This window comes from Geotrypetes seraphini, chromosome 5, assembly GCF_902459505.1.
Source record: "Geotrypetes seraphini chromosome 5, aGeoSer1.1, whole genome shotgun sequence".
In the NCBI taxonomy this organism is placed as follows: domain Eukaryota; kingdom Metazoa; phylum Chordata; class Amphibia; order Gymnophiona; family Dermophiidae; genus Geotrypetes; species Geotrypetes seraphini.
The window spans coordinates 49,005,197-49,581,912 of record NC_047088.1 but is presented as its reverse complement, the minus strand read 5'-3'; the positions used below and the strand labels follow the sequence as shown (position 1 = coordinate 49,581,912).

Here is a 576,716-nt window from a genome sequence, read left to right as displayed (position 1 = left end):
GGATCTGCATACCAAGTTTCGTTCAAATCGGTCAAGCCGTTTTTGCGTGATCGCGGCACATACACACATACACACACACACACACACACACACATACACACATACATACCTCCGATTTTATATATATAGATGAGAAGACAGTGAAGACAGGAGAAAAATGTGAAATATGGGGAGGGGAGGGGGATGCTGTACTAATGGAAGGTGATATGCAGGCTTAGTCAGAATGGGAGTGAAGGCTTGGAAATGGGTTAGAATAAAAAAAGAGAAGAGATGTCTTTTGTGTGATTGCACAGATGGGCATGACAACAAAGCAGGAAACATTTCAAGATTTTTCTTTCCACATATATTTGGGATTGGGAAGAAAAAAAGACCATGACTAGGTTAAGTAGAAACAACCTGAAATGAGAGATCAATAGAGACAGCTTTGGAAGAGCGGAATAGGCTGTATTGGGGAAAGAGAAAGAGGCAGTAAAACAGGCAGGATATATAAAAAGAAAAGAACAAATAGCTTGCACTAAAAACTAAAGGAAAGAACAAGCTCCGATCCCGCCTAGGGAGGAGCGCAGCCAAATCGGCCGAAGCCGGAGCGATAGGATGGGAGGGGGGAGGGGGAAGGGGGGAGAAGGAAGAGCTAATCAACAAAGAAGTGGGGGTGGGGGGGTTAGGGGACAAGGGTGAGCGGAAGGGAGGTCGCCCTTTCGACACGGCGATCCCGAGGGAGAGACGCGGCTTCCCTTCCTCCCACCCTCGACTGTCCTTTCACGCGGCACCCCTTCCTCTCCCCTCGACTGTTACTTCACCTTTGCGGCCCCCTCCGGCTCCCGCGGCGATCATCCTTCACATCCCCACTCCAACGGCTGTACGCCGATATATCGGGGACCGCCGCCCGCGGGGTGCCTGCAGGAGATGGGTGCGCATCGGGAGGGGTTGGGCCGCTGCACACGCAGTCAGTTGGGGAGTCACCGGCCAGGATCGCCGATCGGTGCAGTCAGTGTCGCGGGCCGCCAGCCCCAAACGTGGTCGGGAGGTGGGTCGCGCCTGCTAGAAATTTTCTTCTGCGGCCCATGTCCAGCGGCTTTGCGGGGCCGCCGCCGTCTCCGGCTGCTCGGCGCGCTGGGAAGTGGATGGCCTGGTTGGAGCCGCACTGCACGCGGCCACTTCAGTTGGGAGATATGGCTCGGGGGGGGGGGGGTTTGGCGGTGTGCGTTGCGTATCCGCTCAGGAGTTGGAGAAGGAGGCGGCTTGTCTGCCTCCGATGAGCTCCACTGCCGCCCCCCCCCCCCCCGCTTCCACTATGAAGATAAGTTATAAAACTTTTGATGGTCTGCGGCCAACAGCGGCCATGCGGCAGCGAGCCGCAAGCTCCCCCGATTTCGAGCGCGACCGAAGCGGGGGCGGCCCGCCCCACCCCACCCCGGCTGTTTGTTCGCCGCCCTGGTCGCGGCGTGCCTTCACCTCCGCTCGCTCGCTAGGAGAGCACTTATGGCTTTTGTGCCTCCTGCCTCTGCAAATCAAAAAAAAACAAAATTTTTCTTAAAATAATATTAATTTTAAAATTAAGTCTGAGGGCTGGGTCTTGGCGCTCGACCGCTGGGGGGGGGGGCGAGAGCCGATCCTGTGGGGGCCACGGCTGGACTGTGGCCACTTGGTGGCTTGGGGTAGGCCCCTGGTCCTCCCCAGGATCCGGCAGGTAGCTTCTGCGGCTCTACCCGACATAGAGAGAGAGAGTTGACCACCCACGTGGCCCCTCTCGGCTTGAACCTGCCGGAGGAGTTCTCCATGGGTTAAAATTTTCTTTCTGGTGAGCTTCCTTGCTATTAGATACCATTACATGCTATTTAACGCTATGCTATTAGGCAAATATATGCTATCTACGGCTATTATATGCTATTTCATTAAATGCTATTAAATGCTATGCTATTACGCTATTATATGCTATTTGATTAAATGCTATGCTATTACGCAATTATATGCTATCTACGGCTATCATATGCTATTTGATTACATGCTATTAAATGCTATGCTATTACGCTATTATATGCTACCTACGGCTCTTATATGCTATTTGATTAAATGCTATTATATGCTACCTACGGCTCTTATATGCTATTTGATTAAATGCTATTAAATGCTATGCTATTAGGCAATTATATGCTATTTAAAGGCTTTTAGGGCCCCATTTTATGATATTTAAAGGCTCTTATATGCTAATAAGGCTATTATATGCTAGTTAAAGGCTCTTATATGCTATTTAAAGACTCTTATATGCGATTCAAAGGCTATTACCTGCTATTGGCTGCCATTATATGCTATTCTGATCCCATCATATGCGATACCTACAACTTAGCTGCACTGCGCTCTTTACCCAGCTAGAGTTTCTGATGGCTTGAGTCCTATATCGCATTTTATGCGTGATCCCAGAAGGAGGGCTTTACTAATACTAGGGCCTGTCTCGGGTTCCAATCCACGTAGGCCGGTACTGACTGTCCTTATTCGGTTAGTACTTATTATAGCCATGCCTGCTCAACGTAAGCCAAGATCAAAAACAACTGTAGGAGTCAAAGAAAGACGAGGACCACACGCGCCACAACAACAGCGGTGTCTTCTACGGCCCCACTGCCTCAACAAGAACTGGCCGACTTAATGGCTGAGTTACAGAGGCAGATAGAGCAACACGGGGTTCGGTCCACGTTCGTCTCAGGTGAGCCACCACAAGCTGCTCCTACACCGACACACCCACCTCCAGCACCTAAGATTGCTACCGCTACACTACGGACGCTCTCTCATCACATAATACGCCCTTACCTCACGTGGGAGACCATGCCCTCTCTACCAGGTTACGCAAGCACGAGATATACGGGAGGCACTGTCGCTCTTTGAACAGTCTAGGGCTCAACCTCCTTCTGCATCAAGTAGCATGGCCCCTAGTCTAAACAGACCTCCTGGTTAGCAGAGGAAAGGAGGATATCACATGTGCTGTAACCACGCCCGCTTCAGGAGTCGTATTATCAATCCCTCTTCACCTAGACTCTTCGTATCCATGGTATCATGTTTTTTCTCCTCCATTCATGTATGAATTCCTCCTTAGCCAGTGAGCAGGAGTAAGACTTAGACATTACAGCTTGCAGCCCATATTAGGCTTCCTTGAGGTTTCTCCTTGCCCATGGCGGGCCCTGCTACGGACAAAGGATGTGTTGACCTCACTTCACACGTACTTCCTGTATTCACTGTGTTCGTGCCTCAATTACTCTCTGCATCAGCGACACGGCTATGATATCTTCATTTCCTACCTTGCTTACGACCTTATGATCTGCGAATGATTTCCTCCTTAGCTAGTTGCTAGTGCAGAACGGGCCGTAAGACATTTGCCTTCCTTAAGGTTTCTCCTCGACCATACCAGGCCCTTATACGGGGATGCTACTGACAATATGTGGGCGCACCTCGTGTATTAACTGTGTTCTTGCCTCACTCACTCTTCATGACCTACACGGCCAGGCTATCATCATTTACCACCTTGCTGACGACCTTATTACCGGAGACCTTAGCCTTGCGACCACATAACATCACTCACAAGCATCAAGAACATAAGATCAAGGAGGTAAGAACGTGAAGATTCCCTTACTCAGAAGGAGAGTTGACATCTGGGAGGTGAGATCGAACGCCACCGGAGTTACGGATACAACACGATACAGAAAGGAGTTATATCACATGCGGTACAGTACGATTCTGAGGGATGACATTACCTCTAGAGCTGTGGTAGTTAATGTCTACTCAAAGCATTGACAATTTTGCATGAGGTAAAACTTCATAGCGTATGCATTTTCCTTTGGCCAAGCCTCGTTGTGCTTTCTAGCTAGACAGACTTTTGGTCAATAGGCTGTTTTGTTTTGCTTTTGCGATTGTGATGGACAGGCCCAGGGCCTCAAAATAGTACCTGAGGGACGACATGCCCAGGGCCTGAGGGGCCGCATGTGGCCCCTGGCCACAAGTTTGAGACCACTGCTCAAGAGCGTCCTTAAGGATCTACACACGGTTTATGGATGTTACTAGGATATTAGTGCAAAACCAGGGATCTACCTTCAGTTTATACATTAAGGATAAGGAAGGAAGGATGCTGCCTCGATTTGGGGTCGACAGTACCCCACTGAACGCTGAAGGACCTACATAACAGGGTTTGCCTTAGGTTTTACAACACATCAAGAGATGCTGAATGAATTTCACAATTAGGGTTTACATTACCTCAAGTCCCTGATGACTCGTGACATTAGGGCTATAGTATGTTGGATATATTAATCAGAAGGCTTGGTTTGGGAAGTTCATCACTATATGCTTATCAGTATATTAGGCTATTGCATACGCTACTTGCGGCATCCGAATATGCTCATCAGTACTTGGAATATGCTCATCCGTCCACCCCAACGAGGCAATAAAAGGCAGACCGATTGTCCGCCTTAGGTGATCCGATCTTTTATCCCTCAGTCTAGTTCGATTAAAGCTGTAATTCTGATGCTTGTCTATGCAGATCCTAATCTAACTGATGCAAACCGCCTAGGTATATAAGAATAAAATCCGATGTTTTATCCGCAGCCAGCAGGCTTCCCCACGCTACCTTAGGTGGTCTGATTGTTTATCCTCAGCCAGCAGGCTTCCCCACGCTACCTTATGTGGTTGTATGGTTTATCCTCAGCCAGCAGGCTTCCCCACGCTACCTTATGGTGTTATCCTCATCCAGCTGTCGTCCCCATGCTACCTTATCTGGCCAGCCGGCATATATTATACCCGATTGTTTATCCTGAGCCATTTTATCCTGAGCCCTTTACCATAGTTTGATCTCACACAGCCGTGGAGATAACTTGCAATAAACTCAATAAATGCAGGGCAAAATTTTGGCCCGCTGGCTACCATAGTTTGATCTCACACAGCCGTGGAGATAACTTGCACAATTTTGGCCCGCTGAGCCCTTTACCATAGTTTGATCTCACACAGCCGTGGAGATAACTTACAATAAACTCAATAAAGGCAGGGCAAAATTTTGGCCCGCTGGCTACCATAGTTTGATCTCACACAGCCGTGGAGATAACTTGCACAATTTTGGCCCGCTGAGCCCTTTACCATAGTTTGATCTCACACAGCCGTGGAGATAACTTACAATAAACTCAATAAAGGCAGGGCAAAATTTTGGCCCGCTGGCTACCATAGTTTGATCTCACACAGCCGTGGAGATAACTTGCACAATTTTGGCCCGCTGAGCCCTTTACCATAGTTTGATCTCATACAGCCGTGGAGATAACCGTGGAGATAACTTGCACAATTTCGGCCCGCTGAACCCTTTACCATAGTTTGATCTCACACAGCCGTGGAGATAACTTGCATAATTTCGGCCCGCTGAACCCCTTTACCATAGTTTGATCTCACACAGCCGTGGAGATAACTTGCAATAAACTCAATAAATGCAGAGTAAAATTTCGGCCCGCTGGCTACCATAGTTGGATCTCACACAGCCGTGGAGATATCTTGCACAATTTCGGCCCGCTGAGCCCTTTACCATAGTTTGATCTCACACAGCCGTGGAGATAACTTGCAATAAACTCAATAAATGCAGGGCAAAAAATTTTCGGCCCGCTGGCTACCATAGTTGGATCTCACACAGCCGTGGAGATAACTTGCACAATTTCGGCCCGCTGAACCCCTTTACCATAGTTTGATCTCACACAGCCGTGGAGATAACTTGCAATAAACTCAATAAATGCAGGGCAAAAAATTTTCGGCCCGCTGGCTACCATAGTTGGATCTCACACAGCCGTGGAGATAAGTTGTACAATTTTGGCCCGCTGAGCCCTTTACCATAGTTTGTTCTCACACAGCCGTGGAGATAACTTGCAATAAACTTAATAAATGCTGGCTACCATAGTTGGATCTCACACAGCCGTGGAGATATCTTGCACAATTTCGGCCCGCTGAGCCCTTTACCATAGTTTGTTCTCACACAGCCGTGGAGATAACTTGCAATAAACTTAATAAATGCTGGCTACCATAGTTGGATCTCACACAGCCGTGGAGATAAGTTGCACAATTTCGGCCCGCGGAGCCCTTTACCATAGTTTTATCTCACACAGCCGTGGAGATAACTTGCAATAAACTCAATAAATGCAGAGTAAAATTTCGGCCCGCTGGCTACCATAGTTTGATCTCACACAGCCGTGGAGATAACTTGCACAATTTCGGCCCGCTGAGCCCTTTACCATAGTTTGATCTCACACAGCCGTGGAGATAACTTGCAATAAACTCAATAAATGTGGGGCAAAATTTCGGCCCGCCGGCTACCATAGTTTGATCTCACACAGCCATGGAGATAACTTGCAATAAACTCAAAAAAAAGCAGGGCAAAATTGAGGGCCGCAGCCATGACACTTGGGGGGAACCCGCGATTAGCGAGGTTTCGCTATCACGGGTAGTGGCAGGTAAGCACAGCATATGGATAGAAGGCATACATCTTTACAGTGGTTAAGACATGGGGCACGTCGCCTTGCTTGGACGGCAGGGAGGCCAGGCCATGATCTTCACAGCTACGTACCGCTGACGAGGGGACACCTCCTTGAACGGGAAGGGTCCGGTGAGCCGGGGTTGCTTGTACGGCACCCCACATTGTGCGGGGATAGAGAGGCCTATGCTGTGCGCCTGATCATCGGTTGGTTATATGTTGCCTGGTGATGTACCTTGCGTGTTATGCCATTGTCAGAAGTGCGGTTACAGTGTACGGGTCATCACCGTTCATGCTTGATTATTATGTTCAGTTGATAACAGTTTGATGTAATTGTGCTGTCATGGCTGCGGCCAAATAAATTCCACATGAGTCAATAAATGCCTGAGTGTCATCATTGTTCCACGCTAGTCCATGAAGGGTAAGAGCAACAGTGCTGAGTGCACGATTTGGCGAAAAGAAGGCACGAGAATGTCATTCTGTTTTGAAACGGCACAAATCAAGCTTGTTTTATTGTATTTTTTCAATTAAGTAGCCCTGTTTTCCACACCTGCCCCATTGCATAGCACAGGGCTCTGGCCAGCTCTTTGGGATGGGGGTGGGGGAGTCACCCCTTCAAACTTCCCGGGCTCACACAAAAGATTTTATTATTTTAATTTGGACCAGCAGTTCTCAATTTCACTCACACACAGGGTCTCTTTGCTCACAATATTCACACAAGCTTGGGCGAAGGCCAGGGCTTCTCTGGCAGGCCAACTCTGGCAGGTAACTCTGGCAGGCCGGAGGATGGGCAACTCTGGGGGTTTCACTCACTCCACTTCCAGATGAAACGACAGCTCAGTCCGAGGTGTAAGTGATCCACACTGAAACTTTATTAAAGTTGATTATGGAACAATCTTTAAACTATTTACAAGCACCCAATGAAGAGAGACACTTTGGTTTGATCGACAGATGTCCCTCTGTCACTTCCAATTCACTTGGAGTAAAAACTTACAGTCTCTTCAACATGAAAGGCAGATACTCTGGTTCCATCAACAGATTTTCCCCCGTCACTTCCAATTCCCTATGACTCGAACAATTTACACGTTCTTAGTCTACTCTCTCCCAAATCTATACCTGGGAGTCTCCCTCATTCTTGGGCTATGGCGGGAGAAAGGAACAACCAAAAGCCTAATTACATTCCCTCCTCTTTTATAACCTCCCCCTCCCTCCTGGTAAAAAGGGGACCTCTAGCACCTCCCATCGGTCTCTTCTAGCCACAGCAAAATTTGAGTGACCACCTGAAAAATCCTCTACCACTGCTTTTACAGCAGAGGCATTTTTCAGGGGGGGGGAGGGGAGGTCACATTTAATTGCAAAATGAATGTATATTCCTATTGTTTTAATCAATACTTGGCAGATTTGAAAAAAAAAAAGCACCTATTTTACAAAGACCATATGCTGCCTTTATAAAATAGGTTTGCGCAATGAGCCCTAGTAGAACATATATACTCGCATGCAGATTTACATCTGCTTCAAACAGGAAAGAAGCTGTAAATATGTGTGTCCCCTATATATATATTCGCATATTAGTTTTATAAAATACATTGCAGCTCCCTCCTAGTGCATCCAACTTATGATCCCAGGAGTGCCTTCATGACATGCATATTGGCAGCATGCACAGTTACATATGCAATTTTAGAAGAGCCATTTTTGTATGTAAAGCATGTTTTTTACATTTGAAAGCTTTATAGATGTGCAATACCTACAGACGGGGCAATAGAGCATCTTTTTGCTTGGAAGAGTCAAGCAAACTAATTAAGCCCTCTCATCGTTGATGCTTTGTAAGGGAAAATATTGGTCAGGCAACTTCTAAGACATACTCCCTCTTTTACGACACTGCGATAGCAGTTTCTAGCGTGGGGAGTCGTGCTGAATGGCCCTCACTGCTCCTGACGCTATCGCAGTTTCATAAAAGGAGGCCAGAGTCGTATATGCTATAATTCTAAACACAGAAACATAGAAAAATGAAGACAGATAGTGATTATATGGCCTATCCATGCCATCAACTATGGCTTCCTCTCCCTTAGAGATCCAATATACTTTTCCAAAGCATTCTTGAGAGACCCTCCCCAGTAAGCATTATTACTGCAGCAAAATGTGCCTAAAAAGGTAAAATATTGGATATAGTAATAAAAAGAGACAGGAAAATATACTACTGCTGCTACCCAAAATAATTAAAATGTAGAATGAAATTAACATAACATAATATAACATAAAACTCACTTGTATACTGCAAACACCATTAAGTTCTATGCTATTCACAAAGATTAATAATACAAATGAATAAACATCCAATTTCTAACTTCCAAAAGATTCCCTAAAAAGATACTGGGTCTCTTTTCCCTGGAGAAGAGGAGACTTAGAGGGGATATGATAGAGACTTATAAAATCATGAAGGGCATAGAGAGAGTAGAGAAGGACAGATTCTTCAAACTTTCGAAAAATAAAAGAACAAGAGGACACTTGGAAAAGTTGAAAGGGGACAGATTTAAAATGAATGCTAGGAAGTTCTTCTTTACCCAACGAGTGGTGGACACCTGGAATGCGCTTCCAGAGGGAGTAATAGGGCAGAGTACAGTACAGGGGTTTAAGAAAGGATTGGACAATTTCCTGCTGGAAAAGGGGATAGAGGGGTATAAATAGAGGATTACTGCACAGGTCCTGGACCTGTTGGGCCGCCGCGTGAGCGGACTGCTGGGCATGATGGACCTCAGGTCTGACCCAGCAGAGGCATTGCTTATGTTCTTATGTTCTTAAGGCACGTTGAAATTGCTGATACAAAATTGTGAATCTGAATATATGAGTTAAATCCCTAGTCCATGAGGCTGCCTGAAAAGATAGTAATCGTTCCTGAAATTTCTTATATTTACATCCCTTTACAGAGGGGAATGAAAACAATGAATGAGATTTTCTAGAGTGTTTAGAGGTTGTAATAAGAAAAGATTCCATAAGAAACTCAGGAATTGAGCCTGTTAGTGCCTTAAAGCAAATGCAGCTGAGTTTAAATTTAACCCGTGCCTCAACTGGAAGCCACTGCAGTCAACGATAAAAATCAGTGATATGATCATACTTCCTCAAGTTGAAAATCAATCTGACTGCTGCATTCTGAATTATGCGCAGTCTGTGAAGGTTTTTCTGAGTGCCAGCAAGATGAACAATGTTACAATAGTCCAATTGGCTAAGGACAAGTGAATGAACCAGCAATCGAAAGGAATTAATATCAAAATATGCTCTAATAGTTCTCAGTTTCCTTAAAGTATAAAAACCCTTTCGAACCGAGTCAACCTGATTTTTCATTGTAAGGGTACGATCTAGAATTACACCAAGTATCTTTATGGTTGGCTGGATGCTATAAATTGTGTAATTTACAACAATAGATGTAACATCTTCATTTAGATTTGGTGATGCAAAGAAAAACTTAGTTTTTTCCGTATTAATTTTCAATTTAAATTCTGACATCCAAAATTCAATTATCTGTAGAATCTCTACCACAGTTTGATTTGCTTGAGAAAGAGAAGTATAAACAGGAATTAAGATAGTGATGTCATCAGCATAACTAAATAGTTTACTTTTGAACTGGGATAATCTGTTGCCCAAAGAGGCCAAATAAACATTAAAAAGCAGTGGAGACCGAGGAGAACCTTGGGGTACTCCACATGGGTTACTCCAATTGTTTGAGAGCTCATTGTTAAGTTTCACTTGATAAGTTCTAAATTTAAGAAAACCCTCAAACCATTTCAAGGAGGCACGGGTTTTTATAGATCCCAAATTATCCTCCCCTTTTACTAAGCCATGGTAGAGGATTCTACCATGGCCCAGAGTGCTAAATGCTCATAGAATTCCTTCGAGCGTCAGAGCAGCGTTGGAGGCCATGGTAGAAACCTCTAATGTGGCTTAGGAAACGAGGGCCTAAGCAAAAGAATCCACTATGTTTTACAATTCATGCTCCTGAACAAATTTTGGATCAAAAAAATATAAGCCTATAAGAATGAAGGAGCTGGAATTAGGAGAAATTGAACAGTTGGCAACAGACCATAGCGTTCTGCGGTTTTTAGCACCAGCTGCGGCGGTAAAAGCTCCAACGCTCATAGAATTCCTATGAGCATAGGAACTGTTACCACTGCAGCTGGCACTAAAAAAGGGGGGGGGGGGATTAAGACAATTATAATTAAAAAGCAACTCAGATACTAATATTATTTTGTACTAGCTGCTACCTGATAAAATTTATCAGAAGATATCTGCCTGTCCTTTCACTGGCCCTCAACATTCTTGCTTAACCCAGCAGGTCAACTCTGTCCTTGCCACCTGTCTCTGCCCCTCCATAGAGCTGTACTGCTTTGCATGTCAGGGCACCAGCCTCCAGATATTGAAGGGACTTCTCTGTTAACAGCCCCTAAGTCCAACAGATGGACACTAGAGAATGACATGGGGACAAATTTTTCTCCGTCCCCGCGGGAACTCATTTCCCCGTACCGTCCCTGCAAGTTCTTTTCCTGTCCCTGCCCCATACCTGCAAGCTCCGTCCTCATCCGCACAAGCTTCAAACACTTTAAAATTATAAGTGTTCAAGGCTTCTGCAGTTAAGGCAGAGCTTACAGGAATGGGACAGGAACAGAGACAATGGGGACAGAACGGGGAAATTGAGTTCCTGAGGGGACGGGGGAAAATTATCCCCAGGTCATTCTCAAAAGGATCAAAGTAAAACAGGGGAAACAAAACCACAAACTCAAAAGCACAAAAAAGTGGAATTGTCCCAGTCAGAATGGTGAGCACCAAAAAAGTGTCCCAGTCAGAATGGTGAGCACCAAAAAAGTGTCCCAGTCAGAATGGTGCTTTTTTGGTGCTCACCATTCTGATTGGGACAATTCCACTTTTTTTGTGATTCTCTAAACGACACCACTTCACCAGCTAAGTGTATTTTATAGTTAAGTTGAATACAAGGAGATGTTTGTGAAAGTCACTTGCTTTTCAATGTATCAGAGCAGTCTGTTTTGACTTAACCCATTGCTTTTCAGCTAATTGGTTGTCAAAAAGAATATTTTTCATCACAAATTCTGTGCTATTTAGAGAGCTAGTGAAACAAAACATATGTTCACAGTTAACATAAACTAAGCGCTTTGAATTTCTCTTTTCAGTTTTATCTTAAAAATTTTGTTGCATCCTTAGATAATCAAAAGTACTGAAATGACACTGTGGTGATCCTTATCAGAATTCTAATTTTTTTTAAAAAAATGCTCTGATACACGAGGAAGCCCATTTTCAAAGCCATTTTCCCAGGTTAAATATCTCAAGTTGAAAATTGTTCTCAGTCTGGAGAGAAATGCCATCAGACTTCCATAGCATGCTTACTTTCAGCTGGGCTCTGAGAATGCCTTCACATAAGCTTGTTGATGTTGGGGAGGGGAGGTAGGAAGAGGAAATATCACATTTATAGGACATTTTTACAAGTACTCGTACTATTTTATTCTCTTGGCTGCCTACACTAAAGATCATTTGCAATGTATATGGCTGCTTTTAATGAGGATAATTTTAATTTAATAAGAGACTTTAGATAAAATTAGTATTTTATGCACTCAAGTGGGCGCCAAAAAAATTGCCTGAGTTATACATTGACTATAGTGTCGCAATTTAGGTACCCCCCTCTTTTACTAAGGTACGGTATACTTTTTAGCGCACGTTAAATATTAGCGCATGCAAAAACACGCACTAAACGATAACGCATGCATGTTATCCTATGGACACGTTAGCGGTTAGCGCACATGTTGATTTAGCAAGCGCTAAACACGCACTAAAACGCTTAGTGCACCTTAGTAAAAGAGGGTCTTAATTAATTAATTTGTTTTCTATCCCATTCTCCCCAAAGAGCTCAGTATGGGTTACAGGTTAAACAAAGATATTTCACTACAAGCTGAATATCTTAAATAGTTATATTCACACAAAGATGATATTCTTATATTTTCTTAATAACAGAAACTATATGTGCCTTGCCTCTTATAACGGAGAAAAAGACCTCAGTGTTTCTCAGAGAAATATCTGGGAAACTTTCTATGGCAAGTACTTAGTTGCCACAGAGAAATATATCTTTGGTCTCACAGAAAAAACTCCGTTGTATAGCTTTAGAATAGTCGTAATCACTATTAAAGCATATCTTCAATATATTTCAACAGAAAAAAACGAGTACTTATCTTATTTTCTTCTGGTATTAAGCAAAATCTCCGCAGTTTACAGTTGAAACCAGGTGCAAATCTACCACATTCAGGGAATTAATTTAGACTTTTCCTTTCTAGATTTTTCTTTGATATCCCGATATCCTGACGGGCACTGTTTCGCGCATCTGCTGCATCAGGGGAATATTTTTTAAATAAGAGCTACCGCTTCAATGATTCTCTCCTTAAGAAAGAATCATTGAAGGAGAGAATCTTAAGGAGAGAATCATTGAAGCGGTAGCTCTTATTTAAAAAATATTCCCCTGATGCAGCAGATGCACGAAACAGGGCCTGTCGGGATATCGGGATATCAAAGAAAAATCTAGAAAGGAAAAGTCTAAATTAATTCCCTGAGTGCGGTAGATCTGCACCTGGTTTCAACTGTAAACTGCGGAGATTTTGCTTAATACCAGAAGAAAATAAGATAAGTACTCGTTTTTTTCTGTTGAAATATATTGAACATATGCTTTAATAGTGATTACGACTATTCTAAAGCTATACAACGGAGTTTTTTCTGTGAGACCAAGGATGTATTTCTCTGTGGCAACTAAGTACTTGCTATAGAAAGTTTCCCAGATATTTCTCTGAGAAACACTGAGGTCTTTTTCTCCGTTATAAGAGGCAAGGCACATATAGTTTCTGTTATTAGGAAAATGCAAGAATATCATCTTTGTGTGAATATAACTATTATAGGTTAAACATACATAACATAAAGTTAACAGGTTACAGTTTGCCATAGTTACAGTGTAAGATTTGTCAATATAAGTAACACATACCAAAGATCTAGTACTTATATACATTTACATTTCTTTGTAATCTATTGGCCTTAGGCAGGGGAATTAGGTAAAGAAGTATAGTTTTATTTCTTTCCTAATATTAAGGAGTCCTTTAAGGGATCTGATATGGGGGGGGGGGCAGTTTATTCCAGTAATTTGGTATGAAGTGGGAGTAGGAACGTTGTTTTGGCAGTTTGCAGTTGAAAGGCATGACCAGGGGGCATGTTGAGGTGTATTTCAACTTGAGGGACCTGTTTGGCATATATAGAGGAAGCTTGGTTGTCATGCAGCCTGGTGCCATGTTGTGCAAGGTTTTCAACGCTAGCACCAGGCCCTTGAAGACACAACATTTGGCTATGGGTAGCCTGCTATTGTCATGGTGTAGATAGGCAAAGCTAAACGAAGGCATGCTCATTTACATGCTCATTTACACTAGTACTGTATAAGAGCCCCTTTCATTCAAAATACAATTTTCTTATGTTAAATAGTCAATTCATGACCAAAGAACTACTTTGCCAATAGAAATAAATATAAATATAAATAAATAATCATAAAGTGCTCAGTGCCACCACCAGGTCATTGCTAATGCAGTTCAGACCACGATAGTTTTGGAACCCTAATTGCACTTTATCGTTCCCTGCCTTCCATGAAGCATAGTGCGCAATGGCTTAGATGTTACTCAAAAAAATACAAGTACAAATAATAGTTCCCATAGGTTTGTTAAAAACACTTATGCACACAAATGGACTACCAGGCCAGTCGGGTTTTCAGGATAGCCCTAATGAATATGCATGAGAGAGATCTGCATATAATGGAGGTGCCAGGCATGCAAATCTGCTCCATGCATATTCATTAGGGCTATCCTGAAAACCCAACTGGCCTAGTGGTCCTCCAGGACAGGATTGGGAACCACTGCTGTAGCCTGCAGGAATACATGCTCTGAAGTGTATTCCCAGAGGGGCTACGTCTAACTTGAGACTACTTCTGTTTCAAGAAACAGGTGAAACAGATCTTCTCTCAAGCCTTTAGTACATAAGGTGACAAAACGCCACTCTCCATCTGGACTAGCTGGCTAAACACACTGTAAATTAGACCAGTTCCTTATATCTTGTTTAACTGAAGAACTTGCGTGTCAAAGCAGCTCCTGATTGGATAAGGCCCGACTTAGTGCAGGAAGAGGCAGTCGGAGCATACAGCGAGTGATTTCCTGCACTTGCCGGCGCTCCGGCTGCTCTCTCCTGCCTCTCCCGCTGCCCTCTCCTTGTCGGCGGTTCATGGTCAGAAAATACCGCGAATGACCGTGACCGCGAACCGCCGACCGCGAACGACCGGGGAAACACTGTACTCACATTAACCCTCTCCTCAGGTCACTTCATTGGCTCCCCATCCATTTCCGTATACAGTTCAAACTCCTCTTACTGACTTACAAATGCATCTACTCTGCGGCCCTCCAATATCTCTCCTCACTCATCTCCCTCTTTGCTCCCCCATGAATTATTTTCATTGGGTAAGTCCCTCTTATCCATACCATTCTCCTCCACTGCCAACTCCAGACTTTATATTTTCTATCTTGCTGCACTATATGCCTGGAACAGACTGCCTGAGTCACTACTTCAAGCAGTATTCAAATCCAAGCTGAAAAAAAAAAACATTTTTTCAAGGCTGCTTTCAATACCTAACTCTCACTCACTATAAGATACCTATATCCATCCTATCATTCTCTCTGCAAGAAACTCCCCAACCCCTCATACGTCCTGTCTGTCCAAATTAGATTGTAAGCTCTACTGAGAAGGGACCGTTTACTGCTTGTTAAATGTACAGCACTGAATGGCTAAGCATTAGAAAGCAACATTTTAGATTTCATCATTCCACAATAAGTCTGGAAATTCAGAACTGATCTCAGACCTAGTGAATACAGCTGAAATAATCAGCCCTGCAGCATTGAGTTATCTCATCTTGTCAATGTGCAGATTGGCAAAGGTGTTTGCCAAGCTATTTAGGGCATATCTGCAATAAGCTAGAACAGAAGACAGTGAAAATAATGATATGGTGTTAAATCAAAACATTTTGGTGTGCTGAACAGTATAAAATAAAGAATCTCTTTTGGAATATTAGTTAAATTGACCTTGAAAAATGGCTACATGACACCATTCCAGGGATGAGCAAGACAGAGATAGATTCTGAATTTCTGAGCTTAAAAAGATGTTTCATGAGCTGAAATCTTAGAATGTAAGAAAATAAGAAAAGCCATGCACAGTCAGACTAAGGTCCACTGAGCTCAGCACCCTGTCTGTGACAATGGCCGGTCCAGGTTGCAACTATCCAGCAGATCCCATAAAGTAAATCAATTTCTCACTGCTCATTTTGAGAGATAAGTGATTGCTTTTAAGAACTTTACCTCTAGGAGCTTATCCAAACCTCTTTTGAACCTCTATGTCAGTTGCCTTGATCACATCCTCTAGTGGCAGATTCCACAGCATAATTAAAAGAAACATGAAAGCATGTATTTCTATAATCTGTTTTCAATCTGCTGATTGTTAATTACATGAACTGTTTTCTTATATTGAATGTTGTTTGTCATTTCTTACCTCCTCCATACACATACTCACATTATTTTATACATTTCTATCATATTCCTACTCAGTCATCTGTTGCATACCTGCCTCCTTGTGGCTTACGAGACAGGAAGCTGATTCCTCCTAGTGGCGGCCGCAGCAGTCGTTCATGCTGTTTGCCAGCTGGAGGGGGGAGGGGGGGAGTGAGGAATCAGTGGGGCATCTGGATTGCAATCAGCTCTGCTTTCAGTCCTGGTCCTGCTAAATTGGCTGGCAATGATGAAGCCAGACGCTGCGGGGACCTTCCTTCTTACCAAGTCGCTATAGGCTCTGCTAGTCTCGATCCCACCTCCCTCTGAGGTTACTTCCTTATTTTGAGAATCAAGACCAGCAGAGCCTATAGCGATTTGGCAAGAGGGAAGTCCCCCGCGGTGTCTGGTTTCATTAGCCAGGAAAGCCAATCTAAAACCTTTACAAGAAGGTATTATCAATAAGAATTCTTGGGAAGATCGAAAATACCTAGTTGAGTGAGGCAAGTAAAAGAGTACAAAAAGGCAGATCCCTGACTATTCACACCCAAGATGTCTGAGTCACTACTAGACATCCTATGTAGATATATTAAAGTTAACATGTTATTTGTAAATTGAATTTATGTACTAAGGACATACTCTGTTCAGCAAGTATGGCATATATCACATAACATCATTACACCTCTATCCCTGCTGGAAGAATTCATGGCTCCTGACAGTCACTGACTATTCATAAGTCCCCCTCAATAATGCATTGTTACAACTTAATCCTTACTGTTTTTGCTGTTTTCTATCCTTCAGATGCTGTCGCAGGCCTCAAGTGTAATGTGAGGCCAGCAGTCTCTCCCATATGCAGAATGTGACAAGGCAAAGAAGGAACCTGGCCTTAGAGAAGCTTGGAGAAGCAAAAGACCATGCAGAAGAGGATAGAAATAATGTATTCCAAGCTCAGGAGCCAAATAACATACTATATGAGGAAGAGGAGGTAGAGGAAAGGAATGAGCATCACCAGGAAAAGGCTGAAATGGAGGACACCGCCAGGGGTTGATATGATAGTAAATCCAGTGGCATAGTGAGGAGGGGGGCAGACCACCCTAGGCACCAGTACCTCTCCTCTTCCCCCCTCCAAAAGATTGGACAGGTCTCTGAAAAGCACTCCCCATCGTAACCTCTTCAAATCTTCATTAGCAGTGAACAGGCCTATGCACTGCTCACACTGCCATCATCTCTCACTTTCATGTTCACAGGAAGTAACATCATAAGGAAGGTTCAGTTGATGCAAGGAGTGGTTATGACAGCCTTCTTACTGTCGGTGAAGCTGTGAAGAGGTACGGAAGATGCAGTGATGTCAGGGAAGCAGGGAAGAATGCATCAGGGGCATAGAGGGCAGTGATGCTGAATGCCAACTACCCTCACTAAACCTCTGAGTAGAGATACTGAAAGTTATCTGGCAACATAATATCTTGCCCAGGATTGAAGTCCATGGGCTTTGAGAGAATATTTAGAGCAATGGGCTCCAGATTCTGAATTGCATCCTTGCCTCTTTCATCCCCCAGCTCATAGAATTCTAGACTTCTTGGACACCCTTGTCTACTAGCTTTGTACCTGCATCTGGTCCCACTAGTGTCATACAGTAAATCTGGTCTTTTCAACTACCGGGGAAAAGCCAGGCAATTATTTCTTGATGTTACTCCTAAGTTAAACTCCTTGCAACTTCAAGTCATTTCCTCTAATTATATAGCTTCCATGTCTTTGAAAAAGATTTGTTTCTTTATTAAAACCTTTTAAGTACTGAAAGATCTTTATCATATCTCTCCTGTCTCTCCTTTCCTCTAGGGTACACATATTCATGTCTTCAGATCTCTTCTTACATGTCTTCTGGCATAATCTCTATACTATTTTTGTTGTTTTGCTCTGAAGAACTTACAGTCTTACCAAGATACTGTCTCCAAGTTGAACACAGTACTTCAAGTAAGGCCTCACCAATGATTTTTACAGTGATATTAACACTGCCTCTCTTCTGCCTGATATGAATCTCTCTCTATGCAGCCTAGCATTCTGATTTTAGCCACTACTTTATCACATTGTTTCGCCTTGAGATCTTTGGACAGTGTCATCTGAAGGTCTATATCCTATCCATGCATATTAGACTTTTGTCTTCTCTCATACAACTTCTTTAGATTTCTGCACTCTAAATGTATCATCTCTCCTAACTGCTGCTCTTCCTAGGGATTATATCAGCTGGTTCAACACAGCAGCATGGAGGGGCCATGTTAAGACCCACCCACTGGTGCTAAGTCACTTAAGAAAAAGCACAACAGGTTCTGAGGGAACTGTGTTTTCTTTCATCTCTCCTGACTGCTGCTCTTCCTGGGGTTCTGTCAGCTGCAAATTTCAAAGCAGTCACATGGCCGTTTAACATAAGCCTCTGATTGGGAGCATTTAAAAGGAGGTCATGCTCCTTAGGCATGCTCCTTAGGGTTGGCGATGGGGGAATAACTTCAGATTTTGATCATTGTTATAGGAAAAAAGAAAAAGATACATATAATTCATTGAACAATCTTATTTGATTATTGGGTGTTGTTAGTATGATGTGGTCAATACCGATAATAATAGGGAATTGGCCGGGAAAGAGCCAAGGTAAGGTAGGTGTAAGAATTAGCTGGAAGCAGTGTGTAATCTCAATAAATGTTAATCGAAAGCTCGATGACCAAAGGATTAGAAAGGCAATGGATAGGAAGGTAAAATTTATATTAGTAAACTGTAGGTCAGTAAAGACTAAAATGGCTGCTATTCTGGATTTAGTAGAAAATAAGGATGTGGAAATTGTATGCTTTACAGAACTGAGGAAATGAGGAAGAAGCCTATTTATTTCAGGCACTTCCTTCAGACTTTGAATTTTTCTCATTCAAGATCTGATAAGAGAGGAGGAGGGATAGCCATAGGCTATAAATCCTCTTTACAGTTGTTTGAACTTAAATCAGTGCCTTTGCTATATAAGGAACTATTTTTGGTTCATTTCGGGAGGAAGTGCCCAACCTATTTGGCCATTTTTTACTGCCCCCCAGGATTACCAGTGAAAACTTGGAATAATATATATCAGACTATAGCAGATTTAACGGTATGATATTCTAGGCTGTTAATAGTAGGAGACTTTAATGTTCAGATTGACATGGTAAATTAATATAGAACTAGATTGTTCTTATCTTTATTAGCCGATTTAACATTGAAACAATGGGTTAATGTGGCAACTCATTAAAAGGGACATACATTAGATTTACCGGCGCCTAAATCTACTTCCCGCATAAGCCACACCTACTTTAGACATAGGTGTCGGTAGATACCTCCATGGATGGAAGTTGGACAGCTTTGTAGGCGCTTGCAAATGCCTACATTTTTAAATTCGATTTTAATTGGTTTTAAACAACTTAATCAATTATCACACTGTTTATCACTAATTAAAACAAGTTAGGTGGAGGCAGGGCACCTACCGACACCTAACTTATGGCACGCTATAGAGAATTTGGGCTTCACTACCTCATAAATGGGTGCTTAAATGCTTCTGTGGTAACACAGCATGCTGGAACAGTACATTACTGGCAACTTTAACACATGGCCAGAATATAAAAATGCTGGAGAGACCCTTTTTTGCTACCATGTTAGTTTTGGGCTTACCACATGTTAAAATCCTACCTTAAAATATATGTTACGCCCAAAACTTAACACTCTTTAGTAAAGAGCCTTTATCTAGCTAACTCTAACCAGAGACACTTAAGTGATGCTGAATATCAGATAAAGTTAATTGCTGGATAACGGTATAAATTCAATATTGTTTCATATACATTTAATTGGCAAAGTCCTTGTTGATCTAATGCTGTCTAGCAGTGCTAACTTGATATAATGTCTTGATGCACAATTGGAGGCTTTAGGTTCTGTACTTATGAATCTGTAGACCATTCCCTCAGATTCTATATATGGTTAAACACTGAATTCCATGTGCATTTTCCATTCCCATGCATTACTTCAAAGGTTAATTGGCTTTTATTAGGCACTAGGTGGCAAATTCTATAAACGGCGTCTCGATTATAGGCGTCTAACTAGCCAATTGGGCTGCATGTTTGAAAAAAAACCAAAACACCCTGAGGCAAGTGTCTTCGCGATCCTAGGGCGGTATGTAGGGCCGCATAAACTCACCTAAGACTAGGCATGGGTGTGGTTTTGCCTGGAAGTGGCCTTAGGTAAGCTTAGGCAGCCCTAGCTGTCTCCCTATGGCTCTGGATGCGCATTAAATGTAGGCCAGCAAAGTGCTGGCTTACATTTGAAATAGATATGGCTGCTGAGCTGATCGCAGCAAGGGAATCTCCCTGATGTGATCAGTTTAGTGGCCATGGCAGTGAACCTGTTCCCCCCCTCCCCGCAAAGACTACCAGCAGGAGGGATGCCCAGTCCTTTCTGCCAGTACCCCCGAAGTCGCCCACCCCAACCCCGAATGTCCACAGCAGAAGTGTCCAATTCCTCCTGCCACCAGCCTGCTAACACATCCAATAGCAGGAGGGATGCCCAGTCCCTCCTGCTGGAGCTCCCCACCCCACTAACATCGACATGAGGGATGCCCAGCCCTCCTTCCAGAACCCCCCCAATCAACACTAAAATCATTGGCAGAAGCAATGCCCAGTCCCTCCAGCTGGAACCCCTCCCCAAAGATCATCAGCAGAAGGGATGCGCAGTCCCTCCTGCCAGAACTATCCCACCTCCCTCGAGACATCCCCGGCACCCTGACCGACCCAAGTCCACCTGTACCCTACCAGTACCTTCTTTAGTTGGCCGGCCGGAGGGATGCTTACTCCTTCAGGTCGTAGGCCCACCAGTACTGAATGGTGGGCCTTCCCCTTCCCGGTGCATAGTGGGATTGCACTGGGAGAAAGGCCTAAGATTCCGGTTGGCCCAGGTGCATAAGGCCCCTCCTATGGGACTGGGCATCTGTCCTGCCGATGATCTTGGGGGGTGGGGAGGTTCTGGCAGGAGGGACTGGGCATCCCTCCTGCCGGTGGATGTGTTGGTGGGGCGGCGGCAGGAGGAATTGGACACTACTCTTGCTGCAGACATTCGGGTGGAGCGGCTTCAGGGGTTCCAACAGGAAGGACTGGGCATCCCTCCTACCAGTAGTCTTCGCAGGGTGAAGGGTTACCTGCTTTGGCCACTAAACTGATCGCGGCAGGGAGATTCCCTTGCTGTGATCAGCTCAGTGGCAACACGATTCTCTAACCAGTGCCTAAGACAGGGATGCCAGTTAGAGCATCATGGTGTTAGGGGCAATTCTATATAGGACATCCATGTGTAATTCTCAAAAGCTGCTTAGGCGGCTTCTGAGACCGGGCATCTTATACAGAATACGGCGCTAAGGATCAATGATTTGACCATAACAAGTGTCAATTGAAGAGTTAACATGGAAATGCCTTATGCCCTATTCTATAATCCCCATGCCTAATTTTCATTGTGCTGAACTCCAAAGTGGGTGTGGTTATGGAAGGGGCATGTGCAGATCAGAGGCACGCATGGGGTCATAGAATACTATCATTATCACACCTAACTGTCAGGACTTTCCTGCCAGCATTTACACTAGCCTTTGGCTGTGTATATGTTCCTGCCTAAACTTAGGTACAAGAATGTAGACTTTATAACTGCCATTATAGAATTTGCATTTAACATGCATCATCCCAGCAACTAGCTTTGTATTGCCTTTATTGAATTTTCCCAATCTGACCAAGATTAACCTTGAGTGGTATCTATATAGCATAAACTCCTATGTTAAGGCCAACCAAAAACTAAGGAATAGCCATAGCTCAATAAATAGAGATGAAGACTTAATTTCTCCAGTGCCCAAGGTCAGCAGCCAGAACTAATCTTGGTTGTTGAACCAATTGTTGGGCTATCATCAAATACAGTCTTATTTTCTCTAAGAGCTTTTTATGTTCCTTTTATATAAATAGTATATTTTATTTTATGCTGTTGCTCATTTTATAATAAGTAATTAAGATGCTAGTTATAATGCTGTAAGAGCGTGGTACTTAGCTCGGGTAAAAGAAACGCCCGGCAGAATTCTTGCATGTATTGGGAGCCATTGTGAGTCGTGGTATACCTCTGTGATGTGATCGTATTTTTTCAATGAGTAGATGAGTCTTAGGGCTGTGTTTTGTATTGTTTGTAGTTGTTTTATCGTGGTTGCTGGGCAGGGGAGATATAGTATGTTGCAGTAGTCTATTAGGCCTATTCCTTGTGTTTAGATTAAACTAAGAAATTCTTATTTCCTACATATGCCTTTCCTAAGTTTTGCTTAAACTTCAGCCTTTCTCATTTCAGAGCATCAATATTCTTTTTGTGCAATTGCTTTTCCTTAATGAGATACTTAGGTTTCGGTTATTCCCTTGGTAGATATTGTCTTTCACATATTAATGATGCCTAGTTTCATTTAAGTTCTATTGTTCAGGATTTGTTTTTGGCTACATGTCCTTATCTACCTATTCCAGTGGTGATTAATGTCCAGGTAGTATAAAATAGGAATGATTTTGCAATAAGTTTAATTTCTGGCTACTCAATGCCCTTGATGCTTGGCTAGTGTCACTGAAGCTTTTGCTACTTTGCATAGTTCAGCGTAAAAAAGGTGTCACTGATACTGTAGAAATGTGCCTCCTAGTGTGATGCTAAAGTATTTATTGTATACAGTGCTCCCTCGAGATTTGTGGGGGCTCCGTTCCAGGAACCCCCGCGAATCTCAAAAAACCGTGAATACGGTTTTTCATGGGGGAGCCTGAAGAGGGCAGCGGGAGAGGGCAGCAGGAGAGCAGCCAGAGTGCTGCGAGTGCAGGAAATCACTCCTGGTATGCTCTGACCACCTCTTACTGCATGAAGTCGGGCCTTATCCAATCAGGAGCTGCATGTCAAAGCAGCTCCTGATTGGATAAGTCCCGACTTCATGCAGGAAGAGGCGGTCGGAGCGTACCGCGAGTGATTTCCTGCACTCGCGGCGCTCCGGCTGCTCTCTCCTGCCTCTCCCGATGCCCTCTCCTTGTCAGTGGTTTGTGATCTGAAAATAGCACGAATGACCGGGACCGCGAACTGCTGACCACGAACAACCGGGGGAACACTGTACTGGTGATTTTCTTCCAATTTCATGTTTTTCATCTTCTGGCTAGCTATACAAAGGTCTGCATCCTGTATCTGTTCCAGTGTACTTGTAAGAATGGTTTGAAATTATGCAGACAAATGTTATTCCAGAAGGAGGTGGTCTTGTGTTTATTTGAATGAAATAAAGCACGGTGGTTCCATATACAGTGTTGCCCTGCGAATTTGCGGTTCGCGAATCGCGGACTCACTAATTTGCGGTATTCTCCGACCGCCTCTTCCTGTACTAAATTCAGACTACACCAATCAGGAGCTGTGTGTCAAGCAGCTCCTGATTGGAGTAGCCTGACTTTAGTAACAGGAAGAGGCGGCCAGAGCATACCGTGAGCGATTTTGCACTCGCCAGCGCCCCAGCTGCCCTCTCCTGCCTTTTAACTGTATTCACAGTTTTTCAAAATTCGTGGGGGTTTCTGAAATGGAACCCCCATGAATTTCGGAGGAGTACTGTAAAGGTAGAACCATGTTCTTTCTCTGGCGTCCCTTGTGAATAGGAAGCATGACTCAGGGCTCCTCTTATAAAGCCACGGTAGCGACTTTAACGCGCGCAACGTTTAATCACGAGCTAACCCCCGCGCTAGCCCCAAAACTACCGCCTGCTCAAGAGGAGGCGATAGTGGCTAGCGTGGCCACCAGTTTAGCACACGGTATTATGCGCGTCAAACCGCTACCGCGCCTTCGTAAAAGGAGCCCTCAGTTGTTTATACAGCTTCTATTAAAACATTGTATATCCTCATTTGCCTTAAGCCATTCTGCTGTATGTTAAAAATCTTAGCCTTTGCACTCTTTACTTTAGAAACCCATATCAAAACATGGGATTATTATATGCTACTTGGGGATTTCTATACTTTCATTTATAAAATTCCATATATCTACCCATGAATACCTGGAATATTCATCTAATACAATAAATAGTTTCCAGAGGGAAAAGTCTATTAAAATGGACAAAGATAAGCCATTAAAATCAATGCTGACCTCCTTGCAAGATGTCTGACATTTATAAGTTCAGATAAGAACATAAGAAACGCCTTCACCAGATCAGACCTTAGGTCCATATATTCCGGCGACCCGCACACGTGGAGGCCAAGCCAGGTGCTCCCAGTTGGAGACCCTGATTACCCATAACCCTCAATGTGATTTGAAAGGAGGTGTGCATCCAACTTACTCTTGAAACCCAGAATGGTAGTCTCCGTCACCACCTCCTCCAGGAGAGCATTCCAAGCATCCACCACTCGCTATGTGAAACAGAACTTCCTGACATTTGTCCTGAGCCTGCTGCCCCTTAGCTTCAGTCCATGACCTCTTGTCTGTGTCACTTTTGACTATTTGAACAACGATGTTTCTTGCTCAATTTTGTCGAATCCATTCAGTATTTTAAAAGTCTCAATCATATCCCCTCGCAGTCTCCTCCTCTCGAGGGTGAACAGTCCCAGTCTTGCGAGGCGTTCTTTGTAGCTCAAATTTTCCATATCTTTTTCTAGCTTCGTGGCTCGCCACTGCACCCTTTCCAGCAGGGTTATATCCTTTTTTAGGTATGGAAACCAATGTTAGACACAGTACTCCAAGTGTGGTCTGACCATTGCTCTGTAAAGCAGCATTATAACGGCCGCCAATCTACTCGTGATCCCCTTCTTTATCATGCCCAACATTCTGTTTGCTTTCTTTGCCGCTGCCGCGCATTGAGCTGACGGCTTCAGGTTCCTTTCTATCAGTACCCCCAGGTCCCTTTCTTGATCGGTGATACTACTAGACAGGATAAGTTTTGTATTCCCCCAGCTTGGCAGAGAATGCAGCATTCTATACACATATTTTCTTTCATTCTATTATATTGTATATGTAGGGTGTCCAATATTACACTCATTAAAAAAAAAAAAAGTTCAAGGGGTGATCTGGGAAATTACAGACCAGTAAGCGTGATTTCAGTGCTGGGCAACATAGTGGACACTATTATAAACAAATAAAATTAAGGAACATTTAGACAAACATAGGACTCCTTTTACTAAGCCGCGTTAAGGCTTTAACGCACTAGACCTTAACGCCAGTATTGAGCTGGCGTTAGTTCTAGAAGCTTAGCGTGCGGTAATTTCCTGCATGCGCTAAAAACGCTAGCGCACCTTAGTAAAAGGAGCCCATCGTTTAATGGGACATAGCATGAGTTCATCCAGAGAAGGTCTTGCCTCACCAATCTGCTTCATTTCACTGAAGGTGTGAATAAACAAGTGGATAAAGGTGAGCCAGTTGATATAGTGTGTCTAGATTTGACAAAGTTCATCATGAGAGGCTCCCAAGAAAATTAAAGATTCATGGGATAGGAAGCAACAATCTGTTATGGATTAGGAATTGGTTATTGGACAAAGAACAGATGGTAAGGTTAAAAGGCCATTTTCTACAATACCAAGCTGATCTAGATGCCTAAATTAATTTTATTAATTATCTTAATTGGCACCAATAATTGAAAGCGCCATTAAGAAACAATTTAATTAGCTGTTAGGCACCTAACTCAGTAGGTGACTACCACTTCAAGGTAGGCTTGTACACTGAGGTACCTACCAGCAAGTAGTCATGGTTAGGGGTGCATTTAGGACAGATTCAGGATGGATATTGGGTGTGGCTTGACTTAGGCACCGATAGGCATCTAACTTAGGTGCGCTCATTTAGGCCAAAGAAACCCTAGTCTAAATGGCAGTGCACCTAATGATTCAATGCCTACCAGTGCCTAAGACCACTTAGGCACCACTAGGCCTGATTCTATAAATGGCGCCTAGCGGATGATTGAGAGTGTTGCAAAATACTATTACCAACATAAAGATAAGATGATATGAGCTCATCCTTCAGTTAGCTTTAGAGCTTCAACAGCAACAAATTTCCTCAAAAAATATAGGCTGACGAGGCACCTATCAATCAAGAAGAGCCGGGTCGGTAGGAAGCTGCAAATGACAGACATATCAGATTGTAATGTGCCACAGAACATAAGAATATAAGCAGTGCCTCCGCCGGGTCAGACCATAGGTCCATCCTGCCCAGCAGTCCGCTCCCGCGGCGGCCCAAACAGGTCACGACCTGTCTGAATCACTAGAAGGGGCCCCCTTGCCACCTTGGTTTCCCATTGAGTCCTATCTTCCCATCGAAGTCCTAACCCTCCGGTCTTGCACATGCACGACCTGGTTGGGTTTCTATACTTATTTCCTGGTTAGCTTTCTATACCTTTGTTACATCCCAGCACCTCTCTCAGTATCCCACGATCCCTTTATCCCTCAGGAATCCATCCAATCCCTGTTTGAATCCCTGTACCGTACTCTGCCTGATCACTTCCTCCGGTAGCGCATTCCAGGTGTCCACGACCCTTTGGGTGAAAAAAAACTTCCTTGCATTTGTTTTGAACCTATCTCCCTTCAGTTTCTCCGAATGCCCCCTCGTACCTGTTTTCCCTTTCAGCCTGAAGAATCTGTCCCTATCCACCCTCTCTATGCCCCTCATGATCCTGAAAGAAACAAATCCATGGCGGTTTATAGAGCCTGCAAGAAGTCTGTGTTTGGGAACTGTACCAGAAAAGTTGAGAAGCACTATGCTGTGTTGAATTAATTCCAGAAGAACTGATATTAAAAGAATGACTCTCATTTTAGAGGTAATTACAGAAAGTTTCAATTAATAATATGAAGAAGGTGATTATACAAGACAATATAACAAAAATTGCTTATGGTACTGCTTATTTATTATGCTGTTATCACAACCCCATAAGTTAATGTATTTAGGTTAATGAATTTGGCTGTGAATGTTTTTGCAGAGGGGGCCCAACTTTCTACAGGCATTAAAAAGCACAAAATGGCTGGAAACAAACACCAACACGAACATTTCATTATTTTACATATTTTTATATGCATCAGGTCCCCTCTGTGAAAACTTTCATAAAATAGTCCACAGCATGCAGCAAATATCTGTTATTTCACTGTGGAAGAAAGTTTTGAGCTATCAAGCTGCGGAAATGAATTCAACAAAATCTGTCACTTGAAGTCTCTTTGCATGCCTGCACTAGATCTCAGGTTTGAGTAGTTTTCTACACAGCTAATTTGCATGCATGGAAAGCTTCTACGTGAATAAGCCTACAATATCTCAGAAAAAAGCCAATGCTCTAAGCCTTTTACATTGGCCTTCATGTGAATTAACATTATAATTGTTTAGGAAACAATATTTAACCAGATGTCACCAGGTAAATTTAACTAGACAACTTTGATCAAATTTACTTGATATTCTGCCTGAATGCATTGCTTGTTAACTTTGGAAATGCCTCTTGTCAACATGCGTTATACATACTCAAAGCAATCTACTGTATAACTGGGCTCCAATACTTATACATACCTTGTGCAAGTGCTGAGACAATTTACAAGGGGTGGCTGAAATGTTCTCAGCCCATCCAAGAAGGGAACGATGTGGAGTCATGAAATGTACGTTATTCCACATATTCACCCCTAACAACACACTTGGCACATCATGTCTGAAGTTTATATAACCCTACAAAGAAATACTCTGATATCTAGTCACTGAAATACTGCTCCGCTGCTGCAATCACCTCTGAATTACTCAAAAATTGTTGTCCTTTCAACTTCTTATTAAGGTTTGGAAACAAAAACTAGATGGAGCAAGATCTGGTGAGTAGGGTGGATAGTCTTTGCAATGAAACTTCAACTGCATCGAAACATCCATCGTTTTGCCAGCCTTGTGAACAGGTGCTTTGTCTTGCAAAAACAGAAATCCTTTCCACAGCTTTCCTCTCGTTTTGGTGTTTTTTTTTTTTTTTTCTTTCAATGTGTCCTTTAATCAGCACAGCAAGTTCCAGTAGTATTCTGCATTAACTGTTCAGTCCCTTGGAAGATAGTCAGTCACTACAATACCTTCCTGATCCCAAAACACTGTGGCCATGACCATTCCTGCTAACTTTTGGGTCTTGAATTTCCTTGACCTTGGAGAACCTGAGTGCTGCCATTGCATGGTCTGTTGTTTTGTCTCAGGATCATAGTAGTGTAATCATGTTTCATCAATAGTAACTAGTTAATCTAAAAAGTTGGCAACCAGCTCACTGAAAATGCTGGAAAATCAACTTGGAACTGTCTTCCACTCAACGTTGAACTCCCCAAGCTAGAAATGCAGTTTCGTAAAAGGAGGTCTAAGGGCTCCTTTTACAAAGGTACGGTAGCGTTTTTAGTGTACGCACCGGATTAGCGCGTGCTATAGCATGTGCTACCAAAAAAACTACCACCTGCTCAAGAGGAGGTGGTAGTGGCTAGCGTGCGTGGCATTTTAGTGCACGCTATTCCGTGTATTACGGCCCTAACGCACCTTTGTAAAAGGATCCCTAAGTCTCTTATTCAATTAGCCATTCTACAATAGCTAGGAAGAGTAATGAGGTACATTTTCACAAAAAAGGGTTTTTTTAGCCTTAAATTTAATACTATTTTTGTGACCTGTATAAGCTAGCAATTTATAAAGTTCTGGATGCAGTATTCTTTTGTAAGGTTGGATTTAGCTACAATTTTCTTCTATTTGGTCTTGGCAGAGAAACTCATTGGTACATAAAATATTTAGAAAGATATACAGTTGGTATGACAAAAGATATTTGCATTCTGAGCTAGAAAGAAAACAGGTCTTTAAGACTGTTGTGCCTCTAAGCACTTTCATGGAAATGGGATTTTATGCAGATTACAAATTTTGGACTTGATCCTGGCCATGGAATTCATTACCTCTCAACTGTTGTGCCAATGCCATTGTGAAATGTAGCATGAACTCAAAAGCTTTTGCACAGGCATCATCAAAAAGGAATATTATTTTAATCTCTGTGATGCAAACAGAAAAAAATCTGAAATATAATACAATAAAGGAACTTCAGATATATACAGAGGATACCCCTCTATTGCAGAGCAATAGGATTTTCAAGATGCTAATATAAGGAATTTTAACGGTAACATTTTGAAATGGCAAAGAAACAGAAACTTTTACATTAAAAAGTTCTGGTGCTTCCTAAGGCTTATTTGACTTTTTCTGAGCATTTACTCAGAGATATTTCTTCAACATTATGAACTCCATCTGACCCCACATCTTTCAACCTCTAATACCAAGAAAGATCACTCAGATAAACAGAGCTTAATGTCAGTACCTGCAGTACAAGAGTTTTCATATTTCTTGAATGAAAATATATGAAATACAATAGGTTGCTTTCTGCGTCTTCCATGAAAACCTTCTCTAGCATTTAAATTCATGTCAGAATTTTGTAGCTATGGAAAGAAATTTCACGCCTCAGTGAGCCAGCTCCAAAGAAGATTGTCAGGCTTGGGCAGACAAGCCTGATCTGCCTTAGAGAGTCCTGGGCTGTTCCATCCTTTAGGTCTTTAGCCTATCCAAACACAACTATAATCAAAAGTTAATATTTACAGCACAAAAAAAGAATAAATCCAGGAAACCTAAATTTAAGGGGAACATGATCAAGCTGCATTAGGGCAATAAACCATGTTATTGGTCCCTTAATATGACTTAAAGAGCTCTAATGCTAAATACGTTACTCTGTGGTACATAGTAATAAGATGCAAAACATGCAAATACATTCATGCTCATTACTATGGGCTCCTTTTACAAAGGCGCGCTAGGGCCTTAACGCACGGAATAGCGTGCGCTAAATTGCCACACGCGCTAGCCGTTACCGCCTCCTTTCGAGCAGGCGGTAGATTTTCACCTAGCGCGCACTATAGGGTGCGCTAATCCGGTACGTGCGTTAAAAAACACTAGCGCACCTTTGTAAAAGGAGCCTTAGGTAAATTCCATAACCCAACTTGTGGTAAACATCACAAGTTACGTTGTGGCCCTAAAATGACATTATAATATCCCCAGGCAAAAGCTGGGTTATTTAATAACCGCCTTTTCATGAAGACGCTCACCCAAAGCAGTTTACAATACACTGAACAGTAATCAGGTACTCTTAAGTATTTTCCCTATTTGTCCTGGCAGGCTCACAATGAAACTTTGCTACTGGAGCAATGAGAGTGGTATACTTGTGTAGTGGATTTCAAAAAGGACATAAAAAGAGCCAAAGTGGAAAAGATCAGAAGAGATGAGACAGATTATAAAAGAGGCAATATTTATCCATGGGCAGAACCTAAAAGTTATGTTAAAAGAATCCAAGAAACCAAGTACGAGTATATACAAATACAAAAGAAGACATTATTGATCTTAATAGAGAAAGGAGGGATACAACACATAGAGGATGTAAGCAAATCAGATGACCTTTTTATCTTACCTTGCTGCACCTCTATCCTTTCATCATTTAATGATCCAATAGTGGTTGCTAATAATGAGGTAAATAAAACTGAAACAGCCCGAAAACACTCTTAGTCACAGTTTATACCAGTGGTCTCATATTCGCGGCCAGGGGGCCACATGCGGCCCGCCAGGTATTATTTTGAGGCCCTCAGTTTGTTTATCATAATCATAAAAGTAAAATAAAAGTTTCTTGATCATATGTCTCTTTAGCTATAAATGACAATATTATTATTAAGACATAGCCAAAAGGAAAGATTTATAAACTATAAAGAGTTTTACCTCATGCAAAATTGTAATTTCTTTAATAAGACACTACCTATTTTTTTTCTGAGGCCCTCCAAGTACCTACAAATCCAAAATGTGGCCCTGCAAAGGGTTTCAGTTTGAGACCACTGGTTTATACCCAGATTTTGACACATCATCCCCACATCCATTAGATTGCTAGACAATCTATGGAACTTCAGGAAGGCCATGGAAACCTTCCTCTTCACTAATCCAGCTCCTTAATGACCAACGCTACTCACGGGACCTTAACTGCCAACCACCAATCATGTACTCGCTTACAACACTAAACTTTAGTACAGTTCTGTTCTGTTCGTACAGTGAATGCTGTCCTAAATCTATGCTATGCCATGTAATAACATCTTCTACGAATGCCGCAATTCTTCTAAGCTATGTCTGCCAAAAATGTCTTTCAATAATTTTGTCCTTTCTATGCTGTGAATGTACCTTTGTAACCCGTCCTGGGCTCCTTTGGGAGGACGGGCTAAATAAATGAATGAATAAATCAATCAATCATGTTTTTTAAAGAACAGATTTGGCAACAACACTCTATGAGGGATGTAAGTTGGAAGAACAGACAAGGGAACATTATGATAGAACTCAGGGAGAGGTCAAGGCAGAGGGAGATGGCCAACCAGAGGGAAATATCTTTGGGAACAATATCAGAAATAATCAATATCCCAATTATAAACTTCTCAAATGTTCAACTTAGTGAAACAGAATCTAAAGTATTGCAAAAAGGATTGAAATTTGTTCCTAGCTTCACTAGGTCTTTCTTCATGTTATAGACACCCCAGATGGTGTAAGTAACATGAAGAAAGACCTAGCAAAGCTTGAAGAATGGTTTGAAATTTGGCAGCTAAAATTTAATGCTAAGAAATGCAAGGTCATGCATTTGGGCTGCAAAAACCCAAAGGAATGGTACAGTTTAGGGGGTGAAGAACTTATGTGCACGACAGAAGAGTAGGACTTGGGTGTAATTCTATGTGATGATCTTAAGATGGCCAAACAGGTTGTAAAGGTGATGGCAAAAGCTAAAAGAATGCTAGGTGCATAGGAAGAGGTATGGCCAGTAGGAAAAAACCAGAGGTATTGATGCTCCTGTATAAGACTCCGGTGAGACCTTATTTAGAATATTGTGTACAATTTTGGAGTTCGCACCTTCAAAAAGATATTAAAAGGATGGAGTCAGTCCAGAGGAAGGCCACTAAAATGGTGCATGGTCTTCATTATAAGGCATATGAGGACAGACTTAAAAATCTCAATATGTATACATTGTAGGAAAGACAGGAGAGGGGATATATGATAATTTAAATACCTATATGGTGTAAATGCGCATGAGTTGAGTCTCTTTCATTTGAAAGGAAGCTCCGGAATGAGAGGTCATAGGATGAAATTAAGAGGTGATAGGCTCGGGAGTAATCAAAGGAATTACTTTTTTACAGAAAGGGTGAGAGATGCATGGAACAGTCTCCCGGAAGAAGTGGTGGAGACAGAGACTGTCTGAATTTAAGAAGGCTTGGAATAGGCAAGTGGGATCTCTTAGAGAGACGAAGAGATAATGGTTACTGTGGATGGGCAGACTACATGGGCCATGTGACCTTTATCTGACATCATGTTTCTATGTTAAACACCATATGATCCTTTTCAGACGAAAGTTGATATGTTTAAATTCAGCAGAAAATTACAAATCTTAGAATTCTTTGAGCAAAATCTATATTTCTGTGGTTATGGCATGAAGGAGTGGCCATCCCTCCTGGCTATCAAGGTTGAGAGGGTGTATTTCAGTGGTTACGGCAGGAGGGAATGGGCATCCCTCCTGCTTATCACGGTTGTGTGTGTGTGTACTTCAGGGGTTACAGCAAGAGGGGGTGGGCATTCCTTAAAAAGGATATAACTCTGCTGGAAAAAGTGCAGAGGCGAGCCACAAAACTTATCAAAGGAATGGAAAATTTGACCTACAAAGATCGACTCAGGAAGCTGGGGCTGTTTACCCTTGAGAAGAGAAGACTGAGAGGGGATTTGATAGAGACTTTTAAAATATTAAAAGGATTTGATAAAATAGACCAAAAAGAAGCATTACTGAAATATTCTGATGTGACACGGACAAGAGGACATAGACTGAAACTGAGTGGCAGCAGGTTTAGGACAAATGTCAGGAAATTCTGTTTCACACAGCGCGTGGTGGGTGCTTGGAATGCACTCCTGGAGGAGGTTGTGGAGGAGACTACTGTTCTGGGATTCAAACGCAAGTTGGATGCACACCTTCTTGCATATCATATTGAGGGATACGGTAAATCCGGGTCTCCAAAAAGGAGTACCTAAATGGGCCGCCGCGTGTGCGGATCGCCGGACTAGATGGACCTCGGTCTGATCCGGTGAGGGCGTTTCTTATGTTCTTATCATGGGCCGAGGTCCCCTGTCACAGCTGCTCAGCTAATCACAGCAGGGGTATTTCTCCCCCCCCCCCCCAATCAGCTGAGCCAGCAGGACTCCCTGAAGCCGCAGCTTTGTGAAGCACCGATGGCTCAGCTAATTGGGGATAACTTCCCCTGCCGCGATCAGTGGCTGCTGCAGCCCGACTTTAGGATCCCGCTGTGGCATTAGGCGACTGAAATGTCCTACATTTCAGTTGCCAATCTTGGCTGAATTTAGGCGCAATTCTGTAACCAGTGCTGTCGAGTGATTGCCACACAATCAGCAGCCGCTTATAAGGAATCCACAGACATAGGCGCCGCCAGTTACAGAATCCAGCTCTAGGTGCTGCTAAGGACATTGCAATAGGTGCCTATCTTTTATAGAATCAGATAGGTACCTATCGCCCAATTCATTTTTTTAACCATTATTGAAGCTGATAAGGGTATTTTGCTTATTAAATTAGGAGCCTAACTTTAGGTGCTCTTAATAGAATCAGCCCCCTAGTGCTATATAGTTTACACTAAATCAGAGTGAATAAATGACATAGCATTAAACGATAAAGAAGTGACTGACAACAAGATGGAACAAATAGAAGCAAATTTATTGGTGACCCAACATGGACCCTATTTTTACATCCTGCCTTCCTCAAGGTTTTGCATTGGAATTTCATTCGGGGAATATATGGATGGTTTCTTGTAGGTATGTACTTTTTATGATTATTTTGGGGGGGGGGGGAATAGTTGTGCATTAATGTCTATAATGTGCATTTTGTGTAATATTATGTATATTGAAATTGTTTGTTTGCACAATGGTAGTTTGGGAAATTTAATAAAGATTTTTTTTTTTTTAAAAAAAGGATCTGCACAAAACATACATATATATAACATATAATAAATAAACCAGTTATATCATTAGATTTAAAACACATACTCAGACCATTAAACATACCAAACTTAATAATAAAACTAAAATTAAAAATGATGAATCAATAGCTACTGCTAATCTGTGAGAGGATTCATAGAAACATAGAAAATGACGGCAGAAAAGGGCTATAGCCCACCAAGTCTGCCCATTTCAAATACCCGCCCCCTTGATTTCACCCCCTTAGAGATCCCATGTGAATATCCCATTTTCTCTTAAAATCCGACACGCTGCTGGCCTCAATCACCTGCAGGGGGAGTTTGTTCCAATGATCCACCACTCTTTCGGTGAAGAAGTATTTTCTGGAGCCGCTATGAAACTTCCCTCCCCTGATTTTCAGTGGATGCCCTCTGGTGGTCGAGGGTCCCATGAAGTAGAAGATATCCTCTTCAGACTCGATACGGCCCGTGATGTACTTAAACGTCTCAATCATGTCTCCCCTCTCTCTTCGTTCCTCCAGTGAGTACAGCCTCAATTTATTCAGTCTTTCTTCATACGTGAGATCCTTAAGCCCTAAGACCATCCTAGTGGCCATTCGCTGAACCGACTCGATTCTCAGCACATCCTTCCGGTAGTGTGGTCTCCAGAATTGAACACAATACTCCAAATGAGGCCTCACCATGGACCTGTATAGCGGCATCATGACTTCAGGTCTTCTGCTGACAAAACCTCTACGGATACAACCCATCATTTGTCTTGCCCTGGAGGAAGCCTTCTCCACTTGATTGGCAGCCTTCATGTCCTCACTAATGATCACCCCTAGATCATGTTCCATCGTGGTCCTGGCCAAGGTCTCACCATTTAGTACGTAAGTTCTGAGTGGATTTTTCTTACCCAGGTGCATTACCTTACACTTTTTAGCATTGAAGCCTAGCTGCCATGTTGCTGACCACCGTTCCAGCAGCAGTAGATCCTGTGTCATATTATCAGGCAAGATGATTCCAACCTCTTCCCCCTTAAACTTCACAGGAGACAATGTTGGAAGGGTGGGGAAGGAGAAGCGAGAAGTGATGAAGGTCTTAGATACTGGCTCCTAAGTTTTTGAGCTGGCTCCTAGATTTAATGAAAATCTGTAGAGACATATTCCATTCCATTGCAAATAAGAACCCATCCTTAATATAAAATGGTCTGGAAGTGTCTGAATGTAGTTGTTATAAATGCTGTACTTTGGTTTTATTGATCTAATTTATCACCTGATGTCACAGGAAACTGTTTATTTAACTCACCTTCCTAACCACTTCTCACGCCATTCAAATAGGGTTTAGACTTAATCAGATCTAGTACGCCTATTTCTATAATTACTGAAATATATTCCAAGAAAACAATGTAGAAAAATATTAATTATAAGTATTAGATCTCTTGAAACTAAGTAAAACTGATATAGAATAAGAAAGAAAATAAAGTAACTGCAGTGCTTTTAACTACATAATTTATAAATCACTTTAATGGGATAAAGTACTTAAGTTCATTGTTATTTTTCAATTGCATTAAATATTATAGCAGAATAAATAATATGGTAGGTTTAATAAAAGAACACATAGAAATGTAATGCTGTAACATAAATTGTTGCAATTAATTCTACATTCTCTTTTGATCTATGTTCTAGAAAAGATTAAGAAATTTACCATACAGTATGTATCTGAATTTTCCCAACAGTTTTATCCTTTTCTTTTGGGTTTCCAGCTCGGAACCGGAGCTAGGATCTGATACCATAGGCTTTTCCCCTACGCTAAATCTGCTTCAAGCTCATCTAGACCCATTGTGGAGCAACATTTCTCAACCATAGTCATGCATCAGGGTTTCTTCAGGGACTTAGTAATTATGGATCCAGCCCTAGGTGTTCTCACTGAGGAATTTGATGAGCAAACAAACAAACAATAAAATATAATACAATAAAACATATTTTGACCAGAAAAAAAAACACGGATGGAGCTTAAGAAAAGGAAAAACACAGCTGAAGTATATTATAAACTTCACATAAGCCTTTACAAAGGTTCTATTTCAAAACCAAGTTAGCTATCCAGTGATACAACTTCCATGCTACATTGCACATCTACCTACTAGAGCTCAATTCAAGTCTGAACTTGCAATCCAAACTTTCTGAAGTATTTTGCAACTAAAATCAATAGTTCAAGAACAGTATTGGGCTTCCATGAAGGTTAGAAGAATAAACTACATGGAGGAATCACGGTTAAATATAGAAGAGACCTGGCTGTTTTAAAAACCTTGACTAAACTGTTCACCTGCAGCTTATCAAGACAAGACTACTGATCTTTCACCAGAATAGTTCGTCCTAGCCTTCTCAGAGAAAGGGGCAGATTCTCAAAACTAAGGGCTCCTTTTCTGAAGGTGCGTTAGGGCCCTAATGCACGGAATAGCGCGTGCTAAAATGCCGTGCATGCTAGCCACTACCGCCTCCTCTTGAGCAGTTTTTCGGCTAGCGCACGCTAATCCGGTGTATGCGCTAACACCGCTAGCGCACCTTCGTAAAAGGAACCCTAAAATCCGCCTTTAACATGCTCACTAAACCAGTTTAGCGTACATGCATTTTAGCGTCATATTATCAAAACGGCTTACTGAGGTCTTTTCCAAGTTTTCTAGCAGTCTCCGATACTGTCATGGAAATGTAATACGAGGTCATTAATATTAAAATGATCGCTCCAAGCGATTCTCTATAATCGCCTTATTGATTCTCTAACCTCATTGTGCCACATTTGCAGCCACAATTTTCCAACAGGTCTGAGTTGTCATTGCCTTATTTTCTAATCAGTACCTGAGCACTGATTGGCTCAGGCATTGACAGGAAAGTAAGGTTTGATAGCTCAGATTCCCCCAAGGAGGGGCCTAAGCCTCTGACTGGCCTAGTCTGTCTAAGGCCCCCAAAGTTATTACCATCTGTGATTTTGTATTATTATTAGACTTTTCCCTTTCATTTTAACTTGCTCATGACTTTCCAATGGTACCTGAATACCTAAGTCCAGTATCTGAAATTTCACCTGGAAAGACTTCAAATCCTAGTTGTTTTATCAAATTTAATCTACCTTCAGAGATTGCTATAAGAAGTAGAGATGTTAAAACCTACCACTTCATTTCTAGACCTTTTATCCTCATTTATTACATTCATGCAAGTACTAGTATTGTAAAGGGGGCTATTCCCAGTTATCTACAAACAAACCATTGATCATTTACCATTAAAAGATGTGAAGGGAAACTGTCAACCAATTATCGATCAATCTCTTATCTATTATTTCTGTCCAAAGTGATTGAAAGGGTTATAACAAAACAACTAACTTGACTTGGACAAACTGGCTAGCATGCTCAGCAAAGAATCAGAAAAAAAGATGGCGGTTAAAAGATTACATGATCCATCCATTCTGCCCATCCACACCATCCAATATCTCTTCCTCTCCCTTAAAGACCCTACTTTCTTGTCCCATTATTTCTTGTACTCAGTTTCAGTCTTTGTCTCCACCACCTCCATCCAGAGGCCATTCCATGTATCCAGCACCCTTTCTGTAAACAAGTATTTCCTACAGTCTTATACTGCCTTATCAGAAATGCTTGAATAAAATCCAAATCTTACTTGGGAGAAGATAATAACTATCTTTGTTCCAATGTTCCAATGACCTTTCTATCTAGCACTCTTGCTAGCAACAGTATCTAAGTGACACAGTAGCTAGAAAAAGCAGATGGGTTACTTTTACTGTACTATGAATCACTCTGTTCCTGACAGCATGTGAGTCAATGGAGAAGCTGAAGAACAGATGGGACTCTCTTTTCCTATCTAATGCATTATTCTTACCAACAGTTTCAAAATTAAGGCTGAATTGTCTTGTATGACCAAAGTGGACACCAGAAAATACTATATTCAGTTGCTGCAGAAAGGAAAGGCAGAACCCTCAGAATGACCGCCAGACCTCCAGTGCTGCAAATGGACCAATAGAGGAAATGGAGGAAGAGCCTGGCACATCCTAATACATATTTGTGTATCCTTGATCACATCTTTAGACAATACATTGAACAGTTAAGCTTCAGACTTTAATAAGGCCAAGACATCTAGCATAGCTCATTTTAAAAGGGGATTCGAAAAATTCCTTGTGAAAAGTCAGGTAGGCTTGGTGAAAGCCCTGGAATGAGCAACAAGGAATGTATATTATTGCTTGGGATCTATGGGGCATATCATAGTGGCTTAGACTGACCATCGTCAAATAATTATTTTGGACTCAATGGATTCTTGATCTAAGTATGAGACACTGCAGTTGTAAAACCATCTAATACAAAATCATATCTGAAAAGTGTGTCCCATAGACAGCCCATCAATAGTGACTATAGAAACTGCTATTCAGTGGAGAACCCCCCCCCCCCCACACACACACAAGAATATACATGGGCAGCACTTTAAAACTTGTAAAACAAAGCTGCCTGTTCTTATCATAGAAACAAAAACCCTTCACTATCAATGTGTATAAAGAAGATGGGGATCATCGTAGGCGACTCCATTATACGACATGTGGACAGCCACACTGCAGGAGGAAGAGAGGACAGAGTCGTCACCTGTCTGCCTGGAGCAAGAGTGAAGGATGTGACCAACAGGATCTCCAGGATCATAGATGGCGCAGGGGGAGAGGACACCGCTGTGCTTATCCACGTGGGAACAAATGATGTGAGCGGGCGGAAGTATGACAGGGAAGAGCTGAAGGGCCAGCTCCGCTCACTCGGAAGACAACTGAAGATCAGGGAGGTGAGGGTGGCCTTCTCTGAGATCCTCCCAGTACCAAGAGCGGATGGAAAGAGACAAGGGGAATTGCAAGTAATCAACGCCTGGATGAGACGATGGTGCGAAGAAGAAGGCTTCGACTTCGTGCGCAACTGGACGGCGTTCTGGGGAAAAAGCAAGTACTACAGAAGGGACGGACTACACCTCAACAAGGAAGGAGCATGAGTTTTGGCAGGCAACATGAAGAAGGCAATCGAGAAGGCTTTAAACTGAAGGATAGGGGAAAGCCGACAGTCGACCACCGGTCGATGGCATGGATAGCAGGATGCCCCGACGAAGAAGCCAAGGACTACTACTCCTACACAAGAGAAGACGACCCCACAGCCAATAAGGGAGAAAAAGCAGGAAGGGACAACTCAGACACAGGAGAGGACGACCACACAGCAAACAAGGGTGATAACACAGGAGCAGTAAAGGATACCGTATTTGAAACTATAGGGACGGCCAAGAGTAGAAGGTCCAAAAAGGTAACACAAAGGGAATTTAGATGTATGTATACGAATGCTAGAAGTCTAGGTAACAAAATGGGGGAACTAGAGACAATAGCGAGACATGACATATTGGATATCATTGGCATAACAGAAACATGGTGGAATGAAGAAAACAAATGGGACACAGTACTACAGGGATACAAACTGTATAGAAGAGATCGAGTAGGGCAGAAAGGTGGAGGTATTGCTCTATATGTTAAGGAGGGAATAGATTCTGTTGAAATGGTTACAACAGAAATGAAAGAGAAGCTTGAGTCACTCTGGATCAAAATTCCTGGTCAATATGGTGCAGATACGAAAATTGGCCTTTACTATCGTCCCCCAGGACAGGCGGAGGAAACTGACTCAGAAATGATGGAGGAAATCAAACAAGAATGCAAGACGGGCAATGTAATTATATTGGGAGACTTCAATTTCCCAGGGATAGACTGGAAACTAGCAACCTCCAACTGCGGCAAGGAGTTCCTGGAGGTGCTAGGGGATTGCTTCCTGGAACAAATGGTAAAAGAGCCGACAAGAGGCAACGCCACCTTGGACTTGGTCCTAAATGGCCTCACGGGACCGATAACAGAAGTGGAAGTCGTGGTTCCACTGGGAACGAGTGATCACAATGTAATCAACTTTAAACTTGACATCGGGAAAGGGAAACATGCCAAAACCTTAACCACCACCTTAAACTTTAAAAAGGGTAAATACGATCGCATGAGGGCCATGGTAGAAAAACGACTAGAGAAGATGGTGGACAAACTTGAAACGGTAGATCAGGCATGGTCCCTACTGAACTAATTATCAATATACTCAATAAATCTACATACCTAATAACGGCTCACTAGGACTGGACGTGACCAAAGTAATGGGAAGACTAGAGCCCTGAACCCAGGTCACGTCCAGTCCTAGTGAGCCGTTATTAGGTATGTAGATTTATTGAGTATATTGATAATTAGTTCACGATTCAATGCATATAACTACATGATAACTAATTTAGACCTTTGTTAATAATAGTTGAGTTAACATAATATTGTTTTTATTTATTTCGTTTAGCATCTATGTCCCTCCCTGACGAAGAAACGAAACCTGGGTCGGGGGGACAGGGACCATAAGTAGAGATAAATACAGAGTGGATATGTTTTAAAGCTCACATAACACAGTTCTTACACTTTATCAACGAGGTTCAACATTACCAACAACCACCTGGCGAAGATAAGTATATTATATATAATAGCAATTCACATTGAGTGTCTTGTTGATATACTAAAGGTGGTTTGGGGACGTTGAAGGCGATGATGGTCCCCTTGTTAACCTCGTTTTGGTGACATCACTAAAAACATTGGTTATAAGGTCTGAGCACTTCACATTTAAACAAGGATATTAATTAAGTAACATTTATTGTTTAATCAGAGCTTTGATTCATTAATTGTATTTGTTGTGACCCACTTTGGGTAAAGCGGGATACAAATAAATAAACTAAACTATAAAAATGAAAAAAATAGTAGTAATAGTAGTTGCCTAATGGTTAATGTAGCAGCCTGAGAACCAGGTTCATTTCCCACTACAGCTTCTTGTGACTCTGAACAAGTCACTTAACTTTCCATCACCTTAAGTACCCGTATATAATATGTAAACTGCTTTGATTGTATCCACAGAGAGACAGTATATCAAATCCCATCTCCTTTCCTTTCCCTTAAACTAGATGGCTCCTCATAGAATTACCTTGTAAATGGCCAGATAAAACATAATTGGCTATCTTAAATATTCACACTTCAAAATATGACCTTTAGCCAGAACAATGTTATTCAATGCCATTATTTATGCAAAGAATATTATTCAAAACAGATAATCTTGGCTCAGCTAAATCACCGTTACATTTTGAGGATTTTTTTTTTTTTTCTGTAGCAAACCTGCTCCGCTGAATGCAGCATTTTTCTTCTTATCCATCATGAGGCTGACAGCTAATATTATCAACCCATCTGTTATCTAGCTATTGTTAGCCATTCCTGTGTTAAAATTTACAAAACCAAAATACTGAAGCTGGGCCAGAACTGCATGACCATGGCTTATTATATCCTCAGTTCTTAGAAATGCATGAGGTGCCCTGTCATATCTCTACTGAAGAGATAGGTCTAATTTTAAAATTTAGGGACCCTTTTATTAAAAACGTGGAGGGGTATAATAAAAAAAAATATATCTAAGTTTGATTTGTACATAGAGCACTAGTCGCCCAAAGTCAGCAGGGCACAATAGTCCATTTTTGAAAAATACTTTTTTTGAAAGTCATCCAGGCATTTGATCGTCCAGACCGCCACTACGTTTATCTTTATACCACATTCTCGACCAAAATTTTGTCCGAGTCCCAAACGCCCAGAACAAGACCTTTTTGGATGCGGGAGGAGCCAGCATTGTGATGGACTGGCTACCCAGACATGGCAACAGAGCAGTGGGGCACTTTACAGGGCACTGCTATAAATTTCACAAAAAGGGTGCCACATAAATATCTCACCAGAACTCCCATATAAATAATGTTGAACCCCCCCAAAACACCCCCAAAACCGATTATACCCATCTGCCTATAACCCCTATAGCCCTTATGGCTGCAGGTGGCACCTTTATGGTTTGTTTGTTTTTTTGGTGGGCTCACATATTCCAACATTAATGTAGTAGTTAGAGTGGCTTATGGGTCTGGGTCCTCCTCTCTATGGTTCAGTAGCCCACCCCATAGACTACTTAAGCCACCTCTATGCAGCTTTACTAGACTTTCCTATACCAGATGCTGATGTCCAGAGGCAAGTATGTATATTTTTATTCTGATTTTTATGGTGGTGTGTGGGTCAGCACTTTGTCCCTGCAGTGGTTAGCTGGTCAGCTTGGATACCTTCTGGGCACTTAGACCTGATTTTAGCTCACCTAAGTCAGAACATATAAGTTCTGTCCAGGCAGCCTTGTAATACTTTTGATTATCCCTGCAGTATGACTAAGTCTAGGTCGGCCCACATCCCACCCTAACCATTCTTCCAAAAATACCCCTTTGAGCTCTGGGCGCACAGTAGGATTCTGAGGCCTAAAAAGTCCATGGATACATCTAAAAAGCTATTTCAATTATCGGCACTTGGATGGCTTGTCTTTTTGATCGTCCAAGTGCCAAATTGGGTGGGTTTTTAGACGTATTTCTGTTTCGATTATGAGCCCCATATTGCTTGCTAATGGACATTAGTGTGTGCTAAGTACCATATAACTCATAGGAATAAAATAGAACACACAACATTGTAAGCTTCTCAGAGCTGTGGGCTGAATTATGCCTGGCTACTCAAAGTCAGGGCATGTCTGGCCTTTGGCACGGAAAATCCGAAGTTAGTGTGGCAACCTGGAAGCTAACGCATACCAGCTAATTGCATACCAGCCAATATTCAAACTAATGCACAGTTAACTTGACGGATATCCTAAATTTATCCATTTATAATTAACCGGTTGGTGGGAAAAACATTGGTACAAACTAGTTAGCCCCTCCTTTTACAAAACTGCGCTAGGCTTTTTTAATTGCCAGCCATGGCGGTATTAACTCCGACACTCATAGGAATTCTATGAGCATTGGAGCTAATCCCTCTGCAGCCAGCAATAAAAAACTTAACACGGCTTTGTAAAAGGGGGAAGTGCTGACTCTGGCCCAGACCACCCTTTATCTTGCTAGTTAGGGCTTTGAATGCTGAATATCCAGGAATGGATCCTCGATGGAATTTAACTGGACAGGAGCCTCTCTTCCTGAGCTGAATCCTTTTGAATATCAATGGCATTTAGTGGCTATGCTATTTTCTATTACTTTCTACTCTGAAGACAAAGGTGGGGTAGTCTTTTAAGATGAACCTTGATACCTTGGTGGTATTCAATGCGAGCTTCGATTTCGGAGCTTTTTTCCCAGACAATCAGAATAGCTGTGTACTATCCCCCTTGGATTGCACATATTTTGACATCACACATGTCGCTAATGAATTTCCCAACTGTTTGCTGGAAAACAACCTGTCTTTTTAACTGCAACAAATGCCTACAGACCACATGCCATCTTTATTCCATACTGTTTAGTTATTCTTTTTTTTTTTTAATAGAATTTGCAGCAGACTGTGATCACTTACAAAGGAGAATGCGGCACCATTATCATAAAGGAATGTTTTTCATGGTAGACATATGGCTTTTTCTACTGCAAACCTATTTTTTTTAATTGGGTGTGTAAGTGAAATTGGCATGCCACCATTAGAAAAGGTCAAATGACATATGCCGACCCTACCCCTGGACTGCCCTGACACTAATCAGGGAGTGCTGCCACAGCCAATGCAGCTTTACATCGACACTCTCTGGTTTATGTATTGCTTAATATCTGTTCCCAGCCTAGATGGCACACATTACCAAACAGGATCACCTAGTGCCCATTGAAATCACACTGAATATCTACGCTATATAGTTGGAGAATAGTCCCTTACTGACTTTTCCTATGAACTTGGAGGTATATCTTTCTGAGATTCTTTTCCAGTTTCAGGTACTATTTTTGTCTGCTTACTGTAGTTCTTGTTAAAGGTGGTTGTTTGGTTTTGTTATTTATTACCTGTGTTTATTGTCATTTCTCTTTATTATTTGCACACTGTCTTCATATATCTTTTCACAACTGAGAAGGTTCTTTAGAAACATGTGAAATAAATTCCTTTGGCGCTGCATTGCTATTGGTTTTTGTCTATGGATGTTGCTTTATTAGATCTGAAATGTGTTATAATATTTATCATTCTCCAAATTCATTGTTATTGTGATTACTCTGAGTAAAGAGACTTAGGAAGTTGAGATGGAGGTTGATAGGAAGCTTATGGATGAAGAATAGAAGAAAGATGGGTCAGGTTCATAAAAGGGTGCTACTGGTTGAGTCAAGCTCCATCACTATCACTTTACATTAGAGAATGACACAGGGACAGGTATCTGCAGTTAACCACAAGGTAGGGATGGTGATATAGCCAGCAGGGCAGGGATAGGGACAGATCCCATAGGGATTGGGCAGGGACGGGAGCAGAGTCCGTGGACATGGGGACAACCATATCCCCATGTCATTCTCTAGTCTAGCCTTAAACAGGCTGTTCCAACTAGATGAAACGGCATCTATAAAATGCTAGTATCAATATGTAGAAGTACTTAACAGGTATCTGGCAACTGCATTCAATTATTTTAAAAATGCAGAAGCTTTTTTGGATGTAAATGAAGCACTGTTAAATGACATGTGTGTCTTATCTGACTTTGATGCGGAAACAAGAGTCTTATCAGTTGATCGGATTCCTACAACCTGCAACATCTTTCTATCATGTGACAAGTTGGTCAAGCCTCTTACAAATTCATCCATCGTTGCTGGCATCAAGGAGCATTTCCAACATCTAATAGGCACTTGTTTTCCTGTTCATTCACTACACTGTGTTAGTTCTCTTGTATACCCATGTCTGAAAGACATTCCAATTATCTTCCCAGATAATGTAGAAACACAGGCAACTGAATCTTTGGAAAAGTTGTACCAAAACCGGATTGGAATGAAAGGCTCTATTTGTGATTTACAAACCACAGTTGAACAGAACATTGCCCCCTTTTTAAACTTTAATACAATTATTTAAATATAAAATAAGTATTTGAGGGTTGTGCAGATGAGGACCGAGCCTTTCCGGGGACAAGGATAGAGCCCATTGGGATGGGGCAGGGATGGAGACAAAACTCGAGGGGATGGGGCATGGATTGGGACAGAGCCTGCAAGGATGGGGTAGGGACAGGGATAAACATTTTCCACATGTCATTCTCTACTTTTGTTTCTCAAACTGAGGTCTTGCAGCTGTGGTATATTCTTAGCAGTGTGTACAGACCATAGAGAATAACATGATGACAGAATTTGTCCCTGTCCCTGCAGTTAACTGCTGAAAACCATCCCCATGTCATTCTTTAAGGAGAGAGGGAAGAATCAGAGTATGAATGGGCACAGCCATGGACACCTCAAGCCTTGCATTGAAGAATGCTGATGTAGAAGGACTGAATTTAAGATAGACACTAAAGAATGACAGTCTTTGGTATCCAGAGATGATTCTGTGATGTCATAATGCTTTATTCCACCAATAAGAGACAACCTCATCAGTGATGTCACAGTGTGTTCATTATCTAACACTTGGCTCACATAAGAATCAGAGTATGAATGGGCACAGCCACTGACCCTCAAGCCTTGCATTGAAGAATGCTGGTGTAGAAGGATTCAGGTTGGGATAGACATTAAAGAATGACACGGGCTGGTTTCCTGCAGTTATCTACGTGAACAGGGATGGTGACAAATTCTATCACCGTGTCATTCTCTTGGGCAAACTGGTGGGGCCAATTAATCTTTCTGAGCCCTAATGAATTAGCATCCAGCACTGTAATACATGTGCCTTTTTGTCATATCGCAGTCTATCGCCATAGCAACCTTTCACTCCAGTATTTTGTTATATTTTTGCTTTCCTCTTCTTTCTCTACATTAGCAAATTTGTGGGGGATTTTTTAACCAACAAATCTTTTTTTTTTTGTCTAATTTAACTGTTTGGGATTGCTATCAGATGTTATTTACGGCCGACTGCATTTTTAGCTCATTTCCAGTGTCCCTAGTGATGAAAGCATCCTGTCAAACGTGCTGTTATGCTAGCACTGAAATAATTTGAGCAAAAAAATGCAGTTTAGCTTTGTGGTGCAGTTCTAGATAATGTGCTGAATATGGTCCCTCTGCTAGAGACCCCTGGTACCTGTGAGTGCTGAGCAATGTCTGCACTCATGATTCAGCTCATGGCTCCTTGATCTATTTTAGGGACATTCGTGGAACTATTCTGTTTCAAAGAATTGTGTTCCAGACATTCTACAAATTTTTCCTGCACCAAATCCTAAATCTTGATACTGGAATTTAATTTAATTTGACCTTTCAGGTCAACTTAAGAAGCTAGCGTGTTAAGGTGGATCGTATAATAAAATATGCAACATACAGATAAAATAAAAATAAATCTAAAATGTACAATCAATAAAGAATATTGTTCTTAATGTCTTCTTACCACCTGCCACACTCTTCCATCAAGTGCCATGTGATGGAAGGGCATTGCAGGGGATACTCCAACATCCTACAAACCTTGTCACAAATCATGGTCCCCAGATTTTATATAGGTTGTCCAAACTTGGAACTTGGAGCCCACATCTGCATACAAACTAATTAGTTAAAGAACTATTAACAATCTTTAATTGGTGTTAATTGGAACTCCTTTTGATTTATATGTGGATCTGCTGTGTGCTTGATTCTATAACATGGGCGCCTAAATTTTATGGTGTGCAACTCAAAAGGGGGTGTGGCCATTGGAGGAGGAATGAGCAGGTCTACGGGGTGCTCCAAGAATTTAGGTTTGGTCTGAGAGATAAAGTCAAATCCAGTGCACAGAATCTTAAGGGCCCCACCCCCACTCAAAAGTAAAGTTGGACATGGGAGTGTCGTGGTGGGAGGGAAATAACATTTCCTCTCCCCCTGCAGCATCTCTTTTCTTATCTCTTCTCATTCCATGTCTAACAGTTCTCCATTAACTTTTCTCACTCTCTCTCTCAGTCCAAATCTTCAGCCTCCCCAAGCTTTTCTCTTATGGGGTTGGTGGTAGTGGTGGCAGTGACTCTCACATGCTCTCTATGATATGGATGTAACTCTGATGTGGATGTAAGACTGATGTGGATGTAACTCTGATGTAACTTCCTGACGTGGCACAGGGGAGGTTTCTGTGTCAATCGCAGGTAGCATATGAGAGTTGCTGCAGCCAAACCCTTGAGAGAGAGGCCGGTGAAGGGAAGGAGGAGAGGGAGCTGCAGGACCATGCAGCCCTACTTTTGGGTGTACAGCTGCTGAGTGGACCCGGGCCTACCCAAAGCTACACCCCTGAATAAAGAACAGCTTTTCTCGGGCCGGGCGCCCCCCAACCTCCCCCTTGGCGGCCCTGGTTACATGCCAGCATTTGTTTTCAGCAGGTGTACATACTCACAAAGTTAGGTGCGAGATCTGTGCTAAGCTAGTATTCTGCAAGGTACACTGCGCAGGACAATTGTGCCCTGTCAATCACGCCCCGTCCAATGCGTGCATCAACAAGTGCGTGCAGGACCATGGCGGCCCATCATTACGCAAGTGTTAGGGTAAGGTTTAGATGAGGATTAAATCCTCATTTAAACCTTACCCTAGCACTAGATACCAAGTGAATATTTTAAGTGTAGTTGGGGTGGGGGTTCCCCTTCAAAAAAGAGGGTTACTTTGTAACCCTCAAAAAGACAAATAGTTGGTGCGCACATTTGACGGGGCGCGATTGTCCTGCGCACATTTGTCATGCCACGTTTCTGCAAAGGGTGCTCCACACAGAGTGCTCTTTACAAAATGCTAATTTAGCGTCAATCTTCCCTGAGCTTAACTTTGGGTGCCAGTTACAGAATTCCCACTGGGATGTGCAGATGTACTTTAACATCGTACAAAGCTTGTGAACAGCCAGGTTTTAAATTACGAAATCAAAATCAAAACTTACAATGTTATCTTAAGGACTATAGCTTAGGGCATTTTCTTGTGAATGCATAGATTGGAATAAGATTTGGGGGGTATGCTTTTATGAGTACACATTTGGTTCATTTCAGTGTATAGATTGTGATATGCTTTCTGTGCCTGCTAGGTCTGTCCCTAGAATAAGATACATTCCGAGGGCAGACACTTCTCATTCTGGTCCATTTAAAACCCAGACTTTTCTTCCTTATCCTGTACAGGGAGCCAGGGAGCAGAGCTGCAGATTTCCCCTCCCTCACACAGGCATAGGGTAGTTGTTAGGAAATTCTCTGCACCTGAGAGTTTGGGGCGTGGTTACAGACTTCTAAACCTAAGGACTGACCTGTTAGAAAGGCAGAGGGAGAAACAGAGGGAACAGGAGCAGCTGCAGTTGGAAAACTGGCGGCGACGCTCAGGGCTGGGAGTTCTGGTTGGAAGCCAGCAGCCTGAATGCAGGGAGCTAACTGAGGCTGGAGCAGAACCAACTCCCTGCCCGTCTGAAGTTCCTACAAACATGGAACTGGTTCCGGAGCCCAATGCTGAGCTTCAGAGCAGAGTCCAACCCATGGAAGTTTGCTGCTTTAAGGGCAAGTAGCATGAACCATCTAAGTGGGCTACTGAAACCCTACCTGTTTGAACAGTGTTGATGTTTTCTTTGATATCCCTGAAAGAGCTGAAGGAAGCTGAGGTATTGAGAAAGCTCCTATAAGGACGGGGAAAGGAACTTTTCTTGTTGTTTTTGTTTCTTTTGAACTTGAACTGTTTCAAGCACAGGCAGTGGGGTTTGCCCCGCGTTCTAAGTGGTGGGATAGAGGGCCTAATTTCTGGCAGCATTGTTACCACGCGGAGCACACTGCCTGATCAGCGCGTCAGCTGTTGGGAAGACCAGTGCCGTAGTGCTGGTACAAGCTAAAGACAACAGCATAAAAGAAGAGGACTGTATTTTGGTGTTTTTTTTGAGACTTTTCAAGCTGGGGTTATTAATTGGTCACGGAGCCAGAACCAGCTTTGGAAGAGCTTATGTCTTTGGCTTAGATTCACTTTAAATCGGCATTCACCCCAAAGACTGTTTGATTGTACATTTTGAATGTTTTGGAAGACTATGCTTGCTAACTACAAATCCTGACAAATTGAGGTTTTCTTTTCTTTTGGACTGATTCAGCTAGAGGCAAGCGAGCCAGCTTGTCCATTTTTTATTTAAAGAATAAATCCAGTTTTTGTTTGAAAATTACCTTCCTAGTGTGGTGGTGTTTCCTTCTATTGAACTTTTATTTTCTTTCCTTGTGCCGCCCGCAGTGGCACACAAGAGTTCTTTTTTGTCCCGGTGGAATCAGGACCCATTGTCCTGAGGCTGCTGGTGACAAGATAGATAGATAGAACTCCTCAAATCATTTTGCACATGACATGAATTACCATATGTACAAACAATTGTGCACATAAATACAGTCTTTAATGCAGACAGTGCTGCCAAAAATCCCAAACAGGTCAACCAAAAGTGGGAAACAAGTAAAGGGGAATGGAACTTGTATGCCACTAGATGAGTATAAGTGTCTGGATGAATTAAAAGGATTTATTGAACATAGTCTCAAATATGAATATTGGTGCTTTAGAAGGGGACTTAACACGGTCCGTGTTTTGGCAGTCTATGCCTTCCTCAGCAGTCCTATTTGATAGCAATCAAACTTGTACATTTGAGTCAAAACGCAGTCATGGATTACAGTACATTACATTTTAATTTATATTCTGCCAAAGCCCTAACAAGTTCATGGCGGATAACAACAAATAGCTACTGGAGACATACCCAAACATAAAATCATATCAAATATTTATACAGCATATAGAATACCATTAGAAGAAAACAGATAAGGTGACTTCAGTTGCTTAATATCAATTTCCTAAACAGAAATGTTTTAAAGGTTTTCTGAGAGGATGCTGCTTACCATGCTTGGACCCCCTTTTAATGTGCTTGGGATACTGTGCTGAAGAGGATCCCTGCTACTTTGGACCCTTCCGTTGGGGTGAGATGGGGGCTTTAGACGGTGGTAGCATCTGATGTTATCTGCCACTGCTGGGACATCAACTTTTAAAAACAGAAATAGCCAGAAACAGGTAGGGAGATTTTAGAATTCTGATTTATTGTTCCTTTCAGTTATTTTTTTTTTTCTTTTTGGATTGCTAATAATGGTTAAATGGAAAGGGAAGATAAAAAGCACAAGTACTCCTAAGCCAACAGGTCCTATGGACAAGCATATATAGATGAAGAAGCTGCCTCCTACAGTTTCAGGTGAACTATCTTATCTCCAGTGATTCTTTGAGTGAAGGTGGAAGATCCCCTCCTTCCCCTCCTTTTACTCCAGTTGATCCTATAGGGGCATCTTCATAAGTTGGTGCTGTCCCTATGAACAAGTTATCTACAAATCTTTGTACATTGAAGCTTCAGGCTGTTAGTGATTTTCCAACAACTGTGGTTTGTCCTAACCTGACCAAAATTATTGATCAACCTCAATGTATTACTTTGAAGGATATCTGGCAAGTCGTGGTTAGGACTGAAGAGTGTATAAAGACTACTACTTCACAACTTTGCAGTTTTTCTCTCAGCAGACAGTTGATACGTTTCATGATATGGATACTAAAATTGATTCTATAGACTGTCACAGATTTCTTCATCTATGCGGTTGAAGCAGGCCATTCAAGAGGTGTTCCCTGATTGGAAAAATCTTAGAAATCAGTATAGTTTGCCGTTCCTGTGCTTCCAGGCGGATTTTCTGGGTCACCAGGCTGCTCAGTGGTATAAATTAATATCTGGATTTTTGAATAAGAAACCAAAAACTGTTCTTCATGACATTTAGAGCATTGAGATAAAGCATCAGATTACTGTGTCTCAATGGCCACGAATCTGGACTTGGAGGATGAGATGTACGGTTCTGCATCTATGAGAAAAACGTGGTTTTTCTTGTTACATAGAGCGTGTTGGACTCCGGTTAGATTACTGAAATTAGATAATTCCAAGTCTAATAGATGCTGGCACTGCCATCTTGAACCTGGGACATTGGATCATTTATTATATTATTGTCCCTTGATACTTCAATTTTGGAGATCCATTTGGGATCAGGTAAACAAAGTAATGGAAAATCCAGTGGCACTACCATATGACACTGTGCTATTTGACACTTTGATGAGAGCTAAAAGACAAATATCATCTCACAATAATAAACTTCTCTTTATTATGAAAGGGGTTGCCATACAGCTTATTTTAAGGAATTGGAAAAACTGGGATAGATTGAACTATACCTTTTGGTGGGAGTCTCTCTGTCACGTTTTTAAAATGGGACGTATTATGGCTATACAACAGGGACATTACAAAAAGTTTCTGAAGATTTGGGAGCCATTGACAAGGTTTTGCAAAGAGTGATTCTTGATTTTGCTCTTTGATCATACATGTCCAGGGTGGGTAAGTGGGAGGGCGGGTTGGAATGTATTTTTCAATTTCTCAATTTGAGTGTACTTTTTGGATATAATTATGGGGGGAGAGGGTTATATATCTTTTTATCATAGATTATAATTGTATTTAAGTGCTTTTATAGAATTATATGATTGTATTATATTGTGCACTTACTTATGGCTTTAAAATGAATAAAGAAATATTTTTTAAAAATCTATGGTTAATTACCAATCCACTTCTACAGCTTTTATTAGAGGCAGTTTATTGATCCATAGACAACTGGAATTTCTAGAAAAGTGTATTTGCTAAAGAACATTACATATTTTGAATTTTCCTATTCTCCTGAAATATTGATGCATAGATATTTAAAGAAGGAATTTCTGTTAAAGTGGAGGAACTAAATATTTCTGAATGTTGACATGTCTTTGTTCCTCAATCTGTGCCAGGCTAGGAGATGGCAAATGAGGGTGCCAATTTAGAACAAAATGACTGACTAATTTCTTGGAAACCTCCCAGGAGGATATTTCTTCTAGGGCAACCCTCTAGGCCACCTTCTCAACTGAACAGGAAAAAATAAATATTCTGAAGTTGTATTTTCAAAGAAAAGATGCTCAGTTTTGTGACCAGTCAGGATTTTTCCGGATGTGGCTAGGTCTGCAGAATTTCAGAAGTTGAAGAACAAGGTAGCAGCACTGGGAGGAGTTTTCTTCCTTCAGTTCCCCTGTAAATATGTGATAACATTAAATTCTATATATTAGACTTACTTTGATCCTACCTAGCTTGAAAAATTACTGATTGAAAAAGAGGTTTCTGTTGAGGGGTAATATATGAGGGTGGTTTGAAAATTTTGGTAAAAAAGCAAGTTAAACAACATAGTCTTCATGGAGGGGCATAATTTTAAAAAAAATATGTCTAGGTCCGTTTTGGGTCTAAGTCGCTAGTTGCCCAAAGTCAGACTTGTCTAAAGTCCATTCTCAATAAAATACATCAAAATTTTTTTTCCCCACAAATTGTCTACTTGTACATCCATCTGTTTGATTGTCCAGACCGCTAAGTCGTCTGTCTGTATACCCCATTCTCATCCAATTCTCATCCATTTTGTCCAAGACAAAAACGCCTAGAACAAGACCTTTTGGACGTGGAAGGGGTGAGCAAAATGATGGACTGGACACCCAGACATGGCAACAGAGCACTGGGCAACCTTACAAGACACTGCTGCGAACTTCACAAAAAGGGTGCCACATAAACATCTCACCATAACTCCCTTATAGGTCATGGCGAGCCCCCAAACACCCCTAAAACCTACTAGACCTACCTGTCTACCACCCCAATAGTCCTTATGGCTGCAGGTGCCACCTATATGGCAGTACAATAAAGTTTTGGGGGGTGCACATGTTTCACCATGAATGCAGTGGTTAGAGTGGCTTATGGGCTTGGGTTTTCCTCTCTATGGTTCAATAGCTCATCCCCTAGACTACTTAAGCCACTTTTGTGCATCTCTACTAAGCTTTACTATGCCAGGCACTGATGTTCTGGAGGCAGGTATGTATGTTTTTATTCCGATTTTTATGGCGGGGGAGGGGGTGGTCTGTACTTTGTGTCTTCAGTGGTTATCTGGTCACTTTGGATACCTTCTGGGCATTTAGACCTGTTTTTAGATCGCCTAAGTCATTAAGTATAAGTTCTGTCTAGGCAATCTCGTTAAACTTTCGGTTATACTTGCAGTACGACTAAGTCTAGGTCAGCCCATGTCCCGCCCAAATCCCGCCCTAACCACTCCTCCTAAAACGCCCCTTTCAGCTCTGGGCGTACAGCAGCACTGAAAAGGCCTAAGCTGTTTTTAGATACGTCTAAAACTTGTTTTGATAATTGGCACTTGGACAACCTGTCTTTAAGGTCATCCAAGTGCCGATTCGGGCGGGTTTTTAGACGTATTTGTTTTCTGATTATGGCTGAGCCCCTTAGTCCAGCGAGTTTCCGATTTTTTTTCATATCATAGCAAAAATATCTTATGAGAACTAGAAACTCGCTGGACTAAGGGCTGGATTCTGTATAGGGGCATCCTATATAGAATCACACCTGTCCTCATGGACAACTAAGCCAACTTAACCACCACGATTCACAAACTGGTGTCCATGTCACAGGCGCTGGTTAGAGAATCACATTGCTGCTGAGCTGATCATGGCAAGGGACTCTCCCTGCCACAATCAGTTTAGGGGCCGTGGCAGAGAACCCGTCCTCCCCCCCTTCCCCCGGAGATATCCTCTGGCAGGAGGGATGCCCAGTCTCTCCTGCCAGAACCCCTGAAACCACCACCCAAGAATGTCCGTGGCAGGACTGCCCAATTTCTCCTGCCACCACTCTCCCAAGATATCCCTCGTGATGCCCAATCCCTCCTGCCAGAGCCCTTCCTGCAGGCATGCCCCACCCTGACCCCCCCCAACAAGCCCACCCGGGCCCTACCAATACCTTTTTTTGTTCGCCAGCCTGAGGTATGCTTATTCCCTCTGGAGAGCAGGCTCGCCTCCAAAGAATGGTGGGCCTTCCATTTTCAAGTGCATCATGGGATGCACTGGGGAGGGGCCTAAGGCCCTGATTGGCCCAGGTGCTTAAGGCCCCTCCCATAGGTTGGGTTCCGGCAGGAGGTTCCCAGGGGTGGTTCCGGCAGGAGGGAGTGAGCATCCCACTTGCCAAGGGATGTCTTATGTGGATGGCAGCAGGAGGAATTGGGCACTCCTCCTGCCAAGGACATTTGTGGGTGGGGGCGGGGTGGTTTGTGGGTTCCGGCAGTAGGGACTAGGCATCCCTCCTGACAGTCTTCTTTGTGGGAGGGTTGGGTTCCCTGCCACAGCCACTAAACTGATCACAACAGGGAGATTGACTTAACGGCCATGTCTATTTGAAATATAGACCAGCATTTTGCTGGCCTATATTTTAGTCACCTATCGCCTAGGGAGATGCCTAGGGCCACCTAAGCTCACCTAGGGCTATTTCTGGGCAAAACCACACCTACGCCTAACCTTTGGCGGCTCTATGTGCCTCCCTAGGCAGGCAAAAATGCCTACCATGTAGGTGACCCTCCTCAGGTTGGTTTTTTTTTTTGTTTGTTTTTTTTAACGTGCATCCCGATTGGCTGGTTAGACACTGTTAGGACACCTACCGTTGCCTACAATCAGGACACCGTTGAATTTGCTCCTCAGTGTATAGTACTTAATGGAAACTATGTTGTTTAACTTGCTTTTTTTTTTTTTTTTTTACCAAACTTTACAAACCACTATTGTAAGTGGATAAAGATATAGTTAGAAGTTAGGAAAGTTAGGAAAGTTACTAAAGATGATAGGGGTGGAGTCTAATTTGTTAATTTAATTTACATATATCATTTTCACTTATCTTCTTCCCCTTGATGTGAACTTTGATTTCTTTGATATTTCATTTATGTGAAATATGTGTTTATAAATGCAAAAAAAATATTTTTTTTCTGAAGACTGTATAGTTACATTGCAATCTAATTAATAAAGGAAAGGTCATTCCAAACTAAAGGAACCCGATAAAAAAAGATGAATTCCATTGATTAATTTACTTAATTGATTTTGGTGATGGAAATTGTATATACAATTGTTTTTGTAAAGTATGACCCAGACTGCCTGCTGATAAAATAATTAAATCCACTAAATATTGTGGCACCAGGCCTTATAAAATATTAAGGATAATGGCACAGAGCTTAAAGTAGATTCTTGCATTTACTGGCAGCCAAAGTAATTTAGAGGGGCATTTTCAATAGTGTGTCTAAGACCAACTTTGTACGTTTCCCGCAAGACATCAAAAAGTAGGGGCACAGAAACATCTATTTTCAAAATCAATAGAAGTCCCAATTTTTTTTTGAAAAGGATCTATTTGGATATCTTGGCTTAATGATCTCTAAGGATGTCTAACTTTTTTGGCCATTTTTGAATACAAAAACATCTATGTTCAAAATGTCCATATCAAGTCCATTTGATCATGGGAGGGACCAGCATATTAAAATCCCAACAGGGTAGTGGGGACCTTAGGAGGAACATCTGTGAACTTCATATAAAAGGTGCCAGGTACATACCGTATTTCACCAGAACCCCCTGAAATACATCTAAAAAAATTGTTTTGAAAATTGGCATTTGGATATTTTGGCGATTAATACTTTCAAGTGTTGGTTTGTGCCAGTTTTGAAAATTGGCACTTGAATATTTTGGCGATTAATACGTTCAAGTGTCGGTTTGTGCCAGTTTTTTGATGTTTTTCTGTTTTGAAAATGAGCCTCTTAGTAATATATGGTGTAATTCTATCATAGTTAAAAATAGAGAAAATTACCTTTACTGCAGTATTCTGCACTTTAAAAGACCTTTATCTTTATTAAAAAATTGATAAACTACTACATTATGGCATGGCCAAATGTAAGCAATGTCCAGTAATAAAATTATACATCAGTGGTTTGAAAAGAACTCCATTGTAAAGCTTGCACACTCCTAGAACAATCACAGCTAATCTATATTGCAATAGTCAATCTGGGAAAGTATAAATGACTGGACTACAATTGCAAAAACTGGTTTCTTGAAAATATTTACATTACATTAGGGATTTCTATTCCGCCATTACCTTGCAGTTCAAGGCAGATTACAAATGGATTGTCCGGAGATTAGAAGTATTTAGGGAGTAGTTTGTACATTTCTTTGAGTTGCTAAGGATTACATCTGAGTTGTCATGATATTGGAGGTAAATATGTAGTAGTTGCAAGTGATGCTTGGGACATTTCTGATTGTTTTAGTTCAGTTTTATGTGTTTTTTGAATAGAAGGGTTTTTATTTCTTTTTTGAAGGTTTTGTAGTCTGTGGTCATGGTCAATAGGTTGTTGAGTTGTGGGTCAAGCGTTGCAGCTCGAGTGGCTAGGAGGTTGTCGTACAGTTTTTTTCTTTTGACATTTTTGGTTGGAGGGTGTGTAAATGATGCATGGGTTCTCCTATGTCTGGTTGAGGTGGATTTAACTAGTTGATTGTTCCAATAGGCTGGGCTGTTTCCGTTTACTGCTTTAAATAGTAGGCAGTAAAATTTGAAGTGTATTCTCGCTTATATTGGGAGCCTTAAAAGGCAAAAATACTTTTTTACTAGCTAAGTTGACCTGATTCTCCATTGTTATCCAATTGTCCAGAACTCTAGTTTGCATTCATAAACTACCGCCTTGCAATCAGTCTGATTGCTTTGGTGATTCTTGATTATTTTGCACCTTGTGGAAGGAGTCTAAGATTAGCAGATGTAGCCCTACAAAGAAGAAACCGCTGCTCTCTTTTCACACCAAACACACCTGAAGCAGATACATAACCTTTCCTGCCTATAAGAATGTTCATTAAAGGCAGTGACTTTCTTTTGTCCAGCTCTGTCTTTATTTTATCTTGCTGATCTACATGGGAACTGCTTGGGCCTTTTTGCTTGTGGGAAAGCATCATGAGAACATGGCTGAAAATTGGGGAAAAAATCATTTTTAAATAAGCACAAACCAATTTAAACTCTCCCTTTCTTCTAAAAAAGGGATTAAAGAGTCAAAATCTTCAGTCAATCTTCAGTCTTTAAACTCTCTGAACTCTGGAATGATCTCCCCTTTTTTTTTTAAGGCGTTCCAGTTCGTTTCAATTTTTCCATAAATCTTTAAAAACTACTCTATTTGCCAAACATTTTGAAAACTAATTCTTTTGAAATTTTGCTATTATCTTCTATTTATCATTTGTAAATCATTCCCTGTTTATTTAATTGCTGTGAACCTAGTTGAGCTTTCTTAGAATGATGACTCGGTATATAAAGTTAAGCTTTAGTTTAGTTTAGCCATAAGATCCCTATGAGAATCCACAGTGGTATATTATTAGTCAGTGTTTATTAAAAAAAAAAAAGATAAATCTAGTTATTGCTGTTACAAGTACAAGAAAACTTGCTATCTGAAAAATCACATTGGCAAAGGACTATGTATAATAATCGTGGATAAATAGCTGCCCGTTGAACCTTATTTCTGCTTAACTGCTAATTTAATGCAGAAATGGTATCCTCATTGCCCAGGAATGTATTACTGATAACATGCCCTACTGCAGTTCACTACAGTTATGTCTTTTTCTAACTATTATGAGGAAAATCTCTTTTTGTTTATACTTTTATATTTCTATTAACATTGTTTTATCACTTGGGTAGAAAAAAAACATTATTTTTGAAGATTATTCCTTTCATGTCATATGCAGTATGGGTTTCTTAATGTCATTAGTCATGCTGAAAATACCACTGAACATCTGCAAATCTTTATGGTTTATCACTGACTTAAATGTTAAAGATTTGGAGCACATGGCAGATGCCCATGGGTCACTGTGGATTTCTAGGTTTACAAGGCTGAAAACGTTCACTATTGAATTTATACGAAGGCTTGCAACTTAGCCCATGGTAATAATCAATAACTGTATTTCTTTGGGTAGGACTTTATAATGTCTACCACATATGTACAAAAGGGCAAAACAGAAGAGCCCCTTGCCTTAGGATAGAAACAAAAAACAAAGAAAGACAAGGGGGATGTCTTTACAACCATAGCAAGTCTTTATTAGAAAACAGTAAGTCCCACCAAGAATCCCAGGTTCGGAGTATAGGGGATGCTTTCTTCAGAGGACACTACGGGAAGAGTTGCAACATATAGAGACAATTAAAAAAATATATATAATAAAGACTTGCTTTGGTTGTAAAGACATCCCCCTTGTCTTTCTTTGTGTTTTGTTACCACATACAGTACAGTATATACCACGTTTGTTAAATTTTGGCCTTTCAGCTTTGTCCAGTTCCTCTGGATCGTCAGCTCCATTAGAAATGGTTTCTGCTGCAATCCAATGCCATGATTGAAGAGCTCATCCCTACAACAATGATCCTCAGTCAGAGTGACAGAGTGGCTCCTTCTACACGTTGATACACAAGCACCTTAAGTCTGGATATTAGGAATTTTCATTGTGTGAGACTGGGACTCCTTTCAGGACAGAATCAAACTAGAGCTGTCATGTGCATTCACTAGCCTGCATTCGGTTCATGCACACAAATCACTAGATATACAAATACCTATGAGTTTGTTTATTTATTACCCGCTCTTATCCAGGGTGAGTTACATATTAAAATACAAATTAACACATATATAATTGATTTGCATGCTTAAAAATGATACCCCCAAAACTGAGAGTTGATCCAAGATGTGCAGGTGAATCAATCGTTGCTGAAAAATCAGCCAGAGAATCGGCAACAGTGATTGAATTGCTATTTGGTTCTGTGGTGGTTTTTTTGCTGCTATTTGAGGAGTGAATTCAGACTTCGCCACAACTTGAAAGATGTAAACTACCATTCTGCTTGTGTCTCACTTACATAAAGTATAAAAGCTCTGTTGGTTTTTCCTATGTGCATATTTGTAAAATGGCTACCTTTCTAAAAAAAAAAAACAACCACCAAATTCTCAGATTGATGCATGCAACCTGCACAACTCAATTCTGATCGTGCATTCTTTGTAAAGTGGGGCTCCAAATGCGTTCACAAAGAGTGAATAGGTTAAGTGAACATAAAGGGGGGGGGGGGGGACCCAGTGCCTGAAAATCAGTTAGGTTCGGTTCTTGGGCCTGTTCTCTTTAACAGTTTTGTAAGCGATATTACTGAAGGGCTGTCAGGTAATACTTGCCTCTTTGTGGATGAAACCAAAATCTGTTATGAACAACATAAGAACATAAGAATAGCCTTCCTGGGTCAGACCAATGGTCCCTCAACCCCAGGGCCCATTCTCACGGTGGCCAATCCAGGTCACTAGTACCTGGCCAAAACCCAAGGTGTAGCAATATTCCATGCTACCGATACAGGGCAAGCAGTGGCTTCCCCCGTATCTTTTTCAATAACAGACTATGGACGTTTCCTCCAGGAACTTGTCCAAACTTTTCTTAAAACCAGCTACGCTATCCGCTCTTACCACATCCTCTGGCAACACGTTGCAGAGCTTAACTATTCTCCGAGTGAAAAAAAATTTCTTCCTATTGGTTTAAAAGTATTTCCGTGTAACTTCATTGCGTGTCCCCTAGTCTTTGTAATTTTTGACGGAGCAAAAAATGGATCCACTTGTACCCGTTTTACTCCACTCAAGATTTTGTAGACTTCAATCATATCTCCCCTCAGTCATCTCTTTTCTAAGTTGAAGAGCCCTAACCATTTTGGTCTTTCCTCCTACGAGAGGAGTTCCATCTCCTTCACCATCTTGGTTGCTCTTCTTTGAACCTTTTCTAGCACCACTATATCTTTCTTGAGATAAGGAGACCAGAATTGAACGCAGTACTCCAAATGAGGTCACACCTTGGAGCAATACAGGGGCATTATGACATTCTTAGTCTTGTTAACCATCCCTTTTTTAATAATTCCCAGCATCCTGTTTGCTTTTTTGGCTGCCGCCACACATTGAGTGGAAGGTTTCATCATATTGTCTACAATGATACCCAGATCCTTTTCTTGGGCGCTAACCCCAAGGTGGACCCTAGCATCTGGAAACTGTGATTCAGGTTATTCTTCCCAGTGCACAGAAGGACCTAGCAAAGTGTGAAAAATGGTCTAAATTTGACAGATAAGATTTAATGCTAAGAAATGCAAGGCCATGCATTTTATTTATTTATTTATTCATTCATTCAATTTTCTATACTGCTCTCCCAGGGGAGCTCAGAATACTTTACATTAATTTGTTCAGGTACTCAAACATTTTTCCCAGTACAATCTATCTAATATACCTGGTGCAATGGGAGATCAAGTGATCTGCCCAGGGACACAAGGAGCAGTATGGGTTTGAACCCACAACCTCAGGCTGCAAAAACCTGAGGGAATAGTACAATGTAGGGGTTAAATAACTTTTGTGCAGAAAAGAAGAGCAGGATTTCTGAGTGATAGTACATGATGATCTTAAGGTAGTCAAATAGGTTGAAAGGCAATGGCAAAAGCTGAAAGGATGCTAAGGTGTATAGGGAGAAGTACGGCCTGTAGGAAAAAGGAGGTATTGATGCCTCTGTATAAGACTCTGGCAAGACCTCATTTAGAATATTGTGTACAATTCTGGAGACCACACCTTCAAAAAGATATAAAAAGGAGCGAGTCAGTCCAGAGGACGGCTACTAAAATGGTGTGTGGTCTTCATCATAAGGTATATGGGGACAGACTTAAAGATCTCAATGTATATGGAGACAGACTTAAAAATGTGGAAAAGGTGAGAGAGGGGAAATATGATAAACACCTATGTGGCATAAATAGGCATGAAGCCAGTCTCGGTTGAAAGGAAGCTCCAGAGTGAGAGGGCTTGGGATGAAGTTAAGAGGTGATAGGCTCAGGAGTAATCTAAAGAAATACATTTTTACAGAAAGGGTAGTAGATGTGTAGAATAGTCTCCTGGTAGAGGTGGTGGAGACAGACTATGTCTGAATTCAAGACAGCATGGGACAGGCACTTGGGATCTCTTAGTAGGAGGAGGAGATAGTGGGTGCTGCAGATGGGCAGACTGGATAGGCAATTTGGCCTTTATTTGCCATTGTGTTTCTCTGTCACTAATTTGTTTAAGCCAAAGGTTCTGAACCCAGTCCTTGAGATATATCCAGCCAGTCAGGTTTTCAGGATACCTACAATGAATATTCATGAGATCTATTTGCATACAATGGAGGCAATGCATACAAATTCTTATGCATATTCATTATGGATATCTTGAAAATCAGACTGACTTGTTGCGACCCAAGGACTGAGCTGAGAATTCCTAGTTTACCCTTGGCTTTCTGCATGGCTGTGTGCAGCACTGAGTCTATGGGATGCTCCCATCAGAGCCACTTTTTTATTTCTGATTAAGGTTAATATTTATTTTCTGCCTGTTTAAATTTGAAATATTTCAGAAATTAAGATTATTAAGTCTAATAAACATGCAAATTGCTGTTATCTCATTATGATTGATGTTCTTTAAGTAGGTACCTCGGCAGCAGTGGTAGGAGGTTTGCACAATGAAAAAGGTAAACTCTTTTGTTTCATATCATCAGTAAATGGAATTTTTCAGTCCCACAGTGGGAAATATGCTGGCAGCAAACACATGTCTATAATAGCTAATAATATTGTCCAAGTGAATTTCACCTTTCACTGTGGTGTATTTTTTCTCAGATAATACTGTGTGTTCCTCAGGAGGCCTTTCATCATAAGTATTTTTTTTTTACTTTGGATCTAAAAGTGAACTTATAAAGCACATATTTGCTTTTCATAAAGGGAAAAGATTATCCTTAGAATTCCACTATTTGTATTCATAAATCAGTAATGAATATTTTTAGGTTCAGATGCACAATAGAGCATGCTGATTTAGGCAACAAGGACATGGTTTGTTAGTAAAGCACCCATAACTTTAATATTATATTATTACAATGTTAATTCCTAATTGTACTTGCTATACAATGGAGCTCATTTTTAAAAGAGAAAAACACCCCAAAAAATAGCATAAACCGGCACTTGGATGTATTAATCGCCTAAATGCCCAAGTACCGAGTTTCAAAACTATATATATTTTTTAGATATCTTGCACAGTATTCACCTTTCAGGACATCTAAATATTAAAGAAGCATGTAAGAGGTATGTTTTGGGATGGATTTGGGTGGGCTTAGTGGGATAATCAAATCTTTTTCAAGACATCCAGGGCATCATTTAGATGTTCAAAGTTACACCTATTTTTTAAGTTCAAATTTTTTTTACTGATTGTAGTATATAAAAGTACAATAAATGATAGGTTCCTAGAGGATAAGGGGATTGAGGGGTACAGATAGGAGTTGAGGTAGATTATAGGAATAGTCAGGGACCATTGCACAGGTGATGAGCCTGGAGGGCTGCCGCGGGAGCGGACCACTGGGCGAGATAGACCTCTTGTTGAAGTCACACTTGACTTGGGCGAAAGCATGGGTAATTCCACCTGAAATTTGTAGATCAGCAACCTGGTCCTCCCTTCTTAATTTCACCAAATTCTACAGGGTGGACAAAACAGCTCAGGAGAATGCCGCTTATGGGTCTTCAGTGCTACAAGCAAGCTCATCTATCTCACCCTAGAGTTTGTGGACTGCTTAGGTACATCCCATGGTTCAGCATACCAACCCTGTTGCACTGGAAGAAGAGATTAGGTTCTTACCTTGATAATATCTTTTCCAGTAGATAGTGATGGTATGCTGAACCTCTCGCCCAGCAATTTATCTGATGTGCCCGCAATATGACTCAAGCTTAATGGTAAGTTCCATAGCTAAGATTTTTCTTTCAGTCAGGCTATTGGATTTGGAAGAGACTGTATATAGGATTACAAGGGAGGAATGACTGAGCTCCATAAATATAAATGTTTCTTGTTTAACTTATATTTTCTTGGATTCATTGTTCCTCTCAGAGACTTGTTAATGTTTTAACTACATTACTTTTTCTTCAGTGGTTGTTTTAAAATTCATCTGAGCAGATCAGACACTTGGTTTCAGGAAATTCCCCATATCCCTCCTTCTCCTGTCTTCTTCTGTAGGGCTGTCACCAGCTTTGGTGCAAACTGAAGGGACAGCAGAGGAGGAGTTAAAAAGCTGTGATTGACATCTGCAGTATATTCATGAGCACAGATGGCTCATCATACCATCCCTATCTACTGGAAAAAAATATTATCAAAATGGCTGCCACAACTTCTAGCATCAGCCTCATGAGACTTGAAGTGCCACAATGCTGTACGGGAGGTTGTGGTAGCCATTTTGAAGATCAGGCTGTTCTGGGTGCAGAGAAGCCTATGAGGTGAGATAAGAACTGGAGCTGGCTTAGATTTTTTTTTTTTTGGGGGGGGGAAGGGTCTTAAGGGGTGGATTCTGAAGTTCTGGAGGGGTAGGAGAAGGGATGTGAAGGGAGCTTGTTACCTGACCAGAATATTTTATGCAGGTTCCAGTCAATATTCAGCCAGGACCTGCATGTGTTATGCAGATCCCAACTAAATGTTGGTCAGGATCCATATAAGCTCTAGTTGCTAATACCTAAAGAAATCCTGAATATCGCTTGGATAGTTCTTTTAGGGGACACTTAGATGCATAGGGTGATCAATTTTTAATATGTCATTTCCATGAATAAATCGGTTATCTAAAAACTCTTTTTAAAAAGAATTTCTTCTAATTAGGCATTCATGTTTACTCTCAATTCCCTATTAGCTAAGGCCTGGATTCTTGTCGGGCCATTGAAAGTTAGGCGGTGACAGGCGTCTTACCACCACCTAACTTGTTTTAATTGGCGCTAAATGACACGGTAATTGACAGCGTTGATTAAAACCAATTAAAAAGTCATTCTAAAAAACATGGCGTCACTATGCGGCCTCCGGGACCAGCGCCTACGTTTCTGGCAGCTAGCAGTGCATAGTGACACCGAAACCCAGAAGTGGGCATGTTTAGTGGCCTTGCCGGACATCGGTGTCACTATGCGCTGCTGCCCACGATGCTGATATGAACCTAGGTGCTGGAAATATAGGTCTGTGAAACCCTGGGCTACATTTGAACGCCTGGGGTCCCATCAAGCCATGATTCCGGAAGCAGTGCCTATTGGTGATTGACATGTGCCAGGCACTGCTTACAGAATCAGACCCTAAATGCCTACTACATTCTGAAAATTAATTGTGATGAATGTGAGATATATACTGTTTATGTGGAAGTGGACAGTGCATTTTTCCATGCAAATTACAAATGGATGCAATTCAATTTTGAATACAATCAAGTTTAATGAAACATTGCACTCTATAATGAAATACTCTGTATTGAAATTAATGCTGCATCTATTTAACACACTGCAGACTGACTCTCCTGAATTTCTGATTGAAAATCTATGTGTATCGTAAATAACGTGGAACAAAGAGTGCATGACAGACTATCTAACAAAGTACTTTGAACAGTCAGACTAAATGCTGTAATGACAAATGAGAAATAATTTGTCGTTTTCTCCAGTCTCGTGGCCCTTCTACTAAAAAGTTTTAAGGACTAAACCTTGAATTCTATATAGGTTGCCCCAAGTTGGGCATGCAAATTTGGGTGCAGATCCCAAATCCACACACAAACTAATTTGTTAATGAGTCATTAACAATCAATAAATGGTGCTAATTAGCACTCGTTTGGAGTTATGCCTGAATCTGCCCTGTAACCTGTTCTATATGACACACAAGTGAAAAGGGAATGTGGCTATGGGAAGGACATTGGGAGCTCAAGGGCATTCATGGAATTTAGGCATGATGTTACAGAATAATATCATTTATGTGACCCACAACACCTGCATTTGAATAGCGTGCCCTTTACAGAATACTAACTTAGCGCGGTTCTTCAGACACTTGGGCTCTTTTTACGAAGCCGCGTTAGCGGCTTTATCGCGCGTGACTTTTAATCACGCGCTAACCCCCGCGCTAGCTGGAAAACTACTGCCTGCTCAAGAGGAGGTAGTAGTGGCTAGCGCGTCCTGCAGTTTAGCGCATGCTATTACGCGCGTTAGACTGCTAATGCGCCTTCGTAAAAGGAGCCCTTAACTTTGGCTGCCGTTCACTGACTTTACATATATGATGAAATATGCTACCGTGTGACCACGTTAAGTTTTTTGGTAGTTTGCCTGTTACTGTGGGTTAAATACTGGTGCTCAACTTTAGGCATGACAACCAGCTCCACGACCCTGATTCATTAAGCGATGTTTAAAAAAAATATATATATATATATATTTATTTATTTATTTCCAAACTTAAACATCAAGTATTACACTTGTACAGAAAGCAATAATAGTGTACAAATTTAATTCCAATAAAAATGAGAATCTTTAACATTCATTAAATAAAGAAAGTGATATTTAAAGTTAGACACCTAAATTGGCGTAATTAGATGATATAGGCACCTAACATACGCTGGCTTTTACAATACTGTAGTAGAGGCACATAGAATTCCTATGAATGCCAGAGCATTTACCTCACCAGCCTGCAGGAAAAACCTCTACCGCAGCTTTGTAAAAGGAGCCCTTAATTATTTAATCGGAACTGTTAATTGAAAATTGCAATGAAAAAAACCAATTAAATCACCTATCACTTTGAGGTAGGTGTTTACTTCAAGGCGCCTACCAGAAAGCAGGCATGGTTAGGGGCAGATCTTGGGTGTGTTTTGACTTAGGTGCACTCATGTAGGCCAAGACAACCCTGACATAACTAGTATGCATAAGGTTTCAATGCCAATGGCACCTAAGACTGCTGTAGGCGCTGCTAGGTGTGATTCTGTAAATGGCGCCTAACTTATGATTGACACTTGCACTCCTTGGCGCCTACTGTTTACAGAATCACGGTCTATGTGCTCTTCTACAAAGAGGGCCCCTTAACTGTATCCATGACATCCTGTTTGTCTGTCTTGTCTGATTAGATTGTAAGCTCTTTCAAGCAGGGACTGCCTTCTTCTTCGTGGCTCGGTACAGCGCTGCATACATATGGTAGTGCTATAGAAATAGGCACCAATTTATGACCTCTATTTATAGATTTCCACCTATAGAATGTAAATTCAAGGGAGCCTGACAGGGGGAGACACATAGATGGGGAATGGACATGTCAAACATTTACATACATAGGTTAGAGCAGTGTTTTTCAACCTTTTTACACCTATGGACTGGCAGAAATAAAATAATTATTCTGTGGACCGGCATCGGTCCATGGACCGGCGGTTGAAGAACACTGGGCTAAGTCGTGGGCCAGACCCCGCCCATCTCTACCCAATCTCCAGCCCAGACCCGCCCCCCCATAATAATACTAATTGCACCTTGCACGTCCCGTGCCTCATCTGGAAGCCTTCCTTCTGACGTTGCGACGTCAGAGAGAAGGCTTCCGGTTCAGGCGCAGGATGCCCGTAGGAGCCACTGCCCGTGGCTTTGTAAACTGAATCAGTTAGGAAGAGGGAGCTGGCTCGAAGATAACGCCGCATCGATCGCACCATGGACCGGCGGTTGAAGAACACTGTTTTGGGCCTGATGCGCGTGCTGGCCCTGTGGACCGGCAGGAAATTTCTGTGGACCGGCACTGGTCCATGGACTGGTGGTTGAAGAACACTGGGTTAGAGGATACGTACGTTGGGAATGGGACAATTCAGCACAGCCGACTCAACATGGCCAGTTAAGCATGGCCATTTCATCGACACCAGTTCATGGGGGGGGGGGTTGGGGGGGGAAGAGGAGGGCCATCGCCTGCAGTTTGTAAAAGGAGCCCTTAATTTAATAAGCCTTAAATAGCATTGTTAATTGAAAGTTACAATTAAACACTTAAAATCACCTACCACTTCGAGGTAGGTGTCTAATCCAAGGTGCCTACCATAAAGTAGGCACAGTTAGGGGCATTGCCCCCCTCCCCAAGCAGTGAGACTTTTCTAAACTTGCAGCATTGTACGGCTTGAATGTTTCATGCGATGGGAGGCAATTGCCCTCCCCCCCACCCCCACCCCAGCCGACAGTGAGACTTTTATTTGCTCGTGGCAGGGAGAGAGAAATACAGGCCTGGAGAAACTATTGTGGCATCGTACAGCCCACCATGCTGAAACAGCTGCACTTAAACGGCCGTGGTGAACTAGGTACGCTGAACTGGCCGTACTGAACTATCTGAGATGAACTGGCCGTGCTGAATCGACCTCAGCAAATCATCCTACACCCACACACATTTGAATGCTAAAGAAGCACATTTAGGTGCATGCATTTACACCTGCTACTGACGTGATGTAATTGTCTTTTGGCACCTACATTTTTTCCACAGTATAAAGCTATGCACTCAGACCTAGTAAATTTTCAAAGAAGACAATTTATGGCCGCAACTCTCAGACTTAGAAGGACAAATCCTCTGAATATCAGGACCTGGATGTCTGCTCATGACTAGCTCTTTCCCAAAGCATGTTCGGTTATTGCTTTGGTGAAAGTACTGTATTTTCACACACATAACGCGCACACGTGTACAACGCGCACATGGGTATAGCGCGCGGGAACAAGGAATTTATGGAAGAAAATTTTGGTGTAGCGCGCCCACGCGTATACCGCGCATGCTCCTCATTGAACTTTCATAATCCATGCCAGCGTTTAAGTCCTATTTATCTAACTGTTGCTTCGTATGCAAAATGACTTCACAACCTTCCACTGTACCTAAGACAGGAAAAAAACCTGGCAAAATTTAAGTCTGAACTTAAAAGTTTTCTATTTATAGATGCCTTTAATGACTAATTTTTTTTCGCATTCTTAATTTAATAGGTCAATTGTCTTCGTCTCCCTTCCTATTGTTTTTCCCCTGAATTAAAGATTTTAATATTGAATTAATGATTTTAATACTGAATGTAACCATTAAATAATTTTCCTTTTGTCTCACTATAATTTGTAGATATACCCTCTAAATGTAATGTAATATGTGTATTTAAGATAATCGTCTGTTTAATTTAATAATTGTAAGTATGTTACCAAAAATTTTTTATTTATCTGTACATCGTCTTGAATTTTGAATAGGCGATAAATCAAAAATACTTAATAAACTTGAAACTTGAATAAAACTTGAAATATTAGCTGAGCTATTTTAAAGTTCAAATAATTTTTATTATATTTCAATAAATGACAATAAAAATAGTAACAATAAGATCAGGCTTACATAAGGTAATGCATCTAGACATGAGCTATTGAATATATAAATTCTGAGTTCAGACATTGCATTACAACTGAGAAGAGTAATATGAAAGGAAAATAACACAAATACTAAATCAATAGTAAAGAGAGGGAAAAGAGAATGCCGCCAGCAGGGAAATTACCAATGAAGTAATTTTGTTTCCCAGGTTTTCTATTGTAATGCCTATTCTACTGTGATGCGGTGTTTACTGACTTGCTGGCGCCCTCCTTCATCTTCCTGCATTGTTCGCTGAAAGCCGCAATGACCCAGAAGTGTTCCTCTGACCTCACGACATCAGAGGGAATGCTCCCCAGCCGCAGGAGGCGCATGGAAGCCGCTGCTGCGGCTTTCAGCGAACGCTGCAGGAAGATGGAGGAGGGCGCCAGCAAGACAGAAAACAATTGTATAACGCGCTCACGCATATAACGCGCATGGTTATGTGCGGTTTGTAAAATCTTGCATAACGCGCGTTATATGCGTGACAATACGGTACATCATTTTTAAAAGGAAGTTCAATTAAAAGTGCAAGTATTTTGATGTAGCAGATTTATTTTGTTGAAATTTATTAATGCGCATCCATGCTGTTAATTATGGGCTCCTTTTACTAAGATGCGTTAGTGTTTTTAGCGCATGCAGCATTTTAGCGCATGCTAAACCCGCGCTACATGGCTAGAACTAACGCCAGCTCAGTGCTGGCATTAGCATCTAGCGAGCTTGGCAATTTAGCGCGTGCTATTCCGCGCATTAATGCCCTAACGCGGCTTAGTAAAAGGAGCCCTATATGTTGATTATTGGTATTATCTATTGGTATTTGCCAGTGAGCTACCTTTATTTTTGCTTTGTTTTAATTGTGTTAATTAATACTTTTTTTTTCTGATGTATTATATAACTGTTATTGTATAGGACGATTGTTGGTTCCTATGTATAATGTAAATCTATAAGTATTATATAATAAAATGTATTGAACTTAAAAAAAGTGCAAGTATGTGCTATCTGAGACAATTATCTGCATTTGTAATTTTTATGTGAGAACCAAAAAGGTACATTTAAAAGTAGAAATGGAAAGCGTTTATATTCATATCAGTCAAAAAGAAACAGACCAGACCAGTAAAAGAAAGAACAGAACAGTAATGTATGCAGCCAAAATGGAGGACCGCTCCTATAAATCTGTACTGCATGTGGTGTGGAAATTACTGGCCTATTAAACTTTGATTCCAGTAGAGTGCTACAATGAGGAAAACATTTCACTACAAGAATAGGAAGGAATTTTCTTGCACAGTCTTTGTTTGAATGGAAAAAGAAGATATATATGTTTACTCTATGCAATGGCTTTAGTATGTGTTTGACTTACAGGAACAGGGGACAGAATCTTGCAACAATATAATCACACCTTTTTTTCTTAGGCATTTGCTGTATAATTAAGGGGGCTTTTTATAATCTGCGGCAAAATCTGGTCTTAACGCATGATAACACAAGACTTTTTTGCATGCTCAGATCACATTTACCACATCAGTATATTAAGCATTTTTTGCAGGTCCTGTGCTAAATTTTACATTTGACGGTGCAAAGTGCTCCTATGTTAAGTCCATGTTATCCAGTTGAGTGCACACTACTGTGAAAATGCTGGCTGGATATGGGTTAGTTTCATACGTTGAGAGATTGGAGAAACTGGGACTCTTTTCCCTGGAGAAGAGGAGACTTAGAGGGGATATGATAGAGAATTACAAGATCTTGAAGGGCATAGAGAGAGTAGAGAGGGACACATTCTTCAAACTTTCAAAAAAATAAAAGAACAAGAGGGCATTCGGAGAAGTTGAAAGGGGACAGATTCAAAACAAATGCTAGGAAGTTCTTCTTTACCCAATGTGTGGTGGACACCTGGAATGCACTTCCAGAGGACGTAATAGGGCAGAGTACGGTACAGGGGTTCAAGAAAGGATTGGACAATTTCCTGCTGGAAAAGGGGATAGAAGGATATAGATAGAAGATTACTGTGCAGGTCATGGACCTGTTGGGCCGCCGCGTGAGCGGACTGCTGGGCGCGATGGATCTAGGACCCAGCGGAGGCAATGCTTATGTTCTTATGTCAGCTTTGGTGTACCACCTTCCCTGCAAAGCATACATAAAAAGCCAGTTTAAAATTAGTACAAAATTAGAATAGAAAGGTTTATTATTATTTAGGTTTCAAAGTTTATTAAAAATTTGATTACTCGTTTATTAACATTCTAGGCGATATACAATACAATTAAATTGAAGGGCTCAAAGTTAAAATAAATAACGAGAACCAAAAAATCAAAACAAGACCTACTGACAAACAGAAAACATGAGGATAGAGGGTGAAATACAAAAGGGTAGGGGAAAGTTAGTTGAGAGCTGCCTTTTTATAGATTGTAAGAGTCCAGGATTATAAATTAAAAGTGTGTTTGTAGAGGAGCTTTTATCAATGTTTGGTTCTTCCCTTAGAGAGAAGGGCAGGGAGTTCCAGATTTGGGGTGCTGTAACGGCAAATGAGGTGGAAGGTTGCACATGAAAAGTTTTGAGGGAGGGAATAAAAAAGTAGATTTCAGAGGAAGACCTAAGAATTCTGGCTGGAGTGTGCGGAATCGATAGCTTATCAACACCATTGAACAGTAGGCAAGATAAAATTAAGAAATAGTAGGGAGAGAAGGCTGAAGTAGGCTCAATGTATTCTGATCACATTGCCTCCAACGACAGGCCATCAAAAGCAGTAGTGTTTTCAAAGCTGTACGAAATATAAGATAATGAAAGATAAATTGGGGCAGGTACTGCATTCCAGAGCGAGGGCACTGTACAAAATAAGGCAGAGTGGCTAGTAGATTCCAGGGTTACCAAATTAACTGATGGTATGCTAAGAAAATGGTCATTTAGGGGCAAATTCTATAAACTGTGTCTTGATTGTTGGCAGCGGTAGTCATTCTACTGTACCAGCCAATCAGGATGCATGTTTTCTAAAAACCAAAACCAAACAAAAAACTGAGGCAGGTCATCTAAACTGTAGGCAATTGTCGCGGGTAACAAGAAAGCGCCTAAGGATGCTTAAGCTCATCCAAGGCTGGGCGTGGGCATTGTTTCACCCAGAAGTGGCCTTGGGTAGAGCTTAAGCGGCCCTAGACATCTCCCTAGGATCGCAACGGACATCTGAAATGTAGGCCATTGAAATTCTGGCCTACATTTCAAATAGACGCGGCCGCTAAACTGATCATGGCAAAAAATCTCCCTGCCACGATCAGCTGAGCGGCAACGGCAGGGATACCCCCAAACCCCACTGCAAATCGGTAAGCATGTGTTCCGGGGGGGGGGGGGGAGTTGGCGGCAGGAGGGATTGGGCAACCCTCTTGCCGAGGATGTTTTCAGGGGTGGGGTTTTCCTGCCGCAGCCCTGAGCTGATCGCGGCAGGGGGGATTTCCTTGCCACGATCAGCTCAGCAGCAACGTGATTCTCTAACTGGTGCCTGTGACATGGGCACTGGCTACAGAATCAGGTGGGGTTAGGCATCTGTTCGTTAGGACAGGCACGATTCTGTACAATATACCAGTGTGCGATTCTCAGGCGTCGCTTAGGCAGCTGCTGAAACTAGCATTCTTTACAGAATCAGGCCCTTAGAGTCCTGTGTATTCAGGGGCAGGAGAGGGATATGCTATAATAAGGGCTGCTCATGCTCCTAAAATATTTTAAAAAAATAAAGAACAATTAGTGCAAACTAAAAGACAAACTACCACAAAATGCTTTAATGTATTGTGCAGTAAGCCTTTTTTCCCCCACATTAACCCCCAAATTCTGTATATAGCATGCAAATCTGTGCACACAGCTGATTTGTGTGCACAGCTTAATTGTTTAACAAGAACAAATGACACTAAGGCCCTGATTCTGCAAAGTGAGTCCCGATTGTAGGCAGCTGTAGGCGTCCTACAGCTGTCTAATAAGCCAGTCGGGAGGCACGTTTTCTAAAAAAATACTCCCCAGGCAGGCCGCCTATATTGAAGGCGCCTTTGGGAACTTAGGAAGGCCCGTAAGCCCGCCTAAGCTCGCCTAAGGCTAGGCGATAGCCTTAGGCAAACCTAGGCGTCCCTACGCATCTCTCTAGCAGAGCGGGAGATGCTTACAATATAGGCTAGCAAAATGCTGGCCTACATGGTAAGTAGACGCGGCCGCTATACTTTATCGCAGCAAGGGATCTTCCTGCCATGATTAGTATAGGGGCCGTGGCTACAGCCGTCAGTCTCCCCAACCTCCCCGACATTCGCGGCAGGAGGGTGCCCAACGCTTCCTGCCAGATCCCTCTCAATGACATGCCCCAACTGCCCTCCCCAGACCCCCCCGAAGATCACCGGCAGGAGGGTGCCCAACCCCTCCTGCCGGCCCCCCCCCCATGGCCCCCCGAAGATCACCGGCAGGAGGGTGCCCAATCCCTCCTGCTGGCCCCCCCCAATGGCCCCCCGAAGATCACAGGCAGGAGGGTGCCCAACCCCTCCTGCCGGCCCCCCCAATGAAAACCCCACCCTGGAACCCCCTCTCGGGCATACCTCCAAGATGGCCGGATGGGTCTTCACACCGTCTGGCCAGCAAGCCCGCCTCTGTCCAAATGAGGCGGGCCCACCCCTCCCCTGCCCAACCCACAGGATCCTAGGGCCTGATTGGCCGAAGCGCCTAAGGCCCCTCCAATAGCGGCATTTCATTGTGACTAATTCGCTGATTGTCCAGATTTTCTTGCTGTAAACCGCCTCAAACTACTATGGCTTTGGCGGTATATAAGAATAAAATTATTATTATTATTAAGCAGTTAAGCCTAGATTCACAAAAGTCATAGAAACATAGAAACATGATGGCAGATAAAGGCCAAATGACCATCTAGTCTGCCTATCCGCAGTAACCATTATCTCTTCCTCTCTCTAAGAGATCCCACGTGACTATCCCAGGCTTTCTTGAAATCAGAAACCATCTCTGTCTCCACCACCCTCTATGTAAAAACGTATTTCCTTAGATTACTCGTGAGCCTATCACCTCTTAACTTTATCCTATGCCCTCTCATTCCGAAGCTTCCTTTCTAATGAGAGACTCACCTCATTTGCATTTATGCCATGTTGGTATTTAAATGTCTCTATCATATCTCCCCTCTCCCGCCTTTCCTCCAAAGTATACAGATTGAGATCTTTAAGTCTATCCCCATACGCCTTATGACGAAGGCCAAGCACCATTTTAGTAGTCTTCCTCTGGAACGACTCCAGCCTTTTTATATATTTTTGAAGGTGTGGCCTCCAGAATTGTACGGTAACAAGTCAAAAAACTTAAAACTGTTGATGCTTCCGTGGGGAGGAAACCCCCCACCCCCATTAGAGAAGAAACTAATTTTTCCCTAAAAAAGAGGGAAAAAGGTTGTTTCCTCTATAATGGGGGGAGGTGTTCCTCCCCAACACCTCCCACAATGGGAGCGCCAACAGTTCTAAGTAAAGTGAGGCTGTTCCCCCCCCCCCCCCCACCCTCACACGGAGCACTTTAAAATAGTGCTTCAATCCAGTGTGCTGACTTCCTGCGCGTGATTGTCTGCCTGGCATTGTCCACATGCGATTGTATCGCACAGTTTAGTCTATGTACTGGAATTGTACACAATATTCTAAATGAGGTTTCACCAGAGTCTTATACAGAGGCATCAATGCCTCCTTTTTCCTACTGTTCATACTGATCCTCCTGCCCTATGCAACCTAGCATCCTTCTAGCTTTCGCCATCACCTTTCCAACCTGTTTGGCCATCTTAAGATCATCACATACAATCACACTCAAGTCCCGCTCTTCTGTCATGCACCTAACCGCCGATGACCCTCCATCCTTCCTTCCCAACCGATCCCCGCCAACCGCGACCATAAATACCTTGCTGCAGAGGAGTGTCGGGCCAGCAGCACTTACAGGCTGCTTCGCAGCCCTCTTGCTGGGGCCATCTGTGTACTGATGACATCATCAATACATAAACGGCCCGAGTGAGAAGGCCGCAAAGCAGCATGAGAGTACTGCCGGCCCGACGCACCTCTGCAGCAAGCTATTTATGGTTGCAATTGGCGGGGATCGGTTGGGAGGGAAGGATGGAGGGTCAGCGGGGCTTCGGCAGTTCGGCTGTGTGACAGGGGTGGGGCAGGGGGGAAGAACGGCTGCCTATGACTAGGGCTTATTTTCGGGGGTAGGGCTTATATTAAGACCTACCCTGAAAGTCATGCTAGGGTTTATTTTCGGGGTAGGTCTTATTTTCAGGAAAACACGGTAGTTATGGCCCCCTTTTACCAAGTGCCGCACGGCAAATGCCTTTCAATTCCTATGGGTATCGGAGCATTTACCAAGCCGGCTCATGCTGCCATCTTTTGCAAACAAGGGGGTATGTAAGCAGATATAGTTGCTGTCTGTCTTTATCTGCTGAGCTAACCAGGCTCTGATATGGATGTTGGCTGTTGCCTGGTTAATTTCTGGGAGACCACATACCTTGATATTCAATGTGAAAGGGAAAGGTTTTGGGATTTGTATACAACTACTCTCAAAGTGGTATACATACCGGTACTTCTAGCATTTTCCCTATCTGTCCCAGTGGGCTCTCAATCCATCTAATGTACCTGTCATAGGCCGCTGAATTAAAAACTACTGACCTCTGCAAGCTGAATATCGGGCTCTTCGGTGTTTATTTTGCAGCTAACGAGGTACTCTTTGAAGGTACAAAAATTGGTGTTTATTGGTGTTTTCACACCACAGGTGCTACATGCCGTTTCCAGTGGAATCAAAAATTATGTTTGTGTCACTTTGAAGCTGTCAGCACCAAAAAAGGCACAAAAATTGAGTAGATGATGGAAGACAAGCCAGGGATGCATGAGAAAGTACTAGAAGAAGTGGTATTTGTCCCCTGAAAACTTGTTTTAATATTTATTCATTGTTTCTGTTGCAAACCTAAAATCTAAGCCCTAATTATAATATTTTTCCTTGAGGTATCAATACAAAATACAAGTCAAGGCTTTTATATAATAAGGGAATAATTCTTGAAAATGGGTGCTAACAATTATTATTCAACAATGCTTGGCCTACGTGCTAGTCTGTCAGTATGCACAATATTTATTGATTCAATTTTCTATACTGTTCTCCCAAGGGATTTCAGAATGATTTACATGAATTTATTCAGGTACTCAAGCATTTTTCCCTGTCTGGACTGGCAGATTCACAATCTATTTAATGTACCTCAGGCAATGGGAGGATTAAGTGACTTGCCAGGGTCACAAGGAGCAGCATGGGTTTGAACCCATAACCTCAGGGTGCTGAGGCTGTAGCTTTAACCACTGCACCAGACTCTCCCCCATATATTACACAGCACACATTTTATAGGCATGCGTATACCTAGGTAGAGTATGGGTAGAGCATGGGTAGGACTCACTTTTACATGTGATTTCCCCCCCCACCCCCACCCCTCCAGGAGAATGCCTCTGGTGCAGAGCAGGAGGTTCTCCTGTGGGTCACTATGGTGACGGGAGCTTGTGAAACGGCCTTAGGTGGGTGGAAATAAGAAGCTTGATACAGTTGCGGACATTGTGAATGTGATCCATGGGGTGGGGGGTGGGAAGAAAGAAAGCTCTTTGCTTCACTGAACATTAGGTCTTATTTATTTATTCAATTTTCTATACCATTCTCTCAAGGGTGCTCAAAATGGTTTACATAGGTACTCAAGCATTTATCCCTGTCCTGGTGGACTTACAATCTATAAAATGTACCTGGGGCAATAGGAGGATTGTGTCTTGCCCAGGGTCACAAGGAGCAGCATAGGTTTGAACCCACAATCTTAGGGTGCTGAGGCTGCATCTTTAACCACTGTACCACACTTTCCCCTGTCGGGGCCCATGAGGGGGGGAGGGGGGCATCCTATCCCAGGGCCGCCATCAGGGCAGTACTACCAGTCCTGCATTCAGGGGCCCGGAGCTGACAGGGGGCCTGGGCTCCCCCAGGGTCCTAGGCAGTGTTCTAAGGCAGGGGCGCCAGTAGCTCGCCAAGGCAAAGTGAGTCAATCACTCAGGACTCACTTTGTCTTGGCGATCTAATCTATCGGGCCGATCAGTCTTCCTCTCCCCTACGTCAATTCTGCAGTCTGAGAGGAAGTTCGGGCCAGCCAATCGCTGCCTGGCTGGGCGGAACTTCCTCTCCGACGGCAGAATTGACATCGGGGAGAGGAATGCTGGTCGGCCCGAAGCAGGGAGAGCATGCGTCGGCTTTGGGGCCTGTTCCCCGATGGCAGCGGCAGTGGCAGTGGCTTGGGGAACGGCAGGGAGAAAGAAAGAAAGGGGGCAGGCGTCGGCTTTGGGGCCTGTTCCCCGATGGCAGCGGCAGTGGCTTGGGGAACGGCAGGGAGAAAGAAAGAAAGGGGGCAGGCAGGGAAACAGAAGGAAAGAAGAGAAACAGAAAAAAAGAAAGGGGGCATGAAGAGAGGAAGAAAAAGTTGGGGGAGGGAATGAGGTGTGGAGGAGAGGAAGCATACAGGCTGATAGAAGGGAAGAAAGATTGGATGCACAGTCAGAAGAAGAAAGTGCAACCAGAGACTCATGAAATCACCAGTCAAGGTAGGAAAAATGATTTTATTTTAAATTTAGCAAAGTGGAGGCAGTATTACCACAGTTTTCAAAGGAATTTGCCCAAATAACTTAATAGTTAACTGGGTAAATTCCCAGAGATGAAAACTTCCCTTCACTTACTATGCACAGTTCTGAATTTATATCTGCTGTCTATATTTTACAATAAGGTCCCCTTTTACTAAACTGCAATAGTGGGTTTTAGCGCAGGGAGCCTATGAGCGTCAAGAGCAGCGCTGGGCATTCTGCGCAGCTCCCTGCGCTAAAAACTGCTATTGTGGTTTAATAAAAAGGATGGAGGGTATATTTATCTATTTTTGTATGGTTGTTACTGAGGTGACAATGCATAGAGTCATTTGCCTTGACCTCTTTGAAAAAAACCCAGAATAGGAATGATAATTAACATTTTCTCAGCGTATAGTGTGCTTTGTGTTTTTTAATTTTATTGTTGGTAGATCATTTTGACTTGGTCATTTTAAAGTAGCTCACAAGCTCAAAAAGTTTGGGCACCTCTGAGCTAGAGCGTTGAAACTGTGTATTTCTATTTTATTCCCCCTTTTACAAAACTGTGGAGCGTTTTTTAGCGCCAGCCGTGGTGGTAGCAGCTCTGATGCTCAGAATTCTATGAGCGTCAGGGCTGTTACCATCGTGGCTAAAATCCACACTACAGTTTTGTAAAAGAGTGAGGGGTTAGTTTGTGATGACATATTCCATATTAGGCGAAGGTGTTTTCTGTGTTCTGTGTGTTCGAAAGACATGGTTTTCTGTTAGGATTGACGGTGTAGGATTGATCTATGCTGGTCTGGCTTGTTTAGTTTTACAATGGGTGTATTGATGTACTGCTCACTGCAATATGTAAGATGCTGCCTTTTCCTAGGTACTCATGTGTGACATGTGGTTTGTTACAGATGTGACATGTTTTTCTTACAGATTGGGGGGATGCCAAAAAATGATGGGCCCCGGGTGTTACATATGCTACGTACGCCACTGTATGTAAAGATACCAGAAAGCTGGCGTAGCAAAAACTTTAAGTAAATTGTTATTCTTCTAAGTTTTGAGTATTTATCCCTCCCACAATCTCACGGGCACTCGTTTCAAGTTTATTGAGATTTTGATTTAAACGCAATATCAAATATTTTCAATGCGTATAACAAAAATAAATTTGGGGAAATAAATAAAACCATTTGAACAATAAACATACAAACATATCCATAGATGATTAAAATTACATAAGGAGTACAAGGATAAACTACATTTGTTTAAAAATGTGTTCTCCGCGCATGCTCATAAATTTGTTGACTGGAAGGATCCAGCAATGTGGCCAGATGTCATTCAGGACAAAGACAGAGAAAGAATTGTGCAATTTGGATTAATGATGGAAGATGATTTAAAGCAAATGGCACAGTCTATGAGTAAAGATCTTGACGGACGTTCTTTTTATGAATATCTCCTCTATGCCAAATCACCCAATAGACGTGAGAAGATTTTAAGGGACTGGCCTAGATGGAGCATTAGCAGAAAAGTATGTGTGTATTCGGCCCATGGGGGTGTCGGGGGGGGGGGGGAAGGAGTGCGTGGGGGGCCCAATAGGATTGCTCAGTAAGGGGCCCAGAAATTTCTGATGGCGGCCCTGTCCTATCCAGCATGATAACTGAGGGCTGAGGTACCGAGGTGGTCACTGCTGACTGAACAGAGGTCTAATGGAGATATCTGGAGAAGGAGAGAGTGAACTCCCAAAAGAGGAACAGGGGAACACCTGTTCTGGGCCAGAGGTAGATGAGAGAAGCAGCAGCTCTGCAATGAAGAAGGATGGACAGGGAATTCTGGTATTGTGTTGGTTCGGCAGCTAGGGAAAAGTCTAGCGGGACGCTTGTCTGGCAAGTGAACAAGCAAGCCGCAGCTTCAGATTATCCCGCCAGATGGGATGGGTGTGGGTGAGTGAAGGACCGTTTGGACTTTTGTAAACAATTAGCAACCAAGGATTTATAGGGGGATATTCCCTGGGACCATACCAGATGGAAAAATAGAATTGGCCTTATTACCCCAAGACTTTTGTTTGACATGTTGAAATTCTATCAGTAAAAGTTCATGAGTTTAAAAGTGTTTCTGTAGCGAGAGTGAATTTTTCTTAAAACTGTGTTACAGCAATTGAAGGGTGTATCTTATAACGCCTTAGTCTAGGTCTCTGCAGTTTGGGGAAGAGATGGCTCGGGGTGATATGACAGAGATCTATAAAATACTGAGTGGAGTGGACAGGGTAGATGTGAATCGCTTGATCACTCTTTCCAAAAATACTAGGACTAGGGGGCATGCGATGAAGCTACTAAGTAGTAGATTTAAAACAAACAGAGAAAAGTATTTCTTCACACAACATGTAATTAAACTTTGGAATTTGTTGCCGGAGAAAGTGGTGAAATCAGTTAGCTTAGCGGGGTTTAAAAAAAAAAGGCTTGGCTAATTTTCTAAAAGAGAAGTCCTAGGACAAGCAGCACAAAATCTGTTTTACTACTTGGGATCTAGCTAGGTACATGGGTCCTGGGTTGGACTCTATTGGAAACAGGATGCTGGGCTTGATGGACCTTCAGTCTGTCCCAGTATAGCAATGCTTATGTTCTTACTGGGATTTAGCCTGGCCCTGGCCTGCATCTAGTTTAATATCTCAACACTCTTGTACATTCTTTTTTTTTTTTTTAATTAATCTTTATTCATTTTTAAAACTAACAATAAGTATAATATATAATACAATCAATTTATACTTTAACATCAAATTCTAACTCTCATCAAATATCCCCCCTCTCTTATACCAAAGAATTATTCCTAAGCAAATCCATCATTTAATTGCTTGCATTTACAGCAACCCAGTGCCTGGAAAAGTGCTCATACCTAAATTATAGTTGCATATCTAGTCTGTTATGCTGGCATTCTATAAAGGAAAATAACTCCCTCATTCGATAACAGGTAGACTAAGGGAGAAATTCATCAAGGTGCAGTAAATGATTGCCCTTTACTGCATCTTGATGCCCAGAAACCTAAGGGAACCTGGTAATGCAGGATGTTAAATCCTGGGTCAAGAGATTAATGCTGCTTGTGAGCCATTAATGTGGACCAATACTCTTAAGGTCCACCCACCCCACAAGAACAATCTCCCCCTTCTGCACCCCAAAGGGCTTCCATATCTCATTGGTTGTCCAAAGGCGTACTTCGGTTTCAGGGAGTTATCAAGGGGGCCAGGAGCAATGCCCAGTTGCTCCTGGCTAGTCCTTCTCTGTATTCAAAATGGCTTGTAGGAGTCATATTCCCATACAAGAAAATATTTCCTCCCCTTATACCTCTGTTACCAGTACCTTATATATCTCTTCACACTCTGAGCTTCTCTTCTTAAAATCAGTTTGTTGTACCTTTCTTCCAGCAGATTGTATTTGATTCCATTTGATCCACCATTTTTAGTATCAGCTGACCGGTGCTATAGAATGTCCTCCCCATCTCCTTGCATCTAGAACAGTGATTCCCAACCCTGTCCTAGAACAGTGTTCTTCAACCTTTTTACACCCGTGGACCGGCAGAAATAAAAGAATTATTTTGTGGACCGGCAAACTACTAAGACCGAAATAAAAAACACATTTTCACCCCGTCTCCGCAAGCTCGGTCCCCACAAACCATCTGATCCCATCTGCACAAGCCTCAGTTATGATTTTATATTGAACGTATTTTATTAAAGTATAAAAAGAAACAATATTCTGTACAATTGTCATTTTATAAATATAAATATTCAGAGCAAGGACCAACAAAACCCCTGTCTCCCCTCCCCTTCACAGTATTGGCTAAAAATGTAAAAAAGGGAGATAAAAATTTTTTCAGATATATTAGTGAAAGGAGGAAGATAAAAAATGGAATTGCTAGGCTAAAAGATGCTGGGAACAAATATGTGGAGAGTGATGAGGAGAAAGCAAATGTGCTAAACAAATACTTCTGTTCTGTGTTCACAGAAGAAAATCCTGGAGAAGGACCGAGATTGTCCGGCAAAGTTACACGAGAAAATGGAGTAGATTCTGCGCCGTTCACGGAGGAGGGTGTTTATGAGCAACTTGAAAAACTGAAGGTGGACAAAGCGATGGGACCAGACGGGATCCATCCCAGGATACTAAGGGAACTCAGAGAGGTTCTGGCGAGTCCTATTAAAGACTTGTTCAACAAATCTCTGGAGACGGGAGTGATTCCTGGGGATTGGAGGAGAGCGGATGTGGTTCCTATTCATAAAAGTGGTCACAGGGATGAAGCAGGAAACTACAGGCCGGTGAGCCTCACTTCAGTTGTTGGAAAAATAATGGAAGTGTTGCTGAAAGAAAGGATAGTGTATTTCCTTGAATCTAATGGGTTACAGGATCCGAGGCAACATGGCTTTACAAAAGGTAAATCGTGCCAAACGAACCTGATTGAATTTTTTGATTGGGTGACCAGAGAGCTGGATCAAGGACATATGCTAGATGTAATTTACTTGGATTTCAGCAAAGCCTTTGATACAGTTCCTCATAGGAGGCTGTTGAACAAACTTGAAGGGCTGAAGTTAGGACCCAAAGTGGTGAATTGGGTCAGAAACTGGCTATCGGACAGACGCCAGAGGGTGGTGGTTAATGGAAGTCGCTTGAAGGAAGGAAAGGTGACTAGTGGAGTCCCTCAGGGTTCGGTGCTGGGGCCAATCCTGTTCAATATGTATGTAAGTGACATTGCTGAAGGGCTAGAAGGAAAAGTGTGCCTTTTTGCAGATGATACCAAGATTTGTAACAGAGTAGACACCGAAGAGGGAGTGGAAAATATGAAAAAGGATCTGCAAAAGTTAGAGGAATGGTCTAATGCCTGGCAACTAAAATTCAATGCAAAGAAATGCAGAGTAATGCATTTGGGGATTAATAATAGGAAGGAACCGTATATGCTGGGAGGAGAGAAGCTGATATGCACGGACGGGGAGAGGGACCTTGGGGTGATAGTGTCCGAAGATCTAAAGGCGAAAAAACAGTGTGACAAGGCAGTAGCTGCTGCCAGAAGGATTCTGGGCTGTATAAAGAGAGGCGTAGTCAGTAGAAGGAAGAAGGTGTTGATGCCCCTGTACAGGTCATTGGTGAGGCCCCACTTGGAGTATTGTGTTCAGTTTTGGAGACCGTATCTGGCGAAAGACTTGAGGCGGTCCAGAGGAGGGCGACGAAAATGATAGGAGGCTTGCGCCAGAAGACGTATGAGGAGAGACTGGAAGCCCTGAATATGTATACCCTAGAGGAAAGGAGAGACAGGGGAGATATGATTCAGACGTTCAAATACTTAAAGGGTATTAACGTAGAACAAAATCTTTTCCAGAGAAAGGAAAATGGTAAAACCAGAGGACATAATTTGAGGTTGAGGGGTGGTAGATTCAGGGGCAATGTTAGGAAATTCTACTTTACGGAGAGGGTGGTGGATGCCTGGAATGCACTCCCGAGAGAAGTGGTGGAGAGTAAAACTGTGACTGAGTTCAAAGAAGCGTGGGATGAACACAGAAGATTTAGAATCAGAAAATAATATTAAAGATTGAACTAGGCCAGTTACTGGGCAGACTTGTACGGTCTGTGTCTGTGCATGGCCGTTTGGAGGAGGATGGGCTGGAGTAAGTCTTAACAGAGATTTTGGCAGTTGGAACTCAAGCACAGTACCGGGTAAAGCTTTGGATTCTCGCCCAGAAATAGCTAAGAAGAAAAAAAAAAAAAAAAATTTAAATTGAATCAGGTTGGGCAGACTGGATGGACCATTCGGGTCTTTATCTGCCGTCATCTACTATGTTACTATGTTACTATATCCCCTCTACTATCAAGAAAACTGAACAAGCCAAGTTATTACAGAATGCTACACAGAAATATCATGCTAACAGAATACTGCAGTCACACACGATAGGAATAGTGTTAGGCTTTGCAGTCCCCAGTTATGTCTCTAGCAGGATATATATTTCAAATCTGATATATTGTAATGACAAAATAGAAATAAAATGATTTTTTTCTACCTTTTGTGGTCTCTGCTTTCATCTTCTTTCCACTCTTCCTTCCAGCGTCTGCCCGTTCCATCCACTGTCTGGCCTCTCCCCCTTCCATATGTATCTGACTTCTTTCTATGCCCCTCTCCCCCTTCCATCCAGCCTGTGCCTCCTCTCTCTTTTTTCCATCCAGCCTGTGCCTCCTCTCTCTTTTTTACATCATTCATTCCAGCTTCACTGCTTTCTTCATTTTTATCTCTCCTACACCAGATCTAGCATCTTTATCCCTCTCTCATTTCTCTGCTGACCCCCTTTCCAGCATCAATCTCTCTCTACTTTCTCATTCCTGTCTCTCCCCTTTCCCTCCTCTAATCTCCCTGCCAGCTGTTTCCTTCCTTTTTTCCTTCTCCCTTCCCTACTTCCCCCTATCCAACAGTAGCTCTAGCTGTGTCCTCCTCCTGTACTGGAAATGTTGAACTGTTTGAAATAAAACAGGTCTGGTAACAACCGGCGGGGGGATTGGTTGATGAAGGTGGAAAGAAATTGCAGATGCCTGTTAGTCTGATCATTCCCTGATCTCACATGATTCTATCACAATCTGAAACATACTTGGCATGCAACTGTGAATGTGTGAGATGTGACTATATGGGAAAGGTAGGAAAACAATTAATGTAAGCAAAATTGAACTTAAAATTGTGTGTGTGTGTGTTAGATCCAGAAAGATTAGAATATGTCTCTGTTTGTTTATTAATTAAACAAAAAAAAAAGATGAATAGGGTGAGTGGGAGGGGGAAGAGAGGAGGATTTATTTGACACAATACAAAAGAAAGCCAATTAAAAGGGTTTTACTATTTTTGTACTGGTGATGTCAAATTGTAAACGTTGATTTTCTTTTCATTTGAGGTAACAGAATGCATGATTCAATAAAGCAGTATTCTCTAGCTAATATTATTTTTATATTATTCACAATGGATCACAAGTAGATCGGAAGATGTCATAATGCCACTTTATAAAACAATGGTCAGACTGCACTTAGAATATTGTGTCCAACACTGGTCTCCATACCTCAAGAGGGATATAACTCTGTTGGAGAAAGTGCAGAGGCGAGCCACGAAACTTGTCAAAGGAATGGAGCATTTGAGCTATAAAGAACGACTCAGGAAACTGGGATTGCTTACCCTCGAGAAGAGAAGACTGAGAGGGGATTTGATAGAGACTTTTAAAATATTAAAAGGATTTGATATAATAGACCAAGAAGCAGCATTGCTAACATTTTCTGATGTGACACGGACAAGAGGTCATAGCCTGAAACTGAGTGGCAGCAGGTTCAGGACAAATGTCAGGAAGTTCTGCTTCACACAGCGAGTGGCGGGTGCTTGGAATGCACTCCCGGAGGAGGTTGTGGCGGAGACTGCTGTACTGGGATTCAAGCGCAGGTTGGATGCACACCTTCTTGCATATCATATTGAGGGATACGGTAATGTCGGGTCTCCAAAAAGGAGTACCTAAATGGGCCGCCGCGTGTGCGGAGCACCGGACTAGATGGACCTCGGTCTGATCCGGTGAAGGCGTTTCTTATGTTCTTATGTTCTTATATGCAATGGAGGCAATGCATAGAAATCTATCATATGTATTTTCATCATAGATATCTTGAAAACTAGCTTATCTAGGGGGGTGACCTTGGGACTAGCTTGAGAAACACTAATGGCTCCTTTTCAACGCATGCAGCAGATTAGCACACGCTAACCCGGCACTACACGGCTAGAACTAATGCCAGCTCAATGCTGGCGTTAGCGTCTAGCGTGCATGGGATTGTAGCGCACACTTTTCCGCGTGTTAATGCCCTAACGCAGCTTAGTTAAAGGAGCCCTAAGAGGGGCATTTGAGAAAGGATGTCCAGCTCTTTGTGACCCTGAACAAGTCACTTAACCCTCCATTGCCCCAAGGCACCATAGTTAGATTGGGAGCCCATTGGGACAGAAAATACCTAGAGTACCTGATTACTATTCAGTATAAACCACTTGGGCTATAAGCAGCATATAATAAATTAAAATAAATACATAAATAGCTCAGAATATGGATGTCCCAGTCAGTACATCACAAATAGATGTCCATTTCACATGTATTTAAGAACATAATATAGCTTGTTCTAAAATGCATACGAGACATACGTCCATGTACTGGAAGCACCAAGCATGAACATCTATTTTACAAAGCAAAATGTGCAAATTATGAATAGGACAAAATGAAGGACGTGGACATCCGTTGACAGCATAAGAACATCTGTATAATAAAATGGCCATAGACATCCTGGAAAAATGATAGAATGCTGGTTATCTACCTGCTCTTTGCTCCCTTTATTCACCCCAATCTTTATTTAGGGGTTTATTTTGAGTACCAGGAAATAGAGATGAAACATAAACTGCAATAATAGCATAGAAAAATAAAACGCAGAAGATATATAGGTTCAAAAAGAGTGGTGTTTTTTTTTTTTTTAATGAAAGAAACAAAGTGGTCCCAGGTAGATATATTCAGACAACTATATGCTATCTCATTTAAATTCTGTCAATGACCCAACACCCTTCCTTTGTGATACTAATGGGAAGTAAGCTCTTCCTTTTTATTAATTCTTCTTTACTGAGGAACAGTGACCTCAAGTGCCCACAGTTGTTTAATTTAGAACGAGTCTTGTCAGTCCAATCATTTCATGAACTATCACTGGTCTCATATATATACATATTCAGACTTCAAAGCAGTTTTCAAAGTTCACCCAACATGTTTCAGAGCCGTGAGCATCTGTGCCAGGGGCACCAATCACTAGCTAAATCTTCAGTCTGATATTCATGTATATGACAACATACTCGTATATATAGCACATTCATCTCTAAAAATGCAGCACTCCTTTTAATAGCAAAAGCCTTTTTAAGCACTTTAGCAGGATATTCTGCTTTTATCTTTCTAACTTTGTTTTCTCTTACACCCCATTGAGAGCATTTCATTCATTAGACGCCAACTGTTTGGTTGTTCCTCCCCCATCCGAGGCGTACTATGAAGCCACCAGCCATTTAGCATTCTTCTTTTTTGCCCCAAAACTTTAGAATTTACTATCCCAATCTATTAGGATTCTTCCCCCTTCCCTGCCTTCAAGAAAGTCCTGAAAACATACTTTTTTGAACAGGCTTTTGGGTGACCCTCTCGAGGTGCCTGAGTGGGCCCTTGTGACGGGAGCACAATCTTGCACTCGTCTGTATGACCTTTGTATTTGTTGATATGATTGTTAATGTGTGTGCTATCCTTTTAATTACGGAGTTCATTTCAACCTACTTTATCTACATTGTAAAAAAAAAAAATATATATATATATATATATATATATATATAGTTCCTTGGAAGGACAATCCTAAACTCAACCATCCAATCTCTATTAAGGGTTATCCCTTACAAGAGGTACACAACATTAAAATTTTAGGAGTTATTTTTGACCATACTCTTTCCTTTCACGACCATATTAGTAGCGTCATTAAGTCTTCATTTTTCAGGCTCCGTCAAATCCGCTCTGTCTCACAATTTCTCAGTGTCAATTCTCTTAATATCCTTATTCATTCTCTTGTCATTTCAAAAATAGATTACTGTAATGCTTTGTTTAAAGGTATAGCTCAAAAGGAAATTAAACGCTTACAAATCATACAAAACACATCCATTAAGCTTATTTATAAAGCTAAAAAATTCGATCACATAACACCCCTCCTCAAGGAAGCCCATTGGCTTCCAGTAGCCCATAGAATAATATATAAACTTAGCTTGCTCACCTTTAAATCTCTTCTTTTTAAAACTCCAGCTTTCATTCATAAATTGCTAATCCCATACACAGCTAATAGAACATTAAGATCTACTGAAATGCATTTATTAACGATTCCATCTCTTAAAATAATAAATACGCGTCGTCAATTTATTTTTTCAGTTACTGCACCCCAAACCTGGAATTCTTTACCTAGTCATTTAAGGGAAGAAATTAACATAGAAAAATTTAAAAGTAAACTAAAAACTTTCCTTTTTAACGATGCCTTCATCAACTAACTAGCTACAATGTAACCTTTTTAACAATCATGAGAATCTCTTAAAATCCTTCTTTTAAGTCTCACTTTCAATTTTTATCCTTCTTTTACATCTTATTATTATCATTCCCCTCTCCTTATGTGCCTTCCCTATACGTATGTTTCTTTAACTTAAATTGTAACTTTTTCCCTATACTTCCCCTTTGTTTCCAGTTTTGTCAAATTTGTCATTAACCTTGTTTGTTTTATCTACTATGATACTGTTTTTATATTGTAATTTTATCTTTATGTACATCGCTTTGAATTTAGATAAAGCGATTAATCAAATCTGTATTAAACTTGAAACTTGAAACTTGAAACTTAGTTAAAGGAGCCCTAAGAGGGGCATTTGAGAAAGGATGTCCAGCTCTTTGTGACCCTGAACAAGTCACTTAACCCTCCATTGCCCCAAGGTACCATAGTTAGATTGGGAGCCCATTGGGACAGAAAATACCTAGAGTACCTGATTACTATTCAGTATAAACCACTTGGGCTATAAGCAGCATATAATAAATTAAAATAAATACATAAATAGCTCAGAATATGGATGTCCCAGTCAGTACATCACAAATAGATGTCCATTTCACATGTATTTAAGAACATAATATAGCTTGTTCTAAAATGCATACGAGACATACGTCCATGTACTGGAAGCACCAAGCATGAACATCTATTTTACAAAGCAAAATGTGCAAATTATGAATAGGACAAAATGAAGGACGTGGACATCCGTTGACAGCATAAGAACATCTGTATAATAAAATGGCCATAGACATCCTGGAAAAATGATAGAATGCTGGTTATCTACCTGCTCTTTGCTCCCTTTATTCACCCCAATCTTTATTTAGGGGTTTATTTTGAGTACCAGGAAATAGAGGCAAACATAAACTGCAATAATAGCATAGAAAAATAAAACGCAGAAGATATATAGGTTCAAAAAGAGTGGTGTTTTTTTTTTTTTTAAATGAAAGAAACAAAGTGGTCCCAGGTAGATATATTCAGACAACTATATGCTATCTCATTTAAATTCTGTCAATGACCCAACACCCTTCCTTTGTGATACTAATGGGAAGTAAGCTCTTCCTTTTTATTAATTCTTCTTTACTGAGGAACAGTGACCTCAAGTGCCCACAGTTGTTTAATTTAGAACAAGTCTTGTCAGTCCAATCATTTCATGAACTATCACTGGTCTCATATATATACATATTCAGACTTCAAAGCAGTTTTCAAAGTTCACCCAACATGTTTCAGAGCCGTGAGCATCTGTGCCAGGGGCACCAATCACTAGCTAAATCTTCAGTCTGATATTCATGTATATGACAACATACTCGTATATATAGCACATTCATCTCTAAAAATGCAGCACTCCTTTTAATAGCAAAAGCCTTTTTAAGCACTTTAGCAGGATATTCTGCTTTTATCTTTCTAACTTTGTTTTCTCTTACACCCCATTGAGAGCATTTCATTCATTAGACGCCAACTGTTTGGTTGTTCCTCCCCCATCCGAGGCGTACTATGAAGCCACCAGCCATTTAGCATTCTTCTTTTTTGCCCCAAAACTTTAGAATTTACTATCCCAATCTATTAGGATTCTTCCCCCTTCCCTGCCTTCAAGAAAGTCCTGAAAACATACTTTTTTTGAACAGGCTTTTGGGTGACCCTCTCGAGGTGCCTGAGTGGGCCCTTGTGACGGGAGCACAATCTTGCACTCGTCTGTATGACCTTTGTATTTGTTGATATGATTGTTAATGTGTGTGCTATCCTTTTAATTACGGAGTTCATTTCAACCTACTTTATCTACATTGTAAAAAAAAAAATAAAAAAAAAAAAAATATATATATATATATATATATATATAGTCTAATGGTTAAAGCAGCCAGCTAAGTGTTCCCCCGCGAATTCATGGTTCATGGACTCATTCGCAGTCTGCGCCGACTGCCTCTTCTGATAGTAAAGTCAGGCTACACCAATCAGGATCTGCATGTCAAAGCAGCTCCTGATTGGTGTAACCTGACTTTACTACAGGAAGAGGCGGTTGGAGCAGACCGCGAGTGGTTTGCTTCACCCTCCGGCGCTACAGCTGCCCTCTCCTGCCTCTCCAGCTGCCCTCTCCTGCCTCCCCTGCCTTTTGACAGGCGAAAAACCTGGAATTGAACCCCCACAAATTTCAGGGGATCTAGGGGTTACCAGTTCATACCTTGGTGTGGTTTTATTGTAATTTTCATTTTTTAGGTTGTTGGTTTTTTTTTTTTTTGTTATTATTATTTCTTTGTGAGCATTCCAGGGACAGAAAAATATCTACTGTATCTTCCTTTATCTCCATTTAGTCCCGAATTGCTCAATCAGCAATTGCTCAATCAGTACTTTTGGTACCAAGTATTAGGTCTAAATACCGATGTCTATCTTTTTAAAAAAAATGGATGCTGCTTCCCTTTTCGCAATCAGAGCTCGATGTCCATCTTTTGTCCCCTTCCAGGTTCTGCACAAAACACCCCCACACCACTTCTCCATGCCATATGGATGTAATGCAGTTTTAAATGTCCAAATTCTGGCTTTATAAAATTGGTACTTGGACATCCATGTAATATGACCATCTAAATGCCAGTTTCACACAACCAGAGCTTCTAAAATAAGTACCTAATTTTTACTTCCTTACAACTTGAAAATATCCTATAGCACTGGTTGAGGGGTTGAGATTCATGACATAATTCATGGTTTTGTTGTATAAATTCTCTCCTATGGGCTATCATTACTTTATGTTGAGAACCAGCTGGTTGTTGGTTCGCCGGATGGTAGGCAATGAACTGAAAGATCTGACAGAATTTTGGCTTGTTTACCACATCATAACTGTTTAACATGGACAGCTCATCTTTGCAACGTGTTATATTCATTTTTATCAAATACAACTGAAGTTTAATAAAATTTGTAGACCTAATTATTTCTTCCCTGCAATGGCAAAAGGAAAAATAGGTACTCGCTTGCTTTTGCTATTGCAGGACAGATTTGCAATCTCAAAAAAATTACTCTATAGCAATGCTCCTCATCTCAATCCTCCTCTGGAGGCAGGCCTAGACAGACAATGAATATGTATGAGATAAATCTGCATATAGCAGATGCAATTGTATGCACACACTTCCCCAGTGATGGAAGCCACATTTGCAAACTCAGAAAAAAGGATGTACCTTTTTTCCACATAATGCGTACTATTTCCAAAGAGTATGCACCTTCCTAAAAACCGACAAAATGGCTAGAAAAACCTGAATAAAATAAAATTCCTGTAAGCAACACTGGGAATGACACAAGATGAAAATCTCCTGGCTGTCCTTTCCTTATAGCAGATGATGCTAAACAAAACTAATGTTTATGTATTTTATAAGATACAAGTAAAATAGATACCTTTTAGGGGCTTTGACATAAGTGCCCTGTTATAAAATGAACTCCTGTCACCCTAATTCAATAAACTTGTGCACACAACTTTATGCATAGCATGCGATGTTGTGCATGCAAGTTATAGAACAGTGTCAGTTATGTAGGTAACTTAATTTGATAACTAGCTGCTAATTGGTAATACTGACCTATTATTGGCTATAATCGCTGATATTAGGCACAAATGATCAGTTGTGTAGACAACTGCACTTTGGATTCTGCAAATTGTGCACACAATTGCAAGTGGAGAGTGGACCTGGATGGGGCATGGGCAGATCAGAGGCATGTCAAGAACTTACATGCACATCTTATAGAATGTTTGCCTATATTTAGGTGCGAGCACTTACACTAGCCACTGAGCTAGAGTGAACGTGAGTGCAATTGCTGCATCATTATGTTGCCCAACATTAGGTAATTTATAGAGAATTGCTCCATCCCCCTAGATTCTATGGGCTAGATTCACAAAGCAAACCGATCAGTTTGCGACCAGATTTCCCTCGGGCCCCATTCACTAACGTCTCCTGCGATCTGCTTCCAATCTGTGCTTGCAAATGAGGTGAAACGCATGCAAAGTAGGCAGGGACGCGATTCACAACACAAAATTTCACATCCAACTAGGCTGGCCGATCAAATGAAGAAGCGACTGCTGGGGACCAGTCGAAAACATCTTTCTGAATCTGGAAGCCCTGCTCTCTGCCCTGCTTACCGCCCTCTCCTGCCTGCTCGCCCTGAATTGCCACATCGCCGCCCTAGTTTTCTCCTGTCCTTCTTTCCCGAATCTCTCCTGCCCTTCCCCGATACTCCTGCCTGGCTGCTCGCCACATCGCCGCCCCAGTTTTCTCCTGCCCTTCTTCCCCGAATCTCTCCTGCCTGATCATCACACCGCCGCCACGGTTTTCTCCTACCCTTCTTCCCCGAATCTCTCCTGCCCTTCTCTGTCCTGCAAGCCTGTGGTTTTAACCCACGGGTTTAAAGCGGGTTAAAACCACAGGCTCGCAGGTTGGTGAATCTGGCCCTATATATTTTACCCACATTTTTATGCCCAAATTTGTGAACATGTCCGAGATATGTGCACAATATAATTGAGACGTGAGCTTTGATCATCAATAATTGAGTGCTAACAAGCAATTATTGAAGTTAATGCACACTCATTAAAATTTGTGCATGCATCTAACTGCTTGCTATTTTATAAGGAAGCATTTTTCAGAATAACCTCTGTCCGACTCCCATAATACGTAGCTCAACATGGGCCTGGCCATGGGAGGGGTATGGGAGTATTAGGTGCATTACAAAATGTTATGTACTGTGACCGGGTAAGACCTGGACTGGACTAGACCAGAACCCTGACCTGGGTCATCCAAATCTCAGCCGAGCAGTAAGGCGAGGTATGGAGGGTAGAGGGGTGTGCAAATCAAATCAAAATCAAGGTAAAAAGTGTTCAGTGTGAATTCTTTCTTTATTTTCTTCTTTATACTATAGTTCAATTCCAAACAAACAAAAACTCTCATTGATGGCTAAGCAGCCTGTTAGTCCACCATGTTCTTGTGATTATGCAAATTCAGAAGCAGTAATTTCTAACTCTTCTGTTATGCTTAATTTATTCAGAAGCAGTGATTTTTAATCCTTCTGTTATCATTAGTTTTGTGAGGCAACACCACCTTATCAGAAACAGCACTTTTACTTTTCCCAAACTTTACTCTGTAATCATACTTTCAATAAGCATGATTCCTCAGGTTCCATCTCAACATCATTTGCTAACATTTCTTCTGGCATTTCAACATCACATTCATTATTACCTTCAGAAGAATGATTAGAGGTTTCAGTCCTGAGGTTTCTACCTGCTTTCTTTGGGAAATGCTGGCTTCTGGCTTCTGAATCCTGGCTGGCACAGCTCTGCTTCTCCCCAAGTATTCAGGTATGCTGAAAGTTTGTGGCTGGCTCCACTGTCTAGAAGCCACACCCTTTACTCTTGCTCTGGACTGATTGCCTATAGGTTCAGCTGAGTTCCTCTGGCTCTTTGCTGCTGATGTATGTGATGTTTGCTATGGTGTAGCAAGAGTTAGAGGTGCCCAGTGTGGTGGTGCCCCTCCCCCACCCTCTGCCCCGCCCCCCTGTCATGTGCACGTGCACCTGCTAAAATTCCTGGCATCAGATCACCTAAATGTAGGTGTGAACATTTATGAATAGGTCTATAATGTATGTAAATACTGCCACTTAAATGTGACATTTATGTGTGGAACAAACCTAAATGTTAGCCCCACCTATGCCCAACCCATTCTTCCTCTCCCCTAATAAGAACCTAAGAGTTTTCTTAATGGGTCAGACTTAGATTCACTAAGGACACCGATTGTGTCCCAACCACTTTGCGATCAATTTGCAACACCAACCCGATTCACTAACTTTCCTCCCGGACGCAATCCGATCCTTGCATGCAAATGTAGACAGGCGATTCACTAAAAAAAATGAGGAACTCCGACGGAGCTGGCCGATCCCAAAAGAAGCGACTGCTGAGGACCAGTTGCACATGGCCCTGCCGACTCTCCTGCTCCTTGCCGCCCTGAAATCCCAGCCAACTTCCACCGGCCCTGCTCCATTTAGCTCTCTGCTCTTTCCCTGCTCTCTGCCGCAATTCTCCTGCTGAAAAAAAGCTCTCTGCTCCTGCTTGCCGCCCTTCCTTGCAGCACGTGTCTGTGGTTTTTTAACCTGGTTTAAATCCGCGGGTTGAAATCACGAGCTCGCACTGCAGGAAAAGGCAGCAGAGAGCAGGAGAGTTGGTGCGAGTAAAAAAAAAAAAAACCCCCCAAATAGACAGCAAACGCATATGCAGACCATCTACAGGCAAAGTAGATGGTCTGCACATGCATTAGGATCTCTCTGTGAGGTGAGAGGCATGCCTCCGATTACCCCTATTTGCATGAAAATGGTTGGTGAATCCGTTGGCCTGCCTCGGATTGCCCACGAATCGGGTAAGATAGGTGGGCTTAATGAATCTAGGCCCGTAGGGTTCATTTAGCACAGTATCTTATTTCCAACAGCGGCCAGTCCGGGTTACAAGTACAATGGGGTGCTGAAAAATTCTCAGCCCAATCAAGAAGAGAACAATATGGATATGGTTCAATCAATGATCTGAAACAATGTCAAAATGCAGAATTTTGTTTCTGCAAATGGTTATATAACAAAATAAGATAACACTCTACAGGGGCAAAATAATGCTCAGAATTCAGGAAGTTGGTTGGTTGGGCTGAGAACTTTTCAGCACCCCTTCATACCTGGCAAAATCCCAAGATACTTAATCCCAAGGATAAACAGTGGCTTTCCCCAGGTGTACCTCAATAACAGTTCATGGACTTTTCCTCCAGGACTTTGTCCAAACCTGTTTTATACCCAGCTACATTAATTATTCTTACCACTTGCTCTGTCACCAAGTTTCAAGAGCTTAATATATAGGTCAAGTTAAAAAAATAAATTAAAAAAAAATATATATATATATATATTCTCATCTTCATTTTAAATGTAACTTCACCGATTGTCCCCTAGGTTTTGAATATTTTGAAAGAGTAAAAAATCGATTCACATTTACCTCTTCTACCCCTCCCCCTAACAATTATGCATTATGCAATTGAGTAGATAATTATAAATTAACGAGCACAGCTGCCATTACACAGATAAGTGAACACTTATCCACATGCATAGCAATATTCTATAAATTTAAGTGACCTGTTACAGAATGAGGAGGTAATACTCAATACCTGATGAGTCTGACTTCAGACAGATGCAGTTTTACTGTGTTTATGGTGTTTCCTATTAATCAGTTTAAGGTTTAATGTAATATTCTTCTGATTGCTCTCCCCCCCCCCTTTATTGCTGAATGCCCTTTGTAACCAATAGGTCTTTGACATCCAAAGAGAAAACTTAGAATAAAAACACTTAATTGCTGGCAATGCAGTTATTGCCTGAGAAATTTAGGCTTGGTATTCACTAAAATGTAGAAAATTATCTTGGCAACTATTTTCATGGCTAGCACAATTTATTTCTTTTAAGCTTCTCAGTTCAAGCATTGCTGTAGTTAACGGTTTGATTAAAGAAGTATTGGAAACGTTATGGATGTATTTGACCTTTCATATTGTTCATTTGTGTGTGGGGGGGGGGGCGGGGGGGCATAGGTTTTGCCACGATGAATCATTTTCATAGCCGAGAAAAACGTATGTTAATTATTTGCTGCTATATGTCCCTTCTTTCTTAAACAGTGGGTTGCTACAAATAACTCTGGAAGAGGATTTTTAGTGGGAGGTGGGGGGTTCTTTTCACTTCTCAATGTTCCGAACCTGCCCCCCTCCGACCATTCCCTAGCACTAGGCTTGACAGCAGGAAGACTATGCTGCATTTCTATTTTTTCGTGGCTTATCATTCAGGCTACTATTTGGAAAACGTTTCTCTACTTTCAACTCAGTTTTGAGAAGCAAAACATCTAGGTTGTTTATAAGGCAATAAAAAGTGAATCTAGGTGGGGGGGGAATAACCCCCTGCTGGACTGCTTTTCGTCCCCTTGAGAGAACCTCTCAAGGGTTAAGTGTACCTGCCTATCCGACTGTGTGCGGTCTTTGCTGAGAAATAATCTGCAGCGATACATGTATAGCAATTCAACTGCTCCTACCGGGAGGCTGCAGTTTAGATTGTAAATTGTGCGAGTCAGGGCGCTCCTCTCGCCTGGCAGCTTGGAGAAGAGATTTCTTTGTTGTTCTTTCTTCCCTCCCCCCCCCGCCCCCCTCCCGAATCCCTAACATATTGAGGATGGAGGGCTGAAGAGAATGGGCTCCGGATTGAGCTGTGCCTTTTCTCTCATGGGGTTTCGGGGCTGCAGGCTGGTCTCCACATTATGGGATTACCGTGCATGGCGTGTGGAGGTCGGAGGCAGTGGATCCCCCCCAGGACTCGAGATCTAGAGGGAAAGACCCCCGAGGGCTTTCTCCAAAACAGGACCACGGTTCAGTTCTCGTCCACCTGTTCAGGTATGTGGCATTTGACAAGGCGCTCGCTGAAACTTCTGGGTTTAGGATCAAGGTTCAAGAGCAGGAAACTCATTTAATAGTAACAGTTTCTCGCTTGTCTTCCCCTCCACCCCTTGTGACAGTTAATTTGGCAATATTATCCGAGGAAATGGTAATGCTATTGCATGTTGATCAGGCAAGCCATTAATAACCCCTGCCAACAAAAATAAAGTTTCAATAGAGAAAGTGAGAAAATTTGTTGTTTTGGTGAAAGGGGAAGGGGAGGAAAGCAGGGCAATATGATATTAACTCCATTTTTATATGGCTTATATAAGTGAAGTGTGAAATGTAAAACATAGAAGCTTGTAAGAACCTTTGACAAATATTGTGTAGTAAACGGGGCAGATTAGCATTTCTTTTTGGAAATTAGAACTTGGGATCCAGTTCTCAAATGGGCACAAATGATTTAGAGCGAAATAAGAAGGGTGACCTGGGAGGAATGATCATTGCAAAATGCATGTCTTACTTTAAAGACTTACTTTACCAGTTAGAAATCTCATCCCTGTGCATCATGTGTCTTCTGTGAATAAAGCACAGAACAATTAAACTCAGAGGCCTCGTAGAGGAAAAGGGTAAGAAACATCTTATTCGAGCTGTACCAAGTAAACTAGAGCTCCTATCCCTTTCACCCCCCCCCCCAAAAAAAAAAAAAGAACCATACAACTGGAAAAATAAGCAGCTTCAAAGAGAAGAGAGATTCAAAAATAGCTTTTAATTTCCACAGAAAGAGAGAATTCCTCAGCAGTTCAACCCTCACTGTCATCGTTAATTTCTCAAAATTATAAATAAATATAATAGCAGTCAATGATTTATTAATCTACGTTAAACAAGACAAGATTGCCATAAAACAATGGCAAAAGCATAAGATGCATCAAAATGATGATAATACAATGCGTACTGGTCTGTTAACACTACACAAGCGCTGTCTGAAGAATAAGAGAGAATTTTTCAGTTGTTAGAGCTTGTCAGACCAGATAGCAGGGTTTTCCCTCCACCATAGAGAATGCAATCTGCAGAGAACTGCAATGGATTTCTGTCTCAAACGGGCAGACTTTGTGAGCTGTTGTAGGATTATTTATTATGTGTAACAAAGCACCTTCAAGCGGCTAGCAAAAGTGTGCCAATACAAATGCATTTTAGTTTTTTTTTTTAAATTTGCGGTAGCTTTTAGCTAGGTATTCAAACACTCTTTGCCACGGGGGATCTGTTGATAATCTGCATAATATGATGAATAAATGATTTCCTAGTGTTCCGACTGTCTCAAAATGCAGTAGTCACTTAGCATTTCCTTGCTCAATGGACGGTTGAACTTTGACATTTTGCAATAGGTCTGGATTGTAAAAAAGGACAACCCCCCCACCCCCCAACAACAACACCACCAAAACTTAGTAGTGCATGTAGGAACTTGCTCAGAATTCAGCTACCATAATCTCTTTAAAAAAAAAAACAAAAAACTATCCGGCACTAACAATTCAAAGAACACCACTTTTAGAATTGGCAGTGTGGCTTCGTGCATTCTACTGTTGACAAGAGCTCACTGGGAACAGAGCTTTCCCCAATTCCATTTTGCAAATCTTGTTTAGCTTCTTTTGTTTAAATATTCTGCCTGTCCAAGTGCTGCTATACACAGACAATACTGCTACTCAGGGCTCCTTTTACGAAGCCGTGGTAGCGGTTTAACGCACATAATAGCGCGCGCTAAACCACCGGACGCGCTAGCCGCTACCGCCTCCTCTGGAGCAAGTGGTAGTTTTTCGGCTAGAGCGGGGGTTAGCGCGTGATTAAAAGTCGCGCGCGTTAAAGCCGCTACTGTGGCTTCGTAAAAGGAGCCCTTAGTAAAATAGTTATGCACTTGTACATACCTCATCAATTCTGTACATTTCCCTGCACATCCAAGTCTGACTTTTTTTTTTTTTTTGCCATGAGAAAGTCAAGTACTAAGCAGTTACTCTTTCTACACTTCGCTATAAGCACACAATATAAAATCTTAAGACTTAACTTTTTAGAAACGACAAGAATGCCAAAAATAATTAGCATAAGCGGTGGAGTAAATAGGGCCATCAGATAATAGCAACTGGAACAGCATGCAGACGTGCACAGCTGAAGTTTCCATTGTGCTGTTAAAGAAAACATGTTACAGCAGACCCTTAATATTCATGGGTTTTAGGGGCAGAGCCGGCCCGCAAATAGGAAAAATCACAAATAATTTTTGGGGCCAGCGCTGACCCACCCCCACCTCCCTCCTGCGTCCCCGACCTTACCTGGTAGTCTAGCAGTGATGCGGGGCTGGAGCGATCTTCCTATGCTCCTGCTCCGTACAGAGCCGTCATCAACATGGCTGCCGTAAGTTCCCATTGTAGTCTTGAGACTACAACGAGAGCACACGGCAGCCATTTTGATGACGGCTCTGCACGGGGTAGGAGCGTAGGAAGATCGCCCCTGCCCCCGTGTCACCGCTAGACCACCAGGTAAGGTCTGGGGGATGTCCGGGGCAGCGTTTCTGCATTATAAAACAAGGGGGCAAAAAAAATCACGAATAACCAAATTCGTGAATGGGGAAATCGCAAATTGGGAGGGGGTGCTGTACTGACAAAAGCAAGAAATGGCACCTATTCAAGCAACTGCATGTGAGATTGGATCTACAAGCCACTTCGAGGCATAATCATTAAACTTTTTTCAGAGTACAGTAGGAATGTCACCCTCATTCTGTTTATCAAGCAAATAAATGGGGATGTTGAACAAACTTTGGCCCTCTTTTACTAAGCTGAGGTAGCGGTTTCTACCGTGTCCGGGGGCGCTAAATGCTCCAGCGCTGCTCTGACGCACATAGCTATGAGCGTCAGAGTAGTGTCAGAACATTTAACGCTCAAGCCATGGTAGAAATCTATACCATGGCTTAGCAAAAGGGGAGGAGGGGTGGGTTGTCAGAGAAACCTTACCTCTTCAAATTGTTGAAAAGTTCAGATAATGTGGGTATAAAATGCATACAACTGATCTACAAACTATAAAATGTATCTGGTCCTCGAGGGCCACATTCCAGTCGTGTTTTCAAGATTTCCTCAATGAATATGCATAAAATCTATTTGCATGCACTGCTATCATTGTATGCTAATAGATATTATGCAGATTCATTGGTGAAATCCTGAAAACCCGGCTGGATTGCAGCCCTCAAGGACCGACTTTGACACCTGTATGTTAGAGCATTAAAAACATTACTTTTACATACAAAACTTTCAGCTTCTGATAATCAGAACTTGTTTTAAAATGTCATGTTGGTTTTTTTTATTTTTGTTAGATGAACCATGATGCTGTTATTGTTACTTCAGAATCAGATTCTTTTTGACATGAACTCAGTTTATAACTTAAAACAACAAACAAACCACAACGGAAGATAGGACGAAGGCTGCTTATAAATTACAGAGCTCTGACCAGCTTGGAAAGTCATACAAGTCAAAGTGAAACGGAAGGGTCTAATTATTTGGGAATGGCGTAGAAAAGCTATTATACAAACTAGATTTGTAGTTACAGATTTACAGCGTGGGATATGGAAAACCATAAATTGATTCACACAATTTGTAGATAAATTGATGAAACTTATGCTGTTTGTTCCAAAATGTTACTACTAACATACAATCAAGTCATTACAATTAAGATGCTTAAACCTTTATAGGTATATAGGTTATGGTTAAAAATTGACCTAGCATATACAGTGATCCAAGGTGCACAATGATCCATTTTAACTGTCATAGCCATTTTGGCTGCTGTGATATTTTATTAGAGATTTTAATTAAGGGCTCCTTTTACAAAGGTGTGCTAGCAGTTTCAGCGCAAGCTAGCCGCTCCCGTCTCGGTAGTTTTTCAGCTAGCGCACGCTAAAGCATGCGCTAATCGTGTGGGTGCACTAAAAACGCTAGGCCACCTTTGTAAAAGGAGCCCTAAGAGATATATATATATATTTTAAAATCTGATTATTGCCAGCTGTTATTCTCATGACACAGATGTAGCTAACTATACCTCTGGAGAACATGAATTGTTGAACAAACCCTGCATTTGCACCAAAGCTGTGGAGGCAGGACAGGATACACCATGCTATCTTTGTACAGATGGCAAGGATTGTGATGGTATTGTACAAAATTCGAAAGGAGCCGAGACGACGTACAATCTGATGCCCATAGTAATCTCTTCACAAAATCTGTGTCAGTTTAAAAACTTGCATCTACCTTGAAAAATGATTGTAGTCATTCATTTGCCTACTGCGACACAGCTAACAATTTTCACCATGGCAGAATGAACAGCTGAGCAGCAAAATGTATTGAAGCCATTTGTTATTTGTCGGCCATAGATTTTTCTGAACCCTTTCATAGATTCCACGGGCACCTGAGAAGGAATCTGTTCACATCATTTTATAATTGGTGTTTTCCCTGGGATCAAACTAACATTAATAGCAACACTAGTATGTTAGGAAGCATGCCAAGTGTACTCATAAGAGCAAATTAGTGCATTATTTGATGACTTTCAAGCATTTATGTTCTTTGCCCAATAGCTACTGTAAATCCGAGGCTTAGAAAAAATAGGCAAATAGAATAATCACATCCTACATTATAAAAAAGATGTGCAGAGGTCCAACATATCTGGAAATATTTTGTAAATCCCCTTAACATAGGCTGTTAGATCAGCTATCTCTTCAAGTCATTGGGAGAGAAATGCTATAACATGGCAACTAGGTGAGCAAAGAATCTAAGCTCATATGTTGCAAACTCACTATGAGGCCGGAATCTTTGTGTGTGTATATGTATAAGTGGATTGGATGGATTATACCACTGATTCATGCTAGTATGCATAATGAGGAGTCTATGCTGCTTCATGGCAGAGTAGAGGACTAGTTTGCTATTGCCTTCTCTCACACAATGTCTGGCTCTACTATGTTGCTGCTGCCCAACATAAGGGCTCTCAGCCTATAGCACCTGGAATTCCCATGTGGTCTCCCATCCAGGTACTAGCCAGGCCTGACCTTGCTTAGCTTCTGATAGCAAGAGCAGGCCTACTCAATGTGGCCAGGCTGTAGGCATTTCTTAAAGAAGTACTAATCAATATATATGCATGCATTTTATACAATACATACACAAGTATTGGTCCTGCCCTGACTCTACCATTCTATATCTGGGAATGCCAACATATTTAGGAGCTAATTTCATAAAAGATTTTTCACACAGATATAGAAACATTGAAACATCCGATCCAATCTGTGTCCAGGGGCTGCTTCACGAATCGCCCTGATGTAAATGAGGGTGATCGGAATCATGCCCCCAACCGACTGCCCGGATCATTCTGTAGCGATCCTGATGCATTCGCAAACCATCTGTAGATGGTCTGCACATGCGTCGAAGAGCAGCAACTTTTTTTTGTTGTTTTTTTTTACTTTTACCTAGCCCAGCGAGCCCTTGGTTTTAACCCACTTTAAACCCGCGGGTTAAAACCATGGGCTTGCACTGTGGGGGAAGACCAGGGCAGCGCATGTGGCACGGAGCAGGAGAGTCAGGGGCAGAGAGCCGCGCAGGAGATTTGGGAGTAGAACAGGGCGGCAGGAGAAAATTGCGGCAGAGAGTCGTGGCAGAGAGAGAGCAGGAGAGTCAGGGGCAGAGAGTTGGAAAGTCGGGGTAGACAGCAGGCAGAGAGCAGGAGATGGCAGTTGGAAAGGACAGAGTACGGTTTTGGGGTTCAAGAAGTGACTGGATGATTTACTGAAGGAAAAGGGGATAGAAGGGTATAGATAGAGGATTACTATACAGGTCCTGGACCTGATGGGCCACCTCATGAGCGGACTGCTGGGCATGATGGACCAGCAGAGGCACTGCTTATGTTATTATGTTCTTATGTTCACCATTTCTAGAATTCATGGGGCTGCGTATATATACACCCCCCCATGTATATAGATAAGATATAGTTAGAAATATACTGTAGTTTGCAAGTTCATTTAAATTCTGAAACAGTATAGTAAGCATTTACCCTAATTGAACATTAAAGTTACAACAGGGACTTCTTTTTAATGTGAGGATTTAGAAAATTAGACTATGTGAAAAGAATGTCTATTATCTTAATTGTAGAACAGATTGTTAAAGTTATCTCACGACACTGCCTTCGAATAACAGCTATTTTAAATAAAGAACAGAAGGCATCTTTCAACAGCTATCTAAGCACAAAGACTCCATAAAGTGAAAATTGTAGCTGGAGGGTTCCAAATATCATCTCACATTGACTCATTTTCTGCTGCTTTTGATTTTAGCCCCCAATATGTAGTCCTTAACATATTGCATTTTTTAATAGCTTTACGTACATTTAAGAACATAAGATTTGCCGCTGCTGTGTCAGACCAGTGGTCCATCGTGCCTAGCAGTCCGCTCACGCGGTGGCCCTTAGGTCAATGACCAGTGCCCTACTAGAGTCTAGCCTTACCTGCGTATGTTTTGGTCCAGCAGGAACTTATCTAACCTTCTCTTGAATCCTTATAGGGTGCTTTCCCCTATAACAGCCTCTGGAAGAGCGTTCCAGATTTCTACCACTCTCTGGGTGAAGAAGAACTTCCTTACGTTCGTACAGAGTCTATCCCCTTTTAACTTTAGAGAGTGCCCTCTCGTTCTCTCCACCTTGGAGGGTGTGTTAATATTTTGCATGGGTTAGTGTTATGCTTGTGTGGGATTTGAAGAATGATCCGTATATTATCAATATGATTACTTAGGCTTCCCTCCTGCCTATTTTTTCAGACGAAAATGTGGCAGACCTGTTGGTAACACAGTTACATAGTTTTGAGGTATGCATATTTAAATGTCTAGACTTATCGTTTTTTTTCAGGCCATTTAAACTAATCACTATTTTTTGTGCTTAATGAAGCGATGTTAAGGCATCGATCGGTGGGGCTGGTTGTAATATCAATGACCTCCCTTTAATACTAATGAAGTTATTTATATGGCAGAGTCGGACAATGAACGAACACACAAAAAAGCACACGGTGGACCATTTTGTACATCGGGGCAGCTAATTAGATCATCGCTAAATCAGTCAAAATGGTTTAGCGACAATCATTAGACGGTCGGAGAGTTTTGTGCATCTGGGCCTTAAACCTTTACTGCTGGAAGGGGTCTAGTATAAGTAGCTTTCACAAATGGTATAGGCCTATTCACATTGATGTAATGCTACTTATAACATAGAAAACATGCATTGCCCCCATTAGAAAAAAATGGAAGCAATGGTAGGTGTAACACACTTTAACATTCTTTTTATTTTTATCAATTTTTTTATTTTTGAAGTTTTAGAATAATCAACCAAGCAGAAAAACTTGTACTGAAAAGTGTCTGAATAGGAAAAATTACATAAATCAAAATGTTATTGCTTCAAGGCAAACAAATCTAACAAATGGAAATAAATCACTCAAGTCCACCAAAATCGATGGAAGAATACTTGTAGGAGAACTAAGGAAAATGTTAATAGGACAAAATATACCTGTTATTTAAATTAATTAGCCACTGTTAGAAACAGGATCCTGGGCTTGATGGACCTTTAGTCTGTGCCAGTATGGTAAGGCTTATGTTCTGAGCTATACGTTTCCAGGAGAACCTACAGCAGCTTGCTGTAGCTGACCTTTTGGATGGTAAGAGTGGATAGCGTAGCTAGTTTTAAGAAAGGTTTGGACAAGGAAAAGTCCATAGTCTGTTATTGAGAAAGACACGGGGGAAGTCACTGCTTTCCCTGGATCGGTAGCATGGAATATTGCTACTCCTTGGGTTTTGACCAGGTACTAGTGATCTGGATTGACTACTGTGAGAACGGGCTACTGTGCTTGATGGACCATTGGTCTGACCCAGTAAGGCTATTATTATATTCTATTTTCTTATTTGTCAAGAAAGTAGTATGGTGGGAAGGATAAAAAAGCATACTTAAGAGATTAATATCCACTTGCAGTGGTACTGTAAAAAGAAAGTAGCAACTGAAGAACACCTGGTCTCAAATATTCAAATTTTCTTGACACTTGTGCATCTCCCTAGAGCAGGAATGAGCAACTCTTGTCCTCGAGGGCTGGCATCCAATTGGGTTTTCAGGATTTCCCCAATGAATATGCATTAAAAGCAGTGCATGCAAATAGATCTCATGCAAATTTGTTGGGGAAATCCTGAAAACCCGATTGGATTCCAGCCCTCGAGTTGCCCATGTCTGCCCTAGAGATATTGGAAAATATTATGACCTTGAGATCCAAAAAGGTCTGTTCTCTATTTCTAAAGTACAATTTCATTAACCAGATATGAGAACAACTGTAGCAATCAGTATAGCAGGCATAGGAGTCAACTTTTCAAAATTATTGGGGGCGCCTAAAATCTACCCTCCTCTGACCACAACAACAAAAAAATAGTCTTGAAGGAGTGGAGAGCTCACCTCAAAATGGGATAATACCACAAAAAAATCCAGTGCATTGAGAAACAGTAAACTCTTAAGCTAATGGCCACGGTATCCTGCAAAAACAGACTATAAATCAAGCTTGTCATGCTATTACAGAACTGAAAGAGCTCAAACAGCAACCCTGTGTATGAAGAGGCAGCACTTCAATAATTATCTCACTGAGATCTAGAATACCAATACACCATTACCTCCTATGGGGAAAACAGCTTAAGCTGCACTGCTACCAAACCAGATTCTCAGAAAACAAGGGCTAAGTAATTCAAAATGCAAAATACAAATATACAAACAAAACCTGAACCCCAGGAAGACAAACCTTCCATGCAGTAGAACACTGGACAAAATAGAAAACAAAAAATGCATTTCCTCTGTACTGTGTAAAATATGAGAAGAGATGCACATTCCCATGGGTTACAAATTCCAATTACACTCCAGAAAAATCTAAATAAAAAAGGCTTTATATCGATTCTTCTTGTCTGAACATTAATTATTCTTATTTTTTTCACATTCGATAAGACTATCAGTGGAATACTAGTATATTTGACACCCGGGACTGATCATTTTTTATCACCCACCTATTTTATATGAAAAAAACAATATATTTTTTTGCAATAATCCACAAGTTATACAACAAGGATGTAACTAAGAAAAGGCAGCATCTTAAAACACTGCAGTGAGCACTGGAACATCAATACATCCATTGTAAAACTAAACAAGCCATATTAGTACAGATTGATCCTGCACAGTCAATGTTAACAGATTTTTCATTCATGCAGAACACAGATACACTTGATCCAGAATGGAATAAGCAATCACAAACTAAAATTAGAAATATGTAGACATAAATTAAACTGAACCACCGTGAAGCCAGTTGCTGCATACAGTGCAACACCACAGAAACTGTGATGCATGTCCCCTAATTCTGTGCAAAATATAAAGATAGCAGATGTAAATAAAAAAAAGAAAAATAACAATCACCACTTTACAAATTAAAAAATAGAAATAAAACAAAAGATGGAAAATAAGATAGTACCATTTTATTAGACTAGTACATTTTTCAATTAGCTTTCAGATGCCCAAACCACCTTCTTCAGGTCATTAAAGTATACTGCATTTATAGTATCCTGTCCTGACCTGAGGAAGGGGGGTTTGGTTTCCAAACGTTAGTAAAAAAAAAAAATAATATATATATATATTCTTTATTCATTTTTAAAACTGAGAAGTGCCAACAAGTATACATACATATGATATCATAAAAACATAGCACTTATATTTGTACAAAATATATTAGAAAATCACTTAATCCCACCCACCCCCTCCCATTTCCCATCTCCCTCCCTGGATGTGTGTAGGAATCAGAAACCATAAATAAAAATTCAATCTATTGTCTAACATAAACCTCTAATGGACTCCAAATAGTTTTAAATCTTTTACTAGTCCCCAATTGCTCTGATAACATTCTTTTATACCTGTAACATTGACAGAGGGTTTCCCACCAAAAAACAAAGTTTAGTCTGTCCCAATTCTTCCAGTTTTTCATTATTAGCTGCATGGCCACTTCCGTCATGACAAGAAGAAGTCTGTTTTTATTTATAACGATTGGACTTTTAGGGTTTAACAATGTCCCAAATAGGACCAAATCGTAAGATAATGATATGGAAACGCTTAGTACCATAGTAATTTCCCCCCATATAGACTTCCAAAAATTGAGATGATCCAGTGTCCCAATTTCAAGATGACAGTGACAGCATCTATTAGACTTTGAACTATCCAACTTTTATAAATAAACAGGGGTCCAAAAAAATCTATACAACAGAAAAAAACAGGTTTGTCTCATAGATGCTGACACTGTACATCTCATCCTCCAAGTTCAAATCTGTGGCCATTGAGTAGCAGAAATCTGCAGCTTTATCTCAATGCTCCAAATGTTTTTTAGGCTCGTTTTAGGTTTTTTATTCAAATATTCAGATATTAATTTGTACCACTTGGCAGCCTGGTGCCCTTGGAAATCTATTTGGAAACATAGGCCGGCAAGCTATACTGATTTTGTAAGTTGCGCCAATCAGGGAACCCTTTCTGAATGGCCTGTTTCAACTTCAACCATTTAAAACCTTGAGACTTCGATATCCCAAATGATTGTTGCAATTGTAATAAATTTAGCATTTTTCCATTTGAAATCACGTCATCTAAAGTACGCATGCCTGCCTGCAGTCAATGTTTCCAGAGGATCTTAGACTCGGCAATTTGAATCTGGGAATTCAACCTTAGGGATTGAAACATGGATTGTTGTATTAGAGTAGGTGTTAAGTTATTAATAAACTTTAATGTACTCCAAGTTGAAAAAAGAATGCTATATAAGTCAAAATATATTAAAATTAGTCTGATAGAAGGATCATCTTATTTCCATTTTCTATTTATAAATGTTTATCAACACAGCTACAATACTACTTTTTTACTAAAGCAGTAAAATGAAAAATAAACATTTCTTTTTTCTACTTTTGTTGTCTCTCCTTCCCTTCTATCTTTTTCTCCCTCCCCTCCAACAATGGATTGGTATTTCTCTCCTCTCCTTTCCTCCCTCAGTCTGTTAATCTTCCCTTCCATCTATCTCTCTCCCCCATCCCACCCTATGGTCTGACATCTCTGTTTCATTCCCTCCCTTCCCTCTATTGTTGTATCTCTGTCTTCTTTCCTTACATATCTCAACTCCCACCCTCCATGCACTGGCATCCTTCTTCTCTCCATCCCTTCCTTCTTCTCATAGTCTGGCATCTCTCACTCCTGGCCCTTCTCTCCCCTGCCTCTTCTCATCTCTTCCCTGCCTCTACCCTTCACTTCCCTGCATCTACCCCATAGTCTAGAATCCCTGTCTTTTTCCATATCTCCCTCCCTTCTTTCTCCCCTCTCTATGCTATGGCATCTCTCTCCTTTGCTTTCCTTCCCTCCCTCCTCTGTAGCCTGGCATCTCTTTTACCTCACTCTTTCTTTTTCTTTTCTGTCCCAGTTCCCACGCCATGGTCTGGCATCTCTGTCTCCTTCCCTTCCATCGATTTCCTCTTCTCCCCTTCCTTCCCTTCCCCATGGTCTGGCATCTCTCTCTCCTCTCCCTTCCCTGGTGGTCTTTCTTTCTTCTTCCCTCCTCTCTTCCAATTTGGCAGCTTTCTCCTTTATTTCTCCCTCCCTCGGGCCACTGGAAGCGTTAATTAGCTGAACATGCTGCCTCTGGTGGACCCGGAAGCTTTCCCTCTGTTTCAACTTCCTGTCCCCGCAGAGGAAGGATGTTGCAGCAAAGGAAAACCTTCCGGAGCCACTGAAGGCAGCAAGTTCAGCTCATTAATGCTACCAGTGGTCTGAAGCTTGCAGGCTGCAGCATGGAGAGACTGAACTCTGGACTGGAGCACTTCTGATGAGCTGCACCCAGGGTAGACTGTTCACCCCCCTTGGTAGCCACTACAGTAATAGCAGAAATTCCTACGCTTACGCTTTTACACCGTTAACATAAACGGTACCTCATCCCCTCCTGGAAGCCGATATGTGGAGTCCCGCAAAGCTCACCCCTCTCTCCTATCCTTTTCAACATTTACATGTCCTCTCTGAAACTCCTTCATCTATCCCCCCCTGGAAACTCTCTACACCTATGCTGATGATATCCTCATCCTCCTTGAGACCAACTTGAACCTCACTAACCTCGCTGAGAACATATCCGCATGTATAATGAACCTCCAATCCTGGGCACATTCTGTACAAATGAAATTGAATGAGTCCAAAACAAAATTACTTTGGCTCAGCCCAATATTAGGTCATTTACCCACCTCCATCTCATTATCTTCCGGCTCCACTATTCAGCTTGAGTTTTCAAGCAAAGTCCTTGGCATCATCATAGACTCCTCTCTCTCCTTCAATGACCACCTCAACTTCTTGGTAAAAAAATGCTTCTTTAGTCTCCATATGCTGAGGAAAGTGAGATCGTACTTTCATCATTCTCACTTCGTCGTCCTTGTTCAATCCACCATCCTCTCAAGACTGTATTATTGCAACTCCATCTATTTAAGCCTAACTAAAAAAAAACTCCATAGACTTCAGCTAATCCAGAACGCCGCGGCCAAGCTTATTTTCGCTAAAGGCAAGTTTGACCACGTCTCCCCAATCCTGTCCAAACTTCACTGGCTCCCAGTTCACTCTAGAGTCCTCTTTAAATGTGCCTGTTTAGCTTTCAAGATCCTACATGGCATCCTCTCTCCCGTTATCCCACTCTTCTGGAACTCCTCTAACCCTAATTCCACTAGATCCTCCCCAAAACTGAAACTATCATTCCCCTCTGCAAAAGGTATATCCCGAGTAGGAAAACTAGAAACATCCCTCCCCTTTAGAACCACAGAACTCTGGAATAGAGAATGACACGGTGACAAAATTCATCACCGTTCCCATCCCCGCGGATAACCGCAGGAAACCATCTTCATGTCATTCTTTAAGGAGAGAGGGAAGAATCAGAGTATGAATGGCCACAATCACTGACCCGCAAGCTTTGCTTTGAAGAATGCTGGTGTAGAAGGACTGAGGTTGAAATAGACACTAGAAAATGACAAGGGATTATTTCCTGCGGTTATCCGTGGGGACGGGAACTGTGATGAATTTTGTCACCGTGTCATTCTCTACTCTGGAACAACCTCACATTCCCGCTCAGAATTTCTAGCTCCCTCCAATCCTTCCACAAACACCTGAAAACTTGGCTCTTTTCAAAAATCTAACACTTCCCGCTCTTTGGTACCCTGTCCCTCTTTATCTTCCTAGCTCCTTTCCTATAACCCTTCATTGTAGCTCCTTTTCAACCTAACCCTGTAAACCATGCCGAACTCTACGCTTGTAGAGATGGTGCGGTATACAAACCTAAGGTTTAGTTTAGTTTTAGTTTAGTTTAGTGTGTCTGCGGTCACGTGAGGTCCCAAAAATATTGAGGGGTGCTGCACCCAAAGAGCCGGGGCCTATGATAGCATGAATGACTGCATCAGTGTACAAGGACTCTAAAATTGTTGAAATGTCCAAATTAGATGTAGTTGAAAGCATATTTTGTTGAACCTCTTTAATCTTAGAAGGCAAATAATAAACTTGAGGAAAAAAAGGTAAATTCTCAAAATACTTCCTTCAAATAATTTGCACATATCTCTAGAAGTATCTTTAAAAACTCATGGTAAATTTAAAATTCAAAGATTACTATGATTACTACAATTTATTTGTTGAAGTATGTTACAATGACAGTTTTGTGGTATGTAAATTTAAGTGTCTTGTGTATTTTTGTATTTTAAATTATATATGTAATGTAATCTGCCTTGTATAAAGATAAAATAAATAATAAACTATAAGCTATTATGTCTAAAAAAAAGTTCAAAGATCTCACACTTATCTCAAGTTTGTGATATCTTTTATAATAATATATATTTTGAATCTAGATTTTTTGACATGATTAGATAAAGTTATCATAACAGAAACATTCTCATCTACTTTTTGTTCCAACTGCTGCACCCTTTGCTCCAAAATTTCTATTTGAGGACAAAAAGTCTTGCTTAAGTGACATCTTGTTGCCAGATATTGTCCAGGGCATCTATTAGTTTATTCAAAAGATTTGCTGGCAAGGAAGTTACAGGCACCGTCTGAACAAAAGATACTTCTTTGGCAAACATCCCTCCTTGGGTGATGGACAAAGCTTTTGCAGACTCCTCAATAGAACTCAGTACAGAGTTCTCATTGTCACCGCCTAGATTTTTCAAACCCTCTTTCAGAGCAGCATCCTGGGCACTTTCTGGCATGAACGCCATCAATGCTGTGACTTGTCAACTGCTGCTTTAGAGATGCAGAGAAGGGGCTCTCTGGTCAAGGTTCATAGTGACATCTAGCCCTAGAGAGGCTAAGGTCATTCCTATCTTTCCCATTGTCTCTGACAAGGAGGCAACCAAAACTAGGATTCTCAGTTTCAACCAAAACTCAACCAACAACTGAAATTTGCAGTTCATTATTGACTAAAACTAAAACTTAAATCAAATCCCCCTCCTACCACATGATCACTCTTGGTATCCCCCCTCCCTCTGCTCAGCAACATTTCAATCACTCTTGGTTCCCATGCCTATGTCCACCCACCACTACCATCCTTTACCCATCACCCAAAGGTCCTTCCCAGGCCTGCTTTAAGTCTCCTGGTGGTCTAATGGGCAGTTCTTCAGGGCAAGAGGATCCTCATTCAATACTGGATCCATTTTGGTTGTGGAATCAGTGGGGGCAAGAACCACTACCACCAGGAGATTTAAAGATAGTTTCAGGAATGCTCCAGGAACAGTGGACTAGTGCCATAGGAATCGGGAGCTGGTTTGCCGCTGCCACCACTGCTGCCATCCTAAAACAAAAGGAAACTGGAGGACCACAATATACTTACCTGTGGCTGCTGGCCCTCCTCCTTGTCATCATTTCTTATTCCCAGGATAAGCAGCATAAAATCTGTTTTTCTGCTTAGGATTTGGGTTGGCCACTGTTTGAAACAGGAAACTGGGCTTGAAGGACCTTTGGTCTGTCCCAATATACAGGGCAGGATTAACCAATATGCCAAGTAGGCACGTACCTAGGGCCCGAAATGGTCAGGGGGGCCCGATGAAGGAGGGAATCAACATTGTTTTTTCCAAACGGCGATGGGCCCCTCCAGCAACGATCGGCAACGCAGGCCCCACCCTGATCGGCAATGCAGTCCCCTCCCCATCGACGGAGAGTAAGACAAGCAAGCAACGCGGGTAAGAAAGGAAACAGGAACTGTAATTGTGCAAGTGGTGCTGCTTGCCCATAGCTTCCCTCTGATGCAGCTTCCTGTTTCTGCCTAGGCACATGGTGGGGTGGGGCGGGGTAGGGGGCCCTGTGTACTTGTGTACCTAGGGGCCCTCGACAAATTAATCCTGCCCTGCCAGTATGGCAATTATTATGTTCTTATGTTATGGGAGGAGGGGGGTACATGCTGGATGGACATGAGGAGAGGAGGGTACATGCAGGATGAACATGGTGAGGAGAGGGGACACATGTAGGATGGAAGCAGAGAGGAGGAGAGGGGGCAGATACTGGATAGATGTGGGAAGGAGAGAGAGAGAGAGCACATGCTAAATAGTAATGGGGAGGAGAGGGCAGACAATGGATAAAAGTGGGGAGATAAAGAGGGCAAATGCTGAGTGGAAGCGGGACGGACATAAGGGCTAATGCTTGATGAATGTGAGGAGGAGATTCTGGGCACATGCTGAATGTAAATGGAGAGGAGAGAGGGGAAAATGATGGATAGAAGCAGGAAGAAGAGAGGGCAGACAGTGGTTTAGCGAGGGAGGCTGGAGCCTAGGGTAGTTGTGCCCGGCATCGCCATGCCATGCATTTCCCACTTTTTCCCGCCATGTTGTGTGCCCTCCACTCTTCTACGCTGCTTGAGTGCCCCCTGCCCCATGTACCTCTTTAAATGTTCACCGGCATAAACAACATCTTCCATCTGTTGCTCATGCCGGCCTTGGCTGTCTTCTGACATCATATCCTAATCCCACAACCAGGAAGTGACATCAGAAGGAAGCTGAGGCTGGTATGAGCAGCAAGTGGAAGATGCTGTTTATGCTGGTGAACATTTAAAGAGGTACATAAGGGGCAGAGAGGAGGAGAGGTGCTGGCGTCCCCCACAAAGACTGCGTCCAGGGTGGTGTGCCCCTTGCCCTCCCTTACTATGCCATTAGGGGCAGACAATGGATGGAATGAAAGGGAAGGGAAAGGGGATAGGACTTGAATATCACCTTTTTGTGGTTACACATTCAAAGTGGTTTACATACATACAAGTACTTATTTTGTACTTGGGGCAATGGAGGATTAAGTGACTTGCTCAGGGTCACAAGAAGCAGCACTGGGAATCGATCCCAAAACTTCAGGGTGCTGATTTACCAGCTCTACCACTAGACCACTCAGGGAGGACAGAGGGGGCAGATGCTGGATGGAAGTAGGGAGAGAAGGAGTAGATGTTGGATGGAAGAGGGACAAGAGGGAAGATGCTGAATGGGGAGAATAGGAGAGCCAGGGTACGTGAAAGAGGAGGCAAGCTATAGGGAGAGAGAAATTGAATATTGGATAGTAAGAAAAAATTAAATCTGAACAGAGGCAGAAAATAGGTTGAAGAAAGCTGAAAGGAATAGGAGAGAAAATTGTCAGATGGACAGGAAGTCATGGCAAGATGAAGAAAGCAGAAACCTGAAACTGGTACAATCACAACTGAAAATGGTAAATAGACAACAAAGGTAGAAAAAAAATAATCCCTCTCCCCCCCCCCCCTTTTTACAAAACCACAGTGTGGTTTTTAGCACTGGCTGTGGCGGTAACAGCTCCGACACTCATAGAATTCATAAGAGTGTAGAAGCTGTTACCACTGTGGCTGGTGCTAAAAACTGCACTACAGTTTTGTAAAAGGGAGGGGGAGGGGCAGTGTTTTTAGTTTAAGTTAAAATAGTATGGTAGCTGTGTTAATAAATGTTAATAATTAGAAAATTGAAATAAAGATGTTTTTATTGAATGAATTTTAATACTTTTTTTTTTTTTACTAACTTTAGAGACCAAGACCTCTCTCCTCAGATCAGAACAGGATACCATAACAGCAGTATACTGTCCTGACATGAGGAAAGAGGTTTTGGCCTCTGAAAGCGAGATGAAAAATATATTTAGTCCAATAACATGGTATCATTTTCTTTTTACTTTTGCGTGTTAATTTGTTATGTAGTAGTTGGAATATGTCAGTTTTTGAAAATTTACTTCTGCTATCTTTATATTTTGCTTTGTACAGAAGGACATATATTACCTTCTATTTCTCTGGTGTTGCACTATATGAAAAGCTTGGGGGCTCATAATCAAAACAGAAAAACGTCTAAAAACCAGCCTAAATCAATACTTGGACGATCTAAAAGACAAGTCGTCCAAGTGCCGATAATCAAACCGGGTTTTAGATGTATTTAAAAATGACCTAGGCCTTCACAGTGCTGCTAAACGACCAAAGCATAAAGGGGGAGTGACGAGGGCGAGATTTGGGCGGGACATGGGTCATCCTAGACTTAGTCATACTGCATGTATAACCAAAAGATTTACAACACTTCCTAGACAGAACCTAGACGTTGTGACTTAGGCCATCTAAAACCAGGTCTAAGTCACAAGAAGGTATCCAAAGTGACCAGATAAGCACTACAGATACAAAGTACAGATCCCCACACACTTCCCCAGTGATCACTGACCCCCATAAAAATCGTAATAACAACTTTACATATCAGCCTCCAGAATATCAGCACCTGGCAGCCCTGGCATAAGTGGCTTAAGTGGTCATGGGGGTAGGTTAGTGAACCATGTAGAGGAGAACCCAGGCCCATAAGCCACTCTAATCACTGCATTCATGGAGAAAAATGTGCACCCCCCTAACCCTTTTGTACTGCCATATATGTGGCTCCTGCAACCATAGGAGCTATTGGGATGGTAAATAAGTGGGTCTAGTAGATTCTGGGGGTGTTTGGGGAGGCCTATAAGAGAGCTGTAGTGAGGTGTTTGTGGCACCCTTTTTGTGAAGTTTACAGCATTGCCCTTTAAGGTACCCCACTACAATGGTGTCATGTCTGGGTGTCCAGTCCATCACTTTTCTGGCACCTCCTGTGCCCAAAAGGTATTTTTCTAGGCATTTGTGACATGGATGTATTTTTCGAAAATAGACCTTTTCCTATGTCCATCTTTGGGTGACTTAGGCCCAAAATGGACTTAGACGTTTCTTTTGGTTATGCCCCTCCACGCTTCTTGAGTCCTCAGTTTAATTTTTATTTTGTGCTTATTCTATACTGGGTGAAGGTCTGTGTACTGCATGTGTGAATGAGATATGGTTTTCTGTTAGCACTGACTGCATGATTGATGTGATCTAATCTGGTTTGTTTAGTTTTCCAATATATTTAGTGATGTTCTAGTGCTCATTGCTGTGTTTGTAGTACTGTGTTTTCCTAGGTATCTGCTTGTTGTATGACTTGTGGAAGTTGCTGCGATTATGGTGTCAGAATTGCTCTGTATGTCTTGAATGACATTTGTAGGGTTTTGTATTACTTCACTCTCTGTCATCTGGTATTGGATTCTGGATTTGGATTTAGATCACACCTTTCTCAGTAAGGGTTCAAGGTAAGTTATGTTTAAGCACAGTAGACATTTTCATATCCCTGGAGGACTTACAAAGGCAGATTAAGTGACTTGTTCAAGATCTCAAGCAACATCAATGGGAACTGAGCCCTGGCTTCCCTGCTTCTCATCCTCCTGCTCTAACCATATTTGGTTACTCATCAGCAAACTAAAGGCTAGAGAAGTTGAAGCCTGGCGGCCCTTTGGCAACCTGCCAAAACCATTGTTCGGTAAATTATTTTATGGTTGTTAGTCTTTTTTTTTCTTTTTTAAAATTTGACATAATCGCCTATTCAAGATTTCTAGGTAAAATACAAAAATAATGTTATACAGGGATACAAATTTATAAACATAACATCCTTAACATCAGACTTACCAAACATACCGAAACATGAGGGTAGACGAGAGGGAACTACAATCGTTTAGAAATGAAGAACATTCAAGGATAGAACAGTTAGAGGGGATTAGATGAGAAAAGACCACGTTCTTTCTTTAAGAATAGCGACGTTAAGTAGCTTCGAGGTTATGTTGAAAATGCATCCATTAGAGTACTACTGAAAAATTACTGTTCACGTGGTTAGCAGGAAGACAATGGACTGCGGAACTAGGGCTGACAGAGAGCCAAATGAACACTGTCAATACTATTTTGTCCAATATGTTGTTTTTCTGTACATTATTTTAATTTTTTGGGTGCATAATTCCCTGGTGTGTAGAACCTAAAGAGATTAGGAGGCAGCATTGCCACCTATTAAGGAGGAACTGTGGTCCCATGTTAACTCTGTGCTAGCCAGTTAGTATGCAGTAACTATAACACACTAGTTAGCTAACACTTCCATGCCCACTCTCTACCCATACCATGGCCCATTCAAGAAAAAATCCCCCAAAAAACTGCCATGGGAGGACATGAGTGGATTGGGGTGTTCCGATAGAATACATGCCTAAATTAGGCATGAGGATTAACACCAGGTTTCAGTTGGTATAAACCCTCATGCTTAAAACTGGGTGCATATCCTCTGTTGAAGACATTTCTTCCATTCTTTGAAGAGATTCTTGAAGCCAACCATCAGGCTGTGCCTTCTTCAGTTTTGGGTAAGCTTTGGGGCCTCCCGTGGCCTGAATCCTAGGGCAATTGGCTTGTTTGCATTCTCTATCTCTGGGACCTGACCAGTGGTGCCAATTTTCAAGGCTTCAATCTTGGCTCATGTCCATTTGCATATCTTTCATATTCATTCATAATTCAATCATTTTTAAAATGGTCTCAAGTAAAAGGTGTATCTCACATTTACTCTCCTCATGCTTGAAACAGAAGTAGACTAACCTTCAGACCGCAAGTTCTTAGGAATTTTTCTTGTGTGATTTAAATATCAGTGAGAGAATAGGTTTGTAACTGAATGCAATTATGTAAGGGGAAGAGAAGAAAGGAAGGAGTTGTGAGAGAAGCACATTATAAATGATTAGGAATGCTGGGAAAACAAAATTAGGATGAGTAGACATTAAAAATGCAGTAAATCAATGTAGAGGTTTTGGCAAAGTAAGACTGTTGGACATTTGAACATGTGATTTATGTTACTAGGGGCTCCTTTTACTAAGCTGCGATAGCGTTTTTAGCGCACGCAGAATTGCCGCACGCACTAAACCTGCGCTACTCGGCTAGAACTAACGCCAGCACAATGTTGGCATTAGTGTCTAGCATGTGCGGCAATTTTGCGCACACTAAGCGCGCACTAAAACCACTATCGCAGCTTAGTAAAAGGATGTCACAGATATCCACATTTCTATTTTATATTTTCAAAAATTTTCAATAAACATTAAATATATAAAAAAAAAAAATCACCAACCAAAAGGATCTCACCACAGAATCTAAAAGAGCATATAAATCATATTTAGAAAACACACATATAAAATAAAAAGTATATCCGTCTCCAAGCCAAAGTACTCTTGCACAAATGCTGATGAAATAAGATGACTAACTGAAAACCCCCCAGTAATATGTATAGTACTCTGGTTAACTAATGCCATTGATCAGTGGACTCTAAGGGCTGGATTCTGTATAGACGCCCAGTCTCAGAAGCCGCCTAACGGCTTTTGAGAATTGCACACGGGGTGTCCTATAGAGAATCGCATCTGTCCTCACAGACAGATACCTAAGCCTAAATTCCTGTATAAAATCATTCAGTGCATATTTATTCATTGTGTACGTTCTATATCTATGAAGAGGTGGCTTAATGAAGATAGCTTTTAAAGTAATTCTTTCGTGCAATAGTTAAGTGATGGTTATTTTAAGAATGAGTTTATTTAATGACAAGAAGAAAAAAATATATATATATATAAGAATTCAATAAAAGTTGGACCGATGGAGATATAAACATCCAGAAGTATGTTGTGCCTGGATGTATTCTGAAGGTCCAGACAAAAATTAAAAATCAAAAAACTAGTTGCCAGTTGGTTGGTTCAATTGATAATCTATACCCCACATTTGTATGAGAGTGGGTCCAGGATTGGGATTATATACTAGTACTTGAACTTTGTGATTTAGATTTTTGTACTAGACATAGCGGCTTGAGCTTTAAGCATTCTATATCTATGACATTTTAATGGATCCTCAAACTACATTAAGAAGTGTATTTTAGAGATTATATGTGTTACATATAAAAGCAAATACAAATTTTTATGTATAGATCAGCCTGTGGGGCTCAAAATCTAAAAACCGAAAATACATTAGGGTTAAATATGTGTGTCATGAAGAAAATTTTTTGGATATTAAATAAGAAAGAGGAGAGGAAGAATAAGATAATGAAAAGTATTAAAATGTATAATGTCTTTTAAAATATATTCTATTAATGTCAATGGCCTGAATCATGTAATTAAAAGGAAAAAAATATTAACATTTTTAAAAAAGCAAAATGCGGATATTTACTGTCTGCAAGAGACCCATCTTAATATGAAGGAATCACAGAAATTATCAGGTGGATGGATAAAGGAATGTTTTTTTGCCCCAGCAGTGGGTAAAAAAGCAGGGGTTGCAATTCTTATAAATAAAAAATGTATGGCCAATATAAAGGTAAAAAGTTCAGATCCACATGGAAGATGGATACATATTGATATAGGTATGGGAAATGATACCCTGACGTTATTTAATATATATGCCCCTAATTCGAATCAATCAGAATTTTTCAAAAAGATACAAAATATGTTATTACCACTGGCTGCCTCTAATTTAGTGGTGGCTGGAGATTTTAATGCTGTAATGGATCCATTATTGGATAAAAAACCAGGTAAAAATATTAAATCTTTAGGTCTAGATAATTTAGTTCGATCATGTGATTTGAAGGATATATGGCGTATTCTTCATTTTAATGATCAGGAATATTCATTTTGTTCACAGGTTCATAAATCATTTTCAAGAATAGATTATATTTTTGTTTCAACAAATAAAGTGCAACAGGTGATTAAAGCCTCCATTGATCCTATTATCATTTCGGATCATGCGGGAATATGGATAGAATTACAATTAGATCAATTAGAAAATAATAGACCTCTTTGGAGATTTGATAATGCATTGCTTGTGGATGACAAATTTTTGGAAAATTTTAAAACACAAATTAATGAATTTTTTCAAACAAATTTAGTGGAAGATACATCTATAGAGAATGTATGGGATGCATTTAAAGCAACTATGAGGGGTAATATTATATCATATTCAGCTTTTATTAGGAAACAGATCAAAAAACAATATATAGAATTAGAAAAAGAAATAAAAATATTAGAAGCTAAATTGATAATTAAATGGGAATATGAAGTTTTACAAGCTCTTTTGAAAACAAAAGGTAAATATAATGAATTAACTTCAAAAATGATAAGAAAAGATTTGTTTTCCAAGCAAACAGTGTATTATGGAAGTTCTAATAAGGCGGGAAAATTATTGGCAAATTATCTTAAGGCAAAAAAAAGGAGAATTAATATTAATGGAATAAAAGATGATAATGGTATAATAACAAATCAAACAAATATAATATTAAAACAATTTTAAAATTTTTATAAGAATCTGTATTCTTCCGAACCTTATTTGGAGAAACAAAAAGATGGAAAAAAATTTTTAGATTTAATTAATGGACCCAAAATTCCTGATCATATAAAACGAAGTTTAGAAGAACCTATATCATTAAAAGAATTAGAAACAGCATTGAGATCTCTTAGAGTTGGATCCGCTCCAGGTGGTGATGGTTACACAGTAGAATTTTATAAAACATTTCAAAATATCCTTTCCCCACATTTATTAAAATTATATCAGACACAACTTATAAAAGGTAATATAAAAGGTACTATGGCTGAATCAATAATAATTGTTTTGCCTAAGCCAAATAAAGATCCTACTTTGGTTTCAAACTACAGGCCTATATCTTTGATAAATGTTGATAATAAACTTTTGGCGAAAATTTTGGCTTTGAGATTAGCCAAAGCTCTCCCACATATTATAGATATGCATCAAACGGGTTTCGTTGCTAAAAGACATTCCTCCAATAACTCTAGACTATTATTTCACATGCTAAACTTATCAAAAAAAATGGATGAACCGGCTTTTACAGTTTCATTAGATGCTGAGAAAGCATTTGATAGGGTAGAATGGAATTTTATGTATCAGGCTTTAGAATGGTTTGGTATAGGTTCTGGATTTATACAAATGGTAAAAACATTGTATAGCTTCCCGATTGCAAGATTAAATATTAATAATAAGATATCTGATGGTTTTCAATTACAGAGGGGAGTTAGACAAGGCTGTCCTTTATCTCCTTTGTTATTTGATGTTGTATTGGAACCCTTATTGTTAGCAATACAGCAAACGAGGGAGATACAAGGTATTCCATATTCAGATATGGAATATAAAATTTCGGCTTATGCGGATGATATTTTGCTTTATTTGAGAAATCCAGAGTCTACCTTATCTTCTTTATTGGAATTAATTGATAAGTTTGGCAAATTTTCAGGTTATAAAATTAATTGGAATAAATCTGAAATTATACCCTTGAATGTTCACTGTGTAAAAGGATTATTTGATACTTTTCCATTCATATGGAAAGAAGAAGGATTTAAATATCTAGGCATTCAAGTTAAAAAAACAATTGAAGATACTGTAAAAGAAAATGAAAAATATGTATTAAAAAAAGTTACGGAGTTATGTGAGCAATGGAACCCATTACATATTTCTTGGTGGGGAAGAATTCAAACTATTAAAATGATGATGTTGCCTGTAGTTTGCTACCAAATGAGTATGATACCTATTTATTTTCAGGGGTCCTTTTATAAAAAGCTTAATAGAATTTTAACAAAATTTCTTTGGCTTGGTAAGACACCTAGAATAGCTTTAGTAACCTTACAAAAATCAATTAAGGAGGGAGGGGTAAATTTTCCAAATTTCTATAGGTACCATCAAGCCTATATTCTACGTCAGGGTATGTATTGGATCCTCCCAGAACTTATAGATAATGCACCAGATTGGTTATATTTGGAATGGCGCCTTATGTTTCCCCTAAATTTAGTTCATTTACCAAGTATTAATATACCTAAAAGATACAAAGAAAATAAAATAATAATGGATACTTGGAAAACATTGAGATTTATTGATAAATTAACACCCATCCCAATATACAAATCAACTAATCAATCCATATGGATAAACTCCAAGATCAAAATTGGCGGAGCTCAAATCCTTTGGAAGAACTGGATTAATGCAGGCATTAGATCTCTAGATGATATTATTTCAGAAGGTAAACTGCTGGATTTTCCACAATTGCAACATAGATTTGGTCTTAATAAAACACAAAGTTTTAAATGGTTGCAATTGAAGCAGGCCATTCAGGTTGGGTTCCCTGAATGGAAATCATTAAACAATCAATATAGTTTAAAGTTCTTATGCTTTAAAGCAGACTTCCTAGGACATCAAGCCGCATTGTGGTATAAATTAATATCTGGATATTTAAATAAAAAACCAAAAAATGGTCTAAGAGACATTTGGAGCATTGAGATTGGACATCAAATTAATGCATCTCAATGGCCACTAATTTGGTCTTGGAGAATGGGATGTACAGTGTCAGCATCTATGAGACAAACATGGTTCTTTTTATTACATAGAGCTTTTTGGACCCCTACTCGTTTACAAAAATTAGACAGTTCTAAGTCTAATAGATGCTGGCACTGTAATCTAGAACCAGGGACATTAGATCATTTATTATATCATTGTCCTTATATTAAAATTTTTTGGAATTCAATTTGGCCACAAATTAATAAATTAATGGAAAATCATATTGCAATATCATATGATACAATTTTATTTGGAACAATGATGAGAATAAAAAGTCAAATTTCACCAGAAAATAATAAGCTTTTATTAATTATGACAGGGGTTGCCATCCAACATATAACTAATAATTGGAAAAATTACAACAACCTAAATTACACATTTTGGTGGAATACAATATGTCATATTTTTAAAATGGAAAGAACAATAGCAATACAAAAGGGGACATATACTAAATTTATAAAAATATGGGGGCCATTGACAAAATACTGTAATGAATAAATAATATGATGTTTTCTTCTTCTTTTCTTCTTTTAAGGATCTTTTTTATGACACACATAAAGGGGGGGTAAGAAAAATTAATTTATACATAGTATGTTATAATATATTATACAAAATGTAACGTATGAATAAAAGGTAATAAAAGGGTAGGGGGAGGGAAATGAGAAAAAATTTGTTTAGATTATATTGTATTAAATATAAAAAAGTTATTGAATATTTACAAATAGTATTCTAATATGTTGTATACTTTTTATAAAAATTTGAAAATTAAAATATTATATTAAAGTAATGAAAGGGAGGGGGGAGGGTGAGGGGGAAAATCAAATTCAGATATATAATGTATTAGATATAAAAGTGATAATATGCATTTATCAATTGTAATTTATTATTATGTACACTTTATGAAAAATTAGAAAATAAAAAATAATGGAAAAAAAAAAAAAAAAAAGAAGTGTATTTTAGAGATTATATGTGTTACATATAAAAGCAAATACAAATTTTTATGTATAGATCAGCCTGTGGGGCTCAAAATCTAAAAACCGAAAATACCCCCAAAACAGCCTAAGTCAGCACTTGGACATCCTAAAAACTCACTACTACTAAACTAAGCTAAAACTTAATTTTATAGATCAGGTCTTCAGCCAAAAAGGTGCTCAACTCTGTTTACAATAATGCAAGTACAGTACATAAATATAGACGGACTATTAGCCACCAAAGCAGCGAAACTAGACCTCTACCTCTCCAATCTGGTGACTGTGACGCCCAACTACAAAACATTCAGGAAATAACTTAAAACTTTTCTATTCAAGAAATTTGTCAAATGATCTAACTAAACCTGATTGACCCTCCATAGACCCCCGACGCATGCCATTGTATAGATCCATGGTGAGGCCCCACCTGGAATACTGTGTGCAATTCTGGAGGCCACATTATCGCAAAGATGTGCTGAGATTGGAGTCGGTTCAGAGAATGACCACCCGGATGGTCTCGGGACTCAAAGATCTCCCGTACGAAGAACGGTTAGACAAACTGCAGCTATACTCGCTCGAGGAGTGCAGAGAGAGGGGGGACATGATCGAGACGTTCAAGTATCTCACAGGCCGCATCGAAGCGGAAGAAGATATCTTCTTTTTCAAGGGACCCACAGCAACAAGAGGGCATCCTTGGAAAATCAGAGGCGGGAAACTACGAGGTGACACCAGGGTGGTTGATCGTTGGAATAGTCTTCCACTGCAGGTGATTGAGGCCAGCAGCGTGCCTGATTTTAAGGCCAAATGGGATCGACACGTGGGTTCTATTCACTAAGCAAAGGTAGGGGAGGGTCATTAGGGTGGGCAGACTAGATGGGCCGTGTCCCTTATCTGCCGTCTATTTCTATGTTTCTATACTACATCTATTAACCATGTATTCTCCCTGAAAATGCCCAGCCAACTCTTGTTATAAACCACTTAGAACTGAAAGGTATTGGCGGGATGTAATGTAATCTAGAATGGCTTAGTTTCCAAAGTGTTTAGTAAAGAAGAAAGTTTTCAGAGCTTTCTGAAATAAAATGAAGGGGCCTAGACTTCTAAGTGAAAGCGGTAACTCATTCCAGAGCTCAGTTAGTTTGAAAATGAGAGTGGCTGAATCTTTTGAAAGTTCTGTTTTTACCCCTAAGGGAAGGAAATGTAAGTTTTTATTTATTTGAACTCCTAGCGAGATGAGCTCTGTGTACATTCCAGTCTAAAAGAACCAAAGTAATAAAAATGCCAACGTGTGTACATACAATAGACAGTCCCTGCTCAGAAGAGCTTACAGTCTAATTTAGACAGGGACTTCCTCACTGCACACTAACCCCCTCCCACCCCCAAAAAATCTGAATGAAAGAGAACACACCTGTCTCTAGAACAACAGCACTTGGTATGGCAAAGCCTAGTAGAGCATTACACAGGTATCTTAAGTAACCTGGTGGATGGGCTAATGAACCATAGAGAGGAGGAACCAGACCCATAAGCCACTCTAACCACTACATTTATGGTGGAAAGTGTGAACCTACTAAAACCTACCAAACTCCAATTCTACTGCCACCTATAGCCATGAGGGGTGGTAGACAGGTAGGTCTAGTAGGTTTAGGGGCCTTTTTTGGTGGGAGAGAACTTTTTTTTAATGGGGCATATATTGTTTGTGTGTAACATGCACAGCATCTGTGCCCATTAAAAAAAAAAGCTGAACTATGGTTAGATAGGTAAGCAACGGTGCAGTCCTAAACTTAAACGGTTGGGAAACAAAATGGCGGCGGCGTGATAGCAGTGAGGTAATCTGCTCCATTCACCTTACTATTTTCTACAGTATATTTCTTCTTACAGACCTGTGGGTCAGCGATGCCCCATAGTAAGCGCACGGGCTTTCTTCGGGTGGATCCTTCCTCACTCCAGCAAGCTACTCTGGACAGATTCCTTATGAGCTCACCGGCCTGTTTGGAAGGAGGTGGTTTCCCAGTGTTAATCCCGGCGGAAGGAGCCGGCCCGGTTTTAGAATTGGAAATATCGTTATCTCCTCCTGCAGCCCGGCTTCCTCCTAATCCGGCATCAGAGGACGTGGTGAGCGTGAATGACGACAGCCGGAAGAGCCCGATACCTTTGCGCAGTGAGGGATCCCACGAACTCACAGACGCCGAGAGTTCATCACAGATGGCGGAAGAGACCGATGCTTCTCATGTTACCTTGGAAAATGTTTGACGGGTCCTGCAGAAGCTTGAGGTGGCCGCTACGAAGTCTGCAGGTGATACCTCAACTATATTAGCTAAAATAGAAACTTTGTCTACTTCAATACAAAATATTCAAACTGAAACTAATGCTAAATTTACTCAAATTGACGTAGAAATTTCTTCTATGCAGAAACTCTCAGGTTCCTTCATTAAAGAAAGGCAGTTTTTTCAAAGGAAAATCGAACAATTAGAAAATTATAATAGAAGGTTAAACCTAAGAGTACTGAATTTTCCTAAGTCTACTGCTTTAACTCCCTTGGATATGTTTAAGAAATTTCTTATGGAAAACTTGAAATACACCATTGAGACTATTCCACCAATAAACAGGATTTACTCTCTTCCTAATAAAAAAGTTGATTTACCTGCAAAGAGTGACCAGATTGATAAACCACAACTACAAGCGTTTGACTTCAATAATATAACAGACATACTGGAAAATTCTCAAGAAACAATTGAATATAGAGGGACTCTGTTAATATCTTTTGTGTTTGAGCAGGACCTAAACTCTTTAATGAGAATTTTCTTTCGTCACTCACATACCCTAATTTTTGATCAGAAGATCTGGGTTTTCCCGGACGTTGCAAAGTCAACTCAAGAATGTAGAAAACTTTTTCTGGGTATGAGGGAAGAAGTAAGAAAAATAGGAGCAATATTTTTGTTAAGCTATCCATGCAAATGTGTAATTTGATGTACTAGTATTAAATATATATTCTTCGTACCGGAACAAGTCCGAAGCTTCCTGGACATGAAAAAAATAATATAGGCTGCATAAGAAGGAAAAGGCCTGCTTTATTGAACCACGTTAAGCCTTTCTTTTCTTAAATAGTGATGATTAATTGAGAGCTCCTTATCTTTTCCTTTTTGTTTCTCCACTGTATTGAGGCCAAATAAGAGCTTAAAATAATTATATTTAAAGATCTGATTTTAAATGTAAGTAATTTAATAATTATATTGTGTTAAACCTAAAAGAACACATTTTGATCTTTTAGGGGGGAAAGAAATGTATTTGTATTTTGTTGTTATTCAATGCTCTGATTTTCTGTAACAAGAGGTTATCTTGTGATGAGTTTGAAAAATCAATAAATGTATTAAAAAAAAAAAAAAAAGATAGGTAAGTGACTGGTCTTAACCAGTTGCTTTTTTTGGATTGCTAAAACCCCTGGGTTTTTTTTTTTTTTTGTGTGTGTGTGTGTATAGCCAAGCAATGTTAGTGCATCAATCATTTAGCTAGTTTGCATGGGGTTTTAGCTAATTTGCATGACCAGATCAGAAAATGGATAATTGAGGGGAAAAACATGCAGTGAGCCATTTTGTGCATCAGGTCGGCAAATGCGATCATCGCTAAAACAGTCAAAACTGGGCTAGTTAAGATCACTGACATTAGTGCATCTGGTCTTAAATGCTCACACCTAGATTAGAATAATCTAGCTAGAATAAACTAAACTAAGCTAAACTAAACCTTAGGTTTGTATACCGCGCCATCTCCACAAGCGTAGAGCTCGGCACGGTTTACAGGGTTAGGTTGAAAAGGAGCTACAATGAAGGGTTATAGGAAAGGAGCTAGGAAGATAAAGAGGGACAGGGAACCAAAGAGCGGGATAATTCTGTAAAGAGAGCACCAGTATTTAGACACCAAGAACACATGTTAATGACAAGAATACTGACGTATATGTGCATATGTGTGCATGTGTTTATGCCAGTATTCTTGTCATTAACATGTGTTCTTGGTGTCTAAATACTGGTGCTCTCTTTACAGAATTATCCCGGTGGAGGGGGAGGAGTTATCAACATAGACTATTCTTAATAAGATATGTTATTTCATTGTTAATCTCAGCTGCAGTATGTCTTATTGCATAAAATGAGACCTGTGTTAAAATAGCATGGGCGAGTTGATAACTTCCCCCTCTGTGACATTTTTCCATTTGTTTCAGAAATAGCTAATTTCAATGTGCAATGTAATGTCCATATGATTGTGTTTAAATTTGTAAACACAAAACAGCTCATTAGCCATGAACCTGTAGCTGAGTTGCAGGCAGAATCCCCTTTACAAACAAGATTTTACAAAACAAACACAGGTCGGTAACTACACTTCAATGGGATGCAGTTAGTTAGCAAAACATTCCAGAGAAAATCTACTTGAAAGCATTTTGCAGCCAGCCTTATTTGCATATCAGTTCCTATAGCAACATAGAACAAACTCAAATGGAAAATGTGTGTTAAATTATACACGTTAGTACATTGGGCTTTCTATTTTCATAATATTACACAAGATGACACTCTTGGGAGCTCACTGAATGAGATAAATATTAGGCTTATATTCTGAAGTCTTTCTGCTATCTGCAGTCTAACCAACTTTTGAAGACATTCCACAGCATAATGATATAATAGTATAAAACTAATTCCGCAGGCATTTCACAATTGAATTTAAGTGGCTTCTAATTTTCTAAAGTGCCTCTTGACCCTTTGTAATTGAATAGAGTTGAGAGTTAGAACCATTTTTTATATCATTGCAACATTGGCCAAACTTGCCATGAAAGACAGGGGACGCTGTATTCTATGCCAATAACATGGAACTTGAAAAAGAAAATATATTGTGCTAATTCTTGTCATGAAATCCCCATGGTGGCGTTGTATGCCAAGGTGGAGCTTGTCGCCAGACATTTTCAGTGGCTACAAATTCTTTGGGGAAGCTCAGTTCTGTTAAGCTATCACTTTTGGGGCAGAAGTCTAACAGGCATCATCGCATTGCATGCTCATCTGTTGAAAAATAGCATTGGCCTTGTGTTCTTCTGCACCAGCACAAATGGTTTGTGCACTGAGGTGGATAGTGAAGGGGATGCACTGGGATTTGAAGCTTTCTCGAGGCAATGCTTCACAGATCTATGTGCAGTCCTTCTTGAAACAAGTATCATCTTCTGGAATCCCTATTGTGCAATAGAGGCACGAAGCAGCTGTGTTACATACAATAACATGATTTAGATTTTGGTAGAAAAATAGGACTAACATTCTTACATCAGCATTCAAGAATTTTTGCAGCTCAAACAAAATGATATCATACTGGAAAAGTGAACAGCTGGAATTGGAACACATTCCCCCGGAATCCATATAAAATGCCCAAATTTGCAGGCCTGAATTTGGGGGCAGAGCACGGATATTCACATAAACTAATTAGTCAATTAAGCACTAACAGCCAATTATTGATTTTAATTGAAGTTAATTGGCATTGAATTAGAACTACTTTGGATTTACATGTACGTAGATCTGCCTACGTGCTATTCTCTGCATGCCCAAATGGCCTGATTCTAAAAAACTATATTAACGCCTGATTAACACCATCTAATGGACCAATCAGGATGCTTTTTTTTTTTTTTTTAAATCAATAAGGCTAAGGATGTCTACAATGTAAGTGTCCATGTGCATTTCAAGGCATCTAGGCACACCTATGGAGACCTAAGGCCAGTGTGAATGCTAAATACCAGAATCAACCTACATAGATATTACATTAAAAATTAAAAAACCAACCAGGATGTCACCTCTGTCGGACAACACTTTAGAAAAACTGACCACTGCACCAATGATTTTATAGTGAGAATACTAAAAGGGAATTTTAAAACAATCCAAGAACGTAAAACCTTTGAAATCAAAATGATAAGGTATTTTGACACTTACCAAACAGGACTTAACAGAGATCTGAATTTTCTTTCTCACTATAAAGGTATTTAAAACTGCTCTGCCACCTTTCTGTCTCCTGCCCACCCCTCCCTCTTCCCATCCCTCAAATGCTTTTATGTTTTCCTCATACATACTGATATTTGTCTACATTTGTTTGTTTTTCTGATCTAAAGAACGGTTATCTTCGAAAGCTCGTCATAAAATGCACTGAGTTAGTCCAATAAAAATGGTATCACCTTATTTCCTTTGTTTTTTGTTTTGTTTTATTTCTTTATATTATCATATCCTTTGAAATTCATGACATAAGTTGTCTTCCAATTACTGTATTATATAGTGACAAGATATACATTGTATATATATATATATATATAAATTCTTTATTCATTTTAAAGCCAAAAATAAGTGCAACATACTTTACAAACATTTTACACTTTAACAGCACTTAAAATCTGTCAAAATTATATTCTATGACAAATACAGTGGTACCTTGGATTACGAGCATAATCCGTTCCAGGAGCATGCTCGTAATCCAAAATTCTCGTTTATCAAAGCGAGTGTCCCCATAGGAAATAATGGAAACTCGCTTTGATAGGTTCCCACTCTCCACCCCCCCCTCCGAGGCCAGCAGTGCTGCTCCGCCCCCCCTACAAGAACCGGCATTGATCCCCCCGAAGGCCCCCCCCGTGAACCGGCACCCTCTCCTCCGCGATCCGGCATCCCCCACCGCCATCGGGCACCCTCCCGCCGCCATCGGGCACCCCCCCGCCGCGACCTGAGGTCCCCCCAACCCACCCGAACCCTCTTCTTACTTTGATGTAGCCTCTCGTCGAACGTGAACTCTCAGGCCTTGAGCATGCGCACATGCTCAAGGCCCAGCACAGGAAGCAGATCTTCGGGCACCGGCACCAGCACAGGACATGCTACATCAAAGTAAGAAGAGGATTCGGGTGGGTTGGGGGGACCTCAGGTCGCGGCGGGGGGGTGCCCAATGGTGGCGGGTGAGGGTGCCGGTTCGCGGGGGGGGGGGCGCTCGCAAATCGAGGCACGCTCGGTTTACGAAGCACCAAGTTTGCAAATGTTTTGCTCGTCTTGCAAAACACTCGCAAACTGGTGCACTCGTAAACCGAGGTACCATATATTTCCCCCTCCCCCCACCGGACATGTATTATCAAAAAGGGAAATCAACAATCACTCCTTGCAAAATTTTGTCAATGGCTCCCAAATATCCATAAACGTCTTATAATGTCCCTGCTGTATGGCCATCATATGTTCTATTTTAAAAGTGTAACACAGAGATTCCCACCAAAAAGTGTAACTTAAACGATTCCAGTTATAATGATGTTGAAGATAGTGGACACTTTGCTTAGATTTTACAATTGTGTGCAGCAATTTCATGGTTCTGCCTGCTGGTTAATCTTAAGTGACAATAAGCAAGAAGTGTAGCCAGCCATATGAACCGGGTTAGGAAGCATTGGCAATTAGGGGACCTGACATGGCCTGTGTATTTGCACAATGTTGCCTGCATCAAGGGTTTGTACAGGTAATACTCTGCTTGATCTGTCTCTCCTCAAGAACAAATAAACCTTGCAATTGTTAGAGCACTAGCAAAAAGCTTTTTTCCTCATATGTTCTCCCCACAGCACTGCTAATTCAGCTAGGGCTGAGCCACAGGTGGGTCAGATTTCCGGATATCCACAATGAATATGTATGACATGGATTTGCATGCACTGCTTCCTTGAGATGCAAATCTATCTCATGCATATCTATTGTGGATATCCTGAAAACCTGATCTGCCTGTGGCTCTCGAGGACTGGAACTGCCTATCCCTGAGCTAGGCTAAGAAGATAGCTCTCTCTCTTTCTTCCATTTTTGAGTGTCCATATATGCAACAGACAGCAGGGTCCTCTCCACAGCACTTACCCTTCTCCACCTTTCACATGGGGCTCTGTATTCTTTCTGCAGCTCTGCATGCATAACTCCAGCAGCTCTCTGGAGAAGGACTGTACTGTCTGCTGCATAAAAGGACAGTCAAAAACGGGAAGAAAGAGAGATGCTCACAGTTAGCTACACTTCTTGCTTTTTTGTAATTTTTCTTGTGTTTTGAATTCTGAACTACCGAGGATAAAACACCTTGAAACAATGTTGAAACATTATTGAGGGTATTTTTTTTGTGTTTTTTTTTAAGTAAGGGCATATCTCTGCTCCTTATTTGTCTGTACTTTTAAAATTGTATTAGAATTTAACATTCTGTGCAATTATTGACAAAATATCTAAGCAAATTTCATGAAGCCTGATAACTTTATAGATCTACTGGAATACATAACCCTACTACCGTGCATCTTCCCTAAGCTAACAATCTGTCTCTTCCTCCCATACATGGCTCTAATCAACAATACTAATAGTCTCTGTTGCTTAAGGGGCTCATAATAAAAAAAACAAAAATGTTCAGAAAACGCCTTTCAAAATTGTAGTTTGTTTATATGTCATACTAACCACCCCTATATCATCTGTCTTTTTCCTTTTTAACAATGTTTTACTAAGTATAATTTATGAAATGTTCTTTTAAACTATTGTACACCACCTTGAAGCCAAATTAAGCGGTATATTAAACTTTTTAATAAACTTGGAAAAAGCAGCGGTCCCAGCACAGACCCCTTGGGAATCCCACCATTTATCCTTCTCCATTGAGAATATTGACTATTTAAACCGACTCTCTGTTTTCTGTTCTCAGTAGGGCATTACCTCCTAGCCTATAACTTCATTCTCCAGTGGCCACTGCTTTAAAATGCCAAAGTCACAAAAAAGCAGTATACAAGTCCCCATTCCCTTTCCTTTTTGAAAATGAACCCCTTATATGCTCACCCCTAAAATTCTATAAAGTGCCCCTAACATAATTAATAAGTTAAATTGGCCCCAATTGGCACTCAATACCTCATAAGTGACATTAATTGAAGATAATTGAATGTTAGGTGTACAACTTGGTAGGCACAATTTTATAATAGGCGCCTTGTCCAAAAAGCCTGTCTAAAGGTGGGCAGGGTTAGGAGCAGATCGTTACATGTATGGGGGAAGGGGTAAAACGTGGACCTTACGGACCTCGTGGGTCTAAAACCGCACGTCCTTAAAAATCCGAGGTCCGCGCCACTTTTGAGGTCCGTGCCACTTTTAGTCTTTGGCTCTGACAGAGCTCTATGACAATTTAACTCTGACGGATCCTAGCATAGGGAGGGAAAAGCATTAGGATCCGTCAGAGTTAAATTGTCATAGAGCTCTTTCAGAGCCAGACTAAAAGTGGCGCGGACCTCAGATTTTTAAGGATGTGACGTGCAGTTCAGATCTGTGAGGTCCGGGAGGGAGTCGGGGGCCTGAGCTGAGCTACAGGGAAAGCAAAGGCGGACTTGTCAATGCACGGACCTCGGATTTTTAAGGACGTGCGGTTTTAGATCCGCGAGGTCCGTAAGGTCCGTGAGGTCCGTGTTTTACCCCTTCCCATGTACGATGATAGATTATAGGCCGATGTGTGCCTAACAAGCGCAGACATTTAGGCCAAGAAAACCCTAGCATAAATATAGCACACCTAAACTTAGGCCACCTAGCAACACCTAAAGCCGCTTAGGCAGCACTAAGCATGGTTCTAAATTTAATAGAATCACATTAGCACTGTACTAGTGGGCGCCAATTTTTATGTAGCTTAAATAGAATCAAACTTTCAGAGTGTGATTACTTTAGACTGAATATTATGGTTTTGTGTTCTTTCCCCTTTTCTTCCTGAATTTGGGTTTTCTCCCTTTTTGTGAGATCTCTGCCCTCTGCTCACCATCCTAGCCAGCAGTTTTAACCACCCCTTCTAACTGTAACCTTTCCCTGGAGTTCTGTATGTCTTTCTTAATTGTTTAGATTGTAAGGTCACTCAAGCAGGGACTGTCTCCTTTTTTGACTCTGTACAGTGCGGCATATGTCTGGTAGCGATCTAGAAAAAATAGTAGTAGTAATACTACTACTAGTTACCACTTATATCAGGGGTGTCAATCCATTCGGGTTTTCAGGATTTCCCCAATGAATATGTATGAGATCTATTTGCATGCACTGTTTTCATTATATGCTAATAGATCTCATGTATATTCATTGGGGAAATCCTGAAAACCTGACTGGACTGCGGCCGAGGAGGGACTTTGCACCCCTGACTTATATAGTGCTTAAAGTTGTATGCAGCGCTGTACATTTTGACTTTTATAGATGGTTTCTGCTCAGAAGAGCTTACAATCTAACTTGGACAGACAAACATGACATATAGGGTGAGAGGAGTTAGGAATCGAAAGCAATCTTGAAGAGGTGGGCTTTTAACTGGGCCTTAAACACTGCCAGAGACTGAGCCCGCCTTAGGGATTTGGGCAGCTTGTTCCATGCATACGGCGCAGTAGGGTAGAAGGGACGGAGTCTGGAGCTGGCAGTTGAAGAGAAGGGCTGAGCGGAGCTCCCGGGGGGGGGAGGGGGGCGAGGGGGGATCATAGGAGGAGATAAGTGAAGAATGATAGTGAGGGGCAGCTGAGTGAGTGCATTTGTAGGTCAGTAAGAGGAGTTTGAATTGTATTCGTAAACGGATGGGAAGCCAATGAAGTGATTTTATGAGAGGGGTAACGTGAGCACAGTAGCTCTCCCAGAATATGAGTCATGCAGCCGAATTCTGGATGGACTGGAGGGACGCGAGATGGCTAAGTGGAAGGCCTGACAGTAGCGAGTTGCAGTAGTCTAAGTGCGAGGTGATGAGGAAGTGGATAAGTGTTTTGGTAATGTGCTCAGAGAGGAAGGGTCGGATTTTGGTAATAGTAGGGGCTTGATTGAGTGAATACAACATAATTTTTTTGTTGTTATTGATTTACTTTAATTGCAATGATTTCTAAGTTGCATTACTTTATTTCTGGACAAAGTTGTGTTTCTCTTTGTCTTATGTTTATAAATGATAACAGATAAAACCAACAACAAAAAAAGAATTTTCTTTTAGTGAGAAGATAACCTTTCCTTCTTAATAGTGGGTTTTATTTTGTAGGGAAAATTGATTGATTGGGATACATGATGGCCTTTCATGACTTTTATTTTGTCCTTTCCAAAGGCATTGAAAGATTTATTTGATTTGTAAGAGCTCAATGATGTCTGTTTCCAAACTGCCCTTTTTCTTACTATTTTCTAAGGATCAGAGCCATATAAGAGTTATAGAGGATAATTAATGAAATCAATCAGTGTAATCTGATTCTTCTATATACTTACTGCTGACATCATGCCATAATCAGGTGCCATATGTTTCCTTAAGCCTGATATTGATTTTGTCATCCTTAGTACAACCAAACTGAAATTGACCCTGGTACTCCACAGAATCAAAGAGCAACCAAAACCAAAAACTCATAGGATGGGAACTGTGAACCCAACATGGTCCGTGTTTTGACGATCCTGTCTTCCTCAGGTCTACAGCATTAGAGCATTACTCTATCGCGCAGAGCTCTCGAGCAGGATTGTTCTCAGCCTTTGATCCACGTTCTTTGACTTAGGACTCTTAGGGACCCCTGAGGAACATGGCTTTGCCACTTTAGATGATCTAATTCATTTTCTTTGGTTGAGCACATAAGAACATAAGCACTGCTATGCAAGTATAGGGTTAGACTGAAGGTCCATAAAGCCCAGTATCCTGTTTCCAACAGTGGCTAGTCCAGGTCACAAGTATCTGGCAAGATCTCAAAAGAGTAAAACAGATTTTATGCTGCTTTTTCTAGAAATAAGCTGTGGATTTTACCAAGTTCATTTTAATAATGGCTTATGAACTTGTTCCAAAAGAGAATTAGCTCAGAAATAATCTTTTGATACTGTCCAGCATCAGAGGATTATAAATAAACATAGCAGTCTGGTGTGTGTGTGTGTGGGGGGGGGGGGGGGGGGGGCTTTGAGATGGTAAAATGAATTATAAACTGGTAGAGAGCTAGTAAACAAAGAATATTGGTAAATTTAATTCAAGCTGAAAAAAGAAAGATGATGGATATCTTTGTGGGCAAGTCTGACTGTTTGCAAATGATACCAAAGTTTCCAACAGAGTGGCCAAGCCTGAGATAGTAGAGAATCAATTTAAGAAAGCTCACAAAGTTGTCAATTGCTTGCCAGTTATTTTCAGTTTTGCTTTTGGGGTGTAAAAGTCTAAGAAGTGGCACATGATGATGGATGATACACCAGATTACAAAGCTGGAAAAAGACTCAGGCTGATTATGGGGCTCATTTTCAAAAGCAAAAAGCATCCATAAAATGGCATAAAGTTGTATGTTTTATTTGCTAAAACATCAAAATGGCCATTTTCAAAATGCATTTTAGATGGTTTTCTATGCTGTTTGCGTGCATATCTACATCTCAAAAGGGTATGTTGAGGGGTGGTTTGGGAGAGATTAGGGTAAACTTATGACCTGGACATACTTTTCTGCAAAACCTACATGTTTGAGGCTAGACCTGTTTCAATAACAAATAACTGACAAAATGTACAGATGACAATTGGAGGGACAAAGGCATGACCGCCCCCTCCCCCCCACACACACTCTCCCAGTGATCATTGACCCTCTCCCACCCCCCAAAGATGTGAATGAAAAGTACATACCTGCCTGTATGTTAGTTTCAGATGTTATGGGGACAGCCCTAGTAGAGTAGCAAGTAGATTCCTTGAGTAACTTAGTGGTCAATGTAGTGAACCTTAGAGATGGGGAATTAGGCTCACCCCCAGCAACGATCCCCCCATTCAACTATAAAATGGGGGGATCGTTGCTGGGGGTGAGCAAACTTGAAAGAGACCTGGGGGTGATGGTAGACACAACATTGAAAGCATCAGCACAGTGTGCGACAGCCTCAAAGAAAGCGAACAGAATGTTGGGTATCATCAAAAAGGGTATCACGACCAGGACGAAGGAAGTCATTTTGCCGCTATATCGGGCGATGGTGCGCCCACATCTGGAGTACTGTGTCCAGTACTGGTCGCCATACCTCAAAAAGGACATGGCGGTACTTGAGGGAGTCCAGAGAAGAGCGACAAAGTTGATAAAGGGTATGGAAAACTTCTCATATGCGGACAGATTGGAAATGCTGGGGCTATTCTCTCTGGAAAAGCGGAGACTTAGGGGAGATATGATAGAAACCTTCAAAATCATGAAGGGTATAGAGAAGGTAGACAGGGACAAATTCTTCAGGCTGTGGGGAGCCACTAGCACAAGGGGGCACTCGGAGAAATTGAAAAAGGACAGGTTTAGAACAAATGTTAGGAGGTTCTTTTTCACTCAGAGGGTGGTGGACACATGGAACACGCTCCCGGAGGCTGTAATAGGCCAGAGCACGCTACAGGGGTTCAAGGAAGGTCTAGATAAGTTCCTAAAAGATAAGGGGATTGAGGGGTACAGAAAGAAGTAGAGGTAGGTTATAGGATTAGACAGAAACCACTTCACAGGTCACGGGCCTGATGGGCCGCTGCGGGAGCGGGCCGCTGGGCGCGATGGACCTCTGGTCTGACCCAGTGGAGGCAACTTCTTATGTTCTTATGTATGTTCTTAGGCCAATATCCCGCTCTAACTATTACACTTATGGTGGAATATGTGAGCCTTCCAAAACCCTCCCAAATCCCACTGTACCTACATAACGGTGATACCTGCAGACTGAAGGGTTATTGGAGAGGTATGCAGTTGAGTAAAGTAGGTTGTAGGTGGATTTTTAAGAGCTCACAATAAACTATAAGGAAGTTATAGTGATATGTGTACCTGGGACCTTTTATAGGAAGTTCACTGCGGTGCCCAGTGGCGTAGTAAGGTGGAGCGGGGGGACAGACCACCCCGGGTGCTGTTTTCATAGGTAGTGCTAGTACCTCTCCACACCCCCCTTGTGCCTCTTTATATATATATGCCGGCATGAACAGCATCTTCCACTTGCTGCTCATTCCAGCCTCTGCTCCCTTCTGACATCACTTCCTAGTTGTGGGACTAGGACGTGATGTCAGAAGGGAGCCAAGGCCGGCACGGGCAGTGAGTGGAAGATGTTGTTCCTACAATGAACTTTTCAAGAGGTGCTCATGCGGTGGGGAAGAGTGCGAGGTATATGGCATTATGATAGACACACTGAACACAAACACATCTATGAAATGGCAATTTTCAAAACAAAAAGTTAGACTTTTTCCTGTTTTGAAAATGCTCATTTTTTCTACTGGATTTTTGGACGTTTTCCCCAAAATGTCGAAAAACGGATTTAGAAGTCATATTTAAAATGTCTATCCACATCTAATAATTATTTCAAGGAAGTGAAACTGTGGAACAAGGTGGCGACTAGGACTGGAGGGAATGGAAGAATGCATAGCAAGAAGAAAAACTGTTTACAAATGGAGGACATAACTTAGGCTTGGGGAGGCAATGCACAAAAGGTTTAGTTGTTCAAGCGCATGAAAGGCTGTGCATATGGCTATGACATTATATTTATTTATTAAAAAAATTTATATACCGCCTGGAGTCTTAGTGGTTTCCAAAATAACATACATAAAAATAACACGTACATAGCATTATACAATAATTCCAATCAACTCAGGAAGTGGAAACTAAACAATGTTTTTAACTGTTTCACGGCGCCAAAATCGTGCCTCCGTAGGCGCTTTAGACCACCTAATGTCACTGTGGGCATGGCTACCATCAGAAGTGGCATTAGGCGGTCTAAAGAGCCTATGAAGGCACAATTAACATTAAAGGTGGGCGCCAGAAATGTAGGTCTTGAAAATCCTGGCCTACATTTCCAGTGCCTACCTTTGCTGGAGGCTGAACCCGGCACCGGCGCTTGACTGACACGCTTTTAAGGTGGCCGCCGACAACGGCGTTGGTTACAGAATCCAGGACTAAATGTCTTTTTATTTACCCCCTCTTTTACTAAGGTGCGCTAACCGATTAGTGCATGGTAAACGCTAATGCGTCCATAGACTAACATGCACATGTTAGCGTTTAGCACGCGCTAAATCAATTAGCGCATGCTAATCGGTTAGCATGCCTTAGTAAAAGAGGGCCTTTGTTTTCAAACTAAAATATTTTGTCTTCTTGTATGATAACATATTCATTATTAGACAGCATTCAAAGCAACAGGAGTCGCAGATACTTGAATGATGAAGATAGTAGATAATCTTGTCATGACTTCTAGGTATCATTTGAGCTTGATTCTTGAGCAGCTGAAGCAATTAATTTTGTCCAAATGCACTGCATGAAAACATTTGAGATATTTATCCCTAAAACACCTAATACTAACACGCTATTGTTAAAGAGTAATAACAGTAATTCCTTTCAATGAGAGAGAAGATCTCAAGTGTCTGCGGTTTGAACCTTAGAGCTAATCATAAGGAACAACCTACATGCAGACTATCATCGGTCCTATTCGTCTCAGTGGGAAAATTGAGTTTTTTATATAGATATAAAATTTTTTAAAGAGTTTCTTTAGAATTTTAATTGCGAAAATATTTAATATAGTTGTTGCCCTATATTGGTTCAGTTTTCTTTATCAATCAATCTTCATTTAAAGCAATACTTAGCTTGGGTGAAAGTTCTCAACCCAGCCATATCCATCAGGAGAAAAATAGGACCGATGATGGGCAAGAGTGAACAAGAAAAGGACCTGGGGGTGCTGATAGACAGGACCCTGAAGCCGTCGGCTCAATATGCAGCGGCGGCAAAGAAAGCAAACAGGATGTTGGGAATGATAAAGAAGGGAATCATGAGCAGATCAGCGGACGTCATAATGCCGCTTTTTAGAGCACTTGGAATACTGTATCCAACACTGGTCTCCCTACCTAAAGAAGTATATAACACTGCTGGAGAGGGTGCAGAGACGAGCCACAAAGCTAGTAAAAGGTATGGAGAACTTGAGCTACCAGGAACGCTTCGGAAAACTGGGGTTGTTCACCCTCGAGAAGAGAAGACTACGAGGGGATATGATAGAGACTTAAAATACTAAAAGAATTCAACAAAATAGAGCAAGAATCGTCGTTATTCACATTGTCAAATGTGTCTCGGGCAAGACACTGAAACTGAGGGGCAGCAGGCTCAGGACAAATGTCAGGAAGTTCTGCTTCACACAGCGAGTGGTGGATGCTTGGAATGCTCTCCCAGAGGAGGTTGTGACGGAGACCACCATTCTAGGTTTCAAGGGCAAGTTGGATGTGCACCTTCTTGCGAATCACACTGAGGGATATGGGTAAACATGGTAATCATCAGGGAACACCTAGCTTAGCCTCCGCGTGCGCGGGTTGCTGGACTAGATGGACCTAAGGTCTGATCCGGTGAAGGCATTTCTTATGTTCTTATGTGTAGCCTGTCATTTCTATGCGCATTCACTTAATAAACGGTACTTTTACATGCATAGTTCCTACAGCAGCATTGTAACAAGTCACATTTCAAACAGTCTAATAAAATCAAATCAAAGAGTACAACTATAACAAATAAGAATACACAATACAACATTTAAAAATCACTGCAAAACATAGATTAATTTGTCAAAATGCATTAATAAACCACATCATAGCCACGGTACAGGAAAAGTAATATAAGCCCGTAAAATAAACAAAGCCGCACTAGTGGCTGCCATGCGGCAAAAGCTCCAAAGCTCTTTAAATCCTTATGGGCTCCAGGGTAGTTACCGCACCAGAAGCTGCTAGCGTGGCTTTGTCAAAAAAAAAAAAAAAAAGGGGGGGGGGGGGGAGGATTCATTTAGTGCTAATTTCACTTGCATTTTGCTTGAATTTTATAGTTTCTTTGAAGCAATTCTCAGGGAAATTATTAGGCAGTGTTTTTCCCTTTCTGCAAGAACAATTGCTTTAATAAATCATCAAATTGTGCTGCATTTTTCCTTCCTTACCAGCTTGCCTTTCCTTTTTTTTTTATTTGAATACTCTAATGAAGACATAAGACAAGGTGACACTTTGTACCAATATTTTGCAAGCAGTACATCCAATGCTATTTAAAGTGCTAACCTTCATTAGCATTTAGTACTAGTGATAAGGCTTAATACATAATTCCCCGCTGTATTCACTTTTAGCTTGTCTGTCTTGAAAATGATTTCATGCAAAATGCCCAAATGTAAAATTTACTATTATGAAGCTTGCTCAGATAACATTGCAAGCTAAATTTTAATGGTCTGAAGTTTTTATGTCTAATACCCAAGCAATGTGTCAAATAAGTAATGACATACATTTTCAAAGATCAATAGATGTCAAGCTTTGGTGAGCAATATTCCACTGGGCTCAATTTCTTCCTTCTCAGGGTACAGAATATTTTCCAACAAAAGAATATGCAGTTGTGACCAAATATGTGAAACCATGTCGAAAAGAGAAGTCAAAAGGAGTTGTGTTTATCTGCAACCACTAATCAACCCCCTTCATACGGGGCTATAAACCTGCTCAGAATTTTAGAAGTTGAGAAATAAGACCAGTACTGCGCACACTTTTATGGTCTGGGCCCCATAAATGGCAAAGACAGAACAGGATCAAGGCTGGAGTTGGCGTTGACAACTACAGCAGTTGGGAAGTAGGACCAGTGCCAGGCAGACTTCTACTGGACAGATCCTTTTGGGATCTTGCCAGGTACTTGTGACCTGGATTGGCAACTCTTGGAAACAGGATACTGGGCTTGATGAACATACGAATTGCCATACTGGAACAGACCGAAGGTCCATCAAGCCCAGTATCATATTTCCAATAGTGGCCAACTCAGGTCCCAAGTAACTAGCTAGATCCCAGGTAGCAAAATAGATTTTATGCTGTTTATCCTAGGAATAAGCAGTGGATTTTCCCAAGCCATCTCACTAATGGTCTATGGACTTATCTTTTAGGAAATTATCCAAACATTTTTTAAACCCTGCTAAATTAACTGATTTCACCAAATATTCTCTGGCAATGAATTCCAGAGTTTAATTACACTTTATGTGAAGAAATATTTTCTCTGGTTTGTTTTAAATCTACTACTTAGTAGCTTCATTGCATGTCCCCTAGTCCTAGTATTGGAGAGAGTAAACATCTACCCTTTCCATTCCACTAATTATTTTATAGAACTCTATCATACCACCCCTGAGCCATCTCTTCTCCAAGCTGAAGAGCTTTAGCCTTTCCTCAAAGGGAAGTCGTCCCATCCCTTTTATCATTTTTGTCGCCCTTCTCTGTACCTTTTCTAATTCTGCTATAATTTTTTTTTTTTTTTGAGAAATGGTTACCAGAATTGCATACAGTATTCAAGGTTAGGCCATTGTATAAAGCGATACAAGGGCATTATAACATTTTCATCTTTGTTTTCCATTACTTTCTTGATAATTCCTGATGGAGGGTGGAGGAGATGAAGGGAAGAAAGAAGAAGAGGTGTTGGACTTGGGGAGGAAAAGAGGGAAGAAGATATGCTGGCCAACAAAAGGAAGGAAGGGTAGAGAGAGAGAGAGAGACATGTTGAACTATTGGGACATGGAAGGAGGAAAGAGAGAGACGGAGAAATGGACCATAGGAAAGGGGGAAGTGCAACAGAAGAGGGAAATATATTTAACCTCAAGGAGAGTGACAAAGATAGGGTTACCATATTTCAGAAAACACATGCCCCCCTCCCCCCGCTCACACAAACTGAGCTGCACAGGCTTATCTCCTCTCTTTTCCTCCCCACTGCATCAATTAAAGGAAATTAAACCAATTAAACCAGGCTTCGTTAGGGAGTCTTTCTATACAATTTAGGCCAAAATGTTAAATTTTATTCAGCTAGTGGTAAGTAACAAATGCAAATCTTGTATGTACAGTGAAATATGTTCAAAATAACCTATATCTGGTGATCAAATGTATTCATATTCTGGACCAACTGCAACACTGCAGCACTGTTATCATAAACTGTGGCATTGCAATGATTCAGGCCTGATGACACCAGCAAATGAATTAAATAAAAATCCATGCACTCTAAATAACATGACATATTCTGTATTTAATAATTTTCAGCCCAAGTATGTTTGCAGCCGATTTTACTGGCAGCCTATTGGTTGTCCAGCGTTCCACAGGCCAATCAGATGAAAGGTGCTTCTGATGGGTTCCTGTGGGCTTTTTTTATTAGTTTGAACTGACAAAAACATGTTGGTACCGCTGAGAAGCAGAGAATATACTGCTCAATCTTTAAAAAGTTCTGTTTAATGTGGAAAGAAAACATTTCCCACAAGAGGGTTTTTTTTTTCTCTCTTGTACGTTGGTGTGTGTGTCAGGTTCTGTAGTCCATGAAACGATCGTTGACGCACCCTTTGATTGAATCCTGCATGCTACAATAGATAATTTTGTCAGTAGATAATTTTTTTTTTTTACGTGACCCTGAAATTGTGCCTATATGAAAGATTTTTTTATGCCTATGATGGGGAGGAGGTAGGGTCTTGTGACTCACCCAATACTGATAGGTCTTTTACTAAGGTGCGTTAACCAATTTAGCGCACGCTAAACGCTAACGCGTGTATGTTAGTCTATGGGTGCGTTAGCATTTAGCGTGCTAATTTGACTAAATCGCTCTAAATTGGTTAGCGCAACTTAATAAAAGAGGGGGGTGAGGCTTTTTCTTTCATTTTGCACTAATTTCTTTGGTGTTTGACTCTGATTATTTTTCTGTGGAGTGCTTTTAGCTTTTTTGGCTGTGATATTCTGTATTTAGCCACAATTTATTTAAACAAGCAAACACAATAATCCAATAGCCTAAGCAACTATCCTCACCTGGACTCACATACAGAGGGAACAACCTACAAAACTAAACTGCACAATTCTCCAACTAGTGTCTAATTCTGAATCTACAGAGATGATTCCAAGTTCTAGGAAGAAGGAGAATCCCTCCCCCCCAACATTCAGTTTTAGCAGCAGTTGAAGCCAAATAACTGTTTAATCCAAACACCCACCTTTACCACACATCAGTGGTGTAGTAAAAAAGGAGGGGGGGGGGCCAGAGACTGTCACAGGCACCACGTAAGTGGGAGAACGACACTCTCCACCATGCCCTGCCACACCACACCATGCTTGCGCCATCCCTCCCCCCCCACACACACACATACCCCGTACTTCTGTAGATCCTCACCAGCATGAGCAATTTCTCCTGCCTGCTTCTCACGCCAGCCTGGTTCCCCTATGAATCACTTCTGGGTCAGGGGGCCATGAAGTGACATGAGAGGGAAATTCAATGCTAGTGTGAGGAGCTTGTGGGAGAAGCCACTCGCGCTGGCAAAGATTTAGAGGTACGGAGAGGAAGGGAGAGCACGAGTGTCGAGTGGGGGGTGGGAAGGAGAAGGGGGTATGTGGAAGGATTCAGGGCATGGAGAGGAGGACGCGGGGTGGGCAGTGGAGAGGGGTGCCACCTCCCTGGTCGCCTCCTCCCCTTAGTACGCCACTGCCACTCGTTGCTTCTATTTGTTTGCTGTTCCTCCTAGAATGTCAGAAACTGGAAACATAAAAGCTGCTTATCATCTACATACAGCCCATAAAGAACTCATCAGCTGTTTGAATGGAGGACAAAGCACAGCAATATAAATGTTAAATAATGGCGAAAGCTTAGTGATGAGAAACCACTTTGAACAGCTCTCCCCTATAATCACTTGAAATACATCACTGCAAAAGATTTCATCCCTGCCAACATATTACCTCCTCAAAGCTAAAGATTTGTCAATCAAAGGGCAAAATGTAAGAAGAAATTATCCTTTCTTTTTTTAATGCCAGTGGACAGGTTTCTAAAACACTACCAATCAACCTCAACTTTCTAATAACCACTGCAATTTCAACCTCTGTGCCCTCCTTATATACGGTGCATATAGGTTGCTGAGATTTCATCTCCAACTATAATTCCCCCTGCCAGGAGATTCCAACAGGCAACATAAATCTTAGACCTTTGAAGTAATACGTGCCAAATTTCCAAGGAGTTATAGCTATATTCTCCAAAACCTAGTTATTACTAGTGCATTAGGCTGAGAAAAATGCCTAATAATAGAGAATAATTCCTGCTGCAGATTCCCAGATGCGTTCACTCTTTCCAAATAATGCTCCTTCCAATATTTAATGTAATCTGATTTCTTATAACCTGTCTCATTCCTATTTACCTCCAAGGCAGCTTATATAGAAGAGAACCAGCAATCTCTGGAAAATTTACAGATAGAGAAGGAAAAAGGAAATTCCTTACCCCGTCCCTTCCCCCTTTTTTTACAAAATTGTAGCATGTTTTTTTGTGCAGTCCGCAGCAGTAACAGCTCCAACGCTCATAGAATTCCTATGAGTGTTAGAGTTCATACCGCCATGGCCAGCACTAAAAAACGCACTATGGTTTTGTAAAAGTGTGTATGTGTGTGTGTGGGGGGGGAAGGGGGGTAATTTCCTAACAGCAAAACATGCACATAACAGTTTTTTAAAAAAATATTAATAAATAAATAAAAATTGAAAACTTTCAAAAGGGAAAATAAAAAGTCTCTGAGAAGGAAGAGTATTTCATATAGAAATTGCCTTAGAAGAGATAGACACACTTAAGGGGAGTGTGTGCACAGTGGTTAAAGCTACAGCCTCAGCACCCTGGGGTTGTGGGTTAAAACCCACGCTGCTCCTTGTGACCCTGGGCAAGTCACTTAATCCCCCCATTGCCCCAGGTACATTAGATAGATAGTGAGCCCGCCGGGACAGACAGGAAAAAATGCTTGAGTACCTGAATAAATTCATGTAAACCGTTCTGAGCTCCCCTGGGAGAACGGTATAGAAAATTGAATAAATAAATTGTATCCAGTTCTCAGCTCTGGCAGCTTCATGCTCTCTCTCTCCCTTTTCTCTGTAAGTCCTACCTAAACACTGCTAACTCCTGGCAATATTGTGGAGCCCAGTGTTTAATGTCCTTATGGTGCAACCGCATTATCAGACTTGGATGAGTCTCCCATCCATAGTCAAAAAGCGCTTATCCTGAAACCTAGCTGTCCATTGTACCATAAATATTGAAATATATCAAACCAAACCATTTGATGATCGCTATTTCCCAGGTGGGCACCCACTCGAACATTAGAGATGCTCTCCCCATTTGTGAGGACCAGATCTAGTATCGCTTGTTCCCTCGTGGGTTCCATCACCATTTGTGTGAGCAGAGCCTCTTCAAAGGCATCCACAATCTCCCTACTTCTTTCCGATTCCGCAGATGGAACTTTCCAGTCTACATACAGCAGATTGAAGTCACCCAACAGCAGCACCGCCTCTTCCTTTCTAAACTTTTGGCTATCTGCAATCAGATCTTTATCAATTTGCTACGTAGATAGAAGTTCCATCTTCTCTTTAAGGAGCGATCCATGTCACTTCTTCCTCTCCCCAGGTCCCCTGCATTTCATTCATCGATCATTACATAGAGAGCTACTCCTCCACCTTTTTGACCAACTCTGTCCTTCCTAGAAAGATTATATTGCGGTATGTATTTGCATCCCATCCAAGGGATTCACTGAACCATGTCTCTGATAGCAACGATATCCAGGTCTGCCTCTAACATCAGGGCTTGTGGATCATGCTTACCATAGCTTAAAATGATTTACTGTGGGGCATGCTGAGGTGTCCCATGGTCAATTTTGCATTCTCCCCTTCAGTCTGTTCAGAATTTTGCCGTACGCCTCATATTCCACCAGTCTCATTATGCTCACGCCACCTTCTCCTCAAATCGCTTCACTGCCTCCCTGTCTGTTTCCACATGCAGTTCAAACTCCTTTTACTGATCTACAAGTGTATTCATTCCGCAGCTCCTCAGTATTTCTCCTCTCTTGTGTCTCCCTATACTCCACCCCATAAGTTCCATGAGTCTATCTTGTTGATGCTCTTCTCCACTGCCCTCTCCCGACTCCATCCCTGCTGCCTCATTGCACCTATGCCTGGAGCATCAGCACCTATATCGGTTATCATTCGCTCTTTACACCCCTACCTCTAAATCCTTTGTGTTTTCCCACCTGAGTTGAATTTATAAATCACTTTTGTCCAGTTATTTTGTCACAGTTAGATGGTAAGCACTTTGAGCAGGGACTGTCTTTCGCATATTGGTTGTACAGTGCTGCATGCGTCTGGTAGCGCTTTAGAAACAATAAATAGTAGTAGAAGTATGTACATGTGCAAACTGCACGCTAAAATGTTTTTCATGAAGGGGGCGTGTCTGGAGGGGGTAAGAGAGTCTATAGCACAGGGGCTAAGGCCATGTGCTAATGGGAAAATTAATGAAAAATTCCGAAGTTCAGCTATTTTACCCTTCTGGTAAAAATGGCCTTAGCACGCCGTAAAGACCCATATAAGGGTAAAGCTACGGCCACTTCCTGCTGCAGCTTTGTAAAAGTACCCCTCTTGTGATCATCTGATCATGAAGAACTTGTCCTATCATGATGGCTTAAGTTGGTACTTAACGTATTAGCTATTCATTCTTTATCTAGTGGTCACTATAATTTGTATTGTTGTTCACACAGGGGTCCTTTTAATAAGGTGTGCTAGTGAATTTAGCACACATTAATGATTAGTGTGTGTTAAATGCCATGCAGCCCACAGAAACATGATGGCAGATAAAGGCCAAATGGCCCATCTAATCTGCCCATCTGCAGTAACCATTATCTCTTTCCCTCTCCGAGAGATCCCACGTGCCTATCCCAGGACCTTTTCAATTCAGACCCAGTCGTAGAAACATAGAAACGTGATGGTAGATAAAGGCTAAATGTCCCAATATAAAAAGGCAGAGTCCAGCTGCATTGGCCAGGAATTGAGCCCAGGCCTCCCGCATGCTTGGTAGAATGGGTTGAACATAAGAACATAAGAATTGCCGCTGCTGAGTCAGACCAGTGGTCCATCGTGCTCAGCAGTCCGCTCACGCGGCGGCCCTATGGTCAAAGACCAGCGCCCTAACTGAGACTAGCCCTACCTGCGTACGTTCCAGTTCAGCAGGAACTTGTCTAACTTTGTCTTGAATCCCTGGAGGGTGTTTTCCCCTATGACAGACTCCGGAAGATATATCAAACAGCGGTCCATCAATACTAATAAACATAGTGCATGTTAATCATTAGCACATCTTAGTGAAAGGACCCCATAGATACTATGAATAGTGAATTAAAAATATAAAAAATTAACACTTTTAAAGAAAAAATTAAAAACAAGGAAACAGAAAAGCAAGCTTTTAATGAAATCCGTTGTATAGTAACTTATTGCCATCCTATGTAATCCAAATACTGCATATTATAACTTTTGTTTCAAAATAACAATAGCTATGAAGGAAGAGCTGAATACTTATTAGATTGCTGAACAGGAAGATGTCAGAGTGATCAATGTATCCTGCCTGCTCTGTTAGTTGTGCTTTACAAGTCTTTTAGCACAAGATACAACACAGTTTCAAAGAGTCTTATGAATACAGTTTATGGCTTTTCATTAATAATTAAGGCTACAGGAGAATATTTAATGAAACAATTTACGGAATATTGCTTTCTTTTTGGTCTATTAACTATTAGAAGTGGCACATATTGCAATATCTGTCCTACTATGAAGCATAAGTTCATTTCTTATTTAGGAGATACCATGATTTTGGATGGAGTGGAGGAAGCAAAGATGTAACAAGGACATCCCAATATTAAAGGGTAATACAGTATCATATTTATTGCAGTGTGGAAATATTGAATATTTAGAATTTCTACAATGCGCATACTTTTCAATTATGAGTGAAAGTATGTGCATAGGAAGATCTAATCTTACTAATTCTTAACTTATCATTAAAAATCATCTGAGGTAAATGAGGATTGGAAAGTAGCCAATTTTTTTTATTGGTTTTATTTACATCTCATAGAAAGTGAAACAACATATCTCAACAAAAATCAACCACCAACACTTTCAAACTACTCAGTATTCATGAAACAGTCCTATCCTCCCCTAACCCCCTTCCCTCCCATCTGGATGTGTATAAAGAATAACAAAATCAATAATAATATGAATCTGATAGGTTACCCATAAAGCACTATAAGTACCTACAAACAAATCCAACGGGTTCCAAATTTGCTTAAATTTCCAGAAATCTCTTTTTTGCTGCGCTATTCTTTCATATCTATAGTATAGACACAGGGCTCCTTTTATCAAGCCACGCTAGCGGTTTAATGCACGTAATAGTGTGCATTAAACCGCTGGCCACGCTAGCCGCTACCTCTTCCCTTGAGCATGCAGTAGTTTTTAGGTCAGCGCGGGGGTTAGCACATGATAAAATAATGTTCGCGCTAACCCCGCTAGCGCGGCTTGATAAAAGGAGCCCACAATGTCTCCCACCAGAATGCAAAATTTAGATGATCCCAATTCTTCCAATTTCTTGTAATTAACTGTAACCCAATGGCTGACATTACAAGAAGAAGTCTTTCCTTATGGTCATTAAATGAACTCTTAGGCATTATTGAAGTACCCAATAAGACAGTCCCATATGACAATGGAAAAGGAACTTCCAAAATTGAAGTAATTTTGCTCCAAATAGATTTCCAAAAGGTCTGAATCAACGGGCAATAAAATAATTGATGATCTAGCTGGACTGAGTTTACAATGTCAACATTTATTGGAGTGTGTATTATCTGTATTATCTGATTTTTGCAACCTCACCAGGGTCCAGAATATATATAACAAAAAATATAAAGTTTGCCTCATAGCAGCTGAGGACATACATTTCACTCTACGATTCCATATTCTGGACCATTGGTTTATAGAGATCTTATGTTGTATTTCCATACTCCATATATCACAGAGACTTGTTTTAGATTTTTTAGGTGCATGTTGTGGTCCACTGAGGCTCCAAACAGTGCTCAATAGCACCCTCAGTGGCTGGCCACAAAATAGCACCCTGACGTGTGGCCCGGCCTGGAGCCACCCTGCAGGACTGGATTCCAAACCGGAACCAAAAAGCACAAGAGAAAAAAAAAACCAAATAACCAAGGTCAACACGATTATTCTTCAAAGTCAAAATAATCTCAGATTTTATTTCTCATTTGTCCCAAGGTAAGTATGCTTTCCAAAACAGCGGACAAGCTTGTCAGAATGTTCTTCTTACAGCAACACAAAAAGTAGAAAAACAAAACCAGCAAATAACAGTCCAAATAAAGGCATTAATTTGCTCTCAGCAATGTTTTAAGTTGTGGCAGAGGGTTTAATTGCCCTCAGCCTTAGGGTTGTCTGCTTCCAAAGCAGGCAGCTTCCAAAACACAAACAAATATAGTTCAGTGCAGACATTCAGCACAAGTATCTCAAAAGTCCACACAAGCCTCTGGCCAGTTCCAGTCACTGCCAGGTCAGGAGAGTGATAGGTTTTGCAAATTCAAAGCCTCTAGACCGGCTTTCAAAAATTCCCTCCCAGGGTGTTAGCAAAACCTCTCCCAATTCCACCCCGGGATTTCTTTTTTACTTCTTTTCTCTCAGCCCTGACTGGGACCTGAACAGGGAGAATACCTGGCATGTCACATACCCCCACCCTTAAACGGTGCTTATCCCTATAAGCCTGGGAAAGGGAGGAGATCTACAGAGAAGAGAACCAAAAAAAAACAAACAGATTAACATTATCTGTGTCTCCTATTTCGATATTTCTTCTCTTCTGGACGAGGATTAGGGCATAGATTCTCAAAATCCTCAGGCCAATGCAAAACCGGAGGTTCCGGAGCTTTAGCCTCTATTCTTTCAGGAAGAACCTCAGTCTCTTCCAATTCCTCAATTCTGCTAGTTATAGCTGTCATAACCTGTGCTAGTTCTTCAAAACGCTCCTGGACTTGCCTCTGGTCCTCCTCGGCTACCGCTGCAAAAATCTGAGTCTGCTCCATAGCATGTACCTGAAAAGCAAACAAAAAGAAAAGGAACCCAAGTGTGGCCGCTTGGTAACCGTGTTCCTCCCTTTTACCAGACCCCCCAGCCTAGGTACTCTTACCGATAGAACTGGTGAGTCTGCGCCTTTGGTGTTTAGGCCTCCTTGGCCTCCAGTCGTTCTCCGCACGGCTTGCCCCTCTGGAATTCGGGTCCCGAACTGGAACTGTTTCTGGAACTCCGGTCCACTGGAACTGGGTCCTGAACTGGAACTGGACTCTGGAACTCTGGTCTGGTTCTCTCGGACTCCCAACTCCCACTGAGCTCCACGCAGTTCTCCTCCAAAGGATATTCTGCAGTCTTTATCTTTGTTTCCGGCTTCCGGGTAGAAACTCCTCCTCCGAAACGGACACAGGAACTCCAGACAAAGTTTTCCAAAAACACTATGTTTCTCAAAAAAAACAACTTGGTTAGTAGTTCAACGATCCTCATATAACATCCAGGATACACAAGTCCAAAATGGCAAAGCAAAAGAAAAATTTTTTTTTTTTTTTTTTTTTCCAATTTCAGTTCCTCGGGTGTCCTGCAGGAGGTGCAATATCCCACTCCTGATACCAAACTATGTGGTCCACTGAGGCTCCAAACAGTGCTCAATAGCACCCTCAGTGGCTGGCCACAAAATAGCACCCTGACGTGTGGCCCGGCCTGGAGCCACCCTGCAGGACTGGATTCCAAACCGGAACCAAAAAGCACAAGAGAAAAAAAAAACCAAATAACCAAGGTCAACACGATTATTCTTCAAAGTCAAAATAATCTCAGATTTTATTTCTCATTTGTCCCAAGGTAAGTATGCTTTCCAAAACAGCGGACAAGCTTGTCAGAATGTTCTTCTTACAGCAACACAAAAAGTAGAAAAACAAAACCAGCAAATAACAGTCCAAATAAAGGCATTAATTTGCTCTCAGCAATGTTTTAAGTTGTGGCAGAGGGTTTAATTGCCCTCAGCCTTAGGGTTGTCTGCTTCCAAAGCAGGCAGCTTCCAAAACACAAACAAATATAGTTCAGTGCAGACATTCAGCACAAGTATCTCAAAAGTCCACACAAGCCTCTGGCCAGTTCCAGTCACTGCCAGGTCAGGAGAGTGATAGGTTTTGCAAATTCAAAGCCTCTAGACCGGCTTTCAAAAATTCCCTCCCAGGGTGTTAGCAAAACCTCTCCCAATTCCACCCCGGGATTTCTTTTTTACTTCTTTTCTCTCAGCCCTGACTGGGACCTGAACAGGGAGAATACCTGGCATGTCACAATGTTCAGATATTAATTTATACCATTTAGAAGCTTGATGTCCTTGAAAGTCCACTTGAAAACACAAAAAAGGGAAAACTCTGTTGACTTACAAAAGTACGCCATTCTGGAATCCCTTTTTGGATAGCTTGCTTCAATTGCAAACATTTAAAACATTGCGTTTTAGATAAACCAAAAGATTGTTGTAACTGAACCAATGAAGCCAATTTACCTTGAATAATTACATCATCTAAAGTTCGAATTCCAGCTTCTAGCCATTGTTTCCATAAAATTGTTGACTTCCCCACCATAATTTTTGAATTTAGCCATAAAGATTGAGATTTAGGGCTCCTTTTACAAAGCCGCGCTAGGGCCTTAACGCACGGAATAGCACGTGCTAAATTGCTGCGTACGCTAGCTGCTACCGCCTCCTTTTGAGCAGGTGGTAGATTTTCAGCTAGCGCACGCTAATCTGGTTCGTGCGTTAAAAACGCTAGCACTTTTTTTTTCCCCCAGTTATTCGTGATCTGTTGTATGGCAACCCCTGTCATAATAAGCAGAAGCCTCTTATTATTAGAGGATATTTGGCTTTTAGCCCTCATTGACATGCCAAACAATACCGTGTCATAGGATAATGCCACTGGATTTTCTAACAAATTATTAATTTGACCCCATATTGATTTCCAAAAAGCAAGAATGAATGGACAATAGAATAACAAATGATCTAATATTCCAGCTGAATTACAGCTTTTTAGTGGAACTCATTATGCCACATATTCAAAATGGAAAGGATAATTGCTGTACAGCAGGGAAATTTTAAAAATTTCAGGTTATTTGGGAGCCATTAACAAAATATTGAAAGTATTGTATAGAATAGACATTATTTTTTTTCCTTTGGTTCATATACGTCCAGGGTGGGGTGGGGGGATAGGATTATTTTGTGATTTATTTTACTTAAGAATAAATATAGGATACAAGGGAGAGCGATTATTCGATATAGTCTAGAATTTGATGTTATATTAAGTTTGATTTAAGTATAAATGATTGTATTATATGTTACACTTACTGGGAGCTTTAAAAATTAATAAAGATTAATTTTTTTTCAGTTCAGTAATTTTTAGTAAAGTTTCAACAAAAGAAACAAAAGAAAACAGAATACTGCAGTAATCAATCACATTTTCCTTCTACAGGTGTACTGTAAACAGCAGTTAGTATGCAAGCAAGATCCAGAATATAAACATCAATCAATTTTGGTAATAATTAGAGATTCTAATAAAATAAACAATCAAGAATTATCGGAATAAGATATAACATGAGTCCACACTGAAGTAAAAGAAGAGTGCGATGGTCTGTTATTTTCTGCTATGGACTTCTCATATTTAGCATATAGACATATAGTGTTCCACCACTCATTTACAGTTAGTGTTGAAAAATCTTTCCAATGAGACAAAATGGATTTTATAGCCACCAGTAGCATACATTGCAATAATTTACTTTCATCTCTATTAAGTGCACATGTCAATGCTGCACCACCAGTAATGATGATGGCATAAGAGATATTATCAGTTATAGGTAGGATATCACAAATGATAGACCATATATTTGACCAATAAGGTTGTAATAATCTGCAATTAAAGAACATGTGAGTGCCAATTTGTGAAGCACAAGACCAACAAAGATTAGAGACAGTAGAAGACAATTTAGATAATTTATAAGGTGTCCAATATGCTCTGTGGTACAAATGAAGTACCAATTGTTTAATTGTTGCCGCTCTTAACGACCCAAAGGAGGTTAGCCATATCATTTCCCACAACTTGGAAGAGAGTGGTAAAGATAAATCTCGAGCCCAAATATCATACAAGGCACAGGGAGGTTGAAATTTGGTAGATTTTAGCAGTTTATACCATCGTGAAGCTTCACCTTTCTGCGAGCTGAAAGCCGCACACCAAGTTAAAATAAAGGGTACTTCATGTGTTAAAGCTACTTTACTTAAAAAAGCCTGTAGGCAATTATGCAATTGAAACCATGCAAAGAATTGAGATGATGGTAATTGATATGTTTCAGCTATGGTTGCAAAAGTAGATAATTTCCCATCTACCATTAATTGAGAAAGTGACCAGATACCAGCTTTAATCCAGGACTTCCATTCAATGTGTTGTCCTTGGATCTTGATATGCGGGTTGAGCCAAATGGGAGAGAGAGTGGATGAGTTCCATGTAATGGGTGCCACAGAGCCCAATTGTTGTAATGCCTCTATGGTAGATTGCAGGATCGGATTGACCTTCTTATTATTAGAGGGCATTGTAAAGGGGGAAAAACCTCAAAAAGGTCTTCTGGTATAGTCTTTGTTCCAGTTTCAGCCAAGTAGGTGTATCAGGAGGCAGTTGTTCCAGCAGCCACTTGGAACCCTGGCGCCCTAAAAAGGCAATGTGATAATCATACAAACTGGGGAAATTCACTCCTCCATGTTGTTTGAAACATTTCAGTTTCTTTAGCGCAATGCGAGGGGATTTATGATTCCACAAAAAGTCTATCAGGAGAGCTTCCAATTTAGAGTTTGTGTTAACTGGAAACAAAAAAGGTAACATAGAAAGGATATATGTAAGTTTAGGGGTCAAGACCATTTTGATAGAGTCTAGTCGACCCCACCAACTAAGTTTCAAAGGAGACCATTTTGATGTAATGTCTTTAATGATTGACAGTAGAAGATCTTCATTGTATAATAACGTCTCTTCAATGGTCGGTCCAAAGTAAACTCCCAAATACTTTAGTCTAAACGCAGAGTATTTAAGGCCATGATGTCTTATAAGATCACCGCACAAATTGCCAGTCAGTGGCATAACCTCTGTCTTTGTAGAATTCAATTTATATCCTGAGATTGAAGCATACCTCTCAATGATTTGAAGAATGGACGATATGGAATCAAGAATGGAGTAAATCATAACGTCATCAGCATATGCTGACAGTTTAATATCCAATTCATCAATTCGTAATCCAACAATGCTGGTGGAAGATCTTATAGCTATCAATAAGAGTTCCAAGGCCATGTTGAAAAGAAGCGGAGATAGATGCCTCTTATGTAAGCCTTAAAGGCATCCCAAGTGAGTCGCCATGATGTATCTGGTACAACATTCAGCTCAAAATATTCTGCTATATGTCTCTTAATACATACAATAAACTCATCATCAGATAATAGAGACGAATTGAATCTCCATAGACCTGATGCCTTATTATTGCCTATGTCACGAATTTGTAATAATATAGAAGCATGGTCAGAAATCGAGATAGGATTTATTTTAGCTTCTACTACTTGCTGAGACAAAGGGTAGCTAATCAAAAAGTAATCAATTCTAGAGTAAGATGCATGTGGCGGAGAGTAAAAGGTATATGTACGGTCTCCAGGATGCAGAATTCACCATATATCTAACATTTTTGTTTGACTCATTAAATCTTGTATACTAGCCCAAGTTTTAGATGGTCTATAAGCAGAGTTAGACTTCCTATCAAAGTCTTTATCCAGTATTTGGTTGAAGTCTCCACCTAGTACGCAGGGCGTATCACCAGAAGCAGCTATCAAATCAGTGATATTATGGAAAAAGGCGGGGTCATCCACGTTGGGAGCATAGATGTTTATGATATTTAAATTGGATGCACCAATAACTAAGTTCACCTTAATCCATCTTCCTTTGTCATCCATGGAGTGGGATAAAATTTTGATATCAGATCGTCTCCTGATCAATAAGAGGACACCGTTCTTTTTGCCTAATGCTGGTGAATATATAGGGGGGGTAGGCCCATTTGGGCGAGATCTTTTTAGATTCCAATTCAGATAAGTGAGTTTCTTGATAGAGCACAATATCTGGGTTGTATCGTTCAGTGTAGCGAAGTATTTTACAACGTTTAATAGGGTTATTAAAGCCCTTTACATTCAAAGAGAAATATGTAATAGTCATTGCATAACATTATTGTGATGTACTCAGGTATATATGAACAGCTTGGTATGTTGAGCAGCAACAGACTAGGCATAATAGCATACTAAACAAAACAACATAACATAAATAAAAACAAACTCTATACCTGAGTCAACTATTAAAAGGAGTGAGATAACAACAATATTGTATGTTTAGGCAGTCATACCAGAAAAGTGACCAATAAGTACCATATACCAGTGAGTGAACATGGTAACTAGTCGTGTGATGTACTCGGGTATAATCAGTAACAGCTGGGTATAATGTACACCAACAAGGCATATTGTATATGACCATAAGCTAAACAGTGTTGACTAGGAGAAGAGCCATAAATCTACCAAAAGCTAATATCAATACAAATATAGCATTTCCAATATACCAGTAAAAGCAAAAAGTTTGTGCAAATAGTTGTGAATATATAAATGTGGTGAGTAATAAAATAAAACTACCTAAAAGAGATTCATACCGAATAAAAATAGGCAATGATGAATATTGAGTACCAAAAGGGAATGTAAAGTCAGCATATATATAAATCTTGTTGTTAATTTGCCCCCTAATTCCAGATAGTCCACAGAAACCAAGTAAAGAAGTAATGGCATGAGATAGGTTTAAAATTAGAAGAGACAAGATCCGTAGTAGAGGCAGAGATTAATGGCAAGAGAAGAAGGGATGTATAGAGAAAGAGCTCTGGCACATAAGGAGTAGTGCACAGACCTAAAAGGCTGTAGGATAGGCAAAAGATAAGGTAAAAAGCATCCAAAATACTGCAGACAATATATAGTTTCTGTAAGCAGCCAAAGTAAGTTAGAAAGAGAGACGACAGAAAATTAGTAAAAAAACCACAGCAAGGAAGAAGTGGTAAAAAGATACAGAGGCCAGTCAACTGAAAAGGTCAAAAGGATGCTAAAATTGAGACAATAACATGTTAAATAGAGTCTAGAGCTCAGCGCTCTTAACGGATCAGGAGTAACAATTAACAGATAAAACAGTGAAGCAAAGATGAGAGAAAGGACAAATAAGTATACAGCTAATAGAAAATGAGGGAAGATAAAATCATTTGGAAAGAAAATCAGTGTGTGTGGTAAACATGTAAAAAATGAGCAATACATTTGTGAAGAAAAATCAGTTGCATACATCTGGGAGAAAGAAACACTTGCAAAAAGGAAAACGTGAAGAAAACAATAGCTCCAACAGATCGCCGTGGGTAGGTGAGCAGCAATCGGGGAACATGGACGGAACCAAGAACCAGTCGTATAGTAAACATCAGGTCCGAAAAAACATCAAACAGTCAGCTTTTAAGCACAAGTAAGATACACAGTACAAACGGCTGCATGTGCAACGCCATAATCTCCTGCTACGCCAATTGAGGCAGTTATCGGGAACACGATGCACAATAAGTGAAATCAAACCTCAAGTAAGATTTTATTACGTTTTGTCGATATTAGTTGGCTAGACACTCTCTATAAAATCGGCCAGAGCAGCAGGGTTAGTAAAGTCTTTGGTAGTGTTATTGAATGTAACACGCATTCGCGCCGGGTATAGGAGGCCATGTTTAGCACCCATAGCAGACAATTTTGGTCGATATGCCAGAAGTTGCTTTCTTTTCTTGGCAGTTTCTTTTGACAGGTCAGGCACGAAGATCAAATTTAGTACCCTCGAATAGAATCGGTGCATACATTTTTGCCTTTTGCAAGATGAGTTGGACGTGAGCCTGGCGCAAGAGAGTGATCACAATCGGTCTAGGAAATCTAGACGGACGAGCCACGTGCTGTGGAACTCGGTATGCAGTGTCGAATTCTAGCTTCACTTCGGGTGGAATTTTCAGAAGCTCCGGTAGTAGTGCAGCAAGAAATTCGGTCAGATCGCATGCCTCCCTGCCTTCCGGTAATCCGAGCAAACAGAAGCTAGTGCGTTTCGCCCTGTTCTTCTCATCCTCCAGGGCCGTTTCTAATTGTGCAATGCGTGCTGTCTGCTTGAAGAGCAATTTAATGGAGTACTCCGAAGTTTGCATTTTAGCCTCCAGGGTATCTGTTCTGGCTTTCACATTGGTGAAGTCTTCCCTAAGAGTGGTGAGATCCGCTTTTATGTCAGTTATGTCCTGTTTGGTATCCAAAATCAGGTCTCGGATCAAGTGCAGTTCCTCCATCAAAGAGGCTGCAGAGGGTTCCTCCGGTTTTTCTTCAGTGCACTTTAATGGCGACGCAGATTCAGCATTCTTGCGCTTACCGGGTTTAGAAGTAGACATAGTTAACTAGCGACTATTGTAGTCCATTACCACAATAGAATTGGGTTAGTGATGTTTTTTCTCGATTTATAAAAGATTAGGGCTGGAGCTCGATCACCATGCAACCATCCCAGTCAGTGCTCACCAGCGCCCCCCCGAATAAAGATTAATTAATATAACAAGTTATTGGGAAGAGGGGGGAATGATTGTTTTATGTATTAATTGTGTATTTAAAGTGCCTTTTTTGTAGTGTTTATATCTAAATTAATTACATGGCACTGTCAAAGTTTGAAAATCAATAAAGATTAATAAAAAATTTTTTTTAAAAAACGCTAGCACACCTTTGTAAAAGGAGCCCTTAGTTTTCTTAGTAGGGACTAGCAATAAGGAATCAAAAAAATTTACTGCCTCTTTTACAAAGCCGCGCTGCGCTAACGGCCCCGAAGCCCATAGAGATTTAAAGGGTTTCGGGGCTGTTGTTGCGCGGCTTTGTAAAAGAGGCCGTTAATGTTTTCCAAGTCAAATACAACATTTTATTATCTTCGCAAGTCCCCTGTCCCAGAACAGGAATTGACATCAGAGGGAGCAGAGGACCAACAGAGCTGACATGCCTGAACGCCAGACTCTGTGCCTGCTTTTTCTTGGCTTGCTGCCACTACTGCTGCTCATTGAGACCAGAACTATAGCAGTAACAGTAGTGACAGTGACTCAGCAGAATAATTTCTTGCTTTTGCAGGAGTGAAAGAGATGACCTGCAAAAGCAGATCTGGATTTGGTTCATTGGGTGTGAGTAGCTGCCTAACATTAGCATAGAGTTTTGTATCCATTAACTGATGAAACAGAGACAGAGACTTAAGGAAAATAGTTGGGAGGGGGAAAAAGGTGACAATATTGATCCCTGTGGTACCCCACAGTTTAGTGCCCATGGTAATGATGTGCTGTTGAAGAACAGAATTGATTGTTGTCTGTCTGCCAAATAGCATTTCAGCCATGCAAAATGCTATGTAGCTTATTTCCAATGCATACAGACATCTCAAAATGCCCAAATGGATATCCATGTGCTTGAAATTTTCCAAAGGCAGAAAAGGTGCTCTGAGTAGCTGACCACTAGAGAGATTAAGGCATGAAAACTCCTTAATACCTCAGTGGTTGTATTTCCCCTCCTTCGATCCCAAATGAGAAATTGAAAGTGTAAACCAGGATCTGGGACAGCATCAGTAATACAGTGGACTTTAAACCAAGAGGCCCAGGCTCAAATTCCACTTTAACTGTACCTTAATATGAGTTATAAACCACCTGCAAGCCTGGTGGCTATTGAAGTGGTGCACATTCAGGTGTGCGTGTTGACCACTGACCCATGGCAGCATTCGCAGTGAGGAATCCTCCCTGTGATGTTTCAAGGCAGAGTACAGGAGTGGTTTGCCACTGCCTTCTCCCGCGCATTCAGGTACTGTATGTATTTTTCTGTTCCTGAAGGACTCAGCATTACAAAATAAAAGAGTTAAACGGATTTGAACCTAGGTCCTATGGTTTAAAGTCCACTGCATTAACCATTAGGCTACCCTTCTGTTCTTCAGGAAACTCTGGCCTTTCAACTATGCATGCTGCCAGACAAATGTCCTTGTCCCTGCTTTTTAGCTGTTCATATGTTGGATGCTCCAGTTTGTAAAATGGCTGTTCATGTTGGACATCCTCAGAACACGGACATCCTTCCTGTTGAAAGATACATGTGAAATGGACATCTGTTTTGGATATTATAAGCTGGACATCTCTATTCTAGCTTGGACAACCTTTCAAAAATGCCCTTCAATGCCACCAGTACCTATTTCTACTAGCCACGGGGGAAACCACAGTTTTTTATGACTCTCATTTTATCTTTATATCTTTTGATAGTTTTCTCTTTCCCTTTCCTATTGTTTTTAACCTTAATTGTTTTTCTTTATAATCAGATTGTATTTCTTTCCTAGCCTTTCCTTGTGTTTTATTATGTTTGTATAAGTTGGTTTTTTTATTATGTTTAGTAGATTTAGTTTTTTTTTGTTAGTTACGTTTGTTTCCCCTAACTCTGTAATTTTTATCGATTTGTACATCGCCTAGAATTTGGAATAGGCGATTAATCAAATTCTGTAATAAACTTGAAACTTGACTTGAAACTTGCCCTGGATCGGTAGCATGGAATATTGCTACTCCTTGAGTTCTGGCCAGGTACTAGGGACCTGGATTGGCCACCATAAGAATGGGCGACTGGGTTTGATGGACCATTGGTCTGACCCAATAAGGTTATTCTTTTACTCACAGTCTCTAGCAACACTAGCACTGAGGCAGATTCCCTGTTATGGTTTCTGTGGAGATTGTCAAGCAGGAGTACAAGAACTGTCTCTGTTCCATATCCAAGTCTGAAGCAAGACTGGCATGTCTAGCCATTTTCTTTCATTTAGCCAGTCACTGAGTTGAATGGCAACTGCCATATAAGTTTGGCCAGGAAAGGAATATTACATAAAAATAGCCATACCAGGTCAGATCAATGGTCCATCTTACCCAGTATTCTGTTTTCACATTGGCCAATCCAGGTCACAAGTACCTTGCAGAAACCTAAATAGTAGCAACTTTCCATGCTATCAATCCTAGGGCAAGGAGTGGCTTCCCCCATGTCTGTCTCAATAGCAGACTGGCCTTTTCCTCCAGGAACTTGTACAAATTTTTAAAAAACCCAACTACATTAGCCACAGTTACCATACACATGTTAACTATTAGCTAGTTTTGGTCAGGGGAGCTCTGTTTTCAGTAGAGAGTGCATCACAGCCCTTTAAATTATTGACAGTTACCATTGTTATTGACAGCTAACCTTCTGCAAGAGAGGTGTTAATGATTTTTTTTGTCCCCTTGCTTGGTAGCTGTACAATCTTTGCTGGGCAGGGGTCAAAATGGCCTTTCGAGATTTGTTTTGATCTGATTGACTGAGTCTCAGGTGGTATGCATAAGGTGTAGGAGGAAGTGTTCTCCTCAATAGCTGATGGGGCACTCAATGGAGACCTTTAATTTTAAATTTACTGGCAAAATATTTCTGTGCGGGTGGGATCTAAATCGTAACATGCACTTTGAGTAATGATTTTGTAGAAGCTAGAGACAAAATTGTTCAAACATTTTCTCCAATTCTGTTCTATGAAAAAAGTGTAATACATCAGGTCCAAAATTTCATATTTCTTACACAGCATCATCAGTAAGTGCCTTAAAATGGAAGGCTGCAGAATGAGATATTTATTACTGCTGCAATCTATTTTGACTGGTAACATTTTTCTGCTGTATATATTATTTTATCATTTCATTAAGGTCCCGATTCATTAAAGATTTTCTCTCATTTCTGCCTGTGTATGTGTGTGGTGATGGTGAGGGGACTAACTAAATCAAACCAATCAAAGACATTTCTCAAAGCCATTCACGTAGGTAAAAAAAGTTATATGTATAAATCATGATTGGAACATTTACTTTTCTCAGTGTAACTTACAGTAACATATGTTTAAAGCAAAGATTCGGGGGAGAGAGGGGGGATACATAAGATCAAAAGAATAACCTTACTGGGTTAGACCAATGGTCTATGTGGCCTAGTATTCTGTCTTCACAGGGGCCAATCCAGGTCACAAGTATCTGGCAAAAACCCAGATAGTAGCAACATTCCATGCTACCAATCCAAGGCAAGTAGTGGCTTCCCCCATGTCTGTCTCAATAGCAGACTATGGATTTTTCCTCCAGGAACTTGTCCAAACCTTTTTTATAAACCAGCTACGTTAACCATGCCTACCACATTCTCTGGCTACGTATTCCAGAGTTTAATTAGTCTCTGAGTGAAAAAAAATATTTCCACCTATTGGTTTTAAAAGTATTATTCTGTAACTTCATTGAGTGTCCCATAGTCTTTGTAAATCTTGATGCAGTAAAAAAAAATTGATCCATTCTACACCACTCAGGATTTTGTAAACTTTGATCATAACTCCCCTCAGCCGTCTGTTTTCCAAGCTGAAGAGCCCTAACCTCTTTAGTCTTTCCTCATACGAGAGGAGTTCCATCCCTTTTATCATCTCGGTTACTCTTTGAGCCTTTTCTATTTCCACTATATCTTTCTTGAGATAAGGTGACCAGAATTGAATGCAGTACTCAAGGTGATGTCGCATCATGGAGCGATAGAGAGGCATTATAACATTCTTAGTCTTGTTTACCAACCTTTTTCTAATAATTCCAACACTATTCATAGACTGCATTTTGTTACTTTGCATGGAAAATGAATCAAGACAAAGAGAAGATTCAAATGTCCCTTTAAAGGTAAAGGTACTCCCTTGTACCCTCCTCCCCCTTCTTTTTAGAACCATCGGTTATGATTGGTTTCGAATGAATGTTTGCTTTTCTGTCCAAATTTTCATAATTCCTTTTCCTTCCTATTTATAGTAAAACCTTGGTTTGCGAGCATAATTCGTTCCAGAAGCATGCTTGTAATCCAAAGCACTCGTATATCAAAGCAAATTTCCCCACAGGAAATAATGGAAACTCAAATTTTTATTTTTTTTTTACCATGAAAATTTATTGAAAGTTTATATAACACAAGAAGGGACAGGAAGGTTAACAGACAATGGAACAGCAATAGCATCAACAAGTTTCAGAATAAACAAAATAATATCAATGTACGAAATTCAAGAAACAAGTCAAATACACGAATTTCAATAATATAATAATTGATAAAATATCATAGGGGAGCAATAAAGTAGGGTAGGTAAGCGAGGGAGGAAAGGAAGGAAATCAAAAGAGAGAAGCAAAGAGGGCAGCAGGTAGGAGGGGACAATCAATCTAATGGGAAGAAGGGAGAAAGAGAAAGGAGAGATCCCTCAGAGGCCCAAGAAGAGGAGAGAAAGAAGAGAGAAGAGAACAGCAGTAAATTAGAAAAATAGAAAAATGTACTTGTATTGCAAGACCTTGCTCGTTTAGAACAGTCACTATTAGATTATACCTTTTGGTGGAACTCTCTGAGTATGTATCATAGATTTGAATCCTACGCATATGAGAAGAGAGTTACATTCCGAACCTGCATGAACTTGAAATACAACAAATCTCCATGGTCATTCTTAGATTCCTATGTACGCTCATCTTCTTAGACACTCCTGTTATCCTTTTCTTCTCCTCTCTTCTCTCTTTCATTTTTCTTTCCTTTTTCTTTACTGCTCTCTCTCATCTTTATCTTATATATCCCTTACATACATTTTTAATAATTGGAGCCTTTGCTCCTATACAGTTAAACATAGATTTATATATTTTATATACAGAAAGCTTTATTTTGTTTCTATGTACTTTAAATGATTCTTGTATCCTTTAAAATACTTAATAAAAATTATTGAACTTAAAAAAAAAAAAAGAACAGTCACTACACTCTTGCAGCGTCAGAGAGAGAAGAACCATCAGCTCAGTTGTGAAGTGTGTATACTGTATGTACTTGTATTGCAAGACATTGCTTGTATATCAAGTTAAAATTTAATGAAACGTTTTGCTTATCTTGCAAAACACTTGCAAACCAAGTTACTTGCAATCCAAGGTTTTACTATATTTTTAAATTGTAAACCATTTTGATCTGTGAGTAGGCATAAGACAGTATAACAAAACAGCATCCCCTTTTACAAAACCGCATTAGTGGTTGCCGCGCTATTGCTTTCTCCAGTCATCTTAAAAATGTATCCATAACAGCTGCAAAATCCATGGGCAAAAAAGGTACCTGCCCACTTTGTCCCAATGCAGATAGTCTGACATTTCTGTCCCACCTAAACATTGTACCAGTTGTCAAAGATATGATCACATTTGATTCATTAATTTGAATGTTTCTGTCGCTGACTGTGCATCAGAGCAGATTGCAACACAATACAATTTTGTACCTGGGTTTGTTTTTTTTTTTTTTGCAGGTAGCTTTTTCATGGAAGATAACAATGTAGAGTTGTGATGCAATTTTCCATTCTTCACCTAAACATGTCCCAGTAATACTTTAGCTACACCCTCCCCCTTTATAGAAAACTGCAGAAGCGGTTTTTAGCGCAGGCCAGTGCGTTGAATGCTCTGCACTGCTCCTGCAACGGGAGCAGCGCAGAGCATTCAGCTTGCCAGCTGGTGCTAATAACTGCTTTTGTAAAAAAAAAAAAAAAGTGTGTGTGGGGGTTTTAAATGTGGTTCCCCTTCCTAAAAAAACAGCACCTTTGACCAGAACAAACTTGAAAACTACTAACCAATATTAACATCCCTTTCTGGGGATAACCTGAAGAACCGACAGTCTGCATTCAACTCAGCAATTGTCTAAGTGGAGTGCTTGTGCTGTAGAACTATGCAAATATGTTCACCTGCATTTAGAAAAGGCAATTTTCAGATCATCAATTTATGCTAATAAATCTCTCTTTACCCGATTCTGAAAATTACCCTCCGGATGTCTTGAAAAACAGAGACTTTATATTCAAAGATGCTTGTATGGCCATGACAGCTCTGGCCTTCCGGGTAGTTTTTTAAAATACTTTATTGTGATAAGGGCTGCATAGTATCCGCTTAGAACCGCAAGGTACAAGGTACACATTGGGGTGGGGCAGCAGGAGAGAGACATATACTGGATGCTGAGAAATCCCAAATCATGGGAAAGGATGAAAGGGAGATACAGAAAGAGATATGGAGCAGGGATCTTAAAGCGAATAACAAGATACATTATGTTAGTCACCGTAAAAATGCTTTAAATATTAATGTAATGTAATGTAATGTAATGTAATATTTAAAGCATTTTTACGGTGACTAACATAATGTATCTTGTTATTCGCTTTAAGATCCCTGCTCCATATCTCTTTCTGTATCTCCCTTTCATCCTTTCCCATGATTTGGGATTTCTCAGCATCCAGTATATGTCTCTCTCCTGCTGCCCCACCCCAATGTGTACTTAAACATGACTTTCTTTCTTTCCCACCTTAGGCAGTCCTCCAGACTTGCCTTTACAGTTAGCAGAGCTAAACACATGCTACTTCTGTCTAGCCGGGAACCCTCCCTTTGTAGTGTCCCACCCACAAGAAAGACGATGCTCCATCAGAGGAGGTGGGAAGCTACAAAAGGAGGGCTCCCAGCTAGTTCTGCAGACTGCAAAGGCAAGTTCAGAGGGTTACTTTGGTTCGAGAGTGGGGAGGGTAGACTAGTGTAGGAAACAGAGGGTAGGGGTGAAAGGCCACTACTCGGAATGGAGGAGGGTCAAGAGTGGTGTTCCGCAGGGCTCGGTGCTCGGTCCGCTGTTATTTAATATATTCATAAATAATCTAGAAATAGGGACAAAGTGTGAGATAATAAAATTTGCGGATGACACCAAACTATTTAGTGGAACTCGGACTAAAGAGGACTGCGAAGAATTGCAAAGGGACTTGAACAAACTAGGGAAATGGGCGACGAGATGGCAGATGAAGTTCAACGTTGAGAAATGTAAAGTATTGCATGTGGAAAGCAGAAACCCGAGGTACAACTATACAATGGGAGGGATGTTATTGAATGAGAGTACCCAAGAAAGGGACTTGGGGGTAATGATGGACATGACAATAAAGCCAACGGCACAGTGCGCAGCGGCCGCTAAGAGAGCGAATAGAATGCTAGGTATAATCAAGAAGGGTATTCCAACCAGAACGAAATAAATTATCCTGCCATTGTATCGGGCGATGGTGCGCCCGCATCTGGAATACTGCATCCAATATTGGTCGCCGTACCTTAAGAAGGATATGGCTTTACTCGAGAGGGTTCAGAGGAGAGCGACACGTCTGATAAAAGGGATGGAAAACATTTCATATGCTGAGAGATTGGAGAAACTGGGTCTCTTTTCCCTGGAGAAGAGGAGACTTAGAGGGGATATGATAGAGACTTACAAGATAATGAAGGGCATAGAAAGAGTAGAGAGGGACAGATTCTTCAAACTTTCAAAAAATAAAAGAACAAGAGGGCATTCGGAAAAGTTGAAAGGGGACAGATTCAAAACGAATGCTAGGAAGTTCTTCTTTACCCAGCCTGTGGTGGACACCTGGAATGCGCTTCCAGAGGATGTAATAGGACAGAGTACGGTACTGGGGTTTAAGAAAGGATTGGACAATTTCCTGCTGGAAAAGGGAATAGAAGGGTATAAATAGAGGATTACTGCACAGGTCCTGGACCTGTTGGGCTGCTGCGTGAGCGGACTGCTGGGCACGATGGACCTCAGGTCTGACCCAGCGGAGGCATTGCTTATGTTCTTATGTTAGTGTTAGCGATGCAAGACGTTGTGGGGAAAATGATTGGATTTAGGGAGCTGAAGATTTTGGCTTATGGGTAGTAGGATATTCCTAATTGCAGTAGGATAAGAAATGCGCAGAGCTCTGATAGGTGGTGGTAGTGGGCCAGTTTGGGCAGGAAAGGGCAGTTTTGTGGGAGGCTGTGTAAGGATTGTGTCCTGCCCATCCTTTCTCTCTATTTTGGCTTGGTTATGGGTACAGTTTCACTTTTGTTGTGTGAGGCTGAGAGTGTTAGTGATATGAGGAGAGGGGATCTGTCACAGCTGAAGGCCAAAGAGGGCCTGGTTTGAAGGGGTGGCTCAGATGAAATTGGTGGGGAAGTTAATAGTTCAGTTGAGAACTAATTAACATAACATAAGTACATAAGAATAGCCTTACTGGGTCAGACCAATGGCCCATCAAGCCCAGTAGCCCATTCTCATGGTGGACAATCCAGGTCCCTAGTACCTGGCCAAAGTCCAAGGAGTAGCAACATTCCATGCTACCGATCTAAGGCAAGCAGTGGCTTTCTTCATGTCTTTTTCAATAACAGACTATGGACTTTTCATCCAGGAAATTGTCCAAACCTTTCTTAAAACCAGCTATGCTCTCCGCTCTTACCACAACCTCTGGCAATGCATTCCAGAGCTTAATTATTCTCTGAGTGAAAAAATATTTCCTCCTATAGGTTTTAAAAGTATTTCCCTGTAACTTCATTGAGTGTCCCTCTAGTCCTTGTAATTTTTGATGGAGTTAAAAATCGATCCACAGGGAAATACTTTTAAAACCAATAAGAGGAAATATTTTTTTCACTCAGAATAATTAAGCTCTGGAACGCTGCTCTTTGTTAGCTCCTCCCTCCTCCCAGCCGGCTTGTTGGATTTAATGTGTGACTATTGTTTTTCATCTTCAATGGGTTCCTGATGAAGGGACACTGTGTTACCAAAACCGGACTTGGTTGAACCCGGCCAGGGGGGATCTTCAATTGTGGTGATTTTTTGGATTCCTGTTCTATCGTGCCTGTTGTTACATCTAAAGAGGAAGCAGCCTTTATCCTTCAAGCTAAGTTTAAGTTCAGATTCATTTTGGAAGTTGGCTGGGGGGTTCTCAGAGTGTTTTCCGTGTGATTTCACTCGTGTGACAATTAAATTATTTATCACTCATTGTTCACCTTTATTCTCACTGTATTATTTATGCACACATGAGGTATCCGATGATGGTGTGCTGCCCTAACCTAGTTGTTTTCTGCGCTGGAGGTTTTTCCTCCGTTCGCGGACCCGCCACACTGAGGATACCCCATTTCACAAAAAATCTTTATTATCTTAATTTGTATTTAATGAGTTATTGAGTGTTTATTGTTTCCACGAGTGGTTATCCCCGGAGTCCTCTCTTGGAACCCATTGACTTTTACTGCAGTAATCACTCTGACATCAAAGTGTTTGCTGCACGGCAGCTGCTAGCACGGCTTTGCAAAAGAAGCCCTTAATGAGAGAGCTCAGATTTGGATTGTCTAGTTTCAAAAAATGGTATAAAATCAGTCCTCTAATGCTAAGATTTTACATCATCTTTAACTACTGACTGGTTGCTTGTATTCTCCAAGATATAATAAAATATCTTCAATTTTAAAAGAATAGGTCTCAAAGGAGGCAAGCATACTTCAGACGCTCATGGCAATTTTGACGCCTGCTTCATCGCTTCTACAGATTTTAGTCATCAATGGCAAAGCCTTAATTTTGTATGGCGGCAGTGTAGATGAATGTGCCATCTGCCATATCAATACTGTTCACTATTGTCTCTACATGAAGGTGATTTTCCTAATTTAATTTAAAATGCAAATGAGTGTATGACTTTCACATGTCTAGTTTTTAATACTTCTGTTTTGTTTCCTGGGCAATTGATTCAGCTAAAATGCATACAGAAAACTTTACTATTGAGTAAGATGGATATTTTCAAAATTCTCTCATATGAAAACAGTTTTTTTTTACTTATAGGATAAGAACCACTAAAAATTACCCCTGACACCAAAACAACAGGTATGGGTGACCAGAGAATTGTATCAAGGGCATATGCTAGAGGTAATTTACTTAGATTTCAGCAAAGCCTTTGACACGGTTTCATAGATCTTTACTTACAATACTCTCTTTTTAAATTATTCAGATTATTTAGACAAAATATTTGTAGTGTAACTACCTCGACAATATGGAACTCATTGCAAGATTATTTACAACCAAAAACCTCTTTTACTAAATTTAAGCAAGGCCATAAAATATTTGTTTTTCAGAAAAAGTGTGATTAAACCACTAAGGCTCCTTTTACTAAGGTGCGCTAGCATTTTAAGCGGAAGCAAGAAATTACCTCGAGCTACGCTTCTAGAACTAACACAAGCTCAATGCGCAGCAATGTAGCGCACGCTATACTATGCGTTAAAGCCCTAACGTGGCTTAGTAAAAGGAGCCCTAAGTTGGTTCATCTTATCAGCTTCAGATATCACATGGCTGAGGGGTAATCTGGATAAGAACTACAGCTTTTAATTTTGCTTTGGCTTTATTCATCTTTATAAGGACTGATGCAATTTTCCCTTGTCTTTCTATTTTTTTTCTTTTATGGATATTAACCATATAAACTGTAATTTTGTGAACTGCTCAGATGTGTTTGACGGGTAGTATATGTGTGTGTGTGTATATATATATATATATATATATATATATATATATATATATATATATATATACATTCAAACCTCGGTTTACGAGTGCACCGGTTTGCAAGTGTTTTGCAAGACGAGCAAAGCATTCGCAAAATTGGCGCCTCGGAAAGCGAGTTTGACTCGATTTATGAGTGCCACTCCCCACGATCCGGCATCCCCCCCCAGCGATCCGGCATTCCCTCCCCGCTTGAGTCGTTCCCCCCGTCACGCAATCTTACATGCTCCCCCAAGCACCAAAATGATATCCCTTACCCCGATTGGGCACCGGCAACAGCACCAACGCACAGGACATGCCGGTGCCGGTGCCTGAAGATCCTCCCTCTTCTGTACTGGGCTGGGCAGTGCATCGGCGATCCTTCCTCTTGCTTGTGCTAGGCTGGACTGGGCCTTGAGCATTTGTGCATGCTCAAGGCCTTCTGGTTTCGCTCTCTCTGAGATTCTCAGATTCAGTGGAACCTTGGCTTACGAGCATAATTTGTTCCAGAAGCATGCTCGTAAACCAAAATACTCGTATATCAAAGCGAGTTTCCCCATAGGAACTAAGGGAAACTCGATTGATGCGTTCCCACCCCTACACCCCCACCCCCCAAGGCCAGCAGCGCTGCTCCACTCCCCCCTCATGCACAGAAAATGTTTTGGGTGATTTTCTAGTGCCAATCATGAGAGGGTTGGGAGCTGCCGTAGACTGAGGGTCAGCCTGTGAAATATTAAGACCTTGCAGTGCCTTAGAGATGAAAGATGACAACTCCTCCCTATGAAACAGAACAAACGCCGTGGGATCATCCGCCTCCCCCAACAGCGTGATGTCTAACTCACCCTCAGACAAATTTGTACCACTTGCACTTGAAGCCACCAGAGAGGGAAAAAAGATCTACACTAAACTGAGGGTCCACAGCCACCGTGGGAACCACCCTGCGGCATGTGGCTTCCTGTTGACCCTAAGCGTCTTCCCCCTGTTGCTGGAAAGCAGGGACCTGAGCAGAAACCCCCAAAGAATCCCCCCAGGCAGAACGGATCCAGCACTCTGTAAATGAAACACCCTGTGCAACACCGCCACAAACTCTGGGGAAAAGGGCATCACCAGTGTTCTTGACGGCACGGCTGCCGCGTTAGAAGCTCCCTGCGAAGCGGCATCCCCCAAAACCACAGAAACTCCGAGCATAATATCTGCATATTCGGAAAGTGGCGATTAGGCTTGTGCCGACAAGTGCACCGGACAGTGAGGGGAAGCATGAACAAGCACCATTTGCATGGGAAAGTGATGGCACCTCCAACGCCATGATGGGATCCTCGCCAGCCCCCTCCGTGCAGCCTGGCACACACAACACAGCGTGAACACCGTTTCATCAATTCAGCCGCCATGTTCCCGGTCAACACAAATGCGCTGAGAAAAATCAACACCGACGCCAATTAACTTTTTAAAGGCACACACACACACTCTCTCACTCGGCTCCAGATAGGAAAAACACAGTTATAACTCTTAGTTGCAGTCTAAAACTGCTAGATCAAAACAGATCTGACCCAGCGAGTGGGAGAACCAGATGGCCTTGATCATGCGCAGATGCATGCTCAAGGCCCAGCAAAGGCAGGAACTTCTTCGAGCGGCACCAGCACGCCATATGGGGGGTAAGTTTGAAGTTGTTCAGGCGGGGGGGGGGGGTGCCGGTTCGCAGGGGGGGTGCCGGTTCATGTGGGGGGCCTATGTGAGCGGAGGGGGAGTGATGCGGTTATCGGGGGGGGTGCTCGCAAATCGAGTCAACACTCGGTTTGCGAGACAAGATTTGTGAGAATGTTTTGCTCGTCTTGCAAAACACTCGCAAACCGAGTTACTCGCAAACCGAGATTTGACTGTATATATATATATATTTATATATATATATATATATAAAATAAACTATAAGAATAGGCACCATATTTTATGAATTCCCGGTGGGATGTTACTCTTTATGAATTTTCCATATAAGCATTTAAGAATCATCTAATTCATCTACTATATCTTCACTCTCCATCCAACAGCTGATAAACTTGAATCCATCTGCAGCAGGCTCAATGTAAGGGTTATCAGGCTTGTTCACCATTTATCTCATAATGGACCAGCTGTTTGTTCAATCATGTTTCAAGGATAAATGTCATTGCTCTATTCCAACGATGTGGAAAATAGGGTAATAAGAAACATAGCTGGAAGCAGAAAACAAACTGAAAAAATTTATATTGCTTGATAGTCTTTCTTAATATGACAAGTTTGATTACTTATACTACTTGTTTTGCTTTCAAAAGAGCAAAACATATTTTCACAGGTCAAAAATTTTACTGAAGAATATGCTTTTGAGGATATAATGGCAAAATGTCACAAATACATAAAAATGAAAGAAACTAAGTACAAAATGCCCTACTGCATTAAAATATATTCAATAAGTTAAAGTATCTGTGATTATTCACTAGTATAGGAATGATAAATATGAATAATGCCATTTATTTGGTAAGTAATTAAAACGTATGATTACATGGATAAAGGTGAACTGGTCGATATAGTGCATCTAGATTTTCAGAAAGCTTTTGACAAAGTTCCTCATGAGAAGCTCCTGAGAAAATTAGAGTCATGGGACATGGGGCAAAGTCTGCTGTGGACTAGGAATTGGTCATCGGATAGAAAACAGAGAGTAGGGTTAAATGGTCATTTTTCTCAATGGAAGAGGATAAATAGTGGAGTGCCGCAGGACTGGAACCGGTGCTATTTAATTTATTTATAAATGATCTTGAAACTGGTATGACAAATGGGGTGATTTAAATTTGTGGATGACACTAAACTGTTCAAAGTTGTTAAAACACTTGCAGATTGTGAAAAATTGCAGGCATGCCTTAGGAAATTGGAAGACAGGCATCCAAATGATTGAACTCTACAAAATCCTGAGTGGTGTAGGACAGGTTCAAGTGGATTGATTTTTTTACTCTGACAAAAATTACAAAGACTAGGGGACACTCAAAGTTACAGGGAAATACTTTTAAAATCAATAGGAGGAAATATTTTTTCTCTCAGAGAATAGTTAAACTCTGGAACACATTGCCAGAGATTTTGGTAAGAGCAATTAACGTAGCTGGCTTTAAGAAAAGTCCATAGTCTGTTATTGAGACAGACATAGGGGAAGGCACTGCTTGCCCTGGATCAGTAGCATGCAATGTTGCTACAATTTGGGTTTCAATAGTGAAAGCATGGGCTGCTGAGTTTAAATGTGGCTGGACAAGCTTTGTTGATGAAGAATGCTCTGGATGTCCAAAAACAGCAACAACCATAACTGGGTGTTTTAGTAAGTCAAATAACCTCCCCTTTTGTTGTTGCATTTATTTAGTTCATGGCCATTTGAAATTTGCCTCCAATGTGCCTATGACTCCCGACACTATCCCCCATCGTAGTTCTGTTTTTCAACTTGCAGAAAAAGTAATGTACTCACAACTCCTTTTGCTGAACAGTCATCAGTTCTTCACTCACAATAGATGGGATTTTTACATCATACAACAGACACCTCTCTTTTTAGTGAGCTTCAACCTATTCTTGATAGGAGAAACATCACTTTAATCACCTTGCTTGACCTCTCTGCTGCCTTTCTCTTAGTGGATCATTCTCTCTTGCTTGCCAGTCTTTCAGATATTGGGTTGGCTGGGTCACTCAACAGCTGGTTTTCTTCGTTTCTCCAGGGTCATACCTTTTCTATCAAATTCTCTGCTGATGTTTCAATCATAGGATGATTCAATATGTAGGATGATTTAAAATGCAAATTCTGTATTGTGACATCCTAACAGAAGTTCATGTACTGTAACACCCTTACAGAAGCTCTTGTAAACTACTCTGAATTGACTTCCCAGTCATTAGTAGCGGTATAGAAGCTTTCAAAAACAATCTCCCATTCTCTCACTTTCAAGGTTCCTCAGAATTCTATTCTCTTGCCTTGCTTTTCAACTTTTATTTAAATCTGCTAGCTATTCTTTTTTAAATATACAGTATATCATTAAGGCATTTTTCTACACTGATGATATCCAGCTAATCTTTCCAACCTGTTTAATTAACATTGATCTCCACTTCTTACAAACACATTTAAACTCTCTTGTGGCTTAGCTTGCTTGCTTTAAGCCGGATCTAAATCCAGAAAAGATTGTTGCTTGTTGGGGCACAGGTTCTTTATCCTAGCCCAGTTTGATTCCTGACCTATTTGGTCTTACCATCCCAACTGCAGCCTTTCCGTTATTTGGGGGTCACCATAGAATCTCAGTTATCTTTAAAGAGACTGAGTTCTAATGTAATTGTTATTTTTTTATTTTTGAGTTGTTAACTACATAGTCGCCATATTGACAGCTCCATTGTGGTATATCAAACACTGTTAAATAAATAAAATAAAAAATGAGCTTTGAGATTCTGTATAGACCTTGTTACTTATGTGTCTTTCTGGATTTTTTTAATGCTATATACTATTTATATACCACTTATTGCCTAAGTGGTTTGCATTCAGGCACTCATGCATTTTCCTTATCTGTCCAGGAAGGCTCACACTCTATCTAATATACCTGGGGCAATGGGGGATTAAGTGACTAGCCCAGGGTCACAAGGAGCAGCATGGGATTTAAACTCACAACCTCAAGGTGCTGAGGCCATAGCTTTAACCACTGCGTCACACACTCCCCACACTTAGTCATGCTTTCCTGATTTGTTATCTAGATTACTGCAATTTTGTCATTCACAGGTATTGCTGGCCATCTCAAACACTTCAAATTCTACAAAATTCTGCTGCTAGACCTCTTTGCCAGACCTGGAAACATAATCACATCATACTTCTTTTCCTCCAACTACACTGACTCCCTGTCCATTTCTGTATATTCTTTGAGATTCTATGCTTGGCACCTAGAGCATATTAACTGGGTCTTCCATCATATCTGTCCTTGACTATTCCCCATGCGCCCTTGTGATTCTTGAGATCCATGGACTCCCATCATGTAGTTTCTGAATCCTAAACAGGCATACAAATCCTCTAGACAGCATATTGTCCTAGCACCTAAAATTTGGAATGACTTCTGTTCTTGTTATTTGTGATGAACAAACATTTAAAAACATAAGTCTTCACTCAGAACATGTTTCTTTCCCCTGGCTTTTGATGAGCAGAGACTGGACTCTTGTGCAGCTAGATGCCACCTGCTCAGGTTATAGTTTATATTATGTTATGTTTTGCTCTTGTGTGCCTGCTCAAACTCCTGCCCTATAATGAATGGTGTTTCTTCCTAATTATTTCTATTAGATTGTATTCTACCATGACCTGCTTGCCAGATTAAATGGTATATCAAGATAACAATGAACAATAAATGATGTACTATATAGAAATACTTTCATGTAAATTAGTAGGACTTCTTTTGAGGGCAGTCATTGAAGTTTTCCTGTGGGTAAATAACTATAGCGTGCATACTTTTACCCATGTCAAAAACCAAGCAGGAACATTGGAGGTCTAAGTTGCACTTGACTTTCATTTTGGAAGCCTTCTGCAGAATATTTGTGAGTGCATTTGCATTTGAACCTAGTAGAAAATCAGGTACAAATCTATATCTATATAGTGTGTTCATTCTGCTGCCCCTCAAAATCTCTCCTTGCTTCTCTCTCCTTATACACTTCCCAGAGAACTCTGTTCCTCCGATAAGTCACTCTTAGCGTTACGCTTCTCCTCCACTGCCAATTCTAGACTTTGTTCCTTTCATCTAGCTGCCCCCTATGCCTGGAATAAATTACCAGAGTTTGTCCGTCAAGCCCCTTCCCTTTTTTAAAAGCAGACTGAAAACCCACCTTTTTGATATAGCCTTCAATCCTTAACCCAATTCCTCTGGCCTCCAACTTAGCCAGCTGATTAACCGTTCCCCTTAATTGTATCCATGACATCCTGTTTGTCTGTCTTGCCTGTTTAGATTGTACGTTCTTTCGAACAGGGACTGTTTTCTTATTTTTTGTGACTCTGTGCCGTGCTGCATATGTCTGGTAGCGCTATAGAAATAATTAATAGTAGTAGTAGTAGTAGTGTGAAGAGTTTCAGTCTTTGGGAAACAGAGCTGAGATTATGATGTCATAATGCCTCATTCCACCAATGCCTAAGAACCAACCTCATCAGTGATGTCACAATGGCTTGATTGTCCTGTACTCCCCTCTGCCCACCAACCCAGCCAGCAGATTAACCGTTTCCTTTAATTGCATCCATGACATCCTGTTTGTCTGTCTTGCCTGTTTAGATTGTAAACTCTTTCGAGCAGAGACTGTTTTCTTATTCTTTGTGACTCTGTGCAGCGCTACATGTGTCTGGTAGCACTATAGAAATAATTAATAGTAGTAGTAGTAGTATATTGGTACTAACTCAGCTGCAGCTTCAAAGAAAAAGTCAGTGAGAAAAAGGGTATTCCCTCTGAAAATATGCTTAGAGACCTGGGATTACATTTTATCTGTGGGCCTGCAAGCAGGTTGTCCTATTTAAAAACTGTCCTTTTTTAGCCCTTTTCATCTCTAATGATTTAATTTTGCTTCAATTGATAACACAGAATCAGTGGTAGACTGCAGGAGAACCTGGGGATTCTGAAACGACTCGTTAAATTATTTTGTGAAAACAAAGAGTGGATCAAAGGCCTTAGCAAGGCTGTGAAACCCTTCTGATAAGAAATTGGTTGCGCTTTGCTGCTCAAAACTAATCAAAAGTTTGGAACTTTGTAGTCAGGTCTCAACTCTAGGTATAATAAAACCTGTCTGGAATGTGATAAATATTACATACCAGTCACATAATGCAACTGAATAATTTATTTCAGACAAGTCTAAAATAAGAAACAGTCATAAATTAACATGCAATTTTGAGTAACAACAGGAATCTTAGCAACGGGAATCTAATCTGCCCCCCATCACTTCATACCTCTCGGTTCAATTCAATTGTTATTTACATTTTCATCTACCACAGTAAGTTTCAGAGCTCAAGAAGGATTTTCATCCAATACTCAAAACTGTGTGTAGGCTAGTTTGACAGTATTCAATCAGTACTTGAGGGGGTCCAGAGAAGAGCGACTAAACTGATAAAAGGTATGGAAAACTTTTCATACGCTGACAGATTGAAAATGCTGGGGCTGTTCTCCCTGGAAAAGCGGAGACTTAGAGGAGACATGATAGAAACCTTCAAGATCCTGAAGGGCATAGAGAAGGTAGACAGGGACAGATTCTTCAGACTGTGGGAAACCACAGGTACTAGGGGTCACTCAGAGAAACTGAAAGGGGACAAGTTTAAAACAAATGCTAGGAAGTTCTTTTTTACCCAGAGGGTGGGACACATGGAACGCGCTTCCGGAGGTTGTGATAGGCCAGAGCATAGTACAGGGGTTCAAGGAAGGTTTAGATAGGTTCCTAAAGGATAAGGGGATTGAGGGTTACAGATAGATGTAGAGATAGGTTATAGGAATAGTCATGGACCACTTCACAGGTCATAGACCTGATGGGCCGCTGCGGGAGCGGACCGCTGGGCGCGATGGACCTCTGGTCTGACCCAGTGGAGGCAACTTCTTATGTTCTTAGATCTAAGTTAGGTCACTGTTGACTCACCTATTACTTTTGAATTGCTTGTATGACTTTCAATAGATCAAAATTTTCACAGGAAGATTTCATATTGAAATAAGTAACTGCAGTTGCTATTGTTAATCTTTAAGAAAAAGAAACTTAAACAGATATTAAAAAAAGAAACACCCTAGAGCAATCTTGCATAGATGCTTTTAATCCTTTTATAATTCCTTGTGTTAATGATTCACGATTAATATTCTGTTTTAACATTTTACACCAGTAGTTCTGAATAGTATTATAACAAATCTATTTTTGACTGTACTTATCTCTTCCATTTGGAACACCTTGCTATTTTGTGCAAAAATACATTTGCTTTAAACATTGTGTTTTGGAAAGACTGAAAGAGACATTCATATTTTAATAAGGACATTGTGTAGTTCTTTTAAAACTTTGGGCTCCTTTTATGAAGCCGTGGTAGCGGCTTTAACGCGTGACTTTTGATCATGCGCTACCCTTGCGCTAGCCGAAAAACTACCGCCTGCTAAAGAGGAGGTGGTAGCGGCCGGCAGTTTAGTATTCGCTATTACGTGCGTTAAACCGCTACTGCGGCTTCGTAAAAGGAGCCCTTTGTGTTAGAACTCACAATGAAAACTTGTAGGTGTAGTATCTCCTTTAAAAAACAAGCAAGAATCTGAAAAGGTTTCAACCAGGGCTGACATATTGATATGCAGGTCAGATATTTATCTACTCAAGAGCACCGGCCTAGTTTAGGCTGGTTCAGGGAAAAAGAAAGCAGTCAGACATTTGCTTACTCCTGTCCCGCGAATATTTGTTGTTTATTGACTACTGAATCATCTGTTGGATGGAGTGGGCTAAAGTAAACATAAGGAATTTAAGGCTAAAGTAAACATAAGGAATTTCCAGTTGGGGCCAAATTATGCCTTTGCATACGAAGAATTAATGTCATTACTATCTCATCAACTACTGTATAATTGGCTGTTTAGGGCTTCAGACATGCCATTATTGTTCGCTCGTTTTTCTCGGCGATACAAAATGATCTTAGTGGCTATAGCTGTGGCTTCTTCATTCGCCCATTCAAAGAATATTTTTTAAAAAATTTTTAATAGTTTTAATAATTTTTATCTGTTTTTCTTTATTTTAATTCCTTTTCTTTTATAAAGTGCATAGTGCTCTCATAAATGTTTGCAATAAAAAAAAATTTTTGCAATAGAAGTTGACTTATCTTAAATATATGTTGTTTCCTTAATAGGATCGGGTAGGGGCTTGTCACATCGACATGTTACGCCGTGAGGCTTTTTCAAGATTATATCTCCCTTTTTCAGTTTTAACAGACCATCCCGATGTCATAAACTTTCTGATCTAACAAAGATCTATTGCAAAAAATTTTTTTTATTGCAAACATTTATGAGAGCACTATGCACTTTATAAAAGAAAAGGAATTAAAATTTTTTAAAAAAATATTCTTTGAATGGGCGAATGAAGAAGCCACAGCCATAGCCACTAAGATCATTTTGTATCGCCGAGAAAAACGAGCGAACAATAATGGCATGTCTGAAGCCCTAAACAGCCAATTATACAGTAGTTGATGAGATAGTAATGACATTAGTCCTTTGATATTGAACATAAATTATGGACCAATGTTGAAGAAGAGACTGGGTTATTCACTTATTTGCATACGAAGAAGGCATCAAGCCTTTTGAAACTTATTAGTTCAGATTTAATCAAAGTTCATCCAGAACATCATGACTCCTTGGCAGAAGTGGAAATGTCTTTTAGATTCAGTAGGATAGAGAACCCTGGAAATGTTGGTGAATTTATCGGCCTCACATTCTCTAGAGATTAAGCGGTAGTAAAGGACTTATATGTAATTCTTCAAGGCCATTTTTGCTGGCATAATTCAGAGAGACAGACAGACAAAGAAGTTCCTAGGCTTTCAATGGGTTTGTGAAATTCACAGTCACAGTCAAGTTTCTCAGGGTGGAAGAGATGCTTAGCAGGGAATAATGACTATGAGAGAGAGGACAGAATCACATGAAAGAGAGGTAAAATACAAGTCTCTGGATGTCTAGGCCTCTAAATGAAGTGGTTTTACTTCATTTAGAGGCCAGCTCCGTACGTTATTCTCAAAAGTTTATTTGAGGCATTAGGTACTCATTCTAGGACCCATGAAGAAGGCTGATTTATCACCACAACACGGACTGTGTAGAGTCAGAGTCTCTCCGTTGTGAGCACGTACCATCAGTGACATACTCTGTACCTAAATAAATCCAGAGCTTGCTTTTACTTTGAGTTTTAATGACTTTTTTAGGATGATTTGAATAAATGATTTCTCCTGGGCATCCAGAGACTTGTGTTCTACTTTGTTGTCTTCGGACTCTGATTTTGTCTGTGGAATACTGGTCCTTCTTCTTTGTCTGTGTTTGCTCTTTCTGGAGAGGTATAATAGGCATATTGGCCTGGATTCTGAGAACTTCACCATAAAATAGGCTCTGATAGGTGCCTCGATCTCACCTACCGATGCCTATCTTAATTGCTTTAATTGGCTTTTAATCAGCATGGAAATTGACTGCCATTTAAAACCAATTAAAAACTCACTAAAAAAAAGTAGGAGCCAAGCGGTGCCTACCAGGGTGGGCACCAGAATCACACCTATAGTGTAGTGTCTTGCAGTGCCTAAGGTCAAATTAGGTGTGGTTAAGGGCAGAGATGACCTTAGGTGCCACTATGTGCAATTCTCTGTAAAACTTCGGCATCAGAAATATAGGCCTTTAAAATCCTGACTTACTTTACCGGCGCCGGTGCCATTTTTGTAGGCGCTGGTAGATTTAGACGCTGTTTATATAATCTGGCCCATTATGCCGCTAAGGAATGGAAAAGATTTGGCTTCTGAATGTTGTGGAGTTATTCTGTCATGAGATGATCCTACTGAACAGAGTGAGATTTGGAATTTGAAAATGTAAACCCTGATGTATCTTAGTAGAATAGGTATATTTTACCTAGTGACTGTTATGACAAGTGAAAAATGAAACAATCTTCAGTGAAAATTGCATGTTTTGACTACCTGTTGTGCCTATGATCATTTATATGTAAGGCTCCAATATTTAGATCCTAAGAGAAGAATGGGTGCTTGTTGCAAAAGATACAGCAGATTTTAGACTTTATTCTAGATCAATGATTCAAAAATTAAGTCCTGGAGTATCAATAGTAATTTTTTTTTTTTTCTTCAGAATATTCTCAATGACCATTTATTGTAACTCTTGCAATTATGTTTTAACCTCTTCCATCACAGCCTTAGATCCAGAACCTTATTTTCCACATTATTGGCATTAGTTTACACAACTTTCAAGATATTGCCCTATGATGGCCTTAAGTGGTAAAATGCTCTGCTAATTAAATGTAATGCCTTATCACTATAATACTGTAGAGTTAAAGTACTGGATAGAGATAACTGCAAGAAGCTTGTGTCTTCATTTCCTGGAGATCTGAATATTTATATTGACTAAAGAAGCTTTTAAGTGAATTAGTGTATCAAATATATGGCCATTATCTAGAGCCATTATAGTGGTTGTGCTTGAATTTTTAAAAGCTCAAATGATATCTCATTTCAGTTCAATATCTGTAAGAAGTAGGGATAAACGTTACTTAGCCCTTCAGAGACTTGCACTGTTTCCAATAATTACATGAAGAATGAGCCAAAATATGCAATTAACATAGGTTTATTTTGAGTAACTACTTGATTTTTAAACTTTATATTTGATATCTTTTAGGGGGAAGAAAGAACATAGAATCAATTTTTTTGTAAATTAATCATCGGAGCAACAAGGCATGGATGTCTCTGCAAAGTAAGTGCTTAGCTTGCTAAAAGTTAGTTTGTATTGAGTTTGCATATAACATTTGTAACTATACTTGCTGTATCATACAGACGTGGCAACACTATGCTGGTTCTTGTGAAACTCATACATCAACGTTTCTGAACCTGCAGTTGGACTGCTGTAGTCTTCATTGTTGGGTCAAGGCGAGAGGAAGAACTTCATATGTTTCATCATGGCAGATGAGGAACACGTGTCTGTGAGAGTACGCCAGATGTGTGTGATTGAATTTGAGGTTAAACTTGGAAAGAGTGGTAATGAAACATTTGAAATGTTATGGCAAGCATAATATAAACTGAATAAAATGATTGAAAACCAAATGGTGTCCAAAGATATAAATGTCAAAATTAAAGTGGAACACCAATAGTGTATATAATGTGATTTAAATCAAGGGAGAAAAGACCTCAAAATACCCCAAGAATGCAATCAATAAGTCACAATCATATTGGGGTTGGGTATCATCATAGGTCAAAAACCCTTGAATATTTAATTTATAATCTATAATCTCAATTTTATGTGTTTATTTTATATTATTTTCATAATTGACTGTTTATTCTGTCTACTTTCTATTGTCTACTTTCTTCTTGTCAATGAGCATTCAAAAAAACCAGCGATTGTATATTCAAAAAATTTTTTGACTGGCTTATCCCAAGAATATCAATAAGCACTTATCTTAATAACCCGACAGAGGCCAGGTCCGTTTCGCACTGTAAAGCTTCTTCAAGGGTGATGATAGAGCTTAATAATTCACCAATGGAAATTCAAATGACTCATTGTGCTCATTGCTCGTGTGACAGACCGCTGCACCGTTTGCTGTCATGACATTATATACACTATTGGTGTTCCACTTTAATTTTGACATGGCAAGCATAACCCAACATGCAATAGCTGCACACCTCTGACGTACTCTCAAAGACACGTCTTTCTCATCTGCCAAGACAAAATGTGCAAAGTTCTTCCTCTCGCTATGACCCAACAACAAAGACTAAGACAGTCCAACTGCAGGTTCAAAAAAGTCGACGAATGAGCTTCACCAAAATCAGCACAGTGTTGCCGCATCTCCTTTTTGGAAAGAAAACCAGAGACAGTCTCATTACTTTTCAATCAGCCCTCAGCATTTAATGCGTGCTAATCATTACCGTTCCTTGATGAATTCCCCCATAAAAGCTTTGTTTACTAGTTATAAATTGTCCTGATTTATTGGAAACCAGCAACAGATAAGTCTGCAATTGTTAAACACGTCTTTTAATTGTGGTTTTTTTTGGTTTTGTTTTTTATTTGTTTACTACCTAGACATCCTATACAAAATTAATCTCTAACTTACTATTTTTTGTCATGAAGGCAGTATTTAGACCTTTAATTTTCTCCTTTTACTTTATCTATTAGTAAGCTAAGACAGTAGTGTAGTAGATTTTTTTTACATGGTCTACTTAAAGTAAATCAAACATTTTAATCAGGAGTACTCTGAAAATGGTAATGATTATTTTGTCTTCTTTGAATAACAGTGTGAGGATGCCTCACACAAATGAGCTATTGCACTATTTTCTCAGCATCAAGACAGGTAAACCAAACAATTTTGTGCAGCTGTGAAATTCATTTTGTCGCATAATAGGAATGTCATCTTGTGTTAGAAATGTTTTGAATTGCTTAATTGTGGAACACTATTTAATGAATTTCAAACCAGAAAGCACATTTATTAAGTTCTTTGTTCATTTCTAAATTCCCTTAATTGTGAACATCAAACAATGCCATCTTTCCTAGATGATTTTTCAGTATAGGGTTTGTTTGTTTTTAAATTAATTTATAAGAGACTATAAATTTTATATCACTTCTGGGATTGCACCAAAATCTGTATCCAGTTTATCAAAAACTGCTTAATTGTGTGGACCTAATTGTTCCTTTCTTTTCTTAACAATGACATGAATCTACTGAATTGTGAGAAGCCTTATAAGCAAAGGACCATATTTTATTTATGGCACTTAAAAAATCAGCACCAAAAAGAACAGCACTTGGCATGATTCTATTAAAATGCTTCTAAAGTTATGCAGTTCATAAAAAAAATGTTTAGCACCCGTATATGTGACTAACATTTAGCTGCAACCATTTATACCAATGAAAATCAGTTCTAAATGCCTGCACCTAAGTTGTGCACAAATCAGGCATATTCTGTAACAGTACGTCTAACTTTTAGGAATGCCCATGACCTGCCCATGCTCCTCCCCTGGCCACATCCCCTTCTGAGATCAACACAATCTTTCCCTAAGTACAGGAAGAGTCCCATTGGACTGGAAAACAGCTAACGTCATTCCACTCCACAAAAAGGGATGCAGGACGGAAGCCGTGAATTACAGACCAGTGAGTCTCACATCAATAGTGAGTAAACTTATGGAAACACTAATGAAACACAAATTAGACATGATCCTGGACGATGAGAATCTATGAGATCCCCATCAACATGGATTTACAAAGGGAAGGTCCTGCCAATCCAATTTAATCAGCTTCTTTGACTGGGTAACGAAAAAGCTGGATATGGGGGAATCCCTGGACATCGTGTACTTGGACTTCAGTAAGGCTTTTGATAGTGTCCCACATCGCAGGTTATTAAGCAAGATGAGTTCGATGGGATTAGGAGGAACATTAACTGCATGGGTTAAAGACTGGCTCAGAGGTAGACTTCAGAGGGTGGTACTCTCTCTGAAACGTCGGAAGTGATCAGTGGAATGCCGCAGGGCTCTGTCTTGGGTCTGATCCTATTTAATATCTTCGTAAGGGACCTGGCTCAGGGGCTTCAAGGTAAAATTACATTATTCACCGATGACGCCAAACTATGCAACATAGTAGGCAAAAGCACAGTGCCCGACTGTATGACGCAGGACCATTGGAACAATGGTCCTTAACTTGGCAACTAAATTTTAATGCCAAAAAGTGTAAGGTCATGCACCTTGGCAGCAGAAATCCTTGCAGAACTTACACCCCAAATGGTGAGACCTTAGCAAGAACTGCAGCAGAACGAGACTTGGGAATGATCATTTGTGAAGACATGAAGACTGCCAATCAAGTGGAGAAAGCTTCATCCAAGGCTAGATAAATGATGGGTTGTATCCGAAGAAGTTTCGTCAGCTGGAAGCCCGAAGTTATAATGCCATTGTACAGATCCATGGTGAGACCTCATCTGGAATATTGTGTACAATTCTGGAGGCCACATTATCAAAAAGATGTACTGAGAGTTGAGTCGGTTCAGCGAATGGCCACTAGAATGGTCTCAGGACTCAAGGATCTCCCGTATGAGGAACGGCTGGGTAAATTGCAGCTATACTCACTCGAAGAATGCAGAGAGAGGGGAGACATGATTGAGATGTTCAAATATGTCACGGGCCCATATTGAGGTAGAAGAAAATATCTTTTTTCTTAAAGGACCTAAGGCAACAAGAGGGCATCCATTGAAAATCAAGGGTGGGAGATTTCATAGCGACACCAGGAAGTATTTCTTCACCGAAAGAGACGTTGATCATTGGAATGATCTTCCACTGCAGGTAGTTGAGGCCAGCAGCGTGCTAGATTTTAAGAAAAAATGGGATAAGCATGTGGGATCACTTCAAGGAAGAAATTAGGGGGTGGGTCATTAGACTTTTTGGGCCGTGGCCCTTTTCTGCCATCATTTTCTATGTTTCTATGTTTATGTGCACCATCTTATATATAGAATACACTTAGAAAGTATTGCACGTAAATTCTAATTAGTGCCAATTACTTAATTGCCAATTATCAGCCTGTATAAGTATGTGAGACTCACAAATGAAAGATTAGATTAGATTACTCATTTAAGTTGTGCATGCAAATCAGCAATGCACACAGATTTATGTGTGCAACTTTAATCGCACTATACAGAATTTGGCCCAAAGCCTCAGCTGAGAATATGAACAAAGCAGACTGGCATCACTAAAGGTCCTTTTACTAAGCTGTGATAAAAATAGCCATTAGCATGCCCTTATACTACTTTCCCACATACTGAGACCATTTTTACTGCAGTCATAAAAACTTACATTTTCTGTTTTTGGGGGTTTTTTTTCCTATTAAGGGCTTGCAGACAGTTTTCAAAAGTACCACATCAGTACTTAATAGAACCTACTATACTTTGTAGGCCATAAGGGCTTCCACATTATCTGTGTGATAATCAGTGTGCACAGAAATGTAGATTTGTTAACTGGTTAGCATAGGCATGTCCTTTATCTGCCCTTGACATAACCTCTCAAAAAACACAAAAAATTATTTAGCTCACAGCATGGCATATTCAAAAAACAGCAAATGATGATCTAGTGTATCCTATGTTTGTCCATTTTTTTCTGCTAAATTTACATAGAAACATGATGGCAGATAAAGAACAAATGGCCCATCCAGTCTGCCCATCCGGAGTAACCATTATCTCTTCCTCTCTCTAAGAGATCCCATGTGCCTATCCCACGCTTTCTTGAATTCAGACACAGTCTCTATATCCACCACCTCTTCCAGGAGATTATTCCATGTATCTACCACCCTTTCTGTAAAAAAGTATTTCCTTAGATTACTCCGGAGCCTATCACCTCTTAACTTCATCCTATGTCCTTTCTAGAACTTCCTTTCAAATGAAGGAGACTCCACTTGTGCATTTATGCCACGTAGGTATTTAAACACCTCTATCATATCTCCCCTCTCCTGCCTTTCCTCCAAAATATACAGATTGAGATTTTTAAGTCTATCCCCATAAGCCTTATGACAAAGACCTCATACCAATTTAGTAGACTTCCTCTGGACTAAATTCATCCTTTTAATCTCTTTTTGAAGGTATAGTCTCCAGAATTATACACAATATTCTAAATTAGGTCTCACCAGAGTCTTATACGGTTCATCAATACCACCTTTTTCCTACTGGCCATAACTGTTCCTATGCACCCTAGCATCCTTCTAGCTTTCACCGTCATCTTTTTTAACCTGTTTGGCCACCTTAAGATCATCACATAAAATCATACCCAAGTCCCGCTCTTCTGTCGTGCACATAAGTTCTTCACCCCCTAAACTGTACCGTTCCTTTGGATTTTTGCAGCCCAAATGCATGATCTTGCATTTCTTACATTAAATTTTAGCTGCCATAAATATGAAAGTATATGGATACAAGGCCATTATTGTGAAGAGAATTGTGCATGTCAGTATTATTAAACATAGTTTATGAATGGTCGTAAACTCCGTTGCTGATGTAAACATAAAATCTCCTGGATTGGTTGTAGATATATCCCAGGATGACTTTGCTGTCAGTGTAGAAGTTGACTGCATTCACTTGAATATCAAGTTCTTTGAGTATCATTTCTGCTGTTTCTACAGCTAGTACTACTCCACACAGTTCAAGTGTGGAATTGTATGATTAAGTTGAGGTGATAATTTGGCTTTACCAAAGAACAATCTCACTTGGAATACTCCATCTGCAGCTTTCAAGTAGGCCACTGATGTAATGGCTTTTTTCAGAAGAGTCTGAGAAGATGCGGGACAGGCAGTACTAAATGCTGAAAGAACATAAGTGTGGGATATGCAGTTGTTCAAGAGTCTTTAGAGAGCCTTTCCATTTTCCCCACTTTTGTCACATTTCTGGAGGCAATGGAACATCCCACTCATTAGTATTTTAAGAAAGTTTTCTTAGTGGGAATCTGCCTTGAATGGTTACTGGAGCCACAAACCCCAGTGGATCATACAGACTATTAACTATTGATAAGACACCTCTGCATGTGTATGGTTTTTTTGTTTTTGTTTTCTTTTTTTTTTGGGGGGGGGGAGGGGTGGACACTTGAAATATAAAAATTTATCTGTTTAGATCCCAATGCAGACTAAGACTTCTCTGAAGCAGTGGGATGTTTACTCTAAGACCTAGATCTTTTAAATCCTTGGCATGATCCTCTACAGGAAATGATGCCATTACTTCTGGACTGTTAGAAGCAATTTTGTGAAGTCTGAGATTGGTATCTGCCAACACTGTTTGTGCTCTTTTTAGTAGATCAATTGCCTCTCTGGCTGTAGGCAAGAATTTCAAGCCATCATTTACATAAAAGTTTTTTTTTATGAAGTGTCTGTCATCTGGGCCAGAGTCTTTTTCTCCTTCTTGGGCTGTCCTCCTAAGCCCATATATTGCCCTTACAGCAAAATGCATGAGCACATCCCATGGTACTTCATTTTAAGTTGCTTACATATGCAATAGCACCAAATATAGATTAGTAAAAGGACCACATCATCTCTACTTAATATAGATATCCTAGTGGGTTTTTTCAGGGGTACAGGGGTGCCACTGGAAAGTTGGGGATCTGAGATACACAGCAACCCAGCTTCTTTTCTTTTCTGTGACTTTCATATGAAAATATGGAGTTTCCCTATTCTCTGTTGTTGAAATAATTGGACTAATATAGGCCCCTCTTTTATCAAGCCATGTTAGGGTTTTTTTAATCAATGGCCGCCGCGGTAAAAGATCCAACGCATTGAAGCTTTTACCACAGCGGCCAGCATTAAAAAATACCTAACGTGGCTTGATAAAAGAGGGCTTTAGTTAAGAGGAGAATATAGATTGCCCATTTGAGCTGAAAGTTCAGAGAAGGGAGAGGGATATGTTGGGCTAAAAATTGATTATGTCATAATCAATGAATCCTGTGTTCTCATCTTTCTATGTTAATTTTATTTTAACTAAAATTTCTGCTGGTTTAGGAAGAGAAAGCCATAATTTGATATACTAGTGAGAACATGACATGGCTATTGCTAGAATTACAGTGTAGAAAATGGTCTTAAGCCAGTGACCTATGGAACAACTAAACACAGTTTTATTTCACAGAATTTGAAAGGTCAACAATGAATGATGTTCATTTCCCTGCACTCTAATCCCGAATGGGTTAAGTATGTGCCGCAAAACCATCTAAATTAGAACTGATTTCACAATTTTAGTTCTGCAAAGCTCAAGGATTAAGGAGTGGGAGACTTGAAATGTCAAACTGCTGTAAGCACCAGGAGGTATATTGATAACCTGTAGCTAAAACTGAAGGAAACTCGCTGTGCTTTGTTGACTTAGGTTACCATGAATTGCTGTTAAAAAAAAACAAACAATCTGAAAATTGTTATATCTGAAGGCATGGTTACTATAGCAGAAATTAAATATATAAGCACCAGTGTTAATACTTAAAATATAGTTTTTAGTAGAGTATTTGTAAAACAGAAGAATGCATGCTATCAATTTAATTTACCGTGTTCATGAATTTTGCATTGCGCTCTACCTTCATTGATGCATTAAATCTGACAATTGTATAGTTTCCATTTCTTGGCATATTCCATATGTTATTTGTGAAAGACTCTGATACTTGCCCTTTTAGCTCAGTGGGCTTTCTGAAATTGTCTGCCTTTGCAAACAGTAGCATTTCATGCATAGTACCACTTTATGAAATTACTGTGATGCTAAGGTAGTTTTTGCACTCACTGTCTATTTAAGTAAGCCTGCACTATATGCAACGGAAACAGCACACAATAACTTACCATGTGCTAACTGCAAGCACGTTCCACACCCTTTCTCCATCGCTAGCCAACTCTGCTCCTACTAACAAACCATACTAAGCAGCCAACTTATTTTTTTATCACACAGTGGTTATTAGCATGAAGCTTCACCAACAGCACATAGTAAAACCTATGTTAACTGTTTGGTACTTAATAAACAGGCCTCTCAGTTTTTAAATTAAATGCGTGCTAATGGATATATATCCCTACTAGGCATATCAGCTTCTTTGCACCTGCTGAGCAAGGTGAAACCTTTACTTCCATGTGGGGACTTTAGAATGATTATCCAGGCTATGGTGCTGAGTAGCTTGGAATTTTGTGGTTCTTTGTATCTTGTGGGCCAATGCGCAAAACCTAACACCTGCGCTAGAGGCGATTAGCACCAGAACAGCTCCAGCGTTAGGGCGCACAGAATGCGCTAATGGTTTCAGTGCCATTAGCGCAGACCACATTTAAATGCATACAAATGCATTTAAATTTGGCTGTTATTAAGTCCACAATATGTTTTTAAAAAAGAGGGGTGGGGGGAAGCTATCAGGTGCCTTTAGTGCCTAAAAATGAATGCTTGGTCTGGGGTAGTGTTGAGGGTTGAATAAGAGAAGAGTTGAATAAGGGCACCTCTTCTCTTCCACCAACATGACTGCACTGCCATGATGGATGGATAAGCCGACCTGACCCAACCAGGCCAGGCCGAGCCAACCTCCTAACTGCTACTGACCCTGGTGGTCCGAGTCAACTGCTACCCCCTGGCCCAGCCCAACCCTCTTACTATCACTTCCCATGTGGTCTAGTGATGTTCAGACTCTGCCCACAGCCCCCACTCACTGGCCCTGGTGGTTTAGCAGAGTTCTCACTTCCTACCCCTTAACATACCTTAGTTTTAGGAGGCAGGAGAGAATAAGCATCCTTCCCTCCTGCCTCTGGGCCACATTTTCCAAAATGGTAGCACCCCTGCCCCTGCTCGGCAAATCTGGAGATTTACTAGGCAGGGCCAAAGCACCATCTAAGTAAGTAGGTGGGGACAGGGTCTGGGTCTAAACTTTGCTAGACCACAAGAATGATAGGGGGTTGGGCCCAGCTCGGCCTTGCCTGGTCAGCAAGGGAGGGGTCAGGCTAGGCTGGGAGGGAGGTGTTTCAGCAGGCCACTGGACCACCAGGGCCAGTAGAAGTTAGAGAGTTGGGCCCGGTTCAGGTAGGTCTGCTCAGGCTCAGCAAAGGGACTGGCATGCTTTTTTGTTTTCTTTTGTTTTTTTACTTGACTTTTTTCTTTCAGTGTCTGAGCTAATCAGCGCTCAGCCACTAACAGGAAAGTTAGTTCAGAGTAATGAGCAGCAAATAACTGCCATGATTTTAATGCAGCATAAATTTGCATACTTATTACTTTGAGCATTTTTTCAAGCGCTGATTTTTCAGCGCTGGATTCATGGCAAAGTTTCTTCTACTGCAAATCTTTTGAAAATGGGCTTATCGATTATTCAATTTTTGCTATGAAGGCATTGCAAGTAGTCTAGAATGCAGCCTCTTGATTGATTGATTTTACTACAAGTTATCAGTTTGTTGCATCATTGATCAAGCAGTTGATTGGTTGCCTGTTGAGTGTTTATTTTAAAAAAGTTATTGTTGATTCACAAAGCATTAAGAGGTCCTGTTACTAAAGGGTATTAAGCCTTAATGCATGGTTAAGGCACCCAAAAAGGCTTACAGCAAAATACTTACATTAAATCATTGTACCACAATTTGCCTGTTTGCATGTGCTAATCGTATATTATTTATTTTTTTATATTTTTTTCTGTAGAGAGCATATCATGGGCAGAGAATGGGCATGGAAATGTTAACCAGTTAGTACATTTACATTAGCTGAATTAATTTGGGAACACTTAGGGGTATGGCGTGCTTTGAGTTGCATGTGCAAATTATGGTTGTGTGCCCAATTTGTGCATGCAATTTAACTGAATAAGTAGCCAATTAGTGTTAATAATTGGCATCAGAACAAGCAATTCTTAGTACCAATTGGATTTAATTAAAAATTGTATGCATAAATTTAGGCACAGGATCCAGGCCTATATTTTATGCATGAGTCCAAAAAGGCAGTGCAGAAATGTGAAGATCATGGATGGATCAAGAGTATTCCTGGAGTTTACATGTGTAATTGCAGACTGAGAGAGATCTACATGTAAAGTTAGATGTGATCCCAGGCATAAATACTATTCTGTGAATAGTACCTAATGCTAAAAACTATTTAAAGAATAGTACTGTCATCAATTTGGTTCTTGCTTAATCAGGAAATCTACCAGGTAATAGACTTTGTCCTTTCTCAGACAGTATCTCCAGGTAAAAACACAAGAACTTCTAGGCTGAGGCCTACTACTCTTAGGCTTTACAAGTTCCAGAGGGCCATAATCAAACTACCATAATGGTTATGGAGAGAAAAAAAATCATAGGCTGTGTGCATTCATCACCCAATTGTCCAACATGCTCCAGTGGCCTGGGGATTTGTCCCACAAGATCTTAGTTTCTCACTTTAAAACTACTTATAAGACATACTTGATTGAAGAATATGCAAATTAGTCATCATGCAAATTTAGTCTACAACACTCCTTGAGTCATGTAGGGCTATGGGACGTTCAAAGAATTATCACTTCCAAAGGGATTCCAAGCTACTACTCAGGTTTTCCAGGAATTGCTCCTAGTGCTCTCCTGAACCTACCCAATCATTACCTTCCCCTGGGCACAGAGGTCAGGAGAGAGTCACCACCTACACACAACTCTCATATGGCTCTTCTCCCCACACCTTTCTCTTCTTCCTCTAGGGTGTCACTAGGGGTTAGAAATCTATTTTCATCTTCTCTTTCTGGTCCCATACCTTCCCTCATTCCATAGGGAAATTCTCTGCATTAGTCTCCCAAATCATTTTCTCTTCCTCCTTAGGCAGTTCTCCATGATTCAATTCTTATTCTTTCCCTGGGATCTTATCCTTTAAGGGTATTTCCTTAGGCTTTCCCTTAGATCCCTGGCTTTCCTTGTAACTATTATACCTGGATTAGGATGATATTTCCCAGGGGCTAAGAAGCTTCTAGGGGTGCCTCTGGCTTAAGGATGACACCTGAGGAGTGCCCTTAAGGAATTGTGGGGGCTACCTGGAAATCTTCAAGTGAAGGGCTGGATCTAACTTCCCCCCTTCTAACCGGAACCCTACCTCCTTTATCACAGTACTCAACATTTTTATTTCAGCGCTGATTTTTTTGGGGGCCCCATATATAGAATTTACCCCTTCATTCCTCTTGTCATAGGAGAAAGTAAGGCCTTGATTCTATAAATGGCACCTAACTTGCAGGCACCATTAGGTGTGATTTTCAATCATCCGCTAGGCACCATTTATGGAATCGTGGCTAGTTGTGCTTAAACAGTCTTAGACACTGGTAGACGAATCTTTAGGCACACTGCCATTTAAGCCTTGGATTTTCTTGGCCTAAATGAGTGTGCCTAAGTCAAACCATGCTCCAATTCTGCCTCTAACCGCACCTACTTGCTGGTATGTGCCTCAGTGTAATGCCTATCTCAAAGTGATAAGCATCTTCCAAGTTAGGCACCTACTAGCTAATTAATTTTTAATTGATATTTAATGGCGCTTTCAATTATTGGTGCTAATTAAGCCAATTAAGAAAATTAAGTTATACACCTCAATTGGCTAGATTTAATCTAGTGCCTAACTTTAGGTGTCTTTATAATATCTAGGCCTAAATGCCCCCATGTTATTTTTTGTTTTTTAAGTTCCCATTTACTAATGACAAAATTAGTGCAGGACCTGTTTTTGGGATGCACTAGAAATGGGCATAACATGTGGGACAGTTCTCCTCTAGCACACGTTAAACCCATTTGTTAGCACATTTTAGTTAAATGTCCTTCAGATGTATACAGCAAAACAACAAAAAAGATTGTGGAACGAAAGATTGGATGTACCAGTTTATAGTTTAATAAATGTCCAAATAACTTAAAAACAATCCACAATATGTGTATACAGTCACAAGTGACCCACAGGATAGAAATCAAATAATGTATAAAATAAAAATGATACAAAGCAATAGGAGATTCTACCTTATCAAGGCAGATACTCAAAGAAAACAGAAAAGACAACCATGTGGTACTCAATATCTTTATTCTATGAAGACTCGACATGTACGTGTTTCGGCCCTTAATGCTTTGATCAATACAGTACATGTTGACTGTTCTATCTTATAAATTATAATGAGTGAGTCATTCACCAAACACATCAATTAGAATCATCACTAAAAAAATGTGTCCACGATGTGGAGATTAACCCAAATCCAAGTAGCTAAGAGGCTACAAGCAAGCAGCACAGCTCACAAGACTCCAATGGATGGTTATTAAACTACAAACTGGTACATCCGATCTTCTGTTCCACCATCTTCTTGTTATTTTTCTGCTTCATTACCTTTGTGGATGGAACCTTTTGGTGCTCTTTGGATTTTGTTGTTTTGTCTTCAGATTTATACACCAGGGAGAGCTTTGAGATCAAATGGTGCTGCATATTTGATAATCCCTTCATTGGGACACATTCATTTTGACAAAAGTTGGAAATATACTTTTTCTCTGTCACAGGAACATTTGAATGCAATAAACTTCCCTCCCTGATCCAGCTATTGTCAGGAACAGGAATCTTTAAGAAGCAGCTACTGCATTTATTAGTGAAAGCATTTTGTTTAGCAACGTAAGGAGGAAACTTTTTATCTACTATAAGTAATAGGGCAAGTGAGATAATTGTGACAGAGTTGAGCTGATTGCCAGGGCTTGAGTAAATAATATAAGGGAACAGTTGATTTTGGGTTGATTTTACAGTAACATATTGATTTTATTCAATGCATATATTTTTAATTATGTAGGTTATTTTGTAATCCACTTTGGTATATAACTGAATACAAATAAACTAAATGATTCACATTCCAAGGGCCAATGAACCTCATTAATGTAAGGGTAATGCATGCTGTTTTCTAGTAATAATTAATATGGAATATATTATGCAAGTTGTGTGAATTCTTTTTCTCACATTCTTTATGGCTTGCATTACCTTAAAAAAATCCACATTACTGTATTCTCACTTTATAATACAATCAGCAGACATTAATCTCAATTGCCTATTGTTAAATACTCCCTGATATTCAAAACTATGTAACCGGCCAGGAACAGCTCCTGGCCAGTTAGCATATTGGCGGCTATCTCCCGCTGAATATTCATGGTTAACTAACTATATCTTGCAGCATAGCCAGCTAGGTGCGGATAGCGGCTACACGAGACCGCATAAATAGCAGGCTTATCTTTAGCCTGGTTAGCGCAAAATATCAGCATAGCTAGTTAAGTTGCCGCAGCTAAAAATAAAACTGGATATTCAACGCCAGTCACATGAAATGGCCCAGCATGGCAAGCTGCCCAGTGCTGGCTGAATATCAGCTTCTTACTGTATGATTTATTACAGACTATGGTGAGTTAGCATATTCAATTTATTGCTTCCTGCCTCCTCTATGCAGTTTTTTTTTTTAAGGCTGTTATGTGCTGTAAAGCAGAAGGGTTGCTAGACTCAGACATGGAGATTAGTCTTGTAGAGAAAAGGATAGATTAAATATGTCATTTCAGTCACTGTGCTTACCCTCTTCTTTTCTGTACTCCTTGAATAAATTGGGATAGAATATAGGAAATGCATAGACAGGGTAGGTAAGTGAGAAAAGAAAGCATTTTAGGGGCAGATGCGCCAAGCCCTCCTTAGTGGCAACGTTTCATTTAGACTAGTTTTATCCAGTCTAAATGAAACGTTTATTCCGTGCCATCCAACGCACAGAGGCTTTTGGTCACCGCTTTACCTTGCACGGAAGCAGTGATTGAGAATCTCTTGCTAATGAGCTCATTAGTATTAAAATGAACTCATCAGGTTCTGCGCAATGCACAGAATAACAGGCCTGCACAAACTCCCTGTCAAGCTACTAACAAAACTGAGCTCTTGGTAGTGTTGGCTCAGGCAATGACAGCAAAGTAAAAATCCACAGCAACGTAAACACCAAAAGCTTCCACAGGAAACAAGGAAAATCCAAAAACAAAGTAAAACTGTGGAAACGATGTTCTTGATAAAAAGTTTTAATAACAAATGTTCTTCACAGATTAAAGCGATGCAAATGATACACAGCAAAAACTGGTGGTGCGGACTCAACACGGTCCATGTTTCGGTTTAAAAACCTTCCTCTGGGGTCCGATGGAGATACACCCCAAAATTTAAGTTTGCATGGAATCATCCACATGTGTGTGGTTCTGCATCCTTTTCTGGCTGTTAGCATACACAATGAAAACTTGCCTTCGATGATTTTGCCAATAACTATTTCATCTTTGGCAGGCCCTAACTTAATTAAAGGAGATAGTCTCAAACGATAGGCAAAAGATTCTGTGCGCTTTGCGGGTCCCTTCCCACCACTCTCAACTGCAGCAGCCCAGGAGTCGCCCTGCTCCAACGTCGTCGCTAAGCCCCCCCGGCTTGGATGTGTCAGGTTTTCTGGAGCCTCCAATCTCTGATCCAACGCTGCTGCTGCTGCAGTGGCGGCCTGCGAACCGCACTGGCAGTGATAGCAGCAGCGGGGAAGTTCCTGGGATGCTGCAGCTAAGAGCGGTAGGAATTCTATGAGCATCAGAGCTGTTACCACTGCGGCTGGCGCTAAAAACCGCTCTACAGTTTTGGAAAAAAAAAAAGGGAGGGAGGTAAGTGTTATTTAATCTGCCAGGAGCTGTTCATGACCGGTTAAATAGTGCTGCATATCGAGCGGTAAGTATTTACACTAACATGTTACCGGTAATTACTTTATTTTAAATACTATATTTTAAAATTGAATGTTTAGTCATGCTTGCTTTGATTAATTTAGATGTCAAGTTTTTATTGTTTATTAATGTAAAAGTTCTTTTGTTTTGTCTGTAAACCATTCTCGTGCTAACTGAATGAGACAATATATAAATATCCTGTTTATGATTGTTATTATGTTTAGTTTGGGGCCCACACTGTACTGTTCATTCCAACTGGGAGATGCAAGTAGACTTTGTACAATCTTAGGGCTTTGAGAAAATGCTACTTTTCATCCTATCTGGAAAGAACACACATAACCTGAGGTACAACCTGATTCCCATAGGAGCCAACTTTTCACAAATATTGTGGATGCTGAACCCTTCACACGTTGCCCATAGCTGAACAAAATATTGAGGGTGTTCAAGCATCCACTGCACCCTTAGAGCGGGCTCATTTGCTGGTCCCCACATTCACATGAATTTACATACCATTTCTAGAAGATGCAGTAGGTTAGTGAATGATTTTTTTTTTTTTTCCAGACAGCCTTTTGTTCTTAAAGCTCTCAATGATTTTTCAGTGAAATCAAGAGCCATGTCCTTAACAGTGCCTTAGCCAGTACCACCATATTGGTGAAGTTCTTTCAAAAAGGGATGCAATACGAGGGCTGGTAAAAAAGTATCAGACCTTAATTTTTCTTGCATAAACAAATAAAGCTAAGAGGCATGGTTTGGTGCATGTATGTAGGCGACCCTAATGCGCATGCTTGAATTTTTTTCCTGCCTACAAAAGCTGTTAGTTGCCAGCAGACCGCCAATGAATGAGGAAGTGCAAGTGAGCGCCGTCCGATTTTCATTTTTGACAAAATGACATAAAAAGTTGAACACTACTGCATTAAATTTTGTGTAAAGCTTGGTGATTCCCAAGTGGAAACGATCTGCAAGATTCAACAGGCCTTCAGGGACGAAGCAATGGTCACCACACAGATAAAGCAGTGGTACAACCGCTTCAGAGATGGTCGCATATCAGTGGAAAGTGAAGCACGTTCTGGTAGGCCCTCAACATCCAGAAATGAGATCGTAATTGACAAAGTGAGGACCCTGGTGATGCAGGATCGTCAAATCATCAAGGGGTACTACCAAGAGGTTCAGCATCGTCTTCGTAATGCTGTGAGATGCAAACGGCCAGACCTGTGGGCAGCGGGCAATTGGCAGCTCTATCATGATAATGCACCTGCCCATTCTTCACATTTGATACAGAGTTTCCTGGCCAAACACAACACACCTGTGATTACCTGTGATTCCTCAGGCCCCTACTCTCCCGACATATGACTCTCCATGTGACTTCTGGCTTTTCCCCAAGCTGAAAATGCCCCTGAAAGGGACCAGATTTCAGTCAAGAGAAGACATCATGCAGAATGCAACAAACCAGTTGCGAGCAATCTCAAAAGAGGTGTTCCAGCGCTGCATCTGACAGTGGTAGAACCTTTGGAAAAAGTGTGTGGCAGCCCAAGGGGACTACTTTGAAAGAGATTAGTATAAGATTGTTTTATCTGAATACAAGTATTTTTTATGAATAAAGGTCTGTTACTTTTTGAACAGTCCTTGTATATGACTGCTTATAGGAAAAGAGGAGACTGAGAGGGGACATGATCGAAACATTCAAGATAATGAAGGGAATAGACTTAGTAGATAAAGATAGGTTGTTCATCCTCTCCAAATGTAGAGAGAATGAGAGGGCACTCTCTAAAGTTAATAGGGGATAGATTCCGTACAAACGTAAGGAAGTTCTTCACCCAGAGAGTGGTAGAAAACTGGAAAGCTCTTCCAGAGGCTGTTATAGGGGGAAACACCCTCCAGGGATTCAAGACAAAGTTAGACAAGTTCCTGCTGAACCAGAATATATACAGGTAAGGCTAGACTCAGGGCACTGGTCTTTGACCTAAGGGTCACCGCATGAGCAGACTACTGGGCATGATGGACCACTGGTCTGACCCAGCAGCGGCAATTCTTATGTTCTTATGATCAATGTTTCTCCTTTGCTTAGAATGCTTCATTGGCTTCCCATCTGTTACAGGATCCAATTTAAATGCACAAGCATCATTTTTAAACTTCTTTGTGGAATATTTGACCCTTGGATCCCTTTATGTTGGAATGCATACAGACCCTGCTACATGAGGAGTACACAGAAGTATGTTATTGTTTCCCTCTCGTAAATCAGCTGGGAAACTTTGTCAGTCTTATACTTTCAAGCTGGTAGAGATTTGGAATGGACTACCGGGTTCTATTAGAACGATAGGCCAATTAGAATTGTTTCAGAAAGCCTTAAAAACCTTGCTTTTCTCACAATATTTAACAATGCAAGATCTATTTTAATGATAGTTTCTAATTTAAACTCTACTATTTTTATTTCTCATCATTTTTATGTATATTCTGGTCTCCTGACTATTTGTAAACCGAGTCGAGCTCTGATGAGAGATGACCCGCTATATAAACCGAAGACTAGATTAGATTAGAAATATAATAATTCATTTATAGTTATCTCTGGGGAGTTCACCTCCATCTGCTTGCCTTTTATAATTAAAACTGACATAGTTGTTGTTGGGGTTTTTTCTCATAATATAATCATTTTCAAGCCTCCTGACAAAACAGTGCAGAAAATGTCAGCCAACTCATGACATTTATGCAGAGGAAGCTCTCCTCCAAACTAGAGGTCAGCTTCTTTCTCCCTAGGAGATGATAGTTGTATCTTCCTTCCTGTGTCCTTTGTGGTGTTCTCTCAGGCAGTTCTGGGACAGAGATGTGCCAATATATTTGGCCCTGTTAAGCACAAAGGAGAGATTCAGCAAGGGTAAGGGTATGGTAAATCTTTCATACATGCACAGATGCCCTCCCGATGCTGGAAGCTTTTCAGAACCCAGACAATGTGCTGGGTTTTGAAAAGCCGCCCGGACACACGGACATATCTCTAAAAAGAGGACATGTCCGCGTGAATCCGGACATCTGGTAACCCTACCCTTACTAAGAATGATGTTTAGGTCCTAAAAAATCTAAAATCCTTCTGCCTGCTCCATCGTGTCATCCACACATTGAAACTCCAGAACTCTGCCTGTCTCTTGGGCCCTGCACATGGAACAAGGAGCACTTCTGAAAATGATACCGTGGAGGTTCTGGATTTCAGCTTTCTACAGAAGTGCCTAAATTTAGAGCACTCAAAATCGATTTAATGCTTATAAAGTCAATTTCTATTATTTAAAAGATTCTAACGTTTAATTTTTTTTATTAATGCAAATATGTAAAAAATTTCTGAAAACGTCTGAAACTTGGGGAAAAAAGCTAAGAGAACTGAAAATGAATTGAATTTTTTGCCATTCACAGTATTGAACTTAAATGCATAGAGGGGCATAATCGAAAGGAACATCTAAGTCCGTTTTCATCCAAGTTGCAAGTCGTTCAAAGTAAAAAATAGCTTAAGACACATTTTCAAAAAATACATCCAAATTTTTTTTTCATTTGGAAAATCGGCTAACTATACGTCCTGCTGATTTGATTGTCCAAGCCGCTACATCGTCCATCTTTATACCACATTTTCATCCAACTTTTCATCCAAGTCAAAAATGCCTAGAACAAGTCCTGTTGGACGTGGGAGAGGTCTGCAAAGTGATGGACTGAACATCCAGACATGGCACCTAAATAGTGGGGTACTTTAAAGGGCACTGCTGTGAACTTCACAAAAAGGGTGCCATGTCTTCTCCTCCCTACAGCTCCCTTATAGGTTATGGTGAAACCCCCAAACTACCTCCAGAATCCCCTAGACCCACTTATCTACCACCACAATAGCTCTTATGGCTGCAGGAGTCACTTATATGCTAGTAAAAAAGGGTTTTGGGGGCGTATAGGGGAGTGTACATATTTCAATACCAATGCAGTGATTACAGGGGCTTATGGGCATGGGTCCATCTCTCTATGGGTCCCTAACCCACCCCAAGATGGTTTAAGACACCTCTGTGCAGAACTACTAGGCTTTCCTATGCCAGGCTGCCAGGTGATGATGTTCTGGAGGCACAATTTTCAAGTTGTGATTAATATTTTTATGGGGGGGAGGGGTTCGGTGATTACTGGGGTAGTATGTGGGGGTCTGTATTATGTGTTTGCAGTGCTTTTTTGGTCACTTTAGTGGTTTTTTTGTGACTTAGACCATGTTTTAAATGGTCTAAGTCACAACGTCCAAGTTCCGTCAATCCTGTGCTGTATAACTTTCGGTTATACATGCAGTACGACTAAGTCTAAGCCGGCCCACGTCCCACCCAACTCCCGCCCTCGACACTCCTCCTGAAATGTCCCGTTTAGCGACGGTCATTCAGCGGCACTATGAAGGCCTATGTCATTTAGAAATATGTCCAAAACCCATTTTTATTATCGGCACTTGGACGTCTTTTGTCCGACAGGCCGGATTTTGGACATTTTTCTCTTTCAATTATGAGCCCCATAGAAGTGTTGAAAATACAGATAGCATTATGTAATCACCAGCCTACTTAATATCGCCCTATACATTTTAAAACTGGCGTGAACAATCAAACTTATTTTGTGAGTGCGTAGCTCAAAGAAAGGCTGACTGAAAGAAGCATACAGGATTATGATTTTTGTGTTTATCCAATTCCTGTTGTTTTAATGAACTGGCCTCACGCTGGAAACTAGTAATTCTCTACATCTTTGAACTCTGTCACCCACAGGATTCATTTGAACAATGGTGTTATTTGCTCTAGTTTAGTTTAATTAGACATAATAGTAGGCTTGCATTTACTACACATTTAAATGCATTTGCATCAAAGTACCAAATATTGTTAATACCCAGCACAGATTAGCACAACAGTAAAGCTGCTTTAATGATAGGACTAAATACAGAGGCTGGGTTCAGCAGAATATTTAGCTCTCTCTTTACACAAGTCTGGTCAACATCAAAGTATTTGGATCAGTGTGATAAAATAAAGTATAACAGCGAATACAAAGTAAACTGTTGGAATTCTGTTTTCTGTTCTTTATGTAACTACCATTTTAGACTATACAGCTTCTCTATAAAAACAAATCATCTTCTTAAAACATAGCAGAAGAATTCCATGGTTGGCCAGTAGATCATTTTTGTCTCTGCTTGAGGAGCCAAGAACGTTTGTTCACTGTGAAATGTTTTTCCCTTTCTATTAAGACACTATAAGCAAACACCTAATCTACTACTGAAAGTTAGTTTTGGGTTTTTTTTTCCACATCCATTCCCATCAATGATTGTATATCTTTGAGGCACTTTTATCAAAGCATGCTAAGGGCAGGGCAGGATTAACCAATAGGCCGAGTAGGCACGTGCCTAGGGCCCAAAATGGTCAGGGGGGCTCAATGAAGGAGGGCATCAACATTGTTTTTTCCAAACAGTGATGGGCCCCTTCAGCATCGATCGGCAACGCGGGCCCCCCGATCGGCAACGCGGGCCCCACCCCAATTGTCAACGTAGCCCTCCCCCATCGACGGAAAGTAAGACAAGCAAGCAACGCGAATAAGAAAGGCAATGGGAACTGTAATTGTGCAAACGGTGCTACTTGCCTAAAGCTTCCCTCTGACGCAGCTTCCTGTTTCCGCCTGGGCGCATGATGGGGTGGGGCAGGGCGGGGCAGGGGGCCCAGTGTACTTGTGTGCCTAGGGACCTTCGACGAATTAATCATGCCCTGGCTAAGGGCTATTTTAAAACAACTCATGCTATTTTAACACAGGGCCCACTTTATGCAACCTAGTTACTAATATCTGGGGTTAACAGGAAAACAATACAGTATGTCTTAATGGTCGTAACAGACTGTCTAATCCTGGCTGTTACATCTACACAAAATATTCATTTAAAGTCTTTATTTGATAAGCCTTTTTTTTTTCTGTCAATTAGATCTTGAAATTCTTTGCCATTTTTTGTACATCAAAAAGACCGATTTGCACTTCAAAAACGTATTAAGGCTTATTTATTCATGAAGTATTTTAGACAGTGACAGCTTTCCTATGATGACTTATTGTAGTTGTGTGACTTAACTTTGTTACCTGATTTGAACCTTCATAGGTAGGACATAATAATAAAATGTCTATTTCAAAGTCTCTACTGATCAGAGGTTGGGGTATTTGGTTGAAATTTGTTCAACTTAAGAGGTACTTGTCTTGAAGAAGTTGTAAAAAATTGTTGTATAAAATCTAAATCATAGAAAAAGATTTTTTTTAAAAAAACAACAACAAAAAACCCTTATCCTGAAATAACAGGAAGTTAATAATATGAACATTGAAGTCACCAAGTATTAGCAAACTGAATAATTACTGTGGCTAGAGTTTGTGAAAGTGTTTTTCATGTGACAGTATCATAAGTCGGAGAGAAGTCCAGAACCAATAAATGAAACGAGATGAGAGGGAAAGCCTCAAGAAGAATCCACTGAATGTTTTACAGGAGTCAGGAAATCAGCTGCTATAAAGTGTTACTCCACCTCCTCATGACAAGTTAAAAAGGCAGAGAAATGTGGAGATAGACAATGAACAAGAACTTGTTTCTCCCCATTTCATAACCAAGTGTCTGTTAACACCATTACAAGAGATCTTGAAAACACAAACATATCATAAGTGGCTGTAATTTTGGTTTTTTTAATGAGTAGCAATTGTCTAATGATAAAGTATGTAGGTAGGTAGGTAGTTCAGGCTCAGAACTACAGTTCCTTAGAATGGATATAGGACAATAAGTTTGTGATCTCACTTTTGGTCTAACTCAGGGGTAGGCAATTCCGGTCCTCGAGAGCCACAGACAGGTCAGGTTTTCACAATATCCACAATAAATATGCATGGGATAGATTTGCATCTCAAGGAGGCAGCGCATGCAAATCCATCTCATACATATTCATTGTGGATATCCTGAAAACCTGACCTGCCTGTGGCTCTCGAGGACCGGAATTGCCTACCCCTGGTCTAGCTGAATAGAAATGAGGGTTTTGAGCCAATCCTCCAAAAAGGGAAAGATCATTCTGGAACTGAGATCACAGAAGATGGAATGATCATTGGACAGGACATAACTAAGTAAAACATGGAAATGGAAAATGAAGTGAATAGCATGGTGTTATAAGAGGATCTGGCACTCCTTAAGAGGTCAGCAGACTCATAGCATATGCCACCTTGGTCCAAACACCACTGTAGTATGTAACATATACATATCCCTAGCAGTTTTTCCATAGATTCCGTACAAACATAAGGAAGTTCTTCTTCACCGAGAGAGTGGTAGAAAATTGGAATGCTCTTCCGGAGTCTGTCATAAGGGAAAACACCCTCCATGGATTCAAGACAAAGTTAGACAAGTTCCTGCTGAACAAGGACGTACGTTGATAGGGCTAGTCTCGGTCAGGGCGCTGGTCTTTGACCCGGGGGCCGCCGCGTGAGCGGACTGCTGGGCACGATGGACCCAGCAGCGGCAATTCTTATGTTCACTTAAACGCAATGACTTCATACTAAAGGTCGTGAAAAACTTGCATAATAAGCCATCTTGAGCAATAAAGCAGTCACAAGTGTTTTGGCTTGTTTCTGACAGATATGAAGGTTTTCTGGAACAAATGAAGGCATTCTAGTGAGAAAAAGTACTAGGGATTTGGGTAGGAAAAACAAATTTTGTTCATTTTAGGAAGAGTTGATATGCGGCCTTTATCTTTATTTGTATTTTGGGTTCATTTTACACAGTTGTGTTAAAAGTTTTAAATCTAATCGGCGAAATTTGTACCATGCGCTTAGCCTAGATTTAATGCTACACTTCTTGGGGTTGTACCCTCTATTTTTTTTTTTTTTTTATTGCAAGCGTGCGTTACTTAGCATTGGCTTGCAGTACCTGCGTTCATTACGTTGACTATGTGTTAGGCAGTTCGCATGCAGTAAGTATAACATGCTTCTGGCTAATGCTTTGTGTTCTAAGTCCATCTTAACTTGGTTATGCAGCAGCCTGTTTCCACACATAAAAGTCCAAACTCTCTTTAGTAAAAGTACAAGATTGACAGAAAAAAAAAAAAAGCATTTTACCCAATTGTTCTCTTAAATGTTTGTTTATTTATATTCCGCCTTTATCAAGGCAGAGCTCGAAGCAACTTGAACAATCAAATGACATACGGTTACAAGAACTGTGACTTTAAGAGATAAGTTTTTTTGTCTTACTACTAGTCCCTTTGATTCTAACTAATAGTCGTTTTGCTAGTAGTATGTAGTGGAGTTTTTCTGACCAGGGATGTTTTCTCCTATGCTGCTTTAAGTTGTGTACGGCAGACATAGAGACCTCTTGATGAGGAAACTGAGGTCTTTTCTCCATATAACTACATTTCCTTATCTCTAGATTGTACTTCTCCATAGCAGTGAGCATTTATTGGAATACTTTTTGGTGGTGTGTCTCATACGGTTACAAATGCCATTCCATACTGGAATGCATGCAATTCAATTTTAAAAGAAAATAAATTATGAAGGAAATCTAGTAAGAAAAAAAAAAAAATCACCATTATTAAACCGAGCCTGAATCATAGATAAATCTATGCAGATAATGAAGTATTAACATGTGTCTTTTCTATTTGTGGAACTGGTAAGATGATATATTACTATTTTAGCGGGGCAGTTAGGGATCTTTTTACTGAGGTGCGCTAGCGTTTTTAGCGCACGCTAAACCCACGCTATACGGCTAGAACTAACGCCAGCTCAATGCAGCATTGTAGCGTGTGCTATTCCGCGCGTTAATACCCTAACGCAGCTTAGTAAAAGGAGCCCTTAGTAAGCTGTGGTAAATTTTGTAACTTTTTTTTTTTACTTCAGCCAAACTTATTGTGCCAGTCATTAACCAGAAATGCTGCCGCTGAGCAACTTGGAGTCACAGCTAAAGAAGGATGATAGATGCTGGCCTTTGCCCTTTCAATTTTTTCTGTTGCAGCACCTCAAACGTGGAATTCCCTGCCCATTCACCTATGAGAAGAACGTTTTATAGACAGATTTAAGAGCAAGTTAAAGTGCTTTCTTTTAAAAGATGCCTTTAACAGATTATTCAGCAACAAAAAAAGGGGATCCAAAAAAGATCTGCAGAAAAAATCAGCCAGGAGCAACCAAAACAAAACTGCAGACTGTGTACAAGACGCAGGCAAATTTTAATATGACAAGAACACAATATATAAAACCCTTTTACCAATAAAGGGACCCGACATGGTCCGTGTTTCGGACAAACCTTCGTCAGGGGTCCATGGTAAAATAGGGGGGCTAAAAAATGCCACTAAAAAATGAAGAATCTCAACGGGAAGCCTGCTGTTGGCTTTTTTGGCGAACTTGATACACACAGGCATCCCGCCGAGATTCTTCATTTTTTTGTGGCATTTTTTAGCCTCCCTATTTTACCATGGATCCCTGACGAAGGTTTGACCGAAACACGGACCATGTCAGGTCCCTTTATTGGTAAAAGGGTTTTATATATTGTGTTCTTGTCATATTAAAATTTGCCTGCATCTTGTACACAGTCTGCAGTTTTGTTTTGGTTGCTTTTAACAGATTATTCAAAATGCTTCAATTAAACTTATAATGAAAGCTAAGAAATTTGATCACGTCACTCCCCTTCTTAAGAAAGCGCACTGGCTCCCAGTCGCGCATCGTCTACAGTATAAATTAAGTCTGCTTACCTTCAAATCTCTGTTATATAAAACTCCGGCTTTCATTTACAAATCATTGATTCCCTATACCCCAACTAGATCACTGAGGTCTAATGATCAACATTTTTTAGTTATTCCCTCACTTAAAATTATTAATACACGGCAGCACTCTATTTTTTCTGTTACAGCTCCTCAAACATGGAACTCCCTCCTCATTTACTTAAGAGAAGAAAACAATTTAGATAAATTTAAGAGCAAACTAAAAAGCTTTCTTTTCAAGGATGCTTTTGATACTTAAAAAGCTTGACTAGGAGTTTAATTTCATTTCCATAACCTCTTTAAGGTTCATTGTTTATCCCCTCCCTATTGTCTTCTTTTCTATCTGCAATTTGTATTTCTCTACCCATCCTTTCCTCTCATTTTTACATGTTTATAATGTTAGTCTTTAACATGTTACATATGTTTAGTTTTTGCTGTTTTGTTGTCCCCTTAATTTTATGTAATTTTAATGATATGTTCATCGCTTAAAAATTTGAGTAAGCGATTAATCAAATATACAATAAACTTGAAACTTGATTGGTTTCTTAGATTTGGTCAGCTCTATTGAATTTTATTCTCCAATACTTTTACCTATCCCTCCCTGTTGTTTATCCCCTTATTTGTTTCTTTTTCTATCAATTATTGTATTTCTTACCCTTTTCCCTTTTAGTAGTATATGTCATGCATGTAGAGTAGGGGGTTGCATGTTTTGTCCCCCCTGAAAGTTGTAAAGCTTTTAATAATGTGCATTGCTTTGAAGTATGATTAAGCGATTAATCAAATTTTAAATAAAACTTGAAACTTTATCAGGTAGGGGAAGGCAGAAGTCATGATCATTACTGATGTCACAATGTCCCACCTCCACGGTAGATTCAATTAGGCCTGCTCTCCACTACGAACTGGTCAACAGCAACATGAGCCACTGCCCAGCCAGATATTTATAAGCACTAGTCCATAAACCATGCACTGTGGCCAGCAGTGGGACCAAAAGACAGAGGACAAGCATGAACCTAGGAGATGGCCCAATTGTTCCCGGCAACATCCACATACTTCAGCATGGGGATCACTAAGAACAGGATATTTTTTTTACCTTGGCTCTATTTTACCCTCATTGTACATGCTGTGTGTATTTATATCACGTACACAGCGCATGCAATGTGGACATAATAGAGACCAGAAAGCAACTGGATAATATACACTGTGAGAAATATAGTTTATGCTTACTTTTTTCATCTAAATTATGCTTTACGTTTTACTCTTAAACTGAACTCTCAGATTACATTACACTTATTAAATAAATTTAAAGTAAAGCTTCAAGCCTAAGGAAGTGCTCAGAGTGGTTCTATAACTGGGAGCCAGCAGTTGCATGCGCCTTACACACTTAAGTGCCAAGACAATTAGAATATAAAAAAGTAAGAATTTGCCACTGCTGGGTCAGACCAGTGGTTCATCGTGCCCAGCAGTCTGCTCTCGCAGTGGCCCCCAGGTCGAAGACCAGTGCCCTGAGACCAGCCCTAACTGCATACACTCTGGTTCAACAGGAACTTGTCTAACTTTGTCTTAAATCCCTGGAGGGATTTAAGACAAAGTTTTCCCCTATGACAGATTTCGGAAGAGCATTCCAGTTTTCTACCACTCTCTGGGTAAAGAAGAACTTCATTATGTTTGTATGGAATCTATGGAAAAACTGCTAGGGATATATATATGTTACATACTACGTTTGTACGGAATCTATCCCCTTTTAACTTTAGAGAGTGCCCTCTCGTTCTCTCTAACTTGGAGAGGGTGAACAACCTGTCTTTATCTACTAAGTCTATTCCCTTCATTATCTTGAACGTTTCGATCATGTCCCCTCTCCGTCTCCTCTTTTCAAGGAAGAATAGGCCCAACTTCTCTAATCTCTCACTGTATGGCAACTCCTCCAACCCCTTAACCATTTTAGTTGCTCTTCTCTGGACCCTTTCGAGTAGTACCGTGTTCTTCTTCATGTACGGCGACCAGTGCTGGACGCAGTATTCCAGGTGAGGGCGTACCATGGCCCGGTACAGCAGCATGATAACCTTCTCTGATCTGTTCGTGATCCCCTTCTTAATCATTCCTAGCATTCTGTTCACCCTTTTCATCACCGCTGTGCATTGCACGGACGGCTTCATCGACTTGTCGACCAGTACTCCCAAGTCTCTTTCCTGGGGGGGGGGGTTCTCTCCAAGTACTGTCCCGGACATCCTGTATTCGTGTATAAGATTTTTGTTACCGACATGCATCGCCTTACACTTATCCACGTTGAACCTCATCTGCCATGTCGCGGCCCATTTCTCGAGCGTGTTTATGTCACGTTGCAGATGTTCGCAATCCTCCTGCGTCTTCACTACTCTGAATAACTTCATATCGTCTGCAAATTTAATCACCTCACTTATCGTACCAATTTCTAGATCGTTTGTGAATATGTTGAAGAGCACGGGTCCAAGCACCGAACCCTGCAATTGGCACTTAATGCACTTAATTGCACTATATGCTAGTCTATAAAGTAGCACAAACATGTCTTAGTGCATAACTGCAAGGGAGCATACACATGTGTGGATCATGGGAGGGCACGGGTGTGCCTCCAACTTACAATGTTACACATATTGCATATCATACTTAGTTGTGTCCACTTATGCCTACTATTGACATACTAATTTAGGTTAATGCTAGTATTTTACAACAGCATCATGGTACACAGACACTCTTATATATTAAGGCTCAATACATGGTGTCAGCATGACTAGGGTTACCAGCTGTCTGGATTTACCCGGACATATCCTCTTCTCAGAGGACTGTCCGTCACTTTGTCCGGGTTTTGAAAAGTTGGTAAGATTAGGGCCGAGCTTGGCATGTATCTGCACATGCTCTTGATCCAGGATCCCGCGGGTTGCTGAATCTCGCAAGGCATCTAGGTGCAGTGAAGGGTGAATTTTTACTGCACCTTAATGAATCTTCCCTTGGCGTTCTCGTGTTAAGTCTGAATTGTCTTTAGCACAAATCAGAATGCTCTAGCTGAATTATGCAGGAATGTCAACTATCCACTCATGACATGCTTCTCTACAGGAAAAAAAAAGTTAACACCCTTTTAGCGCTCAAAAAACAGGCAAAATTCTGCAAAATGTTTTAATGGGTTTTACTGTACTTTGTATTTTCCTATGCCGATGCCATGTTAAGAGACAAAAAGCCCTTTAACTAAGCTATGTTAGGTACTAATGCAGCTAAAAATGGAGTACTGTGGGACACACTCCGCTGTCCTACAATAATTCTCAAATATGCATGCTAAGATTATTGCAATTTTTTTTGTGAGGGGACCTGTCATGGACAGAGAATGAGCATTCTTGTATTAATCAGTTACATAGAAACATAGAAACATGATGGCAGATAAAGGCTAAATGGCTCATCTAGTCTGCCCATCCGCAGTAACCATTATCTCTATGAGATCCCATGTGCCTATCCCACACTTTCTTGAATTCAGACAGTCTCTGTCTCCACTCCTTCTTCCGGGAGACTGTTCCATGCATTTACCACCCATTCTGTAACACAGTATTTCCTTAGATTACTCCTGAACCTCTTAACTTCATCCTATGCCCTCTCATTCCAGAGCTTCCTTTCAAATGAAAGAGACTCAACTCATGCACATTTATGCCACTTAGGTATTTAAATGTCTCTATCATAACTCCCCTCTTCCACCTTTCCACTAAAGTATACATATCAAGATCTTTAAGTCTGTCCCCACACGCCTTATGACGAAGATCACAAACCATTTTAGTAGCCTTCCTCTGGACCAAATCCATCCTTTTAATCTCTTTTTGAAGGTGCGGCCTCCAGAATTGTATACAGTATTCTAAATGAGGTCTCACCAGAGTATTATATAGGGGCATCAATACCTCATTTTTCCTACTGCCCATACCTCTCCCTATGCACCCTTGCATCCTTATAGCTTTCTCTGTCACCTATTCAACCTGTTGGCCACCTTAAGATCATCACATACAATCACACCCAAGTTCCATTCTTCTCTCGTGCACATAAGTTCTTTACCCCCTAAACTGTATCGCTCCTTTGGGTTTTTGCAGCCCAAATGCAAGACCGTGCATTTCTTAGTATTAATCTTTAGCTACCAAATTTTAGACTATTCTTCACGCTTCGCTAGAACTTTCTTCATGTTATTCATACCATCCAGGGTATCTACTCTATTGCAGATTTTGGTATCATCTGCAAAGAGGCAAATCTTACCCGATAGCCCTTCAGCAATATCGTTTATAAAAACATTAAAAAGAATAGGCCCAAGAACAGAACCTTGAGGTACACCACTGGTAACATCCCTTTCCTCAGAGTGATCTCCATTGACCACTACCTCTGTCTTCTTCCACTTAACCCAGTTCCTGACCCAGCCTGGCAGTTTGGGGCTCATCACAAGAACACTCAGTTTATTTATTAGACGTCTGTGTGGAACACTGTCAAAGGCTTTGCTAAAATCTAAATACACCACATCTAGCACACTCTACCCAATTCTCTGGTCACCCGGTTAAAGAAATTGATCAGATTTGTCGGACAAAACCTACCTCTAGTGAATACATGTTGCCTCTGGTCCTGTAATCCACCGTTAACACATCTACATTACTGCATGCTACAAAATGAATATCGGTAAGGGCTCATGTAATAATTTTTTTTAATGGCTGCATGCTAATTGCAATATTAGCTCATGGTCATTAATACAAAAAAAAAAGGAAAATCGACTATTTTGCTGCTTGAGTAAAAAAAGGTCTTAATGTGTATGAAAGACCCATAGAAGAGCCATTTTTTTGCCACAGCTTATTAAAGGGACCCTTTAATGCCCTTACGTAAAAGCATCCCTTAGACTTCTAGAGTAACATTTTTAGAATTAGTCCCCATACAGAAACCAAGAGGTGGCATGAGATCTGCACTCTGAGGCCCAAATTCTCTAAATGGTGCTGTAAGTTAGATGGTATTGGCGCCATACCACTTAATTGTTTTAATTGGTTCAGTCGATGTAGTAATTCACTGAAAACAAATTTTTTTAAAAAACAAAAATGTCACCGGCATCACGTTTACAGAGGCGCCTAAGGTTGAAGTTGGCATGGTTTGTACCAGAAATGACCTTAGGTGCCTTTAGGCACCTCTGTAGATATGATTCACATCAAAGATAGGCCTTCAAAACCTTGGCCTTCATTTCTGGTGCCTACCTTTAACGCTAGCCGCGATTCTGCAAACTGTCGTGATTGACACATGACCAGTGCCGTTTCTGCAGGTGGCCACCAATTATAGCGCTGTTTGCAGAATCTGGCCTTCAGTGCATGACTATAATGAAGGTATAGGAAAGAAAGCTTTAGTTTAGATTAGGAATTGGATAACATTTTAAGGAAGCATAAGTATATTCTGAAAGGATAGGTTCCACCTTAACCAGGGATGAACCAGGCTGCTGTTGCTAATATTTAAAAGAGAGAGGGAACAGTTTTTCAACTCGTTCACTGGGAAAAGCTCACAGTCACTCAGGATTTCAGAATAAGGCATCTTCAAAGAATACCGGAAAAAATACTGGGGAAGTAAGAATAACCCAATAGAGAAGTCTTAATGAGTAAACTAGTTGTGCATTTAGAAAACAAAATGACATATATAAATGATTCCAATTTACTCCTATCAACATCTAGACAGATTGTGAATAAAATTTAAAAAAACAGGCTTTGAATTGTCTGCATACAAATGCCAGAAGTCTGGAAAAATCAGATTGGAGAGTTAGAATGCATGGCACGAAATAATAATAATAATAAAAAAATAGACATCTTAGAAATATGGTGCAGGGGGATAACCAATGAGACAAATTAAATTTAAAAATTATAGAGCAAATCAAAAGGATGGCATGTGATGAAAAATTCTTTTAGCTGGTTGCTAATATGTATGTGCCAATTGCACATGTAAATGTTTAGCATACTTGCATATACATGTGTACATGCAATATGCCACCTATGTGCTATTTTGTGAATACATGGCTATTTTACATAGCGTATATTTGCAAAGAAGGTACGTAAGGGCAGAGGATGGGCAGAACATAGGTATGGATCCTACTTATGCACCTAACTTATAGAATATGGTAAGTAATGCATGACCTGCCTCATTTAGGAACCCACACTTACACTTACACCTGTTCTAAGTGTAGATATCTAAATGTTAGACACACTGATATTCTTGCTGGGTAAGCTAGATGGAGTATTTTGGTATTCAGCTGTCATTTAGGAGCCCTTATACTAAGCTGCACTAGCGGTTTTAACGCGCGCTTAGCGCGTGCTACTTTGCCGCATGCGCTATACGCTAACGCCTCCATAGAGCTGGCGTTAGTATTTTCCATATAGCGTGGGGGTTAACGCACGCTAATCTTCAGCACGCGCTAAAACGCTAGTGCAGCTTCGTAAAAGGAGCTCTTAGTATATGCTAACGATTAGCATGCTCTAAATGTTAAGATGACCATAGGCATCTTAGTATTTAGAATGTACTATTTGTTAGCATGTGTTAAATTGGTTAGCATAGTGTAGTAAAAGGACCCCTTATTATATTACTGTGTGAGAAAATGCTGCAGTACCAATGACTTCCAAAAATGAAAATAGTTTTATTATAATATTCAAAGTGCAAACCTTATCAGATGAACCTTGCATATTTTTGCTTTGATGTAATAGCAATCATTGATTTTTCTATACAAACTATGGATATGGTTTGATATTATTCTATTATATAAAGTGATCAGACTCTGATTTTGATGAAATGGGGTCAATCTACAGTTTTCGGTGCAAGAAAGTGACATATCTAGGTTTGGAGGTTGGCAAAACTCATTTTGGGGGGTCAAATGAGGGATTTTTCAGATGTTTCTGCCTCCCCCTGTAGCCCATTGATCAGATAAGGAAGCTTAGTCAGCCAATAGGTTGCAAGGAAAAACAAGATGGAAGGTTGCTAAGGCACAATCTCTGTAGGTACTGTTCCCGTCACCCCCTGCAGACCATTAATCAGACATTCCTAAGGAAGCTTAGTCAGCCAATAGGCTACAGAGGAAACCAGGATTCAAGGATGATGTATCATACTCTATTGCAGTGTTCTACAACCTTTTTACACCTATGGACCGGCAGAAATAAAATAATTATTTTGTGGACCAGCAGTTGAAGAACACTGGGCTAAGTCGTAGGCCAGACCCCGCCCATCTCTACCCAATTTCCACCCCAGACCCCGCCCCATAATAGTACTAATTGTAACACTATTTTTTCCATTCATTTTTCACAGATACACAATATAATAAGAACATAAGAACATAAGAAGTTGCCTCCACCGGGATCAGACCAGAGGTCCATCGCACCCAGCGGTCCGCACCCGCGGCGGCCCATCAGGTCCATGACCTGTCAAGTGTTCCCTGCCCTAAAAAAAACCTATCCTTACTTCTATCTGTATCCCTCAATCCCCTTTTCCTTCAAGAATTTATCCAAACCTTCTTTGAATCCCTGTAGTGTCTTCTGCCCCACCACTACCTCCGGGAGTGCGTTCCATGTGTCCACCACTCTCTGGGTGAAGAAGAACTTCCTGGCATTGGTTCTAAACCTATCCCCTTTCAGTTTCTCCGAGTGCCCCCTTGTACTTGTTGTTCCCCACAGTCTGAAGAATCTGTCCCTGTCTACCTTATCTATGCCTTTCAGGATCTTGAAAGTTTGTATCATGTCTCCTCTAAGTCTCCTCTTTTCCAGGGAGAACAGCCCCAGCTGTTCTAGCCTGTCGGCATATGAAAGGTTTTCCATACCTCTTACCATTTTCGTCGCTCTTCTCTGGACCCCCTCAAGCAATGCCATGTCCTTCTTGAGGTACGGCGACCAATACTGGACACAGTACTCCAAATGCGGGCGCACCATTGCACGGTACAGTGGCATGATGACTAACATGATTAACAACACATAATGGTTAACCACAAAATTAAACTACACAAAGCACACTGACAGCAGATGTAAATTCTCAAAATTGACATAATTCAATCACTAAATTCAAAAATAAAATCATTCCCTCCTTTGTTGTCTCCCTCCCTCCATGCTATGCCTTACCTTCTGGCCTGCTCCTGCCTGGCCATTTTATGCCGCCCCTGGTGTTATCTTCAGGCCGGCTCCCTCTTCCTCACTGATGCAGTGCACAAAGCTGCGGGCAGTGGCTCCTTGCGCGTCCCGTGCCTCATCTGGAAGCCTTCCCTCTGACATTGCAACGTCAGAGAGAAGGCTTCGGTTCAGGCGCAGGATGCGCATAGGAGCCACTGCCCGTGGCTTTGCACACTGAATCAGTGAGGAAAAGGGAGCTGACTTGAAGATAATGCTGTATCGATCGCACCGTGGACCGGCGATTGAAGAACACTGTTTTGGACCTGATGCACGTGCTGGCCCTGTGGACCAGCAAGAAATTTCTGTGGACCAGCACTGGTCCACGGACCGGTGGTTGAAGAACACTGCTCTATTGGTCCTGTCTCCTGTGCAGCTTATTGGTTGGTTAAAGAAAAAAAACAAAAACAAAACCTGCAGTATGGTGAAGGAGTTCTGATAGAAAAAGAATCTGAGGGAAGAAATACAGAATGTAAAAGGGATAACACAGCTGAAGTTAATGCAAGTTGAGGGAGACATAGAAAGTGAAACGAAGATAACTGTAGCACACTGGTCAGACATTCTTAAGGAAGCTTAGCTAGCCAATAGGCAGCAGGAAAACAACAGGACTCAAGCTTGCTAAGGCACTGTTTCTGTAGCTACTGCACCCACCTCCCCTTCCCCTGCAGCCCATTGGACAAGGAAGCTTAGTCAGCCAATAGGCTACCGGGAAAACCAGTACTGAAGGTTGATTGGTCCTGTTTCCTCTGCAGCTTATTGGTTGGCTAAGGAAGAAAACCTGCAGTGTAGCCAGTGGCGTACCAATGTGGGGGCAGGGAGGGGGAGGTCCGCCCCAGGTGCAGCCTTAGGGGGGATGCACACCCGGCCAGGTCCAGAAAATTCAGCGGTGAATTTGAAACAGCTCCCTTTCTCCTTCCTTGCCCCTTACCTTCTTGGCCGCGAGTCTAAATTACCTTCTTACAAAAGCTGGAGTTGCGTGTGGCTGCAGTAAAGGTCATCTCTGACGCAACCGAAAGTTGCATCAGAGACGACCTTTACGGCAGCCATACAGCAGCTGGCTGCTGTACGAAGGCAGTTTAGACGTCGCCGGCCACAGGGCAGGGACTTTTGACAGACCAGGCCTGTTGTCCGCGGAGGGGGACTTTGAAGAAAGTGCCATGAAGGTAAGGGGCAGGGAGGGAGAAAGGGAGGAAGGGTGGGGTGGAGAGGAAAAGACGCTGAAGAGAAATGGGTAAAACAGAGGGGGGAGAAGGACGCTGAAAGCACATGGGGAAGACGGGGGGGAGAAGGATGCTGAAAGCACATGGGGAAGACAGAGTGGGGAGGATGCTGAAAGCACATGGGGAAGACAGAGGGGGGAGAAGGACGCTGAAAGGACATGGGGAAGACAGAGGGGGGAGAAGGACACTGAAAGCACATGGGGAAGACAGAGTGGGGAGGATGCTGAAAGGACATGGGGAAGAGAGAGTGGGGAGAAGACGCTGGCAGGGAAGACAGAGATGCCAGACTATGGGGGGAGCAGAGGGAAGAAGATGGGTGCCAGACCAATTTGGAAGGGCGGAGAAAGGGAGAGGCACAGTAACAGATCAAATGGAAGACACAGAGAGAAGAGAGACAGTAGATGGAAGGAATTGAATGAGAAAATGAGGAAAGCAGAAACCAGAGAAGACAAAGGTAGAACAAAAATTTTCTATTTATTTATTGCTTTAGGAGACATATGACACTGTTTCTGTGGTGTTGCATTTTATGCAGAGTCCAGCTTCTTGCTGGTTCAATTTAACCTTTGTCTATGTATTTCTATTTTATCCCCCCTTTTACAAAACTGTGGAGCGTTTTTTAGCGCCAGCCATGGTGGTAGCAGCTCTGATGCTCAGAATTCTATGAGCGTCAGAGCTGTTACCACTGTGGCTAAAATCCACACTACAGTTTTGTAAAAGGGGGAGGGGTTAGTTTGTGATGACATATTCCATACTAGGCGAAGGTGTTTCTGTGTTCTGTGTGTTCGAAAGACATGGTTTTCTGTTAGGATTGACGGTGTAGGATTGATCTGTACTAGTCTGGCTTGTTTAGTTTTACAATGGGTGTATTGATGTTGTACTGCTCACTGCAGTATGTAAGATGCTGCCTTTTCCTAGGTACTCATGTGTGACGTATGGCTTGTTACTTAAAATCATGTTTTTCGTACAGATGGGGGAGGGTGCCAAAAAATGATGGGCCCCGGGTGTTACATATGCTAGGTACGCCAGTGAGTGTAGCTAAGGGGTTTTGAGGGAAAGAGAGGCTGAAAGAAGACATATAGAATGTAAAAAGTAGAACACAGCTGATGTTAATGCAAGCTGGGGGAGGCATAAAATGGATACAAAGATAACAGTAGCACATTGGTCAGACAAACCATAGGAAACCTAGCCAGTCAATAGGCTGCAGGGAAAACCAGGAATGAAGGTTGTTGTATCATACCCCATACAACAGCCCCATCATAATCACATACCTCACTTTTCCGAGTGAAGCTCGGTCTTGTAGGAACTGTATTCTATTACAAGCTGCTGAAATGTGACAATGGTGGAATTATAAATGTGTTATATTATAAAAGGAAGAATAATATTTGCATAAATCTGTTTCTTTCTCTTTGCTATTTTTTTTTCACATGTAGAATAGGTATTGCATTCTATTAATACTTAAATAGTATAACTTACATATTTGGTATCTGAAATAAATACTTTACAGCCTGTTTAACTTCTGACATGAATTCTGAGGGGGGAGGGGGGGAGGCCGTGGTTAATGCACAGTAGTATATTTCATTTCCACTAGACAATTGCTATACATTTTATTTCTGGTTTCCTGCTGTTTGTGGTTAAATGAAAACTATAAACACAGTACATTTTGTATAAAAGGAACACAGAAAGTGCCTTGTTTGATAACAAAGCTGGTATGAGACATGCAGACTACCCCATTTTACAGGAAATTAAGTTGATTATGAAGACTTTAAGGAAATCAACATATACTTACAAACTTATATGAGATAACAAGCTGGAGGTAATTAGAATGATTGCTCACTTGTACAGTATTAAATTAGGTAATCACATGCTTCAGCTTTCCAAAGGCCTCATTTATTAAATATTTCACCCTTAAGAAAAAAAAAAACCCCAAAACAAAACAGCTTTTGTAAGTGGGCACTAAATTTCTATAACATTCCTTTCTACTAACATAAATTATGTAACAGTATTAAGTATAATAAGGCTCAAGCTATAATATTAACGAAAGAAGAAAACGTCTTATGATTTTTTTCTACTACTACTACTACTGCTTATCACTTATATAGTGCTGAAAGACGTACGCAGTACTGTACATTTTGACATTTATAGACAGTCCTTGCTCAGAAGAGCTTACAATTTAACTTGGACAGACAGACATTCTAAGCCAGGATTTCCACAATGACTATGCATGAAATCAATTTCTATGTACTCCTTCCATTCTATACACACCAGGGCAAATTCTATAAATGACGTCCAAATTGTAGGCAGCGATAGGTGTCCTACCGCTGTCTAAGCAGTCAATAAGGATGCGCAATTTCAAAAAAACAACCCCAAAACCCTGAAGCAGGCCATCTACACTATAGGCGTCTGTTGTGATTGCAGGGAGGTGCCAAGGAATGCCTAAGCTCGCCCAAGATTGGGTGTGGGCGTGGTTTTACCCAGAAGTGACCTTGGGTGAGCTTAAGCTGCCCTAGGCATCTCCCTAGCCATGATAGGCACCAAAAATGTAGACCAACAAGAAGATGGTCTACATTTAAAATAGACACGGCCACCGAGCTGATCACTCCAAGGAAATCTCCCTATTGCAATCAGCTGAGTGGCTGCAGCAGGGAACCCACCCCCATGAAGTCAGCTGGCAGGAGAAATGCCCATTTCTTCCCACCACCACCCACGAATCCCCACCCGACACTGTCCATGGCAGGAGGGATTGCCTATGCCCCCCCTCCACTACATCCCAAGATGCATTGGGCGTGGGAAGCCCCATCATTTGCAGCAGGCAGACCTGTAGGCAGGAGGGTGTGGATTTCCCTCCTGCTGTTTTCCCATCTGAAGGTAAGGGGGGGGCGGAGATGTGGGAGGGGAGCCCAGGAATTTTGGAGAGATGTGAGGGGGTGGAGATGTTGGGAAAGATTCAGGATGTCAGCGGGATATCGGGGATGTCAGGGGGAGGGGTGTAGGGTTCCGGTGCTCAGCTGATCCTGGCAGGGGCAATCGTCATCAACTTAGTTGCCAGGAATTCCTGAAACCGGCTCAGCTGATGGGGATTCCTCTGCTGCGATCAGCTGATGGGAAGCCTATGGGTTTTTGTTTGTTTGGGGGTGTTTGCTCTTTGGGTGGTGGGACGGGGGTCGCAATCACTGAGGGAGTAAGGGGTGGTCATGCCTTAAATCCTCCAATGGTTTTCTTTTCAGTTTGGACCAGTGGCATACCTAGGGGGGGAGGGCCGCCCCTGGTGCATGCCTGAAGGAGGTGCACAGGAGAGAGCTGAATGGGGTATCCTGCGGGGTTAAATACAACTCAAGCCACGAGGCTTGTCATCTGTTCCTACTTGCCCTGCCGCACATACCTAGCCGACTGGAAGTCTTCCCCGATGTCAGCGCTGACATTGGTGGGAGGGCTTACACAAAGCCTGTCCTCCGACGTCAGCGCTGACATCCGGGAAGACTTCCAGTCGGCTATGTGTGCGCAGCAGGGCAGGCAGGAAATAGAAGACGAGCCTCGTGGCTCGAACTCCATTTGGCTGAGAAAGTTGCTAAGATGAGGGCTGGGAGGCAAACGCGGAACACAAAAGGGGGAGGGAGTGCATTTTGGACACAAGGCATGAACTTGGGAGAGAGGATGGAGGAAGGGAGGGGAAGAGGTGGGGGAGGGAGTGCATTTTTGGACACAGAGGCATGGACTTGGGAGAGAGGAAGGGAAGGAAAGAGATGCTGAGGTGGGGAGGGAATGCATTTTTGGATACAGAAGGCATGGACTTGGGAGAGAGGAAGGGAGGGAAAGAGATGGTTGTGTACACAGGGAATGGAAGAAAGGAGAATTTTTGGTCATAGGGAGGGAATGAGGTACAGATGGGAGGGAGAAATATTGTGGTGGAATGGACAGATTGAAATGGATGCAAGAGGGAGGAATGTTGGACATAGTGGTGAAGGGAATGGAGGGAGAGATGTGGCATAGTGCTGGAGAGAGATGATAGAAGGAGAAATGTTGGGTTTGAGACTGGTGGGCAGGGGCAAAAGATGAGAAAAGGATAAATGCTGGACCATGGTAGGAGGAACCAATGGACAGCAACAGAAGAATTTACAGAAGATGGGAAAGCGGAAAAAAGAAATTGGGACCAACTTTATGGAAAAATAAGTCTCCAGACAACAAAGATAAAAAACGGAATTTATTGACTAAAATAGGTTAGCTTTGGGAAATGTATATAGCAGATGTCTTTGTATTGTGTTCAAAAGAAAAGGAAATGCATTTCTGGTTTTATTTCTAGAGTGTTGAAGTACTTGTTGACCCTTGCTGTGACTGGTGGGGATCCCCAAGCACCGTCAGCAGAGGACCTCCTCTAGAGATGGCCAGAACTCCCCTCCACCAAGCACAGCAGTTGCTGGCAACATCCATGAGCCACTGAGGTGCCAGCATCTTTGACTCAGGGACACTACTGCTGCCTGCCAAGCTTGGCAAAAGTGACCCCCGGCCAACTGCAAAGGAAGTCCTCAGCTGACAGCTTGGGGGTTCTCATCAGCTGAGTATTTATATTTTATATTTACATTACAGGCTCTGGTAGAAACCCGTTTAAAAAGTATGTATTCTTCCCAATTAATATTTCCAAATTAATAAAGTGCCATTGCTTATTTGTAAATGGGTCTCTACCAGAGCCTTTAATTCAGTAGCATAATTAAATGAAATAACTATTTCTGAAGTTTATAGGGACGGGCGGGGATAAAGGGGATTCCTTGCGGGGACGGGGGGGGACAGAGGGATTCCTCGCGGGGACAGGTGGGGACGGAGGGGTTCCTCATGGGGATGGGTGGGACTTCTGTCCCTGCGCAACTCTCTACTGCACAGCCGGCCACCCTCCCTATTCTGCCGCTGCTGCTTTCCATAACCAGCAGCAGCGGCAGTAAACAGGGTGTCCGCGGGTGTTCACTGGCATTGCTCATCTTCTTGCCTGCTCCCCTGCTGAAAGCCGCGGGCGTACGCTCCTTGCGCGATCCGCAGCTGCATCAGAAGCATTCCCTCTGACGTCACAATGTCAGAGATAAGGCTTCCGATGCAGCCGCGGGTCACGCGAGGAGCAGACGCCCACGGCTTTCAGCAGGGGAGCCGGCCAGACATGCTGGGCAGGGAAGGGGGTGAGGGTAGACATGCTGGGCAGGGAAGGGGGAAGTGTAGAAATGCTGCACAGGGAAGGGAGGAGGGTAGGCACAGGCAAGGGGGGAGAAATGCTGCAAAAGCAAGGGGGGAGACATGCTGCTGCTGCTGCTGCACAGGGAAGGGAGGAGGGTAGAAATACTGCACAGGCAAGTGGGGGGAGACATGCTGCTCCTGCAGCATCCAATTGGGGAGAGAGAGGGAAGGAGGGAGAAGGGAGAGGAACTAGAGATGCCAAGTCCATGGGAGGGAGGGAAAGGAAAAAAGGAAAGGAGATACCAGACCATGGAGGGGGAGGAAGAGATGCCATAGCATGAGGGAAGGGAAGGAGATAGAGATACCACACCATGGTGTGGAATGGGAAGGAAGGAAGGAAAGGAGAAGAGAAAGAGAGAGATGCCAAAGCATAGGGGAGGGGGTGGAGACAGGAAAATGGAGAGGGGTGAAGCTGAAATGAATCATGTGCAAAGGAGAGAAGGGACCCCAGATATACAGTTTATTGAAGGGACATAGAAAGAGGGAAGATGCCAAATGGAAGAGAGAGTGTGGGCAGTAGATGGAAGTGGTAAAGAGAGAGGGCAGAAGGTGGGTGGAAGGGGCAAAGAGAGGGCAGATGTTGCATGGAAGGGAGAGAGGACAAATGCTGTATAGAAAGAAGATGATTAAACCAGAAACGACAAAACATAGAAACATTTTTTGGTTGCTGTACTTAGAATCAAGTAGTATTGTAACTGTATTGAAAAAAGTTTATAAATAGGAAATGGAAATAAGGCAATTTTTTGGACTAAACCCCTTTCCTCAGGCCAGGATACCATAACAGCAGTATACTGTACTGCTCTGAAGAAAGATTTGGCCTCTGAAAGCTAATTGAAAAATGGATTAGTCCAATAAAATGGTATTTTCTTATTTCTCATTATTTGTTTTATTTTTATTTGTTAATTTGTAAAGTAGTGATTGTTATGTATCAGTTTTTTTCAAATTTACATCTACTATCTTTACATTTTGCACAGTATTAGGGGACATGTGTCACTGTTTTTGTGGTGTTGTAGTGTTGCATTGTATGCAGAGTCCGGTTTCTTGGCAGTTCAGTTTAACTTTTGTCTACATATTTCTATTTTTAGTTTGTGATTATTCCATATTGGGCAAGGGTGTATCTCTGTTCTGTGTGTATGAAAAGGACATAGTTTTCAGTTGGCATTGACTATAGGATCAATTGACTGTGCGGGATCTGGCTTGTTTAGTTTTACAATGTATATGTTGGTGTTCTAGTGCTCACTGCAGTGTTTAAGATGCTGCCTTTTCCTAGGTACACTCTTGTGCGATATGTGGATTGTTACTAAGAATCATATTTTTTATATAGATGGGGGGGGGGTGTCAAAAATTGATGGGCCCCGGGTGTCACATATGCTAGGTATGCCACTGGTTTGGACACCTTTGTGGAACTTAGATGCAACTCAAACAGATCTAACTGCCAGCATCTAAGTTCCTTCAAGGAAAACTTTGATTATGCCTGCAGTACATCCAGGTTGAAACCTGCCCGATTCCCACCTATAACACACCTCCCAACATGGCCCTTTGATCTCTGGATGCACAGCAGCTTGGAAGTGCTGCTGTACATCCAGAAAGTTGGTTTTGATTATTGGCACTTGGATGTCCCTGCTATTAGGATGGCCACGTGCTGACTTAGGCTGTTTCTTGGATGTTTTAAAGTTTTAAATATGAGCCCCTCAAGTTATATATGCAAATTGGCTGTATGCACTGATTTGCATGTACAACTTAAGGTACCATATATAGAATTTGGGGGATAGTCTATATTGGAAAAGATCCATTTATTGAATTTTATGTTTTAATTTGTTTTCTCATGTTCTATTCAAAGAAATAAAGAGAAAGTAGACTTGCTACTTTGCTCTCATATGGACTTACTTGGAACAAAATCATTGCCTTATAGAGGCTTGTTTTTTTGGCGTTTGTGAGGTGCATCCATTCTGAGTCTGAACTCCTGGTATCAGAGCCACATGCTCATCAGTCTTGATGTTTTACTGACATTTTTTGTTAGTATTTTTTTAATGACTGCCAGTAAATTTACTGGCAGTTGGCACCTTTATCTCTAATCTAGCAAGGGTTGGTGTTGAATTTTCATTTCTTTGCTTTTGAAGGGCACTGCTAGCTAACCTCTATGTTTCAGAAATAAGCTGACTCGGCATTAATACAGTTGATGAGCGTGAGAGCTCCACTGCCTTATAGCTAATGAACTACACAGTACCACCATTTGACCTTTTGTATCCAGTGAGATGTTCAATGTAAATTGCTAAAAGAAGGATAGTCTAGATGGACTATCTACACGTGTTTTATTTTTTACCCAAAATTTCTGAAAATTGCATTTTCTGTGAATACATCCTGGTTCTTTACACCTGCTTTTTTTCTTGTGTATAATATCTGAATATTTCATGGACTATCATCTTGGTTTTTGTGGTGACTTGTCCAAATTGAACGAAATACTTTCCAAAATATCTTCTCTAAGGGACTGATTATAATTACCAAAATGTCTGGTCTAAGAAATAGACTGTCAACATCAGGGGATTATTTACTGCACTACATAATGCATACCAAGAGGAAAATTTTAAATGTCGTATCAGTCGGTAAAGAAGTACTTTACATGTATAGGCTGTGTGCATATGCTTTATTAAATATAACTCAAAAACAGGACATAAACCCTAGAATAGGATTCCCAAACCTGGTTCTGGAGGCATCACAGCCAGTCAGATTTTCAGGATATCTATAATGAATATTAATGAGAGAGATGTGCATGCATTGCTTCCCTTTTAATCTTTTTTGCCATTTTCTTACATGCTTTACTATTTTTGTGGCTTTATTTACCCTCTTTTCTGTTTTATTTTTCATTAGTGCAGAAACAACGTTTTGGTTGGTTTGCAATAGTTCTTGGTTACTTCATTGCACACCCAAAGACTCCTAAGGTATTTTTATATTGCATTTTTTAGAATTTCAAAAACATATTTTCTTATGTATTAACTTTGTCCCTCTCTGGGGTATCAGATTGGTTCTGGTTTATATGCTTTTTAATATCAAAGTTTCTTAGATGCTTCATTCCATTATTTCAATATGTTTTATGTATTTATATGTAAAGAGGATTTGTTTTTTTTAATTTCTAATAGGCATTAATTTTGTCCAATGGGCTTTATACATTGATTGCTACTTGAAGTTTTTTTAATGAGCTAAACATTGTTGATGGATATCTATGTATCTGATAAAGTTTTTTATGTGTTCATATTTTTTTTTATACACTTTTACTTTTACATCATTGCTCAAAGGAATCTCTATAAATTATATTTTTTTAGTGTCTTACATACTTTATTTTATTGGTTTTAATGTATATATTACCTATTCGTATTACTTTATTGGAGCATTTATCAATTGCTCATTAAATGATCTTTGTGACTGGCTATTATTGATTAATTAAAAAAATTTGTATATTTTTTTATTGTTTAAGCATTTTTGAGAATAGATACATTTTATACCTAGTTTAGGTGGTTTTATTGCATAAAATGCATTCCTAGCAATGATGTATATACCATATGTACTACATATTTTTATTTATAAGTTGGGAAAAGCATGACGTTTTTATTAAAGGTTATTAATCTAGTCTTTGCTGTTTTCTAAAATTGTTTTTATGTTTTACATGTCTATTGATTTGTTCATGTTTATATACATAACTTATAGACTCCTGATGCAGGCCGGGTAGGCCGAAACGTGTACATATCGAGTCATTGAGTCATTGTATGAATCCGTACAACTTTGGATGAATAAAGGCATTTGGATCTATCAGATGAGTTGAAAGACACTTCTTTTGTGCACCATTCTGATTGGACAATTCCACTTTGGTTTTGCTCTTTTGAGTTTTGTGGTTTTGTTTCCCCTGTTCTTTTGTGCATTGCTTCCCTTCATGAATATTCATTGTGAATAACCCGAATGGCTGGGGTACCTTCAGGACCAGGTTTGGGAATCAATGCCCAGGAACCATTTTAATTTTGAAACGTGAGACTAAGAGGAAGGTCTGGTAATATGACTAGTGAGATATCTAAACTAAGGGGAGAAGCTATCGACATGGGCCACCATTAAGATGTATTATTTTATTGTTAACCCTAGTTATTAGTAACTATGGGCTCCTTTTATCAAGCCATAATAGCCGGCCGCGCTAGCCGCTACCACATCCTCTTGAGCAGGTGGTAGATTTTAGGCCAGCGTGTGATGAAAAGTCATGCATGTTAACCTCGCTAGCGCGGCTTGATAAAAGGAGCCCTATGTCTCACAAGGGACTTATGCTAAAAGATTACAAGTTAGTGGTATAATAGCACATCTCAATGGTAACCCACATTGGTAACTACAGCCTCATTGTTATGAGATTAGGTTTATCAGAAAACTTAATTTGGGTAGGAGTTGAGAATATAGAATGGGAAATCTCTGTTCAGGGTAATGGTTTATTTTAAAAGAACGGCCTAACCCTCAGAGAAAGGTAACTTAAAATTGCTAAAAAAGTTTATACAGGCCCTTCAGAATACCACTGCATCTGTTACTCAAAGTTATAAAAAAAAATACAGTACATCATAATTTGAAATTTATGCTTCTAATTTTTCTTTTGTTTTCCTTTTTCTCATAACTTTTTGTTTCATAATATGTTACCAGATGTCAGACTTAAAACTTAACACTTTATAAATATGGTCCATTGAAATAAGGTCTCATTACGTAAACCGCTATTAACTTATAATGACACTCATGTAGACCTCCAAACTACCACATTTTTCTACTGCAGGCCAACTTCATACTACACATTAAAAACAGCTTTCTTCAGTATACCTATTTCAGTGTTGTTGGATTCCACATGATCCTCCGAGAACCTTAAGATCTGCATCACAGCATCATCTTCATGTCCCATCCCTAAAAATCATTTGCAACGATAGCCCCACCAATATGGAATTCGTTACCATCATATTTAAGGTCTGAACAGAATTTAGATAAATTCAAAAGTGGCCTCAAAAGCTTCTTATTTAAAGACACATATGACTGTTAATTGATCTATGGGACTTTCCAAGCTCATTTTCTATACTAAAATTGACTTTTCCCTTTCCCCATGTTATTATCCTTAATTGTTCTCTCTTTCTTTCAAATTGTATTTCTCCCCACTATCCTATTGTTTCATGTAAGTAAAGTTATATCATTAATAGTTTGTTAACTGGACCCATTTTTAAATTTTTTACTGTAAAACACGTTAGAATTTATGATTAGCGTTTTATCAAATTTTTAATAAACTTGAAATTTGAACTTATACTAAAATTTAGTCAGTTCCCTACCCAGTATTAATGTCAAGTGCAATTAGCTTGAATGTACCTAAGCCAGAGTTTCAGGTGGCATTAAGTTCACCTTCACTAATTATACTGTGTATTTGACTGCTGGCTCCCAGACATCCAAAAGACTTCCTTTTATGAATTTTTCCTTTGGACGTCTTTTGTTTGAAAATGGCCCAACCCAGCCCATGTGCCTTTGGCCCCGCTCACAGGAGGGGCCTAAGGCTCATGGGCCGATTCCAGTTGGCCCAGGCACCTCAGGCCCCACCTGTGGGTGGGGTTTGAGGTGCCTGGACAAATCAGGCCCTAAGGCCCGCCATTCAATGGATGGCGTACCAGACGGATGGTCTTGGGACCCGTCCATCCGTCCAACTTTTCTTTAAGGTAAGGGGGTGTCGGGGGTGGGAGGTGGTGTCGCGGGGTTGGCGGGGGGTCTCGTGGGTTGGTGGGTGGGGGTATTCGGTGGGCCGATCGTGGATTTGGGGGGGTGGTCGTGGTGGGGCTGTGTTGGGGAAGGAGGGCCTGGGATCCCTCCTGCCCGGATCATTGTCGGGGGGGGGGGGGCCCTGGGGCAGGAGGGCTTGGGCTCCCTCCTGCCTGATCTGATCAGGGGGGGAGGAGTGGATCGCTGCAGGCTCATCTCTCCTGTTGCGATAGTGATCGCCCCCCCCCCTAAACCACGGCACTTCAGGGTGAGGATTGCCAGCATGGGAAATGCCCTGCCGTGATGCTCACCCTGAAGTGCCATGGTTGGGGGTGGGTGATCACCATCATGGCAGGAGAGATGGCTTATCTCTCCTGCCGCGATAGCGATCTCAAGTGCCGCGTTTGGCGCTACTTGGTGGTATTGCTATCGTGGCAGGGGAGATGAGCTATCTCTCCTGCTGTGATAGTTGCTGGGGGTATGTGTGTGGATTCTGTAACCTGTGTTGTTTTTGACAGACACTGGTTACCGAATCCAGCTTATAGGCTTTTTTTTGGTTCATTATATGTGGTAAGTGTAGACGTAGTGGTGGTCTGGGTGTATAAACAGCTGAACGTAGATGCAGGCCCTTATAAAAAAAAAAAAAACCTCCTTTTGGACGTTTTTTTTATAATGGACATTTTCCCTGCTTTTACTTTCAACGTTTAGGACCTTAGGCCAAAAGGGGACTTAGACTTTTTTTTTTTAATTATGCCCCTCTATGTATTCATTTATCCGTTGTTTCACTCTTAGGTAAGAATTTGGGTAAGATAAATTCAAATATTGTTCAGAAAGATATGTGAAAAAGATATTCAGAACCTTAATACCAGAACTATAACATTTTTCTTCATTTTAAAACAATTGCCTGCAACTTGTGCCTTCTTGTTTTCCTAGTGTCATTAATCTTGAGCATAAATATATCTATAAGGTTGACTGGGGTATGGATGAGATGGTACTAGGTATAAAATGCAGTAAATATCTAGTTGAGCCAGCAGCACCTTGATGAGAAGGAACAAAGGCAGCATAATAACTTTGCATAAGGGCAAAGAGGACCTGAGGGAATTAATCATTTAATTATACTGTGCTTTTTAATATCTTCAGTACCATTGGGAGCAGTACACTCCAATTCTAGGTGCAGTTATATCATCTAGCAGAGCCACTGTAGCCTTGATAAGAAGCAACGTAGGCAGCTGGTTGCTGTGAGTGTGGACCTTTGATGGGTGCAACAAAGGGACATGCCCCTTTAATGTGACTTCATAAGACTCAGAGGTGCTATGGATCATTTCTTGAGTTAATGGCTTTTAGTTAATAGGTACCGGGTATGGCATAATTATTAAAGTAGAAGGATGCAGAATGAATAATAGAAGGTGGATTATTTCCTTATGAGCAGCCCATTTTATTGTATAGGTGGAGAGGGAATTATAGACAATGTGAGAAGGAGAAGGAAGTTCCCAGAATAGATTTTGACAGCACTTCAGGAGAGGAAGAATGGTACCTATATGTTAAAATGTACAGGTGATTTGGGGCTTGCTTAATGCATTGTTGTTAGTGGTTTAGGACCTTATTGAAAGGGAGGAGGGGAACACTTGGTAATCTTTATACATGACAAAATGTGGGTGGGAGAAAAGATTTAAATCCTCTTTTACATACTACATTGAAATCAAAATTGAGACATCCAGGTCAGTAGATGCTCCGTTTCAGTGGCACATTGTAAAAGGACACTATACATGGAGTCTTTTGTAAAATACCTATAAAGATAGAGGGGCATGCATATCTGTTTGCTGATATGCACAATAGGAGCAGCCATTTTACAAATATACAGGGTTGGAATGTCCATGTTTAAGAGCATTCCTTATATGTGTAGATAGCCTATTTTATAAACCAATATATTTATATATTTATGTATTTATTCATTCATTCATTTTTCTATACCATTCTTCCAAGGGAGCTCAGAATGGTTTACATGAATTTATTCAGGTACTCAAGCATTTTTCCCTGTCAATCTATCTAATGTTCCATTAATTAAATTGTATTGTCACAATTTTTATTTTTTATTATTTTCATTCTGGAGATAGAAATAAACACTGGAGGATTAAGAAGGATTACTCCCTAAGTCTTTCATGTAAAGAGCTGGCTACGAGTACTTTTTAAAAATCTATACATGCCTTTAGCTGTTGGGAGTGGCGTACCTAGCATATGTGACATCCGAGGCCCATCATTTTTTGACACACCCCATCTGTATGAAAAATATGACTTTTTAGTAACAATCCACACGTCACACAAGAGTATACCTAGGAAAAGGCAGCATCTTATATACTGCAGTGAGCAGTACAACAACAATACACCCATTGTAAAACTAAACAAGCCAGACTAGTACAGATCAATCCTGTAGTCAAGCCTAACAAAAAACCAAGTCTTTCGAACACACAGAACACAGAAAACACCTTTACCTAGTATGGAATATGTAATCACAAACTAACCCCTCCTCCTTTTACAAAACTGTAATGTGGTTTTTAGCCATGGTGGTAACAGCTCAGACTCTCATAGAATTCTGAGCATCAGAGCTGTTATCACCACGGTCGGTGCTAAAAAATGCTCTACAGTTTTGTAAAAGGGGGGATAAAATAGAAATATGTAGACAAAGAAGCTGGACTCTGCATATAATGCAACACCACAGAAACAGCAATGCATCTCCCCTAAAGCAAAAAAATAAATAAATAGAATTTTTTTTTATTTCTTGTCTTCTCTGGTTTCTGCTTTCCTCATCTTCTTGTCTCTTCCTTTCATCCACTGTTTACCCTCTTTCTGCCCCTTCTATAGGGTATCTTCCCTCCATCTATTCTCATTCAAGAAACTTTATGCCTCTCCCTTCCATCTCTCCCTTCATCCCCATTGGTCTGGTATCCATCCTCTACCCTTCCCTCCTCCAATGGTCTGGCATCTCTTTCCTCTCCTCTCCTCTTCTTCCCTCTCCCACACCCCCATGGTCTGACATTTCACTTTCTCCTCTCCCTTCCCCCTACTTCCATCAGCATCTGCCCCCTTTCTTTCCCTCCAACCCAATTCCATCCAGTATCCTTCCCCCTTATGTCTCTGTCTCCTTTCACTTCACACCAATTCCATCAGCATCTGCCCCCTTTCTCTCCCTCCACCACCCTTCCATACCACTTGACCCCCTTTCTCTTCCTCCACCACCCTTCTATGCTCCTCTCTGCCTCCAAACCAGCAAGGTCCCGCAATGACTGCTTCTGCTGCCTCTGCCTCCGGAAAACGTAAGTGACGTCAGAGGGGGTGGGCCGGCAGACGCAGTGAGTTGCGGCAAGGTCCTACGATGATTGCGGCTGCCGGTCCCCTCCGACGTCACTTGCATCTTCCAGTGGCAGAGACAACAGAAGCAGTCATTGCAGGACCTTACTGCACTTCAGCGTCGCTGCCCACTCTGCTTCGGAATATGTACGGCAGCTGTGTTGAGGTGCAGGTCCCATTGAAGAGCAGTGCGGGAGGTTCCGGATCCTGCCGGCTGTGCACCCCCCTAGGGCTGGCAGTCGGTGTAGTGCGCACCCCCCATCCCGCCCTTGGTATACCACTGGCTGGTGGAAAACTCAATTATGACATTTTTCCCTCTATACCAGTGGTTCTTAACCCAGTCCTTGGGCCACACTGAGCTAGTCTGGTTTTCAAGATATCCACAATTAATATGTACAAGATAAATTTGCAAACCAAAAAAAAAAAATTTGAAATAGAAGGACTGGAGGAAATTACCTAGTAATCTATAAATCAAAATCTAACCACTTCAATAAAAAAAAAAAATATATTAATCAAATACATGATGCTGAAGATCATATTTTTACTTCAGTTAAGCGCAAGTCTTATTATTTTGCTTTAGTTAAGCACAAGTTTTACTTTAAAGGAGGCTCATACTTTTGCTTCAATTTAAGCACTAAGCCTTATGAGCTTGTTTTACATTTGTTCTGAGTTTGTGACACTATTTGTGAATTAGTTATGCTTTGAAATAAGTTTTTTTTCTGCTGGTGAGGATGTCGAGGGAGTAGAATTTATTTAATATTGCTCACTCTTTACTTGTGACTTGGGGATTTGGGATCTGTAATATCTGAGGCTTTTTCCTTCTTTCTTCAGCACTGTGCATCATGTATTTGATTAATAATTTTTACTGGAGTGGTTAGATTTTGGTTTATAGATTACTGAGATAAGTTTACATGCGTTGTCTCCACTTTATGTAACTCTATCTCGTACATATTCATTGTGGATATCCTGACTGGGTGGCTGTGTCCCAAAAACTGGATTGAGAATCCCAGCTATATACATGTGATTCCCTATATACAAGTTAATTTCACTTATTCAACACTTTCGGGTGTATCGTACAGATTTTTGGCTGCTGATCATGAAAATCACATTTAAAATTACTTATTGTATCGTTTTAACAAAAAAGTACATTTTTATAATTTCAGGCTAATGCAATTAATTCTTAGCCTAATTCTTAATATAGGCCTATTGCTCACTTTATACCTGGAGCATCTATGCTGGTCTTAAAGTAGTAGCTCTGCTACTTGGAATGCAGCTTGGATATACCAAATACTGCTGTTTTATTTGTGAATGGGACAGCCATGCTAAGGAGTTGCATGACATTCAAAATAACTGGCTACTCCATAAGAATTTTGTTTCAGGATAGAAAAATGTGGTACATGAACCACTTGTTGATGTGACAAATATATTTTTGCCTCCTCTTCACATAAAACTTGGACTGATGAAAAATTTTGTAAAAACAATGAACAAGGAAGGCAAAGGTTGTGTTATTTTTTTTGTTTGTTTGTTTTTTTAAGTTCAATAAATTTTTATTGAAGTTTTGCAGCAAAACAAACAAAGCTATACAAAAACATCAGAAACATAGAACATAATCACAAGATGCCATATAAATGTCTCAATCACAGATCTGACTACAAATATTATAATTTGATAGGTTAAGTGGATACATTAACTCAAAGCATCAAGGGAATCTGAGAAGATGATGATGATGAAAGTTGGGTTTTTAAAAAAATCTAAGACAAATGTTTCCAAGAATAACTGATGCCAAGATTAAGGAAGGCATTTTGTCAGTCCACAGAACAAACATGTCACCAATGATGAGAGATTTGAAGATCTGTTAGTTGGGCCAGAGAAAATCACACGGAAAGCATTCAAAGATATCATAAGGTCACTAGCACCTAGCAGAAACCTAAAGAGTGGCAACATTCCATGTTACCAAAACAGGGCAAACAGTAGCTTGGCCCTTGTCTTTCTCAATAACAGATTATAGACTTTTCCTCCAGGAAATTGTCCAAAACCTTCTTAAAACCAGCTTTGCTATCCTCTCTTACCACAACCTCTGGCAATGTGTTCCAGAGCTTAACTATTCTCTAAGGGAAAAAAAACATTTCCTCCTATTGGTTTTAAAAGTATGTCCCCTAGTCTTTGTAATTTTTGACGGAGTGAAAAATGGATCCACTTGTACCCATTGTCCTCCAATCAGGATTTTGTAGATTTCAATCATATCTCCCCTCAGCCATCTATTTTCCAAGCTCAAGAGTCCTAACCTTTTTAGTCTTTCCTCAAATGAGGAGTACCATCCCCTTTATCATCTTGGTCGCTCTTCTTTGAACCTTTTCTAGTGCTGCCATGCCTTTCTTGAGATAAGGAGACCAGAATTGAACGCAATACTCCATATATGGATGCACCATGGAGCGATACAGAGGCATTACAACATTCTTAGTCTTGTTAACCATCTCTTTTTAAATAATTCCTAGCATATTGTTTGCTTTTTTGGCTACCGCCACACATTGAGTGGAAGGTTTCATCATATTGTCTACAATGACACCCAGATCCTTTTCTTGGGAACTAACCCCCAAGGTGGACCCTAGCATCCGGTAACTGTGATTTGGGTTATTCTTCCCAATGTACATCAGTTTGCATTTGTCCACATTAAGGGCTCCTTTTTCTAAGGTGCGCTAGCGTTTTTAGTGCACGCACAAGATTAGCGCATGATAGCTGAAAAATTACCATCTGCTTAAAAGGAGGCGGTAGCGGCTAGCGCGCGCAGCATTTAACACGCGCTATTCCGTGCGTTAAGGCCCTAACGCACCTTTGTAAAAGGAGCCTTAATTTCATCTGCCACTTGGATGCCCAGTCTCTTCCAGTTTCCTAAGGTCTGCCTGCAATTTTTCACAATCTGCATGCATTTTAACAACTTTGAACAGTTAATGCCATCTGCAAATTTAATCACCTCACTCATCATTCCAATTTCCAGTTAAATAGCACCGGCACTCCACTGATTACTCTTCTCTATTGAGAAAAATGATCATTTAACCCTACCCTCTCTTTTCTATCCGATAACCAATTCCTAATCCACAACTGAACTTTGCTACCTATCCCATGACTCTTTAATTTTCTCAGGAGCCTCTTATGAGGAGCTTTGTCAAAAGCTTTCTGAAAATCTAGATATACTACATCAACTCGCTCACCTTTATCCAGATATTTATTCATACCTTCAAAGAAGTTAAATAAATTGGTGAGGCAAGATCTCCCTCGGCTGAACTCATGCTGACTCTGTCTCATATCATGTTTGTCTATGTGTTCCACAATTTTATTTTTTATAATTGTTTCCACCATTTTGTCTGGCACTGAAGTCAGGCTTACCAGTCTGTAATTAAGAATTTTCTTGGCAGTTAGAAATTAAACATACATAGTATACAGGTTAATAGGTTAAGAGATACACTGGATTTGCCATAATTTCAGTACAATCTTGTATACCTGAATCCTTTTCCCACCTTCTGGGACTTACCTGAGGGTTGGCCTGATATTCTTGTTGACCAGGACAGAAACAATCCCCATCCACTTTTACTCTGTTTGGCTCTGGTGTTCAAAGAAGGTCATTTTTTATAGGGTATCTAAGTAACTTTGGACATTTCCACAAAACATTCAAAGTCAGAGGCAGAGAAATTGTCATTTTCAAATGGGCCATCCAAATTTTTTGTTTCCTGGAAATGCCCTATGGAGATATCTTGGCTGCCAAAACATCTAGGTCACCAAGATGTCTAACTTTACTTGCCATTTTCCACCACAAAAACGTCCAAGTTAGAAATGTCCAAATCAGCACCATTTAGATGTGGGAGAGGCCACCATTCTAATGAGCTAGCCACATAGACATACCAATAGAGCAGTGAGACACCTTAAAGGGCACTGCTGTGAACTTCACATAAAGGGTATCAGATATACATCTTACCATAACCCCCTTCTAATGTATGGTGATCCCTCCAAAACTTCCCCAATATCTACTATACCCAACTGTCTCCCACTCCAATAGCCCTTATGGCTGCAGTTGGCACTTATATGGCGGTATAGTATGATTTTGATGGGTTTTGATGGATTCACACCCTTAAAAAATATTAACAAAACAGTGCATACCTGTCTGTAGAACAACAGCTTCTGGTATGGGAAATGTTAGTAGATTATCACACAGGTGTCTTAAGTAGCCCTGTTTGTGGGCTGATGATAGAGAGACCCATGCCCATAAGATACTTTAACCACTATATTTATGATGGAAAGTATGAGGCCTCCAAAGCCCACCAAAATCCTTTTATACTGCCACAATTGCCACGTTGTTTATCACTAGTTAAGTTAGACAGCATTAGGGCGCCTACCACCATCCAAGTTATAGTATGGTTTTAAGAATCAGGCCCTTGGTGCCTAAAATTAGGCAGCTCCTTCAAAAAATCATCCCTTATGTGGATAAATGTTATATTGATCTGAAATGTTTTCATAAGGTTGGAACTGTGGAATAAATGCAAAGTTAATTATCTCTCATGATAATGGACAGTAACCTGGCAAATACCCCGCTTATAAAAACTTTAATCAGATTAATAAGGTATTACTGAAGTTTCTGATTGCAGATGTTTTTATCCTTGGAGCTTTCCTTTCTGCATAAAGTTACACAAAAAATCCGCCTGAAATATATTATGTTTAATAGTCTAATCCATTTATTTGTGGATCACACTATACCTGCCTAGGTTCAAAGCAATTTACAAGCAATAGAGCCAATGTAAGAGCTTGGAGAACTTACAATTAAAGGTCATATCGGTTTTACAAGAAACTCATTATACAGATTGAACAGAGATTTCAACATAGGTAGAGACAAATTACAACATACTTTACTTTTTTTTTTTTTTTTTTACAGTTTGATTAGATATTGGGCACATGAAGCAAAAAAAGCACATTTCACCGCTCTACTATCCAAGGTCCCAAGCAGATCGAAGGCCATCTTTTCGATAACGAAAAACTTATTCTCCTCATCCCAAGGTCCAGTGCATTCCCAACAAATGAACCTAGACAGCAAATCCCTCTCTACCTGCTTCCATGACAAAATATCAAAGATATGAACAAATCTGGACTCAGAGGCCAAAGCACTCACAAACACCCCAGAGACCACTCAAGACGACAATCCATACACAGCAGAAACCTTGAACAGTTTCAAACCAATCTCCCACAACAACCTTAAAACTATAATCAACTCCGTACACCCCACAGCCTCGATCCTGGACCCATGTCCCTCCACCACACTCCTGGATACAAACAAAGTATTCCTGGAAGCCATCCTACCCCTAATAAACGAGTCCCTTATGACATATGTAGTTCCACAGAGCTGGAAATCTGCTATAGTAAAACCACTCATGAAAAAACCAGCCATGGACCCAGACAACCCAAGTAGCTTCAGACCTGTCTCAAACCTCCCATTCATCTAAAAATTTAACCCTCTCCAACTTCCAATCAGGCTTCAGGAAACACCACAGCACAGAAATGGTGCTTTTGGACATCTTAGATGACTGCTGGAAAATCCTAGATGATAGAAATGATGCATTGCTGGTACTATTAGATCTCAGTGCCGCCTTCAACATCATCAACCACCCTCTTCTCCTGTCCAGACTAAAGACCATCGGAATCTGTGACATAGCACTTCGATGGTTCTCTTCATTCCTGAATGACAGATCGCAGAGAGTTCTACTAGGAAAATCCTTATCTGAACCCAAACCAATCCACTATGGAGTGCCTCAAGGAGTCTTACTATCACCACACCTCTTCAACCTCTATGTCAAACCAGTACTGGACATAGCGGATAAACACCGAATCAGAATCCACTCTTTTGCAAATGACTTACAACTCTACCTCCCCCCTAGGCCGACACCAAGACACACAAATCAATAATCTCCAGTCCTGCTTAACTGAAATAAAGACCTGGATGACTGGGAACAAGTTACAGTTAAATGAGTCCAAGACAGACCTTCTCTGGATCCAGAAAGATCTTTATGTGTACCCTTGTCGGTCCTTTTCCTGGGGCACAACACTCTTACACCCAAGGATAACGTCCTCAGCCTAGGAGTAACTCTTGACTCAAACTTATCAATGACAGATCACGTATCCAAACTAGTATCATCCTCCTTCTACTACCTCTACCATCTAAAATCCATACGTGCATACTTCTCAGAACCCAAATTCACCCAACTACTGTACTCTTTCGTACTATCCCACTTAGACTATTGCAAAACACTACTAGTGGGCCTGCCGACCAAAACGCTCTCCCCCTTCCAAAGAGTGGAAAATACTGCAATCCATCTCCTGAAAAACCTAGGCATTCGCAACCACGATACCCCTGCATTAGCTTCCATGCACTGTCTGCCCATTCAAAAGCGATGCACCTTCAAGCCCTGGTCCTCACTTTCAAAATCTTCCATGAAATGATTCCTCACTACATGAAAACTAAACTACAAATCTACTTCCCAAAGCAACCACTGAGATCCCAAGAAGAAAAATGACTGACCATACCTCCTGGCCGCTCCCTCACAACTGAAACAGCCTGCAAACGCTTCTACTCACATTTCATACCCAGGCTATGGCAAACCATCCCCCCATTTGTTAGAACACTAGACGGACTTTGGAGCTTTAGGAAGGCCGTGAAAACTTTCCTCTTCACAAACCTAGCGCCTTAAGGACATGCACCCGGAAATGTCATCAAAGTCAACACACTTACGCCACCTACTCTCACCAGATGCTGCTTAGTGTATATGTTTTACTGTCATGTCTACAGATATATTGTAAATTAGTCATCTCTGTCCTGTCTCGATTATATTGTGGATTTACTTTGTAACCCATTCTGGGCTTCTTTAGGAGGACAGGCTTAATAAATACTGTAATCATTAACAGTCTGATAGGTGTTTGGGATGAAAGTTGGATTCATAGTCATTGGATTTGTCCATTAGTCATTGCTATGGGTGAGGTTCAAACAGGTTGTGGTAGAGGTATGTTTTTAGGCTTCTGAATTTTAGGTAGTAGGATTCTTTTCTTGTTTTTATAGGTAGACTGTTCAGAATTTTAATAGCAACATAGGTGAATAGAGTTGAATATTCATTTGTATTTGATTCTTCTAGGAGAAGGGAGGATCATTAGCGAGGTATTGGCTAATCTCATCAGAGTAGAGTTCTGAGAAGATATGAATTAATGATTCAGATGAGTAGGTGTTGCATACAGTGTTCCCTCTAAGCTGCACAATGCCATTGGTCCTTTAAACAAACCCCTATCAATTACAGATATCAGAGATCAAGGTGTGGGTTAATCACTAAGCAGATTTTAAGACATTGATTCTTGATACTGAATCAGTGCTCCCAGATGCGTTCCAGAAAAAACATATTCTTTCCCTTGAAATCTAATCATACTTCTCTTTGGATACTCAAGGAGGAAGGACATACCTAGATATTAGCTTTTGGGTTATGAAGATTCAGTATAAGGAGACAAGAAGAATTATTTTATTAATCTCCATGGATAACACAGTCCAAAGAAGAGTGGAGATGGCTAAGTAGATACACAGGAGTAGCATTAAACAGAAACTTTATTCAGTGACTCGACACAGCCATATTTTGGCACATGACCCAACTCGTTTGTGTTGGGTCATTAAAGTTTCTCTTTGGTGTGATTCCTCTGTATCTGTTTATCCATCTTCTTCACTTTCTCCACCCTTTTCTGGACTATGGAGTAGCATTTTCACTATGATGTCTAAATCTGATTTTGGTCATTTTGAAAAAATTGTCCAAAAATCTAGTAGAGAAAAAGACCATTTTCAGACCAAAAAATGTTATTTTTTTAAATCCCAAAAATGTCTTGTTTCATAGATGTGTTTGTCCTTAGTGTGTCTATCTTTTGAAGAATTTTTGTAAAAAATAAAAATAAACAAACCATCCAAATGAAAACCACATCAAAACACGTCATTGGGACATAGAAAAGGCCAGCATTCTTAGTAAACTGGCCACACAGATATCAAAGCATAGCAGTGGGACACCCTAAAGGGCACTGCATTGAATTTCACATAAAATGTACCAGATACACATTTCACCAGAACCTCATTACATTGTATGGTGACCCTCCAAAACTCACCCAAAACCTACTGTACCAACTGTACACCACAACAATATGCCTCAAGGAGGCACCTATATGTCAGAACAGTAGGTTTTGGGGGCTCACACTTTCCACCACAAGAATAAAAGTTAGAATCCAAAAAAAAACGGTTTCAAAAATCAGCACCTGAACGTCCTGGCTATTAGGATATCCAAGTGCCAACGTAAGTAGTTTTTTGAACATCTTTGTTTTTTAAAAAATTATGCTCCTGAATGTGTCTTCTTAAAAATAATGGGGCCTACTTGACCTCTGGGTATAGTTTATTCCATGTTATCTGTCTCTCAAGTGAGAAACTTTTTTTCCAATTTCATTTCACTCAGCTGTATGAATAGCACTGTTGATTAAATTAAATTGTGCATATCTCCCAATGGGTTCCACAATTCTAAGATAATTAAATTATAGTTTTTAAAGGTCATCTGCTTTTTATAGCATGTAAAGCAAACATCGCAAAGTGATCAGTTTGAATATAACAATCTTATAATTAAGAACTTTAAAATGAAACTGGATTTTTTTTTTTTTTTTTGCGTAACAGAATATAGGTGGACAGGAAATAATTAGAATCTTCAGAAAAGTGATGATCCAGAAGCAGCTTTAGGATTTTTTTTTTTTAACTGTGCTGCAGACTTGACCACGGTTGAGTAATTGGTTTTTGAATTGGATTCTGTGCACTTCTGATCTTTTTCAATTGAGCCAAATATGTAACGCAAACTTTCAAGTCAGTCACTTTTTGAGTGGAAACATACTCCCTGAAAATAAGCCTGGATATTCAATGCAGGGACATGTAAGAGTACTGACAATGGATATCCAGTGTCGATCCGTAATCTGGAAGTGATCTGAGTGCAAACCGATATTCAGTTTGGTTTAGACGCCCTTTTACTAAGGTGCACTAGCCGTTTTAGCACGCGCTAAATGCTAACGTGTCCATATAATGCTCGCGTTAGTGTTTAGTACGTGCATATATTTAGCACATGCTAAAACACCTAGTGCACCTTAGTAAAAGAGGGGTTTAGTTTGCTTTGTAAAATGAACATTTACTGATTTTTTTTATTGATATCACTCGGTTTTCATGAGTTAAGCTGGCAGCACTTAGGGGGAAATTCATGAAAGGGCATTAACCCCCTCTTTTAGTAAGACACGCTAGCCGATTTAGCACTTGCTAATGATTAGCGTGCAGTACAGTACTCCCCCGATATTCACGGGGGTTCCATTCCAGGAACCCCCGCGAATCTTGAAAAACCGTGAATATGGTTTTTCGTAGGGGAGACTGGAGAGGGCAGCGGGAGAGGCAGGAGAGAGCAGCCGGAGCGCCGGCGAGTGAAGGAAATCACTCGCTGTATGCTCCAACCATTGCTGATTCACATTAACAGTAGTGTGTTGTTGTTGTTGTTGTTTTAAGCAACCAGTCAATTTATATGTGACAGTCATTATTTTAAGAAATCAAGCTTGGAAGAAAATGAAAACTATATATTAATTATTTTTCAAACAGTTTATTTTTCTGATTTAAATATCTCCAAATTTCTTGTGCCACAACTCTGAGATCATTTTGATGACAGTCACTGGGATAGCCTCAAGAAGGAAGTGTAACATGAAGACAAAACACTGTCACCCTAATTCTACATATGGTGCTCAAAATTGTGTGAGCAAATTTGAGCACATACCCAATTTGCCTGCACAATTTATTTGAGGAATGAATCAATTAACACCAATAATTGGGTGCAAATAAATAATTAGCAGCACCAAATGGCATAAAAATGCATGTGTATGGGGTTCATAATGGAAACTTAAACATGTCTAAAAACTCGACTAAGGGCTAGATTCACTAAGCAAACCGATCGTGTACCGATCGGTTTGCGACCCCTTTGCAACCCGATTTTCCTCCGACCCGATTCACTAACCTCTTCTCCGATTCGATTCCGATCCATACATGCACACCAACTGACTGGCCGATCCAAAAACAAGTGACTGGTGAGGACTAGTCACTTGTGCAAAAACCCTGCTCTCAGCCCCCATCTCCTACTCTCTGCCCCATCTCCTGCTCTCTGCCCTGATTTTCTGCTCTCTGCCCTGACTCTCCTACACTTCCCTACTGTGAAAGCCTGTGGTTTTAACCTGCCCTTTAAAACCACGGGCTGGCAATGTGCTTTTGCAGAATATATAAAAAAGGAATTCTTCCTTTTTTATATATTCAGCAAAAACCTTTAACACGCGTGCTGATGCCCCCCCACCGATGCCCACTGCTGTCACTGCCTATGGCAGGAGGGATGCCAACTCCCTCCTGCCACCCAAGGGATGACTCGTCCCCGGTCCCCCCTGCCCCTGTACCTTTAATGGACCAGGAAGGGTGCTCAATCTTTCCTGCTCCAATGCCTCCCGACTCCCCATCCACCAACCAAAAAACAAACAACAGGAGGGATGAAAACTCCCTCTTGCCACTCATCGGACGCCTCCTCCCTGTTCCCGGTCCCCTCCCTACCCCCCTTCCCATACCTTTAACGGAACTGGAGGGGTGCTTAATCCCTCCTGCTCCAATACCTTCCACGACGAGTCTGAGGCCTTAGACCCCGCTCCGGTGAATCATGTTTTTTGTATGGGTGGGGGGAAGTTGTGAGTGGGACCGATGGCAGGAGGGAGTGGGAACCCTAAAGGGCTGCGGCAGTGGCGGGGCACATTTTTGGGGGGTTCAGGTGGGAAGGGGGAGATGGGGCACTTGTTGGGAAAGGAACGGGGAGTTTAATTTTTTTAAATCGGGCTGATATTTTGCGTATGTAAAACACGCAAAATATCTGCCTGATTTTAAAAAATTTTAAAAAGCCAGCAGAAGCCCTGACAGCAGTGACAGGAGGCTGATTCTCCTGTCACTACTGTCAGGGCTCTCCTGAACTCAATCAGCAGTCCATGCAGTTGGTTGGGGGTGTGCCTCTGATCACCCCCATTTGCATGAAGATGGTTGGTGAATCGGTCGGCCTGCCTCCAATTGCCCACGGATCGGAAGGTTAGTGAATGTAGGCTCAAGTCAGCACTTGGTTGTCCTAAAAGACAGGTCATCCAAGTGCTGATAATTTAAACATATCCAAGGACTTTGTAGGCCTCTGAATCCCGTTGTGCACCCTGAGCTGAAAGGGGTGTTTCTGAAGGAGTGGTTAGGGTGGGAAGTGGGCCAACCTAGACTTAGTCATGCTGCAGGGATAATTGAAGGTTTGACAAGACTTGCTAGGCGAAACTTATACATTGTGAATTAGACGGTATAAGTGCCAAAAAGGTATCCAAAGTGACCAGATAACCACTGCATGGACAAAGTAAAGACCCCCACATATTCATTGCATGTTCAGTGACCCCGTTGTACCCCCCACAAAGTTCAGAATAAAAATGTATATACCTAACCCTGGAACATCAGCACCTACTATAGGAAAACCTAGTATAGCAGCACAGAGGTGGCTTAAGTGGTCTGGGGCTTGGCTAATGAACCCAGGCCCATAAGCCACTCTAACGACTACATTAATTGTGGAAAATGTGAGCCTATCCCCAAAAACCAAAACCCTGCTCTACTGGCATATAGGTGCCACCTGCAGCCATAAGGGCTATTGGGGTTGTAGACAGGTGGGAATAGTGGGTTGTGAGGGTTAGTGACTAACTGATAATTTAAGAGAAAGGAAAAGGTATACCGCCCTTTTGTAGTTTTACAACCACACTCAAAGCGGGTTACATATAGGTACTTAAACCATTTTCTCTCTCTGTCCCAGTGGTCTTACAATCTATCTAATGCACCTGGGGCAGTGGAAGATTAAGTGACTTGCCCAAGGTCACAGGGAACAGCATCTGTCTTGACCCCACAACCTCAGGGTGCTGAGGCTATAGCTCTAACCACTACTATGCCACACTTCCATCCGTGTTGAGTGTTAAGCTTTAGCAAACTGAGGGGTCCTTTCACTAAGGCACGCTAACTGATTTAATGCGTGCTAAATCAGTTTTTGCAACCGCTAAATTGGTTAGTGCACCTTAGGGCCTCTTCTATCAAACTGCGCTAGCAGTTTTTAGTGCAGAGAGCCGCACTGAATGGCCCGGGCTGCTCCCGACTCTCAAAAGAACTCTATGAGCATTGGGAGCAGCGCGGGCCATTCAGCGTGGCTCACCGTGCTACAAACTGCTAGCACAGTTTGATAGAAGAGGTTTTAAGTAAAAGGACCCCTGATTCCTTAGTGCGGTTCTTCTGCCTATATTCCAGATGTGCAAGACATGTTTTGAGGTAGGAACACACAACATAACATAAGAATTTATTTATATACTGCAAAATAACTTTCAGTTCGATGCGATTACAAAAATGTAAAAACAACAAGAAGAAGATAATTTTAACATTAATAATGTATAAAACCAATAGTATGAAGTAGTGAGGCACATAGGATTTCCCTGACTGTCCAAAATTGGGTTTACAAAAAACTAAAGTGCCTAAGAAGTAATGGTAAATAAAAAGTAAGATACCATAAATATAAAAAAAAAAAAAACCCAAACAGGCAGAAAGTAAAATGCATAATGCAAAAGAGAAAACAAATGCCCTTTAGATATACCATACTTAGGGGCTCATAATAAAAAGTGGCCTAAATGGGTACTTGCACTATCAAAAAGCCTGATCGTCCAAGTACCCATAACTAAAGCTGGTTTTAGATGTACCTAAAACCAGCTTAGGCCTTTCCACTGCCTCTAAACACATAGAGCGAAAAGAGGCATTTTTAGAGGAGGGGAAAGGGCAGGAAGTGGGCCGACCTACACCTAGGTGTACAGCAGGTATAACCAAACTTTTTGACAGGTTGCCTAGTCGGCACTTATACGTTTTGACTTAGACCAAGTCAAAACAAGTATAAGTGCCGAAAAAGGGCCCGCTGAGCTGATGGTGGCTGGCGCGATCAGCTCAGCAGCCCAGCAACCTACCCACCCTCCACTGCAACCATTGCAGCAGGAGAGATGGCTCATCTCTTCTGCCGCGATGCGATCACCCCTCTACCCGAACTGCCCCGACCCTCGGCAGGAGATATGCCCAATCTCTCCTGCCATGGTTTGTGAAGTTCGGGTAGAAGGGTGATCGCATGGCGGCAGGGGAGATAGCCAATCTCTCCTGCCACGATGCATCACCCCCTCTCCCCCGACAATGAGCCAGGCAGGAGGGAGCCCAAGCCCTGCTGTCCTGGCGAGCTGCGACCCTTCCCCCCAACAACGATCGGGGTAAGAGGGAATCCAAGCTCTCCTGCCCTGACGAGCCATGACCCCCTCCCCCACAATGATTGGGGTTGGAGGGAGCGCAAGCCCTCCTGCCCCGGCGAGCCGCGACCCTTCTACAACGATCGGAGTGGGGGAAGTCTGTAACTGGTGTTGTTTTTGACAGACACCGGTTAAAGAATCCAGCTTTTAGGCGAAGGACTGGCTCCTCCTTCTCCTAAAAGCCCTTGTTTTAGGCGTTTGGGATTTAGGCTTTTTTTAGATTGATGATATGGTGTAAGTTTAGACATAGTGGTGGCCTGGGCGTTTAAACAGCTGAACGTAGAGGCAGGCCATTATAAAAAAAAAACCTCCTTTTGGATGTTGTTTTTTTTATAATGGACATTTTTCCTGCTTCTACTTTCAACGTTTAGGGCCTTAGGCCAAAAGGGGACTTAGGCGTTTTTTTTTATTATGCCTCTCGTACTGTATATGAAGAATACTGCATGGTGTATTGCAACTCTATATTTAAAATACACGGAACTTAACAATATACAAGTGAAATGTCATTCATAGTGCCAATGGAATAACCTGTTCTGTTCTGCAGAAAATATTGCTGGATAAAGCTGTTCACTCGAATATTAACAAGCACAGAAGCAGGGGGATTATTTTCCATTTCAGCAGCCATTTATAGATTAGAACATAAAAATTTCTCCAATAGAATTTGATAGTTTAGGTGACTATATTGGCTTAACAAAATGTTAACATGCTGGAAATGCCAGTACATAACATTTTAAAGATTGTGCATTACGACAATATACAAGCCACTGTGTCAGTTCAGCTGCAGTAAACACATTAGTTGGTGATTGCCAGTTTCTTACCAAGAGAAAAATCATTAATTATGAAGTCTGGTAAATATTAAGCAGCTTTCTTCCACTGTGCTATTTAACAAACTGAATCTGGCAAGGTGGAGCCATTAAACAGCTTGAGAGAGAAAATTCTAAGTAATTGGGTTTTAATAAGCATGTCCTTGTTTGCTGGATCTTATCAATGCATCCATTCCAAAGACTCTCCATGAAATTTAATTTGGAAGCTTTACATATGGGTATTTTTATCTGCAATAGGGAATTAAACCAGGGAAAACAAAGGCTTCGGTAGCTAAAAACAAAAAACAATCTCAGCTGTACTAAACAGATCATGCAGAGAAGTACTGTAAGTTGCTGTAAGTCAGAAATAAACTTCACCTGTTTCGCAGGATGGGAAAATATATTGTAAGCCCAACATCCCCCCCCCTAAAAAGAAATATTACATTTAATTTAATGTAAGTAAAAGAAATGAAAAAATAAAATTAGCTGTTCACATAATAAAATAAACCAATCTACAATGCCACTATTTTGGAACCCCAAACTGCACAGGGTAAGAGTTTGGAACCCCAAACTGCACAGGGTAAGAGCGGAGTGGGATTGCTCTTAACTTAGTAGACCCAAGCCTTCACTGCTGATTAAGTCCTCATGGTGAAAGGGGACTGAAAGTAGGGTTCTGGAGAATCTTGGGTTTTGTGGTTGGGTTTTAGAAAGGAACCTTTTGGGGGTTTTGGATCCGGATGGGTTGGAGGTTTGGAAGAGGTCTATGAGATAAGAGGTCAGAAGGATCAAAATGAGGTGGGGGTGGGGATGGGAGAGAGAGAGATCAGAAAGGAGATCGGGGAGTGCAGAAAGGGGAGGGTCAGAGAATCAGGAGAATGCAATGGAAGGTTGGACTGGCAGATCCCCTTATGCATTTCTTGGTTGAATATCAACCAGGACTTCTATAAGTACCTGTGGCAAGCTCCTAGCAATTCATGCCCAGATTCTTAATACTGGTGCCCTGGCACGATCTAACATTTAACATAGAGATCTAATTTAGTCAGCATTTGCAGTTAATTCAAAATACAGTCATTAAGATGTTTTATGATGCTAAAACATAATCATGTGCCAGTGCCTGCAAGCTGAATGGTCAGACAGAATTGTACAAAAGGCTGTCCTATCTTTGACTGCTTAACTATACTATCGGCTGGCTAACTTCTACTTTTTTTTACTGTCTTTTCCCCATGACACCCCCAACAGCATCTCCCTTCTGATACCCCTTAATCAAACCCAAAAGCAGTCTCCTCAGATCAGCCCACTTCCAGGACCCTCACCTAAAGAGCTTGCCCAATCTCCAATTCCCCAAGAGCAGTCCCCACTCTTGAATCCCCCACTTTCTTTCCCTACCTGAAACTTCCACCCACCCACCTATAGCCCCCTATATCTAAGGTCTCTGGTGGTCTGCAGGTAGGACAAGAATAAGCATGCTGGCTCTGGACACAAAACAGCAGTCGTAATCTCTAGAAGAAGTCTTACAGTACTATCACTAGGAACAGTGGTATTGTGAGATTACTGCTGGAGGTTGTGGCCATCATTTATTCCAGGAGCTGGCATATGCAGGAGTGAATGCCAAAATTATCCTCTAGAGTCTAGACCACCATAGATTCTGAGGTAGAACCAAGAAACCTACACATGGATGAGAAATTTCAGGGGAAAGCTTCTGAAGCATCTGGGAGGGAAGACTGCTTTTAGTAGGAATTAAAACAAGTGCTTATGCCTTTATATTGAAGAGAAAAATATTGCTTTGAGACATATTCATTTGAGAGTGATTGCGGACTTTAAATATAAGGGAAAAGTAGAGTTTTTTCAGACCTATGAAGCCGAACTGAGGTCTTTTTCTCCACTTTGTTCCTTTTTTTTCTTGTGATTTTTGTGATGCTTGTGATTCTTGTGATTTCTTTCTTGTGATTCTTTCTCCAGTCTCCCTAAAGGTGTAAATCATCAGTATTAGATGAATTCTAAAAGTGCATATATATGGGAAGTAGACTATCCATAGAAAATGAAGCACATTAATATATTTCTTGTGATTTTGTGATTCTTGTGATTTTTTTTTCTTGTGATTCTTTCTCCGGTCTCCCTAAAGGTGTGAATCATCAGTATTAGATGAATTCTAAAAGTGCATATATATGGGAAGTAGACCATCCATAGAAACTGAAGCACATTAATATATTTCTAGTGTGTAAGTAGGATATGTGTTTTCTCTATTAAATATAGTGATTTCAACTAACCCAACATTGACTGGATAAATGTTACATCAGGGAGTGCTAGGGAGGTAAAATTCCTAGATGTCATAAATCACTGCTTCTTGGGACAACTGGTCCAGGAACCGACAAGAAGGGGACTAATTTAGATTTGGTCCTCAGTAGAATACAGAACATAGCACAGGAAGTAACTGTGTTGAGTCTGCTGGGAAACAGTGATCATAGCAAGATCAAATTTGAGCTGATAAGTTGAATGACGTTGCTAAAGAAATCTACTGAAGCAGCATATTATAATGCCTCTGTATCACTCAATGGTGTGACCTCACCTTGAATACTGCATTCAGTTCTGGTCTCCTTATCTCAAGAAAGATATAACGGCACTAGAAAAGGTTCAAAGAAGAACAACCAAGATGATAAAGTGGATGGAACCCCTCTCATATGATGAAAGACTAAAGAGGTTAGGTCTCTTCAGCTGGGGAGAGCTATGATTGAAGTCTACAAAATCCTGAGTGGAGTAGAACGGTTGCAAGTGGATCAATTTAGTACTTCGTCAAGATTTAAAAAGACTAGGGGACACTTGATGGAGTTAAAGAGTAATACTTTTAAACCCAATAGGAGGAAATATTATTTTTCACTCAGAGAATTGTTAAGCTCTGGAAAGCGTTGCCAGAGGATGTGGTAAGAGTGGTTAATGTAGCTGGTTTAAAATAAAATGGTTTGGACAAGTTCCTAGAGAGGAATAGTCCATAGTCTGCTGTTGAGGCAGGGCTAATGCCTCTACATGTCAGTTTCTCCTTGGTCATAACTATCAATTACATTCAAATATGTATCTATTCAATGACCTGTTACTTCTTTTTCTGTTTGTATGGTTTTTTGAAAAATTCAATAAAAGAGTTAAAAATGAAAATGAGACAGACATGGGGGAAGCCACTGCTTGCCCTAGATCAGTAGCATGGAATGCTGCTAATATTTTGGTTTTTGCCAAGTACTTGTGACTTGGATTGGCCTCTGTGAAGATGGGATCTTGGGCTAGATGGACCATTGGTCTGACACAGTAAGGCAATTCTTATGTTCTTATGAGTTCACTCTATAGAGGTCAGCCTGAAAAACTGGCATCGTGTGATCTTCCTTTTATAATTCCAGATTTCAGATCCGGTAGACTATCACTATTTCATACAGAACAGAGGACAAAATTAAATCAAGTTATATTTGAATTACCAGACCTCAAATTACCCAAGGCACTACTAAATTAAATTTTTTGTGCCCTTACTGGGGTGGTAAACTCATCATTGGTCTTTGTTAAAGTGACTTATGCTGTGCAAAATTATCAATAAATATAAATGTAAAAGTGCTTTAAGTGCATAAAATGCTTGAAAGAGGAGAGCACTTAACTTATGTGCCAGACGGCTGCCAAACCGTTTCACGTTTGTTTTGTCAGGGCCTGTGCTTCCTTATATTATTGCACCTAAACTATTTTGGAGGATATTCACAAAAACGCTATGGTCTGCACCCGCAGGATACAACTTTTGCTGTGCGGGTGCAGACCATAGCGTTTTGGGTTACCATTAGATTCTAGTGTGGATAAGGTGAGCATATGGGACAGTCTTGTTTCTGGATCCCCTGTCCCGTTGTCCCCACACACAGCTTCGGGTTGCCAAAATGTCCCGTTTTCAGGGACAGCGTCCTGAAGCTGTGCGCGGGGACAATCGAGAGGCGATCGCTTCCTGTCCCTCCCTGCAGCGCAAAAAAAAAAAAGCCTCCCTCCAGGCCCGATTTACCCCCCCCCCCCCAGTCTGCTGCCACTGTTGATGTACTTACCTCCCTGCTGCTGCTAATTGCTGCAGTTAATTGCCGCCCAGAAGACTTCTTCCTGACGTCAATTCTGATGTTGGAGAGGATGTTCCAGGCCAGCCTGGAAGCAATTGGCTGGCCCGAAACATCCTCTCTGATGTCAGAATTGACGTCGGAAAGAAGGCTTCTGGGTGGCGATTAGCAGCAGCAGGGAGGTAAGTACAGCAGCAGTGGCGGCGGACCAGGGGGTTTTAAATCGGGCCTGGAGGAAGGCTTTTTTTTGTGCGGCATGGAGGGAGGGAGGTAGGTAGGTAGGCAGGCAGGCTGGCTTCGGGTGTGGGGGTGGGACAAAGTCTGGAAGGCAGTGAGGGAGGACATAGGAAGGAGGCACTGGGGGCACTAAGGACATAGGAAGGGGCACTAAGGACATGGGAAGGAGGTCCTGGGCACTAAGGACATAGGAAGGAATACTAAGGACATGGAAAGGAGGCACTGGGGGCACTAAGGACATAGGAAGGGGCACTAAGGACATGGGAAGGAGGCACTTGGAGCCAGTGGCGTACCTAGCATATGTGAAACCCGGGGCCCATCATTTTTTGGCAACCCCCATCTGTACGAAAAACATGATATTTAGTAACAAGCCACATGTCACACATGAGTACCTAGGAAAAGGCAGCATCTTACATACTGCAGTGAGCAGTACAACATCAATACACCCATTGTAAAACTAAACAAGCCAGACTAGTACAGATCAATCCTACACCGTCAATCCTAATAGAAAACCATGTCTTTCGAGCACACAGAACACTGAAAATACATTCGCCTAGTATGGAATATGTCATCACAAACTAACCCCTCCCCCTTTTACAAAATTGTAGTGTGGATTTTAGCCACGGTGGTAACAGCTCTGACGCTCATAGAATTCTGAGCATCAGAGCTGCTACCACCACAGCTGGTGCTAAAAAATGCTCCACAGTTTTGTAAAAGGGGGGATAAAATAGAAATACATAGACAAAGGTTAAATTGAACCAGCAAGAAGCTGGACTCTGCATACAATGCAACACCACAGAAACAGTGACACATGTCTCCTAAAGCAATAAATAAATAGAAAATTTTTGTTCTACCTTTGTCTTCTCTGGTTTCTGCTTTCCTCATCTTCTTGTTACTCTCTTCCTTCCATCCACTGTCTCTCTTCTCTCTGCATCTTCCATTTGATCTGTTACTGTGCCTCTCCCTTTCTCCCTCCTTCCAAATTGGTCTGGCACCCATCTTCTTCCCTCCACTCCTCCCATAGTCTGGCATCTCTGTCTTCTTCCCTGCCAGTGTCTTCTCCCAACTCTCTCTTCCCCATTTCCCTTCAGCGTCTTCTCCACACTCTCTCTTCCCCATTTTCCTGCAGCATCTTCTCCCCACTCTCTGTTCCTCATTTCCCTCCTGCATCTTCTCCCCACTCTCTGTTCCCCATTTCCATTCAGCATCTTCTTCCCAATCTGTCTTCCCCATGTGCTTTCAGCGTCCTTCTCCCCCCTCTGTTTTACCCTGTTTTCCTCTCCACCCCACCTTTTCTTCCTCAGTAACAATCATACAAAAATAGACAAATACCCCCCTCCCTTTTTACTAAAGCACAATAGCAGTTTTTAGTGCAGGGAGCTGCGCTGAATGCCCAGGGCTGCTCTCGACACTCATAGGCTCCCTGCGCTAAAAAGTGCTATTGTGGTTTAGTAAAAGGGGGGCCATAGTGCAAAATATAGACAGCAGATATAAATTCAGACTCATTTTGATCACTAAATTTAAAATAAAATCATTTTTTCTACCTTGTTATCTGGTGATTTCATGAGTCTCTGGTTGCACTTTCTTCTTCTGACTGTGCATCCAATCTTTCTTCCCTTCTTTCAGCCTGTATGCTTCTTCTCCTCCAGACCTCATTCTCTCCCCTAACTTTTTCTTCCTCTCTCCCTGCCCTTTCTTTCTCCCTGCCTCCCTTTCTTTTTTTCTCTCTTCATGCCCCCTTTCTTTTTCTCAGTTTCCCTTCTTTCCTTCTGTCTCCCTGCCTGCCCCCTTTCTTTCTTTCTCTTTGCCCTCCCCCAAGCCATTGCCGCTGCCAACGGGGAACAGCCCCCCAAGTCACCGCCATTGGGTAACATGACCCAAAGCCGCTGCCGTCCCAAGCTCTCCTTCCCTGCGTCAGGCCGACCAACATTCCTCTCCCCGACTTCAATTCTGCCGTTGGAAAGGAAGTTCTGCCCAGCTAGGCAGTGATTGGCTGGCCCAAACTTCCTCTCCGACGGCAGAATTGATGTGGCAGGCTGATCGGCCCAGTAGAATTTTCTGGACCTGGCCGGCTGTGCACCCTCCCTAAGGCTTCACCCGGGGCGGACCCCCCCTCCTTGGTACGCCACTGCTTGGGGCACTAAGGACATAGGAAGGAAGGAGGGAGGGAATAGAAAGGGACAATTGTTGGGCCTGAGTGCAGAAAGAAAGAAATGAAAGAAAGGATACACAGTCAGAACAAAATGCAACCAGAGACTCATGAAATCACCAGACAGCAAAGGTAGGAAAAATGATTTTATTTTCAATTTAGTGATCAAAACGTGTCAGTTTTGAGAATTTATATCTGCTGTCTATATTTTGCAATATATTTATCTATTTTTCTATAGTTACTGAGGTGACATTGCATATTTTAAAGTCATTTGTCTTGACATCTTTGAAACCCCCCAGATATAAATGATAATTAACATTTTCTCTGCGTATAGTGTGCTTTGCAATTTTTAAAAATTTTATGGTTACCATTATGAATGAATAAGATATTATGTGTACATGAAAAATTAATGGAAGAAATTTGGGGCGGGATTGGGGTGCGGGGCTAGGGTGGGATTAGGGCTGGAATGACAATTAATAGATGTCCCCTTTTGATGAAAAAAATAAATGGTCACGTTAAGTGTGGATGAGTAAAATTTCTGTCTCCATGCAAATCTCTAATTTATAATGCTACACTGTCACTAAGAACCTATTAAGAGCAAGTCTGGTGTATAGTTTTGCTTTTACATTTTTAAAATAGATTTATCAGAAATTAAAATAAAACAAAGTACAACAAGACACAAATAAGTTGATCAGTAAGCTTGAACATTTATCAAGTAAAAAAAAAACAACCTACGACAGGCAGCAGTATATACTTAGAGGAGGAGGTGATATGTTTACGGTCTATAAATACTTGAAGCATCTGTAAGTCGATCAGTTAATAAACTTGCACATGTCATTAGGAAAATAACCAAGGACAATTTACTTTGAGGTTACTTAAAAAATAAACTGTTTAAATGTGAATGTGTTATATACTAAATATATCTAGGCAACAACTTTAAACATTTAAGAAAAAAATGAACCTAATTAGGTAAATCCTCAACTGCACCGCAAAACAGGGATTCTTTTTAATAGCCTTGTCTAGGGGCCCTTTTACTAAGCTGTGTTAGGTTCGAGCGTACACCTAACCCTGCAAAACTGGCTTAACTCAGAAAGTAGTTAATCATTCTGGGTTAGTTTTTGCCATCTGCATGTGCTCATCATGGGGTATTTATTTATTTGTATTTTTTTCCAGGAGGGGAGAGTCAGGGACAGAGAATGAATGGGAATGTGCTAATCTGCTAGCATGCTGACATTTACCACTGTGTTCATTGGTTATTGTGTCCATAACAGAGGGGTCCTTAGTGCCTTATAAATAGGAGGCAGTAAATGCTTCTATGGTAAAATGCTGATTTGCATCCATGAAAAACCTTTTATAAAATTAAGGTTACACCTACAGGCATGCATAGTACAAGTAGGAATAGCGAGGTCATCTCTGACAATCTCCCTTCACCTTAGCCCTTATCAGCTCTCACAGCCCTTTTCAGTATAGGAAGCACTGACCCATGTTGGTAATCTAAACTAGATTTTATGCATGTTAATACAGGACTGTATATCCAATTGGTACAGATGTCAAATGTTTTCATTTTTGTTTTGCTATTTATTTATTTCTGTATCGGTACGGTGCTTAGAATTGGTAACACGGCTTTATGTGTTTGAAATGCTAACAACATTCCAATGTTACCTCTTAAAATTGAGCTTAACTCTAATGTAATGAACTAGAATTGCTCGCACACAGACCCAGAGAGAAGGTGAGTTGAAGGAGATGTTAGATTAATCTCCTAATGATCGATGATCTAAAGTCATTGCGTGTTTTATTCATCTGTTTTCTGCTCTCTCGCCTTTTGTTCTCTTCTTTAGTTCATTAATGGTTCTAGTACATATATCATAGAACATTAGAAACCTATAAATTATGATAGTCAATTGCAGGCAACCTATAAACATGCAAATATGAACCAGCTCTGTGGGGGATCTGCTTCTCACCTCTTTCTCTCAGCTTCTCCTCACCTAATTGTCAGATTTCTGGGAAACAGAAAAGGTGATACCAGAGGTAGATTTGATATTGGAGGTTGTTCAAATAAAAAAAAAAATTTAAAAAAAAAAATTGATATTCCGCTTCTAACTATACCCATGGATCTAGAATCTGTTCATGGAGGTTTCTACAGGTGCTCATGGGTTGCCTTAAGATTAAAGGATCAAACAAAAAGAAGAAGGTATCCCTCGGCAAAGATAGGCAGAGGTATGGGATAAGAGAAGAGGCACATGCATGTAGTAGTGGATGGGCAGGAAAGGAGCAGGGGATGGAGAGGAAGACGGTTGTTGGTGTCCCCATCAAGACAGCGCCCAAGGCGGACCACCCCTTCACCCCCTTTAATATGCCACTGGGTGCCAGTTAGAGAATCAGGGTGGGGGTGGGGGTGGTAGTAAGGCCCAATTCTATATAGGATGCTAGTATGTAATCTCAGCTGCTTCTTAGGCGGCCGCTGAGACTGAACATAAAAATTGCCGCTGCTGGGTCAGACCAGTGATCCATTGTGCCCAGCAGTCCGCTCCCGCAGCGGCCCCCAGGTCAAAGACCAGTGCCCTAACTGAGACCAGCCCTACCTGCGTACGCTTCAATTCAGCAGGAACTTGTCTAACTTTGTCTTGAATCCCTGGAGGGTGTTTTCCCCTATAACAGACTCCGGAAGAGCATTCTAGTTTTCTACCACTCACTGGGTGAAGAACTTCCTTACGTTTGTACAGAATCTATCCCCTTTAACTTTAGAGAGTGCCCTCTCGTTCTCTCTACCTTGGAGAGGGTAAAAAACCTGTCTTTATCTACTAAGTCTATTCCCTTCATTATTTTGAATGTTTCAATCATGTCCCCTCTCAGTCTCCTCTCTTCAAGGAAGAAGAGGCCTAGTTTCTCTAACCTCTTGCAGTATAGCAACTCCTCCAGCCCCTTAACCATTTTAGTCGCTCTTCTCTGGATCCTTTCGAGTAGTACTGTGTCCTTCTTCATGTACGGCGACCAGTGCTGGACGCAGTATTCCAGGTGGGGACGTACCATGTCCCAGTGCAGCGGCATGATAACCTTCTCCGATCTGTTCGTGATCCCCTTCTTAATCATTCCTAGCATTCTGTTTGCTCGCTCACAGAACTGCCTTCTTCTCACATCATATAAATGCTACCATGTCAAAGGGGTTACTATTAATTACATAACAAAGACTGTCAAGTCACTTTATAATATCCCTATTCCATAATGGTTAATTATCCAGGATGCATTATTAAATTTGGACACCTGGTTGGTAGATAATAATGTGTCATAATGAGGTAACCGTATTCTGTGAACTTATCTCTTCAGTACTCTACAAGTTGTGGTGATCCTAGAAGGCAGATATTTTGATTAGCCCCCAGCTGACCTGGACTGATGCCAGCTCATGTGTTATGTTGAAACGGTTTTTATTGATGAAAACAAAGTCACTGGCATACAATCAAAGAACAGGCCAAAAACAACCAAAATAGAGCATGTCAATTGGTGCTATCATCAAACTATTTTACATTATACAGTTCAACACCCAAACCCTTCCTATAGCACCCCTCCCCTCACACACATACACTAAATAATAAAAAATACCAATACCAAAGCAGGTAATAAAGAGAGAGAACATTCCAGTCATCAAAAAAAAAAAAAAAAAAACAGGTCATGTGTTAATGAATGTTAGAACCTCATAATGCTCTGTGCTCCATGGAAATATCATTTCTAGGAACCTAAGTTTTCCTGAAACTGTAGGGTAGAACAAGAATATCAGGAGTCCTGCCAGGAGTGACAAGACGATTAAACCCCCTTTAAGGAACAAACCTCCAGTCAAATAGCGTGAGAGTGTTGATGGAAGCTAACACATTTGTTTACCAAACTCCACTGAACAACTGACTCCCCCTTTATTCTCCCTGCCATCTACACACCCAAAAGGCAGGATTGACTTAGGCCTTCTTTTGCTAAGGTGCGCTAAGCGTTTTAGCATGCTTTTAGCATGCACTAAATCAACGCGTGTGCTAACCGCTAACTCATCCATAGGATAACATTCTCGTGTTAGCATTTAGTGTGTGATTAGCGTGCACTAAAATTTACCGCACGCTAAAAATCATAGTGCACCTTAATAAAAATGAGGGTTAGTTTAGTATCATGATTCTTCTCTACCCATTGCAGTATTTCTACTGGCCGCAAAATACTACTTCTCTGTTAATGAGGTAGTTCTTTTATCCAGGATATATTATTCCTTCTTATTGCACATATCTAGTAGCCACGGCTATACAAACCTGACAAGACCAGCATTTCGCGGTGATCAAAAGTGCACCGCTGTATCAGGGCAAGTAAGGAAGCTACAATTTAGAGCTGCTTATTACTTGCCCTGATGCAGCGGTACACTTTTTGATCACCGTGAAACAGTGGCTGCGTTGGGTTTGTATAGCAGTGGTTACTGGATATGAGCAATAAGAAGGAATAATATATCCTGGATAAAAGAACTGCCTCATTAATAGAAGATTAAAGTACCAAAATTTATTCAATAACTGAGATTAGTACTGTTTGATACGTTTTTGCTGCCTGTTTGATGACTGTGTTCTCTAATTTTGATATTGATTTTGAGTTTTTGGTATAATTCACACTTAAACTAAGTAAAGAAGAAAAACATTTTTTGCCTCTATGATTATATTGTCCTTTAAAATAGGGTTGGTTTTTTTTGCCGATGATTGAATGTGAGCAAATGTGGTTATTCCATATTGAATACCGATATATTTAGATGCTGGCTGCACCTCTGAGGCTTTTCTTACCCCTAAGTTAATTAATATTTGATGATATACTACCTATCTATCTAGTTGAAATTTCCACATTTATTGGTTTGGTTTACAAAATCAGCCATTTAGAGGGAAAGTTACTAGAGTTAGTTTTGTTAAAATGTTTCAAGTTACAGGGAAATACTCTTAAAACTAATAGGAGGAAATTTTTTTCCACGCAGAGAATAGTTAAGCTCTGGAACGCGTTTGTCAGAGTATGTGTTAAGAGCGGACAGCGTATCTGGTTTTAAGAAAAGTTTGGACAAGATCCTGGAGGAAAAGTCCATAGTCTGTTATTGACAAAGACAGAGGGGAAGCTACTGCTTGCCCTGGATTAGTAGTATGGAATGTTGCTACTCCTTGGCTTTTGTCCAGGTACTAGGGACCTGGATTGGCCACCATGAGAACGGGCTACAGGGCTTGATGGACCATTGGTCTGACCCAGTAAGGCTATTCTTATGTTCTTATTAGTAACAGGTTTCATTGCATAAAATAGGACCTGTGCTAAAATAGCACAAATTAGTAGTAAAATGACCTGTATTAATGGTAGCCTACATGGATAACTCTCCCCCCCATTGATAACTCCCCCCCCTCCCCTACCTTATACTTATGTGTCACCACTTATAAAGTAAAAATTGCAACTTACACAAATGTGTGGCTCTATTTATTGGCATAAACCCCATAGTAGTGCCATGTTTTGTTTGAACATGCTATAAAATGTCTTTCCCTTTTGTGCATAGTGTCAAGTATATGTGCTTTATCTGTTTGCAACCTGCTACTTCCTCAAAGTGTAATTCTCAACAATGTAGTCATTTTGGTCAAGGGTTCAATTAGGTTTTCTCTAAGGAAGTAACAGATTTACATTTTTAAAATAAACTTCACCCACATATGCAAAACACAGGTGAAATAAAATAAATATTAAAAGAACAGTTTATTTGTTATCTATATTTGTCCCCAGATAGTTTATTTGTTATCAGTACTTGTCCCAAAATTTTCCTCACTGATTTCCGCAGACAGGATTTCTTCCGCAGCAAAACAGGTGAGTATCCAATCCTTTTATTTCTCCGTCGGGATCCGTTGGGTACCTTTCTTCCTTTTCTGGCCCGGAATAGCTTCTTCCACAATACCTACTTCTTAGCTAAAAAAAACCCAAAGGAAGCAAAACCCCATGGGGCTCATAATCGAAACTGAAAAACTTCTAAAAAACAGCCTAAATTGGCACTTGGAAGATCAGTAACAAAAGTCGTCCAAGTCCGATAATCAAACAGGGTTTTAGATGTATTTAAAAATGACTTAGGCCTTCACAGTGCTGCTGAATGACCAGAGCTAAAAGGGGCGTTTTAGAACGAGTGGTGAGGGTGGGATTTTGGCAGGACGTGGGCCATCCTATACTTAGTCAACTGCATGTATAACCAAAGGTTTTACAACACTGCCTAGACGGAACTTGGACATTGTGACTTAGGCCATCTAAAACCAGGTATAAGTCAACAAAAGGTATCCAAAGTGACCAAATAAGCACTGCAAACACAAAGTACAGACCCCCACTCACAGCACCAGTGATCACTAACTCCTCCACCCCCATAAAAAATGTCATAACAACTTTACATATCTGCCTCCAGAACATCAGAACCTGGCAGCCTGGCATAGGAAAGCTTAGTACAGCTGCATAGAGGTGGCTTAAGTGGTCTTGGGAGTGGGTTAGTGAACCATGGAGAGGAGGACCTAGGCCCATAAGCCACTCTAATCACTGCATTCATGGAGAAACATGTGCATGTCCCCCAAAACCCCCAAACCCTTTTGTACTGCCATATAAGTGGCTCCTGCAGCCATAAGGGCTATTGGGGTGGTAGATAGGTGGATCTAGTGGATTCTGGGGGTGTTTGGGGGGGCTCACCATGACCTATAAGGGAGCTGTTTTGAGATGTTTATGTGGCACTCTTTTTGTGAAGTTCACAGCAGTGCCCTGCAAGGTGCCCCACTACTTTGTTGCCATGTCTGGGTGTCCAGTCTCTTACTTTTCTGGCCCCTAACACACTCAAAAAGTCTTTGGCTAAGCGTTTTTGAGTTGGACAAATTTTTGGGCGAAAATGGGGTATAAAAATGGATGACTTAGCGGTCTGGACAATCAGACGGCTGGATGTACAGTTGGACGATTTTCCAAAAAAAAAAAGTATGCTGGATATATTTTTTGAAAATGGACCTTTTCCCGTGTCTGACTTTGGACGACTAGTGAGTTAGGCCAAAATGGACTTAGACGTTTCTTTTGTTTATGCCCCTCCACATCTCTATTTGGTAAAAAAAAAAAAAACAATACAATAAACAATGTAACCACTAGCTACCCAAATAAATCAAAGAATAATTGAAATTTCCCTAAAACTTATCCCATCCACTTTTTTTTTTTTTTTTTAATCAAGGTTTAATGAAGATTTAGGGCTTCTTTTACTAAGCTGGGATAGCGCTAGACACTAACGCCAGCATTGAGCTGGCGTTAGTTCCAGCTGCGTAGCACGTGTTTAGCGCTCACTAAAAACACTATCGCAGCTTAGTAAAAGGAGCCCTTAATAAAATGTCTTTACTGGATCTATAAATATCCAAAAGCAGTACGCAGCCCTGTCAGCACAAGTGTTCAATTCTATTTGGAGTTTAAAACAACTTTGGTTTTAAGTATACAGACTTCAAAATCACTGAAACTCACTTAAATCAATATAACACAAATCCTTTATAATAAACTTTACTGATATCTCCAATAAAATTTATTTTACTACAAATAAATTTACTCCACTAACAAAAACGCCAAATCACCACACTCGAACTAAGCTAAAGTAAATACCTTAGCTCCAATACCAATTTCCTAAACCAAATCAATTATTACAATTAAAATTTACAAACACATTCTACAGAGACATCAATTAACCTACACCTGTCCCTGCCAACAAAATCAACCCAACTCTCCTCAACTGCTCTCCTTGGAAGTTTTAGAACTCTCAGCAGCACTGTTGACTTATTCAGCAGTCTGAAATTCCAAGACCTACAAATGCAAAAAGAGCATTAAACCAATTAAATATCAAAATTAAATAAAACCAAATGAATAATAGCTGAAGATGTCTTCAAACTCTTCAGAAACTTTAATTTTCTTTATTATTTAAACCTTGGTTACATGTTGTATAAATGTTTCTGTGACAACCCTCCCCCCAGCCTTTTATAAAATACTAATGTTTAAGCCCATTAAATTAACGAGTGCTAGAATAGATGTGTAAACCTTTAGCACTGAAGTGTTTGTTTGTTTGTTTGTTTCTCTCTCCCTTTCTTTCTCTATATCTGTCTTTCTTTCTGTCTCTCTCCCTGGCCCCCTGTCTGTCTCTCTCCCTGCCCCACTGTCTGTCTGTCTGTCTGTCTTTCTTTCTTTCTTTGAAGTCACGGACGAACGGAAGCACAGAGTTTCAAGTGCGCATGCGTGCTTATTATTGATAAAGTCATTTTCCTTACCTTGTTGTCTGGTGACTTTATTTTCTGTGCTTTTAACTATATTTCCAGGGCCTCCTGCATGCTTCTCCTCTGGTCCTCCTTCCCTCCCCCATATTCTCCCTTCCTTTTACCTACCCCCCTCCCCTGTCCAGCAGTACCCCTTCTCCCTTCCTTGTTCCCCCTGTCCAGCAGCACCTCTTCTCCCTTTCTTTTACCTCCCCCTATCCAGCAGCACCCCTTCCCTGCTCCCCCTGTCCAGCAGTAGCCCTTCTCCTTTCCTTTCACCTCCTCCCTGTCCAGCAGTACCCCTTCCCTGCTCCCCCTGTCCAGTTTCGGAGGGAAGGCAATCTGTAGCATAAGGAGAAGTGTCCTGGTTTTTGTGGTGGTCTACACTGGCTCGCAGTGACATGGAGGGAAGGCAATGTGTTAACTGCCACAGGCTCTAACGCTCGTTCTGGGAAACCGCTGCATGAAAACACTGGCTCACAGTGTTGCGGAGGGAAAGCAATGTTTAAACCGCCGCAGGCTCCAGATGGGGAAACTACCGCCTGCTCCTTCTTCCCACTACGCATGCAGAAACCGCCGCATGAAACCACTGCGTGCTCCTTCTACTGCGCATGTGGTGGCACGGTAGCACAAAGCACGGAGGAATGGAGATTAAAGTGTGCATGCGCCCTAAGGGTTTTATTATGATAGACTATTGTAGTTTTAAAAACACAAATCACATATCCTTTTCCTATCTGGATGATCTATTCACATTTGTCCTCCACATCTTATTGTATAACTCATAAACTACTATGGTATTTTAACTTTGAAGTTACATTTATTTGTGAAGCCATGCTCAAAATCATTTAGGGCACATTTTACTGCAAAGGGCTAATAGTTTAGCAAAAAAGATCAATGTGATTAATAAACCTTTATAGCAAAAAAAAAAAAAAAAAGGAGGTTCAACTAACACAGTTTGAAACTTGCGAGTACTCATTTGCCAAGACTTCAACAGCAGCAATGGTTCATTCATACATTTTTCATATACATTCATAATTTCAGCATCATAACTTCGTATATATCAAGAATCCTGCCATGATATGTATCTTCTTACTATCTACATTTCAAAATCTTTTGTAGGTTTTTACATTATTAAGGTTATAACAGAACATTGATGATGAAAACTGGAGATTAAAAAAGAGTGTTAGAAGCATATATAAAATATCCAGTTCCCATTTATAAAATGACACAATAATGAAAACAAACAATTCATGGGTGAAATAACAAAGCATGCTGTTTGGGAGATCCCTTGCCATGCTGCTTTTATACATTGACTTTTACTTGTAGTCGTTAAAGATAAAATTGCTGTAATGAATTTTGAGAGCATGGAAACAGACGATAGCGATGAAACTGTTTTTGCAGTTTGTGTTCCTGTGGTTTTCATTCTTGTAGTCACAATCAGAGAAATGATTTATTGATCCGTTAACACTTTCACAAAGTATACTGATTGGCTGAAAGAACATCGGGCACCATTTGCCGATTCTCCCTCTCTCATTTCTCACAATGGAATGAAAAAGCCTATGATACATTTCTTCCACTTTAATGTTTCTTTCAGGTTTATTTGTTTAATAACTAACTGCCTTGTACCGTCCTTGCTGACTTCTCATCTGAATGTTTTCATTGTTTTAGGGTACTTAATTTTCTACTGCAAGGCTACCACTTCTCTTTCTCCTATACTTCAACCTATCATTTCTAAAAGCTCTACCAGATATGCAGAATATATGAAAGACAATCCGTGCTCATCAGAGCTTAACTACTGAAGACAAATATACACGAAAAATGAAATTCTTTTTTAAGTTCAGAAATGTTTTATTATATTTTACAAAACCACAAACAAAACACATGGTGCAGACCATCAAATACACATATGCACAATATACATGAGAAATTCTGTGTCAAAAAGAAAGAAAAAATTTACACATACATAATAGGGATGGGACGCTAGAGAACCACCAGGCCAATCGGGTTTTCAGTATAGTCCTAATGAATATGCATGAAGCAGATTTGCTGTCACTTTTAATATATGCAAATATCTCTCCTGCATATTCATTAGGGCTATCCTGAAAACCCAAATGGCCTGCTGGTCCTCCAGGACAGGGTTGGGGTCCACTGTTATAGAGTACCTCCAGTTGGGCATGAGTATGTACACCAGCTTTTGGCAGGCACAAGTGCTCACACTCAAAGTTAAGTGCAAAATGACCACTAAGTTAGTATTCTATAAAGGTTGCTCTATGCAAAGTACCCTCTTCAGAATATTAGCTAAGCACAGATCATAAGAGCGCCTACGTTTGGACACCATTTTCTGAATTTGGCCCTATGTGCACATCAAACTGGTTTGTCCATGTGCAATAATTTGTGCATGCCCATGCTCTGTGCAAACAGGGCCTCCTTTTGTTTTCTCCTTCATGGTCTGCTTTACTTATATATATATTGTAGTTCTCCCCACTTACCTCTCGTTCAATTGTACGTCAATTGTATGTCCTGTTTATATTAGTTCTTTGATTGTGTTCCCTCTTTTATTATTGTAAAACGCTTAGAATTCCTGATAGGCGTTTAATCAAACTTGGAAACTTGGCCTGATTCTATAAACAGCATCTAAACCATAGGCACCTAGGAACATGGCACTTAGAGGGAAATTCTATAAATGACGCCTAAACATAGGTGCTGGTAGGTGCCCTAACGGCACCTAAATTAATTGTGAAACACCGTTTGAAACAGCAATTAACATTACATTTAAAGCGCCTACTGGCACTTAAACAAATGGCTCTGGAATTGTGCCTCCAGAGGCCCACTATGGGTGTGGCTAATGCCAGAAGCATGGGATGAACACAGAGGATCTAGAATCAGAAAATAAGATTAAATATTGAACTAAGGCCAGTACTGGGCAGACTTGCACGGTCTGTGTCTGTGTATGGCCATTTGGTGGGGGATGGGCTGGGGAGGGCTTCAGTGGCTTGGAGGGTGTAGATGGGCTGGAGTAGGTTTTAACGGAGATTTCGGCAGTTGGAACCCAAGCACAGTACCGGGTAGAGCTTTGGATTCTTGCCCAGAAATAGCTAAGAAAAAAAGTTAAAAATTTAAATTGAATCAGGTTGGGCAGACTGGATGGACCATTGGGTCTTTATCTGCTGTCATCTATTATGTTACTATGTTAGTACTCTTATATACCGCTACAACCTCGCAGCTCTGTGCAGTTTAAAAATGAAGAAGACTGCGCATACGCAGGAATATGACAATTCAATAATTATAGGGTCCTTTTACTAAGGCGTGCTAGGTATTTTAGCGCAAGCTTAATAATAGTTTGCACTAAACGCTAATACGTCTATTATATTCTATGGATGTGTTAGCATTTAGCATGAGCTAAAACGGCTAGCGCCTTAGTAAAAGGACCCTTAAGCATTTCTAAAAAAACAAACAAACCAGAGAAAGGTTTTTAACAATTCAGTTGCTAAAAGTTTTTCTTAAAAAGATAGGTTTTTAATAATTTCCTGAAGTTAAAATAGGAATAGGAACTAGAAATCAACTTACCAGAGCTCTTATCCCAAAAAGCAGCCTAGTAAGCCATAATTCTACTGAAAAATCTCATACCAACAACCCGTAACAGAGGGAAAAGCAAAAAAATATAAAGTGTTGAACAAGGTGTCTTCCATTATATAGCGCTCCTACTGATTTAATATAACTATCTCTTTCTTTTTGTGTGCATATCATCACATCAGGGTGCTTGTCATGTTATGACTGCTTCATCCACAGATGGTACTCTTTTGCACAATTCTACTTTTTCACAATATCAGCACATTTCACTATATCTCTAATATTTCATGACTGGCTTCCTTTTTAAACTCTGCCTGTTCTTGACTGAGTTTTTTCACTGCAAGGCCGTGTTGGTTTGTAGCGTCACAAGATTCGACTCCTGATGCAGGCCGGGTGGCCGAAACATGATCATGTCGAGTCATTGAGTTACTTTGGATGAAAGAGTTATTTTGGATGAATAAAGACATTTGGATTTATCAGATGAGTTGAAAGACACTTTTTGTGCACCATTCTGATTGGACATTTCCACTTTTGCTCTTGCTTGTTCTAATATTTCATCACCATTTGTCATTCACATCGTACATCTTAATTTATTATTTTTTCCATAGGACCCCTGATGAAGGAGTGTTTTTCAAAACATGGATCGTGTTGTCTCCTGCCTTCCCATTTATGAGAACCACCAGTTGGATTATCACTATTTATTTATTCCAATAAAGTTTCTGTACTTTGTACATCAACTCTGCAGTCCTCCTTTTTGCTGTGCTTGATTGACTTTTACTGCATACTTGGACTTTCTTTATTTTTGTTATCCATTCATAAAATGCATACATAATAAAGTGACAGTACAACAATAAATAACTTACATTCATCTAAAAGCTCTTCAAGATCAAAATCATTAAAAAATTTTAAAAAATGTTCACGAAAAAACCTCTATAAATAAAGTTGTCTTCAACACGCTCTTAAATTTCTGAATGTCAGAAAATCCAAGTGGTCCAGTCAAATTATTCCATAGAAGCACTCCTGCCACTGAAATTATTGAGGCCCTCTCATTTTTGCATAATGAACACCAACGAGCCCATCACTAACCAACCTTGGCGTCCCCTCTGACCTTCAAGGTTTACATGGTTGATCCCAACAGCCACACTAATACAAAGAACCATCAGCACGTACTTTAACTTGCATTTTAAAAGGATGGTTGCGTGATGTTAATATTAATAATCAAAATGTTGGTGGGGGTTGCAGGCTAGAAGGTTGAAAGATAATTGAGGCAAGGATGTAATGCTGAAGGGTGCCAAGGATGCTTGCCACCGTTGCTCTAGCTCTGGTCTGAAATCAGAATGAAATAAGTTTCAGCCAGTCATTTGAAAATTGTTTTCATTTCTTTTTTTTCTGCCTCCTTCATTTTTGGCTTCTGGAACGTACATAGATTGACATACTTCTACTTTTGTATTTGTCATCCCAATAATCTACAATAAAGGAAGGCACATCCAACAATTACTCTTAATCCTTTAAGTACCTCCTGCATAAAAAGCTGAAAAGAAAATTTCTTGCTTTCTTATAAATTATTAAATGCTGCACAAAGAGACTAAAGAAATTGGAATTCTACTATATAAATGAAGCCCTAGGTCAGCAATCAGTGTGGAGGCAGCTATTAGGTTTTCTTCACATTCTTAATTCCAGTTAATAATTTTAAATGTGCTCAGAAAGGTATCTTAGAACATTGCAATCATTTCATTTGGCAGCCTGCAACACTAAATTATGCACATTAATAGTGTAAATGTATGATTAAATTTCAAAGTGAAATACATGTTGTTGTTTTTTTCTCCTTCAACAGCTAAGAACCTTCCTGGATATAAGTTAGTTTCTGGGTCTATTTAGATTCTTTAGAATGGTTTAATTTTAGGAAGTGATAGAACATTTGCTACTAAGTCATTCTTTATTTACATTTAAATGTTCTTCTTATTATTTGTTTTCTTCACCTTTTCCTTTGCCTATCCCTCCTCCTCCCAAGATTGTGGTTTAATGAAAGAGATTTGAGGGATATTTCCATTTTTTCCTTTGCGTATTTCCTTTCTACCTTTATGTATGGTGATTTTGAGCCAATCGGGGCCTTCAGCCCCTCCCATTGCATCCCAAGATGCATTGAGAGCAGGAAGCCCTGCCATTTGCAGCACGCGGCCCTGTAAGCAGAAGGGAGTGAGCTTCCATCCTGCTGTTTGCTCCTCCAAAGGTATGGGGGTTCTGGGGATGTGGGAGGGGGGTCCAGGAATGTTGGTGGGATGCGGAGGACAGAGATGTCAGGGGATGTCGGGGGAGCTACAGGATATCAGGGAGATGTCAAGGGATGTCGAGGTAGGTAAGGGATGTAAGGGGGATGTCAGGAGGAGGGGCGTAGAGCTCCATGGCTCAGCTGATCCTGGTAGGGGGAATCCCCATCAACTGAACTGCCAGGAATCCCCCAAACCGGCTCAGCTGATGGGGATTCCTCTGCCATGATCAGCTGATGGGAAGCCTACAAGGTTTTTTTTTTCACTGTTTGGGTGGTGGGAGGGTGTCATGACCACTGGGGAAGTAAGGGGGGGAGGGAATCATGCCTTAAATCCTCCAGTGGTCTTCTTGTTAGTTTGGGCACCTTTATGGAACTTAGACGCAACTCAAACAGGTCTAACTGCTGGCATCTAAGTTCCCTCTGGGGAAGCTTTGATTATGGCTGGGGTATATCCAAGTTGAAGCCTGCCCGATTCCCACTCATAACACACCCCTTTGCTCTCTGAATGCACAGCAGCTTAGAAGTGCTGCTGCACATCCAGAAAGTTGGTTTTGATTACTGGCTAGGGTTTATTACTTGCTATAGCTTTCCTTTTTTTTAATGGAAGAATCTGTATGCTAGTTGCTTATCTGTTTCAGTTTTAACTTTAATTTTTCTTTTTATGTTCTTTTCATTATCATTGCTGTGGCCCGGTGGGAGCCTTTTGAGCCCCTCAGCATGCAAGTTACTCACCCCATAGAGGCGTCTAGCCTTATCTCTCTGGTAGTTCTTTTTCTCACCCTTCTTACTAGGGATTTCTGTTTGCTCAGGTTTTTTGTTAGAGTTTTCTCGCCAGCAATATCTTAAAGATCTTAAATATAAGTCTCCTATGTTTTCATTATATCATGTCTGAATCTGACCTTCATTGTGTTTCTCTGAATGTAAATGGCCTCAATAATGTCATCAAGAGATAAAATATTTTAACTTACCTAAAATCACTTAACCTTACTGTTGCAAGAAATGCATTTGAGCCATGCAGAATCTTTGAAGTTGCAAACTGATTGAGTTGGGCAGTGTGTGTTTGCACCTGCTGTTGGAAAACATGGGGGTGTGGCTATTTTAGTACATAAACGATCTAATCTTACAGTAGTGAAGCACAAATCTGTTCTGAAGGGCAGATGGGTCTGGGTACAATTTGCACATAACGATACCTTATTGAATATCCTTTCTATATATGATCCTAACAAGGAAGCTCCTGGGGTTTTTCAAAGAAATTTTTATCTCCCAGAACTCGTTGGCTCTATACCATTATTAGTTGGTGGATATTTTAATCTTTGTTTGGAGCCATATATTGACAGGTCTTTGTCTCGTAAACTCTATCACTCCCCAACTCATTCCACTCTAAAATCCATCTGGGAAGAATGTGTTCTCATTGATCCTTGGAGGCTGTTAAACCCAACAGGATGGGAGTATACCTGTTTCTCTGCTCCTCATTCGTCTTACTCACATATAGATTATTTTTTTCCTTTCTAAGCAATTAATATCTCATGTGATATCTGCCCAAATACACAGCATCCTTGTATCAGATCATGCAGCAATAAGTATAATGCTCACGGGGGAGGGGGGAGAGGTTCCTTCAACTACGCATTCTCGATAGAGATTCAATACCTCCTTATTAGCTGATGATACATTCCTGGCTGAAGTGGAAGGATTCCTTAATAATATTTTTCATTTTAATGATGATGTGTCTACATCGGTTATGGTGCAGTGGGATGCTATGAAAGCTTCACTTTGTGGATTCATTGGAAATTATGTTTCTAAATGGCATAAAATTGAGTCCAAATTGAAATCTGATTTAGATATGCAGGTTAAGCTTTTGGAGCATCATCATGCTTCTACTAATGATCCCCAACTCTATACTAATCTTTTACGTTTGAAGTATAGATATAATACTATTTTCTCTGAGGAATCTGCTGCTTTTCTATTTCAGAGATCAGCAAAGTATTATGCTGGAGGTAATAAAGATGGCCGGTTATTGGCTTCATATTTAAAATCTAGAAAATTGGCTCAGAGGATAGTAGGTATTGAGTCTCCATCGGGGGAGGTCATCACAAATACATCTGATATTCGCTCTCTTTTTGTGGATTTCTATTCTCATCTGTATAGTGCTGAAAGTGATTCGGTAGAGGGCAAGATATAAGACTTTCTCAATGAACTTTCACATCCTTCTGTATTTGATACAAATGCTGCATGACTTCTGGAACCGATTACAGTTGAGGAGATAGAGCTGGTGATAAAAGCTATGAAACCCCGTAAATCTCCAGGTGGGGATAGATTACCAGTTGAATTTTATCGGAGGTTTTTCACTCTTTTAGTTCCCACATTACTCAAATTATTTCAGGCCATATCCCAGTCTCCAAACGTTTCATGTACCTTTACAGAAGCTCTAATTGTACTATTTCCCAAGCCAGACCAAAATCCTCTAGAAATAAAAAACTATTGTCCTATCTCTTTAATCAATGTGGAGGTGAAATTATATGCCAAAGTCCTCTGTATTACCTAAACGAATACATCCAGACCAAACTGGGTTTCTTCCATCTAGATACTCGAGTTCTAATACTCGACTTCTTTGTCATATTATTTTAGCTACAAAGAAATCAGTAGATCCTATGGCTACATTATTTTTAGATGCTGAAAAGGCCCTTGATAGGGCTGAATGGCCCTATCCTTTTGCAGTAATGCAGTGGTTTGGATTTCCTATACAATTTATTCCTATACAATTTATTTTTTTCTCATAGCCTTCTGCTAGACTTTGGCTTAATTCCACCTTATCTCAGTCATTTGGATTATCCTGTGGTACTAGGCAGGGGTGCCCCTTGTCCCCGCTCCTTTTCGATCTGACCAATCGTAATGTTAGGTCACTCCCAGTGCTTATCAGAATGCACTGCGAAAGAGGCCTAAGATTATGGTTTGTCCATTTGCCTCCTATGGGAGGAGCCATAAACACCTGGGCCAAACAGGGCCTTAGGCCCCTCCCCAGTGCATCTCTCAATGCACTGGGAAGGGAAAGGCTTTTCATTCAGTGGAGGTGGGCCTGCCATCCAGAGGGAGTAAGCATTCCTCCGGCCAGCCAACTCAAAGCACTTGGGGAGGGGGTGTCCGAATGGGCTTGGGGGGGGGTGTTGGGGTTTTGGAGATGTCTTGGGAGCGTGGCCGATTTCTGGCAGGAGGGATTAGGCATCCCTCTTGCTGGGGGATATATCAAGGGGGTTTTGATGTCTCGGTAGGAAGGGTGGTTCTGGCAGAAGGGACTGGGGGGTATCCCTCCTGCCAGGAGATGTCTCAGGAGGGGGGATGGGGGTTCCAGCAGGAGGATCTGGGCATCCCTCCTGCCGAGTGATGTCTTGTTGTTTTGGCAGCAGGAGGAATTAGGCACTCTTCCTGCTGCAGACATTCGGGGATGGGGTGGCTTTGGGGGTTCTGACAGGTGGGACTGTGCATCCCTCCTGTTGGTAGTCTCTGTGTGTGTGTGTGGGGGGGGGGGGCACAGGTTCCCTTCCACAGCCACTAATCTGATCGTGGAAGGGAGATTCCCTTGCCATGATCGTATCAGCGGCCGCATATATATGAAATGTAGACCAGCATTTCGCTGGCCTACATTTCAGGCACCTATCGCAGCCCACTTCTGGACAAAACCACGCCCACACCAAGCCTTAGGCTAGCTTAGGCAGTCCTATATGCTTCACTAGGCTTGCTAAAATGCCTACAATGTAGGCGACCCTCCTGGGTTGTTTTTTTTTTTTTTTAAAGTGTGTCCCAATTGGCTGGCTATACAGCGGTAGGATGCCTACCTCTGTCTACATTCAGGATGCCATTTGTAGAATTTGCCCCTTAACTACCTGGAAATTAAAAATTAATTCTAACATACATGTATATTGCACCTCTAAACTACCTGGAAAATGGATATTGATAATGACCCTTCAAACATGCATTATTAAAAGCCAAAGGAAGTATTAAAGCATTTATATAAGATGAACCATCTCTATATAAAATTTTAAAATCCATTGCACAGATCTTAAAAATAGCTTGTCTCTGTTATTAGCCAATGTAATTTTACAATCAGAGGAGTTGCATACTCTGATTTGCTGGCTGAACTCCGTTTTCTGTAGAAATGCACGTACATCTCTCCATTTTGACAAGGAGTTGTCTTTAGGGTAAAGGTTAATGGGATTTACATTTATTATAGGCAGGTACTCTCTCTAGTGTGCTCACAATCTCAATTTTGAACCAGGGGCTATGAAAGTGACTCGCCCAGGGTCACAAATTGCTGCAGTGGTAACGGAACCCAGTTTACAATCTACCCCAGGCTACTCTTACAAATCAGCAAGCTCTAAGTAGTAGTGGGTGAGAGAGGTTTTTACTCAGGTAATGAAGCATTTTGAGGTGTAAAAATGACTAGAATACAGGTGTGGGACAGCAGCAGATGGAGTGTTGCTTTTCTCCTATCATCTTGGTTAAAATGAAGCCAAGAAAAGAAGAGAGTGGGAAAGCGCACTGAGGATCAAAGCAGGGAAGGTGTGTTTGGGGGAGAGGGGGGAAGAGAAGAATGGAATTAGAGGGAAAGGTAGGACAAATATGCTTCCCTGCCTGGGTGCTCAAATGCTTAATTAATAATAATAATAATAATAACTTTATTCTTGCATACCGCATTACCATGGAAGTTCTATGCGGTTAACAGATGAAGAGACTGTACATTTACAGCGAAGTTACATTTTCAGCTAGTTACAGCTCTGCAAGTCTTATACTTGTGATGCATGTCTTTTTTTAAATCAGGGTATTTTGATAGCTACATTATTCCCCTTCCTGTGGCTAAGACAATATTTTGTGAACTACTGCACTGAAGGAAAGTATACTCTGAAGTTGAAATGATGCCCAGGTGAAACAACATTAAATGGATATGATGGCTATCTGCCAGTTACTTATATATCATCTTAATGAGACCTTTTTCCTTCTCTTTCTCTCTAAGCATCAGCAGTTTGAAGGTCTCTTAGCAGAACATCAGTAAACTGATCTTACCCTGTTAAACAAGATTTGAACTCTGTGGTAACGACTTTTGTAAATGTAGTGTAAATGGTATCATAAAGACTCCATTCTTCTGAACTGTCATATTACACTGTGTGGTTTTTTTCTTTTTTTTTTTTACCTATTAAGATCCAATATCTGATCACACACAAAGGTCTGACGACGTAATTACAAAAACAAAACAATACTTGTAAAAAAACCACATAGGTTTGATTTATCACTTAAAATAATTCAGATATGTGTTCTTCAATCAAATGTTTATTCCTTTCTAAAGAAGCTTTTAATGTGTTATGAATTCCTATTTATCATGTCATCATTAAGAATCTTTTTTTTTTTAATTATGTTTATTAGCAATTGCAACACAGACTGTACATTTATCAAATGATACAGTTATGAGTTTCACCGTACAGAGAAGAACAGGCATGAAGAAAGAAAGACCCTGTACAAAACTAGAGCAAGCTTCAACAAACCAGGGGTTGCTGAGAGAGAGGTTCACATGGCTGTATTGGTAGTTAAAAAGCTTTTATTGCCACATTGGGTATTGAACCGAGTAGCCTCCATTCCCCATTGATTCTACCGGATCGCAGAGGTGGCACGCTATGAGATAAGGAGGACTCCCACGGAGGAGAGGTTAGAACATAAGTGCTGTGTGGCTTTTTGGAAAAATATCATTAGGAATCTTAATACATTAGTTAACTGCTTGGGGGGGGGGGATGTTTTCAAGGTGTAGTAGAATGCTTGCTTTTAAGGCACTTCGATATACCATGGAAGCATGGGCGTAGTTTGGGGGTTGGAGCTATTCTTACCTATAGGCATTCTCCCTTCCCACTCCCCAGAGCGTTGCACTCCTCCAGTCTTCCAGTGGGTTGCCAGTAGCATTAGTTATGTAAGTGTGCTGCCTTTGGCCGAACCTAGAAGCTTTCCCTCTGCTACAAATTCCTGTTCCTGCATAGGTGGAATATTGTAAAGGAAAAGCTTTCAGGGCCAACTAAAGGCATCAGGCTTCCATCACTGATGCTGTTGGCAACCCACCGGAAATTTGGAGGAATGCAGAGCTGTGGATAGCAGGAAGGGAAAGAGAGAAATACTGGACCAATGGGGGGGAGGGGCAGAGGAAACAAAATATATCACACTTATGAAATGGGGGAAAGGGAAGGGAATAGAGAAACAGCTGTCATATTGCACAAGAGATGCAAGAAGGAGAGAGATGTCAGACAGTGTGTGGGGGGGGGGTGAGGGGGGGGAGAGAGAGAGAGAGAGAAGAAAGAAATCAGATAAGGGGATGGGGAAGAGAGAGGGGGATGCACTAGACCAAGAGGAAAAAGGGAGTTGGAGGAAGAGATGTTAGAAGTGAGTGGAGGTGGGAAATGAGAGATATGGATGGGGCAGAGAATAGGAGAAATGATGAATCAGCAAGGGAGTGAGAGAGAGGGCAAAGGTGGTAAACGGTCATGGATTTGATATTACAGACTTCTGTGGATAGAACCAAAGCAGTTTTGAGGGACAGATAGATTCCCCTGCCCCCCTCCATGGGGAGGGGGGCAGGGGAAAGAGAGTGAGAGTTGCTGGTCCCAGGGTGGAGATGCAGGAGAAAAGGAAGGGGAGAGAAGCTGGACAGAGGAGGAACAGCTGATAGATGGGAAAAGCTGATATGTAGATAAGAGGTGAAATGAAAATTAGACTAGAGGGTGAGAGAAAGGGAGAATTAGGGGTACAAATCATATACAGTATACTTGGATACAGAAGCAGATATGAGAAAAGGAACAACAACAAAAAAGATAAATATTAGATATAGAAAGATATAGAGAAGGAAAGGAAAAAGACAAAGAGAGAGAAGAAATGGAAAGGCAAACTTGGAAAATAATTTGGAAGAAGACCAAAATAGAAAGTTTCAAGTTTAATATGGATTTGATATATACCATTTTATCGTTTCAACATGGTTGTACAATAAAAATTAAGGTAGAAACAGGTAAAACGTTTAAAATAACTTCACATAGGATAAGGTACATTACTGGACAAACAGGAACGAATGGAAAGAAGGGAAGAACTACAATAATTAAAGAGAAGTAAGGTACAAAGTGGAAAACAAGAGGATAGGGTTAAAAACAAGTAAGTCCAATACAAGTGGACTAATTAAATTTAAAAAAAATAATTAAAAATCCTTAAAAGGACATTTAAATTTGAAAAGCATCTTTAAAAATGAATGTCTTAAGGAAAGACTTAAATTTTTCGAGGTTGGTTATCTCTCTTAATGCATTCGGCATTGAGTTCCAGAGGGAAGGGGCAACTACCGAAGAGATAGCATTTCTTCTGGTGTTAATATGGTTAAGGATGGAATTGCTAATAGATTTTGATCCGAGGAATGAAGAAGACGTGACAAAGAATACAATATCAAGAGTTTATTAATAAATTCCGGCTGGCCGATGTTTCTTGACTTGAAAGTCAATAATAGTGTTTTATAAGTGACACGATGCTGGATGGGAAGCCAATAGGCTTTTATCAGGAGAGGAGTTACGTGATCAAATTTTTTTGCCTTGGAGATGACTTTAACTGCGGTGTTCTGGACTATCTGTAAACGTCTTAACTCTTTTTTGGTAATTCCATGATATAAAGCATTTCTGTAATTGAGACAAGATATAACCAATGAATCAATTAAAGTATTTAAAGCAGATTTATCAAGAAATTTAGCTAGAAACATGATGGCAGATAAAGTCCAAATGGCCCATATAGTCTGCCCATCTGCAGTAACCATTATCTCTTCCTCTCTCTAAGAGATCCCAAGTGCCTGTCCCAGGCTTTCTTGAATTCACAGTCTCTGTCTCCACCACCTCTTCTGAGAGTGTTCCACGCATCTACCACACTTTTTGTAAAAAAGTATTTCCTTAGATTACTCTGGAGCCTATCACCTCTTAACTTCATCCTATGCCCTCTCATTCCAGGGCTTCCTTTCAAATGATAGAGACTCAACTCATGCGCATTTATATCACATAGGTATTTAAACATCTTCTCCCCTCTCCCATCTTTCCTCCAATGTATACAAATTGAGATCTTTAAGTCTGTCCCCATACGCCTTATGATGAAGACCACGTGCCATTCACCATTGTAGTAGTCTTCCTCTGGACTGACTCCATCCTTTTTATATCTATTTGAAGGTGTGGCCTCCAGAATTTTGCACAATATTCTAAATGAGGTCTCACCAAAATCTTATATAGGGGCATCAATACCTCCTTTTTCCTACTGGCCATACCTCTCCCTATGTACCCTAGCATCCTTCTAGCTTTTGCCGTCACCTTTTCAACCTTTTTGACCACCTTAAGATCATCACATGGACTGAAACTGAGGGGGGGACAAGCCCAGGACAAATGCCAGGAAGTTCTGATTCACACAGCGGGTGGTGGACACCTGGAACGCTCTCCTGGTGGAGATTGCTGCGGAACCCACCATTCTAGGATTTAAGGGCAAGTTAGATGCACATCTCCTCGGAAGGCAAATAGAGGGATACCGGTGACTAAGATTTCACTAGGTCGCACCTGGCTGGGCCTCCGCGTGAGCGGATCACCGGACTTGATGGACCCAGGGTCTGATCCGGTGATGGCAGTTTTTATGTTCTTATGTTCACACCCAAGACCCTCTCTTCTCTCATGCACATAAGTTCTTCACCCCCTAAACTGTACTTTTCCCTCAGGTTTTTGGACCTACCCCAACCTCTTCTCTGACCTACACCTCATATTCTCCTTCCCCACCCCTCCTGCCGTGCACGCATTCATGCGCCCCTTCCCTTCCCCCATACCTCTTTAATGTTCTCGGTGTAAGCAGCAACCCCAACCAATGCAATAAAGACCTGCATGCTAGCTGCTTAATTCAGGAAGAGGCTGTCAATGGCGAAGCAAGGTTAAGAGGTGCCCGGGGCAGTGGTGCCTCTCCCTTGCCCTTTTCTCCGCCCAACCCCCCACACGTTCCTTCCCTTCTCCCCCCACTGCCATGCAGGCGTGCCGCTTCCCCTTCCCCGTACCTCTGTAAAATTTCTGGCATGAGCGGCAATCCCCAACCTGCTGTCACGCCTGCGTGGGCTCTCCCTTTGACGTCACTTTATAAGCACACTATAAGAGTACTCCGTGCAAGTGTCCCCTGAGGAAGGTGTTGTTTGAAACACCGAAACTTGGATCCTTGTTGGGACCATTAGCTTGACAAAAGATAGATCTTTTGGCTGACAGGATGCCTCCCTTGTCTCTTTCTCTGTACAGTTTTCTTCTCCACCATCTCCCGTGGGAGGGCATTCTAGGCATCTACCATCCTCTCTATTAAAAAGTAGTTCCTGACATTATTCCTGAGTTGGCCCACCTGCAATCTAAATTCATATCTCTAGTTCTACTACCTTCCTTTCTCTCAAATATGTGAATGTCTATATCATATCAGCCCTTTTTTACTTAACAGATCCTGTTGCAGGTAATGTGCTAAAACATGGTTCATAAGAGGTTTTACTTTTTGGTTGTCAAATACATGATTTGAATGATTTCTATAATGTTTTATAACTTGTGCTATTTAACATTTGTGTTCTTTTCTGTAGCATTGTTCACTTCATTGTAAAGAACTGGGATTTCAGTGGAATCCAACTGTTTTTAAATAATTCATTTTCTTTTTCTGTGTAGCTCTTATTTTCTGCAGCTGAATACATAAAATACAGTACTTATGTGACACTGTTATGATACTGTACTTATCTCCCTCTGCGTGATAATAAATGTGCCAGAATACTTGTACAGGCTTACAGGATATAAAACCATCTTAAAGACCTTAAAATATATGAGTCATTTTATAACATATGCTGACACTACTGTACTACATTGAATTAGTAAAATGAAACTCATCCTTCCACTATCTATAGGTTGATATAAAATAGACATTGGGATCTTGCCATACTTATCTAACTGTTTTGCATCTATAAAACTCTTGCCTGTTCCATAAATATATACCATTTTCCAAATGATCATTTATAGCAAACATTTGCCATTTTGATTCGAAGCACTTCTTGCATTTTTAGCACAGTTACCATGAAGTAAAAATAATTTCTACCAGAAGAAAAAATGCACTTGGATAATCCCTATTTTCAGAATTGCTGAAGCTGTTCTTATTATCTGCAAACAATATGGAAACCACTGTGCTCTAAATGGCATATTTGATAATAAGCAACAAGCACAGTGGAAAAGACCTCAAGGTGCTGATAAAAAGCCCTTTATTGACAAAAGCAACAAGACTTGACGCAATCGTGTTTTGGCCTACAGGCCTGCATCAGGAGTATCAATTACAATGATAAATAGATATGATGTTCTGGTAGTAACATGACTTGCATTGAACCTTGTACCAGAACAAATTGCCCATAAATCACGAATGCGTTGAACTCTCAAAGAACAATATCGCTGAAAAAAAAAAAATCTCAAAAGCAGCATAAAGTGCCAGATGGATATTTTCCTGCATTTGCATACACTGCCTCCATTGTATGCCAATCTCTTTCATGCATATTCATTGTGGATATCTTGAAATCCTGACTGGCAAGGATGTACTCCAGGACTTATCTGGGAAACATTGTGTAATGCTACGTTCTATTTGATACCTTTGGGCCACAAGGCACTTAGCACAAACTAATGTCTGTTAGCACATGCTAAGTTTTAGTAACAGGGTCTCTAGGGACTCAATGTTCAGTCCGTGGCAGCTCACAATCCAACTATTCAGTGCTAGGGCATGCATGGATCCCGGCATTGAATATCTAAGTATCAGCAGTTACCCAGAAATTAACTGGGCACAGACTAATATTAGACCAGTGTACAGTTAACTTTAGCAATCTTTTTGGTTTTCTAACTTTATGTAGTTACTTAGCTGGTTAGTGGACTGAAAATTGCCATTAATTGGCTAAGTAGGCACTCTGCCCTTGTTCCATCCCAGGTCTGCCCCTAACCTAACCAGTTAGGAGATGGCCAGTCAGTGGCGATATTCAGTGGCACTAAGGGCTCCTTTTACTAATGTGTGATAGCGGTTTTAGCGCGCGCTACATTTCCGTACACGCTACACGCTAACGCCTCCATAGAGCTGGCGTTAGTATTTTCCATGTAGCGTGGGGCTAGCACGTGCGGCATTGTAGCGCTAAAAACGCTAGCGCACCTTAGTAAAAGGAGCCCTAAGCTGCTGAATATCAGGTGCTAAGTTGCTCAGTGGGGTTTAACTGGGCAGGAGCCTCTCCTGCCCAGTTAAATCCTTTTTCATCATTGTGAAGCCTGTTTTCAAAATGCCCCAATATTTGTAAAGTCCACAAAAAGTTTTACTTCTGAATTTTGCCTCAGCTTTCATGATAAAATTTGCCTGAGGAAAAAGTGCTCAAACAGATCTGCACCTTTCTTTGTGCTGGTACTTTTTACCTCATAAAATTAAGCATGCACATTTGAAAATTGGGAAAAGTACTTTGGGGGATTTGCTAACTGTGACCTTTCCCTTCCTTTCCCTAGGAATTCTTTCCCCTACTTTGGGTAAGACCATGCATATTTATTTATTTAGCAACTTCTATACTTCATAATCACCAAGTTCTAGGCAGTTCACAGAGATAAATCTACATAATTAAAATCCAGACACATAATCCAATACAAAACCTAAAAGTAAAGATATCAGAAAACTACAGTAGCACATGCAAAGAACTTTATCCATATGTGGAGAGCAATTCCATAACAGGGCACCTATGTTAACAGGGTAAGCAGGTGTCTATTTCAAGCCTATTATACAGTATAATGAAACATGGGTATCTAGTTTTCATTGGATGTTCCTGCCCTTCTGTCATTACGAGACAACATGAAATGACAATTTTCAGGACCTGTTCTCTGTGGCCCCCTTAAGCAGACAGCTCTCCCCTCCCCATAGACCCACAGGCCTACCTGAATATGCCTGGTAGTCTAGTGGGGTCTATTGGGAAAGGAGTGATGTCCATTCATATCTGTGCATGGCTACTCTGAATCCAATATGGCGGCCATGACCTCTCACCATAGTCTTGTGATACTACCATGACTATGTCTGCTTTTACCATGGTAAATATAAATAGCATACAACATAACGACCTTCTGAGTGTCTGTTCTTCTGTATTTATATGTTGGTATGTGTATATGTGAGTGTATACTTTCTGTCCATATGTGATGAGAGGGGGAAGGTACAATTTTGGTCCCTGTTACACACTGTTTATGCTACTAAATTTAAGAGTTCAATGAAATATTAAACCTAAAGTAATGCACCCAGCCCAATTAAATGATCAAAGAGGCCAATTTTATGAGCATAACTTTCAAAGTAAGGAGGATATCATGCCCTATGATTCTTAAAGTAGTTTTCACATTCAAATAAACAATGAAATAAAGGGATAAGGAACTGTTTATATTCCATATGTGTGTATCTAAAAGGGTTTGGAGGATGAGAAAATTTGTGGGTTGGCAAGGCAGTCCCAGGGAGTAGTTTTGGGTGTTGGAGAAGTTGTATCATTTACAGGTAGGATAGTTTTGAGTGTAGTTTGCAGGATGGTGGGGCAGTTGGAGGATAGTTATTAGAATGAGGAAAGGCCAAATAAGGGGTTGATATCAAGTTCCAAGTTTATTAGGTTTTACATACCGCCTATCAAGGTTATCTAAGCGGTTTTTACAATCAGGTACTCAAGCATTTTTCCCTATCTGTCCCGGTGGGCTCACAATCTATCTAACAAACCTGGGGCTATGGAGGATTAAATGACTTGCCCAGGGTCACAAGGAGCAGCGCGGGGTTTGAACCCACAGCCCCAGGGTGCTGAGGCTGTAGATCCAACCACTGCGCCACACACTCCTCCTATGATAGCTGCAGGGGATTCTTGGGGATATGGCAGATGTATGAGGGCAATTCTATAAGTGGGTATCTTCTTTAGGTATCTCAATGCCACATGGCACCTTCCATTTAGACATCCACAGTTGCATCAGCCATTGAACTGGAGTAACAGGGTGTGTGTAACTTACTGTATCCTATAAGTGAAAGCACTCCCTACTGCCCACTGTCCATGCCGACGTCTATGCTCCACCCATGTGAACACCCCCCCTTGCATTTAAATGCTAAGCCACTTCAAGTAAGCTGAAAATGGTTGCACTTTAACATGTGTTATATGTTATTTTTTTTAACATTGCTACACGCAAAGGTTTTGGGTTATTTTTGTGGCTTTCGTTTAAAATGCAAACAATATAAAAAAAGCTCTCCACTTAAGCATATTATTTATGGTTTTTCCTCCATTCCTCATTTGATTTGTTTTTGTTTAAAATGTGCATAATGTCATTGAAAAACTAGACCTCTCTGAAAGTGCTGAATGTCTTTGAATGTCACAGACAATCTATCATGATTGCAATAAAACATGTGACAAACTAGAAGTGAAACCTTGCTTCCCTGGGCATTTTAAATCAATAATCTGACATCAGACTGCTGTATAAAAATCTGCCTTAAATGTCTCTTGAAAAACATCACATGCAGTATTTTCAACATGAGTATGAAAACTCCTTTTGATTTTCTCTTGAAACATTTGTAATATGATTTATATATAGTCTTATAATCAATAAAATAATAGATATGGTATTGAACCTTGTGCCCTTGTATGATGACTTGGAATAATTCCAATTCCAAAGAACAATGATTGAACAATTTTTCTTTTAAAAAAAAAACTGTAGCTGTTGTATACTGTGTAATATCTCAAAATTGTTTAACCACTATTATATTGATTAAAATGGTTTCCATTATACTTTTGAAACAAGTTTTTCCAATTTAATTACCATGAATCCTGGTGACACCCACCATAGTTGGAGGCATTATCAGAAAAGATAGAGAAAACTAAAGAAACTTCTTTGTATTTATTAAAATGTTCCGAACACTGCAATGTAAACATTGAACCCCCTCATTCCGTAACAAGTTGTCTAAATTTAGGCACCATCCCCTGAATTCTGTATAGCTTACCCATATTTAGGTGCAGATCCCAGATCTCCATGTAAACTAATTAGTCAATTAGATGCTAACAGTCAGTTCTTAGAATTGTTGTTGTCGTTAGGTGCCATCGACTTGTGCTCGAGCCCTAGCGACTTGATGAATTGCGCATCTAAAAAGAGATCGATTTTGTGCATCATCTCCATGGTTGTTTTCCCACACGTCCAGCCATCTGATTGCAGTTTCCCCTCTTCGCCTGGTTCCTTCGATCTTCCCAAACATGATATCCTTCTGATGGTGTGACCAAAATAAGACAGTCATAACATCATTTGGGCTTCGAGTGACACAGCCAGTTTGATCTCTTCCAGAACTTGTTTTGTTAGTTCTTCTGGTAGTCCAAGGCAAGAATAAAATCCTTCTCCAGCAAACCATGTCTTCTTCTAATAGAAGATATTGAAATCAAATATGATCAAGGTCAATTTTCAACTTCAATTTATCGCAAAGAAACCAACCGAACACTGTCCTACATTATAGTAGCTACCATCCTACAAGTTTACAAGACAGTGTTCTGCTGGGTCAATTTTAAAGAGCAAAATGATTATGTGCCACTTGGGGTGAATTTTTAAAACATTCTGATCAAATAAGGATCAGGTTTGAACAGCGTGGGTATTCAAGAAAGGTAGTTAACAATGCATTTATAAGAGCTTACAATATTGCATGGTGTATGTTTTACCTTATTCCAAACAAGTGTTTGCAATTTGGAAAGTGATTTACCGCTATTGATATGTTCTTGGTTTATATCCTGAATTACATGAATTGCCCAATTTACATATACATGGAACAGAAATTTGTCTGGTTATCAATACTACTACTATTGCTACTACTATTTATTATTTCTATAGTGCTGAAAGGCTTATAATCTAATTTTTGGCTAGTTTGGGGCCTTGTTGTCATTTTTGGTGCAATAATTGTGTTTATTGAAGATATGCAATAGAAACAGATACAATAATAAACCCCAAGACAGGTAAAACATTTTATTTAAAATCATTTTCTAATTGTGAATCTGATCGGGTGATATATGAAATATCCTGTCCATGCAATAAATGGTATATTGGTCAGAGAAAAAAGGAAAATCAAACTGCGTATTGCTCAACATTTGAGCAATTTGAGAATGAATAGAGAAGAGACCCTATTAGTTTCTCATTAGCGAGACAAAAGCCACATGGTAGAGAAGTTGAGATTTGTAGTTTTCATTAAACTGTTTTACTTAATAGGGAACAAAGGTTAATATATCAATGGGATACCACTGAACTAGGAGGTCTAAATAGGGAAATAGAATGGAATGCAGTTAAGGCCTAAATAATTAAATTGCAAAATTGAAAACCCAATCAGAAGAGGATTTGAAAAAGTGGAATATTAGGATATTAGATATTTAAATGAAGAAGGTTAGTAACAGGTCCAACCTTCCAGCTTGGGTTTTGTAACCCATCTTTGATGGATGCTGTAACAATGTATTATGCTATAAGAAAGTAAAAGGTAGGATTTTCTTATATGAGAATTATTTAAAGATAATAGTAAAGGTAGAGTAACAAAATTTAATAGAAATAATTTAATATTGTAGGCATAATAATGTTTTTCCCGAGGAACTCCCGATTTAGTTTCAACTCCTGAAGATGCTTCTTAGTGAAACACAGTCTGGTGTTGAATAAGGATTTTGTAAGTTTGATGAACTGTAATTGTGGAGTGGATCTGAATAAAATTTCAAGAACAAGATAACAAGATCATCGTGAAAATGTACGATGTCCAGTCAGATCTACATTTCATTTTGAAAACAACTATAATTGAACAGTTTAAGATTTCACCAACTGCAACTTATTGGACTATGATAAGAGATATGGTTATGGAGCATGGGGGTGGTCTCTTGGGATGTGTTTGATGGGATATGTAGCAGGTCTTATATGTATTAGTTGAATATGATGCAAATTTTAAACAAACATATTATGTCTTTATTAATCAATATTTGGTGTGTTTAATATTATTTATTTATTTAACACTTATAGCAGAATGGTTTAAATTCGGGTACTGAAACATTTTTCCCTATCTGTCCTGGTGGGCTCATGCTCTTTATAATGTACCTAGGGCAATGGGGGATTAAGTGACTTACTCAGGGTCATGAGGAGCAGTGTGGGATTTGAACCCATAACCTCAGGGTGCTGAGGCTGTGGCTCTAACCACTGTACCACACACACTCCCCAATAGTTCAGTAGCTTCTTTTGTTTTGGGTTTTTTCAGGTCAATCTTTTGAGTTTTTGAGCAGTAAGCTTCTTTTTTTAATGAACTATTAATATGTAAGAGTTTATAGCTATCCAAAATGGAATGTTGAAATTAAACCATATGAATTCATAGAAACAGAAAAGTTTCATGCAAAAAGCATTTCTTATGGCTTTTTAGTAGAGGTGTGCAGGAAAAAATGTTTTGCTTCATTTTGTTTTACCTTGTTTTCATTCTGTTCTCTTTTGTTTTCTGTTTGTGTTGTTCTGTATCATGTTGTGATATCATGCCCTATTACTAGCAGGGCTAGTGCTAGACATGATGAGGCCCAGAGCAAATCCTAATCTTGTTTGCAGTCTTGCCCCTCTTTCAACTTTGAACAACTTTCAACTGGGGCTCCCAGTAATATGGGGTCCCAGGGCAACTGCCCTGTTCTCCCACCCCTAACGCTGTCCCCAATTACTAGACAGAGTTCACTGATAATATGCTAAATGAAATACCACATGCTATACAAAAGAGAAAGTAAATTATATTCTCCAGCAAGATTTCAAGGCATCAATAGAAAAGTATTGTTTCCTCTCTTTTGAAATATAGAAACTGGTTATTTTCCATTTATTTATTCATTTATTTGTTTTACTAGAAATAATGATGTTTAAAAAAAAAACAACAACCCACAACACATTAAAAATGATAGCCAAGTTAGCTTGCTGTAACATACAACATTAACAGTTGCAGGTGGCACCTTACTGACTACCCAGTTCATCGAGGTGTGAACTTTCAAGAACCAGAGGCCACTTGGTCAAATGCATCAAGTCTCAAAAAATTGGTTGGTCTATAACAGGGGTAGGCAATTCCGGTTCTCGAGAGCCAGAGCCAGGTAAGGTTTTCAGGATATCCACATTGAATATGTATGAGATGGATTTGCATGCACTGCCTCCTTGAGATGCAAATCTATCTCATGCATATTTATTGTGGATATCCTGAAAACCTGACCTTACTCCGGCTCTCGAGGACCATAAGGTGCTACCTGCCTCTATTATGAATGTTCCAAAAGATGCTGCAGGACCTGGGAGTGATACTATCTGATGATTTTAATGTGACCACAGAGGAAGTAACATTGACAGCAAAAACAAGAAGGATGGTTAGGTGTATAGGGAGAGGGAATGGCCAGCAGATAAAAGGAGGTGATAGTGTGCCATCAAAAGTCTCTGGTGAGATCTCATTTGGAGTTTTGTGTACAATACTTAAGACCATTCCTTCAAAAGGATATAAACAGGATGGACTCAGTCCAGAGGGTTGTTACTAAAATGATCACTGGTTTTGTCATAAAGCATATGGGTACCGACTTATGAATCTAAAACATTGGAACTAAGGCAGGAGATAAAGAAGAGATGCGTTAAAGAAATTTAGGGGCCTGTGAAAGTGTCAGGGATTCTCCCTCAATATTGATGATATTATACCACCAGGCAGCAGGGGGTGCTAATCAGAGAGAGAAGGAACTAAAACTCCCAGGATACCCTGGGCTCAGTAGCTTAGGGCTTTGCTACCTGAGAAGAGGTGGAAGAGCTGGGGGGTGGGACCCAGGCAGACAGTATATATTTTCCAGTTTAAGATCCATTCAAAGAGGTCCCAGAGTGAGAGGAGGCTTCCAAATCTAGAGGCTGATTCAAGCCTCAAGAGACTCCAGGAGAGTTCCCTAGCCATGGGTTAAAAGGAATCCTGGGAAGTTAAGTCTGGAAAGGACTGTTTGAAGGAGCTGACATTGTTAGGCTGTTGACACTTGGCTGGCTGAGGTAAGCCCAACTTATTCTGAGAACTGTGGAATATGTTCCTGGGTCTGGCTAGGACTGTTTATTTGAATAGAGAAACTACTTCCCCTAAGCCTGTGAGGAAACAGGCTGAAAAGAGTGTGTAAATAGAAGGTTTTCCTTATACGTTCCACTAGTGTTGTTTTGAATACATGTTCAGGAAGTTCTGGACTGAACTCTGCTACATGGATCTTTTACTAAGCTGTGTTAAGCAACTAATGCTTTGTTTTGTGGGCTTCCTGAAAAGATACTGTGGGCACTTTAAGTGGTCCAGAATTCGGCAGCACAAGTTATTGTGTGGGGGGGGGGGGGGCTACCATGAACAGCCCACATTTCCCCTTTGCTGGTGCAGCTGTATTGGCTTCCAGTGTTATGGAGATTTCACTTTAAACTGTTGGTGTTGGTATAAGGTGGAACACTGTGAATTGCCTCCTGTGTTGTTCAATTTTTTTGGTCCCTTATATGCCTGCAAGGTGTTTTTCGTTTACAGGATTAGCAGCTGTTAGTTGTATCTTCAGTTCATCAGGTACGACTCATCTACAAGGTTGCACGTATTTTTGGTATCAGAACCACGGCTGTGGAATGATTTGCCAGAGTCAGTTCAACATGTAATATCTCCACTTGTAAAGTTTTAAAGGTTTTTGAAACCGCATTTCCTTCCTTGCATAATAGATGAGTGCATTTCTTGTAGGAGTCTGTAGTAAGAACATAAGAAGTTGCCTCCCCTGAGTCAGACCAGAGGTCCATCTCGCCCAGCGGTCCGCTCCCGCGGTGGCCCACCAGGTCCGTGACCTGTGAAGTGGTTTTTGCCCACTTTTATAACCTACCTCTAGTTCTATCTGTACCCTTCAATCCCTCTATCCTCTAGGAACCTATCCAAACCTTCCTTGAACCCCTGTAAAGTGCTCTGGCCTATCACCTCCTCCGGAAGCATGTTCCATGTGTCCACCACCCTTTGGGTAAAAAAGAACTTTCTAGCATTTGTTCTAAACCTGTCCCCTTTCAATTTCTCCAAGTGACCCCTAGTGGTTGTGGGTCCCCACAGTTTGAAGAATCTGTCCTTATTTACTCTATTGTATTGTGTGTTTTGTTTTAATTTGCTATATATGTCTTTTTTGTAACCTGCTTAGATGTTGTAATATGCGGGATATAAATATTTTAAATAAATAAATGATAGTGATACCTTGGAATCCAAACTTAATCCGTTCCAGAACCCCGTTCGAGTTCCAAGACAATTTTTCCCATTGAAAATATTAGAAACTAGATTAATCCGTTCCTGGGTCCCACAATCTCAAATTTTAACAAAGCAGAGTTCGGATTCTGGGGCAAAATGTACTACAAAAAAAAATTTGGATTCAAAAGTGTTTGAGTCCTGGGGCGTTCGGATTCCGAGGTACCACTGTATATATTTTACCATACTGTAGTTCAGACCTGTGCTTCTCTTTCCTATATTACAAAGGCTGCCGCTGCAGTAAAATCCCAGCATTAGCTGCCTAACGCACTCCTGTTCTGAAGGTACTTTTAAACTAGCCTATAGACACTTTTCAAGTTCCATCTTGGGCCATATCCAAATCTAGGCTAAAAGCCCACCTTTTTGAGACTGCTTTTAACTCCCAACTCCAGTTTGTTTACTCAGTACCCATGTCTGTTTTATTATTTCCACCATAACTAATTCCCTAATTACATTAGAGATTTCTATTCCGCCAATGCCTTGCGGTTCAAGGCAGATTACAAAAGAATTACAAAAAAGGTATTACATGAAGAAGATATCTGATAATTTCTAGAGGAGATAAGGAGTAGATGAGGTTGCTTTGGGGAATCGGGAAGGTATTGGGAATTGGGAAGGAGCTAGCGGTATTAAGTTGTTTGCAGGAATTTCTTGAAGAGTAGAGTCTATTTCTTTTCTCAATGTTTTGTAATCAGGGGTCATAATTAGTAGATTGGAGATTTAGTTAGAAACATAGAATATGACGGCAGAAAGGGCCGACGGCCCAACAAGTCTGCCCACTCAAGAACCTTCCCTCCCAACTAGCCTGCCTACTCAAGAACTCTTCTTCCCTGGAGTATCTATCCTTTGAGCATAACTCTGTAGTACTCCCACCTGTTTGTCCCATCGACTCTTGAAGTCGAGCATGCTACTGGCCTCGACCACCTGGCGGGGAAGATCATTCCATCGATCAATCACCCGTTCGGTGAAGAAGTATTTCCTGGTGTCACCATGAAATCTTCCTCCCTTAAGTTTTAGTGAATGCCCTCTTGTTGCCGTGGGACCCTTTAGAAAAAAGATTTCCTCTTCCACTTTGATGTGACCCATGATGTATTTAAATGTTTCTATCATGTCCCCCCTTTCTCTGCGCTCCTCGAGAGAATATAAGTACAGTCTGATCAGGCGTTCTTCATATGAGATGTCTTTAAACCCTGAGACCATCCTAGTAGCCATTCTCTGTTTCGACTCCATTCTCTTCACATCCTTTTGATAATGTGGCCTCTAAAATTGGACACACTCCAGGTGAGGTTTCACCATGGATCTGTATAATGGTAATATGACTTCCGGCTGTTGAGTTTTGCTGCTGGTGTGGCTAGGAGGCCATCATATAGGGTTCTTTTTTCCGTTTGACTTCTTTGATTGGAGGGTACGTGAATGGAGTGTGGGTTTTCCTGTGTCTAGATGATGTAGTTTGGATGAGACGATTGTTCAGGTAGGTTGGGATGTCGCCTAATCCATTATTTATCCTGTTTGTCTGTCCTGAATAGATTATAAACTCTGTTGATCAGGGACTGTCTTTTACTTGTTTTGTAATGCTAAAGAAATAATAAACAGTAGTAGTATAGAGTTACCTCCAGAATGTGGGCACACCGTAAGCAATTTTAATAGGAAATATCACAAACTATAAACAAGCTTAAAACCAAACACTCTCATTACTCTAGAAATATTGCCGCTTGCCTTACAGATTTTAGAAGCTGACGCGCTGCAAATTTAAGGAAAGCCACTCTAAAGCAATTCTGCAAAGCAAAATTATTTTTCTGTGTTACATAATAAAACACATCAGAATCTCTTAAACTAAAGGACGGGCATGTTAATATCTGTAAACACAAATTGAGGATTTCAAGAACAGCTTGATTCAAGCTCATTATAATCTGAATTTATTGTGAATAATTCAATGGCTCTTTACAAACATGTTAGTTAGAGCTATCCTTGGGGAGAAAATGGAAATAGTTTTCTATTAGATTCAGTATGTAAAATAAAGCTAATCAAGGGGTCGCTAAAAGCATTTTGGTGCAGCTGTGTAATGAAACCACAAAGACGACTGAAAAGAAATAACCAAAGTTCAAATGCCAGTTTCTCTGTCACTATCAAACAAAAATGTAATTTGTCTCAACATTTTATCATTGTCATTATCACGTATTGTCTATGCCACTTTGAATTATTTAATATTTCAAACCACAGTGAAACATTGACTACATAAAATGCACTCAAAAATGGTTACGTTATCATTTTATATTTCATTTAAATGATAGAAGCATTGTTTTATGTAAAGATGTCAAAAGAATGAATTTCCATAGAGTTCTTACAGTAGGGGGCTGTTTCTATTAACGGTGCCCAACTTACCCCCGCAGTGGTTAAAGCTCCAACGCTCATAGGAATTCTTTGAGTGTAGGGACTTTTACCGCTGCGACCAGAGATAAAATTTATTTGGGACTTGTATACCACCTTTTTGTAGTTATATAACTACATTCAAAGCAATTTACATACAAGTACTTCAAGCATTTTCTCCATCTGTCCCAATGTGCTCGCAATCTATCTAATGTCCCTGGGGCAGTGGAGAATTAAGTGACTTTCCCAGAGTCAGAGGGAGCAAGACAGGATTTGAACCCACAACCTCAGGTTGCTGAGGCTGTAGCTCTAACCATTGCGCCACACTCTCATTCATTGATTTTATTTTATTTATTTTTTTTAGCCCGTTCTCCTAGAAGAGCCCAGAATGGGTTACAGGTTAACATACACAAAAATAATTTACAGTTTGCTTCATAGTAAGAGTTCGTAGTTTAACAATTATTTCTGAGCTAACATGGGTGATGGTCCTAATAACAGTGCAGGATAGGTTTTGCAACTTTTCCCTATATTAGCACTACCAGAACGAAGGATGTTATCCTGCCGCTATATAGAGCAATGGTGCGCCCGCATCTGGAGTACTGCATCCAATACTGGTCGCCGCACCTTAAGAAGGGATATGGTGATGCTCGAGAGGGTCCAGAGAAGAGCAACAAAAATGATCAAGGGCATGGAAAACCTTGCATATACCAAAAGGCTGGAGAAGCTGGGGCTCTTTACCCTGGAAAAGCGGAGACTTAGAGGGGACATGATAGAGACCTATAAAATCATGAAGGGTATAGAGAAGGTGGGGAGGGACAGATTCTTCAGGCTAGCGGGGACATCAAAAACAAGAGGGCCTTCGGAAAAACTGAGAGAAGACAAGATTCAAGATGAATGCTAGGAAGTACTTCTTCACTCAGAGGGTGGTGGACACCTGGAATGCGCTTCCAGGAGAGATGATAGGACAGAGTACAATAATGGGTTTCAAAAAGGGCTTGGATGACTTCTTGAAGGAGAAAGGGATTACAGGGTATAGATAGAGGGGTACTATACACGGTACTTCAGGATTAGGGCATAAACAATTCAGGTGGTGGGAACTTAAAGGTCAAGGACCTGGAGGGCCGCCGCAGGAGCGGGCTGCTGGGCACGATGGACCCCTGGTCTGACCCGGCAGAGGCAATACTTATGTTCTTATGTTCATATTAGTTTACATACATACAGAGCAGGATAGGTTCAACAGCTTCTCCCTGACTTATCGATGTCTCTCACGGCACATTCGGAATCTCTTTGGGGCGCACCACTATGCCTTAGCACACAGTTTGAGAGACACTGCTTTAAAAGATCTCTAATTGTCAAATTAAGGGATTAAGTCATCCCAGAGATTGGTTCTAAATGTGAACTTCATCGTGACATGGCCGAAACCAGAGAGGGAGAATCATAAAAATGAGAGAACATTTTCCTGTAATCAATTGTCAGACAGAGACAGAGATCCAATGGATGCAGGTAAGTCAAAGAAACAATGAAGCCAATATTCAGTGAGAGATAACAGTAGAAAAAGCTCCTATCTGCTTTTCTCCTGCTAATTGTGTAATACCCAGATTTTCAGTAGCCTATAACCGTATAATTCCAGTGAAAATCTGGAGAAATTATTCACTGTTAGTGCCCAGATAACTATCTGAGCAAGGAGGACCCCAGAAATAGCTGTCCTATTTTGCCCGTATATCAGCACTAAATATTGGTTGAGACCTGGATAACTTCCAGTCCCAGACATTTAATGACCATATCAGGGTTAGACCCAGCACTTGAACTGAATAGATAAAGGCGGAATAGAAAACCTGATTAACATAACATATAGAGGGGCATTTTTGATAAGATGTCGTAGGTCTGACTTTGGAAGTTTCCTGCAAAACGTTCAAAATTGGACTTCCAGAAGGGTCTATTTTTGAAACTGCTGGCCGACCAAAAATGTTAGTTTTTTATTTTTTTAAAATCATCTAGTTGGACGTCTTGGCTACCATTATGCCCAATTAGATGTCCAACCTCAGGATAGCCACAATGAATATGCATGAGATAAAGCTCCATATCCTGAGTCAGTCTGCAACATATGAACATTCATCTCTTGTGTATTCCCTGTAACTCATAAAAACCTAATTGGCTTAGCAGTTCCTTGGACAGGTGTGGAAAGCCCTGCCCTAAATCCAGTTTCTTCATTATGACAGTTTATAGTCTAATAATATCCATAGGAAACCGAATAATAATAGTGATAGTAAATATATTGTAAATGTATTTTATGCTTTTCAACCAAAACTGGGCTGGAGAGGCTCCTGCCTAGCTGGTATTCAGCTGCACATAACTGGGTGTTGCCATTGAATTGCCCCTATACCATCCAGGTAGCACCAGGGTAGTCCAGGTGAGGAGTCTGGGTAGAGTCGGAACTTACCCAGCTAACAATATTCAGTGCAAGTGCTTGGATAGCTAACTGGGCAGACAGAAGTGTGTGGTGCAGTGGTTAAAGCTACAGCCTCAGCATCCTGGGGTTGTGGGTTCAAATCCACACTGCTCCTTGTGACCCTGGGCAAGTCACTTAATCTCCCCATTGCCCCAGGTACATTAGATAGATTGTGAGCCCACCAGGACAGACAGGGAAAAATGCTTGAGTACCTGAATAAACTCATGTAAACCATTCTGAGCTCTCCTGGGAGAACGGTATAGAAAATTGAATAAATAAACAAATAAAATACATTAAAAACTAGCCCTATTCGGGTAGCGGTTTGAAGTCCTGTAGGAACCCCTTCCCCTGAAAAATGTTGAGTCCCCAATTCCGAATGCCCTTCTTCCCTCTGTACTGGAAAAGCACTGGGCCACTCCCATTTATCCCCACTCCCTCCTTCCCTATGTTTTGTTTTGTTTTATTTTATTTATAACCCGCTTTTCCCAAGGCGGCTCACAATTTAAACATACACAATCAAAAGTGCAAAAAAATACATATAAAAAGCACAAACAGATAAGCCACTAGCGCTTACACCATCACAAATGTCTTAATGCCCATATTTCATGTTACAGAATAGATGTCTCTTCAGTAACAACTTAAAAGCATCAAAATTACATTGCTTTCTAATGTACAACGGTAGCCGATTCCATTCCTGGGAGCCCCTACAGGAAAACATACTTGCAAATGAGATATTCAGTCTCAATTCCCTTACAGGTGGCACAAACAAGCCACCATGATGGATAGAATGTAGCTTGGATAGCGGAACATAAGCCTGAACAATACCCACCAAACTTGCAGGAGCCAGACCATGTATACACAAATAAACCATCACAAGCAGTCTAAAGTATATACAGTCTTCTAACTTCAACCAATATAGCTTCACGTAATATTCAGCTACATGTTCAGTCTTTTCCAAGTGAAAAAGAGTCCTAACCACTGAGTTTTGAGCAACCTGTAATGCATTCAGCAGAGTTCCCTCAACTAGGTTCCATACATTCCACCTCTCAGTAGGACCCCCCAGGCCTACCTTTCTATTTTTGATAGTGTGTGTGTGGTGGTATTGGTGGTGGGGGGGGCGTTGTGTCAGAAGCAAACTCCTGTCCATTGCAGCTCTTGCATTAAAATGGCTGCCATTATCTCTAGTGGCATCTTACCTTACTACCTCTAGTACCATTGGACTGCCTCTAAAGGTCGCAGAAACCATTTTAAAACATGATCTACAATGGACAGAATTGAGTGAGGTGGGATAGAAAGTTAGATTCAGGAAGGCCTTCGGATGGGTGGGTGGACCTCAGGGGGAGGAGCTCCTTTTTGGGGAATCTGGGAGGGGTAGTTCTTGGGGATGCTTGGATAGTGGGCTCTGGCAAGGGAAGTACACCTACTCATTTTGGTGATATTAGAAGGAAACAGGCTCTTATGCAGAGCCTGACTAATATTTAGCTGGAATCCACATAAGAGCCAGCAGCCAGCACGTGTACACAGTGGCGTTCCTAGCATATGTGACACCCGGGGCCCATCATTTTTTGACACCCCCCCCCCATCTATATGAAAAATATGAGTTTTTAGTAACAATCCACATATCGCACAACAATAGTGTACCTACAAAAAGGCAGCATCTTAAACACTGCAGTGAGCACTAGAACACCAACACATACATTGTAAAACTAAACAAGCCAGATCCTATACAGTCAATACATCCTGTACAGTCAATGCTATCAGAAAGCCATGTCCCTTTCATACACACAGACAGGATACACCCTCGCCCAATATGGAATAATCACAAACTAAAAATAGAAATATGTAGACAAAAGTTAAACTGAACCCCAAGAAACCAGACTCTGCATACAATACAATACTACAACACGACAAAAACAGTAATACATGTCCTCTAATACTGTGCAAAATATAAAGATAGTAGATGTAAATTTGAAAAAACTGATACATAACAATCACCACTTTACAAATTAACAAATAAAAATAAAACAAATAATGAGAAATAAGAAAATACCATTTTATTGGACTAATCCCCGTAAGCTCGGTCCCCATCCCTGCAAACCACCTGATTCCATCCACACAAGCCTTGAATTGTTTTATATTGAACTTATTATATTAAAGTATAAAAAGAAACAATATTCTGTACAATTGTCAATTTATAAATCAGCGTCTTCTCCCCACTCTCTCTTCCCCATTTCCCTTCAGCGTCCTCAGCCCACTCTCTCTCCACTTTCCTTCAGCACATGCACATAAAAACAAGAAAGTAATTTATATCATTTTCATCCTATTCATTCATAGAAATTAAAGTCTAAATAATGCCAGTCACATAACAAAACATGATTTTACAAAAATAATTCCCTGCACAGTCAAGCCTGCAAGGATTACTAGATGTCTTTCAGCAGCTCCCCTCCCTCCCTCCCCCTTAGCTTCGTGGCCAAGTCAAAATGATCTACCAACAATAAAATTTTAAAAACATTTATATTACACGGGTTTTCAAAGAGGACAAGGCAGATAACTTAATGCAAAGTCACCTCAGTAACAACTATACAAAAATAGACAAATATACTCCCTCCCTTTTTACTAAACCGCGATAGCGGTTTTTAGCACAGGGAGCTGCACTGAATGCCCCCACGCTGCTCTCGACACTCAGGCTCCCTGCGCAAAAAAACGCTATTGCGATTTAGTAAAAGGGGGCCATAGTATAAAATATAGACAGCATATATAAATTCAGACACATTTTGATCACTAAATTGAAAATAAAATCATTTTTCCTACTTTGTTTGGTAATTTCATCAGTCTCTGGTTGCACTTTATTCTTCTGACTGTGCATCCAATATTTCTTCCCTTCTTTCAGCCTCCTGTATGCTTCCTCTCCTCCAGACCTCATTCCCTCCCCCAACTTTTTCTTTCTTTCATCTTGCCCCTTCTTTCTTTCTCTCTCCATGCCCCCTTTCTTTCTGTATGTCTGTCATTTTCGCTCTCTCTTCGTGCCCCATTTCTTTCTTTGTTTCACCCTGCCCCCTTCTTTCTTTCTCTCTCCATGCCCTCTTTCTTTCTCTCTGTCTGTCTTTCTCTCTCTCTCTCTCCGTGCCCCATTTTTTCTTTTTCTTTGTTTCACTCTACCCCCTTTCTTTCTGGCTCCCTGTCCCCCCCCCCCCTCATTTCTTTCTTTCTCCCTCCCCTCCCCTATGCCACCGCCGCTGGAGAATAGGCTGCCACTGCCGCCATCGGGAACAGGCCGGCTCCGATTTGCCCTGCTTCTCTTCCCCGCGGGGCTGACCAACTCTTTGCTGCCCGACATCAATTCTGACATCGGAGAGGATGTTCCAGGCCAGCCAGGCAGTGATTGGCTGGCCCAGAATGTCCTCTCCGAGGTCAGAATTGACATCGGGCGGCAAGAGTTGGTCGTCCCTGCAGGGAAGAAAAGAAGAGAGAACTCGGCCGGCTTGTTCCCGATGATGGCAATGGAAACCTTTCCCCGGAGGCAGCCTATTCCCTGGTGGGTGGCCAGCTGTGCACTCCCTCGAGGCGTGCACCCGGGGCGGACCACCCCCAGCCCCGCCCCTTGGTACACCACTGCGTGTACAGAGCACCCTAAATATTCAATGTTAGCACAAGGACATGGCCCCACATTGAATATCAGGGCCTAATTTGCCTGATAACAGTCTGCATTTATCCCTATCCCAGGGATGGGATTGGGGAGGGAGAAATTATGAGGCTGAAAAAACAAAGAGCTTGGTTTCTGGCTCTCCTATGCAACCAGACACAAGGACTTGAACCAATAATTGTGATCAAAAAATCTTCATTATAATCTCTCTAACAGTCAGATGCCTGCAATAGATGTACATAAAGTAAATCAGGGAAAGGATATCTTTCATCGAGCTGAGAATATTTTGAAGCTATTTGTGTATGACATATACTGTATTTCGGTTAAATCCAAAAAGTACTTGAAAAACTCTAAACAGTACTTATCTTTTTAGTGATTCGGCTGTAATCTTTAAATGGCCAATGTAGCTGATATAGCTGATAGTCCTACGGGACCCGATTTGCCTTTAAATCGGCTTCATCAGGGGTCATGCAATCAAGTGTACAGCTGGCTTACGTTAAGAAGCAAAAATGGTGTCGGTAGGTACTTCATTATAAAGGAATGGTGGGAAACCACGGTCTTTGAGGACCACAACCCACACAAGACTTCCACTATGAACATGCATGAAGTTCTATTGCATGCTATAGAAGCAGTCCATGCAAATCAATCTCATGCAAATTCATTGTAGAAATGTTGAAAACCTGACTAGGTTGTGGCCCTCGAGGACTGTGGTTGCATATCCCTGTTCTAATGGATCGGGGATTAAACTTATTTTCAGTAGTGGTAAATGGTGCCTAATTCAAGGTTACCTGACCTTATTTTCCAATTATTCAGAAGGATTACATAAGCCTCTACTTAATTTGTGTTGTGATATATCAATGGTATGTTATCAGTTGCTTTATTAATTGCTTTCAGGTAATATCAGCATAGCAATATAAAATGTTTCCTAAGAACAAGATTTCTAGAATGTAAATTGTGTGTTAGTATTCCAGCGACTAACATATATATACCACAGTTGACCGCGAAACAGAGCTTAGTAAGAAAGTATCATTTTAGTTCAGTTTTCTAACATAACAAACTTTCCATTTAATTTAATAGAGGCATGTTGATGTGATTACTGGTGCGGCAAGATTCTTCACAATACTTTCCAAAGTAATAGATTGAAGAAGCCATCTGGATGCCACCAAGTGAAGAGAGTCTCCTAGAGATCCAATAAGATTAGAAATCACTCAAGCAGGTATTTATTTACAGCCATAAAAAACTAGTCACTGCTGCAAGCCTCTTCTACATGAAGGATAGATTAGATTAGTGAATGCAAGCTGTGAAACTGAGCTTTGATTTTATTAGCAAAATGAGCATTTGAACTATTTCAGAAATTCACAGAGCTTTAGACGGTAGGTCATCATGGCAAGGGTGACATTGTAATGTTTCTTACAAACCAAGACTCTGTTTACTATGATCTTATCCACGGGCACAAAATGAAAGGAAACCTTTAGTAAATAGTCCCTTGAGCTTAAAGACTTGAGGTCCTGCAAATGGTTTTTACGTGCTATGCATTACTGGGGGGTAGGGGGGGTGTTGCATGTACATTTCCTTTTGAAGGATTTTAGTCCCTTATAAGCTTTTGCCAGAGACCTAAGTAAGGCTATTTGTGTGTTTGTATCTTTTGTAAATGGAGCTCTACCAGTATTACATTCATAATCATAGTTATCCCACTTTAAATCATTCTCATCTCAGCTGAAGTACTGTATATTTTCTATGGTCCTTCTAGCATATTGAACATAATCCCGGCATCTTAGGCCATCCAGCAGGTACATTGATCAAATGTTGACGCATTGAGGAACAAAGGGACAGCAGGCTCTAGGGATCTATTTCTTGGTTGAAACATGAGACATTCAGGATCTGTTCCCTTGTTTAAGCTTGATGATCTCTGTTCTGCAAATGTGAGGTCATGGAAAAAAAATTATACACTGAAACAAATTTAGAGGGAGATACAGAGGCTTACAGAGCACCAGGTTTAAGAAGACAAGTAGGCATTTACTAAGGCACAATTTTAGAAAGACATATTGCAACCCATGTATCTTTATAAAATGCTAGTGTAAATATCAGAAATTGTGCTGACCTTGCAATGTCTGTTGCAAGATTATTCAAGTATGCATGTAGATATGCATATTTTATCATCTCTGGACCCAATATTCAAAATTATTTAAATGACCAGGAGAGACTAGCTATTTAAATTGCTTGTTCAAGGCTAACTAGCAATATTTAGTGGCACTTTACTGGACAGCGCTGCTTAATTCAGCCACTAAATGGCTAACCCCTAGGGATTGGTAGGATGTGGAGATCAGGTGGAGCATTGCTGTAACCAGTAAGCAGTAAAATTCAGACTACTAACTTACTAGACAAGTGCATAAAGTTAGGACAGAAAACAAGCTGATCTAACTTTGGGGTCCTTTTTACTAAGCCATTTTAGCACACGCTAAAAATTAGTGTGCGCTAAACGCTAACGCGTCCATTATAGTCTATGATGCATTAACGTTTAGCGCTTGCTAATATTTAGCATGCGCTGAAACAGCTGGCACGCCTTAGTGAAAGGACCCCTTCATGTGCCAAGTTTAACCAGCTACCAGTCTGAATATTGGACAGTGCCTGGTTAAACTCACCCTTGATCTTGTGGGCCCCCCTTTTGATTACCTCTGTAACTTACCCCCCTCTCTCCACTTCCCAGGCCTACCTGGAACTGTCCTTGGTGGTCTAGGGGAAGATAGAGCAGAATGATGCCCTCTCACTCCTACCCAGTGCTGTGTCCTCTTGAAAATGGCTGCCACAACCTTTAGTGGCAGTCTTGTGGTCTCTCAAATTTCATAGGACCTGAAGTACTTGCAGTAGTTGAAGTATCATGAGGCTGCTGCTAGAGGGCATGGCAGCCATTTTCAAGAGGAGATGGCACTGGAGCAAGTACGCATCACTGCTGCCCAATCTCCCCCTAGACCACTAGGGAAATATCCAGGTAAGCCCAAGGAGCCTAAGGAGGTAAAAAGGGTCTGAAGTAGCTTTCAGTTTTCTTCAGGAAGTGTGTGTGTATGTGTGTGTGTGGAAGTGGGGGAAATTGGTACAAAGAGTGTTAGATCTGTGTAGCTTTTCAATCTTTTATTTATTTATGCAGGTCCCATTATCTATATATATAAAATCGGAGGTATGTATGTGTGTATGTATGTAAGTGTGTGTGTATGTGCCGCGATCACGCAAAAACGGCTTGACCGATTTGAACGAAACTTGGTATGCAGATCCCTCATTACCTGGGGTGATATGTTCTGGGGGTCTCGCGGCCCACCTGCACACGTGGGCGGAGCTACAAACATAAAATCAGATTTCACCCATTCATGTCAATGGAAAAAATGTAAAAAGCTGCCATTCTCACGGTAATTCAAAAACGGCTTGACCAATTTGAACGAAACTTGGTATGCAGATCCCTCACTACCTGGGATGATATGTTCTGGGGGTCTCGCGGCCCACCTGCACACATGGGCGGAGCTACAAACATAAAATCACATTTCACCCATTCATGTCAATGGAAAAAATGTAAAAAGCTGCCATTCTCACAGTAATTCAAAAACGGCTTGACCGATTTGAACGAACTTTGGTATGCAGATCCCTCACTACCTGGGGTGATATGTTCTGGGGGTCTCGCGGCCCACAACTCTGTGTTGCTTGCTCAAGGGTGGGTTCACCCAATAATTTATATGTTCTTGCTCCTGGAGGTGAAACTAAAAATGTTGTTTATAATCATGTTTTGCGTTAGTTGTATTGTATTCATTTTGTCAAATATTTCACATTATAATTTGAATATATGTGTGTGTGTGTATGTATGTATGTATGTATGTTCCAGCATAACTCTTCAATGCATGGACAGATTTCAACCAAACTTGACATACACATTACTTACTATCTGAGGACAAACACTGTGGGGGTGGGAAGGGGGGGATATGTAAAAATGATTGAAAATGACAGATTTTAGTATCTACCCCATAGTGTTTTCGGGCTCACAGATGAATACTCACCATAACTCTGAAACGCATGGAGAGATTTCAAACAAACTTGGTACACATATGACTTACTATCTGGGGAAAAATATTGTGCAGGTGGGACGGGGTAAAATACTGTGGGGGTGGGAAGGGAGTGATATGTTAAAATTATCAAAAGCGACAGATATTAATGTCCAACCCATAGTTTTCGGGCTCGCAGAGATGAATACCGACACTCCCGATGCCGTTTAAGTCTAATTTCAGCCCCATAGAGAGGGACATTCCTTTGGGACATGTGGAGGGTAGGGGGTTGGGACATGGGGGTGGGGCATATGGGACATGTGGGGGGGGTAACGTGGGGGGTGGGACATGTGGGACATAGTGGGGTGGGACATGTAGGGGGTTGGACATTTTGGGATAAATAAATATCCGGGCAATGCCGGGTAATCAGCTAGTTATTCATATAATTTGATTATTCAGGCCAAACACCCATACATAGGGCTCCTTTTACTAAGCTGTGATAGCAGTTTTAGCGTGTGCAGAATTGCCACGTGCGCTAGATGCTAATGCCAGCATTGAGCTGGTGTTAGTTCTATCCACGTAGTGTGGGTTTAGCGCACGCGGCAATTCTGCGCGTTGTAGCGTGACCGGTCCTCAAGGCTCGCAGTAACCGGCCCACGCTTACAATATTCTCCCCAGCGTGCTTCCTCAAGATGGAGGAAGTCCCTGTTGTGCAAAACTTATCCTATGTGTATAACAGAATGGCCTCACACAGGTAAGTAAGGAATAACAAAAATCAAATTTATTGTTCAACTCACAAGTCCAAGAAAAATGCATCAAAAGAAAAATGTATTCCAAAAGATCTTTGGCAAAATTAGGAAGAACAACATAATATGATTATAACCAGCCTGGTCTGGATATCAGTCCCAAAGTTCTTTATCAATGTCCCAGGTGTAACAGAGTCTCTTGATAGTCCTTGACTCTTCCAGAGTCTTATTGGAAATTGGCAAACTATGTATGGTATACTGCACTGTGCAGCGCTGCCTCATTAAATGCAGTAACAAATATTGGCAGATTTGTCAAAGGGTTCTTTGGTATCCAATAGAAAAGTAACCCACAAACTATTCACCATGGTACTGTGTAAATCCTGTCTCAAGCTTCCAGGATATTCACCCCTCCTGAAAAGAACTTGCTGAAGTTCCTTCCACAGCAGCACTCTTGGTAAGCAAGAAAAAAAACCTTCTCATACAAGCACACCCTTGGCTAGCATACATTCCATTAATTAGCAGACTTTAGGAAAATCCTTATGTTCAATAGAAATGGAAACATTCAACAAAACTTAGGAAAAAAAAAAAAACAATTCCAACTTAATTAATTTCCATTTCTTCAAATAGTCCCACCTCTGGTAAAGTGCTGCAATCCATAGCTTCACCTTCAGGATTTACCAGAGTTGTATCTTCTGGTTCGGTGTCCAGCATTTCAATGTCCCTTGTCTCAGGGGGACCTGGAGGCTCCTTCCACCTGAGAGCTTCTCCTCTGTCTCCTTTCCTCTTGGTCAGCCAGTTCTCTAAATGCTGCCAAGCTGCTGTACCACGCCCAGCCCTACTCCGGGGCTGAACTTCTTTCAGCTGTGGTTGCCTTCTCCCCTGCTTAGCCAGCTTTCCACAAAATGGAGGATTTAAAGGGGCCCTACCAGTTTTCACCAGGCTGTGTTCTGCATTAGGTTTAAACACAGCCTGTGCTTCCTGTTCTTGTTCTTGCCTAACAGGGACAACATGGTTAGCCCGGACTAGTTTCAGGGGGTGTTTTTTATCATTCTTCCCTGGCACAAGGCCGGCATTGGACTCGGGCTTGTGACAGCGTGCTAAAAACGCTCTCGCAGCTTCGTAAAATCTTTTAAAGCTATACTTTCTGTAATTCCACTTATCTTAAATTTCTTTCTCTACTTAATTTCTCAATCTATTGTTATGGAGAGCCCTTGAGGCAGTATTTCTAATGGATAACCCCTGATGCAGCTCGATGGCAAAACATAGCACTATGCCAGGTACTATGGTGAAGAAGGAAATGTTTTTACTATCAGAAAAATAAAAAAGAGAAAGATATTTAAGCTAAATGGAATTATAGAAAGTATAGAAGATTTAAAAGAATATTTATGGGTGTTTGGCCTGAATAATGGACTCTAAGGAGAATTCTTATATGGGAGATTTTGAAAGTACTAATGAGGAGTTGAGGAAGTGATTTTATTAAGATATGTTTGAGGATTCTTATGTTCTGGTGGTCCACATACAAGAGATATGAAATATTAAAATTGTTCTAGAGGGTTGTGATCCTCTGTTTAAGTGAATAAATGAGACAGGCATGGGATTTAAAATTTTCTAAGCACACTTTAGTAAAAGGGCCCCTCTGTTTTAAAAATTGCAATGGATTGAGAAATCTGGCTGCAATGTGAGACAGATTCCACTGCAGCTTGGCATGCACTGGTTCACAGTGGATGTAAGCATTAGATTTAAATGCATTATATGCTGTCAACTCTATTTTAGTGAAAAAATATGATAGAAACATGAATCGATTTGACAATTGAGAAGCAGCCAAGGTAATAATTTAGAGGTGGATTTTAGAAAGAGTATACAAATTGATTCTGAGATGTCCAGCTATTTTTAGGTTATTTTGAAAGCATTTTGATTTTTAAAGTTTTGTTTGACCCTCATCAAGTCACGCTGTCAGTCACAGTGTTTCTAAGTAGCCTTCATGTGGCTGTTTTTAGTTTTGCTCTTGTTATTGCTGGATGGATCTATATACTTCTTTTAGGGAGGAGATAGTGGATGCTGAGGATGGGCAGATTGGATGGGCCATTTGGCCTTTATCTGCCTTTATGTTTCTCTGTTTCTAAGATTAGAAATGGTTGATGGTGGGATCCAATGTCTTTTTTTTTTTTTTTCTTTTTTAAATTTTAGTTTTTACTTTCATTTTGTATTCTTTTGTTTTTCTGATCATCTTTTTTGCTGGCTCTTTGGCACATCCAGTTGGTCTGATTTATTTTTAGATTAGCTCTTGATAATCTTTACAATGGGTTATATATCTGCATGGTCTTTTTCTTTCTCATATATTTTTAGAGGCTGGCACTAACCCCCTGTTTTACTAAGGTGCGCTAAGCATTTTAGCACGTGTTTAGCACGCACTAAATCTACGCGCATGCTAAACGCTAATGTGTCCATAGACTAACATGCACGCAGTAGCATTTAGCATGTGATTAGCGTGCGCTAAAATGCTTAGCGCACCTTAGGGCTCCTTTTACTAAGGTGCGCTAAAACATTTTAGCGCGTACTAATCACGCATAAAATGCTAACACGTGCATGTTAATCTATGGATGCATTAGCGTTTAGCGTGCGCATAGATTTAGCGCACGCTAAACACCACTAAAATGCTTAGTGCACCTTAGTAAAACAGGGGGTTAGTAAAAGGAGCCCTAAATGACTCTTCCAGTGGGTACTTGTTTTTTTCTCTACCTCTTATTGTTCTTTAAAGGCCCTATTTTCAATGCTGGCACGGTAAATGCACTGAAGCCCATTCAGTTCCTACGGGCTTTGGCAGCATCACTACCACAGCTTTGAAAAAGGGACCCTAAGATTGAGACTGTGTAGTCTTACAGTTTGGATTAATGATTATTCCTTGTTAATCCTTTTTTTTCAAGACTGATATTATACAGGTAATTCTCTATAGATCACCTAAAGTTAGGCTCTGGAATGATGCACACAGGTGGAAATTCAGTAAATAGTGCTCAAAATTTGATGCCTAGAAATGTTGGCATTCTGGGATTGGCACCCTTTATAGAATAGCATGTAGTGTTAGACTTTGTGCTCAACTTTGGGCATGAGGAATTACAGCAACTGAAACCAGGTGTAAATTCCTTGTCACAAGTTAGATGTGGATCCCCCAAATTCTATAACAATGCACACATTTGAAGAGAACATCCCAGCCTACCTCTGCCCCTCCTATTGGCAATCCCTAAGAAGAGGAGGTAAAGGCTCTGATGGAATTTTTAAGACTTTCAAAAAGTATCTGTGAATCATGTCCACAGGAGAAATCAAGAGAGATCTTGGGAAATTTAATAGCCTCAAATTATTTTTCCTCATTTGGTTTTGTAAAAAATCAATCTTAGATGCAGGTGTTCCGCATCTGTCATTAAAGCTGCCATTCCCTTTTCGCAGAGATGCACGCTTTGCATCAATAGGCTCAGTGTTAGAGGAAATTTGTTTCATGGACAGGCCTGCTCAGTATGAGCCCTTTTAACATTAAAGTCACTCACCAGACTGTGTAACTGCATGCGAGCTGTGTTCACAACTTGAATTGCTTCCCAGAGTAGGCTGTATAAAGAGGTGTAACCAGTAGAAGAATGAAGGTGTTGATGCCCCTGTACAGGTTATTGGTGAGGCCCCACTTGGAGTATTGTGTTCAGTTTTGGAGACCGTATCTGGCGAAGGACACAAAAAGGCTTGAAGCAGTCCAGAGGAGGGCAACGAAAATGATAGGAGGTTTGCGCCAAAAGACGTACGAGGAGAGACTGGAAGTCCTGAATATGTATACCTTAGAGGAAAGGAGGGACAGGGGGTTTATGATTCAGATGTTCAAATACGTGAAAAGTATTAACGTCAAACAAAATCTTTTCCAGAGAAAGGAAAATGGTAAAACTAGAGGGCATAATTTGAGACTGAGGGGTGGGAGACTCAAGAGCATTGTAAGGAAATCCTTCTTTACAGAGAGGGTGATGGATGCCTGGAATGTGCTCCCGAGAGAGGTGGTGGAGAGGAAAACGGTGACGGAGTTAAAAAAAAAAAAGCGTGGGATGAACACAGAGGATCTAGAATCAGAAAATAATCGTAAATATTGAAGAACTAAGGCTAGTACTGGGCAGACTTGCACGGTCTGTGTCTGTATATGACCTTTTGGGGGAGGATGGCAGAAGGGCTTCGGGGTAAAATAACATTATTCGCCGATGACGCCAAACTAAGTAATGTAGTGAGCAAATGCACAATAGATGATGTTTCAATGCCCGACAACATGATGCACGACCTACTCCTACTGGAGCGCTGGTCTAGATCCTGGCAACTCAGCTTCAATGCCAAAAAATGCAAAGTTATGCACCTGGGCAGCCAAAATCCATGTAAGACTTACACCCTAAATGGCGAGATCCTAACAAGTTCTGAAGCAGAACGTGACCTAGGGGTGATCGTCAGTGAGGACATGAAGGCTGCCAATCAAGTGGAGCAAGCTTCATCCAAAGCAAGACAAGTCATAGGTTGCATACGCAGGGGTTTCGTCAGCCGAAAGCCGGAAGTCATTATGCCATTGTATAGATCCATGGTGAGGCCCCATCTGGAATACTGTGTGCAATTCTGGAGGCCGCATTATCGCAAGGATGTGCTGAGACTGGAGTTGGTTCAGAGAATGGCCACCCAGATGGTCTCAGGACTCAAGGATCTCCCATAAGAGGAACGGCTAAACAAATTGCAGCTATACTCACTCGAGGAGCGCAGAGAGAGGGGGGACATGATCGAGACGTTCAAGTATCTCTCGGGCCGCATAGAGACGGAGGAAGATATCTTCCTTTTCAAGGGTCCCACGACAACAAGAGGGCATCCGTGGAAAATTAGGGGAGGGAAACTACGAGCTGACACCAGGAAATTCTTTTTCACAGAAAGGGTGGTTGATCGCTGGAATAGTCTTCCACTGCATGTGATCGAGGCCAGCAGCGTGTCTGATTTTAAGGCCAAATGGGATCGTCACATGGGATCTATTCACAGGGCGAAGGTAGGGGAGGGATCTATTCACAGGGCGAAGGTAGGAGGAGGGACATTAGGGTGGGCAGACTAGATGGGCCTTGGCCCTTATCTGTCGTCTATTTCTGTGTTTCTATGTTTCTATGATGGGCTGGGGAGGACTTCAATGGCTGGGAGGGTATAGATGGACTGGAGTGAGCTTTGACAGAGAATTCAGTAGTTGGAACCTAAGAACAGTGCCGGGCAGAGCTTTCGATTCTTGCCAAGAAATAGCTAAGGAGATGAAGAAAAAAAAAAAAAACCCAACAAACTTTTAGATTGAATCAGGTTGGGCAGACTAGATGGACCATTCAGGTCTTTATCTGCCGTCATCTACTATGTTACTATGTTAGGTTGCTTTCTCATACTGGCTTACGGTTTTCTAAAATTGCTCTCACCGAGCACACCAATAGGAAGTCATTCCAACACCTCATACCAAGAGAGGAAGGGGCCATGGGAAATCCCCCCCCCCCACCCCCCAGGGAATGTGAAAGAAGCTAGTGTCACTACTCTGCCCTTTCTTCTGCAGTATTTCTGGTTTCCTTGGAGATTATCATCATGGGACTCAGTGAGACTTATTCCACACTGTGATCTGCTAAATTCTCGGCAGACACTGTTGAAGAAACTGCCGATTTTGCTGCCTCCAGTCTTGCTCTACACACCTCAAGAGTAAGCTGTCTCATAATCGGAACAGAGCCTGCCATTGGGGGAAGGTCTTGACGATTCCTTTCCTCTTCTTCCCCATTATGGAGGGTACCACCAGAAAGAGTTCCTCTGAGGCCTGCTGAGACTCCCACTTCTTTTTGTGTCTTAATTAATGTCTTAATTGTGTATTAATTAATGTATAATTCTTTCTCCATAATGTAGATTTTTGAACCACCTTTGGAATTCAATAATTTGTCTTCATTAATTTGATTGATATAAGTTCTTTTCTTGATCTTATTATGAGATGTACAAATTTAGAACTTAATACAAATTTAGGCCCTCTTTTACAAAGCCACTGTAGAGGTTTCTACTATGGCCTGGAGCGCTAAATTCTCCGACGCTGCTCCAACGCTCATAGTAATTCTAAGAGCATCAGAGCAGCGTTGGAGCATTTAGCGCTCTGTGCCACAGTAGAAACCTCTACTGTGGCTTAGTAAAAGGGGGCCTAAATGAAAATAGTTTCATAGTTTATTAAAAATTTGATGGAACGCTTCTCCTGGGATACAAAGCATTGTACATTTAATAAAATTTAGTATAAGTAGTGAACAAACAACAATTATGGACATAGACTTTCCAAGACTGACATATTAACATTAGCATTCGCATTCCCATCACCTGCACCTGAAAGCTAATCACCATTAATCAATAATTACACAACTCAATTTTATTGGAATAAATATTTGGCCATAGCTTTATTATCTATCTGAATATTATCTCCACTTACAATACAATCCGTGTCCAAAAATACAACAAACCCCCAATGCATATTTCACACCCCCCCAGGGAGCTATTCGGTGTCGAAACTAGCTCCTGTTAAGTCTTTAAATTTATAACATTCCCCCAAACATGACCCATAGTGACACAAGGCCATGCTTCCCCTCCCCCAAACATGACCCACGGTGACACAAGGCCATGCTTCCCTTCGCAGCGGTATCACATACAAGTGTTACATTTATTTATATATTAACTGCTCATCTCCCAGATCCAATTGGGCCAAACCCCATTTTCTTCCCCACCTAAAGCTGCAACCACCTCCCCTCAACCCCATAAGCTCATCCAAACCCATCCAAGTCGACATATACCTGTAAGCCCCCCACCCCCACCCCACAACACTGACACAAAATATAACGCTAGCACAAATGGGAGGGAGGGCGAGATCATTTTTTTCCCTGAATAGACTACTCTACTGTTTCCCTTTCCCCACTGAACTCACTCTAGCCTGCCACAACATCCAACCAATCCCATGACTGCTCCACCCCCAACACCTTAAAAATCTCCCTAATCATTTTTCTTTCTTACAAGCTCTGTCTATTAACCCTTTCTTACCTCCTCTTATAAACTTGTCAATCCTTATTCTACAGACCCTTGACACCACCTCATAAATTCCCCTCGCCCTCTGCCCCTCACCCCCCATTTTACCCACATCACCATTCAATAAATATTACCAGCGGGTGACATCAACTCAGCTAATGTTATATCACACCAGATGAATCTGGTGTTCTTCTGTATATATGATTTCTTGATAAAATAGATATAACTTATATATACTTATATATAACAGGGTAGATTCCCTGTTATAAAAATGTCCTTCCTACTGTAAGCTTTTGTTTGCTAAGGAACTTTGCTGATTAGATATCTAAGAGAAGCTATATCAGGGGTGTCCAATATCGGTCCTTGAGGGCCGCAGTCCAGTCGGATTTTCAGGATTTCCCCAATGAATATACATGAGGTCTATTTGCATGCACTGCTTTCATTGTATGCTAATAGATCTCATGCATATTCATTGGGGAAATCCTGAAAACCCGACTGGATTGCGGCCCTCGAGGACCGACATTGGACACCCCTGAGCTATATGAATTATCTGTATTGACGAAAGTAGAATACCCAGATGCAAAATACACAGGAGCTGAGATGTTACCTAGAAACAAGAGAAACAACAGATTGTCCATAGTCCAAAAGAAAAGGCATGCTACAAGTAGAAATAAATAAAGTAGCAATGAAAAGGAAGGCAAACAGTCACTTAAGAAAGAAATCCATTATTATTTATGAAACGGTGTGAATTATTAATGGAGGTGTTTGCTGCAACACCAGTAGACAACATCATTTTAGCCTGGTCGCTGCTGAGGTATCTATTGCCTGTTCCTAAGGCTCAGTCAGAAAATAATTTTGATTCAGTGATTTAATTCAATCACAGTAAGCTTAGGGTTTGTAAGAAACCATGAATAAGAAAACATAGAAGATAATGCTCTAGAAATGCCTCTAGGTCATGTGCTCTTTTATAGTCCAGCTCATATCCATCACTTCTGCAGTTTGCATAGGCCCACTTAGCACCTCCAAAATAGGAGGTGCTAAGTATATCCACACTTAGGGCCTAAACACCAGCACTAATGAGCATTTGTTTCAATATACAGTATAATCTCGTTATAACGGACTTCATGGGACCTGGCAAAACAGTCCGTTATATCCAGAGTTGCATTTTTTTAAAACTTTATTTAGATCAACTTGAAACAACGTAAAATCAATGAACAACAGCCACTGCACAACCATATCGGCAACATCAATAACAAAACTCAGCAAAAATATTGGTACGGCATGAAATGATTGCAAAACCAGAACACTAAAAGATGTTCTAAAGCATTATGTCGTACTGTACTGGAAAGAAAAATACTATGTCATTTTCTTCTGGGCTGCATTTCTTTCGTATGTTTTAGTGATGTATGCATTTTCATATACTTTCATAGTTTATTTAAAATTAAAATTATATCAAAATTCTAGGCGAAAGTACAATATTAATAAAAATAAGGGGTACAATAGTTTAAAACACAGATATCTTCAAAATAAGGAAAAATCATAAAAGATTATACATGTAAAGGGGTGGAAGAACTACAATAAAGTTAAGAAAGGAAACATATAAGGGACAAACACAAGGAAGAGGAAACACATGTAATGCTGCTGAATTTCTGTTAAAAGAAAGAAAAGAGACTGGACGAGGCAAATAGCAAATACGGAAATAGTACCTGGCGTCCCTAGATATCTTTAGACAGAAAAGAGTATCTAGAGTTCAAAGGCATGCGCCTTATAGGCAGAGCCTGCATGTCCGTTATAGCCAAAGAAAACTACAGCTAAAAGCGACTCTGGGGACCAAATTGTTTGTCTGTTATATGCGAAATCCCGTTATATGCCAGTCCGCTATATGCGGTGCTTTTCTGCATGTTCATAAAGGCGCACGGCCGGGACCAGCGGACCTTGTCCGCTATAGACGATATTCCGTTATAAGCGAGTCCATTATAACGAGATTATACTGTATTTTATTGAGATATGCGAATACAAAATATAATACGAACAAATGTAAAGTACAACAGTATGCAAAATATTTTGACCATACAAGCTGTATCAAATGAATCAGATGAAAGCATAGTATAAAAGCCGCGTAGTAGTGGTTAGAATACTAACAAGGGGCAAAGTCTATAAGAAGCAGCCAAAAGTTAGGCACCTATATAGGCACTGTTCAGCGCAATTCACGTACAGTTGGCTGCTGCTTAGTGAATCACGCTGAGTGGCACCTATTTGGGTACCTATTTTGGAGGCGCCCAATAAACAGGCCATCTCTAGGTTCAACTAAAAGGTAGGCGCCCATGCGAGCACTTAAGCACACTTAAGAGAAGCGATCCTGTAACAAGGCGCCTAACACGAAGCCGCGCCCACGCCTAACGTGCATAGCGCCTACTTTTTTAAAGGCCGCCTAGATTTTTAGAGGCGCCTTGTTACAGAATCGCTCTTTCTTGGTAAGCACCTAAGTTTCAATTATTGCTGATTAAAAAGCTTAATTGGGCTTATTCAATTTAGATAGGCGCCTATCTAGTTGGGCGCCTCCAAAATAGGTGCCTAACATTAGGCGCTGGTTACAGGATTTAGGCCTAAGTGGATAACTAAGGCAAGCATAATATTGTGCTTAGTGTGTGCTTGTGGGAAGTTAATATCGGGATCTGAGGAGTGTAATACGATTATTTTATAAGTCAGAGTCAATGAGTTGTCCAGATTCAGTACAGCAGCCATTTTTGTCCAAACTGCTTTCCAATGGATTTGCAAAGAATATGCAGGGCATGTCCCTAATATTTGCTATGTTAGATCTGCGGCTACCACGTGTTAACTTTCTGCTTTAAGCTGCAGTAATGGCAAAAATCTACCAGACTTGGGGCCCCTTTTACAAAGCCCTGGTAGCGATGCTGCCTTGGTAAATGCCCGAAACAATTCCTATGGGCTTCTGTGCATTTGCTAGGGCAACATCGCTACCGTGACTTTGAAAAAAAGGGGCCTTTAGTTAAAGGGCTCTTTAGTTTGCCTAAACCAGCAACTGAAACTGAAATAAATCCTGAAGGAGAAAAAAGAATCCAACATCCTAGAAATATTCAGTGAAAAGATAGGGGAAATGAAATCGTTAGGTTGCAGTAAATTTTCAAATGACAGAGCAAATGATTCAGAAGGGACCATTCTGCTCATATTTGTTTGAATCAGACAGGGACTGGGTAATCTGACTTGCTTGCCAATGTCAAAATTATTTTAGTAGAAGGACATGGAGGGGTTGTTTTTTGTTTTTTTTTTTCCAGATGATGCCTGAGTGACACAAGCACATTGTAGGAGATTTATAGTGATGAAACAAAATGTGTTGGATAAACAAGGGGAATTTTTTAACACCGTGTCCTTGTAAATGTCAGATAAGATTTTGAGGGACATGAGGTCGTTTATTATGATCTTAATCAGCTGGCAGAACTCTTCATAAGCAAAGTGCCGTTATCAAATTCTGATGCCAATACGTCAGGTTTAAACCCCCAAGGATAGGCAGGTGAAACAAGTAGTAACTTGGAAGTCTCAGCATGTTGTGGTAATTATAACAGATAATTTATGCTTGAAACAGATCTCTTCTTTATAAAACTTTCTGTGAAGGGATTCATTTTGGGGATCTCAAACCAGAAGCCAATGAACGTGCATGAGATTAATATCTATGCACATCAACTGTGTACCTAAATGTACAGAATAGAGGGTCCTCAGGAATAAAATGGGTCCTGTAAAGCTAAGGTTACCAGATTTGGGGCTAGATTCACAAAGCAAACCGATCGTGTACCGATTGGTTTGCGACCCCTTTGTGACCAGATTTCCCTCGGGCCTCTCCTGCGATCCGCTTCAAATCCGTGCATGCAAATGTTGCAATGCATGCAAAGTAGACAGGGACACGATTCACCAACCAAATTTTCCAAACCGACTGGGCTGGCCGATCATCCCAAGAAGCGACTGCTGGGGACCAGTCAAATGTCTTTCTGACTCTCCGAAGCCCTACTCTCTGCTGCCCCAAATCTCTCCTGCCTCCCGCCCTGATGCTCTTCTCCTGCCTGAAGCCCTGATCTGCCTGCCCCAAATGCCTCCTGCTGCCCCGACTCTCCCACTGCCCCAATCTGCCTGCCCCGAATGCTTCCCGCTGCCCTGGATCTGCCTGCCCCAAACACCTGCCTGCCCCGACTCTCCCACCCTTCCCCGTAGTGCTAGCCTGTGATTTTTACCTGCTGGCTTTAAGCGGGTTAAAACCACAGGCTCCAAAAGAAAAAAAAAAATCTCTGCCAGCCCGGAGGTCCAGCGCATGCGCAGACTATCTACAGATGGTCTGCACATGCGCTGGGATCGCTATAGAGTGATCCAGGCAGGCAGATGGGGGGAATTCCTCCGATCGCCCCCATCTGCATATTGTTGTTTGAAGAATTCATCGGACCTGCCTGGATTGGGCCCAATCAGGCAGGTTCGTGAATCGAGCCCTTTGTCAGCAATGAAAGAGGGCCTCAGCCCCACCTCACTTTGCCCAGTTCTGCCTCAGCCCTGCCCCATCCCCACCCTGTTCCAGCCTCAGTCCCGCCCCCATACACTAACCTAGTCTCTTCTTACCCATTTGGGGCTGCATCTGGAGGGCCTCCAAGCAGGCCCATATGTGGCGTAATGATGTCTTGTTGCATCTGAGCATACTCGGAGGCTATCCAGATGTATCCCCCATCACACCTATTTTACCAGCTACAGTCACCTCCAGGTATGGCTCAGGGGTGATTGGGGACCATCAGGGATGATGAGGGTGTGCCTTTGGGTTTTGGAGTGGTCTACTGAATGTTGCAACTCATGTGGAGAGAGAGTTAGGGAGGGAACTGATGTGTATGCAATCAGGGAGGTTCAGTTATGTGATTGGGTAGGTATCAGGAGAAATAGGGATCATGTCCGGGGATTTCAGAAGGTGGGGGGAGATATTAGGGAAAGAAGTATGGTGCTGCTACTGAACTGTCTCTTGAGATAGCAGTAACCATAAGAAATCATGAAAATGTGCAGCACCGACCCACACGCTAGATGTCACAGACGACCATGCCTCTGCTCCACCCCTTTTACTCCAACAAGCTGCGTTAAATATCCAATGTGGATTACGGCCTATGCTAGATATTTCATCCAGAGTTAGGGGTTAGTATGTTGTTTTTTGGGGTGTTTTTTTTTTGTTTTTTTTTTACTAATGTCTGACTCACTTTAAAACATGTACAAGCTGCTTAATGCACAGTAGTCCAGGTTGATAGCTTTACCTCCATGAAAAGATAATGTCAGCTTTAAGTTGGCAATTATCTTTCCTCCCTATGAATATCTGTGTGCTAATGCATGGCTTGATGTTCTCAGGTAGCCCCTTAATGGGACCAGTGCAGAGTGGAGGAGAGTGTGGCGTAGTGATTAAAGCTACAGCCTCAGCACCCTGAGGTTGTGAGTTCACACCCCGCATTGCTCCTTCTGACCCTGGACAAGTCACAATCCTCCATTGCCTCAGGTACATTAGACAGACCGTGAGCCCACCGGGACAGATAGGGGAAAATGCTTGAAGTACCTGTATGTAAACTGCATTGAGTGTGGTTGTAAAATCTACAAAAAGGTGGTATACAAGTCCCAATCCTTTTCCCTTAAATTTCACCCTCAGTCCAAACTCATCCCCCATATTTTGGCAGCTTGACACCTAGCAGTAGTGCTGCGAGACTGTTGCTGGGGGTTTTGGTTGCAATTTTTCACTTTTCATTTAAGGGGCAAGAGGGGTGAGGGATCACTTCTAAACCCCTTTGCTTGTCAAAAGGAAACCCAGGCTAGATGTCGGGAAGGGCTGCCCCTGCCACTAGATGGATTAGGTGTCCAACTAGACTGGCAGTACTTGAGGCTAGGAAGCAGTGGGCACACGTGGAAAATATCCTCTCATGTCCTCTTTCCTATCACTGTCCTGATGCCCAGTGGTATTAAACCCAGAACTCAGGGACTATCTGGCCAGTCGTATTTTCAGGATATCTACAATGAAATTGGGTGACAGAGACTTTGAAAACACGACTGGCCAGATGGTCCCTGAGGACTGGGTTGAATACCACGCTCTACTTTCTTCTCTTTCCCCTGCTTCTGCTCTTACTCTGTCTCTTCCTGGGTCACTTAAAGGGTACTCATGGTTTTAGATAAGTGCAGTCTGTTTTTCGGGAAAGGTTGGCTCTTGACGCAGCATAGCGAAACAAAGGCATACAAGAACTTTTGTTGAGCCTGGATTTACCGAGGAGAGCAATACGAGTGGGCTTTAAGTATAGGATGTAGCCCCTGTTTTTTGTGGATTACAGGCATCGCTTGATCGGCAGAGAATTGTTGGAAGACTGCACCTGCCTATTGAGAAGCTAAGTGCCATGGAGACTTATTGCTTCTGTTGATGTTTATGACCTTTAAGATAGCAGGGCTCTCCTGGTGAATGTTTATGACCTCACTTGGAATTTGATTTGCTTTGTGTCTGCGTGTTCCCTTTATTTATGATTGTTACATCTAATTTGTGGCAAGAGACTTTTTCTCCCTTTAGGTGATGGGAGGAGTTTTTTTTCTCGCTTGCCTGTTTCCGGAGCGGACCAGTGATTAAAACAGTGACTCTTAGTGGAGCTTAGCGCTTCCTGAGTTGTCCTACTGGGACTTGAGGTCTAATTGGTTAATAATTATTATATGGGAGCACTAGATACAAAATAGTATGGGGATAGTTTTTCTTATGTTTTACTGTAGATAAGCGCTGCCATGTCCCATCCTCTTCTTGACAGGCAATGCATTAAAGGGAGAGCACAGGGCTCTCTTGAAGAAGGGAAGATGCTGGACCAGTAGGGTAGGAAAGAGAAAGAGGGGGAGATATTGGACCAAAAACACATCTGTACTGTGGGGCCCTTTGACTCGATTCTATAAATGGTGCATTAAAAAACTGGTGCTGAAAAATTAGTGCTGAACGATTTTTCTACAACCAGCGCTCAAATTTAGCACTTAGCACTGGTAACCCCATCTAACTTTAGGCATGATGATTTACACCAACTGAAATGTGGTATAAAGTTTCACACCTAAATTAGGCACAGATTCCCCCCTTATTCAATAACTGTAAATTCCAGGAATGTCCCTGATCCACTCATGACTCACGCGTAAAATTTACGCACATAAATTAGAGTTAATTCCAACTAGTGCCAATAATCACTTGTTAAGAGTCTAGTTATTGGTGCTAATTGGATTGCTGTTCAATTAAATTGCACATGCAAATTGGCTAATATTTAGAGCGCACTAAATTGGCTAGTGCGCCTTAGTAAAACGACCCCCTATGCCATGCGCATGCACCCCTTCCCTTGTGCCTCTTTAATTTTCCCGACATGAGCAGTATCAAGAACTTGCTGCCCGCGTCAGTGTTGGCTCTCTTTGACGTCACGTCCGGGTCCTGCGCCTAGGAAGTGGTATCGGAGGGGGAGCCGAAATGATGCGGGCAGCAAGTTTGTGATGCTGCTGTAACTGGGCAAAGTGAAGGGTGGCATGCACACGGTAGGGCAGGGGTGTCAAAGTCCTTCCTCGAGGGTCTCAATCCAGTCGGGTTTTCAGGATTTCCCCAATGTATTTACATGAGATCTATTAGCATACAGTGAAAGCAGTGCATGCAAATAGATCTCATGCATATTCATTGGGGAAATCCTGAAAACCCGATTGGATTGCGGCCCTCGAGGAGGGACTTTGACACCCCTGCGGTAGGGGAAGTCGAGAAGGAGGTAGAGAAGAGGGGGAGGGGAGGGGCGCTACTGCCCTGGTGCCACGCACTCTCACTATGCCACTGGTGGTTTCACTTAGCATCTCCTCAACAGGAGGCACTAAAAGCAACCCCTCGACTTGCAACCAAGTTCTCCTTGCGCTAATTACAGAGAACGTGGGCAGATCGCCAGTAATTCGTCTGCAGCCTTTGCATCTAATGTGAGCGATAAGTTCGAAAACAACACAGTTTAGTAAAAGATCCCCTTTATGCACTAACGAAAGATTAATTGAGATATTTTGTAATGAGAATGTAGTAGTGCTATGCGGTTTAACATGCTCAGAAGCCATTGCTCCCTGAGAGAAAAATCACATCTATTTAACTCAGTTTAATGTGACAAAGTACATTATACTGTTCAGCATTTTATGTTAAATTGCCAATTAATCTGCATCACCATTATGCAGCATTTTGGACTATAAAAGGCTGCAGATGTAACCTTGTCAAATACAGAGTCGGGCATCATTTGGAAGTTTGCAGCACTCTGTCTGATCTGGATCAGTGTTCCTTAAACTGGAGATAAGGCATAGTGTAACATGGGAATTATTTTTAACTCTGCTAATAACTATCTCATTCCAATGTTCATATGTACAATTTTGTAGGTCTATCTTAAGTTCTTTGACTATTAGAAAAATCTTCCTAAGTAAACAGTGTAATGCAAGTTCTAAATATATGGTTTCTACCAATCTCGTACTGTTTTAAGTCTAAACTAATGAAATATTATTATTGTCATGCTCAGTTTGTTTTTTTCATTTCATCCTGGTTTACCGTGTATTGCAATTGTTTAGGTACAATGCTTTTTCATATTATCAGTGTACACCCTTATATTTAAAGATCGGTCTAATATTACTAACATTTAACTTTTTCAATAAGATCCAGGGTTTGAACTTTCAATTTCAGTGTTATGCTAGAAAGTTTTAGGAATCAGATGTACCATGGCAGCAATTCTACAACTGGGCACCTTCATTTCAGCGCCCTGAGAATGCATGATAGAAGCCTAATCTATAACAGCATCTGGGCAATCAGGTTCCGTTAAATATCATCTGCCATTGAGGTCCCCAACCTCGTAATCTCTCAGGAACCCTCTGCAAATCCTCACAATCCTCTGACATTTTAATAACTTTAAATAATTATTTCCTTTTATGTACTGAAAACTGTCTAAAATAGGGTTGTCCAACATTGGTCCTCGATGGCCACAATCCAGTCGGGTTTTCAGGATTTCCCCAATATATTTACATGAGATCTATTTGCATACAAAAAGATCTCATGCATATTCATTGGGAAATGAATATCACCGTTGCCCCTTCACCCAGGGTCTGCATACTAATAAGGACTAAATCTAAGGTGGTGTCATGTCTGGTTGGTGGTTCTTAGAAGAACTGATCCATAAGGCAGTTATTTATGCCATCTAGAAAGTTTATCTCTCTAGCATGTCCTGATGAGACATTGTTACCCAATCAGGACTTGGGTAACTAAAATCTCCCATAATCCCCCCCTTTCAATAGCGGTTAATAGCGCAAGGAGCTGAATGCTTCTGCCTGCTTAAATCCCATGGGAGCACTTAACCCCCAATATTCAGCAGCACTAGACCAGGTAGCGTCATTGAATATTTCTTCTGACCGCTCACAAGAAAAGTAGACGGGTCGGGGCGATACAGGGGCCTGCCAAAATGGCTGCCATGACCTATTGCAGCAGCTCACAGTACTACATGAAATACTGCGTGCTCCATTTTAGAAGGATGCCACAAGGGGGCAGGCGTTAGGGGGCTGCGTTCATGCCTCCGACAACCACCACTGGATCACCAAGCATACAAGTAGGGGTTGCAAGGTGCCTGGAGGACTACTTGATACCCACAGGCTGAGAGGAAGAGGGATTTGTCGGAGGGAGGGGGGTGAGAAAGGGCTCCGGGGAGGGGGGGGGGGGTCAAATTTTTAAAAAGAATTGTGCATAAGCTCTGGTGCCAAGCTCACTGGTAGAGCTGCTGCCTCTGCACCCAGAGGTTATTAAATCAAATCCCAGTGCTGCTCCTTGTGACCCTGGGCAAGTCACTTAATCCTCCAGTGCCCACCACTTTGAATGTCAACTTGGAATGCTAAAGCCTAATTCCCTTTAACACTCAATATTCAGTGCCAGTTCTGCTGTTGATGGATGAAATATCAGGGTAAGGAACTAGGTTCAATTAGAATACTAATATATCCTGATATTATTTATTTATTCAATTTTCAATAGTTCTCCCAGGGGAGCTTATGATGTTTTACATTAATTTATTTGGGTACTCAAGCATTTTTCCCTGTCTGTCCCAGTGGGCTCACAATCTATCTTATGTACCTAGGGCAATGGGGGATTAAGTGACTTGCTCAGGGTTACAAGAAGCAGTGTGGGTTTGAACCCACAACCTCAGGGCGCAGAAGCTGTATTTTTATCCACTGTGCCACACTTCCCTCTATTGAGGTGTCTAACATTTAGGGACAGAGATTGGGACTTGTATACTGCCTTCTTTTTTTTAAAGTTTTACAACACTCAAAGCAGTTTACATACCGATACTTCAAGCATTTTCCCTATCTGTCCTGGTGGGCTCACAATCTATCTAATGTAATGTAATGTAATGTAATTTATTTCTTATATACCGCTACATCCGTTAGGTTCTAAGCGGTTTGAAGAAAATATACATTAAGATTATAAATGAGAAGTAAGAAGGTACTTAAAAATTCCCTTACTGTCCCGAAGGCTCACAATCTAACTAAAGTACCTGGAAATTAATAAATAAGAGAAAATAAAGATGGTTGAAAAAAGAAAAATTCTATGTGAATTTATAGGATGGAAATTAAACTGACAGTGAAGAACTGTATGAAAAATACATATGGAATGCAGTTAGAGAGGGTAGGTTACAATCTATTTATGGTATTTGTTTAATTGGACTAATGTACCTGGGGCAGTGGAGGATTAAGTGACTTGCCCAGGGTCACAAGGAACAGCATGAGGTTTGAACCCACAACCTCAGGGTGCTGAGGCTATACCTCTAACTACTACACCACACTCTCCTGGCATGTACTCTTATGCCATTTGTAGAATCAGTAAGTGTGGACAGTTAAAATGAGGCCGTGACAAACCAAGCTTAAAATATTCTGTAGGTACGGGCGTAAGTGGGAGCCCTTCCTATGTCCTGCCTGTGCTTCACCCATGTCTACACCCCTCTTGCAAATATTTCTAATGGGCCATAGCATTACGTGATGTCAAAAACAGCTATGATAAATTAATGCATAAAAATGTAACTAAAAATTATGGAAACCACTTGCTAGAGTGTTTATTCTGAAAATATTTGTGAAACAGTATTTAAAATCATCAAAACTCTGGTCAATGCCTTTTTCTGTGTGTACATCCCATGATTATGTGGACCACATAAAATTCAGTGGCAGGCCTCATTTAATCTGCAGGCCACATGTTACCCACCCCTGGCCTAAGTGAAATATTGGCATGGATATGTGTGTGCGCACATATATGTTTGTATAGTATATGCTAGCATTCTAAACCTCAATATGTGTAAATGTTTATCTCTAATTTAGGCCACCTTTTATAAAACCACATTAGGGTTTCTTATCACTGGCCGCTGTGGTAAAAGCTCCGACGCTCATATAATTCCTATGAACGTCGGAGCTTTTATCATAGCGGCCAGCGATTTTTTTACAAAAAAACCCCTATTGTGACGTGATAAAAGGGAGCCTTATAGAAGTGTTCAATGTTGAGTTTAAATTTTTGATATTTCCTTAAAGCAAATGGTTACCTGAATTATTCCCTGCCTTGAGACTTCTTCAGGCATCTGATGCTTTTTGTGACTCACTGTGGCAGACATCAGTTTTTTGTTTTGTGTATATACAGTGGAACCTTGGTTTACGAGCATAATTCGTTCCAGAAGCATGCACGTAAACCAAATTACTCATATCAAAGCGAATTTCCCCATAGGAAGTAAGGGAAACTCGCTTGATCCATTCCCACCCCCACCCCACACCCCGAGGCCAGCAGAGCTACTTAGCCCCCCCCCTGCCCAAGCGAACCGGCATCCCCTGCCAGCCCGAACAGAATCCTTACCCCATCTGGCACCGGCACGCAGCCTCAGGACATGCCAGTGAACGAAGATCCTTCCTGTTGCCTGGGCCTTGAGCATCTGTGCATGCTAGGTTTGCGAGTCACGATTTCCAAGAATGTTTTGCTTGTCTTGCAAAAGACTCGCAAACCGCGTTACTCGCAAACTGAGGTTTGACTATATTTAATTTAAAATGATATATTGTAGCCATTACACTATGGTAAATAAATAGGATTGAGACATTTGATTTCTCTTGCAAGAGCAAACCAACATAAAGGAAACCACAATGGCTCTCTCTTTGTATGATGATCCCATTCTACTATTAATAAATTCAAATGTTAAGCAATCTTCCTTAGGAGTTTCTGAACAGCAACATAGAAATGTAACAGGACCATAAATCAGAACCACAGAAAAGACTTGGAAAACATATGGAGTGATGCAACTGGAAGTACATGAAAAGGAAAATTATTTGGAACATTACTTAATGAGCTGTTTGATTTAGAGATGCAGCCTTTAACTTCATTTTGCCATAAATAGCATGTAATTAAAATCAAGGAAACTCTTGTTCTTCCATAAAAAGGCCTTTGAGATCCACAAACTGCAATTCTAGTTCAAATTTCACAGTTATCTTTTCTATTAGGAGAATCAGAGCATAAGAACAACAGTACTGGGTCAGATTAATGATTCATCTAACCTGGTTTCCTGTCTCCAACAAAGGCCAGTCCAAGCCACAATACCCAGCAGAAACCGGTTTATATTCGGGTCATCCACCAACTGATAAAAGTCGCTGCCAGATCTCCCACTTTAAATAGTAGTCATGTGGGCAAACGTCCTGATGTAGCGACATTTAAATTTAAATGCCCAAGGCATTCTGGATGTGAAAAACTTAGGGGTCCTTTTACTAAGGGGTGCTAACCGATTTAGCACATGCTAAACGCTAACGCATCCATAGAATATAATGAAATCACAATTACAATTAAATATATTCTTTATTGTATCAAAAATCTCATCTTTTTTTTTTTTATAGTCTATTTATTTTGATCAAAAGAAAAAAGTTCAAACATAACAAAAACAGAAAGTACAGAAATGGTAGCATAAGAGCACAAGAATTTCCGCTGCTGGGTCAGACCGGTGGTCCATCATGCCCAGCAGTCTGCTCCCATGGCAGCCCTTAGGTCAAAGACCAGCGCCCTAACTGAGACTTGTCTTACCTGCGTACGTTCTGTTTCAGCAGGAACTTGTCTAACTTTGTCATGAACCCCTGGAGGATGTTTTCCCCTATGACAGCCTCCAGAAGAGCGTTCCAGTTTTCTACCACTCTGGGTGAAGAATAACTTCCTTACGTTTCTACGGAATCTATCCCTTTTTAACTTTAGAGAGGGTGAAAAACCTGTCTTTTCCATTCATTATCTTGAATGTTTCAATCATGTCCCTTCTGTCTCCTCTTTTCAAGGGAAAAGAGGCCCAGTTTCTCTAATCTCTCACTGTACGGCAACTCCTCCAGCCCCTTTACCATTTTAGTTGCTCTTCACTGGTCCCTTTTGAGTAGTACTGTGTTCTTCTTCATGTAGGACGATCAGTGCTGCTTGCAGTATTCCAGTTGAGGGCGTACCATGGCCCAGTACAGCAGCATGATAACCTTCTTCGATCCGTTCGTGATCCCCTTCTTAATCATTCCTAGCATTCTGTTTTCCCTTTTCACAGCCGCCGCACATTGCGCGGACGGCTTCATTGACTTGTCGACCAGTACTCCCAAGTCTCTTTCCTGGGGGGGGGGGGTCTCTCCAAGTACTGCACCAGACATCCTGTATTCGTGTAACATTTTTGTTACCAACATGCATCACCTTACACTTATCCATGTTAAACCTCATTTGCCATGTCACGGCCAATTTCTCGAGCGTGTTTGTCACGTTGCAGGTCTTCTGTGTGTTCACTACTCTGAATAACTTCATTTTGTCTGCAAATTTAATCCTCGCTCATCGTACCAATTTCCAGGTCATTTATAAATATGTTGAAGAGCACGGGTCCAAGTAGGACATGTTACAGACGAGCTACATTAAAATTTTCAGTATCTATATAAATAAGAGTGTCCTAAACAAGTTACAACTAGTCAAAGTATGTCAGACTCATAGCACAAAACCAGTTTAGAATGTTAGCATAAACATATATCTGCAGATATAGGAAAGAAGAAAAAAAGGAGAAAGAAAAGGGTTCCCAGTGAGCCCCACACAACAACAACCAACCAAGTCAAATTTTGAAGAGATGACATAGACAACAGCCTCAATACATCAATGGTCTTTACTACAATATTATTGACCAGGGGCCCATACTTCGAGAAATGTACTGGTAGAGTTATGTTTTTCAGCTATAACACTTTCATATTTGGTGGTGATACAAACTGTATTCCACCATACAACATATTCCACTTTGGATAAATCTTTCCAGCAGTGTAAAATATTCTTAATAGCCAAATATAGTAAAATGTTGAGCAGACGAGCATTATATTCAGACATAAGTTGTGGAAGACCATGATGACCCAGTATAATGATCTTATGATGTAAAAGAGCTTGTATATTCAAGATGGATGAGATGGTGTTCCAAACATTATTCCAATATATGGCAGCAGATGCTATATCATGTTCCTACAGCTTTCTTACAAGACCAACAAAGATTAGAAGTGTCCTTTGAGAATTTGGCTAATCTTTTTGGGGTCCAATGAGTTCTGTGTAAAAGGAAGCATGTCGACTGTAATACCACTGCGGATCGTATAGATTTAAACATTCGGGTTCATACCTTTTGCCAAATATCATCATCTACCTCACATTCCAGCTCAGAATGCCATGAACTCATCAATTGCGATATAGAAGTAGAAGAGGTCTGTTTTAGTATTGCATACCATTTAGAAGCTGTACGTTTTTGAGCATTAAACAATTCAGAGTGTGAAAGAATATTGGGTGTAGATTTCAATTTAGTTGGATCTGGGTAGTTCACATGTATACTGTGTCGTAGTTGAAGCCACTTGTAACATTGATTGGTCAAGAGGCCATATGTATCTTGTAGTTCCTCAAAAGTCAACCATTGTTGATGTTTAATCAGATCACTCAGCACCCATATTCTACATTTTTACCACTGTACCCAATCTAAGGTAGCATCTTGTATTGTTATTTTGTTATTATGCCATACAGATACTCTGGAAGATTTAGACCATTTGTTCTTCATCAAGTTATCAAAGTGTTTGAGAACAGTCGCCGTATATCAATGTATAGTGTCAGTATTCAGCTGTACAGAGATTGATAGATTAAGGGCAAGGTTAGCAGAACCAAACTTACTTTTTTCTAGATTTATCCATGCTGGGGGGGTCCTTCAATTCTTGATTTAGCAGCCAAAAATGAACCTTGCCTCATTAAAAAGGCTTGATGATAATTAAAGAAATCTGGAAAATTAACTCCTCCTGATGATTTGTCATTTTTCAGCTTTTGCAGTGCACTTCGTGGTTGACGGTTTTTCCAGAGAAATTTGCTTAGAGCCTGTTCTATAATATGATAATCAATCCCACCAGGTGATCTTAAGAGGAGACCATCTATGTGACAAATCTCATCATATTTTTAACCCCACACATAAACAGATCACTAAATCATCATTCTACATACACGTGATAAAATTATTGTTGTCCCTAAAGACTCTACTTCAAAGGCATAGAGAACCTGGATCAGCACACTAATGAAATGTAAAGTCCAGTAAATCAACACTAATTCATTGCATGTCTTGATTGTGCAGTAAAAGAAGGGGGTTAATGACGTAATGGTACTTTACCGCCAGGAAAAGCTAAAGACTTTTGTTTATCACTACGAAGTGCAACAAAATATTAACCATCATTGTTTAAGGAAAAATCATTGATTAAAGAAAGGCTAACCATTGTGATGTTAATTTGCAATTTACCATGACCATCAGTAATCAGCAGTTGCCATTTTGGGATATTTTGATTTCTCCCACCCATGGCATATTCACCACAACCATCTATAGTCACTGCATGAGTTTGTGCGCTTGCTGCCCTGATGACCCCACTGTGTATCTCCAATTATACTGACTGTTTCCACAATGACTGCACAACTAGAAGTAAGAATAACCAAAGTGGATTACCGCTGCCTGACATGCATTGAAAATGGAGGGTGGGACATTGTGCCTACAATTTTCAAATGTGCCACTGTCCCCTCCCTACCTTCATCTTTCCTGCCTATTGGTCCCCTGTCCCTGTTTTTTTTCTGCCTGTTTTTTCTCAACCCCCATACATTTCTGCCCCTTCCCTGAACTTGTCCCTCCTTAACTTTCCTTCGCCAATCCCCTCCTTGTACCAGCCCACCCCTATTTGGGCATGCCTTATCTCAAGTGTTTGAGAGGGAAAGACTATAATTCAGCCAGATCTGGTGCATATCTGTTTTCATACTAATCTGGGACTCTCATCAATATCCTGATCATAATCTTACTCCTTTTTAATAAGTATAACCTCCAACATGTCAATTCCATATTGTAAATCACTACCAAGTATGAGCCAACTTCAAACCAGTGATTCTTGGGTTGAAAGTGCCTGTCTTCCTGCAGAAGCTAATCTTTCTCATGGGAATCTAGCTTTAGCCAGGTCATTCCTAGGTTCCATTGGATTTGTTCACAGAGAGCATTGCTCATTATTTTAGCTCCAGACTCCTGATGCAGGTTCTTCAGCCGAAACATGGCTCATGTCAAGTCGTTTATAATATACCATGTAAAATGTCTTGTGCATTATTGGATACTTTTGGTTGTTGCCTCCACTGTTCCTGGTGCTTTGTGGTGAAGTGTAGAGTTCTGGGTTTTGGTTTTTTTTTTTAATGCTAAATAGCAAATTTAACTGGCTATGTCTATGTCTGGCTAAGTGCTTGATATTGTACAGACCATCCAGAGCATTGAGATCTGAGAACCATTTGTTACTTGATACGTGTAAAAAGGATATAGTGCATTATGGCCCCCTTTTATTAAACCGTAATAGCGATTTTTAGCACAGGAAGCCACGCTGAATGCCCTGCGCTAGTCCCGACACTCATAGAGTTCCTATGAGCATCGGAAGCAGTGCGCAACATTCAGCGTGGCTCCTGGCACTACAAGCCACTAGCGCGGTTTAGTAAAAGGGGGCCTATGTGAAGACTACAAAATCTTATTTCTCCATTGCCGGCCCTGTTTTATGGAACGCTTTGACAGGTTTTTTTTGAGATTTTGAGGAAGTTTATTACAGTTTAGAAAATTATTGAAGACTTACCTCTTTGCACAATCATTTTTTTTACTTGTGGTATTTTTCCCTGGTTACGAAGATATAACTTTCTTTTCTGATAGATATGACAAGATGTACCCCTATTTCAACTTTGTTTTATTTATTTAGTTTTGCTATTTAGATATTTCTAGACATGTATGTCTTTGAGGCTGTGTATATCAATTGTGAGCCGCTTTGGTCGAAAGCGGATTAGAAATGTTTAAAATAAATAAATAAAAAGGTCCTTGAGAGGCTTAAGGATCATGGTTAAATGGCTCTGCATCGACTATTGTGGAGCTATAATAAATTACTTCAGTTTTAGTTGAGAAATGGGAAGCCAAGCCACCACTGGTTAAACTTGAGTGGATGAGAAAGCCATATTTTGAGGGTTATTTGAGCAAGCGGATGACAATTTTGAAAAATGTTTTACAAAAGTTTAATGCCAGCTCAGTGCTGTATGAAAAATATCATTTCTTAGCATTATGTGTGTCAGAATGATAAGGTACCAAAAGTCGCCCGCTATTACTCTTATCCTCTTCCAGTTGGTGCCCTTGGAATTCATATTGCAGAGCTTTGCGGCATAACAGGGAAATGACTTATTTAAAAGGTGTGAAATTTGTTTTAATAGAGCAATTTTATCAAACACATGCCTTAAAAAGATATTCTACTGTAGTTATCCATTTTTAAAAAAGGTTCACATGACAAGTTTCTTGTATCATGAGCTTCATGAATATTTTAGTAAGAACTTCCTGGGGAAGTTTTATTCCACTAATATCTTATTTTAAAATGATCTATCCAGGATAGCAGATTTGTTTGTATTCTATCAAACTGGAAGTCAGTTTCCTTCTTCCTATACCACCACTCACAATGCCCAATTACAAAATTTTCAGAAAAAAACAAGCTATTCAGGACATTTGTCAAGTCAAACTAACCTTCTCAATATACCGCTGGACCTTAATGCTTCTTCTAATCATCTATCTTGTAACGTCACTTGTAACCCAGACTAATTGTTTTGTAATCCGCCTAGAACCAAAAGGTATTGGCTGATTGGGAGGCTCTGATGGGAGCCCCTCTGCAAATGTCCCCATGTCTATTTTCTTGTTGTTTAAAATTGCAATTTAGGGCTCCTTGTACTAAGCTGCGATAGTGGTTTTAGCGCGTGCTGAATTGCCGTGCGCTAGATGCTAACGGCAGCATTGAGCTGGCGTTAGTTCTAGCCACGTAGCACGGGTTTAGCATGTGCTAAAATTCTGCGGGCACTAAAAACACTATCACAGCTTAGTAAAAGGAGCCCTTAAAGTTATTTTTCAATATGGTTTTTCAATATGTCTTTTTAACTATTGATTTGATATGTTGTTTATAAGTTTATTTATTTGTTTTTATTCTTATGCTTTTATTTTGTGTACCCTGGTGATTCACTAGACTCTTGACAAAGGCAGAATGGCTGAAACACTGTCAGTGTCGATTCTGTGCAACCCATATCATGCTGTGAACTAATAAAGCTTTTTTGGACTGTCCCTTGCTGTGTGTTTCACATCTTTTCCTCGCGACTCCTGCATTTGGGCTGTGAAATTAAGGCATGCAGTAATTTGCATTAGCAATAGTGTTGGTTAAAGTGCTCTAGTGATCATCCCTAAATGAGAATACTGCAACTGCAGGGAAAAAAAAAAAAAAGGCTTTTAGTCCTTAAGCTACAAAATTTCCATGGGCATAGCAGTTATTCTGTTTATTTCCCTGAAGTCTGAAAGATAATGGTATTATCCACAATAGTTTATCCATCATGAAAAAGCTATTAAAAGCAGTGCAGTAAATTAAAGTCTGTTTTCACATAGCAATGTGGGGAAGGAGGGGAAGAGGTGAAGAGAAAAAGGAGCGAGCATTTCAGATAGGGCTTCTGAAGCACAGTATTTATCTGTGAATTACTAATGATTTCATTAACTGAAGAGAAATAGATTAAAGAAGAAGCATGCATGCAGAAGACCATCAGTAAATTAGTAAAAGAGGCAGCTAAGAAAGCAAATAGTATGTTAGGAATTATCAGGAAAGGAATGGAAAACAAAGATGGAAATGTTATAATGGCCTTGTATTGCTCTATGGTACAGCTGCACCTTGAATATTGTGTGCAATTCTGGTTGCCGTATCTCAAAAAAGAAATAGCAGACTTAGAAAAGGTACAGAGAAAAGCGACAAAATGATGAAAGGGATGAGAAGACTTCTCTAGGAGGAAAGGTTAAAGAAGCTAGGGATCTTCAGCTTGGAGAGGAGATGGCTCAGGGGTGATACAATAGAGGTTTATAAAATACTGAGTGGAGTGGAAAGGGTAGATGTGAATCGCTTGTTCACTCTTTCCAAAAATACTAGGACTAGGGGGCATGCGATAAAGCTACTAAGTAGTAGATTTAAAACAAACCAGAGAAAATATTTCTTCACACAATGTATAATTAAACTCTGGAATTTGTTGCCAGAGAATATGGTGAAATCAGTTAGCTCAGCCGGGTTTATAAAAGGTTAGTATAATTTCCTAAAAGAGAAGTCCATGGGCCATTATTGAGATGACTTGAGGAAATCCACTGCTTACCTAGGATAAGCAGCATAGAATCTGTTTTGCTACCTGGAATCTAGCTAGGTCAGGGGTCGGCAACCTGCGGCTCGCGAGCCACATGTGGCTCTTTCGCCACGTGGATGCGGCTCAGAACAGTGCTTCTGACGACCTCACACTGTTCAAAATTCCTCTTATTTTTTCACATCTTCCAGAATGACGCTGCTGCTTCCGACGTGGTACGTTCGGCTGAGGCGCGCGCTGTTGGCTGTGCCGGTCCTCTGCCCCCCTCTTAAGTCAATTCCTGTTCCGGGGCAGAGGACCAGCACAGCCAACAGCGCACGTCTCAGGAGCGCGGTATCGCGCTGAAAGCAGCAGCGTCTTACTGGAAGATGTGAAAAATAAGAGGGATCTTGAACAGTGGGAGATACGGTTCAGAGTGTTGCAACTAAGAAACCAGTGATAGTTTTGTGCATCGGCCGCTTGAGGAGAAAGAAGGGCTGGGAAGAGCAAAACGGAGGTTTCCGGAGCCATTGGAGGCTTCTTCTGGATTGGGAAGAGCAGATAAGAAAGGCCCCAGCTCTGTCTGAGCTTGGGACCGGATTGGGCAACATCCGCTGACATCATCATATCTCAAACCCCTTGTCTACCCATTGCGGCTCTTTGTAAATCTTGGGTCAAACATTTAGGAAAAAATGGTTCTTTGCTTTAAAAAGGTTGCTGACCCCTGAGCTAGGTACTTGGGACCTGGGTTGACCACTGTTGGAAACAGAATACTAGGCTTGATGGACCTTCAGTCTGTCCTAGTATATATGTATGGCAATTCTTATGTTAGGAACGAGAAGTTGCTGCAGAATGAAGACTTCTGTGGCAGGCCGATGGCAGCAGGCTTATCATGTTGCCACTGCCGGCTGCCTGAAGATTTAAAATTACAGTGACTGGGGAGGAGGTAGGCAGGGGAGTTAGGAGTTGGAGAACAAATGCTGGAGGGATTGGGAAGGCAAGGAGGGACAGATACTGCACAGGCTGGGAAGGAAGGGAGGACAGATGCTGAATGGGCTGGGGGGGGAGTTAGGAAGGAAGGGAAGGACAGATGCTGTATAGGTGGGGTAATGACAAGGGAGGTAAAGAGAGATGCTTAAAGGGAATGGAAGAGAAAGGGAGAATGGTTGGACATTGGTGCATATGGGGGAGGGAAAGAGAGATGTTGCCCATGGGGAAAGGAAGAAAGAAGGAGAATTGTTGGACATGATATTGATTGAGAGGAGGGAGAGAGAGATATTGTATGTTGTGGTGGGGAGGGAAGGGTGGTATAGATGGAAAGGGATGCAAGAGGGAGGAATGGTGGAGTGAAGAGAGGAAGAGATGCAGCATGGTGTTGGAGAAGGTTGATAAAAGGAGAAATGTTGGGCATGCTGCCAGTGGGAAGGGGGAAAATGCTGTACAGGAGCCAGAGGTGAGAGTGAGAAATGTTGGACTTGGCAGTAGAGGGGATAGGAGAGATGTGTCCTGAATCCCTTCCCCTCTATCTCTTTTCTCACCCCCTTTGCAGCAAGGGAGGGAATGAGAGAGAAATGGTGAACAGAGAGAGATGTTGTAAATGGGGGGTGAAGGAGCGAGATCAAGAAATGCAGAAGACAGGAAAGCAGAAAAAAAAAGAAACTGGACCCAAATTGATGGAAAATAAATCTCCAGACAACAAAGGTTAACCCCCCCCCACCAAAAAAAAAAATAATAATACCCAAAAAACAAATACAACAATAACAAAAACATTTTATTTTGGATTTATTGACTGAAATACAGTACATTAGCTTTGGGAAATGTGTACAGCAGATGATTTTGTATTGTGTTCAACAGAAAAGGAAATGCATTTCTGTTTTTCTCCAGTGTTACTTACTGAGTTTAACTTTTTGGGGTTCCCAGTTCAATTTTTGTCTACTTATTTTTGTTTCTAATTTGTGACCTCTTGTTCTGTATTTGGTGAGGGTCCTCCTCCAGTAAACAAAATTTCTCTCTCAACTCTTATTTCTACTATATCAGAATTCAATATTAATTATCCAGACTCCATTATCCTCGGAGACTTCAATATTCACTTTAACTTACCCAACCATCACAATACTTCTGAACTCCTAACTCTGATCTCTGACCTTTCATTAACTCCTCTCCTCTCCTCGCCCACCCACACGGCTGGCAATACAATAGACATGATTTTTTGCCCTATATCTACTTCCTATCTATTCCAAAATTTCCAATTCCATCCTATACCCTGGTCTGACAACTTCCTTATTAACTGGCAACTAGACTCCTCTTCATCCTTAGGAATTGTCCAAAAACAAAATAAAAAAGATACTTACACAATCCGTAATACTAACAATATCACTCTCACAGCTATCCAGAATCATTTCAATCTAAACTTCACAGACTTTTCTTCTCTTCCTCTAGACAAACAAACTTCCCTCTGGTATACTTCCACTAAAACTCTATTAGACTCTTTGACACCCCAACAAGAAAAAAAAAAAATTACTCCAAACCTGACCCATAAAAAACAACCCTGGTATAACAAAAATCTCACTCTTCTGCACAGACAACTTCGCTCCATAGAGCATAAATGGCAAAAAACCAACCTTCATAATTTCCTAGTTCTATACCGAGAAAAATCCTCTTGCTATAAAAAAGCCATTCAACAAGCCAAAAAGGAATATTTTGCCAAACTTATTATCTCCACCCGCAATTCTTCAACACTTTTCAATCTTGCTCAATCACTTTCAAAATATTCTACAAAAAAACTACCCCTAACTACCTCTCCCTCTGCAACCGAACTAATAAATTTCTTTGACAACAAAATCAAGAATATCAGAACACACTTCGGACCCCCCTCTTCCGCTCCTTCTTCCCATATTCCCAATGATTCCTCTACTCTATCATTCAGCACCTTTTCTACATTTAAAATGCCCTCATTAGCTAATTTGCTTCCCATATTGCAATCTCTCAATACCTCTAACACTCCCTTGGAAAGTATTACTCCTTTTCTCCTTAAAAAGTTCTTCTCTTTCTTTGGTCCATATCTCTGGGAAATGATATCCAAGTCACTTTCCAACTCTTCAGTTCCTTCGGTATGGAAAACAGCACTTGTCTTTTCAAAAATTAAACATCACAATCTAGACCCTTCCCTTCCAGCAAACTACCGTCCAATTGCCAATCTTCCTCTAATATCCAAACTAACAGAAAAAATCATTCACACTCAACTGTCAGAATTCATTGAAAAAACCTTTGCTTTACATCCCTGCCAAACTGGCTTTCGTTCTTCGCATTCAACGGAATTATCTCTGCTAGGCCTTATTTCAACCATACACTACTATCATGATCACCAAAAATCTGTCCTTCTTATCTCACTCGACCTTTCTGCAGCCTTTGACACCATTGACCATTCTCTTCTCATAAACAGACTCAAGGAGTGCGGTGTCACAGGATCTGCACTGTTATGGTTCTCATCTTATTTTCAAGAGCGCAGTTTCAAAGTCCATGCTAGAAACGAAACCTCTCCCTCTATATTATTAACGTACGGTGTCCCGCAAGGTTCCATTCTCTCCCCATTACTATTTAATATATTCCTATCTCCTCTCTTAACCTTAGCTCAATCTATTGGATTCACGATCTTTGCCTATGCAGACGACATACAACTTCTTCATCCAATCAATACTTCTAATATTTCTGATATAAAAGATATAAACAACAAACTGGACACCATAAACGATTGGCTTTATTCTAATAAACTTTCTCTTAATATAGATAAATCTCGCGGTCTCCTATTTTCAACTAAAAATCCAGAATTTCTCCCAGAAAAAATTTCCATTAAATCCATCCCAATTCAAATGGAGACAAAAATAAAACTCTTAGGAGTTACCATTGATAAAGATCTATAATTTCATGACCATATCAGTTCGGTTGTAAAAACATGTTTCTATAAACTCCGCATAATTCGTTCATTGACTTCAATTTTGGAAACTGAATCTATCAAAATTCTTGTCCATTCTTTGATTATTTCCCACTTAGATTACTGTAATTCCCTTCTCAATGGTCTCCCTCAAAAAGAAATTCGACGCCTTCAACTAATACAAAACACCGCAATAAAACTCATCTACAACCTAGGCAAATATGATCACGTTAAGCCAGCTTTGAAAGATGCACACTGGCTTCCCGTGATGCATCGTATCACTTACAAAATTATCCTCTTGACATTCAAAATAAAATCTTCTCACCTGCCGTTATACCTTCACAAACTCCTCATTCCTCAATGCTCTACTCGAACTCTGAGATCTACAAATCAAAATCTCTTAGTGATTCCGTCCATAAAAGAGTTCTATTACACACGAAAAATAAATTTTGCAGTATCTGCCCCGACATTATGGAATTCTCTTCCACAACTACTTCGTGACGAACAACATCTCGACAAATTTAAGAAAATGCTGAAGACATTTTTATTTCGTGATGCATTTAATACTATTTAGACTCTTCTCTAGTATCAAATTTCTTTCATACTGCTTTATTTCTTATAAAAAAAAAAAAAAAATTTCCCCACCCAATATGTATTACTCCTAACTCCTCTTTCTCCTTTTTCTTTCTACAATGTAACTTTACCCTCCCACTCCCTTTTATCCTCACTATCAAGTTAGTCTTGTTAATGTCTTTAATGTTCACTATATACTTTGCAAATTATTTAATATTTCTTCAATTGTTTCTATTCTTTTTTGTTTTTTAAATCTAATGTAAACCGGCCAGATATTTGCTTGATGGTCGGTATATTAAAATCTAATAAACTTGAAACTTTAACTTGAACTTATATAAAATCATCTTTCTTTTTTTGAGCAGGAAAATGTGGGGAAGAAAATTAAGACTGTGGGGTGGTGAGTGGACAGGGAAGAAAAATACACTTCACTGTATGGATGATGAGTGGATGGAGATGAATCTTTGTCCTTCACGTCACTCTATAGTTGGAAGGAGCTTCTGTATGTATTTGTTGTGACTCACTTTGGGTAAAGCAGGATACAAATAAATAAACTAAAAACTACTAGATGATCTGAGCAAAAAGTTCCAAATCAGCAAGATTTACAATGGTTGATAATGGTGCCAAATGCCAATTAAGGATGTATGAGAAGCCAGAGTCTCAAAGAGCCATTAAGTGGAAAACATAGTGAAAGCCTACCCTCTCATTCATCTCAGATTCTCAGCTTAGTGCTGAACTGCTGTAATGAGTGTTTATGTAATGGGTAGAATTTCTAAATGGAAAAGGAAGAAACATGCCTCAAGATTTAGGGATTACCATATTTTTTGCTTCATAAGACGCACCTGACCATGAGACACACCCTAAATTTAGAGGAGGAAAACAAGAAACAAACCCATTCTGAATCAAATTCTCCCTGACAGGCTCTGTATTTTGTCCCCCTTCTGGTGGTCTAGTGTTAGGCAGAGACAGGGCAGGCAGGCCTAGTGGCTTAGTGACAGGCAGGGCCCCCTACCCCGAGGCAAGCAAGCAGGCAGGCAGGGCCCCCCGAAGTGCATAATCTTTATTCTCTTCTTCACTATCCATTTCCTCCCCTTCCATTAAGTATCACATCTCTATATCTTTATTCCTCCCCTTTCCAGCATTATTCTTTGTCCCTGTCCCTATGCTCCCTTCTCCTTCAGCATTTCTTTGCTGCGTCTCTTTCCCTCCCCTGATTGCCCTGGTTCTGAATTGTCATTTCCTTCCTGTACTCCTCATCCCCACCCTGAGACAGGCAGGGAGGCACCTCCCCCCTACCCCGTACCCCCCAACCTCTCCCTGTAGCTTTAGTTACTCCGGTGCAGCTTGACGGGCCCATTCCTCCATGTCCCGCCCAAACGCAAAGGGAGTTGGAGGAGCGGTGGTGGAGGTAGCTGAGGCCCGAATGTGCTGCCCAGAGCTGCCATGGGGGATAGGAGGGAGGAAAATGGGAGGGTGGAACCAGCCGCCACCACTGCTATTTCTATAGCCGCTCACTTTCTTCAGGGCTGCACCGCCATGCCGGGACTCCCAGCGGCTTCCATATCCAATGTTTGCTGCTCTTGCTTGGCCCCCAGAGAGTGTGGGGGAAGCAGGAAAGCAGGATTCGTTGTCTCCAGCTGCCTCTTCAGCAGCAGAGTGGTGCGCAAGGCTGCCTGCCTGGTTGGCTGATGCAGCTGCCTCTTCTTCCCTTCTGTAGCAACTGAGTGGCGCACAAGGCTGCCTGCCTGGTCCCACACCACTTCCCGTGAGAACGGAGGCGGCGCAGGACTAGGCAGGCAGCCTTGTGCACCACTCAGATGCTACAGAAGGGAAGAGAAGGCAGCCGCGTCAGCTAACCAAGCAGGCAGCCTTGCACACTGCTCTGCCGCTAGAGAGGCAGCCACATCTAGTGAGGGAGGGCATCAACATTAAAAAAAAGGTAATGGGGGGGGGGGTTGGTGGTATTCACTCCATAAGACGCACCCTTTTTTCCACCCACTTTTTTCAGTGGAAAAAATGTGTCTTATGGAGCGAAAAATATGGTAACTAAGGATAGTAGTTTCCCTCCCACTGTCAGTACAGACTAAAAAACAAACAAACAAAAAAACAACAACCCAAAGTAACACTTCAGCCTCTTTCAGTAAAATAATGCATAGAAATAAACTTTATAAAGGTTAATTTAAAAAAGATAAGGGTGGTAAATGCATGGAACAGTTTCCCAGAAGAGGGGGTGGAGACAGAGACTATCTGAATTCAAAAGGGTCTAGGAGAGAGAAAGAAATAATAGTTACTGCGGATGGGCACACTAGATGGGCCATTTGGCCTTTATCTGCCATCATGTTTCTATGTTTCCATAAGAATAACCATATTGGAGGGAAAGACAGATTATACAATTATATTGTGTGTGTATGAAGAATGAATGGAAGAAATGGCATTACAATTAGTACTGTTGTTATGGGGGTGGGATCTAGGGCGGAGCTTTTGCCCCTCCCCCTTCCCCAACCAAAAATGTGTTCCACTGGCTATGAATCTTATGATTAAATTAAAAAATAGTGTATTTTTGTTTAGTAGCCAGATCAAAGAAAAGTACTGTGGGTTTTAATTTTTGGCTAGACTTGTGCACTTGCATGCATGAACAATTCAAATACATTGTAATAAAGATAAGAGAGAAAAAAAGACTGCAGGGCTTCAAAAGGGTGTAGAATGGGTAAACATGAATCGATTGTTTATTCTTTCAAAAATGACAAAGATTAGGGGGTCACTCAATAAAGCTATATGGTAAGATTTTTAAAAGGAGCAAAAGGAAATATTTTTTTCATCCAACAAATAGTTAAGCTCTGGAATTCATTACCAGAGGATTTGATAAGTGGTTTCTATGTTTCTTTGAAAGAGGTGGTGGACATATCTGGGTTAAGAAAAAAAAAGAAAAGAAAAACCTTAGGAGAGGTTTCTAAACTAAACTAAACTAAACTAAACTAAACCTTGGGTTTATATACCGCACCATCTCCACAAATGCGGAGCTCGGCACGGTTTACAGGAAGAAAGATGAGAGAGGAACTACAGTGGAGAGATTAAAGAGTTAGGTGTAAAGGGGGAAGGTGAGAGGCCTAAGAGGGGGGAAGTGTTACAGTTTTGAAAATAGCCAGGTTTTTAGGTGTTTGCGGAAGAGTTGGAGGGAGCTTGAGGTTCGGAGAGGGGAGGGGAGGTTATTCCAGATCTCAGTGATTCTAAAGGGGAGGGATGACCCAAGTTTGCCTACATGGGAAATACCTTTTATGGAAGGGAAGGATAGTTTAAAAATTTGGGAGGATCTGGAGGAAGTAGGGGTTGGGGAGTTCCAGGATAGAGGGATAACGGCAGGAAGGATGCCATGTAGGCCAGACACGCACATTTGAAGTGGATCCTGGGGATTACTGGGAGCTAATGGAGATTAGACAGGAGTGGTGAGACGTGATCAAATTTGCTTTTCGCGAAAACAAGCTTAGCTGCGGCGTTCTGAATCCGCTGAAGTCTGTGGAGGCTTTTCTTGGTTAGGCTGAGGTAGATAGAATTGCAATAATCCAATCTGGAGAGGATGATGGATTGTACTAGGATTGCGAAGTGTTTTTGGTGAAAATAGGGTCTGACTTTCCTTAGCAAGTGAAGGCTGAAGAAGCATTTCTGGAGGTTTCTGGAGGAAAAGTCCATAGTCTGCTATTGAGATAGAAATGGGGACAGCCAATGCTGTCCCTGGGATCGGTAGTGTGGAATGTAGCTCCTATTTGGGATTCTGCCAGGTACTTCTGACCTGGACTGACTATTTCTGGAAGCAGGATACAGATAGATTTGTCTGCCTCAGTATGTCTAGTCTTATGGTCTTATGTAACTAATTTAGGGATCGTTATTAGAAATTATTTCATCCCAATATAAAAATAAGAGCACCATGGAAGAGGGACTATGAAAACATATTAGGCACCCTAGAAAAATGTTCGGTCTCGCACTACACCCCCTCCCCCTTCCACCTCCACTCAATTAACTTTTAGGTCCATTGGCCTCTACCAACAGCCATGCTCACCTAACAAAATCCTTCCCAGAATAATCTGGCTAGCATCCACAGTATTTGATATATAAACAGGGTCCACAGGACTGGATAACTGAAAATGTCAGATAATGTGGAAATGGATGTGGGACTTTGTGCATCATCACAGTGCAGTGCTTCAGTGTACTACCACTATACTCATCACATTCCTTCATCATTGCTCCCTGAGCAATAGCTCCAGACCTATCCCCCCCCCCATGTCTTTTCCATCTACCCAGCTGTAAGCCCTCCAGGCCTGCTTTACAGTGCCTGGGGTTTAGTGGCGAAGGTGGGACAGGAGCAATCCCTAGCCACTTTCAAAATGGCTGCCGCAACCTCTCATGCACCACTGCCAATAGTAATGATCAAAAAAATCTGAATGAAACTAAAACTCACATAACGAAACAGAAGAAAGCCAAAACATTTTTTAGCCTATGCACTTCTAGTTTGCATTAGTAGTGGCAGTTTGATCATTGCCTCCATAAAGTTTAGGCTATTTATAAACCGGCATTTCAAGATGAGGAAACAAACCACAGTAGCCAATTTTCTTAGTAGTACCCCAAAGCAAGTGATGCAGAAAGGAAATCTATGGTCTTTGGAACTGCTTTACTAGACTTCATGAACATGAAGGGTTTTATGTTTCTTTAAAACCAATACAAATATAGCATTTTAGGTGACCTTTCCAGAAGAGCAATAAACCACTTTTAAGATTAATACAGGATAAAAGGCTCTGCAGTGCTTGTGTTTGTTTTCAACCAGCTTCCAAAAAAATGTTAGCTCATTGTTCTGAATTTGCTGTGAAAAGAATTGGTTGTTTAGTGATTTTTTTTTTCTTGCAGCTGGAATACACTTTTATTTAACTGTGCACACAAATAAATTTATATCTCTGTCAATACCACTTCATATGATAGGCATAAACCTATGCATTTTGAAAACAGAATTGTTCTAAAGCCACAAAATCTCTTTTCTAAATACCCAGGAGATTTTAGAGAAAACCTTCCTTTGTTGATTAAACTGTACATGGTCCTTGCATCCCTATCAATATAATATGTGTTTTTATCCTCAAATAATTATTTAAGCTACTCTTCTGTCCCTTGTGATGAATTTGCAAAAGTGTGACAGAGGTTTGATTAAACTTAGGAAGGGAGGCAAGGAATCTGCTGTAACTATGTTGGCCAGATGTCTATATCAGGGGGCAGTGTGGCACAGTGGTTAAAGCTACAGCCTCAGCACTCTGAGGTTGTGGGTTCAGACCCACTCCTTATGACTCTGAGCACTTAATCCCTACATACACTGACTAGGTAGATTGTGAGCCCACCAGGACAGACAGGGAAAAGTGCTTGAGCACTTGAATAAACTCATGTAGACTATTCTGAACTCCCCTGTGAGAGCAGTATAAAAGATTAAATAAATGAATAAATTGCAAACCAGAAAGTTAACTATTTTATCCCAGTTTTATATAGACAACATAGACATCTATATGCTCTATAAGACAGGTCCCCAGAATCAGCTCCAATAACATGCAAATTCAACTGTGCAAATTTACACCTGCCTCAAAGTTGGTGTAAATGTACATGTGTACTCTAAGACCTTGATTCTATAAACAGCGCCTAAATCCTAGGTGTCATTAAACGCAATTGTCAATCATCTGCTAGGTGCTGTTTAAGCGGTCTTAGGCACTAGAAGAGATTGAGTCCTTAGGTGCACTGCCATTTAAGCCAGGGTTTGCTGAGTAATAAGAGGGCTGTGGATTCATTCAGTCATAACCATACTTTAATATGCCTCATTTACAACATATTGCAGGGACATATGATGATATTCACTACACATATGGAAGCATAAATAGCAGAGGAGAGTATGCAATATTTCTTATGCATGTGAAGGTGTCTCCATTGGGTACATGAAAGAGAAATGGAGCATGTACTACATTGTCCGCATGGAGCATGTGCCCTTGTAAATCTAGATACTTGAGACTGAGATGAAAACGGAAGACAACAAGAGAGAAATTCTGGCATCTAAAAAGAAAGGCAGTTTTCTCTTGTCAATCACTCTCAGGCACCTATTATGGAAAACTATACATGGACCTGCTTCAAAAACTGAATGAATCTGTAGAATATGTCAATGTTTATAGAAACTGCAAGCAATTTGAATATGACAGAACACATACTTTTTTGCCGCTAGGGATGCAATTTTGAGTGGTCAGGAGTGATTGGGCATCACTCCTGGCTGACCTCATTGGACCCCACCTTGGACTTCACTGAGGACTCCCTGGACCACCAAGGAATTTTTCTTATATGGAAATATGACACTTGGAGGTAACATCTTATTACTTAGTAAAAGCTTGGTGACTTAAATAATGCTGTATTATTTTTGGAACTGCAATGTTAGGGCTGTTTGAGTTACAGTAAGGGCCATTTGCTGCTATTTAAATCTCTAACGCTGCTTGATGAATTCCCTCCTTAGTGCACGCTACTTTTCCCTTTTGCTTGAGAGTCCCTGCAGTCAGTCCTAGACATGGTTTCTACAAGATCAACACACATAACTCCAAGATTCCTGTAGTCTCTCTAGGTTTAGTGAACATTCCCTCAACTTAAGGTTCTAAGGAAACTTATCCTACCTCACTAAAGCCTCTGCTTCTGGCAAACACAAGGTGGAAATCTCTGTTGAGGACCAGTCCTCTTCCCCAGATTCTTCCCAGGTACTGTAGCCAATGGGAACACCCTAGGATTATTCCTTCACTTGGGACCTCCCTCCTGGACGTCTCTTGCCTCAGGGCCTCTCTTATTTACTCTGCAACAAGGCATTTAACCACTTCCTAGACTGAGCTCCTACCTCTCTGATTCAGCCTCTGACATGGCATAGGGCAGACACCACACAGGCAGCACCTGCCCAATCTGTCAATGTATGTAATAAAGTACCGGGCCAATGTTAAAATAAAAATAGCAGCATAGTAAAAGAACCCTTGGATGTACTGTGATTTTGTAAAAATGTGCTTTGCATAAAAAGCCCAAACCACCTAGAAATTTCATCAAGCAACGTGAACTTTTGCGGTCACTGCAGTCGTAAACTTTTGGACAAAGTCCACTTTATGCAGTACAAAACTCTTTTTTTATTAAATTGAATTGTCAAAGTATCCTTCATGAAATAACTAAAATCAATTAGGGAATGGCCAAGACAAACAATCAAAACCAGAAAAAAAATCAAACATTCCAGGCTTAATAAAGCTCTTTATTATCGAGGGAGAAAAAGAATCACAATTTAAAAACAAAATACTAAGAGGAAATAATAGAAATGAAATGGTTCCTGAAAACCGCTAACTTCAATTATTTATAGCAACTCTTACCTCCTCAACTCAATAAAACAGAACCAATTAAATATTCAGACATTCTTATCATGAATAAAATTCTCCAGTTGGGATGTCTCCACAAAATATGCCTGGTTCCCCCCAGAGTAATGAGAAACCATTTAAATTTGTCATTAATGAGCTGCTGTGATTAAAAACCACACAGAACAGTTAATCAGTACCAATAAATCGTGTAAATGAGCATAAAAGCTTTGAAGGCCCATTTTGAATTTAAAAAAATCACCTTTGAAGGTGTAGTTTTTTACAGAGCTGCTAAAAAAAAGGCACTTTGTATGATAGGAGATATATTTTGAATAGCCATCATAAACCAGATCAGAGACTCATGATACCCTCTTTGGGTAGCCTTCATGTCCCCTAACTACTCCCTAAACCTGATGAGGTCCTAACGTGTTACTCCATAAGCCATTTGTTGCATAGTAACGTAGCAAATGGCAGCAGAGAATGACCAGCAAAATATATCCAGTCTGCCTAACAAGGAGCCATATCTGCCACTCCTTCATGAAGAGCGTAGGGAGAGGGGAGACATGATTGAGACAATTAAGTACATCACGGGATGGGTCGAGGTGGAAGATGATATCTTTCTTCTCAAGGGACCCTCGACCACAAGAGGACATCCGCTCAAGCTCAGGGGAGGGAAGTTTCGTGGAGACGCCAGGAAGTACTTCTTCACGGAGAGAGTGATTGAGCAGTGGAACAAGCTTCCAGTGCAGGTGGTCGAGGCACGCAGCATCCCAGACTTCAAGAACAAATGGGATACCTATGTGGGATCCCTACGAGGTCATGCCAAGGGATAGAGTCACTAGGACTTGAATGAGCGGGTCAGTAGAGTGACAGTATAATTACAATTATACTTTAGGGGGTCAGTAGGCTAAAGAGGGTGGGTAAATAGTGTGGGCAGACTTGATGGGCTATAGCCCTTATCTGCCGTCATCTTTCTATGCTTCTAAATACTAGTATCGCAAATAGGGTGTTGAACAATTTGTCACATGCCACCCAGAAATAGACAGTTATATATGATGCAGTCTGAAGGGTGGCTTTATTATTATGGCTACAGCGTAGTGTCATTCATTATCAATACAGGTTTAAGCCCACAATAGAGGTAACAATATTTTGCCCACTAATTTTGACCTTAAATGTCGTCTCCTGTCCCCCCCCCCTGAGTTACACAGCACCTGTACTCATAGCAGCTGGTATTAATGTGATATAAAATACACAGACTTGATCCTGCTCTCTCCTTTGCCATTTTAGACACAAACCATAGAAGCACCACGCCTGTCCATCGTAACACAGCCATGTTTTGTTTCCATCCTTTTTCTATATAGGGATTCTCTGTGTTTGACTTATGTATTTTTTTAATCCAATCGTTGTTTATGACCCCAGTGCCTCCACTGAGAGGGCATTCTAGGCAACCGCCGCCCTCTCCATGAAAAAAGTATTTCCTGGTTTTATACCTACGTCTTTCACCGTGCTTCCCCATCTCTATATTCACTGTATGTTAATACGAGTCTTTTGAATATTTAAACAGGAAGTACCATGAGTTACCACGTGAGGTCACGGCAGCTATTTTGAAAGGCCGATGTGAGGGGGCAAGAATGAGGCAGTTATGCTCCTGCCCCTGAAGACCCCCGCTGGGGGATAGAGGAGGCATTCATATGGGGGTGGGAAGGGCAAAAGGGCTTTAAAAAAAAGACATATTTATACATGCCTCAACCTGACATTCAACCAAAAAGATGAGCAACTGAATATAGGACAACTTTTGAACTGTCCTAAATTCACCCGCTCATCTTATGCGGGCCCCAGCTGAATATCACTAAAGACTACATAAGCCCTGGCTCCTCCCCAGTACCGCCCCCTGGCCTACCCCTGACTGGCCCACACTTTTTGGTGCTCAACCCACTTAAATCGCTCTGAATATCTGGCCCAGTATATATAGGAAAAGAATAATAATGAAAGATATGTTCATTTAAGGGAACATATTTTTTTATAATTTACTTTTTATAAGCTTAGTAACAAGGGTTGGATCCAATTAGCTTTCTGTTATCTGAACAGCTTCTTATATATAGGGAAGCCAACGAATACTTTTGTTGAACTTATTTAAGAAGTACTTTCTGGAAGTGAAGAGAATAATACCGTTTATGAGACAGAAAATTGACAGAACCAGAATATATGGTATCTTGATGATTCAAACCCTGTGAAGACTTAAGGGCTGATTCTATAAAGGGCACCTAACTTAATTGGCAAAATACCCTTAATAGCTGCAATGATTGGGAAAAAAATTACCGTATTTTCACGCATATAACGCGCGCGTTATACGCGATTTTACAAACCGTGCATAACCATGCACGTTATAGGCGTGAGCGCGTTTTACAACTTTTTTTTTACATAGTTCCCCCCCCATGTCCGATTCACCCCGTAGGACCGCTCGCACCCCCACCCCGAAGGACCACTCGCACTCGCACCCCGAAGGACCACTCGCACCTCCACAGCCTCCCCACCCCCCCCCCCATCATGGAGAAGCTCCTACCGTTGTCCTGCTGCTTCCTCTGCCGGCGGTCCCGGCCCTTCTGTGAGCCCTGCGTCTGCTGCTTCCTCTTCCGGCGGTCCCGCCCTTTCTCTGACATCAGAGAAAGGGCAGGACCGCCGGAAGAGGAAGCAGCAGATGCAGGGTTCACAGAAGGGCCGGGACCGCCGACAGAGGAAGCAGCAGGACAACGGTAAGAGCTTCTCCATGATGGGGGGGGTGGGGAGGCTGTGAGGGGGTGAGCGGTCTTTCGGGGTGAGAATGCGAGCGGTCCTTCGGGGTGGGGGTGCGAGCGGTCCTGCGGGGGGGGGGGGTGAATCGGACATCAGGGGGGCATCAGGCATTCAGGGTGGGGACAGGACTTCAAGGGGGAGAGGAGAGTCAGGGTGGGCGAAAGGAGAGTTGGGGTGGCCAGAGGAGAGTCGGGGCGGGCGAAAGGAGAGTCAGGCGGCGACAGGAGAGTCAGAGCGGCATGTGCAGTATATGGGTGTGCGCGGTATATAAAAATTTCTTTACATAAATTTGTGTTCCCCGCACGCTATACCCGTGTGCGCGTTTTACACAGGTGCGCGGTATATGAGTGAAAATACGGTAATTGGGCGATCTGATTTTATAAAAGATAGGTGCCTATCACACAGCACTTAGTGGCACCTAATACCTAAGTGAGTGTTTTTATGTGCAGAGAGTGACTTAGGCACCGCTATGCGCAATTCTCCAAAAACCTAGGCACTTAAAATGTAGGCCTTTAAAACCCTCGCCTACATTTCAAGCACCTAAGTTTTTAGACACCACTAGCCACGATTCTTTAAACGGTGTCTAAATTTGATTGATATGTGGCAGGTGCTGGCCGATTTAGGTGCCATTTATAGAATCGGCCCCTTATTTGCTAAGTAGCCACCTTGGGTCAGGGTGGGCTGATTCCCGAGAGGTGAGAGTAGCAGATAAGGCAGATCCGCCAAAGCAGAAAGCGATTCCCCCCCCCCCCCCAGGCAAATCCTCTCCTCTACAGCAAAGTGGACTCCATTCAGGCAGTTACTGACATTGGTGGAAACATTAGGACTGGGGCACACACACTAGAGCAGTGGTTCTTAACCTTGTTGGAGGTACTGAACCCCACCAGTTTCATATGCGTGTTCACTGAACCCTTCTTTATTCCCTTAGTTTTGCCGAAGCTAGACTAGAATTACTCAACTTGGCATTGCAAATCATGCAATTAGGATGCTGATTCCCATCACGTTCCGTTATACATGTGAATCCATATTGTACATATTCGTCCGACCACTTTCTTATTTTGCTCGACATAGTTAGTAAGGGATTAAAATATTAAGATAGGTATCACACGACGCACCGTCACAACAGTTACAATTCGACTACTGTGCGCATCAAATCCCCTGCAGCACAGATAGGCCAAGCGATGTTGCGTGATCACCTGCAGCCAATTATGGACAAGCGGGGCGTATCATCACAAATCATCTATCAGTTAAATCACAAATTTTGATCAGGAATTGATTGATGTATATAAGGCGTTAGTTACAGATTGATAGATCAAGAAACCGAGTACACGATCAGTCTTGATCAAAATCACTGAATAACTGATAGATGATTGAACATGACTGAAGCGCTATATGAATCGGAGGTGTGTTTTGACCTCCGCCGAACCTGCGAGATTGACTCACCAAACCCCTGGGGTTCGGTTTAACCCAGGTTAAGAACCACTGCACTAGAGCAACCTCTAGTAGTTACAATATTCAGACCTTCAAGTTTCTTATACCTCTTTTGGTGCCAACCTCCATACTATTTTTGTCACCTTCCTTTGAACTACTTCACCAGTTTAGTTCCTTACCGAAAAACAGCCTCCAAAAGCAAATACAGTACTCCAGGTTGTGCCTCGCTAATGACTTGTACAGGGGCCTGAACTTCACCTTTCTTCTTCAAGACTATGGCCCTCTTTTACAAAGGTGCGCCAAGTGTGTTAGCACGCATTTAGCGCACGCGCAATCAATGCATGCGCTAACCGCTAACGCATCCATAGGATAACATGCATACGTTAGCGTTTAGCGTGCACTAATGTTTACCACGCGCTAAAAAGCATAGCGCACCTTTGTAAAAGAGGGGGTATATATTTGCATCTTCGTATAAAACAATAAAATCTTTGAACCAGAAAATGAAATTACAAATCAATAAAAGGAAAGGAGAGAAGAGAAGAAGAATAGCTTGCACACTACCTTACCATCCATCATACACCAGCAGAAACATTGCCCAAAATAAAGGAGGACCAGTCAGAAACACCACTGAAAAGTACTGTCTTAAAGCCAATTTAAAATCTATTTCAGATAGAAGATGAACAATGAGGAGATATACAAAGGCAACGCCACCGTTGGAAACAGAAGTAGAGTTTTTATTTTGATACTGTTTCCCTGCAGCTTTTGTCTAACTCGAAACCTAACCAATTGGAATGGAAAAGGAGGTGGAGTTTATTATGCAATAGCTTTTAAACCTGATGTCTGAAGCAGCCATTTTGAAACAGAGCAGTGGAACATTTTCCCTGATGCAGCGGATTGTGAAACATACGGCCTCTTTTACAAAGCCACGCTAGCGGCTGCCGTGCGGCAACAGCCCCGAAGCCCTTTAAATCTCTATGGGCTTCGGGGCCATTAGCGCAGCGCAGTGCAGCCGCTAGCGCGCCTTTGTAAAAGAGGCCAATAGAGTCCCTAATGGGAAGTTGTAATGAGCAAATAAAAACAGACATTTTCAAGTTAAGTGTGTAGTTAATTGAAACTGGATGCAAGTTTTGAGCAGTATTATAAAACTTCACTATTCTGAACATTATTGTGAAAATTTATACTGAGATTTGTTTGATAAAAAGATAATTTGAGTGGAGCATTTTTCCTTTTAATGATGGTTTCATGAATGTTTCCATAAAGAGTAAGAGTAGAACAGTTTGAAGGATTTTTTTCCACCTTTTTTCTAATGTTAACCCATAACTAGGTAGCTTTATTCCAATATTAAAGAAACATTTTTTTGGTGTTGTTGGTAAAAAGTTATTCCCATTCCCTAGAGAATCCATTTACAAAAATGATGATCACCAACCCCTAATTGTAGAGACACATTAGGACTATTCTGCAAAATCAAAATATCAAAGTAAGAAGCCTGTATTTCACATAACCCAAACATAAGAGTCAATGTAGAATTCTTACCACCATGGTCCAAACTCTTTCTATCTATCTATCTCAGTGGTCCACTTACATTATAGACAAAGCCTTTATCACTGATTTCAGAGCTTTCTCCTCGTATTGTTATTATAAAATAAATTTATTATGGTGCATATTGAACATGCATTCTTCCTTCAATAAGTAAAATCTTTGCATTCCAAGCAGATGTAACTGGGAAAAAAAAAACTTCATTAATGGACTCTCATCTGTGAAAAAGTGAATGAGTATCATAAAACTCATCATGAGTGATAAGCTATGTAAAGGACTTGAATGCTAATTATACTGAAGACATCATAATAAGAAATGAAACCCCATGAGGCAGATAGTTACACATCTGTCCTGCATATTGTGCACAGGACTGCAATAAAATTGGAAATCAGGAAAGAGAACGCTGAAGCAAAAACTATGCAACAACACTGTAGATTTGTTATTATACTGTATATCTGAGAAAATCTGCATTATTTTCCTGCATATTTTTTACTGAGATTGAATATTTTTTTTTTTAAGTTGATATTGAACAGATTAACCTAATTTTAACATTAAGTAGCCAAGGGGCCTATTTACTAAGCTGTGTTAGCTGTTAAATGTGGCAACTATTGTGTATTGACAAAGGACAGAAGACCAATCCACCGCAAGTCCAAAAGCAACCAAAAAACAGTAGAGGAGACGAAACCACAAAGCCATTTTTATGTTCAAACAGTTTTTATTGAAGGAAAAAAAAACAAAAAACATATACAGCATTTACCCACAGAGTAAGACATGCCATACACAAATAAGAGTTTGCAATACGCAGGGCCAAAACTCTGAAGGCTCCACTTCTTCAAGCTCTGCATACAACATCATTCCTTCAAAATTTTATATCTTATTATCAAATAACCTAAGTCAAACCCACAAACAAATAAACCATAATAACAGGAGAAAATAATCAGGTACAGGTCATCAAATCCCACAATCCCACCCAAACCACCCCCACCCCAAAAACCCCCCCCTATTCCAAAACAGACACTAGAACTCCTTGCCGAATCAGAAGTAACTTCCCCCAGGAATAGAAGAAGGAAAAGAGATAAGAAAAGAAAAGAGAAGAAAGAAAAAGGAAAGATCACCTGGTGCCTCCTCAAAGATGGAACATGCCCGGGCCTCAGAAAGAATTACAAAGAATTCAAAATGTCACTTCGAGCCCTCGGAGATAATGAAAAAAGGTAAGAATTCCAGATTCGAAGGAAGAGACGCTTTCTGTGTAAGCTGAAAGACGCATCCTTCCGCTCCAGCAGCAGCAGAGCATGCAAGCGATTCCTCCAAGCCCAAAAAGAGGGCAAAGTATCTCCAATCCAAACAGATAGAATTACCTTCTTCCCCAGCACCCCCACCCGTCTCATAAACTGCCGCTGCCCCGAATCAGGTAAACAAAAGGCCTCATATTTATCCAGCAGGAGACCGGCTGCCGAAAAGGGAAGCGTCAATCCCAAAACACGCTCCACATAAGATAGAACCTGCCTCCAAAAACGCTTGATTTTCACACAAGACCAAAAGGCATGAATAAACGAGTGAGGTTGCTGGTGACATTTGGGGCACAAAGGAGAATCCGTAAAACCTGAATAATACAACTGACTCTTCGTGAAATAGCCTCGATGTATAACCCTAAACTGACACTCCCGAAGATCAGCATTGACAGACACTCCTGGTAGTCTAGCAATCAAGGAAGAAAGATCCAAAGCGTCCTGAGCTATCCCTAGATCTCGACACCAATGATCCTGTAATACGGTACGATCAGTCGTTCCCAACCAACGCCTGAAATCTCTATAAAGGCCAGAAACCGTAAATCCATTTTCCAAATAAGAATCCAAAAGTGTTGTAAATTTATCCTCAATAGGAAATGCTAGCGCAGCTCGGGGGAGAGAATGAATATAATGATGAAGTTGTCGAAACGCAAAGTAGTCACCCACAGCAAAAACCCCAGACCGGACCAAAGCATCCCAAGACTTTAAGGAACCATCAACTTGAAGCACATGGGTAAGTAACGTAAAATCCCGGGACGCCATCTCACGAAAACTAGCATTCTCCATGCCGGGGCTAAATTGCAGATTTCCCTGAATAGGTAAGTATCTAGTAATCGTGGGATTCCCTTTCCAGGAGTCCAGCACAAAAGACCAGACGATACGTAGAGAATGCAACAACAAACTTCCCCGAAGGGACATCGGTAATTGAGAGCGAGGGGACTGTACCAAGGACAAGATGTGCCAAGGGGCAAAAAACTCCTTTTCATAGGGTTTCGGAGTAAAATCCTGGCGGTCCGATAGCCACTCACCCAAATAACGCATCAAACAAGCAGCATTGTATAACCGAAAATGCGGCAGCCCCAAGCCCCCACCCTTCCAGTCACCAAACAGGTAACGCAACGCCACCCGCGGACGCCGTCCCCCCCAACAGAATCGAGAAAGCATAGAATGCAATTTAGCAATATCCCGTTTCAAAAGCCATAACGGGAGTAACTGCAAAGTATAAAGCCATTTAGGAAAAAGAACCATATTAAACAAATGAATCCTGCCCGACAGGGACAAAGGGTATGGAGCCCACCGAGCAAAACACTCAGCCGAAAAACTTAACAGGGAGTCGATGTTAACCCGATATAACCCAGAGGTACACGGTGTCAGTATTATCCCTAAGTACCGAAACGAAGAGGAAGCCCATTGAAGAGGAAAGGACCCAGGCCAAGAGTCCCGTATTGATGATGACGTGGCCAACGCTAAAGATTTGTCAAGATTAAGCTTAAACCCTGAATAATCTCCATATTCCTGAAAAGTGGCCATCAAATTGGACAGAGAGATAACGGGGTTCGAGATATGAACCAGGAGGTCATCCGCAAAAGCCGAGATTTTAAATTCCGAGGAACCAATGCGAATACCGGAAATAGTTTTATTAATCTGAATATCCCGAATCAATGGGTCTAACGACAGAGCAAAAAGCAATGGGGAAAGAGGACAGCCCTGACGTGTACCACGACATATGGGGAATGAAGAAGAACAATGTCCATTAGCCCAAACAAAGGCCGTAGGGGAATGATAAAGTACCCGAACCGCATCCTGAAAAAAACCCGTTATGCCATACCTAGTCAAAACCTCAAATAAAAAATTCCAAGAGACCCGATCGAAGGCCTTCTCAGCATCAAAGCTGACCAAAAGGGAAGATATATTGGTTCTTTCCACGAATTCCAAAGAGGCCAATATGGATCTAATATTTTTCACACTAGTACGCCCCTGCACAAACCCCACCTGCGGGGAAGCTATCAAATCCGGGAGAACACAGGCCAGCCTGTTAGCCAAAACCTTGGCGAACAATTTAGCCTCCACATTCAGCAGCGAAATAGGGCGATAAGAGGAAGAAAGGGTAGCATCTTTCTGGGGCTTCAAGAGCACTATTATTTGAGCAGAAGTGAGAGAATCCGGGAGAGCACCCCGATGAATGGCGGCTGTGAAAGTATCTGCCAAGACTGATGCTATCGAAGGGTGTAGGAGTTTATAAAATTCCATCCTGAAACCATCCGGTCCAGGGGCCTTCAGTAAAGAACCCTTCTGTATAACACCGGATACCTCCTCAGCCGTAATAGGGTTATTGAGGTTAGCCACCGCCTGAGCGGATAGACACGGAAGGGTAATACCGTCCAAATATATAGAGCCCTCCATTAAGTCAGATGGTTGAGAATAGAGCTTCCTATAATAATCATAAAACACTGCATTAATCTCAGCATCCGTCCTGACCATATCCCCCCTTGCCGAGCGGAGCTGTAAGATATGAGTACGACCCGTAGATCGACGGACCACCCTAGCCAAGAGTGCCCCCCTTTGATTCCCATGTCTGAAAAATTGATACTTATAATAAGCAAGCGACTTGACTGCCCTAGCATGCAACAGCTCCTGAAGTTGACTCTGGGTGGCTAAAAGCCGAGAACGCAATGAAGAAGTATGAGATTGACTGTACAGCCGACGGAGGTCCCCAACCCTACGTTCCAATTGCAAAATTTCCCTATCTCGAGCCCGACGTTGATGACTGGAATAAGCCAAGATCTCACCGCGGAGCACTGCCTTCGCTGCCTCCCAGAAGAGAGTAGAATCCCTCCGATGGTCAATATTATGGAATTGATAGTCAGACCATTTCTGATGTAAGAACTCCTGAAACTTCGGGTCCTTGTACAATCGAAGCGGAAATCGCCAACGGTAGGAGCCCGGGGAAGAGATATCTAAGTGTAGGGTTAACAAAAGCATGGTATGATCTGAAACGTCAAAGGATCCAATTGTAGCCGATTCAATTTGAGAAAACAAAGAGCTAGAAGTCAACCAATAATCAATCCGTGATAAAGAGGCATGGGCCCTAGATATGTGAGTATAATCACGCTCACCTGGATGAAGCATCCGCCAAACGTCAAGAACATCTAAAGAAGAACAAAGTAAAGAGATACCCCTCGTAGGCTGCATCCGGTCCAGAGGAGCCGGGAGCGACTTATCCAGCAAAGGATCATGAACACAATTGAAATCCCCTCCCACAAGTAATGGTATGTCAGAATGTTGGCCAAGAAGACGAATAAGTGAGGAGAAAAATCGAGATTCATAATTATTAGGCGCATAAACATTACAAAGAATCAGGGGTTGACGATGAAGAAGCACCTTAGCAATGATATACCTACCCCCCGGGTCTACCCACTGCTCTTGGAGGACAAAGGGTACCCCCTTCCGAATCAGAATCAGAACTCCCGCCTTCCGATCGATCGCCGGTGCTCCCAAATGCTGACCGACCCACCAAGTTTGAAGCTTAGCATGCTCTGCTGCTGACAGATGTGTCTCTTGCAAGAAGGCTAAATCAGCCTTCTGACGATTCAAGGCTCGTAAAATTTTTTGTCGTTTAATAGGTGAAGTGACACCATTTATATTCCAGGAAATACATCTAAGAGGCTTCATGAGAAAATGTAGAAGGATAATGAGCCGGTACCACACCAGAAAGGAAACCGAGAGCAAGGCCGTCCCAGCCATCGACCCGCTCCCAGCTCCTCAATCCAGACCCGAGTTTCCACCAATGGACCGAAGGCCAAATACCAGGTTTCAAGAACACGAAAGAAGAAGAAGAAGAAAGAAGGAGGAAAAAGAGAAAGAGAAAAGAAGAAGAGGTAAGAACAAGAGGAGAGCCCAGCACACCCTCCCCCCCACTATCCCTCCCCCCCACCACCATCCCCCCCCCGTCCCTCATATGACCCACTAGTGGTCTAAGGGCCCTGTGCAGCAACTCCCAACCCCCTCCCTCCGCAGACTATATCTGCCAACCTCCAAAGCGGGAGAGAGAAGGAGTCACGCACAAATGTGAACAGGGCCCCGAGTCCCCCCAGTCCCAAACCTTCCATCCCCATATTCCTCCCGCCCAGATCGCAATCCACATAAAGAATCCCCGAAATAGTTCACACCTGACCATCCCACTGTACCCATCCAGAACCAACCATGAGCATACGATGGACATAACATTTCAAGTAACAAGCAGAAGCATAACCCAACCCAAGTAGCGCCACCAGACATCCAGTAATAGAAATGCGTCTCTCAGGATACGCAGAAAGAAGCCCCTGAGAGTCCCCTACAGGCACCCGCTGAAACACACATACTCCCTCAATGGCACTGTTTTCACCATCCACTCCCAAAAAAGTCACATCCAATATAGACATTCGTACCATAACCCCAACCCAACACCCATCTTCCATCCATACCCCCAACACACAGAACCAAACCGCATCCATACAAAACATAAGAAAGGATTGTTCATCCAGGGAGTCCTGCTATGCAAAAGAACAAGGAGCCAAAGTGTCAAATTTAACCACCGGACCCAGCTCTACAGGTGGATCCACGCCGGGTGAGGTCTGTATCAATCCAATCCGAAGCAGCACCAGTCCTGGCCACGACTAATCGCCAAGCGTTCAGGTTATGCAGCAATAGTGGGCCATCCGGAAATACCCCGGTAATTCAACAGCAGCAGAGGCCAGAGGAGCAAAAGCCCGGACCCCAGAAGCAGGACTTCAAGGGCATGCAGAACCATCAAGCTGGCCCTCAAACAAGGATCCACAGGATATAACAAGCAACAAGCCAACAAGGAACAATTGTGAATCCATGTCTAAAAGGAGAAAGCCGCTCAGCATCCCGCCCTCCGGTCAGCCAGGAAAAATCTAAGGTCCCAGCTCAAGCAGCGCCAGGACACCACCTCAGTAGCAGAAGTACCAGCTCAGCAAGGAAATTTTCAGGGGACCGAGGAAGGTCCAGCCTCCCCAGGCAAAGAATCCAAATATGCCTGAGCCTCGTCCGCTGATGTGTAACTTTTCCATCCTGTAGCAGTCCAGATCCGCAATTGTGCCGGATAGAGCAGCTGGAACCTTTGCTGACGATCAAAGAGAGCGGAGCAGACTCTAGAAAACCGCTTCCTTCGCTCCTGCAGGGCTGGAGAGTAATCCTGGAAAAGACGAATCTGTGTTCCTTCAAAGGTAAGATGGTTGCGCTTTTGACGGTACTGTTTCATCAATTCCACTTTATGCGCAGAGTTATGGACTTTGAAAATAGTGACCCGTGCTCTGGTGTGATCTTCACTGCGTCTCCCCAGGCGGTGGGCCCGATCCAGCCGCAAGATGCCCATACCTTCAGGAAGAGGTAAGGCTGTGCGAAGCCAGGATTCCAATTTAGTGTGCAGCAGGGAGTCAGGCACTGTCTCAGGTAGACCTATTAGACGAAGATTGTCCCGTCTCGAGCGGTTCTCGAGGTCTTCGATTTTGTCTGCCTGCCGAGCAATCAGCGTTTTAAGTGAGGTCAGATCCGCCGACGAAGCAGAGTGGGCCTCCTCCACGTGCGCCACCCTGGTTTCCAGTTCTCCGGTCCGGCGCGTTGTTTCTGTGACCAGGGACTCCAAAGAGGAGAGTTGACCCGACAGCTGCTCAAACCTAGCATCCAGAGCCCGCACCACCGAAGCGGAAAGAGCAGCGATATGCGCTTCCGACAGCGGGAGCTCAGGACCCGCGTCTGGTGTCCCGGTCGCCATCTTTAGTTCAGCGCGGTGCAATCGCGCCTCCCGATCCTTCGCTCCCCGGGTCACTTTGCCGCTCATTACAGGGCTTACAGGCTGGGCAAAACGGTCCATGAACTGCTCCCACCAGGACACAGCGAAATCGCAAGAAATTTTTTACTCGTTGGGACAAAAGAGGACCCGGGACCCCGGAGCTCGAGCAGAGCACGTCTTGCTCGGCTCAACACATCACGTGACCCAAAGCCATTTTTAATTAGGTGAGTTTATTGGATGCAAGGAGACTCAACATGATTTGTGTTTCGGCTGCTAGGCCTGCATTAGCTTTATGATTTGTTTTATTCTGGAATGTTTGTCCACAGAGTTATTCTGGCATTTATATACAGGCAGTGGCGTTCCTAGGGGGGGCGGGGGGGGCGGGCCGCCCCGGGTACCAGCCCTAAGGGGGTGTTCCCGGCCTTGCCGTTCAGTCCCCCGCCACCCCCGAAGGACCGTTCGCCCCCCTGGCCTCCCCGCACCACCTATGAACAGCCGCAGCAGGATAGCGAAGTCAGCGTCAGCGATCCCTGCGCTGCTTCCTGCGCCGCGATCCCGCCCCTCCCCTGACGTCAGAGGAGGGGCGGGACCGTGGCGCAGGAAGCAGCGCAGGGATCGCTGACGCTGACTTCGCGATCCTGCTGCGGCTGTTCATAGGTGGTGCGGGGAGGCCAGGGGGGCGAACGGTCCTTCGGGGTGGGTCGGGGCATCAGGCCTTCAGGGTGGGGCGGGCGGGCAGGCAAGCAGGCTTTCAAGGGGGAGGGGGTGACAGGCAGGCATCCTTCAAGGGGGGACAGGCCTTCGGGGGGGGGTGCAGACCTTCAAAAAAAAAAAAAAATTTTTTTACATGGGGGGGGGGTGCAGACCTTCAAAAAAAAAAAAAAATTTTTTTTACATGGGGGGGGGTGTCAAAAAATGATGCGCCCCGGGTGCCACATACCCTAGGTACGCCACTGTATACAGGTGTTTCACCATTTAGGGCTTCTTTTACTAAGCGGCGCTGGCATTGAGCTGGCATTAGTTCTTGACACGTAGCACGAGGTTAGCGCATGCGGCAATGCAGCGCGCGCTAAAAACGCTAGCGCACCTTAGTAAAAGGATCCCTTAGTTTATTTTGGAGTGCTTGAGAGTCTTTTTTGGTCTTTTTAGAATACATTGCTGTATGTACGTCTTGCAACTTTTATGCATCAACAAATCAGACTCCTTATGCAGGCCTAGTGGCTGAAACATGAATCGTGTTGAGTCTCCTTACATCCAATACATTCATCTAATTAAAACACCATAAATTGCTTTGTGCTTTCGTCTCCTTCACTGTTATTTGGATGTTGTTTTTAGTTATTGTATATTAACAGTTATTGTGGGTCTGTGTTTGGGTTTAGGCCAGTGGTTCCCAACCCTGTCCTGGAGGACCACCAGCCAGTTGGGTTTTCAGGACAGACCTAATGAATATGCATGAAAGAGATTTGCATGTAATGAAGATGATAGCAGTGCAGATCTGCCCCATGCCTATTCATTAGGGCTCTCCCGAAAACCCGACTGGTTAGTGGTCCTCCAAGACAGGGTTGGGGACCACTGGTTTAGGCAGGGTATGCTTTTAATAAATGAAATAAATGGATGCTAACAATCAATTACTGGTGTTAATTGGCACCATTTTGGATTTGCAAATGCATCTTGCCTAGCGCTAGTCCATAAAGATCCCCGTGCAAATCTTGTAAAACTAAACTCAAAAGGGTATGTGACTATGGGAGGGGCTTGGGCGGGTCAGAGGCTTTCACAAAGATGCACGTATTACTGAATACAGGGGTTGGTGTCTAAATTACATGCCGAGATTTCCACCAGGTGTCAGTTGGTATAAATCCCCATGCCCACAGTTTGGCAAGGAAATCAGCTCTAAGCGTGATTCTATAAATGGTGGAGTACCCCTTATAGAATAACATGCCAAGTGGATTTTTTCAATGCCATTTTTTTGAGTCTTATTTACTGAATCTAGTCCTAAATGCAAGTAAGTGTGCACTTACTTGCAAAAGTGCTATGTTATAAATTTACACGTGGAAGGGGCATGCAAATGTGCGTGTCCATTTGTATATTGGGGGCAAGTGTCCAGTTGAAATCAAAGATTGAGGCATTTTTAGCATATAAAAAGCCTCATACATGGTTGAAATATTAAGTCATATAACAAAAGTAGAAAAAAGCTTGATGGTTACCTATCAATTAAATACAATATATAGAACCACCAAAATAAACCAAAATGACACTGGATATAATCTCTTTTCTCTTTTTTTTCCTCTATTTGTAGACGGGGACAAGCCTCAGAATATTGAGTATTAGATTTTCACCCATTCAGGGTTCTTTCAAAGAGAAAGACATTTCTTTTCTCTTACACACATTCACATCACTGGCTTGAACCCATCCTCCCTACCTTTTTTTTTCTAACATTAAGTATAAATTTTATTTCTTCAATAATTTTCATTAAAACTACTATTTAATACTAAAGGGACTGTGTAATTACTTCATAATACAGACTATTTAAATCTCACAGTTCATTTCAGAGACTGTACCGACAGAAAGTGCGCTAGTGCAAAAGTGTACTAGTACTTAAAGGTGCCATTTCATAAAGTGCATATGTGCTGTAAACTTTTAAACCTCATAGAGCTTAAAGTACTTAGCTTTGTTCTTATGCTCTTTAAGAACCAGGACCGTTGCTTGCTACACTCAGTCCAACGTGGCCTACGTTTCGCGGGATCAAATTACATCCCTGCTGCATCAGGGAAGAGCCTTTTTGCAATGCTTATCTGGGCTACAAATGAACTCCTGACGGTTCAGAGCCGGTTCAGAGTATGAAATGGCACCTTTAAGCACTAATACACTTTTGCACTAGTGCACTTTCTGTTGGTCCAGAGTCTCTGAAATGAACTGTGAGGTTTAGTCTGTATTAGGAAGTAATTACAGAGTCCCTTTAGTATCAAACAGTATTAAAAAGTATTAAATAGTAGTTTTAATGAAAATTATTGAAGAAATAAAATTTATACTTAATGTTAGAAAAAAAAAAAGGTAGGGAGGATGGGTTCAATGATGTGAATGTGAGTAAGAGAAAAGAAATGTCTTTCTCTTTGAAAGAACCCTGAATGGGTGAAAATCTAATACTCAATATTCTGAGGCTTGTCCCCGTCTACAAATAGAGGAAAAAAAAGAGAAAAGAGATTATATCCAGTGTCATTTTGGTTTATTTTGGTGAAATATTAAGTCCCCAAAAATCTGAATCGGAAAATATTTTTCAACATGACGGCCATAATTTTGACAATGATACTTAAAAAAGTATTTCACTAACATGAGAATGTGGTTTTGGCTTTAATTATATCGAATTAAAGCCTATGAAAGCAGCAAGTGATGATATGCTAAAAGGCTCCTTTGTCAATTCTTTTAACATGCATTACAGTACCATTAAATATATCTGAAGAGCATCCACAAGACGTATATTATACATTGCCTCTGTAATCTATTTGGCTAAGGGGCTCATTTTCTAAGCACTTAGAAACCTATAGTACTTTGTATGTCTAAGTACTTTGAAAATGAGCCCCTTAATGTCAGCAACCAATTATCTCAAATTAATCTGTCTTAATAAAGGTTTACATGTTACAGAGTGGGAAAACATGGTAAAAGTAATCAAGTAGCAATTGTCAACCTCTTGTTAGTATGGAAGAATTACTGTTTTTTTCACATACGAGTAGAGCTCTGTCTTAATTTGTCAAGAGCAGTGCATTAGTATGAAACAGTATGAATGACCCCCCCCCCCCAAAAAAAAAAAGAAGACCTCAACCCTAAGGAGGTCATTTTTGAAGGGTTAGGAGACACTGATACCTGTATAAAGTTATCCTACACTTGTACATAGACGTGGAAGTAGTGATTTTAGAAAACTGCTCCTAAGGCAAGGATATCGGCAGTGAGAACAGATTTAAGAGGGTATAGTACAGGCATGAGCAACTCCGGTCCTCAAGGGCCGGAATCTAATCGGGTTTTCAGGATTTCCCCAATGAATATGCATAAGATCTATTTGCATGCACTGCTTTCAATGCATATTCATTGAGGAAATCCTGAAAACCCGATTGGATTCCGGCCCTCGAGGACCAGAGTTGCCCATGCCTGGTATAGTATATAGGTAGATTTTAAAAATATAGCCCCCCTTTTAAGAAGTCACTCAATGCTCTGCACTGCTCCCGATGCTCATAGAGTTCCTATGACCAACAACACTCCTCAAAAACTTTGCCACAGGTACTTAAAAGATACAACCAATAAGGCGGTACATCCTAATAAGGCGGTACATCCTAATGGACTCAATGATTGTATTGAGTGGAATACCATCATCTAGTAGGTGACTCCTCCTCCTTCTTACGTTTTTTGTTTTTGTTTTGATTGGCTCTTTTCTCATGACGTTGCTACTGCTTGGCTTTTTAGTGCGTTTGCGTTCCTCCCCGCGAGTTCCACCTTCCCCTGGCTGACTCCATGTTGTGTCATTGTCTTTTTCCATCTGAGGGTTCCTGAGGAAGGGACATTAATTTCCCGAAACCGGGCTTGGTTGAACCCGTTTTTTGCCTACAGCCGGTACCATCATGACTGTCTGAAGATAAGTCGGCTGTTGCCTCTTCATAAGCTTATTTATAAAGGTAAAAAATATGATCATGTTACTCCCTTTCTGATTAAATCTCATTGGCTCCCCATTAATCATCGTATTACTAATAAAATCTTATTACTAACATTCAAAACTCTTGATACTAATGAGCCTCAATTCATAAATAAAGTACTTATTCCATATAGTACCTCACGTTCTCTACGATCAACCAACCACAAACTTTTAACGATTCCCTCCTTAAAAGTTATTGGAACCCGCCGACAAGATATGTTCTCTGTATCAGCACCGCAACTCTGGAATTCATTATCATTGCAGTTAAGAGATGTAAATAATTTAAACGATTTTAAAAAGAATTTAAAATGCTTTTTATTCAAGGATGCCTTTAACTTATAAATTACTTTCGAGCTCTTCCTCTTTCCCTTTCTTCTTCTTTTCCACGCTTCTTTTCCTAATTACTTCTTTTTATGTTGACATCTTTTTCATTATTGTATAGATTTATTAACCCATTATATATATTTGTTATGTAAATCCTCCCTTTTTTAAAAAAATTGTATTCATTGTATAAATTGCTAGTTTTATTATATCTTATATGTTATTTCTTATTTTAGTATTAGGTTTAATTATATGTTACTTTTATATATTGTAATTCGCTTAGAAACAATTTTAATTAAGCGATTAATCAAATATAAATAAAACTTGAAACTTTACTTGGGGAGTTGGCTGGGGAAGGTTCTTTGAGTGCATTTTGCGTTTTTTCACACTGATTTGTTACTATTATTATCACCTTAAATTGGGGTTTGATTTATGCACACAAGAGGCCACCAGTGATGGTGTGCAGGCAGAGGTTTTGTACCTTTGTCTTATACTGTGAAGCGCCGGAGTTGTTCTCCTTTCGCTGATCCTCAGACTGAGGTGGCCTCTATCACCGTCAATTCATTTGTTGATTTAGCTTTGTTATTATTATTATTATTTATTCAATTCAGATGTGTTATCCTGCATTTGCACTCTCAGAACTCTTAGGCTAGTGTTTGCCTTATTGGTTGTATCTTTTAACCATAGAGTTCCTATGAGCATCGTGAGCAGCGCAGAGCATTCAATGTGCCGCCCTGCGCTAAAAACCGCTTTCATGACTTTGTAAAAGAGAGGTGGGTGGGTTGTGAACTACCTGGAAACTTTTGAAAGGTCTCCTGAATCTTGAATACCCCTTTCCTGACCTTGACTTCCTAAGCAAAATGGGGCTTAATGTCTTATTTCATTTAAAGTAAGCAATATTACCTTTCAGTTACAGCCCCTCTATCGCCATAAATTACAGAGCCACATTTCTTTTGGTTTGTTTGCATTAAATTCTAGCTCCAATACATTCCTTCAAGCAGCCCTTTTTCTTTTTCAGTTTAATTCTACTTTCGACCCGAACTTGCCTTTAAGGAACCAGAACATAGCACTCAGCTATGAGGTCAATAAATGTTTCTCGTTTTACGAGAATGTGATAATGATGATGATTGATTTATAAGTGTCATATGTACTTCTCTATAAATAAACTGTGCTTTCCTCATTGGATGTACCAAATTACCTCCTCTGTTCTATATCAACACAGCTTTATAGGGGTCATTTCTAAGGGTGAGAATGTAATTTAAGTTATCAAGTCAATTTACTCTTTGACTTTTCTGTTGAGATTGCTATGTACTGAAATATCAGATATAATGGTGTGATTTTGCCTTGTTTTTTTTTTTCTGAAGGGTAGCTTTACGCACCGGAAGCAGAATTCAGATTATAATTTCTAATTTTTGATAACGATATGAATATTTGCAACTCATCAGTCTTTCTTTTCAATCTTGTGATGCTTACCATGTGTGGATATGGATGTAAAAACAGTGATATTTACCATGGAGAGTCTGACTTCTTCATGTACACCAGGGGTGTCCAATCTGCGACCCCGTGAAATATTTTGTGCGGCTCCGGTCGAGGGCGATGCAGCGTTTTCCTCTGCTGTCCCCGGGTGTTTACCGTCTTGCCGGTTCTCTCCTCTGTCTTACTGCAGAGTTTGCACGGCCCCAAAAAATTTTTTGGGGGACAATACGGCCCAGGGATGCCAAAAGGTTGGACAACCCTGAACACCCTAGTGGAGAGTTTCCAGCAGCTAGTTCTGCAAGTAACAATGTACCCACACAAAGGAACAGTGACGACCCAGATAGAATCACCAAGACCACAGAAGTTCCACAAAAGATAGGAGACCAACATAGCAAGCTTTCACCTCTTGGGGCTCCTGCCACGCTAACGCCTCCATTGAGCTGGCGTTAGTTTTACCGCGTAGCACGAGGGTTAGCACGCGCTAATCTGCAGCGTGCGCTAAAAATGCTACTGCAGCTTAGTAAAAGGAGCCCTTGATGTGTTACCCGGTGCTGATATAATTTTCTCCTTCTGGCTGTATATACTGAGTTTTGGACCCCTGAAGCAGATATTTCAGCCAAAACATGGCTCCATCAGGTCATTGCAATTCTGATACAGCCATATCCGATCAAACATCTGAAGTGAATAAAGTACCTTCTGTGGAACTTCTGTGGTCTTGGTGTCCCAATTCGGGTCATCTCCACTCCTTTATGTGTTTGACTATCAGTTGTGACCTTTTCTTCTTTCTTGTGTGCGATACTAATGTATCCACAAGCCTCTCCAGACAAGAGCTTTTCAAAGGGGAATTCTGTAGGGAGTTTGCTGTTAAAAAAAAATCTTGCAGAGCTGCAGAAAAGTCATATTGCAGATGCTGAAGACAAATGAAAATTAGCCGTGCAAGGCATAGCACTATTCTCTGCAATCCTGATATGAATTTGCCAGAGTTCTCAAGTATGTTACTAAAAATTAAATTGAGGAAATAGTGTGTAAAATGTGGCACTGCTGGACCATCACTCTTACTCTCTGTTTTTCTAGTGCTGTTATTTTAGACATTTTTTCCACTGTTGCACAAAAAGATTTGGGAATTAATACAAATCTGAGACTTGTAGACAATGAAGTCATTATACAGTAAATGTTAACACACTTCTTACCATGCATCAAATTACTTCTAAGAGGTTGTGGTAAGAGCGGACAGCTTAGCTGGTTTTAAGAAGGGTTTGGACAATTTCCTGGAGGAAAAGTCCATAGTCTGTTATTGAGAAAGACATGGGGGAAGCCACACTGCTTTGCTCTGGATCGGTAGCATGGAATGTTGCTACTCTTTGGGTTTTGGCCAGGTAATAGTGACCTGGATTGGCCACCGTGAGAATGGGCTACTGGGCTTGATGGACCGTTGGTCTGACCCAATAAGGCTATTCTTATGCTCTTATATTGTACAGTGTGCCACAATCTTTTTATGTTCTTATGTGAGCCAAGTATAGGATTATTAAGCCATTATAACATCACTGATGAGGTTGGCTCTAAGTCACTGTGGAATGAGGCATTATGGCATCAACAATCTCAGCTCTGGAATGTTGCTCTCATTGGGGTTCCGGAATCTTTTTTTACTCTTTGGGATTCCAGAATCTTGCTATTCTTTAGGATTCTGAATGAAATGTTGCTACTCTTTGGGTTTTGGCAGGGTACTAGGGACCTGAACTGGCTACCGTGAGAACGGGCTACTGGGCTTGATAGACCACTCATCTGACCCTGTAAAGTTTTTCTTATGTTCATTCATTTTCTTTAGGTACTTCATAGAGACAAGTTCACTGACTTGGCCGGGGTGCCAGCACCTCTCCTCCTCTCTGCCCACCCACCTCTTCAAAATCTTTGGTGGCAGCGAGCAGCATTTCCTAGCCGACGCTTGCGCTGGCCTCAGCTCTTGCAGGACCAGAAAGCGATGGGAGCTGAGGCCAGCGCGAGCTGCAGCTAGGAGCTTGCGGCCGCCAAAGATATTGAAGAGTGCACAGGAGGAGGGTACGCCCAACAGGGAAGAGTGCAGGGAGTGCATGGTGCAGCGAGGCCGGGCATTACTGTCTCTGGCACCTCCTTCCATCACCGCTGCCCATTATTATACTGTTGCCCGATTTGCTGTCTGTCTGCTCATTCTGTCCCGGGGGATGGTAGTACAACCCTGCCTGTATATTCCTTCCCTTCACACATGGAATTTCAATCCTTATGGATTCCATGCTGCTATCTAGGTCATGTAGACTGTTTTGTTTGATTCAATTCCTTCCCTAACATATTCAAACACCAATTCAGTGGGTGACTTAGAAAGTGTTCATAAAAATACAACAAGAGAATTGTAGCAACGGGATATCAGATATTGACCTTAGAGTTTAAGGTACTCATCCGGTCTGTCAATTCGTCATTAATCCCTGCTGGTATTCTCATATTTCAACATTTATATATTTTTTGGGGATATTTTTGTTTTTATATTGTCATTCTTATTCTTTTCACTTATGTTATTAATAATTTAAATATTTAGACCACTTAACTTCTTTTAAGAATATGCGATCTGTGATCTGCATGGTTCACCAGTGCTGTCCCAGCATTAAGGTAATATTCCCCCTTGCCAAATGCTGGGACAGTACTAGTGAACCATGCAGATCACAGATCGCATATTCTTAAAAGAAGTTAAGTGGTCTAAATATTTAAATTATTAATAACATAAGTGAAAAGAATAAGAATGACAATATAAAAACAAAAATATTCCAAAAAATATATATAAATGTTGAAATATGAGAATACCAGCAGGGATTAATGACGAATTGACAGACCGGATGAGTACCTTAAACTCTAAGGTCAATATCTGATATCCTGTTGCTACAATTCTCTTGTTGTATTTTTATGAACACTTTCTAAGTCACCCACTGAATTGGTGTTTGTATTTGAATGAAAATAGACTCTCGAATTAGTATATGTGAAGAGGATGGCTCAGACTTCCCTAACATATAGCACATCCCATGTGATCTCAAATATTGCAGCACACAGTTTCCAGCTTTTTCAAGAATCAGTACAGCTTCTAGAACTGTAATAAGTATTCATTTATTCAGTTTTCTGTACTGTTCTCCCAAAGGAGCTCAGAATGGTTTCTATGAATTTATTCAGGTACACAAGCATTTTTTTTCCCTGTCTGTCCAGGTGGGCTCACAATCTAGCTAATGTACCTGGGGCAATGGGGGGATTAAGTGACTTGCCCAGGATCACAAGGAGCAGCATGGGTTTGAACCCACAACCTCAGGGTGCTGAGGCTGTAGCTTTAACCACTGCGCCGCACACTCCCATACTTAAAGAATACTTAAAGAATCACATCCCTGCCTCTGATCTATGCATGCATGTCTCATATTAACCACCATGCTCTTCATCTGAAAACTATTTAAAACTACTGTATATGTGAAAAAACACTGTTTTAAAAAAAAGGTCTAAGTCCCCCCCCAAAAAAAAAAAGTCCTGCTCATAACATCCCCCTAAAAACTATTCATCTAACAGTTATAATTAAACAGGAAAAACCTCTAGATTCCCTGTTTGATTATGGCTGTGAGATGGGTGTTTTTTTTTTAATAGTGAAAATGTCCAAATAACTATTTTCCAAAATGAAACGTCCAACTTTTGAATGAGAAAACTCCATAGACATAAACATCTGTCTGACATCACTTTCAAAAATATGGCCGCACAGATGTCCCTGCAGAGTAGAGGAGCTGCCTAATGGTTAGTGTAGTGGACTGAAACCCAAGGGACATAGGTTCAAACCCCCAAATATCTGCTCTACCTCTATGTACACCACTTTAATAACCTTCAGGCATCATTAAGTATTAAGGCTTCAGGCATCAGTAAGTATTTTTTCTGTTTCTGGAAGGCTCAGAATCATAACCCCTCCCACCCCCCACCCCCACAAAATATAAATAAATAAATAAAAGCTGAAGTGGAACTTCAATCTGGATCCTTTGGTTCAAGTATCAGTGTACTAATCATTAGGCTCCTCCTCTATTTTGCTTCCTTTCTTGAAAAACCTATAATACCTGTAGCTGACATAGTGCCTGGTTTTCATTTCTAGTTTCATTTTTAGGAAAGAGGGCGGGTGACGAAAACCACTGGGTAATTCATGAAGGCTCCACTGGTCAGCTGCTCAATTTGAACAACTTTTTTGTAACTTAGACATGACTGAAACAGATCTAGAAAAAAACATCCTTGTTGGACATGGACATTTCTTCCCATTCGAAAAATGCTATTGGACTTCCTACTTTTGAAGTTTATAGAACGAGTCAGTTCCGGACTGGGCTCTGAGGCTTTTCCTCCCATTCTATACTCTTTTGTTGGTAAATGATATCTAGTTTTAGGCTATTTGAGATCAAAAAATGTTTTGAGTAGACGTTTAGTTTGACACTCCCAAAACTCACCCACAACACCCTTGCTATTTGGATGAACTGCAATGTGAAATGTCTAAATTCTGACTTTCCAAAATCAGGATTTAGATGTTTTTAGCAGATGGATATTTAAAGCATTCTAAGATGTCCATCAGTGTTGAAAATGAGCACCTTAATGTGTTTATACATAAATACTTGATAGCATAGGCAGTGGAACGCTTTTTGGTTTGGGGGGCCCACAAGCTCCTCCCCATACCCCACCCCCATAATAGTACTAATTGTAATACCGTTTTTTTCCATTCATTTTTCATATATACACACACAATATTATTAACAATACATAATAGTTAACCACAAAATTAAACTACACAAAGCACACTGTATGTTTCTCAACATTCATTCCTACCAGAACACCTGGGCCTTGGTCACACATGCAGAACACAGATAACCGCTATGCAAATACAGGACCACAAACTAAGGGCTCTTTTTACTAAGGTGCACTAGTGGTTTTAGCGTACGCTAACCACGTGCTAAATGAAAAATACTAATGCAAGCTCTATAGAGGCGTTAGCGCTTAACGTGTGCGATATTATGGCGTGCGCTAAGCGTGCACTAAAACTGCTAGCGCACCTTAGTAAAAGGAGCCCTAAAAGTACTAATATATACAATTTACGGGAGCCAGTCAAAGAAGCCGCTAAGCGCCGAGCAAGAGCGTCAAAGCGTGCTCCTGCTCATTGCCGCTCAGCAGCAGAAGAAACCATGCACGACCGGCTGGGTTAGCAGTGGGACAGGAGCCGCAAAGCTCGCTCTTGCCCGCTGTACCTCTGGACCACCAGGGATGATGAAAGTGATAATTTGGGGGGAGGCCACGGCCCCTGTGGTCCCCATTCCGATGCCTATGCCTGATAGAAAAGATGTCAGGAAATGAGTAGCGAACTTTAGTTGATGAATAACTGCAAACCCAGTATGTAACTTCAATATTACATAATTCTGAGTTGAAGAATAAGATAGTATAGAATTCTCAATGGGGGTGAGTACAGATTCAGTTTTTATATTAAGGATACTGAGCAGGATTTGTTCAGATTTAATAAGAAATGGAAGAAATGGAAAACATCTGATGGTAATGTAAAAATCAATTTGAATGACTTATGTTCTGAAAGATTTAGCTGAAAAGGTTTAGGATGTTATTCTCAATTTTATTACATTTCAAGATACTGACTAGAAATGTGTCATTACACATATTTTATGCAGATGAATACACCATGAAAACAAAGCAATATGATGTCTGACAGATGCTATTCAGTATGTGCAACATTTATGTATGCATATCTGACACAAATGTTTTTGGCCTTGAATGCATCAGAAATCTAGTTAAGGGAAACAGGTGCCATATTTATGGAATATTTAGTGGGGCTTTTATTTTATTTTCCGCTTTATAGCAATAAAACTGTTTTATTTCTTTATGAAATGCAAAGGAAAAAGCATGAGAGACAATAATTAAATTGTCAAGCTAATCACAAAGACAATCGCTCTTATTTGGCACATTAACCTCTGGTAGTAGTACTACAAAACTACCCCTGGGTGTCAGAGTTATAATTTTGAACTCAGATGGTATCAAAGCTAGAGTGGAGAACATAAGAATTGCCGGTGCTGGGGCAGACAGGTGGTCCATCGTGCCCAGCAGTCCGCTCATACGACGGCCCTTAGGTCAAAGACCAGTGCCCTTATTGAGTCTAGCCTTACTTGCGTACGTTCCGGTTCAGCAGGAACTTGTCTAACCTTGTCTTGAATCCCTGGAGGGTGCTTTCCCCTATAACAGTTTCCGGAAGAGCGTTCCAGATTTCTACCACTCTCTGGGTGAAGAAGAACTTCCTTACGTCTGTACGGAATCTATCCCCTTTTAACTTTAGAGAGTGCCCTCTCTACCTTGGAGGGGGATCACTCCTGTCCCATCCACTAGTAACTGGACTACCAGGGAAACCCCCCAATTAAGTGCCTGAGGGGATAGGGGAGAGTCTGATTTTGATCCTTGGAGGGCGGGGGAGAGGGGAGTGGGAGATGCCATTGGAAGGGTAAGAGATCAGATTGTGAGTGAATGGTTGAATTGAGGAGGTTGACAGGCTTTCAGAGTAATTGAATTCACTCCTCCATGTATGCATTTGAGTTCCTTTGTCAACAATGCTCACTCAAGGGATGATTCTGTAAGTGATGCCTGCTATGACAGGCACCTGGAAAACAGGTGCCTGATGCGTGTCAATCATGAGCAGGTGCCACCAGAATGGTAAGCCAGGGTTTTACAGGCCTATATTTCCTATGGACAGACTGGATGGGCCATTTGGCCTTTATCTGCCATCCTGTTTCTATGTTTTCTGCGCCAAAACCCTCCAAACAGCATCCCCTCAACTGAAATCCCTACATATGATACCCAAGTCAAGCCCACCTCCTTCAATCAAGATAACCCCACACAAGGTTGCTCCTAAAAAATATCTCCCTTAAACTCAACCTCCTCCTTTTAAGCTCCTCCGTACCCCTAAGATCAATACTTACTCTACAGGCAACCCCCCCCCCCCCCAATGTCCAGTTTCCTAAAATAAGCACCTTGTCCCCCTAGCCAAAACCCATTCATATCCTGACCCTCCTCCTACCCTCTGACTGCTGCCAAGACTCACTCAGGGGTTCCCTGGTTGTCTAGTGAGAGAGAGCAGGGCAGGAGAAGTCCTCCTTCATTTTCACCCACTGCTTCAGGTCAAGAATGGTAACTATAATCCTTAGCAATGTTGGAAGGGTGCTAATAGAGGGGATCAGAAGGGTTTCATTGCTACCAGACAAGCCAACAGTATGGCTGCACTCAATGCTACTTATGTGGTTAGACATAAGCATTTACACTAGCCATAGTTTTGGCTCAGGTCTAGCCATCCAGGTGAAACGTGATGTCAACATTGTGGAAAATCCTCAGTGAAAAATGTTCATTGAAAATTATACACTGGTGCAGTGGCCAGTGAGACTAATGAAACAGAAAATAAACTAGTGAAGAGAGGGGTGAACTAAATAATATGGCCCTATAACATGAAAAAACAAAAGTGACATTTTAAAACCACATACTTTGGCTGTTTTAAATATACAAACATAAAAAGTCTACAAAGAAAGCAAAAAAAGGAAACAACAGATATAAACAAACTGGAATGAGTGCACAAAAGAGAACCATTTTAAACATATTAGAAGCATGAAAACCTCCAGTGCTATAAATCTATAAAATGCATGTGTGAAAAGGGACAGTACTATAGTATTTGAGAAGAAGAATGAAGGGACATACAAAAGAACTATGCATAAGAACCCAGTGTGAGTACAATATAGCTATAAAATGTATCTGTTACTAGCACATTTCATTTATAATATAGGGGTCCTTTTATTAAGGTATGCTAATCGATTTAGCGCACGCTAAAGATTAGTGCGCGCTAAAACTGAGATGCCCATCGAAGTGTAATGGATGTCTTAGCATTTAGCATGCACTAATCTTTAGTGCGCGATAAATTGGTTAGTGCACTTAAACAGGGGAATAATCTTAAAAATCGCATGCAAAAAAACCAAAAAGAGCTAATTGAATGTTATGGTGAGCAAACATACACTAGAGATCATGCAAGTGGGGATGGAACTGTACAGATCAACCAGATATAGATCAAAAGAGTAAATCTTTATTAAAATATTAATATAACAGTCTCTGTCATATATTCATTTCGTGTAGTGAAGCCGACATGGTCCATGTTTCGGCTAAGAAGCCTACTTCAGGGGTGTAATTGACATCCAGCAGGTGGCACTCTCGTGACATCAAAAACCAGCTTTAAGAATGAATCAAGTACAATCCAGAAATAAAAAGGGGAGTCCCTTTAACAGAATAAGTAGCGGTGTAAGCACTGTCAGGAAACACTGGGGGAAAAAATCCTTGTTTTCTGCATCACAGAACAAACATACACATCAGAAAGCAATGTAAGTGAATGCCCACAAATGCCAGAATATCCATAGCTAATTTAGATCAAAGAAACAAACCATAAGAGTTTCAACTGGCTGTGAAAGTGGCACTTGAATCTTCAAGAGAGCAATGAGATATACCCACCGCCACCCCTTTTACAAAACCATAGCATGGGGTTTTTTTGCACCAGCTGCAGCAGTAACAGCTCCAATGCTCATAGAATGCCTATGAGCGTCGGAGCTGTTACCACCACAGCAAGCAGTAAAAACCGCCATGGTACGCCCTCACCTGGAATACTGTATCCAGCACTTGTCGCCGTACATGAAGAAAGACACAGTACTACTTGAAAAGGTCCAGAAAAGAGCGACTAAAATGGTTAAGGGGCTGGAGGAGTTGCCGTACAATGAGAGATTAGAGAAACTGGGCCTCTTCTCCATTGAAAAGAGGAGATTGAGAGGGGACATGATCGAGACATTCAAGATAATGAAGGGAATAGACTCAGTAGATAAGGACAGGTTGTTCACCCTCTCCAAGGTAGGGAGAACGAGAGGGCACTCTTTAAAGTTAAAAGGGGATAGATTCCGTACCAACGTAAGGAAGTTCTTCACCCAGAGAGTGGTAGAAAACTGGAACGCTCTTCCGGAAGCTGTTATAGGGGAAAACACCCTCCAGGGACTCAAGACAAGGCTAGACAAGTTTCTGCTGAACCGGAATGAACACAGGTGTCTCGGTTAGAGCACTGGTCTTTGACCTGGGGGCCTCCGCGTGAATGGACTGTTGGGCGCGATGGACCACTAGTCTGACCCAGCAGCAGCAATTCTTATGTTATTATGTTAATATTTCTTCTACCAAACAAACAACAGAAGAAACTAGAAATTAGTGATGACTCAATTAAACTAAAAGACTAAATAAAACAAGGAACAATAAACTAGCAGAAAGTTTATTAGTTTATTAGGATTTTATATACCGCCTATCAAGGTTATCTAAGCGGTTTTTACAATCAGGTACTCAAGTATTTTCCCTCTCTGTCCCGGTGGGCTCACAATCTATCTAACGTACCTGGGGCTATGGAGGATTAAGTGACTTGCCCAAGGTCACAAGGAGCAGCGCGGGGTTTGAACCCACAACCCCAGGGTGCTGAGGCTGTAGATCCAACCACTGCGCCACACATTCCTAGAAACAGCGCATGAGCCCTTAAAGTTTCTAGTGCTTTTGCTGTTTTAGTTTTCAGTTTTAGTAGTATTTTCACCTTAAAGGCTGGGACTCATGCACTGCTAATTTGTCATATTGAGGGCCTCTTCTATCAAACTGCGCGGTGAGCCACGCTGAATGAAAAGTGGGCTAATGTTGTCATTTCCTTGTAAAGAACTTTTGTTTGTTTTGTGTTCTGCAGTCCATATTCTCAGAGAAAAGAGCTGCAGCTCGATGAAATGCATTCTTTACTTCAGCTCTGACTTCCAAATATAGTTTAATTGATATTCAGAAATGGTCTGAGGTGAAGAGGTTGTGCAGTGACGATCAAGTGTTACCTTACCTTTGCGTTTTGCTGCTCTTATAGCTGTCGTAGCAGTGCATCTGACATGAACATGTACCGTATTCTGTTATGCAGTTTAACCTTTTACATCAAGCTTTGTTCTCAGGGACTGCTTCGTGCATATTTCATAACGTGAAACTTGACTCAGTTAACTAGTTAATTTACAGTATATTTTGAACATTAATTTGGCGCCAGACAAAACAAACAGCTTGCAGCTTGTATATTTGGAATTTTTAGCCTCTCCTTTTTCTCCCTCTCTCTCTCTCTAATATTTAATTCTTTGTCATTTAGACCCTGAGTAAAATGTAGCCAAACTTAGCAGGAGATACCTTTTTGGTCCAGAAAAAAAGTCGTCGGCTATTTTTCTACCCAAAGGCCTGGATTCTCTAAACGTCACTGGAAGTTAGGCAATGGCAATGTTTTAATTGGTTTTAAGGGGCCTAATAATTGATCGCTACCAAAAATAAAGAATGGAACGAAACCTCAAATTAGTGAATAACAACTACAAAAATAGGTTTCTATGCACAACTGCAATTGTATATTTTATATTTAAGAGGAAAGACCTCAGATGCCTGCGCCACGTAGAATATGAATTCACAAAGTGGTCAATAGCAGGAGCAGAATATCTATCATCGGTCAAAAACCTCTTGTGGCTGATCGGAAAAATATATTTAAATCTAGTGAACTATGCACTTAATCATTGTTACTATGATCAGCTTATGGATGCACATCTTAATGTTGATAAAAGCCCGACGGGACCCGTTTCACCAGGATTTTTGGCTTCATCGGGGGGCTTTTTTGAAAAATACATTCAGTTTAACTGTTGTTGCATTTTTTTGATAGTTCACTAGATTTAAATATATTTTTATGATCAGCCACAAGAGGTTTTTGACCAATGATAGATATTCTGTTCCTGCTATTGACCACTTTGTGAATTCATATTCTACATGGCGCAGGCATCTGAGGTCTTTCCTCTTAAATATAAATGATACAATTGCAGTAGTGCATAGAAACCTGTTTTTGTAGTTGTTATAATAATTGATCGCGCCATTAAAAAACCAATCAAAAACTAATTTTAAAAAGTGAGGTGCCCTCCAGAACTGGTGCCGAGTGACATCAAAGCCTGAAAGAGGGTGTGTTTGGGCTGGACTTCATCATCACTAGGCGCAGCTGGCTGCAATTCTGCAAGGACCCTAGACACTGGACATGTAGACCTGTAAAACCCTGGCCTACATTTCTGGTGCCTAGAGTCCTTGCTAGCCATGATTCTATAAGTGATACCTATCCATAATTGACATATGGCAAGCGCCAGTTTTCGAGGTGCCTGCCGCAGCAGGCACTGCTTACAGAATCAGCCCCAAAATGTCCAGTCTTCTCTGAGTTTCTCTGGCTTCGAACTGAGGCTCTCTAAAAAGCAAGCATACTTTCTTTCACTATCCAATAATAATGCTCAAAGATAATAACTTAGTATTGAAGGTTTTATTGTAAAGATTCCTTACTGTTCACTTGGGCAACTTTAAATAGTGGGCCCAAGAGTTGAAACTGCTGGAATTACAAAATATTTCTGAGGGTGATATTCAGAGTACACAGATGCTCAGCACTATGCCAAACACCTGTTTTTTTGGTGTGTGTGTGTTTTTTTAGTGTGTGTGTCTTAATTTTAGATTGCATTGTCATCCTAATTCTAGATATGATGCTAACAATTGTATATGGAAATTTTGCTCTAATAATCAATTATCAGTGCTAATTGGCATCAATTAAAATTTGTGCATACTTTATTAGGCATAAATTCCCCTATGTAAGCACTGTTCTATAAACCATGCTTAAGCATAGACAAGGTTTATAGAATACCACTTAGGTGCTGATATTCTAGGCCTGAGTTTCACAGCAAATTCAGGCACTTGATTTACACTGTATATAGTAAGGATAATATATCACACTTATATAATAATCCTTACTCACAAGAATGGACCCATTCAGATTGATGAAAGACATCAACAGCTAAACTCAGAATTTCAAATTTTTTTTCCTGAGATATAACTAGCCAAGCCTTGTCACCATTCTTATATTAACTAATAGCTTAAATTTGAACTTTTTCTAATATCATCAGATCTCTAAATCTTAAATCAAAACTTAAAACGTTTTTCTTATTTTGTCTTAATTTTAAACATATTTCACTATCAGGTTGTACTCATCTTTTAATGCTAGACTTGGGGACCATGACATGAATTCATGTTTTGCATGACCGGCACCAAGGATTATCCCCTAAGAAAAAACATTATTATCAATTAGTGCCATGACAGAAACTATCAGGAATAATTAATCAAAAGAGTTTAGTCAGACAAAATTATTAGAATTATCGCACATCCCTTTGAGAAGCACACATGCCTCCTTTCATCATTTTAAGATGGCGGCGGAGTTTCATCCTTTCTTTAAATAGCTCTCATCGTATGATTTCATCCACCAATCAAATCACACACATACTGAGTCCCAGAATTTAAACTAGTGGCATCCACTCATTTTCAGCATTTAAACCAAAATACATCATCGAATTCAAGCGATAGATCCACATCTACTCCTTTATAATTCAAGTACTACAAAAAAAATCTTCAGGCACTGCTTGTTCAGCGCTGGCATGATAAAAATCATACAGCTGAAGATATTAAATGATGCATTATTGATCAAGTGCAAAAAAGATGGGAGGGAGACCAGTATGAATGGGTTTTGTATTATAGGGAGCAGATGTGGATCTATTTAAGCTATTAGAGAGAGAGTCTAGGGCAGGGGTGTCCAAGCTTTTGGCTTCCCTGGTCCGCATTGGCCGAAAATTTTTTTTCTGAGGCCGCGTAAATGCTGCAGCAAGACAGAGGAGGTAAACACCCAGGGGCAGCAGAAGAAAACACCGCATTGCCCTCGACCAGGGCCGCACAAAATACTTCATGAGGCCACCTGCGGCCCTTGGGCCGCAGGTTGGACACCCCTGGCCTAGGGGGAGGGAAGTCTGACAGACTCAAAGTTCCCCTCAACATTCTTGGGAGCCAGTTAGAACACTGTAATACAGAAGCACGTTGACAACTCTGGTAAAGTGTTGTATAACAACTGTGGAAGAGATAATGGGCCTCCTCCCTGGAACACTGAAAAAGGGGGGAGGGGAGGGAGGCATTGGGCCAAGACATCAGCATTCCAAATTATTTATTTATTGCAAATGTATATTGATGCTACTTTTTAGATAGCTATCATCAAGCTATTACTTGACCTGGAGATTTACTTTTTACCACTGGAATGCATAAAAGATGAAAATGTGATGATAAAATGCTCACATGTAAAAGTGCCATAATAACGGTAATCTGAAATCTGTCAGTGACATTCAATCACTGAAATGATATTAGTTAACTAGCGTAGCTAGGATTTGTCTTCATTCTGATACCAGAAATGCCAATTTTGTTGACTGATGTCAACTGTTATGCTGACTGGTGGTTATCTGGATTGTACAGAGACTTGATGATTTTTCTCAGAATTAAGCTAAAAACTAAGATTGCATGAGGATGGTTTCCATGGGAACTAGCTCAAATGACAAACTGTGCAAACATCTAAAAGTGGAACTTGTGAATAAACTGAAAGTCCTGCTTTCTTCCAATATTTGCCTGTAGATGAAATGAAACAATGTTTACATAATGAACGAATCTCTTTATTCAAGTTATTTAATTATTTGGATTTAGCTCAAAACCCTTCAGTATATACTCTAGATCAGTGTTTTTCAACCTTTTTACACCTATGGACCGCCAGAAATAAAATAATTATTCTGTGGACCGGCATCGGTCCATGGACCGGCGGTTGAAGAACACAGGGCTAAGTCGTGGGCCAGACCCCGCCCATCTCTACCCAATCTCCACCCCAGACCCCGCCCTCATAATAGTACTAATTGAACCTTGCACGTCCCGTGCCTCATCTGGAAGCCTTTCCTCTGACGTTGCTTTGTGCACTGAATCAGTTAGGAAGAGGGAGCTGGCTCGAAGATAATGCCGCATTGATCGCACCGTGGACTGGCGGTTGAAGAACACTGCTCTAGATGATTTACCATATTTTCACGCATATAACGCGCGCGTTATACACGATTTTACAAACCGTGCATAACCATGCGCGTTATACGTGTGAGCGCGTTGTAAAATTTTTTTTTTTCATTGCGATCAAGCATCCCCCACGATCCTACATCCCCCCCAGCACCGCAAAACATCTCTTACCCGATTGGGCACCGGCACCAGCACCAATGCACAGGACGTGCCAGTGCCAGTGCCCGAAGATCCTCCCTCGTTGGGCTGGGCTGGGCTGGGCTGCACGGTGCGAAGGAGATCCTCCTTCTTCCTTGTGCCGGGCTGGACTGGGCTTTGAGCATTTGCGCATGCTCAAAGCCTTCTGATCTCGCTCTCTTTGAGCATGCGCAAATGCTCAAAGCCCCTTTCCAGCCCGGCACAAGGAAGAAGGAGGATCTCCTTCGCACCGCGCAGCCCAGCCCAACGAGGGAGGATCTTCGGGCACTGGCACTGGCACGTCCTGTGCATTGGTGCTGGTGCCGGTGCCCAATCGGGTAAGAGATGTTTTGCGGTGCTGGGGGGATGTAGGATTGCGGGGGAGGGGGGGTGACGCAAGCGGGGGGGAGGATGCCGGTTCGCAGGCCAGAAGAGTAAGCGGGAGTGGGAGGAGGTTATAGCAGCATGCGCGGTATACGCGTGTGCGTGCTATATAAATTTTTTTTTACTGAAATGCTTTGGACCCGCGCGCTATACGCATATGCGTGTTATACACGTATGCACATTATATGCGTGAAAATACGGTACATTCAAGTACCCTAGGGAACTTATTTTCAAAGCATATGGAGGTCTATTTTTAAGGATGTCCCAATATGCTGAAACAGACATCTAAAATCCAATTTTGCAAAGGAAGGAATTGGACAGCCAACATTGCCGTATGTCCAAATTGCAAGAGGGCGTGCACATGTGGATGCGGTTTGGGCAGGACTAGGGAAGGCCCAAAATCAAGACATCCAAAAGTTATTACTAGGGTTACCAGACATCCGGATTTAATCTTTTTAGATGGCATGTCCGGGCGTCCGGACGGCTTTTCAAATTCTGGCACTTTGTGTTTTAAAAAGTAGATCACGTCGGGCGAGGCATCCACACATGCGTGCATGCCCTCCCGACCGCAATGAGCAGGCTGAGGGGGGCGGGGCGAGGGGCGAGGCATAACACCTCATAATTGCCGTTAATTGGATTTAATCGAAAGTTAGGCGCCTAACTCAAAAAAATCATGATCGTATAAAAATTAGGCATCTAGTTCAAAGCACTTCCCTAAAAAGTGGGCATGGTTGGGGGTCAAGGGTCTCAAAGTCCCTCCTTGAGGTCCGCAATCCAGTCGGGTTTTCAGGATTTCCCCAATCAATATGCATGAGATCTATGCATATTCATTGGGGTAGTGCTGAAAACCCGACTGGATTGCGGCCCTCAAGGAGGGACTTTGAGATCCCTGGTTGGGGTGGATCAGGGGCATGTTTTTGAGTTAGGGGCATGTTTTGTGCTTAGGCGCAGGCATATAGGTCCAAGAAAACCCTGGCTTACATTCAGTGCACCTAAAAGTTAGGAGGCCTAGCAAAGCTAAGGTCACTTAGGAGGCACTAAGTAGGCCTAACTTTTATAGAAACATGCTTAACACTAGTCAGCACCAATGTTTTAGGCAACATATATAGAATTGTTGCCTTAGTGCACACTAATGTCCATTAACAAGCTAAATTTTGGTTAAAGCAGTCCAAAGTTTGTATCTGAGGTAATGGTTACTCCAGAGCCTGTCCTCTTTCACCTTCATCCTAAAACATTCAAGATGTGGTGATCACCTCCTTTTAATTCAAAGCCTCCAATTAGAGAATGACACGGTGACAAAATTCATCACCGTTCCCGTCCCCGCGGATAACCGCGGGAAACAATCCCATGTCATTTTCTAGTGTCTATTTCAACCTCGGTCCTTCTACACCAGCATTCTTCAAAGCAAAGCTTGTGGGTCAGTGGTTGTGCCCAATTATACTCCGATTCTTTCCTCTCTCCTTAAAGAATGACATGAAGATGGTTTCCCGCGGTTATCCGCGGGGACGGGAACGGTGATGAATTTTGTCACCGTGTCATTCTCTACCTCCAATCCTTCACAGAATCAGTGGCATAGCAAGGGTAAGTGAAGCCTCTCCCCTCCGCCCTCTCCTCTACCTCCCCCGCTCTTTCCCAACCCCCATTCCGTTTTCATTTACCAGGTGAGAGCAACATCAGGAACTTGCTGCCCCCGTCGTGTCGGCTATCCTTCTGATCTCACTTCCTAGGCCCGGGGCCCGGAAGTGACATCGGAGAGAGGTGACACCGGGCAGCAAGTTCGCAATGCTGCTCACGCAGGAAAAATTAAAGAGGAACGAGGAAAGGGGCGCATGCACGTGGCAAGGGGTTTGGGAAGGAGGTGGGTGGATAGGAGGATGGGTATCTGTGCCCTTGGAAAACCGACCCCCCCATCGCACCCCCATTACTACGCAAATGCACAGAATAGATCCTTTAGGTAAGCAAAATTCTGAATGGGGATTGGTCATATTCCAGTGTTAACACTATAAAGAAATCAATAATAACAGAGAAACATGATGGCAGATAAAGGCCAAATGGCCCATCCAGTGTGCCCATCCACAGCATCCACTATATCCTCCTCTTCCTATAAGCTAGGGCTTTTTACACCTGCATTGTGAGGTCATAAAGTGTTATGGTTATAGGCTAAGGGGCTCATAATCAAAACGAAATTACATGTGAAAACCTGCCCATGTTGGCGGAATTTCCCCCTTAGAGCCTTCTAACTATGGACCTCAGCAGCTGTCTTCAGAGCCTGCACAGATGGATCAAGATGATCTTGAAGCCAAAATCTTCATAAGCCCATATTCTAAATAATTTAAATATGTTAAATATTTTCAAAATTGTCTTTTGAATTTACTTCAAAATTATGCATCTGCTTTTATAGTTTTCATACTGAAAAGTTGTTTTAACAACTCATCTTATGCAGTAGGTGCTCTCGATGATCTTAAAAGGGAACTACTACTACTAGTACTACTATTTATAATTTCTATAGCGCTGAAAGGTGTATGCAGCATTGTACATTCTAACACACAATAGACAGTCCCTGCTCAGAAGAGCTTACAATCTAATTTAGACAGGACATTTCAGGGTTGGGGAGATTATAGTGGGTAAAGGTATCTGATAGCAGTGAGGGAGAGTTTAGAGTTGAAAGCAGTTTCAAAAAAGTGGGCCTTTAGCTTGGATTTGAACACTGCCGGGGACAGAGCATGATGTATTGATTCAGGCAGTCTGTTCCCGGCATACGGCAATACAATAAAGAAGGGACGGAGTCTGGAGTTGGCAGTGGAAGAGAAGGGTACAGATAAGAGGGGCTTGCCCGATGAGCGGAGATCATGGGGGGAGGAGCATAGGGGAAGCTAAATGAGGAGAAATATCAGGAGGGCTTCAGAGCAAATGCACTTGTAAGTCAGCAAGAGGAGTTTAAACTGTATTCGGAAATGGACGGGGAGCAAATGAAGCAACTTGAGGAGAGGGGTAATGTGAGAATAGTGGCTCTCATGGAATATGAGTCACGCAGCAGCATTTTGAACAGGTTGAAGAGGCTAGAGACGGGCACACGGGAGGCCTGAGAGAAGTAAGTTGCAGTAGTCTAAGCGCGAGGTTATGAGATCATGTACAAGGGTTTTGGTCATGTGTTCACAAAGAAGAGGGCGGATTTTGGTAATATTTTAGAGGAGGAAGCGACAGGATTTGGCAGTCTGTTGGACCTGAGCAGAGAAGGAGAGAGAGGAGTCAAAAAGCACTCCAAGATTGCGAGCCGATGAGACAGGACACCATGTTTTGCCTTCAGGCTGTCTAAAGGTTTGTCGCCTAAAACAATAAGACACCCTAATTTATATCTTATAACTATTATCATGTCAACTATATATCCTAAAACATCCTGCTGATTCTCCATCTCATCACAATTTTTGCCTCCCCATGCACACCGCTAATATCCCATCGGCATTCTCTTATCTGAAGATGGCGGATGCGTCTTGATAGAAAATTTAAATATCTCAGCTAACCAGAAGCACACCAATCAGACTACACAGTTATACTGATGTCATCCAGTCAACCTCCACATTCAAACAAACGAAGAAACAGTATTCAAATTAAAATACACCTAAGTTGTGCACTTATGTTAACATATGCATGTAGGTGACTAGAATACTGTTATTTACACGTTCCTACACATATTGTATGTGCAAAAAAAGCTTGTATAAAATTTACCTACATCCCTGGTTTTTGTGGCAGAAGACAACTTGTGATAGCAGGAGGATATTAACGTCCATGAAGGGAGTATGGCTCAAACAACTGGTACTAGAGCCCACTAGGGCCCAGGCCATCCTGGACCTGGTACTTACGAACGGGAAAAGCGTCTCGGAGGTCTCGGTGGGAGAAACGCTAGCCACCAGTGACCATAACATGGTATGGTTTAACCTTAAGAAAGGCTTCCCTAGATCACAAACAAAAACAAGGGTACTCAATTTCCGGGGCACTGACTTCACACGCATGGGAGATTTCGTCTATCAGACGCTGCAGGTTCAACAAGTAACTGATAATGTGGAAGCTATGTGGTCAACCTTGAAATCGACCCTTCATGAGGCAACTATCCGCTACATAAAATCGGTAACCAAACAACAAAGAAAAAAGAAACGTCAATAGTTCACAGATGAGGTCTCGTACCTAGTCAAGGAGAAGAAAAAAGCATTTCTCTCATACAAACACAACGGGGAAAAAGAAGCTAACATTGAATACAGGACAAAGTCTGCAGCGGTCAAAACAGCAGTCAGGGAGGCCAAACTTCGAACGGAAGAAACTCTAGCGAAGAACATTAAGAAAGGGGACAAATCCTTCTTCAGATACATTAGCGACAGGAAAAAGAACGCAAACGGGATAGCACGCCTTAGAACGCCAGATGGGAATTATGTGGAAACAGATTCCGATAAAGCCAAAATACTGAATGATTACTTCTGTTCAGTCTTTACCTGCAAGGCACCAGGGCACGGGCCACGGCTGGAAGCAAAGCAAAGCATGGAAGACCCATTTCAGAATTTTGAGTTCACACCAGCTGATGTTTACAGAGAACTGTCAAGACTCAAGGTGAACAAAGCCATGGGACCGGACAATTTGCACCCAAGAGTGCTCAGAGAGTTATGCGATGTTTTGGCGAAACCGTTAGCCATGCTCTTCAATCTCTCCCTGAGAACGGGGAGAGTCCCCCTGGACTGGAAAACTGACAACGTTATTGCTCTGCACAGGAAGGGTTGCAGAGCGGAGGCTGCGAATTACAGACCAGTGAGTCTCACATCAATAGTGTGTAAACTCATGGAAACTCTACTTAAAGGCAAATTAGACACAATACTGGATGAGAGGAATCTGAGGGATCCCTGCCAACATGGATTCACTAGGGGCAGGTCATGCCAGTCCAATCTTATCAGCTTCTTTGACTGGGTGACAGGAAAGCTAGACTTGGGAGAGTCTCTGGACATAGTGTACTTGGATTTCAGTAAAGCTTTTGACAGTGTCCCACACCGTAAACTATTAAACAAGATGAAATCAATGTGGTTAGGTGAGAAACTAACTGCATGGGTCAAGGAATGGCTGAGTGGAAGACTTCAGAGGGTGGTGGTCAATGGCACCCTCTCTGAGACATCGGAGGTGACTAGCGGAGTGCTGCAGGGCTCAGTCCTGGGACCATCCCTTTTCAACATATTCATAAGGGACTTGACTCGAGGGCTTCAGGGTAAAGTAGCACTGTTTGCCGACAACGCCAAACTGTGTAATATAGTAGGTGAAAGCAATCTCAAGGATAGTATGACGCAGGATCTGATCGCATTGGAAAACTGGTCCTCGACGTTGCAGCTGGGCTTCAATGCTAAGAAATGTAAGGTCATGCGTCTCGGTAGCAGAAATCCATGCAGAACATACACCTTGAATGGAGAAACACTAGCTAGGACTTCAGAAGAACGGGACTTGGGAGTGATCATCAGCGCAGACATGAAGGCTGCCAAACAAGTAGAGAAGGCCTCATCCAAGGCATGGCAAATGATGGGATGTATCAATAGAAGCTTCGTCAGCCGCAAACCTGAAGTCATAATGCCACTCTACAGAACCATGGTGAGACCTCATCTCGAGTACTGTGTGCAATTCTGGAGGCCACATTACCGAAAAGATGTGCTTCGAACCAAGTCGGTCCAGCGGATGGCCACTAGGATGGTCTCCGGACTCAAGGGTCTCTCATACGAAGAAAGACTGGGCAAATTGCAGCTCTATTCTCTGGAGGAGTGCAGGGAAAGGGGTGACATGATTGAGACATTCAAGTACGTCACAGGTCGTGTCGAGGTGGAAAACGACATATTCTTTCCCAAGGGACCCTCGGTCACAAGGGGGCACCCGCTCAAACTCAAAGGAGGGAAATTTAGTGGCGACACCAGGAAGTATTTCTTCACAGAAAGGGTGGTAGATCACTGGAACAAACTTCCGGTGCAGGTGATCAAGGCCACCAGCGTGCTCGACTTTAAGAATAAGTGGGACATTCACGTGGGATCCCTACGAGGGTCGAGTTAAGGAACTGGGTCATTAGCACTTAGACTTAATGAGGTGGGTCAGTGGAGTGGGCAGACTTGGTGGGCTGTAGCCCTTTTCTGCCGTCATGTTTCTATGTTTCTAAGAGCAAGTGGCTGTTTTTGTTGTTATTGTAATATATATTAGGAGTAGAAAGATGCTTCATATTGGGGGAGATGTCCTTCCATGTTTGATTTCTACTTGTTCTCTTGCTGACAGAAAACATAAGGAGGCAAAATGAAAAAGAATCATGGCCACCACTTGATTTCTGGCAGAAAATCATTAAGGGAATAAAAAGCCCCTTAATGTGTAGTGGAAGTCACCTACTGCTGGCTCTACATGCAGGTGGCATGGGTTATATATAACTTACTTTCCAAAGATGGCAGTAATATAACGCTAAATATATATAGTATTAGAGAGTTCACTTATGTCATATCCATCAATTGTGCTTGGCTTTTTCTAGACAGGAGCCAAAGTGAAGCTGAAAACTCACAATTCTATCACTATGACATCAAATGAAAGATTAAACTGTAAGTTAACCAAAGAAAATGTAATTGTCAGATCTGTTAGAACCTACCACTACATGCATATATAACCTTGAAATCTGTGGTCCTTGTTTTCATTATTATTCACTTCCCTATAATTTTAGTCTAGCATGCCTGAATATGTGTTTTTCTAGGAATAAATTCTTGGTTCTTGACTTTTTAACATGTGCCATTCTAAACATTTTACGAGTGTTTGTTCTTTCAGCTAGGAAAAAGAATGCCCTGGATATTCTTCATCAAATAAATGCTCGAGTATTTATTTATTTTAAAAAATTGTCAACCGCCTGTTCCTAAGCGGCATTTCAAAAGTAACATACATAAAATAAAACAAACAAGACTTATACAAATAGATCTTCACAGAACCACAGTACCTGATTGTAAACCGCTTAGGCGGTTGATAAGCGGTATAGAAATACCTAATAAAATAATTTTTTTTTTAAAAGTTAAAACAGTTTTGTAATCAGTGCCCTTCAATATTAGCATTCCTACTCCCTAAGTAGACCTTCCTAATGCCAATCTGTAGGTGATACCGGAGTAGGTAATTATGGAAGTAGGTTACCTTTCGGTGAATGTCAACTGTGTCATTTACTAGTAATTAGGACCTTCTATCAAGTTACTGAAGCCATTTTAGATTTGATTCACTCATAGCATAAGCCCCAAGTTGAGCTTTGGACTTGCAAAATAACCTTAAAGCTCAGGTTCAGAACTGGAAACACAAGCAATGCTTATCTTACCTTTGCAGCCTCAAGGGCATGATCTTGAGTACTCCCCTTACTTGCTGGGCCTGAAGTTTTTATCTTCTTACCCTGCTCTCTGTTCTTGGTTCCTCAGCTGAGCTCCTGGTTAAGGTGGGCTGAAGTTGTACTCCAAAGGTGGACTAGGGACCTTTCCTGTATGCTTTTTTTTTTAATTTTTACCAGCCCTTTATAACTTTTCCATTTAAAGTTCTATGCATATTTCTTGTGAATTTAACTATTTTGTTAATAAATGCCAAATCAGTTAGTAACAAGGTTAAAACAATCTCAGATCTATTACTAGGAGAAAGAGAGGGTTTATTGTTAATTACTGAATTATGGCTTAAAGGATATGGGATTAATATTCACAAGCACATATGCAGTTGGCATTGGGTACTGGCGATTTAAGTGTCATTGAAAATCAACTGCCACACCATTTGGCCTTATAAATTGATATGTACAGTCTAAACGTATCTATATAGCTTGAGGAGAGCCTGTGGGTGTTCCTTTGATGTGATCAAAATATATATAGATAGCAGTAATATTCAGCTTCTATCCACATAATTGATCCATTATAATCTGAACACAGAAATAGAGTCCTCCTAACCTTAAATGATAATTAATTTGTCTAAAAGTCTCTTTGGAGAGTGTAGTATTATATTAGAAATAAGAGAACCTACTTGAGTTGCTACGAATGCTTGACATTTGGACGCTACTACACAAGTGTTTCTGTAAGTTTTGTTTCTTCTTCATGTTTTCTTATGTTGGATGATGTGGAGGGGTATTTTCGAAATGATGTCTATATCCTAGTTTACTAACAAAAACGAAAAAGGGAACAAAAAACAAAATGAAAATGCCTTTAAACTTCGAAGGTGCTCAGAACCAATATATGGTAAGAAAGTGACCAAACCAGGGCAGCAACCCCTGTAAGGACTTTCAAAGAGTCTATCATTGCACCATCCTCAAACGGTAGAAAGGTAGTTAAATTTTGGTGAATGTCTTTTTGTACTATTTTCTTCTTTTTTCTATTAAATGTCCATTTAAAATGTCCAAAGCTTAAGTGAAAACTATGATCCTCAAAATAGGCAAAACTTAACTGTGAGTGTTTAGGAAGCCAACTTGCTACAGCAGGTACAGGAGGGTCCTAACGCGTTTCGCAGACAGGCTTCTTCAGAGAACCCCCATGCTGGATGGAACATCAAGTTCAACAACTTCCTGAATCTTCACTTCTAAACCGATTGCATTGACCAATCGGTCAATTAGATTGACATGAAATCTAATTGAATGGAGCGAGTTTCAGTTTGCACATGAATACAATTAGGGAGCCTCAACCCTGAGGAAAGCGTTGTGAAACATGGCATGTTGGTGGAGGCGCTCCCCTTTATAAACCAGCAAGCTAAGTAGACTATTAAATTATTTAATTTATGGATTACAAGAACTTTAAAAAGTATATTTGGTAAAAAACACAAAAAAACTAAAAAAGATAAAAGAAGATACGAGTGTGATCCAGTGAAGATCGTGGTTTAGTGAGTATCTCTCACTTGAACCTGTGGGTAATTTCACCCTCTGAGGATCGTGTATCTTATGTTCTCCTTATGAAATTTGGAGATTAATATTTCCTGGAACAATTTTTTCGCTATATAATATATTGAAGGTTCCAGTTGGTAGCATAGCCACCATTTTGTTATATTACACAGACATCCCAGCATTCTGTTTTAAGGTTTTGTTCGGTCTTACTCCTAAATACTTAATCGAGCTATTTTCTTTTGCAACCAATAAGCACAAGAGAAATTCGCATTTGAACTTCGTCTTCCCACCTTTTTAGAGGTTGCAAATTAAAAAAATATCAGTATCTTTTGTCATACCAAGTGGCACTATGGGGTAAGGATCTGGAACATCTGATCACTTAGGGCTCCTTTTACTAAGCTGCGATAGCATTTTTAGCACGAGCTAAACCTGTACTATGCGGCTAGAACTAACGCCAGCTCAATGCTGGCATTAGCATCTTGTGCGTGGAGAAATTTAGCATGCGCTAAGCGCGTGCTAAAACCGCTATCGCAGCTTAGTAAAAGGAGCCCTTAAAGACATATCTGTTCTTAAAATATCTGGGTAATTAGCTTGTACGGATATTGTAAGTTTAGTAAACCATTCAGACTTTTATAATCTAATTTTCTAATCATTTGGTTATTTTATTTTTTTCATTTAATTGTATATTTTAATCTTTTGTAAACCGCATAGAACTTTACGGTCCTACGTTATATAAATTGACTATTATTATTTACTATTATTATTATTAAATCTAGACACCATTTGTACACACTATTTTAAGGAATAGGCACACTTGCATGTTTGAATGACATCACAAATTGGCATTTACGTGCTAAATGCTATTCTATAAAAGTTTATGCATACGTGCTAAGGGCTATTCTATAAAACTAGTGCAACTAGTGTACTAGTTACATGGCATGAACAAGAAATGGACTGCACTGGTGGATGAAGGGGCATGTCATGAACTTTTCACTTAGCAATGCACACACCTGGTAGAAAAGTATCAGATATGTACAAGGCCAGTGAGCCAGCTTGGGGGAAATTCTGTAAATGGTGTCTTAAAAGATAGACACTTCTTGTCAGTCACACTTAGGTGCCTATTACAGAACTGTGCCTAACTTAAAACATTATATACAAAAATGATCTCTATTGGACTTCTTGTATTCTTATTAAAGGAAAAAATGATCTCATTCAATAATCAATGTTATATTAACATATGCTCAGTATTGTATAGCCCTGCCAAGGCACCTGTAATGTAGGTCAGTGTTTTAATGGCCTACATTATAGATGCCTAAGGGCTCCTTTTATGAAGCTGCGGTAGCGGCTTTTAATCACGCGCTAACCCCCACGCTAGCCAAAAAACTACTGCCTGCTCAAGAGGAGGCGGTAGCAGCTAGCGCGGCCGGCAGTTTAGCATGTGCTATTATACACGTTAAACCGCTACTGCAGCTTTGTAAAAGGAGCTTTAAGTCCTTTAGTGAATTGCGCCTAGTAGCACTTAAGTCCTTCTCTGCCCCTAAACACACCTACTTTGTAATTTGGTGCCTATCTTTTGTAGAATCAGTCCTAAGAAAATAGGTGCCTATCACTCAATTATTATTATTATTATTTTTTTCAATTATAAGCTTGTAAAATCTCAAAATTGAATCCAAATTATTAATTAAATTAGGTACCTAATTTTAGGTGCCTCAAGAATTTCTCCTCTTGTGTCTGCCATTGACCTGGCATAAACCATCATGTCTAAGAGCCTCTTCTATCAAACTGCACTAGCAGTTTTTAGTACAGAGAGCCACGCTGAATGGCCCGCGCTGCTCCCAATGCTCATAGGAACTCTATGAGCGTTGGGAGCCACATGGGCCATTCAGCGTGGCTCACCGTGCTACAAAGTGCTAGCACAGTTTGATAGAAGAGGCCCTAAGTGTCAGTGTTCCAAACTGGCTTTGCATTACCCTGCTACAAAGGGTTAGGCACACCTTAATTCTGTTTTAGAATTTGCACTAAGTGCACTTCTTCACGCCTACAGTACGTTTAGGCACTTCTGTATAGACTTGCTCCCATATTGTTTTTTCATTTTTTGTCATGCTTAAAATTTTATTTCACTTATAACTGTTAATGGACTTTGCATATGCATAGCATTATTTTAATAATAATGATAGCTGATACTATTCTTTTATGTAATTAATTCTCTGAGCATAGAAGAATTCTCTTAAGAAAATTCAGGATGCTTGTCAGAAGTTGCCTCGGGCTAGCTCTCTTATGATATTTTTAACCTTGAAAATTTTTATAAGTAAAACTGTAACAGTATAGTTTTCAGGAAAGAGATGTTATACGAAGAAATGAGCAATGGGAAAGGAGAAATGAAAGTGAATGGATCATGTTAGGTTTGTCTAAAACTATAGCTAATTCTATCCTTGGTTCAGAATAATAATTGTATGGCAACATGATTTTATTTTCAAGGACCTATTTACTAAAATGTATTAAAGTTTTGCCAATAATGTATATTAACTTTAAAAAGCAAGCCTGTGCTATCTGCAAAATATCCAAGTTACCTGTTGGGATTTTCCCTAGTACTTTGCAGAAGGCAGCTGTGTTGCTAACATAGGACCATGATCGATAAAATCAAGAGTGAAATGGAACAGGTAATTAAGAATCGGTTGTTCAGTCTTTAAAGAAAGAACTAAAACTAGGGGAAAGATTATGAAGCTACTGAAAATGCAATTTGTTCATGCAATATATAATTAAACTCTGAAATTTGTTGCTGGAAGATGTAACATAGTAGCATAATAAATTCTGGCAGATAAAAACTTGCATGGTTCATCCAGTCTGCCCAACAAAGCGGCTTAAATACTGGTTGTTAAGTCTCTATCATACCAATCAAATAGGCAGCCAACATGATATAGGGGCCATTTTACTAAGGCACTCTAGCCAATTTAGCGTGTGCTAAATGCTAACATACCCATTATATTCTATGGACGTGTTAGCATTTAGCATGCGCTAAATCGGTTAGCGCACCTTAGTAAAAGACCCCCGTAGTCTTGGTTATAACCACATGTCATATCTAATATAACCACCCCTACTCAACAGGCAGGAGCACCACAGCCTTACTTTATCTCAATTGTAGTCATCTGTGGTCAAATTACCTTAGGATGGGTACACTCAACAGGAGTGAAGTGTGAAGAGAGGAAATCCCTAATTCTTGACAAAAGAATAGGATCGAGAAGGATCTAGCTAGGTTACCTTAAAATGATAGGAAAATAGCCAGTTCTGATGTTACAGTATTATATGAAGAATAACTATAACATCTTCTCTCAGGGTGTCCATAGCTACCATAATACTTGCTGCAGGTTTCCGGGTCTTGTTGCATCTCATCTGGTAGAACTATTGTTTCAGCCATCATGTTGTGGCTTTCTTCGGGGTATATTGTGAGGTCTGCAGATTGTCTTTACATAGTAGGTCCTCAACTCTGATTGGTTGGGGCTTGAGGTGAATAAGGCAGGAAATTTTGTTGGTCACCAATTTGAATTTTGGTGGGAAAGACAGTTGGTCGCAAATCTAAATTTTGAAGGGAAAATCAGCTGGTCTCTTTTTTCCATAGAATGGAAAAGTCTCTGGTGAGTTTAAAGATGTTCTCCCCATGAAGCTGGTTAAATTCTGGTCTGTATTTATTAATTTCCTAAGATAACTAATAGAGAGCAGGTTCTTTTTGGTAGTTGTTCTTATGTCTTTAGTTGTCTCACACACGCTGACAAATTCACTCACACATTCATAGCAGAGACTCTTAAAAAAAAAAAAAAGAGTCTCACTGATAAAGCTTCAGTTCTAAAAAACAATTTCTCTTCACAGACCCAGGGCATTAACCCTTCAGCTGAAATAGAGAATGACACGGGGAAAAAATCCGTCCCCGTCACTGCACCGTCCCCGGCCCACCGTCCCCTTCACCTCCCTGTCACCGCCATTCCCTTCACTGCCCCGTCACCGTCACTGCCATCCCATTCACCGCCCCTCCCTGTCACCTTCCCCACAACATCCATACAAGCCTCAGTACTGCAATATTTAGCTTATTCGTTCCTTATAAATCAAAGTTCTGGCTGCTGAACTGGAGAAAGAGATGTTCAGCTGGCAGGGCTTTTTTATAAATTTTTATCAACACAACTAATATACTACTTTATCATGAAGAAAAAAAAAAGAAATATAATTTTTTTTTTCTACCTTTGTTGTCTGGTATCTGCTTTCCTCATCTTCTTATTCAATTCCTTCCATCCACTGTCTGTCTTCTCTCTGCGTCTTCCATTTGCTCTGTTACTGTGCCTCTCCCTTTCTCCCCCCCCTTCCAAATTGGTCTAGCACCAATATTCTTCCCTCCGCTCCCCCCATAGTCTGGTATCTCTGTCTTCTTCTTTGCCAGCATCGTCTCCCCACACTCTCTTCCCCATTTCCCTTCAGCGTCTTCTCCCACTCTGTCTTCCCCATGTCCTTTCAGTGTCCTTCTCCCCAACCTGTCTTCCCCATGTGCTTTCAGTGTCCTTCTCCCCAATCTGTCTTCCCCATGTGGTTTCAGCATCCTTTTCCCCCCTCTGTCTTCCCCATGTCATTTCAGTGTCCTTCTACCCCCTCTGTCTTCCCCATGTGCTTTCAGCATCCTTCTCCCCCCCCTCTGTCTTCTCCATGTGCTTTCAGCATCCTTCTCCCCCCTCTGTCTTCCCCATGTGCTTTCAGCATCCTTCTCCCCTCTCTGTCTTCCTCATGTCCTTTCAGCGTCCTTCTCCCCCCTCTGTCTTCCCCGTGTCCTTTCAGCGTCCTTCTCCCCCTCTGTCTTCCCCATGTGCTTTCAGCGTCCTTCTCCCCATTCTGTTTTACCCATTTCCCTTCAGCATTTTTTCCTCTCCACCCCACATTTCCTCCTCCCTGCCCCTTACCTTTGTGGCGTTTTCACCCTCCCCCCCACCCCCACCCCCGGACAACAGGCCTGGTCCGACAAACCTCCCTGCCCTTTACCTAAGGCCGGCGATGTCTAAACTGCCTTCTTACAGCAGCCGGAGCGTTGTAGTTGCATATGACTGCCGTAAAGGTCATCTCTGCTGCAACTTCCGGTTGCATTAGAGATGACCTTTACGGCAGCCACACGCAGCTTCAACGCTCCGGCTGCTGTAAGTAGTCAATTTAGTTTCGCGCCCACGAAGGTAAGGGGCAGGGAGGAAGAAAGGGAGCTGTTTCAACTCAGCGGCGGCAGTAAGGAGGGCGGCAGTAAGGAGGGAGCGCGATAGGTGACCGCACACGTTCCCTCCCTTAACTGCAGGGACAAGGCCATTCACCGCTCCATGGGGAGATGAATGGCCTTGTCTCCGTAGCCATGGTGAACATAGGTTTTTCCTCACCGTTTTGGCGGGTTACCCGCGGCTACCCGCAGGCCACCGTGTCATTCTCTAAGCTGAAACTCTTAAGAATAAAAAAGATAGCTGTATAGCTTTTCTAATTTTGGGGTCCTTTTACTAAGGCGCGCTAGCCATTTTAGCATGTGCTAAATGCTAATGCGGCCATTATAGTCTATGGACGCATTAGCATTTAATGCACGCTAAAATGGCTAGCGTGCCTTAGTAAAAAGACCCTTTTGTCTTTTAAATTTTAAAATTTCTTTTCTAGCAGCTTCAACAGAATAAACAATAACAAGCTGCTATCACTTACATTCTTCTCTCTCTTAAAATATATTAAAGGAATCTCTAGAATTTCTCCAGCACCAAAATTTCTTAGAGAAATTAATTTCCTTGAAATAAACTCCTCTTGTACTAAGTAAAAGAGGAAAAAAATGTATGTCATGAGAGAAAAAACTAAATTTTATATGAATTCACTGAAAACAAAAAATATATAAGAATTCAATTATTTATCAACTTCATTATAAATAAACTATATATTAAATATATGGGAGTGCTCAGTTTATAACATCATTCAAACACAGCAGTGTTGTAAAACAATGATGTTGTCTCATTACATCATTGAATCCTCCTGCCTGCCTGCCTTACATATAATTAAGAAACTAGAAATCAGTCTGTTTGATCAACAATCAAAACATATGATAAAGATGGTACTTAGCTTCAAACAGTGATCATCAGATCAATGTGAAGACTCAGGTGCGAGGGATTAAAGAGTCTCCTTACTAATCATTGATGCTGGTTTGAAATCAGGTCCAAATGATTCAGGTGTTGCTTTGACAATTGTGTCCCCAAAAAAAGGAAAAATTCACAACGTGTAGTACCAAAAAAAACAGATCCTCAGCGTGTAGTGTTATTCAATAAATAAAATTCCAATCCAAGAAAATAATGATGATATTCCAATCCAAAAAACTAGGTTTTCACCGTTACTTCCTCAACACCGATCGTGTTTCACATGGGTTGCTTCATCAGGAGGAAGACTAATAAATGAACCTCGAGTCTCCCAGCAGAAGGAACGCAAGTTCAAGGGATCCTATCTCCAATTCATGTATATTAAAATATACAATTCATGTATATTAAAATATACAATCTATCAAGCTCAGTAGCTCGTTCTCATGGTGGTCAATCCAGGTTACTAACACCTGGCCAAAAATCAAGTAGTAGCAACATTCTATGCTACCGATCCAGGGCAAGCAGTAGCTTCCCCCATGTCTTTCTCAATAACAGACTACATTCATCAGCATAAATTGTGACTTCTGAGGCAGGCCTCAGGCTCAAACATGACTCGTATCGAGTCACTTTGTTACAGAATTAATAAAGACTCTTCAACTATTTCATCGGCCTTTGACACTGGTGTTCCGTCTTCTCTGCTGTTGTTGCTGCCTGTGGAGTTTTTGTTCTTTTCATTTTCAGGAAGTCTCAGAAAAAAAATGAACAGGGTGATGTTCATCTAGGTTCCTAGTGAGGAGCAGTAGCCATTTTTACTGGTTTAAAAAGGCATCAAAATAACTAAGACTCCAGTTTAGAATAATTTGAAAGGAAGTCTAGGATAGAGCCTAAAGTACAAAGCCACAGATACAAGAAATTGACAATTTGATATTCAGAGCAAGTTCATATTCTTAAATAACATGTAACAACTTAAAGGAGAGTATTTAATGAAGTAAAAAAATAAATAAATAAAACAATTTGTATTAGAATATCACTTTCCAAACTTGCAGTCGGATAATTAATAGCATTGTGCTAATATTCTCTGACAGATACCTACTGTACAATACATTTAAATTGTGCTAAGATAAATATTCTATCAATCTATGTCACATTTTCATTCTGTTACATACAGTTGCCATCAGAGTGACAGCACTAGACCGGAGACAGTTGTTTTACAGCCTAATGATTGGGTCTGTCATTCAGCTATCTGCTTGTTATCTTGGCTATGTACTTTACCGAAATTATGAATTTGGTGTCAGAACATCACACTTTAGATGTGAAAGCAACACATGAAAATAATTAATTAATCCTTTCTCAAAGGAATTTACATAATCATAGTAGGATTCTAGCATTTGGTTTTCTGCTCATCTATATTACCTTTTGCCTCTTAAAACTCATGTTCTATAGGAACTGAATATGATTTTATAATAATATTTTCCTTTATTCCAAAACCCGATTCTATAAAGGATGCATAAATCCTACCTAATGCTGAGCAGGACTTAAGTGTCCAAACTAAGTGGTTAATGAGCCATTTAAGGTCTTAATTATTTATAATTGGCACATGGATGTCACTTTGTAGTTAAGTCCATAATTTCACAGATGCCCATTGGGATTTGAACCTATGACCTCTGGAAAATGGGACTAGGGCTTTTACCTTTTGAGCCACAATAGCTTCCGCTGATTTTTTTCTTCCTCACATCTGATATGATAGCTTAGGGATCTGTTAAGCTATGATCTTCTCAGATATTTTCACATTCACATGGCTAGGAGCACTAAGCTCTCATGGTAGGAACACCAACAATTGAAAGGAAGTGGCTGTGGCTCAATGGGCTCATCTTCCAGAGGTCATGGGTTCAAATCCCAGCATATATTTTAAATGTGGCATTCTACCTTGCACATCTCCATTTGCAATGAAGTAGAAGCCATGCTAAGTTCTGTATCTGTTGTTGTTTTTTCCAGTTTTTAAGTTTTTGCAAATTAAGTTATGTTAAGTTTAGAGGTCCAGCTCTAATTGTGTTGTTTTCTCTTTTTCCTACACAGGAATCATGAGCCAACCTTGGCGTGCTCTTGCTTTCAGTTGTTGAATATGCCTGGATTTGTATGGGGCTAATTGCTGATGATCTTGAAGATTCATTTTTCCTGAGACTAAGAAATTTGACTCTTCTTTGCCACGTTATCCAGCACTAGAATTCTTTGGAGTTCAGCACAGGTAAAGGTAGCAACGATAGTTTTTATGGCCACTTGCTGTACCACTTACTGCAGTTCTCTGGTTTTTTTTTTGTGATGGAATGTTCAGCTTTTCCTCTGTATTAGAGAATGACACGGTGACAAAATTCATCACCGTTCCCGTTCCTATGGATAACCGCGGGAAACCATCTTCATATCATTCTTTAAGGAGCGAGGGAAGAATCAGAGTATGAATGGCCACAACCACTGACCCTCAAGGTTTGCTTTGAAGAATGCTGGTGTAGAAGGACCGAGGTTGAAATTGACACTAAAAAATGACATGGGATTATTTCCCGCGGTTATCCGCGGGGACGGGAACGGTGATGAATTTTGTCACCGTGTCATTCTCTACTCTGTATCATAGTAATGAAATCACTTCCTTAATTCCAGATATTACTGGTGGTGGTGGGGGGGGGGGGTTCTATAGTGGCAAATGGATCTTTTCTCTCCTCAACCTAATTTTTATTTCTATGTATTCTTCATGTAATGTGTTTTCAAAACTACTATACTATAGATATAGAGAAATCAGTCAGGTAGAGTCAGTCTTAGATGGTATAATCAATGATCAGTCAGAATGATACCTCAGTTAAATCATAAAAATAGAGTTCTTAGAAGAAATGTGAAGGTGCTGTGGTGGCAAAACCAATGCAAAATGGCAGTAGGCCTACAACAGAGATAATAAGTATGAATGAAGAAAATATAGAGGGCACACTGTGAAAGACTAGAATAAAAAAGAATTCATGATTGGGAGATAAGTATGTATGAAATATAATAAAGCAAATTGAAAACTGGATTATTGAGAGAAGTATGTGACACAGTATTTTATTTATTTATTTTAAAATTTCTTTCCCACCTAACGACTATACACAATTCATTTACAGGAAAGGCATCAACTACAATTACACACTTTAACACACAGTTCTTCAACCGCCGGTCCGCGGACCGATGTCGGTCCGCAGAAAATTTCTGCCGGTCCGCGCAGGGCCGGCGAGATCAAGTCGGCAGTTAAATTTCCTGCCGACTGCGGTTCCTGCTGATTAATGTTCCTCCCAGCCTCAGGCGATCAAGATAGGCTGCCAATGTCGGGGCCTTCCCTCTGTGAGTCTCGCCTGTTCGGAAACAGGAAGTTGAAACAAAATAGGCGGGACTCAGAGAGTGAAGGTCCCGACGTCGGCAGCGTGTCTTGATCCTGCCGAGTTGCTGAAGAGGGCCGCGGGGAAGTTGCGATTATACCGAAGAGAGCTGCAGATTCAGGTGCAGGTGGAGGGAGATGGTCAGCGTGTGCAAACAAGATCCTGGGGAGCCTTCACAGTGGCTTGTCTCCCCTCCCACCAGCTCTCCAATTTGCCAGGGCAGTGATTTACCGGCAACTTCCTGCAGGCAAGTACCGAGAGCTGCTGGAAGGGGAGGAAGCCACTGTAGGAGGCTGGGAAGGTCTGGAAAAGGGAGAGCTGTTACTGGACTTGAAGGGAGTTAGAAGGAGAGATGCTGCTGGGAGGGGAGGAGGGAAAGGGATGGGAAGAGAGTTAATGTTGAATAGAGGGAGGAGGGAAGGGAGAAGAAGGAGAGATGCTGCTGGGAGGGGAGGAGGGAAAGGGATGGGAAGAGAGTTACTGTTGGATAGAGGGAGGAGGGAAGGGAGAAGAAGGAGAGATGCTGCTGGGAGGGGAGGAGGGAAAGGGATGGGAAGAGAGTTAATGTTGGATAGAGGGAGGAGGGAAGGGAGAAGAAGGAGAGATGCTGCTGGGAGGGAGGAGGGAAAGGGATGGGAAGAGAGTTAATGTTGGATAGAGGGAGGAGGGAAGGGAGAAGGAAAAGAAGGAAGGAGGGTAGGGAGAAAGAAAAAAGGAAGGAAACAGCTGGCAGGGAGATTACAGGAGGGGAAGGGGGTCAGGATGGAATGGAGAGATCAGATGAGAGAAAGGGGAAGGAATGAGAAAGTAGAGAGACATTGATGCTGGAAAGGGGGTCAGCAGAGAAATAAGAGAGGGATAAAGATGCTAGATCTGGTGTAAGAGAGATAAAAATGAAGAAGGCAGTGAAGCTGGAATGAATGATGTAAAAAGGAGAGAGGATGATGGACAAGGAATAGGGGCATAGAAAGAAGTCAGATACATATGGAAGGGGGAGAAGGCAGACATTGGATGGAACGGGCAGATGCTGGAAGGAAAAGAGTGAAAAGAAGATGAAAGCAGAAACCAGAGACAACAAAAGGTAGAAAAAAATAATTTTATTTCTATTTTGTCATTAGAATATATCCTGCTAGAGACATAACTGGGGACTGCAGTATTCTGTTAGCATGATATTTCTATGTAGTATTCTATAATAACTTGGCTTGTTCAGTTTTCTTGGTAGTAGAGGGGATAAGTACATAAGTACATAAGTAGTCGCCTCCGCCGGGGCAGACCAGAGGTCCATCCTGCCCAGCGGTCCGCTCACGCGGCGGCCCATCAGGCATATTGCCTGAGCAGCAGTCCCTGACTAATTTTATACCTACCTCTACACTTATCTCTAAATCTTCCACTGCTCTTATCTGTACCCCTCAATCCCTTTGTCCTCCAGGAACCTATCCAGGTCTTCCTTGAAACCCTGTACTGTGCTATTTCCTATCACGGCTTCCGGAAGGGTGTTCCATGTGTCCACCACCCTCTGTGTGAAAAAAAATTTCCTTGCGTTTGTTCTAAACCTGTCCCCCTTCAATTTCATCGAGTGTCCCCTTGTTCTTGTGGTTTCTTTCAAATTGAAAAATCTGTCCTTGTCAACCTTTTCGATGCCCCTCAGGATCTTGAAGGTCTCTATCATATCTCCTCTGAGTCTCCGCTTCTCCAGGGAGAACAGCCCCAGCCTTTTCAGTCTGTCAGTGTATGTAAGGTTTTCCATACCCTTAATCAGTTTAGTTGCTCTTCTCTGGACTCCCTCAAGCATTGCCATGTCCTTTTTGAGGTACGGTGACCAGTACTGTACACAGTATTCCAGATGGGGGCGCACCATAGCCCGGTACAGTGGCAGGATGACTTCCTTCGTTCTGGTCGAGATACCCTTCTTAATGATACCTAGCATTTGGTTTGCTTTCCTCGAGGCTGTGGCGCACGGTGCTGACGCCTTCAATGTCGTGTCTACCATCACTCCCAGGTCTCTTTCCAGCTTACTGACCCCTAGCATTGTTCCCCCCATTTTGTAAGTGAACATCGGGTTCCTTCTCCCTATATGCATGACCTTGCATTTCCCCATGTTGAAGCTCATTTGCCACTTTTTCGCCCATTCTTCCAGTGTCGTAAGATCCCTTTGGAGATCCTCGCAATCTACCGTGGTTTCAAACCTGCTGAATAGTTTGGTATCATCTGCGAATTTGATGACCTCACATTTTGTTCCCGCCTCCAGGTCGTCGATGAATATGTTAAACAGGAGTGGTCCCAGCACTGACCCTTGAGGAACCCCGCTCGTGACCCCTTGCCAGTCCGAGTAGTGGCCCTTTACACCAACCCTCTGCTTCCTGTCTGACAGCCAGTTTTTGATCCATCGGTGGACCTCCCCTCGCACCCCATGATTCCATAGTTTCCTGAGCAATCGCTCATGTGGTACCTTATCGAAGGCTTTCTGGAAGTCTAGGTAAATTATGTCTATGGGTTCACCTTTGTCCACCTGGCTGTTTACCCTCTCAAAGAAGTATAACAAGTTTGTGAGGCACGACCTACCCTTGCAGAACCCATGCTGGCTCGACCTTAGCTGTCCATTTTTTTCGATATGATCACAGATGCCGTCCTTAATCAGTGCCTCCATCATCTTTCCCGGGACCGATGTGAGGCTCACCGGCCTGTAGTTTCCCGGGTCGCCCCTTGAACCCTTCTTGAAGATGGGCGTGACATTAGCTATTTTCCAGTCCTCCGGGATCTCTCCAGTTTTTAGGGATAGGTTGCATATTTGCTGAAGTGTCTCTGCTATTTCATTCCTCAATTCCTTGAGCACCCTTGGGTGGATGCTGTCTGGACCTGGCGACTTGTCGCTCTTTAGCTTGTCTATCTGCCTGAGGACATCCTCCTGGCTCACCTCTAGTTGGATCAGCTTGCTATCTTGATCTCCATTTTCTATTTCCTCTGGTTCCGGAATGTTGGATGTGTCCTCCCTCGTGAAGACTGATGTAAAGAAGTTGTTTAACTTGTCAGCTATTTCTTTTTCCTCCCTCACTACTCCCTTTCTATCCCCATCATCCAAGGGCCCCACTTCCTCCCTCGCTGGTTGCTTTCCCTTTACGTACCTGAAGAATGATTTGAAATTTTTTGCCTCTCTCGCTAGTCTCTCTTCATATTCCCTCTTTGCTCTCCTAACCACTCGGTGGCACTCCTTCTGTTTTTCCTTGTGGTCCTTTAGGCTGGCCTGCGTTTGATCCTGTTTCCATTTTTTGAACGATGCTTTCTTGTCACTGATTTTTCTTGCACTCTTTTCTGAACCTGGGGACGTACAGGTTCTGTGCTTCTTGCATCGTACGCTTGAGCAGGGTCCAGGCGCTTTCTACGGACTCTATCTTTCTTGCGCTGCCGTTGAGTTTCTTCCCCACCATTTTCCTCATTGCATCATAATTCCCTTTTCTGAAGTTGAGCGCTGTTGTTGTGGTTCTTTTCACCCTGGATGATCCCAGTTCTAGTCGGCACTGGATCATGTTGTGATCGCTGTTCCCCAGTGGGTCTAATACTATTACTTCCTTTGTAGGTCCCCCCAGTCCACTGAAGATTAGATCAGAGTAGCTTCTCCTCGTGTAGGTTTTGTGACCAGCTGCTCCAGGAAACAGTCCCTCGTGGCTTCCAGGAATTTGGTCTCTCTCTCGCAACTTGAGTGCCCGATACTCCAGTCTATCCCAGGGTAGTTGAAGTCCCCCATCATCACCACACTTCCATTTTTGCATACCTGCCGCAGTTCAGTCTCCAGGTCCGCGGCAGGTATGCAAAAATGGAAGTGTGGTGATGATGGGGGACTTCAACTACCCTGGGATAGACTGGAGTATCGGGCACTCAAGTTGCGAGAGAGAGACCAAATTCCTGGAAGCCACGAGGGATATATGTGAAGGGGAGGGGAGACAGGTTTTGTTGGTCTATGCTCTGTATATTTGTATTTATAAAATCACAATTGTTCAGAATATTGTTTCTTTTTATACTTTAATAAAATACGTTCAATATAAAATCATAATTGCGGCTTGTGCAGATGGGATCAGATGGTTTGTGGGGACCGAGCTCACGGAGATGGGGTGTAAACGGGGTTTTTAAATTTTAATCCTAGTAGTTTGCCGGTCCACAAAATAATTCTTTTATTTCTGCCGGTCCACGGGTGCAAAAAGGTTGAAGAACACTGCTTTAACACATAGTACCCTCAGCAACAAAAAAAAATCCTTCCCAAATAGATGTCTTGAGCAGTTGTCTAAATTGCTCAACATTTTTGCATAAAAATACTTGACCTTGCAATAAATTCCACAATCTGGCCCCTCCTATTGAGAAAGATGCCTGACTTGTTGATATACCGACTCCACCAACAATTGCATTACTGTTTCTGATCTTAATGACGTTTTTGTCATATACATTGCTAATGCTTTTTGTAGATACTATTGTCTGACCATGAAAAGTCTGGTGAATTATCAAGACTTTATATTGGACCCTACTTCTCACTGATAACCAATGTAGTGCTAGACTAGCTTTGAACACTTTGATGTCATCATAAAATGCTTATGCTGCACAAGTAAACAAATCCTTAAATGGCCTAATAATGAGATGGTTTGAATGCTGAGAGGCCCTCCAGATATAACTCTGAGCTTGAGACCTTCCAGAACCTGGACAAACTGCTGGGTTTTGTAAATCTGTCCAGACACCCAGACAGTGCTCTAAAAAGAGGACATGTCTGTGTTTTCTTAGACATCATCATTTGTGTAAAAAAAGAGAACATGTGACTCCACCCCATTTTACTCCAAATTCCCCCCCCCCACACACACACACAAACTTCATGGGGCCATGTCTGCAGGACATCTGAGCATGCATGGATGTGATGTGATGATGTCACACACATGCATGCTCTGAGGCCCTCCAGACATGGCCCAGAGCTCAAGGCCTTCCAAAACTTGGACAAACTACCAGGTTTTGGAAATCCCCCAGGGTTTTCCCAGACCTCTGGTAACCCTAGCTCTGTTAAATGTGCTCAAGAATCAAGGGGCTATGTTTGCCAACTGTCTGGATTTTGTCAGGATTCTAAAAAGTTGTAAATTATCCGTCTGGGTAAGTGTGTAGATATTGTTCAAAGTTTAGCCCACTACAGCTCTCTAATGCTACCCCCCCCCCCCACCTTCCACTGCAGAGACTGTGGTAGTCTTCAGCCAGTGGGAATGCTGTGAACTAGTCATAGGAACATCAGCCAGGTAGAAGCCAGTAATTAATTGGTAGAGACAATTGAGCCTGCATTTGTCTCTGTTCCAGTGGCGTACCAAGGAGGGGGAGGGGAAAGGGGAGGGGGGAGGGGGCGGTCCACCCCGGGTGCACAGCTTGGGGGGGTGCATAGCCAGCCAGGTCCGGGTCTTCCTGCCCTTCCTTTCCCCTGACCGCGCCGCTACGATCCTACCTCCCCCGGCCGACATGAAGTCTTTCCAACATCAATTCTGACGTCGGAGAGGACATTCCAGGCCAGCCAGGCAGTGATTGGCTGGCCCGGAACGTCCTCTCTGACATCAGAATTGACATTGGAAAGACATTCTTGTCGGCGGGGGGAAGTAGGATCGTAGCGGCACAGGCTGGGGAAAGGAAGGGAAGAGGCGCTTTTTTTTTTCCGCAGCAGGGAGGGCAGGATGTAGGCAGGCAAGCTGGCTGGCTTTAGCGCGGCAGGGAAGGAGGGAGATAGGTAGACAGGCAGGCTGGCTTTGAGTTAGCCAAAATCTGGAAGGTAGTGGGGGGGACATAAGGAGGCACTGGGGGCACTAAGAACGCAGGACGGAGGCACTGAGGGCACTAAGGACACAGGGCGGGGACTCTGGGGACACCATGGACATGTGATGGAGGCACTGGGGGGCACCATGGATATGGGATGGAGGCACTGGGGGCACTATGGAAACGGTCAGGAAGCACTGGGGGCACTATGGACACGGGAAGAAGGCACTGGGGGCACTATGGACAGAGGACGGAGGCACTGGGGGCACTAAGGACATAGGATGGGGGCACTGGGGGCACTTTGGACACAAGACAGAGGCACTTGGGGCACTATGGACACAGGACAGAGGCACTAAGGACTTGAGAAGGAGGCATTGGGGGCACTAAGGACATGGGAAGGGGGCACTGGGGGCCTTATGGACACAGGAAGGAGGCACTGGGGCACTATGGACACAGGAAGGAAGCACTGGGGGCACTATGGACACAGGATGGAGGCACTGGGGGGCACTATGGACATGGGAAGGAGGCACTGGGGGCACTATGGACACGGGACGGAGACACTGGGGACACTAAGGACACAGGACGGAGGTACTGGGGGCACTAAGTACAAAGGACGGGGGCACTGGGGGCACTAAGGACGTGGGAAGGAAGGAGGGAGGGAATAGAAAGGGACAATTGTTGGGCCTGAGTGCAGAAAGAAAGGAATGAAAGAAAGGATACACAGTCAATTAATAGATATCCCCTTTTGATGAAAAAAAATAAATGGTCACGTTATCTCTGACTTACTTTCTCTGCAGCAGAGTCGGCAGCCGTGCTGAGGTGCAGGAAGGTCCCACGCTGACTCGTCTGCTGGCTCTGCTCCAGAAGAAGTAAGTTACGTCGGAGGGGGTGGACCCGGCAGACTCAGTCATTGCGGGACTTTGCCACAACTCCCTGCATCTGCCGTGTCCACCCCCTCCGATGTAACTTACTTCTGGAGCAATGTCAGCAGATGAGTCATCGCGGGACCTTCCAGCATGCGGCTGCTGAGTCCGCTCCAGAGCAAGTACGTCAGAGTGGGGTGAACTGGCAGCCGGCAGCTACAATAATCATGGGACCTTGCTGCATGAAGGGAGAGAAAGGAGCAGGATTGCTGGAATGGAAGAGTGGTGGAGGGAAAGAAAGGGGGCAGGGTGGTATGGAAGGGTGGTGCTGATAGAATTGATGTACAGAGAAAGGGGAGAGACATAAGGGGGAAGGATATTGGAGGGAGAGAAAGGGGGCAGATGCTGATTGAAGAAGGGTGGATGGCGAGAGAAAGGGCAGACATTGGATGGTAGTGGGGAGCCTATGCTGGATGGAAGTGCAGATGGGAGAGATAAGGGAGCAAATGCAGGAAGGAAATGGGAGGAGAGAAAGAGGGGAGCAGACGCTGGATGGAAGTGGACAGAGAGAGGAGAAAGTACTAGATGGAAGGCTTGGAGAAAGAGGGTACATGATGGAAGGAGGGGATAAATAAAAGGAGGGCACATGAAGGGGAGAAAAGGATTGAGTTAGGGAAACACTGGAGGGGTGAGGGAAAGAGGTGGCAAGCTTTAGGTAGACAGTAAAAAAGGACATTGATGAGAGGGTAGTAAGAACGTAATCTAGACAGATGCAGAAAATAAATTGAAAAGGAAAATGAGGGAAAAAAGGGAAAGGGATTGCAGAGGAGAGGTGTAGAAAAGGGAAGGAGAGGAGAAGATGCCAGACCAGTGGGGGTGAAAGGAGAGATGGAAGGGGGAGGCATACAGTTTCTGGAAGGGGCATAGAAGGAGAGAAGATGCCATATAAGGGAAGAGAGATGGCAGACAGTGGATGGAAGGAAGAGAGTTACAAGAAGATGAGAAAAGCAGAAACCACAGAAGACAAAGGTAGAAAAAAATTTTGTATTTATTTATTACTTTAGGAGACATGTGTCACTGTTTCTGTGATGCACTGTATGCAGAGTCCAGCTTCTTACTGATTCAATTTAACCTTTGTCTATGTATTTCTATTTTATCCCCCCTTTTACAAAACTGTGGAGCTTTTTTTAGCTCCAGCCGTGGTGGTAGCAGCTCTGATGCTCAGAATTCTATGAGCATCAGAGCTGTTACCACCATGGCTAAAATTCACACTGTAAAAGGGGGAGGGGTTAGCTTGTGATGACATATTCCATTCTAGGCGTAGGTGTTTTCTGTGTTCTGTGTGTTCGAAAGACATGGTTTTTTGTTAGGATTGACTGCATTATTGATCTGTACTAGTCTGGCTTGTTTAGTTTTACAATGGGTGTAAGATGCTGCCTTTTCCTAGGTACTCATGTGTGACATGTGGCTTGTTACTAAAAATCATGTTTTTCATACAGATAGGGGAGGTGTCAAAAGATGATGGGCCCCGGGTGTCACATATGCTAGGTACGCCACTGCTTTGTTAAAGGATATATTCCCTTTTTGGTCCAAAGGACTTCTTTGGGGACATAGGGCACTTTCTACTGCCCCATTGGATAAATAAGCAGTGGCTTCTGTCATGGCTGTGGAACAACTGTGGCTCCTGACAGTCATGCATTCAATCCCTGGTGAACTTGGCTGATTTTATTTTACTTTGATGCTGTTCGTTTAACAGCTTTCGTTTGGCACATTGCTCAGTGCAGTTTGGCTGTTATTCTCGTATCAGCTGCTGTTTCACAAAAGGACCCTTGAGGAAGGCTCACAAGTCAAAACATGGCCTGTGTTTGGTCTATCTTCAATCAAGTGTGTTTATATAGCACAGTGCTGTTTTGTTTTGTTATTTTTTTCAATAATGGAATAAAGATTTGGTTATCTTTTATTCTGGCTTATCTGGTGTGATCATTATCGCTGACTTGGCATGCTGTTGGTTCTTGTGGGAGTGTTTGTTTTCTCCTTTCTTGTGAGCTTGGCTGTCAGACAGAGTAGATCTTATGAAGGATAAGGAAGAAGCTGGAGTTTCTTGGCCTGCTATTACACGAACGTCTGTTTAAAATTCTGTTGTGATGGATCATTTTTGTTCCAGGGCACAAAAGTTTGGAACATTCTGCCTCATGAGTTAAGACAAATCTCATCTTATATACTTTTTAGAAAGGCTCTGAAAATCTATCTTTTTTTGAAGATGTAATATATATTTTTTTGTATTTTGTTGTATATGTTACTGTAACTTACTTATTTTAAGCCACTATGAATCCATTTAGCAATGTGGGTGGTGTATAAAACATGGATAGAATAGAATAGCATATATATATATATACACGATGATCATCATAATTACCTAACCCCCTCTTTTACAAAGCCACTCTAGCATTTTTAGCGCCGGCCACAGTGGTAACAGTTTGGACACTCATAGGAATTCTATGAGCTTTGGAGCTGTTACCATGATGGCGGGCACTAAAAACGCTAGCATGGCTTTGTAAAGGAGGGGGTAAAGTAGATAATCCTTTAGGCCAGGGGTGTCAAAAGTCAGTCCTCGAGGGCTACAATCCAGTCGGATTTTCAGGATTTCCTCAATGAAATATGCATGAGATCTATTAGCATACAATGAAAGCAGTGCATGCAAATAGATCTCATGCATATTCATTGAGGAAATCCTGAAAACCCAACTGGATTGTGGCCCATGAGAACCGATATTTGACACCCCTGCTTTAGACCAATAACCTTCTAGTAATCTGAAAACCAAACAACACATTTCAAATAATATACAAGCCCTCACAAGGAGCCAGTGGAATTCAATAAACAAAGGTGATACATGATCATACTTTGAATTTTTACGAAAGATTAGCCTGGCAACTATATTTTTGAAGTAATGCCCAAATGAAGAGAATTACAATAATCGATCTGTGATAAAAACCAGTAATTGAAAAAAGCACCTTGAATGACCTAACAGAAAACAAGAGGTTGAAAAACGTCTTCATGAAAATGCTTCCATAACTTTTCAGTGTTTTTGGTTAGTCTGGCATGTTAGTTGGACCAAGCTTTGTTTTATCCCAGACCTGTCATCTGTGAACATATACGCCACAGTGACCCCTGGTGCAGGCGTTCCTCAGATGCCGAAACACAGTGCTGTGTCGGGTCCACAGCTTCTGCTTGTGTCCTTTTCTGAAATAAACAAGTTGGTTTTACATCGGTGATCTTCAGTGGAGTGTTCATTGTCTGTTCCCACTTCCTTTTGTACTGTTTTATACCTGTAGATTCTCTGTCCTGTTGGACTTTTTGGTGTTTTAATGAAATTGCTGCCATTCTTCAGATCCATCTCCCCCCCCCCTACCCCCAACATACTTCTAACTAATGCTTCCAGTGCACCTCAGGTTCAATGTCCACTTTCTGCTACTGGCTTCTTTCCATAAAAGAGATGTTAACATTCCTTGCTTTTCTTAGCTGTTGCTTCACCTTCTAATAAGCAGACCAGAACTGCCTACCTCCACCTATTTTCATTCCTTAAAGCTGACCAGCTCTCTCCCACCTCATATACAGTATATTCTAGTCCTTGGAAATGATTCTAGCTGGTATCTGCTACTTGCCTTCCATAAATCTGATACCTGTTTCCTGAAAGATGTTTCCCAGGGGAGTCAGATTAAGTAGATTCAAGCTCTTGTACAAGAATTAACTATACCACTGATCTTGTTTTAGTCTTTATGCTCTTTGAAAATTCATTTCAAAGTGTGTCTAATTCTATTTAGGTTTAGAAACTTGCATGGGCGCCTAATTTTTACTTGTGCCTAGAGCTGGCCTATTTAATGGGCGCCTCCAAAATAGGTGCCACTCAGCGCAATTCGCTAGCCAGCACCCAATTTTACTTGAATCACGCTGAATGGTGCCTATATCAGTGCCTGACTTTTGGGCACGTCTTATAGAATTTGCTTACTATCAGAAGGAGCAGCGTGGGATTTGAACCCACAACCTTAGGGTGCTAAAGCTGTAGCTCTAACCACTGTGTCACACACTCCTCTCACTCTCATAGCCAAGTAGTTCCTTTTTTAGGCTGTTTACAGTTTGAGTTTAATTTACAATGTTAACAATTTAATGAACATAGAAACATAGAAAGATGACGGCAGATAAGGGCTACAGCCCATCAAGTCTGCCCACACTATTGACCCTCCCTATTAAGTCTAATAACCCCCTTAAGTATAATTGTAATTATACTGCCACTCTACTGACCCGCTCTTTCAAGTCTATACCCTAGTGACCCTGTCCCTTGGCATGACCCTCGTAGGGATCCCACATAGGTATCCCATTTATTCTTGAAGTCTGAGATGCTGCGTGCCTCGATCACCTGCACTGGAAGCTTATTCCAATGCTCAATCACTCTCTCCGTGAAGAAGTACTTCCTGGCATCTCCACGAAACTTCCCTCCCCTGAGTTTGAGCGGATGACCTCTTGTGGTCGAGGGTCCCATCAGAAGAAAGATATCATCTTCCACCTCGACCTGTCCCGTGATGTACTTAAAAGTCTCGATCATGTCTCCCCTCTCCCTACGCTCCTCGAGAGTGTAGAGCTGCAATTTGCTCAGTGTTTCTTCGTACGGGAAACCCTTTAGCCCCGAGACCATCCTGGTGGCCATCCGCTGAACCGATTCGATTCTGAGCACATCTTTACGGTAATGTGGCCTCCAAAATTGCACACAGTATTCCAGATGAGATCTCACCATGGCTCATAAGTCAACAATTCATGGCTCATAAGTCAACAATTCTGCAATATTATAAGAAAAAATATCAATATAATATTCCTACACTTATCAGTTCTGGTATCTGGTAATAAAAATAAAAAAACAGTAAAAAAAAGTAAGGAAACTTAAAGAAATGTCCAAATGAGTATAAACACCAAATAATGAGAACAAAACTATATTAAATGGATTTTTTCGCTAGACCTCAAACACCCAAGGTACTACTTTAAAATTCTATTTGTATCCTTACTGGGGTGGTGTCTTCATCATTGGTCTTAGCAAGTAGCATGTGCAACAAAATCATTTAATCTTTTATATGGATTAATTTTCCTCTGGCTCTGAATAAATATAAAGTGCATAGAGTACTGTAAAGGAAAGGCACTTATCTTTATGCCCAACGGCTGCCCAACCGTTTCACTCCTAGTTTCGTCAGGGGCTATGCCTCCTTTAATACAGGCACCATCATTTTTAATTAGAAAAGCCCTTACTTTGAGCCAAAAACGCCACTATTTTTAGCACTGCACTCTGCCCCTTGTCGGGGAGGGTGCTGGTCTCTGGGGCAGGACGGCTTGGCCTGCCTCCTGCTCTGGTCGTGTCGGGCAGGGAGGTGGATCGCGGCAGGGGAGATGAGCCATCTCTCCTGCCGCAATCGTTGCTGGGGGAGGGGTTTGGACACCGGTTAAAGTGGGGGAAGGGGTGGATACCAGTTACAGAATCCAGCTTTTAGGAAAAGGAATGGCTCCTCCTTCACCTAAAAGCTCTTGTATTGGGCGTTTGGGACTTAGGCTTTTTTTTTCATTGATTATATGTGGTAAGTGTAGACCAGGGGTAGGGAACTCCGGTCCTCGAGAGCCATATTCCAGTCAGGTTTTCAGGATTTCCCCAATGAATTTGCATGAGATCTATTTGCATGCAATGCTTTCAATGCATATTCATTGGGGAAATCCTGAAAACCCGACTGGAATACGGCTCTCGAGGACCGGAGTTCCCTACCCATGGTGTAGGCGTTGTGGTGGTCTGGGCATTTAAACAGCTGAACGTAGAGGCAGGCCATTATTTTAAAAAACCCTCCATTTGGATGTTTTTTTGAGATAGGACATTTTCCCTGTTTCTACTTTCAGCGTTTAGGGCCTAGGCCAAAAGGGTACTTAGATGTTTTTTTTTTATTATGGCCCTCCACGCTACTGGCAGGAGTGGAGAAGACATGGGCAAGGGATGCAGAATAGACAGAGAAAGGAGATGGAGCCAGTGCAGGTAGGGAAGAGTACATAGACTCATGTATAGGTGCTCCCAACCTTCAGCCTTAAAAATACTCAAAACGTTTTTGATCTGTATGCAAGTATATATGGTAATTGATGAGCCTAGTGTTGAAAATAAGTGCTAAGATACAAATGTATTTTCCTTGCCACGAACCACTTTTGCTACTCACTTTTAATACTCTGAAATATAAGAGTTTAATGAAATGTTCAGTATGCATTTATCCACTCAGACCTATGAGTAATATTTCAAAGATGCCAATTTAGGAGCATAACCCTCAGAAATATAATTCCTTTGAATATCAGGCCCCTGGTATTGTAGAAAACAATATACCGTGCGGGGGATTTTCATTTACTGTTGTTTTATTATGTTGCTCCTAATAGACATTGCTGTAGTTACCTTCCAGAGATGTGAAGCACACGTCAGCCTTGATATCAAAGGAAGAAAAAGCGTAGCACCTTTGATATGTTGAGCTGTGATCAAATGACAGGTTTTCTCATTTAAAATAGCACACTGAGCAACGTTGTTCTTGTCTAAGATTATGTATACTGTATAATAGCGCTAGGCATGCAATAAATCTCATCTTTGACAGTTGAAAAGTGACATAAGTAGTCTGCAAAGCTCATGCACTGCAATTTTTTTTTTTTATACAGACTGAATTTTTTTTTTTTTAAATCCACAAATCCTAGTGATTATACCTGAAAAACGAAAACACTGTTAATTTCAGATTTTATTAAGGAGTCAGTGGCGTAGTAATGGGGGTGCAGGGGGGGGTACAGTCTGCCTCGGGTGCGGTCTTCCTTGGGGTGGCAAACTCTTCTTTCTCAGGTGCGTGCGTCTCTTCCCCGTACCTTATTAACTTCGGCGTGAACAGCAACAGACTTGCTGCTCATGCTGGCTTCGGCGCTTTCTCTGACGTCACTTCCAGGAGATGACGACCGTTGGACTGCATGCCTAAGAGTTTGGTCCAGAAAGGAGTCGGTCAGATCTGGAGTGTGAAGGAAGAAAATCGGGCTAAATAAAACCCCTTGAAAATAGTGTTAGGTTTTTCTGTGAAGAAAGCCATTTGCCTAAGAGTCGGATGTTGAATGGTAATCTGCATAAGCCCAAGAATTTAAGAATACCCTATTTGATGTACCTTTTCCTGACGCTGCAACAGAGACTTGGAGCAGGAAGGTTGTTGGTTGTCTCCAAGTAGGAAAAGAAAGTGTAGGATAGGGTCAAAGTACAAAATACAAAGGAACGGCAAAAGCACCAAGGACCATCCAGATTAGGGAGACAATGATTTATTCTTGGATCCAACAAGGTCCGTGTTTCAGCATAAAATTGCCTGCTTCAGGGGTCCATAGAAAATGAAGAACCAATATGGATAATCCTGAGATGTTAAAAACAACTTATAGACATATAATGAAGCGCTGCTCAATTAGCAAAAAAATGCTGAATCAAGGCAGGCATTTTTATGCTGAATCACGGACCATGTCAGGTCCAAGAATAAAGCGTCTCCCTAATCTGGATGGTCCTTGGTGCTTTTGTCTCCAAGTAGAAACAGAAGTTGCTGGTGGAAGAAGAGTCCAGAAGAGTAAGGAAGAGAAACTCACCTTGAGTGGACAGTATGCATGAAAGAAGGACTACTGATGCTAGTTTAAGCTAAAGGTGCAGACTGTTTCTGAGCTTTTTCTTAGAGGCCAAGTCCTATCCGCTGCACTGAAGTGTAAATTACGAGTTTGAACTCCCATCAGCCTGAAGGAAAGCAGAATACAAACAGCCCTGAAGCACTAGGGGCCCAATGCCTCATCGTACTATTTACAGAAACATAGAAACATGATGGCAGATAAAGGCCAAGGGGCTCATCCAGTTTGCCCATCTATAGCATTCACTATCTCATATGTCTGCCCCTTGCTTTCTTGAAATCCAGACACAGTCTTTGTCTCCGCCACCTCTACCATGAGAATCTGGCCCTATGTGCACATATCCACTAATTCTATAAATTTCCGTCCACATTTCCATGCTTAGAATACTGGCAGTTAAGTGTTTACTTAATTGGCAAATTAGGTGCTAATTGGCAGTTACTTTTACTGTAATTTCATAATTTCCCCTCTCTTGATTCTGGACAAATTAGAAGATGATAGGACTGTACTCTTTATAACTTTAGACTTGATTGGAATTTTCAGCTTCTATATGTGTGCCATAAAATCTGGTACTGTAATAAAAGGCATGAGAAATAAGACACATTGGTGCTGAAGTATTATTGCCTTTTCAGATGTGTATGCCTTATACATCAGCCAGCTGGGAGCACAGATGCTAATATGGTTTGTACTACAAATTAACAACTGGAACACACTTTTAATGCAGTTATATATCAGCGGTATAGCGGCTTCATTTGGAAGAAAAGTCTGAGCTGTCTGTTAATCCAGTAAGTTGAGTCATTTATGGGAGATTTTTCATGTGGTAAACTCATTGTTTTTATGGCCACATAAAAGAAAAGGGCATGATGTTGAGCCTGTAATGGCAAATGATTTTTATGGTACTGACTACCGCGGGCAGAATTTGATTCTGGACGTTCAACGTTGAGCATCATGCAAGCACTGTCACTGATTATCCAGATCTTGTCTGGTTGTCGGATGTTGTTTGGGTGCCAGCTAATATTTAGATTGGTACTTAGATAAAGTTAAAGTAGTCCTAACTTTATCTGGGCACTTACCTGGTTAGCGGACTGGAAATCATTGCTAACCAAGTAAACCCTGGCTTTGTCCAGATGTTATTCAAAAATACTGGAAGACCAGACTAGATATATTCCATGTATTAAAAAAGGAGGAAGGAATACCAAATGGTAGCCAGCATGGTTAATGAGTGAGGTAAAGGAATCTATTAGAGCTAAAAAGAGAATCCTTCAGAAAGTGGAAGAAGTATCCGACTGAAAAATTTGTAAAACAAAACAAGGAATGGCAAGTCAAATGCATGGCGCTAATAAGGAAGGCATAGAGAGACCTTGAATAGAAGATTGTGCTGGAAGCAAAAACACACAGTAAAATATTTAAGTATATTAAAATGAAGTATATAGGCAGTGGCGTACCTAGCATATGTGACAACCGGGGCCCATCATTTTTTTGACACCCCCCCCATCTATATGAAAAATATGATTTTTAGTAACAATCCACATATCGCACAACAAGAGTGTACCTACGAAAAGGCAGCATCTTAAACACAGCAGTGAGCACTAGAACACCAACACATACATTGTAAAACTAAACAAGCCAGATCCTGTACAGTCAATTGATCCTGTACAGTCAATGCTATCAGAAAGCCATGTCCCTTTCATACACACAAACAGATGCACCCTCGCCCAATATGGAATAATCACAAACTAAAAATAGAAATATGTAGACAAAAGTTAAACTGAACCGCCAAGAAACCAGACTCTGCATACAATGCAACACTGCAACATCACAAAAACAGTAATACATGTCCTCTAATACTGTGCAAAATATAAAGACAGTAGATGTAAATTTGAAAAACTGATACATAACAATCACCACTTTACAAATTAACAAATAAAAATAAAACAAATAATGAGAAATAAGAAAATACCATTTTATTGGACTAATCCCCGTAAGCTCGGTCCCCATCCCCGCAAACCACCTGATTCCATCCACACAAGCCTTGAATTGTTTTATATTGAACTTATTATATTAAAGTATAAAAAGAAACAATACTCTATACAATTGTCAATTTATAAATCAGTGTCTTCTCCCCACTCTCTCTTCCCCATTTCCCTTCAGCGTCCTCAGCCCACTCTCTCTACACTTTCCTTCATTGCACGCACATAAAAACAAGCAAGTAATTTTATATCATTTTCATTCTATTCATTCATAGAAATTAAAGTCTAAATAATGTCAGTCACATAACAAAACATGATTTTACAAAAATAATTCCCTGCACAGTCAAGCCTGCAAGGATTACTAGATGTCTTTCAGCAGCTCCCCTCCCTCCCTCCCCCTTACCTTTGTGGCCAAGTCAAAATGATGTACCAACAATAAAATTTTAAAAACACAAAGCACACTGTACGCAGAGAAAATGTTAATTATCATTTATATTCCGCGGGTTTTCAAAGATGTCAAGGCAGATGACTTTATGCAATGTCACCTCAGTAACAACTATACAAAAATAGACAAATATACCCCTTCCCATTTTACTAAACTGCGATAGCGTTTTTTTAGTGCATGGAGCTGCGCTGAATGCCTCACGCTGCTCTCGACGCTCATAGGTTCCCTGCGCTAAAAACTGCTATTGCGGTTTAGTAAAAGGGGCCCATAGTGCAAAATATAGACAGCATATATAAATTCTCAAAACGGACACATTTTGATCACTAAATTGAAAATAAAATCATTTTTCCTACCTTTGTTTGGTAATTTCATCAGTCTCTGGTTGCACTTTATTCTTCTGACTGTGCATTCAATATTTCTTCCCTTCTTTCAGCCTCCTGTATGCTTCCTCTCCTCCAGAGTTCCCTCCCCAAACTTTTTCTTTCTTTCATCCTGCCCCCTTCTTTCTTTCTCTCTCCATGCCCCCTTTCTTTCTGTATGTCTGTCTTTCTCTCTCTCTCTCCGTGCCCCATATTTTCTTTTTCTTTGTTTCACCCTGCCCCCTTTCTTTCTGGCTCCCTGTCATCCTCCCCTCCCCCCCGTTTCTTTCTTTCCCCTTCCCCTATGCCACCGCCGCTGGGGAATAGGCTTCCACTGCCGCTATCAGGAGCAGGCCGACTCAGAGTTCGCCCTGCTTCTCTTCCCCCCCGGGGCTGACCAACTCTTTGCTGCCCGATGTCAATTCTAAAGTCGGAGAGGACGTTCCGGGCCAGCCAAGCAGTGATTGGCTGGCCACAACTTCCTCTCAGATGCCAGAATTGATGTCGGGCGGCAAGAGTTAGTCGGCCCTGCAGGGAAGAAAAGAAGGGAGAGCTCGGCTGGCTTGTTCCAGATGACGGCAGTGGAAGCCTTTCCCCGGCGGCAACCTATTCCCCGGCCGGCTGTGCACCCCCTTGGGACGTTTACCTGAGGTGGACCGCCCCCCCCTCTTTGATATGCCACTGTATATAGGTGTCAACCCTGGGTTGACACCTGAAAGAGAATCGGTTAGACCTCTAGATGATAGATGGATAAAAGGGGTTCTCAGGGAAGACAAGGACATAGCGGAAAGATTAAATGAATTCTTTGAGTAGCCCTTGGCCTCCTGTGGCTGGTTATATGAACAGGAGGCAGACCAGAAGAGCACTATCAGATAAAAGGAGAGTAAATAGAAATTTCCCCTTTACCAGTATATTCAGGGTTCTGGGACACTGATCCCCTGAGGTATATGCACAGAAATAGACAACTGCTGAAATAGATTCTCTGGCAGCTCCCACAAAACTATTAACCAGAGAGAGACAAACTGTTTCTCCCTACTCCCAACTGCTTCTTTTTCCTTCTCCCACCAACTGCTTTTTGAACCCTGTACACTATTTTCAGACTGAAAAAAATTGACTCTTTCAAAAGAGACAATGGTAGCTCTCTGCTATAGGAAGTAGGAGGAGTCCAAACAGTGTGTATGACAGGCTCCCCATTGCTATGATATCAGAGTCTCTATACCCAGACAGATTCAGTGAACATAGAAACAAGAATCCCCCTTCACTGCACTTTGAAAGATGCAGGGAACATGAGAATCTCCCTCCTCACACTCTTCCCCTGCCACAATTGGAGGGGTCTCCACATCCACCTTTAAGGTAAATGTGGTAAGCAAAATTGCTACCTAATACAGCAGATTCATCCTGACTAGCTAGTTGAACATATGTACTCAGGCATTCAAGAACTGTCAACACATCAGCAATGACTGTCTTTGCAGAAATTTGATTTGAAGGGGTACCCAATTTATCACAAACAAGTTTTGTGACAGGCTTATGGGTCCTGTCTGACCTGCGTACCACTACACTATCATCAGCATGCTGAACAGATATGTCATCTGAAACAGCAGGCATCCTTTCACCATCAGCTGCATTTTGCTCAGTTACACCAATTAAAGGTACAGGAACATTAATATCTGCCAATATTCCCATTAAAGGACTGTTATCAACTATGGAACTGCTAAGCTCAGGTAGTGGATCAGATTCACTGGTTGATTCAAATAAGTTTGGCATTGCTTCTGGCCTATGTATAGGAGGTACATGAGGTGTGTCATATGTAAGTTGTGTGCAAGAGTGGTAATTAAAATCCTCTACACTTCTAGCATATATTTTAGTTACTGCCTTAGTTAATTGACCCATTTGTGAAGCATCTCACTAACTCAATGGGATCTAGGTCTTGTGATGCTGGTGGGTTCATACAGTATTCCATCAAAAATGTGGAATCATCAGTCTTGACCAGAATGTTGGTTTTGTTCTAAGTATTTTTGCCTGCTTTGCTGCTTTGTTTTCACTTGTATGTACTTGTTGTTCAGAGCACAAGTCTTGCCAAGGAAGAAACAGCCTATTTGGTAAAAGCTTCTGCTTTGTATGTATAAGGAGCGCATAAGTTTTCAGGAAGAATGTTTCTCACAGAACTGCCAACTGCCAAACCTGGGTTACTGCACAAAACCACAGAAACAAGAATGTTTGATCAAAGTGAAGCAATGTGATTCTCCTTCATGCTGTTATGTTTGGCTTTCGTGAGTTTCTTTTCATTACGTGGCCAAGGATTGGCACTGGTCATCTATGCTGTATTTGAGTGGAATTGCAAGCCTAAAAATATCTGTTGCCATTCCTGGGTCATAGAAGAGAGACCATCTTCTCCAGAAGGCCCTGCTATATCAAGGAAACCTTTGCTGAACCCCCCACTTTAACCACGGCACTGTTACTCCCTTGATGTATCTATTGCACGGTAACTCCATCTCTCCTTCTAAGTGGCGCTGACGTGGTAACATTAGGACAAGACAGCTGTTGAGTAATGTTGTAGAAGCTCTCTGCTGTTGGGCAATGATTTTTATGGTGCCCAAATGTGGATGCTATTTACTGAATCTAGTCCAATATATATAAATCACTGCTTAATTTGATTGCTATCCAAAATCTGCTCCTCAACTTGCCTACATCTTTGAATTAAAATATATATGGACTTGTCATTCTGTGTTCTTTTACATGTGGAGAAATTTCATAAGAAGCATTTTACCAGCATATGTCAAAAATGCATGCAAAAAAAAAATATATATAAAATTACCCATAGAGGTTTATCTTCCTAAAAATTAGCCCCTTCTTATTTATTACATTAAAACCTTCAACAGTGAATGATTCATTTTCTCATAGAATATTGGACTTTAAAAAGATTCTTCTATGTATATATTAAATTAAGATTTGGGAGATTTTTACTAAATAAAATTTCTACAAATTTATATGACTCATCATAATGCATTGTAATTTATAAACAATGGATGCTGTGCCCTAGATTCAAGTAGATTCAGTAAGTAAAAATAATAGTTTTGTGTAAATTAAATAGAAATGTGATGAAAAGAATCATTTCAGCTGAGATGGAAGTATGTGTTATAGTACATATACACACGGTGACACGCTGGACAAAAACTTGCCGACAATCCTGCGCAGGACTTATGCATGCCGGCTTAAAACACTGTTAGTGCTGTAAGGGTCTGTGAGGGGGAACCCCCCCCTGTAAACATAGAAGTATTTGTGCTCCCATTTGGGGGTCTGTGGGGGGAAACCCCACCAACTACACCAAAAACTGCCGAATACCCAAAAAACTAAGCAAAATGGAGGTTCCTCCATCACACACACATTCCCTAACGGGAGCACAAACACTTCTAAGTTTACTGGGGGGTTCCCCCCCCCACACACACACCCTAACAGCACTAACAGTAACTGTTTTAAGCCGGTGCTCGTAAGCAGGGCCGGATTACCCAATAGGCCAACTAGGCATGTGCCTAGGGCCCAAAATAGTCAGGGGGGCCCGCTGAAGGACGACATACCAAACGGCAATGGGCCCCCCTCTTACCTCCATGGCAACGGGCCCCCACCCAATGACAACCGCCGCCCCCCCCCAAAGCAATGGGCCCCCACCCGACAACGTTGGCCTCCCCCTCAGCATCGACCGGTGGCAATGAAGCCAATGAAGCTCGAAGAAGATCCCATGATGACTGCGTCTGCCGGAAGAAGTAAGTGACGGAGTGGGATGGACCAGCATCTTCTTCAAGCTTCATTGACTGCATTGTCGTCAGTCGATGCTGGGGGGGAGGGCCGGCATTGTTGTCATCTGGTGGGGGCCCGTTGCTGTGGGGGGGCGGCATTGCTGTTGTTGGGTGGGGGGTCTGTTGCCGTGGAGGGAAGGGGGGCCCGTTGCCATGGGGGAGGGTGCGTTGCTGTTGCTGTGTGGAAAGGGTGGTGGAGGGAGAGAAAGGGGGCATATGCTGATAGAATAGGTGTGTAGGGAAAGGGGGAAAACAAGGGGGGGAAGGATACTGGATGGATTTAGGTTGGAGGGAAAGAAAGGGGGCTAATGTTGATGGAATTGGTGTGCAGGAAAAGGGGGAAATAAGGGGGAAGGATACTGGATGGATTTAGGCTGGAGGGAAAGAAAGGGGTCAGATGCTGATGGAAGTGGGGAGGAGGGAAGAGAGAGAAGAGAGTGAAATGCCAGACCATGGGGGTGTGGTGGTGAGAGAGGGAAGGGAAGAAGAGGAAAGAGATGCCAGATCATTGGAGGAGGGAAAGGAAGAAGATGGATGCCAGACCAGTGGAGGTGAAGGGAAAGATGAAGGGGGAGGCATACAGTTTCTGGAAGTGGCATAGGAGAGGGTAGTTGGGACGAGAAACGGAGAGATGTTGGACCCTGGGGTGGTGGGGAAGGAGGGTGAGATGCTGGATGAAAGGGTAGTTGAGAAAAGGACAGATGGTGGATCTGGGGATGGTGGGGTCCATTGCCAAAGCTGCGGATATGGACATGAAAAAAAGGAAAGATGCTAGACCTCCGAGGGAGGGAAGGGAAATGGAAGGGGAGGACAGAGATGGAAAATGGATGGTAAGCATGGAGAAAGAAGAAAACGACAAATGGGCAGGACACCCTGGCAAGCGAGTTATCAGAAGACAACCAGAGCCTGGGACCAACAAACGGTGGAAAAAAAATTTTATTTTCTGTTTTGTGATTACAATATTTATTTTGTTTACACCACAGAGCCGGTGTGGGGTTGGAGATGTTGTAACCCTATATGTCTGCTAAGACTAAGCCTTAGTCACTTAGGGGTCCTTTTATTAAGCATGCACAAAAGCAGCTAGCATACCTTAATAAAATGACCTCTAAGTATCTTAATTAAAAATTTGGCCCGCGACTTAGCCTTTTTTTTCAGATTTTGGCCCCTTATGTGATTGAGTTTGACACCCCTGATGTAGAGTGAGGCAGTTAGGCGTTGTGAACTTGGTTATTAATATAGACTTATATTTTGGATAGTATTACTGCTTTACAATATATCTGAACACTTTTATATACGTATTGAAAGGGTTCAGAGTTAATGTCCTGGGTAAGTAGGTGAGAAGAGAAGGAAGGGGGATTTGGTCAGATATGTTTGGGGGTTGCATAGAAGAAAAACTGTGCACTGGTATGCTAATCTTTGTTTATTTTGAATTTTTAAAAAAGAAATATAAGTGGAAATAAAAAAGTAAATAAGAAAACAGATAAATGGGGCGGGGTGTGGGTGGGGCATGGGCGGGGCAAGCCCAGTGGGGCCCAGTGTACTTGTGTGCTTAGGGGCCCTCAAAGAATTAATCCTGTCTTGCGCGTAAGTCCTGTTTGGGATTGTCGGCACGTTTTTGTCCAGCACGCTTCTATTACGGTACCCATATACACTCTAGCTCTGATTAAAGCTAACTAATAATAATGGTCAAAATATATTTAAAGAACATAATTCTATAGGAACTATTTTATGTTGTATTTTAAGATTAGGTACAAATTACCAGCACCCTCACTGGTTTACATTGACCTTCAACCTTGCCAAGCATAATGTCTTTCTCTTCACATAATGTGTTCCAAAGTATTAAAGTTAAAATCTCATCATCCAAGGAAAGCGTAGGTTTGATCTCCTCCAGTTCCAATTGATTTGTCTTCGGGCAATCCATGGAATATGTAGTATGCTCCAGCATCAGAATTCAAAGGCATTGATTTTCTTCTTTCTTGCTTCTTCAGTATCTAACATTTACATCCATATCACATTACTTAAAAATATTTTGCCTTGAAATACATACAAGTAAATCATGACTTGTGAGTGACACAACTGTATTTTATTTTGAGAACAATAAAGGAATCTTCAGGGCCTAATATTTTGTCTGTATCATCTCAACAGACCTGCAACAGATTCAGAGCCTGCATCCAAGTCCTGCAGCAATGTTTCCTCCATTCATTGAAGCAGAGCAAAGATACAAAAGAAAACAATAACAGATGACTGCATAAGAAATGTTATCTACTTGCCGTGAAAGCAAAAATGTTGAAAGGTACTCTTTCTCATTCTTTCTCTCTCACTTTAGTTAATTCAAGATCTGGGTAGGCATTTAGGGCCAGATGCTATACATGACTTCTAACTTGGGAGGTGCCTAGAAAAGTGACACCTACCTCATATCAAACAAAGTTAGGCACTCAAATATGAATTTGGGAATAATTAATTACCAGTAGAAATTAGTACTCAAGGATTAGGGCCCGAATGTATTCCTTATTAACTCAAAACAAGCCCCACACAGACAAACGATACACACACCCAGCAACACTACAAGGCCTTAAACATACAACCAACAGCATTCACACTCCCCAAAGAAAAAGAGAAAAAGAAAAGAAGTGGAGAAAAAGGCCTCAGTTCAGCTTCATTTGGCAAAAAAAACTTCACTCCTACAAAAGCTGTTTATCTGTTTACGTGTAGGAGTGGAGTTTTTTTGGCCAAATGAAGCTGAACTGAGGCCTTTTTCTCCACTTCTTTTCTTTTTCTCTTTTTCTTTGGGGAGTGTGAATGCTGTTGGTTGTATGTTTAAGGCCTTGTAGTGTTGCTGGGTGTGTGTATCGTTTGTCCGTGTGGGGCTTGTTTTGAGTTAATAAGGAATATTTAATTACCCCAGGTGCACTTAACTGAAAACAGATATACTGTATCTATATGTACACACTGGTGAATTTAACATCACAAACTTTGTAATGCTACTTAGTGCTCAGAGAACCATTGGGTAAGCAAAATTTAGCCCACTACTGACACGGCTCACATTCTCAATCATTGCACCAATTTCTATATTTTTGAACTTTTCAAATCTTTTTTTTATCTTTAAATTACTTCAACTTTAATTAAATAAACAGACTTAAGAATATAAGATTTGCCTCCGCTGGGTCAGACCAGAGGTCCATCGCGTCCAGCAGTCCGCTCCCGCGGCGGCCCATCAGGTCCATGACCTGTAAGTGATCCTTTATATCCTTCAATCCCTTTTATCCTTCCTTATCTATATCCTTTTGACTGTACCCTTCTTTATCCTATATCTTCCCCTTTAAGTGAAGGGGTTCAACGGGTTCTGACGCGTTTCGCCATGCTGCCTCAGAGAACCCGCATTAGCACAAGTATAATTCTGCCCCCACCATGTCTGCAAAACATAAAAACAATACAATGTTCATATTAAATTTACACTGTATCTCCTATCAAACTCTAGCACACGCTGACACATAGTACCTATTATCGCTTAACTGCTCTCTCTAAGACGCCGACCCTACAAGCTCCACCCCTTTTATACTCCCAAAACTAAACCTTGACGCAACCCATCCAAACTCCACCCCTTCCTGATAAAAGAATACTCCCAACAGACTGTCATTCAAAGTTAAAAGGTAAAATGGCCAATATGAACCTGCTGAAATCCATTTGAATTAAGATTGCAAAAAAGCTCGCCATTCTACTTCGCTGTTTAACCCAGTGGGCTCGACTGTTTACCATCTGAATATCCACTCCTGCTCCCTTCTCCACAGTCTCCCTGCAAGGTTCCCTCCTCAGGGCAAATGAACCTTTTCTAAAACCACAAATTTCAAATCTTGTAGAGAGTGTCCAATGGTTAACTAAAGGAGCACCCTCTTCACCCCTTCTAATTTTACTTAAATGTTCAATGATATGGGTGTGCACAGAGCGCACCAATGTAAAATAAAGGACAAGAGCACTGAATCTGTTAACCCTAGCACTGTTGCAATCTGTTAATCCTAGCAAATCATGCTGGTAATGTAAACGGGGATGACAAACCCGAGATGTCACCAAGGCATGAGAACATACAGAGCATGACCCACATCTTTCATGGCTACCCTGTCTATCATGTCTCTGTCTTATGCCTCTACTGAACTGGGATCTGGTTATAATATCTTTCAAATTTTTTCCCCTTGCCTAAGCACAACGTGGCATAACTTCAGATTGTGGATGGACTTGCAAAATGTGCCAGTATTGTAAGATAATTCTCTTGATGCAAAAGGCCTTCTGGGTATATCGCAACACGCACAATAAAGATGAATTCTGCTGCTGTGCAGATGGTTGTAATAGAAGAGGCCATTTAGCATAGAGAGCACATTTATAAGCTTTTTTTTTATATAATTGAATGAGGATAACCTCATTCTTTAAACCGTGCCCACATGTCACTTGATCGGATTTTATACTCCTCAATGGTGTTATATAACCATCTCAAGTGTAAAAATTGACTGATGGGTAAATTAACTTTAAGATGACGAGGATGAAAGGACGTGTATGAAAGTAAGTTATTACGATCAGTGGGTTTTTGGAACAGGGTCATAGAAAAACCCAGTCCACATTTGGTAATCTGAATGTCCAGGAAAGCGATGGAGTTGGTATCTGTGGAGGCTACAAACTGCAAATTGATATCACAGGTGTTAGCCATGTCAAAAAATATTTTAAAGAGTCCTGAGAGCCTGTTCATATGAAGTCGTCAATGAAACGCTTCCATATTAGAATATCATCTTGAAAACTTTGTGTATGTATCATTGTAACCCATTCTGGGCTCCTGGGGAGGACGGAATATAAAAATGAATGAATAAATAAATAAATAACTATGGTTAATAAAAACCCAAATGTTGTATAACAATCTAATGTTAGAATAGTAATATTTATCAAGTAAATTATGAGGTATAATTTAGCTTCTAAAGTCTAATGGCCAACACTGTGATGCCAACTTCTCCGGGGGAGGAATAGATATTCTATATTAAGAGGAAACCTCCTCCCCCTCCAATGGTATGATTGAAGAAATAGTATGACGAGCGAGGTGATTAAATTTGCAGACGATACAAAGTTATTCCGAGTAGTGAAGACACAGAAGGATTGTGAAGACCTGCAAAGTGACATAAACACGCTCGAGAAATGGGCCATGACATGGCAAATGAGGTTTAACATGGATAAGTGTAAGGTGATGCATTTTGGTAACAAAAATCTTATACATGAATACAGGATGTCCGGTGAAATACTCGGAGAGACCCCCCCCCCAGGAAATAAACTTGGGAGTACTGGTAGACAAGTCAACGAAGCCATCTGCGCAATGCGCAGCGGCGGCACAAAGGGCAAACAGAATGCTAGGAATGATTAAGAAGGGGATCACAAAGAGATCGGAGAAGGTTATCATACCGCTGTACCGGGCCATGGTACGCCCAGACCTAGAATACTGCATCCAGCAATGATCGCTATACATGAAGAAGGACATAGTAATACGCGAAAGGGTCCAGAGAAGAGCAACTAAAATGGTTAAGGGGCTGGAGGAGTTGCCGTACAGTGAGAGATTAGAGAAACTGGGCCTCTTCTCCTTTGAAAACAGGAGACTGAGAGGGGACATGATCAAAACATTCAAGATAATGAAGGGAATAGACTTAGTAGATAAAGACAGGTTGTTTACCCTCTCCAAGGTAGAGAGAACGAGAGGGCACTCTCTAAACTTAAAAGGGGATAGATTCCGTACAAACATAAGGAAGCTCTTCTTCACCCAGAGAATGGTAGACACCTGGAACGCTCTTCCGTAGTCTGTTATAGGGGAAAACACCCTCCAGGGATTGAAGACCAAGTTAGACAAGTTCCTGCTGAACTAGAATGTAAGCAGGTAAGGCTAGACTCAATTATGGCACTGGTCTTTGACCTAAGGGCCACCGTGGGAGTGGACTGCTGGGCCGATGGATCACTGGTCTGACACAGCAGCGGCAATTCTTCAGTTCTTCTGTTCAATATAGTGACGAGAAAAAAAACAAACAGTTTTTAAAGATTCAATTGGATGCAATTATATCTATGGTATCATTATTATTATTCAATTGTTTACTGAAAAGAATCCGGTTTCTTAAGGAGTTTTGCAGCATTTAAGAATGTTAAGCTGCCAAATAGTGTCATCTAGTTTAAAAGTAGAGTTTCCATTTGTTCACTTTCCCCTTTCATTACTTCAAGTTCACAAATATGATATGGACATCCTTGCCAGATAAAAGTTAAGATAAAGGGGATGTTCCATCCATAATGGATTCCTTTGTTCCTAAGTAACTGAGTGAAGGAGTGAAAGGCTTTCAACGCTGCAAAGTGTTTCGATAAATCCGAGAAGATGTTTATGTCAGCTCCTTAAAGGTTTATGTTGTCTTTAATTCTGCTGTTAGTCATAGGAAAGTGCGTGTCTTGAAAGTGTTGAGAGTAATGAAAACAATTTCTAATTCAATCTGCAAACTGCAGGAAAAGTAGATCTCTAGGAAAACAGTCTTATGTAGGAATGAAAGTTTACCTACTCTACAAAGAGTGTTGTGCTAAATCCGAGAAGATCTTTATATCAGTTCCTTAGAAGTTTATGCAGTCTTTAATTTGCTGTTGGGAGCCCATGTCTTAAAAGTAATGAGAATAATGAAAACAATTTCTTTTCTTTTTTTTAAATAATTCTTTATTGAATTTCAAGTAGTAACAGTGCATTACATATGAATCTGAACATATAACAAATCAAGAAAAGCACTTTGAACTTACAAATAATTGAAAGTAATATTTCCCCTACCCCTTTACTTAATCAATAATAAAATTCAATTATTCTTCCAATAACCCATTCTTATTTAAAATAATATCCCATTCCCACCCCTCTCCCTCCCACCCTGGATGTGTAAGGAAATCAGACAAAAATAAAAGAGAAATGACAACTATATAGAAGCAATAAAAGATGCCAATGGGCCCCACACCAAGTTAAATACATTACTAAGCCCCAAAATTTCAGCATTCATTTTTTCATATTTGTAGCTGGAGCATAGGCTTGCCCACTAGAAAGTAAAATTAAGTCGATCATAGTTCTTCCAATTACGTGTTATTCTCTGTATGGCTATTTCCATCATAATTAAGAAAAGCTGGCATTTATAATGGTCTATAGGGAGTTTAATAATTTCTAATTCAATCTGCAAACTGAAGGAGAAGTACATGTTTAGGAAAAGTCTTGTGTAGAAATTCAAATTGGTGCCGTAGCATTAGTATCATCAGGTTGTTCATTGAAAATGAACCAGCTGTCTTTAGAAGTTTTGCGGTGTTTGGGAGTATTAAGCTGTCGAGCAGTATCCTCCAATTTGGAGTTAGAGTTTCCATTTACTTTCCCTTTTCCATTCATGAGATCCAGCCATTTCCCCTGATTTTCAAGTTCATGAAAATAATGTAAACACCTTTGCCAGTCAAAAGTCAAGGCAAAGAAGAAATGCCATCGGTATTTGATTCCTTTGATTCTGAGTAAATGGGTTAAGGGATGAAAGTCTTTCCCTCGCTGCAAAGCATACTGTGATAAATCGGTGAAAATCTTTGCCAGGTCCTTGGAAATTTATGCAGTCTTTATTCCCGATGCTGGTCATAAGAGCTTGTTTGGCTTGAAAATAGTGGAAACATACCATAATTATTCTAGGATAATTCACAGATTTTGAAGAGAATGCTGCAATTCGATGAACTCTTTCTATGTTAATAGTAGAGATGTCAGTGTTCAGGACACAGTATTTATATAGTTCTAAGGCTAACTGATGTAAATTTTCATTATCTCTTTCTGGAACTCCCAGTATAGGTATATTGTATCTTCTTTGTCTGTTTTTAATATCATCCTGTTTTTTTTTTTTTAACTTGTTTATTAACATAGAAACATAGAAAGATGACGGCAGAAAAGGGCTATAGCCCATCAAGTCTGCCCACTCTACTGACCCACCCCATTAAGTCTGAGTACTAATGACCTAGTTCCTTAACTCGACCCTCGTAAGGATCCTACTAGGGCATCCCATTTATTCTTAAAGTCAATAACGCTGGTGGCCTTGATCACCTGCTCTGGAAGCTTGTTCCAGTGATCTACAACTCTTTCTGTGAAGAAATACTTCCTTATGTCACTATCGAATTTCCCTCCTCTGAGTTTGAATGGATGTCCCCTTGTGACCGAGGGTCCCCTGAGAAAGAAGATGTCTTCTTCCACCTCGACACGTCCCGTGATGTATTTAAATGTCTCAATCATGTCCCCCCTCTCCCTGCGCTCCTCTAGAGTGTAGAGCTGCAATTTGTTTAGTCTTTCTTCGTACGAGAGACCCTTGAGCCCCGAGATCATCCTAGTGGCCATCCGCTGAACCGACTCAACTCTAAGCACGTCTTTACGGTAATGTGGCCTCCAGATTACCGTAAAGACGTGCTTAGAGTTGAGTCGGTTCAGCGGATGGCCACTAGGATGATCTCGGGGCTCAAGGGTCTCTCGTACGAAGAAAGACTAAACAAATTGCAGCTCTACACTCTAGAGGAGCGCAGGGAGAGGGGGGACATGATTAAGATTTTCCAAATTATCCCCTCCATGAGCATCAGAGCTAATACTGCCACAGCTGGCAATAAAAGTTTAACGTGGCTTCGTAAAAGGAGGGTATGTAATTTGTTTTAGAATAAAGCAATTGCATCAATTTGTTCTCCAATACTGAGTTAATTCTGTTACACTTTCAATCCAAAGATTTGAGCTCTAATTTTATATCTTTAGTAGCGGGGGAGTTGCCTGGCAGGAGAGATTGGGCATCCCTCCTGCCAGTGGAGAGCACGATCATCGAGGGGTTTTGGTGGGTTGTCTGGCAGGAGAAATTGGGCATCCCTCCTGCCAGTGAAGGACATGATCACACGGAGGGTGTGGCGGCAGGAGAGATTGGGCATCTCTGCTATCATGATTGTTACGAGTGCAAGGGGAAAGGTTGCCTGGGCTGCTGAGCTGAACGCCCCATTTTACTCTGGGCCTACAGAGGCAGTGAAAAGGCTTAATCTGGTTTTAGATATGTCTAAAACCAGTTTTGATTATCGGTACTTGGATGACCTGTCTTTTTGATCATCCAAGTAATAGGGACAGGTTTAGAGGATTAGAGGCAGTTACAAAATTAGTCAATGACACTGTTCAGGCAATTAGGCCTGATGGGCTACCGCGGGAGCGGACCGCTGGGCAGGATGGACCTCTGGTCTGCCTCAGCGGAGGCAACTTCTTATGTTCTTAATTACCGACTTAGGCCGGTTTTTGGCTTTTTTTTTTATTATTTTGAGCCCATAATATTTTAGATTCAAGACAGGGGAGGATCGGCAATTTTGTCAGAAGTTTTGGGAAATTTGATTGACACACTCTCATAGAGGGTCTTCTAACAATCTTATGTGGGTAGGTAGTTTGTTTTAGAGACGCAGTAGGTAGTATGAGTAAGATCTTCTTCAGGCATTCTCAAGGTAGAGGGTTTTACGCAAAGTATACATAATCGCTTTTTATCTTGCGAACGGAACAGTTGATTCGGGGTATAAGGTGGAAGTTTGGAGGCCATATAGGCCGGTATCATGTCATGGAAGAGTTTGTAGGTCATTACTAGACCTTTGAATATATATTGTTTGTTGATCGGCAAAATTATTTTCATTGTAATTTCCAAATATGGTCTTCAACAAATAAATTGTTGATCAGAGAAAATTTGTATCAAATATACTCCCCTTTTACAAAGCTACATTAGGCTTTTTTATTGCCAGTCATGGCGGTATTAGCCCTGACGCTCATAGAATTCCTATGAGTGTTAAAGCTAATACTACAGTGGCCGGTGATTAAAAAAAAAAGCCTAACATGGCTTTGTAAAAGAGAAGGATAATAATTCTTAATATGTAAAGTCCAAATTCTCAAACAAGCAAAATGAACACATACTTGCACTCACAATCTTAGGGCTCCTTTAACTACACGGCACTAGATGTTTTTTTAGCGCGGGCCTGTGAAATAAATGCTCCAACGCTTATAGAATTCCTATAAGTATTGGAGATTTACCTTGCAGGCCTGCATTAAAAACCTCTAGCTCTGTTTAGTGAACCCAGCATTAATAACATGAGCGTAAAATATGCAATAATGTATAAGGAAATTCAAAAATATATATATTGACAACATTGAATGGTAGCCCCCTAAGTGATATTGTTTAAATTCAACTGCTAGAAAACTGATACATTTTGACCATGTTAAGGCGTTACAGATAACCACATGGGAAAGAAATCCAGAATAAAAGACTCAGATTCATTCTTCTCCATGACTGTAGTATGTTTATAGAATCCAATGTAAAAATTTGAAGAGACATTGGAGAAACAAGGCAAAAGCTGTGAACACATATTAACCTTCACATTCATAAGAACTATCGCATTAAAAAAAAAGACATAATGGATTAGTAGGTGAAGATTTTCAAAGGAAGATCATCCTCTTAATTACCTTAGAATAATGGCACTTAGAGGAAACTTCAGGAACAGAAAGCTTTTAAAATTAAACACCGAGAAAGACACAAAAAGATTGATGAGGGGCATTGGCTTTCTTTCCCATTATCAGATGTAGGGTCTTCAAACTGTACATTATCACTGTTTCATCAACTCTGTCTTATTCTCTTCATTCCCTTTAAACTATATTAACATACGTAGACTACCTAAAACCTTGATGTTTGCACTATTTAAACCCGGTGCATCTGCAGTTTCTCCACCATCCTGATGAAGTGAGGAAAAACTCTTGAAAGTTTGTCAAAGATACATCAAGGGAGGATCTTATCAATGGGCGCTACATGATTTAGTGCACGCTAACCGTATTAGTGTGCACTAAGAATTAGGGCCAGATTCTGAAAATGACACCGTAATCGGCGGCCATTTGCAAAAACAGTGCCTTCGTGTGTTAAGCACATTATGCTACTGTTTGCGGAATCGCAGCTAACTTCAAAGTTAGGCATTGACAATGTAGGCCTTCAAAATCCTATTTCTGACATCTATCTTTGATATGAATCCCATCTACACAGGCACCTAATGGTGCCTATGGTCATTTCTGCTTACTATGACTTTAGGTGCTGCTAGGAGCCTCTGTAGATGAGATGTTGGTGCCATTTTTGTACGTGTCCCTAGATGCCTACTTTTTTAAATGAGTTTTTAATTGGCACAGTCAATTATTGTGCAGATTGTACCAATTGAAACTACCACCACCCAACTGACAGTGTCGTTTAGAGAATTTGGGCCTTAGTACATGTTAAAAGCTAAGACTCCCATTATATTCTTAAAGGCATCTTTGAGTTTTTTGTGCATGGTAATCATTAGTGCACATTAATGCTATTACTGTGAACTGAATCGCTTAGCGCCTGTTGATGAATCCGCCCCTAAGTTAACCTAATAAGAAGGTATTACCTAAAGCTTTGGTTGTTGATGCTTTTACTACATAACTTCGGGAGCAATGAAATAAGCCAAAATAACCCTTGCTTCTTACTGGACTAAAATAGAGCAATTCTGTTAAAATTTCAGTATCTTGTCGGTTCTTTGTTAATATAACAGCAAACATTCTGAGATGGCTACTGAAGCAAAATATGACATCATGACTTATCACTCTGTACAGACATATATTGTAATTCATTTCTGTAATAGAGTTTTGAAATTATAATTTGATGTCAATACATATTTTCCATGCTTTATGTCTTCTGTAACCTATGGTATTCTGAGTCTGTTATCAGTAAATTAGTTTAGTCAGGTAATAATATTTATGTTAAATTGCAAAAGAAAAAAATAAATTAAACCTTCTGTTTTGTCCAGCTTCCATGGACTATTAATTTGTATTGTATGCTGAAGTTTCTTGTTAAAATACTTTTAATCTAATGGATGACAGCAGTACATTCAAAATTGTAGAAATAAATATTCAGCTGTGTAACTTATGCATATGTATTCAGTTATGCAAATGGTGTTAGTGAATATAGACATACATAGGGTTACCAGATTTTACTTTTGTAAAATTTGGACCCATGGCCCTACCCCCAGGCCCGCTCAGTTTTACCCAGCCCTGCCCTGTTCCACCCAAGTCACGTCCTATTCTGCCCCAGCCCTGCCCCCAATCTCTTCTCATGCTCAGAGCTTCATCAGGAGGACATCTTTATGGCATCCACGCTTGCGCAGATACCCTTATGACGCGGTCCCGAGCTGGAAGCTTTTCAAAACGTGTACAAAGTGCCGAGTTTTGAAAAGCCATCCGGATGCCCGGACAGTCCTCTCAAAAAAGGTAAATCCATGTCCAGATAAATCCGGACAGCTGGTAACCCTAGACATACAAGGCTAAATCCTATATATGGTGCCCAAAAATCAGCACAAACACAGTGAAGATGACCAAAAATCAGCAAAAAAAAAAAGCACTATTCTATAAGCCATGCTTAAAGTTATGTGCAGGTGATAGAAAAACACTTATGCCCGGGAGTCACAATTAAATTTAGGCAACAAAGAAAATGTTATGTTATTTGTGAATTTTAATCCCTCCAAATCTTTCATCAGAGTTTGGAGCGGATGACAGCAAATAATCAATGGGGTTACAACAGGGAATGATAAATAAGTGCTGGCGTCTCAGTGTGGCGTTTACTTTAAAGAGAAGTGCTGTTTTCTACATTATTGGCGCTATCTTTTTTTGTTTAAAGATTAATTTAAATTTAAAACACTTAACATATGGGGTTTTGTCCCATGATTGAGACATGACCTGCTACATTTACTATCCACATGCAGTAATGTTGCCTTAAAGGTCTCTGAGGTCTCTTTTTACCCATATGCTAACACTTAGTTTGTGCTTTGACTATTCACAATGGTGGGTTTGGATTTCACTTGTTGTAATAGTAACACCAGTAATTGTGCTGTCTAGCGTGTTACAATAGGTATCCAAGTAGATTACAACAGGTCGATGAGGTGGGTGGGTTACAATAAATAATCAAGGCAACATGATCATTGAAGTAGCAGTCAATATAGCATTCAATGACGTACAGTGTAATGGCGGTAGTAGCTAGTGCTGGTCCAAGGACTGGTGAATGAGGGCTTTATATCATGTTGCTGGGTATGTGATTAGAATTTGATCAGGTTGTGCTCCTGGCCAGAATTTTCGAGATAACCATATCTTTAGGGATGTGCAGAATATATTGTATATGGGGGTAGCCCAGATTTCTACTGATAGTGTATTCCATGTTTTTGCAACTTGGTAGCCAAAGGAGTTGCTATGTTGGCTTTTATACTTTACTCCTACATTTAGACATGGAGACCTATGGAGGGGCATAATCAAAAAAACTGTCTAAGTCCCCTTTTGGCCTAAGTCCTTAAATGTTCAAAGCAGAAGCAGGGAAAGTGTCCATAACAAACGTCCTTGTTTTGATTATGGCCTGCCTCTACTAAACGCCCAGATCACCACTACGTCTACAAATACACCCCCACGACGTCTACACTTTTTGCCCATAATGAACCAAAAAAACGCCTAAGCCCCAAACGTGTAACACAAGGGCTTTTAGGCAAAGGAGGAGCCAGTCCTTCCCCTAAAAGCTGGATTCTGTAATCAGTGTCTGTCAAAAACAACATCAGTTACAGAATCCCCCCCCCCCCACAACGATCTAGGCAGGAGGGTGCCCAATCCCTCCTGCCCTGTCGAACGCGACCCCCCCCCCAACAACATCGGGGCAAGAGGGATCCCAAGCCCTCTTGCCCTGTCGAACCACGACCCCCCTGATGACATCGGGGCAAGAGGGAGCTCAAGCCCTCTTGCCCCGATGATCGTGCCCCCCTCGACTCGATATGGCCAGGAGGGAGCCCAAGTCGGGGGTGCCGCGGCTGCTGCGGGGCAAGAGGGCTTGAGCTCCCTCTTGCCCAGATATCGTCGGGGAGGGGGGTGATGTCTCGCGGCAGGAGAGATTGGCCATCTCCCCTGCCACAATGTGATCACTCCTATACCCGAACTGCCACAACCCGCGGCAGGAGAGATTGGGCATCTCTCCTGCCGTGGGTCACGGCAGTTCGGGTAGAGGGGTGATCGCATCACGGTAGGGGAGATGAGGCATCTCTTCTGCCGCAATGGTTGCGGTGGGTAGGTTGCCGGGCCACTGAACTCATCGCGCCAGCGGCCATCAGCTCAGCGGCCCCTTTTTCGGCACTTAGACCTGGTTTGACTTCGTCTAAGTCAAAAAGATCTAAGTGCCAACTAGGCAACCTGTCAACTGTTTTGGTTATATGTGTTGTACACGTAGGTGTAGGTCGGCCCACCTCCCGCCCACCGCCCACCGTTTCCCCTCCTCTAAACATGCCTCTTTTCTCTCTGTGCATCTAGAGGTAGGGGAAAGGCCTAAGCTGGTTTTAGATACGTCTAAAAACCAGCTTTGGTTATGGGTATTTGGACGATCAGTCTTTTTGATCGTCCAAGTAGCCATTTAGGACACTTTTTAGACATTTTTTTTTTATTATGAACTCCATAGTCTATAACTTCACGCTTAGCTGAAACGAATGCTCTTGATCCACCCATAATTCCCATTTCTATTCCCCCTTTTTTGAGCCACATTTAAAATTTAGCTGTGGATCCTGTGCCTAAACGTATGCGCGTAATACTTAATTGAGTCTAATTAACACCAATAATTGTGTGTTAATATGCCAATTATCAGTGCAAATTAGCTAGTTATTCGATTAAATTGTGCACACAATTTGGGTATGTGACCTAAGTTGCATGCACAATTTTGGGTGTTTTTAATAACATTAGGGGGACAGGGTTAATTCAATTTTTTAATATATTTATTTATTTATTTATTTATTTATTTAGTAAGTTAGTTAGTTTTATATTCCAACCTCCCAAGTGAATGCTAACTTTTATGTGCCAAATATGTGCATATATGATTAGAATAATGGCCACCATTCAGCCTAAGTGCTATTCTGTAAATATATACATATCATATATGGTTATCATATATGGTATGTATACATAGGAGTAGCCAGGGCTTAGGACTCACCCTTAAGTGCTCATCTCCAGCATTTAGGTAGACGCATAGAAACATGACGGCAGAAAAAGACCAAATGGCCCATCCCATCTGCCTATCCATAGCAGCCACTATCTCATCTCCCTAAGAGATCCCAGATGCCTGACCCACTCTTTCTTGAATTCTGACACAATCTTTGTCTCCGCCACCTCTACCGGGAGACTATCCCACCCATCTATCACCTTTTCTGTAGAAAAAGTATTTCCTAATATCACTTCCTCAGCCTGCTTATTCATTTTTGTTGTACACTTCTTTGTGTGAATTCCTTAAAAATGGCAGAAATAATTCCTAATAAATAAATAATTATCTGATTGGGATAAGGAATCACAGTTCTGAAGAGGAGAGGGCTCAGATGAAGGGACAAATGTTCTGCTTATTTTAGGATCTTCATGATGAGGTTTGAATGAGAAATTAGCATGTAAAATAAACCAGATTATGAACTGAGTATGAAGGCAGAAGTCCTTATTTTAAAACTCAATTCATGTTTAGACATCTAAAAACTGGCATTTTATAAAGTCGGGATACACACTTTTAAGGCAATGGTACATCCTGATGACAAAGGGGCATGTGTGGGCATGTTTTGAGTGGGACTAGGGAGAGGCCAAAATATGGACATCCAACTCTAATTTCAGAAGGGAAAGGAACATCTATTTCCCAAAAGATGGACCTTGGTATTTAGGATCTGGAAACCAGTACACTGACATTACCGAAAGGAGTTCTGATGTGGCAGTGGCATTTGTTATTCAATATTTCAACTTTATTTGATCTACCACTTATTCTGGTAAGTGGCTTACAAAAGTATAGAAGATAGTAAAGTATGGATGTAGGCAGACTCATCAAATGTGGGATAAGGACCTAACAGAAAACAAGAGGTGGAGAAACATCTTCATGATGGAGATTAAATTTAGAGTGTATTTGGTGGTTTATTTATCTTGTCTAGTGTTATTAGGGTTCTCAATTTATTTTGGGCATCAGGGCACAAGATTGGAGAACTGGCTTAGGCTTTTCGCAATCACAGAGATCAAAGATTCTGCAGGCCCCCTCTTTGTTAGTAACAGAGGAACCAAGAGTTAAAAACAAGGAGAGCTACATTATAACCATTAAAGCTGCTGTGGCTTAATGGGTAAAAGCCCTGTTCCCATCTTCTAGAGGTTATAGGTTCAAATCCCATGACATATTTAGATAATGGTTACTGGGGATGGGCAGACTAGATGGGCCATTTGGCCTTTACCTGCCATCATGTACCTATGTTGAGACTCTAGCCCTAGACTACTTCCTGTTCAAACCAAGTGCAAGTAAGGTAAAATAACATTGGGGGGAAGGAGGTAAAGGTAGATTGAGAATACAGAACAACTCCAATTATAACAGGCCAGAAATTAGAAGAAAGAAAAGACAGATCAAAGTGCATGAATATTATGGGAAGCCTTCTCAAAATATTAACTCCCAAATTCTATAAAGTCTGCCTAAAGGTAGGCACCTAGATGATGTAGGCATCTAACTTAATTGATTAATAGACTTAATCGGTGCCAATAACTGGTAATTAACAACTTGTATTTGATGTCAATTGGACTTGATTGATAGTTAGGTACACAACTTGGTAGGCACATAGCACATAGTGGTAGTTCAAAGCACCTAGTTCAAAGCACCCAACTGAAAGTAAGTGTGGTTAGGGGGCATGTTTTGGGGTTATGTGCCTGTTTTTGACTTAGGCGTCATGTGCATGCATTTAGGCTAAGAAAACCCTGGTATAAATAGAGTAAGCCTAATAGTTAGTAGCAACACTAAGCTTGATTCTATACAGTGTGATTAGCATTTACAGTATAGAATTGCACTCAGCGCTGCTCTAGTCAGCATTCATTTGTTAGGTGACATATGCATATACTGTAGAATAGGGCCCTAAGTCTTCAAGAAATCTTTAAGCTTCCTCAGAGGCATCTCAGATCTAATGTATAATGGCAAACTATTCCAGAGAGAGGGAGCCTGGATACTGAAGCAGAAAACTTGTGAACAGTAGTTGTCAGAGTTCTGCATGGGATAAATACAGAGGATCCTACTATAAAAGCAATGAGGTGGAACCTCTGAAACGGTTTCCCTGAAGTAACGCAACAGTTTTCTTAAAGAAACTCATCTTAAAACTGAAAGATAAGTGGTTTTGAATTCATCAAAGTTAAAAGATCATTGTTTTTTGAGTTGGTTAAAATAATTTATTAAACATTTATGCTGACTTTTACAAAGCTGTGGTAGAGGTTTCTAACACGGGTAGGTAAGATAAATGTTCCAGCGCTCATAGAATTCCTATGAGAGTTGGAGAATTTACCTCGCCAGCCCACAGGAGAAACCTCTACCATGACTTTATAAAAGGAGCCTTTAATTGTTTTGAGACATGATTTTTATGTGGGGGGTCTTTATGCCAATGAGGATTAACTCAAGGTGTCTGTGAGAAAATGTAATAATTCTGGACATGGTTCTGAGGCTTTTCCTTCCACATATCAACGACTTCATTGGTTGCCATTTGAAGCAAGAACTTTGTTCAAATTTGGTTGCATTTGCTTTACAGCTCTGTTCGGCTTGGCTTCAGGATACCTATCCTCCCAATTTAAGTTACATAATCAAATAAAAATACTCAAAACAATTGTTTGTTTATGTATCCATCTTTAAAAGACTGTCGTTACAAGAGATTTTTGGACAAGACTTTTGCATTTCAGTTAGGAAAAATGAATTCCTGGTTTAGTGTTTTGATTCCACAATCATATTATGCTTTTAGGAAGTTATGAAAAATCTTATCTGTTTGATAAGTTTGTAACTTGATTATTGTTGTATCTCTGCTCATATGTATGTTTCACTGATTGTACAGTCCTTCTTTGATGTTAACCGCCTGGAACTTATGGTTGGGCGGTATACAAAAATAAAGATTATTATTATTATTATTTAATAGTCATAAATTTTTTTGAAATTAATGTTACAGTGAATTTTCACAGGGTGGAAGTTTTTTGGGATATCGATATAAATTCAGAGGAACTCTAGTGGCAAGAGAACGAAAATGAATCAATGGAGTAACTTGCTCAGAGTAGAAAATGGCACGGGGACTCAATTTCCCCGTCCTGTCCCCACAAGTTTTGGCACTGTCCCTGTCCCCGCTCCATTCCTGTATGCTCTGCCTTAACTGCACAAGCCTCAGACACATTATTTCAAAGTGTTTGAGGCTTGTGCAGATGAGGATGGAGCTTGCAGGAATGGGGCAGGCACAGGAAAAGAACTTGCGAGGACGGGGAAAAATTTGTCCCCATGTCATTCTCTAGCACAGAATGACATTTGTGGTCAACAGCAGCAAATCATATCTACTGTATGTGTAAGTGCTGAGGTTCCTAGCACTGAGGCCCTGATTCTATAAAAGACACTTACAGTTAAGTGCCTAGATTGGCATGCTTAGCCAATCTATGCGCCTAATTTTATTATTTTAATTTACTTAATAAAATAAATAAATAACATCATTTTTTGTATTTATATACCTCAAAAGCCTTTCGGTTCTATGCGGCTTACAAAAGATGGGCTGACCATTGTCAGTGAGCTACAATAAATAGAATATTGGCATCAATAAGTTAACAATAGTTTCACATCAGTGTGCTGCTTTGAATGAATTACAAGAATTTTGAGAACAGATGGGTTTTTAATAGTTTTCTACAATGCATATATAATCAGCATTAAAATTAAAAAAAACAAAATAATTAATTTGCTGGTAAATCCCTAACTCAGTAGACACCTACCACTTCAATGTAGGCGTCTATACTGAGGCACCTACTGGCAAGCAGGAATAATTCGGATCAGATTTGGGACAGAGTTTGGGCGTGGACCGACTTAGATACACTCATTTAGGCCAAAAAAAACCCTGGCCTAAATGTCAGTGTGTCTAAGGATTCAATGCCTAATGGCGCCTAAGAATGCTTAGGAGCCGCTAAGGTTGATTCTATAAAAGGCGCCTAGCGGTTGATTGACAACCATGCCAATTATCACCTAGGAGTTAGATGCCATTAATAGAATCAGGGCCTGAGTGTCCGTCACACAGCTGACTAGAATTGACAAATGTGCATGCTTTTGCCAAGGTTTCTTTACATGGAAAAACACTGCCCTTTTTGTTTTTCCAGCGAAAAGGAATATGTTGGGCCTTGACTAAATCATTGCACTGTTAGGGAAATAAAATGCGGAAACTGATGTGCAGGACTGAGAATGTCATTAATGCACAGAGGAAGAATTAATGATATGGGAAGAGAAACTGAATGTTTCTGTATTGGTTAAGAACAAATGTGCAATTTACTTTAAACTATGAGTACAAGTACTGTATCATTGCTCAGGCTAGGTAGCAAATGCTCTCGTAAGTAATTGCAAGTGTCTATTCCCTAAAACATACTGTTTCTGCCTTTTTAGATACAGCTTGATAAAAATCCAAATCACAGGTATGTCAAGTGAGAGGTAGAAGAGATAAATTTAGTGTGTGGCATAGTGGTTAAAGCTACAGTCTCAGCACCTTGAGGTTATAGGTTCAAACTCACACTGCTCCTTGTTACCCTGGGCAAATCACTTAATCCTCCCATTACAAACATTAGATAGATTGTAAGCCCACCGGGACAGAGAAGGAAAATGCTTGAGTACCTGAATAAATTCATGTAAACCATTCTGAGCTCCCCTGGAAGAACAGTATAGAAAATTGAATAAATAACAGTGTGTAAAGTTTCTGCCTCTGGTAACCAGAGTGATGTCATAATGCCTCATTCCACCAATACCTGAGAGCCACCCTCATTAGTGATGTCACAATGGCTTGATTGTCCTATACTTGGCTCACTTTTACTACACTATGATTTCTAGACTGGCTCAGTGGTTAAAGCTTTAGCCTCAGTAACCTGAGGTTTTAGGTTCAAACCTACGCTGCTCCTTGTGACCCTAGGCAAGTCATTTAGGGCTTCTTTTACAAAGGCGCGTTAGGGCCTTAATGCGCGGAATAGTGCACGCTACCCGCTACTGCCTCCTCTCGAGCAGGCGGTAGTTTTTGGCGCTAATCCGGCGCGTGTGTTAAAAATGCTAACGCACCTTTGTAAAAGGAGCCATTAATCCCCCCCCCCCATTGCCCCAGGTACTTTAAATAGATTGTGAGCCCACCGGGACAGACGGAAAAATGCTTGAGTGCCTGAATAAATTCATGTAAACCATTCTGAGCTCCCTAGGGAGAACAATATAGAAAATTTAAAAAATGTGTTCTTTGTTGTTGTTTGGCATTGTAACTATTCTTAAAGTGTATGACATGAGTTGATATTCTGAATTTTCAAGGTCATTTTTTTCACTTCAATTGCAGGTAGCTCAACCATGGAAAGTAATTAGTTTATGTGGTTTTGTAGAAACTGACTCTTTCCCATTGTATTTCTTCAGCCATATCTAGTCTATTCAGTGCAAACTCTCCTTTATTCTTGGAATATTCTTCTTTTTACATTGAACTTAAGATGATACATGTTAAGATTGCTTCCAAATTATCCCCCCCCTTTTATAGCCACATTAGACTTTTTTTTTTTTTTAATCACCACTCGCAGCAGTAAAAACTCTGGCATTCATATGAATTCTATGAGTGTTAGAGTTTTTACTGCTTAAATCCATGATAAAAAAGCCTAATGCAGCTTCATAAAATGAGGGGGGGGGGTTGTATATTAGTGAATCCCATGGTGCCTTAATGAAATTCCAATAGACTCTCTCATTCTGATAAAAGTAATCTCACACTTTTTTCTGATGAGAGACCTACAAAGTAAAAATGATTACATAAGACCTCTAAAGAAGGCAATTGGTAAAATGTTGCTATGCAAGAAACCCCACATAGAAATTGCAAAGCTTATTCATTGGCAGGGGACTAAAGCTTAAAATCAGCTAAAGTAAGTGTTGTGATTAACTTAGAGGTCAATAATATGGTTATGAGACCCTTATTCAGACTGTTTGTGGTATTGCGGTATATAAAAATAAAATTATTATTATTATTCTGAAAACTAATGATGCACTAAATTGGTGTAGACTCATGTAGCTATCTACAAAGAGAAAAACCCACTTCTAGATATTAAAGTAGAAAGATAAAAAGGAAACAATATAGAATATTTCTGTCTTATAAGGAAAACATATACCTGAAGCCCCATGTAAAGGATATTGAGGGAGGAATTGGGAGAGGTGACCATAAAATTCTATGATGAACAATTAAGATAGGTTGTGGGAATATTTAATATTCAGAAGAATGAAGAAAAGCTATTGGATCAATGTTTGGCCATGTTTGAGTTTATGAAATGTGCAAACTCGCTGGGCCATCTGAAGATCCTGTTCTTAATTTAAATCAAAATGGGTGAGCTGGGATCAAATGTGTGCTATCGTGGGAGGAATTGAGATATCCAGGTCAAGACATGCTTCATTCCCCAGAGTTTCTTGTAAAAGATACACGCACTTGCATTGGGTGGCATGTGCAATGAAGCAGCAGTTCCATAAAGCTCTTCTTACATTAGCATTGCTATCGCCACGAACTTTGCAAGCAAGGAAAGCTCCTGTATCATATCATTTAATGAAACTTTTACCCTGTCTATTGAATTAGATCGAAGGTAGGTGGTTTACAATATACAACATACATAGGAGGTTTCTGCCAGATCACATCAGAGGAGAAGATTTGGGGCAGCCGTGTGCAACTAGTGAGAATGCCTATTGCATCAGAGCCCCTCTGAGAAAAAAAACTGATTTGGAAAAGCGCAGCGAAGGTGATGGGAAGGGAGGGAGATGGCCCGACAAGGGGAAGAGATGCCCAGACTGTGGGGCCCCCTGGAGTTGTGGAGCCCAGGGTAGCTGCCCTGTTTGCCCTCCCCTAATGTCGGCCCAGCTCCCTTGCCCTAACAATGTACTGTAGTTTTGGACCTTCATACCTCCACTTTTTAAAATCAGGATTTAGATGTCTAAATGTCATTTTTCAATTATCCAAAGCTCAAATAGAGCTCCTAAATTAAAGATTGATATGTCCAGTCAATGGTTTGGACATATTTCAGTGCTCCTTCCCTCTTCAGGGAAGATAATTCACATGCTATCTGAACATTATTTTATATAGATAATGTGCAAAACAACAAAAAAGGGACCATTTTTTTGCAGTGTAAAAACAAATGAACGGTATGTTCCCCAGTCTTAAAAGTTAAACTACAATCAACAATGATTTCTAAGTAAAAGGTCTCATCTTGAACTAAATTGCTTGACCTACAACATTGATTTTGTTTGGAGGAACATAGGCACTGTCCAAAAAAACAATCAATAATTCAATCCTTTTAAAATTAATAGAAAGATTTTTTCAGAACACCAGTCCAAAATATGATGAAAATCAACAGCTAAGCTCTGCGATTGCACATCAGTACTCCTAAGAAATGTGCAAAATAAAAAGATGTCATCAGCATATAACTGAAGCATAATATTCACATTGTAGAGCCTCTGACAAAGTGTAATCATAAAAATGTTATGCAAGGCAGATAAAAATGAACCCTGTAGCATACCAAATTCCTACGTAATAGGGCAGAGTACGGTAATGGGGTTTAAGAAAGGATTGGACAATTTTCTGTTGAAAAAGGGGATAGAGGGGTATAGATAGAGGATTGCTGCACAGGTCCTGGACCTGTTGGGCCGCCGCGTGAGCGGACTGCTGGGCGTGATGGACCTCGGGTCTGACCCAGCAGAGGCATTGCTTATGTTCTTATGTTCTTATGTTCTCTCCAATACCACTCAGGTACATCATTATTAATGGTACAACGACAATCCTGTGCCGACACCTGCACGCGGGACCAATGTGCGCTGCAAGTTACACCGCTTTCACACCTCCCCAGTACACTGAAAACTTCTGTTCTCTTGCTGTTCGGGAGTTTTCAGTGTTGGGGGTGTTCCACACACACACACACCAGCGGGAATGCGAACAGTTCTAATTGTAGTGGGGGTTCCCCCTCATTTTCCCCTCAGAACGGTAAAGGTAAGGCGTGAAAGCAGCAGAACCGGCGGCACGCATTGGTCCTGCACGCAGATGTCAGCGCGGGATTGTCAACGCGCCCATGTCCGACGCGCTTTTGACGTGCCACCTTATTAATTCTAACCTGTTGCTGTCTACCTGGCACATGTGATGTGAACCATTTAAAAGCCGTACCTCTTATAAGGAAATGAACTTTGGTAATCTCATTAACAAACTCTGATAATAGACTGTGTGAAAAGCAGCTGTTAAATGGTTAATTGTAAAGGGTTTAATAAAATGCTTATTTTCAAGCCATGTGCAACAGAATCGAAATCAGTCCTAAGATGTGTTTCTGAACTACAGAATTCCTAGAAGCCATGCTGCCAGTCATCCAGTAAATTGTTCACATCCACTTTCATCTAATTGTTGTTTAGCTAAAAACTCAATCAATTTACTATAAAACAAAACAAAAAGCAACCTTAAATTGGAAATTGTGTGATATTATAAGCAATTAAGGAACTAATGGGGGTTTGTTACTAAAGATTAGCTCATGTTATCTGCCACATGTCCCATTTATTCCTATGGGCCCTGCAGCACATAGCATGACCTACTGTAATCTTTAGTAAAAGACCCTCCCCCGCTCCAAGTGCTTATTTTATCTCTGGACATACGGATGCTTGTTTTAGTTCAGAAAATATGATCCTTTTCGGAAATGAAGAAAGCCATAGCAGTCATTATTTTTGCAAGAAGTTCATGCAGTAGTTTCACAGTGGAAAACAGCACTTTATCGAGTGGACAAGAAGACTTATTGAACTTCCAAATTCATTTCAACTTCATCATGCAAAATAAAAGTATCTTAAGAATTAATGCAATTTAGACCAAATACAATAGCACTAAGGGGGGAATTTATCAATGGGTGCTAGTCACGTTGGCACACACAAAGTACCAGATTCTATAAATGGTGTCACACCACATGGTTGTCAATAAACCACTAGGCATCCTTTATAGAATCATGCCTAGCAGTGCCTAAGCAGACTTAGGCATCGCTAGGCATCTTAGATTCAAACAGTTTTTATTGATACAAATATCATCAAATATAATAATACAGCATCAAAAAAAAACATCAATATGCATCAATTATTAATAAACAATAATAAAAGACAAGTTCCAATATTAATTTGAACCTTTACCTTCCCTCTCCATACCACCCCTTCCCACCCAATAGTACTCTCTACCCTATGATATTCTCATAAATAAAGAAGTCTAACTTAAAATCTCATTACAGCCCTTAAGGTACAAAACTTGCCAATAAATACAGCATCAAAAGACATCAATAATACATCAATTATTAATGTACATAATAAAAAAATAAATTCCAATATCTTTAAACCCCCCACTTATCTATATGAATTTGAACCTTTACCACCCCTCTCCACACCCACCCCTTCTCATCCAATAGTACTCTCTATCCAATGTTACTCTCTTCATTTAACTTAATAAAAAGCCCAATTAAGAGATCCAACTTAAAATCGCATTACGACCCTTAGAATGCAAATCTTGCAAATATGAATCCCAAATTTGTATAAATAACAACTTTCGCTTTCTTACAATTCCTGCATCTCTAGCTTCCCAAATGGTTAACTGATGTAATTGATTCCACCAATGCCAGAACCTCGGAGGATCGGGGATCGTCCAATATTGTAATATACATTTTCTAGTCAAGAGACTCATTTTCGTTTAAATGGAGGTGCCTGTACATTAGGCAGTTTGCAGTTGAAGGGCACGGCCAGGGAGCGTTTTGAGGTGTATTTCAACCTGGGAGTGAAGGGACCTGTTCGGCACGTATGGAGGAAGCTTAGCCATCATGTAGCCCGGTGCCATATTGTGCAAGGCTTTGAACGCTAGCAACGGGCCCTCGAATATACAATGTTTGGCTACGGGTAGCCAGTGAGTAGATGATAGAGCCTGGGAGACATGGTCGAGGACACAGATTTTTTAGAAGTCTGATAGCCGTGTTTTGTACATGCTGGAGACGTCATATGCTTTTTGCCATGAGACCATTGAACAGAGCATTGCAGTAGTCCATGCAGGCAAGGACTAAGGCATAGAGTAGTTGAGCGAAGTCAGACTCAGAAAAGTATTTCCTTATTTTTCAGAGTTGACGTAGTTAGTAAAATGAGGAATATACCATCTGAGAGATATGGTTGGAAAGCAACAGGTTGGAGTCCAGGAGTATTCCTAGGTTGTGTGCTTGGTCCTTCGCAGTTATGGTAGTTGAGTACAATAAGCCCAATTTGTTTGAAATATATTAATACCAAAAAAAAATCTGTTTGCATATTAATTTGGGGTCAGCAACTACTGTTACTATAGAGAAATGTACATCAAATAAAAATCAGTCTTGATAGTCCAAAGTGGAGGAATGTCAATATTTTAAATATTATCACATTTAAAAGTTTTAGATCGTGCCCTTTATATGGAAACATGACCTCTAACTCATAGCAATAGTAGCATAAGACCATCACTGGGGGGTGTCATTCTACAAGAGCATTATGTTTTCCCAATGCATGGGTGCTCTGCTTTCCTCCGTTCTTTACCTGCTATATTAGCTGCACTCGCATGGTATTTGTTGTTGTGATGTTTCTTTCACAATTGCACTGGTACGGTGTTTCTCTGGTCTTATTATTTCTTTATACCACTACCACTTCTTATATGATGTTATGCATATGCAGGGGTACAAGGTTCATATACTGTATTGCTGAAATATCAATGTATACTGTTTAATGTCTCTTAAATTGATTTCCTTGAATGCTAAAGGGCTTAATAATCATGTCAAATTAAAAAAGTTTTGTCTTACTTGGAACAATACACGCCAGACATTATTTTGATTCAGAAGACACACATAGATGGGATTGCATCGAGTAAGATAAAACTACCTTGGGCTCTGCCAGTATATTTCTCCCCTGCTATTGAAAAGAAAGGAGGTGTACTGACCATAATTAGAAAGCGCCCAGATATGTCTGTGCTTTCCTCTGCCTCTGACCTCGATGGTCGCTGGGTAAAAGTTAACATCAAATATTCCACACAACAGTTCACCATATTTAACATATATGCCCCAAACTCTGACAATCCAGCTTTTTTCATGTGATCTCCACATCAATCCTATCTTCCATTGATTCTCAACTTATCCTTGGGGGTGATTTCAACTTGGTCCTAGGCCCCATTACAGACAGAAGATCCAAGGTTAGTTATAAAAAATCGAAAGCATGGTATGCCTTGCAACAAATGATAGAGTCCTTACATCTAAATGATGCATGGAGAAGTAAACACCCCACTCAGAGTGCTTTCACATTCTTTTCTCATCCTCACCTTTCGTACTCCCATCCGCAGTAATCATTATCTCTTTCTCTCTCTGAGAGATCCAATGTGCCTATCCCACGCCTTCTTGAATTCAGACACAATCTCTGTCTCCACCACTTCTTCCAGGAGACTGTTCCACACATCTACCACCCTTTCTGTAAAAAAGTATTTCCTTAGATTACTCCTGAGCCTATCTCCTCTTAACTTCATCCTATGCCTCTCATTCCAGAGCTTCCTTTCAAATGAAAGAGGCTCGATTCATGTGGATTTATGTCACATAGGTATTTAAAAGTCTCTATCATATCTCCCCTCTCCCGCCTTTCCTCTACATTATACATATTGAGATCCTTAAGTCTATCAATGTTATGAGCATATATGTGTGTAAGGATACAACCACCCAGACAAGCATCATTCTTTGATGTGATTGGTCCTTGTAAAATAACGACAAGTAATTTTAGTTTTAGTTTTTATGCAGTAGTTATCCAACTTGAGCAGCAAAGCAATCAAGGCTTTGTTACCGTTTGGATCTTCTTATCTTTGCGAACTTGGATTTTCAGCTCTGACAGAAATTAAATGGAAAAAAAAGAGCACAACTGAAGATGGTGGATGATGAAATGCATGTTTGCTTGTCGACTATAGAGACACATTTTGAGTTAATTTGCACTCAAAAACAAGCACGTCCATCACATTGATTAGCAATTCTATTCTATCTACAGTACTTTAGTTTCACCATTGTTACAATTAGCCAAACATAGCTTAAAGAACTTTAAATTTAATTTTTTGTTGGTTTTGTAATTTTATAGTTTCAACTATAATGTGCCGTGAAAAACATTTGCTCCGTTTAGTGTGCTGGAATTTAAAAAGTTTGAGAGTCAGAGCTTTATTCATTTCAGAGAAAGAACATAAGAACATAAGCAGTGCCTCTGCTAGTCAGACCAGAAACCCATCATGCCCAGCAGTCCGCTCACGAGGCGGCCTATCAGATCCAGGACCTGTATAGTAATCCTCTATCTATACCAGGGGTGTCCAATGTTGGTCCTCGAGGGCCGCAATCCAGTCGGGTTTTCAGGATTTCCCCAATGAATATGCATGAGATCTATTAGCATACAATGAAAGCAGTGCATGCAAATAGACCTCATGTATATTCATTGGGGAAATCCTGAAAATCCGACTGGACTGCGGCCCTCGAGGACCGACATTGGACACCCCTGATCTATACCCTTCTATACCCTTTTCCATCAGGAAATTGTCTAATCCCTTCTTGAACCCCAATACCGTATTCTGTCCTATCACACCCTCCGGAAGCGCATTCCAGGTGTCCACCACCCTCTGGGTAAAGAAGAACTTCCTAGCATTGGTTTTGAATCTGTCCCCTCTTATAAGAACATAAGCAATGCTTCTGCTGGGTCAGACCAGAGGTCCATCATGTCCAGCAGTCCGCTCACGCGGTGGCCCATCAGGTCCAGGACCTGCATATCAGGTGGCTAGTGTTACATTATTCAATCAGTCTTCCCAGTTGTACTGTATATCTGAGAAAGCTATCAGTTAAAGAATTAACACATATAAATGCACAGCTGTAAATGGCCCAATGACAGAAAGAATTCACATATTAATCTTTTTGATATTTAGAAATGTGTTACAGCAAGTAAGAGAAGAACTTGTGAAAACAGAGTAGGAGCAATTAAATCTTATAATATGCTCTTTCTTTGAAAGGTTGCTTGAGGGAAAGATTTCTGTCTGAAAAGATGCAAGTGCGTAATTGTAACAACATTGAATAAATGGAAAGATGGATGAGATACTTAAGGTGAACAGCTGTATACAGTTACATATAAAACAGCGGGTTTCATTCAAATGAGCATTTACATGATTTGAAAGAGGGTACCGGTGATATAATACGAGGGAGTGCTGAAAATTTCTCAGTCCAACCAAGAAGAGAATGACGTGGATATGGTTCAATCGATGATATAAATGTTTCTGCACATTGGCACTTAAGATGACACTCTTTTCAGCTACAGAGGCACAACAGTGCTCAGAATTTGGGAAGTTGGTTGGTTGGGCTGAGAACCTTTCAGCACCCCCTCGTAATTCTATTCCTCTCTTTGAGTTCTAGTTGTCACCTCCAAGTAGAAGGCAGCAGAAACTGCGTTGATGCATGGGGTGTTTGAATGTTGATATAGCATAGCATTAATATATCACTAGACGCACATCTGCTTCCAACAAACCATGAGGAAAAATGTTTAAATAAAATATTTTCTTCCAGGCAGTAAATATATTTACTGTAGCCCATATTTATTTTCTATGGTTTTGCTTTATTGAGATAAATGCCAAACAGTGGGGAGTAATTGTAATAACATGGTGCCTACTCTAGGCATTGGTTATAGCAACTGTTTTAAGCCTATTCTGTAAAGAAAAGCGGGAGCTTACTTTTTATACTGAATACTAGCACAAGAGGCAGAGAATATACATATATCTAAAAGGGTCATAGACTTGATATATCACCCCAAAACCATTCCTCTGATGCTGGGATTTTGCATTAGAGGGAAGGCTTCTTGTCAGCTGTGGCCAGCGTGTAGGAACTGCTACCTGTGGACTTTTGAAGACTGCAAATTCGGCTGCACTGAATAATGAAAAAGGAAGGAGAAGGCGCTACTTGGACTTCTGGAGCTGGGGGGGGGGGGACATAGGAGGGCAGTGGCAGGGAGGGGACAGGACCATGGAGGGGCACGTCCAGGGGCCCCAGTGTGCTTGGGTGCCTAAGGCCCACTGAAGAATTAATCCTGCAATTCACTATTTTGAACTTACTTTGTTATCTCATACCTGTTTTGTTGTCTGCATTACTCTGTCCTTACACACCTGAATATGGCACTTAGTAACTGGCTATGTTTTAGCTGGCCACTTATGCCTTGTATTAAAAACTGCCACTGTGGGCTGATTATCGACCCCAGTTAAGGTCGTTTGACCAATGACCATTTTAATAGCTACCCTCAGTGCTGTTTATATCCTTTTAAATTCAACACCAGTCAAACAATCCTCATAAGAAATAACATATATTCTTAACGATCCTCAGAGGGTTTACAATGTCCCATAGGTTCTAATAATAATAATCACCGGACCCAATCATCATAGGATCAGTAATTTATGTATTGTTTATATATTGTTTATATTATATATTTGAATCTTTTCCAGATAAGCCCCGCCAAAAAGTTAACCCCCGCCACCCAAAAAAAATTATAAAAAAGAGGCGCGATCTGTAGAAAGTAAAGTGGGGGGGTTCCCCCCACGCCCCTCCCGTCGGAGCCCTTAAAAAAATGGGCGACAGTTTATCCTATTTTTTTATAATGTTAAGTTTCATATCCTCTTTTTTATAATCTTTTATAATCTTTTATAATCTTTATACACATCGCACCGCGTTGTGGGGCCATTGTGCTGAGAACTTCACTGGTTAAGGTTGCGTGCGCTGGCAAAAGGTGGCGGGGCTTAACTTTCGGCGCGTCCACTTTTTCCATTAGTGGTGGGGCTTATCTGGAAAAGATCCATATATTTTTTATATTTTTATCTTAAATTATTCATCAGTCAAGTTTTACTTAGCTTTATAGTTACTTCACTCGAATTGGGAGCGCCTCTACCGACATGTACATGTTTCAAAAGGTCTTTTCATCAGGGTTGAGGATCCCATAATTAATCTAGCAAGAAACAGGATAAAAGTAGAATATTAGTTCACTCCAAACCTCACTAAAACTGCAATATAGATTTTGATTTGATATATCCTTTTAAAGACACGGTCTTCAGAAAAAGCTAGCATAGAAAATACATTAGAATAAAAAAATTTGTGAGTGTTAACTAGGAAATAAACCTAAAGAAATCAGCTCATGAAAAGTCAGTCATAACTTGCTTTCTGAATTCAGATACTTGATAATATTTTTTGTTTGTTTATAGCAGTAATAATAATAATAATAACAGTTTATATACCGCAAGACCGTGAAGTTCTATGTGGTTTACAATGATTTAAAAATGCTACAAATTGAGTAGAATTAACAAAGTTAGAGATTAGTGACTAACTGTTTTAAGACATCGGTTGGTGTGGGAGAAATTGTGCAGATCAGCTACCTAAGTACCTAAGATAAAAGACCGCATCATTGATCACCTTGACGGACACAATCTGATGAGGACCAATCAGTACGGCTTCAGCAAAGGAAGATCTTGCTTGACTAAATTGCTGCACTTCTTCGAGGGAGTCAACAGGCAGATAGACAAAGGTGACCCGGTCGACATTATATATCTGGATTTTCAAAAGGCATTCGACAAGTTTCCACATGAATGACTTCTTCGGAAAATTGAGAGCCATGGCATAGAGAGTGAAATACTCATGTGGATTAAAAACTGGCTAGCAGATAGGAAACAGAGAGTGGGGGTAAATGGACAATACTTGGACTGGAAGAACGTCACCAGTGGGGTGCCGCAGGACTCGGTGCTTGGACCCCTGCTCTTCAACATATTCATAAATGATCTGGAAATGGGTACGACAAGTGAGGGGATCAAATTTGCAGACGATACAAAGTTATTCAGAGTAGTGAAGACACAGGGGGGATTGTGAAGATCTGCAACGCGACATAACCATGCTCGAGAAATTGGCAGCGACATGGCAAATGAGGTTCAACATGGATAAGTGTAAGGTAATGCATGTCGGTATCAAAAATCTCATACATGAATACAAGATGTCCGGGGCGGTACTTGGAGAGACCCCCCAGGAAAGGGACTTAGGAATACTGGTTGACAAGTGCAGCGGCGGCGAAAAGGGCAAACAGAATGCTAGGAATGATTAAGAAAGGAATCACAAACAGATCGGAAAAGGTTATCATGCCGCTGTACCGGGCCATGGTATACCCTCACCTAGAATACTGCGTCCAGCACTGGTCGCTGTACATGAAGAAGGACACGGTACTACTCGAGAGGGTCCAGAGAAGAGCGACTAAAATGGAGGAGTTGCCGTACAGTGAGAGATTAGAGAAATAGGCCTCTTCTCCCTTGAAAAGAGGAGACTGAGAGGGGACATGATCGAAACATTCAAGATAATGAAGGGAATAGACTCAGTAGATAAAGACAGGTTGTTCACCCTCTCCAAGGTAGAGAGAAAGAGAGGGCACTCTCTAAAGTTAAAAGGGGATAGATTCCGTACAAACGTATGGAAGTTCTTCTTTACCCAGAGAGTGGTAGAGAACTGGAATGCTCTTCCGGAGTCTGTTATAGGGGAAAACACCCTCCAGGGATTCAAGACAAGTTTGGACAAATTCCTGCTGAACCAGAACGTACGCAGGTAGGGCGGGTCTTGGTTAGGGCACAAGTCTTTAACCTGGTGGCCGCCACGTGAGCGGACTGCTGGGTGTGATGGACCACTGGTCTGACCCAGCAGCGGCAATTCTTATATTGTTATGTTCTTATGTACTCAGGAACAGATATGTTTTTAGGTGTTTCCTAAATTCCCCATAGTTATTTGCATGCATAAGTAATTTTTCCAGATCTTTGCCCCATAATGCGGCTTGATAAGAGTCTACTTGGTAAAGCATTATGGTAAATTCCTTGTGTGAATTCAAAACAGTGACCGTGTGTATTGAAGATAAAACGTGGTGTTCAACATTTCAGATGGTATCGTAGAGAGAGCAACGTCTGGTTTTAGTCACATTAATTATAGTATTCTTGGATAAGACCTCAACTGCTTATCATTTAAGTTAGCAATCTGATCTAATAGAAATCTTCAGCCTCTGGGTTATCTCTATAATCAAATTCCTTTGAAAATATTTAAAATGGTAGTTCTGGCTTTTTATTCAAGAATTCCGATATTAATTTATACCACCGGGCAGCCTGATGACTTAGCAAATCTGTCTGGAAGAATTGGGAGCACCCTAGTTTTGCTTTTTGGTGGGCTTATGCTTAACTTATAAGTATGAGAAAATGAATGCTGACTGCTGAGGTTTGGGGTTCATTGACATCTTTTGTAGATTTGTTATAGTTGCCCTTTATCTTTATTTTCCATTGGTTTGCACCCACACATCCAGAGGTGGGGAGTGGGAGGGGGGTATATCTTTTGTTTTGATATTATTCCTGATGGTAATGTTGGATGGGAGAGGGAATTTTATTTTTTGTATAAATTCTGATTATTATTATTTGTATGTAAATTGTATTGCACTTTTTGTTGGCATTAAAAACTAAATAAAGTTAATAAAAGGTAGTTCTGAAAATACAATTTGTATTGGATGCACAAAGAATTATCTTCTAACAGAATAATAAAGAGTAGGAATAACAGAGTACCAGCTTTCTATAACAGGTAGAACTGCAGATTATGCTAATATTCTATTTATACTTGTTAACATTATTTCCTTTGTAGATTTCTCTTGTAAACCCTAGAGCAATGCTTATCAATCTTTTTAAGGCTGTGACCCCATGATTGCAGCCAAATAAACTGAGTAACACCGAAAGGTGTACAATAATGATAAACCTATGGAGAACCCATCCAGGCTGTGACCCCATTTGAGGGTTTGAGAAGCTCTGCGCTAAAGTGAATTATGGAGCATTGGATTATATCCGGTGTAATGAGAAAGTGATTGCTGGAGGGCAGAAAGTGTTTTATAGTAAACAGATAAACTAGTCTTATCTAAAATCCTCCAAAATCTGTAAAAATGAGAAATAACAAAAAAGGTCAAAATAAACTTTTAGAATAATTCTTAAAAGTATGCATTAACTTTATATCAATAATTAATCATAATGGGTCATAAACCATTTCTACATAGTATTTTTTCAAAAATTTTAGACCCTCTTTTACTAAGGTGCGCTAGCGTTTGTAGCGCACACACAAAATTACCACACGCTAAACTGCACGGTATGCTTCTAGAATAACGCCTGCTCAATGCTGGCATTAAGGTCTAGTGTGCATGGCAATTTAGCACGCGCTATTCAAGGCCCTAACGTACCTTAGTAAAAGGAGTCCTAAGTTTCGGTAAAGGTTCTACCACAACCCGGAGCATAAATTCTCAGACGCTACTGCGACACTCATATAAATTCTATGAGCATCGGAGCAGCATCAGATCATTTAGCACTCTGAGCTGCGATAGACCCTCTACTGTGGCTTAGTAAAAGGAATATCAAAAAGGTATACATATTTATTAGTGCTGCCCGATTCGGGAAAATTTTTTCAATTAGATTCAGCCTATTGAATTGATTTTTTTGATTCGATTTGATTTGTTTTTCCTGCCCAATTGGATGTTTTTTTTTCAAACATCCTGGCGGGTTTATTTTGTAGCCTCTTCACAAACCCCTCCCCCACCCCTTTGCCCTCTCCAACCCCATGCCAGCGCTGTGGTGTAAACAAAATAAACAAATAAAAAAGACTTTTCCTCTCTCTGTTAGATCCTAGTTCACATTTTGTCTAATACCAGCTTTGGCAGGATACACATATCGAATCTGACATATTGTAATCACAAAATAGAAAATCAAATTATTTTTTTCTACTTTTGGTGTCTGGTCATTTTATTATTCAAATCATGTTGGGCCCAGGCTCTGGTTTCTGTGTATCTTCTGTTAACTCGTTCACCAGGGTTCTCTTACCCATTTGATGTTTTCTTCATTCTCTGTGCTCACCATCTCTGTACCTTTCCTGCCACTGCCTTATCCAATATTTCTTTCCCATTGTCTACTCTCTCTCTCTCTCTCTCTCCCTCCCTGCCTTGTGCCCTGGGTAAAACCTCTCTATTCCACCCCATGCAACATTTCTCCCTTCCTCCCCTACATTATCATGTGAAATATTTCTTTCTCTCTCTATTCACCATCTCTCCCTGTCTTCACTCATTATTATTATTACACTTTGTTTATATTAAGTGCTTTAATTTTGCAGAGTTATAAGGTAGTCAATATGAATTGTCCTGCCAGTCCTTATTGGCATTGCTGCTATTCTTGTATCTAATTCTATATATGGCTTTCAAAATTGCACCTGGAAATTTGGATGTGAACCTTAGTGCCGTGTGCAATTTAATTTGAATAATGAGCCAAGTAGGGCCGATAATTGTACGTTAATAATCAATTAGCTGCGGTTCCATCAGGCAGCCTCAGTACCTTTGTTGGCCAGCCTGCCTCCGATGATACAATTTCCTGTATCGAGACGCTATTGAGAGAATACATCTTTAGGCTATTTAAGCTGACACAAGAAAAAATTATTTTGAGCCAATCCTGTATAAACTGCATCTAATTTAGGCACCCTAATCACAGATGCCTAGCGATGCCTTACTTAATTATGCATGAAACTAAATTGTTTTAAATTGGTTTGAATGGTGTGGACCACTCCATTAAAAACAATTAAAAATATATATTTTAATGATCAATTTACGTTTCATGTGGAATACCATATGACGCCTAGAATCAGACCCTATGGCCCTGATTCTGCAAAACATGTTTAAAGTTAGTCGCCATTTAGACATCTAAGATAGGGTTTACCCTTTTGCAAATGAAGTTATATATGCAATCTATATATATTTTGTCATGTGCTTTCTTTGCTTTCAAGAATGAGCTGATTGGAGCACTGTTTAGTCAGAAAAAAGGGTAGCTTTTTAGCAAGAAACCTAAAGCTGTTTTTTTATTCATATGCTCTGCTTCGGTTAATGGATGTTTTCCTGTAATTAGCAAATAACATTGCTGTTTGTCCACAAAAAATAGAAGGTTTTGCATGCAATATATTACAATCCTTACATTACAATCCTCTGAAACAACCTGCTCTACTCTGTAACAACTCTGGAAATGTCCAGAAAGCCTCTTCTTGTAATCCGCCTTGAACCACAAGGTAATGGCGGAATAAAAATCACTAATGTAATGTAATATATCTGTTTTGATGTGCCCTGTTTATGTGGTGCCTTATTAAATGTATTTTGAGCTTAATAAAACAAAAATAAAAACCCAGAGAGCTATTTAGCAGATCACCTAATAAAAAACCTCTCTTGCAGCACCAAAACATTTATTATAGCCTTTGAATCAGCTGTTAAGAGGCATATAATACACGGGATAATATGTATCACAACTTGATAATACCCTGTTCTAATTAAGTAGAGAGGCCACAGTTTCTTTCCTCTATCATTTTTAAGGAGGAAGAACACTTGGGGGGGGGGGTAATTCTCTATAGATTATCTAAAGTTAGGTGCTGGAATGATATATGCTAAACATGAATTCTATGTTGGAAACTCTGGGCCTGATTTTCTATAGGACGCCAATCTCGGCAGACGCCCAAGAGGCGGCTGTCGATTGCATGTCAATCATGCATCGGCATCCTAAAGAGAATCGCATCTGCATCGCTAAACAGACACCTTAAATGTAGGCCAGCATTTTGAAGGACTACATTTAAGGCATCTGCCTCATGCCTATGGACACTTAAGCATGCCCAAGGTCACTTCCAGGTGAAACCATGCCCATGCCCAACCTGGGGCATGCTTGAGAATTCCTACATTTCTCCGTAGATCCGTTACAGATGCCTACAATCTAGGCATCCTTCGTCACACAATTTTTTTTTTTTTAACGTGATTCCGGATTGGCTTCCAGATGGCAGTAAGACACCTATCGCTGCCTGCAATCAGGACTCGCATTTCGAGAACCAGGCTCTCTGTGCACAATTGCCATGATAAAATACTTTCATACATCTATATTTACATCCCTAATTTTAGAATTAAGCACCTGTACCTGCTAAATTTATTCAGGTATATAAATGCTAGTATTCTACTATAGAACCTGTATGTATAAGTGCTAAGCATGCCCTTGACCTGCCCATACTCATCCCAAGTCCATGCATGCTATGCAATTGCTATGCTAAAGATTTTATCAATAAGCACCAAATAACACCAGTTAGTTTACTGCTAATTAGTTGCTAATTATTATATTAAGTTATGCACATGACTAACATATAACTTGCATGTGCAACTTTGTGCACTAAGGAGAAAATTCTCTATATGATGCCTAAAAAAATCAACACTGAAAAAGTGCTATTCTGTAAACCATGCTTAAAAATTAGGCATAGTTTGTGGAATAGCGCTTATACCTGGAAATCGCACCTAACTTTAAGTATGGATATTTGCCTCAGTGGAAATGTAGCGCAAATTCCCATGCTTAAATATAGGTGTTATTGCCCTTATTCTATAACTATATGCGTAACTTAAAAGGACGCCCATGATCCGCCCGTTTCTGCACTTCTTTTTTGACTCGCGTGTAAAATATGCCTAAATATATATGTGTGACTTGTAATTAGCACTAATAATTTCTTGCTAATGTGTCACTTATTGGTGCTAATTGGCTTGCTATTCAATCAAATTGCACAGGCAAATCAGGTACATACCCATATTTTTACACACAATTTTCAGCATTTTTTAAAAATAGAATTAGGGTGTTTGTGATTAAGGGAAAGAAAGCTCCCCTGCCCAAAACGAGACCTTTCAAAAACCAAAACCTATCTGGGAGCAATTGTAAATCCTGACACTGATCCTTGTAATCACAGATGAGCATTCCCCTTCTGGAATAGGAAATAGATATGTAATTTTTGGGTTTTGCCCTAGTCTTAACTAAACCCCTTGCCATGCGCACATAGTACAGATTTACACATATAAATTACACTGTCTATTGGGTTTTTTAATATTTATGTGGTACAGACAGTTCCTGGTTTAAGAATACTTGACTTACGTCAAGCTCGTACTTACGAACCGGGTTACTGCCTCTCCCTTCCTGTGCCAACGTGCCCCTTCTTCCTCCATTCCTGTCCAAATGCGAACTCCCTCCTCCCTTCCGTGTCCCAACACACCCCTCACCATCATCGCGCATCCAAAATTCATGCCTACCGTGGGCATTTACCGCCTCTAGCCGGCTCCCTCCTCCCAGATGCACTTTTCTTGGAAAAGCCGTGAGCGGAGGCTCCTGCATGCAGTCCCTTGGTCTTCACAAAACCACGATCAATGGCTCATGCATGCGGCCCGCTGACCTGGAAGCCTTCTCTCTGATGCAGATGTCAGAGGAAAGACTTCCTGGTCAATGGACCGTGTTCAGGAGCCGCCAATCACGAGTTTGCGAAGACCAGCATGAGCCGCCACTTGCAACTTTGCCAAGAAAAGTGTGGCTGGGAGGAGAGAGCCAGCCAAAGGAGGTAAATATCCATGGGAGGCACAAATATGAGACACGGAACAGAGGGGGATGACAAGGGGCGCGTTGGGACATGGATGGGAGGAGGGTTGCGTTGGAACAGGAAGGGAGGAAGAGAGACTGCACTGGTATAGGGAGAAGCAGCATCTCATTTGAAACATAGAAGGAGGGGAGGGAGCATAAATTTCAGACAAAGAATGGAAGTAAGAAAGGAAGGAGGGAGCATGAACTTGGGAGATAGGATGGAACAATGGAGGGAGTGAGGGAAAGAGATGCTGAGATGGGGAGGGAGAATTTTGGGGCATGGGTGTCTGAGTGAGAGGGAAAGAGACAGTAGACATGGGGAAATGAAGAGAGGTGAATTGTTGGGCATAGGGAGGGAGAAAGAAAACTTGGACATGGTGGCGGGAGAGGTATGAGGTACAGATGCATGGAGAAGAGAGAGATGAGAGGGGGAAATGTTGGCTATGATGGTGGAGAGGGAACAGTGGGACTGATGAAGAACAAAAATAAGTGTAAACCTCCTATCTTTTCTTTCTATTTAAACTACAGTACTATATTTTGAGGACTGTTTCTTTAATGTTTAATTTTTTTTATAGACTGTGTACTGTACAGGATCCAAGTTACATACAAATTTAACTTAAGAACGGTTTAAAAAACAGAACTTGTTCTTAACCCGGGGACTGCCTGTATAACCATGTAAATGCAGGTATCTTATAAGTGTAATTCTCAAACAGGGCTTCTAAACTGTTTTTGTCATAGGCTCAGAATAGGAAGAACCCTTTTTCAATGAGCTACCTGAGCTGTTGCACAGTTAATCACCTGGTTGGTTCTGTAAAGGGCACATTTAAAAATGTATTGGCATTTCTTGGTTCAGGCTTGCATAATTTGCAATCACTGTCAGTGCCACAGAGAGATTTATTTTTGTTCCTTTGAGGACATATTATTAACAATCCTTTTGTGAGATGTTTTTCCTGCAATGGAGAATATCATTATTCAAATACAGTTCTGTCACAGGAGTAAAAAGGATTTTTGTTGTTTTGTTTTTGCTTTTAATTTTTCTTTGTCTGAAAATCACTCGGTGGAATTGAACTAATATATATCTAGGGAGTTTGAACAAATCATCCTTTCACTATGTACAGTGCGGAAATTATTATTATTATTTTTTTTTCAGACAAGCATGTCTTCTATCTGCATCTGTGGGGGGAAAATGCATTAGTAAATCAGGCTCTAGTCTTTTTTTTTCCCCACAATTTGGTTGTTTACAGGCTCAAGCAATATATCATCATTAGATCCCAATGATACATAGCATCAAACAAATCCTTCAATGATGTATTTGCCATTATTATTATTTTTTTTTTTGATGGGGGGGGGGGACCCAGCACAATTTCAAAATGTATATTTAAAGTCAAGAATCACTTATTGGGTCTTATTTACTAAGGGACCTTTCTACTAAAGGGTCTTAAGCCCTTAACATGTGGCTACTGAGTAAAAACAGTCTATCACAGAAATGTATTAAAGCATTTCATGGGTAGACAGAAGGCTTTTCTATCACCCCCCCCCACTCCCTTTTACAAAACTGTAGCACATTTTTTAGCGCCAGCTGCGGTAGTAACAGTTCCGAGGCTCATAGAATTCCTAGGAGCATCGGAGCTGTTACCACCATGGCTGGCGCTAGAAACCGTGTTACGATTTTGAAAAAAGGGGGAGTTTGTCATCAGCTAGAATGTTTTCGTTAATGTGCTAAGATTCTGTATAGTTTGACTCAAGTTGCATGCACCACTTAATTGTTTAACAAGCTAATCAGCACTGATAATTGGCAATGAACACTTGATAACTGATGCACTAATTGGTACTAATTAAAAGTTAGGTGCACAAGTTTCTAAGGGCATTCTATAAAGTGATGCATATACATTTTAGTGCATGAATCTCAAAAGAGGGTGGAGCCAGGGGAGGAGCATAGGCGGCTTGCGGGTGTTCCTAAAAGATAGGCGCACTGTTATAGAATATGCCTGATCTGCACACAACTTAGGTGCAGGTATTTAGTCCTAGTTTTCCTTGGTCTAATGGGTGGTCCTATCTTGTATGGGCCCTAAGCATAATTCTATCTAGGGCAGGTTCCTTTTATAGAATCATGCTAAGTGCCTCACTTCGGGGCTCAGCGATGTCTCCAACCCCATGGAGACCGGCATAGATGCGCCTCCACCATGTGTCTCCTGCAGGGGACTCCCCGAAGATATTGGCGTGCCCTGCATTCTCCTCATCAGCTCCTCGATGTTACCGAAGACGGCCGTTCTGGAGCGCTCACGACGTCTCTTCATGCTGCGGCTTCGAAGAAGAACTCGAAGCCACAGACTTCACAGCTCGCTCCCTCCCCCCAGGGCCCTGTCTCAGTACTGCCGGGGGTAGGAAGCTCAGTGCTGTTGATGCCACCTGAAAGGAAAAAAACTGGCAGTTGTGGCAGACCAGAAAAAGAAACCTTTACACAGAACTGATACTCCCTCTCCTCCAGTGGCAATATTAATAGCACATCTTTTACATATTTTTATTTTAATTGGGTACTTTAGCTAGATTGTGAGCCTTCGGGACAGATAGGGTAGTTATTCTCAAGTACCTAATTTCATTTTAGTTTGATACATTGTAAACTGTTCAGGTCAGTAAAATGCAGGAGCGGTATATCAAATCTTAAATAAACATTAACATCTCTCACAGGAAACCACTGGGACACCACTGTTCGCAATTGAAGTGTCTGGGCCAACCGGAATCTTAGGTTGGCCCATGTGCCTAAGGCCCCGTCCATATACTGAGTTTAGAGGGGGTGGGGGGTTAGGGGGGTCCAGGGGGAGGGTGGGAGTGCAGGTGGGACAATGAGGATTGGGGGGGGTTGTCTGGCATGAGGGATTGGGCACCCTCCTGCCGGCGATGGCGCGGGAGTTGAGGGGTATCCAGCAGGAGGGGATTGGGTACCCTCCTGCTGGTAATTGTGCAAATGTATGGGGGGGTTGTGTCTAGCAAGAGGGATTGGGCACCCTCCTGCCAGGGAGGTTCGAGGGGATCGCGGCAGGAGAGATTTGAGGAGATTAAGGCAGGAGAGATTAGGCATCTCTCCTTCAGGGGAAGATTTTTTTTTGGGGGGGGGGTCACATGGAATCGCAGCAGGAGGGACTGGGCATCTCTCCTGTCACGATTGTTGTTGGTGGTGGTGGGGGGGGGGCAGTTCCAGTATTCTATAACCGGCTCTGTTTATGACAGACGCCGGTTAAAGAATCCTGCTTTTTAGGCGAAGGACTGGCCCCTTCACCTAAAAGGTCTTGTTTTGGGCGTTTGTGACTTGGGCAAATTTTTGGTTGGGAATGTGTTGTAAGGATAGACGTAGTGATGGTCTGAATGATTAAACTGCTGAACGTAGAGGTGGGCCATTCAAAAAAACAAACCTCATTTTGGATGGTTTTTTTGAGAATGGACATTTCCCTCCTGCCTACTTTCTGCACCTAGGGACTTAGGCCAAAAGGGGACTTAGACGTTTCTTTTGATTATGCCCCTCAGTGCTGCTACAGAAATGGTAAATAATAGTAATATACTGTATAATAATAATAATAATAATAATTTTTATTCATATATACTGCCAAACCATTAGTTCAAGGCAGTTTACAGCAAGAAGGAATTGCACAGTGAATTACTTACACAAGCATATCAAAATTTCTTAGAAAATTCAAAATGACAATTAAGTCACATATTTATCAAACAGGTGGAGGGGCATAATTGAAAGGGACGTCTAAGTTCGTTTACGTCCATCTCGCAAGTCGTCCAAAGTTAAAAAGAGCCTAAGACACATTTTCAAAAAATATGTCCAACTTTTTTTTACATCCTGCTGATCTGATCGGCCAAGCCACTAAATCATCCATTTTTATACCACATTTCCATCCACCTTTCCGTCCAAGTCCAAAACGCCTAGAACAAGCCCTGTTGGACGTGGGAGGGGTCTGGAAAGTGATGGACTGCACACCCAGACATGCCACCTAAATAGCGGGGTACCTTACAGGGCACTTCTGTGAACTTCACAAAAAGGGTGCCATGGCTTCTCCTCACTACAGCTCCCTTATAGGTGATGGTTAGCCCCCCAAACCACCTCTAGAATCCCCTAGACCCACTTATCTACCACCCCAATAGCCCTTATGGCTGCAGGAGCCACTTATATGCCAGTAGAAAAGGGTTTTGGGAGTGTATAGGGCAGTGCACATGTTTCAGTATCAATGCAGTGATTACAGGGGCTTATGGGCATGGGTCCTCCTCTCTATGGGTCCCTAACCCACCCCCAAGATGACTTAAGCTGCCTCTGGGCTGGATGACTAGGCTTTCCTATGCCAGGCGGCCAGGTGATGATGGTCTGGAGGCTGAAATTTAAAGTTGTGAATAAAATTTTTATGGGGTTGGGGGAGGTTGGTGATCACTGGGGTAGTGTGTGGGGGTCTGTGTTATGTGTTTTCAGTGCTTATCTGGTGAGTTTAGGTGGGTTTTTGTGACTTAGACCATGTTTTACATGTTTTACATGGTCTAAGTCACAACGTCCAAGTTCCGTCTAGGCTCTGTTGTTAAACTTTTGGTTATACATGCTATACGACTAAGTCTAACCCAGCCCACGTCCCGCCCAACTCCCGCCCTCAAGACGCCTCCCGAAACGCCCCGTTTAGCTTTGGACATTGAGCGGCACTATGAAGGCCAAGGTCATTTAGAAATACGTCCAAAACCCGATTTATTTTGAGAAATGTTTGTCCAAGTGCCGACTTAGGATGGTTTTTGGATGTTTTTTTCTGTCGATTATGAGCCCCATAAGTTTTAAGAATTTTTCTAAATAAATAATAAGACTGAGCTTGGAAAATAAGCTTACTCCAACATGAATTCATTGCACTAGCCTGAAATGCAAAAGGTTTTCCTAAAAATCTCTTATAACGACATACTTTTACCAATGGAAACATAAACCAATAAGTTTTTTTGTGTATTCTTATTTGAATTAAAAAAATTCAAAGTGGGAAGAGAGGTAGGTTGGAGTCAATCCAAATAAAACTTTAAAATAGATAGAGCCAAATGTAAACAAAACTCTACTCTCAAAAAACAACCAATAGAGCTTTAAATAATAAGGGCTTACAAGAACCAATTTTTCAAAGACCAAAAATCAGGAAAACTGCTGTATTCTGTATTATTCTGAATCTATTAAGAATTTTTTATGAAATCCCAGATAAACAATATTACAGTAATCCAATATGGAGAAAATTGATGACTGAACCAGTAACCTGAAAGACATTGAATCAAAATATTTTTTAATAGTATGAAGTTTCCATAGTACTGAAAAGCATTTTTTAATCAGCAGATCAGTATGGTTGTTAAAAGATAATGAGCGATCTAATGTAACGCCTATAGTTTTGATCATAGTGGCTATTGAAAAGTTTTGACCATTTAAATGAAGTACATTTTCATTGATGTTATTATTAGGACTAGCAAGAAAAAAACTTTGTGATCTTTTCAGCACTCAGGCTTGCAAGTATGTATACTCCCATGTAATTTGTTAATAGCTATATCCTGCATGTAAAAGCATGCTTTACATATGGAAAATGCTTTATCAAGTTTTCCCTAAGGGGATAATTCTGTAAAGGGGAGGGGGGGGGCTATTTGGAGGTCATTCTATAAAGGAAAGTAGATACATCTAGGTACACTAAAAGCTCTTCCTGAACCTCTTTTCTCTTTAATTACAAAAAAAGGCTCTGAGACATATTCCTTCCCTCCCACTCAAAATAATAATGATAGACAAAAAAGATCCCTTATCATTAGTACATGCTCCCTCCTGCCCCTCTGCTTAAAATATTGGGGAAAAAATGTATCACTTCTGTTTTGTAAAAGGCCGGATATGTCACAAATATTATTAAACTGATGTTTTAATTGACCCTAATTGACCATATTGCCTAATGCTTGTAAGCTATGATGAATTCTTCCTTGTGTACTCAGTTTGATGATATCATTGCTTTGAGTGAAACCACAGTGAGAAAGTTCATGAAAAGCTAGATCAGTGACAAATATTGGGTAAAATATTGCAAACATGAATAGGTCACATATTGCCGATCTTATGTCAACATCTATATGCTTAGGTGCTGTAAACCCATACAATTAATCTTTGCTGCAGAAAATAATGGAGCAAGTCACTGTGTACTTTGCTAATATCAACAAAAGATGCCTGTCTCATGCAAGCTTTAACAAAAAATGTCTTCATCAAGGGCAAATCACTTAAGTAAACTTATCATGGTCCTATCTGTGATTAATAACTTTGCAGCCCTTGAAGGATAATAGCTTCTCAGTAAAAAGTGGCTGTATCCAGGATCCTGCTGTACAAAATAAAACAGGAGAATCACTCAAAGAGAATACACTGAAGTACAACACATGAGCTTATCAATCATAAATGTTCCAATAACATTTGTGCTGAAATTTTCAAGCAGCCTGTATGTAAAAATTTTCATTTTGTTTAATTTCCCATGTTGACGATACACTTTTATTTTTATTAATTTTTTTATTTTTGAGAACTGCTATTGTAAGCTTTTATTTCATTTCTGATTGAATCACTCAACATATAGGGCTCCTTTTACGAAGCCGCGTTAGCGGCTTTAGCGTGCGTGACTTTTAATTAAGCGCTAACTCCCGCGCTAGCCAAAAAACTACCGCCTGCTCAAGAGGAGGCAGTAGCGGCTAGTGTGTCCGGCGGTTTAGCGCACGCTATTATGCGCATTAAACCGCTACCGCGGCTTCGTAAAAGGAGCCCATAGTTTCTCATAAAATCTTTATAAACCTGCATAAACCACAGTAGCAAGTCATAGATAATAACACGAGCATCATCAAAAATGTAAAATGCATTTTTTTTTTTGCTTTTGACTTTAGGAAACAGCTTTGTTTTTGGTTTTTGGGGTTTTTAAAAAAAATTATTTATTGATTTTTAGTGCAATACAACAAATATAACGGAAAAATACAATAAAAGCACATTCAAGTTACACATGTTTTTAATCAACCATTTTCCCCCACCCTCCCACCCACCCAATGATTATTCAATGAAACAAAATAACATAGATTACTAATACCTTCCCATCCATTCACCCACCCCCAAACTGTACACTTTTATTGTTACATTTATATATTATTTTGTTTTGTTTTGGATGCAATGTCATAAATAGTGGGCAAATCCATCTAGCACCCTGACATTTTGCATGTTGTTTGAAATAAATGAAGAGCAAAGAAAGTGGGGGTGGAATCGTACACATCAACCAGAGATAAATACAACTTTCATATAAATAATTTTAATGTAATAATTTTAAAAAAGTCTCTGTTAAAATGTACAAATCAGACCCAACATGGTCTGTTTTCGGCTCGAAAGCCTGCCTCAGGGGTACCTGTATCATCTGCAGGACAAACAGACAGTAAATAAATCAATTGCCTTTCCACAATGACAGCATTACAGAATATGAAACTATAAAAGCATATAAACAAACAATTAAATGTTTACACCAATTATCATATAACAGTTAAAAGGTCAAAATATTTTAAAAAAAAAGAATAAAAACATTGCATTTGTACTTAAGAATATGTAAACTATATAAACAATATATACAGTACTAAACATACATCAATGAATCTGTGCAGTTTGTATATAGGGACTTTATAAAAAAGCTAACCCCCGGATTCTCTAACCGGTGCCCATGTCAGCAGCCACCTTAAAAGCAGTTGCCAATCGTGTATCAATCACGTGACAGCGCCAGTTATGAAACAACACCAGATTCATGTCAAGATAAGTGGCCGAAATATAGGCCCGACAAACCCTGGCCTACATTTCAGCCTCCTATCTTCACCCCAGATCTTAAAACCAGGCCGTAGCTGCCATAAGCTGATTGCAGCAGGGGAATTTCTCCCTGATCAACTGAGCTGGCAGGACTCTCCAAAGCTGAGGCTTCGGGGAGTCCTGCTGATTCAGCTGATCGGGGGAGGGGGCCCAATTCCCTGCCACGATCAGCTCATCCAGCTGCGGCGGACAGAAGGCCCCCCCCCTTGATTGTCAGGAGGATACCCGCTCCTTCCTGGTTGAGATCCCCCCCCCCCACACACACACACACACACATCCAAAATTGCAGGAGAGAGACCCACTCCCTCCTGCCGAACACACACACCCATCCAACCGAAATCAGCAGGAGGAATACCCACTCCCTCCACCCTGATGGATTGTCATTTAAGGTATGGGGTTGTGGAAAGGTTTCAGGGGTGTCCGAATGGGGTGTCAGGGGTGTTGATGATTTGGGGAGTGTCAGGTATGTCAGGGTGGAGTGTTGGGGGCTCAGGGGAGTTAAGGTGAGGTATCAGGGGTGTCAGGGTAGGGTGTTAGGGGGAGAGGTGGCATTGATGAAATTTGAGAGCTTACCTCAAAGCTAAGTAGCTATGAGCACTATTAAGACAATGAATTGAAATGAAATGAATTGAAAGGAAATATAAATGTAATTGATAATGAACTATTGAAGCTAAGAGCTGGTTTTAAAACACGTTAGAAATAATAATAAAAAAGTGGACTGATGAAGACTTGTTGCAGCTAGTAATAAATTAATGTCTAGCTACATTCCGAAGGTCCATACAAAAATATAAAAATATACATAAAGAATTAGCCTCTTATCTGAACATGTGGTGCCACTGAGAATGAGCGGGCATCATATAGCTTTACATTAGGAATTGATATAAGATTTCTGGAACAAAAGTTAGTGCTAAATATATGTGGGGGGGGGGGGTGTTGTCAGGCATTCCTCCTGCCAATTTCGGCTGTGTGTGGAGGTGTTCTCAGGCAGGATGGAGTAGGCATCCCTCTTGCCAATTTCGGATGGGGTGTTGGGGGGGGTCAGGCAGGAGGGAGTGGGTATCCTTCCTGCTGATTTCAGATGTGTGTGTATGTGGGGGGTGTTCTTTGGCAGGAGGGAGTGGGCATTCCTCATGCCAATTTTTTTTTTTTTGGGGGGGGTATTCAGTTCGCTGATCAGCTGAGCCAGCAGAACTCCCTGAAGGTATGGAATCCTGCTGACTCAGCTGATCGGGGATAAATTCCCCTGCCATGATCAGCTTATGGCAGCTGTGGTCTGGTTTTAGGATCCCGTGGCAAACATAGGTGGCTGAAATATAGGCCAGGGTTTTCTGGGCCTACATTTCAACTACCTATCTTGGCATGAATCTTGACTAGGTAGCCACTTTAGCCCTCTCGACTAGGTAGCCACTTCCGGCATTGGCCATGCCTACTTTGACGTTCTGCGGCCTAAAGCAGACACTTAGGCATGATTCTGGTGCCATTTATTTAGATGTCGGTAGTCACTTCAACCTTGCCATTTCTAATAGCGTTTCTCAATTAACTTAGGCGCTGGCAAGGAGCCTACCGACACCTAAGTTTAGGTGCTAATTTTAGAATTTCCCCCTGAGTTTGTGTTGATTGTATTAAATGACTTTGATAAAGCTGAATATATTTAACTTGTATCAAACGCCTATATGAAACATATGAGTGCAATGGCTTATAAACTAATCAATACGATAGTGTGCAGTAGTGGGTAAGAAAGGATTAAGAAAACATACCCAGTAGCTGATAATCTTGGAAACATGCTGATATATGGCATCAACAAGCAAGAAATGCTAAAAATAAAAACTGCTTCTACAAGCTGCGACTAATCAGATCCTTAACAAAATTGTTAGAACCAGATGCCCTAAACATTCTAATTCACTCTTTAATTATCTCTAGGCTGGATTATTGTAACACACTGTATAAAGGCATAATACAGAAAGAATTGAGAAGATTGCAAATAATACAAAATGCGGCAATAAAAATGATCACCAATTCAAAAAAAATATGATCATGTGACACCACTTCTGATAAAAGCACTTTAGTTACCAATCTCCTAAAGAATCACAAACAAAATTGCATTAATAGCCTTTAAAATCCGGCTATCAAATGCACCAATATTTCTCGACTGTCTTCTTATACCGTATACTCCATTTAGAACATTAAGATCAACAGAGCAGCATCTTTTGGCTTTTCCCTCCCTAAAAGTTATTGTTACAAGGAGGTCTACTATTTTTTCAGTCATAGCTCCTCAGCTTTGGAATACTTTACCAGGTTATTTGCGTGGAGAAACATCATTAGAAAAATTCAAAGGCTCCTTTAAAAAGTTTTCTGTATAAGGATGCCTTTGAAATATAGACAAGATGACCAGTCTATGTTTAAAATTTTATATTTTAACATCCAATATCTTTTTTTAAAAAAAATAGGTTTATTAGCGATTGCAACACAGAGTGTACAGGCATCCAACAGTACAAGGACAGTCCTTATTTTTTTATCTTCCTCCCTTTTTTTTTTTCTTTTCACTTTTTGCCCCACTCCCTGATGTGTTACTCATATATGTTCTCTTTTTGCTTTAATTATTGTAGTTCATCCCCCTCTCCTTTTATACCTGTATTGAATTTTGTATGTATATATTATTTTGTATTAATCTACCATAATGTTTTCCCCATTTTTAAATTTGTAATACGCTTTGAAATATTTGGCAAAGCGTGCACATCAAATTTTAATAAAAACTTAAAACATGAGATGTTATAAACAAACAATTTAAAGAGCTGTCTGTGTATGTGAAACCATAGGAATTGAATGAGCATTTACTGTATATACTTGAATATAAGTCGATCCGAATATAAGTCGACCCCCAATTTTCCCCCCAAAAAGGAGGAAAAATGGTTGACTCAAATATAAAATCGGGCGGCTTAATATTCAACTGTCCTGCCCTGCCAGGTTCTGCACTCAGCCCCCCTCCCTGCCAAGTTCTGCACACAGCCCCCTTCCCCCCTAGCCCTGCACTCAGTCCCATTCCCTACCAGGTTATGAACTAAGCCCCCTCCCAACCAGGCACTGAACACTGTCCCACCTTCCTTCCCTGTACCCTCTTCCCCATAAAAAGAGCCAGCCTTATCAGTGATGTCACATTGGTTTGATTGTACCGTATTCCCCTCTGCCCTCTAACCCAGCCAGCAGATTAACCCTTCCCCTTAACTTAAACTACCTAGTAGTAGGCCGGGACAGGAGGGATCCCTCCCATCTCTTGCCCCGGCCGACACTAATAATTACCGCCCTCCCTCCTTTCCTCCCTTGTGTACTTGTTCCCTGGTTGTCCAGTGTGAATCCCGCGCTGAAATCCTCCTTTGTAAAGGTAGCAGCCAGCGGCGCACCCAGGCCGGCACGCAGGAGCAAGCTTTTCATGCTGCCGGCCAGCCCTGCACCACTCCTTGATAGGTTGCCGTGAGAACCGCGAATCCCGCCAGAACTTGCGGCAGCCTATCAAGGAGCGGTGCAGGGCTGGCCGGGAGCATGAAAAGCTCGCTCCTGCGTGACGGCCCAGTTGTGCCGCTGGCTACTATCTTTACAAAGGATTTCAGAGCGAGATACACACTGGACCACCAGGGAACAGGTACGCAAGGGAGGGAAGGAGGGAGGGTGGTAATTATTAGTGTTGGTCGGGGCAGGAGATGGGAGGGATCCCTCCTGTCCCGACCTAAGGCAGGCCTATAGGAAATCCGGAAGGGTTTCAGGTGGTCGCTGGTGGATACCCAAATATAAACCGGGACCCCCATTTGTGGGCCAATTTTTGGGTGATTTGAAGAGCAAAGAACTGTTTTTTTGTAATAAAAATATATGCAATGTTTAATTTTTTTGTAAACCGTGTAGGCTTTATGCGGTATAGAAATCTTTTAAATAAATAAATAAATAATCAGGATAAAGTTTTAAAAGCCCCAAAACAAAAGGGCCCTTTTACTAAAATGGGCTAGATTTTGCACTTAATGTGAGTTTGAATTCCTGCTCAAAACCTTTCTCTTCAAAGATGCTTATGCTGCTTCCCTATCCAGCCTCTGACCTCGTCTCCACTCCCTCTTCCCCTCTCCCTTTTTTTTCACCCTGAGTCTGATATCACTCTTTCCTTGTCATCTGCTGCAGAATCCCTGCTTTTAACCATTCACACTTCCTTTTTGCAATAGTCAGAGAGAACCTCACATCTGCTGTGACGTGTTAACCGCATAGAAGCCACTTGTGGTCCCCTTGTGGTTTATCAAGTTGAAGTACCAATAAATACTTGTCTGTGTTTTAATTTGTAATACTATGTCCCCATTTTTATCATGTACACCGTTTAGAAATATTTTAAGCGATAGTATCAAATTTAAAAGAAACCTGAAACTAGATAAATAGATAGATGATGGTGCGGAAGAAGCAAGAAATAAAGAAGAAAAATATCTAACAGAGCAATGCAGTGTTGTTTGGTATATCATAAGAGTTGTGTGAACAACAGCCCTTCCTACTTTCTTCTCCTCCTCATTAACCCCCTCTTTTACGAAACTGCGATAGCAGTTTCTAGCGCTGAATGGCCCGCGCTGCTCCCGACGCTCATTTAGTGTAAACACAATTTAAAATTCTCCAAATATGACCACCAATGAGATGAAAATTAGTTGGTAATCCCTCCCAAAGATGGAGTCTAGTCTTCCAGGGTTTCATCTTCTAATTTGAAGCATTCCCTAGAAGCAGGGCTTACATCCCATGACAATGTTTGTGCTTGGATATCTTGAGAGTATGCTAGCCTGGTCATGTTGATGTGGTTTCATTTCTGTCCAATTGGAGACATGCTCTGTGACCATAAGGCATTTGCAGTCTGGTGAACATGATAACCAGGCTAGGAAAAACACTTGCATGGGAAATAATAATCATTTTTTAAAAAAAGTTTCAGCGTATACTGTGACTTCAATGAAAAAAAAGAAGCTTGTGCCTTTTTTTTGTTTTCTTTTCAGAATGCTGGACATAACAACGGACTGGACATTACTTCTGTCCTTCTGGGAGGCAAAGCAGTTATCAAGCAATATGTCAGAAGAGGATCACAGGAATTCGACTATAAATTCTATGAGGTCTAGACCATTATGGAAAATCAAAGCATTTTCTCACACAGCATCAGTGCAGTTCTCCTTATGCTCTGGACTTTCTATTTGAAGAAAAAGAAATATCATCGAGACACAATTTAATAGGGGGAAATCAACTGCAGATTATGAGCACTCTAAGTGGCACTGGAATATTAATAAGCCTAACAACGGTGTCTGTTACTCTAGATCTTAGTTTGCACAGTGATCTGATGGCTTGGCACATAAACAATAGTTTGACTCTGAATCAGAGTTTGCCCACGGTTGATCCTCTGAATAACTCTGAAGTGCAAGAAGTCTCCCGTACTTCTCTCACAGATAAGAACTGGCCAGCCCTCCTGATTCTGGTTATCATCGTCCTGACCATTGGAGGAAACATCCTGGTAATTATGGCAGTGTCCCTGGAGAAAAAGCTGCAGAATGCCACCAACTACTTCCTGATGTCCCTGGCTGTAGCAGATATGCTAGTGGGAATTCTTGTCATGCCAGTATCTCTCATTACAATTCTGTACGGTAAGTCACCTCATGCATTTTTCTTTGTTTTCCTGTCGGCTCAATAGGATTTAGTGACAATGGTCTCTTACACAGATTTCCCAAATTGCAGTTGTGCATGATACATAGAATTAGCAAAAGATATGCATAAATGATCTGGCAATTCTCCAGTTGCACTGTTCATGGCATTCACCTTCTAGTTGCGTTAGTTGTCTTAGTCTTGTGTACCCTGTTTGCTAATGATTACGTAGGTTACCGTGTAACCCGTTCTGAGCTCTCTGGAGAGGACGGGATACAAATTGAAATAAATAAATAAGTAGACACCTGGTAGAGACAAAGCTGGAAAAAAAATGCTGAAAATGATTGGTTCTATTTTAAAACATATATGAGCGATAAGGAATCACAGAGCAGCAGAATGTCTGTCCCTCCTTAGAGGGAACGAGTTGCTCGACAGAATGAATGCCTTGCATTTTGATGAAGGCTAGAACACAATAGTACTGCAGTTGCATGTTTTAACCACTTCCAGCTTATATTTTTTAAAGAAAGACAATAGAAGCTTCTTGGCAGCAAAGTAAGTTGTTCACCGCAGTAATACATTTAATCAGTGACCTGCTGCTTGCAAGAAATGTGGACTTGAATGACAAGGGCTGCCTTGAAATAAGAACGCAAGAATAAAATGATGGGATTTTTTTTTTTTTTTTTTTAATCATATCATCCATTGCTGGTTCCGCATGTGATTCAATCTCTGCAGTGATAGAATATATTGGTTCAGCTACAGGAGAAGAAGAACAAGATAATTGCACAGAATTAAAGGAAGCTCCGAGGAGTTAGTCATTGCATTTTGGAAACAGTTGCTAAAGGTGGCCGCAGACTGCTGCACTTCCGTGCGCAATACGTTTGTGAAGAAACAATCTTTCACTCCCAATCTTGTTATCCTAGCTCAGGGGTAGGCAATTCCGGTCCTCGAGATACCTCATTAGTTAATTCATTTGTGCATGGATCTTCAATAAGTACCCAAATTTGAGTGATCTATATAGAATCCAGAGGTAAGGAACTACCGTATTTTCTCGCATATAACGCATGCGTTATACGTGGTTTTTACAAACCGCGCATACCCTTGCGCGTTATATGCGTGAGCGCGTTGTACAAAATTTTTTTTACATAGTTTCCCCCCCCGACGCCCGATTCATCATCTGGAAGGAGCGCTCGCACTTCCACCCCGAAGGACCGCTCACACCCCCACCCGAAGGACCGCTCGCACCCCCACAGCCTCCCCCCTCCCCCATGGAGAAGCTGTCTACCTTGTTTCCAGATGCCAGCCCAGCTGCTTCCTCTGCCGACGGTCCTGCCCCTTCTCAGAGCCCTGTGCTGCGTTGCTTCCTCTTCAGGCGGTCCCGCCCTTTCTCTGACGTCAGAGAAAGGGCGGGACCGCCGGAAGAAAAAGTAGCGCAGCAGGGCTCAGAGAAGGGGCGGGACCGCCGGCAGAGGAAACAGCTGGGCTCGCTGGCATCCAGAAACAAGGTAGACAGCTTTTCCATGGGGGAGGGGGGGGAGGCTGTGGGGGTGCGAGCGATCCTTCGGGTGGGGGTGCGAGCGGTCCTTCGGGGTGGAAGTGCGAGCACTCCTTCGGGGTGGGGGTGCAAGCGGTCCTTCAGGGTGGGGGTGCGGGTGCGTGCGAGCGGTCCTTCGGGGTGGGGATGCGAGCGGTCCTGCGGGGGGGTGAATCGGACTTCGGGGGGGGGCATCAGGCTTTCAGGGTAGGGCCAGGACTTCAAGGGGGAAAGGAGAGTCAGGGCAGGCGAAATGAGAGTCGGGGTCTCCAGAGGAGAGTCGGGGCAGGTGAAAGGAGAGTCGGGCAGCATGCGCGGTATACGGGTGTGCGCGGTATATAAAAATTTATGTACATAAATTTGTGTTTTTCGCCCGCTATACCCGTGTGCGCGTTTTACACGGGTGCGCATTATCTATGTGAAAATACGGTACTTTCCTTTATAGAATAGGTGCCACATAGGCCAATGGAGTACCTAAATATAAGTGCACTGTTATAGAATTGCCCTCCTTGAGAGTAATATGGTGCTCAGTGTTTTTGGTGATGATTTTAACTCCGTTCTTTAAAGAAAAGTAGGCATCTACATTTCTTTTTAAATACTAGTACTATTGGGCTAAAAATACCTATATTATGGCAGTTTCCCTGCCACTTACACCAGCCCATGGTCAACATGTACACATTTAAATGATAGAATTCTATAATGTATAACTATACCTGTCCACTCCGTCCATCCACTACTCAAACTTCAGCTATGCAAATGCCCACCAGCAAAGCATATGCATCAAAATCACAGTGCATACATATTGCATGTGTAAATGATTAGAATGCCTTCCTGCCACTTAAAACTGGTGGTCCTTATAGAATTACTCCCCTATAGGATATATGTCAGTTTTCAAATACAATTTAAATTGCTAGTACACACCTTTAAGGGGTGTCCAGTTGATGTTTCCTCTTATCCACATCGTCTCTTCCTTGTAACCTTCCCCGCTGTCTTTACTCATCAGCTGCTGGCCTGCTTTCCCGCCCTTCTTTATCTATAATTCGACTGGATACTGCATGCAAATCTGCCTTTAGTTACGCTTCATCTAAACTATGGAATGCCCTTCCAACCCACTTTCACCATGAAACCTTCCTTTCTGCCTTCAAAGCTGCTCTCAAACCCCACCTTTTCAGATCAGTTTTCCCTTAATTCTCCTTTCTTTCTACTCTGATAATTCTCTGCTTTTCTTTGCAGCCGTTTTATTGAAAACTGCATAGAAACATTTTGGTGGTACTGTACCTTGCAGAATATCAAAACAATAAATGATGATTATGATAATGGTATAAACAATAGAATTATAACTTAAAATCATATGCATACAAGTGATTATTTTTAGAAAAGTTGCTATATCCACATATAAATGACAGCATGTAAGACTTAAAATGTACTGTACAAAAAAGAAAGAGGGCCCAATATATAAAAGGATTTAAACATGCAGATAAGGTTCCTGCCTAGTTAAATTCTACTGAGTTGATATTTTGCCAATATTTAACAGTACTTAATTGGGTAGTGTACTGAATATTGTTTGTTGCTGCCTTGGCACTATCTGGTTAGTACAAGAGAGGTCCTGGGATTGAATAGAGGCACAGCTGCAGTATTCAGCCAGCAACTCAGTTAGCTAACTAGGTATAGTTAGAAGAGCTAAAAGGCCATCCTAACTTGATGGGTTGAATATTGTTAGCTCCCTTCATCCATTCCCCCCACCCCCATAGAATTTCCCCTCACCTGAACCTGGACCCCAAAAGATCTAACCTGAACTCCATCCTACATCCTTGTAGACCCCTCAGGCCTACCTTAGGGTCACTGATGATCTCCTGCCCATGCCAGCTCTGAATTCAAAATGATGTCATGACTTCTAGCAGCAGTTTCACAAGACTGCTGCTAGAAGTCATGGCATCCATTTTGAGCTCAGGCAGAATAAGCAGTAGTGAGTGGAGTCATTCCTGCTCCTTAACTGCTAGACCTTCAGGGACCATAGTGTAGGCTAGGAGGGGCCTACAAGGAGGTAGGAGGGGACCAGAATAAGGGATGCTTGTGGCTTGGGGGGGGGTATATTAGATCAAATGGGGCTGGGGATAAAGGAAGGGGAATTCTTTGGGAGGGGTTAAAGGAACTAATGATAATCAGCCTCCTTCCTGGTTAGCTAGCTGAGTAGTGGGCTGAATAAATGCACCAGACTGGCTCTATTCTGGACACACCCAGAACCTACACAAAGCCTAGATATTTAATACCGGTACTCATATGGGTGACAGCACTGAATATTGAGGCCTAATTCAGCTCCTGACAGTCAACATTTGAAAAAATCGACCAACGCCAGCTGAATATTACCCCCAGAGTGTCTTAAGTATGGTAAGGACAGTCCTTTGAAATATATGTATACAGGGCTCAATTCAATAGTTTGCTAAAAGTTAGGTGCCAAAAACTGTGCGCTAAGCTAATATTCTATAACAGTACATTTGTTCACCAAATTTGTTATAAGAATGCAATAAGCCAGGCGGTCCTCTAGTTCCACCATGGAAAAAATAAGAGAAGAAGATCATATGAAGAAAAAAAAAAAATGTCTTTATTAGATAAACTCCCAAGATTCAAACAGAAGTGTCCAACAAGGCCATATTTCTCCAAAGTCAGGGACAAGAAAACCAGCTAATATAAAACCTCAACCTACACCAAAAGTGGAAAGAAATGTTCCTTGGTTTGTTCAAAATGATAGTCAATCAAGCTTGTTGTAAAAGCCTAACTTATTTGTATTACTCATGTTGTGCATACATAATTATTTAACCCATCTTCAACATGAAATGAACACTTAAAACCAAACTTTAAACCAAACCTCAAATAAAAAAAACAACAACCCTGCTTTCTCCAAATGTGTGCTATAAAATTTAAATTTACTAGTAGGGAGAAAATTACTAGAATTCTGTGATGAAAATAATAATATTCTTTATTGAATCACAGCTCTTTTTAAGCTATCAAGCTTATACATTAAAAGCAAACGCTTATCCTTTACAGCAATATATTGATTCAGTTTCCAATAACGCTGGAACAATTCATGCGGTTAGATGATAAGTCATATTATCTTCTTCAATTTCCAGCCATCCAATACAAAAATGGCGGAACAAATATAAAAGTCAATAGCAGCGTTAATGGATTGTGCAACTAGTGCAAATAGTGCAAACAATAATGTAATGTGCTGAAGTGCTGTTAAAGTGCTGTTTAAAGTGCCATGTGCTTATTACTTCAATGCCTGGCCCCCCGACCCAGGTTTCGTGTTCTTCGTCAGGAGGGGTCTAGGTTAAAGCAAACTAACATTAAAAACATTTCAAAGTTAAAACAAATACATACACACTCTTGTAACTGAATCTCACCAGTCTTATATCAAATATCAAACTCCTCTTATATCAATATAAGGTTAATAAACATACCTTCTCAGACAAGCTAAATCGGGGAACGACACCGGAAGAGGAACTGGCTGAAGTTACCTAAGCTCCCGGATTTAAATGCATACGCACTCACTAACACACCCATCTGGCCAAAATTCTACAATTAGAACAACGGAAATGACGTTACACCTGAGGACACCACACATATACCTATGTATTTAACCACTCGATTTCTGAATTTAAACCGTTAGGGGATAACGTATTCCAATTGTAAATGAATTGTTGTTCTTTCTGTAATAAAAGTTTACATATATCTCCTTCATATTGATTAGACAACTCCAAACAATCCAAAATACAGCTTTGAGACTCATCTACTCATTGAAAAAACATGACCACATCACTGAAGCCTTCATCAACTCACATTGGCTTCCAATCCAAGAAAGAATCCAATTCAAATTCTACTGCATATTATTTAAAACCCTACACGGAGACAGCCCATCATACTTAAACAATCGCCTCATCCAAGCACCCACTACCAGACACAGAAAAACGCACTCCCCATTCATACCCCCCCCCCCCCAATCAAGGAAGTAAAAAGAACAAAACTACACGACGGCCTCCTAGCCACTCAAGCCGCAAGGCTGGACAACCAGATCTCCAACCTTCTGATGACCACCCCAGACTATAGGACGTTCAGAAAAGAAATAAAAACCACACTTTTCAAGAAATTCCTGAAGCAGCAATAACATCACGACCTCTTAGTAACTCTAAAACTGACATTTGATCTACCCATTACTGCACTAATAATAACAAAAGAACCTCCACTATGACCACCTATTAACTCTTTTACAAACCACCTCACCCTCAACAACCCGCTAAATGTTTATAAGATCTACAACTTACCTCTCTAGCTAATCATTGTAACTCTGTTTTTTTTTTAAATTAACCTTTTGTAATCCGCCTTGAACCGCAAGGTAATGGCGGAATAGAAATCCCTAATGTAATGTAATGTAATATTGATTAATATGTATAAGCACTTTATATCTCAGATCTGCCAACGAGTGATCCTCCCTCAACCAGTGATCCACCAGGGGGGCGGATTCTCTGCCCCTGCGGATATTACTAAGATGTTCAACAATGCATGTTTTAATTTTTCTACTAGTTTGGCCAATGTACAGCAAACCACAGGGGCAGATCACGCAGTACACAACTCCCTGGGAATCACAGTTGGTGCCCGTAGTGAGATCAAATCTCTTCCCCTGTAAATTTGGAATAGATATGAAAGGTTGACACCATACATAACCTCAAGTGCTGCAATGACCACAAGGTTTGTGAGCAGATAATCTCTGTCTGCAATGAGCTCCCCTCCTGTATCTAAGCTTTTCACCCAAGTTACGAGCCCTAGTAACTTATATTGATATAAGAGGAGTTTGATATTTGATATAAGATTGGTGAGATTCAGTTACAAGAGTGTGTATGTATTTGTTTTAACTTTGAAATGTTTTTAATGTTAGTTTGCTTTAACCTAGACCCCTCCTGACGAAGAACACGAAACCTGGGTCGGGGGGCCAGGCATTGAAGTAATAAGCACATGGCACTTTAAACAGCACTTTAACAGCACTTCAGCACATTACATTATTGTTTGCACTATTTGCACTAGTTGCACAATCCATTAACGCTGCTATTGACTTTTATATTTGTTCCGCCATTTTTGTATTGGATGGCTGGAAATTGAAGAAGATAATATGACTTATCATCTAACCACATGAATTGTTCCAGCGTTATTGGAAACTGAATCAATACATTGCTGTAAAGGATAAGCGTTTGCTTTTAATGTATAAGCTTGATAGCTTAAAAAGAGCTGTGATTCAATAAAGAATGCTATAAAATTTAGACATGCATGTTATAGAATAGGATGTAGGACAGAAACCCATGTATAGTATATCCTGATTATTTATTCACAATTTACTATACTGCAATGTCAGACTTGCAGAACTGAGACAATTGTTTGTTAAATCCAATAATTGATTGTTAGCATCTAACATCTTTGCTAATATCTTGATGGTTCATCATTAGTTTGCGTGCCGATCTGGGAACCATGTCCAAATATGGGTGGCCTTTACAGAATCCAGGGGATAATATCATGTCACACATATTTTCACCCATGATAAGCAATGACATTTCTAGAGGTAGGGGCATAGTTTGAATTACAGACATACTGTATGTTTAGATTTTCAAAAGTATGTACATATATTTGATCAAATGTAATGCAAATAGCAGATTGTTTCTCTTCTTCTGCATCTCCCCCTACTGGATAGTGTCATTGCCAGGCTGCTCTCTGGTTTGGAAATCTGTAAACAAAGATCCTCCACTAGCTTCCACTGATGTTCCGGGTAGCCAACTGGAGGTCCTAAGATAGTCACATTGAGAAACTGTCTTTTGCCCCAAGGGTCCTTTCTTAGTATCTTCTTTTTCAGGATAATTCATGGGTCGGGGGATTCCACCCAACTTGTCCAACAATCCTGTAATTATAATAGACTTTGTGAATAAGGCTAGCACATAAATAATGTAAATGAGTTCCCATGTGAAGAGGATGCAAATGCACTTAAGAGCTCACCCTGAACTATTCAGCCTGACTTGTGGCCAGATATGGTGGCCAGACTGACTGGTGGCCAGATATGGCCTGACTGGTGGCCAGATATGGTGAGTTCAATCCTCCCTCTCCCCTTCCACCACAAAGCAGCAAGTGAGATCACCACCCACTTGATTTTGATCAGAATATACCTTTCTAAAATCCTCACTATTGTTGGGCAATCAAGGGTTAAGCATCTACCTCCATGTTCTCATCCCACTCCTCCATCTCCTCAACTTCCATGGCTAGATTCTTCTCCTCCAAGGGTTCCCAGCACATCTCTTCATACTACTCACTACTGGACTCCTTTTGTCCATTTCCATAGGGACATTCATGGGTCTTACCCACTCCCTATCGCTTTCCCTTCAAAGAGGAGGTGAGCTCACCCAGGGCTCAAGGGGCCTCCCTTAGGCTTTTCTGCTCACAGATGGGTAACGAGGAGTGTCTTTGCAGGAACTAGTGAGAGTTCCAAGATTCTCTGAGGATGAGGTAGTTCGAGTTTCCTCTCCTCCACCTTCATCATAATAGCATATGATCCAAGAGATATTTTTCCTGTTTGCATACCACTCAACAACAACAAAAAAAACCATATCTAGAAGGTTTGTTCTGGCACAAATAAAACCTATAAATTATTTTAACATTCTCAAATGTGATCCCAGTGCTTATTGCTTTTGAAAATTAGAGTAAGGATTTGTACCATGAATGCATAAACAGTAATAGCCAATTTTTTTGTTAACCTTTGCGGAGTTCAAGAGTCTATTAAATTACTCTCTTGTATTCTGTATTCATGTCACACTGTTAAATGTTGAGTGAACTGTGGAATTAAATGTATGCTGAAGGACTTTTCATTGCTTTATAACCTCTGCTTTTGTTTTCCTCTCATTTCCCCTGCTGGCTATGCAGAATGACTACAAGAGTTCTTACTAAGAAATAGAGCCTTGTGTATTAGAAAAAGGTCCTTGTTGGCCCATTCAGTGTTTTAGCACTGCTCTTGCTTAGTATAAGGCAGGGCCTGGAAACCATCTTTTTGTTATGATACATTTAATCACAATGCTTCAAAGCAGTAGCAAAACAGAGCTAAGTCTACCTAGACACCAAGTAGACATATAACTTGTTGCAGTGACTAGTGGCTAAGCTAGGCTTGTTAGCCCCCACAAAATAACAATATAAGCACCTTTTAGCCTTGTAATCTGGTCTGCTTCCTTGACTTCCTTTGTTCTGCCTGGCCTTTCAGAAAAAAAGAGAGAGTGACTTAATATATTTCTGAATATGTGATGAACCCCCAAGAGGCTTGCAGGAATGTGCAATCATTTGAAACTACCTAGGAAATGTCAGCGACATATCCTGTGCAGATTTGTTCCATTTTGTAAACTAAATGAGATGAAAAAAATTCAAAATTTCATTTTCTGTCATTTCAGTCACTTTTCATAAGCTATTTGCATTTAGCATGTGCCAGATAAAACAAAAAACAAAAATATATTTAAAATCAACACAAAACAATCACAATTAAAAGTAAATCAAATAAATTATTATTATTTTTTTTTTTGCCTGCACACTGGTAGAGTCTGGCTGCCACTGGCTCAGATACTAATTTGGCGGCGTTAGGCATCCTAATGCTGCCTAACTTAATTGTTTTAATTGGTTTAATTGGCACAGTAATTGACTGAACCAATTAAAAACCAATTAAAATGCCATTTTAAAAAATGGAGATTTAAGGAGGTGTCTTACAGCGCCTAAGGTTACTGTGGGCATGTTAACACCGGAAGTGGTCTTAGGCACCATTAGGAGCCTCCATACATGCAATTCTCGTGAAAGGTAGGTGCCGGAAATATAGGCCTTTAAAACCCTAGCCTACATTTCCAGCGCCTACCTTTCACAAAGCTGCAATTCGGCAAACAGTGCAGTTGCATGATTGACACATGAATGGGGCTGTGTTTGGAGGTGCCACCCAATAACGGCACCATTTGCAAAATTCAGCCTTAAGAGAATGCTACTGTGGTAAATTGAGCCTCAGTGCATTTACTTGCTGCAGCATTGAACATAAGAACAGAAGAATTGCTGCTGCTGGGTCCATCGTGCAGTGGTCCATCGTGCCCAACAGTCCGCTCACATGGTAACCCCCAGGTCAAAGACCAGTGCTCTAAATGAGTCCAGCCTCACCTGCATATGTTCCAGTTCAGCAGGAACTTGTCCAACTTTGTCTTGAATCCCTGGAGGGTGTTTTCCCCTATGACAGACTCCGGAAGAGCGTTCCAGTTTTCTACCACTCTCTGGGTGAAGAAGAACTTCCTTACGTTTGTACGGAATCTATCCCCTTTCAACTTTAGAGAGTGCCCTCTCGTTCTCCCTACCTTGGAGAGGGTGAACAATCTCTCTTTATCTATTAAGTCTATTCCCTTCAGTATTTTGAATGTTTCGATTATGTCCCCTCTCAGTCTCCTCTTTTCAAGGGAGAAGACGCCCAGTTTCTCCAATCTCTCACTGTATGGCAACTCCTCCAGCACTTAACCATTTTAGTCGCTCTTCTCTGGACCCTTTTGAATAGTACCATGTCCTTCTTCATGTATGGTGACCAGTGCTGGATGCATTACTCCAGGTAAGGGCGCACCATGGCCCAGTACAGCGGCATGATAACCTTCTCCGATCTATTCGTGATCCCCTTCTTTATCATTTCTAGCATTCTGTTTGCCCTTTTCACTGCCGCTGCGCATTGCGCGGACAGCTTCATCGATTTGTCGATCAAAACTCCCAAGTCTCTTTCCTGGGAGGTCTATTTCAGCTTTGTAAAAGGGGCCCTAAGTGCTATTCTTTAAAGGGCAGAGTTCGGCATGTTACTTCTTTAAAAATAATATATACTAGTTAAACGTTACTACAAGTAAATAGTAATATATTACAGTTCTAATTACTTGTTTAATGAAAATAATATGCTAAGTTACTGTGAAAGTAATATGTTACTTTTTAATTCTTGGATATAGTTTTTTTTCAAAATTGGTTACCCAACCCCTTTTACAAAGCCGCAAAAGTGTTTTTTAGCTCTAGCTGGTGCACTGAATGTTTTTCACTGCTCCTGTTCCTATGAACGTTGGGAGCAGGAGAGAGCATTCGAGTCCTAACAACTTCATGAATTACAGGTTAAAACGTGGACCTCATGAACCTGACAGACCTCGCGGTCCTTAAAAATCTGAGGTCCATGTCCGTGCCGCTTGTAGCTTCTATCTCTGACAGACCTCTATGAGATTTTAGCGCTGATGGATCTGTCTCAGCATAGGTAGGGAAAAGTATTAGGATCTGTCAGCGCTAAAATCTCATAGAGGTCTGTCAGAGATAGAAGCTACAAGTGGCACGGACATGGATCTTAGATTTTTAAGGATGTGTGGTCCGTGTTTTACCCCTTCCCCAAAATCAGTTTTGTGCTAGACTGGTAAGGTCCTCCAATGTCATCCCCATGGTTGTTTTCAATGTGTCCAGCTATCTGATTGCAGGACACCCTCTTCACTTGGTTCCTTTCAAACATGATGTCCTTCTCCAATGATCTCTCTTCTGACAGTGTGACCAAAATAAGATAGTCAAAACTTTATCATTTGAGCTTCAAGTGACATAGCTAGTTTGAAACCAGCCTGAACTTTGGGTAGTTCTTGCTCAACGTATGATTACATTACATTAGTGACTTCTATTCCACCTGTACCTTGCAGTTCTAGGCGGATTACATCAGAAGATAACTGGACATTTCCAGGAAAAATTACAGTTTAGGGAGCTGGTTATATAAATTGAGTCTTTGGGAGAGCTTAAGGGACAGGTAGAAATTTGAGGATTACATCAGAAGAAAAACTGGACATTTACGGGGAAATTACAATTTAGGGGGCTCTTACCACAACCTCTGGCAATGAATTCCAGAGCTTAACTATTCTCTGAGCCTTCATTGTAATATTTTCAGCAATATTTTGCTGGCGTATGGAATTAATGCAATCGTTCTGTAGTTGTTACAGTCCTTGGCATCAGGGGCGGCCTTATAATGAAGCCAAGTGAGGTGGCGGCACTGTTGAACAAGTGGCATCTTGCTGCCGGCCAGCCTACCTGCTGATTGGCTCTCTCTGCCACTTCCTTTCCTGGCATCTAGTGCTTTCACCCATCTCCCCATCCCCCTCCACTACCACCACATCTAGCTTTCATTTGCTGTAAAAGTTGCCAGGCAGCAGTGAGCTACCCTGCCACTAGTCCCAGCATCTTCTCTATACTACAGCCCACCCTCTCAGATGACTTCCTGTTTCTGCTGGTTCGGGGGAGGGGGGGGTCATGTGTTCAGGTGTGCCGGCAGGAGGAAGTGGGCATCCCTCCTGCCAACCATCTTGCAGTGGGGTTCGATGGTTCCCTGCCTTGGCTGCTCAGCTGATTGCGATCTGTTCCTTGCTACGATCAATTTAGTGGCCGCATCTATTTGAAATGTAGGGCAACCTACATTTCAGGCACCTATCACAGCTCAAGGGAGATGCCTAGGGCCGCTTAAGCTCACCTAAGGCCACTTCTGAGTGAAACTATGCCCTTGCCCAGCCTTGGGTGAGCACGAGCGTCCCTAGGTGCCTCCCTGCACTTGCGACAGATGCCTAGAGTGTAGAAAACCTGCCTCAAGTTTGTTTTTTTTGTTTTTTTAAGAAAACGTGCATCCTGATTGGCTGGTTAGATAACAGTAGGATGCCTAACCTATGGGCATCATTTATAGAATTTGCCTACGGGACGTCATTTATAGAATTTGTCCCAAAATGCTCAAGTCCTAATATAGTATATAAGGATCCAATACAATTAGAAAGATATTTAAATAAAATAAGAAAAAGAACATGAGAATAGCTATCATATGAGCAGTGCTTATGTGCAGCAGTGAAGTACCGCTGAAGATGTCAGTGGCTATGCGTAAAGGGGATATGCCTTGAGACAGCAGTGAATGCGAAACATGATTCATGTTGGTTTGTTATCCCCGACCCAGCTGTGATCAAATTCCTATGGAAGAGAGTTTACATCTTTTAAGATAAGTAAAATTATTTTAGAATCCTCTATAATAAAACCCTAAGCGCTTGCGCACTTAGGAGGTTGTGATCCCTGCTGCCGTGATGTGTACCTCCATGCCAAATTCGATTGGAGGCACGTGGGGCAGCTTGCGACAGCTTGAGCAGCGGTGTGAGGCGGCTTGAGCGGTGGTGGCGGTTTCTCTCCTGTGCTGCTGCTGCTAGTACGCCTCTTCCAGGTGCTTACAGGATGCGCCTCTCGCGGTGAGAGGCACGTCCTATAGGCAGTCAACCGGCACCGGTGCCTATCCTGCTATCTGCAGCTCTTCTTCTCTAGAAACCGCACTACCGGTGGCAATTGGAGTCTGAGGGCCGTGGCTGGAACATGTGCGCAGCCATCTATGTGATGATATCACATGTGCAAGTGACATCATCATGTCAACATCTGTGCACTTCCGGATGCCCTCCAGCCAAGTGTACCGCAGCTTTAAAAAGATTGCAGCACACTGTACAATATAAGAGCATAAGAATAGCCTTACTGGGTCAGACCAGTGGTCCATCAAACCCAGTAGTCCGTCCTCATGGTGGCCAATCCAGGTCCCTAATATCTTGCCAAAACCCAGAGTAGCAATAAACTGATCCAGGGCAAGCATTGGCTTCCCCCATATCTTTCTCAATAACAGACTTTTCCTCCAATAAATTATCAAAACCTTTCTTAAAGCCAGCTATGCTATCCGCTCTTACCACAACTTCTGGCAATGAATTCCAGAGCTTTAGTATTCTCTGAGTGAAAAAAAATATAATGGTGTTTGATAAGAAAGAAAAGCATTCTTATTTCATCCACAGATAGCAGAACACCTTTTTGGTTGGAGGGCCAAATAAAACCAATCTTTGGCCCTGCACCTAGTTGCCGATATTATTTTTGGAAAAATATTGATGGGGCTATGTTACCCCATTCCATTGCAGATGTCATCCATCCCATTCCATTGCATATGACCCCATATCATCCACACCATCATATGAAGTGATGTCCACCCCATTCTATTGCATATGTTGTCAACCATCCCATTCCATTGCTTAAGATGTCATCTCAAAAAACAAACTCACAATAGTAATGAGGTAAAAACAAATGTTGGAATATTTATGAATTGTTTATTTTGCTACTAAGAAGTATCTATAGCATAATGGAGTGGGTGTGGGTTTTAAAATATGGGGAAAGATCCATGTCAGTCAGTTTAGAACCTTGTGATTACTTGTGAATCTTCATACATAGCAGGCAGGCAACAGGAGATTGATAAAAGTATTCCATATATTGTGAAGCTTAAATAATGAGATTGCTTAGATCTCTGCATCATTACACTGACCTTGTGAATACATCAACACAGAATACCCATCCCCAAGGTGTTCATGGAGAATTATAATGCTTCATTGAATGTTTAAAGAAAACCTTTTAGAGGCATAAGCTGTTCTCCAAAGGCTTAAAAATATGTCTATAAAATCTAAAAGCAATCATAATCAACCTTAGAAATAAAAGGTTAAGATTTCAATGTGTATTAAATATCTTTAGTTGGCAAGGATGAAGTATGCAGGAAGGTTGGCAAGGATAAAGTATGCAGGAAGGTAGTAAAAAAAAAAAAAGTTGATGGAAGGCAAACTAGAATAAAATATTATAGCAAGATCAGAATACATTAAAAGAAAAAAAATCAAGGGAGATACTTGCTCATCAATCATCATTGCTTGTGTTTATTGAGTTGCATGCATAGTTATCAAATTAAAACATCAACTTGACAATAAAACAAACACATAGAAATGCATGCAAAAATCTCATGGGCATTATAAACAACCCTTATGTCAGTGCTTCCCAAAATTGTCCTGCTCAATAGACAGCCAGCTGGGCATACAATGTACCTCAATGAACATAGATACATTTCTATATGCTAGGTCTTCAAACTATGTAGATTTATCTCATGATTATTTGCGAGGGACATTTAATAATTTATCTATCTCAGCAGGAAAGAAAAATTTTTTTTTAAATGTTTGTTTTAGTTTGATAGCTGATAACTCCATACACTTCATTCACTTTTCCTTCAATGACTTTAACCCCTTTGAAAACAATTCTTCTGTTTGACCTTCAGACCAGGATGTCACAGTTTCTTTGATGTCTTCATCACTTGAAAACCACTGTCCACGGAGAGATTTCTTCAAATCTTGGAACAGGAAATAATCTGAGGAAGCCAGATCAGGACTGTAGGGCGGATGGTTCAGCTGCTGAAACCCACATTTTTGAGATCCAGGGTTCAAAGATTCAGTTTTGCTCAGAATTGAAAGTATTGGGCGTTTACTGTGACTCTAGCTTTAGCCCTCAAATTAATTACAATATAAAGACCAGTTTTTACCAGTTGCGAATGTTGCATCAACTAAAAGTGATCCTTGAACAGAAAAACCTTACAAAGTTGACATATGCCTTCATTTCAAGTAGGTTGGATTACTACAATACTCTCTTTCTAAGATTAAGTCAGGTCAATGTACGTAATTTGCAGTTGGTTGAAAACACTGCTGTGAGGCTTTTAACAGGTAGCAAAAGAACAGATCACATCACTTTGGTTTTATATAAACTTAATTGGTTACCTACAGACCAACACATTAAGTTCAAGCTATTGTGCATAGTATTCAAAGCATGGCACTTGAAATCTCCATTGTATTTGGTAAATAAGTTCATAAGATATAGTCAACAGAGATCCCTACATTCTTCTAACAAAGAGCTGTTTCATTGCCAGTTGTCTCTCACGAGAAGCAGAGCTCTATCTTATGTAAGTCCTTTGTTATGGAATTCTTTCTTTGACAAATTCTTTGATGGTTTGTCATATTTGTCATTTCGTAAACTGTTGAAAATAGAATTATTTCAGCAATATTATGGAAGCAAACAGGATTTAGTAATGATTGATTTGATTCTGCTAATTTGAACTACTATTTTATTCATTTATTGGTTTTTTAATAGATTTTGTCAAGTGATTGTATTGTATTTTAATAAGTCATTTTTATTGTACACCACTAAATACTTATGTCAATAGCAATCAAATAATAGATCCAATCCAATCAGCCTTATAACATGCAGTAGAAAGAAAAAAGGGGGGAGTGAGCCTTGAAACAGCCCTAGTGGCGAAACATGATTGTGTTGGCTTATCCATTCTCTTCCCGACGCGACCACAAAGCTAAGTTTGCTGTTTATTAATATTGAAACAGTATGTTTGAAGATAAACTACTTATTAGTATATACTGAAGAAAACAGAATTTAGAGTTTGCAAGCACATTTATGTACTTTAACAAATATCTAACACAATTCAAAATTTTTTTTAAAAAAACAGGACTACTGATAAGACACAGTGGTATAGCATTTTTGCTACTTCGGCCCAACTAGTGTTATCTCTGATGTCCTACAAAAAATTGTATACTATGGTTGAAGAGTCTACCTAAGCTAGTACCAGACAGCTTAAAACATGACATGTTTTGAAGAATAAGCATAATCAAAAAAAGTCTAAGTCCATTTGAGGCCTAAGGTGCTAGTTGCCCAAAGTCAACAGCAGGAAAATGTCCATTCTCAAAAAGTACACCCACAATGTGCTTTTTTTCAAGAATGGCCTACCTGTGCATCCAGGCGTTTAATCGCCCAGACCGCCCAAGGGAGTAGCCTAAGGGCTCTGGCCAATTGGAATCAGAATGCACTGGGGGTTCCGTTGGCCTGACTTTCAGAGGGGTTTCAGGCAGGAAGGATTGGGCATCCCTCTGGCCGATGATCTTTGCAGGGGGGTGGGTAGAGTCTGGCAGGAGGAACTGGGCATCTTTCCTGCCGAGGATCTTTGAGGGAGGCAGGGGGGATTCCAGCAGGAAGGACTGGGCATCCCTTTTGCTGAGGAAGTTTGCGGGAGGAGGGGGAGCTGGCAGGAGGGACGGGGCATCCCTCCTGCTGGGGGATGTCTTAAGGGGTGGAGGCAAGACATTTGGGAGTGGGGGGCAGCTTCATGGGTTCCATAGTCTTCACAGGATGAGGACGGGTTCCCTGTCACAGCCACTAAACTGATCATTGCAGGGAGATTCCCTTGCCACGATCAGTTCAGTGGCAACCCAATCCGGCACTTATACCTGTTTTAACTTCGTCTAAGTCACAACACATAAGCTCTGTCCAGGCAGCCTTGTAAAACTTTTGAATATCGCTGCAGGATAACTAAGTCTAGGTTGGCCCACATCCTGCCCAACTCCCGCCCTAACCACTCCTCCAAAACTGCTTCTTTGAGCTCTGGGTGCACAGCAGGATTCGGAGGCCTAAAAAGTCTCTGAATACATCAAAAAACCTGTTTTGATTATCAGCACTTGGACGACCTATCTTTTAGGTCGTCCAAGTACCGACTTAGGCCAGTTTTTGGACGTGATTTTGTTTTGATTATGAGCCCTATAACCTTTCCATTTCCTATTGTCTTGAGCTGGAGGGAGGGAGGGTAGAAGATATGGGTAAGCGAATTGACACAGACATAGAGATACAAGGTACTAACAGTCAGTTTCCTTAATATTACAGGGAGTTTTAAGGATCTAGTTGACAAGATACAGAACTTAACCTTATCATGGGAATACACAGAGAAGAAAAAAGGACATAAAATATTATAGCAAGGAGAAGAGACATTTGAATAGTACATCCACCGCATACCTATACAGAAAGGAACACAAACATCTTAAAACCACTCAAATAGAGCAAGAAAGGCAGAACTAAACCCAAGCAATATAAAGTAACATACAAACCAAGGGTCCTTTTACAAAGGTGCAGTAAAAAAGCAGCCTTAGCAAACCCTTAAATTTGTCTTTCCTGCACGCTAAGGCCATTTTTACTGCAGCCATAAAATGGCCATTTTTCTATTTACTGTATTAATGGCCATGCACTGATGATGCCATTAGCCATTTTTTTTAAATTACCGGATGAGCACTTATCACCACACATTTTGTAGGTGGCAAAGGCTCAGAATGTATCCCCATTCTCTGCCCCTGCCATGCTTCCTAAAAGAAAAAAAAAATGATATATAAATTTTTTAGCATGCAGTTAGCATGTGCACATTTGAAGCCATCACAAGATATCTGAACTTGGCCCAAGGTACTCCATTTTTAGCTGGGTTAGATGTGCCTAAGCACCAAACACAGCTTCATAAAAGGACCCTTGGAGAACAAAGAAGACCATGTTAAATATTATCTTTAATTTTATAATGGTTACATTGTAGATTACATGATAGGTTATTTTTGTAGGTTTTTAAAGGATATTTTTCTTTTATAGGAACACTGTTGCTCTTATAGAGATTGTTGTTTTCTCTAGCTTTTAATCTTAGAAGTTCAAAGAAGAGGGAAGGCAATTAATACTGTTTAGAAATCACTGCATGACTACAATCATAGTTCCCTCCCTCCCTACTCCAGCTTCCACCACTCACTGTTCAGTCTTGCTATAAAGACTGGGTAGATAGGGAGGTGGAGGGAGGGGGCGGAGGTAAAATAGAGAATCAATTTTGGTTCTCTGGAAAAGAGAATAAGTATAGGGGATTTGATCAATAATTTCATATTAAATCTTTAAGGTAATTTTATACAATAGAACAGATAATTATATACATAAATACAATACATTTTGTAGGCTTAAGGGTTAGCATGAAATGTTGCATAGTGTAAGAAGTAGGAATTAGAACAAAGGCTAGCTGCTAGCTTCCCCCCCCCCCACCCCTTTTATGACAGGACAACTGAGAAAAAAGTAGGGACTTTGGTAGGTCTTTTTTCTCTTTTCTTCTAACAGGTATCAAAGCTCCTACAGCTGAAACATTTTGTTGCCAAAACAGTCACTCCCATTACCGTTTACGCCTTCATCCATACAACCAGCCTGAACCAAGGTAAGAAACAAGTTCAGTGTGCAACATAGAAACATAGAAATAGACGGCAGATAAGGGCCACGGCCCATCTAGTCTGCCCACCTCAATGACCCTCCCCTACCTTTCTCTGTGAATAGATCCCACGTGTCTATCCCATTTGGCCTTAAAATCAGGCACGCTGCTGGCCTCAATAACCTGAAGTGGAAGACTATTCCAGCGATCAACCACCCTTTCAGTGAAAAAGAATTTCCTGGTGTCCCCGTGCAGTTTCCCGCCCCTGATTTTCCATAAGTCCAGACTGAGGCCCCAATGTTCTAAATTTACCATTAAAATCCTGAGGTTCATTATAGTGCTAATAAATTTTATCATTTTAAAAAAGTCGAGCAACGCTGTAAAAACTTTGCATACAAATGAGCTCCATGGAGGTCCATGGAAATCCCATTGGATCAGTCATTGGAGAAAGTGACTGACACATGTGCAGAACAGTCCACGGAAAGAGGCATGTGCCAGGAAATATTACGTCGTAGGCATGCATGAGCATCAATCATAGGCATGCCTTATTGTAGCACATCATGGGTGCACGTCATAAATGTCCATTGATGCCATAGGCAGAGGGGAAGGGTGGAAAACTACCAGCAAATTATTGAAATACAAATACTTATTTTCTACACTGCTTCTGCTGGACATATATACTGCCCCCATATTTTTTTGAACCTTTCTCGTGCAATCGACAACCACAAACCTGCTAGGCATATGATTTTAACAAATGTGCGTGAAATGCGTATTTAAGACACACTCATGAGATACGCTTTTAACACACACACACATATGGAACCCCCACCCTTTAAAGTATGATAAATGTATCTTCAACTTCCATCTTTCATGCAATCTGCCGCCCAGTCCTGCTGATGTACAATTTTGATGCATATGCATGAGATATGCCTTTAACACACGTGTCTGAGATGCACTTTTAACTCACTACCAGTGCCTCCAGACCTACCGGTAATTTTGGAACATTAAAGGTCAGCATTTCATTTCATGCATCACCAGGCAATGTCTGGGCATCACCCAGAGTGTTCATTTTAATATTAATGACCTCATTCTACATGGTACAGTATTATTGGAGGCTACTACAAAGGATAGAAGGACCACACAGAGTCATTATGTGCATTGGAAGCTAAAATACATCAACGCTAAACCAATTAGAACAGGTTTAGCATTGATCATTAAAGGCATGGTAAACTTAGAGCATAAGGGTCTGAATATCCCAGGAAACAAATGGAGAAACTGAGAGAGAAAGGCTGAGAAATCACCATGACAATGTGAGGTGCTTTGATAAAATGCTTCTTGAAGCTTCTGAAATTTCCAGCACAGGTGAAGATGAAATTGTATCAAAAGATAACAGTTGCCTACAGATCTCCAGATCTTGCAGAATCTGTACCCAGACTCCATCTTCCCTATAACTGAAGAATTGGTATGTAGCCATGGAAGTGGAAGAGTTGAAAACATCCCAGAACGAAAAGTGCCAGATCTCAAAATCCCCAAAGCTTCAGGATCAGCAATTAGGGAGCAAAGCGTAGAAGTGGTTGGAGTCTCCTTTCTGAGGGTAACAGAAACATCCACCTGTCAACTGGACATGATGTTCCAATAGGTGTGCTGTCTGGTACCAGGATCAGAGATATTATGAACAGTTTGCTAAGACTCATTGAGCCTTCTATTATCTGATGTTGCTCTTCGATGTTGACGTAAGGGATACTGCCAGGTGGATACCTAAATGTATTAAGTGACTTCATGGAGAAAAAGTAAAGCAGATAGGTGATGTTCTCCTCAATTCTCCTTGTCTAGGGTAAGAACAGAAACACATATGAATTGCCATACTGGGTTAGACCAATGGTACATCTAGTTCAGTATCCTGCTTCCAGTGGTGGCCAATCCAGGTCTAAAGTACTTGACAGAATCCCAAAGAGTAGTAAGATTTCCTGCTATTGACCTATCCCAGGTATAAGTAGTAAAGGGGTGGGGCTTGATATACCACTTTTTCTGTATAGTTACAATCAAAGCAGTTTATATATTTTAGACAGGTACTTATTTTGTACCTGGGACAATGAAGTGCAAAGTGACTAGCCCAGGGTCATAAGAAGCTTCAGTAGGAATTGAACTCACAACCTCAGGGTACTGAGGCATCTGCTCTAACCACTAGACCACTCCTCCACCCCATGGCTTTCCTGATGTCTATCTGAATAGCAGTTTATGGACTTTTCCTTCAGGAACCTGTCCACTTTTTTTTTTCTTAGATACATTAAGGAGCTCATTTTCAAAACAGAAATGCCAAACTTCCAAATCGCTATTTCCGAAACCCATTTTAGATGCTTTTCTATGCAGATCATCTGCAGGGCATCTAAATTTCAAGGGGGCATGATGGAGCTGTGTTTTGGACAAGCCTAGGACAGGATTATGAATTGGATTTTTTTTCTCCCATGATAGAACATTGTAAAAATGTCCATGGCAAAAAAAAAAAAAAAAAATAGGGCGTTTAAGGCTTGACCTGTTTTGGTTATGAATAAGGCACAGATTTTGTAAATGGTGCCTTAGTTGAGGCACCAGCCGCATGTCAATCACGCTTAGGCATCATTAAAGAATCATACTTAGCCGCACCTATGCAAAATGTGCTTAGCGGTGGCTATGTAAAACTTAGCCACGGGAAATGTAGGCGAGGGTTTCAAAGGCCTATATTTCAGGCACCTAAGTTGGAGACTCTCGCCCAGCAGCGCCTAAGTCATGTTCCACCCATAAAAACACCCACTTAGGTGTTAGGTGCTGCTAAGTGCCATGCGATAGGCGCCTACCTTTTATAGAATCGGGTAGGTGCCTATCGCCCAATTAATTTATTTTTTCAAATGTTGAGGCTATTAAGGGGATTTTGCCAATTAAAGTTAGACGCCTAATATTAGGCACCCTTTAGAGCAAGGGGGTCCAACCTTTTGGCTTCCCTGGGCCGCATTGGCTGAAAAAAAATGTTTCTGGGGCCGCACAAACACGCAAATGCTGCAGCAAGACATAGGAGGGAGCCGGCAAGATGGTAAACACCCGGGGGCAGCAGAGGAAAACATTGCATCGCCCTCAATCGGGGCCACACAAAATACTTCACGGGGCCACATGCGGCCCTCGGGCCACAGGTTGGACACCCCTGATTTAGAGAGTCTGGCCCTAAATTCAAAAAAAGGTAGGGAAGAGGATGGTTACAATCAAAGTGGTGTACATATTATATACAGGCACTTATTTTGTACCTTGGGCAACGGAGGATTAAGTGACTTTCCCAGAGTAACAAGAGCTGCAGTTGGAATCAAACCCAATTCCTCAGGTTTTCAGGCTGCTGCAACCATTAGGCTACTCCTCCAAGTTTCAAATTTCAAATTTATTAAAATTTGATAAACCGCTTATTACACACTAAGCGAGTGTGTAATAAGCGACTGCCCAAACTGACCAGGTGACCACTGGAGGGATTAGGGCACGAACCTCGTCCTCTCCCAGTGATCAATGACACCTTCCCACTCCCCAAAGATGTAAAAGATATAGTACATACCATCAGGGGCAGCGGAATGCTGTCTTGTTTGGGGGGGGGGCCAAGGCGCTCTGCCGTAGCCCCAGCAAAATCGTGCGGCAGCTTCAAGTTTAAATGATCAAGCAGCCGCCATGCAGCCCCCGGAAGTCTTCATTCTATGAGTGTCAGAGCAGCGTTGGAGCATTTAGCACCCCAGGCTGTCATAGAAACCTCTACTTATTGTGAGTTTGAAAATGAATAAAGATTTTTTTTTTTAAAAGAAAGAAACCTCTACCATGGCTTTGTAAAAGAGGGCCAGTATGTGAATCTAGCATGATACTATCTTTTTCATTTTTCTCTTCTCGTTTTCTTTTGCATTTCTCCTCCAATATTTTCCATTGAATTTCCTAACTCATTCACATGCGGTGGTATAGTAACGGGGGGGGGAGGGGGCGTTCGCCCCAGGTGCCATCATGGTGAGGGATCAGAGACCTGTCCTCCTCTCTGCCCCCTGCTCTTCCCCACCTCCCCCACCTCCCCCCCCCACTGCCGTGCATACGGGCTGCTTCCCTTCCCCGTACCTCTGTATTGTTTCTGGTGCGAGCAACAACCCCCAAACTGCTGTCACTCCAGCGTCAGTTCTTACTCCGACATCACTTCCTGGACCCGTGCCTAGGATGTGATGTCAGAGAAAGAGCCAACACTGGCGGAACAGCAGCTTGGGGGGGGATGCTGCTCACGCCAGGAACATTACAGAGGTACAGGGGAAGGAAAGTGGTGTACGCATGACAGGAGGGGGCAGAGAAGGAGCTTGTGGAAGGGGGGCGTGGAGAAGAGGGCAGGAGAGGGGTGCTACTGCCCCGGGTGCCTCTCACCCTCGCTATGCCACTGTTCACATGTATAGAGAATTTAAACAGCATATACGCTTCTCTCTCCGTATTCGCTGCGATAGAGGATTAACAGACCTGCGAATACAGAAAAAAACGCAAATAACTTTTTCATATGCTATTCGCTGTTTTCTATTAAAAACCATCGTGAACATGGTGAAACCGCAAATAACATGGTGAGAGACCTGGCATGTTCCTGAAGGAGAGGCAAAATACGGTGAAGATAGTGCTGGGAATCTGCGATTTTTTTCTGTAAACACTTTGAATCAGCAATTTCTCTATGCAAGCTGACGTAATTGGGGGGGAGGGGGGAGGAGCCAGCAAGCTAAAAACCACAAATAATTGCGCGAATGCTGAAACCACAAATACGGAGGGAGAAGTGTACATTCATTTTGCATTCATAGTTCATAAATTATGCAGAATTCCACCAATTTATTTGAGCATAATGTACAAATATTACTGTGTTATTTAGTCTACTATTGCAAGTCTTTTGGAACCCAGCATGTTGTGTTTGTTTTAATTTTGAACCCATGTCGCTTTTCCTTATTCATTTCAAACTGTTCAGCAAAAACAACATCTGTGTGAATAGAAAACATAGTAGGTGTTCTGTTTGGTAAATGTTTTGAGCACAATTTATAGTGATTTTCAAACATCTTGCTCTCAGACTAAGTATATTGGGATATGCATTAAGGCCCAGGTTCTAAAAACAACACCGGCAGTTAGGCACCTAAATTGGCTCACCTAGCCCAGGGGTAGGCAATTCCGGTCCTCGAGAGCCGGAGCCAGGTCAGGTTTTCAGGAGCTCCACAATGAATACATATGAGATGGATTTGCATGCACTGCCTCCTTGAGATGCAAATCTATCTCATGCATATTTATTGTGGAGATCCTGAAAACCTGACCTGGCTCCGGCTCTCGAGGACCGGAATTACCTAGCCGACCCAGGTGCCTAACTAATCCCCCACTCCGTTTTTACAAAACTGCACAAGACGGTTTTAGTGTCGGCTGGCGCGCTAAATGCTATGCGCTGCTCCGATGTTCATAGGAACCGTGGGAACAGCACAGAGCACGCCGGCTGGCACTCAAAAGCTCTTGCATGTTTTTTGTAAAAGGAGGGGTTAATTATTTAATATTTGTAATAATTGCAGATAATGATGAATAATGAGTTCATAATCGGTAAAAATAAAATTAATTGGGTGATAGGGTCCTAATTCGGCAGGTGCCTATGAATTTTACAACGAACTGGCAAGGCTAAAGGTAAACAAGGCCATGGGACCGGACAATTTACACCCAAGAGTGCTCAGAGAATTGAGAGACGTTCTGGCGGAACCGTTGGCAGTGCTCTTCAATCTCTCACTAAGTACGGGGAAAGTTCCGTTAGATTGGAAAACAGCCAACGTCGTTCCTCTACATAAAAAGGGTTGCAAGGCTGAGGCTGCAAACTATAGACCGGTAAGCCTCACCTCAATAGTGTGTAAACTCATGGAAACACTAATTAAGTATAAATTAGATACGATCCTGAACGAGGGAAATCTCCGGGATCCCAGCCAACATGGATTCACCAAGGGTAGGTCATGCCAGTCAAATCTAATCAACTTCTTTGACTGGGTAACAAGAAGACTGGACTCAGGAGAGTCCTTGGACGTCGTGTACCTGGACTTCAGCAAAGCGTTCGACAGCGTCCCACACCGCAGGCTGCTGAACAAGATGAAATCGATGGGATTAGGAGAGAATCTAACTGCATGGGTTAAAGATTGGCTTAATGGCAGACTTCAGAGGGTGGTAGTTAACGGTACCCTCTCTAAAATGTCGGAGGTGACTAGCGGAGTGCCACAGGGTTCGGTCCTGGGCCCACTCCTCTTCAACATATTCATTGGGGATCTGACTCAAGGGCTTCAAGGCAAAGTAACCTTATTCGCTGATGACGCCAAACTATGCAATATAGTAAACGGCCATAATCTACAAGATGCTATGGAGCAAGACCTGCGTACTTTAGAAAGTTGGTCCTTGATGTGGCAGCTGGGCTTTAACGCCAAGAAATGTAAGGTCATGCATCTCGGTAACGGAAATCCTTGCAGAACTTACACCCTGAATGGAGAAACTTTAACCAGGACTACGGCAGAACGAGACTTAGGAGTAATCATCAGTGCTGACATGAAAGCAGCCACTCAAGTGGAGAAGGCTTCATCTAAAGCACGGCAGATGATAGGTTGTATCAAGAGAAGCTTCGTCAACAGGAAACCTGAAGTCATGATGCCATTGTACAGAGCCATGGTGAGACCTCATCTGGAGTACTGTGTGCAATTCTGGAGGCCACATTACCGTAAGGATGTGCTCAGAATTGAGTCGGTTCAGCGGATGGCCACCAGGATGGTCTCAGGGCTAAAGGGTCTCCCATACGAGAAAAGACTGAGCAAATTGCAGCTCTACACTCTTGAAGAGCGTAGGGAGAGGGGAGACATGATTGAGACATTTAAGTACATCACGGGACGGGTCGAGGTGGAAGAGGATATCTTTCTTCTCAGGGGACCCTCGACCACAAGAGGACATCCACTCAAACTCAGGGGAGGGAAGTTTCGTGGAGACGCAAGGAAGTACTTCTTCACGGAGAGAGTGATCAAGCATTGGAACAAGCTTCCAGTGCAGGTGGTCGAGGCACGCAGCATCCCAGACTTCAAGAACAAATGGGATACCCATGTGGGATCCCTACGGGGTCATGCCAAGGGATAGGGTCACTAGGACTTGAATGAGCGGGTCAGTAGAGTGTCAGTATAATTACAATTATACTTAAGGGGTCAGAAGACTTAAGAGGGTGGGTAAATGGTGTGGGCAGACTTGATGGGCTATATGGCCCTTATCTGCCGTCATCTTTCTATGTTTCTATGTTTCTATGAATTTCAGGCTATGTGCCTAGTCCAAGGTGCCTACAAGAAAGGGGCATTGATAAGGGCAGATCTTGGGCATATAGTGAATGTATTTTGAGTGTAGGTATCTAAGCTGGACTTAGGTGATGTAGCATAAATAGAGAGGGAGGGGCTGCCTAAGGTTGGATGCATACCAGTGCCTAAGTTCAATTTAGATTATAGAATGACACGGTGACAAAATTCATCACAGTTCCCGTCCCCGCGGATAACTGCGGGAAACTATCTTCATGTCATTCTTTAAGGAGAGAGGGGTAGAATCAGAGTATGAATGGCCACAACCACTAACCCGCAAGCTTTGCTTTGAAGAATGCTGGTGTAGAAGGACTGAGGTTGAAACAGACACTACAGAATGACAGTCTCTGGTATCCAGAGCAGATATTGTGATGTCATAATGCCTCATTCCACCAGTGCCTAAGAACCAATCACATCAGTGATGTCACAATGGCTTCATTATTCTTGGCTCACATAAGCACAGCCACTGACCTGCAAGCTTTGCTTTGAAGAATGCTGGTGTAGAAGGACTGAGGCTGAAATGAGATTATTTGCCATGGTTATCCGCGGGGACGGGAACGGTGATGAATTTTGTCACCGTGTCATTCTCTAATTTAGATGCCATTAAGTGAGATTCTATAAATAGCGCCTAACTCATGATTGGCTCGCTATACACCTCATTCCTTGGCACCTATGTTTTAGGTGCCATGCATAGAATCAAGTCCTACGGGAATAATTTTATAAAGCTTCTTCTACGTGCAAAATCTACAAGAAAGAGCATTTATAAAAATATACAACTGCATATGAAAGGAAACAGTAGCAAAGAGATACATGCAGGTGTCCTGGAGTAGCAGTGTGAGCAGAGTGGAGGTGGAGTTATAATATATTTTATAAAATGCACATGTGCATACACGGGTTAACATCTTCGGAGCAGGTATGTACAGTTCTGGAACTGTATCTGGGTACTTGTTTTGCTTATATCAAATAAGATTCAGATAGGCACCTTTCAGGGTGTCTCGTATCTTTATTTTATTTAAAAATGTTTTTGCTGCCTGTTCAACGATCACAAGATTGCTCAAAGCAATCATAAGGCTTCCATCAGCTCTGCACAGCCAGCCATTGGCTCCTTCCTCAAGCAGTCTTCTTGAAACAAGCTGTTTCTCTTTGACAGAGAAGAAAGACATTTCTTACACATTGGAAAAAAAAATAAAATAAATATGCCTTTGTGGTGATCAAACAGATTTCCATGAACCTCATTCAGTTTTGAAGACATAAGGCCAGAAACGTCAAGTTCTTTTCTTCACATTCACATTCCAGGTTAAGATTAATCCCAAAACCAGGAGGGGGGACGGGATGGGACATAACAGCAAAAGGAGCAGACAACAAAAGCAAAACACCCACAGAAATTCTCTTTTAAAACTTCTTAATAAATAAATAAAGCAATAATACAATGAGAAAATAAAAGTCACATCTCAAAATGGCTTGCCCATCTGCCACCATGCTCAAAGGGCTAGATTTACTAACCCTCCAATCCGTATCCCATCCGTGGGAGATTGGAGCCAGGCTAACCGATTCGCCAACCAACTTCATGCAAACGGGGGCGATCGGAGGCACGTCCCCAATTGACTGCACGGATCGGATTGAGCCCTGACAGTAGTGACAGGAGAAACAGTCTCCTGTCACTGCTGTCAGGGCTCTGCCGGCTTTTTCTTGCTTTTTTTTAATAGGCCACAAAATATCAGGCCTATAAAAAAAAAAGAAAAAAAAGCCTCCCCTGTGCTGTGCACCCCTCCCCCCATGCTCACTCCTCCCCAACTGGCACGGCCCACCCGTCGGGCCCACCCTCTCCCCATACTAATATCTTTGGGAGCAGGAGGGGTGCTAACTGTATTCATGGCCTCCGTTTTTGTCTGTCTTGGCTTTTTAGATTGTAAGCTCTTTTGAACAGGGACTGTTTTTTTCTTTGTGACTCTGTACAGCACTGCGTATGTCTGGTAGCACTATAAAAATAATTCATAGTAGTAGTCTGAAGAGTTTCAGTCTTTGGGAAGCAGAGCTGAGATTCTGATGTCATAATTCCTCATTCCACCAATAAAAGCCAACCTCATCAGTGATGTCACAATGACTTGATTGTCCTGTACTCACCTCTGCTCTCCAACCCAGCCAGCAGATTAATAGCTCCCCTTAACTGTATCCATGACATCCTGTTTGTCTGTCTTGGCATTCCAGTTTTCCACCACTCTCCGGGTGAAGAAGAACTTCCTTACGTTTGTACGGAATCTATCCCCTTAACTTTAGAGAGTGCCCTCTCGTTCTCCCTACCTTGGAGAGGGTGAACAACCTGTCTTTATCTACCGAGTCTATTCCCTTCATTATCTTGAACGTATCAATCATGTCCCCTCTCAGTCTCCTCTTTTCAAGGGAGAAGAGGCCCAGTTTCTCTAATTTCTCACTGTACGGCAACTCCTCCAGCCCCTTAACCATTGTAGTCGCTCTTCTCTGGACCCTTTCAAGTAGTACTGTGTCCTTCTTCAAGTACGGCAACCAGTGCTGGATGCAGTATTCCAGGTGTGGTCGCACCATGTCCCGGTACAGCGGCATAATAACCTTCTCCGATCTGTTTGTGATCCCCTTCTTAATCATTGCTAGCATTCTGTTCGCCCTTTTCTCCTCCGTCGCACATTGCGCGGACGGCTTCATCGACTTGTCGACCAGTACTCCCAAGTCTCTTTCCTGGGGGGGGGGGTCTCTCTGAGTACTGCACCAGACATCCTGTATTCGTGTCCAAGATTTTAGTTACCAACATGCATCACCTTATACTTATCCACGTTAAACTTCATTTGCCATGTCGCGGCCCATTTCTCGAGCGTGTTTATGTCCTGTTGCAGGTATTCGCAATCCTCCTGCATCTTCACTACTCTGCATAACTTTGTATCGTCTGAAAATTTAATCACCTCGCTTGTCGTTCCAATTTCCAGGTCGTTTATAAATATGTTGAAGAGCACAGGCCCAAGCACCGAACCCTGCAAGATGAGCAAAACATTCTCGCAAATCTTGCCTCGCAAACCGAGCGTTGACTCGATATGCGAGCCCCTATCCCCTTGGTTTTTAAACTTAGACGCCCTCTTAGATTTCATGTCCAGGGTAAAGGGATGGCGTTTTATTTACCACTTTTCTGTGGTTTTGTAGAATCAAAGCTCTTTATATATTGTATATAGGTACTTATTTTGTACCTGGAGTATTACAGGGTTAAGTGACTTGCCCAGTGTCACAAAGAGCTGTAGTGGGAATTGAATCCAGGTCCCCTGGCTCTTAGGTAACTGCACTTCGCCATTTGTCTGACATGTCTGTGCCATTTATTCTCCTCCATTTCTCAATTGAAAAATGCAACAATTAAAGGAGACCAAGTTTTGTTGTAGTTGCAAAGGGAAGTAGATCTTTCCGCCAAGGCTTTTTCATATTTGTTAATAAGGCATAGATTATTCTGAGTTTATTAACATGCCCTAAATGATAACGATTCGACTCTTATAACCTCATCATTTGTGACATCAGATCACTAATATTTTGATTCTGTTTACCAGCCAATGTATTTCTTATGTACCTGTAACTCGTATATGCAGCAACCTTTGTATCTCTCATGAACACAATGTCAAAATTATTATTCTTTATCTTCTGTTGTTATTTCCACTTTCTCTTTAATAAAAACATTTGAACTGAAAAATGCAACAAAATATCCTTGTTAGGTTCCACCTGCTTTCAAGATGAATAGCCTACAGAAAAAAACATTTTATTTATGCTGAGACCAGTGTACATTATTTTGAAAGAGTACACTGTTTGAACAATAGTTTGTACAACTCCTACAACAGAACAAAATAAAATAATAAAAAAGCAAAAAAAAATAAACCAAAGTACATTGATGTTCACACACTTTTATTAAGGTCTTCTGTGGAAACTTTCTGCTTTCTCTGTTCTTCCCCTCTTAGCACACACATCTTCTCCCTTGTTATTTCAATCACTTAGGCATGCATGCATTTGTTTAGCATGTGATTCTAATATTTATGGTTGTCTCTTTGCAAGCGGTTCTTCGCTTTTCTCTCACCAGATGGTAAATTATGGGGAAAATGTTCAGCAGTAATTAAGTGAGTAGGAGAGGCCCCTACCAGGTTAATTGGCACTGACTGGGTCCCACAGGATATTCAGTAGCATATAACTGGATGGTATTGCTAAATATTTTGCCTTCCGCTGTGGCACTACAGTATTTGGTTAGGGGCGAAGTCATCAAGAGACACTAACTGATTTATCATGCGCTACATGCTAAGGAATATAATGGACATCTTAGGAATTGGACGCTTTCCCACCTCCCGCCCGCTCCCTGTCTCGGTACCTCTCTACTGAGGTTACCGGGCAGCGGAGATGGGCCCAGACCGGAGAGGGAGATCGCGGGGGTGGCAGACTGCCTCCCACATCCCGGGGACCACAGCAACCGGCAGATAATATGGCAACACTCTGAGGTTCCCTGTCCCCACCTCACATAGTACAGACACCTACGCAATAGGTATGTTATTAGAAGATGTGACAGCATACCTGATACCGGAAGCTGAATGGAGAAGCTATGGACATCTCAGGGAGTAAGGTCACCTCTGTAGGACCAGCGCCTGGCTGTTGCGGACCATAAACTGCAATGACTTTGGATTGTTTCCTCATATGAAAAAACTGTTCTTGCTGCCTAGTTGGTCTCTTTGTACAAATAAAAACACCTAACAAACCAAAAAAAACCAAAAAAAAAAAAGGAATTGGCAGGCGCTAATTATTAGTGCATGCTGAATTGATTAGCGTCCCTTGATAAATTTCCCCCCTTAGTTTTGGAGCAGAGTCAGGGTGGAGTTGGGAGTTACCCAGACACTGCCAATATTCAGCAATAATACCAGGATAACTACCTAATTTGGGATAAATTCTACATGCGACACCTAAAAAATCAGCACCTGAAAAAAAATCTGATCAGTGATATTCTATAAACAATTAGGCATGGTTTATAGAATAATGTTTTCACCGGGGAATCGCGCCTAACTGTAGCTGTACCCATTTGCACCAGTTGAATCTCGGAGAGAGCGGGAGCCAGAAGGCCTTGAGCAAGCGCAGATGCTCAAGGCCCAGCAGAGATCAGCGGCAGGCTCTTTCGGCACCAGCGCGTCCTGTGGATTGGTGCTGCGTGCCGGTGCCTGATCACAGTATGGGTTTGGGTGGGCGGGGTGATGCCGGTTCTCGGGGGTAGGGGCTTGCATATCGAGTCAACGCTCGATTAGAGAGGCAAGATTTGCAAGAATGTTTTGCTTGTCTTGCAAAACACTCACAAACTGCATTACTCGTAAACCAAGGTTTGACTGTATTTTTGTACTGTAGGAAAAATATCTTATGAAAAAAAATGGAAACTCACTAGACCAAGGGGCTCATAATAGAAAGAGAAAAATGTCCCAAAACCGGCCTAAGTTGGCACTTGGACGATCACCAGTCAAAAATGTCCAAGTGTTGATAATAAAACCGGGGTTTGGACATATTTATAAACGACCTAGGCCTTCATAGTGTTGCTGAACGGCCATAGCTAAATGGGGCGTGTCAGGAGGAATGTCTAGGGTGGGATTTGGGCGGTAAGTGGGCAGGCTTAGACTTAGTCGTACTGCATGTATAACCAAAAGTTATACAGCACAGGATCGACGGAACTTGGACGTTGTGACTTAGACCATTTAAAACATGGTCTAAGTCACTTAAACCAACCTAAAGTCACCAGATAAGCACTGCAAACACAAAATACAGACCCCCCACACACTACCCCAGTGATCACTGCCCCCCCAACCCCATAAAAATATTAATCACACCTTTAAAATTCAGCCTCCAGACCATCATCACCTAGCAGTCTGGCATAGGAAAGCCTAGTCGTCCAGCACAGAGGCAGCTTAAGTCATCTTGGGGGTGGGTTAAGGACTCATGGAGAAGAGGACCCATGCCCATAAGCCCCTGTAATCACTGCATTGATATTGAAACATGTGCACTTCCCTATACACCCCTAAACCCTTTTTTACTAGCATATAAGTGGCTCCTGCAGCCATAATGGCTATTGGGGTGGTAGATAAGTGGGTCTAGGGGATTCTGGAGGTCGTTTGCTGGGATCACCATGACTTATAAGGGAGCTGTAGTAAGATGAAGACATGGCACCCTTTTTGTGAAGTTCACAGCAGTGCCCTGTAAGGTACCCCACTATTTAGGTGCCATGTTTGGGTGTTCAGTCTATCACTTTGCAGACCTCTCCCACATCCAACAGGGCTTGTTCTAGGCGTTTTGGACTTGGAGGAAAAGTTGGACGAAAATGTGGTATAAAGATGGACACTTTAGCGACTTGGACGATCAGATCGGCAGGACGTATACTTGGACGATTTTCGAAACGAAAAAATATATGGATGTATTTTTCAAAAATGTTGTCCTAAGCTGTTTTTTACTTTGGATGACTTGCGACTTGGACGAAAACGGGCTTAGACTTTCCTTTCGATTATGCCCCTCTACGCGTATAGACCTCGATGGAGACTATGGGCTCCTTTAACTAAGGTGTGATAGGGTCTTAACATGTGGAATAGCATGTGCTAAATTGCCATGCGCACCAGACCTTAACGCCAGCATTGAGCTGGTGTTATTCTAGAAGCGTACAATGCGGTTTAGTGTGCGGTAATTTTGTGCGTGCGCTAAAAACGCTAGCACACCTTAGTAAAAGGAGCCCTATGTTGTTTAACTTGGTTTTTTACCAAACTTTTCAAACCACCCTCATAGAATTTCTCCCATAATATAAAACAGCACAAAGGCTGTTAACCAGATATCTGGGCATTACTGCTGAACTTTTTCCTCTAAATCAGTGGTCTCAAATCTGCGGCCCGAGGGCCACATGTGGCCCGCCAGGTACTATTTTGAGGCCCTCGGTATGTTTATCATAATTACAAAAGTAAAATAAAAGAGTTTCTTGATATAAATTACAATATTATTTTTAAGACTTGGCTAAAAGGAAAGATTTATAAACTATAAAGAGTTTTACCTCATGCAAAATTGTCATTTCTTTAATAAGACATTAACTATTTTTTTCTGAGGCTCTCCAAGTACCAACAAATCCAAAATGTGGCCCTGCAAAGGGTTTGAGTTTGAGACCACTGCTTTAAATGGAGCACAAGAGCAATTGTTCATACATTTTACATGGTCATTACATAGTCGCTCAAAAAAATAATGACCCGAGTTTCAAACAAAATTTTAAACTATAAAAAAAATTAATTAAACTAAATCAGTTACCATATGTGTGATTTTTTTTTTTTTAATGCTAAATACAGAAAAGCATTGCTAATACTGGGACCAAAAATTGTTGGTTTTTAGAACTCGTTGTTCACGTGAAAAAAAAACCCACCTAAACTAAACTAAACTAAACCTTAACTTTGTATACCGAGTCATTGTTCTCAGAAAGCTCGACTTGGTTTACAGCAATTAAATAAACAGGGAATGATAAATAGAAGATAATAGCAAAATTTTAAAAGAATTAATTTTCAAAATGTTTGGCAAATAGAGTAGTTTTTAAAGATTTAGGGAAAAATTGAAATAAACTGGAACTCCTTTAAAAAAGGGGAAATCATTCCAGAGTTGAGAGAGTCTAAAGACCAAAGATTGACTGAAGATCTTGACTCCTGTAATCCCTTTTTCAGAAGGAAGGGAGAGTTTAAATTGTTGGCTACCTCTTGCAAAGGAGAATCGGTAAACATTCCAAAATAAAAGAGTAAGAGGATTAAAGATATCGTGTAGAATTTTAAAAGAAATACAAGCTCATTTAAATTGAATTCTAAAATAAGCCAGGAGCCAATGAAGACTCTGAAGCAAAGGGGTCACATAGCCAAATTTACGTTTTCCAAAGATCAGCTTCGCAGCAGTATTCCACAGATCGAGAAATTCAGAGCTGGTACTCGGATACTATAGATGTCAGTGCTAAATATCCAGGTCTAAATTAGCCGGTGACAGCTAGAATTTAAAAAAATGACATTGCCCCTATGTTTGGCTGGTTGGTTGATTTTCTAGCTTTGCTAAATTACACCAGTGGTTTTATAATGTTTTAGTTTTCTATAATATAAGGATAATCTTATTGATGCTCTTACTTTAATACTATCTGAACTCGTTGATGAGCACTTTTGTACTTGCTAAATTCACATAAGGCCTCGTTCATTTATCACTGTATCTCCATAGCTTCTCTGCATGCTGAACTGCTTATTCATAAAACATTCTTTTGAACCTGCTGGACTATCCCCCTCTTTTACAAAGGCGCACTAAGCTTTTTAGCACGCGCTAAATATTAATACATGCTAAACACGCACTAAGGGCTCCTTTTACTAGGCTTCGCTAGCGGTTTTAGTGCATGCCTAGTGCGCGCTACAATGCCACGCACACTAGACATTAATGCCTCCATTGAGCTGGCGTTAGTTTTTCCACATAGCGCGGGGGTTAGTGCGCGCTAATCTGTAGCGCACGCTAAAAACGCTACCACAGCTTAGTAAAAGGAGCCCTAAATGCTAACGCGTGCATGTTATTCTATGGACGCATTAGTGGTTAGCGCACACATTGATTTAATGCACGCTAAATCTGCGCTAAAACGCTTAGCGCAGATTTGTAAAAGAAGGCCTATATATATGAAACTGCCTTAGGTGCTATACCATTTGTTCTTTTGTGATAATGCTTAAGTAAAAGTGATGGACTTAGAACAGTTCTGTATTGTAAAAGGGACTCTTCCCTTTCTATCCACAAAGCTATATAGCTTTTTAGTTTGAAATATACAATGTCTTTTCCTGACTGAATCACACATATGGTAATTAATTTAATTTAGTTTAATTAAATGTTTTATACCATCACCCCACCCTCCACCCCCCACCCCACCCCATCAGCAGCATGATGGTGGAACAAACAGGCCTTCTTGAATAGATTTTGTTTTTCCGTAGTAATAGGATGCATTGACAAAAATATGTAACACAGAAATAATATTTTCCTCATTAATCATAGGGGTAAGGACACCATTTTTTCTTGTATGTGGGCTTAACGGCATTGTCTGCTGGCCTTTTATCGGGCAATATTTCTCTAGTCAATAAGAGATAACTTAAAAAGTCCCAGTTACACATCACTATAATTGTATGGTGAGCTCTCCAAAACCCACCCAAAACTTACTGTGCCCCCCTGTACACCACAACAATAGATCTTATGTCTGCAGGTGTCATCTTTATGTAGGTACAACATAAGAACATAAGAATAGCCTTCCTGGGTCAGACCAATGGTCCATCAAGCCCAGTAGCCCATTCTTATGGTGGCTAATCCAAGGCCCTAGTACCTAGCCAAAACCCAAGGAGTAGCAATATTCCATGCTACCGATCCAGGGCAAGCAGTGGCTTCTCTCGTGTCTTTCTCAATAACAAACTATGGACTTTTCCTCCAGGAAATTGTCCAAACCTTTCTTAAAACCAGCTACGCTATCCGCTCTTACTACAACCTCTACTAGAACATAAGAATAGCCTTACTGGGTCAGACTAATGGTCCATCAAGCCCAAGTTTTGGTGGGCTTTGGAGGGCTCACCGTACAATATAAGCAGGTTATGATGACATGTGTACCTGGGACTTTTTAATGTGATGATCACTGCAGTACCCCTTAAAATGCCCCTCTGATCTGGTGAGCTGTGTCTATGTGGCCATCTGAAGCTGGAATACAGGCTGGAATGTACTGTTTCTTTCACATCTTTTTGACCCTTATTCATTTTCAAAATAGGTTTGGCCCAAACATCTAAAAGGTGCCCTGGACATTCTGTTAAATGTTTGATTATCCCTGCAGAATGTCCAACTCCTAAGCCCACCTAAAACACACCCCCTTAAGATTTAGACACTCTAGAGACAAAATGACCAGAAAGAGGTCTAAAAATGCAGTTTTGAAAATGACCACTTGCATGTTTTGACTAGTAAAATGTCCAGTTTATGCTGTCTTTTGGCAGTCTATCTTTTGTGAAAATGAGCCCCATAATCTCCAAGTGCTATATTTTCCCATTCTTTGTTTTCAAAAACATATCAAACTCCATTTTTACTTTTACTGTCTAAAGGCTGAGGGTTTTTTAAACAATAAGAATATGATTTTCTGCACTAGGTTATCACACGTTAAGGGACAAGCTAGCAATGCAGACAGGGTGCCTGGAATTTTCGGACTGATTGCAATTCAGGCTTCAGGTAGGTTGGATAAGGAACAAGGAAATCTCAGACTTTACAGAGTTTTTCCTCCCCATTTTTTGCAATTTATGCATTTGAAATAGTAAACATGTGGCATAGCTGTGCTTTGGTGCCTGCTGTCAAAATATTGAACTTCTTCAAACTGAGAGAAAGATTCTGTGTGATACATAGAGTAGGTCTATGTTCTTTATTCTCATTCAGAGACAATTTTAATAACTGTCTACTTACACAGGTCAAAGTGTTATTTGAAAATTGCCCAGTTTACTGGTTGAGGCAGAGAAAAAAAAAGGAACCTCTTAGAGCAATGGTTCCCAAATATTTGCCATTCAAGATACCCTAACTGTGTCAATAATTTTTCATGACACCCCTAAGTCAAAAGAAATACCTAACTATTCCCATCCCCTCCAATCTCATATCTCTCTCCTCTCCTTCCCTTCCCTTTTCTTTAGGTGTTCATATGAAAAAAATGTGCTTTAATGTGTGCAACCATAGATAACACTTGTCCTCCTCATTTGGAATATTGTATACAATTCTGGAGACCGCACCTTCAAAAATATATAAAAAGATGGATTTGGTCCAGAGGAAGGCAACTAAAATGGGGTGTGATCTTTATTATAAGGTATATGGGGACAGACTTAAAGATTTCAATATCTACATTTTGGAGGAAAGGCGAGAGAGGGGAGATATGATAGAGATGTTTAAATACCTACGTAGCATGAGTAGAGTCTCTTTCATTTGAAAGGAAGCTCTGGAATGAGAGGGCATAGGATGAAGATAAGAGGTGATAGGCTCAGGAGTAATTTAAGGAAATACTTTATTACAGAAAGGGTGATAGATGTGTGGAACAGTCTCCTGGACGAGGTAGTAGAGACAGATATTCAAGAACGCATGGGATAAGCACATGGGATCTCTTAGAGAGAGAAAGAGATAATTGTTACTGTGGATGGGCAGCCTGGATGGGCCATTTGGCCTTTATTTGCCATCATGTTTCTGTGTTTCAGTCCATTCATGTTGTCACCCCAAGGCCACCTTTGAATCATTTGTTTCTTTACCACATTGCTAAACTCTGCATCTAAGACATTACCAGAATGCATCCCTTCCTTTTTGAACATATAATCAAACCCTTATCCACATTCTCACTCCCTACTTAAATTCTGTTTCTTATTGGTCTCTCCCTTAACCTTTTCTCTCCATTTCAATCATCAAAACTCAGCTGCACAATTTATATTCTGCCAGTGTCACTACAGTACAGTGTCTTTCTGTTTTCATATAAGGTGTACAGTTCAAACTTTTCAAGTTTCAAGTTTATTTAAAATTAGATTTTAAGACTTATTGACATTTCTAAGCATTGTACATTAATAAAATGGGATACAATTAAGTACATACAACAAACTCATAAAGACCTAAATAAACTTACAAAAGAAACATGAGGGAAGGGGGAGAACTACAATATTTATAGCAAGAAAAACAGTTAAGGATTGAGTAAAGGGTAGGGAAACATAATTTAGTAAAATAGTATTAAAAAAGAATTGCTAAAAAATAGGATTTTTCTTATTTTTCTTTCTTATTTATTTATTTTTTTTAATTGACTAGTATGGTCTCTTCCCTGAGGCGTTCCAGAGTTGGGGAGCTGTAACTGAAAAGATCTCTATCCATCTTGTATTGATAATTTTTAAGGCTGGAATTGATAGTAGGTGTTGTTCATTTGACCTTAATGATCTAGAAGGAATGTATGGAAGAAGTCTATCAAGAAAAGCAGGCATACTTGTTGATCAGATTTTGAAGGTTAGGATGGCAATTTTATATGTAATTCTGTGTCTAATGGGGAGCCAGTGAGTGTTTTTCAGAAAGGGGGGGGGATAACGCGATCAAATTTTTTTGAATTTGTAATGATATTTATTGCTGTGTTCTGGATTATTTGTAGGTGTCTAATTTCCTTTTGTGTAATGTTTTTATATAGATAGTTGCAATAGTCCAATTTCAAAATTACAAGAGAGTGAATGAGGGTTTTAGCGATGCTGGTTCGAGGAGTTTGTAAAAACAGTTTTTGACCACTGCGCTGATATGATCATGATGAGATAGTTTTTTTTTATCGAGAATTATTCGTAGAATTTTAATACAGTTACTTACCTATAAGTGCATTCATTTTGGAGTTCTTCATAACTTTTCTTCTCTTTTTTTAATTTATGCATTTTAACATATTGCATTAAAAACAATACAAAGGAAATCAAGTAATAATATTAAACAAAACAAGAATACTTCATAGCATCAAGAAAAGGAAATAAAGAAGCAAAAGAAAACCAAATTATCCATGTTATGATGTCAATATCCTTAAATGCCTAAACTAACTAACCTCAAGGATTAATCATTCTGATGCTCTACATGAAACTTCTCAAGCTGCAAAGACCTTTTCGTATATCTCCCTGTCTCCCCTCTCAGGAACACTGTCCACGTAATAAGTCACTCCTATCTGTGCCCCCCTACCCCTGCTTCACCATCCAATCCAGCCTCATTTTATCTTGCTATACCGTATGCTTGGAATAAACTTCCTGTTTTCTTTCAGAGACTATTTAAATCCAGCCTAAAAGTCCACCTTTTGAAGGCTGCTTGTAAATGATAGCCTCTTAGTCTCCTGTTAATACGTATGTTGATTTTCCTAACCACATTTTTGCATTATTCTAGATTCAGCGATGTTGACCGTATTTGTCTGACCATATTCCCAACCTTTGTTCTGTACCTCTCTAGCCCCCTATCATCTCACTACCAGCTTCCATGCTAAACTCCAAAAACAACGCCTTGAACTTGTGCTTTCAGTTTTGGAAATGTCTGAGTAGCGGAAGGGTAAACTCCAAAGACAAGACAGCTGTTGCAGGCAAAAATTCACAACCTAGGCCAAGTGACCCCTGGAGTTCCTCTTTGAATTGTCTTCTATTCATGGCACATACCTTTAATAACAAACTTCCCAGTTCCTGTTTGCCTGACTTGGATAGTATGTATGCTCTATAGAGCAGGGACTGTTTCTGTGTGTACAGTGCTGGGTATATCTCATAGCACGACAGACGTGACAAATGGTGGTAGTAGTAGTAGTAGTGATAGCATTTATTTGTTACAGTTTCTAAGTGCTTAATTCATTTAGCTTGATAATTTTGGCATATATTTCAGGCAAAGTGAGGCATTTGGATAAGGCAAAATTGTATTTGTTATTGTATGATGTACTATTATTATATTAATCAAAAGATATTTATGGAGCATAGAGATCAGTGTGTTGTACATGTGCGGTTTGATCACTGATGCCTTCTTTATTTGTAATAATTTTTATTGAATTTTGCATTCAGACAATTGCACATGTCAAAGATAATGGGCTCCTTTTACTGAGGTGCGTTAGGGCCTTAACGCGTGGAGTACACGCTAGACCTTAATGCCAGCATTGAGCTGGCGTTATTCTAGAAGCATACCGTGTGGTGTAGCGTGCAGTAATTTTGTGCGTGCGTTAAAAACGCTAGCGCACCTTAGTAAAAGGAGCCCAATATTACAGTACTAGTCTTGATTTATAATAACTCACAGCTTGGACAACCTCAAATCTTCAATGTTTCTGCACATTGATTTTGTTGTCGTTATTAACCAGTTATACACTATGGATTGATTTTCAACGTGTCTGCATTGGGACATAATCTCTGCCTGCAGCTTTTGCACCTCTTTTCAAAGAGACAACTTGAATAAATTTTCACTTTAAATCTTGTTAAAGGTGTGTTGGTACTTCCCTCCCTCCCCCCCACAAAAAAAAACAAAACCCACAACAACAAACGTTCCCAACTATGTTTATATTACCACACAAAAAGCAGTCATCTAAGCAGGAAATATCAAACCAACATAGTTAATACTAATGAGCTGAGACTTCAATGTGCCATCTGTTTGGTCTGCTTTTGGCTGCAAACTCCACAGCTTTGTAATAATATATTTCCTGTATTTAAATTATTTCATTGTGAAAATTCTTACTAGTGAAAAACATTCATCTTTTTAAATAAAACAGTGTTATTTATCTCATCTATCAATGGGCTGTCGACCTTCTGAAACAACAGTCATCTAAGACAATAAAATAATGTCACTTTGGAGCTGAAAGCCTTTATTTTAGAGATGTGCATTTGTTAGTGGGCATTTGATTGGGCAGTACTCCTTAAAAACTATAGTGTTTATTAATTGTATGCTGGATAATTTATGAATTAATGCATGTTAAGTAAATTAACATGCATTAGAAAGTTTTAACAGATGTTTAAAAGGATTTTTACAAATATAAATGTATGAAATGAACTGAGAAATGATTGAATATCTTGGAAAATCCCCCCAATGACCCTAAAATGAACCTTTTCCTCTACACACGCCTCTATCTTATTCCCTTGTGTCTACAATCAGAGAATACTATCAATATCATCAAAAGTGCCATGTGAATTGGTAAATTGTGTTTTTAAAATACAATGTCTACAAAAGCAAAAACAAACATTGTTACATAGTCAACTCATTGTATAGGTCTTCACCTCAAGCAGTGATATAAAACATACTATGAAAACTTCATATAAGAAAGAACCTCTCATAATGATCCAGGTGCATTTTCAGATGTCAGCAGCAATGGGATTTGGATTTTGCTTAGTAACAAATATTTAAGCTACAGAAGTATTTATAAAGCATGGACCAGTCTATTTCTTTGTTCAGTACGAAAAGATTAAAAGTGTTGAATTTAAATGAACTCTTTTTTTTTTTTTTCATATTGCAGTAACTGAAGTCACTCCCATGGATATTTCTCATAAGTATTTTTATCATAGAAGTACATATCTTCAAAGTCATGATGAAACCTCATAAAATGTGACATAAGGGGAGCCTCTGGTATTATATACCATAAAAAAACGATGGTGTTTTGTCACCCTAATAGAAATTACACGGGAAGTTTTACTATGTACTGTATAGTGCAAGATGAACTAAAAAATGCTACTCTGCTACCATGTGCTAACAAGAATTAGCTGGCATCATTTATTGTAAGTTCTAGGGAAGGGGTAAAAAGTGGACCTAACGGACCTCGCAGATCTAAACCCGTACGGCCTTAAAAATCTGAGGTCCGTGTCGGTCCGTGTCCTTGGCGCTTGTAGTTTCTGTCGCTGACAGATCTTGATGAGATTTTAGCGCTGACGGATCCGTCTCAGCATAGGGAGGGAAAAGTGTTAGGATCCGTCAGCGCTAAAATCTCTTCGAGGTCTGTCAGAGCCAGAGACTCGTGCTGGAGCGGCAGAGCAGAAGCCAAGAGAGCGGGGACATAGGTTTTGGACGTGCGTTATGGAAAAGAAGTCTCCAAACTGCAGCACGAGTCTCTGGCTCTGACAGACCTCGAAGAGATTTTAGTGCTGACGGATCCTAACACTTTTCCCTCCCTATGCTGAGACGGATCCGTCAGCACTAAAATCTCATCAAGGTCTGTCAGCGACAGAAACTACAAGCGCCATGGACACGGATCGACACGGACCTCAGATTTTTAAGGCCGTACGGGTTTAGATCCGCGAGGTCCGTCAGGTCCGTGAGGTCCACGTTGTACCCCTTCCCTAAGTTCTATTTTAAACAAAGTAAGTATTTTAAACAAAGAATACTTACTAATAACGTGTTAGCATTAGTGCACTTAAGTAAATCTATCTCTTGGGGCTCCTTTTACTAAGGTGCGCTAGTGTTTTTAGCGCACGCAGGATTTTAGCATGCGCTAAACCCATGCTACGCTTCTAGAACTAATGCCAGCTCAATGCTGGCATTAAGGTCTAGCGTGTGTAGTAATTCAGAGCGCGCTATTCCGCGCGTTAAAGCCCTAATGCACCTTTGTAAAAGGAGCCCTTAGTTTTGTTACACAGATACTATTGCAACATATATGACACCTGAAGTCTGAAAGGCAAAGCCTTTGTTAATTTAACTTTTGCATGTAGGGGACATCTACAACTGGGCACCTCCATTTAGATGCACTGAATCTGCGCAGAAGGAACATCTATAACGGAGCTTGGATGTCCATTAGCGAATGCTAGTGTAATCTAATCTTGGCATCCAAACATTTAGGCACCCTGGAGTTACACCAACCATAGCTTGTGTATATAAGAACATAAGATCAGATAAACAATTAACGGGAGACTCACAAATAAACCTAAGACCTTCAGTAATTACTAAATTATACCAATAGCAACATCTATTATACTGTTCAGAAATAAAATTATATTATAACTATAGTGCTCAGTTTAAAGTGACACCTACTTGCTGACGAAGGTGTTCACACATACATCACAGCACTCCCTGCCTGTCCTCCATATATCAATTCAAAAGATTTTTTTTTTTTTGTCTGATGATAACTTTTCACTTATCTTATTTCATTGATAGACTGGTTAGGAAGCGTCCTTCTTCAATCTTCGTCTGACAACCCCCCCTAGGGCAACGCCAGCAATTGTAATTCCTCCAAAATGAATCCAGTGCAAAATTATGAATAGCCTTACTGAGTCAGACCAATGGTCCAGCAAGCACAGTAGTCTGTTCTCATGGTAGTCAATCCAGGCCCCTAATACTTGGAGACCTATAAACAAATTGAAGGGGATGAGGTTAGGACCCAAAATGGTGAAATGTAATAAAAATTGGTTGACCGACAAATGTGAAAGGGTGTAGTGAATAGAATTCACTCGGAGGAAAGAAAGTTGAATAGCGAAGTGCTGATTCTATTCAATGTATTTGTAAGTTACATTACCAAAGGATTAGAAGGGGGTGTTTAACTTTTTGCAGACGACATGAAGATTTGCAACAAAGTAGACACCCTGGAGGGAGAGGACATCATGAGAAGTGATCTAAAAAGATTAAAATAATTGTCTAATATTTGGCAATAAAAATTTAATGCAAAGAAATGTGTGAGGCACATATAGGATAAAAACCCAAAAGAGTTGTATTTGCTAGGGTGTGAGAGGCTGATAAACACAGACCAGGAGAGGGACCTTGGGGTGAAACAATGTGGCAAGCCAGAAGGATTCTAGACTACAGAGAAGCATATTCAATAGAAGAAAGGAGGTACAAGTCTTTGGTGAGACTTCATCTAGAGTATTATGTTCAATTTTGGAAGCCATATCTCACCAAGGACATCAAAAGATGAGGCAATTCAGAGGAAGGCATCAAAAATTACATAGAAGAAGAGACTTGAAGACCTCAATTTGTATTCTGTAGAGCAGGGGTGTCAAAGTCCCTCCTCAAGGGCCGCAATCCAGTCGGGCTTTCAGGATTTCCCCAATGAATATGCATGAGATCTATTTGCATGCACTGCTTTCATTGTATGCTAATAGATCTCGTGCATATTCATTGGGGAAATCCTGAAAACCCGACTGGATTGCGGCCCTCGAGGAGGGACTTTGACACCCCTGCTGTAGAGGAAAGAGGGATGGGGGAATATGATACAAATGTTTAAATACTGAAAAGATATTAATATGCCATGAGCTGAGGTTATAGAGTAAGGGATTTAAGAGCAATGTCAGGAAACACTTTTTGCACAGAAAGAGTAATAACCTGGAATGCTCTCCTTGTGGGAGGCTGTGAAAACAAGAATGATAATGGAATTCAAGAATGCATGGGGTAAACACTGAGGATCACTGTAAAGAAAATGTTTGGAATCCATCTAAAGCAAAACTTAAATGATCTGATAACTGGACAGCAGCTTCAGAGGTTGAGAAGTAAGACTAATGCCAAGCAGACTTCTATGGCCTGGGTCCTATAAATGGCAAAAAATCAGATCAGGATCAAGGCTAGAGTGGGCTTTGACAGCAGTAGTTGAGAAATAGGACTAGCGATGGGAAGACTTCTATGCTTCTGTGCTTCAAAACTGATAGAGAGACAGAAATTAAGTATACCAATATTTAATCATGAAGAAGTGAAACATGTACAGAATGCCAGATTCAACTCTGGCCACCTAGCTGGACAGACTGGATGGACCATTAAGATCTTTATCTGCTGACATTTACTATGTTACTCTAATACGTTGTTTGGCCATACATCCAAGGTCAACCCACAATATGCCGCTTGAAGTTATGGGCTATAGCATTTAAGAACTACCTTATAGAGATAGATATGTCACTAGCAATTTTTGGTGCCAATGACATGCCCAAATTGGCACAAAATTCTAAACACCCATTTGTATAATTGCCCCAATAGTAAGTGGACCTTTTTCTTGAGTCTAGTCTTAGCCCATGGAAATGAATATTTTGACTTTTATAAGATTGGTCAGAAGGCATGCACTTCCTGTTGTTATGAGAAAATATATTTTTGGGCTATAACTTAAATTGATGAAGAAGCTCTACATTTCTTGAAAAAAATGATTAAATCCTAAAAGTGGCTGAAAAGGTGGTGAATTCTATTTACCTTTCACAAACTAATCCCACCAATGTCTTCTTAAAGGAGATAGATGAAATATGAACAAAAGCCGTGACCAGTGTTTTCATGTTTGTAATCTCATTAAACTTCTTTTACTTCTGTTACCTAAGCTATAAAGTCAGTAGCCCATGCTGTCTTGTCTTCTTGGTTAAAGGCCTTTGAAACATTATATTTCCTTATCTCTAACGTGCTGTCATATATTAGAGACACTACAGATATTATTGTCTACTTTATCCTTTTATGATCTTATAGTTACAATTTATATTGAAGGCTCTTATTCTAAGATCCCACCGGGTTAGGTGATATAAGTTCTTTGGACTACTTTGGATAACCATGTCAGACCTCAAAAAATTCCTCCTGAGTTTCCATGTGAGCTAGCAATTTAAAGAAATGTTTTATTTCATTTTGTACATTCAATTTAATGAATTACCAGCAAATTAAAGGCCCAAAGTGCTCCCAACGTGGCAAATCTTTATGAATTCTGATTTGAATCAGATTTTATTTTATCCACATATCCCTACATGATCCATGACTTGTTTTATTATGGACTGGTACTTCTACTCGTTCAGTGGAGTTTTTCACATGGTTAAATTCATGTGACTTGAATTTATATTTATCTTACAAAACTAGTCAGACCTCTGTTTCTTTTTTAGATGTGATGATCCCATTGACAGCAAAAGGATTCCATTTCTCCATATTTAGGAAGCTGGCGAATAGGAACACTGTTATGTGGTATTCCAAATGTCACTCTTGTAAACAAAGGTATAATATATTTATTGGTCAATTTTTATTTATACATAGGCTATGCTCCACAGTTTGGAGATTAAAAAGAAAGTATGTGAGATGCAGGCCCATTGAAAGAAACAAGGATATCCACATTCGATTTCTGAAGAATATAAACATGCAAGATGAGCTTAGTGAGAACCATTCATTATCCCCTCTAAAAACATATGACCAACCAAATTTAGCATGTGTTGGGGTTTTTTTTTTCCTTATATACTGGTAAAACGGCCTATTTGGTAACATTGGGACATATTATGTCTATACCTGGTGTTTCAATATTTCTTAAATATAATTGGAACCATATAGCAGAGTCTTTCTTCAGAGCTGTCTGAATTAGTTGACCTGCAAGCACTAAGTGGACATATCCCATAATGATATATTTCATTTGTGGGCAGTCATAGAGTGGAAGAGCTCTATGGTTTCTCATACTTCCAGAAGTCAAATTAACAAAGGCTTTTTTCCCATCAGACTACAGGAGCCATACATTTTATACGGTGTTTGTGCAACAAAGTGTACATGAGAAAAAACTTCCCACACTATTTCTATTAGGATGATAAAACATCATTGCTATTTGCACTGCACAATAACGGAGGCTCCCCTTGGGTCACATTGTATGGCGTTTCATCATGACTTTGAAAATCTGTGCTCATACCTTCATAGAAGTACCTGTGAAAAATATCAGTTGGCTAATGATATTCTTAAGTTATTGCAAAGTGAACAGAAATGCCTTTTAAATTAACATAGTAACATAGTAGATGATGGCAGATAAAGACCCGAATGGTCCATCCAGTCTGCCCAACCTGATTCAATTTAAATTTTTTATTTTTTTATTTTTTCTTCTTAGCTATTTCTGGGCAAGAATCCAAAGCTTTACCCGGTACTGTGCTTGGGTTCCAACTGCCGAAATCTCTGTTAAGACTTACTCTAGCCCATCGACATCCTCCCAGCCATTGAAGCCCTCCCCAGCCCATCCTCCACCAAACGGCCATACACAGACACAGACCGTGCAAGTCTGCCCAGTAACTGGCCTAGTTCAATATTTAATATTATTTTCTGATTCTAAAACTTCTGTGTTCATCCCACGCTTCTTTGAACTCAGTCACAGTTTTACTCTCCACCACCTCTCTCAGGAGCGCATTCCAGGCATCCACTACCCTCTCCGTAAAATAGAATTTCCTAACATTGCCCCTGAATCTACCACCCCTCAACCTCAAATTATTTCTTCTGGTTTTACCATTTTCCTCTCTCTGGAAAAGAATTAAAGGAGAGAAGTTATCAACATGGGTTAGTTTTCAGCTGGGTTATTTTTACCCCAGGCCATGCTATTTTAACACAGGGTCCAGTTTCATTCGGTGAGACCCTGAGCTAAAATAACCTGTCTTAACAGTAGCCCTTGCTGAAAACTTCTCCCCTAACTTCCTTTTACACCATTTGGACTGAACAAAGAAATAGACTGATCGTGCTTCATTCATTAAATGCTTCTGTAGCTTACACATTTTCTGGCGATGTGATTGGCTCTGTTACTCTGCATTCCTATTGGGTAACTGCTTTCATTCCTGCAATACCACTCACCTCAGCTCCAAACACTTCACTTCCGATGGGAATTTATGAATCAGATTGTCATTGGTCTCTTTAAATTTAGATTTTCAATTAGTAAATAATTTTTCTTAATTTCCTTTAGCAAATAACTTCAAAAATATATTTTCACTTATCTTAAAAGGTAAGAAGACTCTTCGGTTAGATTGATTCATGTTGGTTATGCTATCCCTGACCTGACTGTGATTAATTCTAACTGAAGAGACTCTTCTTACCTTTTAAGATAAGTGAAAATATATTTTGAAGTCATTTGCTAATGGAAATTAAGAAAATTGATTGATTGATTGAATATGTAAGGGCTCCTTTTACTAAGCCGCGTTAGAGCATTAACACGCAGAATAGCGCACTCTAAATTGATGTGCGCGCTAGACGCTAATGACAGTATTGAGCTGGCATTAGTTCTAGCCATGTAGCGCAGGTTTAGCACACGCTAAAATGCTGCATGCGCTAAAACCGCTAACGCAGCTTAGTAAAAGGAGCCCTAAATTTAAAGAGGTCAATGACAATCTAATTCCCCATTGGCAGTGAAGTTTTTGGAGCCAAGATAGGTGGTATTGCTGAAGTTTTGGAAGATTGTGTGTAAGAGTGAGTTTGAGGTAGTGACACTGGACTATGTAATTTTATATACTAATTCTAAGTATGTTTGAAGAGCTGACAGAGTGCTTTCATTCCTGAGCATTCTTGTTTCTGGCCCTTATACAGTCAACTAGAATTATGAGAGGTTTTTTTGGCTACAATGTGAAGTTTTCATGGTATGTTCTATATTACTTCTTACTGTGAAGGCCTATATGATGATTTTGACTATGTAACAATGCTTGTTTTTCTTTTTGCAGACACTGCTTTTTGAGAATACAGCCCCAGATGCAGGTGGTTAATGTTGAAAACTAATGGCACCTTTGATGGTGTCGGGAATCTTCACTGACTGCTGTACTAAAGGGAATACGGCCTCTGAACTCAAGAGATAAGTTCCATTTTGTTCATTTCAATTTTGCTGGAGTTTTTGATAACTGTTGTTTCAGAAGTAAGTTTGCCCCTTGATACACAAATGAGGGACACTCTTTGGATGGTTTGCACTTGTAACAAAAACAAGCAAAATTTAAAAAGCAGAAAATAGATTGTGAAGCTATGGTATTGCTAGCCAAATGCAGAGCAAACAGATGATATATCAAGGCATGGGGAGCAGAACGCTGTCCTGTTTGGGGGAGCCCAGGAGCTCCACCCTGGCCCCAGCAGAGTCCGATGGCACCTCTCACAAACTCCCAACTTCTCACCTCCTCCTGGCGCTGTCATTTTTAAACTTTGGGCAGCTTCTGCAGCGTCAAGGAGCAGGCCTGCCCCCCGGAAGTAGAATGAAGGGTCCCAATGGCAGGCCTGCTCGTTGACGCTGCACAGTGGCTGCCTGAAGATTTGAGGTAGAATGCTGGGAGCTGGGTGGGTGGGCGCCATTTTGGGGGGAGGCCATGGCCCCTTTGACCTCCCCTATTCCGACGCCTTTATATCAAGGTGTTATATATACACACGTTTGTCAGCTTTCCTTTGATGAAGTGAATGGCCTGTTGTGCCCCTCAATTGATATCTGTGTAGGAGACACGTTCCTCAAAAGCATTTCCACTTGCCTTTTGTGCAGATACTTTTTCATGGAAAATAATGCACATGGAGGGCAATTCTGCGGGACACCTTTATGTTGCCTAGATGCTTACTTTCGTCTACAGAATACTAGAATAACTGGTAAAATATGTGGCTGTAATATAGGCACAAGCTTTCACACTGGCCATAGAGCCTAAATCCTGGAAACATACACATAACGGTGAGTCCCATCCATTCCCCAACCGGTCTCCACCTGGAGGTATCCTAGGGATATTTATGCCAAATTACTAAAAAAAACAAAAAAAAAACCCCAACCAATCACAGGTTTTAAAGGAGCACATTTTAACATCAACACCATCACTAGTTATCCACACTCTTCCTCTCTTTCTCTTTTTTGATGATTTCTCTCTGACTTTGGGACTCTTTTACAAAGCCAAGGTAGTGAGTCCTGTGCGGCAAACAAGCTGACTCTGTCCCATTAAATCATGTTTGTCTACATGTTCCACAATTTTATTTTATTTTTTAGAATTGTATCCACTATTATTCCAGGCATAGAAGTCTGGTTTATCGGTCTGTAAATTCCCAGATCTCCCTTGGAACCCTTCTTAAAAATTGGTGTAACATTGGCCACCCTCCAATTTTCAGGTACTACACATGATTTTAGTATTTTCCCTATCTGTTCTGGCAAGCTTGCAATCTAACTGTGGGGGCAATAGAGGGTCATGTGACCTGGCAGCGTCACAGAGAGTGGGCTGGGATTGAACTCACAGCTTCAGGGCGGTGATTCAGCAACTCTAACTACTGGAACACTCTTCCCCTCTATATTAGGCTCTAGCCATAATGGTTTTGTTCCATTGAGTCAATATACTACACAATCCAGTGGGAGACATTAATCTTGTTTCATCACAAAGATACTGTTTTCTGTTCTCCAGATACGTTGTGGCAGTGAATTTAGGATTCAAGAATTGCCACAAGATTTTGTTCACCTAATTTCAAGGATTATGTATTTGGACAATAGTGTGCTTTTTAATCACTTTATTAGAGTTTGTAGATTTTTAAAGCATTTCACTCATTCAGCCTGGTAGCTCCTACACCACCAGAATGCATTTTTATAAATATAGAAATGCATTGTTAATGTATATAAAAAGAATTATTGGGAACTGAAGAACTGAGTTTCTTAAATTTCAAAGCAATTTATGTCTTAGAGTTAACAATATCATACTCTTTATATAAAGTATAGCTAACCCAAGAAGAATCTGAAAGATGTACATATTTTAAACAATTTTGTAGTACTGTTCTCACTCTACCCTCCCTCCACCTTTCATTAAGTAGATAATATGAAGTTGCTTAATTTCAGCCCGATATCATCAGCATAATGGCAAAAATCAACCGATAGATGTTTTATTAAGTACGACTATCTAGGAAAAATGCTAAATTGTTATTGTGGATATAGGTGATTTATGAAAACAGAAAGTCAAAATAAGTTGAATGTATTTATTGTGGGGTTGTGCAAAAAGAAATGGCCAAAAGTGGGATACGTGAGTACCGAATGTAAATTTTTGCATTACAACAGAGCTGTTTCCAAAGAACTGGATAGATGTGTAATTTGCTAACACTTCACAAGTCTGTATAGCAATTATTCCATTAATATGAAAAGACAACCTTCTGAACACATCACTGGATATCAAGCTACACTATAGGATGTCAGGTCCAATGTCATCCTAATCTTTTTTTCTCTTCTGCTTCAGACATCTTGGTGCCATGACTTGGAAACAAACCAAGGTTGATGCTAAGAAGTTTGAAATGTAATGTATAATGTTTATCATCCTTATACTTTGGCTTGTAATATCACTTAATCTATTTACTTAAAGACATCCAACATTACATGTTCTTTTCAATGACAGAAAATGAACTGATAAAGGATCTAGTTTATTTCATCACAAGACCTCAAACACCCGAGGCACTACTTAAATATTTTTTTCGTGCCCTTACAGGGTTGATGTGTTCATCATTGCTCTTGGTAGGCATATATCACAATTTCACCAGGATTTTCATATACAAAGTAATTATACAGTGATGTTTTTTTCAGGCAAATAAAAATTGAGGCCGATGTGTGGATGATAGAAGAGGCACAGCCCCTGAGGAAACTGTAAAGTGAAATGGTTGGGCAGCCGTCGGGCAAAAGCTAAGTGCTCTTCCTTTAGAATCTATAGACACACTATTGGTTGAAATTAGAGCCTGTCATTAAGAATTAACATCAAGGGCTCCTTTTACTAACCTGTAGTAGCATTTTTAGCGCGCGCTAACCCCCATGCTACGTGGCAAAACTAACGCCAGCTCTATGGAGGCATTAGCGTCTAGCGCGCTCGGCATTGTAGCATGCGCTAAAACCGCTAGCGCAGCTTAGTAAAAGGAACCCCAAATTTTGATATATGTCTACCAAGACTAATGATGAACACATCACCCCTGTAAGGGCACGGAAAAAATATTTAAGTAGTGCCTCAGGTGTTTTAGGTCTGAAATAAACTAGATCCTGTATCAGTTCGTTTTCTGTCAGTAGTCAAATTTTGGGGTCCTTTTATTAAGGCACGCTAGCCGTTTTAGCTCACGTTAAATATTAACATGTGCTAAATGCAAACGCATCCATTATAGTCTTTGGATGCATCAGCGTTTAGCAAACGCTAATGTTTAGCACGCTAAAATGGCTAGCGCACCTTAGTAAAAGAGGAGGTTTGGTTTTTTTTTGAACGAACTGAAGTTTATTTCCTTATTTGATTGGATGTTCTTTTCAATGCCATCTTTTTTTCATTCTATTTTTCAGACTTAATTGAGCGTAGCTTCTATAGCTAGTCAAAAAATGTATTTAATATAATTTAAAGATTTTTTTTTTTGTCTGCTAACCTTTATTTTCATTTGAAAAAAAACAGAAATCAGTGGCATTACCAACATGCACTATATAAAGCCATCTTTCTCAAAAATACCTCCAGAAAACTCCTACTTAAATCGCCCCCTATAGGGACTACTTAATATCTTTATGTTAAATTTTTATATTAATGTTTTGAGCCTCAGCCCCACCACTCCACAGCATCAATATACTTTCATCGCGGTGAGCTTTACGTGGTACTATCATCACCGGCTCAAAACTTTTTTTTTTAATCTTTCTATTAATTTGTATAGTCATTTACTTAAGACCTTTATTCAGTTTTAAAGTGCTTTGTGCTCATTAATATTTCATAATAAATAAATAAATAATTGTAACCTCAATACCCAATTTTATTCAAATCATAAGCTTATCTGAATATAATTCTTTTTTCAATCATCTCTCAATTTGATTTTAGGCGCATTGTAGGAGGAGGAGTCCCTATAGGGGGTGATTTAAGTAGGACTTTTCTGGAGGTATTTTTGAGAAAGATACTAAATTATTAGCTCAGAAGAAAAGGAATAAACTATAATACATCATTTCTATATAAAACAATAACAATGACACTCACACCACTTTCATGCCCATGTATACAGCTATTATTAGCAAATAACTCAATGTGGCAAAACATTGGCTGCAGTTTTATACAGAAATTTGAACAACCAAAACAGCTATAACAATAATGCATATAATCCCTAGCATATCTTTTTTTCCAAAGCAGCCTCCTTCCCTTTATGCACATTAACTTTCATCAGCTAGTCAGTGACAACCTAGCCACTATGTAAATTAAAACTTGAACCAGGTATATCATAGTCCCACATTACTGGCAAGACCTGCGATGATGCCAAGGCTCATCTCCATTCATAGTAGTGTCACCCATAAGCAGACAACTTCACATATAACCTTTACTTATTGCTCCTCCCTCCCTGAGATAATGGCCGCCTGGAATTAAGCCCCCTCTTTCATGCTGCTACAACCCCCTAACCCTAGAGCGCGCATGCGCTGTTGAAACATCGTGATTCCTGGCGCCGTGAGGTGTGCCTCCGTGCCGAATTCGATTTTCGAACACGGAGGCAGGCCAGAACACGGAGAAACTCCCCCCTGGCGTCACTCACCGCCAGAGTGCCGCCTCACTGCTGCCGCTGATTCGGAGGGGGGGGCACAGGCGCACCTACCAGCATCTTCTTCTCACCCTCCTCCCTATTGCTTGCTCTCCCACCCGCTGCGGCTCCTATCTTGAACGGGCCAGGGATCACGGGCAGGCGGCCCGCAGACAGGAGGCTGCCAAAACGCATGAAGCTTCCCGGGGTGTGGGGGGGGAGACATGCCAAGTGATGGCGAGGAGAGAGTTGGAGCAGGCCACAGAGGCTGTCGGTGCCTGCAGGTGCGGTGACTTCAGGCAGATGTTGGTGGAGGGCAGACAAAAAAGACCGGAGGTAAGGGTTGCTGCTGGACATGGGAAGAGGTGCTGATGGATGGGGGGGGAGGGGGCAAAAAAGGAAGGGAGGCCTACTGCTGGACAGGGGGAGTAGAAATGAGGTACTGCTGGACAGGGGAAGAGCTGCTGATGGACGGGGGGGGAAGGAAGGGAGGCCTACTACTGGACGGGGGAGCAGGAAAGAGGTGCTACTGGACAGGGGAGAGTTAAAACAAAGGAAGAAGGGCTGCTGCTGGATAAGGGGAGCAGTGAAGGGGTGGTGGTGGACACAGGGGAAGAAAAAGGAAGGGAGAATGGACAGGGGGAGCAGGCAAAGGGTGGTGGTGGACAGCCGAGGAAAAAGACAGACAGAAAGAAAGAAATACAGAAATAGGCTAAGGAGAGAGAGAGAGAGAGAAAGAAAGAAAGAAATACAGACACACCACACACATATTCTAGCACCCATTAATGTAACGGGCTTAAAGACTAGTATATATATAGAGATAGATAGATAGATAGGTATAGATAGATATATTTAATTTTAAAAAGGACATAAGGATAGTCTCACTGGGTCAGACCAATGGCCCATCAAGCCCAGTAGCCTGTTCTCATGGTGGCCAATCCAAGTCACCAGTACCTGGGCAAAACCCAAGGTGTAGCAACATTCCATGCTACTGATACAGGGCAAGCAGTGGCTTCCCCCATGTCTTTCTCAATAACAGACTATGGACTTTTCCTCCAGGAACTTGTCTAAACCTTTCTTAAAGTCACTACTACTTCTCCCCTCTGATCCACTCACCCAAAACTCAGAGCCCACCAAAAGCTCTTGTTCCATCCCTCCTCACACCAGTATGCCCATCTAGTCCTTACCCCCAATTCCTGTTGTTGACACTTTTCTTCCGTCTTAATGCCCTAGCAACCAAGCATGCTCCCTTCTCCTTCCTACCCTAACCTCCCCTAATCGCACTCCCATTCCCCAAATCCTACCTCTCTCTGCCCTGGAAGTGGCTTGGTCAATGTTAACAGCCCCCAGTCCACACTGGAGGCCTTCCTAAATTTAACAAGAGATAAAATGATTAGTACAGACTGCATATGGCTGTTTAAAGTATACCTCAGCAGATTTTATTTTCTTATCTTAAGAAATATGACAATAGTTAAAAATAGATACAAATTTATATTCTGTTAATTTCAGTCAAATGGTTTGGATGCTATATCTTGTAGCATGTTGCACACAGATTTCTAGGGAGTGATAATACAGAGCATATGCTTTGGGAATATGTGACATTTTCTCAAACCACAGCACGGAAAGTTGCATGCTGTTCAAGCAGCAGGCATTATATATATTAATGCTTCATTTAGGGACAACCAATAGCAATTCCAATATGATCATGTAAAAAAAAAAAAAAGATTTGCTAAGTGCACATAAACTTAAATGAGTTCAGGATCTGTTTGGAGGGAAGACACAGCAGAAAGTTACAGAGTAAAATATTGGTTTTAGTTTATTCACCAGAAAGTTCAAGAAAGGGATGCGGACAATCCTCTTCACAGACTACTTTAACTAATAAAGTAACATAGAGGTGCTAGCTGACTAGTCCCCATTAGAGACAAAACATAGTACTTGATACAAGTATTATGTGTACCTATAAGTAGGATTTAGAATGGACATAGTACATGATACTAGTTTTATATGTAGGATAATTGACTATGGTATAAATGTGTCTTTATTGAAAACCATCTCAGAAAATACTCACTCTGTATTGTAACACCTTTACAGAAGCTCATGTAAACTGCTTTGAATTGACTCCCCAGCCATTAGTAGTAGCATAGAAACTTTCAATAAACATATATAAAATGTAGATGCACAGAATAAAGGGACTGTTATTCAGCAGTGCTCCTCGGTGCAACCACATAAAAATTGTCCTGGGTTTTCAAACAAATGTGAGATCAGCCATGGTATTTTCAAAATCTCATGGTTTTTTCCCATGGTGAGCTCTGGATGAAGTTTTTGCCTTTTGTTTTAATCTTTGGAGACTGTTCCATTTTCTGCAGGGTCTACTCCTGGTCAGCTCACAACTGTTCAGCTCTAAAGAAAGAGCTGACATTCTCATATAGCCAGTCTTTTAGATGTAGGATTAGCAGATTTCTTCTTTAAAAAAAAAAAAAAAAAAAAAAAAGAGGACACCTGGCACCACCCCCACATGAACTTTGTGTCTACTTCCCTGAGCTTGGGGGGTCACATCTGGAGGACCTCTGCGGATATCGATGCGATGACATCAGGCCCTCCAACAGAGCCCCCTAGGTTGGAACCTTCCAAAATTCAGAAAAACTGCCAGATTTGGGAAATCCCTCCAGGCACCCAGATAGTCCTCTAAAAAGAGGACATGTCTGGGTTTTCCCAGACATCCATGCAATTTGTAATTCATTTTAATTAGTGCCAATAATGGTTGAAACTCCAATTACATTACATTAGAAATTTCTACTCCACCATTACCTTGCGGTTCAAGGCAGATTACAAAAGAGATGAAAAACTTTGGGCTACAATGGAAGAACATTTGCCCTTTCTAGAGAGGTAAAGAGTAGATTATGCAGTTTCTGTCTGGCGGGAAGAGAGGGGAGGGTTGACGGTAAGTTTGGAGTTAGGGCTGTTTCAGGAATTTCTTGAAGAGTATAGTTTTTATTTCTTTTCTGAACGTCTTGTAGTCTGGTGTCGTTATCAGTAGATTGGAGATTTGGTTATCTAGTTTAGCTGCTTGAGTGGCCAGGAGGCCGTCATATAGTTTTTTCCATTTTACTTCTTTGATTGAGGGGTGTGTGAATGGGGTGTGTGTTTTTCTATGTCTGATAGAGGTGGTTTGGATGAGGCGGTAGGTTGGGCTGTTTCCGTTTAAGGTTTTAAATAACATACAGTAGAATTTAAATAGTATTCTTTCTTGGATTGGTAGCCAATGTGAGTTGATGTATGCTTCTGTAATATGGTCGTGTTTTCTCAATGAGTAGATGAGTCTCAGAGCTGTATTTTGGATTGTTTGTAGTTGTTTACTCATTGTAGCAGGGCAGGGGAGGTAGAGGATGTTGCAGTAATCTAATAGACAGGATTAGGGATTATACTATAAGCTTGAATTGTGTTTTTTTTAAAGAATTTTCTGACTTGTCTTAGGTTTCTCATCACTGCGAAGGATTTCTGTATTGTTTTATTTATTTGCGGTTGCATGGTGCAGCATCGGTCTATAGTCATTCCTAGTAGTTTTATGGTAGTTTGAATGGGATAGTTGATTGTGTTAATTTCTATATTGGTTATGGTTGGGACTTTGTCGTTTTCGAGGAGGATGAATTTAGTTTTGTCTGTGTTGAGTTTCAGTTTGTGATCTTTCATCCAGGTTGCTACTATTTCTAGTGTTCGGTGTAGTGTGTTTCTCATGGCAGTCTTTGGTTAATCAAAAGGTATGAGAATAGTAATGTCATCTGCATAACTGTAGGTACTCATTGCATAACTGTACTGGTACTCATTAGCTTATTCAACTAAAATGCATGCACAAATTGGATACGTGCCCAAATTTTTGCATGCAATTTTCCACACTTTTTATAGAATTAGGGGTTACTGCATGCTGTGTTGTGGAGAATTGGATGGGCAGTGGGCAAAGAATGAGCATGCTCTGCACATTGAGTTAGTGCATGACATTATACCACGTGCAAAGGCACATGGAGGTTATTCCATAAAGGGCTGCCTATTTTAGACACCATAAATATGCCAACCTTTTAACCTATTCTGTAAAGAAAAGTAAATAAAATATTAGCGTAAGGGGTCAAATAAGTGGCTATAGTTTAGACTCAACTTGCACCAGCTGTAAAACTTGTGTAAATAGTCATACCTAGATTGTTAAAAAAAAAAAAGGCATATAAATCATAGTATTTTATAATTTCCCCTGGATTCTATGAATTGCACATAAAATTCTGCATCCAACTTTGTGCACACATCAGAGATGCACTTACAAATAAATTGACTAATGAGATCGGTTGACTAATGAGCTTGGGTGCTAAGAACTAATTATTGATGTTAATTAACAGTCTTAAAAATCTGCACACTCATCTCGCTGTGTGCTATTCTATACAGCATTTTACACTCAGTAACCCAAAATGAAAGAATATGAAACAATAACTCTTGAAGATTCTTCCAACATGAATTAGCTGAGGAGATGTACCAAAACACTCCAAAAGGACAATGTGATAATGAACAACATAATAAAGAAAATATAGGGGTGATTTTACTACGGTGCGCTAGCGTTTTTAGCGCACGCAGGAAATTACCGCACGCTACGCTTCTAGAACTAACGCCGGCTCAATGCTGGTGTTAAGGTCTAGTGCGCGCGGCAATATAGTGTGTGCTATTCCTTGCGTTAAAGCCCTAGCGCACCATAATGTTTTTGGGAAGAGTCCTCAGTTTTCACAACTCACCTAATTTCAATCACATGTATCTGAAAAGGGGTCTTGACCAAGGGTAGGTCAGGAGCATTCCAAACTGTTATATGCAGATTTACAGCATTTGCCCAAAGTGTACCTAAGTTGGACACCAGCATTTACACCTGCTTTTAGCAGACAGAATTTCAGGCAAGTGCAGAAGCCTCCCCAACTCTATCTCTTCTCCTCAAATATTTTTGTCCTCCTGGTGAGGGATGAGGTTGGACACCCCTGCTCTAGACCAGGGATCTCAAAAGCTATGTGCATTGAAAGCAGTGCATGCACATAGATCTCATGCATATTCATTGGGGAAATCCTGAAAACCCGACTGGATAGCAGCCCTCAAGGAGAGACTTTGAGACCCCTGCTCTAGACCATTGCTCAGACTTTTTTAGATCCCTCCTCACGTATTTTATACGTGGTCCTATATTTATGTCATGTAAAGTTACACATTTGTTGAGCCTTTGTCAAAATACATTGCAAATGTTGAGTGCTCCAGATGGGACATCCTTTTTCCAATCTAAGCTCCCCCCTTTTACTAAGGCGTGCCAACCGATTAGTATGCACTAAATGCTACAGTGCCCATTATATTCTATGGGCACTTTAGCATTTAGCATGCGCTAATCGTTAGCATGTGCTAAATTGATTAGCGCGCCTTTGTAAAAGGACCCCTGTGTTAACTGTTAATGTAGTGTTGCACACAAGCAACCTTCAACATTTACCTCCACCCTCTGTTCCACCCCTCCCCCCACCACAATATTCAGCCCATGGCAGTCAGTGGTTTTAAAGATACTGGCTTCTATGATCTGAATCTAACTTGGATATATAGTACCAGAGCTATGTCCAAGCACCAGCATTTAATATCTGAGTCATCTGTAGACCCAGAAATTATATAGCTGTCTGCCCACTTACATATTTGGGCACCAGTACTGCATGTTGATGGTGCCAATGTAACTGCTGGCTCTTCTCTAACTCCTCCTATGGACCACCCTGGCATTAACTGCATAGTTGGAGAGTTGGTGGTCCAGTTCTTCAGCCACACAAGCAGCAAAACTGGACCACCAACTCTCCAATTTACTAATAACGACCCCAGACTACAAATTGTTCAGAAAAGAAACAAAAACCGTGCTATTCAAGAAATCCTTGAAGACAAACTAACACCGCAAGACTCTTCCCAGTTCTCTGAAACAACTTGCTCTTCTCTTCAATTCCTCTGGAAATGGCCAGATAACTTCTTTTGTAATCCGCCGTGAACCGCAAGGTATTGGCGGAATAGAAATCACTAATGTAATGTAATGAAGTAGTGCTGTCAGGGGGCATATTCAGCAGCACTGTGGGCCTGCTTCTATAAATGGTATCTAACGTTGCCTAACTCCTAGGCGTCACTTGGCGCAGTTGTCAATCAGCCGCTAGGCACCGTTTATAGAATCACACAGAGGTGTCTAGGCATTACTAGGTGTCCCTATGGTAGTAGCAGATATATTAGGTCAGGGTTTTTCTGGCCTAATTTATCGGTGCCTAACACAGACACCAAGCAATGTCTAAGTCAACCATGCCTATTCTCTACCCCTAACCTTGCCTACTTTTCAGTTAGGCGTCAGTAGGCACCTCAACTTAGGCATCGCTAGGCGCCATGTGGTATTCTGCTTGAAACCCTAATTAATTATTTTTTTAATTGGTTTTTAATGGCGTGCTCAATTACCATGCCAATTAAGTCAATTAAAAACAAAATTGCTGGCAAATTTTAGTTAGGTGGTATTAGCATTCGTGATTAGGGCACCTTTTATGGAATCCGGCCCTGTGTGTTCAAGAGCCACTGAATATCTGGAAACAGCCTGCTGAGTAGAGTTTAAGCAGGAAGGAGCTTCCTCTGCAAACTTAAGCCTTTTGTCAATATCTACACCTAAGATGATTTAGCAAATAATCCTCTCAGTATGTTTCCTCTTAAGCTGCATGGCTGTGGTTTTTATTTCTTAGTAGAACCAATCCCATGATAACTGTAGTACTTTATTGCGTATGATAACTAGTCCAATGTCACAGCAAGTAGTTCAGTACATAAGCACATAGCATAAACAACAGTAATTGGCTTAAGAGCCAACTAATGTACTGATATAAATTTTGTTAAATGGCCATCTGTTGCATTAGGCAAAGGAAACAAACTAGGTACAAATGAGTGACTGCAACAAATCCCTTCTGCATTTTTGTCTAGGCTTCATTAATTTTAATTAATGTAATCAAGGTCATATTCCATAAGGTGTACCTATGTTCTTTCACTATCGTCACGCTTTCCTTTCTTTTCATGAAAAATAGGTAACGCACCAAACAGGAAAAAGAACTCAGGCTTGCAAAAGTGTAACAAGGCAGACACTAGAGCAGACATGGGCAACTCCGGTCTTTGAGGGCCAGAATCCAATCGGGATTTTCAGGATTTCCCCAATGAATATGCATTGGAAGCAGTGCATGCAAATAGATCTCATGCATATTCATTGGGAAAATCCTGAAAACCCGATTGGATTCCAGCCCTCGAGGACCAGAGTTGCCCATGTCTGCACTAGAGCCAGAAAGATGCTCAGGAATACATAGAGAGGCAATACCAGCAACAACAAAAAAAAAGGACAGGGATAAAGACATAGTTGAGCCTCCCCATACTCTAAATAGTCCTTGAAGAGGGAACAGTGATGAGGAGAGTCTCCCTATGATGAAGTAGCCACAAGCTAACAGCCTCAAGAGCTTCTCCTGCTACAGTGGTAGCAAGTCATGCAGATCTCCGCTGACAAGTCAGACATTCCTGGATTTGGCACCTTGGGCAGTTGCCCATCTTGTCTATCCTTTCCAACAGCTTGAGGTTAATGCCTCAATTTCACTCTTGCTGAGAACTAATCTGGAGTGTTATATTCAGTTCTGGAAGCAGTATCTTCTCACTATGTAGACAGAATAGAAAGAGAACACTACACTAGGAATACTAACTTCGCTATAACTGCCCCCACTTTATGGAACTCTCTCTCTCAATCTCTTCGGGATGAAATTCAATTACCAAAATTTAAGACTAATCTTAAAACTTATCTATTTAAAGATGCCTATGCCAAATCTTAATCTTTTCTTTGTCTACTTGTAGATCTCTTTTATAAATCTAATTTTTTCTTCAGCGCATATCTCTTATACCATGCACCCCCGTCCCTCGTGTTATATCCCTTCCCTCTATCTCATTTCTTCTAAGATTATGTAACTTTTCCCTTCCTCCCCACTCATCCTCACTGTCAGGTTCGTCCATACGTTTTATATGTTTTTATTTTTTATACTAATCTTCCTGAAACACCATTAAATATTTCTTTCTTTCCTATTTAAATTTTATTGTTAACCGGTCAGATATTTGTTTTATGATCGGGATATTAAAAACCAATAAACTTGAAACTTGAAACTTGAAAAGCAGCCAAACTTGGACAGTCTTCACCATAAGAACAGCCATATTGGTTAGAGGGAGTGCGCTAGATATGGTGTATTTAGATTTTAGCAAAGCTTTTGACAGTGAACCACACAGACGGCTAATAAATAAACTGAGTGCTCTTGAGATGGGCCCCAAAGTGATGGGCTAGGTCAGGAACTGGTTAAGTGGAAGACGACAGAGGGTAGTGATCAATGGAGATTGCTCTGAGGAAAGGGTTGTTACCAGTGGTGTGCCTCAAGGTTCTGTTCTTAGGACTGTTCTTTTAAACATTTTTATAAGCGATATTGCTGAAGGGCTGTCAGGTAAAATTTGCCTCTTTGTGGATGATGCCAAAATCTACAATAGAGTAGACATGCCAGATGGTGAGAATAACATGAAGAAAGACTGGCAAAGCTTGAAGAATGATCTGAAACTTGGCAGCTAAAATTTAATGCTAACAAATGCAAGGTCATGCATTTGGGCTGCGTAAATCCGAGGGAATGGTAGTTTAGGGAGTGAAGAACTTATATGCACGACAGAAGAGCAGGACTTGGGTGTGACTGTATGTGATCTTAAGGTGGCCAAACAGGTTGAAGAGGTGATGGCAAAAGCTAGAAGAATGCTAGGGTGCCTGGGAAGAGGTATGGCCAGTAGGAAAAAGGAGGTATTGATGCCACTGTATAAGACTCTGATGAGACCTCATTTAGTATATTGTGTATAATACTCGAGCATCAAAAGAAGAGGCACAGGCGATGTCTAAACCAACCTTCAGTTACGTGTGCTTTATTAACGGTATATCCAATATTCAAAAACAAGTCCTTGACATACAATGTAAATGTAGTCCCGACTAGGATCCAAGTTTGACGACAAATGCAAAGATTATAATTGATAGTCAAAAGAAATTGCCAATGAATTATGTAATCTTTGCATTTGTCTATTTCTTTTTTGTTTTGTGGTGATTTTAAGAAGGATATATGCCAGGACTCTTGAGATAGCTTTGTGCGAAACAGGGCCACTGTCGAGTCTGCTGGTAAAAGTTTGGTTTTTGGAATGACTTCTTGTACCAACTTTAGAATGTTTGGATTGATTTAGTCTATGTTTGAGAAAATCATTCTTCAATTTTGATTGAATGGTATCTTGAGTATATGAACCTTGTGGAGTTTTTTGAGAGACCAATGACTATACGATGCCCCAGTTTGCACAAGTCAATGTGCTGAATTATATGGGGTAATTGTTCTCCACTTGTGTTAGTGATTGCAGTGATTCGATCATAGGGGTCTATATTATATAAATTGATTTAATACCATTAGCACAAGGCCATTAAAAAGAATTATCATGTTAGCACTTCCTGACACTATTTTATAGGCAGCCAGGGTCTAATTCTATAAACAATGCCTAGCGGTGCCTACATTGTAAGTGCCGCTCGGTGTAGTTGTCAATTAACCACAAGGCACCATTTATAGAATCCTGCCTGGTGGTACCTAAGTGTTTCTTAGGTATCACCAGTCCCACGAGAACTGACGGCAGCCATTCAGGAAGCGGCGCAGGTCCAGGCTGGATGCCAAAAAGATCGCTCCTGCCCTGCATCGCTAGCCGTGAGATTGGAGGAAGCAGCCGGCAGCCATCCAGCAGTAATGTCCCGGTTTGTGTGCTGGGAGCAGGGTGATGCTGGGGGAGGGGGACAAATGATGATTTTTAAGATAGGCCGCCCCAGTTAAGCAAGCCGCACCCACTAGGTCGGTTTTCAAAATCAGTGTATAAGCCGCGGCCTATATATATGGGGAAATACGGTAAGCTAATTGATTTAATTTAGTGTAAGCATAGATTTTAGGCAGGTGTGGCTAGGTGGTACTTAAATAGGGTGCCATTTATAGAACCTGGCCCTCAGAGCTCACATGGTAATCCTGAGATAATCAGTTAGCCATGCCCCTTCACCCACAAATAAAAAATAATATTTAGCACACTGTTAATGTGTGCTGATGTGGCATTTACTGCAGGATGCCTGAGCGTAATCTGCTGTATGCCTTTGTAAGCTGCAGTAAACATGCATTACCATTTCCCATAGCATGGTAAAAGGATCCCATAGCAAATCAGGCCCATTATAATAAAAAACATAAACAAAAGTAAAAATGGTGAACCCTTTTGTAGCATCTGATATTTTCATCCAAGTTGAAACCCAGTACTGATAACATTGAAAGTTTCCTCAGAATGAGAATCTAAGGCAGGGGTGGGAAACTCCGGTCCTCGAGGGCCAGAATCCAGTCAGGTTTTAAGGATTTCCCCAATGAATATGCATGAGATCTATTTGCATTCACTGCTTTCAATGTATATTCATTGGGGAAATCCTGAAAACCCAACTGTATTCCGGCCCTTGAGGACCGGAATTCCCCACCCCTGATCTAAGGCCTAAATTCGCTAACAATAGTGACTCAGTCGCTGTTGGTCGATTCTCTGGCCGATTTTCCAACAGCGATTGATTAACTATTAAGTTTTTATGAAAATGATTTGCACAGAGGTACAAATCATTTGCATGCAAACCCACCAACTCAATCGCTCAATGAGCGATTGAGACATGCGCAGAGCCCTAACAGTAGTGACAGGAGAAGTAGCTGCCTATCACTGCTGTCAGGGCTTCTGCTTTTTTTTATATGGGACTGATGTTCTGCGTGCCATCTGCCCCAGTAAAAATGCCCCTCCCCACTAGAACTCCCGAGCCACCATCCCGTCCCATTCCCCCCCCCCTCCGAACCCCAAAATGATGGCAGGAGGGATGCCCACTCCCTCCTGCCATGAAGGACTTTCCCCTCCACCTCAAAGAAAAAGGCAGGAGGGATGCCTACTCCCTCTTGCCACCAGAGGCCCCCCACCCATTCCCCGTGCCCCATCCCGGCACCCGCCCTCGTACCTGTAACATTGGGAACAGGAGGTACTGAAAACACCTAATGTTCTGGCTCCTCCCTGATTACACTGGGACTTAGGTCACTTCCCAGTGTATCATGTGATGCATAGGGAGGGGCCTAAGTCCCTGATTGGCTCAGGCATCTTGGGATCCTCCCTTGGGAGGGGTTTCAGGTGTTTGAGCCAATCAGGGCCTTCCTTAGGAAGGAGCTTAAAAAGTCCCTGATTGGCCAAAATAATGGCCAATCAGGGATTTCCTTAGGCTCTTTCTTAAGGAAGTCCCTGAATGGCTCAGATACCTCAAGCCCCTTCCAAGGGGGGAGCCTGAGGTGCCTGAACCAATCAGGGCCTTAGGCCCCTCCCAGTACATCACCAGGGAGGGGCCTAAGGCCCAGTGTCATCGGGAAGGAGCCGAAGCAGGAGGTGTTTTCAGTACCTCCTGCTCCCAATGTCACAGATATGGTGGTGGGGGCCGGGCCAGAAGCAGGGAGAGTGAGTGGGCATCCCTCCTGTCTTTTTCTTTGGGGTGTAGGGAGAGGTATTTGCGGGCAGGAGGGATTGGCAATTTTTTGGAAAGCAGGGCCACCATCTTCTTGGGGTTTGGGTGGGTCGCTGCAATTTTGGGGGAGGGAGGTACACGATTGTTGGGGGTCATTAGAGAGGGCCATCGGCAGTGGGGGGGGATTTTTTCCATTTTTTTTTATAGGACAGATATTTTGCTTGTATAATACATGCAAAATATCTGTGCCATGGGGGAAAAAAAAGCAGGCAGACCTGTTGGTAACACAGTTACCAACAGGTCTACAGTAATCAGGTTTTAGGATTGGTAAATGGACAATTGAGGGGAAAATCAGCAATGGGCCGGTTAGCAGCGATCATTGCTAAACCTGTGAAAACAGGTTTAGCGATGATCGCTGATTTTAGTGAATCTAGCCCTAAATTCATATGTGGCAAGCAAACTCCCATTTCAATGTTTTCTGACCCTTGTAATCTTTTTGTTTCTTTGCAAGGGAGAATTACAACTTAAGCAAGCCTAGGCATTCTTGTTTAAGAGGGGCCTTCTTTGATATGCTAATTCAGTGTTCTTCAACCTTTTTACACCTATGGATCAGCAGAAATAAAATAATTATTCTGTGGACCGGCATCAGTCCGCAGACTGGCAGTTGAAGAACACTGGGCTAAGTCGTGGGCCAGACCCTGCCCCCATAGTCCTAATTGTAACACTATTATTTCCATTCATTTTTCATATATACACACAATATAATCTTATTAACAACGCATCGATCGCACCGCAGACCGGCAGTTGAAGAACACAGTTTTGGGCCTGATGCATACGCCGGCCCTGTGGACCGGCAGGAAATTTCTGTGGACCGGCGCCGGTCCATGGACTGGTGATTGAAGAACACTGTGCTCATTCAATAATTGTCTAGACAGATTTTTCTGCCGGCAGAAAAAAGAATGGGGAAGAGGGACCAGAGTCATCGCTGCCAGCCGAGGTCATATTATCCTCTACATCCCTTTGTACACTGCCATCCAGTCGATAGGAAAAGGCATGAAGCAGTGCTCTTTACGTTTTCTCACAACCCTGACAGCAGGCTCTTTGTAACAGTTTACTAACCGTGTGGTTTTGCTGGAAAGTAGGCTAGATATATCATGGTTTATTTCTAAAAATGTTTGGGCATTGTGGTATTCATATTGATCTTGGGATCAAGGTTTACTTGGTTACTTACTTTCAGGCTTTTCACATTTTTTTTTCATAAAGGCATTGCAGAATACACAAAGCTTCATGTTTCTTTAGACTATCAGAAGGTATTTCTTTCCTCTAGAGAGGTTGCTCGAGAACAGCTTTCTATGTTAGTCTTTAACTGAACCCAATTCCCATAGTTCAGGCAGGTTGACGTAGATTGCAAAATACAGAGGAAGAGGCTACGACTGCATACCAATCAGCCCTTTAAGTGCAAAATACTTTCTGAGACTGTAGGGGGTCTCCTAGATTTTTTTTTTTTTCTTTCTTTCTTTCTCTCTCTGTTTGGAGGTTCTCCTAGCATGCTATCTCTTTCTCCCTCTCTGGCTCTTTGTGCGAGCAGTTTTCAAACTCGCAGCACAGGGACACAGACTATTCATACTTTTAATCCACGGACTTTGTATCAATTCTCAAAACCAAGAAGCGCACACAATACTGAATTTGAAAACTGCAGCCAGTACAAAGTGAAGGCAATCAGCTGTATTTGTTTGTCCGGTGTTCAGGCGTTTCCTATATAACAGCGCACAGAGATTAAATTATGCAACCTGTATGCATGCTTGTCCACACCAATTGCACATGGCTCTGGGATTGTCGCTTCTCTCCATGGCTTCAAGTATGTCATAGTGTAGATGAACATGTTTAGCCACACCATGGGCTGCCAATTTTCATTTTTATTTCATTTATTTATTAGGATTTATTTGCTACCTCTTTGAAGGAATTCACTCAACAGCAAGAATAAGTTGCACATAAGGTGAATGAATATTATCTCAGCTAGAGTAGGAGTAGATAAACATGCCGTTATAGTATGTGCGGCCAGTGTCACTCCTTGTGTACGCATGTGTACTAGCGAGTTAGTTACTTCTTCCATTAATGGCCTGGGTGAAGAGCCAAGCTTTTACCTGCTTCATGAAGTAGAGATAATTCTACAAAATTCTTGGGAGCCAGTCAAAGAAGCTGCTGAGCACCGATCAGAAGCACCAAAGTGCGTTCTTGAGGGTTGCCCAAGAAACCAGCCGACGATGACCAGGAGGAGGTAGGAGGATGGGGCAGGGTGCAGAGTCTGACAGGTGGGGAAGGAAGGGGACTGGGTTCAGAGTCTGACAGGGTTGGGAGGGAAGGGAGCTGGGAGCAGAGTCTGACAGGGGAGTGAGGGAAGGAAGGAAGGGGCTGGGTGAAGAACTTTACAGGGGTTGGGAGGGAGGGGGGCTAGGTGAAGAGCCTGACCAGGGAAAATGAATGGAAAAAATGGTATTACAATTAATACTATTATGAGGGCGGGGTCTGGGCGGAGATTGGGTGGGGTCTGGGGTGGAGATTGCAAAAATTAGTAGATGTACCGTTTTGTGGAAAAAAATAAATGGTCACGTTAGTAATAAAGCAGACTTATTTTGATAGTAAAAGTATTTGAAGTGCTGCAAAAAAAAAATAAATAATAATAATAGTGACCTGGGGGAGGGGGTGGAGTCTGGAGTTGCAGGGCTGGTGTTAGGAGGGGGATGCGAACAGGGCAGCTAAGCGTGCCGGTCATAAGTTGCCTTCAACACTGCTGCCATTTTTGTTACAGGGGAATGCCGGCTACAGCAGTGACTCTGAAACGCAGCCTGTGGCTTCCCTCCCCGCGTTCCTTGTGCCATATTCTGCCCCAATGACACAACTTCCTTTTTAAGCCTGGATGGACCGTGGCACAAGGAATGCGGTGAGGAAGGTCACAGGCTGCGTTTCAGAGTCGCTACCTCAGCTGGAATTCCCCTGTAACAAAAATGCGAGTGGAGGTGAAGGGGGAGGACATGCCAGGCCAGGAAGTCCCATGGACTGTTTTTTTTTGTTTTTTTTTTAAAGTAGAATGGGGGATGGGTTTCAAAGACATGCTATGTGGGAAGTGAAGGGGAAGGAACATGGGCGAACTAGTGATGGTCTGGAGGGATAGAAAAAAAGAGTAGTTGGACATGGGGTGCTGTGAAGGAAAGGGGAATGAGGTACCTGAAGGGAAGAAGGAAAGAGAAAGGCAGAGATGGTGGACCTGGGGGTGGTGTAGAGAGAGGTATATAGAATAGGAGGATAGGATAGTTGGAAAGGGAGAGATATGGCATGGGAGGGCAGTTGGGAAGGCAGGGAAGAACATATGTTGCTCAGGCTGGGAGGGGGTTGGGAAGGACAGATTCTGCACGGACTGGGGGAGACAATGGAGGAGAGATGTTGCATGGGCTGGGAGGGGGTTGGGAAGGACAGATGATACATGGATGGGGTGCTGGGAAGTGAGGGAAAGAGTGAGAGATGCTGCCAGTGGGGGAGGGAAGAGAAAAAGAAAATTGTTGTACATAGGTGAATGGAGTGGGAGGGAAAGAGAGATAGTATACATGGGGAAAGGAAGAAGAGGGAGAATAGTTAGACATGATAGTGGTGGACAGGAAGGAAAGAAAAATATTACATTGGGAGGGAGGACAGATGACTCATAGAAATGAGAGATGTCAGATTCTGGAGAAGGGTGATGGAAAGGGAGAGTTATCAGACCACCTGAAGGGGAAAGAGAGATGCCAGACCAGCATAAGGAAGAAGAGAAGAAAGAGATACCAGACTGCGGGAAGGAGAGGAGATGTTAGACCATAGGAAGAGAGAGGGAAGGAGAGAGATGCCAGACCATGGGAGAGGAGAAAGATGCCAGACCATATATGGGTGTAAGGAGGAAGACTGATGTCAGACCACTGGAGAGAGAGGGAGGAGATGGTGCACAGCAATGGGTGTGGTAGGGAAGAGAGATAGAAGAAATGCTTCTTATGGGATAGATGGGAATAGGGGGAAAGAAAGAGAGAGAAAATGGTACACATGGATAGATGGGAAAGGAAGACACGGAAAAGTAGAATTTGAGAAGAAAGCAGAAAAATGTAAGAAAATTGAATGTTAAAGGTTAACGCCAAAGATGAATGTAGGGCAGAAAGTGAAGAAGGAGAGAAAAACAGCAAATGGATAAGGCCATGGAAATATAAGAACACAGGCAGAAAAAAGTGCAACCAGAAATTGGGAAAAGATGATTAGATCACCAGACAACAAAGGTAGGGGATAAGATTTTATTTTCAACTTACTTGATTGAAATGTGTCAGTTTTGAGAATTTATATCTGCTGTTATATTTTGCATTGTTCAGGAAGAAATGAATTTCTTTCAATTTTTCAGGTGTTACAGTCTGACATCTTAGGGTTTCATTTGTGTGTAATAGTACTTTTAGTTTGTGGTCCTGTGTTTCCATAGGGGCTATATTATCTGCGTTCTGCATGTGTAACCGAGGCCAGGTGTTCTGGTAGGAATGAATGTTGAGAAACATACATTGTGCTTTGTGTAGTTTAATTTTGTGTTTAACCATTATGTGTTGTTAATAAGATTATATTGTGTGTACATATGAAAAATGAATGGAAAATGGTATTACAATTAATAATATCATTATTATGGGGGTGGGGTCAGGGGCAGAGCTTGGGTGGGGCCAGGGGTAGAATTTGGGTGGAGTCTAGGCAGAGCTTTTGGGCCCCCCCAAACAAAAAAACGTTCTGCTGCCTATGTACCCAGCCACATATTTCCAGGTGCCAATCTTTGCAACCATTGAGATAGTCCTTGTAGCTAACCTATACATTGGGAAGGTACAGTACACTGTATAAAAAATCAACCCTTTATTTCCCTAACATAGAATCTTGAATGTATTTCTATATATTTAGATCTCATATAGAATCAGCTGAAATTGTTTTCTTTAGCAAATAATTTCCAAGCCCCTATTTTAGTGCTTGGAAAGGTGCTGCCCACTATCATTTCAACCATAATCAATCATTCTGGTTTCTTCGTTCAACACACAGCACTGGAAAAATTAGTTTTAAATTTTGAAACTTCCTTTTCTAAGATTAGACAGATATTTTCATTCTTGGGGCCTCTTCCATCAAACTGCACTAGCAGTTTTTAGTGCAGAGAGCCACGCTGAATGGCCCACGCTGCTCCCAAAGCTCCTAGGAACCCTGTGAGCATCGGAAGTAGCGCGGGCCATTCAGCGCGGCTCACCACGCTACAAACTGCTAGCCTCTCCCGGGCGTCCTATACAGAATCAGGGCCTAGGTGTCTTGCGGGCCTCGCCTTCAATATAGGCGGCCTGCCTGGGGAGCATTTTTTTTTTAAAAACGTGCATCCCGATTGGCTGATTAGACAGCTGTAGGACGCCTACAGCTGCCTAAAATCGGGACGCACTTTTAGAGAATCAGGGCCTAAGTGTTTCTAATTTTTCTGCCCAGTTTTTCCCTTTTTGCATAGCAAAACCAATCTAACAAACAAGCAGCACTTTAAGCCACAGCATTTAAATTCAAATAAAGTTCAAGTGCATTAATATTTTGATGATAAAAAAGGAGAAGAGACTGAGTGAAGAAATAAAAACATTTATTTCCTCATGAAAGCCATTGCTCACAGCATCAAAGATAGAAGGAAGAAAAATAACTTACCAGAGTGTCGAGCCAATATGTGTTTCATAAATTGTTTAATAAGACTTATGTGATCATACTTTATGGATTCAATTCATCCAAATCTAACAGAAAATCATTCATACACTGCAGCTAGCAAAATTAATCTTGCCTTTTGTTATAAACAGGGCAACTGATTTTAGGTAACTGATAAACACAGATAAAACATACCTGATGCATTAAAAAAAAAAACCTGAAATAGGTGTTTACTGAATAAACACTGAAAAAAAAACCCCATCATTTCCCCTAGTACTCTCTTATCCCTTCCCTGGCCTTTCTTGCATTTTTTATTCAATATTTGTTGGCGACTCTTAACATTTATACTCAAATATAAACTAACCTTTTTCCCCACAAAAATGGAGGACAAAAAGGTTTGCTCGAATATACAGTCATGTGAAAAAATTAGGACACCCCTCATAAGAACATAAGAACATAAGAAATGCCTGCACCGGATCAGACCCGGGGTCCATCTAGTCCGGCGTTCCGCACACGCGGAGGCCCAGCCAGGCACACCCTGGCGAATACAATGTCACTCGTATCCCTCAATGTCTTCTGCAAGAAGATGTGCGTCCAATTTTCCCTTAAATCCTAGAACGGTGGTTTCCTCCACCAGCCTTTCGGGAGAGAGTTCCAGGCGTTCACCACTCGCTGTGTGAAGCAGAACTTTCTGACGTTTGTCTTGGCCGTGTCCCCTCTCAGCTTCAGGCCATGACCTCTGGTCCGAGACTGGGTTACATTTGCCAATGTGAATAACGCTGTTTCTTGCTCACCATCCTTTCCCCCTGTTGGTGAGTGAGCTTGCTCCATTATGTCAATTCCTTTTAGCAATTTAAAAGTCTCTATCAGATCCCCTCTCAGTCTTCTCTTCTCAAGGGTGAATAGTCCCAGTTTTCTGAGGCGATCTTTGTAGCTCAAGTTCTCCATACCTTTTACTAGCTTCGTCGCTCTCCTCTGCACCCTCTCCAGTAGTGTTATATCCTTCTTCAGGTATGGAGACCAGTGTTGGACACAGTATTCCAGGTGTGGTCTGACCATTGCTCTATAAAGCGGCATTATGACCTCCCTTGATCTACTCGTGATTCCTTTCTTTATCATGCCTAACATCCTGTTAGCTTTCTTTGCCGCCGCTGCACATTGAGCCGATGGCTTCAGGGTTCTATCTATCAGTACTCCCAGGTCTTTTTCTTGATCGCTCTTCCCCAATGTTATACCTAACAGTTTGTACCCATGCTCCTTGTTTTTACTGCCCAGGTGCATCACTTTGCATTTTTCTACATTAAAACTCATCTGCCAATTTTCTGCCCATCTCTCAAGTTGCTTCAAATCTCTCTGGAGTTCTTCGCTATCTTTTTGTGACCTGATTGCTCGGCATAGTTTTGTGTCATCTGCAAACTTGATGATAGCACTGGTCGTTTCTTTCTTAAGAAATGTTCAGATATCGATGTCAAATTTTTAAAAAAAATTTATCTCTGTAAAAGAAAGTAATGTAATTGCAGGTAAACAACAAAAATTTTCCTTGATTTACTCATGAAACAAAAGATATCCACAAAAATGTGTATTCTAACTGAGCAATAAATTAGGACATTCTACACCCTAATAGCTAGTGTTACCCCCTTTGGCTGAAATAACTGCAGTGAGACGCTTCTTATGGCCATCTACCAGTCACTGACATTGGTCTGAGGAAAGTTTGGCCCACTCCTCAATGCAGAATTTTTTCAGCTGTGAGATGTTTGAGGAGTTTCTTGCATGTGCAGCCCATTTCAAATCACCCCACAGCATTTCAATGGGACTAAGATCAGGCCTTTGACTTGGCCACTCCAGAACTCTCCATTTCTTAGTTTTCAGCCAGTCTTTGGTGAATTTACTGGTATGTTTTGGGTCATTGTTGTGTTGCAGGGTCCAGTTCCGCTTCAGCTTTAATTTTCTTACAGATGTTCTCACATTTTCCTCAAGCACCCTCTGATACATGGTAGAATTCATGGTGGATTCTATGATGGTGAGCTGGCCAGGTCCTGCTGCAGCAAAGCATCCCCAAACCATGACACTTCCACCTCCATGCTTCAAAGTTGGTATGGGGTTCTTTTCCTGGAATGCTGTATTTGGTGTAAGCCAAACATGTCCTCTTTTCTGGTGTTCAATGGGGGAGTGTGGGGGGGGTCATGCCTTAATATATCCAGTGGTCATCTGGTCAGTTTGGGTACCTTTGTGGCACTTAGAAGCTTCTAGAACAGATCTAGCTCTGAATTTCTAAGTTTCAACCAGAATGTTTTGAGAAAGATTTGATTATCAACACTAGATATCCAAGTTAAACATGCCAAAAACACACCCATAACACATCTCCTAATACGCCCCCTGGAACTCTGAATGCACTGCAGGTGAAACGTCTCCCTAGATGTCCAGATAAACGGTTTTGATTATTGACATTTGGACATCCTAGTAATTAGAATGTTTAAATGCCGACTTAAGCATTTTTTGGGACATTTTAGTTTTTTTATTATGAGCCCCAAAGCTTACAGTCGATATACATGTAACTTCTAATTCCTTTAGTCCCAGCGGTCAACTTTTATTATATAAGCTGTAGAACTCAATCCATCAATGATCCCAAACTTATATCAGCATGAAAAGCCAACGGATAATACTATCCAAAAGTGCATCCAGGTCTCAATATACAGTCACTGGCTTGTTTCATTGTAGCTGCATCAGGAGACAGAGCTCCAAATCTCTAAACTGATAGCAAGATGACACCTGGTTAACAAATATACCAAAATGTTCATCAGCCAATCAGAATCCCAATCTTGCAACCAATCACTAAACCAAAGACAGCAATATTGAAAAAAAAGAAAATAATTCATCCCATTCTATAGCATGATTTAAACCCCCTGGTTCTACAGTTTGCAAATAATAAATCCAGCATTGTTCTCATGGATGCAAAAACATCCATGGATAAATATCTCATCTTCTTAAAGACATACACCTGATTAATTGCCATACATCATAATTCAGTAAACAAATAGGTATACTGCAAACAATGTCATACTAGAGGAGCTTCAACTTTATTATTGATCACACAATGTTGTTGTGCAATAATCCTTGTTCTTAACATCCTTAAAGTCGGAACCACAAAGAACAGGATACACTTTTGAATGGTATTATCTATTGGATATTTCATGCATATACCAGTTTGGGATCATATACGGATTCAGTTCTACAGCTTATATAATAAAAGTTGACCGTTACAAGATACAAAATAGAAACAGTACAAGAGAGGTGGGGGGAGGGGTAGCAGTTATACCCAAATCTAACCTGGGCTTCAAACAAATGAAAATCACCCAACCAACCGGGGCAGAATGTCTAATTCAAGTAGGAAACTCAAACCCAATGGGTATAATGGTGTTGTATGCCATACTCAACCTTGACACAGAAGAGTGGCTAAACATTGTGAACCTCATCGCAGAAACTAACCTAATATTCTCCTCATTCTGGGTATGTGGACACTTTAACCTACATGTAGAAGACCCAACATATCAAAAAGCCCAACAAGTAGTCCAACAACTGGAAGGACTAGGACTACACCAAAAAGTGAAAGAACAAACCAACACTAAATGACACACCTTAGATGTACTGATCAGCAGAGAGAAGGCTATAGGAGACTGCACCCCCACCTCTAACAAAATGCCATGGACATACCACCACTTGGCTTCAGAATAAATCAACCAAAAACCATAAAACAATTAAACAAAAATGGAACAAGACCAAAAATGGTGTGACGAATCATAGACAGCAGCAAATTCAAAAACAGACTGGAAACACACTTCATGGAAACCAAAATAACCAAGACCACAAACCTCACAGAACATATGAGACTCTGGGACGAGGCACTGGATCGTAGCCTAGAAGAAGTAGCACCGTTAAAACTACGGAAACCAAACAAAAGAAAGGAAGGGTTCACCCCCTTGGAAGAAATGCATGAGACTGAAAAGAGAGAAAAGAAAGCTCAAAAGAAAATGGAGGAAATCAGACAAAGATGAGGAATCTAAGAAAAGCTGGACTAGAATCAATCACATTACATTACATTAAAATACATTTCTAGACCGCATTACCTTCCAGATTGATGTGGTTTACATCATCAAGAGACTAGATATCACAGTGAAATACAACAGAAATATCATCTTCCTTACTTTCCTAAGAATTTTACAAAATAATTCCCCTCAAAAAAGATCCTTAAAGCTGAAAACTCCACTAAAACCTTATACCAGGTAGTATATGATTTATTGGGAAAGAAACAGAAAGATATAACCACTAAATGCTCCCTAATCAGTGAAGATTTCAACAACTTTTTCACAGAGAAAATAAGGAAGCTATATAAAGACAATGGCCTAAATAGCATACCAATGGTTAGACATACAATGGAAACAGAAGACAAAATGAAAGAATTTGAACAAATCACTGAGAGCCAGGTGAAGAAACTACTAAGAAGAATAAAGCCAGGCCTGCCATCACTCTACACATGCCCTATACACCCAATAAGGGAACTCGAAGGCCCGGGACTCTCCTACCTCACAGACATCATCAACAAATCACCACAGTCAGGACAAGTCCCACTTAAATGGAAACTCTCGGTCACCAAACCCATTCTGAAAAATAAAGAGAACGACCAAGATGACCTTTCAAACTACAGACCGATTAGCCAACCAACTGTGGATCTCTAATAGACAAATTAGACTGCTAGCAAATATCAGACTTCCTAAAAAAACAGGTCAAACTTGACCAGGCCCAATCAGGGTTCAGAAGACAACTGAGCACAGAAACCATGCTAGTAGCAGTACAATACAGGACTCGGTTTTCAAACATCATGCTAAAGGGTGTGCTACTGGGATTCCTGGGCCTCTTGGCACCCTTCAACCTTGTCCAACACACCCTACTAAAATCGAGATGCATGCCTGAGAAAAATATGATCATATTACAACTGCCTTCCTAGACTCTCACTGGCTACCTATGCAAGCACGAATTCAATTCAAATTCTACTGTCTATTATTCAAAGCATTAATCGGCTCTGCCCCCCCCCCCTATCTAAACAACCACCTAAACCAGATCCTCACCTCAAGACAAAGAAGAACTCAGAACCCTTTTGCCTTCCCTCCACTCAAGGGCACTCAGCGCAAAAAGATGTTTGATACCTTTCTGGCAACGCAAGCAGCAAAACTTAACCACTCCATCTCCAACCTGTTGATGGCAACGGACGACTTCAAAATTTTTCGAAAAGAAATCAAAACCCTACTTTTCAAAAAATTTATCCAGATATCTTAACCCAACCCTTCCCCCTCCTCCTAGATAAATTCTCCCCCAAAACCTCCACTTAAATAATCTCTTCCTCCCCAAAACACCAACCAAGTATTCAGATCCCTGAAATGTAACGTAATCTTATTTGTACTCTAACTGTAATCTATTTGTTATACCACACAGTAACGTACAGTCAATTTAATATCCAATTTTCAAGTTCTTCCGGAATTAATCCAGGTACCTCTCATCCCTTGTAACAAAAAAAAAAACAACAACCCCAAACTGTTGTAACTTCACTGGAAATGTCCAGTTAGCTCTTTTGTAATCCGCCTTGAACTGCAAGGTATAGGCGGAATAGAAGTCCCTAATGTAATGAAATGGCCCTGGGCTTTAAAGGAAATGACGTGGCTTGGATAGAATGGCAGGGGAATACAAGCAACTGGAAAGAAACAGACACCACATGGATCAGCCATGTCACCCATGCTCTTCAACATCTTCATCCAACTTCATGCTCTGAATTGACTCCCCAGTCATTAGCAGCAATATAGAAGCTCACAGTAAACAATAAACATAGTTATATATGTATTTGTAAGTACAATTCAGCATTATATTCATTTCCAGACATTCTTATTATCAGATATCTTATTTAGATTACAGATTTTTCTGTACCAACAGACCGTTTTAGATAATCCCTATCCTTTCCAATTGTAACCAATTGTTCTTAAAAGGATCTTTCTAATTTCCTACTATTGGCAGGCCAAATGATCCTAGCAGCCATTTGGAAAGAAAGAGAGGCCTCCTCCCCCTCACTGGTCAGATGGTAGAAAAAGATTTGGCAAAACCTATAGTGAGAATAAAGTGTAGCCATATGGCTAGATAGAGAATAGTCCTTCCACAAAGTGTAGGATCCTCTAATAAAATACAACAGAACAGGAACAGGCACAATCCATATAAAAACAAACAGAACTATCTCAGACTAACTCATATCCAAAAGAACATATTTTTTTGTGGTTGGTTCAAATCTGTGAAACTCTCTTGCATTCAATCTACAAAATGTTGATAATTTTCTTCACTTTGAAAAATGTTAAATGCACACTTGTTTACAGAAGCCTATTAAAATGATTACAAGTTTTTAGAGTAACATAATATAAGATCAGGTGCCCACGGTAGTATTGGAATCTACACTACCCATGTGCTAAAAATGAGGGGGAGCATGTTTGAGGTAAAAAGTAGGTATGCCTTGCGCTAATCAGCACAGATACATCACCATTTATCTATTTTATTTTAAAAGTTTTTATACTGCCAGAAATCTCAGCGATTAATGCATGGTTAGCGCCTAATCCCTTAGGCCCGGATTCTGTATAGGATGCCTGGGAGGGGCATCCTATACAGAATCAGGCCTACACTAACTCCGATTCTGTAACCGTTGTCCATGTTACAGACACAAGTTACAGAATCAGGTTAGAGTAAACACGGCCACTACACTTATCACGGCAAGGGATCTCCCTGCCACGATAGGTATAGCGGTCGCAGCCACCTGTTGTCCCCCCCAATCGCTGGCAGGAGGGTACCCAATCCCTCCTGCCAGAATGCTGCCCACCCAACACCCCAGATAGCTGGCAGGAGGGTGCCCAACCTCTCCTGCCGGAGAACGCTTCCCCTCCAGACCCCCCACACTAATGCCCCCCATGCTAACACCCCTTGATGACCCCCCCAATCCTCCCCCCCAACTAACCTCTAATTGTTGGCCGGCCGGGTCTTGCTGCTGTCTGGCTGGCAGACCCACCTCATCGAAATGAGGTGGGCCTGCCCCTTCCAGGCCCATCCCCACTAAGCCTAAGGCCTTAGGCTTAGTGGGGATGGGTGGAAATGGGTGGATCCGATAAGCCTAAGGCCTGATTGGTCCATGCTTCTAGAGCCTGGGCAAATCAGGCCTTAGGCTTAGCAGGGATGGGCCGGGAAGGGGCGGGCCCGCCTCATTTTGATGAGGCGGGTCGGACAGCAGCAAGACCCGGCCAGCCGGCCAACAATCAGAGGTTAGTTGGGGGGAGGTTAGGGGGGGTCATCGGGGGGTGTTAGCATGGGGGTCTGGAGGGGTTTTCTTATGAACCGGGATTGTGAATAAAAAAGGGTAAACAAGTCCCTTGGGCACCCTCCTGCCGGCGATTGAGGGTGTCGGGTGGCTGGCCTTCTGGCAGGAGGGGTTGAGCACCCTCCTGCCAGCGATCGGGAGTGTTGGGTGGGCGGGGTTCCAGCATGAGGAGTTGGGCACCCTCCTGGCGGCTATTGTGGGTGTCGGGTTGGCAGCCCTTCCAGCAGGAGGGTTGGGCACCCTCCTACTGGTGATCGGAGGGGGAGGGACAGGCGGCTGCTATACTTATCATGGCAGGGAGATCCTGTGGGGAGTAGAGGACTCATAACAGCTAGAATGACACTGTCTAGCTGGGGAAGGGTAAAAAAATGTTTATGATATGTTAATTGATGTGATTGATGTATTGATATGTTATGTTGGTATGTAAAATATTAATAAAGCTGCAGTCACATTCTTGCCACCATGAATTTGTTTAAAGTTTTATCTATGATTGGAAAGGAGTTGATATGAAGACGAATGTGTGTAAATGCCTAAGTTTAGTGTTTTTAAGTGTGTGGAAAATAACACTAGCTGTTTCAAAGCAGGTTTGGGAGAAAAGTGCTTGAAAAGAGATAGAACATTATTTTGAAGGTGTTATAAATTTAAGTAGATGGTTTATTGGATCCAACTATTTTTATTTTCCCTAACTGTAAAAAAGTATAAAGCATCAGAATTGCCCAAGAGCAAATAGTGAGAGCTGTGTGAATGTGGCAGCATGCCAGTTTTTAGTAAGAGTAATATTCACGTCTAAAGGCTGCCAAAGAATTTCTCTAAGAAGCCTTTTTTTTTTTGCAGCTGGGAGTTTTTGTTTTCTCTAACTTTAATAGTAGTAGTTCAAAGTGAGGGGAAAACAAATTACACTGTTTGAAGTGACTACTTGTTAAATTGCCTGAAGTGCAAAACTTATATATTTCCAACCATTTTTGAGGTGACATTTCAAGTTCAGGTAATTTTTGTGACATTTATGTTGCTGATTGCATTGCTAGTTATTTTTATAGCTTTTATAGAAGATCAACAGAAATTGGAAGAATTGGGTTAGGCTGAATTTTACTTTTTTTTGCGGGAAACACTTTGTTTGTATCATTGCTATGAAAAATTGTTAGCAGACCAATCGGGGCAGTTTAGGAAATTTAAGGAAATTTGGAGTCCATTGGAATCATTTGTTAAATATCTTAATGATTAATATTACTTCCAGATTTGATTTTAGTTCCATGCATCCAGGAAGATAGATAATGGGATTTAAGCAATTTTCAAGTATGTAAGTGCTGTTGTTGTTCTTGAATGTATTTCTGTTGCACTTTTGATATGTTTAATAAAATCAATAAAGAATTTTTTTTAAAAAGATTGTTTTAAGATACTTTATGGTGTTGAGGTTTTTCTTTCATTTTTATTCTTTTTCTTAACATTTGTTATTTTTTCATAACATAGCAAACAAAATGAAACCAATAATTATCAAGGGCAAACATTTCTCAACCAGTATTACACAGCACATAAGGGGGGGGGGGATTCTATAAATGCCACTCAGAAATGGGCATCTGAAAAGATTAGTGCTAAATACTTTTCTGTAAAGGGTGTGTACCCTTTAAACATAAGAACAAAAGAATTGCCATACTGGGACAGACTGAAGGTCCATCAAGCCTAGTATCCTGTTTCTAACAGTGGCCAACCCAGGTCCCAAGTACCTAGCTAGATCCCAAATATTAAAACAGATGTTATGCTGCTTATCCTAGGAATAAGCAGTGAATTTCCTCAAGCCATCTCAATAATGGCCTATGGACTTCTCTTTTAGGAAATTAGCCAAACATTTTTAAAATCCTGCTAAGCTAACTGATTTCACCACATTCTCCAGCAATGCATTCCAAGGTTTAATTACATGTTTTGTGAAGAAATATTTGTCTGAGGAAAACAAAACATTTGGTTGAACATTTGTCACACTTATTGTAAGTCTGAAAATGAATAAAGAATTTATATATAAGAAATATTTGTCTGGTTTGTTTTAAATCTTAATAGATTCATTGCATTCCCCTTAGTCCTAGTATTTTTGGAAAGAGTAAACAAGCAATTCACAAGTACCCTTTCCACTCCATTCAGTATTTTATAGATCTCTATCATATCTCCAAATTGAAGATCCCTAGCTGCTTTAACATTTCCTTATAGGGAAGTCATCCTATCCCTTTTATCATTTTTGTCACTGTCCCCTGTACTTTTTCTAATTAAAGAATAACGCTTAGTGCCGATTCCCACGACCAGCTCTGGGTGCCAGATTTACATCTGCTGAAATCCATAAGTGGGAAATGTTCATGCACAACAAGTTGTACATTCAATTATTGCTGCCTGCCTGATTTCCTAAATTAAAATATTCTTTCCATCCTTCTGTGTTATACTTTACACACAATCAAAAAAAAGTCCAGAAGATCTTCTTGAAATCCAAAATAAGATTGTGGCAGAAACTTAGGGCCTCTTCTACGAAACTGCGCTAGCAGTTTCTAGTGCGGGGAGCAGCACAGGCCATTCAGCGCAGCTCTCGGCGCTAAAAACTGCTAGCGCAGTTTAATAGAAGAGGGGGTTAGGGGCATTATGGCTAGATAGGTCTGGTTGGGCTGGAGTAGGCTTCAACAGCAACTCTAGTACCGGTAGGTACAAATTAAGAAAACTTCTATACTGTGCTGTGAAAATGGCTAAGAGAATTCAAGAAAAAAAAAAACCCAAACAAAGAAAAATCCAACGGGTCTGCAATGAAAGGCGAACACCAAAGACAAGGAAAAGACTGCAGAGTGGAATATACAAGGTACGGGAATCTTTATTTTAAAAAACTCTACAAGATTGTAATCCTTGAAAATGGCTCTCAAAAACATGGAGTACAGACCCAACACGGTCCATGTTTCGGAAAAACACTTCTTCTTCAGGGGTCCGGGATATCCAATGTATCACATACTGTAGAGAGAGTCATGCAAAAAACAACATTATGATAAGATCATCAAAATTTTTGAATCAGAGGAAAGAAATTCTCCTTCTGAGCTAATGCACAGGGTGAGTCCAGCTACCGAAAGAGAATTCAAGATCAAGTTATGCATATGTTATCTCTTGGGCAGACTACATATTACTAGGTTATGTTTTCTTTAAAATAAATTTTGAGTTATAAAAGTTGCACTAAGGACATTCTACATTAAGCTGGTCTAAGCTTTAGAGGTTATCTTACCCCGCCACCCTTTGTAATAGTTAATAATTCCTATTTTACACATTTGGATAGACTTTGGAGTTACAGGTGCTTTGGAATCTGCTGGATACCATTGGAGGCAGGTTGCTGGGCTTAACCCACCTTAGCCTGAATCTGCATAGCTTATTTTTTATTCTTATTACTAGGATGTCTCCAAAATTGACACCATTAGATATTGTTTCTTGTTCTTGAACATATATTTCTAAGTTATTGAGAGGGGGTGTAATTTCATAAATAAGGGTTTTATCGCCGGCCACAGCGGTAAAAGCTCCAACGCTCATAGGAATTCTTACTGCTTTTACCACCGTGGCCTGCAATAAAAAAACCATAACATGGCTTCATAAAATGGGGGGGAGGAAGATAAATTTGCATGTCCACGGGTACTGAAAGAACTCAGACATGAAATTACTGATCTGTTAGCAATCCGTAACCTGTCGCTAAAATCGTCTGTACTACCTGAAGACTGGAGAGTGGCTAATGTTGCGCTGATTTTTAAAAAGGGTTCCAGGGGAGATCCTGGGAATTATAGTGAATGTCCAAAAACATCTGCCTGAAAGATGGCATGGACAGCAGGTTTTAATGAGAGGAACGAAGATTCCTTTGAGGTGAGTTAGGGAATCAGATGGCTAGCCAAGCATAAAGGAAAACCTGAAGATTGAATCTGAAAAGAAAATACACCAGGGAGGGGACGACCTGCCATTTTGAAGAGGTGGACCTGCCGGTCGGAGGGAGTAGGCATCCCCCTGGCCGGCCATGAACTGACAGGTATAAGGGTGTTGGAGAAGGGTATCACTGGCATAAGGAGGGAGTGGGCATCCCTCCTGCTGGGGCGGGGGGATAGTCAAGGAGTGAGAATCACTGGGGGCAGTAAGGAGTGGGCATCCCTCCTCCATCCTTTAATTCGGGGGTCATTTTTTATGTGCGGATGTATTCTGTGCATATGCCAATCGCTATCACCAGCGACTCATCACATGCGAATATAGCAACTCTCCACGAACCTCATTTGCATGTGCGGGTTTTTGAGAATGACTTGTCTTATGCAAATTTTTATATTTAAGGCCGCAACAGTGGCCCATCAGATTTTACCGCAAAGTTTTGAGAATCTTCCCTTGAGTGGAACAGGCCTAAAACTTACTGAATGAGTGGGTCTACAGCTGGTAAGGAGTGTTCACATATCATAGAAGGGAGGGAGTGCCAGTAATTGAGCAACGGTGCCACATAGTGACCTGATTTAGAGCATGCGGTTGTTGGGATTTGGACTAAAAGGAGCCCTGGAGCCAAGCTCTGGCTTGAGGACTATTACAGGGATGGCTGAGTTCATGAATCACTTGTTTACTCTTTCCGAAAATACTAGGACTAGGTGTCATGCAATGAAGCTACTAACCCCCTCTTCTATTATACTGCACTAGCAGTTTTTAGTGCAGAGAGCCGTGTTGAATGGCCCGCACTGCTCCCGAAGCTCATAGGAACTCTATGAGTGTCAGGAGCAGTGCGGGCCATTCAGCACGGCTCACCACACTAAAAACTTCTAACGCAGTTTTGTAGAAGAGGGGGTAAGTGGCAGATTTAAAGCAGACAGGAGAAAATATTTATTCACACAATGTGTAATTAAAATCTGGAATTCATTGCCGGAGAATGTAGTGAAAATGGTTAGCTTAGCAAGGTTTAAAACAAGTTTGGATAATTTCCTTAAAGAAAAGTCTATAAGGAAATCCACTGCTTATTCCTAACATAAGCAGCATAAAATCTGTTTTACTCCTCGTAATCTTGCCAGATACTTGGGACCTGCATTGGCCAATGTTGGAAGCAGGATACTGGGCTTGAGAGACCTTCAGTGTGTCCCAGTATGGCCATTTTTATTTTCTTATGAACCGGGATTGTGAATAAAAAAGGGTGAACAAGTCCCTTGGTACCAAATCTCAGTCTGGTTCCCAGTAAGCAATACCCTAGAGCTTCGCTACCAGACCCAATAAATAATAAAAATACAAAGAAGGCAGAGGAACTGGAGTAAAACTGGCAATAGAATTCAAGATGAACACATTTGAACCTTACTAGCTGGAATGCAAGAATAGGCTGTTTGATAATAGAGTAGGAAAAAAACAAAATCAGGCAGACTCAGTGGGCTTAACAGTCTTTATCTGCTGTCAAATTCTTTTTTTTTTTTTTTTTTTTTAAAGATTAAAAAGAAACAGAATGAGAATCATTGAACTCCTAATGTTTCTTCAAGAATAATACAGTTCAGTACTGTTAAGGCTGTATGTAATTGCCTTCTATTTTTAAAAGTTTTCACTGCAGTCATAAAACTTTAAAGTTGCAATAAGAAAGAATAGGTAATATATATTGTCGGGGTTGCAAATTATTGTTGCATAAAGCCTCTCTATTCTTTTTTTTACAAGAGAAAATGCATAATGGTCTTTCCTTTTCAAAATGATGTCTCATTTTGGAACATTTTTATAAAGCTTTGTAAAAGGAACTATATGACTATAAGTGTAATACGCTTTCAAGTCATCTGATGAGACTGACTCCCGTAGGATCCTTATGAAGCAAAGCTGCTCTAATGTAGATATCTGTGTGATCGCCCTGTGCCTGGATTTCCTTGCTGTTTTAAACAGAAAGCTACTTCAATGAATGAGAGAGCTCTGGCTCCCTTGAGAAATAGGGTCCCTGCTGGATTTCTTTGACAGCACTTTTATATATCTTAAAAAAAAATTGTCTTGGGTATTGTATCCTCTGCTTTGAAATTGTCCATATAACTCTTCAAGATTTCATACCCTGAAGGTGAGAAAAGTAGAAAGGTGTTATATAGCAGTCTTAAAGGAATGCTGAACTTCAAAAAAAGGTTTCTAGCAGAATTTTTGCACCTGTTGTGATGCATTAGAGACCTCAGTGCCAATGTCCAATGTCTGGATTATCGATGCCCTGGTCTAATATACTGGCACCTAATATTATGACGCCTAACGATGACGCCTAGTGGTTGATGGACAACCACGCCAACTGGCAACTAGGAGATAGGCACTGCTAGACGCTGTTTATAGAGTCAGGCCATAGATACCTAATCAGCACCTCATGTTTGGCATACTATATAGTTTTCAGGACAAGGCCTGAATTTCTGAACATACGATAGATTGCTATGATGAAGATAAAACCAGATTCAAGCCAACTTCGGATCGTGAGTACGGCTGGAATTTGTAATCCAAAATCATGTACACGAAGCTGATCATTGGAACTTCAGCCCTTCAGTCGCATATGGACCACATTTATTTGTTTGGTATGCTGCCATATCTCATGCACATCAGAGCAGTTTACAATGCAATTAATTGATAAGTCTGTTTAAGGAGGACAACACATAGACAACAAAGTACCTATAAAAGATTGTACAGGAAAAGGAGGGATCAGAAATTACAGACCATTGTACAAGACACAAACACAGACAACACACACACAAAACAAACAGGAAAGCAACAAGAAATGGGAGACAGTAGACAGCAAGCAGGGATGCCAAAACTCATCCACTGCTGGAAAGAGTAACCAGATCTTAACCCTATTTATGAGCCTTCTGCCCTCAAATCCTGAGGTAGTGAGTTCTATAGGAGAGGAACCATAGTATGTAAACTACACTTCTTCCTCTGTATTCGTGGGGAATGCGGGCAGAACATAGACGTGAATACTGAAAAACCGCGAATAACCTTTTGCATGTTATTTGCGGTTTTTCGGTAAAATAGACCTGAAAAAGATAATAAACCATGAATAACCCGACCTGCGATTGCTCCGTACATCGCCGGGAGCAACGATTTCTTTCAGGAACCACCGGGAGCAGTGATTTCCTCCATGAACCACTGGGAGCAGCGATTTCCAATGTGAAATGCCGGGTTCAGTGATAAAAATTAGGGGGCGGAGTCAGCAGCCAAAAAATCGCGAAAAAGTGAATCCGCAGCTATGGAAACCGCGAATACAGAGGGAAAAGTGTAGTCTAATTCTTATAGCTAGAGAGGAATAGAGGAGACTGCCCTGCAAGCAGAGCTGGCAAAAGGTAACCTGTACCTTAGGGAAACCATCATCCTTACACCACCCCATGCATTAATTTTCAGACTCTAGCCTGCAACTCAAGGGAAGGTCCAGAGGTAGAGGCTGTTGAACTAGCATAAGAAGCTTCAGTTTGATCCTAGATGTAACAGGCAACCAGTGCTGCTCCTTTAGAGGAGGAGTGGTCAGACCTCTTCACACTAAACTTTTACAGCCGTGTTTTTTATGGGTTGCAGATGTGTGATGTTAGAAAGTGTTATGCTGGAGTAAAGAGAGCTGCAGTAATCAAGAGGATTTATGATGTGTATAAATAAGGGTCATTTGGACAATGGAAAGTTTTGTCAGTAAGTATTTTCCAGAGGTTAAAGAGTGGTTTATTGCTCAGTGAAGAGATCTGAGTCCAGATGAATCTTGAGTGTTCAGTTTCTTTAATCATAAGTGAAGTACATCACTTTTAGTCACATTCATTTATTTACTGAATTTCGTTATTTGGTTATATATGTATTCATTTATAAAAATTAAATTATCCATCTTTCTTCGGTACAATAAAAATCACATTATGCAGAATTACAAATAAAGAACAAAATAAAGAAAAGAAAAGCAGACAATAACCAGACCTTGGCTAGCTTCTGTGACTCATGTAATTTCATATAATGCAGCTAATAAAACAGCCAGTAATGCATTCCTCAGTCCTCTCTGCTATCATTGGGGTGGGGGTGAGGGTGGGGGGTGATACTGTGAGTGAGAGTGGGTTAGGGCTCAAACAAAAGAATACCATGCAATAGGCTAAGGTCAACAAAATGAACATTTATTATGGCTTTTAGGAAGGGGTCCTGTTTAGTTCACTGGTAGAAAAATCAAATGCAAAACTACACCTTGAATATACCAATTTTTTCTGTGGCCCGCTCCTGCAGGACCACTGCAGACACTATAGTCTCTCAATAAGTCAATACCTTCTCTTGGCTCTCTGGTTAGTGCATCTTGCTCTGTCTCTGGCAGTGTTCAAATCTAGGCTAAATGTCTACTTTTTTGAGGCTGCTTGTAACTTCTAACTCTTACCAATGTCTGTTTTATCATTCCCTCTGTGAGAAATTCCCTAACTCCTATTTGTTCCATTTGTCTGCTTTGATTAGGTTGTAAGCTCTATCAAGCAAGGATTGTCTCTTACATGTTTAATGTACAGCACTATGTATGTCTAGCAGCACTATAAAATTGATAAGTAGTAGTAGTAGTAGTAGTAGTAGTAGTTACAGGAGTGGGGAAAAGTCTTGGGGACTTGGGGAAAGGGATTGGTAAGAAACAAAAGCTGATTGTTAGCCTGCTACTCAGTCAACTATCTGAGTCCTAACTTTACCTGTTTAACCTAGTAGTGGACTGAATGTCACCGATGTTTGGTTAACCACCAGCTTCACCTTGGCTTTGCCTCTGGACCGCCCCAAAACTAACCAGTCAAAGGCAATATCCAGCAACACTACCCACTTAAATCCTGCTGAATATTGACAAATGGCCATCTCATTGGGGTTTAACAGGGCAGGAGCCTCACCTGCCCAGTTTAAACCTTTTCAGTAACAGGTTCTATGTTTGTGTAGTCAGAGACAGATATATTTTCAAGATATTATTACTTATTGTATTTATATACCACTTATAATCTAAGTGGTTTACATACAGGCAGTGGCATACCTAGCATATGTGATACCCGGGGCCCATCATTTTTTAACCCCCCCCCTCCATCTATATGAAAAATATGATTTTTAGTAACAATCCACATATCGCACAAGAGTGTACCTAGGAAAAGGCAGCATCTTAAACACTGCAGTGAGCACTAGAACACCAACACATACATTTTAAAACTAAACAAGCCAGATCCTGTACAGTCAATTGATCCTGTACAGTCGATGCTATCAGAAAGTCATGTCCCTTTCACACACAGAGACAGATACACCCTCGCCCAATATGGAATAATCACAAACTAAAAATAGAAATATGTAGACAAAAGTTAAACTGAACCGCCAAGAAACCAGACTCTGCATACAATGCAACACTACAACACCACAAAAACAGTAATTCATGTCCTCTAATACTGTGCAAAATATAAAGACAGTAGATGTAAATTTGAAAAAGCTGATATATAACAATCACCACATTACAAATTAACAAATAAAAATAAAACAAATGAGAAATAAGAAAATACCATTTTATTGGACTAATCCCCGTAAGCTCGGGCCTTATCCCCACAAACCACCTGATTCCATCCACACAAGCCTTGAATTATTTTATATTGAACTTATTATATTAAAGTATAAAAAGAAACAATATTCTGTACAATTGTCAATTTATAAATCAGCGTCTTCTCCCCACTCTCTCTTCCCCATTTCCCTTCAGTGTCCTCAGCCCACTCTCTCTCCACTTTCTTTCAGCGCACACACATAAAAACAAGCAAGTAATTTTATATCATTTTCATTCTATTTATTCATAGAAATGAAAGTCTAAATAATGCCAGTCACATAACAAAACATGATATTACAAAAATAATTCCCTGCACAGTCAAGCCTGCAAGGATTACTAGATGTCTTTCAGCAGCTCCCCTCCATCCCTCCCCCTTACCTTTGTGGCCAAGTCAAAATGATCTACCAACAATAAAATTTTAAAAACACAAAGCACACTGTACACAGAGAAAATGTTAATTATCATTTATATTCTGCGGGTTTTCAAAGATGTCAAGGCAGATGACTTTATGCAATGTCACCTCAGTAACAACTATACAAAAATAGACAAATATACCCCCTCCCATTTTACAAAACTGCGATAGTGTTTTTTTAGTGCATGGAGCTGCGCTGAATGTCCCACGCTACTCTCGACGCTCATAGGCTCCTGTGCTAAAAACTGCTATTCCGGTTTAGTAAAAGGGGGCCATAGTGCAAAATATAGACAGCATATATAAATTCTCAAAACGGACACATTGTGATCACTAAATTGAAAATAACATCATTTTTCCTACCTTTGTTTGGTAATTTCATCAGTCTCTGATTGCACTTTATTCTTCTGACTGTGCATCCAATATTTCTTCCCTTCTTTCAGCCTCCTGTATGCTTCCTCTCCTCCAGACCTCATTCCCTCCCCCAACTTTTTCTTTGTTTCATCCTGTCCCTTCTTTCTTTCTCTCTCCATGCCCCCTTTATTTCTGTATATCTGTCTTTCTCTCTCTCTCTGCCCCATTTCTTTCTTTCTTTCACCCTGCCCCTTCTTTCTTTCTCTCTCCCCATGTCCCCTTTCTTTCTCTATGTTTGTTTTTCTCTCTCTCTCTCCGTGCCCCATTTCTTTATTTCACCCTGCCCCCTTCTTTCTCTCTCCATACCCCCTTTTTTTCTCTGTCTGTCTTTCTCTCTCTCTCCATGCCTCATTTCTTTCTTTCTTTCACCCTACCCCCTTCTTTCTTTCTCTCTCCCATGCCCCCTTTCATTCTGTTTGTCTTTCTCTCTCTCTCTCCGTGCCCCATTTCTTTCTTTCTTTCTTTCACCCTGCCCCCTTCTTTCTTTCTCTCTCCATGCCCCTTTCCTTTATGTCTGTCTTTCTCTCTCTCCCCCCATGCCCCATTTTTTTCTTTCTTTCTTTGTTTCACCCTGCCCCCTTTCTTTCTTTCTGGATCCCTGTCCCCCCCCCCCCCCCTTTTTTTCTTTCTGGCTCCCTGTCTTCCCCCTTTCTTTCTTTCTCCCTACCCTCCCCCATGCCACCACCATTGGGAAACATGCTGCTGCTACCGCCGCCAGGGAAAGGTTGCCACTGGCCATCGGAAACAGGCCGGTGCCGAGTTCGCCCTGCTTCTGTTCCCCGCAGGCCGACCAACTCTCGCTGCCCGACTTCAATTCTAACGTTGGAGAGGACATTCTAGGCCAGCCAGGCAGCGATTGGCTGGCCCAGAATGTCCTCTCCAACATCAGAATTGACGTCGGACGGCTACAGTTGGTAGGCTCGCAGGGAAGAGAAGCAGGGGGGGAGAACTCGGCGCCGGCTTGTTCTTGATGACAGCAGTGGCAGCCTTTCCCCGGCAGCACCCTATTCCCTGGTGAGTGGCCAGCTGTGCACCCCCTTGGGCCATGCACCTAGGGCAGACTGCCCCCCCCCACCCCCTCTTGGTACGCCACTGCATACAGGTACTCAAGCATTTGTCCCCATCTGTCCTGGTAGGCTCACACTCTAATATACCTGGGGCAATGGGAGATTAAGTAACTTGCCCAGGGTCACAAGGAGCAGCGTGGGATTTGAATCCACAACCTCAGGGTGCTGAGGCTGTAGCTCTAACCAATACACCACACACCAGCAATTTCTGCTGCATATACTAATTTTTTTACTGCCTAGGTGCCAGCAGAAAACTTGTATCAACTTCTAAACAGACAACACCTGTAGTATGCTGACATATTGAATGCATGATGAGCACTGACATTGTTATTATTCTACTGTATTATGGTACTATACATAGTAATTTGTGCATTTCATAAATAATGGAATTTGCAGGAACAAAATTTGATTGCAAGCTCTATTTTCCATTTCATGGACTCAAGGATTTTGTGACAGAGAAAGAGATTCCATGATATAGTGTAGCCTGTAGCAAAGGGTGAAAGGTTGAAGGTTACCTATCTGCAGAGCGCACAGACAATTGGGTGCACAACCTCTGTTATTGTTCATGATGAGGAGTTTCACATCACACAGAAGATTTACAGCAGAATGTCCAAACTGTAAAATACAATAAACATTGCAGTACAGAGCTCAATTGAGTTACAGTACAATAGCAAAATTGCTGTGTCTTATGAGAAGACTAATAGCTGCAAACTGATATAATGAAAACTGAGTGACAACATATTGTACAGAGTCACTGTTTTTCTTCTGTCATGGACTGGTGCAACTGGAAAATACTCACAACTAGAATTTAAGTAGCATAATATACTGTGGCTTTTATTATCTCTAAAGATACCAAAGTAACCAGCCTAAACCAGAACAATAAACTGAAAATATCTTAAGAAAAACAGGAAGGGATCTAAAAGAAGTTGGTTTGCTTTTCTTTCAAGTAGCTGACCTTCTAAAATGGCTATAGAGATGTATTGATGGAATATCAGCCATTTTTATTTTTCACTTTTGCTTGGTTATTGCTTACATACCATGGATAAATAATAGCTATGTTCCAGTTAGAAATCCTATGTTCCAGCAGAAACCATACTTAAACTTTATCCCTTTAAAAGGCCCATTTTCTGTGGAGCTCTAAAAAAACCAACCCCGGATTCTCTAACCAGCACCCATGTTGGCGGCTGCCTTAAAAGCAGCCACCAGTCGCGTGGCAATCACACAACTGCACCGGTTAGAGACTTGCGCCTTAAGTGCCTACGTAGGCGCAATTCAACAAAAGATAGGTGCCAGAAATGCAGGTCTGGAAAACCCTGGCCTACAATTCTGGCACCTATCTTTGCTTGGGGATCCGGAGAATAGTCCAAAGCCTGCCATCAGCTGATGGCAGCAGAGAAATCCCTGCTCAGCTGAGCTGGCAGGGTTCTCCAAAACCACAGCTTCTGGGAGTCCTGCCACTTCAGCTGATCGGGGATTCCACTGCCACGATTAACCAGTGCCCCCACCAAAATGACACCTGGAATGTTCCACCCCCCCCCCGCCCCCCATTCCCACCACTATGCCACTGCTTAAGTGTGTATAGAGGGCTAACAATCTTTAGCTACTCTGACCTTTTTTTGTCTGAGGGCTTTAAAACCCCCAAAAAGTAAACAACAATAAGCCAAACCCTAAAAAACAACAACACTATAAAAACTCAAAGCAGAACTGCATTTCGTTGCAGAACACCTGCCTCAGGAGTCAAAGTGAATTTCAGTGAAACCATTCACAAATCTATACAAGTACACCGAGAGGTTTTTGTGGTAAGATGTTGCTATTGTTTCTGCTATTTTTGCTACTGCCTATCCAAGATGACATGGGCAATGCCTGGCATACTTTATTGTATCAATTTATGAACAGTTTTGCTGAAATTTACTTTGACCCCTGAGGCAGGTGCTCTGTGTCAAGTGTTTTTAGTGGATGTATAATAAACGTTACCCTTGTGTTGGAATCAGAGTGGTTCTCCCTTGCCCAACCCCACACACATTTTGGGGTTTGGCTTTAAAAGTAGTGGTCCCCAACCCTGCCCTGGAGGACCACCAGCCAGTCAGGTTTTCAGGATAGCCCTAACGAATATGCATGAAAGAGATTTGCATGTACCTGAGGCATGTACCTGGGGTAATGATAGGATGATAGGAGTTCAGATCTTCCCCATGCATATTCATTAGGGCTATCCCGGAAACCCGACTGGCTAGTGGTCCTCCAGGACAGGGTCGGGGACCACTGCTGTAAAGTACTGGTAGCCGTGCAGTTTTTGCAGGAAGGGAATGATATACCATAAGGAACTTTTTTATCAGACGTGCTGTAGCATTCTGAATTAGTTGGAGCTGGTCCAAACTCTATTTGATTTGACCAATGAGCAGGGTTTTACAGTAGTCTACTCTAGCTATGACTTTTATCACTGTGATCAGAATCATCTTCTCAGTATATGAAGGAAGATTTCATTTTTGCCACAGACAACAAAGAATCAGATTTTTAAAGGTTGCTTAAATCTGCGGGATCAAATTAAGTGATAACTTAACAGTAATTTTAGGGGGAATTCATACTTATGAAGTCAAGTACCTGTCTACTTACTGTACTGTATATTAGGAACCTACAGAATCTCTGTTTTAAATGGGTTCAGGAATAGTTTATTGTTTTTTGGCTCATTTCTGAGTTGCTGTTGGACAAACACAATGTAAGTTTAAGGTGGGGGCAGGCAGAGGAAGGGGGGAAACACAGGGAGTTTGAATAAGAAGACTTCAAGAATAATGAGCAGGGCTGGAAACAGGGCAGGGAAATGTAGCCAAAAATATACACCTTCAACACAATGCTTGGGATAAATAGGTTATAGGTTTGTGGGTGAAATGTTACTACCTATAGTCCAAAAATGTACAAACACTCAACAACTGACTCAATTAACCACATTTTAAAAGTGTCTATAAGTGCTCAGGACCTTTTGTTGGTGAAAAGACCACAAGCGGGGTCAAGCCCCAAAAGCTGTGCCTTTTACTTTCAATCAAAGCACTTCAATATCACCTTATGTGGCAATAGTAGTCCATACTTAATCATTCGTGTCTATTTACGCCATTTGTTCTGTGACACTTATCTGGAAAAGGCTTTCCAAATCCTCCGGGTTCTGACATGTTTCGCCAGACCGGCTTCTTCAGAGAACCCGCTCCACTTGATATCCCAAGAAATTTTATATACTTTTTTGGCTTTTAGACTTTTTAACTATATACACCGCTTAGAAATTTATATAGGCATACCTAAATTTGACTAAATTTGTAAAAACATAATAATGTATTTTCATCATATCTCTTCTTTTCTTTGGTTTATTTATCTTTACACATCCAGGGGAGTGGGGGTTGGAGGGAGGGGAATAAATATTGACAGTGATATTTGGGTAACTTTATTCTTTATTTGTATTGTATATTAGGATATATTATGATATTATTATATGCAGGAAAATGAAATTATTGAATGATATTTATGTTACCTGTATAGATAATAGTGTAATATGTGGAATATCTTTTGTTCTTTCATTTGTATGACACTGTTTTTGATTAAAAATCAATAAAGATTTTTTAAAAAAAAAAAATTTATATAGGCGGTATATCGAATTTGAATAAACTTGAAACTTGAAAATCTTTAACTTCAAGGTGGTCTGTGAACACAATGAACACTCTTTTACTATTTAAACCATATAAAAATGTACTTCCAACAAAGGCCGTCTTTTACGTGTTCATGTTAGTCTATGGACGTGTTAGCGCACCTTCGTAAAAGCGGGGGAAATTTGCTTCCTCATTCAACTGTTCGCCCCCAACCTGTCCGTTTATCCTAATCAATCCATAAATGATGTCACAACTATCAGTGAAGGAACGCCCACCACTCTACCTCAAGATTGAGACCTACCATTGAAAAATCCAAGTCTGTTCTTTCTTTCATAGCCAGGCTTGTACATTTCCTCCCCATTGCATCACAGGTGCCTCCAATACATCAAACTTCAACTGGTCTATAGTATGCACTTTGTCAATAATAACTAAAGAGTTTGAAAAATTCTAACATGTACGAGCTGAGCAATCCATTATCAGCTACTGCCGTTCATTATGGAACGCTGTGACATTTACAACTAATTTGCACTATAACAAAACCTGTTCCATAATTCAGCCAGTAAGGATTAAAAATGGCATTTTCTAGAGGTAACAATTAATTTACAGGAATGTATCGAGCCTCACAAAGGGTTGTAATAAAATGGGAGTTATACTGGATGATTCTTACCAAAAGTCAAATAATTAATCAGTAGTGTCTGATAAAGCTGCTACGAACGCGCCAGATAAATGCTCATTGCCAGATTACATTCTTAAATTCAGAGATAGAGAGAAGAATGTAACACCTCTACAGCAATATTTTCAAGGTCTTTAGTTTAAAGGAACATATTGATGAAGGGCTTCATTGTGAACACATCATCCTGAGAATTCAATTCTTTAAAGATTGATTGTAATATTAATTTTAAAATGTCAAGCTGTGAAATCAAGAAGCAAGATTCATCTGTTAACTCCGGCTCAGTAGAGACAGAGAAACTTGAGTCTGAGTAGCCAGCAAAACCTGAATAGCATCTTAAACTTTTATATTTTTGTTCAGTTTGAATGTGAATATTGAAATTAAACAAGTCAAATATATGAAATTAAATTAATGATTAAAGAAGAGCCGTAAGATATTTATGAAATATCATATATGTAACACCCCTACACTCTTGGGTGTAAGTTTAATGTTCTGAGATTCACTAGGTTAAGTGGATAAAAAATAAATATATAGGAACAAGCTGAATGTTTTTTGAGAATTTTTCCTCCTTATAGAAAATCTATATCTAATTACAGTGCTACCTGACTCTCCAATTCAAATCAATTCACATCGGTGAATCGATTCACTTTCTAAAAAAATCAGATTCACCAATTCAGTGAGTCCTGACACTTCATGGTCTCCTAAAGCAGCGGCAGCGGATGGCAGTGGCCGGCGTGAAGAGGCAGTGCTCAGAACAAGCTGCTCCTGGCCTTCCCTCTGCTGCATCACTGATGATGTTACCAATGTTGTGGCAGAGGGAAGCCCTGGCAGGGCAGGCCAGGCTCATTGCTAGGTAGAACATTCATGACATGACCATGCTCTGCCCACTGGTACAGCCCATTTGCTGGTACAGCCTAAATTTGGGCACACTTTATAGAATTTTTTAAGGCATACTATCAAATGCACATCCCTAATCTGTTATAAGAATATTCAAATTTAGGATAATATTATATAATGTCCTTTGAGCATTATTTTCTTTCATTAGGAAGAGCAGAAAATTTTTTAAATAAATAAATAACCCCCCCCCCTTTTACAAACTGCAATAGCGGTATGTAGTGCAGGACGGCGCGCTGAATGGTCTGTGCTGCTCCTGATGCTCATAGGAACTCTATGAGTATCAGGAGCAGCATAGAGCATTCAGCGTGCCGGCCTGCACTAAAAAATGCTATTGCGGTTTTCTAAAAGGGGGTGGGGGTAAAATATTTGCCCTTTACATCTTAAATAAAGATAAGTCAACAACAATTTGATAATGCCATAATATTAAGTAATAGAGACATGGACTTGTGAAGGAGTAATCTCCCCTCTGCACAAACCCCCTCTTTTACTAAGGTGTGCTAGCCATTATAGCGCGCACTAAATGCTAACGCATCCATAGAATATAATGGACACGTTAGCGTTTAGGGTGCGCTTGTGCCTTAGTAAAAGGACCCCAAACCGACTGATTAAATTAACTAATTACCAGAAGATGTGCATTAGCAATGAAAGTTGTTTATTTCTTCTTCCATCTCTGACATCTGTCCGTATCAAAGTCCTAGTTCTATGATTAAATGAAAACTAAATACGCCATAGATCTATATTTGTATTTGAAAGACTGCTTTATGCTTTCTGAGCTGCAAGCCTAGAAACATTTAGTTCAGTAAATGATTGATAGTTACAAATTGTCCTTGTCATGCCTGACTTCCTGAATTGTACCGTTCTCTTTTAATGCCTCTTTTTTTGTGTGTGTGTTTCAGATTATGCCTGGCCTTTACCTGACAAATTATGCCCTATATGGATCTCCCTGGATGTGCTTTTTTCTACTGCATCAATCATGCATCTCTGTGCAATCTCCCTCGATCGCTACGTAGCAATACGCAATCCCATAGAGCACAGTCGCTTCAATTCCCACACCAAGGCTCTTATGAAGATTGCTGCAGTCTGGACTATATCCATAGGTAAGAGATACTATCCTTCCCCCTTCATCTCCTTGTTGTTAATCCACAACTAATGTTGCTCATTCAGTTTCTGGTTCAGAAGATTGCCAAGTATTTTTATTATGGAGTCTGTTGGATGCATGCAAATACCAAATTCTTCCTCTGCATTACAGGAGTATTCAACCTCTTAAATGTTGCCCCTTTTATCAAATTTAGTGAGGCACTGATTAGATGTTCACTCACCTATTAATGTCCAAATATTAACACTGTCCTCCTCCTCCTTCAGATCTGCATGGGGGTCTCCACATAAATGTTGATACAGGGTTATGAAGGAAGAGACTTGCAGTCATTAAGAAAACTTAACTCCTGTGGTATGCACTCAGCCCTTATTGTAGTAAATAGTGCATTAGAATACAGGTACATGATCCTTCATCTGAAATTCTGAAAAATGAAAAGCTTAAAAAAAATGAAATTTTCAGTAACATTGTTGCATTACTAATTTGTACAAAACAGCTTACTTTTAGTTGAAACCTGGCCCAAAAGTCACTTTAAAGACTTCTCTCTATACTGATAGTAGTTTCATTTTTTTAATCTTATCTCACACCTCTGAGGTGTTGCTAGTGGCCACAACGATTCATATTCCTTGTCTTCTGTGGTCCTGCGTGCTTCTCTCTTTCACATCCAGTCAGGAAGGAAAGAGGAAGTGATGTCAGCAAGGCAGTAGGTATCAGGGCTGCAGCAGGCAATGAATATGAATCGCTACAGCCACAGGTGGACACATCATTCCAAAAACCAAAAAATTCTAAAATCCAAAATGTCTCTGGTCCTGAGCATTTTGGATAAAGGATTATAAACCTGTACTGTGTTAAGTTTGCCCACAGCATTCTAATGCATACACTAAAAAAAAAATCTTTACTGTCAATAGAAGACACTAATGGCATGCAAATTGAAATAGCATTAAAAAGTATGTGATATCAGAAAAAAAAACAGCATACACTGCTGCATTAATACGCAGTTGCTTGTTGCGTCTTGAATAAAATGCCCTACTTCTTATCAGTGTGTGACTAGAGATTGGCCGATCTGCTAACGAAGGGAAATATTTTGAAAAGGCTGGGTTCCCCAACCCCCACTTCTACTACTACTCATAGAAATTCCCTGATTGCCCAGTGGACTCTAGTTACTTCCATGGACATTTTAAATCCCCAGTGGAAGGGAGTGGGATTGGACAATAGTCTTTCCAAATGAAGAGCCAGAAGGATCAGTAAAAACGTAAATTTATTGTAGGGATCCACAAAAATGGCAACTCTTGATATAGTGCAGGGTATTTATTTTAATTTAAAAAATATTTTATTCTTTTGCTGATTATTTTGTAATAGAAACAGAGAATAATTAAAAACTAGATTTAGGGCTCCTTTTACAAAGGTGCGCTAGCGTTTTTAGTGCACGCACCGGATTAGCGTGCGCTAGCTGAAATCTACCACCTGCTCAAAAGCAGGCGGTATCAGCTAGCGCGTGCGGCAATTTAGCGCACGCTATTCCATGCGTTAAGGTCCTAGCGCACCTTCATAAAAGGAGCCCTTAATTTCAGAAGTTAGGACATGAAGGTACAACTATTTTTCTACATGCATGATTGGTGGATATATAGCCAGTGAAATACACTTCCCCCTTCGTATTCGCGGGGTTAAGGGCAGAGCCAGCCCGCGAATATTTAAAAAAATGCAAAAAATATTCGGGCCGGTTCTGCCCCTAACCCCTGCTTCCCACGGCTATTTTAAGCCCTGAAAGCCCCTCCCCCTTAAGTCTTACTTGGTGGTCTAGCAGGTTTTCGGGGCAGGAGCGATCTTCCTACGCTCCTGCTCCATGCAGATCGCTCACAGGAAATAGCAGCCTTGAGCTCCCGTAGTCTCTCGAGCCATTTCCTGTGACCCATCTGCATGGGGCAGGAGCATGGGAAGATCGAACCTGCCCCGAAAACCCGTTAGATCACCAGGTAAGGCTTAAGGGGGGGGGCTCACAGGGTTTAAAATAGACTGAAAAGTGAAAATGTATTTTTTTATTTAAAACCGCGAATAAGCAAATCAGTAGATATGGAATTTGCGAATATGGAGGGGGAACTGTATGTGCTAGACACAGATTCAGGCAAGCTCAATTATACAAAACCCTTATTGAACAAAATGGAGGAGAACCAATTTAAAAATTGGAGAAAAAAAGGAACCTCTGTTAAAGAGCTTCATGGGTCCTCAAAAAAAACCTCCAATTTGGTGCTACTACTCTAAAATAACTTTACTTCAATTATAGTCCAATGTTTCATGTTTCAGAAAGGATCAAATCCTAGCAGACTGAAATACTTCACAAAAACGTGCTGACAATCCAAACACATCAAGGCACCAGCACTGCTTATTTCAAAACAACAAAAGAGGTTCATAGCTTCGCACTCAAGCTCCAGCCATGTAACTGCTTAGCTGTTGATCTCCTCCGATTCCGTGTAGCCAGTACCCTTCAAAACCCAACAGGGAATCCCCGTTTCACTATTAGAAAGCTGCATCAGGGGTAAAGATGAAAATTTTAACCACTGCTGCTGCGAGCCAACAGATCTGCACAAATCTCAAAAAAGTCAAAATGGCTTTTGTATAACCGAGCTTGCCTGAATCTGTGTCTAGCATACATTTCTTTGTTTCATATATGATTCTCCAAACCCCCTGAAGGCCCTGACAGTACTGATCTGAATTTGATTGGCTGAGCAGCATCTGCCTGTTGTCTGCTCAACCAATCAGTTTCAGAGCAGTGCCCTCTGGGCCTTTAGAGGGTGGAGTGAATCCCCTGAAGATCCTGACCTCACACCACTGCTTTTGTTCCTAAAAAGAGAAGTCCATATGCCATTACTGAGATGGCTTGGGGAAATCTACTGCTTATTCCTAGGATAAGCAGCATAAAACCTGTTTTACTACTTGGAATCTAGCTAGGTACTTGGGACCTGTTGGCCACTGTTAGAAACAGGATGCTGGACTTGATGGACCTTTAGGTCTGTCCCAGTATGACAATTTTTATGTTTTTATGTTTGCACTGAAATCATCAACAAATGCTTATTTTACAGTTATAAATGAGTGATATCTCCTAATATCCATATAGGATTTAATATTCAAAATATTTATACAGTTAAAATTGGCTTTTAAACATATAAATTTAACCCATTAAAATGTTTTCCCCCCTCCCCCATACAGCTGAATTATATTTCTGAAATATCACTGTGTGCACAGATTTAGTTAGACAAAAAGATAGTCAGGCAGGGTTTTCAAATTTAGGAATTAAGCTTATACTGCAACAAAATTTAACACTTGAATTGTTAACCTGCAATGTACCTCAGCAAATTGTGTGGCAGATTTTATGTCGTGTTTTTGCTTCCAGGAACATTGTTCTATCTTTTAAAGGGGCGTTGTCTAAAATTTCACCCTAACCCCTCCCCTCCCCTTCCCCCCACCATCTTCAGCACCAATGACAATATCTCCTATTCTCCAATCTGCCTTTCTGGCATCAATGATACAGCTTCCTAACTGGTACTCCCTTCCATTGTCCAATCAACATCCCTGGCATCAACTTAAATATCCCATTCTCCTTACCTGTCACTCCTGGTGTATAATTGAAGAGGGAGGTGCAATCTTTTAAAATTTGTTTTGATAATTGTTAATCACTAGAAACTGTTGTAAGCTTGAGCAGTATACCAGGTCTAATAAACATAAACATATGCTATTGCCCTGGCAGTGTCTGGATTCAAAATGGTATTTCTAGACCCTTACCAGTAGTCTTGCAATAGTATTGCTAGGAGTCAGACTGCCAAATAAAGATGTGTGCCTTCTAGCAGTAGTACCATAAGAATGCCACTAGGGAGCTGGGAGCTGATACCAGGAAGGAGGATTGGAAGACAAGAGGATCTGTAATTGGTATCTGGAGGAGGATCAATGAACAGCAGAGGTAGTCAGTGAAGCCAAGGATGGGGATTGAGGGCAGGGCAGTGTTCTTCAATGCAAGGCCTGGGGGCCAATGGCAACATCTGAAGACCTCTTTGGTGACTCTCATTGCCTTTCTGGTTGGATTTTTTTTCTGCTGCTCTGTCTCTCTACCAGGCTCAGGACAGAAATGGGAAAGTAGAGGTGGGCAAGAGCAAATGTTAGAAGGACAAGGCATTTCTCAATAGACACGAGAATGCATTTGGAACTGTTCACAGCCTGGAAAATACTTCCCAACGAAGTCTAAAGATGGGCTCTAGAGATGGATGTCAGCAGTGACGTGGCCCCTTCTCCCATGGGAAAATATTTAATGGCTTTCATTCAGCTCATTAGAATCCAAAGTGGCCCCAGCTTTAAAAAAATATTGAAGACCACTGGAGTAGGGTATTTTTTGAGCACCAGCTCCTTTATGAGGCTTCCCAGGAGCACTAGGCCATGCAACAGCATTCTGAAGCTCCTTGAAATGAAAGATCACACCGGCTCAAAGCTGGTATATATTTCCATGAATAGCATAACATAACATATCATATACCACAACTACCTCTCAATTCAGTGCAGTTAACAAAAAAATAAGATACTGAACATTCACAGTGAATTATAATGCCAATTAAAAAAAAAAATTGGTAAAATAAATAACTCCCAACCCCCTTTTACAAAACCGTAGCATGGTTTTTAGAACCGGCCATGGCAGTGACAGTTCCAATGCTCATAGAATTCCATTGAGTGTCGGAGCTGTTACCACCACAGCTGGCACTAAAAAACCACCCCACCAAAGAGAACCCAAAAGACAGCCCTGGTGGGCTGGGGAGGAAGGTCAGCTCAGAACTCCTGCAGCTTAAGCAACCCCCTCCAGCTCTTCCCCTGTACCTCGTTATAGAAGATGGCAAGAGGGGTGCCCACTTCCTCTTGCCAGAAGGCCCACCTCTTCAAAATGGCGGGCCTTCTCCTTAGCTATCCAGGCCAATCAGGGCCTTAGGCCCCTCCCCAGTGCATCCCAGGATGCACCGGGAAGGGGAGGCCCGACATTTCCAAGAGGCAGGCCTGCTGGAAATTGGGAATGGGCATCCCTCTTGCTGGCTTCTTCAATGAGGTATGCGGGAGGGGCTAGGGTGTTGCTTGAGCTGGGAGGGGGTTCTGAGCTGACCCCCCCCCCCCGACAGACCACCAGGGCTTTATTTTGGGGTTTTGTTGGTGGTGTGGTGGGAGGAGGTTCTTCATGTAGAGTGGGGAGTGTTGGGGGATGAGAACATAAGAACAGCCTTACTGGGTCAGGCCAATGGTCCATCAAGCCCAGTAGCCCGTTCTTACAGTAGCCAACCCAGGTCCCTATTACCTGGCCAAAGCCCAAGAAGTAGCAACATTCCATTATCTCAGAGTAAGCAAGATTCCTGAACTCCAAAGAGTAGCAGCATTCTAAGCAGAATCCCCAAAGAGTAACAAAACTCTAGAATCCCAAAGAGTGGGGGAGTGCTGGAGGGGAGTGTCGGGGGGGGGTCCAGGTGGCCCAGATACACAACTGGATTGCTAAGGCAGTAGGGAGTGGGCATCCCTCCTGTCTCTCTGGGTGTGTCACTGTCACAGGGGCGGCCATCATCATTGGGGGGGTTTGGAAACCCGTGGTTGTTATCGGGGGAGGGGGTGACAGGGCCTAATTTTTTTTAAAAATGGGGACAGATATTGTGCATAGATATTGAGTCACTTTCACAGTGATTCATCAGCAGGATCGGATGGGGACAATGACAAATCTCCACTAAAATCATTTGCATGCAAACTTGTTTGAGCATCAGTCACTCTTTTGGAATCGGCCAAAAATTGGACTGCAGCAGACTTACATAGTCTTACCAACCCTGTTTAGTACATCTAGGCCAAGGTCAGCTCAAGGAACTGTGGCACCTTGAGCCAACTTTTGTATTGGCACTCCCGACGCCCGTAATCTGGTATCTCTCTCCTTCCCCCTTCTCACCTGTGATCCTGTATCTCACTCTCTCTCTCAAGTTTACCTCTCCTGCTGGATCAGATGAGGACTGGTTCCAGGCACTGATGATAAAGAGTGCCAAAATCCCAGTCTGGCATTAGTCCCTCTAGAAGTTAGAAAGTAGACCACACTGCAATTTTAGCTTCCTTATAACCGGTGCACTGGGCCAGGGACTCACCTGGTTCTTAGGTTGAGCTAGCCCTGGCAGCTTTGGATCTCATTATTTAACTCAGGTTGTTAAAAAAACAAAACAAAACATTAAAGGCAAATAACACCATTTTGCCATGAAATGTTTTACAGTATTTGGCAAAATTTGTGGGCTATTCCTTTAAGGTGCATTCATAAATATTTCTCTTGACATGATAACCTCTCAAAATCGCATGGGTAATTCTGTGCAACTGCTCTCCTAAACTGAATTGTCCAAATTTTGAATGATTAGGGAGAGTGTGGTGCAGTGGTTAAACGCTACACCCTGAGGGTGTGGGTTCAAACCCACGCTGCTCCTTGTGACCCTGAGCAAGTCACTTAATCTCCCCATTGCTCCAGGTACATTAGCTAGATTGTGAGCCTGCTGGGACAGACAGGGAAAATTGCTTGAGTACCTGAATAAATTCATGTAAACCGTTCTGAGCTCACCTGGGAGAACGGTATAGAAAATTGAATAAATTAAAAAAAAAAAAAAAACTTTAGCTGGAGCTTCTACACATAAATATCCAAAGCTAATCAGTTTCAGTTAGTTGGTTAATGTTGCTGCTCAGCTGTGCTTTAAATATCTACCTCACAGTATATATAAAACATTCTTTAATTGTTTAACCTTGTTAAAGCACAGTGTGACTATAGGATGTGGCAAAATTCTACAACTGACGTGAGGGGAAGGGAATATTATTCTGTTGTATTACCAATGTGTTTCTGACATGTAACTTCTCATAGGCAGCGGAACGCCTTTTTGTTTGGGCGGGAGGGGGCAAAGGCTCCCCCCTAGACCTCTTTTGCTGCCTCCCAGTTCCCCCACCCACCTCCTCCCCGGCTGCTCTGATTTTAAATCCTCGGGCTGCCGTCGGCAGCAACGAGTGAGCCTGCTGCCGTCAGCCTGCCCTGGAAGCCTTCATTCTGCCACAACTGGATACTGCAGAATGAAAACTTCCGGGGCAGCAGCCTAACTCATTGCCACTGACAGCTGCTTGAAGATTTAAAATGAAAACAGCCAGGGAGGAGGTGGGTGCGGGAGTCGGGAGAGCCATAACTCCTCCTCTGACCTCCAATTGCCAATTTCTTTTTTTTTTTTGGGGGGGGGGGCATGGCCTCTTTGGCCACCCCTGTTCTGATGCCCATTACTGTTCTTAACATTTGTTTTCTCTCTATAGGATGAGAAAAGAAAGGTTCATAGACAACGGCGCGAAAGACAAAGGCGCGCCCGGACAATTGAGCGCAGCGCAGAGGCACGCGCCGCTGTAAATTACTGTTTTTAGGGCTCCGACGGGGGGGGGCGTGGGGGGGAACCCCCCACTTTACTTAATAGACATCGCGCCGGCGTTATGGGGGGTTTGGGGGGTTGTAACCCTCCACATTTTACTGTAAACTTAACTTTTTCCCTAAAAACAGGGAAAAAGTGAAGTTTTCAGTAAAATGTGGGGGGTTACAACCCCCCAAACCCCCCACAACGCCCCCACAACGCGGCGCGATGTCTATTAAGTAAAGTGGGGGGGTTCCCCCCAAGTCCCCCCGTCAGAGCTCTAAAAACAGTAATTTAGAGCAGCGCGTGCCTCCACGCTGCGCTCAATTGTCTGGGCGCGCCTTTATCCCGGCGCGCTTTTGACCTGACACCAAAAAGAAAAGTCCTTTTTAATAGAACTCTGAGTTGATAAAGAATAACCTAGAGATTAGAGCAGCAGGCTGATACCTACAGAAGCCAAGGTTAAGGATACACCTAGGGCTCCTTGTACAAAGGTGCACTAGCGTTTTTAGCGCGTGCTATAGCGTGTGCTAGCCAGAAAACTACCACCTGCTCAAGAGGAGGTGCTAGCGTCTAGCACACGCAGCATTTTAGCATGCACTATTCTGCACGCTAAGGCCCTAACGCACCTTTGTAAAAGGAGCTCTTAGTGATCATGGTTAAATCACTTGGCAGGCAGTTCTATCAAGGGTTGACTGACCATTCAGGCAACCAGGCAATGCCAGAGAGCCAGAGCAGTTGGGGGCCCACCCCACTCCACTTTACATGTCGAACATCTCTCACTCTCCTTCTTCTTATCCTCCGGGTCTAGCACTGCTTTTCCCAACTACTCTCCTCCTGCCCATGAGCTGGCCGCCCCACCCCCATCCAGCTTAAAACCTGTGTTTCTTTGCAAAAGTTACCAGCAGCAGCAACAGTGATCTACTTCAGCTGACTGCCATCAAGCCCAGAGCCTGCTCTCTGCCGCCCCCTTTTGACATAAATTCCTATTTCCACAACAGTAGGATATCGGAGTGTCAGAGAGCAGGCTATAGACTCATCAGCAGACAGCTGAAGCGGATTGCCATTACTGCTTGTAACGCTTGCACACAAATGCAGGTTTTAAGGTAGATTGGGGGGGGGGGGACGACAGCCAGTCCATGGGCAGGGGGAGAGCAGTTGAGTGAGAGGAACAGTGGTGGACTTTTGTACAGAAACGCATACAGGGAGAGATATTATGTGCAAGGAAGAAGTAAAGGAAGACTGATGGAAAGCTGTTGGACCCAGAGGCAGCCAGGAAGAAGAAAGAGAGGCACATCGGGTAGGGTGGGGTGGGGGAAGGAAGGGAAGAAGAGTATTGGAGTGATATTGCTGGTTTATACACATAGAAAATAAGATCACACTTATGAGACATATATGCAGAGCGTGCAGTACACATACTCAGGGGTGGAGTTTAGACAGGACATGTCAGTCATGATTTATGCGTGTATTTGATAAAAATACTGCAAAAGGTGAAGTGGGGAAATATAAATATAATACTACAAAAAGCTCCACTTAGGTAAAGCTGAGAGCCAGCTCTAATGGAAGAAAAGCCTCAGGTTTTATCACAGTGGTTTCAGTTTGCACAAAAATCTCTGTCCTCGACCAATTTTAAACCTGAGCAGATTGTCACTCTATGGAAGGTTTTTGCCAGTGATGTGGTGGTGGTGGTGGTGGTGGTGGTTTGAGCTTGAGCTCTGCCAATAAAACCTGAGGCTTTTCTTCCATTAGAGCAGGCTCTCAGCTAAGTGGAGATTTTGTTTTTTTGTATTATTGTATTTTATAAAATGCATGCATTGTACCACACATGCCTTCAAACCAAGCATGATTTCTACAAGATTATTGCTAGTATTTTGTAAAGGTACCTTCCTGCCCTGTTATAAATTTACCTTCATAATTTAGATTGATTTGTATTAACAGTTAATCTTGTGCTAGTGAATCGGCCCCATTATTTGAGAAACCTGGAGGCTTGTACATGCACCTACTTATTGTACATCTTTTGGTGCAGGCTGGTAGTATAAATTCAAGCACAGGAACTTGCTAAAAATAAATAGTGTTCTAAAAGGCAGCGAAGTAGAGGTGCATCTGTAGAAAGAATATTAATTAGTTGAATATGCAGGTCTTCTCGTTTTCTTGTCTAAAGAGGTTGTGCATGAAAAAAAAAGGTCCCATTGCACTGGCTCCTCCCCTTCCAAGCCCCACACAATTGTTGTTCATTGCTTTGAAATGCCTGACACATCCTCTTCCCTGCTGCGCTCCTAATTTTCCAGATCATTACCAATTCATTTCCTCTTTCTATCAAGGTGCTTGATGTGTTTTTTCTTTCCTGACCTAAATGAATTTTTAGGAATGTGTCGGATCAGGAAGACCATAATTTTTTTTCTTCTTTTAACTAGCTATAGTCTTGGGAACTGATAAGTGTATATCAATAAATAATGGATTTTTATCTCTGCATGAGATAGTCACCCGTATTATCCGATAGCCATGTGTGTCCAGTTTTAAAAGCCTCTTAGTGTGTGGACATGGATTAGGAATGCAGACTGGTATTTTTTACAATATGTTTTCCATGAGCGGATTGCCAGAATCACGAGGAAAGCAGATCAGTAGAGGGGTCAATAAGATAAGCTGTTCTGGCACATAAAAGGGCCTTTTAGGAATAGGCACAAAATTATCTAGGGGGAGATCACGTGATGCTATGAATGGAGCAAGAATGCAAGCTGCTTTTGCTCCTAGGCTCATACCACCCGTTCTACTTTTTCCCTGTCATTTGCCAACACTGTCCCAGTGGTCTGAAGTGTGAAAGGCCCCCAAATCACAAAAGGCTTCCTTGCAAGTAAGACTGGTTTTAACCAGTCTTACTTGCAAGGAAACTCTCCTGCCGATGGATGCAGAAAAAGGTTCTCCATGGCTGCTGCCCAGTGGCGTACCTAGGGTATATGGCACCCGGGGCCCATCATTTTTTGACCCCCCCCAATGTAAAAAAATATTTTTTGTAATGACCATGAAACGGAATAAATGGTCAGAATAGAAACAGGCAGTGAAAATTTTCTTATATTCCAAACATAACATAACATAAATTATGTCTGAATTGTCATGACATCAGAAGTACATATGGAGTAGTTGCAGGTGATGCTTGGGACAGTTCTGATTGTGTTAGTTCGGTTTTATGTGTTTTTTGAATAGAAGGGTTTTTATTTCTTTTTGAAGGTTTTGCAGTCTGTGGTCGATGTCAATTGGTTGTAGAGTTGGGGGTCGAGTGTTGCAGCTCGAATGGCTAGGAGGTTGTCGAACAGTTTTTTTCTTTTGACGTTTTTGGTTGGAGGGTGTGTGAATGGTGCGTGAGTTCTCCTATGTCTGTTTGAAGTGGATTGAATTATTTAGCTGAAGAAATTAGTTACCCCCTCATCCCACACACATTAATTCTCTTCCATTTTTGTTCCCATTATAAAAAACACTGATAAGTTCCCAGAAAAAAAATACATTAAAATAAGAAGTGAAAACAAAGGCCCCTACAGATTAGAACATAACATAAGAATAGCCTAACTGGGTCAGACCAATGGTCCATCATACCCAGTAGCCCATTCTCATGGTAGCTAATCCAGGACACTAATACCTGGTCAAAACCCAAAGAGTAGCAACATTCTATGCTACTGATCCAGGGCAAGCAGACTCTTCCCCCATGTCTTAATAACAGATTATGGACTTTTCCTCCAGGAATTTGTCCAAATCTTTCTTGAAACCAGCTACACTATCTGCTTTTACCATAACTTCTGGCCATTTCATTTTTAAGTTTAGATCTTTCCTTTCAAACAGAGACCTTGCTAGATGTCAAATACAGCACAAGGTAACTTCACATGGACTTAGCTGTGCAGGAAATGTGAATCTCCTCATACACCCACCATATAGTGCAAAAATGTGCAAAGGTCTGTTTTTTTCTTTCGATCACTACATAGCCTAATGCCACACAAGCAGCGCTGTTACAAATTCGATTTTCCTGCCCAATTGGGTGATTTTTTTCAAAACTCCTGGTAGGTTTTATAGCTTTTTCACCCCCTTTGGCTTCTCCTAACCACTCTGGCGCTGTGGTGTAAATAAAATAAAGAAACAAAAAGGACTTTTCCTCTCTCTGTTAAATCCTAGCTCACGTTTGCAGTCCAACACCAGCTCTGGCAGGATACACATTTCAAATCTGACATATTATAATCACAAAACAGAAAATAAAATTAATTTTTCTACCTTTTGTTGTCTGGTTATATTTCAAATCTTGTTGGTCCAAGGCTCTGGTTTTCTTCTGATAACTTACTTGCCAGGGTCTCCTTCTTTCTGCATGCTAACCATCCATCTGCCAACTCTGTCCTCCCTTTCCATTTCCCTTCCCTTCCCAGGAAGTCTGGTATCTTTCCTTTTTTTCATCTCCCTCCACAGATCCAGCTTTTCTTAACTACCCTTTCATCCGGCATCTCTCCCTCCTTCCCCACCACCCCAGAGTCCACCATCTCTCCCTTTCTTTTCCTAATTACCCTCCTATCCAGTATCTCAATCCCTCCTCCACACCATCCCTTGTGTCCAATTTCTCTCCCTTTCTTTTCCTTCCCTCCCTAAATCCCATGGTCCATCATCTCTCTCCCTCTCCTCTATTTTCAGACCCATTATTTCTTCCCCCCACCCCCAAAGTTTGGCATATGCACGTCTCTTTGAACACCCCCTTCCCTCCGTGTACTTCTAAACCAGGGTCACCCCCAAAGGCTTGTCCCCCCCTTGAAGGCCTGCACCCCCTTGAAGGTCTGCACCCCCTCCAAAGGCCTGCACCCCCTGAAGGCCTGTCGCCCCCTTGAAAGCCTGTCCCACCCCCTTGTATCTTGTCCTCCCCCTTGTAAGCCTGTCCCCCCTTGAAGGCCTGCCTGCCTGTCCCCCCCTTGAAGGCCTGTCCCCCCCTTGAAGGCCTGCACCCCCCCGAAGGCCTGCACCCCCCGAAGGCTTGCACCCCCCCGAAGGCCTGTCCCCCCCTTGAAGGCCTGCACCCCCTTGAAGGTCTGCACCCTCCCCCCGAAGGCCTGCACCCCCCCGAAGGCCTGTCCCCCCCTTGAAGGCCTGTCCCCCCCTTGAAGGCCTGCCTGCCTTTTCCCCTTGAAGGCCTGTCCCCCCCCCTTGAAGGCCTGCACCCCCTTGAAGGTCTGCACCCCCCCAAAGGCCTACACCCCCCCTGAAGGCCTGCACCCCCCCCGAAGGCCTGTCCCCCCCTTGTAGGCCTGTCCCACCCCTTGTAGGCCTGTCCCCCCCTTGAAGGCCTGCCTGCCCCCCCCCTTGAAGGCCTGTCCCTCCCCCTTGAAGGCCTGCACCCCTTGAAGGTCTGCACCCCCCCGAAGGCCTGTCCCCCCCCTTGAAGGCCTGTCCCCCCTTGAAGGCCTGCCTGCCTGCCTGTCCCCCCCCTCACCCTTGAAAGCCTGCCTGCCTGCCCGCCCACCCCACCCTGAAGGCCTGATGCCCCGACCTACCCCGAAGGACCGCTCGCCCCCCTGGCCTCCCCTCACCACCTATGAAGCAGCCGCAGCAGGATCGCGACGTCAGCAATCTCTGCGCTGCTTAGGCGCTGCTTCCTGCGCCGCGGTCCCGTCCCTCCTCTGATGTCAGAGGAGGGGCGGGACCGCGGCGCAGGAAGCAGCATCCAAGCAGCTCAGGGATTGCTGACGTCGCGATCCTGCTTCACAGGTGGTGCAGGAAGGTCAGTGGGGCGAGCGGTCCTTTGGGGGTGGGGGGGACTGAACGGCAAGGCCGGGAGCACCCCCTCAGGGCTGGCACCCGGGGTGCCCCGCCCCCCCCCGCCCCCTCCTTGGTACGTCACTGCTGCTACCGAGAATCCTTTGCTAAGGCATTTCAAGGAGCTCATTAGTACAGGGAAACGCGTTGTTTCCCATACAACCTTTTCCATCAGAGTCTGAGCTGTTGTAGTTTTACTTTTCTGTCAGTGCCTGAATGCTGATTGGTTCAGGCACTGACAGGAAATTAAGGCTTTGACAGCCGACCTATTATGAAGGTAATTTTATAACAAGGCAGGAATACAGTAAAACTTTGGTTTGCGAACATAATCGTTCCAGAAGCATGCTTGTAATCCAAAGCACTTGTATATCAAAGCAAATTTCCCAATAGGAAATAATGGAAACTCAGACGATTTGTTCCACAACCCAAAAACTTTAATACAAAATACTCTATGTGCTTGTATTGCAAGACACTACACTCCTGCAGCATCAGATAAGAACCATTGGCTTAGTTGTGATGATGTGATCCGTGTATGCTGTACGTACTCGTATTGCAAGACTTTGCTTGTTTAGAACAGTCATAGTAACATAGAAACATAGTAAATGACAGCAGATAAAGATCTGAACGATCCATCCAGTTTGCCCATAAGTTATACTCATTAAAAAATACATGATTAGATTAACTTGTCTCTTCTTTGATATTTCTGTGCTGTAGACTGTAAAGTCACGACACTCTTGCAGTGTTGAGAAGAACCATTGGCTCAGTTGTGATGTGTGTATATTGTATGTACTTGTATTGCAAGACATTGCTTGTATATCAAGTTAAAATTTAATAAAATGTATTGTTTGTCTTGCAAAACACTTGCAAACCAAGTTACTTGCAATCCAAGGTTTTACTGTACTAGCATTAATCATGTAGAAATCATGCTTAGTTTGAAGGCATGTGTGGTTAAGGCCCCCAACACACAATTTTTTTAAAAAAAATCCCTCTCCCCACTCCTCCTCCCACCGATTCCTCCAAGACACCCTCCATGACCCCCCCTGAAACCCATGCCTTCAAATTGCTGATTGGCAGGAGGGATGCCACTCCCTCCTGCTACTGCTCCCCCTTAAACCCTCCTAAACCCCTGCCTTCAAATTGCAGGTAAGCAGGAGGGATGCCCACTCCCTCCTACGGCCAGTCCCCCTCCCCTGTGAACTCCATGCCCCCCAACCGTACTTTTTAAAAAATTAGCGGGAGAGATACCCACTCCCTCATGCCTGAGGGACACCTGACACCCCCTCCTCCCCCCGCATAACCCCATACCTTTTTGTTGAAAATCCAGCAGGAGAAGTACCCACTCTGAAGATGATTTAAATGTGTTTGAATATTCTATAAATGTACTCACACATTTTATAAAAAGCACATGTATATCACAATTTCACTTTTGCTCTATCCAATTTCTGCTGCTCTGGTGAATGCATAAGTACACTATTTGCCATATTGCTAAGTGCACATACTTGTATGCACATATGCTACTGCACAATTTTATTAAGGCCTTTCTTGCAATTTTTACACACAGCAAAAACTTGTAAACTGGTCCCCATATACATATTATCTGATTTATAAAATATTATACATACAGGTATAGCTGACCTGTATTTGCAACTGCCTAATATTTCAGTGGATGGTACAACTTATATTGATTTTTAGATTTTTATAACATGATGAAACATCCCTAAGCATGGAATAGGACGACAAATTATATTGAATTAGCAAAATATAACAAATAAATGAAGAATAAAAATACAATCATAAATCAATAAATTAAATAATCATCAAATATTATCAAAATAAATTCTGAAATAAAAATTACTGATAAAATCCACCACATCCGCTATGTTTAATCACAGAAGAGGAAAGTCAGAGATAATGTAGCATATAATTGATCCTCAAAGGCTTATCTAAATAGACACATTTCAACAATTCCCTGAACTTGAAAATGGTCATGAGAAAATCTGGTCTCAAATCAAAAAGTGTGCCATGTTGTAAATAAAAGAAATAGAATATAAAAAGCTCACACAATTTAGCTGTTATGGTCCAATCTAAGGATGAAATATCAGTACGCAATTAACTTGGGGTAAAACAAATAGGGAAGCATTAGTTTTATCCACTTGTCTGTAATGTTAGTTATATAATTATCCTTGTGTTGCTAAGAGTGGAAGTTCCTTGGATGAAACCTCTATACTTGGCAGTTGGTGAGTCCGTCAATCCTCTAGGTACAGTGATGGGACATTGTAAGAACAACTGTCTCTTGTAATGCATGCTAATGAACTGACATCTCTCTCATATTTTCTGTCTAGCAGATTCCAAATGTGCCTATTCTTGGCATTGTAATGTTTTCACTTAATGAAAAGCACAAGCATTGTGACATGAATTTACAATTATGTCAGCTGTGCAAGGTATCATTCAATTAAGATTCTATGAAAAAATCTACCTTTAGTTACCGAAGAAGCAGTATCTATCGAAAGGAAATTAAAAGGAAAGAGTCTACTTTTATCCAATCCAAATGGTTCTGTACTAAGGACCTTAGGAAACTGGAAGACTGGGCATCCAAATGGCAGATGAAATTTAATGTGAACAAATGAAAAGTGATGCACATTGGGAAGAATAACCTGAATCACAGTTACCGGATGCTAGGGTCCACGTAGACAATACGATGAAATCTTCTGCCCAATGTGTGACGGCAGCCAAAAAAGCAAATAGGATGCTAGGAATTATTTAAAAATGGATGATTAACAAGAATGTTATAATGCTCCTGCATTGCTCCAAGGTGCGACCTCATTTGGAGAATTGCGTTCAATTCTGGGTCAAGAAAGATATAGTGGCACTAGAAAAGGTTCAAAGAAGAGCGACCGAGATGGTAAAGGGGATGAAACGCCTCTCATTCCCACGGTGGCCAGTCCAGGTCACTAATACCTGGCCAAAACTTAAGGAGTAGTATATTCCATACTACCTATCTAGGGCAAGCAGTGGCTTCCCCCCTGTCTTTGTCAATAACAGGCTATAGACTTTTCCTCCAGGAACTTGTCCAAACCTTTCTTAAAACCAGCTACACTATCTGCTCTTACCACAACCTCTGGCAATGCGTTCCAGAGCTTAACTATTCTCTGAGTGAAAAAAATTTCCTCCTATTGGTTTTAAATGTATTTCCCTGTAACTTCATCGAGTATCCCCTAGTCTTTGTAATTTTTGACAGTGTGAAAAATCGATCCACTTGTACCCGTTCTACTCCACCCAGAATTTTCTATACTTTAATCATATTTACACTCAGCCATCTCTTTTCCAAGATGAAGAGCCCTAACCTTTTTAATCTTTCCTCATACGAGAGGAGTTCCATCCGTTTCATCATCTTGGTCACTTTTCTTTGAACCTTTTCTAGTGCCACTATATCTTTCTTGAGATAAGGAGACCAGAATTGAATGCAATACTCCAGATGAGGTCGCACCATGGAGCGATAAAGGGGCATTATAACATTCTTAATCTTGTTAACCATCCCTTTTTTAATAATTCCAAGCATCCTGTTTGCTTTTTTGGCCATCGCCGCACATTGGGCGGAAGATTTCATCGTATTGTCTACGATGACACCCAGATCCTTTTCTTGGGCGCTAACCCCCGGTAACTGTGATTCAGGTTATTCTTCCCAATGTGCATCACTTTGCATTTGTCCATATTAATAATAGTGGACTATTTCATTGCCCTTGAATGTTGAGCAATAAAGTTTTATTCAGGCACATCATTGTTTCTTTTGGGAGACATTCTGAGTTTGTGTCACTAAAAGGTACAAGTCACATATGTTATCATTCTGTTCTGGAGACCCTCAGTTTTTGCAGCAGGCTTCACTCAAGAAAGGAAAGCACATGTGCAGCATTTTTATAGAATGGTTTGTAGAACTTTGTCTAGGAGAAAGCCTAAAGCATGTTGAGGGTAAGTTTTCTGGTAAATGTTTTGTTTTCAGTTTAGTAGGTTTGTTCTAAATACAGTGACATGTACATTTTTCGTGTTTTTTTTCTCTTCAGAGACTGGATGGTGTAGCTTCATGAGCGCACATTTCTGTGACGAGAAGCAGTTGTTTCATAAGAATTTTTTATGTGATACTATCATTTCACAAACACTTGTTTTTACCATATTGATTCAGAGCAACTTATTTATTACATCTCATAATTTAGTATGCTATATTTCACTGATAGGGCTAAGGAGGTTTAGCCTCCTCAAGCCTCATATAAGATGTGGCTATGATATCAATAGAAGATGAAGTTAAGAGTTAAAAGCAGATTAAAAAGGTGGGCTTTTAGCACAGATTTGAAAAGGACCAGAAAATAGAACCTCCAAATTTTAAAGTGGTGGCTGTCATTGGATATTCCAATTAAAATAGATAATAGGACCCTACAGAATGTGATCCTACATATTATAGAATTAGTATGATCCAGAAATTGTGGATAATGTTGGCTAAGATAAGCCTTAATGTAAGTGTAAAGATCTAAGCTTTATAATTGTAGCTTTTCTATAACACATTAACCTTGGATTACATCTTGCTTGAATTTCTGCTTAAAATATGGGTATCCTTAGTTGTTTTACATTCAGGTAATATGTTTTACTAATAAAGTTATACAGTTTAAAATGGGTTCATTGCTACAGACCATCTAAAACTGAATGGAAAAGATTTTCATACAGCAGCAGTAGTATCAGAATATATGGGATTTTTTTTTTTTCCATAGTTGTTCTACATCATCTGAACCAAAATCAATTAATAATTATGGGCTCTTTTTACGAAGCCGCGTTAGCGGCTTTATCGCACACACATTTTTAGCGCACGCTAACCACCATGCTAGCCGAAAAACTACCGCCTGCTCAAGAGGAGGCGGTACTGGCTAGCGCAGCCGGCAAATTAGCACGCGCTATTACGCGCATTGAACCACTAACTCGGCTTCATAAAAGGAGCCCTATGTGTAACCTGTAAACTTTAATGTAGGGCTTTGGTTTATTCAAACAATAATGCATATGTCTCAAGATGTGTAATCGGTCAGCATCTGTATTGCTGTCCGACATCGCTGTGCTGTTATCTTATCCATATGGAAATTATTGTGCATTCTGTGCCACATTGTCGTTTCTTGCAAGTCTTTGAAAGCACCCTCTAAAACTGGCATCTATCAGGTTGAAAGGTATTTCAAGTCATCTTCAATCACTGACAGCAGTGATTTTTGGCAGTGAGTGCTTTAGGTTCTAAAATGAATTCCAACACTGGCAGCAATTTCCTCGGTTATTGCGTCTCAACCTGTCACATCTATGAACTTTGCTTGCTGGCAACTCTAACCTAAGTGTCTTCAAAGCATCTTTAAGACAGATTTGCCACTCAAAATGGATGTTTACAACTTTCACCAAGGCACCTAATTGAGTTAAGATGGCTTTCTGTTCCATAAGCAGAGCGCACTACCTAAATAGAATTGCTTATTTTTGTTCACGTATATAAAAGTTTTAAAAATTAAAGTGATTTAAAGATAATGGAATGTTTATGCCAACCAAAAAGGAAAACATGTTAGCAATATGATTACTTATATAGCAAATGCCTTGAAGAAATTTTATGCCTGTGTCAGAACTGTACTTTGCACATATGAATTGCTAATATTACGACAGCCATATTAAAGCCAACTCACATTCCGGCACTCCTATACTCATTAGCATTTAGAATACTGATGTGTTTGGGCTTGAGTGATAGGCAGATATAATGGATCGATGTGACCTGAAGGGCACCATGGGTAGGTTATGTCATAAGAGTATGCAAATGGACTTCCACTTATACCTTAGCCTTACTGAAAATTGGTACATGTCTATATATTCTCTGTTGAACTGTCACTATAATAGGGAGATTAAAGTAGGTTCTAAAAATAAAGAGAAACATCCGTAATAGCAATACTCATTAGAGGCAGATTCTAATACAGGTGAAAGCCAAATTAGAGCAAGAAGAAATGTCCAGACCAACAAGAAAGATCATCATCTATTATGGCCCTTTTTTACTACGCCGTGGTAGAGGTTTCTGCCATGGCCCAGAGCACTAAATGCTCCAGTGCTGCTCCATCCAAGTGGCAGATGAAATTTAATGTGGACAAATGCAAAGTGATGCACATTGGGAAGAATAGCCTGAATCAGTTACCGGATGCTAGGGCCCACCTTGGGGATTAGCGCCCAAGAAGAGGATCTGGTGTCATTGTAGACAATATGATGAAACCTTCCATCCAATGTGCAGCGGCGGCCAAAAATGCAAACAGGATGCTGAAAATTATTAAAAAAGGAATGGTTAACAAAACTAAGAATGTCATAATGCCCCTGTATCGCTCCATGTGCGACCTCATTTGGAGTATTGCGTTCAATTCTGGTCTCCTTATCTCAAGAAAGATATAGGGCTCCTTTTACAAAGGCGCGCTAGCGGTTTAACGTACATAATACCACACGCTAAACTGCCGGCCACGCTAGCCGCTACCGCCTCCTCTTGAGCAGGCGGTAGTTTTTAGGCCAGCGCGGGGGTTAGTGCGTGATGAAAAGTCACGCGCGTTAACCCCGCTAGCAGGGCTTAATAAAAGGAGCCCATAGTGGCGCTAGAAAAGGTTCAAAGAAGAGCGACCAAGATGGTAAAAGGGATGGAACTCCTCTCGTATGAGGAAAGACTAAAAAGGTTAGGGCAGTTCATCTTGGAAAAGAGACGGCTGAGGGGAGATATGATTGAAGTCTACAAAATCCTGAGTGGAGTAGAACGGGTACAAGTGGATCGATTTTTCACTCCGTCAAAAATTACAAAGACTAGGGGACACTCGATGAAGTTACAGGGAAATAATCTTAAAACCAATAGGAGGAATTTTTTTTTTTCACTCAGAGAATAGTTAAGCTCTGGAACGCGTTGCCAGAGGATGTGGTAAGAGCGGATAGCGTAGCTGGTTTTAAGAAAGGTTTGGACAAGTTCCTGGAGGAAAAGTCCATAGCCTGTTATTGAGAAAGGCATGGGGGAAGCCACTGCTTACCCTGTATTGGTAGCATGGAATATTACTACACCTTGGGTTTTGACCAGGTACTAATGACTTGAATTGGCCACCATGAGAATGGGCTACTGAGCTTGATGGACCAACCGCTTCGAACTTCACGGTATAGTGGTATATAAGAAATAAATTATTATTATTATTGGTCTGACCCAGTAAGGCTCCTCTTATGTTCTGATGTCGCTCGTAGGAATTCTATGAGTGTGTGCTAAACGCTAATGCATGCATGTTAGTCTATGGACATGTTAGCGTTTAGCGCATGCTAATTCGATTAGCGCACGCTAATCAGTTAGCGCACCTTAGTAAAAGAGGAAGTTAATGTTGGAACCCTTACTACATCCAAAATAGGAATTGGGAAGGGCTCCAGTGCTAAATTTTTTAAATGGCTGCATGCTAATGGTAATATTAACACATGGATATAAATTCAACAATTTTATGGCTGTTTTTAGCGCACGCTAAATTCAACAATTTTATGCTGTTTTATGGCTGTGTTAGAAATTAGCTTAGCACAGGGAAAAAACCATGTAAAGGCATGCTAAGCCTGTTTACTAGCACAGTTAATATGACTGTTGCAGGTAAGACTGGTGGCTTAGGAGACATCAACTTTCTATCCTGCTTTCCCCTGAAGCCTAGAGGCTGGCTGGGGATTGTCTGACAAATGGTGTCTCCTGGGCCACTGGTTCTGCTTCTTTTGCAGCTTATTGGCTGGCTAGGGAATGTCTGACCAGTGGGCTGCAGGGGGAGGTAGCAGCAGTAGCTGAGGAGACACAGCCTTACTTCCTGCTTTCCCTTGTAGCTGGAACAAAAATAAAAAGAATGACCTATGTTCTACATTATAACAGGAAAAGACCAGAACAAAACAGTAGTTTATGGATGACACAGATAAATTTTATTACAAATAATAAAAACATTAAAAGTAAAAATGTTAAATGTAAAAATAAAATGTTAAAAATAAAATAAAAATAATAAAAATGTTAAAAATAAAAAAATATATAAAAGTTAAACAAAGCACTACAGTTCATAAAACTAGCGCTTATCTGTGCATGAATCACACCTACATAGGCACTTTAGGCCATGCTTACTTTGGCATTCGACAGCCTAAAGCGCTTACATAGGAGTGATTCTGGCACCATTTTTTGTCATTTCTAACAGCATTCTTCAATTGACTTAGGCACCGGTAGGGCGCCTACCAGGGCCTAAGTTCTACTACTACTGTTGTAGCATTGAAGGCTCTGCAATTGATGCAGAACTCTGCTGCATGATTGGTTACTGAGATGCCTCTTAGAGATCATGTTAACCCTGTCATATTACATCTATAATTGGTTGTCAGTGCACGATTAGGTCAAGTTTAAAGAGCTTATGCTTATTTATAAGATATTGTGACTAGATTGTCCTCTGCCATTGCATGAACCATTAGTGTTTCATCAACCTTTGAAGGCCCTTTGATCCTAGGGGCCATGATCTCTTGTACATTCCATCCTTTTCAGTAGTTAGGAAAAGTGCCATCAGAAATCATGCAATTTCAATACATTTGGAGGTCTCAGGTTCTGTAAAACTGTTGAACTGCATACATGTGCAAACACTAACATACATTTTTCTTCTAGTGTGGCATAATGAATATTTGAAGTGACCTTAGAAAAATTCAGATTTATTAATTGGACATCTGTCTCATTACATACATTTAACATTCCATTGATTTTTACAGGACATACTGAAAGATGTTTTTAACTTTCCTATTTGTTGGGGCGGGGTTTAAGTCCATGGTATATGCAAGAAAATGAAATATTTTCAAATTCAAATTGGGAGCCTACTTTCACACCAGTGTAGTTTCACAGAGTGCAGTCAAGGACATAAAGTGTAAATGAAATGGAACTGGTCGTAGACTTTGACTATGAGTACTGAATCGTGTTCTCTTTAAAACATTGCAATCTATTTTTCCTTGTATAACTGTTAGATTTATTTCCCCTACAATATTATTAATTCATATCCTGGTGTGGGCGATGTGATTTATGCATTCAAATCTATCTTCATCACATTGTTTCTTATTTTCTTCTTCTCATTATAGGAATATCAATGCCGCTTCCAGTCATAGGCCTACTGGATAATTCAAGAATGTTTGTCAATGGAAGCTGTGTTCTGAATGACGATAACTTTGTTCTCGTTGGATCATTTGTGGCATTTTTCATTCCTTTAATTATTATGGTATTTACCTACTGCCTGACAATCCAGGTCCTGCAGAGACAAGCAACAGTGTTTATGTATGAAGAAGTACCAAAGCAAAGAAGAAGCAGCCTAAACTGTCTAAAGAAAGATGGCAACGCCGAAAACATTTCAATGATTCAGAATCACGAGGGCGCCTCACATTTAAACTCTCCTATTAATAAAGAAGGAGCTCTTTATCGTAAAGGAACCATGCAGTCTATCAACAATGAGCGAAGGGCTTCCAAGGTTCTTGGAATTGTTTTCTTTTTATTTCTTATCATGTGGTGTCCATTTTTTATCACAAACATCATGTCTGTGCTCTGCAAGGAAGCCTGTGACAAAGACCTTCTCGTGGAACTTCTGAATGTATTTGTTTGGGTTGGTTATGTCTCCTCTGGAGTCAACCCCCTTGTATATACACTCTTCAACAGAACGTATCGCAGGGCCTTTTCCAATTACATCCACTGTCAATATAAGAACAGTAAAAACTCAATGCTGAGGCAAAACCAGTGTAATAACATTGCCTCCACAGCACTCTATGGAAAGGACCTTAATTTAAATAGTTATAGAAATGGCAATGAACTTAACAGTATGGAACTTGATGAAGTAGAGGATGCTTTAGAAATGCAAGCTGGGACTTCAGAGCTATCAATAAACAGTTCTAATGTTGTCAGTGAAAGGGTTAGTTGTGTGTGATAAGAGGCCCGTTGCTATGGGTCTCCTCTGATTACACGTGTATAATATCTGCATACTAAAGGACAATGTAAATATAGCATTCTAAACCAAGATGATTTTTATATTCCATCTGTTCAGTGCAGTACTCTAAATCATACTTAGTGAAGTTTTAAGACTAAAAATACTACTGATTACAGATCAAGCTTAGTTAATTTGCACTCATAAAGCCAAATTCTATATATTGCACCTAAAAACCACCGCCAATTAGTGCAGGCTAATTGCAATTCTTTAAAAGTTATGCATAAGTTATAGAATCACGCTTAGTGCCGCTTAGCACCACTTACACGTGATCATTTTTAGATTTAGGCCCGGTTTTTCTTGGCTTAAATGAATGCGCCTAAGTTGGGCACATATTGGCACATATTCTATAAACTTGCACCTAACTTAAAGCCCATAATCTGCCCCTAATCACTGCCCCTTTTCAGGTACATGCTCTGGAACTAGCGCTTACTTTTTACATAATCGTGCGCGCCGAGTTGCGCACTTAACTTTTAATTAGTCCCAATTACAAAGTGTTAATTGCCAATTATCAGCACCAATTAGGCCAATCAATTAAGTTGTGTGCATATATCAGCTATTCACACCAATATGCGAGCACAACTTTAGGCGCTATTTATAGAATTTGGTCAGTATTTTCCTTTATTGCATGAAAATGTTTGATGCCTACCCCGGGGGGGGGGGGGTCTTGTAGAAACCAGAATGCCAACGCATTAATATTTATACATCAGAACCATAAAGATGCATTTAGTATGTCATTTTCTTTTTCAAAATAACAGCAACGCTACACTGGAAGTTAGATTCTTGCTCATCGTAAATGCGTACGTAGACCTTCACAACAGTCGGTCAATTCATTTCATCTGAACAGGAGATGTGCCCCGTGAAAAGTACCAAAAACACTGTGGAGAAGGTGACGTCCAAGACGCAGGCTTTGTTGAAAATACAGTCAATTAATCCACATGATGAGATAGCTAGGACCCAAGTGATTGGGGACTTTGGACCCAACACAGTCCATGTTTCGACAAAACTGTCTTCCTCAGGGGTCCCTGAAGGTCCTAATGCGGGAGAATCTCTCAACTGCGCAGTTTTCACCCAGGATCCTTTTTAGTCTTTAATTCACAAGTTTTTGTATATTACGTACCCTGGATATAATCCAAAGATAAGACCTGACCCTTAAAAAGATATGTAGACAGCATGAGTACGTTTGTATAATATACCTACATGTAACGTATCCAGCATATGCATATACCGTATTCTATATGCATGACACACTGCATAGTTATATTTCTACAGGGACGAGTTATTGATACTGAAAACAAACAGCATAGGTACAAACTCTCATAGGATCAAAGTCTGTGAGGAGAGTGTAAAAAAGAGCATTAACTGGCTGTTAACATGAGTTCACAGTGACAGCCCATATAATTACACCTCAATGAGTTTTGCATTAATTTGCTAGCATTAAAGTTAGCACATTAATATGAGCATTATTCCAAAAGCTGAACTCTAACTCCCTGAGGTTAACGGGTCTGTGTTCATTTTTACTCTTATTCACATGCGGTTTGTTTCTTTGTGGTAATAGATAATGAGCTGCATTGCATCTCATTGCCTTATTAGCATAATCTGCAACTCACACAAGCCATTAACAGGCATTAAAAGCATAGTTAGCGTGTGGGAAGTCGATTTTTGCATGCTAACTGTGCTTTTAACTCATGTCGATGCTTACAAAAGTGTTAGTGTATTCTGGTGCATTGGCTTCTATCTGTTTTTTCTTTCAGATCTGAAGTACTGTAAATACTGAAGAAAAATCATAATTATTTTTCTTTCCTTCTATTGCATAATTATCAGGGCAAGTGCATAGCACATATTTTACAGAAGATATCTAATAATGACGATGACGATGATGAAAACCATAGACTTTATAAAAGCACTAGCAATAAGTTGAATGATAGCTTATAGCACATGTGTGAATAGTTCATCATATTTTATTCAACAAAGGTAAAACACAGGCATTCACCTCAGTTCAGTACTATCCACTAACCTCATGCCGCAAAACAAGAAAATTCATTTTGATCTGAATGTTAACGGTTTAGTATAGGACATACACATGGCTCCTTTTACTAGGGCCTTAACGCGTGTAATAGCATGCGCTAAATTGCCGCGCGCACTAGACCTTAACGCCAGCATTGGGCTGGTGTTATTCCAGAAGCATACCGTGCAGTTTAGCGTGCCGTAATTGTGTGTGTGCTAAAAACACTAGCGCACCTTAGTAAAAGGAGCCCTCAGTTTTGTAGGTGTTCAGCCAATGTACACAAAAACTGTAAATACAATAAGCATTGCTATCAAGTTGATCCTCCTACAATGCATTTGGTTAGAACGACAAGCAACAGGGTTGCCTTATAGTCCTTATCTTATTATTCTTGTATTTTTATTCCTCGGAACACCTATGCTATTTGTTAATGTTATTCTTTCCAAAATCAATTCAACTCCATTGTGTGTGTGCGTGTGTGTATCTGTGCATGTATGTGCAATGCTTCTATTTATTTTTATTTTTCTGACTAAAGAATGTTCTCATTTTTTTAACAATAGAAATCTTTCACCCTACACATGAGCTTAAATAGAATTTATTTGAAACGTTTAAAAAAAAAATGTTGGTTAAACTAATAAATGTTTACTTTTTTTGCCTACAGTGCCTGACTTTTGTTCTTTGTTACTGTGTCTGTATATGGCTGTTTGGTGGAGGATGGGCTGGGGAGGGCTTCAATGGCTGGGAGGGTGTAGATGGGCTGGAGTAGGTTTTAACAGAGATTTCGGCAGTTGGAACCCAAGCACAGTACCGGGTAAAGCTTTGGATTCTTGCCCAGAAATAGCTAAGAAGAAAAAATTAAAAAATTTAAATTGAATCAGGTTGGGCAGACTGGATGGACCATTCGGGTCTTTAGCTGCCGTCATCTACTATGTT

The 576,716-nt window shown here is 41.2% G+C and overlaps 1 protein-coding gene across 2 annotated transcripts; it reads left to right on the top strand.

Moving 5' to 3' along the window:
* The first annotated feature begins 278,206 nt into the window (after positions 1-278,206).
* Positions 278,207-576,444, top strand: HTR2C (5-hydroxytryptamine receptor 2C). Of its 2 annotated transcripts, XM_033946497.1 has the most exons (7): positions 278,207-278,323; positions 289,103-289,241; positions 382,418-382,586; positions 406,765-406,912; positions 455,071-455,706; positions 550,370-550,570; positions 572,889-576,444. In XM_033946497.1, the coding sequence occupies exons 5-7, from the start codon at positions 455,322-455,324 to the stop codon at positions 573,719-573,721; spliced, it is 1,419 nt and encodes a 472-aa protein (XP_033802388.1). In that variant the 5' UTR covers positions 278,207-278,323; positions 289,103-289,241; positions 382,418-382,586; positions 406,765-406,912; positions 455,071-455,321; the 3' UTR covers positions 573,722-576,444. The 2 variants fall into 2 exon arrangements, with proteins under 2 accessions (XP_033802388.1, XP_033802387.1); XM_033946496.1 differs by lacking the exons at positions 278,207-278,323; positions 289,103-289,241; positions 382,418-382,586; positions 406,765-406,912; positions 455,071-455,706 and adding exons at positions 503,511-504,812; positions 505,916-505,972.
* Positions 576,445-576,716: the final 272 nt, after the last annotated feature.

What these genes read in the sequence shown, in the direction of transcription:
- HTR2C (XM_033946497.1), top strand. Translation starts at nt 455,322, where the DNA reads ATGAGCACTCTAAGTGGCACTGGAATATTAATAAGCCTAACAACGGTG. An exon ending in TCTCATTACAATTCTGTACG is followed by an intron (nt 455,707 to 550,369) that starts GTAAGTCACCTC and finishes TGTGTGTTTCAG; the next exon opens with ATTATGCCTGGCCTTTACCT. An exon ending in AGTCTGGACTATATCCATAG is followed by an intron (nt 550,571 to 572,888) that starts GTAAGAGATACT and finishes TTCTCATTATAG; the next exon opens with GAATATCAATGCCGCTTCCA.